The sequence below is a fragment of the Microcebus murinus genome, chromosome 13 (genome assembly GCF_040939455.1).
Source record: "Microcebus murinus isolate Inina chromosome 13, M.murinus_Inina_mat1.0, whole genome shotgun sequence".
In the NCBI taxonomy this organism is placed as follows: Eukaryota; Metazoa; Chordata; class Mammalia; order Primates; family Cheirogaleidae; genus Microcebus; species Microcebus murinus.
This window is the reverse complement of record NC_134116.1, coordinates 36,180,260-36,689,399: the sequence shown is the minus strand read 5'-3', so window position 1 is coordinate 36,689,399 and position 509,140 is coordinate 36,180,260. Positions and strand designations below refer to the sequence as shown.

Sequence of the window (509,140 nt, the reverse complement as noted above, 5' to 3'; positions counted from 1 at the left end):
GGATCATGGAGACAGAGGCACAACTACCCCAGCCAGAGAGATCCTGCAGTGAAGGATCATGTCACAACACCAGTGACCAGTCTGCCAAATATGGAATTTATCAATAAGAAAGAACAATGCAGAATTACCTGACATGAGTAAAACCAACAGCATGAAAAGAGGGACCAAGGTGAAGAAGCATCGCAAATGATCCCAGAAGAAAACTTCTATTTTTGAAGTCATTTTCTAAAAGACATTGAGAAGTTATAGTTATAGATAACTATAACTATAGATATAGTTAGATATAGATAGTTATAGATATAGTTATAGTTATAGTTATATAACTCATTGATATATAACTCATTGACTGCTCATTGATATGTCAATTAGGTTCCCAAAGCCTAGGTATGCTAACTTGGCCTCCACAAAGTTTCACAATTCAACGGCCAATTCTATATGCTGGAATGCATGGCTTATTGAAATAAACCACATACCACAAAAAAAATCATGCAATTAATACTCAACACACAGGCAGGAATAAGAAGTGGGTAACGAACCACAGCGATGGCTCACGAGTCCCACGCACTGGCAGACAAGTAGAGTGGATCCAGAAGTCTTTGGGGAGGGGCTGGGGATAAGGCTTTTCTCAGGCAGCTCCAAGATGGAGGATGGGGGAAGTCAGAGTTCTCACAGAGCCCCCAAAGGCATCTCAGAGATGGCTGGGTCTTCGCTGCTTTTATGATCCTCCCAGGCGGGTCTGTTCTCGCTATCTCAGCTACCTTTTGCTCTCTATCAGTTCATTTCAGGTCTCAGGTGGTACCAGGTATTATCTTATCATGTCAGTTCATTACATATATGTTTATCAACTTGAGGAGGAGTGACTCCACCGTGGGCTTAATGCTATTTGGCATGGGTGACTCCATTTTGAGACATTAGGATCACAAATCATTAGGCGATATCACAAGAAAACACTGCAGTGTAAACTGTTCATCAGAGAACAAGAAAGAGCTCTTATAAAAGAAAAACATGATTGCCAAAATAAGAAACTCAATAAAAGAGCTGAATTAGCAGAATGGGCACAACTGAAGAACAAATCAGTGAATAGAAGATCTGGTCATGAAGTCCTATCAGAACATTGAACCGAAATGTAAAAATATAGAGATTAAAAGATTCAAGTGGCGATATGGAGGAAAAATGCAGAGTCATATCTATGTAATACTTATTCAGAAGGAGAAATAGAGAGGAAATTGAATCAAGAAAATAGTAGAAGAAAATTTCCTTGAGATGAAAAAAAAAAAAAATCTGCTAGAATCTCCTATGAAATGGGAATATCAAAAGGATATAACTAGATGTTTGCTGTTGAGATGCTTCACTGGATTCCTTTTCAGACCTGGGATAATTTTATATTTAAATTTAGCTTTAAAAGAGCAAGACGTTCTTCAATTCTATTCTGTTTGCTAAATAAGCATAAATAATTTCTGCATGGAGTATTTTTTAAAGTCTGCCTGATTTATTCAAATAAGGCATCAATCCATTTTATTCTGCTTTTAGCAAACATCTGGTGCAGGGCATTATGGCGTGTGGATAATCACTCAGCATTTGCTAGTTAAGAAACACTAACAGTCTGCTTTATGCTTATGAGAAAGCTACAAACAATACTTTTCTTTGAGGTAGAGTGATTTAGAGATAAATTATAACCATGTCGAGCTTCCACAAGTGGAAAGGTTTCTTCACAGTAAAGTATGTTGAGTCAATTGTATTGAAGCAATGAGTTTACGGCCACATATTCATTCAATAGTTCAGATTCTTCATTTCATAGTCCCTGTAAGTTAATCCCATGCTGTACACTTAGAAAATTCCATACAAAGGATAGAGGCCTCCATGTTGTAAAACCACCTCCTGTCACAAAGATATGAGAAATAATTGTTGCTACTGTTGCTTTAAGAAAATTAAACATAATTTACCCCAAATTTCATCTTTTACAAAAACATTCTCATGATAAGTACATTTCAATGTCCCAAATAAATTAAAGAAAACTAATCAGGATAACACACCCTTCCACTATGTTTTCTCATAAAATGTTGGCTTCCAATAAAGTGAAACTTAAGTCCTGAGATTGACTATTTTGCCCCAAAGTAGCACAGGAAGGGCAAGGCAGGAAAGGGGAAGCTGAAATTCAAATACCCTAACCACCTATTCTGGACAAAATCAAACAGATTAAATGGTTTTTCTTTTTTAGAAATAGTCTGCATTCTCACATTCCTGATTTGCTGTTCGAAATATTCCTGATTTACTCTGATAGTTCCCATTCTCCCATGAGCAATCCCTTATAGCATGAACTTCTGTTGTCAAGATGATGAGATATGTTCAACATATCTTGAACATATGTCAAGATATGTTCATTGTATTCCACTTGTTGTCAGACCAGCATTCCCAAACAGTATAAAAGCCACAGCCACTTAAAAATATATCTTCCTGGCCGGGCGCTGTGGCTCACCCCTGTAATCCTAGCACTCTGGGAGGCCAAGGCAGGCGGGCTGCTCAAGGTCAGGAGTTTGAAACCAGCCTGAGCAAGAGCGAGATCCCGTCTCTGCTATAAATAGAAAGAAATTCATTGGCCAACTAATATATATAGAAAAAAAAAATTAGCCGGGCATGGTGGCACATGCCCACCATGTAGTCCCAGCTACTTGGGAGGTGAGGCAGAAGGATCGCTTGAGTCCAGGAGATTGAGGTTGCTGTGAGCTAGGCTGACACCACAACACTCACTCTAGCCTGGGCAACAAAGTGAGACTCAAAAAAAAAATATATCTTCCTGACATATTTTTTGTTGGCAATGAAGAAGGGTTAGACTTTATTCATGTATCGGTATGACTGACTAATTGAAAGCATCAGGTTTGCATTAATTCTTTCCACAAGTATTTATTGAGTACCTATGGTGAGTACCTGTGTGAGATCCTGGGACACAGTGATCAAGTGGGTAGATCAATTCCCTGCTTAAAGAGAACTTTCCTATCTAATAAGGGATACAAAGAGGGGACCCTTGGGCCCCATGGGAAATGCAGGTAGGGCACGTGACCTAAATTTAGGATGCTGTGGAGAGCTCCTAGAAGTAACCTCTACCCTTACAGAGGGGTTCTCAACTTTGGTACTATTAACATTTGGGGCCAGTGAATTCTTTGATGTTGGGGCCATCCTGTGCATTGTAGGATGTTTAGCAACATACCTGGACTCTACCTATCAGATGCCACAATTTGTTGACAACAAAATATCTCCAGACATCGCTAAATGTCCTCTGGGGACAAACTGATTCCCAGTTGAGATCACTGATTCAGGTGGAGGATGAGGGAAGTTGTGGGGTATGGGAGAAGAAAGGGGTAGTAGGGTGGGAGAGAAAACCTGAGAGGTAAGAGGCAATCGCTGGTACCAAGATCCCTAAGGCGGCAAAGACCATGGCCCCACCGGGGGTGGGTGGGTGGCAGGTGCTAAGCTTGATATGAGAATGAAGAGATAACTAACATCATAACCTAGGGACCCTGATAAGTCATTATCAGCCCCGAGTTTGTATGAATTACCTATTGCTATGTAGGATGATTAACTTGATGTGTCAACTGGGCCATGGGGGTGCCCAGATATTTGGTCAAACATTATCTCTGGGTATTTCTGTGAGAATGTTTTGGATGAGTTTGACATTTAAGTCTATAGACTGAGTAAAGCAGATTGCCCTCCCTGGTGTGGGTGGGCCTCGTCTAATCAGTTGAAGGTCTCAATAGAACAAAAAAGACAGATCTTTCCCAGAATAGGAGGGAATTTCTCCCACTCAACTGCTCCTGAGCTGGCACGAGGGTGTTCTCCTGCCTTTACACTTGAATGGAAGCATCGGCTCTTCCAGTGTCTCAAGCTTGCCGTCATTAATGGGGTCTGGAACTACGGCATTAGCTTTCCTGGTTCTCAGACCTTCAGACTTGATAGGTATGACACACGAGCTCTTCGGGTCTCCAGCTTGCCAGCTGGAGGCTGTGACACTTGTCAGCCTCCACAATCTCGTGAGCCAATTGCTTATAGCTCACCTACAAATACATAGCAAGACACGTCCAGTTGGCTCTGTTCCTCTGGAGAATCCTGACTAATACGCTGTGTATAATGACAAATTATCTCAAAGCTTCTCCATTTGAAGCAACAAGCCCTTATTATCTCGACAGCTTTTAAGAGTCAGGAATGCTGGAGCAGGTTAGCTGGGTGACTCAGGCATGGCATCTCTCAGGAGGTTTGAGTCGAGCTGCCAGCCAGGCTGCAGTCTCTGAAGACTTGAGTTGGTCTGGAAGGATCAGCGTCCAAGCTGGCCCTTCACAGGGGGCTGCTGCTCCTCCCTCGCGGGCCTCTCCTAAGGGCTTCTCACAGCACCGCTTCCTCCGGGGCAAGTGATCAAAGAGAAGACTCGCCTTTAAAACCAATTTGTACCCCTGTACTATTTTGAAATAAAAAAGCAAATAAAGGCTCCAAAATAATTATAAATAAATAAATACAATACAATACCATAACTCTGGCTTCTGCTTAGATCCAGAAGCAAAAGACAACAGAAGTCATCAATTGGTTTTGATCGGAGAGTTGCCATCAATATACAATTTGTCATGTAAGCCCCTGGATAGTCAGAACGTGACTCTAATTACAGAGGAACTTAGTCTTTGCGTGGATCACAGTAACATGAAAGCACTAAGTGCATAATTAAACCAGCAAGTAATTGAACTAACTCTTTGTCTGAATGCAATAGCAGTAAAACCTGAGGCCCAGAGAAGCTAAAAGACAGAACTTCCGTTAAAGCTCAATGGACCTGAGAGAGCTCATCGTTCCTTTGCAAGGCCTTTCCACGGGAGATGGCAAAGGCCATCATGGCACCGTTCTTTGTTTTCATGTGTGGTCTGAGGAGTCTCAACTTCAAACTTTACTCTCAACTTGAAAATATTTTTATTTTACCTTTTGGGGTCTTGACCTCTTCTTATTTAAATTGGGAGTAATATCAGTGACAACTCTCATAGAAGTTCTTAAGGGAAATAAAAGAACCTACTACACATCAGTATGACTGTACAAGTGAAATAAACATAGACATTTAAGATAAACAAATCTAGAATTCGCAACTGGCATCATGCTTAAGATAGTTTTAAGTGTTTATCGCACTAGATGTCTATATTTCCTCTCAGCTCTAGAAGATTACTATAAACAGCAATTTATGTAGACTATCTAGCCATAAATCACAGAATCTTATAATGTGCTTGTTATCACACAATGGTCCCAAAATGCTCATCTTGCCCACCCCTACCCCAAATACCCATCTTGTTCTTTGGATGCAGGAATCCAGCCTTTTGCTGGAAACTGGCTTTGGAGTCCACTGATACAAAGATTGAAATGGGTTTCTTGAGGCACACAACCACCATCTGTGCCAATATTGAGCTGGGTCTGGGTTCCCCCAGTCTGCACCACAGTTGGGAAGTCCACTGTGGGCGGCAGTTGGCTGATGAGTAGAATTCAAGCATCCTCATGCCTTCATCCTCCTGAGTCCCTCTTCCCTATACCATCTGAGTAGGTACGCCCACACACCCCTTTCTTGAACTATCAGTTAGCCACTTAAAGATAATCATAAAGCACCTACATTCTCTTAGTTGTTGCTCATCACTTCTCTCTCTGACTGGTACCCCGAGCTTCTCTCTCCAGCCCTTTTTATTCCATGCATGATCAACCTCCTCTGCCTTCATTTCCCAAAGCAGGGCTAACACTAGGTTATAGCATGGAACAAACTTTCCTAAGGACAGGAGGATAACATTAGGGAATTATTACATTGAAAAGAAAAACTTCAGATTAGAGATTTGATCTCACTGCTCCTTAAATCTGTCTGCCTGTGTCTTTTCACATCGAGTTTCCTGCTGCCACTTCCCCTTGTAGCTCCCAGCCCATAGCCATAGTGCCAGCCCACCAATCCATGGGGACTCCCAATGACCCTCCCCATGGTCCTATCTCTAGAGCCCTTACATGCTTTCTCTACAGGCTCCAACCAAGAGAAGCAAAACTACCTACCCCCATCTCACAGAGACACTGTCTCCCCACAAGGAAGGTAACCTTTTGCATTTTTATGCAGAGCAGTTTAGCTCTTGTTTGTCCCAAAACTCTCCCTTCTGTAATAGGATTGCTATAGAACCCTAAGGCTCATGGAGATTTCCTTCATAATTGAAATGCAGTCTTCCCCAAAGACAGATTCTGCCACTCTATTTAGAACAGCAGGCTCAAATTTTAAATAACTTGGTTTTTGTACCCACTATAAGTACAAACCAATGGGCCAGGACAGCCCAAGGAAAGGAGCAATTGCCCAGAGGAGCAGAGGTAGGCCGGGGCAAGCCAAGTCACAGTGACTGATGATAAGCAGAGACCTGGACAAGCTATATTGAAGCCAACTGAGGCAGTAGCAGGGAAGAAGAAAGGCAGGAAGGATCCCAGAAGCCAGGCAGAGTACCTGGAACCAGAGATGTGCAAATATGGAAAGATCAGTGCAGGAATAGACAAGGGCACAAGCTGAGAAGAAGTGTAATTAACTCCCAATGCCCTTCCTGGTTCCTAATCTCAAACTACCAAGAACTTCTGGTTGGCACATTTGTCTCTAGACAATGGTGACCAGCAGGGTGACATGGAAGGGGGAAATGGCATGTACCTTAAATATTGCGCATGCCACATATGACTCTTAACTATCCACTATTTGGGGGCATTTGATTGTGTCCCATTTTTAATTATAATCAATGAATTTTGTTTGTATGTGGGGTTTTTTTTCCCCTCAATCTTTCCATATATCCATGCTTATTTCCTTAGGATAAATTTTTAGAAGTAGAATGCTAGTTAAAAGAGTATGAAGATTTTTCCAATAGTGACATATGCCATCTAGGCACAAGAGGCAACCCTAGTTTTATCATAAATTTACTTTTTACTGAAGCTTGTGAGGAATCAGGTGATCATCACTGCTGAAGTTCCTACCCTCATTTAATTCTTCATCAGCTGAGGAGTTAAACATTCATCATAGAGGAAGTTGAAGTGCACTACGTTTGGAGGTGTTGAAATGATGGAAATTCTAGAGTTAGAACAAAGTGAAAGGAAAAGTGTTGAGGATGTAAGGGTATAAAGGCAGAGTCAGCCACCCAGCAAACAAATCATTCCTTCCATTCCACTCCTGAGCTAAACCTCCTCTTTAGAACAACACGATGCTCAAGGTATTGTGACATTTTATGTGGCTTATTTAAATTGCTTTTCTACCTTATTCTTCCTTTCTCAATTTTCTTAGTTGCCCTCTCCTTTTACGCGCTACCTTCTTCTGCTTCAAAAAAAAACAATGGCATTTAACTTTTCTCATAGCCTCTGGGCTACCTAATTAATGGCATGATGGTTTTCATCGGTGTTTTACAAATGAGAGACATGATTCTGTTGTATTAAATTAGGAAGAAAATGAATCATTGTAAGTTCGTTGACTTTTAACCTCCTAGTCTTATATGTGTCTATCATGACGTTGCCAGATTGCACTCCTAATTATCTGTCCACCGTCACCCACTGTCTCTTGCAGAAGATAAACTTTTTGAGGCAGAAGCCATAACGTATTGGTTTGACATTCTAGAGAGCTTAGCACAGTGTTGGACACATAGCAAGAACTTGTGAAATATATTTATTCAATGACTTCATATTATGCCTTAATTTATACATTTATCACTGTATTTAAGTAAAAAGAGATTTAAATGCCGTGAGAAAGTCAAGCAGACCAGAAAGATATTTTAGAAATAGATGGATGCAAGGTTCACAGACAGCCGAGCAGCTGTGTGTGTATTTCCCTTATGTTCCCTTCCTCCGGGGGCCAGGAAGAGCCATGTGTTCTTTAGCACACAGGGTGATATTTAGGACTTGCGGGGGATCCCATGGGGGCCCCCCTTCCTAAGTCACCAGCAGCACTGTCCATGTCATGTGGATGGATGGCACAACCCCCTCCTGGGCTGCCCGTTGGAGCCCCACCTCCCACCTGCTCCCTGGGCATACACAGGTTTCCCCATAAAGCACCCTCAGGTCAGGTCTAACCCTGAAGAGCTGAGCAATCAGTCACTAACTGTCCTCAACTGGGGATTCATGGAGGTGGGAAGAGGCGTGAAAAAGAGGTAATTTTGCTGAGAACCAGGGATCCAACCAGTACTTGAAACTCTTAAGTTTTTTACTTGACAGATCATCGAGCCACTTCTTTCCCTTTCGTTCCTCCCTCCCTCTGCCCCTAACTATGTTTACCCAAATTTCTAGCAGCACGAAAATCAACATTATTGTTATTCTCCACCTCATCAGAAACTTCAGCCAGCACCCTTTCTCTCTCCCAGCCATCTTCTCTCCAGCTATCTCCCACTCCAAACTCCCCTTACCTTTCTATCAAAGCTGTCAGAGACATAAAAGTAGCCCATCCTTCTGAAAATTGCAGGCATTCCCTGATTGATAAATCTGGGGACTCTAACAATAGGACTAGTTAGTGGCCAGGTTGAAGGACTTTCAGCTGGGTCCTGCTACTTTCTCTGTGACACTGCCCTGGCACTGAGCTCAGCATCAGAAAGCCTCAGTCCCCTAATGCAATATCCCTCACCCTACAGCTAACCTTTTAAAATGAGGTATCTCAGCCGGGCTCAGTGGCTCACGCCTGTAATCCTAACATTCTGGGAGGCCGAAGCAGGTGGACTGCTTGAGGTCAGGAGTTCGAAACCAGCCTGAGCAACAGCGAGACCCCATCTCTACTAAAAATAGAAAGAAATGAATTGGCCAACTAATATATATAGAAAAAGTTAGCCGGGCATGGTGGCACATGCCTGTAGTCCCAGCTACTCGGGAGGCTGAGGCAGTAGGATTGCTTGAGCCCAGGAGTTTGAGGTTGCTGTGAGCTAGGGTGACACCACGGCACTCACTCTAGCCTGGGCAACACACCAAGACTCTGTCTCAAAAATAAATAAATAAATAAATAAATAAATAGTAAAATAAAACGAGGTATCTGACTCAGAGAGACAGAGTAAGTTGTGCAATGATGTAATTACCAGAGCAAGAAAAGGAAGCAACCCAACATTTACCAAGTGGTCCTAAGTGCCAGGCATATGGTGACACCCGACTTAACATTGGATGTTTTTTAACTATACATAATAGGTGTCCTCTTGTGCAGACATGTAGAAAACAAAACAATTCTCTATGCATTGAAGAGTTTGATGGTTAAAGGAATTGCAACATACTCTACTGCTAATGAAATGCACATAATCCTGTAAATTTTTGTTATGGGGTCTGTGGGTAGAAGCAGAATGAATTTCTTCACTGGGATTACCACATATTCAACAAAGGCACACTGAGCCCATTATTTCCCCACCCAGACTCTGGGCTACTACAGCAGTCTCTTAACTGCCTTTCTCTACCCCCTCTAATCCATTCTCTACACGACAGTCTGTAGAGATCGTTCCAAAACATAGATCTGACCTTGTCTCTACCTTTCTTGAGACAGCACTTTGGCTTCCTGTTGGCATCAAGGTCTTTAGCACGACGTAACATGCATCATTCAGTCCTAGGCTGCAAATCCATTCTCCCTCTCACCTCTGCCTCCTTCATGCAGCTCTGCAGCTGAAATGTGCCAAATCCCCTCCACCCTCTCATACCTCCAAGCTTTGGCCCACACTGCGACCTCTACCTTTAACCTCTGTCCTCATCCCCTGCATCGTCACCTGGCTGAGTCCTCTAAGTTTTCGTGACCAGATCAGGTGTCAATGTCTCCTGGCGGTCTCCACCAAAAGAAAGAGCAGGCAGTGGTTCTCAAGTAACATATGTAATTTTACATTTCCTAGTAACCATATTTTTAGAAGAAGAAACTAATGAGATTAATATTTTATTTATACTATGTTCCAATATATATACCATATATTTTATACATACTATATTCCAATATATCAATAATGTATTATCATATTATTGATATCATTATATTAAATATTGATTCAGCATGTAATCAATATTTTAAAAGTATTGAGATGCTTTATATTCTTTTTTCCTAAATTCAAAATTCAGTCTTGATTTTACTCTTATGACACATCTCAGTTTGGACTAGCCACATTTCAAGTGCTCAATGGCCACATGTGGAGAGTGGCTACCATGTCAGACATGAGAGCACCAGAGCACTTGGGAACCACCTGGAGATTCTAATGAAAAAAGAATCCTGTGCCCCGCTTCCAAAGGTTTTGTTTCTGGCGGGAGTCTAACTCTGGTGTCCTGGAGTGGTGACCAGAAATGTTCGCGTTCTGCAAGAATCCCAGGTAGCTCTCATAGGCATGTTCCCCAGATCGCACTTTAGGAAATTTGGGCTTAATAGCCAGATGCACTGATTTTGGAGTTAGACCTAGAGGGGTCTGCATCCAGAATCCGCCAGTTAAGGGCTGTGGAAATTGGTGGCTTCGGGTTTTCTAGGTCTCAGTCTCCTTACCTGCAAAAACACCTACCTAGAGACTTGTGGGTATGAAATGGATAATGTATTTGAAACACTCAGCACGCTATCTGGCACACATCTGAAAATGGCAGCTGTCTGAATGCGCCACACCCTCAGAAACCCCCATTACATGGACGGGGGGTCCTTCACATCACCCCCCGACTTTCTGTGCTTCCCTCCGCCCTCGCCCGTCACGGGCTGCCATCATCATTCGCTTGCTAGCCTGTTACGCCGCCTGACGGGGGACAGAAACTGGCTGCTGTGCACCCCACATCCTTGTGCCTCACACAGAGTGGCTGCTAGTACACATCAGTTTTTAGAAATTGAACTAAGTTTGGTCAACTGAGTTTCTTCTAGTGGAGCAAAACTCTACACGAGAATTAAGTACAAAGTAGAGTATACAACTGTTCTAACACTCTCTCCTTTAAAGTCTGTCACAGAAAGCTTCGCCAAAGTGATCCATGGCTTGAAAGTGGGGCACCTGACTGATCAAGTCATTCAGAGGAGCAAGAGAATGATCCTGGATACCCTGGGCGTCGGGTTCCTGGGAACCAGCACGGATGTGTTTCACAAAGCCAGCCAATATAGTAAAGTACGTCTACTTTAGAGATAGAATCAAGTATGCACACATGTGTTTTATCTACTCTATACTTAGTTTTATAGATAGTATTTGATATATATAGCATTGTTCTATGTAGTTTTATGATTTTCTGTGTTTCAGTATCTGAGTTTTACTATTTACCCACATCCTTTATACTAAGTCATTGTCTTAAAACCATACACGAATAATATCTCACAGTTTATTATTGTGACTAAAAGCACATTTTAACCTGAAAGTCTTAGAAACAGTAGCACCTACCAAAGACCCTTTGTTCATGCAAAGACTTTAAGATCCTTTGGAGAAAAGACTGGTCGAGTACTCTGAGCAGAGAGTGGCCATGTATGTGTAAGATGTAACATCTGCTCTCTGTAGGATGTACTACTATACATGGCTAGCCCACCTTTCCTGGTATTTACCCCAAGAGTAAATTCAGGAGGCATGCATCCCTGGAGCACTTCTTCATTACAATATGGCATCAAGTGACAGCATCTCCTTGCCCTTCCATGGGAAAAGTCACATATTCTTCTACAAGGAAGAGAGAACCCAATGACTAAGGCTTCCTATCTTGCACACAGGGTTGAAGTAAGAAGTTTTCATCTAATGCATCCAAAGATGAAGAATAACTTTTGAAGTGATGACTGGTACGTTGTATCCACACTCTATATCACTAACTGATATTCTTTTGTTCCAGATCTATAGTTCCAACATATCCAGCACTGTTTGGGGTCAGCCGGACTTCAGGCTCCCGCCTACATATGCTGCCTTTGTCAACGGTGTGGCTGTAAGGAGGTTTTCATGTTTTTTTCAACTATTTGAATATCATAATAATTCTAGAGCCAGAAAATATCTCAGAAATCACCCAATTTCCATATCTTACAGATGATGTAATTGAAATCCTGAGAGAGAAAGTACCCTGCCCTCTCTCCAGTATACCAATTCAGTTCTCATACCATGTTTCCCCAAAATTAAGACAGGGCCTTATATTTATTTTTTCCTCAAGAAGACACCCTAGGGCTTATTTTCAGGAGATGTGTTATTTTTCCCTCAAAGCCTCAGCTTGCAGCACGCACAGGATGGCTGGGACCTGACAGGGGGAGCCGACCTTGTTGGTGGGGCTGCCCGCACCTTTCCGGTCACCTCTGGGATAGCAGCTGTCATGATGGGGCAGATGAGAAGGGCTGCTCATCTTCTTTACCGGTCCATGACGAAATGCATGGGTTGTGCAGATGTGCTGCGTAGCCACACCCATCACCAGGTCTTGTTTTTGGGGTAGGGCTTCTATTGCACAAATGCTTAGAAATCCTGCTAGGGCTTATTTTATGGGTAGGTCTTATTTTGAGGGAAACATGGTATTTTTATGGTAAGTTGATGCTTTTCAAACAAATTGTGTAGTAGAGGAAGTAAGATGAAAGGGGAAGGAGTTAGATAAAAATACTCCCAAGGTATCCCAACTCTAAACCTTGAATGTATATAGCAAAAAAAAAAAAAAAAAAAAACACCAAAAAACATAAAACCCAATATCCAGACACAATTTCTTCTCAGTTCTTTCTGTTGTGAGTGCCAGTTTCTATCCAGGAATGTGTCCTTCATTTATTCATTTATGTTTTCATTCAGTAGATACTTATTGAGAAAGGAACAATAGTCATATAGTGTATATTTTCTGAACCAAAACCCAGCACTTCTTAGCTGATAGATGATTTTTATGCTTCCTCTGTGTCAGGGGCAGTATCCTACAAGACATAATTTGGAAATGAACATGTTGGGATTTTTGAGATATTTTTATGGTTCATGAGGACAGTATCTCAGAATATTGAAAGTCAAACCCAACAGTGCATTCAGAAGTTAATGTCCAACAAGCAGTGGGAAATGTACCAGCCATATCAAATAGAAATAAAAATCTATTTTTAAATGAACTTCTGGCTATTACTAAGTATTTTCATACAAGTGAAAAGCAAATGGCTGGGATGAAGAGTAATAAAGCCTTAAAGAAAAAAGTAATGATTTTAAAATATAGCTTTATAGTTAATCTGGGTTTGAGAGTTCTTATGCTATTCTTGCAACTTCTTTATAAGTTTGAAATGACTTCAGAATAAAAAGGTAAAAAACTATATGGCCTCATATGGAATAAATGACATTGAACTTATAGGGCATCTGGTTTAAAGGATGGGGAGGGAGGAAGCAGCCACCATCTGATTCTGCAGCTTTGTTTTTAAAGGGGAATATAGATCTTTCCAGGGGCTGTGGCAGAGACAGCTCAGGCCACCTGAGTAAGACCCAAGCTCCATAGGGCTCACAAGCTGCTCTCCAAGGTCCTGCTTCCTCTGGGCAGAGGAACAGCAGGTCTCAGTGCCCAGCCACATGATTAAAAACCACAGCCAGTTCTCCGGTTTTCTTTTCGGAGAATCAGATCAAAAAAATCTCCTATCAAATAAGATTATTGCTAAGCTAGGTCCTTACTGGTCTAAAAGCAATTGCATTCGGGGAAATTTTTGTTTTTGTTGTTTGTGTCTGTTTACACAGATCCACTCGATGGACTTTGATGACACGTGGCACCCTGCCACTCACCCTTCTGGGGCTGTCCTTCCTGTCCTCACAGCTTTATCAGAAGCCCTGCCTCAGAGTCCAAAGTTTTCTGGCCTCGATCTGCTGCTGGCTTTCAATGTTGGTATTGAAGTGCAAGGCCGATTAATGCATTTCTCCAAGGAAGCCAAAGACATACCAAAGAGGTATGGAGAGAATTTGTCCCGTTGAGAGGCAGCCACATTCCTCTTCCTCTGTCAGTCATTACCTCTGTAGAGCTTTCAGACTTCAGCTGAGGCCAGCTCAGCTGAAGATGTTAGCATTAGTGCTGGCAGATAAGTCAATTCACCAGTCACATACGAAACCCTATATCCAGATGCAAAAGTGTGACTTCAGAAGTGCTAAGGAAAATTTTCCTTTGGGTTTAGAGAGCCAATCCATCATAATCATGAAATAAATTGGTGCCTTTCATCCCAGGGTGACTCATGTCATTCTGGAAACCATGAGTACTCTGAGTATTCCTGATCCCAGCCTCAAAGCAGAATCTACTCTGATTTTTCCTAGAGTCCTTCAGACTAATGAGAACATTCAGAATATCCTAATCCCAACTGTTCATCTTGTAGATAAAAAATGGCCAAATGTTGGCCATTTCATTTGGTTCAATCTCATATTTATTTTGCCACTTAGCCTGCCAGGAGAGAAGTAAATTGAAATACTAGGTAGTAAAGTTTCACAATTTCTACAAGGCCTTCAATTCTTACAGTTACTTACCTTTCAACAATCAACAACTTGTACCTTTCTGGCAAATGGTAACAGTACCATTTATAAAGAACTCACTTTGTGTCAGACAATGTTGTAAACATGTGAATTCATTCAAGGCTCCCAAAACAACAAGAACTAGACATTATTATTATTATCACCATTTTATGTAAGAAAACAAAACAGGGCCGGGCGCTGTGGCTCACGCCTGTAATCCTAGCTCTTGGGAGGCCGAGGCGGGCGGATTGCTCAAGGTCAGGAGTTCAAAACCAGCCTGAGCAAGAGCGAGACCCCGTCTCTACTATAAATAGAAAGAAATTAATTGGCCAACTGATATATATATAAAAAATTAGCCGGGCATGGTGGCGCATGCCTGTAGTCCCAGCTACTCGGGAGGCTGAGGCAGAAGGATCACTCAAGCCCAGGAGTTTGAGGTTGCTATGAGCTAGGCTGATGCCACGGCACTCACTCTAGCCTGGACAACAACGTGAGACTCTGTCTCAAAAAAAAAAAAAAAAACAAAACAAAACAAAACAGGTATAAAGAAGTTGAATAACTTTTCCAAGATCACATCACACAGCTAATAAGTGGTAGAGCTGAGATGTGAACCTAGGTAGTACAACTCCATTATGGGTGCTCTTAACCACTATGCTGTACTGCCTTTCAGTGGGTAAGGCTTGTAAATCTCTAACTCTGCTTCTTTGCTTTTCAGATTCCATCCCCCTTCGGTGGTAGGAACTCTGGGTAGTGCTGCTGCTGCATCCAAGTTTTTAGGACTTAGCTTGACAAAATGCCAAGAGGCCCTGGCCATTGCTGTTTCTTATGCCGGGGCACCCATGGCAAACGCGGCCACTGAGACCAAGCCCCTTCATATTGGCAACGCTGCCAAGCACGGGATAGAAGCAGCTTTTCTGGCAATGCTGGGTCTCCAAGGAAACAAGCAGGCTTTGGACTTAGAGGCAGGATTTGGGGCCTTCTATGCCAACTATTCCCCAAAAGTCCTTCCAAACCTAGATTCCCACACTTGGCTGCTGGACCAGCAGGATGTGGCTATCAAGAGTTTTCCCGCACATCTGGCTACCCACTGGGTGGCAGATGCAGCCGCATCTGTGAGAAAGCACCTGGTAACAGAGACAGCCCTGTTCCCCACTGAGCACATCAAGAGGGTTGTGCTCAGGATTCCAAAGGTCCAGTATGTAAATAGACCCTTCCCAGACTCTGAGCACGAAGCCCGTCATTCCTTTCAGTATGTGGCCTGTGCCATGCTGCTGGATGGTGACATCACAGTCTCATCATTCCAAAAACACCAGATTAACAGGCCACAGGTGAGAGAGCTTCTCAGTAAGGTAGAGCTGGAGCACCCTCCAGACAACCTGCCAAGCTTCAACACACTGTATTGTGAAATAAGTGTCACCCTCAAGGATGGAACCACCTTCACCCATCGCTCTGATACTTTCTATGGTCACTGGAGGAAGCCTCTGAACCAGAAGGACCTAGAGGCAAAGTTCAGAGCCAATGCCTCCACGACACTGTCCTGTGACACAGTGGAAAGTCTTATAAAGATAGTAGAAAAACTGGAAGACCTAGAAGACTGTTCTGTGTTAACCACACTTCTCAAAGGATCCTCTACACCAGAGGCAGCTTCAAAATTATCCAGCATATAATAATTCCATTACACAGTCTCTCCTGGGGTTTACCAACATCTAAAAGACTTTGTGTTTGGGGAGATTTTGATGATTTGCTGTGTAAAATAAGGGTCTGCTGTTTGTCTGCCTAGGAATAAATGAAGTAAGATGGATAGAGTCCAGAAACAGAACTACATATATTTGGAAAAGTAGTGTCCTATAAATTTTGCAGGACAGTTCAAATGACCTAAATCAAAATAATAAATATGCAAGAAACACACAAAAAAATGATTTTCTAAGCAATCATAAGGATGAAATTCAAGTGACCTCTGATTTGCTTATAAAACTAATCTTTTCAGAGGAATTACTTTGAACTTTGTGAACCTCAAGGCTTTAGAAGAATGTGAACCCATATGTCTGTTTTCTGACAGTGGAGAAGGGCTCTGGTCTGCTGTGCCACCAACAGATTTCTTAGACCGTGGATTACTCCCGAGCCCTCCACAGTGCAAGGGGTGCTATTGGGGGATTAGTGGGTTCAAATCCTGCGTTGGCCACTTACTAGATGTGGCCTTGCACAGGTATCCCCCTGCCTTAATTTCTCAATTTGTAAAGAAGTTTTATCTTTTCTGGACATTCCATATAAATGGATTAATATATGTAGTCATGTGTGTCTGGCTTCTATCACTTAAGTAATGATTTTGAGATTCTTCCTCAAAATGTATTAGTTCTTCATGCCTTTTCTTTGCTGGGTAGTATTCCATTGTATGGATATGCCACAATTTGTTTACCCATTCACTAGTTAATAGGCAGTTGGATTGTTTCCAGTTATAAATTATAAATAGTGTTTCTGTAAACATTCACATATAAGTCTTTGTGTGGATATATGTTTCCATTTCTCTTGGATAGGTACCTATGAGTGGAAATGCTCAGTCATTTGATAAATATATGTGTAACTTTATTTAAAAAAAGAACTGTTTTCCAAAGTAGCTCTATCATGTTATATTTCCACCATCAATATGTAAGGGCTCCAGTTTCTCCTCATCTTCACCAACCCTTAGAATTGTCTTTTTTATTTTAGGCATTCTACTGAGTATGGTATCTCAGTGGTATCTAATTGTGGTTTTTAATTTGCATTTCCTTCATGACTAATTCTTGCCCATTCTTGTCAGTTCTTTTCATTGGGTTGTCTTCTTCTGGTTGAGTTATAAGAGTTCTTTATATATTCTGGGTATAAGTCCTTTATCAGATATATATTTTGTAAATATTTTCTCTGCTCTATGATTTGTCTTTTCACTTTTTTACTAGTGTCTCTTGAAAAGCAAAAGTTTTAAATTTTGATCAAATCCATGTTACCGTTTTTGAAAAATTTTATTGTTTCTTCTTTGGATATCTTCAGAAGACTTTTATTAAAAATCCAATTATATACTTTATAAAAGACACATAAGAATACAGAAAGGTTGAAGGTAAAAAGATGGGGAAATATGGATGGAATATTAACAAAAGAAAGCTGGGATGAGTAAATGTTAATATTAGACCAAGCAATACTAGAAATAAAGAGGATCACTACATAATGATAAAAAGTTCAAATTACTAGGTAACTGAAATAATCCTAAACCTATATATACCTAAATTACATTGAACTGCAAGAAGAAATAAATAAATCTACCACCATACTGAGATTTTTTAAAAACATTTCTCTCCTAACTCAGACTTGTGGGGGAGGGGGGGAAAGGGCATTTATTGAAACCTTAAAATCTGTACCCCCATAATATGCCGAAATAAAAAAAAAAAAACATTTCTCTCCTAGTAATTGATATTTCAAGGAAGCCAAAAATAAACAGACTATAAATTATTTAAACACAATCAGCATACACAACAGGAATTCTGTGCCCAACTAGAGAATTCACAATCTTTTAAAATTTTCATAAAACATTTACAAAAATGGACCATATACTGAGCCCAAAACCAAGTCTCAACAACTTTCAAAGGACTGAATCATTTTCTTATCTAATCACAGTGCAATGTAGTTTTAAAAAATCAATATTAAAAAGATAATTTCAAAAGCCCCAAATGTTTATAAAGTAAAGAAACATTCCCCTAAATAACTCTTAGATCACGGAAGAAATTATAATGAAAATTACAAAACACTGAGAATTAACCAATATCAAAATCATTACATATCAAACTTTGTAGGCTGTACCTAAAGCAGTACTTAGAGACATGTAGAATTTTCTATCACTGGCTCTGTGTTACTTGGATTATGCTGTTCCATAGGACACGTCATGTAATGCTGATGAATTTGTCTGAACACAACTGATTACAGAGGAGGTAGAAAAAGTGACTTCTACTGTGGCCTAGAGGCAAAATTTAATTATTGTCCTGTCTTGATTAATTTCCCAAGTTTCTGGGTGCATCTAAGGACTATTAATATTATTCTCAGATAGATATCTCAAGCCAACAGCAGGATTTGGGGAAGCCACTCTCCCAAGGGGGACAGCAGCATTCAGGGTCACCTGGATATCAGTATTATGCCCACTGAGTTAACTGAAGGCAGAATATGTGGGAGAATGTCGGTCTGCAGAGAGATCTTAACCACTTAGGTACGTGCTCGCCGGCCGAGAAACCTTGCCCACTCATAGTCTGCACGATAGTCTGTGCTGTGCATTGATGACAAATCCGTTTGGCTCTTGTGTGATGAGGAAAGCTTTAAAGCACTGAAAGCTCGTTTTACTTCACAGGCAGCTTTACTTGTAATGTAAATCAGAATAGGTAACATATACATATGTTTTTATTATGTTATTTTTAAATGTTCACAATTTTATTTTGATAAATGAAAAATTAGAAAAGTCAAGTTTTGTTATTAATGCTAAAGTTGACGCTTGGCTGTGAGCCTTCATATTATGGCTGTCGGCTAAAGTCTCTGTGCCCATTCATCTGTGGCTATCGACTGTAGTCGACGCTCGTACCAAAGTGGTTAAGACTCCTCTTCCCTGGCAGGCCCATGTACCACGCATCCCCACTGCACCCTATGCACAAAAATAGAGAGAGGAAGAGAGGGGAGAGAAATTGACTCCCCACATTCCATTGTAGAAGGGTCAAAAGCTAGGGCATTTTTGAGCCAAGCACAAGTGGAGACCTTTTGTTGGAAGGTTAGAGTTAGAGCTGAGTCCTCTTATCTCTTCCTTCCATGAGGCTGAAGAACAAGCACTGCTTCTGAGCTGCCCATCCTGAGAAAGCTTGAGATGGGGGCTTAGACAACTCTGATCCAAAGTCTAGGCATTGTGGCAAATGCTTGCTTTTTCTTTTCCATGTCTTTGGGGGAGGGCAACAAAGATCACAGCAGAACTAAATGAAATAGAGAACAAAGAAACAATACAAAGGATTGATAAAATCAAAAGTTGGTTCTTCCAAATGCTAAACAAAATTGATAAATCCCTAGCTAGACTAACCAATAAAAGAGAAAAGATCCAAATAATCAGAAATGAAAAAGGAGACATTTAATCTGGCCATTTGTTGTCTTCTTTTGAAAAATGTCTATTCACGTCCTTAGCCCATTTTTTTAATGGGGTTAATGATTGTTGTTGTTGAGTTGTTTGAATTCCTTTTACAATCTGAATATTAGTCCCCTGTTGAATATATAGTTTGCAAATATTTTCTCCCATTCTGCAGATTGTCTGTTCACTCTGTTGGTTATTTCTTTTGCTGTGCATTAATAGCAATATAGCTGAGAACCAAATCAAGAAGGTAATAGCTACTTGATTCACAATAGCTATATAAGTATTTGCATTTATAATTCACAATAGCTAGATAAGAAAAAAAAAAGACAAGACCAAGAAATGTATTTAACCAACAAGGTAAAAGATTTCTACAAGGAAAACTACAGAACAGTGATGAAAGAAATTGGAGATGACACAGACTAATGAAAAAATATCCCATGCTCACAGATCAGAATAATTAAACGGAACTGAATTATTAAACTACAAAGCTTATGCACAGGGGACTGACAGGGGACTAATATCTAGAATTTACAAGGAATTTAAACAACTCAACAACAACGACAACAATTAAGTACATTAAAAAGTGGGCTAAAGATGTGAATACACATTTTTCAAAAGAAGATGAAGGGCCAAGAAGCATATGAAAAAATGTTCAACATCACTAATCAGAGAAATGCAAATTAAAACCACAATGAGATATCTTATACCAATCAGAATGGATTATTAAAAAGACAAAAAATAACAGGTGTTGGCTAGGACAGGGAGAAAAGGAAACTCTTATACACTGTTGGTGGGAATGTAAATTAGTGCAATCTCTATGGAAAACAGTCTGGAAATTTCTCAAAGAACTAAAAGTAGACCTACCCAGGCCTGTCCCCCTTGGCCTCTCATAGTGTCCCATGCCAGAGCAAACTGTGGCCCTGAACCATTGCCTGGCCTGTGCCCGTAGGCTGCTGGCACTGAAGTGGGTTGCACAGTGGAAAAATAAATAAATAAATAATAAAATAAAGTAGACCTACCATTCAATCCAGCAATCCCAAAGGAAATCAAAATATAAAAATGATATCTGCACTCATGTTTATTACAGCACTGACATAGAATCAACCTAAGTATCCATCAACAGAGGATTAGATAAAGACAATGTGGTATATATATACAATGGAATACTATTATAAATACTATAAATTATAGTGTTATATATATGTAATAGTATTATAAATACTATTATAAATACTATTCAGCTATGAAAAGGAATGGAGGCCAGACGCAGTGGCTCACGCCTGTAATCCAGCACTCTGGGAGGCCGAGGCAGGCGGATTGTTTGAGGTCAGGAGTTCGAAACCAGCCTGATCAAGAGCGAGACCCCGTCTCTACTATACATAGAAAGAAATTAATTGACCAACTAATATATATTTACAAAAAAAATTAGCCGGCCATGGTGGCCCATGCCTGTAGTCCCAGCAACTTGGGAGGCTGAGGCAGGAGGATTGCTTGAGCCCAGGAGTTTGAGGTTGCTGTGAGCTAGGCTGATGCCACTTACTCTAGCCTGGACAACAAAGTGAGACTCTGTCTAAAAAAGAAAAGAAAGAAAGAAAGAAAAAGGAATGGAATCATCATATCTTTTCACCAACATGGATGGAACTGGAGGCCATTATCTTAAGTGAAACAACTCAGACACAGAAAGACAAATAATGTATGTTCTCACTTATAAGCAGGAGCTAAATAACGTGTACTCATGGAAGTAGAGTGTGAAATGATGGACAACAGAGACTCAGAGGGATGCAGAATGGGGAAGGGATGGATGGGGAAGGGATGGATGAGGCAAGGTTGCTTGGTGGGTACAATGTGATTCGGTGATGTATGAATTGAAGGCCCTGACTTCACCACAATGCAACGTATCAATGTAGAACAATTGCACTTGTATACCATGAATATATACAAATAAAAAATAAATAGAAAAAAATAAAGTACCTCATCAAGTGATAAGAGTATATAATTCATTTGGTAGGAGCTAAAAGAGTTTGACTCCAACAATTTCTTCTAAATATTATAGCCCAACCACCATTTTTCAAGCATGCTGGAAAATATCCCTGCTATTTTTTCTATTCCATCAAAATACCATGCAGAGAGCTGGATGCCGTGTAGTCCCAGCCATTGAGGAGGCTGAGGCAGGAGGATCACTTAAAGGATTGATTGAGCCCAAAAGTTTGAGGCAGTAGTGCACTGTGATTGCAAGTGTGAACAGCCACTGCACTCTAGCCTGGGCAACATAGTGACATACCATCTTTTAAAAAAACAACCATGCAAAAAATCATGTGCCATGAATGTACACATTGGTGCCATCTTGTTGAAGCAATCCCATAGGATACTCACATCCATGTGAGTACATTTAGGCTTCTGTATGGCAGTGGCATGGCTCTGTCCATCATCAGCAAACCTATCAGAAGAAAAGATCTAGCTGAGTGGGAAAAAAAGTTTCTGGGACACCTGACAGTGCGACTGTGCACAGATCACCAGCCCACACCAGCCTCTCACACACTGCAAAGTTCAGAACAAATGCTCACAGGCACTGTGCACGTAAGATATCTGCTCCAATGTGAGACTTCACTTAAATATCCAGTTAGTAAGATAAATGAAGGCTAAATGCATCAGGATGAATAGGAAATAATTAAAGCAAGCACAATTTGATCCATATAGCTGAATGACATAACACAAGAGAATCACTACATTGGAATTTTTTTTCTTATGGAGTAAGTCAATATATTTTGAAAGAATACATCATCCACATGACTCAAAGCCATCAAACCCCAATCCCTTATCATCACCACCTCCACCCTAACGCCAGTCACCAAGTACTGCAGCCCCATCATGAAAGATAATCTGTTAAGCTATAAGAAAAGCAGTCACATTTATATTCATGCAGAGGAAGGGAAATGGGAAAGCATTGTAGAACCTGCTTATCCAACAGTAAGCTTTTCACCCTTTTCTTCCATTAATATCTACCTTATTATCCTGACCCACTGTGACTTCACAAGCAGGAAGGTTGCAGCTGCCAACCCAGGGGAAATGCAGCAGCAGCAGATAGACTTCCTAGCACAGTACAAAGCTTGAAGAGCCCTTGACAAAGCTGTTGACAATGTGATCCTTCCTGCCCAGGGCAGTTCTGGGCTACTCCAAAACTACCTACAAAGACAGAGGAGCCAGGATCCATTAAAGTTGCTAACAAAAAGAAAGTCTGAACAATTCTAAGGCAAAGAATGAAGGTATATAAGAACAATAGCACATGAGGTTAGAATGTAAAGATGGTACTTCTTTAACATCTTCTAGAATTGTTAATGACTTTAAATTCATGCATTAACTTTAAGAAGTCAGTATAACAACCTATAATTGCCAAAGTTGCTCAGAGATACTTTTGTAAAAATTTGGTGACAAATGCTAAACCATAGGCCCAATCATTAAAGATTTTACATAGTTTCAATGTAGCCTTGCAGCAAGTGGACTCTACAGATATAAAGGCTTATATCAACCTAATGACAGTCATAAACAACCATTTTGCATCAATGGTATGAAATTCTGAAAACACAATCTGGGATATTCCTCCATGATGCTAACTTTTGCTAAATATTTCAAGTGTGGTGCAAAGTGGAACTATACTTTTGAAAAGCATTTGAGATAAATTCATGTCTTTTTAAACCCTACCTTTATGTGCTAGAATAAAAGATTTTTTAAATAGCAGTAATTTTTGAGATTCACTTACAAGTAATATTGTTTTAGATGTGAAAATGCTAATTTTAGGGCCAGACCTCAGTAGCAACAAACTTTACAAATTTCTCTCGTGATAATCCTATTTACAGTGGAAGAAAAGAGTGAATCCTCAAAACACCAGCAACTCAAATAAAAGGAATTTCCCTCACTCTTTCTCTCTCTCAGGTTTTGTAGATAGAGATTTAAACTTGTATTTTATTCATAATGTGTGGCAAGTCTCCAAAGACAGTACCCCAATATTCATGTCTCCTGACATTCATGCCCTTTTGGAGTCCCCTCTCCTTGAATGGGTCTCACTTTTGATCTATAGAATACAGCAGAAATGGTGGAGAGGGACTTCTGTAGCTAGATTGTAAAACGAAAGCCTGAGTCTCTTGTGCTAAAATAATTAACCAGGAGGCCACTAGGCTGAGATGGTTCCAGCACCTTGGGTTCCTACATATAAGTGGATTGAAATCCAACTCAGAGTGAATGGTCATGGTCAAAGCCTAGGAAAATGAACCTTAAGGTTAACCAACCAGAAGCCACCAACTAACCTCTTACAAAAAATTTCACCAATCAGAAACTGCCAACTAAACTTTATGTAGGGACTTTCCACTTCAACCACTCAAATGTTTTCTTTGTCTTGCTTCCCAAAACACCTTGTAAAAGTTTCCCCTGCCTTCTAGTTCTGTGGAGCCCTGAATCACTTGTAGTCTTGTGCTGCCTGATCCATGAATCAATGTCTACTCAAATAAACTAGTTAACATTTCAATATGCCTAAGTTTATCTTTTAACAGTGCAGAATGCTTGTTCTGAGGAATGCCCTCTCTCATGGAAGAAGTCCAACCACCTTGAGGTCTATGAGTCATGAGGAAGCCCAAGATTGCCACATGGGCTATAGGACCAGCTGTCAGCAGCTCCAGCCACCGCAGCCCAGGCACCAGACATGTCAGCGTGGACATCCTGTCCCGCCAAACTGTTGCAGCAATGTGTACAGCTAGTGTTATAGCTCTTGACCAGGGAAAGAACCAAGCGGCACATGACGAGTCGGAGAACAGCCTGTATTCTTCCACAGCAGGCTCAACACACCTAGTATTACAGCTCTCTTCGTGTCTTCCAATCTTCTGACCCTACTGCCCCCCTTCCTTGGTCTCCTCCTGCTTTTATACCCTTGGTAGGGTTCAAAAAGCATCCAATCAACTACAAGCTTTAACATCCGATCAAAAACAGTGGGATTCAAAAATTACCCAATCAGGATCACGCAAGCCGCCTGGCGGGAAACAGGCAGTGGCATGCAGGCCTGGGGGCATTCCAGCATTGGGGGAAAGGAGGCGGGCATGGGGGAGGGGAGAGGGAGAGGTGGGGCACGTGGGGCCCCAGGCGGCTGTCTGGGGGGGGGGCAGCCCCAGCACCGTGCCCTCCAACTGGCCACATAGCGCTGGCCCATGGAGATGTGGAGCACAGGGGAGGTGGCAAGCAGCCACGTCCTGGAGCCAGACATTTTCCATATCAAAACCTTCAGATAACCACAGCCCAGCCTCTCTCTGATTGTAACATCATGAAAGGCCCCCAACAAAGCCCAGCTAGTCAACCCATAGAAACAAGAAAAATAATAAGTTATTGATTAAGCCACTAAATTTTACTGGTGTTTGTTCCACAGCAATAAATATCTGGAATACTACACATGTAAAATAGCAGTAAGCAACTATTTAGGTAGATACGCATAAATATCAATAAGCAACACACCACTGATCTAAAGCAATGGTTTCCAATTCTCACACTGGCACATCTCTGAAGTGTTTCCAAAAATTTCAAGAATACTGTGAATTTTTAAAATAATTTCAGAATAAAACTGACTTTAATTGTTTATTTTGAAAAAGAAATCTGTAACACGCAGTTCCTTATGAAGGAGATTAAACAAAAAGGAAGTCAAAGAAATATTTGACCCTGTCTCTACTAAAAAATACAAAGAAATTAACTGGCCAACTAAAAATATATAGAAAAAATTAGCCGGGCATGGTGGCGCATGCCTGTAGTCCCAGCTACTTGGGAGGCTGAGGCAAAGGATCGCTTGAGCCCAGGAGTTTGGGGTTGCTGTCAGCTAGGCTGATGCCACAGCACTCCAGTCCAGGCAAGAGAGTGAGACTCTGACTAAAAAAAAAAAGAAATATTTGAGACAATTATATTCATAAATCAATCTTTAATTTGAAAAGGTTATATCACCAATCTAAAAGTGATTCCTGCACTGAAAGGGTCCAGAAACAGGCAAACCCTCCACTGTTATTTCCAAAGCCTTGAGACCTCAAAGTGTGCTCTGCATGCCACACACCACCTGTCTGTCACCTGGGAGCTGAATCATAATCTGCCTTGTAACAAGATCTCCAGGTGAGTCATGCGTCTGTTTTAAGTTGGAGCAGCACTGGTATAGAGCAGTAGTTCCCAGTCTTGTCTGCACTTAAGAATCATCTGGAGATTTTTTTAAAATTCCAAAATACAGGGCATACTCCAGACCAATGAAATCACACATTCTGAAGGTGGGACACAGGCCTTGGGCACTGATGGTTTTGAAGCCCACCAGGTGATATCAAGTGCAGCCAAGTTTGGTTACTCTAGATGTAACCAACCACTGGGGAATCACTTGGGGAACATCGAAAAACACTAATGTTGGTTTCCACCCCCAGAGAGTCTGATCTCACTGGTCTCGGGTGTCACCCAGGCAACAGGAGTTTCTAAAAGTGCCCCAGGTGACTTTCATGTGTGGCACAGTTTGAGAACCACAGACCCAGAGCCTGGCATGGAAGGGTCAAAATGGCAGCTGAGCCCATACCACTCTTTGGGGAAGACAGTTTTAAAGTCAGTGAGCCTTAATTAAAATGAACAGTTGGCCTCACAGCTTTCAGCTAACTCACCAGGTATAATGACAGCATCAAGCCCGCTGAAGTTCACGTCTGCCAAATCTTGTACGTCCCTCCAGGCTCTCCTGACATTTTCCTCGGGCACATTTCTCTCCTGTTGGGCTCCCTTTCAAGTGATTAACTATGTGCATCTGCTCAGCATTAGGAGCAAATACCTTCACCTTCAAAAATAGAAATAAAAACAAATGATGTCACTGCCTCTAGGAAAACAATCAAGCAAACAATCTCAGAGTCTAAACCAGAAAAGAAAGTCAGAAAACTGCTAAGTAATTTGATATGCCTTCAGGGCCAACACCAGCTACAGATATTACCACTCAACCACAAAGAAGAAAGTTCACGGAAAAAAATAGAGCTATAAATTAGCTTCCAGAAAGAAAGGAGATCAGAAAGATCACAAAGAGGTTGGGTTTCATAATATATATATATATACTTTTTAAATAGATGGAAGAGAGGATGCAATTTTATGGATAAGAACATAGCTCAAAACCACAAGAGAATTGATTAAATCAATGCTTGAAATCCTTAAAAGCAGTGATTCTGAACCCTGGCTACACATTAGAATAGAATCACCTGGGGAGTTTGGGACCCAAGGAGGCTGGTTAAATGGGAATCTCTGGCAGTGAAACGCCAGCTCGGGCATTGCTATGTCTTCATATCTCCCCAGGTGATTCTGTCGTTTTTGTCAGGGCTGGCAACCACTAATCTAAAGCAAATGGGAGATAAAACTCAGGACTCTGAGTGAAAATCCCAGAGGCTTTAATGCCAAAAGCCCAAAGTAGAACATTTGGTAGCTCTCACTTGACTGGCTCCCACGCATCCAGCCCTACCAAGCTCTGGATCAACATCCTCTGTCCCTCCTCCACCCTCAGAAATACTTGGAGAGAAAGGAGATCGCTCCAGTTTGCTGCCCTTCCCCCCAACTCCCTGTCCCCAGCCCTTGGATCCAGAAGGGGTACCGATCTGGGGAAACATGAAAACTTGGAGGCAAGAGAGGAAGCTCAGGGGACCCATTTGAATATTGGGAAGCCTTTGAATTGTGCCTTCTTCACAGGCTGCTTCTTCAACCCAAAACTCCGCAGGTTCACTGTGCCGGGAAGTGCACAAGGCTGGTCTGAGTCAAATGTCGCTTGACTCTCTGAAAGGATGCCATTAGGGCTAGAAAGCATTAAATCATGAATCTCAGCCTCCTGTTACTAAACTTCATATTTGTTCAAGTATATATATTCTAAACATTTACATTTTCTATTCTCCATGTTTTCGGTTTTATAAAATTGAGTAATAGTTCCTACCTGTGATATACATATATATGAGAGATTCTAAGCACATATATATCTTCTTTTTCGTGAAAAGACTTAGAACATTTTGAAGGGCAAGAAAGATGCAAAGAAATGTGGCTTTGGTTTTAAACCAATAATTCCGCAAACAGATTGGTCTTTAGTTGCTTCATGGAATTAATCAGATCCACCTGCCCAAGGAATGAAACGTGCCTTCGACATGTGCCTGCCCTTTGGAACCAACGTTGAACAAAGCACTGAGGAATTTGCTGGGTTGTAATCAAGAATAAGTCAGTCCATTTACCTCTGTCTTCCTTTAACTCAAGGAGAGAGAGGTTCATTAAACACCCACAGACTAAGGCATGTAAGATATTTCCCTTCACCCATTAGAAAGTCAATAACTACTTGCTGAAAGGATGACTAACACCCACATTCATTTTAATACCCTGCAAATGAAACAGGTGTCAAATATTTCCTTTCCTACTTGAGCCCAGGAGTTTGAGGTTGCAGTGAGTTATGATGATGCCTCTGCACTCTAGCCAGGTGACAGAGTGAGACCCTGTATCAAAACAAAACAAAAAAAAACTAAGAAAGTAAAATACAGGAGAAGTTATCTGGAGCTGGGAGAAGGGAGAATGAGAGGTTCTGTTTAATGGTTGCAGAGTTTCAATTTGGGGTGATAAAAAAGTTCTGCTGATGGATAGCAGCGATAGTTACACAACATTATGAATATATTAATACTTAATGCCAGGGAATTGTATATTTTAAATGGCTAAGCTTACGTTCTATATATTTTATCACCAAAAACAAAATAAAATTCGTGCTGTTGGCAAGGGGCAGCAGCGTGGTGGCGTGTCTGGCAGCTGCAGGAGAGGGGGGCTGGGTCCAGCCTCAGCCGTGCTTTCACGCGTTGGTGGCAGAGATCTTTGCCACCCGTTTTTTGTCTGAAGCCAGTTCCGGCATCTGGAGATCAAGCGGAGTGGGTGGAGGGAGGGGTGTTGGGTATGGTTTACAATTAGAAAGAAGTCCGAGGGAGAGGAAAAGGCTTGGGGAGGGACTGCCCCCGCCAGTCCGCAGGCTGCAGAGGGAAGAGCGGGCAGGCCCCACCGCCACACGTGCACCAGCACTGCCCAAGCTTAGTGCACTTCGCTGCCAGTCAAGACACAGCGGCCGGCCAAGATGTGGCCGCGGTCTGGGAGCCTTGCAGCAGGACCCGGTGGCCCCAGCCAGCTCTGGGCTGCATCCTCCCGCCCAGACTCTGAGGATCCTGCTCTGACGCAGGGGACCGGGGCGCAGGTGTTGGCTAAGGGTCTCCGGCAGGAGACACCTGCCTCCTGAACCTGCCCACCTGTGCCCTGCGGTCACTGCAGACAGTCTCTCCTTTCTGAGAGAAAAGAAGAGAGAGCGCGAAGAGCGCTAAGCTAGATTTTTGTTAACCGGTAACTTTTATTTGAAAATTATCTTTAAATGTAAGAGCAAGGGGGAAAAAATGTATTTTATCCTTAGCTGAACTACTATAAAGTAACTTCCGTGCAACTTATCTCAAAAGAGAATGCCAATATTGATATACAATTTTTTAATTAAAAATTGTTTTTTTAATTGAGTGCAATAAATATTTAAACTGCTCAGTTCCAAAGCTTGAAGTTGAAGTGGTGGTTTTGTTGTTGTTGTTTGTTTGTTTGTTTGTTTTTGAGACAGAGTCTCACTCTGTTGCCCAGGCTAGAGTGCCATGGCTTCAGCCTAGCTCACAGCAACCTCAAACTCCTGGGCTCAAGCAATACTTCTGCATCAGCCTCCCAAGTAGCTGGGACTACAGGCATGCACCACCATGCCCGGCTACTTTTTTTTTTTATATACATATATATTTAGTTGTCCAGCTAATTTCTTTCTATTTTTAGTAGAGACAGGCTCTTACTGTTGTTGCTCAGGCTGGTCTTGAACTCCTGACCTCGAGCTATCCTTCCACCTCTGCCTCCCAGAGTGCTAGGATTACAGGCGTTAGCCATGGTGCCCAGCCTGAAGTGGTGTTTTTGACAGGCAAGACTAAATGGGACATGCCATTGCGCCCTTTCATCTGCATCAGAGCTGGAGGACAAATAATTTCTTAAGACAATTAAAACGGTGAGTTTGAAGTCCTAATACAGCATGGGCCGTAACTAAGGGCAGTAAAACCTGTCAGTCTCAGCTGGGATGCAACTGTTCCTCATAATGTTTTGTGTCACACAAAGGTAGCACGTTTTTAGTCCTAGACTCCATATGTAACCTAGTTTTCTTCTATGATCACAGGAAAGAAACAGAAAAGAATGTAGTTACTTTGTTCAGCTGTGATGCTCCCTGAGTTTCTTCCGTACAACTTCATTTATTGACCAGATATTTGAAAAAAATGTATTCTTTATTGTTAAAGGATAAAATCTGCAATCTCCAACAGATACTACTTCTCCTTCTGGATCTTTAAATCATTAGCTCCATCTTCCTCCAAGAAAAATCCCTTATGCGCCAGGAGCTGAATAAAACCTTACGTCTGCTTTCAGGAAGAAACCTACCTTTCCGAACGTGAAGATAGGATACACGTTCTAAGTCACAGATGGAAGTGTAAACCCGAGAAGGTGATTCTAGCCCTTGACCCAGTAGGATATCTACATGGCCTAAGACTGTTGGTGATGCCCAGATTTAGAAAGAGGAAGTAAATACAGTGTCAACATCAGGCAGGGGAAAGAGCAGCTGCTTGTGAAAACACATGTATCCACCAACATCACTGTAGCTGAGGACAACCACAACAACAAAGAATTTGAGATGCAAGATAACTTAGTTCTGGTCTGAGTGCTAGGGATCAAATCTGGCTCCACCCTCACTGCCTTATGTGATATTGGGAAAGTTACTCAACATCTCTGTGCCTACATTTCCTGAATCTGAAAATAGGAAGTAGTACATTTTTCATAGGGTTGTTGGGAGGATTAAAAATAGTACATGTCAGCTGTGTCAAAACCTTGATACTGGTCTATTTCTGTTCACTGGTTTGCACCACTGCAGTTCACTTCATATGATTTGTTAAACAACAAAATGTCAGCACATTTAGTTTAAAAATTGAATTGGCTTTTAGTAATGATTCATAAATTGGCCAACATCCCATCCGAAATAGAGGGAGTTTCATTGGACGTGGCAGAACAATTGGTTTTCATAAGGTAGCTTGAGCAAGAATAAGGAAACAGAAATACAAAAAGTGGATTGGTTAACATTAGATTAGTCCAGGTTACTTTCCTTGTACATGATAAAACAGAGGGGACTTCTTTACCATGTCGACTCAGGTTGCTTTGAATCTCCTGCTTTTAGGAAAAATTGGCCTATTTGTGGATTTTCCTGTTTCCTTAAAGTGTCAGTTTGATTACATAGCACTTAGCACAAGTGACTCCATTTTGGTTTATCCTGTTGGAAACTAGAGCAGGAAATCAATGCAAAACAATGGCCTTTATAAATTTTATTTAACAATGTCAAGAGTTTTTGTTCTGAAGCTGGTTTTCCTGAGCACACTGATAAATTATTTGCAACAGAAGTAAAAAATATATTTAATAAATAAGTACAAGATTAAAGAATTGTCTAAAAGATTCAATGTAACAAGTAAAAGATTATAAAGCCAAAATTACTTGATTTAGGATTAGGGTGAAATGTTAACGATGGCTCCATAGTTTGTTTTTTAGTCACGTATTAAGTAGACACCTCCCTCTAATCCCTTCCTTAAGTGAATATTATAATTTTTAACTTCATTAAAGTTAAAATTATGTTTGTAAATTATGCTTTTAAAATTATTTTTGACCTAAATTATGCCATAGGCAAGTGAAACTATGAAAAATCTGAAAATAGGACCTAAGTAGAGTTGATATATTTGTTTAGGCTAGTTAAGCACCTATATAACAGGTAGGTATACCCAAGTCTCATAAACTTTGGGGAACATTGTTAATTTTTTATTAACATCATGATTTTCTTAACATCTTACATTAAAATTTGTGTGGAAACTGAGTATGTCTAGGGCAGGGGCTCTTAACCTTTCTTTGTATTCCCTGGACCACTTTGGCAACCTGGTGAAGCCCCTTCTCAGAATAATGTATTTTAATGTCTAAAATCAAAAGCATAGAATTATAAGTGAGAAAGTAAAAATTAGCTTGGACTTTTAAAAACCTGCCCTGCTATACATCAACTGGGATAAAAGACAAATAAAAAAACCAGCCTCAAAATTATCAGAAAACTATATCCCTCCCTGTGAAAGTTGATAATACAAACTGGGTCATTCCTGTCATACTCAACTAAAACGGAGCCAAAAAGTTGGGGGGAAAAGTATTCAGGATACATAACATTGCTCCAAGAATGTAACTCTTGGCGAGCCAGGCTGCTAAAACTGCCTGCTATAAAATGAAATCAGTTTTATCTAATAGATTCTGAAACAATCAGCTGCAACCCTAAGACTAGTTTTACCCACAGCGATCACTCACCAGAGCTTGCCAGTTCCCCAAACCTGTACTGCCAATGAACTTTCCCAAAAAGTAATGTGTAACATTCCTGCTTTTCATAAAACTTCCAACCTCCTCTTGTTCTTTGGACATACTGAGGAATTCTGTGTGCATACCCTGAATTGCAATTCTTTCTTCCCAAATAAAACATTAAATTTAGAGATTCATCCCCACATATTTGACTTCAGCACTCCCAAACCACAGTAGATTGTAAAGTGTCACAACAACCCTCTAGATTCTTATTCACTGAGAAACTCTGTTCTCTAACATTATAGACATAGACTTTCCTATTTGCAATTACATCAGTAAGAATAAAATATCCCACCTTTACCCATAGACTCTCAGTCATTTGACATAGAGAATCAGCGTCAATTTTCAATACAGATGCAAAGCTTCTGATAAAGGGTTTCTGGACACAAAATTCTATCTCTATTTTAACTTCACAGTTTCCAAGGAAATAGGACCATGGGTCTACTTTGTATTCCAGACCTTATATTGCTCCTGTATTGACACATAGCCTTGGCTTTGTTTTTGTTTTTTTTTTTTTTTTTTTGAGACAGAGTCTCGCTTTGTTGCCTAGGCTAGAGTGAGTGCCGTGGCGTCAGCCTAGCTCACAGCAACCTCAATCTCCTGGGCTCAACCGATCCTTCTGTCTCAGCCTCCCATGTAGCTGGGACTACAGGCACGCGCCACCATGCCCAGCTAATTTTTATATATATATATTAGTTGGCCAATTAATTTCTTCCTATTTTTATAGTAGAGACGGGGTCTCGCTCTTGCTCAGGCTGGTTTTGAACTCCTGACCTTGAGCAATCCGCCCGCCTCGGTCTCCCAAGAGCTAGGATTACAGGCGTGAGCCACCGCGCCCGGCCTTTGGCTTTGTTTTGAGGCTACCAAAATACTGATCATTTAACTTTTAGTTTAACTCCTCCCTTCCCCAGAATCCAATAATAACTCTTTGGGGAGATGCTACATCTCATCACATAAGTCCTCGTGGTCTTAGGCTGATTGGGCAAGGACCCAAGGGAAACCAATTAGATTAAAACTGAGTTTTGTCTGTGGGCCCTTAAGGTTTAAAAGCCACACACTACAAGAACATACCCAGCACAATGAGGGATCAGGCAATAGTCTATGAGCATATTTAGCCTGAGGTGCGGGGACATAGCCAAAAGGAATGGGGTTCACTCCTTGTCACCACAGGGGCAGAACAAAACCAGAGCGAAGGGAGTTACTGGGACGCTGAGTAAAGTCCAATATGAGGAAACATTTCTCACCATGACAGCTGTCTGCACAAGGGTGAAAACAGTATAGATCCCAAAGTGGAGGTCCCCACCACTGACCAAGGTCAACCTGAACTTGTTTTTTTTATAGTTCTGGGAAGTCCTGAGGTGGATGGGAAGTTTCACCTTGGTCCTCTAGTGTATGGTTCTATTATTTGTAAATGTTGTAATGTTACTTTTTGGAGAGCCCTGCTCAAGTGCCAGCCCACAGAGAATCCTACAGGTACCCTTCAAATCCAATTAACTACATTCCTGCTTTCAGGGCTAGGATTCTTCCCCCTGTCATCTTGGGGAGGTCTTTGGAGAAGCTGGATTAGCTGTGGTCATTTTGAATTGGGCGATAGCATGTGGAAGAGAACTAGGATTGTCCTCACCTAAGGCCATAGACAATGGATGTTAAAATGCTGCCCTGCCTGAACCTCCCCAGAGCCCCTCAACCTGGTACAGCAAGCTGTGCCCGATTTCCATCTGTCCTCAGGAGGCTGCAGGGCTCAAAGCGACACCACCACCCCCTACCCGACAGACACGGATTGTGATCACCTCTGGCTACAGAAGCCATGTTGCCTGGCCCAATATGCTTACAAATATTAGGGTGGCTCACACGTGTTCTGGGTGAAGCTGATGAAGCTCTGGTCAAATATTAGGGTGGCTCACACGTGTTCTGGGTGAAGCTGATGAAGCTCTGGTCTGCCAGGGCTCTGCGAGGCTGCTCTCATAAAACAAGTGAGGCATGTGATAAGGATTTTAATGTACTTATAGGCATACGTCAGTATTTGTCTAACAGCATGGAAAGGATTGTCTCCTCAAAACAGGGCAGTTGATCCCATTGTTTTCTGTTGGTGGTCGAAGGGTCAAAGAAGGTAATGTAGAATCTTCTCCCCTACTGAGGCGAGCAGGAGTGGCTTCGACAGCACTTGGGTAGCAGCACGGACTATATGTTGTTAGTGCCAATCATTTCCTCGTCACTGTCCCCAGTCTTCTCACTGCACCCACCCACCCCCAAATCTTCCCATTCACTCAAGATGTGTGCTGGCGCCTAGTCTGGGCCCTGTGAGACGTGGTAAGAGCTCGGTGCTAGAGCATCCAAAGGAGGAACCGGATTTTTTGTGTTGCTGGTTCTTGTTGGAGGCAGGTAAGCGGCCCCTCCGCAGAAGAGGTACGTTAAACCTGAGACGTGAGGCACTCCAGGTTAAGAGGCGGCCCCGGGGCTTCGATGGAATTCCCCGGGGAGCCAGACCCAAGCCCCGCCCCGGACTGCGGCGTTTGGCCGCCGCCACCTGGCAGGGCGCGGGCGGGCGAGGACGCAGGGGCGTGGAGGCGTCACGCGCGCAGAGGCGTCAGCACCGGGCCCTGCCCTCGCGGCCAAGGCCTGGGCCCCGCACCGGGCGGGGCGGTACGTACGGAGGCCCGAACCCGGCTCGCGGCTCCGCGCATGCTCGGCCGTCCGCTGTCGCCGGGCTCCAGAGGCGCCGGAAGCAGCGGGAGCCGCCTTATGGCTCAGGCGGGAAGCCCGGGCCAGGGGGCCGAGGGGCGGCGGGGCGCGGGCGCGGCCCCGGGACGCGCATCCTGGCGCCGGGCCCTGGCGCTGCTCTGGCTGGCGGCGACTTGGTGCTGGCCCGGGGCCTCGGGCAGCGCCCCCAGACGCCGCTGGCCGGTGCCTTACAAGTGAGTGCGGCGGCGGGCGCGCGCACGGCCAGGGGTGGCGCTGGGGGCGGGGCGGGCGGGACGCTGTTTGGTCTGGTCACGCGACGGTGCGGGGGCGGCGCTCGGTGAGGCTCCGAGCGCAGTTTGGAGCGAAGTTGAGAGTTCGGGACCCGCTGCCGGTCGCGCGGCGTTTCTTCCTCTCGGAATGCCGGAGCCAGGCTCTGGGCAGTCCCCAGTCGTGGAAAAAAGGGAGTAATGTTATTTCATGGAGTGACTTAGTAACTGATTTCTTGAATAGTTTAGAAGGACTTTAAATATCACATCTATTATTTAATGCACTGTCAGTTATTACTGTGTAACATTTGGCACAATTTACAGCGTGACCAGCCCTCTCTGGTGTGGCCGGGACTTCCCAAATTTGGCACTAAAAGTTCCGCGTCCAGGGAATCCCCTTCTCGGTCAGTCCCTGGCAAAATGGAAAGGTTGGCCACCTGGTTTGTCCACTGTCAAACCCAGAGGTAGGGCGCTCGTCATAAATCGAGGACAAATGCTACAAACCTGTGAAGCTGATTTGAACCTTTAGCCTGGAAGGTACAGCCTAGGATTGTTAGGTAGCTAAACATAAAGAAAACTTGATGTCAGCATCAGGCAGAAGACAGACCAGCAGCTGTAGGAAACACAACTATTTTGCATGACAAAATAGGAACTGCCAGCTGTTGCCAAACTTAGATATTAGTGTATTCTGCTCACTGAATGGTTTGGACCGCTTTTTAGTTTTGCTTGATATACTTCATGAAAAGAGAAGTTTGTGGCTGAAGCTTGTTTTCTTGAAAATGTTAATAAAATGTTGGTAAAAAGTAAAAATTATTCAATACAACAAGAAAGAGATTGTAAATCCAGAGTATTTAGTATTAGGGCAAGGTGTTGACAGTGGCTTGTGTTTCTCTAAAAGTCTTGGGTATCAAGTACATGCCCCCATCTAATCCTCTGAGTTGAATAAAATGATATTCAACTTTATTAAGTTCACACTTAAATGAGGTGTTTTAAATTACCTTTGACTTAAAATAGATTTTGCTGTGGATAAGTGAATCCTATCTGTTTGTTTAAACAAGTTAAGTACCTATAAAACAGTGTGCCTAGGTGGCATAAACTTTTGGGAGAGTTGTTAATGTTTTTAACAACTCAATATTTTAACTTCTTAAATTAAAATAGAAATTTTTTGTTGATGTGTAAAGATTGTGAAACAATAGATCTGGCTAGAACCTTAGGAATCTAGGATTCTTGGAGGATGGAAGCTGCTGTTTGTTCTTCTTTCTCTCCCAGTGCCAGGTATAGGTGACAAGTAAGTATCTTTTGAGCTGAATTCAACCACAGTCCCCCTCTAGTCCTATTGCTGTGGCCTTCTTTTCTTTGCTTGCATTATTGCAGTCACCTCCTGTGATCTCTCAGCTTTAATTTGGCCTCTCTCCTCACCCTTCTCTAATTCATAAAATAAGATCTATCAGATCTGCTACTTAATATCCTTTAAGCTTAGCTCTCTCCAGTTGTAGGATTGGGGTGGTGGCGGTGCCAGCCACACTTTCTTAGTGACAAAATGGCAGCCCCTGCCTTTCCTCTGTCCATTGCTGCCCTGAGGCCTGAATTCTAGTCTTTTGTAACTACTGGAGACCTTCAAGTGTGCCACACTTGTGTTACAATGCTTAACATTTTGTGTCTTCTGTCCTAACCTTCTCTACAAGTATATAAAACCCATATGCCAGGCCTTCGTCTCTTTATTTGCCCTCTCTACCCCCATCCATCCCACACCCACACTGGGTAAAAATGATTTCTCCCTCCTTTGTGCACACAGGACTCTGTTTTTTTAACACCTACCACAGTGCCCCTCATTACTTTTTTAATGTCTTCTCAGCTCTCGCCCAAGGCTCATTGAGAAGGGGAACAGTGTTTTAATTTTTGTTTCCTTCCTTCCTAGTATAGTGCCCTCCCTACACACAGTAGATCCTCCATAAATATTGGTTGAATAAATGTTGGTTCATTCTTAAGTAAAGATAAACTATATTCTACTACTAATTATCTTTGAATCTTACTGTAAGGATTGTTTGGAAAATTAAACACATTGGAAAAATATTCACTTATTTTATAAACATTTGTATGTGTCTACTATGATAAGATCTGGAACTATAAATATTTTAAGACACGGTTTCTATCTTCAAAAATTGTCACAATGGGAGCTAGAAACAGGGAAGCTTGCGTTTATCAAAGTGCAATGTATCATTTGCTATTAAAGGCATCATTGGAAGTTCACAGGATAACAAATGAAATGGAAGTTTATTCACCATGGTCTGAGCTTTGACTATTTTCCCTAAGAATGATCCTGACAGTACAGCTAAAATCTGGATTCAAAAATGTATAAGAAGAACCAAACTCATGTTAGAATCTAAGTTGATGGTTTCTTTTTCTTTATTAGACGCTTCTCCTTCCGTCCAGAACCAGATCCTTACTGTCAGGCCAAGTACACTTTCTGTCCAACTGGCTCACCTGTCCCAGTTATGAAGGGTGATGATGTCATCGAAGTCTTCCGATTACAAGCCCCAGTATGGGAATTTAAATATGGAGACCTCCTGGGACACTTGGTAAGGATGCATCTTGATCGTGTAACTTTGGTTAAATGATTGGCTGTTAAGTTGATTTGAGGGAGTAATCACTATCAAATGGCTGGTCTTTAGATCATCTTTATTGGCGTTCCTGTTAGCATATTTAAAATGAGTGGTCAAAAATAGTTCCAGTTTTTGTAATCTTGACAATAACAAATGTAATCATTTTAATTCCTTTTGATATTGTGAATCTGAGCCCACCTCCTATACCCAGCTCCTGGGAAATCAGAGGGAAGGAGGCCCAGAAGGGGACAGGCAGGCAGGGAGCACCTCTTGAGTTCCAGGCCTTGTTACAGGTTCTTTTCCAGGTTGGCTCATCACCTTGTGAGGTATATAGAGTTCCTCCCTTAGGCCTCTCATACTTATTCTAAGCTGTCAGGAAATTACAAGCATGTCCAAATAGCAAACATCCCTCCTATCTGAGATGAGCTGCAGTGGCCAAAGCCAGAGTGGACCAGGGCCCGGAGTTCATGCGGCCACAGAGTGAACATGAGAAGAGCCATGCAGAGGAGGAACAGCTGAATAGTTATTTTGTGTGATGTGCCACAATTTCTCCTATCAGGTTACCTGGACCCATGGTTACTTCACAAATTTTTATACATATATTATCTTTACACAGAAAATTATGCACGATGCCATTGGATTCAGGAGTACATTAACTGGCAAGAACTACACAATGGAATGGTATGAACTTTTCCAACTTGGCAACTGCACATTTCCCCATATCCGACCTGAAATGAATGCCCCTTTCTGGTGTAATCAAGGAGCTGCCTGCTTTTTTGAAGGAATTGATGATACTCACTGGAAGGAAAATGGAACATTAGTTCTAGTAGCAACCATATCAGGTAAGTTGCAGAAATATGGCAGTATTTGATGATTGCATCCAAATCCAAATGAAAGAAATCACAATACTTCCACTGAGGATATGTTAACTGTAAACTGTATCTGAAGAAAAATTTTAGTGACGATAAATTCAGATATTTTTATGTTGAAAATAATAGTTACTACTCATATGGACTTTGGGCACTGTTCTAAGTGCTGTACATATATCACATCATTTATCATCACAACACCCTGAGAGTTACTATTATTTTTTCCATTTTATAGATAGAGAAACTGAGGCACAAAAAGGTTAAGTTTACATATCTAAGTAGGTGGGACTCCATTCCTGGGAATCAAGCCCCTGGGGCCATTCTCTTAACCACTTTGGTACATTGCCTCCCAAAATGTATGTACTCTTACACATTTGAGGCACTTTTGAGCAATTTAAATATTTTTTTCTCTGAGATTTCCTGTTCTTTTTAGTTGCTCAAACAGTTGGATTTTGCTGCACGTGCTGTAATGTTGGTTAGTGATGAAAGGAGTTCAGCAGAACTTTCAATAACTTGTTGTGTGACTTTGGGCCACATTTCACCTTATTGGCCTGTGTGTAGAATGGGGATGGTACCACCATAGCATTTTAGAGGTAAGGACGTTGTGCACATGATTTATAGAGTACTACATTATAATTTACTGTTACCCAAAAAAGTGGAAACATCTGAAATGAAAGCAAAGCATTGTTTGTGATGATAATTATTCAGTGAACCGCAGTACTTGAGAAAATGACCATGCTTTCTACTTGTATAGCTCCTTACAAATCATGTTGAGATGTGTTAACTCACAGTTCAGTGGGGATGATAAAATACTCTTCTTCCTTTCACAAATGAGGAATCGAGGCTCAGCCAGGTAACATCACTTCCCCATCTCTCAAGGTCACAAAAGCTGGAGACAGGAGCACCAGGACTAGAACTGAGGTCTTTTAAATATAACCTGAGGATCTATCAACTGAATACCCCATGCTATTTTCATTTCTTTCCACCTCCTTTCTAATCTATGTAGTCCCAAACCATGCCAATAATATTAAAGTCCATCCCTCATTTAGTAATGCTCAGTAAAATCAATAGCTGCTCTTTCTTTCATTTAAGGCCAGTTCACATCTCTTTTTCCATTTTCACCGACATCATTATCTGGAAATTCATCCTTCTGACATAAATCAATGATAATATGAACAAGTAATCACTATTTTTTTGTAACATAGTTTGTAACATACCAGTACTTAAATCTTTTAAGTCATCCATCCATCTGCCTTGTGATTAGTCCAGTTCATTGACCTTTCTTCATGTTACAAAATAGTGTTTTAAAGCATTTTATCTCTTACATACAACAGTGGCTTTTCAAAGTTGAACTAAGAACAGCATCCTGAGTTCTAAGAAAACAGACTTTATATTATTCCACAATTTTAATTCCATAAAATTGATAAAGGTGGCCACTCTTACTCATCTCAGCAAACATGAAGTATTTATTTTATGGACTCAAATTGAAGTAACCAATGAAAGGTTGCTGCACACAGTGACAAAGTGAAATGTTGGGGCCCAGCTCCACTTGGCATTATAAATGCCTGGGTAGGGTTGTAACATCCAGAGTACAGTGTTATCTAAATAGCTGGAGAGATTCTTCTGGTCTGGCACAAGGCAGTAGGAGAGAGGGTTACCCAGCCTCCGTTGTGTATAGTCCATGAACTCAGCCAAAAATGTGTCCTGTTTAGTTGATTCATTGGAGGTGTGTGGGCGAGGGGATGTCAGTAGCATCCCAGCAGCTGCAAGTGCAGAGAAAAAGGAAAATGCCAGATCTTCTAGGAGCAGGGGTATGGTATGGGTTCCTGTAACAGCAGTAAGCCAGCCTCTAGAGTAGCTGCTCCTCAGGCAGCCATTCATACTTTACTATACCATGCTTTGCGACACAAAAGCTCTACATTTCATCTGCCTGTTTTTCTTACACCATCTTTGCCCATTCACCTTTTCATCTTCTGCAGTTCTTTCCTTTCCTCATTTGCCCATGAATCTAAGATTCAGAGCAGGGTAGATTCATTGTGGGCTAGAGTTTCTGCGTTTGTGTAATTTCACTTTGACTATAGCTTAAATAATTATAGAATTAGTATGTAAGACTTCTCTTTGTACGTCAGAAATGCCTTGTGACTTAAAGAATAGAATAAAAATTGGCCGAGCTTAGATTCCTATTGTGAAATGCAGGTTCAGAAATTCAAAACTATTGTTTGTTTACTCATGTGCATCATGGTCTTAAGTTAGAATATTTTACTGAAAACTAACATTATTAGCTTTGATGTTCACATAGGTTTTTTTTAATTTTTTAAACCAGGAAATATGTTCAACAAAATGGCCAAGTGGGTAAAACAGGATAATGAAACAGGGATTTATTACGAGACGTGGACTGTCCAAGCCAGCCCAGCAAAAGGGGCAGAGACATGGTTTGAATCCTACGACTGTTCCAAATTTGTTTTAAGGACATATGAGAAGTTGGCTGAACTTGGAGCAGAGTTCAAGAACATAGAAACCAACTATACAAGAATATTTCTTTACAGTGGAGAACCTACTTACCTTGGAAATGAAACATCTGTTTTTGGGCCATCAGGAAACAAGAGTCTTGCTTTAGCCATAAAAAGATTTTATTACCCCTTCAAACCACATTTGTCAACTAAAGAATTTCTGTTGAGTCTCTTGCAAATTTTTGATGCAGTGATTATACACAGACAATTCTATTTGTTTTATAATTTTGAATATTGGTTTTTACCTATGAAATACCCTTTCATTAAAATAACATATGAAGAAATCCCCTTACCTAACAGAAACAAAACATTCACTGGCTTATAAAACCTTAATCCTACTGCTCTTCTTTAACCACCAGCATCCCAGTTTTTCAGGGGGTGATTTTACATTTGTGGATTTCTTAGCCCTTCTTCCCTGGGGCAGAAAGATAAAATGTACGTCAGCAGAATTGCTGCGTATTAACATCTCAGGACTTTTCTCTTGGAAAGAAGCTGAAATTCTTATTATATTGGCCAAAGTGAGCATGTTAGGTGATCTTGATTTCAATTTCCAAGCTTTTGTTTAATGGAGAATTATGGTTCATATCAGGTATATGGGACTTTTAGACTCAATATTTTAAAGTTGTAAATATGGTGTGCCAAAGATTTTAAAAATACCCTCAGTGATATTTTCATGGTGGGAGCTACTTTTTCTGGTTATTTAAGTGTTTTCTAGGAGTTTAGACTGACTCTACTGCTTTTCTAACTTTCGGTAACAAGTCTAGTTGCATTCCATTCACCTAATTTTAAAGATTTTTTTGAACACCATAGCTGGAGTGGTTGTGCTTCTTGCAGATGCAATAAATAACAGTGTTAAAGAGCACACATTTCTGGCTACCATTTTGGATCTAGCTAGTAACTGGCTTTTGTTTTTTAAGCAACTTAACGTCTCTAAACCTTAGTTTGCTTATCTGTAAAACGATTTGTCTACTAGGATTGTAAAGATTGAAGTTGTATGTGTTTGGCATAGTAAGGTCATAATGAATGGTAGCTATGATTACTCAAAGAACAAATTGTCATCCTTGATCTTGTCTAATGTAGTTTATGGCCAGCCTTTCCGGGGTTTGTAGTCACCTAGACTGAGCTGGTAGTGTAGTGCTTCAGCGGTTCTTCAAACATTTGGAGCATCGAAGTATCTGGCTGCAGACATGTCTGGGTGAACAGGAACCTTCTGACTCCTCCACTGCTTCCTGTGGTTCTTCCTCCCCCTAAAGCTGCCAGTGCTGTGGAAGAGGATGCACTTCCCCTCCCAAAGATAAGACAGATTTTTGCCAAGGATCTCCAAGTAGCTGTGCTTTCTTTAGGGCTGTCAAACAAGTTTTCATGGTCCTTCATTTAAGCATTTGATAATCAATTGAGTATCTTTCTATTCATGGGAAAAAAATGCCAATAAGATAATGGGGCAGAGATCAGGAAAAATAATCCATGTTTTGTCCTTGGACCAGTATCTGTCAACCAAATGTTACTGGTCTGTGAAGAGATTAAGTACAGGAAGCAGTTAGAAACTTTTAAAGAAATCTGGAGTATTTTTGTTTCTGTTGGATCTAATAAAAAATGTATTTTGTATTTCTTTGGTCTTGTTTCATTTGTCTAGGAATTCATTTTTACTGTAGGCCCCACACAGACTGAAAATAAAAACCTAGTCACCACAGATAGCTTGAGAAACACAGCACTACACCATTCTGCCTACTATAGAGGTAGTCTTCCTCAAATACATAAGGAAAACTTTCATTGTTTCCCATTTAGCCTGTCTACTCATGTTAACAGTGCCTGAACATTCCTAATTAATATTGCCTCTTTAAACCGATAATTGTCTTCAGAGTATGTCACAAGAAAACTTGAATCTTAGCATTATCACCATCTAGTGGCTAAACTTGGGCAACACCAATTTCTACCTGATTCTTAGAAAAATTGCTCAGGGAAAACAAACAGTATTTAGGATTTCTAGAACTGCACTGGAGTGATAGAAGATTCTTGTACCAAGTTTGTGTCAACTGCAAATCACAGAATGTGGTTCCATGGCAAAAACAAATGAGGACATCTGTACGTGGAACTTGACTTTTATTATAAAAGCAAGATTCTAATAGTTACATTTTTAAAAGCATTCAAGATTTTTTATTTTTCCTAAGAATATTAATAAATGAAATTCTGTGAAAGTACCACACAGATTCAGGTGACTATAGTGCAGAGGGCATAGTAGTCACGTAAGTACTTCTTAAGAATTTACCAAACCTCTAAGATGAAATAGAGTTTTCAGGTACAGATGATTCAAGCATATGCTTACAAAACTATGGTTGGGGCCGGGCGAGGTGGCTCATGCCTGTAATCCTAGCACTCTGGGAGGCTGAGGCGGGCAGATTGCTTGAGGTCAGGAGTTCAAAACCAGCCTGAGCAAGAGCAAGACCCTGTCTCTACTATAAATAGAAATTAATTGGCCAATTAATATATATAGAAAAAATTAGCCGGGCATGGTGGCGCATGCCTGTAGTACCAGCTACTTGGGAGGCTGAGGCAGGATTGCTTGAGCCCAGGACTTTGAGGTTGCTGTGAGCTAGGTTGATGCCATGGCACTCACTCTAGCCTGGGCAACAAAGTGAGACTGTCTCAAAATAAATAAATAAATAAATAAAACAAAACTATAGTTGGGAAACCAAAATATGGCCAGGCAGGAAATTGCCGACTAATTTTGCTGCCCTTTGTGCAATATAACCTAATATGATTTAAATTAACCATAACATAAATGTTGTATCTATTTTGTTGTTATAAATGTATAAAGTTTCCTCTTAAGAGAAACCATTTTGTTGATTATATTAGGGCCTTAGAATAAGAATAAATGATATATCCTCTCTCAGTCTGGCTCAGTATTAGGTAAGTACACAAAGTATATTTTTGCAGATAGAGCAAAACAGTCAAAAGGTGAAAATAACCACTAAACTTTAAATTTTGGAACCCTCAATATTGGCTTTTTAAAAATAGGAAAGAAAAGTTTTATAGTCTGCTCTGGTAGCACTTAATGAATCATCTGGAACTATAGTTCATTAAAGACTATTTTTTAAATAAATTCTTGGCATATTATACTAATGTTCCAAATCCACATACATATTTTCCCCTGCTCACAAAGGCAAATGGATTGGCCAGCTTGTTCCCAGCTACCTCCTCATATTTACCCTTTATTGTCCAAATAGTTTCCTGCTCTTCAAACCTTTCCTTCTAGATTTTTCTCTCCCCTATTAAAAATAAGTTAGTGTATTACTTATCCTTTTATTAGACTGAATGATAAACTCTTTGTTCACTTTCAGAGTAAAAAGCCTTTATGTCCTTTTTTAAAGTTGGGTGGCAGCAAGCAGGTGGAATTTTCCTGACTGCTTGGTAACATTAACCACTTTGGTATGGCGCTCACCAGCCACGAAACCTTGCCCACAGCCAGCACTCATAGTCTGCACGATAGTTTGTGCTGTGCATTGATGACGAATCCGTTTTGCTCTTGTGATGAGGAAAGCTTCAAAGCACTGAAAGCTTGTTTTACTTTACAGGCGGCTTTACTTGTAATGTAAATCAGAATAGGTAACATATACATATATGTTTTTATTACATTTCTAAATGTTCACAATTTTGATAAATGAAAAATGAGACAAGTCATATCACAGCTGTGGGCTAAAGTCGACGCTCAGCTGTGCGCGTTTGTCTGTTGGCTATCAACTATAGTCTATAGTCACGCTCATACTGAAGCGGTTAAAACCAGCCCCACAAATAAACTGGGGTTGGAGTCTTTGTAAAGATTATTCCCATCTATGTGTGGGGTAGAGATTTATAGCCTCCTAAAGGACCTAGTTTAGTTTTTATCTTTCTTCACACCAGCCCCTTCCTTCTAACCTTAGCTTTTCCATCAAATAAAAAAATTATTAGAAGTAATTTAATCATGCCTTTTCCCAATATTGTTAAAAGAAGCCATATTACCAAGGTAAACTGAAGTTATTTTCTGAAATCCAGTAAGACAGGAGATGAAAATAATTTCAGCAGTTTAAAAACTATTGATTTAGGTAAGGGCATTTCTCTGTAAAGGCTAGCTGTGCTCAAGGACAGAGTTAGAATTCTGTTAATGTGTTTTATTAGTTCGCATTCTCAATGCAGAAAGGACCTATTCCTTATTTTTAATTTAACCATTTTCTGTATAAAATTTTAAATATAAATTTGTTTCATGATAGACTTTTAATTTCCTATTTCTTTAGGCATCAAAGGTTATTTCAAGATCAGATTCCATGTGCCTAACTAACCTTGTGTCTTCAAAAAAGCCAGCCTACCATAAACATTGTTTAATATTAAGTATTCTATCCATCAAATAATGGATTTGAAACCAAATCCATAAAGTTTTAAGTTTAACTAGTTTGAAAATCAAGTATGTATGGGTAGTTTTAAGAAAGTATAACATACAACAAACAGCATTAGTAACTATTTTTATTCTCAAATTGATAAAAGCATTTAACATATACTTTACAATATAAACAAATTAAGTGCTATACATTTTGCTTATAAAGTGATTTAAAGTATTTCAAGCATTATATAATTCAATTTGTACAAAAAGTAAATTTCCAAATAAAGCTTTGGTTAGTAGAACTGATTATGTACTGTCAAATCCATTTTCCAGAGTTGTTCAAGAAAAAAACTCCATCCATCAGCACAGGTGTTTCTCATACAATCAAAGCTTTTTACTATTTGGAAAGGGGAAATATTACAGTAATTGCTTTTAGTTCTCAAGTCTGGATCAGCCTTTTTTCTTCTCATTAATATGTGGCTGCAGGGTAGAACACCATCACTTTTGAAAAACAAATTATGTATAAAATCATTTTTTTACTTTATTCTTAGGAGGGTCTATTTTAAAAATAGATTAGATCTGTAAGACTGTTAGCTTCCATAACTACTGAGATACTTTTTAAAAGTCATACTACTGAAGAGAGCCATTTCAAGCATTAAGGTATTCCACTGGGGGTAAATCACTTCTAATTTCCCTTAGGAGGATAATATCTACTAGCACTAGTGGCCAGAACCAAAGTTTATATAACTAAATGTATAAGCCCCAAACTTAACATTTTTACAGATTCTACAGTGTATGGATTACCTTTATTCATATGAAAGTAATATAAAATGCTGCCTAACTTAAATAATATATCAGTTTAACCAAATTAACAATCACAAAACTATAGACATTTTCCTATTAAAATTTTCCAGTTCACTGAGCAGTATTTACTCAAAATTGATTATGAACTTAAATATATCCTCTTGTTTACAGTTTATGCTGAACTGTACACTGGTGGCTCCTTTTATGGTTTCTTAAAATTCTACTTACATAACTATGTAATTCCAAAATGGAAAAATGAGCCATCACTAAAATTTATTGGAGACTAATATTCTTTCATGGAGACAATTTATAAACATTTTAGACCTCTATCTTTATTTCAATTTGGCTTTTTTAAATACATAAGCTTTTCATTTTGATTATTTAATACTTCAAAGCTAGTTTAAACAAAGACTGACAAAACCAAGGAGAACTGTTAAAGCATTCCTTACTTTACATACAATGCCTCAAGTGCCACATACATAGTTAACATATCACAAAAAAAGAATATGGTTTAGCAGATTACAGAGCAAATCTAAAAATTTATACAAAGCTAACCACTGCCTCCCTTCTCTATTCCATTTATTGTCTTATAATTTGATCTTGGCTCTGTGTATAATCCTTCTATAATAACCACTGTGTGACATTTATCAGTTTTCTGTGTTTATCAGTGTTCCAATTACTTATATATACCTCTTTTTCTTTAAACTGCTATGTAACATTTGAGAACATTCATCTAATCTTTTCATTAGATATGATATACCCTACATTTTTCTTACAAAATGCTCACTTTCCTGAGCTATATTAAACACCTTATAACAGGTGTATGTATAACTGAAGACCCTAAAATGTCAAGTTTACATTTTAAAAAATGCATAGAGAACATTTCAGAAAACCTATTAGTACTCATGTCTTGGGTATTATAATATAGAGGTTTTGTTTCATTCAGACTACAAACTATTTAATCTTTATAACTGGTTATTACTTTCACATTGGAACCACATTTTTAAAAAAATTTTCAGATATTTGATTGCTATTAGGCTAAAGAAACAAATGGAGTTTTCTGACCAAAAATGATTCAAGGGTCTTCCAATAAATGACCCTTATATACTCACTGAAGATATCAAATTTCTGTGCCACAAAATAGAATTATATAAGAACTACAGCAAGTAAATTTTTATTATAATACATCTGCTTGAAGTTAAGGTGCAATTATTCATTATGCCCTATATCATGCAGTCTTCACCAAGTGGGCATCATGTCTGGAAACCACACCCTACCAAGATGCTTGGACACTTCCCAATGAATCTGCTCCAAACTATACTTTTGGTCAGGAATTAATACTTCTTCCATAATGGATAACTGAGATAGGCGGCCACCGCACATCTTCACAAACTCAACAAAGGCACTACATGAGACTTCACATTCCCCTAGTCCAATAGCTGACAAATTTTTGCAACGTTCTGCAATGCGAATCAACTCTTCATCAAGTGGCCGTAATCCATTAGCACACACTACTAATTCAACTAGTCTAGGGCAAGTCATTCCCACACGGCCAAGCACATCTTTGCTTACTGATCTCCCGAAGTAAAGATGGGTGGCAGGTATTTCATAACGAAAAAATGGGTCAAATTCCTCTTCATATAAAAAAAAATACATCACTAAGTTCACTTTGGGTGAATGTCTGATGAAAGCATCCCAGCTGCTCTTCTGAATAGTATGGAAGTGTGTCTGTCCAGGATTCTCACTGACTATATCAATGCGCAAATGTTCTAATCGAACATGTTTTTCAGAAGACAAAGCAAGTAGCAACTCATCGCTTAATAAGTGGTAGTTCAGGGCTAGTTCTCGTAAGCCATGACATTGATCAGCCACACAAAGGATACCTTGGAAGAAAGAGAAAAAAAACCTAATTATTTACAAGATTTTGTACAAATTCATCTCAAAAATTCAATCAAGTATATGTCGCATATGCTGTTTTATGACAGTCTTATAAGTTAAAAAAAAGTACATGTTGCACAAAATTTTGCCATATTTGCCTTACCACAAAACTATACAATTTAAAATGTACTTATATAGTTGAATTAGCAGAAGAAAAGTCACATTTTAAATTTTATTTTATTTCTTTCTCTTTTTTTTTTTTTGAGACAGAGTCTTACTCTGCTGCCCGGGCTAGAGTGGGTGCCATGGCATCAGCCTACCTCACGGTAACCTCAAACTCCTGGGCTCAAGCAATCCTTCCTTCTCAGCCTCCCAAGTAGCTGGGACTACATGCATGCACCACCGTGCTTGGCTAATTTTTTTAATATATTTTTAGTTGTCCTGCTAATTTCTTTCTATTTTTAGCAGAGACGGGGTCTCACTCTTGCTCAGGCTGGTCTCGAACTCCTGACCTCAAAGGATTCTCCAGCCTCACCCTCCCAGAGTGCTAGGATTACAGGCATGAGCCATTGCACTTACCCTTAAATTATTTTTTCTATAAGAAAATGAAACCAATTCTAAATCCAATACCTCAAAAAGAAATAAAGCTCACTTATCAACTCAACAATAAATAACTCACTCATTTTAGAAATATACTATGACTAAGGTTTATCCCAGTAATGCATAATGCCATAATTTAAAAAAAAAATTGTTACCAACATTAGGTTGGTAATAGGTTAAGCAAGAAATACATGATCACCACAGAAGAGGCCAAAGGATGTTTTCTGAAATTCAAAACCTAATCCTAATAGAAATAGGGTAAGGCATAACCATATAAAACTATGACTTATTTAACTAAATGCAACATTTACTAAACAAAGATTTCCATCAAATGATCAGAGTCTAACTGCTAATGGTATATAATAAACATACCAAATTTCTAAGAAAATATACCAAGATATCTACAACTACATAAATGAATCAAAGATAACCACCCAATTCACATCAGTGGAAATACACCATATGACTTTTGAAGCTATAACATACCCAGAAAGCAGTTCCTTAAATAGTTCCCTATACCTATGGCACCATGCTTCACAACTAAAACTATCATCCTAGTAACACATGACTTTACCAAAGGTCAGTATTTGATCTCCAAAGTAGCCTTTTATAAGAATTCTGCCCCAAAGAGGCACCTATACTATCTGATAAATAAGTCACTCAATCCATTTCCGTCTTATGTTTAGAAACAGGGATAGGAGGAAAACATAGACCATATTTTTATCTATTTACTGTACAATGATGATATGCCAGGGACTACATATGTTATCTCACAAATACTCAAAAAAATCTGGAAAACTAGATATTATTTCTATGTTGAAGTAGAGGCAGCCAGCTAAAGACAGCAAAGCTGGAATACAAACACAGGCCAAGTTCATGTACTCTTAAGTTCATGTACTTAACTACTGCTTAAGAAATGAAAAGACAGAGGCCATCAGTAAGCTAAAACTTCCTAGCAGGGGGAGAAGAAAGGCAATATAATCAGAGAAGAGACAAACTGAACCACCACAATGAGTCACCAGAAGGAGTAATGGACATGTGTGCCTCCCTATTCAGCCATCACAAAGTTTCTGTTCTCCACAAGATATGTATGTACTTTGAAATATACTTTGATCACTCAAGGTAACCTAAGCACATCTCTGTTCTTTGCAATCTCAAAAAGTTTGATATGTTAAATAAAAAGAAAGCAAACAATGGGAAATGGTAATTAAAAATGCAAATAAAAGAAACCTTGAGATATCATTTAATAACTACTAAAGCCGTTATGATAGGCATACTTGTAAAAATGGCCCTCACGATTCCATGACCTAATGCCTGGCATCTATGAGAATGTGATAAGGTATCTTACCCATGATTATGTTATATGGCATAGCTGGCCATAAGATAAAGAGATTATCTGGGTGGTCCTAATATAATCACATGACCCCCTTAAAAGCAGAGTTTTCTCTGTCTGCTTGCAGTAAAGGAAGTCAAAAAGATTCAAAATGCAAACAGGACTTAAGTTATTGCTTGCTTTAAGATGGAGGGGACCAAAAAAGAAAGAATGTAGGTGGCCTCTAAGAGCAGAGAGAGACCTCCAAGCACCTGCTTGCTGAGAGCTAATAGTGTCTTACAGCCACAAAAAACTGAATTCAGCCAACAAACTTAATGAGTGTGAAAGTGGATTCTTCTCTAGAGCCTCCAAATAAAAGCCCAGCCTGCCTGACACTCTGACTTCAGCCTTTTAAGATCCTGAGCAGAGAAGCCAGTTGAGCCATACCTACAGCTCTAACCTACAGAACTGTGGGGCTAATAAACAGGTGTTGGTATAAGCTGCTACATTTGTAGTTGTTAGTTACACAACAATAGAAAACTAATAAGTAGTTAGAAGTGTTTAAATACAAAGGTAAAATAAAACTAGTGAACTATTACAATTCAATAAAAAAGACAAATAACCTGATTAAAAATAGGCAAATTATCTGAGTAGACATTTCTCCAAAGATACACAAACAGCCAATAGGCACATGAAAAGATATTCAACATCATTAGTCATCAAAAAAATGTAAATCAAAACCATGAGATACTAGTTCACACCCACTACTAGGATGGCTATAATAAAAAGACAAATAACAAGTGTTAGTGAGGATATGGAAAAGTTACAACCTTCATACACTGCTAGTAGGAATGTAAAATGGTGTAGCTGCTTTGGAAAACAGTTTGGTGCAGCTCCTCAAATGGGTAAATGGAGTTACTGTATGATCCAGCAATTCTACTACTAGAAATTTACCCAAGAGAAATTAAACCTTATGTGCACACAAAAACTTGTATATGAATGTTCACAGCAGAATTATTCATAATAGTCAAAAGGTGGAAACAACTCATCAGCTGATAAATAGATAAAAGATATATATAAAACAATAGAATATTATTTGGAGATAAAAAGAAATGAAGTTCTGATACAACATGGATGAACCCTGAAAATGCTAAGTGAAAGAAGCCAGACACAAAAGATCATATATGGTATGATTCCATTTATATGAAATGTCCAGGACAGGCAATTCTGAAGAGACAGATAATAGATTAGTTGTTGCCTAGGACTGGCTGGGATGGGGATTTTAGTGGGCAATATCCAAGGTGTATGTGGTTTCTTTTTGGGATAATGAAAATGTTCTAAAATTGATTGTGGTAATCAATGCACTACTCTGTCAATATACTAAAAGTCAATAAATTGTACACTTAAAATGAGAATTGTATGGTATATGAATTATATTTAAATAAAGCTGTTACAAAATTGGTGTATTACTGATGGTATAAATTTATGCAACTCATTTGGAGAAAAACTACGGCAAGAACTATAAAAAAGATTCAGACACTGTGACTTAAGAATTTGTCTTAATGAAGAAATTAATAGCACATTGCTATGAGTGAAAACAGTTAATGTTTTTTAATTACAGCAAAAAAGTAGAAACAAGTTAAACATACAACCTTAAAAGAACAATAATGCAAATGTTGTTTTATCAATAAGGTAGAATACTAAGTGACTAAATGTTCATCAGTTTAAGCTGATAATGAGTGTCTTGTATGTCAAACACTAGTGCTAGGATGGTAAAACTATAGGAGAAACAAGATATCCTTATCGTAATAGGAGATAGCAAATTATTAAACAAGGGAATCAGAAAAGATGTACCAGAACACAGTGAGACCTAAAAAATTAGGAAGATCAAAGTAGGACAAAAGGAGACTGGAGAAGGGAAGAGAATAGTATTTCCTGTATGAATATCCAGACATGGAAGAAAACACAAACATTCCAAAAACTGAAGGAGCTCAAAACACAGTATGCAAGTAAGAAAATAAAAAAGATGATGCCCAATAGATATGTAAAGGCCAGATCATCCTGGACCTTGTAAGTTAAGTAAGAAGTTTGATTGTTCTCTAAAGCACATGAGAAGTTTTAAAGGAAAGTGGAGAAACATAAATTTACATTTCAGAAAGATTATTCTGGCTGTACATGGAAATCAGATTACTGAAGAGCAAGGCTGCAAATCAGGAAATTAGTTAAGAAGGTAGTGCACAAAGATTATGGTGGTCTGGACTAGAGTAGTCAGGGTAGAGATGGACAAAGGTAAAGACCCAAGGCATATATTGGTGGGGTGGCCAGACCTCAGTGACTTAAGGGATGTAGAAAGAATGGGTAGGAGGAATCAGGGATATCTATCAGATCCCTGACAACTAAATGGAGGTACCATTCGCTGAGATAATAAAAAGGGAAGAGCAAGAGATTTAGAAAGGGATAAGGGAAGTTCTTTAGTCTCAAGTACTAGTGAGATATTCTACAGCACTGGGCTGTTGGCAGTTCAACATATAGCTCTGGAGTTCCAGAGACACCAAAATTAGGAGGTAATAGCATACAGAACGTAACTGAAGCCATAGAAGATGATAACACTGCTCAGAATTTACAGAGTACAACAAAAATGTAGCCAGTACAGAATACAGTGAAACACTAAAATTTAAAGAATGAAAAAAGAAACAATCAGAGAGGAAGGAGGAAAATCAGGAGTATGCTATCAAAAAACAACAGTCACTAGTGTCAAATGGTGCCTAGAGGTCCAGTTATGGACAATTATAACAACTACACAAAATGGAAAAAGTGTGATAAATGTTTGGTGAATAAAGTAGAATAGAAAATTGCCCATCATTTCAAATTAGAGAAAGAAACTGTTCAAATATGCAAAATATATATAGAAAACATGTAGATCTGTTATATTTTCAATTAAAATCTTCTGTGGTTATACTCTTCAATTAAAAAATATTACAAGTGTTCTTTCTCTTCCCTTCCCTTCCCTTCCTGCATAAATAGTCCAAAAGTCATTAGGTGGGACCAAGCAAGCTTATAGTACACTATCAGAAGTGAGGTGTATATTTAATAAAAATAAATGAACGTGGGACATGCCAGGATAAAGAGAATAATAAGCTCACAGTTTCACAGAGAACAAAGGACCCAAAGGCTCTCACAGTGTGTGGCAAATGCTATCAATTAGGTTCAGAAAGCTACAGAAATACACAAGTGGAGGATGGAAACCAGAAAGGAGGAGGGAGATCAAAACAAGTTAACACCTGAGCTGAATTCTGAAGCCTGGGATGGAGTTAGATGAAGATGTAAAAAAAAATTTAGAAAGCATTCCACGGGGTACAGTGCACTAACCACACACAAAGGTAAAAACTGTAGTTCTATGGGGCTCAAATAAAAGCTACCCATGAGTGAGTAGCAAAACAAGATTAAATAGATAGGTAGAGGTCAAGATACAAAGGACCTCATATACTATGAAGCCAGGTGGCATGGACCTTACTCTCATAGCAGACCAATACAATAAATAGTAAAACGTGATTAGGGTCATATAGGAAGTTAACTGCCAAAACGTATTCTTAACTTCTATTTTATAATACCTTCAATGACAATCTGTAAATGGCAGAGAAGGCTAGGAAAATACAACAGTATACTCAGCCATTCCTGTCACCAAGACCCTCCTTGTGGGAGACTTGGGGAGAATAAACAAGCAATCTCCATCCAAGAGGGTATAATTTCCTTGGAGAAAGGCCAGGTTTTAGTTATGGCAAGAAGGTAGGAAGTGTTTCTGTAAAGAGATCAAAGATTTAACATCATCCCTTAAAGCAGCAGTCTCCAACCTTTTTGCTACCAGGGACCAGTTTCATGGAAGACAATTTTTCCATGGGGGGGGGAAGGGTAGAGCTCTAACAGTGATGCCGGCCCACTTTCTAACAGGCCATAGACCATTTCTGGGCCATGGCCCTGGGGCTGGGGGCTGCAGCCTTCAAGAACAGGGTTCCGTTGGGGGAGGGGGAAAAGGGCATTTATTGAAACCTTAAAATCTGTACCCCCATCACATGCTGAAATAAAAAAAAAAAGAATAGGGTTCCCAAATAACACAGCTAAAGTACTGGTAAAGATGTCAATAGCGGCAGGAGTCAGGAATGAAAGCAGCAGAAAGTATCGTGAAATTTGGGTTTATAATTATTTTTCAATACAAACCATCTGGAATTTAAATAATCTCAGATGAATAACGTAGTAATGCTCAGATAATTCTAAACAAGAGAAGAAAAAGAATATTTATCATGCTATCCCAAATTTGATGGGCTCTCAGCTCCAAAATTCAATCTTAGGAATAGCATTACCTTGTAGAATATAAGGCAACCACTTAAGTACAACTCTTCTACCTCTACATAGCGAGAAGCAAAACAATTATGTAATTGGTCTAACTCAAAATCTGCCCTGTTAGCTCAACCACAATTAGAAAAAATTCTATTTTATCTGACTGGGCACTTCAGACAGACATCATAATTGTCCCTTCCTCTTTTTTTTCTAATTTATTCATTTGATAGCACATGCCATACACAAATTGCCAAATAAGATTAGAAAATAAGCTGAAAGTCTGTGTCTAGGCTAGTTAACACTACTATGCTATTGTATTACATAAAATATTTTTAATCAAAAGAGATGAAATAGTCATATTAACTAAACCACCTTCAACGTTAATGATCATAGTTGTTCTTAATTTGACAAACACATCAATACATTTTACTAAACTGTGTCTGGTGAAAAAACACAAAATACCTGCTGGAGAGACGTGAGGACAGCTGCTCATTTTCAGCAACTTAAGTGTGTCACTGTTGTTGGCCACTAGTACTTTGAGGGATGGATCATCTACTGGAGTATCATCTATCTTAAGTGAGGACAGGGATTTAGAGTTTACAAACACAACTGTCAGTGCAGAGATGAAGTGAGACTGAAAAGAAAAAAGGAAAAAAAAACCACCATTGTTTCAATTTTTAGAAATGAGAATTGAAGGGTTTAAATATAATACTAGATATGCTTCATCTGAACCCTAATGATATATTTCATAACTGTTTCAGGGATAGCACACCTTCACTCTGTTGTTGAGAAATATGCTAAAAAGAGATGACTATCTGCCATCTTTGAGGACAGCCTTTTTACCTGTGGAAGAAAAACTGATTTCAAACCATTTCAAATCTCAGGATAAGTGGCCCTAAATCACAGCAACCATTGCCAAGTAAAAAGAGAAATTCTGACACCCAGGGTGAGAATGAATACCTCTCAGACATTTCATTTTACCACATCTGGAAACCCTATTCTGGTGTTCTGGAAAAACAAACTGCATTTTTTCTGTTTGACAGTTATGACCATTTAAATAGTAATAACTATAAACACAAACATTAAAAATTAATATATCAATTCAAAAGCTATGAAAGGCTCATTGGGAACATGGAAGCTCATAAAAACTTTGATTCTAAAACAGTCAAAATCATATTTAAATACAATTCCAAATGTAAAACTCCCAAATGTTACACTATAGTGTTTTCAATTTTCTATTTTATTTTAATATATTTTATTGACAAATGTACCAATGAGTATCATTCAATGTATCACATACACATAAGCATCTGCTGGACACAGAATCTTACCTAAAGGAACCACTGTAGAGAAACAGGAATTAAAGCATGCTCAAAGTATGCAACTCTGAATCACACTTAAGCAGCTATATAACCAATGGGTTAAGAATCCAGGGAAGCAAAAAAACAAAGGCCAATACATATGCTTTAACACATTCTTCTACATAACCAACTTCACTCTCTACTTAACTTTATAAATTCTCTAAAGCAGTGAAAAAGGATGAGGGCAGGCTAACAGCCAAGAAAGTATAATGAAACATTACCTTTTTGGTCACATTCCCTAAATTTACTTTTTCCCAACTGTGATTAAGTAACTGGTTAACTACTTAAATTTTGATTATTTAACTACTTAAATGATAACATCTTTTGCCTAATATTTTCATATCAAACTCAATTATATTTTGTACAATCACATTTCTTCACTAGTATGCTCATGACTGCATCACTGACATCTTTCCCCATTTCTCCAATTTAGCTCTAGTCAAATAGATTTACTTCTATGTTCTCTTCAGTTCTCTCAGGATTTCCAAACTATAGCAACACCCTATTTCAATCTCCTACAAAAGCCATAAAAATAAAACAAAAAAGGAGAACAATAGGAGCATCCTAGACCCATTTAATAAGGAAAGCAGTCTTAGCTGCATCAATATTTCCTAATTAGTATGCACAGCAATACCCCTGAGTAATAAGATCAAAAGGAAATTATGTTCAACATATCTTTTAATGTGGTATATCTTTTTTTTTTTTTTTTTGAGACAGAGTCTCACTCTGTTGCTCTGACTTGAGTGCCATGGCATCAGCCTATCTCACAGCAACCTCAAAGTCCTGGACTCAGGCTATCCGCCTGCCTCAGCCTCCAGAGTAGCTGGGTCTACAGGCATGCGCCACCATGCCCCACTAATTTTTTCTATATATTTTTAGTTGTCCAATTAATTTCTTTCTATTTTTAGTAGAGATGGGGTCTTGCTCTTGCTCAAGCTGGTCTTGAACTCCTGAGATCGAAGGATTCTCCTGCCTCAGCCTCCCAGAGTGTTAGGATTACAGGCGTGAGCCACCACGCCCGTCCTAAGGTGGTATATCTTATATATACCATATGTGTGATAGGTATATTTGTTTTAACTATGGTGGGTACATTGAAAATTCAATTCAGAACATTTCATTCCCCCATGAAGCTTGAAGATGATACTATTATTCTATGTAACTATTTCTTAGAGCAAGGTCTTTGAACCATCTTAATCAGAATCACCTGGACTGCTTGCAGATCAAACATCCTGGCCGCAAGGAAAAAATTGTTTTTTCTAGTGTGACAGTCAGTGTGTTAAAAGGGTGTCTGTAGTTTAGTTTTCTGTATTATTGAATATTAACCTACTGAACATTAGCTAACATCCTCAAGGGCCTTTATCAATTGCCTTTCTAAAACTGCATCCTTATTTTTCAAGAGAAGACTAATTATGTATAGGATAATGTTAGAATATATGTATGAATATAAAGTTAATTCTTCACCAAAAATTGTAGTCTTGAAATAAAATCTATAAATTAATCTAAACTGTACTAATTTTGCTCAAGAATAAATCTTATAAGTAAGCTATACCTGTTCTCAATACTGGCAGTCTCCACTTTTGATTCTAACTTCACCAATCTGTTCTGAGAGCCCAAAAGGAGCATCTATTGTGTGTCTTTTTTCTAATATGCTTGTTTCCAAATTTTACTTACATACTTTCTTTTAGCACTTCCTATAGAATCCTCTGTAAATTCATTTATCCTTTAACTCTACCAATGAAGAAGTACAAGGTGACTAATAAAAGAAAAGCTGGCCAGGCATGGTGGCATGTTGGGAGGCTGAGGCAGGAGAATCACTTGAGCCCAGAAGTTCAAGGCTACAGTGAGCTATGACTGTGCCACTGTATTCCAGCCTGGGTGAAAGAGTAAGACTATCTCAATAAAAGAAAAAAAAAATAGGAAAACCTTTTTAAAAAATACTATCTCTTAAGCATTCTAAATGGTAACTGTTTTCCATCATGTATATATACTATTTTTCTTATACTCTCATTGTCAATACAAAAACAGGGTAGGCTTTCCCTGGATTTCTTAGTAACAGATGATAAAACAAAACCAGCAGATACCTTTGGTAAATCCATAAAGCTTGGTCGAGCAGTTGAAATAAGTCCAAGTGTTTTTAAAGAGCAGTTCACAAGTTGTGATAATATATCACAAGCTGCTTCAGCTGATTCTTTGCTGCTGTCCACCTTCAAAAAGAAAACACCATTTACCCATGCACATATTTACTTGTCTTTGTGCACATCCTAATTTTATAAAAGCAAGAAACATAGTTAATTTATTTCATTATAACTTAAAGAATATTTATTATTTCAATCATTCACCCTCATCTACAACTTGAGCCTTTTCTGAGTCTCTTTGAAAAATTATAAGAGCAATTGTCAAGACAGCTTTCATTATAATAAAATACATATTTAATGTTGAAAGAACTTGGCTTTTGCATTGTTTTATTCCAAAATGACTGTATAAACTAATGGAGTAAATCAATTATAGTCTTTGAAAAATAATTATATATTTGGTAGTGGATCAAATGATAATAATGTAAATACAGGGTGCCCCAAAAATCTCCCTACAAAGGAAAAACTTTGTAATGAATACTTTGTAAATAAAGGTACATTTAGCTACAATTTCATATATTCCCTATGTATGGCAACTTTTGGGACACCCTGTATAGTTCCTACCACACACAGATTTACTCAGAACGTTCAGGTGAGTCACAACCTAGGATTCGTCATTAATGTTAGTAATAGAAAGAAAAATGCAAAGTAAAATGAGAAATTCCAACCAGTCAGGCATGCAAATCTGAACCAAATAAGATGTATATTCTTCTACATAGACATTTTCTGGGGTTAGGGTAATATGGCCAAACTCCTCAATGATTCAAGAAGAAGCCCTTCTATCAAAAAGTTTAGTTGTTCCCTGGGCTAAAAAGCATCTTAGAATAGTTAAAAGTAACATCATTACTTTAACTTTCAAATTCATGTACATTATTTTAAACCAAAAATGTTAAAAGCTAGTTGTAAAACTAATGTTACTAATTTATACTACAGTTTCAGAGCTGTTTATATGTGGTCCCATGACCAGCAGCATCAACATTACCTAGGAACTTGTTAGACATGCATATTCTCATGCCCAACCCAGATCATCTGAATCAGAGACTGTGGGGGTGAGACTCAGCAGTCCTTAGGTTTACAAGTCCTCCAGGTGATTCTGATGCACACAGAGCTTGAGAACCATTGTTCTACACTAATAATTCTGACTACAAATCTCTTTGGCCCATAGTCAGTGATGACTTACATATTATCAAAAGAACCCAAAAGAATTCTGTGATATGCCTCTTTTTGTAAATTATTTCCTCAGGAAAATAAACAACCCCTAATAAAAATGTTAAACTTATAGCACAAATGGTTTTATGAGGGTTATATAAGTTGTATACATCTGAATTGTGTTAGAGGGCTGTAAAAGAGAAATAAAGATGACTGGCCAATCTACTGGATTGGATTGACCTTTAAGACCTATCAGATGATAGACCCCATTTCATTTATCTCATCACTGCATGATTTCTGATACCTTTCCTCCAGCACAGAAAAGAAACAAACAGTTCTCTTTGGCATTCTTCCATGTACCCTTTTCTATTTCTCTCTAAATAAAACCTTTTATGCAAGTTTCTATGTTTCCTTTTTACTTAAAGGTCTCATATTGAAAGGCCATCAATAAACAATACTCGGTGCCTGTTAGACAGAAATAGTAATTAAGTTCCACTCAATTATAATCTCCCCAATTTTTATTTACTTTATCAAATATTTCTTTTCCTCATATTTGTTCACAATAATTCAATGTAACTATAGCCTTGGTCAATGAGCTATGTTTATTTAGTGGATGCTTTTGCTCTTTTAAGAATTAATAATTATAATATAATGGAGCAATTTAGCTCCATCAATCAGCACAATATTTTGTGACAGCTTGTAAGGCATGCAATAATTCTAAATTTTTAAGCACTTTCCCTAAATAGACAAATATTTTAGAGACATGAAAGATACACTGGCTTAGGACAAAAAAAGCCACTAAAAATGACTTAGTTTTTAAAAGAAGGATTTAAAATATTACCTTGAAGCTGACATATTGTAGATGGTTTGAATGTCTTTTAATAATCTGTTTGATCAGCTCTGGATGTGTAGCTTTCAAATACGATGTAGCTGGTTGATTCAGTTCAAATTCAAAACACCTCCACAAGTCAGGCATGTGAAATACCTGGTTCCAGTTGCGGCAAACTTGTGAAGCATGAGCCCGGTCGAGAAGAGGCAAATACTTAAATATTTGGAGAATAATATCCTGAAGGAGATTACCCCAATCACAAGTCTGAGAATGCTCATTTGTAGTCCTCAGTTTCTTGGATTTCTCTGCAGTACCTTCTTCTGATGAATTACAGCCACTATCTCTTCCTCCTCGTTTCATCCTATTCAGAAAAATGCATCATTTTTTTTTTCATTCTACGTAACTTTTGAATAGAAATAAATTCAAAATTCATACTTCTATCATTAGGATGTGAATATGTATTTAGATATACAAACCAATACATAGGAAGAACTGGATAAACAATTGAAGGAGAAGAATATCCAAACAAATTATAATAAAAAATGATGATAAAGACCAATTATGATTTAAAAATGCTACACATTTTTTGCAGGTATTTTTAAATATCTGCATTTACACTGTACTACTTTGAGGAAGTTTATTGTGACTTTGAAATTAAACCAAGAATTTCTATTTCAGAAGTTATGTTCAACTAACTAAAATGAATATAAAAGAAAACCTACAGTGATACTTTCTAAAAGTTTCTTAACCACTTCAGGACCAGTGTCGACTGTAGTCAATAGCCACAGATGAATGGGCACAGCAACTTTAGCCAACAACTATGAGATGACTTTTCTAATTTTTCATTTATCAAAATAAAATTGTGAACATTTAAAAATAATGAAAACATATATGTATATGTTACCTATTCTGGTTTACATTACAAGTAAAGTTGCCTGTAAAGTAAAACAAGTTTTCAGTGCTTTAAAGCTTTCCTCATCACACAAGAGCAAAAACAGATTCATCGTCAATGCACAGCACAAACTATCGTGCAGACTATGAGTGCCGGCTGTGGGCAAGGTTTCCCGGACGGTGAGCATGGTACCCAAGTTGTTAAAAGTCATCTAGAGATATGTGTTGTATTTGAGTTCTTGAATTCAAGGCAATCCAGGGTCCCAAGAACTTCCAGAAAGGATGTGAATTAAGCAGCCAACAGATCTTCCACACTGAGTAGTCTGTAATACGTGTTACTGCCAGACATTTCCAACCTCTGCTTAAAATAAGTAAATCCACCCCTACTATGCATTGTTTGGTCTGGAATGTGGTTTCTTCTTCAAACACATCACTTACTGGTGCTCCCCAAGTTATGTTTCTGAATTACACCTATGTGGTTATTCTATGTATTCTCAATACCTTCATTCCATTTGTTTCTTTGAAAGATGTTCTTTTTATGGCAAAATAGTATGGTTAAAGAGAATGGGCTCTGGAACCAGGCTCCTTGGGTTTGAATCTTGGCTCTACCTCTCACTGGCTATATGGCTTTGAGGAAATTACTTGACTTTCCTGTGCTTCAGTTTGCAAAATGGGAATAATAAGACATCGGGTTCTTATGAGGAATAAAGCAGTATTAAAGCCTTTTTGAAAAGGGAGATGATTGTTGCAACTTCAGTACAAGAAAGCAGTCCAGTACTAAAGACATTAAAGTGTCTACATAGTAAAGTGTCTACATAGTAAAAACAGAGGTTACCAACCAAAAGGAAAAGAATGATCCTATTTTTGTTTTAAAAGTGCATGTGAAGGCTGAGGCGGGCGGATTGCTCAAGGTCAGGAGTTCAAAACCAGCCTGAGCGAGACCCCGTCTCTACCATAAAAATAGAAAGAAATTAATTGGCCAACTAATATATATAATATAAAAATCAGCCGGGCATGGTGGCTCGTGCCTGTAGTCCCAGCTACTCGGGAGGCTGAGGCAGGAGGATCGCTTGAGCCCAGGAGTTTGAGGTTGCTGTGAGCTAGGCTGATGCCACGGCACTCACTCTAGCCTAGGCAAGAAAGCGAGACTCTGTCTCAAAAAAAAAAAAAAAAAAAAAAAAAGTGCATGTGAGACAGCAAGCAAGCCTGAGCACAGTCTTGTGTTTGAGAAACACACACTGGAAGTAGATTCACTAAATTATTATAGTAAGCAACAGTGGCTGGTGGGATTACAGGTGTGTTTTTTTGTTTTTTTTTAACACATTTCTTTTAATGTCGATGCATTACATTCTAATCAGATTAAAAAAAAAAGTCTCATTTTGGCCAAACACAGTGGCTCACGCCTGTAATCCTAGCACTCTGGGAGGCCGAGGCAGATCAGTTGAAGTCAGGAGTTGAAGACCAGCCGGAGCAAGAGCAAGACCCCATCTCTACTAAAAATATAAAAAATTAGCCTGGCATTGTGGAGCATGCCTGTAGTCCCAGCTACTTAGGAGGCTAAGGCAGGAGGACCACTTGAGCTCAGAAATTTGAGGTTGCACTGAGCTATGATGACACCACTGCACTCTAGCCCAGAAGACAGAGTGAGACTCTATCTCAAAAACAAAAGAATCTTGCTTTGATTTGCTAGTTGGAAGAAAAGTATAGCAAGCCCTAAACTATACGGGGTAACTGCAGACACTCACTAGTACTCTTATTTAGAGCCTGCAATGCTTTTCTTTTGTTCCTAGAGAACAGTTCTGGCAGGATAGTGGTTTATACCTAAACTTGGAGTCATAACCTTTCAAATGGATGGCGTGTGGCTCCAATTCTCTTCTGGCATATCAGCACATAGGAATTTCTGATTCCTGTGGGATGATGGATGTGCATATGCATGACTATAAACCAAGAATGTCTCTGCAGACTTTCTCCATCCAGCAGCTAACAAAACTTATAAAAGAGGACTGGGGGCTGGAGAATAGAAAGAGAATGGCAGCGGCCATTGGACTTCATGCCATGAAAGTCAGTCCAGGAGGTCTTAGCACATGGGCAATAAACTGCCTTATTCCTCATGGCTCCTACTTCCAAGTGTGAATAAAGTGAAGTAAGATAAACACCAGTTTATCTTATCGAGCAGGGGGACAGGATGGGAGAAAACAGAATGACAGATGTGACAGCAAGAGGGTAGTTTTATGGAAGACTGCAACTTATGTATGAATCTAAAGAGTTTTCTTAAATGTGATTCAAGAAAAGGTAGTATAATCTACAGTGTAACCTTTAACATGAAAAATACTCTCCTAATAATAATGACCCACTAGAGATTAAGATAACATTGTCATTATGACCCATTTTTCTGCTTTAACTTATCCTGAAGGCTTACTTTAATGTTGGTATATAAAATTTGGGTCAAAGAACAAAGTGTTTGCCACCCAGGGCTTGTAATTTCTCTTCTGACTACCTAAAACTACTCAGAATTTTGAGATACAGAGATTCAAAAAAGAATGAAGCAGTCTTCATAATTTATACACCTTATTATAGAATGCTGATTGCCTGTTTCTGAAGAAAAGTCTTCTAAAACCAGAACTGTTCAACTTAAAGATGGAATGATTAAAGAATAAAATGGTAGCCTTATTCCCATAATCTTTGTTAATATCTTGCTGGTCATAACAACAGAAATTTTCTTTTGTATATTACAGCCCTACTTTAAATAAAGTATATTTCAATACTTCCCAAATTCAGGGGGGTAATTTGACAAATATTTTAAGAAGTATGCAAAACTAAGGTACAGTTATCTCTTGACTTAGATATAAAAAAACTATCTGATCTTCAAAGTATATTTTAAGCACTTACTAGTTTATGAGTAGTCGAACAAGTCTCTAAATTGTCATATCTAATGTAACTGTAATGTCATAATTATGGTACATTAAGCAATAGCAAATATGTATGGCCAAATTCCAATAAAGATGGCCTCTGTCCTAACCCCATTAATGCACGAAAATAAAACAGAAGTGGGCATCTAATAAAAATTTTAAATGTCAATTTTTCCAAGTTGGTAGCATTTATTCATGCAAAAATTTACACTGCTTCCAAAAGTATTTTACTAAATCTATCTGTACATGAAGCTCTGCTATAAAAAAGTTAAACAATTCAGAGCACCTGTCTGAATTGTAAATAATTTACATCAATGGACTTTGTATTTCCTACTTTTAATCAAAGTGGAAACACCTCTTATATGAACAAAAGGAGTGTGGAGAACCAAGCTACACAATAAACATCAAGGAAACTCTCTAGAATACCAAAACCTGGCCTCTTCCAGGCTCTGGTAGTTTAATTTTCTGCAATTCCAGGCCCCAAATAATGCAACTTAAGTCCCTAGAGCTTTTTGGTGAGGGACTGATATTACTACAAAGTGCCAAAAAGCAAACCAATGAGGAAAGACTATAAACTAGCTGAGCAGCACAGGGAGTTAGTGAGTTAACTAAACATTTCCATAAACTGAAAGGAGCAGTTAGATGAAGAGAGGAAGAGAACACTTAGCTGTGTGACCCTCATTGTATCAGGCACTTTTATGTACACTGGGCGTGCAGTTAATTTTAAAAGCCCATTTGTACTTAGCTCTAAAACGCTTTGGCATCACATTTCCTTTATGTTCTACTTTGACTAATATCAAAATATGCATGCTCTGGCTGAAATACAATAAAACAATAGAAAAAGGTCAACTCTCATAACTAAATGGTAAGGGAGAGCATGGTGATGAAAATTAGTCCAGTGCTCATACATGGATAACTGCGGTGGCACTTTTATAAATATTTCAAGGATAGCAGAAACTAACACTTTTTTTTCAAGTCAGTGTCTAAAAAATCTGGACCACTCCAGATTGGACAGTACTGGCAACATCAGAATAACGACCATCTCTCTCACCTCTTTCTTAGGGTGGAGATGCACACCTATTTTACTGGGCTGCTTCCTGATAGCTGCCTGCAACAGGCTGCTCATGCTGAAAGCGGGCGTAAAGCTGTTCATCACAAGTTGACCAAGTTTTCCACTTGGCTACGCGGCGGGAGTGTCCCCTCCTCCCTGCGCCACCTCCACGGATTGGCTTTCCCTAACTTAACTACCGCGCGCAACCCTCGGCAGTGCGACTTGACATCTCAGTGCCTCTCATTTCTCAGGCTACCAGCTCCGGCCTCGCTGACGCCGGAGGAGCCCCACGGTGCCTGTCACCAACCCCGGCCGAGGGTAATAAAGCCGGGCAAGAGGCGCGGCACGCGCACCACGCCTTGTTGACATGTTTTGCAGCTGGCACTGCGGGGAGACGCCCCCAAGCAGGCTCCAAGGTCTGGTGCCGCGCCCCACGCCGCGCCCGGCGCTCCCGAGGCCGGCCCGCGCGCGCCCGGGACCCCGCGCCCCCGGGCCCGCCCCCAAACGCTCGGCGGCCCCCCGGCCCCCCCGTGGCAGCAGGGCGCGGCCCTGCCCCTCCGCCGTTACCTGCTGCCGGGGGCGGCTTCCCCCACACACCACCCCGTGCTCCGAGGACGGCGGCGGCGGCCGGTCCCGCCGCTCTCACATGAGGCCCCCCGGGGCCCTTGTTCCGCGCTCCCGCCGCCGCGGCCCCCCGCGCTCCGCCCGCATCCGAGGCGCCGGTCCCGCGGCGGGCGCCAACGCGGCTCCACCTTTGCGGCTCTGGCTGCCCAAGAAGGAGCCTTCCTTCCGAGTCCCGCGCCGTCCGCCTTCTGGTACCGGGACCCGGGTCGCCGCGACAGACTTCCTCAGCGAGCTGCGGCCACCGCCAATGCCCCTGCGCCTCGGCCCACAAACCGAGTCCAAAATGGCGCCCAGGGCTCGCGGCCGCGCGCTTTCCCTGGCGCGTCTCCGCCCGAGGGGGGCGGGGCGGGGCCGCGCCCAGGCGGGAGCGCGCGCTGCGGCCGGCCCCCGCCCCGGGTTCCAGAAGGACAGTCCTCCGCCTTCCCGCTGGAGACGGGACGCCGGCTTTGAGGGGATTTTTTGTGTTGTTTTGGAGCGGAGCGTGTGAGGGCTGAACGAGCTACTTGCCGAAGAGACTCTCTGCAGCTGAAACTGGAAAGTTTAGGGAGGCGGAGCAGAAGAAAGAAAGGAGGGCGTGTCCCCGGAGGCTGCTGTAACTGGGCCGCCGGTTCCACTGGCGGGACGGTAAACAGAGGCGGCTGGCGGCGACACACCCCCTCGGGGAGGCGCGGCCCTGGGGCGGCCGCTCCCGGCGCCCTGCGACCGGCCGGGCTCGGTGCGGGCTCTGAAAGTAGACACGCAGCGTGTGCGCTCGTATGTGGTGTTTAAAACACTCCCGAGGAAATACGTCAGGATGGTGACGGTGTTAGCACTGAGATTACAGATGGTTTTTATTTTAAAATTATTTGGATTTCCTAGTTTTTCTGTTAATAAAATAATTTTTATCATCAGAGTTAGTACTTTTTAAAAACCACCTTTGCTGTGTGAAGCAGAATCCCTGAAATTTGTAAATAGCTCTCTGAAACACGATGGGGAAAGTGTGAAGGAGTAGACGGCTGTTTAAAAGAGAACCTCTGGTGAAGCCTTTCGTCAGGCAAGGCGACTTTGTGGGTTAACTGCTAGCTAGTTGACTTGTTTTAAAAGTTCGGATTTTTGGATACTGGGCTTTCTGGAGGTTAGAAACGTCGTTAGGTGCAAAAGCTAATTTGAATCACGCACCATCCGTCCCTGACCCGCAAAAAAAAGAGAGAGAGAGAGAGAGAAAGTAATTTTCCTTCTGAAGATGTCTGAAGTCTCTGACCCTTGCATAAGAGACTGGAAGGCAGTGATGCCCCATGGGGCTCTCCTTTTCCCCAAGAAATTGAGCTAGGAAGCTATATATAAAATTGCATTAAGATTCAATGTGGAGAAATGCCAGTGGTTTTTAGGGTTTTTTTGTTTTGTTTTGTTTTGTTTTTTTGAGGGCCTGGCTACCAGATCATCAAGTCAAATGTACAGTCTCTAGCAGCTTAATAATGTAGATTTACCTGAACTGCAACATTTTTTTAGATCCTTCAGTGAATGAATGATGAGGAATGATGGGATGTTGTAACAAAGGCAAGGATAATTATTGGAGGGAGGAAAATAAGTCAAATACAGACTCATTTATTTAAAGCTAGGTCAATAGTATAAAAGATCAGCAAAACACATTGTCAACAAGTGAGCAAACATAATGAATATAGATTATTCATATTAATATTATATCACATTAATATTATATTACGTATTACACTCCAGAGTCCTTTTTTTCCGTAGTACAGTCTGTCCTCCTAAGCAAGCAAGAACCTTGGCCTTGGCACACTTTACTTATTGAATACCTTGTCTTCTTTCCTGTTATTGTTGAAGATTTTACTTCATATTTTTTTAAAAGAAGAAAAGAAACTTGTGCTTATTTTTAAATTACTCAATACTTATTTACATTTATTAATTGTGTCATCAAGATTAGTGGTGTGGGGGTTGGGGCAGAGGGTGGCTGTTGAACAGATTGATCTAGCAGGGTGAAATGTTTTATTACTGACCCTGTTTGGAATTGCCAGTGCATGTGATGATAAAAAGCAGACCAACAATTAGTCAGCTTTATTATTATTTTTAAATTCTCCATAGACAATATACCCCCTCCACCAGGGGTAGACCACTCCCACACCCATACCCATCTTGGTACACCAATGAACAGGATGGATTATGTTATGTTGCAGAAGTTCCTTACATACCATCTTGCCATTCCATGTTTTTTATGACCGTTACAGTTTTTAGGAGTACTATTCCAGTATTTTGTAGAATGTCCTTCAACTGGGGTTTGTCTCATATTTTTCTCATAATTAGATATGGGCTATGGGTATTTGGGAGGAAGACCACAAAGGTACAAAGTGCCATTTTCATCATATCATATCAAGGATACAGCTATCAACATGGCTTATCCCTGTTGATGTCAACATTAATCAGAGATTGAGGTCAAGTTGCTTCACTGTAAAGTTACTTTTTTCCCCTTTCTTTCCATACTGTTCTCTTTGGAAGGAAGTCACTATGTACAACCAACACTGAACAGATGGGAGTTATGTTTCATCTACTTGAAGAGGGGAATGTCTACATAAATTACTTGGAATTTTTCTGCCTTGGAAGGCTTGCCTCTGTATCTCTTAATTTTATATTTTTATCTCTTTATCATTGTCTTTGTAATTTCCTCAAATCAGTCTTCCAAGTCACTAATTCTTTCTCCAGCTCTGTTTAGTCTCTGTTAAGACAACGTGTGCCTATATTTTTTTGTATATTTTATTTTTTAGCTTTATTAAGGCATAATTGACAAAAAAGATGTATTTATGGTGTATAATGTGATGTTTTGATATATGTAAATATTGTGAAATGATTATACCACGGTAATTAAAATATTCATCACCTTACATACTTATTTTTTTTAGTGAGAACACTTAATATCTTCTCTTAGCAATTTTCAAGAATATAATACATGATTATCAACTATAGTCATCATGCTGTACAATAGATCTCCAGAACTTATTCATCCTGTATAATCGAAACTTTGTTCCCTTGACCATCACTCCATTCCCCAACTCCCTTCTGCTAGGCCCCTGGCAATCACCATTCTACTCTCTGCTTTTATGAGTTGGAATTGTTTTAGATTCCATATATTAGAAAAGTTTTAGATTCACAGCAAAGTTGAATGGCAAGTACACCAGAGTGGTACACTTGTTAACAGTCGATGAACCTACATTAACATATCATTATCACCCAAAGTCCATAGATTACATTATGGTTCACTCTTAGTGTTAAACATTCTATGGGTCTTAGTAAATGTATAATAACATGTATGTAACAATATAGTATCATACAGAATAGTTTCACTGACCTAAAATTCTCTGTACTCAGCCTTCTTAGCCCTTGCTCCCTGATAACCTCTGATCTTTTTATTGTCTTCATAACTATGTCTTTTCCAGATTGTCATACAGTTGGAATCGTGTAGTATGTAGCCTTTTTAGAGTGGCTTCTTTCACTTTGTAATATGCATTTAAGGTTCCTCCATGTCTTGTCATGGCTTGTTGTTCATTTCTTTTTTAGCACTGAATAATATTCTATTGTCTAGTTATAAAATGTAACCAGAATGTTTGTACTCTCATAATATCCTGAAATTAAAAAATAAATAAACACATAAATAAAAAGTTAGCAAATATGTGAGGAATTTTGAATTATGTGAAATTCATCTCTGGCATAATATAAAATGATGTTTGAAATGAAGGTCAACTCTAGTCCTCAAACTTCAGGGTTAAAAGATGAGATAAACAACAAAAGTTACTATGTGAATAAGTTGAAAACTTATGTCTACTCAAAAACCTGCCTATTTATAGAGGCTTTATTCATATTTGCCAAAAGTTGGAAGCAACCAAGAAAGACTTCATTAGATGAATAATAAACATTTACGCCTGTATTTTTTATTTCTAAAAGTTTTATTTGGTTCTTTTCCTCATCTGTCTGGTCTTTCTTGATGTTCTTTTCTCTTGTTTTTATTTTTTTCTATTTTTCTTTAATCATTTTTAATCATATGAATACTATCTGGACATTTAATCCTATTATGTGTCATTGTTTGCTTATGCTGAGTTGTTCCTCGTATATTTTATGATTTTTGGATTGTGAGTTCATAGTCTTTGAAACTTTAGCAGTAGGAATTTTGTGCAGCCTAGTTAAGGGTGTGTCAATCCTGAGATGTTTTGTGTTTGTTTCTGCTAAGTGCTGCAGGGTATTACAAGCTTGGAACTTTTTATAATAATTTCTTGACATCCGGTTCTTGGGTTGTGATGAAAATATAAATCCAAATCCCAACCTGAGTAAGAGCAGACTTATGGTTATGAGATCTCACCAAAAAAAATTTTTTTTTTAACCTAGAGTCCAGGCTAAGACATATTAGTTTACTGTTCATTTCCCTGTGCCCTGGACCGACCATTCCTTGAAGAGGATAAAGCTCTTCAAAATTTCTGCTTTATGTAGGCATCTCAATTACAGCTTCTCTTGAAAACTCATTTCCTGTCCCTACAGAGCATTAAAACCCAAGTCACTATCTCTTCAGACAGTCTTTTCCTACCAATCCCTCTATTTTGGTTTTAAGGACCTAATATCAATATACTCTTGATGTCTTTTACTGCCCTTTCATATTTTTTCTCTTTTTCTCCCTTTGCTATATTACATATTTATTTCTTTATTAGAGACAGGGTCTCACTCCATCACTGGAGTGCAGTGGCATAGCTCACCGTAACCTCCAATTTCTGGGCTCAAGTGATCCTCATGCCTCAGCCTCCAGGGTAGCTAGGACTACAGTCATGCCACACCATGCCTAGATAATTTTTTTTTTTTTTTGGTAGAGATGGGGTTTCATTATGTTGCCCAAGTTTGGTCTTGAACTCCTGGCCTCAGGCAATCCTCCCACGTTGGGCTCCTAAAGTGTTCGGATTACAGGTGTGAGTCTTGTGCCCAGCCTTATATTACATATTATCTTTTGACTCAGTATTTTCTTCTTTGACTCTCTAGAATTTATATCAGTTATTAAAAATTCCATTTATAATTTGTTTTATATAGCCATCTAATTTTAACCATCATTTTAAATAAATGTTACATACATGTATGATTTAAAATATATATATGATAACCATATGGCCAATATATATGATTGAAAATAAGTGAACTAACAGAAAGCTACAGTAATAATTTTAATTTCTGATGAAATGGAACTCAATCCAAATACTATTAATATTATAAGGGAAAAGATGCATTAATAATAGTAACTACTGATAAAAGAAATAACAGAGCAAGAAGATAGCATTATCACAAGCATATATGTGCCTCACAACAAACAAAATGTATAAAGCAACAACTGATGGAACTGTAGGAAGAAAAAGGTAGATCAACAACTAGAGTTGAAGATTTTCAAACATCCCTTTCAGAAACTGAAAGACCACACAGGCAAAATATAAGCAGTCATTGTAGATCTAAACAATACAATTAATAACTTTAATCTCTTAGATAGATAGAATTTTATGATACAAAAACAGTCATTGTAGAGAAACAAAACAGTTTTAAAAAATAGATCATATAGTAGGCCACAAAGGAAACTTAAAGTAAATTCCAAAGGTTTAGCATCATATAGACTGTGAAGCACAATGCAATAAAGTTAGAAATGAATAATGAAAGGAAAGCTAAGAATGCCATTTGTTTAGAAGCTATATAACTAAAATACATGGGTCAAAAAGCAAATCATAACAATTTTTTTTTCTTGTATGACAATGAAAATACCATATATATCAGAAAAACATCTATGCTGACAGAATGAAATTCCTAAATTTAAGTATAGTTATCTGGAAGCAAGTACAGTTAAACAAAAACCCAGTATTTGACTTAGTAAGTTAAAAGAAAAAAATCAACAACAAAAAAAAGCCATAACATTAAGAAAGTTTAGCGACAGTTTATGAGATGATCACCATCTATTCCTCCCTTTTCCATAGGCAAATGCTGTTCTTCACATTAAGATATGGAATACAGTTCCCTTGCCCCCAGATCTGGGCCTGCCTTGGTGATTTGTTTCAATAACAGAATGAGGCAGAAATGATGTTTTAAGATGTCTGAGGCTGGATCATAAGAAACCTTATGGCTTTCATCTGGGTCTCTTAGCATGCATTCTCTTCCAACAATTTGTTTCTTGGAACCAGTTACCATGTTGTGAGAAAGCAAAGCCTCATGGCCGTGTGCATAGGTGCCCTGGTTAGCAATGCCAGTTGAGCTCCAGTTAAGAGCCAGCATGAACTGCTAGCAAAATGCGTAGGTGTCTTAGATGTGCAGCCCAGTTGAGCCTTCAGATAGCTCCAGCCGAGCTGCTGTCTGACGGCACCCACGTGAGAGACTGCAAGGAAGCACTACCCCACTGTGCTCAGTCAACCCACAGAACCATGAGAGACGATAATAAATTGCTTTTTTTAAACCACTAAATTTTAGAGCTGCTTATTACGCAGCAGTAGAAAATTGGGATGTTATCTGGTACCTAGAAGTAAGGTACTGTCATAACAAAAACTTAAAATATTAGCTTATATCTTTGGGCCTGAGCAACAGGCAGAAGAATGAAGGTTTCAAGGTTTTCAGTGAATGCTGGAAGGACAATGAAGAAATTGTTAATAAAGGGCAGAGAAAGAAGGATATCTTTTATATAACGATGATAAATTTAGTAAAACATTTGTCTGTGGTAACACAGAAAATAGAAAAAAATGTATTTATTTAGTTGGTGGATCTGGGTAAAGAAATTTCCAAGCAGAAGGTTGAAAGTACCTGATGGTTTCTTTTAGTTGCATATAAAAAAAAAATTCAGATGGAGAGAATTTAATTACAGAAGTAATTTCAGTTTTCGAGTAGAATTTAGAGGAAAGATTGAGGGGCCAGGAGCAATCTTTCCTTCCATTAGAAGGTTCACAATGTAAAAAAGACATTAAGGGAAATGATAAGTGCCTGGGCATTACCAGTAAGATGTGACCTCAGAGTAAGGCTCAGATCAAGAGTCCACTTGTGAGACTTCTTCATTTATTTTTAATGAACAATTTAAGGTGGTACCTTAAATTGGTACCTAGAACAATTTAAGGTGGTACCTCTTAGACTATCTTAGCTGGTTAAAAGGCCTTCTAAGGATCTCTCTAGACTCTCTCTGACTGACAAAAAGGCTTCTAGGAATTTTAAAGACACCCACAGTACCCTGAATCTGAGCCCTAGCCAGAGAGGAATACATCTCAGAGACATGGGTGTGGCTTTTGTCTGATGGAGTAAACCCAAGTAAGAGTAACAGGCTCACACATTTTTATAAAAATTGTATGAACAGAAAGAAGTACCATGAATTTGAATAAAAGATACAGAAATGGTTGAAAATGGAAAGAGTCCCTAGAGCCCTAATCTTCTGTGATTTGAATATAGGCTGATACAACTACTCATGAGCAATCACAGGCCGTTTCTCATAAAACAGGGAGATGACTCAGAATGCAGAGGAAAAGGTCCAGAGGGCAGAGCCAAGAGCTACTGAAAATCACTCCCAGGAAGCATGACTGGGCCTTAATTAAGAAACTGGTGACACGTTTCCAACAAGTGACTGCTATTTGCCTTCTCATCTCCTGCTTTCTGAATGGAAGAATTTACTATCTTATGCCTATTTCACCATTGTATGTTGGGTCTATACGGGCAGATAATTTGGCTCTTTAGTTCACAAGTCTTTTTTCTTTTTTGAGAGAGTCTCGCTTTGTTGCCCAGGCTAGAGTGAGTGCCATGGTGGCAGCCTAACTCACAGCAACCTCAGACTCCTGGGCTCATGCAATCCTACTGCCTCAGCCTCCCAAGTGGCTGGGACTACAGGCATGCACCACCATGTCCAGCTAATTTTTTCTATATATATTAGTTGGCCAATTAAATTCTTTCTATTTATAGTAGAGACGGGGTCTCGCTCTTGCTCAGGCTAGTTTCGAACTCCTGACCTCAAGCAATCCACCCACCTCAGCCTCCCAGAGTGCTAGGGTTACAGGCGTGAGCCACTGCGCCCAGCCTAGTTCACAAATCTTTAAGTCGAAAGGAAGTACACTTGAATATGGGCTGGGCTTTGTGATTTGCTTCACCATGAGAACATAGTGGAAGTAACATTCCTAGGACTTCCAAGGATAACTTATGAAAAGCCTGGCAGTTTTTGTCTGAATGGATCTGGATCTCTTGGAATGCTTGTTCTTTGGATACTTTCTCTTACCCCAGCTGCCATGCTGCAAGAAGTTCAAGTCACATAAAAAAGTGTGCTGGTTGACAGCTGAACTCCCAGCCAATAGTCAACATCAACTGCCAACCACATGGGTGAGCCTCCCGGAGCCTCCATTCCCGTGAAGCGTTGAGATGACTCCAGCTCAGCTTGTCTATTTGCAACCACAAATCCAAATTAAGAATCCACTAGCAAAGTTCAGTGAACCCAAAGAAGCTTGACAGACAATAATAAAATATTGTTTTAACCCAGTAAGTGTTGCGTGGTTGACCATGCAGTAGTAGATAACTGGAAAAGAATTAAATAATAAAGACTAGAGCAGGAATCAATAAAATAGGAAAAAATAAATGGAGAAGATATCAAAAACAAAAGCTTGTTTATACAAAAGGTGATCAAAGTAGACACAACTACTGCTCAAATTGATTAATAAAAGAAAAGTTGCAAATTAACCAAATACAGAATTTTTTTTTTTTGAGACAGAGTCTCACTTTGTTGCCCAGGCTAGAGTGAGTGCCGTGGCATCAGCCTAGCTCACAGCAACCTCAAACTCCTGGGCTCAAGCAATCCTGCTGCCTCAGCCTCCCAAGTAGCTGGGACTACAGGCATGCACCACCATGCCTGGCTAATTTTTTCTATATATATTAGTTGGCCAATTAATTTCTTTCTATTTATAGTAGAGACGGGATCTCACTCTTGCTCAGGTTGGTTTTGAACTCCTGAGCTCAAACCATCCACCTGCCTCGGCCTCCCAGAGAGCTAGGATTACAGGCGTGAGCCACTGGGCCTCCAAATACAGAATTTTTAAAAGGGAGAACAAATATAGTCACCACAGAGATTTAAAATAATAAAAGTGGTTGGGTGCAGTGGCTCATGCCTGTAATCCCAGTGCTTTGGGAGGCTGAAGTGGGAAGATAGCTTGAGCCCAGGAGTTCAAGACCAACCTGGGCAACATACAGAGACCCTGTCTCTAAAATATTTTTTAAAAAATTAGCCTGGTGTGGTCTTGCATGTCTGTAGTCCCTGCTACTTGGGAGACTGAGGTGTGAGGATCACTTAAGCCCAGGAATTTGAGGTTACAGTGAGCTATGATTGCAGCACTGCACTCCATCCTGGGAGATGGAGTGAGACCCTCGTCTCTAATAATAATAATAATAATAATAATAATAATAATAATGATAAAGGCATGTTATAAAAATTATTAACTAATAGAGAGCCTAGATTAAAATGAATAACTTTAAAAAAAATAACATGCCAAAATTGGCAAGAAGTGGAAAATATGAATGCATTATTAGCATTGAGTAATTATCAAAGCCCTTTCCTCCCAAATCTCTGTAGGCCCTCATGGAATTACAGGTGAGCCCTGTCAGACTTCTAAGTAAGAGTGAATACTTTCTTATCCAAATTGAGAAAAATGATGAAGATATAAAGCACCCCAGGTCATTTTATGAAAGTAGCATAATCATGATTCTCAAGCTAAATATGGACAAGAAAAGAAAACTATAGCTCCATTTTTCCCTATGAAAATAAATGTAAAAGTTATAAAAGAAGTACAAGTTGAACATCCCTATCTGCCTAGACATAAGCCATACTGTGACTAAAAAAACCTGTCACCAGGAATAGGTGGGTAGTTAGTTGTCACAGAGAAGGGAAGAATCTTAAGAGGTGAATGGGATGGTGATGGAAGAACTCAGTCATAAGTTAGTTTGTTTATGGATCAGAGGACCCATATCATACAGAGCACCTGTTCTTTAAGGTTGACCAATTTCACAAGTTCCACGAGGAATGGTAAACCTCATAGAAACAGAAAGCACCTGTTAATAGAATACAAGGGAAAGAAACTCTAGCTACCACGGTTCTCTTCCTCCTCTCCCACTTCTTCCTCGACTCTCTACAATGTGCTTGGTGGCTGCAAAAGAGGAGACAAGTTCTCTGCCATTCTATAACTGTCTAAAGGGATAATATCCACCAATAAAAGTAAAGAACACTTGTACAACTGTGAATTGGATCTAAATACAAATATAAATACTGCATATCCAAGTGCTGAGGCCATGAGATGCAGAATAGAATAGAGCTAGATGGGCAGGGCTCATTCATGGATTTAGTTTTTAATCAAATCATGAAGTAATGAGAAATTGGTAGAGAAGGGAAGGCAGGCAAGCTATGCATCTGGCAACAAAAGCTCAAGGCCAGAAACCAGCAAGATATTAGAACCATAATTTTAAGAACATCATGTGCAACTCCCACCTAGGACCGGAATCTGTTTTGACATCTGGAGTGGACACCTAGTGAATTGTCTGCCTAGCATCTATTTTTAAGGGGGCAGACCCTCCTCATCTACTTGGTTTTAGTAGTGGCTTCCTGGAGCACATGAACCTTGCCCCTGTCCACAGTTGATCAGTCCAGGAATGAACACTCTATCCAAGCTAGGACAATCTTTCCCTTGGGAATTTGGAATTTATACTAGAGGAAAGAGAGTTGTTGGTTCTTTGGGTGCTTGGACTTGTGACATATAAACTCAGGAGTTATAGGTGATCATTTTCTACCTTATGGCCTGCAAAGAGAAAGGTACTCTATCCAGAGAAGGAAGAAGAGCAACATCGATGCACAGAGAGTACATAGTGAAGAGATGGAGCCGGGGCCACCTGCCCTGGTTCTGCTTATTCCCAAAGGCTGGAGGTGGTCCAGCTATTGCACGTTTTTTTCTTGCTTGTTAAAGTTATTTTGAATTTGTTTTCTTTAAATTGTAACCCAAACTCCTTACTAGTGCAAATTTGACCTGGAAAGACTGCTTCATGGATCTCAAATTATATTTCTTTTTAACTGAAAGGTGATCATGTAATTTGGTCTTGCTGTGTTCTGCATCTGGGAGTAGAGGTGAGCCCTGGCATCCTGTCCTTTGCTGCCATTAGTCAAGGGTGATCCTGCCTGGGCCTAAAGGGATGCTGATAGCTGTGGATGGCCCCATTATGACTGGCTAAATGCTCAGTATTATGTACATCGTTGTTGTTGTAACTCTTGGCTCTAACTCCACAAGTGAGGACAGAGATGGTTGTTTCAATTCTAGGCCTTCTCAGTAGCAAGAGCTGTGATGTTTTCTCTCTAGTTGGCCTAAGCAGCAGAAATGCTTTACCAAATGGGCAGTAACATAATATGTGAAAAGTGCTCTTCTTACCAGGACTTTGGCTTAGTCACTTGAAAAGCAAGAACCCAGGCAAGCACGGAAACACTCCTGACTTTTTCTGGGCCTGGTATGCATTACAAGAGGCATCACACTAGCTGCAAATGGTTCTCTTTTTAGCCTCGCAGATAGAAAAAGACTCTGCTAGATTTCAGATTGCCCTCATGCTCCCTGTGATTCATTCTGCCATCATAACACAGTGTCTCTGACAGCTGTCCATCGGCTCAGTCTCTATTTGAATGGCCCCAGTGATGGGTTCACTAACTGCCAAGGATATTTGCCAAACACACGGATTTCTTGGAATATTCTTTTTTAGGTGTAGCCAAAATGTATCCCTCATGGCCTTTAATTTGCCTTTAAATGATGTTAAACTGTGCCCCTTCTAAACATTTGCATTTTTCCTATACAATATGCAGGTTTAAGTGACCTCAGCTCCTGTCACGTCCACTTTGCCAATCAGTTCCATCCATGTTGGTTAAAATTGAATCCAGGAGAGCAGAGCCCTCTTTAGCTGCCTGTTTTTCAACAGTCCCCTATATAATTCCACAGCAGCAGAGATTTGGTTCCTTGCCATCAGGCCCCAAGTTGCACCCAGGTATAGGATGTCTGTGTGCACACACTTTACTTACTAAAAGGCATGGACATCTTCAGCTTCAACTGGAGCTATTCTTTCCATGTGGACACTTTCGCAGAGCTCTTTAATTGACCCCAATGATAATATCTTCCTCTGCAATTCCATCAGATGTTCTTGTTTTCTATTCACATCCTCCATGAGAATGTTTAGGAACGAAACACCATGCATGACTGCAGCATTATGTTCCATGCTGCCTCTTCTGCTTCTCTGATAAATGACTCTTTGAGACAAAATACGCTTTCTAATCGCTGCGTTTCAGTCCTTGGTTCTTCTCTGTCGTATCTTGGATATAACTGTCAGATTGTACTTCTTTGGGTTAAAACATCCATGTCACCTTTTTATGCATTCTCTGTGCAGTGGCACGCTAATAGTGGACCCCTTCTCTTCTGGGCCTCTGCATGATGTCTCTCACCCGGAGTGACAGGCCAGTGAGTCTCCTCCCAAGACCCCTTTCTAGGCCCTGGGGCCATATTTCTTCTCTTTCCAGGAACTTGGCATTCTGGTACTACATGCTGTGCTCCATTAAATCAAAGCTTTCGTATTGTTACTACCTTTATTCATTGCCAGACACTGAGTCATTTGTTCCCTCTTCAGGAATTGAGAGAGGGTAGTGACTGACCTATGTGATGGGACGTGGAAGGCTGGTCAGTGCTGCCAGCTCATCTTCATAAAGCACCGATTACATTTGTCCCCTTGCTCAAAACCATTCAGTGTTTCCCTCTTTGCAAGGTTGAAGGCAAATTCTTAGGCCTGGAATTTAACCTTATGTATAACTTGCTCTTTATCCAACTCATCTTCTATGACTTTTTTTCCTTTTTACTGAGGTATAATTCACAAATGATGAAGTACACAAATCTTAAGTGCACAGTGTGATGAATTTCTATGCTGTATGTGCCTGTGTAACCACCAACCTGATCAAGATTTAAAACCTTCCAGCACCCTGCTGCTCCCCCTTGCAGCCCCCCACTCAGTGCCCTTGCAAAGTTAACCACTATTGCGAATTGTACTGCCATAGATTTGTTTTTGCGTGTTTTTAGAACTTTGTGTAAATGGAATCCACACAGTATGTGCTCTAGCAAGTCAGCTTAACTAAACCTTTATTTATTTTTTTTCTTTTTTAGAGCCAGTGTTTCACTATGTTGCCTAGGCTGGTCTTGAACTCCTTGACTCAAGGGATCCTCCTGTCTGCACCAGGCAACTAAACTATATTCATTGCAAGCCACCTCTTTGTGTGCTAATCCTATCTATAATTAGATTGTAAACTCCTCAAAGGAAAGAAGTGTGTTTCATGAGGCTGATAAAAGCCTTCATCAACTCCTCCCAAGACCTCACGCATAGCTTCCCTGGTCCTTCTGGGGAACAGCAGTTTTTCAAGCTGCCTTCTGACCTGTTTCCTGCGTCATCTTCCTAAAGCACATAACGGGGCATGTCTTGTGCTCACAAAAGTCCAGCGATAGATGATAAAAACAAACGGTTGAGAATGAAATTCTAGGCCAGCACCGTTCATTACAAATATGTGCAGGCCACATACGTAATTTAAATTTTTCTAGGGGGTAGAGGGGGGCAAGGAAATGTATGTAACCTAAACAATTTGTACCCCCATAATATGCTGAAATTAAAAAAAAAAAGGAAAAGAAAAAAAAATTTCTAGAAGCCATACTTAAAAAAATGAAAAGGAACAGGTGAAATGAATTTTATAATATATTTAACCCAGTATATCCGAAATATTATCATCTCCATGTGTAATCAATATAAAAATTATTGAGGCATTTTCCATTCATTTTCTCTGTGAGATTCAGTTGCCTCCTCTGTAAAAGGACACTAGAACTGCACAGGTTTGTGGCAGATGATAATGGGATAATGCATGCAAAGCCCACTGTATTCCTTTCCTGTTGCTGCTGTAACTAATTACCACAGACTTGGGTGCTTAAAACAACCCAAATTTATTATTATACAGTTTTGAAGATGAGAATTCCCAAATGAGCTAAGATCAAGGTGTCAGCAGAGCTGCATTCCTTCTGGATGCTCTCGGGGAGAACCTGTGCTTTCCAGCCTCCTCCATCTCCTGGAGGCTGCCTGCATTCTTTGTGCCTGGCCTCTTCCTCCATCCTCAAAGCTAACGGTGTAGCGTCTTCAAATCTCTATTTTTGGCCTCTGCTTCTGGGGTCACGACTCCTTCTCTGACTCTTGACCCTCTTGCCTTCCTCTTTTCAATCCTAGGACCCTTGTGGTTACATTGGATCCAGTGGCTTAATCCAGGATAGTCTCCCCATCTCCAGGTCTGTATCCTTAATCACATTTGCAAAGACCCTCTCACCACGTAAGACAAGATCTTCATACATCCTGGGGATTAAAATGTGGACAGATTTGGGGGGGGGTCCCTTATTCTGCCTGCCACACTGGTGCGTTAGCACAGTACCAAGCCATTGTTAAGCCCTTAATGAATGTTTTCTCTTATGAGTGTAAAACCTTGATCGTGGTTCATAATAACATTGTATTATTCATTAATACATGTTTCTGTATTTGTGTTCAATGAATGTCTCATCCCTACCACCTGGCACGACCTGCTGCATGGCCTTATAACTCATACAGTTCCTACATCAGGTATCTTCTATGTGGAAGTCATGGTTACTCAGCAACTGGGAACGAGTGTACTGTTAAATGTGGATCTAGACCAGGTGCTCAAATATTTATTACATGAATTAATGAAGCAAAATGGCTTACTTAATGCTTCTGAGGAACACATCAATGTCTACGTTCTTACTATACTCTCTCCCTGGAATGCTCTTGCCCACTTTTGCTTGTCAAATCTTATCTATCCTTCAAGACTCTACCTGCAATTTTTTTTTTTTGAGGAAATGAACATTGTAAGTTGTAACTGAACATGTTTCTTGCCGTGCTTGGTTAGCTAAGAAACTTACTGTGAAGTTGCTGGCCTATTCTTTAGCAACTATATAAGCCTGTAAAGTTTCTTACTGGACACTTATCTTTACTCTTGACTTTTATTTTCTTTCATAATTATTCTCCACTGTAACTTTCTCCAGTATATATATATTTTTATAGTCCAGCTATTTTTTTTCCTAAACCACCCTAAGACATTTGAGAAATGATGTGATGATAAATAAGTCATCCACAATGTGTTAATTCTGTGTCAGGTACTCTAGGAAGCAGATGCCAAGATCAAGTAAGAAGTGCAGAAAATCTGTTGGGCGTAATGCCTATGAAACATGGAGTGAGGGAGCAGCAGTGGGCAGGGAAAGGTATTGGACTGTGATGCACTTGCCATCTAGGAAAGATGATGGAGAAAGACTGGGTAGGAAAGCTTCTACTGCAGTGCAGCTGTGAGGAGGTCATGGCCAGCCTGAGTTCTGGTGTAAAGATTGCCCATAAAGGAGTGCTTGCTTTGGTGGAAATGGCCAGGCCCTAGAACTCCAGCTGTGCTCTGCCAGGTCTGCCCTGGAAAAGTGTGGCTGTGGATTAAATGCTGGGCTGGATCCTGCAGGATCTACAGCTGGAGGCTGTCAGCTATCTGGACTCCTGGCAGGGGTCTCCCCTGAAGGCATGTCTGAGCTACCCCCTCCGGGGTGGAGGCACCTCCCAACTGTACTCCTGGAGGCAAATAGTGTCTTTTCCCTTTTGCAACCTTGCCCATATTACAAGTGTCCAGTTGATACAGGCTGAGCAAACCAAATTCAAAAATCCAAAATATGAAAATTTTTGAGCACCGACATGATGCCCAAAGGAAATGCACACTGGAGCATTTGGGATTTCAGATTTGGGATGCTGATCTGGTATTGCAAATATTCCAAAATCTGAAAAAATCTCCAATCCAAAACACTTCTAGTCCTGAGCATTTTGGATAAAGCATACTCTACTTGTATTTCTTGGTACTTCTTTTCACAAAACCATCGTAACATAATAGGACAGCATGTTTCATAGGCATTACCCCCAACAGACAAAGCTCTGGATTCACATCTCAGGTTTTTGTTTTTTTTTCCTTCAGTCAAATACAGCTGGAACCTAGTGCAAATAATTTAACTTCATCAAACAGCTAAAATGAGCTTAAGTATACTTTGCTCCCAGAGTTTCTAGGATTAAATAAAATTCCTAATTCAGTGTCTGGTGTTTAGGAGGTGGTGTATAAATGTTCTTCTTTCCTTTTCTCTTTTGAAAAATACTTTATTGTAGGATAAAGCACTTCTGTAAATACTTTCTAAGCTAATTTACAGTTGGTATTATTTTTAAGAAATCGAGACTACAAAGGTAGTGGCTGACTCAAGCTCACACAGGTGGAAACCAAAAAAGCAGGGGCTAGACTTGAACTCAAGTTCTCTGGTTTTGATCTCAGCACTGTTTATGTACAATTGGCAGTTTTCAGGAAAATGAGCTGCAATGTTTTATCATATAGCTACTGCCAGAAACATGATTACGTATGGGTGATTATGTGACAAAGTGGGCAGGGAAAGATTCTGGGGTTGAAAATCTGAAAAAGAAGGCAAATAATTAAACAACGTAAATGAAACGTGAATAGAGAGTACTGCCGAGAACAAAAAATAAATTCTTAAGCCCCCACAACCAACTGAACAGAACCCCTTCTTGGCTGAGGGAAACCCAGAGAAACCTTAAAAACTGAGTTCCTGGCCATGAGGGGATGGGAGGATGGACATACCTCATTATACCCCCTCCCTTTTGTGATTTAGGAACAACAACAGACCTGCATTAATGTTAAAATAGAGATCATAAAACTGACAGAATAACAGATCAAATTATAAATAAGACCTAAGCCATGCCAGGCAAGGGTTAAGTTATGTACACCTACCCTTAAAGAATAAATTATGTTCAAACTGCCACAAGGTTTTTCTTTTTCTCTAGCAGCTAAACAACACTGGCCTTAGGATAAGCAACAAATTGCATTTGTTGAGAGGTCTCTTATCTAAAAAAAAAAAAATGAAAGAAAAAAAAAAAAACAACCCCCCCAAAATTGTAGGTCATCCACTGCCAGGCCCTCATTGACCTCCCCCTCACCCGTTCCTCAAGCTATAACTACAGCTTTGATTGGACAAGAGACTGATCTCAGTAACCTTTAATCCTACGAGACCACCGACCATGGACTGGTTCTGGTCAGTTTACAAAGGCTGCCCACTTGAATGCCTTTGTGTCTTTGCTTAACCTTTTGATACATGGGGCCTAACTGTAATACATTTAAATGTTAAGTCTCCACCCCAGAGTAAACATGCGACGCATGTGACATGCATGTTTGCTTACCACCCATGCATGCATTCCCCCTTGGTGAAAACAGATCCTCCTATAACCTGTCGAATTTGTATACTTGGCCAACCTGTTCAGCATAAATCCCTGTTCTACTCTCTGCTCCCTCCAAGTTCTTGACTCCTTTCCAAATTTATGAAGACCTTGTGATTCTTAAGTTGACACTCCATATATTTTAATCACATAAGCTTATTGATAGAATAGGGAGATTGTAGGCTGAAACAATCTATCCAGAAAACTGTTTAAGAAAAATGGCTTTTCCTAGGCCTGAAAATATACAGGGAAAGAGCTTCTTTCCAGAACGATTCACTGATACCTACTACTGTGACTCCACATTTCTGTTTCCTGCCTAAGTGTATTACACACAGTATTTGAAGGATGGTCTTTGTGCACAGGATGCTTGAGCCAAATGTCTGCCAAAGCCACCCTTTCCGTGTTTTGTCATAATTTATTCCTAAAATGTTTGAAGTCTCTGGTTTTGAAATGCTAGGGATCTTGGTTAAAAATGACTTCCTCATAAATGAGGTTAAAATCATTGTGAGTATAACATTATAGGGCTTTGTTGCTTTTACCCCTTTCATAACTTGGGATGACTCATTCTAGCCCAGCCATCTCAATAGTTTCCTGTTTCCTTTCTTTTCCATTACAATTTACAAACAGTAGCTGATCAATCTGCCAGCAAAGTTAATGGATACAACATGATATCTTTCTAGTTCTTAAGTGTCCATGCAGTCTCTTATCTACACGGCATTCTCAGGGTTAGTTTCATTCCTGTGGCCTATGAATTTAAGTCAAATATATTTATAATGGCCTCATTGCATTCTCCCCTCCAGTTTTCCTGGGGGTTCATCGAGGAACAGCTTTAGTCTCTATACCTACTTTGTGTGTTTTCCAGAAACACTTTAAGTCAACCTTGAGCCTGAACACTTAGACTACTCACTAGTCTGTAGATCTATTCTAGTTATGTACTTTTTTTCCTCATGCCTTTCTCCACATCTCTGCCGCTTGAAATGCTACTTACTCTTCAAACTGCAGCTTAAATGGCCTCTTAGCTATACTCCTCCCAACAATAACCAAACAAAAAACCAGTAACAATCTTTCCTAAATCCTGAAACATTTGGCTTGGCTATATTATGAAACTTATTAGAACATTCTGTAAAATAGCTAACTGTGCTTAGATCTGATTTTTTCTTTATATTTTAAATACCTTCAAAACAAAGATTGCTTTAAATTTCTTGTAAATGCCTAACACGAAAGTCAATAAAGTTGTTAATGATTTCTATATTGACAAATTAATTTCTATATTTCCAACAGTGGAAATTTCGAATAAAGTAGAACAAAACTTCTGTTAGTCTCATGAAAAAAATATAATCTGATGTATGATGAGCTGTAAATAAATAATTTGGCAATTTCATGACTCGAGTGCAATAAAAGATCTGCTTTAATGCACTGTTGTCTATAGAAAATTAAGACCAGTAATTTTATTACTTTATAAAAGATCAAAAAGCTACTGGTTAAGATAGAAGTTGATTAATTTCCTAAATGTTTTCTTCTGTTTTTGGTATATGTCTGCTTATGAATATATGTATGTATATAAACGATCTTCTACCCAGTGTTTAATTAAAATTCCAACATTGTGCTTCATTACTACTCTTATTTTCTCTAACAGTTATGAAAATTATGATTGTGCTGTTAGTAAATTTCTTTCTAAGGAAAACTGGATGGACTTTTAGACTTTAAAGGTATTTAAATTTTGTTTCTCAAACAACACCTTACACAAGTGGTAGACTTTATCACTGTATAAAAATGTACAGTGGTTTTATTGACATGTACATTCCAATATGTTTACAGCTGCAAGATAATGAGGCACACTCAGTATTGCACTTCATTAAAATTTCAGGCTCAAACTTAACCTAGAAGTTTAAATGAAACTGCATTTGTAATTTAGTAATCCTTATACAGGACAAACATTGATATCTTTATATACAGTGTGATACTTATTACATTTATATGCTGTCCTAACACAATTTGTTTTTTTAAATAACAGTCTAGGAAATAAACCAGAATATTCCTCTTTTTATCCCCACCCGTGATGCAATTGTACAGGATTACAAAAAGGCAGTATACAATAAACAATGATTATTTTTCTTTTTTGCTTGAAAGCCAGCATCATTCTTAGTCCATGGGCATGGTGATTTTTTTTTATATCAATTATCTATAAATGTCCAATGTTTCACAGGCCAATGACGGTAATGGCCACATGCAAACACCTCACAAGTTTGATGTCTTGGTTCAAAAGAAGATAAACCAAAGTAATGGGGAAACTTTCCATAGCAAGAATTATGTACATGGTATTTGGCATCCTTCTTGCACTGTGAATGGTTCATTTTCATGGATGTAAAAATGGTCCCGTACTTATCCTGAGCAAAGTTTAAACTTCACCGCATCCTCTTGGGGGATGAAGGCAACTTTTCTCTCTGTAGACAAAGGATCCGAGTGTTCTAAAAAGTGTGAGCATTTCGGCACACTCCACACCCCAGAGCAAACTCTTCCCCAGTGGGTGGATGAACAACATGGAGTGGACATTCAGTTCCTTCTAACTGTTTGCCTTTGGGACCTGTATAAATTTTGAAGGAGGCAAAAAGCAAAGGAATATAATTAAAAAATATACCCATACAAACTTCATAGAAATAGAAATCACTGATAAATTATTCAAAGAAATAACATAACTATGGTTATACAAATATAAAATTAAAAACAATTTCTTCTAATCACAAAAGTGAAAGACGTAAGTGTATACAAGGGTCAAGGAATTCCCTCTGCTTCTTTAGGCTAGCTTGAATTGGGTTTCCAGCACTTGAAATAAAGAGTTCTCATATACCATATAAAACATGATCATGATTTCAAAATATTAAAAGCATACCTGCAGGACAGTGTGGTAGTTCTTCCTTAGGAATGCTAGTCATTCTTTGAAAATCATCATGACAAGCATTACAAAAATGTGTTGTTCCAAAACAGAAAAAGACAGCCACTGAACAGCAGTAGCGACATTTGTATTCTAAAAAGTCTGTTCCGTGTTTGGGACACATCTATAGTAAAAGAAAAGAGACAGATATAAGATTATAGTAATACTATTTCAATTATTCTTAAGATAGTCATACACACACACAAAGACACACACACAGTTCATTAATTCATATTTTGAAAGCACATATAGCTCTCAAAATTGATTGAAAAACTAATGATATATACATATGTTAAAAAACAAATATGTGGCTTTGGCAAAAAGATCTGGACAAAGATCCAAGTTCTAATCCCACCTCCATCATAAACTATATGATTTAATAAACAAACTACTTAATTTCTTTATTAATGGTTCCTGGTCTATGAAATTGAAAATTAATAATATTTCATCTATTTCCCAATTTCATGGATGTACTGTGAAGATTTCACTGAACAGAGGAAAACCTGAAAGTTTCATTGTAGGTCTAAGAAAACTAAATAAGTAAATTTGTTACTTGTTTAAATATGGTGATTATTTCATAAAAGACAAAATTATAAAATAAAAATACCATCAAAAAATAATATATATGAAATAATTTGAAAAATTATACAATGCTGTATAAATATCAGAAGACACTAGGGAAAAAAACCCTGAATTTTCCCACCATATTGGTTATATTATTATTTAAAAGTAGAATTGTAACATTTTTAAACTGTCCTTTCTAAGAAAATATTCTGCCTACCTGAGCCCTGGACACATCAGAACAGGCACCACAAATGAGCTCTCTGGGATCATAATCATCCCCTTGTCCAGCCTCAGCATCACAGCGAGCTTCACCACCAAAATATGCCTATGGAGAGAATATGGAGAGAAAACTCTGGCATGGGAGATACAGAGTAGGCACAATGAAAATAAGATCAAGAGGTCTTAGAAAATACTACTGTCTATGAGATAGTCACTTGAAATGCGAAGTGCATGCCCATATTGCTGACTGGACAGTGGGTTAGGGTAAGATATAAAGCTATTTCAATTCTGGATTGGATTCAAGCTTACAGGAGTGAGTTACCTTGTATTATTCAAAGCAAAATGACAAAAAGATAAAAAACATATGATACTTCAAATTAATATGAAGAACATAATATTATGTAGTAAACAGAAACTGTGTTTTTTCAGGGTAAAGTCTACTGAGTAATTTTTTTCATTTTGAAATATTAAACAACATAGTTCTTTCTATTGCTTAAAAAATATGCTAATAATTCCCAAATTATAATACTGTAGAATAAAAAAATGTGCCCAAAATAAATTATTAGTACAGAACTGTAATTCCAAGGCTAATGGGGAAAAAAAATCAATTTTAAGCATCTTCTGATCAAACAAACATTTTTTAAAAAGGAAAGGTAAATTTGGTAATTCCATTCAGAATACTGCTCATACTTACAAAGCTACAAAACAGTGTCTAATACAGGCACTTGAAAAAATGAAATTATCATGATGGATGACTTACCTGTATTTGCTCTGGGCACAGAATGAGGCCAAGAAATTGGGACAATTTGCATGCACATTATGTCCCACAGTCAAAAGGCTATGTCCAAATTGAGAATAAACAGGCTGAGTGAATAGAAGTCTATTATTTATACTAGAAAAACAGGTCACATGACAGGATCTACTGATGCAGAGGTTATAAATGGTTGTCCACCAGCTAAATTTGACCTTAGAAGTACTTCAGTTTGTCTTGGGGCCTACTGCTTATTCCAACTATTTCACTTTTCTATAGCTTCTACCTGGCTTCATAAACATTTGACTGTCACCCCTGCGATAGTAAAATATTCATTTATAGTGTTTAGCACATTAAAAACACAAGAAGAATATTTTATTGTTTGTAAAAATACAGTTTCACAAAGGTACACTATTGGGTGTATGCATATTTGTCTTTCTTCCTGACTACCATACATTTATTGAGCCTGCCATTCATTATCTACACATTTTCTTTCTGTTACATTTTTTTTTTTGAGAGTCTCACTGTGTTGCCCAGGCTTGAGTGAGTGCTGTGGCGTCAGCCTAGCTCACAGCAACCTCAAACTCCTGGGCTCAAGCAATCCTGCTGCCTCAGCCTCCCGAGTAGCTGGGACTTACAGGCATGCGCCACCATGCCCGGCTAATTTTTCTATATATATTAGGTGGCCAATTAATTTCTTTCTATTTATAGTAGAGACGGAGTCTCACTCTTGCTCAGGCTGATTTCGAACTCCTGACCTCGAGCGATCTGCCTGCGTCGGCCTCCCAGAGTGCTAGGATTACAGGTGTGAGCCACCGCACCCAGCCTTCTTTCTGTTACATTAAGGGACTAGGCATCTTTCATTTAAGCATTCTTTCACTGATTTATTCATATTTTACTTAACTTAGTATGTAGTAAATGCCAAGTACTAGAGACAGAGAAATGAAAAATCATAGTCTTTGTCCTCATGGAATTTACCAAGTGGGCAGAGAGACAAGTAAGCCAGTAATCACAATGCAGAATAGAAAGTGCTAAGATGGATATATGTAAGATATCAAGATTGTGTGGTGGTGGTGGTGGTGAGATGGGAAAACTTGAGCTGAATCCTGAAGTATGGTAAGGCAGGCTTGGCTCTGCATGACAGCATGTGTGTATGGGGGTGGGGCTGGCTAGTGAGTAAAATGCACAGGAGGCGGCAGAGAAGAGCACTGATGAAGACAAACAGCCTGTGCAATGGCGTGGAGGTGTCACTGAGTGAGCAAACATGGCTGAGTCTGGGGAAACATAAGTTGCAAGGTATGTCATAGCATGGACAGCAAATGGTGGCATACTGGGAGATGAGGTGGGAGAGGCAGGCTGGGCTACAGGGCTCTAAATAGAAGAATGACACAATTAGATCTGAGATCTAGAAATATTAATCTGCTACTAGTAGTGTAAGTATAAGGGATGGAATGGGGTTAGGGGCTCCACAAAAAAGCTCAGGAAGGTGGCTACTATAATTACCAAAGAAAATGATTACGATCGCTGAAGATATAATAAAAAAAAAAGACGAGAGATTTGGAGACAGAATTGGCAGGATTTGTAAATAAAGATTAGAGGTTGGGAGAGTCAAGGTTGATGAATTAAAACTAGACACGTGAACTTTGAAGTATGTGGTAGAAATCCAAATGTCTGGTAGGCAGCTGAATATCCATATCTAAATCTCAAAAATTTGGTAGGTCATAATAGTACAGGTGGTAGGGGGAGGCATATAGGAGGTCATCAAAGGTAAGGAGGTATTGATGGAAGCTCTGGGAAAACAACTATTTAAGGCGTAGATTAAAAAAGGAACCCAATGAAGAAGTTAAAGACAAATGACCAGAAAGAAGGGACATCAAATGAGAGTGTTGTCCTGGAAGCCAAGGAAATAAGAATTTTAAGGAAGAAATAAATGGTTAGCAGAATCAAGTAAGTGAAGTGTATTAAAGAACTAGTTGGATTGGGCAAACAGGAGGTTACTACTGATGGAAAAGTAGCTTGTGTACAGAAATACTACATGTTTTTTAAAAAGTCTGTAAGGTAAAATAAAAAAAAATCCCCCCCAAAATTAAGTAAACAAGTTCAACTTGAAACCATGTACCAAGCTGTCTCATTTTTAACTTTAGGCTTAAGATATAATAATAATTAGGTATCATTATATAATTCGACTTCTTAATCAGATAGGTAAGCTCTAGTTACTAAAATTCTTAGTATAATTCATAGCATACCTTTCTGCATTTGTAGCAGACATAATATGCATATCTATTCATTGCATAGCCAGCTGGATCATTATAAAACCTCACACCAGGAGTTGTGATAGCTTCACTCTTATGCAGACCTTCATATTCCAATCTCATTAAGGCTTTTCTTCTGACATCCTCATAGAGTTCTTTTATTGGATCAAGCAGATCTTTTAATACTATGTGATTTATTTTGTTCTGTAATTGAAAAATGAAAATCCTTTAACAGAGTCATTTACTAATCAATTTCGCAAACACTTAGTATGCACCCAAGTGCTAAACACTGTGCTAGGAGATAACCAGATGGCACCCATATTTTAAATAAAATGCCATGTACAGATAATTCTGTAAAGTCCTTACAAGCTCGTATTTTCCCAAAAGCAGAGAAAATAGAAGCAAATGGGGCACAGAACATACAAATTCCATTTTATTAGCTTTATATTTCTTGAGTCTAAAATATACCTCCTACACCCTTAGCTGTTCTGGAAATAAAAAGTTTCCTTGCTGCCATAAATAAGACATACTCGCTCTGTGTGTGTATGTTTCCATTCCTTCACAGGGTAGGGAAGAATGTTAGGTGATGGAAGTAAACAGGTAGCGTTTTCTATCTTTCTATCCCACTTTCATTTATCTATTTCCAGATTCCTAAATGTGAACTATCTCTGTGGCACCATTTCAGAAGGGAGAGCAAAATACTACAATCTTTTAGATTATTCCTCAGTCTAATTAGGCAATAACTGTGGTAAGTTTTCCCATCTTATACCCTTTACACTAGTTTGCAAATATGAAGAAAATAGAGAAAACTTAACAGAACAAAAAAGAATGATGAATAGGGAAGGCTTTGCCACGTTCTTAAAGGTTTTTTGTTAATCCTTATTAGCTTGCCAAAACAACTTCCTACTTGCTTGCTACCTTTGTAGAGATGTGTCAAAATGCCAAGAATTTTCTCCTTATTTTAACTGAGTTCTAAAAGAACCTGTTCCAATGGCACTGAAGGTTCTGATTTCACTCTTTAATGGCAGGTATCACTACCTACAGACAGACACCCAAGGATCCTTCTTCTTTTTGGTTGTTGCCCACTGTCATGTCATATGATCTGAGCTCTCAGGGAGTCTGAAAGTAGTGATGCATGCCCTTTATTGCACCATGACACCTACGTGAATTTCTCATGCAACATGTTTAATAGAATTTAATCAGTTTTTAATTGACAATTACTGTCTTGAAATGCATTACAGAAGAGAGGTTATATAATATTTTCAGGTTCTACCTACATAGATGAAGAGGGCAAACTCAGAGCTGGCGTGTAAAAAGTAAACTGGGAAGGGCATCAAGAGATGCTGACACATTTATTTTGAAACATGAAAATAAAGATGAGAAGAATCAGAAAGTAGATGATTTCAGACTCTTTCCATACCTTGCAAATAGGACAAGATATAAATCCAAATGTTATCCTTGGGCCAAGCCATCTATTTTCTAAAACTCGCCGACAGCACTGTAAGTGGAACACGTGACTACAGTCCAGCTGAAATAAACAAAAGCGAAGGATATAAGCAAATGTAATAATGACAAATATTTAAGTAACTGGGACATAATGCAATGCCAGGTGTTATTTAAACCAGATAAGAGAAATATCAAGAAATTTAGTATAATAAAATTTCTGAACTTCTCTATCATTTATGGGACATTATTAACTAGACCTTAAGCTTCTCCCATTTTTTACCATTTATATATTAATGCCACCTATATAAAGTAAGCCACGTTAGGGAGAAAAGTAAAATTATTCAATTTTGTATCTCATGGAAAGAGGAGGAAACTACTGATTTAAAAATTTAAAATTTTTCTTGAGAATATTATCTTAGAAACACAAGAACTGAAAATATACATTAACAATAGGTAAAAGTTAAAAAAACTTATTTATCACATAACTTCTATTATGTATAGAATTATGTATCATTATAGATCAATTACATAATGCTATAAAAATACCATTCTGGATTTTGGAAATTAAGAAGAGAATAGCTACTGGATAATCCAATTATTTTCTCCTCTTCTGAACATTTTATACATTCTATTAATTACAAAGGCTTACACAAATCACAAATTAAAGCTGAGTATACACCATGGGAAGAAGAACATAAACAGAAAGAATTTGCTCCTCATTAACCTGGTCGATGCATATATTAAAAGAACATTTTTACCTAGTGATATCAAAAAGATTTCAATCATTTTTTTTTAATTCGACAAATATATTTACATTTCCCCATGTTCAAGTCTAGATACAGTCAATATATTAAAAGCGGAGGCAACCTGAATAGCTGGGGCTGCTGAGAGGGCTTCAGTGAAACATATCATGCACATGTCATCCGCATCCTGCTTCAGTGTTGTGGCACTTTTATCACAGCCGTGTAGACAGGGCAAACAATGCTCCTCATTTTTAACACCTCCACATGGGTGGCCACAAGGATGTGTCTTACTACAGGCTATCTTAGCATATTCCTGTTAAAGATGAATTATAATGGTACTTAAATATTTAAAGAGGCACACATTCTGGTAATTTTACCTATTATATAAATTTCCCAAGATTATTTTTCCACAGGATATAGCTATGAAGGCTAGGTAACAACAAAGTTATTTTCTATTCTTTGTTTGAATATAACTTAGAACTTACTACTAACAAAATATGTTTTTCTTTTAATGTGATTTTAAAAAAATTCACTCCATGTAAAGGAAATGCTGATAAAAGGTAAATTATAATTTTATATTTATTATCATGTATAACCATAAAGCAAAAAGTTCCTGATGTAAACAATTTCCAAATTACCACTTCCCCCTCACCTAAATGGGGGAAAAAAACATCAGATACTTCTTAATCTCTGAGCATATCCAAATTCTTGTTAGATTAATTGACGAACCAAAAACATTTGGATAACATAGAATATGAGTATATATGTTCAGGACTAAAGAACTCTCAGATACTGAAAATTTATTTTAGGGAAATAAGTGAATAAAGTATTTATGAGGTAAAGGAAATGAAGTCCTTAGAATTTTAACTGTTTTATTAAATACATATGATCATGGTAGTTGAGAAACACACAAAAAGAGTCTGGTTTGGGATTGACAGCCTTTTTTGATCCATTCTCCAGCTTTAATAAAGCATTTAACTCTTGGCATAGGTAACGCACTAATTTAGAAAGCTGGAGTTATGCTGAGATATAATACTTATTTATAGGAAGTAAAGGTGTCACATGGGAATATGTGCTATTCCTCACCGGGATGGCCTGACTACATACTCACCTGGCAATCTGCATCAGAACAAACACTGCCAACTGCAGATAACTCTGTCCCACTCCTGGAACCACAGAAACGACATGCTTCCGAGCTACTTGTGGTGGGTTTACCTAGGTTCAAGCAGAAAAAGAAAAATCTGCCTTAAGGATATGTTTTCTACATATTTCAATATTACTAATTAAGATAAAAAAGAAAACTAGGTTTATATCAATTGCCATCACTGAGAAATCAGCCTGATAGTTTTATAGCTAAAGGGTTATAAGTTGCCCTAATTATAAAATGAACAATCATAAAAAAGGGATGAGAAACTAAATACCTATAGGAAGCCAAATAAATTCTTGACAGATTTATTTATAGTTTTTCAGTAAAAGAAACAAACTAGATTTCCAATCAGGTTACCAGGCTGAGCAAATGTGGCAAGCCCTCCCACCAAATGTACAATACCAGATAAAATATAATAACCAAAATTAAATAAAAATATAGAGAAGACAGGGAAATCTTTAAGGATCTTTACATAAATAACAAAATTATAAGGCATAGAAGAAAGCCTATCATCATCAGAGAGTATGAAACTCAAAAAATAGAATTGCTATCCAAGGAACTCTGCAATTTGAAAAGGAATTTAAATACGTTTGAAACATTTAAAGCAGGAAAAGAATCCACACAAGAACAGAGCAATTAAGAAAAGAATATGAAGATTTGGATATTAATACTCAAGATCATTTTAAACACAGATCACAAATCTGAATATAATATCAATACACTGAATTCAGCAATATTTATATAAAAATATTTTTGAAAAAGAATAGTTTATATCATGAATATAAGGATGGCCCAAGATTAGAACATTTATTAATGTAATATATGGAACTGACAGATTATAGGAGAAAAAAAAATCAGCTATAAGAAAAAAATGCCATGCTCTTATAGCATGAAAAGTCATTCATGTTTAAAGTAAAATTGATCCAAGTTTACAACTAACTTCAACATCAAAAGTTTGTGTCAGACAAATGGCATGCTGCAAATGTGCTGCAAATTGAGAATTTATATGATTCAATGTCACTTTAAGCTAGGAATACATAAGATTTACTAGAGGAGAGTACATTAAAAATACATAAGTTACTTTTTGTCTAAAGTAATGTCTATCATTTTGTTAATTATTTTATTACTATCAATAGAAATAGTACCATTCAGAAAACCATGAGAAATACTAGGTCTATAAAAACCTCTGAAAATATCATTAAGTCATACAACCTTACAGTTAAAAGAGATCTAAGTGATCATTATGTGCAGCAATTCTTATTGTGGAGCTACAGTTAACAGAACTGGAAGTGAGCATCAATAACTGTATTTTATCTATGAAACCTCCATTAGCTGTTATCCTTACTTATGGGAAATGTATCTGATACTTCTGATAATTATCAGTCATGTGTGTCTCAGGACAACTGTCTCACTTTATGAATAAAGAGAATGAATTCCAGAGAGGTTAAATTACTTGGTTCAAGGTTGCACAGCTAGTTAGTGACATACGAGGTTTCCTTACTTTTAGTCGAATGCTCTTTCTACTATAAAACACTATGTCCAGTAAATATAGTAATATAGACAGTGATCAATGATGTCATAATTAAACATCAGAATATCACTCAAAATTATTCACATTAAAAGAAATAACACCTAGTTTAGTCATAATCAGTAGGCATGGTTCAATCTTATTTTTTTAAAGGCATGGTTCAATTTTTTAATCCTCTTTTACCTGTATGTTCTCGGAATTCCACCATTGCCTTCATTGTTTTAGAATCTGCCAGAGCCATCAACCAGAACAGTTTGGTTCTACCACAACCTTCATGAAGATCAACCTTTATAGCTTCTTCTTCTTCTTTGAATACCTATTGTTTCATTAAAGAGAAGAGAAAAATATATTTACTTATTACTCTGAAAGAGGAAATATAACATTTAATTATTCAACAATAATAATGGGTTTTGTTTATGAAGCATCCTAAAAAGTTCCAGATACTTCCAATCTTCTCCTCTTTAATTTTCACAACAGTCCCATTTTGATAAATGTAAAAAATACATGTTGGAAAGGTTAAACAACTTGCTAAATTTATATTTGATAAGCAAGATAGCTGGGAGCTCAACAAAGGTCTTTGATTCCAAAGTCCATTTTTTCCCATTAAACTAAGTTTCTTTCCCACATTTTTTTTTGCCTTGTTCCTGATTTTATTTTATTTAATTAATTAATTTATTTATTTCAGCATATAATGGGGGTACAAATTTTAAGGTTTCAATAAATGCCCTTTCCCTCCCTCTCCCCAGCTTTCCCACATTTATTTCAAAATTCATTGACTATATTTTATGTTCCAGATACCATTCTGGGTATAAAGACAGAAATGTCACCTGTCTTTGATGAGTTTTGGTTCGTCGATGAAGATGAAGGAATCTGTCACAGTCAGTACATAAATTTCCACAGACATTGCATAAAATGATTGCTGCAGTTTCCCCATCATCATGGTTATCACACATAGGCTAAAATAAGACATTTCCATGTGTTACATCAGATTAACAAGAAAGTCTTAGATATTCATAGAAATCAAAATTTATTTACAATAACAGACTGTTACTCTGAAGTCATTTAAGGATTTAGAATATGAATGTTAAACAGCAGTATTGCAAGTGTACTTAACTATAAAAATCTCTGAAAATCCCATAATGTGCTATGTAGGCTCAATGATAATGAGCCTACATATGTTCATTAATAAAATGAACATGTATACTTTGCTTAGTGAATTAAGAAATATTTTCTCCATTATATATTGAAACATTCTGTGTGCTAAATGAATAAAAGGATTCATTTTTGAAACCTGAACATTAATAAGAGAAAATGTTGAAGGGTCCTATACAAAGTCTTCTCTTCCAGTGAACATAAAAATATCATCAAACCTACTCTAAGTATATATGTGAATAGGTGGTGTGTTATGTTGCCTGTCTTACTGCTTTATTTCCTCCTTCCCACCATAAGACTGATTTTTTTAGCATAATATCTAGACATAGAATCAGATTCTGATTGAAAATAAATTTTGATGTAAAAATGACTCAGAGAAGCACAAGAAAGCTCTTTTATATAATTAAATAAAAACCTCTGAAGTTTCTCATATACTATGAAGAGGGGACTCTAAGTGAAATAGACTTGTGCGATAAACTTGGCCTATGGGATACAATTTTTCAAGAGTTTCACTAATTGTGTACTTTGACTTGCTGGGTTTTTTAAAGCTGAGCTAAAAATAAGGTAAATTCTTATAAAATAATTCTGGTCTTACCATTTGTTTTTGTTGCCCATCTTTTCCCATCCATCTCCCTGAGGAGAGACGATCTACATGGTCCTGATCAAGAACACACAGTGATGCTAGCGCAAGCCAGAGCTGTTGAAAGGAAAAGCTGTTATACCACTGAATTTTTAGAAACGACTTATAAAATGCCAACGTCTGACACATGACAACAGTTCAGCAAATGCTGGCTGACTTTGACAATACATAGATATTCAGTGGCACTTAAGTTTTCCTGAAGTGGTACCAGGCACATACGATCACTGCCTTATGTACCATGCACACAGTAGGTACTCAAATAGGTACTGAGCAAATGACTGTTTCTCTGATGAACCATCTGGTTTTCTGCCTGATACATGAAATTATCCTTTATTGGTCTACTATGCAAACATATGAATAAATTAACTTGCATATTTAATGTACCTTACTTGCATATTTAACATGTACTGTACCTGTTGCATATTTTCCCATTTAATATCATTTGCCTGAGGCATTAAATTCCTAAGAAGGTGGGACAATAGTTGTTTAATTTTGCACAGTCCCATGAGGAGCTGGGTACATATTATATCCTTTTAGATAATAAGAGTTCCTTAGAAGTCTCTGTTGTTGCAAGGAGTCTAACACTATATTTGGTGTACTTTGTCATAAATAAATAAATGTCTAACAAGCTTTAGAAAATTGCCCACAAAAATAGTTTAAAAATTTCTGAGGCTTAAATGGTAAGCTTTAGTTTTACACACTTGACATATTCCTTCATTAATGAAAATAGAAAATAAGAAACTAAGAAGTGCATATGAGTGAATGGAGATGGAAAACAAGAGACAGTGCATGCAAAGAGAAATGAAGGAAAAGAACACACGAGTGGTTCCTGTCAAAAATACCTGCTTCAGGCATCACAATGGCCAGACAGCATTAACAGGCCTTTTCTGCCTTAAGGAAATCCAATTTATCTTCTTTTTCAGATTTCTGAGACTAAGCTAAGCAATTTTTACCAGCATCCACTTTTTCCTAATGCTATCTCATTGCCCTGCTTTAAGGAAATGTCAAATCTTTTCCGGAAGTATATGGGACATGAAATCTGGTTGATTACAACTTACTATAAATGTCTCATCTGAAAAATGCCACCTCACCTACTCAGAGCATCTATCCTACCCTGCTCTGGACTTCTTGCTTTTTAAAAGTAAAACCTGTAAACCGAGTAAGTAAGCTATGGGGTTCGACATTAGGAACAACTAGACCATACAAAAAGGAGTAGGAAGGGGCTTAGCCTACAAATGACCTCCAGTCTATCACAGCCTAATGCTGACACTAAACTCACTGTGGAAAGCTACAAACGGAACATTAGAAAGACAATACACAAATACTCAACATAATTTCACCTTTTCTAACCATTATAACCTCAGCTTCCTAAATAATAACAGAAACAAGTGATTACAGAACATATAACAGTGAAAAATGACTACCATCAATAGTTCATAATTTATAAAAGCCTTTTATACTTTTTCAGTAAGTTATAATATGTGGTTAAAAAAGGATTAACTTGACTTAGTGATTAAAATTTTTTTAAATATATTACTGAAAAAGAATATGTGATGATACAGACCAAATAAGAACAAAAATACCTACTCTAGTTGTTGCAATACATCTCACTGGAGATCTAAATTCTTCTTCCATCTTAGTCAAGGCAATGATGGTTTCTGCAATAGCATTTTTTGTCACTCGGGACCAAGCTTCTGACAGATGACCCTATTGAGCAGGGCAGAATATTTTAATAATTACCAGAAATGTATTATCATAGTAAATTCTTACCTCTTAAATAATATCTCTCACCAAAAGAAAATATTTATTTGGAACAAGACCATAGGTTTTTAGACCAAGGAGCACAGACTTCTGAACCCCAAATCCTTCACAACCCTATGGAAAATTCAACTTCAAATTATTATTTGATGATTCAAAAAAAAAGTAAATATAAATTTAAGTTCTCAATATTTCTTGCCTGTAGAGTTCAAGGGCATTTCCCCTCTCACATCTGGATAAAAACATATAGAAATACTAAGGTTATCTATGCCTGAGAAATTTTATTACTTAACATAAAATTTATAGAGCTAAGCAAACTGCTTTAGATGAAAGTATTCTTAGCACCCAAGAACATAAACGGGTTCAAAGTACTACTACCTTTATTTGCTAACTTGATTTGTAATGAACAGTCAACTATTATAGAATTTAGGTGTTCCTAAATATTTTCATCTAGTGAACACCCTGAGAAAGCCTGTTTGCCACAAAGATTGAGAAAATGTTCATGCTGTTGGAAAAAGTGATAGAACTTCATCCCTTCCCCAGAATATCCTCCCACTTTTCATATCCATATGTTATCAGTCTTTTAAGGGGCGGTTTAATTCATTCTTCTCCAAAATGTCTTCTATTTCCTCTGCCTCTCAGGGACCTATATTCCACAGTATCTTGTCCCCTTCAGGGTGGCTTCCGGGAAATACAATGGAATCTGTGAAAACTGACACTGTGGAGTAATGTAAGCCAGGCATTCCGTGAAGTAATTCCCTGCCCTCCACACTCTCAAATATCCTCCCAAAGTCAGCACCTTAAGACATTGGTGTAGGACATTAATAAAGAAGAATACAGGCTCTATAAAAACCATGAACACAGAAGAGAATGAGAATCTTCCCCTTCCAGAAGTCCTTTTTTCTCCTTCAGGCTTTTGAACTTCTTTCTTAAGGTCCAAAGAGTAAATTTTATTTTATTAAGTTTTAAAGTCTTGGCAGACTATGTAACAATTCTTAAGTAAATTAATTGGGACGTTTGAAATAAACATAGCTCATATAAATGACAAATGTATCACTCTTTGAAAAGATAAATGGCATAATAGGTAACATACTAAAAACAGTCTTAAGTAAGGCAAAATAACATTAATGGACTACTACTGTCAATTCAGCAGAGTAAGCAGTTTGACTATCAGATTCCTGCTGCACCTCCCTGTCATAATGGTTTGGGAGAAGGGGAACTTACTGCTGCCATATCCTTGATAAGTTTAATGATGATCTCTGAGATCTGGGTAGGAGTTGAGCCCTTCATCCACCAATGACTTTCACCTCGTCGAAGATAACTACAGAGAAAAATCAGAATTTATAAACCAACAAACTATCAGTGGTAGTTGTTACAAATGCAAAAGATGAAAATGTTATTTCATCATGCAGTATTTTAAATTTTTAAGTAACTGAATCAAAACATTTTAAAATAAAATTAATCAAAACATTACCCCAAACCTAGCTCTTCAATCCCAAGATAGCAGCTAATTTGATTTATGTTCCTTTTCAAATATTTCTGTGTGCATCTTCTAGTAGTTCATGGACCACAAACTATTTGTTTTCCATGCACATGGAGACAATAAAAAGCGTGTGCCAGAATATAAACCAACTATATCACTAAGCACACTACTGTACAGTTCAGCTGACATTTTTTTCCCCTAGCAAGTCTATCTACATTAATATACTGATTAATATTCTGGTGCTATCTGCTTATTGTCACGGATTGGCTCTGTGAGTAGCACTGTTCTAGAAGCATCAAATTTTCCACTGTTACACACAATTATAGAACATCCTTGCATGTGTATCTTTTTGCGAATGCATCAAAGTTTTAGAAGTTTTACTGGTGGGTTAAGGGATAATGCATACTTAAAATATTGTTAAATATTATCAAACTGACATTTAAAATGGCTGCAACAAATCATAGTAGGTGAAAATGTCTATTTCCTCACAATGTTGCAAAACAAAAATATTCTGCAATTGTTTTAATTTATATTTCTCTGTTTAGTAGTGAGGTGCTTTTTCATTTGTTTATTGACATTTGTAATTTTTTTCTGTGAGCTATTCTTATTTATTTTTCTATTAGTTGTTTGCCTTTTTCCTCATTGATTTGTGTCATCCTTCTAATATTATGGCTAATAATTCATTGCTTATTATATAGGTTTAAATATTTTTTTCCAAGTGAATTGTTTATATTTACATGTTAATAGTATCACCAAACATGTAATTTTCATTTTTATGTAGCCAAATATATAAGTTTTTTCCTATATCACTTTGGGTTTTGGGTTTTGTTTAAGGTCTTCCAAAATTGAAGATTATAAAAATATTCTTCTATAATTTGTCCTAGTAGAGTTTGTTGTTGTTGTTGAGATAGTGTCTCACTTTGTTGCCCAGGCTAAAGTGCAGTAGTGTCATCACAGCTCACTGCAACCTCAAACTCCTGAGCTTCTGCAATCCTCCTGGCCTCAACCTTCCGAGTAACTGGGAATACTGGTGTGCATCATGATGCCCAGTTTTTAGAAAAATTTGTTTTGTAGAGACAGAGTCTTGCTATGTTGCCTGGGCTGGTCTCAAACTCCTAGCACTCAAAAGAACTTCCCACCTCAGCCTCCCAAAGTGCTAGGATTACAGGTACGAGCACTGTGCCAGGCCCCATGTCCTAGTAAGAGTTTTAAAAGGTAACTACATAAACCTTTAACTGAAGTTCACTTTATTCCCCCTGTGTTTACTTATTTATTTTTATTGTGGTAAAAAACATAAAAACTGATATTTACCTTTGTATATGATGTGAATGAAGTAGAGGTCTATAATCTTTTTCAACATAGACAACTAAATATCCTTACATCATTTATCCAGCCTCCTTTTTTCCCCCCACTAATTTCTAATTGCAAATGACATTTTTTATTATATATGATGTTCCTTTTATACATGGGTCATTAGTTGTTAATGGCTTTTATTTGGTGAGTAAGGCAAAAAGGTAGAATTTGAAATCATGTTTTAATTTTTAATCAATCTTAATTCTCTGAACAGTAGCACATTCTGTTCTGTTTTGGTACTCAAACAGAGGCCATGACCAACCTGGAATTGAAAATCATTGGAAGAGTAACTGTTGTAACTCCTTTGCCCACAGTGGTACCAGCTGTTCCTGTGATGGTGGTTCCTTTGGCTTTTAGCTGTACAGTGAGTGCTTTGGCAATGCATCCTAGAAACATGTCCAAGATACCCAGCTTATTCCAGTCTCCTTTTTCTGTTGAGTGAATGATATCACTGATATCTGCTGGGGGAAGGGATTTCACTCCTATGATGCTGGCCAGGCGACTAGGGGTCACTTCAGGCAAAACTCGTCTCAGTAAAGAGGTCACCTGGTAAGAAAGAAAAGAAAAGAGTTGCATTTAAACAATAATGTTTTAGGGTTTTAATTTTTTAATGTACCTAACTACCATTCTGTAACTGTAAAAATCTTTGAACAGAAGTACAGAAATATAGTTTAAACACTATTTTTAAGAAGGGAAAAAAATGATATAAACAATTGATATATAAAGAAAAATATATAAGCAAACATGATATAAAATTTTAATTTCTGGGATGGTAATTACCAACCTCAGGGCAGCAAGAAAAAACATGCCTTTTATTTTTGGTAAAGACTAACTGACAGTATGTATTTCATGGTAATAAGGTAATGGGTTGCCAGAATACTCTTTATCACAACACATCAGCAAAATGGAACATATTTTGCTCTTCTATACTCTATTACTTCCTTAGGTAATTCTGTTTGCATTGCAATTTTTAACAATGTTTCAAGTAACAAAAGAAGTGGACAGGTAAGTGGTGTGATCGATCAGTCACCTGTCTCTGGACTCTAGGAGAGGCTGTGTGAAGCAGTGAAAAGAGATCCTGAAGCAGAGTCAGCTGTTGAGCCAGATACTGTCGGCCAACATTAGACCCACTCAATGCTAACACCATAGAGAGCAGCTCAAAGCAGTAAGCATCAGAGGAGGCATCTTCATCATTTGGCTGAGAATTGGCATTTTCCTTGCTTGATATGGCATGCTCCCATTCTTCACGGACTCTGGTGGCTTCCATGCGAATAGCTTGGACGATATGAGCACACACCTATTTAAAGGCAACAGAAAATGTAAAAATATATTTCTAAGTCTGATTTACTACTCATAGTAAAACAAAACAAAAAATCAGGACAAGAATATAAATTGATGCTCAATTTAGTATTCTTTCTCCCAGTTAATTCTCTATCATACCATTCCCTTAACTTATCTTAAAAACAATTTAAAAAGTAGGAGAACTTTGATAAAAATCTGAATAGTTAAAATCAACTACTATGTAGAAACTGATTATATACAAGTTACTAATGCTTCTGCCTTTGGTTTATTTAGCACATCACATAAAATCACCATGCTTTATCACTTTTAAAGCACATGTTAAAAATAGACTATTTTAACATTTCTATCCATAAGGTGCTTTATAACTGATGGGATTCGCAATATAATTGGCAGTAATTTTTATTTTTCGATGATATATAAAATAATAGCACATTTTATAATTGAAAGCATCTAAGATTCAACAAAATGCTGTTAGAAAGATAAAGCACAGATAAATTTATGCTATTTACATAAAAAGATTTAATGGTACTTAAAGTTAAAATAGGCTAATCTAAAATCAATATATTTTTTAATTTTTGAGTGCTATTTTTATGTTACTTATCACCCCATTATATGAACAATATAGTGCTACTTCCTTACCTAGGTATATTTAAAAATATTAATACTGGTTTAGTTAGCAGTATTAATTGCTCAGTAAAAAAAAATTTTAAAAATTAGGGGGAAAGCAACATAGGAAATACAAATGAAATCTGACAGAGCTGGATCTTTGACACCAAAATAAAATCTACTTATAACAAACAGCAGCAAGAAAGTTAACATTCATAGCAAAATATTTAAAATCTGATAGAGCTGGATATTTGATACCAAAATAAAATCCACCTATAACAAAGAGCAGCAAGATAAGAAAGTTAACATTCATAATAAAATCTTTAAGTGATGCAGGTATGACAATGTACTCATTCCTCTCTAGAAAAAGGCAGATGCATGCTGTAGGATCTATGAAACAGTCAGCATAAAAGCCTCCAAAAATTTCTGGAAACACTTTATACTCTAAAAACAAACAAACAAAAAACTGTTGAAGACAATATTAACTAACCTGTTTTTGTAAGTTAGTCAGTTTACTCCTGCTGAATATGATCCCAACCATATGTTCTTTCAGGTCAGCATCTGATGTTGCCTTTACATAGACAAAACAAAGAATGAAGCAGGCTCTTTAAAAAAAGTTTATATGTTTGACATTTCAAAGTACCTTGAGAAATAATTTTGCAGATTATTTTATAGGAATTTATTTTAAATTGAGTCTTATACTAAGACAAAGGATAACATTTGAATAAATCATTATTTGGCCAAAATGACTATAAAAAGAATAAAATTTCAGAACATAAGAAACCTAGAAAAGTATATTATCAGTTCATAATTTATTTAGTCAATTTGATTACATTTATTTCTAAATTGTGAACATATATAAGTTCACACAATATATTTAATTATTTGAAGAGCAATCCAGGAAAATAAAAGATTAAAAGAAAAATATCCTAACAAAATTCTGTGCTGAAGGTGGTTTAAGCTATTCTAATACTAACAGTCATCAAAGAAACATATCATGAGAAGACAAATACAGGCTGAAATTTTATAATGCTTATTATGTGCATAGTACTCTTCTAAGTGGCAGGTAGATCCACATATAGACATGTATATACTAAATATATACATACACATATAATCTTATTTAATCTTCACAACAATGTCATAAGGTAAGCTCTAATATTCTGCCTATGTTACATGTAAGAAATGTGAGGCAAGTCACTCTTTAAGAATCAAAAATAATTCTTCGTTTCACATTTCATAGGATGGAGAACCACATGAGAATGTCCCTCCCACCCTAACAATGAGGAAAAAGCTGCTATTCTATAAAACTATAACTTTTTGAAGTCCATCAGAGACTTGAGATCTGCCACCAGGTAAATTGAGTTCCAAATAGACATATCCATTTTGTTGGACACGTCAAAACTCTTCTTTCAGTACTTGACAGAAGAAGTAAATGAGCAAACAAAAATCCATATACAAAAGTCAATTGTATTTTTATATAGAAACAATTAGAAGGTGAAATAAAAAAATACCATCTATAATATTCTTACAAACATGAAATGTTTAGGTACAAATTTAATAAAAAATGTTCAAGACTTGTATACCGAACGACAAAACATTGCTGAGAGAAATTAAAGACCTAAATAAACGAAGATACGTATTGTGTTCACAGATAGGAAGAGAATATTATTGAGATCTCAAGTCTCCCTAAATTGATTTATCATTTTATGTAATTCCAATCAAAATTCCAGGATTTTTAGGAAATTGACAAGCTGATTCTAAACTTTATGTGGAAATGCTAAGGATTTAGAATAGTCAGAACAACTTTGAAAAGAAACAAAGGTAGAGCCTGATACCAACATTTTTTTTGAAACTATAGCAATCCAGCCAGTTTGATGTTGGTGTAAGAATTTACATATAGATCAACAGAGCAGAATAGAGTCCAGAAATAGCCTTATACGTTTGTAGTGAATTAGCATTTAAAATAGTTTTTTCAACAAATGGTAGCAGAACAACTGGACATCCCTGTGTAAAAAATGAACCTCAATCCTCACACTGGACATAAAAATTAAGCAAAGGCATTAAAACTATTAATATAACATTTATAAAAGAGGAGAAAATCTTTGTGACCTTGGGTTCTAAACAAGACACAAAAATCATGAATCATCTAGAAAAAAACAGGAAAAACTGGACTTCATTGAAATTGATAACTCCTCCTTTCTGAAAGATAAGCTACAGAGAAGGAGAAAACATCTGAAATATTTGAATATTTGGTCAGGGACCTTCAAAGATCTGTATGTAAATGTTCACAGCAGCTTTATTAATAATAGCCAAATAGTGGGAACAACCCAAACATCCACCAAAAAGTAAAAGGATAAATAAATTATGGTAAATCCATGTAATGAAATACTTCTCAAGAACCAAAAGAATGAACCATGGACACATGCTGCTACATGGATGAATCTTAAAAAGCATCAATTACATTAACAGTGAAAGAAATGACAAAAAGGCTACGTTCCCTGTAATTCCACTTATACCCTGGAAAAGCCAACACTACAGAGGTAGCATACAGTTCAGTGGTTGCCAGGTTATAAGTGTGAAGTGGGGAGACTATCTGCAAGGAAACATGAGGAAAATTCTTAGAGTGATATATTTTTAAAACTTGATTGTGATGACTTCACTAGTGTACACATGGGTAAAAACCAAAGAATAGTACAGTTTAAAAGGAGGATTTTTTTGTATGTAAATTATACTTCAATAACCTGACTTAAAAATCATGTTAGTTCATGGGCATCCAACTGCCAGCATAACCTTTCCTATTCAACCGTAACTCCTTAAAATACACACTCCTCCTGTTAGGCTAGCCTCCTCAGTGAGTCCTTGCTCCCATCCTCTCTGTAAGTCCCTAACTTTCATCCATTCATTCTCTTTCTCATTCTCATTCTCAGCTCTAACTCAAGTTCAATATCCCCCAAGAAACCCTCTTTGATTACTCTTAGAGTACAATACTGTCAATGTGCTCTGAAATCTTAAATCATGTGCAATTTTTTCACATATTTAATAACTTGATTATATACTATATAGTAACCTTGCTGGTTTCTTTTTAGGGAGGGGGTGGCGGAGGTTCATATCCAAGAACAAATAGATGTGAACTTTTTGAAGGCTTGGCATTCCCACGATTGTTTACTCCAGAATTGACATTTGCTAAAATTCAAGTGATTTAAAGAGTAGTTACCAGGTTTGTAGTAATTCAAATGATATCTCCAAAAGATGTTGAAAGGAATAATCAGAGTTTATAAAATCTTATCTTTATAGACATCAAATAGAAAATGGCAATAATTTAGGCAATATTGTATTAGAAGGTACAGGGCTAGACTAGGTAGATCCTTGAAGTCTATCTTTCAAAGGGCTGCCAAGGTGATTATTTGGAATATTTAATGAGAACAGTCACGGTTGACTTCTCTTTTTGGAACTGATGAGGTTTTACTGTTAGGTACAGTGTTTTAGTTAGGACCAAGGAAGTGAAGCAATTGTGTTTTAGAAGAAACTTCAAGAATAGCATAAAGAGTGGTTACTCCAATAAAAATGTACTGAATGTGTGTGTGATTGCACTGTGGTGGATACAAAGACAAATCAGACATGTACTTGGTCTTTAAGAAGAATGGTTCAGCACTCTTGCCTGGGCAACAGAGTGAGACTCTGTCTCGAAAAAAAAAAAAAAAAAAAGAAGTATGGTTCAGTAGAAGAGATAAAACATGTATGTAGATAAACGTAAGAGAGAAGCCAAGAAGAGACACATATAGGTTATTAACTAGGAAGTTTAGCAGAGGGAAGCTGCATTTTGTTTGGAGAAATCATAAAGATGGTTCATGAAGATAGTATTTATGAACTAGACTGAAGGACAGATAAAATGGAGGAGGTAGAAGATAATTGATGGGGTGCAGTACAGGAAATGACTAAGTTAATCATAGAAATTCTAACAACTGAACACGACGGCCTGAGGTATATAGCAAATTTTGCTGTTACTTCAAATATTAGATTATAAATGAACAAATATGAATTTCTTATAGTTTCATCTTTCTAATTAAAAAAATGAACTACAAATAAACTATTAACACATATCCATTAAAATATATAGCAATATAAAGATCATTCAGTTAATAAGAGAATGAAAAAGGGAAATAAATATTTTTAGAATACAAATAAATACATTGTATACTTTTTCCTCTCCTTCAGGTGATGACAAAAGTGCTTTTTCCTCTTGTTCTGGTGTAGGTTCAGCATCTCCAGAGATGAGCTTTCCAAATACCTGATAAAAAAAGACATGCACATGAGAAGGAATTACCACTGTGAAAGCTAGAGGACTTGTTAGTGGATTCTGCAGGTGTTACGTTATTCTTGCTGTTATACACCACTACTCTTCTGAGTTATGAATGCAATGTGAAACACAGTTGTTTAGAGCTGTGAGAAGTAAAAATGGGCTACACTTGTACCCAGAAATCTCTAACAAGTTTTATAAAATATTTTGTTTACTTTCAAAATATGTCAATGAATCCTGTAATAGAATATGCAGTAGGGACACTCACTTGAGACGTAATAAGTCTGAATACTCGTAGAGTCTCAGCTTCACAGTTCCTTTGCTGGGCCACGCTGGCTGAAATCTGGCCAGCGATTTTTGTGCTTTCACCATCTTTCCAGCCCAGGACTTTGACTTGTCGAACTCTTAGTGTATTTTCTGGGCCCTTTAATTCAATTTTGATGATGTGATTATCCCCTCCTGGAAGTTCACTTGTTACCCAACCAATGTGCCTAGAATCCAGATCAACCTGCGTGAGTAGAAAAGGGACAGAAAGCTGACACAGCTGAACCACTTTTATTGCCATCCTAGACTTAGCATTAGTGACAGCAAAGTCAAATAACAAACAATTGTACAGAGAGTAAAGGTTATTGGGTTACTTCACAATGATTATCTTATTTCAACCCTGTGAGGATAAGAAGCACTATTTATAGCAGCTTTGGTACGGACAGAGACACTGAGGTTAATTCAGGTTGAGGAATTCTCAGTAAGGTGATGGAGGTGAGAATAAAAATCCAGGCCTGACATGCAGCACAAGTTATATGCGTGAAACCATTACAAACAATTTATACGACCATATTTTACCTAAACTGACTATAAGCAGAAACACCACAAGATCAGCAATGAAGTTCTGTTTTGTGCATCGTCACATAAAAAGCACCATTTAAAGATAATGTATTTTCAATGTGCAATTACTAATATATTTCGCTTTTGCAGAAAAATTATATAATATGTAACTTTACCCTTGTGATTCCTTATTTCACTGAATTTCACTAAGAATATAACTTTTTTCAAGGATTAAATGTCAATTACACTGTGAAATGGTTTCTGACACTATTTCCTCGATAAAATGAATATTGTAGGCTGAGGCAAGAGGATCACTTGAGCCCAGGAATTCGAAGTTATAGTGAGCTATGATTAGGCCACTGCACTCCAGCCTGAGCAACAGAATGAGATAAATGAATAACATAAAATGAAAATTGTTCTTATCGCATTTGATAACCAAGAAATGATCTGGGGACTTCTAAACAATTTATATAGACATTTGAGTTGATATTACTTTAATAGATGGCAGTTTTCTTTTTTCTGAACATATAGCTCAGGATCCATGAAGATAATGTCTAAAGGAGGTATTAAGCACAAATAAATACTATCCCATTGAATAGGATTATTTCCTCAAATTCTTTAACAATTTAAACAAAATTTGTTATTTGTTTGATCTAAATTTTTAACTCATTCTTTCAATATGATTTGAAAAATAAACAAAAACCCCCCAAGTGACTAGTCAACTTCTGTGAGATAAAGCAGCCACACAGGCACAGCTTTAACAAAGCTCCACTAACACGAGTAAGGGAGCATGTACACCATCTCAGACACATGCCCAGATAAAACTTGCTTCTAGAGTTAGTTTGAAAACTGACTTGCAACCTGGATACAATCATAGTGTTACACGTGAGAGATTTTTCAGGCTAGAGAACAACTTATTTTAACCCAAAGCACAGGTGAATTAATGTGTTGAGTGCGAATAGGATCTGTGATAGATTCTAAGGCACTCTGAGTCTTTGTAGAGGAGTAGGGGGTGGAGGAAGACAGTACAATTGCTCATGACTGCAGAACATTTAGGGCAATAACGAGTGAGACGACCAGCACAGAGATGGTTGTTACTGTTCCTACATACAGACCATTTGTCAATTTATTGTTTTATAAATAGATGATTTCCTATAATACTTTGGTGGTGTGCCAAAATGGGAACTCAAGAGTAGAGGCTGAGAAGAAAACATTTAATGACAACATTTCAATTACCTGCTTTATTCTGCATAAATCTTCTACTGCTTTGCCAGTTAAGAAGGTCATTGAGGTAACTTTATTCTAAAATAGACAATTCATAATAGTTATTACGCCATATTCCTGCTTCAGAACTTACAAAAATTCTTACAACCTAAAATATCAACTCTTCTGCCTGTCTTCTATGATCCTTCCTCATTAACTCCACCTATTCCAACTAACCACAATTCCTGCAACTCCAGTCTTTTCTTATCCTCACAAATTCCATCTTAAATCTCACATTTTAGCCTTTCTCCATATGTTCTCTCATAGCTTGACATTCCCTCTTTTTAGGCAAAGTCTAAACATTCAAATTCTATGTCTATCTTCACAAAGCCTTTTAAGCACTTCATGAAGTGCTTGTTGTCACTTATGTCTGACTCTTGTTGCTATATTCTCATTACTTTTGGAAGTAGGAAGAAGGAATGTTACTTAACAAATAGTTATGAGTGTCACAATGTACCCAGACTGCTTTACAGACTTTAAGTAGGATATATGAGAACACAATGGGTTCTATTCCCCAAGATACTTGCCAAACTAGGGAAGGCAACATTACTAACACAAAAAATAAATATCAAACAGTATAAGTTCAATACCTTTAAGTACTGAAAAAGAAGCATGTTGGTTTTTGAAACCTTAAAATCTGTACCCCCACAATATGCCGGGAAAAAAAAAAAAAAAAAAAGGCATGTTGGTATTAGTGTCAGAGATCTTAAGATTAAGTTTTATGTAGATCATATCAAGAAACAGATTAACATATTAAATCCTCAGAGAGCTGCATACTCTCAGTGCTATAGGCTGATGCAGTTCGAATCAACAAATACCATGTATAAGGCACTGTGTTGGGCAGGTTGGGGGACACAGAGGTACAGAAGCTCAGGAAGGACATTTAAACAGTTTTGAGTATTCCTTACCCCAAATGCTTGGGACTAGAAGTGTTTCAGATTTCAATTTTTTTTAGGATTTTGGAATACTACATTTGCATTATACTTAGTGGGTGAGCACCCAAATCTGAAAATCTGAAACCTGAAATGCTCCAATAAGCATTTCCTTTGAGGGCCATGTCCGTGTTCAAAAAGTTCAGGATTTTGGAGATTTTGTGTTTCAGAGTTTTGAATTTGGGATGCTCAACCTGTAACATAGAGGAAATCTTCAAAAGGAAAGCAGATGTCAGCTTGCATGTTGGGAATTTTAAAAATGAATATTGTTATGATTATCTCCTCCTTGAAAAACCAAAAATATCAAATTGATTGTAATCATCGATCTGAGGAAGACTATGTCCTAGCTTAAAATGTACCATGAGTCAAACATGTACTGAGCAGTGAGTTCTAGCCAGAAAAATGTTTTGATTCATTACACTTGACCTTCTAGTAAGATAAATTAGTTGTATCAATTGAAATTCTTGGGTCTGAAGAGGAAATAAACTCATAATATATTAGCTAAGCCCCTTTTTCTTACTCAACAATAGGGAAGAACTGAATCTGCACTGATGTATAGTGTTGGGATTGGGGTTGCTGTGGATGGCAAGAGCACTCTGACTGTGGACTGGCCTGCTGTGGTTGGCTTCACATCAAAGTCATCTGAGACTCAAGCCAGACATTCTAGTTCTTCCAGGGAAAAGAAATATGCAAATGCAATGGGAGCAGCAAGGCAAAGGTTTAAGGGAGGCCATTAATACTATATCTGCTAGCAAGCCACATTAATTCTGAGGGGAAAAAATTCCAAAAAGTTTCCCTCCCCAAGAATGGTGTAGTTTGGCAGGTGGTGCCATTTCTTTCTTGGTTCTTAACACTCGAGTAAATAGGATTCTTTTTCCTTTTTTTTGTGCCTTTTATAAAAGGGTGCTTGATTCAGTTGAAACATGTAGACAGACTAGACTAGAAAGAATATAAATAAATTATAATTATTTGAGATAGTCCAGAAACATTTTTTTTTTATCCCCTTGAGGACTGGGTGTTAAGAAGTAGAAACTTAAGGCTAATTACACTACAGGTAAAAGTACACTAAATGTCATTACAACAATACAAAAAAGAACCCAATTGAAAGGAAAGAGTAATTTTTATAAAGAAGTTACTCAGAGGGAATTTCTCTGCTGAGTCTTAGAGATCTTGGGAGAATATGATAAGAAGAGTTTAAGGGGAGGATTTCTAGGCCAAAGGAACAGGTTAAACAAGGACATGAAGAAAGGAAATTATACAGCAGACTTTCATATTGCTTAGCTGTAGCCATGGTATATTTATAATCAGACCTCTTTTCAGAATTGGTATTCCATAGTGTTTCATAGTGCTTCCAATCATATTAACCTATTTTTAGATTTAAGATTTATTTGGGGAATATAAAAATGCTATTTGGTTGGTGAAGTTCCAGGTGATAAATCTTTTTGCTAAACTCAGAAATGAGAGTGCATGATTATTAAAGGTCTGAAAAGAACGAATGAGCTATAAATTAAGTTTCCTTTCTTACCCCAAGATCTCGGGAATTGTCCACATGAACAGATACATAGCGGGCATTGATTCCTTTTACACAGTTGATGGTGATGTTCTTAGTTTTGTTTTTGTCTTCATCTCCTGATTCCCAAAAGGTTTCTGTGGAGCCATCTGTCAAACTGCCAATCATCGCAGGTCGGCTTGAAGTTTTTATGTCAACAATACTGGTTAAATCCTTTAAGCACATTACTATGCATAATTCCTGTCAGAAACAAATATAAGTGCTTAAGATACACAAAAGGAAATTTATGATGATAAACAGACATGAGATAAGAAATAGTGTAAAACGGAATCAAATCATTTTTTAGTAACTTGTAGTTTCTCCTTTAACACATTGTTTACTATTAACTAACAGGATAACCAGGACAATAATTGTTAAATGACTCACTTGACTCATAGCTTCAAAGCCAGACTGTATACTGATGCTAAAACTCTCTTCACTATCGCCATCATCTGATTTTGACAAAATATTGTTAATGTGGTGAAACACATTGCTCTGGTGGAGAAACTGGTGATCAGATTGCTTGAATTTCAGACTCCAGCATCTAAAAAGGCAATATATGAAATAATTATTTCCAGGAATATCTAAGGAACTCTTGGAAAAGTCCTCTGTAGCTAGTATCTCAAGAAATCTTAATGCTTTCTAGTAAAAAATTGAAATTTTAAAAATTCAGGGAATAAAATCATTGCTTTTTTTCTGAGAAATAAAGGAATTTTTTTGGAACAAAGTAAGTTCTAAGGGAAGTTTACTCATTTTAAATATAGAAAAATTAGACACATGAAGATGAAGGCTACAAAAGCAAAAAAGATAATGAATTTATTGTGTGCACAAGTGTTACACCAACTATAAAAGCCTCTAAAATGTATTAGTCTTACGATTCCATAGTAATTCATCAGGGTATAATGCATCTTGCACTTCAAAAATCTTGTGAGGAGGAGAAAAAACCCTCCTTTCTACTGGTCTTATCATCAGGGACGTGGAAAGTCCAATCATTTCATCAACCTATTTCTTACATAAATCAACTGAGGTTTTATTTTATCAGTAGCCTAGCATGTGGATCCAATAACAAAGTTCACAATGTAAAAGCAATGCTAAATTCTCAACAGATTCCAACTTAAAATTATGTGAGGTTCCTTAAGGTAGTTTTAGAATTAGCTACATAGACCTAGGCTCCATTTTCTTTAAGATTCTTTAATCTTTATTTTGGTTTTTGGATTTCATTTTCCCTCTTCCTTTTTTGGACATGTAAACGATTTGCGGTAGAAGAATAGGGACAGTAAGAGAGAGATTATCATAGAATGTGACAGTTTAGAGCACTAAGAAGTGTATTATACACATTTTACATAAGAGAATAGGTATGAACTAAGAGGAAGGACAATTCTAACTTATGACAGTAAGTCAGAATGTTAGACATTTACATAATGTAGGGATTCTTTGTATCTAACTGAAGAGATATTTTTGAGCATTTCATACTTTGAATACTCCATAAAATCTCTTTTCCAATGTACCTAGCATACTTTGATACAAAATTACCTTAGAGCCATTTGTTGTAATGAACTGCCACTGGGGAGAGACATCATAAGGTCGGAGATGGTCTGAAGTAGGCGGTGAAATGTATGCGGCAAAGGATGAGCGGCTTCACCTGCAATCACTATGTCTGAGAGTGGATGTTCACATACTCTTGTATCTTTCTCCTAAGACGGAAATTGAAAGCAAGTTTATTAGCTTGTGTGCTGAAAGGAACTTCCCTCACAAAAAAATATTACACATACCTAAAAGTATTATGTATACTTTAAAGATAATGTGTAACAGAAATGTAAAGAACAAAACCAAACCAGACACAAAACATATAGTAAGATTAATTAATTATGCCTACATTACATTTAGGGGAAAAGCAATATAGTTACTTACAACTGAAATCAGCAAGCAAATGGATACCCCATATACATGTATCAATTCTAAAGTACTCACAGATCTATTAATATAGCAAATCCAAATGTGTACACATGTGTACATATGTCTATATGGCAAATATGTTTTTTTTGTATATTTTTATATGAAAAAATAACATGTGTTCACTATTGGCCGCTACCCATAATCTATACATGATTGTTTCACATATTTTGTCCAGCTTTTTGTTTTTCACTGTGAGAATTAATACCAGTATTTCATCATGGCCATATTTAGAACTCTGTCAAACAACAAGTTTTGAGATGTTGTATTTTTTTGTCATTCAGTTTAAAATATTTTCTATTATGATTCTTTTTTGATACAATTTATTTGGAAGTGTTTTCCTTAATTTCCACATGAATATGTTGTTCTTTTATCATTTTGTTATCTATTTCTAACCTACTAGCAATAAACACAGAGGTCATGGTAAGAAGGAAACCAATTATTAGAAGATTGTTGAAATTTGCTTTATGTGTCCAGTAAGTGGTCATTTTCATAGACATTCTGTGTCTCTGAAAAGAATGTGAATGGTTGGATGCAATGTTTTGTAGATTCCATTAAATCAAGACTTTCATTCATTCAAATCTATTTACTTCCTAATTCTTTTAGTTTGCCTGATCTATCCAGTACTGAGAAGACCGTTGTAGTACTGCACAAAATGGTCACAAATTCTTTGTAGCTCCTCCCATCAAGAGGTAGAGTTTATTTCTCCAGTCTCTGAATTTGGTCAGCCTTGTCAATTGCATTGCTAACAGAAGGTGGCAGAGGCAGAGGCCTAACAGAAGTCTGAGTTTAGCCTAGGCCCTTTGGCTTTGCAGCTCCTGTGCTTGCTTTCTTGTATGCTGTTAGCATGTGAACACACCCAGGCCAGGCTTCTGGAGGATAAGGGATCAGGGGGTACCACTTGAATCGCACTATGTACCTGAAACAGAAATGTGCTATTCCTGTCATTTGAGCCCCACCTAAATTGCCAACCCACAGACTGTGAGAAAATAAACAAGTGTTTCAGTCCAGTGAATTTTGGGGGTGGTTATGCAGAAACAGATAGCTGTTACATGAGTGAGGCAAGTTCATGTTCTATTTGCGGAGTGTTCTATTTTTCCTTGCAGTCTGCCAATTGTTACTTACATTTTTAAGGTTACATTATTAGGTATATATTAACAATACATATCCAGAATTCATCTTTTATCATTTTGTAGATAAGCTCTTTATCAACAATTCTGTCTTAAAGTCTACTGTTTTCTGATGTTAAAAATAGCTACACCAACTTATGTTGGTATTTATCCAGTATATCTTTTCTAATTTCCTACTTTTAATCATTCTATATCCTTATGTTTTACATGTGATACTTATGAACACCATCTAGTACTTGTTTTTTTCAATCTATTTGACAGCTTTTGTCTTTTAAATCTACAGTCCCCAACCCCCTGGCTGTGGTGGCCTGTTAGGAATGGGGCCACACAGCAGGAGGTGAGCAGTGGACAAGCAAAGGAAGCATCCTTTCATCTGTATTTATATCTGCTCCCCACTGCTTGCATACTGCCTGAGCTCTGCCTTGTGTCAGATCAGCAGTGCCATTAGATTCTAATAGGAGGGTGAACCCTACTGTAAATTGTGTGTGCGAAGGATCTAGATTGCATGCTCCTTATGAGAATCTAATGCCTGATGATCTGAGGTGGAGCCGCAGCAGTGATGCTAGTGCTGGGGAGCGGCTACAAATGCATATTATCATTAGCAGAGAGGTTTGACTGTACAGAGACCATAACAAATCAATTGCTTGAAGACTCATACCAAAACCCTGTCAGTGAGTGGCAAGTGACAATTAAGCTGCATCTTGTAGCAGGCTATATAGTGGCAAGTGAGCATCTTACTTCAATTGTACAGCTGCATCTGGTGGCAGGCTTTAAGTCAGAATCCAACACTTATTTTAGTCCATGCATGGCTTGCCCATTATTTTATTTACCACTTTTGTCAGTGCCTCTTTCCCACACTGCACACTTGTCTTGGTCACAGTTTTGGAAAGTCCACAAGCTAACCCTAGCAAAAATGAGTAAAAAATAAATGTCCCTGGAGAGCTTCTTTGAAAAGGTGGAAAGCCCAATGATGAGACAGCAGAAGACTCTAAGACTGCCAACAAGCTAGAAGACGATCAACTGCTTGAGATCACAAATGCTGATGGCCTTAACCCTTTGCACTCGCTTGCTTTTTTCTCATTATCCACTCGACATTATCCACACTTGACATTCGAGTGCAAAGGGTTAAAAGTACATTTGAGACAACTTTGAATCTCCGTGAGTTCTGAATTAAAGTCAAAGTGGGATATCCTGAGATTGCCACAAAAGCATTAAAAAGCCTGCTTCCGTTTCCAACATCCTATCTTTGCGAAGCAGGGTTTTTTGCAGTAACAGCAACCAAAAGGATATTACAGAGTAGACTGGACATAAGCAATACACTTCGGGTGTCACTGTCTTTTATCACCCCCACATGGGACCATCTAGTTGCAGGAAAACAAGCTCAGGGCTCCCACTGATTCTGCATTATGGCGAGTTGTATAATTATCTCATTATATATGATAATGTAATAATAATAGAAATAAAGTGCACAATAAATGTAATGCGCTTGAATCATCTTGAACCATTCCCCCATCACTGTGCCACCCCGCCCTGGCCCCCTCTGTCCATGGAAAAACTTTCTTCCATGAAACCAGTCCCTGGTGCCAAAAAGAGTGAGGGCTGCTGTTTAAAATGAAAGACTTAGTCCTCCATATTTTTATTTGGATTTAGTTCTAATATGTTATTTTGTACTTTTATTTGTACCATAATTTTTATTTTCTTTCTTTTTTTCAGTCTTCTATACAGTTGATTATTTTTCTCATTCCATTTGGAAATCACACCCCATTTCTATTCTTTGTGTAGTTACACATATTTAACTTATCCTAGCCTAAAGCTAATCAAAACCTTTATCCACCTCCTGAGCACTAACACTGATCACCTGACTCCTGATGTAGAGGCTCTTGCAGTATAATACGACAGAGATTTTAAACATCATTACCACGATACATCATTTCTTTTTACATAGTCTATGTTTTTTAAGATACACTCACATTATTTACACTTTCTTTTCTCTCATTGCATCATGCTTCTCAGATCTTGCATCTAAAGATCATTTGTTATATCTAAAGTACATTAGAATTTCCTTTGGTGACAGTCTATGTGCAGTGCACTCTCTCAGTATTTATTCTAACACTGCCTTTGTTTTGTTGCTATTCTTCAAATACTCTTCACAGGGTTGATGGTTACTTTCTCTGAGCACACTGAAAATACCAAGTGACAAGTATTTTTTTTAATAAAAATTCAGTCTTTTAAGTTAGTCTTTTAAGTTGCCACTGAAAATCAAGCTATTATTCTCATTGTTCCTTCTTTGAAAGGTAATCCCCCCCGCCCCCCCGTGGCTGCTTAAAAGATCTTCTCTTTGTTTTTGTGTTCAGCTAACTCACTATGATTTGCCCACCATGATTTTTATTTATTCTACTTAGGGTTCATTGGGCTTCTTGACTCAGTGAACAGTTATCTGTAATCAATTTTGGGAAATTCTTAAGTATTAACTCTGCAAATACTACCTCTCTTCCATTTTGTCTATCTTTTCCAATGAGATAAGTGTTATGCCTCATTTTACCCTTCATTTTAGACATTTTGGAAATTAATCATAAATTAATTTTTTAATTAATCATAAAATGCCATTCATACAATTTTAGAGTGCTTGGGAGTAAGCTAGGTTACTCTTTACAGATATGGAAACTGAAGCCCATAAGTCATACAACTACACTGAGGTAGAAATACAGCTGGAACTCAGGCTGGCAGTATCCTAGTTCAATGCTTTTTCCATTATATAAGCTGCCTCCTATAGAAACCAGATCCTGTCTAGCCAAACAAACATTTTAGTATTTCATGTACCTAAACAGTATCATTTTTACCATTGAGTATCTTATAGCAATGCTGAAAATGCCACTCTGTTTATGTCATATATTGTGCTGTAATAGTATATATTTTCCAGTTGATTGCTTTATGACAATAATGTTTAATGAAAAATCAGATGTGACTATCAGCATCTTTGCTGGAGATGAAACTTTCACCAAATATAGTTAATACTTTGCTCACAGCATTAAAATGGTCTTCTTGCTTGATAATCTATAAATGATTTCATGCAAACTATTGTACTATCTGAAGGTGTATCACTCAGTTTCTTTAAAAACAGTGACAATTAAAAGAAACAAAAATCTGACTTACTTGTTCTGAATTTTCTTTGTTTGTTTTATTTTCCTCATCCTCCTCCTCTTCTGGTTCCACTGGAGCAGGAGTCAGTGATGCCACAAAATGCCATAGAATATCATGAAGAGAAGTGGTTTGGATGACATTACACAGAAGCCAGTTGAAAGCCTGAATAAACGATGGGTAAATGAATGAGTCCAAGATAAAAAGAAAATGTAGAGCTTTTCTTACTCAGAAACGAAGTACCTCCATGGGCTCAGAGTTACAAGGAAAGATACTGGAAAATCTGATCTTCATTTCACTGAAAACACACTTGAAATAATAATTTGAACTTGAAATAATAATTTTGTTTTTATTAAAAATAAAAATAAGAGGGAAAATAATATTTATAAAACACAATACCGAAATACTTTTTCAAGTTGGTTTTTATGTTGAAAATTCTTCTTAATATTAATTTACTCAAGTATATTTTTTTCCTAACTTGCATTTAGGATGAACACAGAATATTTCTCAAGCTCTATCCAAGCTACCATTTATTTAAATATATTTATATCATTCCCATCGATGAAGTGGTAGGTTATCACATTCATGATAAAGCATAAAGATTTACTACATACAGACCTGTGATATATAACGATCTTATTTTTTAGAGAACGGAGGTCCAGAGAAGTTATTACTGGTAAATTTATGTCTTTTTTATATGATTATTTTCTCATTTTATCCTAATAAAATAACATTCTGAGTACAAAAATCTTTTAAATAATAAAGCAATGCAGAAATAAATTTCTTTAGAGTACTTAAATGTAAAATTCTAAATTCGTTTATATTCATAAACTTTAGAGTTTAATTTTGATGTGTACATGATACTTTTGATTGGTTTATGCCTTTTAATTTGATGTAATTTCTGTTGGTAAATAAGTGGCATAATTAAATAGAACCATCACACAATTTTTATAATCAATGAATTAGTAACTCCATTAATATATTCGTACCTCCATAGCAAAAACTCGACAAGCAGATTTCCTTAAGGCCTGTTTCATTGCTATTTCAAGACCTTCTAGATCATGATGCTGTATAACAAAAGCTAAAACTGGCCACTGGAAATTTCGTTCTCCTTTGGAAAGAGAGCTGTGGGCTGAGATTAGCCGAGAAAGCTCAGGAGATGGATGTCTCAAGAGGGAAGAACCAACTTCTATTAAAAAAAAAGGAAAATTATTAATTTTCATAGGCAGTACATATATATTTAAGATAATAATGAAAATAATATCTAATTTGCTTTAGAGCCCTTTTATTTGCAACACAAATTATAACAATTTCATCTTTGGCTAAGGAACAAACCAGGCTCAAAAAGATGAAATATTTTACTCTCCTAATATCATACAGCCATTACATTGTAGAGGGGGGATTTTGAATCCAGGGCTAAATCCAAAGTTCATGCTTTCTAAAATACTCTGAAAGCTAAGTGATTTAAATTTTCTCTAAATGGAAAGTATATTTCACCTCATCATTTTCTAAAAGACTGTTTTATAACAAAGGTGTCTCAATAAAAGCTCAAAAATATTTATTTGATGAATGAACCTATAAATTGCTGGGGGGAGCTCAATAGTATTTTCCTTAAAGATCTTCAATAATAAGGTACAAAATCATCTAGCTATAATTTTTAGGCCAAATCTTCATTTTAATAAAATAAATCATCATCATATTATTTTTTTCTTGGGTTTCTTTTATTATTCTTGAGGTGGAATCCCAATAGCCTCAATTTGGGGCTGCTGATATCCAATTTGTCCAAATTATGTAAATTTTCTTTACTGATTAAGAACTACTCATATTCCCAAAGTTTTATTATCCACTCAGAGTGACGGTGATTTCAAAGTTATAAGCTTCTATTGAGGGTGGGAAGATAACTGTGATGTGTAAGTCAGTGGAACTGTTGGTCCACTGAGTTTAGTGGAAGAGATAATGGTCTCAATGTCTGGCTTAAATACCTAATAAGTAAGATTGTAAAAGTCAATTTATTCTTGAGCAATCACTGATCTCTGGATGTCTCTTCAACTGATACACAAAATTTAACTTGAGAGGCACACTTATAACTGTCACACAGAAAGAATGTCTATTATAAATTATTCTATTCTTTTCTCTTCCAAAATTAAATTTTAAAAATTATCTACAAATGAACCCCCCCCCCACCTTTTTTTGAGACATGGTCTCACTGTTTTGCCTGGGTTAGAGTGTAGCAGTGTCATCATAGCTAGTTACTGCAACCTCAATCTTCTGGGCTCAAGAAATCCTCCTGCCTCAGCCTCCCTAACAGTTGGGACTACAGGCATGCATCACCATGCCCAGCTAATTTTTGTAGTTTTTTTAGAGACAGGGTCACGCTCTTGCTCAGGCTGGTCTCAAACTCCTGACCTCAAGTGATCCTCCGTATTGGTCTTCCAAAGTGCTAGAATTATAAGCATGAGCTACTACACCCAGCTGCTTTTTTATTTTTAGTAATTAGATCGCTCAATCTTCTTTGTTATCTTTATACTTACCAGTATCTCCACTGTTAACTCTTCTTCTAGGAATGGCTTTAACTCTTGCAGGTAAAATGGAGTGTTGTTTATCATATTCAGAAGCAACAACTGAGTATGATCTTTGGAAGACAGTTCTCTTTGCGAGATCAGTATCAGTTATGGGACTGGTTTCCAAACTGCAGTTAGAACAAGATGAGAGACAAAAACTTAGAAGAAAAAGTAAATTAAACGTAACTATACATATCTTATAATGATACAGGCAAATATGTGAATCTATATTTCATGTGGAGAAACAAACTCAAAGTTAACTTGACACTCTCTCTTTAAATCATAATTTCATCATTTCAAATACAGTAACATTTTGATTGATTTCAGAACTATATTCTAAAACTTATGGTTTTCTTAAATCTACTTTGCATTTTAAATGAAAAAGAATGAAAGGCATCAAATATTCTAAGCTCCTTTCAGAATCAAAAGTACTGGGGTGGAACTCACACGACATGGTATTCAGAAAAAACAGGCAAATATCTAATCGCAAGTGCACCAAATAGAAAGAAATGGATATGTACATGTGGAAACCTAATAAAACAGAAAGTGAAACTTGGTTTATTTTTCTTTTGGTACATGCGTGGTATTTTTAGAGCATGGCCACATCAAAGTGTAATTAGAGGTAACAAACTGATTTGGGCATCAGTATTATACTTACATTCTATGTAAGAACACAGTGATTTCCATTCAGGCTTAAGTAAACTAACAGTTTTTCTATTTACTATAGCAACATTAAAAAATCTTTAAAAAGTTATCATGATGGCTATACAATTTCCTTTATTGAGACATTGTATAAGAAACATAAATACCTTCCCTTCCTTATTTCTCTAAGACAAATTTACAAACTATTCTTTTTAAGAGTTTTTTTTGTTACCTCATTCCAAATTGAGATATTTTTTGCTTACCTTGGGTTCTGGAGTACTTTTTCATCATTCAAATCAGGCTTGAAACCCTATGTCTCTCAGTAAAGCTTATACATTTTCTAGTAAGTGGCTAATTCCCTGGGTATTTTCTTTACTCACCACCTCTCCAAACTTAATGTATATTCTTGTTTGAAGAGACTATAAATTCTGTACATAACTGAATAGGGTAAATGTAGCTGGATGTCACAGTTTGGGCAGTTTCATTCTAGAATGACCAGAGTATAGGAATACATTAATTTAATTCACTTTACATATGGTGTTACTACAAAGCCCAGGCATTTGTTCAGCTTTCAGAAGAAGTTTTTTTACTAACTTGAAAAAAAAAAAATCATTACATAATTTAAAAAAACTTCTCTTATAAAAATAATAATGCTTGTGAAAAAAATCAAGCAATACAAGAAAACCCAAAGAAGGAATCGAATGTGACCATCACTAACTTAACCCTGACTATGTTGAGACAGATAATTCCTTCTTGTGGGGGCTCTATCTTATACACTGTAGGATGTTTAGCAACACCCCGGGGCCTCTACCCAGTAGGATGCCAGTGAATTAGCCCAGTTATGCCAAAATAAATGTTTTCAAACATTTTCAGATATCAGTGGAGAGGTAAAAATCACCTCTGGTTGAGAACCACTGATTTAATGTATTCATTATTATCTTTTTTAACAGCTTGAGTTTATTGACATATTTTTTCAATAGCTCAAAGATGCCACATTCCATGAATTATTGTATGCTTAAGAATGTTTCAACCTGGTGGAATATAAAATACTTGGGTCATAGTTTCTGTATGATGTTGTGAGCATTATACTTACGTGCTCTGGTTCCATTATATTTTTACTATATACTATATAGTTTTCTAAACATGCTTTTCATTAATTATTTGGTTCATTTGATTAACTCATAATCATAAACTTTGTGGTATCACAGTGCTTTTCGAAAAAAATTACAATATAGGCACATGTAATAATGTTCTTAAGATTTTTTTTTTATATTTGAGTATGTCTGACTTATACTGGATAAAAACTTCCACGGTAATATTTTCTTTCTTTTGAAGCTTTAGAGATACTATTTCATCTTTTTTCTTTCGTTCAAAGTTGTCATACAGAAGCTTCAATTCACCCTAACTTTCCTTTAGCGAGATGACTTGTTTTTCTCTTCTCATATACTTGAAAAATTCTTATTTTTTTTACTGGAGTTTCAATAACTCATGACATTTCTTTCAGTCACCTGTTACAAAAATTTTCTTTCAATCTGAAAATTCAGTACTTAAAAAATTTTAATAATAGCTTTATATAAACTTTTTGTTATATTTGTTGGCTTTTCTACTATGAAGATACCAGTTATTTTCTTATCTTGGATTGTCGTGTTTTCCATACCTGTTATCTTTGATCTAATTGTTATAATATCTTTGTCCTTTTTCTCTTTACTCATTGTGATTATCTCAAACCATTCCTTTATGTCAGTAATTCAATTTATTGCTCTAAACTTTTCTAATTAATTTATTAGTTTTATAATGGTGTTGACTGGGTCTTCAGTCTGTCCTCTTAGCTCTGGAATGTATCTTTTTACTAATATTCTGCTTTTTATCTTAGTCTCATATTTGAGCTTTTGTTTTATTAAATTTATAAAATCATCAAGGTTTTCAGTACTACACAGTACTGAAATTTCTTCAGTACTGAATTTTCTTCTTTTCCTTGAGGTGACTTTTCTTCCAGATTGTGTTTTTCATCTGATTTTTGTATGACATACTATTTCTTTTCATTTTGTTAGTTCTTAAAGTAGACAGCTCTGTTTAGCTCTTCTGTTTGTTCTGATAAGGTATGGGTGGATTTCCCTAGACTTCCTTTCCTACCATATTTGACAGTTTTATTCTCCTCTCAGAGACAGAGAGATTTTACTTAATATTCTATGCCAGGGATCACTCTACCTAGTTGGGAGCATTTCTCATTTCTGTGGTGGTATAGATGGTTGCACTGCTTCAGCATGAAGCTGTGGAAAACAAGATTCCCTAGAAGACTGCCATTTTCTGCTGCGCCTCTAGTGATGATACTAGGGGATTCTATACTAGAGGATTCTACCTTGATTTTTCCTGGGGTTTCCACTCACTTTTTTAATATACTGCTTTCCAAACTGGAAGGTGTTTAATTTCTCGGTATGGTTTTAGGGGTGATGCAGAAGTACATCAGAATCTTCTGTTTCTCTAATACATGGCCACCACTTCTGGAAATTTATGACAGCTTGTATAGCTGGAGCTGGTAAATATTTTCCTTGATTTTTGCTGTTTTCTAAAACTTCACTAGGTACTTGGGATGGGAAATTTTCTGATACAGCTTCATTTCACCATTTTACTCAAAAGTTCATGCTACTTAATTTTGATCCTAAAGACTAATAACCTTATGAATTATACTTAGACTTGTCTTAAATGGCTTCTAACTCTTTTTAAAAAGTCTATCTCCTTTTGAGACACTTTATTACTTTTTTAAGATATAAAAGGCTGCACTATGTTCTTTGGATAAAACATCAATAATATCTTTAAAAAATTCTGATAAGTAATCTATACAGTTGGAGGGGAAATTTGCAGGCATTTTTAATGAAAAAAATACTCGTTTGGAAATATAAGTTCTATTAAACTTATTACAGTATATATTATACCAGTTGATAATTAAAACTGCATGGTATTAACATGGTGGCATATCTAACAGGCACATTCTCTTTTCATTCTGCAGATGTCTTCCTTTCCAATGGTATCATGTTCAGTTATTCATGCCTAAGATCTTGATGTCAACTTAAACTTATCTTTTTCATTATCCAGTTATTCAACAAGCCACATTAATTTTTTCCTATAAAATATCTCCTTTATCCCTGTCTTTTTCATAACAATTGCCAACAGAATCTAATTCTACCCACCTAGCTGACATATTTGATTAGATTTATCAGCTTCTCAATTGACTATCTTTGCATTTTTATCATGTCATTCTTTCTCTCAAAAAGTTTCAGTGGTATTCTATTTTCTTACGCATTATATTAGCATGTTTCTATTCAGTGTTCACAAAACTCTTTTCTCTGATACTATCACACCTAAGTGAGGAGGCATTGTAATAATCCAAGAAGTTTAAGATTTATTTTCAGTGCTACTTCTCCCATGAAAATTCAAAGTAACCTTTCCCTATTACAATTTACTATAGCATTAAATAAAATAATATCGTATAATGTAATCTTTGTTACTTGATTAAACTTTTCTCTCCAACTAGTCTATCTCCCTCCAAGGACCTTCTCTTATTCATACATGTAGTACACTTTTCCTTACTGCTCTAAAAGTTAGCAGAGCTGACTCAAACTCTTTCCTCAGATGGAAGGATATAGAACTTTTAGAACTTCTAGAACTCTTTTCTAGTTCAAAGTCTTTCTTCCACCAAACACTGGCTATTCAACAGAAAGGAGAGAACTAAAATACCTTGGTGGCATAGACTTCATATTGCTCTCTGGCTCTTCAAATACATTAGGACTTGCATCTGGAGTTACTGATATGTATGGGGCAGGTACAGATGTTGACCGTAGATATCTCATTTCATCCTGGAATAGGTTGTCATCTTGATAGCCCACAAAATTCTCATGATGATGCCTGCATTAAATCAAACCCAATAACTTAAAGTATGAGGGCAATACAGATAGATCCTCTCCATTTTTAATGTCCTTCATAACAGGAAATGCAGCACATGTAAATCTATAATTAAAGGTGAAGTATTAAAGTAGTCATAGATGTAGGCAGGTGAGAATTAAAGTCTGATAATTCTATACATAGATATTCCAGGTACCACAAACATTTCAAATCCAAAATTAAACTCATTGTTTTTTTCCTTCTGAAAACTTTTCCATCTTCCAGTGCTTTGGTGAATGATCCTGCCAACTATCCAGATGTTTAAGCTAAAATATTTCCAAGGTTGTAGTAGGCTTAGCGCTCAACCATCACCATCACTCAAACCCATGATATTAGATTCTCTCTCACAATGACTGTCTCTTCTCATTGCCTATCATCATAGCCTTGGTTCAGGCTCATATCACTTCTTGCATGGACTACTAAAATACAGGCAGTCACTTTTTTGGATAGAAAATATATGAGGCATACATAAAAAATATTAGATATATGAAATGTTCCATGGGTTAGAGGGGTGTCCATTTCCCAGAGAGCCAAAAATATAAAATCTATAATAATGCTATATTAGCATTTTTTTAACATGCTTTACAATTCGATTCTTTCCTTTTCAAACTGGAACAAAAGGTTACTAATCTAAGTCCACTGAGTGGTTTGATTGAAGCTAAAGATTTGTTGCATTTGGCATCCTGATGATTTCCACCTTGGTCTCAAATGTACTTAGTCTCACATTTTTATTTTTGTTTCTTATTCATTTTACTACAATAGTAAGTATAAAATTTTTAAAAACCACACAAACTTTGCTGTACAAAGAGGACAACACTTTCTAAAATGGAATGGCTGGTTGGCAAGCCATGCCAGCAGGTGATATCTAGAAATCTTCATTTGTTGGCTGATGAAAAAAATCTAAATTTGGCTCATTAAAGGCTGTTTTGGAGCGTCAATTCATAATATGTGAAAGTATAGGCTGCACCATCCAAGTTCAATGTAGAAAAATAGAAAACTATTAAGAGGCTTCGCTCCATCTTGAATCATGTACTTTATCCAGCTTCCACATTCCATAGGGTGACCTTTTAAATTGCAAACCAGTTCATACATTTCCCTGTTTAAAATTCTTCCACTGTTTCCTCTGCCTATGGGATAAAATAGAACCTTGGCATGGGCCACAGGGCCCACGTCACCTAGCTAACAACTTTGAGCAACATTTTCACGTATTTCCCCAGCAGACAGTGCTTTAACAAGCCTGTGATTCCTTAAATATGTAATGAGATTTCAGTTGTGTCTTCATTCACTTGGGTTACTCAGCCAGAAATTGCTTTCCTTCTGTTATCTGCCTGACAAACTTTTATTTATTCTTTAAAGATCCTGTTACCCCTCTGGGAAGATTCAGGTCTTTTCCATCTTTTATGCTCTAATAGCATCCTATATACATATTTCTATTAGAGTACTCTTCACATGACATTTTAAGTGTTTCATTGACATGCCTGACTTCCCACCAGAGTGTAAGTACATGTAAGCTAGGATTTTATTATATTCATCTTGGTGTCTTCAGGGCCTACTACAAAGCTGGTACCCAGTTGGTACTCATTTAAATGCTAACAGAATGAATAAAAAAAAAAATAAAAGACTGCTATAGGAAACATCAGTTTCTTTCTACTTCAGCATTTCACACTATTAACAGACTGAAGCCAGCATACCAAAGAATAAAAGATAGCTAGTCTTACTTTCTAAGACATATTTGGTATTAATAATAATATAAATTAACAAAAGTATTTTCATGATTTTTTAAAATACCTACTCCCATAAAGTGTGTACCCTAGCAGTCATGTCAGTCATGGCAGCTCAGAAAATAAACTTCTAGAGGTTTCTTTATTGTACACAGTATCTAATGTAGTGTGGGTATTCAGAGGGAATACTGAACTACCCTCTGATATTAATCAATAGTAGCTGTTAATCCAAAGGTGATGAAAACAATAACAAAGTTTTATTACCTAGCTAATGTCTGCAGGTAGAGACAAGGCATTTTCACGGGAAGATCCTCAGAGATGCCCTCTTTCACGCTGGGCAGCTGTGATTGGAATGGTTTTGCAGGATGGTAACACAGAATGCTTGGTTCTGCTGCACTGCTCAGGGACAGCAGGAAGAGTGCATTGGCTTTAATCACCTGGTGAGCTTCCATGGTGGGCAAGGCACGAGGGGTCTTGACTTGCATTGGTTTTCTTCTAGATTGTTTGACCTGGCCAAAAAAAATTGAAGTGATCTTTCCCTGCTTATATTAAAATCCTTAATTTCTTAAGCTAAGTATTTTGAGTTCCTAATATAAGTTATTAAACACTTGCAAAATTATTTTAAAATGAGAGATGTTCAAAAACAACATTCAGTTCAAGTTCATCCTGAGATGACTGAAAATGTTTTATACCGAACACAAAACACTATATTTTTCTTTCCTTGGAAAAATTTAAAACCTAACTAGTTAAATCTAAATGTAATTCTTTTTGAAAAAGAGAAAGTAATCCCTGCATGTGTATGTTCAACAAAATTTTTTAGTTATGTGTGCTACAAATGTGAATGATCTTGAGTTTCCATGAGTTCTACAATATAACGAGCAATTAAGGAAAAGAGAGAGAAGATATAGGAGGAAAAAAGGAGCCAATAAAGAGTAAAGAGAGAGAGAGAAGGTAAATGGGAATAGATATGTATACGTGTAGAATAACAGACAATTAATAATAAAGAATTACATGACAAACATTTGTCAATAAGGGATATGTAACATAGGTTAGTTGTTTTGTATTATCCCAATATATAATTTATTTTTTAATTAAAAATTGCTGACCTAGTACAAATATTAAATTTACGTATTATTTCTGTTATAAAAGCTGATCTTTAATATCAACTATGTGGAATTATCTGATATCATAATCTGATTTTTATAAGGTATATCCATATCTTATCATTTACAGTATACTGTATACAGTATATTTACAGAATGAAGTAAAAATACCTTCTCCCTTGCAGCAGCCTGTTTTTCACGGAGGTATTTTTCTCTACAGCGGTCACATACCAGATACCAAGTGCTTCCTCCTATGCCACCATCACCACAGTTACCAGCCCATCCTCCACAAAAATGCCCAATGCTATTGTAACCTTGTCCACCCGCATACCGGCCACAACCTTGAAATAACAGCAAAAAGAAACATTTAACATTGTAAGTGTCCTTAATAATTTGATCCTTACTACTCATACATTAATGACAGATTTACCTTCTTTATGTAAGCAAAATGCCAAAGCAAGTATCTGATCTTTTTTTCAGGCCATTATCTGTATCAAAGAAATAGCTTGTTTGACCAAAAAGCAATCAATTAAATGATGCTCCAAACATTAGAAATACTTTATTTCTACACAGGCAGATTAAAAGAAATATAGGATATGGGTACATGTAGATATACTTAAGAATTCAATAAAATCACCCAAGTATAAAATATTCTGTAAGAATGACATATTTTCAGGAATCACAAATTTATTAAACATATAAGGTACGATATGTACAAAAAGAAAAAATTTAATCATGTTTATATTAGGTGAATTTTGGAATACTAGTCAATGTTATAGAAATCCCTTACATTTACCTAAAATGTAATCTTTTGATAAAACAATTGATATCTTTTCCACAGGAAAATGCCCAAAGAAATCAGTATAGTTTAATTTAATTTGCAATTTTGAACAGGAAAACACTAAAACCATAGGAGACTTAATACTGGCATCTGCCCTGTATATATAGACATGCCATTATTTCCATTGTGTAAAAGCCTTATTAATGGCACCCTTTGGGTAACACATATTTTAAAAAATAAACAATATTTCAAAATGTGCTACATTAAAATGAAATAGTACAAAATTGCCTGACCATTATACTATTAGAATTTCTTTACTTGTTTTTCACAAAACCTATATTGATAATGTACTTTAAAAATGACATTATACGATAAATTCTAGGAAATAGTTTTCTCTACATGTTACATAATTCATAGAACAGCTCAAGATAGATGTGACCTAGTTCATTAAAGAAAAGAGTACTTACATATATGTTCAACAGTTATCGTTTACCTGGGTGAGCTTGTCTCATGTGATAGGTCACCGGGTAAGGATGTGACTCTCCACACAGCTCACAGATGGTGTCTTTCTCTGGTCCTCCGACTGCCAGCTGCGCCATCTCTCCAAACAAATTACCCCTGGGCCTAACTTCTGCCTTTTCTTTTTTCTTTTTTTCCTTTTTGGCCTTCTTATTCTCTTTTTCACACTCTTTCTTTTTAAGCACAGCACAGGAACCAGGACTTGGAAAAATCATATTCTGGGAAGCAGCTTTGATTGTAGCCAAAGAGATGTCTTCCCAAAAAGCCACTAAATGTTGTAAAGTTAAGGGAAGTGGAGATTTAGACTTCATTGTGTGATGCATAGACATTTCAAAAGTGGCTTCGGTTTTCCCATCCTCACACTTTTCATGCAGAGGCGGTTCCTTAAGCATGGACAACACCTTATTTTTGTTGATGCTACCCATCTTGGATATATCTGGTCCATGAGGTGCAATATTAAACATATTCAGTGCAGATGATATTTCCAATGAGTGTCTATTTTTTAACTTGGTTTCTTTTTCCTCTGTAGGCTGTTGGCTATTTAAACTACTCCTTATAGGAGCATGTTCTTTGGAAAGTTCAGGATTAAATTTCAGGAAAGAAGAACAAGCCATTGCATCATGTACTATGCCTTCATGCCACAGGAAAGAGGCAAAGACAGCTCTGGCGCACTCAGCCACAGAAGGAGACATGGCTTGCTTGGCTGGCTCTAAAGATTTGGATCCATCTCCTTTGAAAAGAAAACTAGATTTTTCTTTTTTTGGCCTGGTGTGCCTATTAGCACATTTTCGACTTATTTTAGGGGATGCTCTCATTTCCTGTTCATCTTTCAGTGGTGCTTTTCCTATGCTGAAATGAACTTTATTTGAACCTTCATCCACACTCTTAAATTCACTACTTTCATCACAAGTACTGTCTGTTAGACTATTTGTTTTTAAAGTACTTGATGTGCACACTTCAACCACCTCACTGTGAAGGTTTTCCTGTACCACATGGGGAGATGGGGCTCTATTTTCAGATCCAGGAGAATCTTTAGAATCCTTTGGTACTGATTTTGGTTTTGGTGATGTTGACCGTCCCCTTAACGGTTCTGTGAGGGGCATTTTCTTCTTGCGGAGGGTGTCTGGATCAAGTGTGTAAGAGTCTGATTTGGAACGTTCCCGAGGAGGATCAAGTTTTGTCTTAGCAGGAGCAGTGCTTTTTTGAGGTAGATTTTTATCATGTGGTGAGGAGGAGCGTGGAGAACTAGCGCCTGATGGGCTGGACCTATTGGTGGGGAGAGTCTTTGGCTTAGGAGACGATGACCGAGAACCTGGTCCTGGGGATTCAGCTCTAAAGCTAGAAGACATCCTCCCCTCAGATTTCAGTGTCTGCAAGGTGTTATGGTTGGGGGACAATGACCTACTATGGGAATCTGACCTCAACTTTGCAGCGTCAGATTTTAACATGAGGGATTCACTAGCAGATAAACTTTCTGTACCCCTTGGCTTTTTCTGGTCAGCAGTAGTCCGGCTCATACGTCCATCAGGTTTAAGTGATCTGCTGTGTTTAGAGGACAGTTCTGATTTTCCTGATGTAGAGGCTGGTCTAGAAGATGTTGAGATAGTTCCTCGGTCACCTGTATGGTCCATTTCATAATGATACTTGTTAATAAAATTATAACTGACAATCTAACCAGTAAACACTGAAATGAAAAGCATAGCTACAAAATTTATATTGTTTTTCATAGACAATAATACTTCAAGAATAAGGGAAAGAAGGGCAAGTGGTTCTCACAAAATTTCTATTTTATCATCACACAACCGTTACCACTAAAAATTATTTTCATGAATGTAAAACAGACTAAACAAATATTATCTATGTACTAGTATGAATTATCAGTGATATCTGAACCTCACCCCTAATACAATAACTAATTAGAATTTAAATTCAGTGAGGGACTAGAAAAAGATAAACTTATTTTTTAAATAAGAAATTATGAAAACATACATATTTTAATTATGAAGTAGAACTAAATTTCAAGTAGACTGATGCCTCACATCCTTAGAGTAATGGTAGAAGATTTTTTGAATTAGAAAACTGATTCTGTACATAAATGTGTCTATCATTTTCAAGTGTGAAAAAAATACAATTAGGCTAATAAAGAGCTGCTTAGGAGACACTCTATTTTAGTGACTGGATCAGAATAATTTATAATTAACAGATGAATGTCCTAAAGCTATTATTTAATTATATGTAATTCAGGCAGTCTATTAATCTTTTTGTTTTTTTTAAATTTCAGATTATGGGGGTACAAATGGTTTGGTTACATGAATTACTTTTGTACAGTTTGAGTCAAAGTTATAAGTGTGTCCATCACCCAGATGGTGTGGATTGTACCTGCTAGGTGTGAATTTACCCATCTCCTCCTCCCCAGTCTATTAATTACAAACAGGCTGTATTCCAAAAGTTCATAAGCTTAGTGGGTTAGAACTCAGAGCTTGTGTTCCCTTGGAAACATGAGTAATGGCAGGATCCTCAGAGTAAGTAGTGCAAGTCTGAATTATGGGCGCTCAAAACAAGGAGTTAGGAGAATGACAGAAAAGAATAAACTCCTCATTCTAAGGCAAAGCACTTCTGCATGGATAACATTTGTCTTTGGCACCCTGGCCTTCATTCAGTGTCTCTCTTTCCTACTATTTTATGCCTTCCTCTGAGACATTAGAGCCAGGTTGTCTTTGTCCCCAGTAAGGGTCACAAAATTTACCTTTCCTCCTTAAAATGAAAATGCCTATTCTTAATGCAAGTGGTATTAATTAGTCATTAAGAGAAAAGCAATCTAACTGAAGGGATTCAAGTAGTGTGAAAAACTAAAAACTCGTAAACCTTGCGAGAAGTACTTTCATTTTTTGAAAAAGGATTTCTAGGAAATTGAGATGCATTTGTTAACTGGCTAGAATTGCAAGTTTTTCTTTTTTTCTCTTAAGAAAGATGATGTGAACAAATTTGGATGATGTAGGAAAATGTTTTTTTGCTTGTGCATGTAAGTATGTATAGTCATACTCTAGTTATCTATAGCTCAGGATAATAGTGCTGTAGAATCTTCTCTTCTCGTAGGAAGTCCTCAAGGGCAGTTATTTTTGTCTGCTACTCTCTACCTATATGTCAAGAATGGGTCTTGGAATACAGTAGGTGCTCAATAACTATTTGTCGAATGAGTAATCAATTCCTATTTTCTTAATTTTTTTTTTCCTATTCCCAACTTTCAGATTCTCTAAGAATCCACTTTTTACAATTATTGCTCCGAAGGCCAAAGGGCAGAGGTGACAGCTGTCATTTTTATTTTTTAGAGACAGAGTCTCACTCTGTTGCCCCAGCTAGAGTGCCGAGGTGTCAATCTAGCTCACAGAAACCTCAAGCTACAGGGCTCAAGCAATCCTTCTGCTTCAGCCTCCCAAGTAGTTGTGCCACTATATCCAACTAATTTTTTCTATATATTTTTAGTTTTCCAGCTAATTTCTTTCTATTTTTTTTAATAGAGACAGGGTCTTGCTTTTGCTCAGACTGGTCTTGAACTCCTGTAGTAAAATAATAGAGTATGGCAAGTAGCCTGTTCAGGGCACATTGATGAACTAAATATTTTAATTGCAACATGTCAATGTTTAGGATAATTATTCTTGTTCTTTGGATGAATAAAAGCAACTATATTGTACATAATGCTCTTCAGTTTCTTACAATTCTTTATTATTCTATCACAATTTTCCTTTATCATATATATGCTCTTTTTTATAAATGTAGTACAAAAGACTGGGCTAACTTTGGGGAAAAATTAGTGGGAAAAACCCAAAATACAAAATTTTAAATATTGATGTTCTATTGGGAAAGTACAGATAAACAGATGCACTCTTGATAAATAAGTACTCTCAAATTGTCCCAAGAGTAGTTTAAGAAACTGCTGCCCATTTTACCTTATTAACCTAGTAAAGCATAGTGGAAATTTTATAAACAAATTATATTTGGTAGAATTAAACATCAGCCTAGTTATGGTTATTAATTTTGAGTATGTGATGTTTGAAGTGTCACATTCTCAAATTTTTGTTATTAATCTGAGAGCTGGAAACATTTTTACTGCCTTTATCAAAACATTTATTTCAGAAGCTGAACCAGACAGAATGGGGAATCTTGACAAATAAGTAGTAAACCTTTTATATTTGGTACCCCTCTATCCAAAAAATCAATTTGTGGACTGAAAGAGGTTTTCTTTCTACTTTATAAAAAAGGACAACTTGTTTTAGGATTCCAAACACAATGGGAAGGGTTCCTGACAAAGATTGTCTACTACCCATCTCAGATGTGTCCTAATGGATGACTTGCACATCTGCTGCATGCAAAGATACCGTAAATGCATACTGGTGCTGCATCTAATCCTAGGAGCATACGCACTCACAAGGGTAGGTATTTCCTTATAATAAGAAGATCCTCTGTGCTTGGCTAACAATGGAACCTGTCAAATAGCAGAACTTCACTTGTCATATATGAGCAAAAAAGTTTGTTATATAGAGAGTGTCAGAAAGCATAGGCATCTATATACCTTATTTCTGTACCTCTAGTAGTGGTGAATATTTTCTTAAGATCTGTAAGTGGCAATACCTAGTTATCTGCTTGAGTTCAAGTGTATAATAATGGCAGAAGTATTCCTGATGTATCAAATCATAATTACATCCTTTTAAAAAAATTTACTTTTCTAAAATATGTTTCATTTATTTTTTTAAAAGACTATGTTAAATTTGTTAAGCTCATATACTAATTAATGTTTATCTTCTTTATTTGGGTTTCAAATTTTTTGTAGCATGTAATTATTACTAAATATTACTAACAATTGTCATGTTGTGGCTACTCGAAATATCAATAAATATAAACAACCTCCATTAAAAATCTTCAGATTATACATAATACTTTTACATTCATCTCTTAATTTAGTTTAATGATTATGTTTATAATATGTACATTTAACTGATAATACACAAAAATTTTTCTAACCTCAAAGGAATCCTGAATAAAAAACAATGCAGGACAAAACAGAAATTTAGCACATTTGAACAAATTAAATGTTACTAAACATGTTAAATGTATTCATTTACTAAATGACCCCATATGACTTTTTTCATGCTAAAATCATAAATTATCAGGTTATATGATACCATACTATAATATACCACAAAAACTATAGTATGAATGTCATAATACATAGTATGTATCAGGACACATGAAACTATATGCCACTAAACATAATACTTGATATATGTTATATAGATCAGGTTATACAATACTGTTTACTATACTTTATATTTCCTATTTGTATATTTATTTTACAATGTCAATTGTACAAAAGAGAAATATATAATTGTTTTACTCATTTCTAAGAAAAAAGAAAATTAGTAATTAATTTTCTTAAATTGAAATTCAAAATTAAAAAACTTATGCAATATATTAGGCATTGCTACAAAATTTCTTTTTGATAAAATTTTCTTAAAACATAGGATTTTAAAAGTTTAAATATTACCTTAAGACAAAGATATTTGAGTAGGTGTCTACAGTAATTTAAAATACAAAAAGCATATTTTTGAATTGTGTGAAATTTTGTCAATTGTCAATAGTTTAAACATTTCTAAGTTGAAAATATAAAAACTAAGTCATTAAGAAAATACTGTAAGAAAGATTCATGCTGGACAGGATAGGTAGGTTTATATATGAGTCCTAATAACTAAATTAAACCAAAATACTTTAATTATCAAAATGTTTCTTATAAAAAGCTAAAACAGTAAAAATGATTTTTACATTACATAATAGTAAGTTCTACAACTAAATTGTCACATATGTTATTATATTCTTATAGATAACAATATGCTTTATGCTATATACATATATCATCTTTTTCTGATAATAATGATTTTAAAAATTCCCCCAATTAGGCATTTCTTTTTCTATACCTATTTTATTTTTTAAGATTTCATAAAGGTTTAAAATTAAATAAGAGTAATATTTAACCTACAGATATAAAAAACATGCATAACAATTAGATAACCTATAGTATATTGAATAGGAACATCATAAATTACCCCAAACATATACAATTTTAAATAAAATGATACACTTCAATTAAAAAAATGGAATGGGATGAAAATGACTGAGGTGAACTTAAATTTCTTTACTGACACTTCCTATGTTCATTAAAAATGGCCCATCCATGAATGCATGTATACCCACCCTTCAGTTTGTGAGACAGAGATGAGAGAGCAGAGGCAGGCCCAGCTACACCATAATTTTTGTAAATGCGCTCACGAGAAGCAAGGTTGCGAGATGGAGATTCTACAGTGAAAAACATTGGCAAAGAAGCAGCACAGATTCAATGGAAAAAAAAATTTAGCAGAGAACACAAGCAAAACAAAGCATTTCACATGGTATTCAACTATAAACTGCTATTTTAAAAAGTTTATATTCTGCTAAATTTTTCAACAAGTTTATGTTTCTTTAAAGCTGAAAACAAAGGTCAAATTAATTAATTTAGATTAATGATATATATTAATATATCCAAATGTGTTGACTTAAAAGTAAGGCTCATGCCTCTGATTAAATCAAATTTGAACATTTCTTTTTAGGCTAATACTTCTTTAGCTCACTTTTCTTTAATGTGGTACTCATTTACTTATAAATAAAGGTTTATAAGTAATTTTTATAGTGGAAGATAAAGAAATATTATTTACAGTTTAACCTATTGTCACTAGGTTTTCTTTCTTTTGGGGGGGGTCATTTGGTTTTCTGAATGGACCCATTACTGTGATATTCCAGAATATATCTCAGAATGGACCTAAGTTGACATTTATGTTTGGCTACTTTTCTGAGTCTATCTTCAGTGAAAATGTTAGTACTAACTCCAGTATTTAATGTTTGTTTTATAGTTTCTATTTCTGATATCAAATTTTATTTATAAAAAGTCTCATAATACAAAGCAAAGAAAATTTACAAGTCACTGGAAAACGTTACACACCAATGATTTACCATGTAGAAAATGAAGGACTTAATATCAAATAATTTATCTTTTTTCAAAGAATTAACAGAACCTTTAATGTATAGTCTTTTTAAAAGCAGTAAGCTAAAAACAAAATCGCTGTATTTAAAATTTTAACCCATAGCAATTAAAATAAAATTAATCAGTTGAGCTGAAATAAATTTGGGTGATGAGATAATTTTCTTACTATTATTGAAATAAAAAACTAGATACAACACATACTTTTCTCAAAAATAAAAGTACTGTTTTTGTCTGATTCACTATTATGGCCAAGATTAAGATGAATGACTCATAAATTAAGAAGTCATTCAATGTAAGGTACTGAGTATGTATTATGTGTCAGACATTATTCTAGGCATTGGAGATACAATGATGAACAAAAACAAAGCCCCTGCTCTCATGGAACTTATATTCAAGTGAAAGGAGAGAGTATGAACAAGTAAGTACATACTATATCAAGTGCTGGTAAACTCGGGAGTCATAAGCATACAGATGTTGGGTGATAGTCCATGACTGGATAATGACGACTTAGGGAATGATGCCTAGAAGAAACCAAAGCTCTGGGACATTCCTGGGAATATAGAATCTTAGATGAGGATGCAGGAAGGAGACTAGAAATGAGTAGTCAGTGAGGTAGGAAATACCCAGCAGGTAAATGAGTGTATTTCTAGGAAGAAAGAGAGATCATCTCTGTTACATACTATTGATAGATCAAGTAAAATGAGATCTTAGAATTGACAATTGAATTTGGCAACACAAAAGTCACAGACTAACTAGAGTAGTTCCTGTGGATAGGAACTGAAGCTCAAATGCAGTGGGTTCAAGAGAGACTAGGAGGAGTGGATGAAGAGACAGTGATATACATGTCATAAAACCATCTGTTAAATTCTTAATTATTTTTAAGCATCCTTCCTGTTGAAGAAATCTATAAACCCCAAAAGGTGCAACGTGCTACAAATTCTTACGCTATTTAAATCTCATATAATACACAGTCTGCAGCTATCACTGAAATATCAGTTAGAAGGGCAATATACTTCTCTTCTTAAAGAGAAGAAATACAAAAGTGGTAGCTTCTGAATGGAAGAGTTAATTCAAGGGAAATTCAACCAGCCAATGTAGGAGTAGTCTCCTGGCCCACCTGCTAAAATATGTGAAGACTAGGTTCAGCAGAGGGATACAGGAGTAGGAAATCACAATACCACCTTTAAGCGGAAGCACTCAGAAATGTGAAAAACTACAAGGACACTTGTAAGATAAGATGTTAGAGGTATAAGGACAAACTCCTGAAAAAGAGTTTGACGCCAAATGGCCTTGAAGTCTTTTCAATATGTTACAAAGCCTAGAGAAACTGGATTCCTAGGTATGATTCAGAGTGAAAAAGAAGAAACACTTTTTGAAATTAAAGTCTAAAACAAGGTTATTGTTAAATTAATAAAGAAATGAAGCTGTGGTTAGAGACATTTGCTCTATACATGAAATTTTTACAAAATCTGCTCATGTTTAAACATATTTTGATAAAGTTATAGTTGGTTTTTAAAAAGATTTGTATTGTTCAGTTTAAGAAAGGGAAGCAATCCATACAGATACACTGATGTCTATGCACAAAAGGAAAAAAATTGAGTGACTTTTAAAAAATAGGGATTTAAATAATCATGCTCTTTTAAGAAATATTGTTTCTTAAAAATAAAATAATCATGCTTATTTTAAGAAATAAGACAATCAATTATTAAATTTATCTCCATTAAATTTTGATTCTTTTTTGAGTATCATAAAGGTAAAGAGGATAATATTAAAAATAATTTAGAAATTCAGGATATTTCTCCAGTGCCCATTTGAAGTCAATGTTATTTGTTTACTATAAAACTTCCCCTTATAAATAACTTGGTTCTTTATGTGTAATTTTGTTTTCTTTGTTCTGAACCCCAAGTATCAAGTTCCTTGAGTCACTTCATTTTCTAGTCATAGAAATTTTGAGTTCACCTTATATTGTACTTAAAAAAAAAATTATTCTCTAAATACTGATGGTAATAATAAAACAGCATAATATTTCTTGTTAATAAGAAAAGAATTATCACCTCAGTTTTAACAAAGACAAATAGTAGTTTTGCTGTAATTATTAGGACCCTGACCTTATCATTGAGATCAAAAACTAGAAGACTCAAGGTACCTATCACCATCTGGCAGGTTTGGGGATTTAAAAAGTAGCATATACTCTTTTTGAAGGTTGAGTCAACAATTAAGCAATGATATGAAATGTTACATTTCACAATGAAAAAAATCAGTAAATGCATCAAAGGCCCATAACAGGATTGACTCTTCATGGGTTCTGACATAAACTCCCACAAGTACTGTACTTCAACAATGTCACAAGTATATGAAGTAAAACTCAGGTTTGGCAATTATTTTAGAAAAGGATAAATTTCACTGTTAAATTCAGTTTAACATCTAATTTGCTAATTTCCTATTATGGGCTATCATCAAACTGTGACATTACCAATAATATGTTAAATTATTGGCAGGAAATATTAAAAGAATTTTTGAGAGATATTAGGAAAAGCTATAATGGAAAAAATAATCTTTGGCATGTAATTTTGCTTCTTATATTGTCTAGTTCTCAATTTGAGGAAGCAGACTACAGTCATAAATTTTATAGTCTTAGTAAAACTACTAGATGCAATCCTAACATAAATATTTGAAAGAGCTTAAAGAAGTTTTATAAGTCTTATTACAATGTTTAAATTTCACTATATTCTATTCATGCTTTACGTATGTACATTTATGTGTGTGATTGTATTTTTTGAGATATAAGAGAGAAATTTTCTAATTCTACAGATCCTTCACAAACAACGATAAGACTTTGCCACATTTGTGGTCAAATGATACGAACAGTGTTGCTAACTTTCTTCACTCAATTTAAATCCTAATAATTGTACATTTTATTCTCTGAATAGAACTTCAGACATTTTAGATGACAGAGGTTCCTATAACAGGCAGTAAGTGGTTAGGTCTAGCTTATAGTTCAGATATTCTGGAAATTAATTATTTTTAAATAAAATAATTAAAAAAACTAGTTTATTGGTTCTTGTAGAGACAATATATAAATTATACTGTCAACTGGTCAAAGGATGTGTGTAACCAAATAATATGCAGCTAATTATAAGCATAATTAAGTATAATTATTATTCTCACTTCTGTCAATATTTCAGAGGATTTAAAATAAGGTGTGTAACCAAATAATATACAGCTAATTATAAGCATAATTAAGTATAATTATTATTCTCACTTCTGTCAATATTTCAGAGGATTTAAAATAAGGTGACAGTGATGATTCTTACATTCTCTTAGCTATGGCTGCTGTCTGGACTGACAGCTTTAGTTATAATATCACCGTATAACCAATACATTCACTGTCCTTTGTAATAAATTTATCAGAAGAAATATGGAATTATGTGAATGGTAAAGCAGCTTAAGACATGGAATAGGATCTAAAACTTTAGTTACATAAATGTTAGTATACTAAAAGAATTACAAAAGAACGAACAATAGAACATTTCCGGATTAAGGATCAACTAGAAACAAGCTTTTCACTAGACTATGACATTAATCCACATGATCTGAAAACAGAAAAAAGAAAATACATAATGTAGATATCCCCTAAAATGTAATATTTCCCTAAATGGCTTCTAGTCATAACTGAATTTGAATAAACCATACTCGGACCATATTACTGAATATATAGTAAATCCCTAGTAAATATGGTTTAGGAAATCCCTAGTAAATATGGTTAAGGAAAATAATATTCTGGAAAACCATATCCTTTCAGAGTTTATGATACCTGAGACAGGAAAATTCTGAGCATAATTTGATAGGTATGTATCCTATAGCTTAGAAAGAATAACTTCAAAAAACTCCAAGGAAAGACTGGATTGCTTCTCAAGCAATAACTTGAAACACAAGACGGCTGGCTACACTCTCAAAAACAAAATCTCACTTTCCATAAATGGCTTATTATTTGCAAGGGAGAAAATACTAATTATACATCAGAGAAATCAGATACTTTGATCAAGTGATGAACATTAACCATGATAATTTCCTATCTCCGTAAGTGGTAGCCTGAGGACACAATGCTAGACAGCTAAAACCTTCCCTCTTCCTCCCCCCCCCCAATAAAAGGATAAGTTACTTTTATTTATTTATTTTTTTTTGAGACAGAGTCTCACTTTGTTGCCCAGGCTAGAGTGAGTGCCATGGCGTCAGCCTAGCTCACAGCAACCTCTAACTCCTGGGCTCGAGCAATCCTGCTGCCTCAGCCTCCCGAGTAGCTGGGACTACAGGCATGTGCCACCATGCCCGGCTAATTTTTTCTACATATATTAGTTGGCCAATTAATTTCTTTCTATTTATAGTAGAGACAGGGTCTCGCTCTTGCTCAGGCTGGTTTTGAACTCCTGACCTCAAGCAATCCGCCCGCCTCAGCCTCCCAGAGTGCTAGGATTACAGGCGTGAGCCACCACCCCCGGGCCAGGATAAGGTACTTTTAAAGTAATATTTGCAGAAATAAGAAAAAGGCAGACATCATCAATATGCTGCCTCAAAATGGGGATATATGTTAACTAAGGATAACGCAGGAGGACTACATTCTTTCTTTATTATGAGGGGAGTAGAGGATTTTTGTTTCCTTAGTCTCTAACAAACATGAGAAGCACAATCTGAATAGTCTTTTGACACTCTGAATTATCCACCTGGCAAAAGTTTACTTAGGGATATTATTGTTGAGGGATTTAAGGTATAAAATAAGAATGTTGGACTAAATGACCTCTTATCTGTTCCAATTCTTGCAGTCTATGTAAGGTAACTGAAATGTAGCAGGAAAAAAAAACACTGGAGGGAGTTAGCAGACTCTCATATTCAAGTCCTAGATTTGCCAACTAACTGTATGACTTTGAGCAAGTCACCAAGAATTCTCTCATCTAAAAATGAGAGCTGAATGACTTCTTAGGCTCCCTGAACACTAGAAATTATGCCCATATGACTAATGGCTGCTCATAGTGTAGATTTCTTAAATTAACTGAAGGGAGGAAGAAAGATAATCTAATGATAAAGGTGAGGAGTCTGATTTAAAAAATAAACATTTGTTTTGCTAAGTTTCAATAATGAGATATACTACAGTGTAGAAGTTGAACAGAATAACAAAGTGGGAGATATATAAACCAAATCCTTTCTAAATTTAATTAAGTGCAAAATCATGAGAATGCTTTAATGATTCATTTTACTAAAAACGTATATATGAATAATTTAATAGTGTATTTTCAACTTCTTAGTCAACAATGCCATCTTTAGTTACGACAATGCTAAATATTTCTCATTTTCAAATTATATTAGTCTATTGGAACTAAATTATCCCACTAAACTCATTTTTTTCTTAAAACCAGCTTTTTGTTCTATACTTCTGGTATTAGGTAAAGCATATTATGTTTCAAAACAGAGTACAAAAGCGGATGTCACTTGAGACTGGCTCCCACAACTATGATTTGCATGTTCTGTGCATTTTACTGCCTAAATATTTCTAAACTTGTTACTTTTTCTGCATCACCCCTGCAATCAACCTTCATTTAAGCCCTCCTCAACTTGGGTCTGGACTCCCTGACTCTAACATTCTTTCTCCAGCATCTTTTCCATATTATTTTCAGTTAACTGTCACAAATGTAAAACTGATCATATGTCATGCTTTTTGTTTAAAATTCTATAGAACTATCTAAAAGTCATTTTGAGAAACATTACATTTTGGGGGATATCTACTTTATATATTTTCTTCCTCTTTCCTCAAACCACCAACAAGGGCTCTCCATGCTACATTTGAGTTGATAACTGTTTTCTATTTTACTTAGAAAAAACAAACAGAACATTCTTGTGCTCCCAACATCATACATTCTTTTTTCTCTCCTGTATGATAGAAAAACTATCTGTGCCCTTACTTAGCCAACCTTTCCACTTTGCATTGGATTGCATCCCCTCCAGCAATTCTCTCCTCTTCCCTGCAGCATAATTTTTTTTCTCTATTGGATTACTCTCATTAGAAAACAATCTTGATGTTCCTTGTTTACTATTAACAAACAAAACAACAACTTATCCAGATCTCACATTTCTCTCCTGGTGTCCCTCTACATTTTTTCCCTTTTCTTTGCAGCAAATCTTGACAGAGTTCTTGAAACTTATTGTCTCCCCCCTTCTCTTGAACCTACTCTAACCAGGTTTTAGAGTTTGATTACTCCAAAATGGCCTCTGCATGGCCAGTGCTTAGAATAGTACCTGGTAGGTAGGTGGTGCTCAATCATTACTTGCTGATTTAATGGGTTTCTCTAACTTAGCTCATGTTATCCTCACAGTTGGAATGCTCCTATAACCTCCTTGTCTGATCAATTCTTATGAATCCTTCTCACTAGGAGCTGCTGCTTTTTTGAATACTTTCTTTAAACTCTCCTGGCTGAGTCAGGAGCTTTCTCTTGTATGTTTCCACTGCATCCTGAAAATATTGCTCCTTCAGAACTTAAAACATGCCATCGATTTTTTTTTTTAACATAGCTATCCTCTTAAATATTCTAGAAGCCCTTCAAGATCAATAAACATATTTTATTAACCTTGTTTGTTCCCATAACCTAGCATAGAATAGATACTTAATAAAAGCAGGTGATTAAATGGAAGAATGAATAACCCATCTGAAGAAAGATGGGAATGAAGGGTGAAATAAACATAAGAACCAATAAGGAGGTAGGAGAAGAGAGAGAGATAAAAGGTAATATCTACTCAGGAAAAAACAAATGCACTAGGAAACATTGTCTTATAAGCAGCATCAGCATTCTTTTCGGTTTGAATTCTTAGAATGAAGCGAATGGAGGATGAAGAAATTACTGATGAAAAGGAAAAAAAAAACCTAGGTCAAAGCTTTTAAACCATAAAGAGATGGTTCAGCTGAGTGCAGATCAATTCAGGCCCATGATTAAAATGATTAAGATTTGCAGGGACGCTACAGATGTTAGAGCCAAAATTTAAATAAATACATTGGTTGTTGTGACAGATGCTGTAAGTTCAAGTGTGAAAAATTTTATCAAACTTTAATATTTGAATAAAAGCTGACCCTGATTTCCTAAAATCTTTGATGAAAATCATTTAATTTTTCTTTAGGAGCAGGAAAAGATTTTAGAAAGCAGCTTAATGTCACAAAACTAGTTAGTGGAAGAACAGATTAAAACATAGGTCTCCTTCCTAAATCAAATGCTACAACCACAAACCTTCACAGCAGGCCAATAAACAAATTGACAAATGCTATGCTGTCATTATAATTCAGGATAGAAATGATCTCTAAGTCTCATAAAGTTGGCTTTTACTAACATTCACACTAACATCTGAATATAGTCTAACTATATTAAGAATTAATCTCAAAACAAATAATCAAGTTATACCTTTAAAAAAAGACCAAAAAGTAGCTAGGAAACCTCATTTGTCCCTTTCTATTATAAATTCCTCCCTGCAACTCATTCCACACTTGAGAATAAGACTGCTCTCTCTTATGACTGTGACTTCTCCCACTTTTTCCTTGGAATGTGAGAGAGATTAAGTGCTTGCATCAAAGTGCAATAGTAATATAGAAAAATAACATTAATTGGGCATCCCATTTTATGTAGGAGCTCAGACATGTCAAGTAACTTAACTAAAGCCAGTAAATTGCTAGAGGGGAAATTTGAACTGAGTCTTTCCCATGACTATGTCTCTACAAGTTAACATAGTACACTAGCATGTTAGCATTTTCAAATGTAAATAAACATTCATGCACATACCCAAATGGACTTTATGAGCATAACAGAGAAACTCTTGTTGTATGATAACCTAGTGCTATCACATCTGTGCTTGAAAGTACTATATATTTTGACATATATTATACATTACATGTTTAAATCTCTGGGAGAATAGAATAGTAAATTCTCTTAAGGTTTATTTACCACTTTTCTACCAAAAAAAAAAAAAAGAAAGAAAAGAAGTAAACCATTTAGCCTCTTGGACAGCAGGTAGAAAGTGATATAAAATGCTATGTTAAACATAGTTATTTGGTATATAGTTTTTCTGATGGAGAATCTTGCTTAGATTCAATCTGTATAAACACAGATTACACATCATATCAGTGTATAATTGGTTTTAATTACTACTTTACTAATTACCAAGAAATATTCTTTCTCTTCTTTGAAGATGTACTCAAGTACACTGGAATATCTATCATAAGATAACAAGAAATATATGATCTTAAACTGAATAACTGATAATCTGAAATGTCTATAGTCAATAAATACTCCTTGGATACCTATGATGTGTAAGACACTGTAAGGAGTTATAGGACATAAAATGATACTTTCAAAAGGAATGAGGAAAGATAATGATAAAAAGGAATATAATATTCTTAAAGCAGTCACAGATATCATTTCCTACCTCAGACTACTAGAACCCTATTGCCAAATTGCTTTCCAATCCTAAAAACTACATAATTCTTTTCAAAATTATATAACAGTAAAGAAAAATTCTATATACATATCTCCCTTTCTCATGACTCTGCGTGCATGCACACACATGGTAAGACAAGGAAAATTTGTAACTTTTATTTCTCTAATTATTCTACTTCACTAGAATAATTGAAATAATTTGTATGTATATAAGATAATTCTGCTAATTTAAATATTATCCAATTCATGACCTAGATTATTTTAAATTCAAAAAAATCAGTGAAAAAACTATGCTTCAGAAAAAAAACTCCAAAGAATTACTGATAATAATGCTCATAGAAATGCTAGATAAATTTAAACATGTCTTTGTAGAATTTGTCTAATAAACTGAAAACCTGAATTATTATATTTAGGAAATTTTCTTTTCAAACTATGCTACATTTAAAAAATTAAACTATAAAAAGATAAAAATAATCAGTTTGAACAAAGTAATACTCTAGATGTCAGAACCAAATGTAAGCAGAAGTTTAAAATATATATATTAAAGAGTAGATTTTGCATTATTTATCTAGGCAAGGGTGAATATTTAAAACATGGCTTTTGTAGCCAATAGAGCTGAACATAAGTTCTGGCTCTACCATTTTACTATGTATGTTTCTAGGGCAAAGCATTTATCCCCTCTAAGCCTCTGTGCCTCCTTACCTGTGAAACAGAGATAACAGACATGACCTCAAACAAGCATATATTAAAGTGCTTAACTATGGTATTTAGTACTTAGTGGTGATTATAAGCAAATTTAGTAAATATAATCTTCTGTATAACATTTTATTTTAGTATTACAAAAGTATAAGAAAAAAATGATTCTCACTTTTCTAATTAGCACAGGGATGTTCAGTATGAATAAGCCATCTTCTAAAGCAAGATGAATGCTAGTGGGATGCACAGCAGTGAGCACTCTGCCAAATTTATATTTCTTAACACGATGTAAAAAGTGCCATTCTGGTTATTTTCAAAACATTAAAGCTACTGTTCAGATTTCATACTTTTTTTCGTTGAGCTAAAGATTGAGACTTCTGTTTTCTGGAATTTGGAAGTCAAACATTAATAATATTCTGCTGAGAGTAAGAAGTTTTAAAAAAGATCTAATTCCCATTATTGCAGAATGGGCAAGAAATTGTTCAGAAAATTGACAATTGAGACATATCTAGACCATGATTTCAAATTTGTTCCAGGATGGTGGTAAATGAAATGTGGTATTGATAACACTTATACACAATATGCATAAAATTATACTGACACAATGTCATTTGGAAACCTATTATCCCCTACAAGAGGAAAATCCAATTTTATTATGATCTGTATAGCTTGTTTTGAAATATTTTATTAAACTTGGTAAAATAAAAATAGTAATTACACTTGTTTTTGTGAAGACTTGCAATGACCCTTTAGAAGAATAAAAAAGTCCTTACTTCTTAGTTCTTTTGTCTGCTCTGACATGAGCAATTTCTCTTTTAAAATTAAATTTGAATATAAATAAATTTGAACTTTCTAATATGAATTTTCTGCCTGACCATGATTTTTTTTTCTTTTTGATTTTTCCCTTATCTTTATTTTTAAAATGTCCTACAATCTGGGTATTACATATAAATGTAAAAAGTCTGTTGTTCACAGTAAACTAAGTCCTCACTTCTCTTTCATTCTTCTGAAATAATACTTTTATCATGAAAATAAAAAACTATTTCACATGTGACACTATCTTGTTTCCTTGAAATTCTTCTGAGACATTCAAGTGAATATTACACATGAATAGAGATTATAATAAACTAGAAATTGATAATTATTTATATTTCTAAAGTAATTTCATTAAACTTCCCTAATGTATAGTACAAATCCAGAAAAGTTTATATCCTTGTATATTCTTTACCTAAGGTGGATAATAATGTAATAATGAAAAACATCATTTGAAAGCTATATACTGTTCTGGTTCTAAGTAAAACTAAATCAGCTAACATTCTCTTAAGTAACCCTAATAACAGTTATCAAAGTATTTTGTAGAAAAATAACTTAGACTTAAGTGTGAAAATACTTTATCAAAGCAAAGAGGTCATGCATTTCAATCCAAACAATGGTGTACAATATGAAACTTTCATAAACTATCTCACTCAGTTAGTGCACTTATATGTTATACAGTCAACATGTTAACTGAATGCCAAGAAGAGCATATTGTTGTCACATTGCAAGGAGCTTTGAGAAGTTTATGTGGAAGGCTCAGCAGGTTATTAAGAACAAAGAACACTCAGTCAAGTGTAATTTGTTTGGGTCTCTTTTCTAAACCAGTGTAAGTTACTATCATGAATGAAGGGCTAGCAACCCTAAAAGGAAGAGCTGGAATCAAATGATTAATGTATTAGGAACAAAAACAACAGCAAAATAAGAAGAAACAGAGGAAACAACAATTTGAAAAAATTTCAAAACCTAAATTGCCATACATCATACAGATATAAAATTTACTTGGAAGAAACAAACCTGCCAAGCAAATACAATCTCTTTTCTACCCATTGGTATAGTGAAATAGCTTTATTCTTTAGGGCATCTCAAAGTAACAAAAATCCAATATAAAGAAATGAAAGTTATCCCTGTAATTGATGCTTACCATAATCATGCATAATAAAAAAGAAAAATTTAAATCAGAAATGTTTTTCTTAACAATATTTCTTGTAGAATGTATTTTCTTATAATGAAATTAGATTAGAAAGCATAATAATCATTATTTAATACTTAATAAAAAATGTGTGACTATAAGCTGCAGAAATGTCAGCTCAGAATAGCTTAAAAACTTCAAAAATGTGGGAGGGGAGAACATCCTATGTAAATAAAACCAGTCAGGTGAGTTGATAACTAATTAGTAACTGATAAACAACTCAGAACAAAGCTTCAGAAATGCTTGATGAGGCAAGTAAGGCTTGACAGACTTACTCTGAAGCTGAGGCTGCTGGAAGGAAAGGGGCTGTCCGAACACAAATGGGCTGTGGACTAGGGAAGAGGGAGGTTTTGCAGCTTGATCAAAGATGGAAGGAGCTGGGACATTGGGTCGTGACTGAATGGAATTCAATATGGCACTCAGTTGGTCACCTGCAGTGAGCAAAACAATCAAAACTACAACGTATTACTCATTAACATCCAAAATGGCAAAGTAAATGGTGTTTTATGACATTTGGATAAAGTTAAACACTGAATAAAACTATGCCAATTCAGAAATGCATGAAAGTTTGTGTATATTCTCCTCAAATTAGGGACCAAATTTTGCATGCCTTTTTTTTAATGGAAGCACCCCATAAAATTTTAAATAGCAGCCCACCTACAAAAACAAATCCATTTAAATTCATATGTAACATCTCTCATTATTTATGGTGGGGAATATAGAGTCTGTGAAGAATCTACAATAGGTTGCTTCAATATCACACATATATAAATTAAGATCTAAGTAAATGACATCTTTTCCAGTGTCCAGCCATGACTAATAATACCCTGGTTCACCTGCAGTATATTTCATGCAGAAAATATGCAAATAGTGCTAAGAGTTTTTCTTTCAAATGTAGAATTAAAGGGGGCAAAGTACATGTTCTTAATATGACAATATGCTCATGTTATAGTTATTATTAATAAATACAAAGGATTTTAACAAAAAATATTTTTAAAGAAAAGGTGGATGATAAATCCTGATTTGTGAGAATATGTATATTAAACAGTTTAAATGGTGCTGAAGAAGGAAAAAAAAACACATGTAGACTAACACATGAAGAAACTATAAAACAGTGCCTTTTCAATCATATTTCCTATATATAATAAAGTTTCATAAATGCAATTTCAACTGAGCCACAGGGACAGATTTAAAGGAAAAGTACACAAGTTATTCACTTTTATTTTTTTATTTTTTATTTTTTTTTTTTGAGACAGAGTCTCACTTTGTTGCCCAGGCTAGAGTGAGTGCCGTGGTGTCAGCCTGGCTCACAGCAACCTTAATCTCCTGGGCTCAGCGATCCTACTGCCTCAGCCTCCCGAGTAGCTGGGACTACAGGCATGCGCCACCATGCCCGGCTAATTTTTTGTATATATATTTTTAGTTGGTCAATTAGTTTCTTTCTATTTTTGGTAGAGACGGGGTCTCGCTCAGGCTGGTTTCGAACTCCTGACCTTGAGCGATCCGCCCGTCTTGGCCTCCCAAAGTGCTAGGATTACAGGCGTGAGCCACCGCGCCTGGCCCACTTTTATTTTTTAATACATAAATGCTACAGATTGCAAAAAAAGATTTTAAAGATTATGATGAATTTTGTAAAATAGCATTTTAAGGCAAAAACTTTTACAAAAACAATTCTTTGATCTTGGATAGTATGGAGAGTTAAAGAAAACATCATAGGTAATAAATAAAGGTTAGATATATTTCATCAAATTTAAGTATCTTAATATTTCTTTGCACCATCTAAATATTTAAAAAGCTTATTAACAAGAGCATACTTTTTTTTTTTTAAAGAGATGAGGCATCCCTATGTTGCGTAGGTTGGAGTGCAGTGCTTAGTTATAGGGCACAATCAAAGAACAATATAGCCTTGAGCTCCTGGGCTCAAGTGATCCTCCTACCTTAGCCTTCCAAGTAGCTAGGATTACAGGCACCCAACACAGTGACCAGAGCAGTGCATGGTAGTTCTGAACAATATTCAAAAAAAAGTAATACTTACTATTTCTATTTAATAACAAATGTTCTCAGCAATGTTTGTGTCTCTTGTAAACTGGCTGTTATTCTTACGTTCTAATAAATTATATTTTAAAGACTGATTTACAGTGACAGCTATCAGTACAAAGACAGACATTTTAAAGACTAAAAGCATACAATCTGAGTTAAGCATGGCTTTAACACTTTACTATAGAGGTATAGTAGTGATAAGCAAATGCTGAGATTTTAAGAGTTGACAACAATGAGAAAGGGACATGAAGAAAACACCACCAAGCATCTACGCTTCATAAGCATAAAGATCTAGCTTAAGTTAATGGAAATCAGAGCTACTGAAGGTAAGCCAGCTGATGATACCCATGCCTATGGATAGACCAACCTAAGAGAGTAAAAAAAAAGCCTGGTGGCTAGGTTTCTTTCACAAAAATACTTTGTGGAAAGTAATGAAGATATCCAATAGGAAACAGTTTTATTTTAAATTGAATATTTCTTAGATAGTGATGTAATTCTGTATTTTGTTCATTATTTTATTTTTTTATTTGTTCCGCAAGTCAGGTATAATGACACTGTATTTGTCCCTTGAAATTAAGTCCTATGAATTAATTTAAATAAGATTTTAAAGAAAAATTATTTCCATGTAGGCTATCTTCTCCCTCCTGCACACCACCTAACTGTAAGTTAGCCACTGACAACAGGGCTGATTTAGAAGGAGTCAGGATCAGGTAAACAGGAAAGAACAAGAGTGTGTGAAGTTACATAAAAACGCAATTTTGGATGAACTTCAAGTATAAATTATTCCAAAGTAACTACTGTTTGGACTGCCCATGATGCTGGTGTTTTCTATCAATGCAGCCAAAACAGCTTCATATATTTTATATTTGTATGGCTTAGGGTTTTTTCTTTTTTACAACCTTCTGGTTTCATTATATATATCAAACCCAAACATATCATTTCATATAATTGTAAATTAATAAAGATACTGGGTTAGACATTCAAATCACATGTTTTATAAAGCTCATATGTACTATTACTTAAAAGTAATACTCTTATAGTATTTTTATCTCAATTTTCATAAAATGTATCTATTGCTAAGGATTGTACTACAGTTTTTATTTATTTATTTTTCTTTTTTTAATTTCGGAATATTACGAGGGTACAAATTCACAAACATTATCTATCTTCGATTCTATTAAATAGTAAACATCTTATGTGGTTAAAAGTAACATTCTGATTTTAGTTGGATCTTTTGAGAAAGTTCTTTGTTTCTCAGTATCATACATTGCTCATAATAAGTGAATGATAAAAATAATAATTGTTTTACTAGATGCATGACATAGAACTTTTAGGATATGAATTCAAATGAGTGTTTTAAAAATAGAAAAACAATAAGAACTTCCATGAATTTAAGCTAAAACTGGTAAAAATACTGCAAAAAGAACACTTTTTAAACATTTTGAGTGTTAGTTCCTAGAAACAAATTTTAATTTAATAAAGATTTCTTGGTGAACAGGAATAAAAATGGATGAAAGAGAAGGTAATAAAAATACTGATGTTAGGTAAGTAAAAGACTTACTTTTAAACACCTACCTTTATTATTTCCAAGTCCATAATCAAATCCTTGGGCACTGCAACTTGCCCCTTTATTAAAAGCTTGCACTGAGAAAGGGCTTGGAGGAGGAGTTTGAGAATTTTGATCCAGAAGAACTTGTTCTACAATAAGAGCCACAGCTATAACATTAGTTTCTTATATGCTATTCTCTATTTATGCAACAAAGAGAAAAAATTATAAACGATTTTGCATTGAATAGATTTTAAAATAGGCTACATTTAGATTTGATAAGTCTAAATATCTATCAGGTCATCTTAACACTGACAAAGGACCTGACAAATCTTTGTGTTCATTTATCAAATACCCAGTGAAGTTTAGAAATAGCATAAGCTCTTATGCAGCCAATTTACTTTAACTGTGGCAGGATACATTATTGAATGTATACTGGTATCTCTGGACCAGGAACTCTTACATTTGTAACAAGTTTATACAAAGGTATTTTACAAAACAAAATGGATAAACCATAAATAAGAAATCAAAATATTTTCTATATTAGCACTTAAATAGAGAAAAACATCTTCAAAATAGAGTCTATGTATCCGGTATCAAAAGAAATTTTTACTTGTAAAATATTTTAAATTATGAATGTGAAAATTACACAAAACTTAATTTTTAACTTATTTGCATTTATTACATAAAGATATTTTCCCTCAATGAAAGGATAATAATAAACCAGTTCACATAGTCAGAGTCTATTAACACATTCTAAAGTCAACAAATGTGTCAGAATTCTTATTTCAACCAGAAAATGACAAATATTTTATTCAGTTTACAAATGGCAAGATGCAATCTATAAAACAGATAAACTAAATCAATCCCCTATGAATAATTAAGTGGCTCTAGATTCTGATAGAAAACAATATCATAGTTAAATATCCATATTAATACAAGCTTTAAAAAGGGCAAAATAAAGCCTGTGAAATGAAAGGTAACAGGGAGAAAAAGGGTTTTTTCCATTAAAATAACCTTATAAAAATGAAACGTTTTAAATATATTTTTAAAAAGTCAATAGCCCTTTAACAGAACATGGAACTATAGGGTTGTGGTAGAATGTTTTCTTTCTACTTTTAAATCAGAATTCTGCCATACCAGTGGTACTGTAAAGTCTACCCTTTTACCAGTATTTGGAGACTTTATTTAAAAAAACCAATCCTAGCACTTCCCTTAGGCAATACTCTTCAGTATGAGATATTTCAACAGTGGAATACTTCTGAAAAACACTCATGAACAGCAACCTGAACAGAAAGACAGCATCACTCTTCCCCTCTAGACTCCAGAATGCTCTACCACTAGAGATAAGACTGTTGTTACCACAGTAGTAACTTGGCCTACCAGCTTTATCTACAGATATCGAAGACCAATAAATAATTTTTACAAAGAAGAAAGCTTTTGTTTTACTTACACTACTTCATATAAATAACCATAGTGTCAACTCCTCTTATTTCCATATTAAATATTAATACCAATGAGCTGACTAATTGGGTACCACATCAACCAATCTTAGTGATTTTAAGGCACTAACATCATATCACTTCTTTCCTTAACATCACAGGTTATTTCTAAGACTTGACCCTTTTGTTACAACAAAGGGATCTGTTCGTCATTCTGTGATGAACATATCTTACTCTTACCCTGTAAACCTGTAAACCTATACACACATCAAAAGAGTAAAGAGTGATTAACTGATTATGGAGACAAACTTAAATTTCTCTTAAATACCTTTTAGGGTGGAATATATATCTCACCAGAAATAATATCCTAATTTAGGAGACATTTTATCTTAGAAGAACCTTCTACCTTCTAAGTTTATGAGAATATAATTTCCCATGTTAAAACTAGCTCCTTAGTAGGGAGGGCATTTTATATTTTAGCAATAATATCTAAGCTTACCATCTGTTAGCTTTTTAAGTTATTTGCTCATTTAGTCTTCATATCAAATTTATGAGGTTATAACTTATGAGGTCATTTTGTAAAGCAGAAAACCGAGGCACAGAGATAATAAATAGATTAACTTGGCCAAGGTCCCACAACTGAGACACTGTAGAGCTGAGATCTGTACCCCAGCAGTCCAGCCCCAGAGTCCACATTATGTTATACTTCTAGTTAAAAATTATTAAGGTAGAAAAGTCCTTTGGGAGTCACTTCAGCCCATCTCATATTTAAGTATATCTTAATACAGCTGATCTTACTTTAGGTATTTTCATTTACATGTGAATATTCCTATAAAAATTTAATGAATATGAGGTAAATATATAGTAATATATAATAAGTATATAGTAAATGAGAACGTTATTTTGTAAATGTCTGATATGCGTTAAATTGAGCCTTTTCTTTTGCAAATAAATAGTTCTACTATCTCAGAAAAGTGTTTTATGACCACATCACCTTTGACTAAAAAAGTTTATCTGGTAAAAACAAGGATACGATGTAGGTTGTCAAATTGTGTTCAGTGTGTAGCATGTTGTAATGAGCACAGCATTTAAAATGTGAATGAATATTGTGACTCAAGTCTTACATCTGCTGTGTAACCACAGGCAAGTCATTTTAATTCTATGAGCTTAGTTTCCTTACCTGTAAACTAAAGATTTCATTATCTATGTAAAAGGCTTAAGGCTTTGGGTAAAAAAAAAAAAAAAAAGGTGGGAGGAGATAATATTTCCAAATGTCATTAATGCAAATTTCAAACCTTTTTTTAATCTATATTTATGGCTATGTTATCTCTTGGATAGTATTATAAATTTATTATCTTTTGAATAATGAAATGAGTTCTTTTATCCAACCTTATCCTATAAATTTTTGGATTTGTCAGACAAGGCTATCCTTGTTTACATACTTATTTTGATATCCTATTATTTTTATAATTCATCTTGTATTTATCAAACTTTATGAGCAACTGGATTGTGTCAAAATTGCTTTAGAACTAGGAATGCAAAGATAAAAACACTGTGCCTGTCCACAAGGGACTCACAATCTGGGTATGAAGAAATAAAAATTAACTTCACTACAGAACCAATGTGGTCTGAACTTTGAAGAATAAGTTTTTTGCCACCAGGAGATTAAAGAAACGGAGGGAAAAAAACAAAAATCTTTTATTATTGAGGTCAATGTTCAATAGATAAAGTCGAAAGTTAAAAGTCTAACAACAAATAGAAAACCCCAAAAGATGCTATGTATTTATTCAATGTTGTTTCCCTGAGTCAAAATTCAATCAAATGAAGTTGCCTGGGAGAAGCACTGCAATTGGTGGTTTGAAAACTGAACTTCCATTTCATGATAGAAAGGGTAAAATGTTCAGTCCTGGACTGGCACAGAAGAATAAGGCATACATATTTATATTAATGAAATAAAAAGCATGCTTTATAAAGATTAATTTACATGTTTCAAACTTTCTTTTAAGTTTCTTCTTTTATGTGCACTCATTTAGTATCCTTGTATTTTATAAACCAATTTTAACAGCTGAAAGATTTTTTAATCTTTAGTTTGGCTTTTCCTTAAAAAATGAACACACCAAACTCTTTAAGACAAAAACAATACAATACACATTAAACTTCTGTATTTCAAAGGTTAATTGGAATAAATCACAAATTTAAGCCAACTTGCCATCTTCATGTCGGAGGTACTGGTTTCCGCCTCTGTCTCTAGCTAAGGACCATGCCTCTCCTTCATCACTCTCACAGAACTCTACCATGCTGTTCTTATCCAGCTGCACCCATGTACCTTCAGAATTGGTTACCTGGCACATAACAAAAAGCATGATTGATTGGCTTGATTCTTTCAGGGCACTCAGTCTGAAAACCAGTAAAAAGCTTAAGTGCTTGAATAGTGTAATCATTCCAATTCATTTCTACCATGAAATTAGCTTCTGAAATTAAGACCGCAGCCTGAGGTAAGACAGAAATCAATAAAAAGTTCTGTAAAATACTGCTTATTTGTGAATTTGGTTAAATAATAATTTTTAAACCACAAAGATAATCCCTAAATAATTTTAAGCATTACCCAAAAACATGTGGCTTTTTTTGCTGTTGTTGTTAGCATCTAAAATGTCCTAAGACAGCATACTTGCTATTTAGGTTGACAGTATCTATAGTGCAACTTGAGAATGACCCTTACTGAGAAATAGCATGACACACTACATCTTCAAGCTTATCAGCTGAGGCAAATGCCACAATAGCCTAAAGAGAAATTTTATTTGCTCAGGACTTCAGTGAGACCTATGAATGGGAAAAAAGAAATGAAATCCTTTGTATATGATCACATCTCCACACTGATCACATAAAATATTTTAAGTGCTGATAATCCATGATGGTATAGTACATTTGTAATAATGAAAAGATATATGCAAATACCAAACATTTATATATACAATACAAATCATTTCTGAATATAAATCTTGTTTTCACAAGGATAATTATGAGAACAAAATTATTAGAAAAGCAGCGCAGAAAAATTATGTTAGTATTTGCAATACAAGTAAATACATTAACATTTTAAAAACCTGCAATGGAAATGGCAACCTTTAGAAGAAAGAGATGCTTCGGTTGTATTACATTAAAAATGAATATCTTAGAAGTCATGAAGCTACAAGAATCCATACCTCTCCCACTGCTTTGACTTTGTTTCCCAGAACTAACATTCCAATTGGGATACCTCTAAGGTTAGGGCAGCTTCTGATGTTGTGACCTGAAGGTCCAGTCTTCACTACCTTGTACATGCCTGGCCCTCCTCGCAAGAATGGCATATCTTGTTCTTGCATTGTTGCTTCCTGTGGGCAGCAGGAGTTTATGTCTTTGAAAAAGTCATCAGTATTAGTTTTAGATTCCTGAAAATTTAAATAGGGGGAAAAAAATAAACGAAATCTATTATCACTTTCAAAATCCTCCTATTAATAGTCTTCATAGAAAGACTACAATATTGCCAATTTAAAAAGAAAACACATATTTAAAGATAACTGAATTATTAGTTAATGCCACTAATTAAAGACTCAGTTTTTTCAACACTGAATGATGTTTAAAATAAAGTTGAACAGAAGAAAATATAGCAGGAGAGCAACTGAATCTCTGGCTTTTGCCTACCAGTTTGAGAAATACGAGTCATTGATTTAACCTTTGTCTTTTAATGCAATATTTAATGGTAGGAGAAATAAAAATAATTTACTATGTGAACCACAACGGAACAATTTTGAATCATTTTTACTGCACTGTATGTTGTTATGTGCAAAAAATCTAAATAATTTCTTCCCACTTTGAAATAATTATTTATAAATAGAGAAAATAGGTATGAAGATTCCAGAGACTTATCTATAAGAATAGATAACAATGATGAAAAGTACGCAGAAAATATAGCTACATCTTAATATTTGCTAGTAATGAATGAAATAAAGATGCTCATAAGATCTTAACAATTCACACTTTCTAATACAGTACAAATGAAAATGTCTTGCTAGATTTGTTAGGCCATTACTATATAGTGACATATTAAAGTTAGTAAAAGAAAAAAAGACTGTTTTTATTAGAGAGGAGACATTAACATTAAAAATGCATTTTAAAGTAAATATGATGCATTTGAATTTATATTATTTAAAAAAGTCACTTCTAAAATGAAAGAAATGAACTTGCCCTAAATTTTCTATTGAATATGAATGCTGTAATAAATTGTTTCCTATGTGAATGTAATAAAGAGAAATAACAAACTTTCCATATTTTCCCTTTTCCTAACTAATGTATATAAAAGTTCCACATTGGGGGGTTCTTCCATTGCTTTTATTACTCCTTTAAAACACATTTAAAACTGCACTTTTAAATACAGTAATATGGACTCTGTAAGTTACTTTTATTAAAATACAGTAATATATAACTGTAATGGAACATTACAGTATAAAGTTTAGGTTACAGTATAAAAATTAGGTTAAAATTAATATTTAATAATATTATAAATAGAATAAAAATGAAAAAACTAACATTATACGAGATAAAATTCTACTGAATAGTTCTACCCCTGTAAGTAGTCTCATATTAAGAGAGAGACATATAATATTCATATACATAGTAGAAAACCAAAAATAAAATCCTTGGGTTAAAAAATATATGTATTCAAGAATTCTCTGTACCTGTGACTTTGTTAATTCAATATAGAGTTGATCAGGGAAAATTTTAAACCCACTATTAATTTTCACATATTTTGTAAATCTCATTGTAGTGATAAATAATTATCACCTTTTACTTATACAACTATGTACTATGGAAAATTTACTTACATTTACTGTAATTACCACACTGTATTTACCAATATTTTTAAGTTATATATTGGTAATTTAATAGACAAGAGAATTTTTTTTTTTTTTTGAGACAGAGTCTTTGTTGCCGGGGATAGAGTGCCGTGATGTCAGCCTAGCTCACAGCAATCTTAAACTCCTGGGCTCAAGCAATCCCCCTGCCTCAGCTTCCTGAGTAGCTGGGACTACAGGTATGTGTCACCATGCCCGGCTAATTTTTTTTTATATATTTTTAGTTGGCGAATTAATTTCTTTCTATTTTTAGTAGAGACAGGTTCTCGCTCTTGCTCGGGCTGGTTCTGAACTCCTGACCTTGAGTGATCCGCCTGCCTTGGCCTCCCAGAGTACTAGGATTACAGGCGTGAGCCACTGCGCCCGGCCGACAAGAGAATTTTAAACACTAGAAAAACTTAGATTAAGTTCACAACTGAAAAGAAACTTAAAATACGCATTTCATATATCCATGCATACATATTTGTAAAAATTTATATTTGAGTACCTTCATGAATACACAAAGAGCACACAAAATAAAAATTGAGAGTAAGAGCTAAATATTACATAATGCTATTACACTCACAAGGTTTTCAGTAAGCATTTAAAAATGTCTATTTGTAAATGGTCAATTTTAATAAATATACCATTTCATAGTTGTGAGAGGAAAGTTTTAGTCCTATTTAAAACTAATTTGTAAAAATTACATGACAACATAAAAAATGACAGGCAAATATACACAAAATAGCAAAAAAACACTTTCACTGGTGATGATATGCTTGGTGCATTTAATTAGTTATAATACTAATGCTAACTTTTGATCAGTCAGGGTAACATTGGGAAATAAGTATTGGCAAAGCTAATAATAATTGCAAACTATCCACTGAAAGACAATATATAAGAACTTTTATTAAAATAGTTAATATTTTATTGATTATAAATTAATAAATGTAATACAAAGTTTATCCAATTTTTGTACTAAACAGTATAAAAAATACATGATAGACATAAATTCATGGAACTGTGCCCATCATTCTCAAGCAATCCTAAAATAAATGCTATATTTTCAATACAGAAATATAAGACCCAGGCACCAGTATATGAAATTGGTGAATTCTAATATAATTTTTTCCCCTCCATTCCCACCCCATTCTTAGATAAACACTCAAAAGGGCAATGTGCAAGAGGAGCCAGTAGAAAAAACAGAAAAGTCATAAAGTCAGGACACTACCACTTAAATAAAAGTTAGTTCTGAAAAGGCCAAAATTGGAGATAATAGTTGAAGAGGGTAGTCATAAAACTAAATGTAGCAAACTTGAAGTCATGTAAAAATTTCACTTAATTTACTAATACATTCTTTGGCAGTAGTAGAAGGGAAATTACTGCAGTACTTTATATAAATCTCTCTTTGGTAAATAATTTTTACCAATCTCAAGCAAAGGCTTCAAAAGATAAAATACAAAATTTGTTATACATGCTGAAATACCTGAATGACATTTGATTGTTCCTTACAGTTAACTCACCTGGGGGAAAAAAGCTTTGGAAGTCCATGAAAATACGTCCAAATCCCTGACTCCTTGGCTAGCATTAAAGATATTCTGAGCGACAAAGTTTAAGAAAGAAAAATATCAACAAAGAAAGGGAACAGGATATCATCTGCAGAAGATGTGTTCACAGTAATAACATTTTTATGTACTCTAGCACCAACATGGAAATATTATTTTACTAAAGAGAAACTGAAGCCACCTGAGTAAACCACACACCAAAGAAATTCTAATAAATAAGTTTTTGTCAAAAGCTCTCCATGGATAGGATATAGTGTGTCATGCCATTTACTAAAATTAAGAGCCAGACATTGTTATAAAGCTTAAGACAGTCAATTTAAGAAGGAAACCTTAAAACTCCTTAAATGAGGACGTATTAGTTCAAATACAAGCCAGATTTGTTTTATGACCACAAATAGTCTGTTATTTTATATTAGAAAATATATTTACTATATTATAATAATATTATTTACTATAATATTTACTATTACATTTTTACTATTTTTATAATAGTAAAAATGTGAATAAGGTAGATTGTATAGAAAATGCAATTTTTATGAATAATGGCATGTAGTATATGTGACATCACTTTTTAAATAACAAAAATTAAAAAATAAAAAGTAAAACAAAACAAAATTTAAGTTCTTTCTTCAATTTTCCTTCCCTTTACAGGAAGAAATCATTTGGAAATGTTTCTGAAAGCTATTAGAAAATCTGTTAAGAAAGGCATAAAGAAAGACACAATCTGAATCTTTTATCAAAAGCCTATTTTTCTCTATTTCAAAGTTTAGGAAATGTACAGAGCATTTAGGATATCTATGTCAAAGTCTAAAAAAATGTGTTAAGGAACAATCAATTCACAGAAACATGATCCCAGAAAAATCAACATTTTCACAAAATGTTTTATCAAAAATTTAAATGGTATACATTTTACATAGACATATCATGCTATCAATCCATATTCATCTGATCTGAAATTAATATTTTCCAGTGAGTAGCAATTGTACAATTCTACTGCTTACGTAAATATTGTAATAAATGGTTATTTTGAACCAAAAAAGAGGATACTCAAAATGTTAACAAATAAGATTACCACCTAAGACTTCTGTACAATACAAAAGAAACAACACAATTTCCAATTATAAGTCATTTTAGACAAGGAGAATTTATTTACTATTCTCTAGTTCTATATTTTCTTCACGAATATATGTACATAGATGGATGTGGATGCACACTCATTTATATACATATATGCCAATTCATAAATATAAGACATATCGGAGCCTGAAAAAAATGACTTTCTAACAATATGCCTACCACTCCCTCACTTTAAAATGAATAGCAAATAGAGTCCTTTCTCTTTAGGTAAAGTAGAAACATATTGCAAAGTGTTCTGAAATGCTATTTTTCTAGAAGGGATAAAAAAATTATCCTTACTGATTCATCTATGTACATAAAGAATCTGGAGTATTTGCTCAATAATTTTATCCCCTTATAGAGAATAATGGTGCAGACCTTTTGACATAAAACAATATCAAGATTATTTTTAGGATTTTCTATCTTTTAGCATAAATTATTCTAGTATTAAAAGTAATGTGAAAAACAGTTGCTAAAAGTAATGTAGGTGAAGTCAGCAATAAAGAAGCAATATGGTGACTGACTGACTGACAGACAGTAATTAAAGCTTATACCTCTCTCTCATTTTTTAGTAAGGTCTCAAAAACCTAAGATGAGTTTTATAATGTCAAGTACATAACTTACTATAAACTCAACTTCCTAGGCTTAAGCTATACTCCTGCCCCAGCTTCCCAAATTGCTGGGACCACAAGCACATGCCACCACATTCAGCTAATTTTTTTTTTTTTAAATAGAGACGGGTCTCTTCCCAGGCTGGTCTCAAACTCTAGCCTCAAAAGATCCACCTGTAGTACTGGGATTACTGGCATCAGCCACTGTGCCCCGCCTATTCTGAAGTGCCTTCTGGGTCAACAGCATGTAAAATGATAATTTTAAAGTGAAGTAACTACTAAACATGGTAACAAATTGCCAATAAAACCAATTCTGTATGTGTTAATTATATGTGAATTCAAATTTGATGCTTTTTTTGATTTTGTTTTGCACTTGTAGAAAATTCGTAATCCACACTGGTTTTCTATAAGACTATTTTCATCCTTTGTCACAGGTGCTTTGAAAAAAAAAGATTATTTTCAAACTGTATAATGTCCTAATAAAATCGCATTTTTCAAGTATCAAAAATTCACCAAATAGAAAGCTTGAGTTTAAAAATAAAATATAATTGAACAGCCAGGCATGGTGGTACATGCTTGTAGTCCCAGCTACTTGGGAGACTGAGGTGGGAGGATCACTTGAGACCAGGAGTTCAAGGCCAGTTTGGGCAACATAGTGAAACCTCATCTCAAAAACCCCCCCCAAAACAAAACAAAACAAAAACAACAAAAAACCAACCACTTATACACACACACACATATATACTTCAAAGAGTTTGCTTTTGAAAATTTAGGAACATTTTAGTCTAAAAGTATGAACACACATGAAAATACTAATTTCTCCAAAGTCTCAATTTCTCACTAATAAAATATATGTTAGCTTTCATACTGAATAATTTCAGTTTACTATGAACACTAATATTTGTATGTGTGTATATATACACACGCATACATATATGTATAATAATTTAAATCATTTTATTCTCAAATACCACTTTAAATGCAGAAAAGTTAAGAATATTAAAGTATACTAAAACTTAATTGAATTAATGAGCACCAAATTGCAACTCTAAGCTGATAATCTTCCAAGGCAAAGAAGAGACCAAATAAGTGAATAGTTATCACAGTGAAAAATATGTGGCCAAACATGCCAAATGCTCACACAAAAACAAAACAGAACAAAACTTTCATCATGCTAGATAAGCACAGAGCTAAGAATTACCATTTTTAAAGAAAAAAAGAAAAAAATAACTCAGAAAAATTACACATAGCATATATAAAAATTATAGTATTATTTTAACTGCCTCTTAATTTCATTCTGTTTATGAAACTTAAACACTGAAGAATGAAATAAATCTATATTTACCATCTAAGAACAGCATATTCACTAATGCTGTATTAAGATTTAATATTAAGATTAAAAATAGGTTATATGTTTAATATATACATACAAACACACACATACAAACCTATTAGCAAAACAAAACTAGGGAAATTTGGGGTATATTAAAACTGACTTGCTAGGCTTTATTATGTAACCCAAAAGATTTAAAATTGGATTTAAAATGTAAGAAATACTTGCTAATTTTACCAATTACCCTGGGCAAAGCTATAAAAGAGTCCATTAAATGAAATTTTCCCTTCATCTCTACTCCAAATCTTTAGTGATCCAAATTTCAGAAAATCATCATACTTTCTATGTGTGAATACCCATCAGCCTAAATAGAAAGTGATTTGTGTAACTGCATAGAGATGTTCAGAGACCCAAGTTGCTTCTGTAAGAATTAAATTATATGGTTACTTATTATAAAGCCATCTTAGAATAGTTCTATTGTTTTAACACCTACTTTCTTTGATATAAACTTTCTCTTCCACTCAACTTGTCTCACAATGCTGAACAATCTTATTTTTGACAAAGTACCCCAGGAATTGCATGTGTAAGTTATCAATAACATTTCCTACCATAGAAGTAAATTTGGTTTCTAAAATATTAAGCTCTTGATTCTAGACAGGCAAATGTCTCCCACATCATGTGCATGACAGATTCATCCCTTTTTTAACTTATATTTTCTTTTACGTGTGAAACATTTTACTAGCTTATATTTTGTAGTTTCCAAATCTTTAGAATTTTAATTTAAAAATCAACATTCTCTAGGTATGTCAGATTGATTCCTGTCACCTTCAAAGCATATCATGGTATTCATCCTCTTTCAACCATTAAGGTTATAAGTATTCATATTTACTTAATTTGGCAGTTATAGGCAAAGTAATGTGATTTTTATATATATTCACATCACCCTTTTATAACTGTATTTATCCTTATCTCTCCACTACATTAAAGCACACTAAACTTTAGAATCATATCAACTAGGGATCCAGCATCAGCTCCAATACTTTTTCCTTGTGATCTTGGGTGAGTGGCTATCTTTCCTCCTTAGAAAAACGATAAATATACTTAACATCACAGGGTCACACTGAGAATTAAATGAAACAATTAAGGTAAGGAGTATATATGTATTAGGAATTAATTTAAGCAGCATGATCATACTAAATGCAAAGAACTAAAATTAAGCATCAGGCTGGGCAAGGCGGCTCACGCCTGTAATCCTAGCTCTCTGGGAGGCTGAGCTGGGTGGATTGCTCAAGGTCAGAAGTTCGAAACCAGCCTGAGCAAGAGTGAGATACCGTCTCTACTATAAATAGAAAGAAATTAATTGGCCAACTAATATATATAGAAAAACTTAGCCGGGCATGGTGGCGCATGACTGTAGTCCCAGCTACTTGGGAGGCTGAGGCAGGAGGATTGCTTGAGCCCAGGAGTTTCAGGTTGCTGTAAGCTAGGCTGATGCCACAGCACTCACTCTAGCTTGGGCAACAAAGTGAGACTCTGTCTCAAAAATAAATAAATAAGTAAGTAAGTAAATAAAATTAAGCATCAACAAATGCTGAAAGCCTACTACAAGCAAAGTATAGTATTTAACACTTTGGAAGAAACAAATCTGAGTAAGAAGGAATCCTTAATGAGTCCTTACCCTTAAGGAGCTTAACAACAGAAATAAGAGGTATATAAATATAAATAGGCTGAAGGCAAGAAAAACAAACTAAATATTACAGATAGAAGGAAGCAAGCCTTTCTATTGCTGCAGACTGAGTGCTACCTGAAAAGGAAGAAGGAGACCTAATTTTCCCAGGACATACCTGCTTTCCACCCCCAATCCTTTGCTTCACCCATATTGGCTATTCATCAGTTCATATATACAGCATGCCCCTATAACTTTGGACTTTTGATTCTCTGTCTAGAAATTCCTTCACTTTTTCCTGGCAAATTTTCAAATGTCACCTTCTAAGCAAAGCCATTCCACAATTTATCACAATGCAACTTAATTATTTGAATATGGTATGTCTACCACGTTATATAGTGACTACCCCAAGAGCAAGAACTGCACCTCATCTTATTTATTGTGTACCCTTCCCCTTTGCCCCTCTACCTAATACCTACTGTGCAGCTTAGTATTTCGCACACAGCGAGAACTCAAATATTTATTGAATAAGCAATAAATGAACTAATGACCACAGCATTATTGAAGTGCAAAGACGAAAATCACCAACAGAAATTTCTGAGTCTGGCCAAGTAGAAAAAGATTAGAAAAAAACAGAAGCAAAAGCATTATAGATAAATGAAAAACAAAGACTCTAAGTTGTAAAATTGAAAAGTATGTTGTAAAAAGTGCAAAAAATTCTATATAATAGATAATGAATGCCTCACAAAGCATCTACATTCTTTGACTATTTAGCCCCATTTTTCCTACTGATTTAATTATTTTTGAAACTATACAGTCAAAATATAAACGTCTAATACTATTTAAGCATTAAATTAGAGCATTACCAAAGTACAAAAACAAAGTCACATTTGAACTAAGTTAGGACATCAATATTTCTTAGTAAAGAAATGGTATTTAAATAGTACTGTTAGGCAGGCCAAAATTCAGCAAAAGTACATATCTACAACGAACACAAGAATTTTAAAATATTAGTAACTAGACAAGATGGTATAATAAAATCACTTTAAAAGTTATTTTAAATTGGGTTCTTTACGGTGATCTTAGTTTTTTAATAGTTCACCAAATATTAAGACAGTGTTCAAATTTCCAATCTCTGCCCCTACTCCCAAGTACAGTTTGGTTGAGTCCAGATCCAAGTAAAGTACCCACACTGATGTGAATACAAAATTGTTGTAACTACAAAAGACTTAAGAGGTAGATGTAAAGACTGCTACAGGCAACTTTTTGGCACTTCTGCATCTTTTTAAGTTAGTGGCACTGGTCTTTGATTATTTCTAATTTTATTCCAAATCTCTCACCTTTCATTTTTTTGAGTAGTGTTTTACAATTACAAGCCATGATTATAGTTGGCTTATTCACAGATGGACTGAAGTAAGAAGGAAGAATAGATGGAAAATGTTTTTCTAGCAGTAAATGTACTAAGAGATGTAAAGGAAGAGGTAGCAAAATGCAATTATTTAGCTGGACTTTCCCTGAGGGATGAGATGGAATCATTATTCCCTTTATGCCCTATCAGAGTTAACCCTGTACAGTAAGATGCTCAAAAACTTACTGTGTAAGGGGCCAGCCCTAGTCCCTATAGAAATAAACCTTGGAAAACTAAGCCTGTTCCTGCCTATGCATGGCCTCTGACTCTCTGTGGGTTCTTAGCTAACACCTGCATTGGAGTAACTTAATACCAGATCGGTTTGTAGCTTTAGGCCAGTTAATTTTGCCATACTGTACCCTCTCTGTCATCTTTGATCACCACCCAAAATATAAACCTGCCCTCTCATTTTACACTAAAACTGCCCTATGCTTCTTCCTGAACCAACATCAAACTATTGCCATCCCTCCCACAACTTTAAATTGTGTCAGTTAGGACCTTTCCTCCAATGGTAATCACAATTGCTTTCATCTTTAACCTTACGGATCACAGTTTTGCCATCATGTGTGTGTCTTCATGTCCATGGGGATGATTTTCCAATTGCCTAGTCTCTTAGTTCCCAGACTTAGGCAATTCCAACGACTTTCACTTGCACTGCAATTTAGCTACCTTCTATGGCAACACAATGGACCACCTCATTTATTAAACTGCTCCATCTATGAAATCAAATACAAATATTCTACTTTACCTACAAATTGCCTAAATTCTTCCAGCTCTTTAACTATATTGTTCTAGGGTTTTATTAAATCCTCTAAGTCCCCTGTATCCTCCATTTGTCCTTTCACATTACAAACTTAGGTCTGAGCCCAAAGTCCCAAAGTTAAGGATCTTAACTGCTTTCTGTCATAGCAGCTCAGAATATTCCAAACAGTACTGTTAATATAATCTGCTTTCTTGGCTCAGAGTCAGACCTCTCTCCTATTTCTCTCAAACATTATTCCAAATCTTCCCTACATTTCTAAACTCTCTAACTTAACTCATTCTTTTTATTCTCTACTGATGGCTTTCCTTTCTTATATTTTAAGGAAACTGCTGTCTCTTTCAACCTCTTCCTTCCCTCCCTCAAATCTTATAATAACTACTGTCATGCATATCCTCCCCCTTTATATAACAGAAAGGACCTCTCCGGATGTGCCCTTAATTCCATTTTCTCTTTCTCCTTTTTTCAGTCTTCAGCTTTGTCATCTACATCTTTAATTTCTCCCTTTTTTACTGGTATCTTTCCTTTAACTTATAAAAATCTCAAGTTGTTATGACCCTTAAAATAAAGAAACCAGAACAACCTCAGCCTTCCTAATGATACCAGACACTCTGAGCTACTTACATTAAAACATAGATCAACACAGGGAAAAGCTAGAAAATACCAAAAGCTACTTCATTTTACTTTCTATCATTAATATCCTCCATCTAAATTTTTCAAATAAGAATCCTCCTCACTCATATTCCAGTGAAAACCATCAACAAGTATTGGTATGGTTCATTCTGCACCTTACTCTCCCCTTATCTTTGTCATTACTCTTCTCTCCCTGACCTTAAGGAGACTGTCTATTACAAATTATCTCTTGGATGGGGTCAGAAACATAAAATGACAGAATACCAATGCTCCGAAATGAAACCATGGGCTTTAGAACTTCAACAGACAGCACATCTTGCTCTTCCTTTCTACTTCTGTTTATTCTCTTGCTTTCTCTGTGTGATTATCTTCCTCTTCCAAAACTATCTCCCCAAATGAGTAAGCAAAGGAATAAGGAAGAATAAATTTTGGAGTGGGGAAGGTAGAAAACGTAATATAATCTAGTATAATATTTTATTATGGACTTAAAGAAATTTTCTTAAATAAAATACACAAAAGTCTAAATTGGTCAAAAAAGCTGTATAAAATAGTTGTTATAGTTATTAATATCTCATTTAAAATACACTTATTTTTACAATCCTGAGGAATATCTGGTTACTATAATGGAAAATGGTTTCAAATTATCAGGGGCCAACTGTTTAGCCACAGATGATGAAGAATTATTATTTCTTTTCCAGAGGGTCAAAATCCATTTTATTTTTAACTGAAGACACAAATCTGAAGAAAATTTAAGAAGATCTGATTTTTTAATTTAAAGTATAATATTTTAATTACAGATATGTCATTGTTCAGCTTAATCTAGTAAAGCAGGCCAACACTCTCCAAATTTTCTTGATCATATAACTTCTCCCTCTCCTTTCCATATACATATATATATATATATATCATCTCTACCATGCTATTATAAAACATACACAAAAGAATATAAAGAAGAATGAGATCAACAAATATAAATAGAAGTTCCAATATTTTCTTCCCCAAAGAATCATCTTATAAAAACTACTGCTTTGGAGAACTTTATTATGGACTATGAAGAAGAAAAACAAACACAATGCATTGAATGGTTTGATATAATAAGCTAACTTTATGCATCGATTTTTAAGAAATTCAACTTTTAAAAATACTAAAGTTTATTTTTCAATAAAATTTTACCAGTGCTATTTATTAGCACTGTCATAAGGAGCACAAACACTTGATGGTAATGAAAGGGGAGAAAAAGCACACTTTTCTGATAAAATTATAAAACAAGGTGTTCGTTATTTTATTTCATGATACAGCAATCTTGTGAACACTGGCTCTAACTATTCTACTACATTTATCAAAGAAGTACAATGAATTCTCTTAAAGATTAGAATTTAACTTCAACTAGAGTACTATACAGCATCACATGTCTAAAAATCCATCTTATTACATTAACATAATAATATTATAAGCCAAGAAAGAAAAAAATTCAAATTTAGATAAAACACACAAAACTAATTACAAAATGCAAACATAACTACATTTATACATGTTTCTGAATGTATAATTCCGAGTTCATAAATTTTAGTTTGGAATTCATTCCAAGCAGTAGTACGAATAAGAAAGGGGGAAAAATGCAACCACTCTCATTCTTTATCTTTCTGAGAGAAATTCAACAAGCCTAGTCTTAAATTTGCTACTTCCTACCTGTCATGAATCATAATAAGCATTAAGGGCCTTAACCTTGCCAAACTCCACTTTCATTACATAGAAGCCCTTTTGAATTTAAGCTCTTATAAAGTAAAAGTTATTTAGTTGTGGGTTACCTCAGAACTGAAAAGCCTTAATTAAAGAAAGCCCTGTAATGAGGACAGAGTGTACGTATAATGCTTTTTAAAACCACCTTTTACTTACGTCAACAGGGACCAGAAGACTCTTGCCAAGATGCTGATTAAAAGAGAGGCACCATGCTTCGGTGTAACCATTCATGTTAGGAACATACTTCTTTATTGTCTCATCATTCAGTCTCAGCCACACACCATCATCATTGTGGATCTATTGGGAAAAGGCAACAGAAACAAGCCAGGCCCTCTTGTAACTACTATGAGGCTAGCAAGGTATGAAAAGCTGCAAAGCAGGCAAATAATGGCGGATATGGAGATTAAATATCTGCTTTTGCAGAAGTTTAAGAGAATCTCTATGGAAAAAAGCAGCAAGGAATGACAAAGCAATATGATAATTTATATGGTGAGATTGTAGTAACAATTTTACTTTGGAGTAAAAGCACAAGGAAATCACACTTTAAGATAAATAGTTTAAACAGTAAATTCAGATGTTTCCCAAAAGAACATAAGTCTTCCTCCCCCTTATATCTAGAGTTTCATAATCAGAAATTAATTGTTTGTATTAATAGAAAAATGTATTATCCAAAGTTAAAGCAAAACAAGAAACACATTTAAAAACAAACATTTTCAAAATTCATGAAACCCTATCCATTTTCAGTGAATACTTATGTAAACTATTATGTGAATATTATGTTTAACACTGTACTTTTTATGTTCAAAATATAATTTTAGTTATTTTTCTATTGCTAAAGAAAATGAAATGAAATATTTGAAACTCAATAATCACTTCTGCAAAACAATTTTTAAAATATTTCCTAAACAGCTTACAACATATGCCAACAGAAAACTTAGTAACCATATTATTGTATAAACAATGCAAAAACTTTTTGTCCAAAATTTGTTACGAGTTTCTTTATAAGTTACCTCATCAATAAAAGTGATAGTTCCATTGACTTTCACTATGCCTATCTGCTCACTCTGGAGGGAAGGGTGGCTCCGGATACGGAGCCCTGCACTGTCCTTGGCCACAAATTTTCGAACCTGAGAAAGGCAAAGATAGAGAGTGAGAGAGGAAAAATATTGAATAGAAATCTTATAAGTACCAAGAGATAAAATTAAACAGATTTGAAAATACCATAATTTGAGAAAGCCCCCCGAATTTTTTTTTTTTTTTAATTTATTTTTTTTCTTTTTTTGGGACAGTTCTGCATTTGGATCCCCGAATTATTTGTAGTGGGTTTCCCTCTGCAAATAAAAGTGGTTTATTTACAACAATAATAGAAATATATATTACTGGAAAAAACTTAGGAAATTATTATATATAAATATAATGTCCTTCCTAATGTCCTTCCTTTTGAATACATATGTTAAAGAGGATAAAAGCCTTTTATTTCTTATAGAAAAATATAATATAAATTCCATCACCAATACTTCCTTTTTAACAAGCAGTTTGCCAAAATGCCTGTACTTACACTTTAGATTTTAGAAATTAATTTTTCTCTTAACAGCACAAATATTTTCACCTTGTAAACTTGACACTTAATTTTAGTAGACTTTTGTTAACTGAAAACTTGCAATAAAAGAATACAATGTCTACAAATTACTGCAGCATTACACAAAGAAGCCAAAAAGTACAGGTTCTAAATTTAGAAATATTAAAATTATTATGACCTACTCTCCAAATTTATTTAGGGATATCTGGAATTCAAATTTGGAAATCAAGTAAAATATTAGATGTTTGATTGACATTTGGAAGCATCAATGAAAAAAGTTTAAAAATCTTTGACCAATTCAAGTTCTGATTCCTTTTTACTCTAACCTTATTTGGTTGAGGTTCAGTCTTTGGTTTGACCAGTTGAGTTCCAGGTGGTATCATCCCTTTAGGTGGGTCTTTTACTTTTACTTCTAGGCCAGCATCTGTCAGAAAAAGAAGGGAACTATAACATTGAGAAGAGAGGAAGTATCCTTAAACCTAACATTATAAACACTCACAGAACTGTTTTAAACAAAACAAATATCTGAATTCTATCCTTTTAAGGTGATTGATAACTAACAGGCTAAAGAAGAGAACTAATTGAAAAATGGTTCTGAGATTCTAAAGGGGTTTCTCAGGGTTTCAAGGAAAAAAAGAGGCTCCTATTCTTTAGAATATAAGAAATAACATTGAAAAAATTCAAAATAATAAAAAAAAGAAATTCTATGTGCTTAAATGTTATCTGAAATATTAGAATACCACTCAACCTCTATATTAGTCATCTCTATGACTGATAGGTAGCACGGCACAGTTGTTAAAAGCTGATGTTCTCAGGTTAGACTGCTTAGGAGCTCCCACATCTGTCTTAACTTTCTAGGCCTCAATTTTTTTCTTCTGTAAAATGGAAACAATAATAGCCCCTACCCTCAATGAACTGCTGTGAGAATTAAATGATTTAAAAAAAATAACCTATGTGTAGAACAATGTTGAACATATATTAAGTGTTCAATAAATGTTAGCTATTATTATCATCATTATATTAATGAATAATTATCATCCTTGTCTATGGCCAAACAATATCCCAGCCCACTGACAGTTTCTGAGAAAGCTGAGTTAGGAAGAAGAGAAGGGAAGCTAAGTAGGGAAGGGAAGCTAAATAGGGGTGAAAATGGATGATTCTAAGTAAACATGACTCTTTTTCTTTAGCTTCCTTACAAAAACAAATACAAGTAGATTTTCTTATCTACTTTGTATCATTTTCCTTCATCCCACTATCAGATAAGATGATTAAAAAACTGTTTACCTAACGGAATTTTACCAGTATTTTTAGAGAGGAAAAAAATCTCCTTTACAATGTCATTCTTACCTCCACTTTTGAATCCCTACTATAATTTGTATCTCTTGTGTGTCATTACTTATACTGTACTTCATATGATTTTTGTTTGCCTGTTCTTTTGTGGCAATTCTCAGAAACTGTTAATAAAGGAAGTGTCTTATCTATAACAATGTTATGCTCAGGACTAAAAAATGTTTGCTGAACTTAAAGGCTTTATGGATATGCTGAAATAAGAGTACAGCAAATGATATGGACAAATGTTCTCTGGAATGTACAGATGATCTGATTTTACACAGTTACATTAATGTATAAGCATGTAAGTTACATCAATGTAAAGGACCTTTTTGCCTCCACTGCAAGGAAAAAAAAAGTAAAACTACTTAAAGCAGGGTTTCCCAAAGGGTGTTTTGCTGAAATATTAATCAGTATTGCTTCTATCTCTACCCTCCCTTTCTCTCTTTCCCCCCACACAAGAGATTCTATGATAAAGATTAAACAAAGATTATTAATTTTAGAACTTCTCAGAATCCCTAATATATTGATGTTGACTGTATGACTGTCTCAAGTGAGACAATAATATAAAAGTTGAGCATTTCTAATCTGAAATTCCAAAATCCTCCAAAATTCAAAAATTTTTGAGCACCGACATGATGCTCAAAAAAATGCTCATTGCAGTATTTCAAATTTTGGATTTTCAGATTAAGGATGTTTAACTGGTAAGTATAATACAAATATTCTAAAATTCCAAAAATTCTGAAATCTAAAACACTTCTGGTCCCAAGCATTTCAGATAAGGGGTACTCAACCTATACCAAGTTTTCAAAATCTGATCATGGGAACCTTTTTTCTTGAGAAACATCAGGAAAAATACTGCTAAAAGAAATTTGCATTGATCAACACTACAGTTTTCTCATTCTACTGTTATCCTATGATACAGATAGTTTAAAATAAAAGAAAAATGTCAATGCCCAAAGGAAAAGTAATATGTTCTTCAAAGTTAATAGTTGTGATGATTAATTGTAGGTGTTAACTTAACTGGATTAAGGAATACCCAGAAACCTGGTAAAGCATTATTTCTGGGTCTGTGAGAACTCTTCTAAAGGAGTCTGCATGTGAGTCTAAGTGGACTAGGTAGAGAAGATCTGCCCTTAATGTGGATGGGCACTATCCAATTGGCCGAGGGCCAGCGAGAGCATACACACAGGAAAAGCAAATATGTCTAGCACCTGGACCTGGGATACATATACTCTTCCTCTCCTGTCCTTAGAGTTAGAACTCCATACTCCTCAGGCTTTAGACTCCAGGCCTTACACTAGCAACACCATGAATTCTCAGGTCATTGGGCTTGGACTGAGCTATACCATCTGTTTCCCTGGTTCTGAGATCTTCAGACTCAGACTGAGTCATGCTACCAGTATTTCAGGGTCTTCAGCTTAGAGATGGCCTTTTTGGGACTTCTCAGCCTCCATAATTGCATGAGCCAATTCCCCTAATAAATTCATATATCTATAAAGTCGTGTATTGCTTAACGATGGGGATATGTTCTAAAAAATGTGTCATTAGACCATTCATCATTGTGTGAAGAACATCATAGACTGTACTTACACAAAACTACATGGTATAGCCTACTATACCTCAAAGCTATATGGTACAGCCTATTGCTCCTAGCCTATAAACCTGTATATCATACTGTACTGAATCCTGTATGCAGCTATAACACAATGATAAGTATTTGCATATCTGTACATATCTAAGTATAGAAAAAGGACAGTAAAAATATGATTATTATAATCTTATGGGACCACCATTTGTAGTTGACTAAAACACTGTATAAGGCACATGACTGAATATAAATCCTACTGGTTTTGTCTCTCTGGAGAACCTTGACTAAAACAATGGTAGATAAAGAAAATTCATTCAATTCACCAATATTTACTGAGCAGCCAGCCATGTGTGTCAGTGACTGAGCTACACTGGAATTTCCAAACATAAATGAAATCCATGCTCACGGCCAGCAAAGGCAGACAGGCATACCACAGGGGGAGAAAAGGTATGTACAGGGTAATACAGCAGAATGAAGGAGATCACACCTGAAAGTCACATCAGGGAAAGGAGGGAAGGAGTCATGCAGGCTACAAAGCCTGAGCAGACATTATGAATTATTACAAAATGTTAAGACTTTAGGAATGTACTAATTAAGTACTGATTATGAAGTTATGAAACCTGTCCACACATTTGACACAAGTTAGAACAGCAAAACTAGGGAGGCTGAGACAGTAGGATTGCTTGAGCCCAGGAGATTGAGGTTGCTGTGAGTGAGGCTGACGCCACAGCACTCACTCTAGCCTGGGCAACAAAGCGAAAAGAGCAAAACTAAATCAGAAAGCAGAAAGATGACTTTGATTCTAGTTTTGCAGTAACTCACTCATAACTTAAAGAAAAAATACCTATTTCAATGCCATCAATAGTAACATGAATAGTGTAGAGTCCAATAGCCCCTGGAGTCCAATTTGCACAATAAGTGCCATCATTATTGACACGGATCAGCATATTCTCACTGGGTCTGAAAAGAAATAAGATGGATATTGGAAATTTTACTTTTGGTTAAATAGCCAACATCATTATGACAGTTTAGCAAACATTTGATTTCTGTTTGTATTATCATACTGCTTGGCAATCCTACTGCCCTTCCATAGTATGTTTTCCTATTCTTCAATGATTGAACTTTATTTCTTTCTTACTTCAAACTTCCATCTCCCTCTTTCTTACTTTCAGCTGATCATGACCTCCCCTCTCTCTTTCTTCAGCGAAAAAACAAGCAATCTCAAAGTTGCAACCAAATTAATAAACGTACTTTCCCCTGCTACAATGGAAGAAATATCCTGGATTTCATCCAAAGCAAGCCCCTCCCCTTGTGCTGTGAATTTCACTCCCTCAAAACTTTTTGCTGCAATTACCTTGTTCTCTCTCATGCATATCAATTTCTTCCACTTTACTGGATCATGTCCATTAGCATACAAACAAACTTTAGAATTTCTCATCTTAACACACAACTTCCCTTGATATTACAGCACTCTCTAATAGGGTCTCATATCTCTTCTCCCATTTATATCAAAAGGTATCTAAAAATTGTCTGCAACCATCCTCTCCCTTTTCTCATTTTTACTTCTCTTCCACAATTTATCCTTACTAGACTTTTGTTTCTAACACTTCATTACAATTGCTGATGTTAAAGTCACAAATGACCACAATGTTCCCAAATTCAATGGTCATTTCTTAGTCCTCAGAAATCTCAGTAGTGTTTGGTAGCTGACAACTCTTACTTCTTAAAATACTTCCTTCTTTTTGCTTCTGTGACATTCTTGTGGCTCTTCTCTTATCTCACTGGCCATTCTGAGAGTTTTGTTGGCTCTACTTTTTCTGACTACCCTTTAACGTATGGAATGCCCCAGCATTTGGGTCCAAATCTTCACTTTTCTATGCCAACTTTATAGTTGATTCATCCATTCCTCAATTTTAAATACCACCTCTATAATGGATGACTCCCAAATTAATTTTTTCCATGAGTTTTAAACTGGGATTTCTGGTTGCTTAGTTGGTATTCCCAGTTAAATAACTAACAGCTATCTTGGCATCTCAATTAAAAATAGCAAAATATCAAACAAAAAACAAACTAACCAACCCTAAACAAGCCAATTTTTAGATACTAATAATTTCTCCAGTATGGCAGTGTAATATAACTTATTAGCAACATTAAAGTTGAATATAAATACATTTTACTGGAAAATCCATACATTATGTGGAAAATGTCTACTGGAAACTTTAAAAATGGCATAAAATAATTACTTAGGGAAAAGAAGTTGGAATCGTAGGATGATTTTAGTTGCAAACAGTTGATAACACGTTTTGGCTACGCTTTGAGAAAATGATCCTTACCTCTTAGGAGTTGGTGATGCAAAACGCAATTCTTCAAATGAATAATTTTCATAAACCTTTAAGAAAGAGACCGATAACAATTATAAAATCATTAGAAACATTTTCAATTAATGGAGTGATAAAATATTCAATAAATGGTGCTGAAACAACTTGTTATCCATATGGGAGAAAAAGAAAAAAACTCGATTATCTGTATCAGACCATTCACAAAAATAAATTCCAAGTATGTTAAAGATCCAAAACAGAAAAACAAAATTTTTTTAAAAAGTAGAGAAAATCCCACCTTTTGTGTATATTAAAATTTTAAATTTCCCCCAAACAAAGATGCTATAAAGACAGGGTAAAGCCTCTACCTGGGATAAGGGGATTTTTAACTCATATAACCCAAAAGGGATATGTACCCATAATCTATATTGATCAATACAAAAAGAGAGAAACACAAAAGAAAAGAGGGTAAAGACAATTCAGAGAAGAAGAAATCTGAGAGGCCAATAAACAGTAGAAAAGTTGTTCAACTAAACTGGCAATCAAGGAAATATAAATTAAAATAACAAAATAAATCATATCAAATCATGTGGGTAAGAACAAGTGCTGATGAGAATATGCCATACCTGCTACTTTCATATGTTGCTTGTGAGAGTGTAAGTTTGGGTAATATTTAATGTAGTTGAAGATATGCATGCCCTACAATCTAGCAATTCCATCTCTAGATATAAATCTTAAAGAAACTCTTGCTCATGTACAAAAGGAGACAAATACAAAAATATTTCAGTATAGTTTATAATTTCCATCAATGGGAGAATGGACACATTATGGAAGAGTAACCCAATAGAATACTTTAAAGCAGTTAAAAGGAATGAACTACCACAGCTACAAGGCTAAACTTCAAAAACAATGCTGAGCAAAAAACTGGCAAAATTGTATGTACATTGTGTTTCCATTTTATAAACTTTTGGAAAACATACTAAATAATTGTAAATATATTGTTTATGGATAAATTTGTATTTAGTAAAAGTATAAAAATATAACCATTACATTCAGGATAGTGGTTACCTCTAAGGAGTAGGTCTGAGGAAAGCTTTACATAAGGCTTCAATTGTACCTGTAACAAACTCTTTTTTACTAAAAATAACAAAGATCTGAAACAATCATGGCAAAATGTAAAGACAAAAATGGACTGTAGGTACAAAAATGAAACTTGGCACATTATTCCCAATACTTCCTATGCCTGCAATGTTACTAAAGAAATCATTATCTTTCAGGAGTCATGTCAAGATCTACTCATCCACTTTAACCTCTACACAGTAAAGAGATGCACACTTACTCCCAAGCATCCTTCATTCCTCCCAACCTTTCTGTTTTTGTGAAAATGATTTTAGAAATTATATAGCTGTCTTTACGTACTCAAAAGTTACAGAGGAGAAAAATGCAATTTCAGTTTAGTCTTCAAAAGTGTTAACAGCAGGAAAATCCAGGTTTTCAGACTCCTAGTAAAATGTGTTTTCTACTCCATCACTTTCCCTCAAATATGTATTATCACATTTAATAATGAAAGAGGAGACTATATCTCACTTTTTCATACTCTACAATATTTGGCTCACTACTGGGTAGGCATGTAGTATCTGTGAATAGTTGATATAAGAAAATTTCCTGTCCTGGAGCATGAATTAACATTTTAAAGAGATAGTTTGGGAATGGTATTCTATACTTATTCTAAGCCTGAGCCACACAACATTCTTGAAATAAAATATTCAGTTGTGGTAACTAGATTTTCAAAAGAAATTACACAAATTAAAGTATGTTCATAAGAAATTTAATGATTAGGGAGGTAAAGAAACCAGAAATTTGGCCGGGCGCGGTGGCTCACGCCTGTAATCCTAGCACTTTGGGAGGCCGAGACGGGCGGATTGCTCAAGGTCAGGAGTTCGAAACCAGCCTGAGCGAGACCCCGTCTCTACCAAAAATAGAAATAAATTAATTGACCAACTAAAAATATATATACAAAAAAAAATTAGCCGGGCATGGTAGCGCATGCTTGTAGTCCCAGCTACTCGGGAGGCTGAGGCAGTAGGATCGCTGAGTCCCGGAGATTGAGGTTGCTGTGAGCCAGGCTGACGCCACGGCACTCACTCTAGCCTGGGCAACAAAGTGAGACTCTGTCTCAAAAAAAAAAAAAAAAAAAAGAAACCAGAAATTAAAAATCTCTTAGATATATGTTGAAATTAAGAAAACTATTTAGCTTGGAATTTTTTAATAGCCAATGGACAGTTCATCTACAACATCAGCTTTTTGGTTTCTTGATTTCTTTAACTGAAATAACTTTAAATTCAACTTCATTTCAGCGATTCATTCACACCAGAAGTCACAGACCTGTGACATTACTCATAATTGTTCTATCTCTGAAATCAAACTAAAATGGCCTGCTCAGTTTTCTACCTCAACAACTCCTTCTTAGATGATTTCTCCCTCTCATCCCTTTGACTTTCTCTCCCTGAATCCTCTTCTTTCTTTCTCTCTAAACCACTATCCTATCTTTAAACACCATATGCTCAATTCTTTGTTTCACTGTTCTTTTGTTGAACTATCTTTTAAAATTCCAATGCTGTATCAATCCAAATAATTACTTTATCCATGTTCATATGACTCACAGTGCTACTGACATAAGATCTTCAATTTTGACTGATTCTTTAAGGATGTCTGATAAATCTTTTCTGATCAGTTTTCTCTTTCGATATCCACAATGACTATTTCACTTTTTCCCTTTGTTTCAAAATCTTGACCCTAAGATTCACCACTCCCATCTCCATCTAAAACATATAATTACTATATTAAACCATTTTTTTGGCTGCAAAACCTACACATTTACTAGCATCTGTATTAATTACTTTCTTTTCCCTCTCCTGGTAGAATGAAATAAGTGCTACTCCTCCTATTTAAGGTCAATCCTACCACCTGAGCTCTAAATACCAGAGTATCTTTGTTTCCTTTCTCTCAATTGTCTCCTAATCAGTACTCAAACACCTAAGTCACCCTATATTAAAGCTCAAACTCCAAAGCTCAGGATGCCATTTCCTCTGGATCTTTGTATACCCAAACATCTTGATAGAGTTATCTGTACTCACACAGCTATTCTCTTATACTATGACTTAGCTCTTTGGCTAGTATTCTTACTAATATGGTTTATTTTTTTAACTTTTCCTTTCTTTTTATTTTCTCTTCCTCTTATCTATACTATAAGTCAACGTTTCTCAAAGCATAGGTTTTTGAATCCGAATCATTCTGCACATTTGTCCTCAATGCAAATTCTTGAACCTTTCCCCAGACCCAATGAATCTTAATCTCTGGCTGTTTGGAAAATCTCCTTTTTAAAATAAGTACTCCAAGATGATTCTGATGTGGACAAAAATTTGAGAGTCATGAATATTTGTGTTTCTTAGTATCCTGTCCTAGAAATTTTCTCTTCGTTCACCATGGAAGATATTATCTATTCCCATTACTTCGTAAGTATAATCTAAGGGCTAATGATTTTCAAATCCTTTTCTTGAGGTCGGACTATGATCACTTTAGATCTATCTGCACATCCAACTTCCTTTCATACATCTTCACATGGATATTTCAAAGATATGTAAGACTCATCACATCCAAAACTGAATCTATTATCTTGCTCAATCAAAACCTGCCCCTCCTCCTACATTGTCAATCTTACTACTCAAGCTCAAAATGTGAACTTCATCTTTTACCTCCTACCTTTTTTTCTCTTTACCCTACTCCCATTAGCCTCCAAGTCCTATTGATTCTACATCCTAAATATCTCTTGAATCTATTCTGATTGACAACTCACTGGTCCAGATGATCAGCACATCTCACCAGATTAAGTCAATAGTCTCCTAAAGAGAGTGAAACCAAATCATGACTCTTAATCATCTATCTGCCAAGTACATGTCCATAGTCCACCATGACCTTTATAACACACAAATCTAATCATTCCATTCCTCTACTCAAAAGCCTTCAATGGCTCACCTCTGTTGTGTGAAAATGACAAAACTACCAACTTTAACTTCAAATAATGACCATCTGGATAATTTGGACTAACACTGCCTCTGAAGATAACTAAGAAAGCCAGACAAAATATTTTTTAAAATCTGTCTAAAAACATTGGAGAGCTTTAAAAGCCTGAGGCAGTAGGAAACCCAAAGAGATGTACCCAAAAATTGAAGGGGGCCTAGGGAAACCCTGAAGAGCTATGTTCTAGCAGTAATAATAAACTGAAAATAGACAAGTACTTTTGAAGGAACTAAAGTCTAGCTTTAAGTGATCTCAATCTCTGATCAGAGTAACTTGATCTATAATTGTTAATTCCCTCTAGACGGCTGTCAAAAATCAGTGAAAATCTTTTCTCTGAAATAATGTAACATAATTTTTCCCCCCTGTTCCTTCAAACAACACAAATTTATTATCTTATAGTTCTGGAGGTCAGAAGTCTCACTGAGCTAAAGAGTCATGGAGCTATATTCCTTCTGGAGACTGAAGGAAAATAATATGTTAAAAGATGCAAGGTTAACATCTATCAACAGCTCTCTAGACTTGTAATTTTATGTCTTCATTTGAACCACTGAAATGTTTGCTAAATGAATCGTGAAAATAAAACTTTTCTGATAAGTAAAATTAAGTACCTTCATCATAGTTATGGCAATATATCGAGCCTCCTTCACTATCATTGGTTCATATGAAACATCCAGTTTTGGTGATGCCAGCCCTCCAAAAGTCATATCTGTATTAGAAGATGCAGCTGTTACTGCAGGACTGCCAGGAATCCTTTGTGGTTTCTTTACTTGCTCTTGCTGTAAAGATGTTTTTTTCTGAGAAACAGGGACGGCTTTTACTTCCACCTAACCATGATATTATGAAAACCAAATATTATTATTATATAATTGTCCTTGACACATCAAAAAAAGCAACTTACAATTATGCATTCACAATTACATAAATTTTATTTTAGCATTGGTTTATCTTGAGCATTCCCTTCAAGTCTTCTTTAACAGAGCCAGAATGACCTCAAGATGGGTATATAGTAAAGGCCCTGAACACTGTGTAAAATATAGGCCTCGTTTTTTCAATAAATAATCACAATTATCAAACACAAAATAAAAACAAATACTACCATTAATAAAATCTATGAAAGGATGGCAGAAGGAATCTACATTGAATTCTTATAGGGACTAACATTCAATTATTTTCTCAAGTAATTCAAGTATAAATACTTTCGGACAATCTCAGTGTATTTTAAAGCACTAATTTCAGTTTCAACTGTACTGTTCTGCAGAAGAATATGTACTCCACTGATAGAAGTCTTAAAAATGACACATAATATATCTTATCCTACACCTAAAGCCTAAATGTTTCTTTAGTCTGGTGCAAAAAGACTATTATTAGATAGCTCTATCACCAACATAAGCCATTTTTATTTAAACAATCTAATAAAACTTTGCAACTCAGTTTCTTCAACAATAAAATACGAATATCTTTCATTAACTTACTCTATTATATAGATACAAAGAGCAGATTCGTTAAGGCATGTTAAAGCACTGAAAATACTGTATCATAAAAAATACTTTTCAGAAATGTTTTCCAGTAATTATAATAAGGCATTTTATTTTGTTTTTGTTTGTTTGTTTATGTATTGGCAAAAAAACAGGTTACTTCTAGGCAACCACAAATTTATAAACAAATTGAATACCACTTTAACTCCTCATCAGATATTATCACTCCAACCTTCACTGAAAGTTTCTGCTGTTCCTTACAAACACTATTTTTATGGCTGGCAAGCAGGCAAGCACAGGTAATTCAACAACAGAAACTTCACAGAGATAAAAAAAAAAAAAGACAGCATAAATGAAAGTAACAGTATTATTTCAGTAATTGAGGGACATATCAAGACTGCAGAATGCCTTTAATGCTTATTGTTTTTATTCATAATGCCATTCAATGAAATCTGTAGTTTGAGACCCTCACTAACTACATCAAGCACAGCTGACAAATATGTTCCAATAAATAACCAAAACCTTCAATTGGGGTATGAGAGATCAATATTTGGACTTATATAATGCCCTGGAAATATTAAAAACCCATTCTTATAAGTATTTCAGAAACAGTAGTATAAAGGTATATGGTAAAATTCTTCAGCTCAAATACATTTACCACCATTGAAAAGCTTTAAATTTTAAATGAATTTTAAAAAGCAAATGTTGGCTGACGCCACGGCACGGCACTCACTCTAGCCTGGGCAACAAAGTAAGACTCTGTCTCAAAAAATAAATAAATAGATAGACAGACAGACAGACAGACAGACAGACAGATAGATAGATAGATAGATAGATAGCAAATGTTTTCAAATTTTAAGACATTTCATTTTAAATTACATACATCACTTTCTATATATCATTAATAACTTATCCTTTCTCTATAACTATGTTTACCCTAAGTAAATTAACCTATGTATCATGAACCCTGAAATAAATCACTGAATAATTTTATACTGTGAGAATAACTATTCTGCTTTATTTTATAAACCATGCTTCTTTCAAAAATGTGTTTTTTTTAATTTCCTGTGTGACTTTCTCTTGTCACTAAATAAGATTTCCTTGGAATAATCATTTTATAAGTAAAAAAAATATAATAATAGCACTGCTTTAAAAAGCATTTGGAACTCAGTGAAATACTAGCATCAGATCAATCTTTATGGTTTAAATAATTATTTTTACTATATAAAGATTTTAACAATTTTTTGGGGGGTCTAAAATGCTCCTAATATTTCATATGCTATCAGGCTGAAAGTAAAATAGATAAAATTAATTTTGTTTTCAGCTAATGACAATGGGATATTAATAAATTAAACATCAATAGGAACACAAAACACTTCTCTTAAATAGTATTTGAGGAGTTTTCCAGATATAGTTTCTAAATTAGAGATAAATTTGATACGATTTTGAGCACATTAAGAAGGTTAAGGCAAACAAGGACACAAAGTAAGAGAAGTAAATACATAAGAGAAGGAAAGGAGGGTGAGGATGGGGAGGGGATGAAGGAGGGGATGGAAGAGAGGACAGTAGAGGAGAGGAATGAAAGATCCATCATGTGGTTAAAAAAAGAACCCAGAGAGGAGAAAAAAAGATAAAGCAGAAAGTCTGACAGAAATGCAAGATATAAACAACACAGATATCAAAACAAAGACAATAAAAAGTACAAAGGAGGAAACATAAGAAAGAACTACAACAAAAGAAATACTATAAGCATAACAGTATGAACATTAAGAAGAAATTAAATGTTATGCTAATGTGGAAAATGGTATTACAATGTTTTCACATGAATAAGGAACCTAATCTTACAAATTTACAGACTGGATTTAACAACTCACTAGACACACTCTAGTGAGAAATTTATTGGTAAATAACAATACACAAGCCCCTCACTATCTTAATGTGCGTTGTATCGTGATCAAAATTCTGTCCTCAGGTAGTGTCTATTTTGGTATCACTATCAAGGTCACTTTATTTTCTATTCGATTTTTTTTCTTATAAATTGTGATGCTTTCTGCATTTCATAGAAAAGTATTCAATGGACATGAATTCACTCTGTGGGGGTATTTGCCTTAATAAAGAAAGATAAAAGAAAAAATATCAGACATAGCATATTATGTGTGTGTGTATGCGTGTATAAAGCATAGTATGTGAACTTAAGAGTATATGCTATTTCATCATATACAGTATTTGCATATGTGGGTCATGATGCAAATTCTTACTGTGGATCATGCCCCAAAATTTGAAAGACCCTGCTCAAGACTGATTTTTATTTAGTAACAGGGTCAAATGCTTTTCTATACAGTTATTTTTATTTAAGTCATGGGAGCAATGTACTCTTATTTTTTACTGAGTCAGGTAAGAGGTTACACTGGAATTGTGTTTCTTCATGCTATAAATCAAAGTATGCACAAAGTAGTAGAAAAGTTCTACTGAAAGTAACATTGAAGTAGCTCCTCTGTGAGCAAAAAGAATTTTGTGGCTTAATTAACTCTAAGCTTGAAGCAACCAAATCACTTTGTAATACAACTCTAAAAAAGAAAAGGACTGGAGATTGCCTATACAAATTTCATTCAATGTCAACTTTTTTCAGAAATATAATAATTATTAAAAGTTTTAATTGAGACATATACATTAGCAGATTATATCACAAAGGACTTAATTTTACGCCTTAGAATATGCTCTAAAACATCATTATTAATTAGTGTCTCAAGAGGTATCCAAAGAACTCTATATTCATCAATATAGCACACAACTATTTCCATTCCTCATTCTTTTACAATCCAAATTCATATACTAATTTATTTTGTAAATTAAATAACTTAGAATTAATTTATTTTTTAAAATGTGGTTTCAATAATACCAAATGAAGAATGCATTTGAATCTTTTAAAATATAGACATAAAATTAAAACATTTTTTATGCATTTATTCAATTACTATGTATTGAGGGCCTTCCCTCTAGGTGACTGGCATTCTTTATATGGACACTTTCTTATCCTTCCTTTGAATCATCATAGCATCCAGCAATATGTACAAAACAAAGAAAAATGTATAACTTAACTTGGGGACTAATTAATATGAAGCCATAATTTAAACGATTTTTCATTGTTCTCCAATATATATAGCTAATGAGGGTAGAGCAAATGGACTCTAAGCACTTGTCATTTCTAAAACATTTATCATGTAAAATATAGTTAATGTACAGATGTTTGGTAATTTAAAATTAGTTAAATTAGTAAAATTATGGGCCGGGCGCGGTGGCTCACGCCTGTAATCCTAGCACTCTGGGAGGCCGAGGCGGGCGGATTGCTCGAGGTCAGGAGTTCAAAACCAGCCTGAGCAAGAGCGAGACCCCGTCTCTACTATAAATAGAAAGAAACTAATTGGCCAACTAATACATATATAGAAAAAATTAGCCGGGCATGGTGGTGCATGCCTGTAGTCCCAGCTACTTGGGAGGCTGAGGCAGGAGGATTGCTTGAGCCCAGGAGTTTGAGGTTGCTATGAGCTAGGCTGACGCCACGGCACTCACTCTAGCCTGGGCAACAAAGTGAGACTCTGTTTCAAAAAAAATAATAATAATAATAATTTAAAATTAGTTAAATTAGTAAAATTAGTTAATTTAAAATCAGTTAAAATTACCTTCATATTGGGAACATGTACCACATCCCCATACTGGTCTTTTGTTTGAACAGTTATGGTAGTAGGCCAACCACAACGAATATCATCCTTATTCAGGATCAAAGATGTTTTCTGAGGGTCAGCATAGGAATCTGGCTGAAGCCACCTAACAATAATGAAAAACAAACACACAAAAACCCAGAAATTCATTAGCAAATTCAATGATTAACCTGAAATTAAGCCAAATGAACAAAACTTTTATCAAACAAAATATTAAAATAGTATCTTCATTTCTGATTCAGTGATACTCACAAGTGTCTACCTCGGAAACTGTTAATGACAAATTCATTAAAAAACATGCCAAAGCACATAAGATTTCTGGTGTTTATGTACAATATAAAAATTTTTAAATCAGGAAATGTGACATTTTAGCTAGCTAACTTAAAATTACCGAGAAAACAAATTTAGCTTGACTATAATTTGAAGTTCTGAATATACTCATTCTTACTGAGGGAAATCTGCCTTAATTTGCCAACCGAAAAGCCTAGGAAAGAGCAGTTTCTCTGTAAAAGCAAGGAGAGAAATGACCTTCTGTTTGCACGAGAATAGCTAAGATCAATGTGTACCATTTTTCTTTACACAATTTCTGAACTACCTTCCTCATTACCTTCCCTTCCATGTACATCTGCCAATTTTCTACAGTTTGTGATATCCATTTATGAATGTATTACATGACCTACATTCAAATTGTCCTGTGAAATGAGTAACATGTAATTCTGTCATGCATTACATAGAAATGTCTGCAAAGACAGCAGTGAACTCACTTAAAAAAATTTGTTATTCCTCTCCTATCACTATTATGGTTTGTAAAAACTAACGTGTAACCTCCATAATTTTAAAATTAAAATCAGAAAGAAGTTAGATTTTTATCTTTTTATTAGTAATATCAAATATGCCAGCATATGTGTTTGTTCTAATCCTAAAAAAAAAAGCAATAGTAACAAGACAATAATTATCATGTATCTTGAACTATTTTAGAATACTAACTACCATTTTATACTTTGGCAAGTTCAAAACGCATAAACAAGATTTTTTAGGGAGCATTTTAAGATCCTAAGGATTCCCCTTTCATTTTTCTTCATAAATGAAGACAGAGGAAAGCCCTAAAAAAAAGTAACTATAAAACATCAAGTACATTACCTCGCAAGCCTTCCACCACTTGATCCTGGAACACAAGCAATAAAATCATCCAGAAAGGACTGTTCATTGCTTTGGATTTGGAGTGGTAAGTTTCCTTCAAGCGCCTCTAATATAGTTGGTGAATGAGAAAGAGCTAAACCCTTTCCAAGAATACCAGAATGAGTTTTGCACACCTGTTAAGTAAAAAAGAATATTTATACATTTTAAAATATAAAACTTCAGTACATACATTTTTTCAGCGTTCTTTCTTTTAGCCTATATGGTAGAAAATTTCCAGGAGGGGAAAATATGGGATAATACTTCCAGACTGATTCCTCCTTCACAAATAAGTGACTTAAATTTCTATATATATAAAAAAAAAAAAAAAAGTAGAAAAGCTTCAAATGAAGAACCTAATGATGCATCTCTGAGAACTAGAAAAACAAGAGCAAACTAACCCCAAAATTAGCAGAAGAAAAGAAATAATAAAGATCAAAGCAGAAATAAAAACAAAAAAAGGCAGACTACCAAAATAAAAAGGTTGTATTTTGAGAAGATAAACAAAATTGACACACCTTTAGCCAGATTAAAAAAATAAAAAATAAATAAAAAAGATGACCCAATAAAATCAGAGATGAAAAAGGATACAACTGATATTATAGAAACTCAAAGGATCATTAGAGACTACTATGAGCAACTATATGCCAATAAATTGGAAAACCTAGAAGAAATGCATAAATTCCTAGACACATACAATTTACCAAGATTGAACCAGAAAAAAAATCCAAAACCTAAATAAACCAATGACAAGTAACAAGATAGAAGCAGTAATAAAAAGTAACCCATCCAAGAAAAGCTTCAGTATCAGACTGAACAGGGAAAAACTGAAAACTTTTCCTCTAAGATCTGGAACAAGACAAGGATGCCCATTCTCACCACTGTTATTCACACAGTACTGGAAGTTCTAGCTAGAGAAATCAGACAAGAGAAAGAAATACATCTACAATGGAAGGGAAGAAGTAAATTCTTCTACATTCTTGTTTGTAGATGATATGATCTTATATCTAGAGGGAAATATAAAGATTCCACAAAAAAACTATTAGAACTGATCAATAAAGTTGCAGGGCACAAAATCAACATATAACAATCAGTCACATTTCTATATGTCAACAGTAAACAATCTAAAAAAGAAACCAAGAAAGTAATCCCATTTATAATAGCTACAAATAACATAAAACACCTGGGAATAAACTTAACCAAAGAAGTGAAAGATCGCTGTAATAAAAACTACACTGATGAAAGAAATTGAAGAGGACACAAAGAAATGGAAAGATATTCCATGCTCATGGATTGGAAGAATCAATATTGTTAAAGTGTCCATACTACCCAATGTAATCCTCATCAAAATATCAATGACATTCTTCACAGAAATAGAAAAAATAATCCTAAAATTTTTATGGAACGACAAAAGACCCATAAGAGACAAAGCTATCCTGAGGAAAAAGAATAACACTGGAGGAATCATAGTACCCAACTTCAAATTATACTACAGAGCTATAGTAACCAAAACAGCATGGTATTGGCATAAAAGCAGACACATAGACCAATGGAACAGAATAGAGAACCTAGAAATAAATCCACACATCTATAGTGAAGCTACCTTCAATAAATGTGCCAAGAACATACAGTAGGAAAAGGACAGTCTCTTCAATAAATGATGCTAGGAAACCTGGATATCCATATGCAGAAGAATAAAACTAGACCCTTATCTCTCGCCACATACAAAAACCAGATCAAAATGACTGAAGACTTAAATCTAAAACTTGAAACTATGAAGCTACTAAAAGAAGAAACATTGGGGAAATGCTTAAGGACATTGGACTGGGCAAGCACTTCTTGAAAAATACCCCCAAAGCACAGACAACCAAAGCAAAATTGGACAAATCGGATCACATCAAGCAAAAAGCTTCTGCACAGCAAAGGAAACAATCAACAAAGAGAAGAGACAATGCACAAAACAGGAGAAAAAAGAGGCAGACAAAAGTGAAATTTTAGTTTAAACCTATCTGACAAGCAAGTCTTATGTATTTAGAAAGACTTGCTTTAAATGCTGAAACTCTAGACACGTTTTAATGACTATATAATAAATTTCATAAATTTTTTTTCATAGACTATGATTACATTTCTGGTACTATCAAATTTATACAACAGTAACCTTTGCATTCTAAAAGTTATGCAATTTAAAAAATCATGATCTTTAGACTCAAACAGACTTGAGTTCAAATCCTAGCTTTGGACAAATTAATTGCTGTGTACTCTTGAGCTAACAAGTTACCATCCCTGAATCTGTAAAATGTAGAAACTGGTGACCAAAAAGTATCTTTTACCTGGTTATGATAAAATTTAAATTAAATAACCTATATAAAATATATACTACATTGCCTAACAAATAGTAAGTGTTATGCAATTTGGGAAATAATTTTTTTTCTTGAATAGGAGCACAGTAAATATCTTTCTATATCTGGCCTGACATAATAATACACATAATAATCCATGAAAAGATAAAGAAGATATCAGCTCTTTGATAGTTCTTCCTTACTAGAATGTTGCCTGACATATATTAAGTGCTATTAAATGTTTGCTGAAGTAACTTATATTTCTGAATCTTTTGTTATAAAGATTACACTTATTTTTTCCCAACAAACTCAAATGATAGTGGCATTTTAAAACCCAAAAGTTTCTTAACATTATTGACAACATCATGGCTCCTTATGACCAGAACACAGTGGTCAAAATCATGGACTTTTGTCACCAAACAGCCTGAGGTAAAATTCCAGCCCTGCTGCTTAGTAGCTGTGTCTAAATTCTCTACACCTCAGTTTTCTCATCTGTAAATGAAGATAAGAATCTCTAATTCATAGGGTTGTTGTGAGGAGTTACAAATACACAAAATGTTTAGAATAGTGTTGATAAAGATGAAATAAATGTTTTTATTATTATTGTTTTGATCAATTCATCTCAATAAATAAATAAATAAAATGTAAAGCACTAGACTTAGCAATTAGAAGACCTGGGTACTAGTCTTTACCTCCCAACTGAGTTTTTAGATAAGTCACATGGCTTCTTTGAACTTCAGCTACTATAATTGTATACTGAACTTCAGCTATTATAAATTGTCATTAATGAAGACATAATACAGACTTCAAAGTTTAATTATAAAAATAGATAATATTAAAGATATTGTAAACTATGAAGTATTCTATAAATATTATTTAAATTATTAAATTATTACCAGTAACTATATATACCTAGCACTAAAAATAAGTATGATCTAAATCAGTGCTTCCCAAATGTGGTCTCAATGTTCTCTGGTCCATGGTGAAATTAGATAAACTAAAGACATAATAGAATCTTTTCTTCTAAAATTATAACCTTTCTATTTTTGGCTATAAAAATGTCCTTTATTTTATAAGACATTGTTGATAATAAATAGAATATTCTTAAAGACTATTTTCAACTACGAAACAAAAAGTTTTTTTATCAACCATACTCTGGACACCTCTGATCCAGGTGAGTGACTCTCAACTTTTCTTCTATCTTCATACCATTTGATATGCAAAATTTTCCCATTATTGATGGTCTCAGTATGAGTATGCAATGGTACTCAATTAACAGTCTCTGGTCTGGGATAAGTAGGTATTATAATTTGAAAAATGCTACCTACAGATTCTGATGTTTCCCTTCTATTAGGGATTTCTAGCTAAATAAATTCAGACTAATGAAGTAAGAAAACAACATAATAGTTTCTTAGCAATTTTGAGTAATAAAATACTAGATTGATATAATAGATCCAAAAGAATACTTCACTGAAATATAATACACACATTTTTCCATTATAGTACCAAAAGTGCTAGTTAATTAATGTCAAAACAAACAAAAAAAGCAAACAATAATAAAAACAACTGATGTCTCCAATTGCCTATAGGCAACTGGTTCTAACCACATAGTATGACTTATATGTCTATCACAATCTAAACTCACCAACTGTACCTACCTCACCGTTTGCCACTTCCTATGAAAATTTATAATACAACCATATACCTCCAATTTCCTTTGTGAAATGTCCTTTTCCTTTTTCTAGCTGGTAAAATAAAACTTCTTTCAAGATGCAATTTAAATGTCCATAACTCTGCAAAGCCTTCTCCTACACCCTTGGCACTTGGTTTGCTTTTCTCCCATAGGACTTTTGTCTAACTCTAGAGTTTTTATAATATCTACCACACAGTATAGAAAGGACTCACATGGTCCTCCCAATAAGGGAAGTAATTATGAGTTGCTCTGTAACTGCCAATGAAGAGAATGAAGTACTTAATGAATGAACCCTATGTTCAAGAAAAATAAGGCTGACCTGAGTGAAAATACTGCTTTTCAATTAATGTACAAAGTTTATCAATGTTTGGGACAATACCTGCAATGCAGCCTCTTCAAGAATTTCGAGATCTTCCTCTAATTCATTACCTGTTGTGCAGATAAAACATTTTACTAAAATATGTCAATATTTAGTTCAACTTCCTAGTCCTCTGCATTCATTATACCTCTTTTACAATTGTGCTATTCCAATCAAATAGATTTATCATTCTAGATAAATCCCAGTGGCATACATGTTAATATATATTTTCAGTGGAAATACAAGCTGTAATTCTCAAGGCAATACTCAAGAAGCATCTACTGGGTGATGTGCCAAACATATATACTATATTTACGTGTATAAATGTGAACTTTCAAAATTTAATGTATTTACTTTTTTGCCAAAAAAGGGGAGGAAACTACTTATTCCGAATCTGAACCTTTATATTTTGGTTGCCTTACAGAAAAGCTATGCCTTTAGTAAACAATAGGGACTCACAGAAAAACTTAAGGTAATGACTATATCCTTTAGCCATTTTCTTCTTCACTAATATAAAACAAAATTTTATTTATTACCTGTTCTTTGATAGTTTAATTATAAAATGTTACTAATGAAGCAATACTTGTTCAAGGGTAAATATTCCAACGATACAGAACTATAGAACAAAAAAAGTCCACCTCTCTAACCAGTACCACGCCCCCCCCTCAAAGATATCCAGAGTCAATGGTTTCTTATGAATTGTTCTAGAAACTTCTAAATCATAAATGTGTATGTGTCCATGTACACACACATGAACACATAAACATTTGTCTGTACATACGTAAGATAAGGTATGCAACAATGGGACCCCCTTCTGCAACTTGTTTTTCTCATTTATTATAATTTCGACATCTTTCATTGTGAGGCCATACAGGTCTACAGACTGCCACTGAATGGATGTACCATGACTTATTTTAACCATTTCTCAATTGACAGATATTTTGGTTGCTTATGGGTTTTACAATCACAAGCACTGCTATATTATTAATCCATCTATTAACTTTTTTTGAGCACTTGCACAAGTATGCATAAAGAACTGCTATGGCAAAAAGCATATACATGTAAAATTTTAATAGCTATTGACAAATTTCCTCCAAAGAGGTTGCTACCAATTTTCCTTAGATAAAAAGAATACAAGGTCTCATTTTTTCACATATATACCAATATTAAGTAGGACAAAGGGAATTGACAAGAAAGGGGCCAGAAGGAGAAAAGAGAACAAAAAAGGAAGATGTAGAGAAAAAGAAGGGAAGAAAGAAGGATAGAGTGGGAATTGCAGTCTTAGAAGGCATATAGATGGATTTTTGGAGGTGAGAATTAGGCAAATACAATAATAATGTCTTTTAGTCCCACGTACTGTGAAAATAAAATGTTAAACCATGCATAAATGTTATAAAATTAGTAAGCATTTTTATTTTCATCTTTATTCTCTTGATTATAAATTAATCTACATATCATACAAATTTGCTTCATATAAAGAGGTACCATTTCTACCACTGGTACCAAAGAGGTACCATTGCCTCATCTCTCTGTTCTGTTCCACATGAAAACTAATCAAAGGGCTATTTATATTCAACCTGATCCCCCTTCCTACTTTTCATTCTCTCTCAGTCCATTCCAAAAGGCCTTACATTTCTCTCATTTTACTAATATATTTCTTATTACATATATAACCAACTAGTTCCAAATTCGATGATAGATTTTAATTGATTTCTCAGTAGCATGTAAAAATCCCATGAGCATACACTCTCCCAGTTTTTCTCTGCTTCACTGGATGTTCCTCCAGACTTATCTGCACCCTCCTCTTCCTGTTCTTTCCATCTTGAAATTTTGGAAAATTTCAGCTTTAATCCTGGCCTATCTTCTCTTTCTTATCTATATTCTCTAGCATTTCTTTCATATGGTCCATGTCTTTAATTAACAAATGTGTTCAAATGACATTTCTACTCAATTGTCTCCAGAGCTCCAGATAATGAATATCCAATTGTCTGCCTGATATGTCTACTAGGATATTTAAGAAATATCTCAAACTTTTGGTTTAATACTTTATATGTAGTGCTTAACCCAGTGCCTGGCATATGGCATATATGTGCATTAAGAAGGTATATGTTTGAATGTGTGTATGTAAATAAAAAGACTACAGAATATACTTCAGGTCTCCATTTAAACAAACCCAAGCTACCACAGTATATTAAGCAGTTATTGCTCATGAATATATATGAGTACTTTGTAAATCTATTTTCAGATCTTTTATAATAAACATATCCTCTTCTTAAAATTAAAAAAAATTATCAACACTTAATACTTGACCACACTTACCAATAGGAAGTGCTAGATCCTTTTTCATCAAAGCTGCTGCACAAACTCCACCAAGATTGGCTAATTCTTTTTCCAACTGAATGACTCCCTGTAGAATTGCATAAAATTTGCTGATTTAAAAATGTTGGACACATAATATGGATTGTCAACAAAATGTGGTTTGAATTTAAGTATTACTCTTGAAATTAGAAGGAAGTGTGTGTTAGCTAACGAGATTGAGAGTGGAAGAGATTCAATATTATGTCTCATGATGGTTATATGGTTCAGGTTTATAGGTTCACTACCCGAATAATTTTTCATTCATTAATTTGAAGGAACAAAACAAAACCTTGGTTTGGTTTTATTGTATGATTTAAAACATTTAGACAAGATGATAGTAAGTTAGTCCCTTTGTGAAATCAGGTTCTATTACTTATCCAGAAAGGTATAGCCACCTGAGTAGGTTCAAGACAGGCATAATTATACTTCAAAGGCCGGGTCCTGTTGCACAAACTCAATTCTCTTCAGGTATTAAAAGTACCAAAAACAGAACATCACACATAATTAAACTATAAAATATTTTAATTATACACTCCTCACTTAAAATAATTTTAGACATTTTGCATATAGGACACAATAATTTAAGTCAATAGTAGTCCTAAGAAACACAATCTTCCTTAACAGAATGAAAAGATAATTCATTTTTACCTCATCAGGTCCAGGGCTAAATTCATATCCAATTGCAAAACACTTGAAACCATAGAAAGAAGCTTTGTCATCTTTCACATAATCTGACGCAGTCTCCAATGAAAAAAGGGCCTCATTTCCTAAGAAAAATGCCAAAATTGAGTTTCAAATCTGAAACAGCTTTATTAAAATTTTCCTCTCTTTTATTGATCTTAAGATAAGTTGCAATACAAATCAGATACTAAATAATGTAAATATACTTTTGGGCGGGGGGAGGAGTTCTTATATCTATTTGAGCAAATTATGCTAAAAACAGTAGAAACTATAAGATCATTCCAAGTGAATTGTTATTTTTCCTTATGATCAAATTCTCCTTAATCAATCTTTCTATTTTAAAGTTATGTGGGCAATCATTTTCTGATTCTGTCAATTACTGAAGTGACCTAGATTAGCCTTTTGTGTTTCAAAGTGGGCAGTTCTTTACCCAAAGAAAATTTGTCTTTTTCTGATCTCTCCACAAACGAACGAACAAACAAAGGTAGTTCAGTGTAGAAAGTTTCTGAAATCAAACTGGCTATTAGTTTGAATGATAGCAAAGAGCAGTTATAGTCAATTGGTTAAACATACAACAGACCACATGGTGTTAAAAACTTACTTAAATAATTTTATGTTAAAGAAAACATGAGTATTAGCAAAAACAAGAGTGCTGATGTGCACTCTCTCTTTCTCTCTCACACAAACACACATACTCCCTCAAGGCAACTGAAGTAATAGCTTTAATATAACTCAAAAGGTGGTTCATGAATTCTCTTGAAAGGAATGATTTGAGTCCTTAAGTTCTGAAAATTTAGTACTTATTGGGAAAATAAAAAATCTAATCCACTTTTTCTATGGTTTGGTCCCAAATACATAGACAGCCACTTCTCAATATTAACACTCTGTTTTGGTTAAGTTAATCTTTTTTCATAAAATCTTCAAAACAGTCTGTCCTCCAAAACTTAGATCGTGCTATGGTCCTTGCCCAGGACATCTTATTTATTCCTCCTTATTTATCCTATTGTATCTGCAATTCAGAAACATAGTAGGTCTTCAGTAAATTCCTCTAAAAATTATATAAATATTTAAAATGATGCATCCTTACTAAATATACATAAATGTACACAATTTACCATAAAAAACAGAAAAGAAAAAACTCACCAGGCAACACTAAAACCATAGTAGGCCACCCAGAGGATCCTGAAAATTTCTTTAATTCTACCCATGAATTAAGATTTTCATGAACAGATGTCAATTTTGGTCCATATCCTGAATTCTGAACAGTTCTGACAGGAATCAACAAACGGAGGACATCTTCTGACTGTGCAGTACCACACTGAGGGTCAAATTCGATTGTCATCCACCTGACACATTCTGGGAATGTCACCTGAGGTCAACAGGCAAGAAGACATGAATTTATATGCACGCACATCAGCATCTGTATATGTGTATACTTTAATAAATTTCTCAACAGAAGAATAAACTACAAAATTAAAATAAAATGTTGGTTGGATGCAGTGGTTCACACCTGTAATCCCAGCACTTTAGGAAGGCTGAGGCAGGAGGATTGGCTGAGGTCAGGACTTTAAGACTAGTCTGGCAACATATTCTCTACAAAAAAATTAAAAAATTAGCTGGGCATGATGGTACATGTGTGTTGTTCCAGCTAATTGGGAGGCTGAGCCAACAAGTTTGAGCCTTCAGTAACCTATGATAATACCACTGCACTACAGCCTGGGCGACAGAGCAAGATTCTATCAAGAAGGGGGAGGGGGAGGAAGGAGGGGGTAGGGGAAATGGGAGGAAAGGGGGAAAGAGGGAAAGGGGGAAAGGAAGGAGGGAGGGAGGGAAGGAGGGAAGGAGGGAAGGAGGGAGGGAGGGAGGGAGGGAGGGAAGGAAGGAAGGAAGGAAGGAAGGAAGGAAGGAAGGAAGGAAGGAAGGAAGGAAGGAAGGAAGGAAGGAAGGAAGGAAGGAAGGAAGGAAGGAAGGAAGGCAGGCAGGCAGGCAGGCAGGCAGGCAGGCAGGCAGGCAGGCAGGCAGGCAGGCAGGCAGGCAGGCAAGCAAAAGAAAGAAAGGAGGGAAGGAGGGAGGGAGGGAACAGAAGAAAAAGAAAGAAACCGTTATCCTAAGACAGAGAAGGAAGGCAGAATGAAGAAGACAGAGATAAAAGCTAGACTGGTTTTATAGATTTGACTTTGGACTATGTAATTATTTTTTTATTGGTAAAACTATAATTTACTTATTCCTGAGTTCTAATGACACTAAGTATATATTCTTTTCTTAAAATTTTACTTCAAAATATTAAGGGAGTATTAAGGGGGTATAAATATTTTTGTTACATGGATAGTTTTTGTAATGCTTGATTCAGGACTATCAGTGTAATTATTTTTAAAATTATAAAACAAAATCCAAATTCAAAAAGCCATTCAAAAAATCCCCAAACAACAAATGCTGGCAAGGATGTGGAGAGACAGGGACACTCTTACACATATGGAATTATCATGAATGTGCTTTGAAATAATATAGGAGGAAGGAAATAGGGAATAAATGAAACAAGTTAGACTAAGAGTTGAAAACTACTGAATCTGGTATGATGGATAAATGGGGTACACTGTACAAAGCTTGTTTACTATTATAAGTTTAATATTTTTTACAATAAAAAATTGAATATTTTATTAATTTAAGCACACAAAACATAAACTTGTGATTAAATTGTTGAAGTGGATGACTTTTCCTCCTTCTTGATTTACATGATACAATTTAAAAAAACAATAAGGATTTTGAATACTCTATAATAACAACATTAAATATATAAATGTTTTACATGCAATCTCTTTTTACATTATGTATAGTAGACTACTTTAAATCCCATGTTGGGTATGTAAATCTTCAGAGCTCAGGCTGTGGTACAAATTATGTCAGTTCAAACAATATGATTTAAAAATGTTTATGTTTATATCCACTACTATTATAAAATACAGTGTGAAGTTTAGCATTATGTATTGCATTATACTTATAAAAAGATTTGAGAACTCTCATAAGCCTACAAAACATTACAGTCTTTAAAAGTAAAAATTCTGTCCTGAATCCTTGTGTATAACTGATAGCACTTAACCACCTACTGATTTTCTATATTTAAATACTACAAAAGAAGTTATACTGCTGAACACAGGCAAAGCATTCTTTAAGATATCATTAGAGAACCTCAAACAAAATTTTAAATTTAAATCCATACTAAGAACCAGTGCCTACCTTGTAGTGCATCACACAGGCAGGTTTATACGGGTGCTCGCTCTCTATGACAGCATAGTGATTAGAGGTTGTACAAGCAGAGAGGCCTTGTTCAGGCTGGTTTCCCGTGGTGCTATCTGTTGACTGATTAGGATTGAATGCAGGAGGTGCATACTTCTGATTCAAAATGGCAACTGAGGGAAGTAACTGTTGAACAAGGCCAAAGACTTCTACAGCCACCTGGTATACATATTAAAAAATGATTAAATGAGATAATAAATGTGAAAGTGGTTTCAAAATTATGAATTACTATTAACTGTTGGTTATCACCCTTATTAACAATTTCCATTTAGAGTTTCTACTAAGTTTTTGTTCAAAGAGAAATCTGTTCTTTGGATAAAAAAAGATTTATCTCAGATATCTTATATGTTATATGAAAATAACCTAGTACATATTTTTAAACACTTGCTTTTTTGTGATCTGAAGTAAATTAGGTTTTACTCAATAGTTAATTATGCCAAAGAATCAACAGTTTATGATTTCTTCCATTTCTTAATATCTCACTATTTTAAAACACTTATACCCTTTTACATTGCTATTGTTATTTATGATGAAGAAGATTTGGCATCGACCTCATAAATTTTACAAATCTCAGTTAACTTTATCTTTCCTTATATATTATTTCTAAAATGTATTTCCCATTCCCACATTCTTCAAATGTAAAGCCAATAAGTAAGGATATTAATTCACTAAACAATACTAAGAACAGAGAGGTTTAACTATTAATAATAACTTCTACCATTTAACATGTTTATCTCTACTTCTCACCTATAACCCAGGTCCCTCAAGGATTAAAGTATTTTTAAACAAAAGACACAGAGTCTAAAAAATGTTTTTTTTTAAAAAAAGATTCCAATTTATAGAATTAAATTACACACCTTGGGAATAGCAGCAGCTACTGGTCCTATGTAGGCTATAATAAGGGGAAGCAGCATGGAAAACAGACTCGAAGAACTAAGCAGTTCTGGAATGTCATCAGCTAAAAAAGGCATTAAAACTATAGTTAGAAGGTAATCTCATTGTACTGTATACATGCTATACTAAACATATATTCTGTTTTCTTGAGCAAAATTATGTTGACATTAATTGAGTACTTTAAAAAGACCTGGTACACTTTTCTAATGGCTTTATTTACATGTGTTCTCTCAAATTATCCTCACAATAAGATGCTTTTATTATTCCCATTTTTTTAAGGGAAAACCAAGGCACACAGGTTTTAGTACCTTACCCCAAATACTTAATATGTATAAGTATTAGGTTAAATGACAGAGTCCGGATTAGAACCTAGGATAACTGAGACATGACTTTAAACTACCACTCTGGCGCCAAACAGGACTTTATCAGTGACATTAGCTAAATTACCTAACTCGTAAAATAGGACAGTAACAGTATTTCCCTCATTTGGATGTTGTGCAGATTAAGTGAGTTAACATATAAAAAACACTTAGAACAATGCCTATTACATATTAAGCACTCTAAAAATGTTTGCTGTTATCAAGCTATACTGTCTTCTATTTTTCTAAAAAAAACACTTTGCTGATGAATACTTTAGTCTTTTATTCATGAATTTTGTACTGGAAAGATAAACTGGGTCTAGATTGTGAACACTTCTACATTATAGGCCAATTACTCTCCCAATATTGGTTTCTTGATCTGCTGTTGCATCAGAATAGACTGGGCACTTATTTAAAAAAATGCAGTTTCTTAGCCTAGCTTAAACCCCTGAGGATAGACCAAATATTCTTTACTTTTAGTATGTTTCCCAGGTGATTCAGATGTGTAACTATGCTTAGCAATGAATGTTACAGATATCAGTAAGGAGATGGGGGTAACAGTGAATGTTTTTATAATAATTTTGCTGTCATTGTAGAGAATGACAAGGTAACTAGAGAGAAATGGAGGTAATGTGGTAGTGAGATTATTAGGATAGTATCCATCCATCAAAAAGAGGACATAGGCTGGGTACAATGGCTCAATTACAATGTAATCCTAGCACTCTGGAAATCCGAGGTGGGAGGACTGCTTGAACTCAGGAGTTTGAGACCAGCCTGAGCAAGAGTAAATGACCGCTTCCCCCTGCCCCCGCCCCTATTAAAAGAAAATAGAAAAATTAGCCAGTGTCATGGTATGCACCTGTAGTCCTAGTACTCCAGAGGCTGAGGCAGGAGGATTGCTTGAGCCCAGGAGTTTGAGGTTGCAGCAAGCTACCATGACACCACTGCAATTTACCCAGGGTGACACAGCAACACTCTGTCCCAAAAAACAAAAAGGGGGACACCCACTTGCACCATAGCAGCCTGAACTATGGCAATGAGAGAGGAGAGAGAGAGACGAGAAGACAAAATGGAGAGTTTCCATTGGAAGAACTCAAAGAACTGAATTCAGACAGTGAATATGAGAAGACTTTTAGGGATCCCAGACCTTTGGGTGAATGGCAACATATTACTGAAAACAGAACATAGAAGAAAAAGCTTTTTAACTACTAAAAGAAGAATAATGCAAAGACACAGTTTAATCAAGATAGAATTTTTCTCTTACTGGGTCCACTAAGAAAATAAGAATATCAGACAGTTGCTTCTGAATATTCTAAAAAATTCTGCATTAGACTATGGAGAGCATGACTTACCCAAAATTAACATATGCATAGATCTATGATGAATATAAAACACTTTGGGGTTCTACAGGATGTTTCCTAAATAACTGTGCATAAGTTAGGAAATAAAGAATTTAAAATATGACTACTGAGAGAGAAAAAGAAAAATCTTACCATCCACAGCAAGAGCTCTGTGCAAGAGGTCCTTAGCAGCTCGAACGACAGTGCTTACCACCGAGAGAGCTCTGCTACAGTTTTTATCTTCTTCATTAGCTTTACTCAGAAGTTGGGATTGTAAATCTCCATCAAATTCACTCCTGTAACATGAGTAAATATGAGATTATTTTACAATGGTAGGTAACATGGTTAAATGCTAGGAATAATATCTGTATCAGAGCTCGTCATTTAATTTATAGATTTAAAAAGTTAATGTAAAGTTAAAAAAGTAAATATGCAATTATATAATTTCAGGGATTCAAAGAAAAGGGGCTTCAAAGAAAAATAAAGCAGCATATAGCATAAAATAAAGGGTATTATTTTAAATACAATCAGTTCTCTGAGGAACTGATATTTAACAAAGGTCTGAATTATGTTTAAAACAACAAAACAACCATACTAAGATCTGAGGGAAAACTCTCATGGCAAAGGGAACAGATTGGTGTGTTCAAGGAACAGAATGGAGACAAGTATAGCTGGAACAAAATGAGAAACAGTGAAGGGTCTTGGATGGGAAGGGAAGCGAGTCAAGGCAGGTGAGGTTTGAAGGCCACAATAATAACTTCACATTGTGTATTGGTATAGGAATGGGATGCTATTGGGTTTTAAGCAACGGCAGAACTTGGTATATGATTCATATTTTTATCAGATCACTCTGGCTGTGCTGTGGAGAACTGACTGTAGGAGGGAAACTAGTATAGAGGCTACTACAGTTAGCAGGTGAAGGTAGCAGTGGCTTGGGTTAGACCATTGATTAAGAGAGTGGTAGGAAAGTCAGATTTAGGATATTTTAAAAGTACAGCTGTCAGGAGTTGTTGACTAGATGTCAAGTGTGAAGGAAAATGGGAAGTCAAGAATGAATACAGGGTGTTTGGCTGTAACTCTGGATGGAACAGCAATACTCTGGATACATTATATGTAGTATGTCTATTAGCCAACCATGTAAAGCAAACATAAAAAAAGATGCAGTGAAGTGGTTAAGAGTGTATCATTTGGAATCTGATTTCCTACCTACAAGCCCCAGTCTCCAACTCCTGACCTCAAGTTATCTTTCCACCTCAGTCTCCCAGAGTGTTAGGATTACAGGTATGAGTGACCGCACCCAGCCTAATTTAATATTTTCATTTAAAGCTAAGTAGAAAACATTAAAATATCTTAAATAGTGTATTTTGTATAAGATATAAAGTTTGGATAGCAGATGCTATTAACAGGATTGCTAGCTTTCTGAAATATATAATATATATATGATTCATCTTTTGTGCATAATATAGTTTTTAATCTATGGTTTGAGAAAGAATAATTTACTATTTATTGTAGTGCTTATGTAACAGAAAAAGTTTTTCTTCATTGAGGTAAAAAGACTAAACAGTGTTTTTATCTTAGCAGCAGCACTGTACTACATATAAAGCTATTTATTGCCTAATATTTCTGTTCTATTTTGCATAGAAAAAGGAAGCAGAAAATACAGGAAAATTATTTTATACTAGCTACCTAGGCAGTGTCTCTAGAGTCCTTATGAAGGAAATGGAGAAAGCTACAAGCCTCTTCAAGTGATATGCAACTTCAGTTAATGCCAAGTGAGGCTGAAGACATGTGGTAAATCGTACTCATTACTATCTAAGATTCCAGCTACGTGGTTAGAAGAAAAATTCAGACTCAGTGAGAAACATATATTTAAAAGTTTTTTTTTAACCCAAAGGCTATCATTCTTTATTTTCCACTGTATACATAAGGAATGGTTTTTGTTAAAAATATCATAAGAAGCACACCATTATACATTCTAGGGCACCAGCAGCTAGATTGGGCGGGTACAAGATTCACAGACATCAAAATATTCTGCAGACTGGATAACAGGATCTAGGCACCACCACTACCAGGGTAGATTCAATCTGATCATTGATTTTAGGTATTTTATAAAAGAAAATGAATAAATTCCATTTAAATTTGAAATTGCAGATCAGAAACTTAAAGTGACAGCAAAAGCACGTATGCCCAGTCTACAAAAATTTCAATATTAAAGAAATAATGGCAAAAAAAGTTTTAAAGCATTAACGTTGTAGTAAAAATTAAATTTATATATTAAAATACTTTTTTATATAAATTTTCACAAGTATGTGCTAAGCAGATATACTGTACAATTTAATTATAACTATCCAGTTAGCAATTTGGCTTTGGTAGTAAATTATGTATGTTCTACCACTGTAAAGTATTTCCCTTATCACTATACATACACCTACCTATAGTAGAGTATCTGTGGAATCTGTCCTCTAGTTTGGTTTGTGCCGTTACTACTCAAGCTACACGTGCTGAATGTAAATGTCACACCATCAGGGCACTGAACTGTGGTCATTCCTCCATCTCCATTGGCTGTACGGCTTCCATAGTTCCTCAAGCGCACAGCATATTTAACATTTTCCTTCGTGATAAGGATGTAAGACATGTTTATATTTATTAATAATGTACAGAAAATATACAAAAAAGAATTCTAGCAGTAAACTGGGCAAATATATTGAACTTCTTTGTCGTATTTATAGACAATGTGATTGAATAAGTTTTTAATGAATCAAATATGATAACTAATATTTGCTAAATGCCTACATGTAACAGAAACTGTCCTGAGTACTTTATGAGATTTAATTAAATTAATCCTTAAAATGACCTTCTGAGATAAGCATTATTATTAATTCTCTATTTTACAGAGGAGGAGTCTGAGGTGCAGAGAGGTTAAGTAGCTTGCTCAAAGTCACACAGTGAGTGATGGAACTAGGATTTGAACATAAGCAGTGTGACTGGTGCTGGCTCTTAATTACACTGCCAGAATATTAGCCATAAGAAAAGATTTTAAATACATAAGATAATATTTTTCCTTGATCAATTCAACTTTTAAAATAATTTTAAATGTGAAAAAGAATAATGAGGAGTCCATTATGTTTTTATTTTGAGAAACATTCAAGAGACAAAAATACATAGGCAGATAGACATGGAAAAAAATACCTGTAAGAAAAAAGTCGTTCAAAATATGATCCACTGTATATTGAATATGTGAGCTACAGATACTAGTGCTTTATGATCCAGGATATAAACTTTACAATGAAGGCTTTTTGGTTTTACAGTATCTAAACTCTTTTTGATGAAGTCTCGGATAAACCTACCTTATCCAAAATTCTGCTCTATGATGAAATTTATTTCATTTGAATTCAGAAATACTTTAATGCTAATAATTACTTTAATGTGGTAAAATTTCTCTATTTTGCTAAATATTTATAATTAAATTATATAAAGTAATGACTTTAATAGTTAATATTAACTGTTAAGACCACTTGTTTTTAAAATGAATTTTGGCACAGAAGGAAAGACAGGGACATTTATTGAGTTGCTCTATCATGCTAGACACTGAGGCAGGTGCCTATTTCTATTATCTAATTTAATCTCAACATTACAATGTAGGTATTATTCTCCCAATCTACAGGTAAGTTTCAAAGTGGTTAAATGATAACTTGCCAGTGTCTTAAAGCTAATATGTAGAAGAGTGGGTATCTGAAGCTAGATCTGTTTGACACTAAAACCTAACAATATTTCCTACTGTTCCAGACCTTACAAGATATTATGCAAAAAGAGAATACAATATCTATAGTATTAATAGAATATAATACAGTATCAGGTACATAGCAGGTACTCCATAAATACTTGAAGCACCATATAATTTAGGAATAGTTGTATGTAACCAAGAAAATTCAATGAATACTTTTCATTATTTTTAATTACACAATAACACCTCTTATTTACAATAGAGACACATGGTTGAAATTACCTTTAAAGGAACAACTTTGTCAAGTCTTATTTCAGCTATGTCACTGGGTGAATCATCTGTTGTGTAAGTTCCTTTGACTAATTCTAGAGATGTCCATCTGTGGGAATGGGTTGAATCTCCTGCATGTTCACTCTAACAAAAAGAAAACCCATCAGATTCCTAATTTTATTATATGAACAATTTTGATTTATAATTATTATTTTTAAAGGGTTTATTTTCTGGCATACAAAGTTAGTCATTAATATATCCCCATACCTAGTAAAGAAAAACATTTTCATATTCTGTTCATTTTTATTTGATTTTCTGAGGAGACTACAACATAAATGGGCTTTTCTCATCTGATTTTTTTTTTTTTTTTTTTGAGACAGAGTCTCACTCTCTTGCCTGGGCTACAGTGCCATGGTGTCAGCCTAGTTCAAAGCAATGTCAAACTCCTGGGCTCAAGTGATCTTCTTGCCTCAGCCTCCAGGGTAGCTGGGGCTACAGGTACATGCCACCATGCCTGGCTAATTTCTTTCTATTTATAGTAGAGATGAGGTCTCACTCTTGCTCAGGCTGGTCTTGCACTCCTGAGCTCAATCAATCCTTCTACCTCAGCCTCCCAGAGTGCTAGGATTACAGGCGTGAGCCACTGCTCCCGGCCCTCATCTGAGGCCCTTATCAACTATTTCTACTTCTTCATAATAAGAATGCTATACCTAATTACAGAACCTTATGAAGCAGAGAATTATTTCAAATTAAGTACTCAAAGGAATCAAGCTAGAGATAGATTGCTATTTATTAGGAAATGATTTACATGCTACCTTTCTTCCCATTTACTAAAACTGTGAAGACTCAGGAACCTTAAATAATTTAGAGAATACAGAAAGATAGCTCGAAATCAATCAGTAAATAGTACCTTTACTACAGAATTGCTTAACCACTGATAGAAGTAGTAATGTCCCTCTGAACACTGTTCATGCTTCTTGGGGAAAAAAAACTACGGAAGGCTCATAATCAGAAGCTTAGTTAAATACTTTCTAGTCTTTAATTTCATCTAAAATCTTTCCCTTTCTGAAAGTATACAAAATATGAAGCAGGAAAGATGCAAGATGGCACTCAAGCAATCAGGTAAAATCATTCTCTTTCTATTTCTTTAATGGCACCCATCTGTGATTGATCTGCTAAATGTTTAAGGGTTTAGACCCATCATACCCAGACAATGATAAGTCCTGATATACAACCCACACAGCAGAATGAACCCTATAAGAGTGATACTTACATCATCAACCAACACTTCTAATTCATATTCATGAATTCCACCTCCTCCATAGACAGAGAAACCAACTACAACTATTCCAGGTTTGTCTACTGAAAAACAGATTGCATCAGGAGACCCATTCCCAGTGTTCCAACTTCTTCCTTGACTTGTTTTTGTGAATCGGTTAGCACTAGCTTTTACAGAGTGAAGAGAATTAAGTCCATCAACCTGTGAACAAAAGCAATTACATCAGCAGTTTGTACACCTTTAACAAAACTATCCAAAAGATTCTAAGATCCAATAAAATAACCTATATTTAATAAGTGGGCTTAAGCCTTCTTAAAGGTACATTCTATTAAGAGGGTAACCCATAATAAAACCAGATGTTATCATTCTAAATTCACAAATCAATCACTTGACAGTATTTTCTTTATTTATTCATATTAAACTATATACTTCACTTAATTATAATGTCAGAACTATAAACTTGTAAATTTTCACAGTCATAACATAATGAATGATCAATCACTTTAAAAAGAAATATCAAACATTTTATCAACATTCTAAAAACCAATAGTTTTTAAACTATGCTACAAAGAGCACTAGGACTTCTACAGAGACAGGTATGTGAGGAAGAGGTGAACTGAAGGTTCCCCTGATCAATCAGACCACCTGTTCTTATCTGTGAATTTCCAAATAAGACTTGATTTGAAGAAAGCGGTCTATAACCTAAGTCTGAATACCACTGACGTATACAGTGATGTTTTTAGAACTTGGCATTCAATATTTGAGTGTATATACATGTGCAACCACCCTAATTCAAACTCTCATTAGAGAAGATTAGAGTACTTATTCTGGTTTAAAACTGCTCTTTTTATTTACACAGCCTGCTTCTAATCTAAGTTGGCTATAGAAATTTGGGATAATAAACAGAGAAAAAAACTGAAGTTCATGATTTCAGCAAGAATTACAAACCCCTGAGAAAGAAACACAGATATCTAAAGCCAGGATCTTTGAGAACTCCCAAGGTTGTATATTAAGTACGCTGGAATTTTGGGCATTCCTTTTCATTACAAAGGTAAGTTCATAGGGGATAACTCTTCAGCAAATTTCAGAAGGTGATCTATGCATTATACACTTTCCTGCATCCTCCAGCGTTTAGTACAAAAGGGAAGCATTATAGTCTGAATAAATAAATTTTTTAAAAATTAAAAATTTTCTGATAAGGGCTTCAGTGGCCTCCTAGGCCAAAGTCAAAGCAGAGCCAAGGTGTGAATCTTTACCTTTCTCACACCCTGGGATCATTATTAGTAGCCCAGCTTCACCAGCATTACTCATCATCCAGCAATGAGAACTACGTTTGCTTTCACTGGGGCATGATGGTGGGCTATATAATGGAGCAGAGGAGAAGCTAGTCTAAGAGGAAAACATGTACTTTATATCACTGTGAAATTCTGCTACACTGTTGAGGGAGAGGAAGCAAACCAGAGAAAATGAAAGGTATAAAGAAAGGAAAAAAAAAGTTCAGTTTGAAAAAATTTTATTTTTAAAGAATAGAATGGGACTGCTGATCCATTTTGGAATTAGTTTCTACCAAGCCAAACTATGTATAAAAAAACCTATGTGGAAATTTTAAACATGTGTTTATTACCCAATCTCAAAATATAACTTATTACCTCAGATCCCAGGGCTGATGCTGTCAGTTCACTGACAATACTGGCCAGTAATCCACAGGTGTTAGAGACTAGGTGGGAGGAGAAGAGTTCATTTTCTCTTCTCAGGCTGTTCCTGACTGGCAGCACTACAATTACCAGCATTTTCTCGAGAACTTCACGGAAGCTTGTCATCCCTGAGATATTCTCTTCACTCTATAATACACGAGAAGAAAAAAATTCTAAGAAATTGCTTTATTTTTCCTTCACATGAGTACTCAGTTCCAAAATTTGTCTCTCTACCTGATACCCTGGAACTTCAGACTTGAATCAGAATGTATTTCTGCAAATCTCTCCAGTTGTATGTGGAGTCACCATACCTACTTTTTACCTCGAAGTTACTTTCTGAATTATTAGTTTCTGTGTATCAAAGTACCACCCATTTACAAGATTTGTTTTTATTAGCTTTGATTCATGTTCACACATTCTCTTCTTTTTAAGTCACAATCCTATATGTGACAGACAGAAAACTATTCTTCCCATTTAAAAAGCTTTTTCTATAGGAAAAGATTCTAATCTGAAATAATTATTTCTAGTGTATTAAGAGGTCAAGCAACTCTAAATAGTCTGTGCAGATGAATTTTCTAACAAAATTTTTTTTCCTATATGCATGTGATTGCTATGCAGTTTACAATTTGTACTGTATCTGATGATTTCCTAATTGGAAATCAGAAAATTCCAACCCCTATCAATGGAAAAATTTCAAGAAAAGAAATCAAAGAGTCCCATTAAACCCAAGGAAAAATACATGTTTTCCAGGAAAAAAATAAGAAAAGATTTAGTTAATATCCAGCATGAAAATTATTTATCTCCTCTACCATCCTCAATGTCTTCTTTTAGCTTACTGTAGACAGAGAGCAAAATATTATACGTTCATTTTCATCAGGATGCCATTGTGACCAATGAGACTTCAGTTTTACTGTGTACTAGAAAATCAATCCCCAAACAATTTGGGATCTAGTTCCAGTTTTCATAGTGCTTCAACTTCATCTGTGAAATCAGGGGAACTATTGGCTACGATTCAATGATTAAAACCATCTTGTTATTACCTTAGAAAGCAAGTTCTTCCACAATATTTACATTCCACACTACTTTACAAGCTACAATATATGTAATAGATTCAATAGATTTCATAAAATCATAAAATCTCAGGGTAGACAGGGGCCTTAAAGTTAAATCACTCTCTTCTCAAGGTAAATCAAATAAATGAGTATACTTTTAATCCATTTGGAAATCAGGTAACTTTTCAGTTAAAATTATCATGCATATTATTATAAAAATCAATCTCAACTTTTTTCCTAATGTATAATCTTAGGCTGAAACAAAAAACCACTTAGAGATAATCTTTCTTTTGTAAGTTACTTCTATTATTTGAATAAGACTACTATACTTTGTTTAATTTCTTACATAATTAGTTTTGCTGGATTTAGAATAATCAATTATTGATTTTGTTAAAATTCTAGTTCTTTTATCCCTGATATCTTTTCATTCTTTAGAAACTTTACTTTCTGAGACATCTCAGAAAGTTAGCTTTTAATAAAACTCAATCCACAATTGTACTTCATAATCAAGAATCTTGTGGGACTTCATTTGGAAGACAGGAATGGTAGAGTGTATTTATTTATGCCTACTTAATTTCTATTTAGTAACTATCAATATTAATATAGGAAGCTTCCCATATAATACAGAGAAGAAGATTATCAATATGCTTTTGTTGAAGGACACAAAAAAATTTAGTACATCACCAGCCACTAACACTTTTTTAAAAAGATACTCTTATTCATCAGTGGTGGGGAATACAAGCTGACATTACCTTTCTGAATGGCATTTTGGCAATTTGTAACAAACCCTTAACATACTTGCCTTTGACTTAAGAATTTTTCCACCCTTGAAGATTTATACTGGGGAAACCATTGTGAATATGCATGAAAAGTTAGTCATTATTTTAGTAGCATTGTTTAACATACTGAAATATTGTGAATAATCTAAATATGTATATATATAAATGGTTGATTAAATATATTATGATACACTGAAATGGTAGAATGCTATAATATCCATTAAAAAGATGATGGGAGAGTATATACTAACCAGGACATGTCTTTACAGACTATTATCAATATAGACACACAAATACACAATCATTAATTATTGAGACTCACTAAATAAGTACTTCTCTAAAAATGTTTTCAAAATTTAAAACATTTTTAACATTTTTTAAAAAAAACACTGTAACACTAAAGGAAATTCCAAAAGAAAAACACCAGATTACTTATAACTTTATTACCCCTGCATCATTTTCATCTCAGTATTCTCCTCCAATTGATAGCCTTTTGCATACATATTTTACATAGGTATTGTGTATCTGTATACTTTTGGTTCTGATTTTAAAATTTTAAAACATTTCCTTGATTCTATATGTAAATATACTTATTTGTAAAGGCTGAATCATAGTCTATAAAGTTGATATATCCAAATTCAGCTGTTTCATTAAATGATGAACATTTAAGGCTCTAATAAGGTTTCTATTGTTTTCTTTTAATAAAATAAACATACAGCTTTAGTCTCCCAATTAGTCCCTTAAATAGTTTCCTGTGAAAATACTGATAGCACATAATAGTGAATTGATAATTTATCTTCTAAAGATATCTGCTAGTTTGTAGACTCCTAATTCAAGGGCTGTATTTAGTTTTCTCTCTCCTGTCTCAAACAGTACCTAATTAAAATCCCAGTAAATAGTAGGTAACACAATAAATATTTGCTAAAAGATTTAAAGAAAATTATTTTGTAGACTAATTATATGCTGCTATGAATACTCTACAAGTGTTTATCTCACAGTCTTACCAACATAGGAATTTATGAGAAAAAATTTTTTTCCTAATTTTTTAGAAATATTACTTTTATTCACACTTAATTAACCGTAAGGCTGACATTTTTCTCATACTGGCTTACTCTACTAGATTTACTTTTCTTATTTCTACTAGGGTCTTGTAAAAGATATTAACTCTCTGCAAATTTTCTTCCCATTTTGCTATTACTCTTGTTTCTATGTGTTACTGAAATTTTCATAATTTTTCTGTTGCTTTAGCCAACAGAAAATTGTTATTGTACAATAATTAGAGTAACTATTCTATTTTCTATTCATCAACTTGATAATTATTAATATGGATACTTTCATATGTTTCCTAAGTTAATTTTTCTCTGTAGTGCTATCTAATAAACAAGAAACAGTTATTAAAGAATGTTTCCTATGCTTATTATTTTATAGTGCCCATTTTAACATACCAAAATGTTATTGGGAAGATATTTTAAAAATTCTTTATTTCCTTATCATTCTATCTCAGAAATCTGAACTATTAGAATATAAAAAAGATTGCTTATGGTATCTGTGACTTACTTTCAAATTGTTCAGCAAAAAACATATTCACTGCATAACATTCAGATTTTTTTTAAAGCTAATTATTCAAAATAAAACATTACAGAAAAAACACTGCTCATTTTATAAGTAAATATGAGAATTAAAAAAAATTCTAGTTCTTATGAAACAGATGTTTATTATTTGGTAAATGTATTTATCGATATAGGAAAATAAGCACTATGGTGTTATGATATGTAATATATACACATATATACAGATTTTCTTCCACAGTTGCTGGCTGACTCTATAGCCCTTCTTACAGTCTTTTGTTAAAACGTTGGGTGTGTTAGACCTCAAGAAACAGAATCTCTCTGACCTTCACCTGCCCCAAGGCAGGACTCTACTCTTCCCCTACCTTTCTGATTATGGGTCTTAAGACTCTCAGTCTACCAGTCTGAGCAGGAGCTAGATCCCATCTCTACTAAAAATAGGAAAAATTAGCCAGGCGGGATGGCATGCGGCTATAGTCCCAGCTACTCGGGAGGCTGAGGTAGGAGGACTGCTTGAGCCCAGGTGTCTGAGGTTGCAGTGAGCTACAATGATGACACTGCACTCTGGGATGACAGAGCGAGACTCTATTTAAAAAAAAAAAAAAAAAAAGACCTCATTCCAGAGACAGTCCCACCCCACTAGAGGCCTGGACTTATGACTGCCATCTGAAAGAGGGAGCAGTTTTGGGACTGAAGCCTCACCCTGTGGATCTGATGCCATCATCAGGTAGACAGTGTCGGAAATGAATTAGAGAACACCAAGATCATGTCTGTTGCTTGGTGTATGGGAAAAATACCTCCACATATTTGGTCACAGAAATCTGCTGTGTTGATGATTGTTGCAGTGTGTGAGTAGAGGGAAAAATATGGTTTGGAGAGTTTTTCTTAAAACAAGTGCCAAGCTAAATAAACCTCCAATTACAGTTTTATTGTTTCATTATAAATGAGATTTCAGAAAAAGACCTACCTGGCTGAGTTTTTCCATATGTGCCACCAAAAGAGGAAAACGATGAACTAGTGTTGAGTCATTCTCTGTGCTAACTTGTTTAACAATTGAGCGCAGTAGTACTTCTCCATCATACGCGATAGGGAAGATCGAAGTCAGCTTAACAGAAGTATGGCACAGAGCTGACATAACAGCTGCAAGGAGTCGGCTACTTGATGTCTTGAAGTTTGCTTCTTGGATATCCTTTGAAAGACAAAAATATGCCGCCCCCCCCCAAAATACTGCATCAATATAATCCAAGTTTCTGGATTATAAACAAGCTGTTAAATGAAACCAAAATTTTCTGTCACTCTGTCAATTAAATTGCTTTGTTATATAGAATAATATCATATCAATACTCTAAAACATGACTGTTTAAATTACTATTCAATGAAAATAAAAAATTTGGTACAGTCAAGAAAAATCAGCCCCCTGTGCTCTAGTAAATGAGTTTACATATTTACATATCCTCCCAAACAAGCCTCTCTGGCACTGTGTCAAAGTAGGATGCCAGAGAGGCCCCATTTACAATACATCTAAGGTATTTTCAATAAGTACTAAAACTATTTTTCTCAAATAATGATATAAATTATAAATCTGTGCTACTATAAATCACATTTCACTAAGGTCACAAAATTATGTCATCACATTCCACAGTGTATCCAGAAAAATTAGAAGCATACTATGAAATTTTATAATAAAGGATTAAGAAATTATCAACATGAGATACCCTAATTCACAAAAATTGTGTACATATTCCTTAGTTCATCAAATAATTGTGTTACGAAGTCAAGCATAAAAGCATAGCATCATTCCATATGCTAAATTAACTTGTCTAAACCTAGCCTGTTCAGCAGTAAAGAAGGAAAACAACCATTTCAGCCTAGGAAGGTTGACAGTGAGAGAGTAGTTAATTTTTGTACTACTCCAGGTAACAATCTTGCCCCTGGAAATTGAGTGGTAAAATACACTACCTTACCACATGCATTCAGAGTTGCTGGGGATGCCCTGGTGATGAGTGAATTTGGGGGAGGTGGAGGGTAGTTTGGACTTCCAGTATAATGTTGAATAGAAATGGTGAGAACAGACATATTACACCTTGTTTACAAACTTAAGGGAGCATTCAGTATTTCACTGTTAAGTAGGATGTTATTAATAGCTATGGATATTTTGTAGGTATCATCAGATTGAAGAAGTTTCCTTATGTCCTAGAATTTGCTGGGAAATTTTCATCATTGATTAACTGCTAATTTTGTCAAACATTTTCTCTGTAGCTATTGAGAGGATCATATGATTTGCCCCTTTTATCAGTAAATATGACAAATTACATTGATTTTCAAATGTTGAACTAACCTAGTACTTCCAAGATAAATCCTACTTGGTCATTATATATTATTTATATTGCTGGATTAGATTTGATAAGATTTTCTAGAAGTTCTGAGTGATATTCATCTGTAATTTTTTCTTGTAATGTCTTTGTTAGTTATTGGTATGAGGATAAAGGCTAACCTCATGAAATTAGTTGGGAAGTGCTGCCTCATATATTTCCCCCCCAAAATTGTAAAAGATTAATATTATTTCTTTCTTAAATGTTTAATAGAATTTATAAATGATAATATTTGGGCCTGGAATTTTGTGGGAAACAGGGTTTGAGACAGGGTCCCACTCTGTTACCCCGGCTAGAGTACAGTGGCATCACATAGCTCACTACAATCTCAAACTCCTGGGCTCAAGTGAGCCTCTTGCCTCAAGCCTCTGGAGTAACTGGGACTATAGACACCAGCCACCACACCCAGCTAGGTTTTCTATTTTTTGTAGAGACGGGTCTCACTATATTGCCCAGTCTCAAACTCCTGGCCTCAAGTGATCCTGCCACCTCAGTCTTCCAAAATGCTAGGATTACAGGAATCAGCCACCATGCCCAGCCGCCCTCTGGTGTTTTAACCCAGTGATTTGGAGTGTACACATTTATGAAGGTTACCCTTCTCTCAGGAACAAATGCATGGTGCTAGCATGCTCAGCTATCTCCTTCCCATTGTTGTACATAAGGTGAGAGGTGGCAGGGGTGCCCTCCTTGCCCTCACATACTCACTACTGTTTTTGCCCTCTCTCAAACACACATTCACTCACTCAGAGATTCAAAGAGCAAATCAGCAGCTGCACAACATGCCTCCCAGTTTTATAACTAAAAAATGATAAAGCAAACAGAAAACAAAATAAATGTTTAAACCTTGATGATGTACTAAGTCCCATATACCAAATGATTTCCTAATTTATCATTTATAAAAGCTAAAAAGATAGGGCAATTGGCCGGGCGCGGTGGCTCACGCCTGTAATCCTAGCTCTCTGGGAGGCCGAGGCGGGCAGATTGCTCGAGGTCAGGAGTTCGAAACCAGCCTGAGCAAGAGCGAGACCCCGTCTCTACTATAAATAAAAAGAAATTAATTGGCCAACTAATATATATAGAAAAAATTAGCCGGGCATGGTGGCGCATGCCTGTAGTCCCAGCTACTCGGGAGGCTGAGGCAGGAGGATTGCTTGAGGCCAGGAGTTTGAGGTTGCTGTGAGCTAGGCTGACGCCATGGCATTCACTCTAGCCTAGGCAACAAAGCGAAACTCTGTCTCAAAAAAAAAAAAAAAAGATAGGGCAAATACAATTCATTTTCTTGAAGAACATTAAGCAATATATCAGGTTTTCAACTAATATTTTACAGACTTAAATTACCTGATCCAAACAATTTAGCAGATCGCAAAGGCACGCCCACTGTAAGGCAGGAGTTGGGTAGAAAGAATGAAAACAGGCAGTGAAAGTATTGTGACACTCCTGAAGGACAGCTTCTAGGAGACTCAGTGGTTGACTGAGATATCCTTGAGGATCATTATCCAACTTCACCATGCAGTGATCAACTCCTTCTGATAAAATTTTTCTTAACAAAGTTCTAGTTTTTCCAATGCACTCTGCTAATTTGCTAGTTTCTTCTACAACTGCTTTTCCTGTAGCTTTGAAGAAAAAAAAGCAGATTGCTAATTACAGTAAAATAGTAAATATATATGACAACATATAATTCAATAATTTCCTATATAGCTAAAAACCACAAGTACTATAACCTAGAAATGAAACAATTTAGAGATTAAATACAGTCCAAAATTATTTCTTTTAAAAATATAAATGGAAAAACCCTGGTTTTAGTATTTAAGTTCAAATCATTTGCTCAATTCATTTGCTCAAATCATTTGCTCAATTCTGTCAAATATTTCTATTTGACAGAATTTGTTTAAAATAACACTTTATTAGAGTGTTTAATTTTAGCCTATTATATCTTTTTGTTATCAGAATGACACATAATCTATTTTATTCTTCATAAGCAAATACACAAGCTTCATAGCAAGATACCTTTCTCCTCTCATCTTAGAATCTATCTCTATGTAAATCTTTTCAGGTCTTAAATGTTTTCTCCCTTGTCATTTAAAAAATGCATCATACCTGACACTGGGTAAATTTCACAGGTATAGACTCGCAGTAACCTCAGACAACAGGTACCCACAAAGCGCAGTCTCTCTAAATCTAGAAGCGTAGCTGTGAACTGGAATCCTTTTAATCCTCTAAGTTCTTCAACTCCTAAGACTAAGGTGGTCCAGCTCCAGTGAAGAATACTCAACAATGACTCAAAACATTCCTAATCCAGAATATGAAAAAACAGACAGCAATTAGTTCAAATGATACCATAAGTCAAATCAAATGGAAAGATAATGACATGCAACTTTAAAACTTTATCCTGAACTTCTTTACTGAGCTGTGGTAGCCCAAATAAAAGGCATTCTTACAGTACATTTGTTAAATTACCATTAAGAGTATCTTTGAAGTTTGTTACAAAAAAGGTAAAATGGTTAAGCACTTCTAAAAACAACATTCTTCAATATTTACCTATGTAAAATATACTTTTAAGTTCCCCCCACCAACCTGTCTAGTTTATCATATAAATAAAGGGAAAAAAAATGAAAAACACTTATAAATACACATTTACTTGAAAAGAAATTAAACTCTATACAGTTTCTATAGAAAAAAAACACCAAACAAGTATTTTAGTATTAGATATCAGTGACAACATCAAATAACCTACTTTATGTCTATGTATTAAAATTTATAATACAAACTGTAGCCAATTCTTGGTAAATTAATAAAAATAAAATTGACTGGAAAATATTTATAAATTCTTATTTGGATTTTTAAAAATTCTAGAATATGAGTTTATGGTAGTGGACTTTTCTTTGTAGTTCTAGCTGATCTGCAGGTTTTATCACACTAACATAATGATAGACACTGTATTAATCACAAAGCAAAGCATGTATTCCTCCATCCCATTCCCACCAAATCCCACACCTCTGGTGACAGTAATACCAGAAACGAGAGTTTATAACTTTTTAAAAGAAATGATTGTATAGGTTTCTTAAAGATTATAGTAACCTAATGATCACAAAACCACTTAGATATAACACAAAGGAGTTAGCATACACAGAAAAAAGAGATCACTGAAAAAGACAAAATAGAGTCAAAGATCCTTATTTGGATCAAAAAATACCAAATTCATCTTACATCTAAAAGGATGCAAAGGTACTAAGAAGTGAAAGTTACTTTAGTCTTTTATTCAAAGCACACTATGTAAACTGCCATGGCTCTTTTGGAAGGTCAATTTGACAAGGTAGAATAAAATTTAAATAGGCATATTACCAGTGGAAATAGGTACATAAGCACATATCAAAAACACCTGAGTATGGATGATCATGAGACAAAATGTAATATTAATAGTAAAAAATGAGAAACAAACTGGTTCTTTGATAGGAATAGGGCTGAATAAATTAGTATAAAACCATTTGCTAACAGAAAGGATTGAGAATGAGCCAAGTGTACTGATGGGAAAGGTGTCCATGGTATATACTATGAAATTTTTAAAAAGATGAAAACTATAAGTATCATTAAAAAAAAAACAAGAATGTTATATAGAACACTGTATATGTAATACACACAAGTTTATCTAAATACAAAAATGGTCTGAAAGCATATATACAAAAATGTACATATTACTAGCAGGTATATATCATGATAACAGGGAAATGGGGGAAAATCTTTAATACACTTTTAGCACAGTTTTATTCCTGCTCTATCCCATTCCTACCAGGAACATGTATTAACTTTGTGGTTTTAAAAAATAAATTTAACGCTTATAAAAGAAATTCTTCCTATGCATTTTACCAACGTAAGACTATTAGCTACATTAACAAATCACATTCATATAGGGCTTTACAGTTCAAAAAGAATTTTATGACTCTTATCTCATTACAAATTCATAATAATGCTATGATAAAATTTATTTAGATAACTTGCATAAGAATCCTCAATTAATGAATGAAAGAGCAAGAACTTAACCCAGACTTTCTGAGTGGACATAACTAAAATCTTTCACTTACATCATGATGACTTTCCATTCTGCACTGGGAACCCCAAAAGCATCATGCAACTTTTAAATGTGGAATAGGGATGGCAAGTAGTTCCACAAAGTTCCTAGTTAGATATGCAACTCTTCTATACTTAGTATCCTCAAGTATTAAAGTAATGCTTTTTGGGCCAGCACTATCCTTAACCTTTCCTTCACTGTTTAATCTCTTCAACATATGCATTCACAGATACTTATTAGTAATGATATCACTTATTTCAGAAACAGTAAGGCCAATTCATCTGGGCATGTTATTAATACAATCATAGGCAACATCTCCATTGTTCCACTATTTAAAACATGTACTACCTTTGGTCTAGAATATAAATGCTAATATAAAACCAAATCTGAGTTTATAAAGCTATTCTGGGATAAACTAAGAACAACTAAACAGAAAACATCAAAATGAAACTGAGCACTGAAATACAAAAGCTGAAATTTATAAAAATGGCTTACCACTGAGACAGTTCTTGCAAAAGATCTCTTTAAAATGTGTACAGGCTCACTGGTTTGCTGTTTGCCTTTTGAAGCACTACCATCACTGGTTGGAAGTCTGAAGGTAGGAGATACACACAAAGTTATGTTGGAAAGTCCAATGACATTTTCCTTTTAAAAATATACATTTTTGTAATAGCAAAATAAATTATACACTTAAATTTTTTACTATGTAAAATGCCAATATGGAGCTTTTAAAACATTTTTCCAATACTAAACAAATTTTTAGAATGTGAGTACTTCCTTTAAATCCCTCTTTTTTAAGTAGTAGAGGCTTTCTCCTCTTACTAGATAGAGAACATATACATACAACTTATGCTCTCCAGTAATGCTATTATTAAACGATGCTACTATTGAAAAGATATTCAATCAGTAGTACCAGAAATAGTCCAATGTAATTTATGTTCATAAATCTACATATTATAAACAATAATAGATTGCATATTGCATAAAAAACAAAAATCCCTTCTTAGGAAAAATGAGGTTTATAACATCTAGATGCATTAAGTGTTTACCAGAAAGGAAGATATAGGAGACAGAAAATCATTGTTCTAGGGGTAGGTATTTCCTTTTTTACTACTTAAAGTAAGAACGACAACATTTATTTAGTAAGGGGTTATCTCTGTTTGAATTTTTATTCTAAAACTACTGTAGTAGTATAGAAATAGGTACAGACATAGGTATAGGCCTCCCTACATGTCTGAACTACTGTGAAGTATTTAAAATTCTTAAATACTGTTAAAAATATAATAAATATCCTTATATAAGCAAGTTATTACTTGGTATTTCAATTAAAGGTAGAAATTTATCAACAGCAAGGCATTTTCCAATTCATTCTATCCCAAGGTGAGTAAAAAATATAAGACTATATATAGTATGTCTTACATCTAAAGACCCCACCCTCTCAATTTCATTTTTCTAAGACAAATTTTATTAGTTTATACCATTCTGAAATTGGTAAATAGATCAAAATAGCAAGTTATTAAAATATTGTTATTGACATACTACAGATAATCTAAGTCATTAGGCAAAGTTTAAAAGTAAGTCTGATGTAGAAAATGTTTAAAAATATATAAAACATCAACTATATGTTTTTGTTAAATGTAGTTATATTTCTACCAGTATAATTCGCTGAATGCTTCAAATAATTTTTCCCTAGTATGCTGTATATTTTGTAATGATTCTACCTCATTATAGCAAAAGAATAAACCATATTAATGAACTATAAATATTCTAAATACCTGTATAATAATTGAGGTATCTGACCAGCATTAACATCTGTACCATTATTTGATTTCTTTGAACTCTTAAATTGGAAAACAACCCTAAGAAGAGAAAAAATAAAAATGATACCAAAGACGATATAATCCAAGATTCATAAAAGGAAATAAGGAATTTAACAATCATGTTTTCAAATCTTATGTTAATGAAAATGATTCATTCTTTAAAGAAGAAAAGAAAAGCAAAAATGTACTGCCCTGATTTTAGTTCTACCTCTGAATGGCTTAATCAGTAAAATGAAGAAACTGAACTTGATCAGGACTCCTTGGTGAGTAGCCACCCTTCCAGCCCTCCAGCTCCAGCTTTAACCAAGGCAGTAAACTTTTTTTTTTTATTTTTTTTTTTCTTTTTAATGCAACAGACTGGCTTAATAAGGCAGTAAACTTTTAACAAAAGATTTCCACTTACAAACAGTAAAAAAATCTACTTGATTAGATGTGTCAACGTGCCATGATATTCCAAGTTTGAATGAAATGCATATGAAAATCATATAGTTCTGGGTCAAAACACACTCCTCAGTTTTACTATATAATCTTAGAGTAAATTGAAAGGGATACATACAAAAGATTTAATTTTTCTACAGCAATCTCTTTGAATATTCAGCAACATGCAATTCACCTTATAAATCAGTATGTTCCTTTTTTGGTCAGCTTGTCATTAACTGAACTAAACTAAAATATACTATTATATAATTTATACCCAATTCAAATAGTTTATGCTCAAGAGTAACAAAGAATAACCTAAATTTCACTTATAAATAATAGTCCTTTCAAATACATAAATCAGAATAGAGCATAAAGAATGCTGGATTTAAAATCAACAGAGTCTAGGTCCAGATTTCATTCTGCCATGTAGTAACCATGACTCTAAGCAAATCATTTCATCTTCTTACTTCTCTAGTCCCTTAAGTATAAAATGGAGCTTTAACTGCTTCACAAAGTTATTGTTTTATAAACTGAAGAGCACTCTGTATACAAAATATATTTTTAATCAGTAAAATTTTCCCTACATTTTCATCTCATATCACTGAAGCTTTACAACTTATAAACAGTTTTCATGTGTACTGTCAAATTTAATAGCATGTAATTACTCCAATTTTATGGTTCCAAACTCCTCACTATCCTTTCACCTTCCTCAGTATAATTTCTAACTTGGTAATAAAGTTTTTATAAAATTTAATACCCAGAAATACATACAAATGCCATTAGACAAGAGAACAGTACAGAAGTCTTATTATCTCCTTGTTCTGTCTAGGTCTTAATCAGGCACTAGTTTACATGAATTTAATTTTCAGCAGTTATATCATGGTCTAATCTTACTAAGCTTTTTATTGTACTGAAGGTCTTTTGAGCTTCCAAAACAATATTCTACTAACAAAACTGAGAGTTGCTTAAGTAAATAACTCAACGTTTCACTTACCCATCATCTGTGGTAATAGATGCTTGTCCATGAGAGCCACAGTCGCTGCTGGGTCCTGACACTCGGGCCCATGCTACATACCACCATCCAGCTTGCAGGAGAACTGGCTCATCAAACATCATGGCATATTTTTCTCTGAGAAAAATTAGTGAGTCATAGATAATGCCTTTGTATTTCCCTGTTGTATAAATTTATTTTTAAAAAATCCCTTACAAACATAAACATGAAATTAATTGTATTAATTATAAGATTCTTGTCAAACAACATTAAAAGCCCTCTCTTTGAAAAGTCTGGACAAGAACACAAATAAGTTATTTGTGTTATGGTGATAGAATTATACTTCTTCCCTCTCTTCTTGAACTCTGTAACATGTTTAAATGTTATAAAACTTTCATATTAAAAGAAGACAAAATGTTTTATTTTTTTATTATTATTATTTTTTTTTTGAGACAGAGTCTCGCTTTGTTGCCCATGCTAGAGTGAGTGCCCTGGCGTCAGCCTAGTTCACAGCAACCTCAAACTCCTGGGCTCAAGCAATTCTACTGCCTCAGCCTCCCGACTAGCTGGAACTACAAGCATGTGCCACCATACCCGGCTAATTTTTTCTATATACATATTAGTTGGCCAATTAATTTCTTTCTATTTATAGTAGAGTCGGGGTCTCGCTCTTGCTCAGGGTGGTTTCGAACTCCTGACCTGGAGCAATCCACCCGCCTCAGCCTCCTGGAGTGCTAGGATTACAGGTGTGAGCCACTGCACCCAGCCGACAAAATGTTTTAAATCAATGAAAAAAATATGCAAATTTTGTGGGAAACAAAAATAGGAAGTTCAGCTTTAAAGTTCATTTATTCAGTTAAAGTGTTTTCAGAGGTAGCATGTTAAGGAAACAGCTCTGGAGTCAGGAGGCCTGGGTTCAAGGCCCACCTTTGTGACTTCTAGTTGATGACCTTGGGCAAGTTATTATACCCTCTCTGTATCTCAGTTTTGTCATCTGAAAACTGGGATGAAAATTAATGTCTAACTCATAGAGTTGTTCTGTGGACTGAGTTAATTCAGGTAAAGTGTTCGGCATCTGTCACACATTAACTACACAAAAAAGCTTATTAATTTAGGGGGTGAGAAAAGACATGTACGAAGAGGGCATCTGCTAAAGGATATAAGCAAGTTACAAAGTTCTAGGTAACAGAGTGGAAGAAATGTGTATCAGCTGCTGTAGCTGGGATTAAAGGAAGAATAAAGGACATTTCAGGAAGGGGGAAAATGTCATGAAGGGAAGCATAGAGGTATAAAAGTACAAAAGAGTGTCAGGAAATAGCAAAATGTCCTGTTTCATTACTGCTTAAGATAGCTACAGAAGAGTAGTAGGGAGAAAGTCAAAAAAGATGCTGTGATAGATTATGGAAGTCTTTTAATGCTCCTAATGCTTTAGGAGTCTGGGTTTTGTTAGTAGGCAACTGAAGATCTAGATGATTCTCTATAAATGAAACCATATTCCATATTTTTGACTTATAATCACATACTCAACATGGTAAATGGCAATGGTATCTTAAGGCTTTGCTGAAAATTCATTAACTAATTAATTAACATTCCTGAAATTTCCCTTAATATTTATTTGTATAAAAGATTAAAGATTATTGAAAAATATCTTGTGGTATTGGCTAATGCATAAAGTGAAGAAACAGTAAACAGTAAACATTTTCTTTAGATTTACTTTTTTGTTCTTAAAAGTATATACCCAGTACAAGCAAAGTCAATATCTTACTACCACCCTTATTTCAGAAAATAGATATTTTCACTAGCAAAAGCCTACACACATTCTACAAGATTTTCTTAACACAGTTACTGTTGGGAAGTATAGTGTATTATTATTATGACAAAGCTCAGTTTACATTTTTTTCTCATCATAATATTCCCTGATTCGAATCAGGGAATCTTGATGATAGCACAATGTTGAGATAATTCTTAGGGCTACAGAGAGGAATGATAACATCTAAGTCTTCTCTTACTTAATGAACCTTCATAAATAAACATACTGATTCTGGTAAAATCCTAAGAAGTTTCAGTAAAGATGGTCACCTCCCACAGAGTGTTATTATCAAGCATATACCACCTGTGTACTACTGAAGTCAGAGTACACAGGTGATCTGATTTATGGCCCAGTATGACTATTTGACTATTACCTATAATGCTATAGGTAACAAATAATTCTATCAGTCAATAAAACAATAGCATACTAGGTGTTCTCTAAGAGATGCATGAAAATAAAACTGTGCAAAATATGTGTACATTTCCATTTTTATCTTAAATGTTGAAACATTCAAATTATCTTCTGAAATAAAATTATAAAAGATACTATTAGTTTTAATGCAGCATTGTTAAAAGCGATATTTTACTTAATATATAATTTCTCAAGAATGTGATATTCACAGATTATTTAAAGTTCCTTAAGTTATGTTTATGCATTTATAATAAATTATAAAGTATGTAAGGATTATACTGAATAATAACCACATCATTTACCTAGCAGCACAGTCATAAGCCAACACATCAGTCTCGGCAAGAAGGTCTCCATCAGTTTCATGATCTCCTCCATCAGGACCTAACTCAAACAACTAGGAAAAAGAGAAGAACATATTTTTTTCCCATCATTCAGTTATGGAAATTGCTGAATAATGTGTTTATACTTTTTTTATTGTTCATGTCCAATATATGCTGGGCTATACCGAATGTAAAAAATCAGAGTGCCTTCTTTTTAAAACATTAAGTGAAACATACAAATATTTACATTTAAAGTAAGAAATACTTATTAATACAATGTTTTATGGTCTATATTAGTCTGTTTTCCTAATTTATATATTTATCTATTTATATCAAATGCTCCAAATGGCTCTATACAAGATTTGTCCATAATATAAATGTTTGAATGAGGGGAGAGAACTCAACCAGAACATTTTACTAAACTAAGAGAGATCCTAAGTAGAATCTTGCTTTATCACTCACTAACTGTGAGATCCTGGGATCCAGTTACTTCATTCATAAAAAGGGGTTGGATACTAACAGTCCCTTCTTCATAGTACTTGTAAAATTAAATAATACTTGTAGAACACATAGAAAAATACCCAGCAAAATAAGGTAGAAAATATTAGCTATATATATAGACAGCAATAACAGAAGATAAGGATCCTTAAAAATAACAGCTCAAAGTAGTAACAGTTCAAATAATAGCTCAAAGTAACAAGGCTGAAAAAAGGACAGATGAAGAGCAGGAAAAAACATGTTTTTACCCTCTGGATAAGGAAAAAACAAGATGTCAAGTAGGAAAAGGTTATGAAATTAAGTGAAAATAAAGAATTATGAGGAAGAGGTCTTTTTAAAAAACAGACTAGTGTGTGTTTTAAAAAACATCTCTTTTTCTCTGGAGAATTATAGCAGGTGAATTGCAAGAGAGGCAGATAAAACATTAAAATGCATTAAAATTTACTGGACAGGTACTGTGCTAGATGTCTAAATTTTTCAATTATACATTAATGACTTGGAAATCCATTTCTAGTCCAGATCTTATCTTATTTTCAACAGCACTGGATCCCCTCAGGCCACTTGATCTCACTAGTTCTAAACTGATTCATTTCTCCCTCTTCTTGCCTTCCCTCTTCTGATTAATGGCACTTTCATTCACCTAGTAACTCATAAAAAATCTAAAATAATCCTTTTTCCATATTTCTCTGCCATCACTATATCTATTCTATTGCTGGTACCAAAGCTTGTCAATTCAACCATATTTCCTACTGCTGGCTGGAATACTTTAATGATTAGTTTTATCTCTAATAACCCATATTCCACAAAGTTGAGGGTTTTTGCTTTTGTTTCATGATCCTTAGTACTCTTATAAAAATGAACATCTGATCAGAATACTTTCTTTATCTGGAATTATTCACTGGTTTCTCATCTCCCTCTCCTTAGCATGATATAAAGGTCCTTAATGATTTACTCCCCTGCTTACATTTAACAAACATATTTGAGTATACACTGTATGCCAGGCATGGTTCTAGGAACTAGGCATGGAGGGGTGAATAATACAAACAAAAAATGGAGGCTGCTGGGAATAAGTCAGTAGTAGGAAATAGAATTTACAGTTTTGAATAGGCTAACTAGGGAGTGAAGATTGGAAGGTGAAGTGAAAAAAGTTGTAGGCAGAAGGAACAGCAAATGCAAAGATCCTGAAGCTTGACTATGCCCACATGTTTGAAGAATAAAAACCAGGCCAGTGTGGCTGGATTAGAGGGAAGATACTATTATGATAAAAGGTCAGAGAGGTGATGACAGTCAGTTCTGATGGGTTCTTATAGTCCTTGTAGGGCCTTTGGCTTTTATTCTAATATAGGAAGATACTACAGGATGCTGAAAAGCATGGCATACTCTGTTGTACATTTTAAGAGAATCACTCTGCTGCATTAAGAATAGACTGACTGGGGTGAAGACAGAAGCATGATACAGACTGGGAGGCTACTTTTTTTTTTAATTGAGGAATTTTATATATATATTTTTATTTTTTTTATTTTAGTATTTTATGAGGGTACAAGTGTTAAGGTTACATATATTGCCCATGCCCCCCTCCCCCCTCGAGTAAGAGCTTCAAGCGTGTCCATCCATCAAATGTTGCACATCTTACTCGTTGTGGTTGTATATACCCATCCCTTCCTCCCCCCTCCCACCCTCCAGACACCGATAAGTGTTACTCCTATATGTCCCCTTAGGTGTTGATGGGAGGCTACTTTAATAATCCAGGTGAGAATGGCTACGGCAAGGACCAACTTGGCACGAGTGGAAGTTTTTAAAAGTGGTTAAGATTCTGATTTATTTTGAAAATGGGGCCAACAACATTTGTGCTGAAGTGGATGTGAAGCATGAAAGAAAGAGAGAAGTCATCAACGTTGACTCCAAGATTTATGGCCTGAGTAACTGGAAGAATGAAGTTAACATCATTATGGGTCAAGTTAATAGGGATGGGGAAGAATGTGGAGATAGCAGATTTAAAGAGATTCATGAGAAATATGGTTTTGAACCTGTTACCTGCAAAAGGCTTATTAGACATCCAAGTGGAGACATAGAGTGTATATGACTTTAAAGGTCAGAGGAGAGGTCTATAGGTATAGAAGTCATCAGAGAAAATACATATAAAGCCAAGAGGGTGGATCACTATGGGGTTGAGTGCACTTTAAACAGATGTCCAAAAATGAGTTCTGGACTCTGACATTCAGAGGTCAGGAAGATGGAGGAGCAACAGGCAGACTAAGAACAGTCAGTTGGACAGAAGGAAAATGAAGTGTGGTACCCTGGGAGCCAAGTGAAGAAAGTATTTCAAAGGAGCTCAACTGGATTAAATTCAGCTGACTGGTTAAAGAAAACTAAGACTTGACCACTAGATCTAGCAATGAAAAAGTCACTAGTGTCCTTGACAAGAGAAATTTCAGTGGTTGGGGCAAAAACTTGATTGGAGTAGGTTCAAGAAGGAATGGGAAGAGAGAGCATGGATAAAGGAAATATATAAAGCTAAGAAAATGTACAGAGACCAGCTAGGTGGCCAGTCCAAGACAACTAGCTTTGTCTAGGGTAGTGATAGAATAGAAGAGTCACTTTTAGGGTGAGGAAGGAGATGACGGAGGACCTATCAAGAAAAATGTCTACATTTCTGGCTTATGTAACATGCATATGGTGGGTAGTACTATTTATGAGAAAGGGATCACTGGAAGAGATCACTGGAGAGCCAGGTCTTGGGGGAAGAGGATGAATTCAATTGAGATATTAATATAATGACTAACAACTGGCAGGCCTTTAAAACATTTATGTGGAAATGTGTCCAATAATTCTGAGCTGGAGATATAAATTTGGACACCATGGAATACTGATGGCTGCTAAAACTTTGGGCTCGGAAGAGAATACCCATGAAAAAATATAGAGTGAAGAAAGAGGGCCGAGGGCTGGGTCCGGAGGAACTCCAACATTCAGTGGCCAGGTGGAAGAGTTTGAACAGAAGAAACAACTAGAGGTATGAAAACAAAACAAAACAAAAAAACAAAGAAGCTAAAAAGAATGTACACCTTAGAGAGGTGAATGGAGGAAAAGCTTGCAAAAGAAAAATAGGGCCAATATAAAATCAACATATATGGAAGGCCTCTATAATTCTATACCAAAACTCTTGAAGATAAGATCTACTATGTTGTTCACTATTATTTAAAAAAATAAATAAAAAAACAAAAAAACCTCTCAGAGCCAGAAAAAAATATATCCTCCTGATGAGCTTATTTATTAGACTGTCAACTAGAACTACATAACACACCGAGTTTGCTTCCTTATCTTGAGGATGAATCAAGACATCCTACAATAACCATTTCATTGCGCTGAAACAAGCCAGACTTAAACCACTGTCTTTCTTATTATCAACATAAATGTGCTACAGGTGTTCTTAGTCATTATTCTATCCCCACATGCCATATAACTATAGGAGCTTTCAATTTTCACTTTATTCATTTTTATATTATCTGTATTTTTTAGCATTCTAATTATAACCAGAAATAAGGAAGTATTTCTTAAAATTTGTCAGTTCTCGTTGGGCTTCCATGGGAGGTTTCCTCAGAAAACATCATTATAAGGGAGTTTTAACATATTAATATCATTTTTTGATACTACTGAAAGAACTAAGAAAATACCTTCTAAACAGACTACATCTAACTTGGAATTTTTTGTGAAGTCTGCTACTGAAATTTAGGCACAAACTATAGTTTTCTCTTTACTTTAAGAGCAAAATCAGACAATTTGAGAAGCAGAACATTCAAGCTATTAGTGAATTTTCAAAGATGAGGATCTACTTTGCTTGGGATAACTGCTGGCCCTTTTGGAGACAAATAGACGTGGTAAACATGACAACTATTTTTGGGTTACCTTCAAGATGGACTCCATCTCCTAACATCATTTCTCACTTCTTCTCTGGTCCCCACTCTTGGGGTAATGATGTCTGTTTATATAGTATTTCACACTAAAAATGCTAAAAATTTTTTAGCTATCTCAAAATGTCCCTAAACAGTTGTGCCTCCTGTCATTAAAATGACTATAAGAAAGTAGCTACATAATAAAGTGTTAGTGTTTCTAGACCACTAGGAAATTCAGCAGCACAAACTACTGAAATATAGCCCTTTTTTTAGTCTTAAATTATTGAAAAATTATTTTCTTTTACTTCCTCCATTCTTACTGACTTTTGATTTTTTGAGTTACTGATTTAGTATTATTATATTAGATTTTAGTAACATTTTCTCTATCCTTTTCTAAAAGGATGCATTAATAACAAAAATAAACCAAGTTAAATAGAAAAAAAAAAGCAGCATCGAATAATAAAACAATAAACTAAGTAAAAACCAACATCTTCAAATAAAAAAGGGCAACAGTGTCAATGAAATTTACCTTAATTTTAGCAGTATATTCTCCTCTACCTCCAAACAGACCAAGACCACCAAGTAAAATATCAGTGTCGGCACTAAAACGTATAGCTTCTACTGAATGGGCAGAGTAACCCCAGCCCCCTCCATGACCTAAAAGATATAAATAATATCCTCTGTTTAAAAATACCCATATATATATATATATTTCAGTTATAAGATAATATTTCCTAAACTGAAGTATACATACTTTCAAACCTGTTTACTATACTATAATCTTCTTTGGAATAAACCTTCATTACTGCTTGAGTCTCCTCCTCTGTACTTGCAACACCCATTTTTAAGTCCTGCATAGTTGCCAAGGTATCAAGACAACCTGAAACAACAAACAAAATTCAACTCCTTGAAATTAAAACTTCCTATAGCACTAATGATATTAAATACTATATAGGGAATAAATTAAAATAAGCAAAATAAACTCTGAATGTGCTCAACAAATTTATTCTAAGCTTTAGAAATCTTTTCATGGAAGAGTACTTACAACTAGTAAAAGTCTCCTTTGCCTGGGTAATTATTATATTTAAATATATGCTTTATGACAATGTTTTGCATAAAACTGAATCTCTGAAAAGTTGGAATTATGTAACCTTTGAGTCCTTACAAGGTTCTTCCTTTTATGAAACTCTCCAAATTACTTAATTTGATTCTTTAAGTATGCTTTGAGGAAGACACATTAGTCTGAAATAACCTTAATCGATGGTCATTTTGGATGCTTACAATGCTTATCAAATAAAATTTGAGAAAAAAGAAACAAGAAATTTTATTTATGACCTAGAAGTTACCCTTAGGAATATGATTTCACATTTACAAATGTTAGATAAACATATATAAAGTTTTGAATGATCATTTTTAAAAGCAATAAAATAGTTATGTGGATTGATATAAAATTTCTAGCAATGGAATAAATACATTGCAAAAGTGACATATCAAAGTAATTAAATAGGAATGAAGTCAATGTGGTGTGGAAAACTGTGTTATGTAAGAAGAGATAGAAGTAGTATATAAAATTCATATAATATTTTCTAGAATTTATTTTAAAATAATGTGTATAAATTAAATATTGTGATTATACATTTGAATATTTGATCTATATCTCTAAAAGTTTATTCAAGTTAAGCAAAACCATTATTTTTAAGGGTCTACTATTGGGAAAATTATATTCAAGACTGCTTTATATTTGGGCATACATAAATCTTTCATGGGGTTGGCACAGGTCTTATGTATTATTTTCTGTAGGAATAAACTTCTTAGAGGATTTAACTTATTTTGCACCTTGCATATGACTATCATCATTGTTAAACAAACATGACAGAATGACATACAAATTTAAATACTCTAAAAAAAAAAAACCCCAATCCTCAGCACAGTACACATTAATGTAAATTAACTGTACAACAAATAGCAACCCTACCTAGAATGTGCAAAGCTGCATGAGATCTGGTAGTGAGAGCCCTTGATCCTGTAGGGAGGGCGAGTTCAGGACTTAGAATACTACATCTGGACTGCATATCTGCTGCAGAGGGGAGTCTGGCATCAGCAACCACTGCATTGTAACACCACAGTTCTCTAGTATTTGGTCGAAACCTTTCAAGAAAAAGAATAATTAAAACATCTCAACATGTATTTTTGTTTAAAAAAATTCCTAAAATGTAACTGATGATACAAAGAGAATACATAATATAGTCAGTTTAAAGACAATAAGATGTAGGTCATTATTTTCCATATCTAAGCTAAACATATTAATAATTTATATCATAAGTGAAATAATTTGAAAATAGTAAAATAGATTATAATACTTCATTAATAATACAGCAACTACCTGTGCACTTAAAAATTTGATGTGTACATATAGATATGAAACTTTTATACAACAAAAACCCCATTAAAAAGTTTAAGGACAAAGGACAAGTTGAAAGAAAATATGCTTCACATACATATAAGACAAAACTACAACATCCACAATGTACAGAGCTAGAAACAATCAATCTAACAGCAAAAATGGGCAAAAGACACGGAATGCTATTCTCAGAAAGGAAACACCAACAGAATGAATGTAGATGATCAACCTTGTTAATGAACAGAAAAGCACCAAGAAAAGCTATCAAGAACCCACAATGTCCTCCTGTTATTATCCCATTTCTCTTATCTCTTTCATATCATAAGCCTCAAAAAGCTGTCTCAACTTCCTATTCTCTTTTAGGGGTTAGAGGGCGGGGGAGATGGGTAGCTGCTGTTTAATGAATATAGAGTTCTGTTTTTACAAGAAAGTTCTGGAGATCTACTGTATAATAACATAAATATACTTAACACTATTGATTGTACACTTTAATGTGATTAAGATGGTAAATTTTATGTTGTATTTTTTAAATCACAATTAAAAACTGTTAAAATTATTTTTAAAAAGCACTTAAGATAACACTTGGTACAAATAAATTCTATGCTAGTAGCTTCTACAATTAGTAGCATTAATATTATCGCGTTATTGTTTTGGAGAAGTCCTATTCATCTAATTGTTGTTTCTTTGCAGGTGATCATTCTTTTTTCTCCGGTTGCTTTAAGATTTTCTCTTGTTCTGTAGTGTTCTACAGCTTCACCACAATGTCTCTTGACTGTAGATAACGGAAATATTTTAATACATAGTTTCTATTATCTGTGGATCCAATTTTTTTTAATTTTGAAAAATTCTGATGTATTATTTTTTCAAATATTGCTTATCCTCTATTATCTCTAATCTCTCCTTTTGGAATGCTTAATCTATAATATTTCCTTCTTGAATGTCTGTTAGATTTTTTCATATTCTTCAAATTTCCTAACTTTCATATTTTTTATATTTTTGTCTCTCTGTGGCATTCTGGGTAATATTCCTGATGTGTCTTCTGGTTTATTAATGCTCTACCTGTTCAAACCCTGATCTATCCATTTGTTTAAAAAACAATTCTTCTTTATAAAAGTCTGCTTTGTTGTTTTTCAAATATGTCTCGTCATTTTAAGTCTCATTTTGAGTCTTCTGTTTGCCCATTTTTGTGATTTCTTTTAAACAGTTCATACATAATTTATATTCTGTCTCTGACAATTCCAACATATGAAATTGATCTTGTTGCTGAAGTTCTATTGAATTACACTAACAGTGATGTTTCTTACATGTTAAGCGATCTTACACTTCAAATTCTTGTTTGATTAAATCTTACTTCTTAAAAAACCTGTGGGCCTAAATGAAGAGCCTTTTCTCTAAAAATGATTAACTCTTGTCTTTTGCTGGTGACAGGTGACAAAGGGGATTTCTTATCTGGTCCCTCTTTACCATCATTCCAGAGCCGGAGGTTTAATCTGAGAGTGTTAGGATCAGTTTCTATCACCTGGCAGCTGGCACAATGCTTATTTTCCAAATTGCAGGGCTGATAACAGAATCTGCCCTCAGCGCAATCCAGTGTTTCAATATGCTGACTGTTAGCTGCTCAATGGTCAACTCATGGAGATGTGATTTCTATTTTTATGCTGGTTTTCTTTTCTTGAGATGGAGGGGAGGCTTAGGGGACAGTGATGGTAATATTAGCAATTTCCTAGTTGAGTGCCAAGCACTGAATAAAATATAAAGTTTGTTTTTTTAGAGGGTCTTTCCAAGTGTCTAGTTAACCAAATTGCCAAGTGGAAATCCCCATTCGCTCTTCAAATCACACCCACCTAGTTTACACATAACACTTCAACAAAATTATTCTCCTCAAAGTTGGAAATAACTTCTAAGTAGCCAAATCCAATGGAATATTTTGTTATTAGCTTAGCCCACCGCTCAGCAGTGTTCAACACCACTGAACAACTCCTCCTCCTTACTCACTCTCTCTCCCCTTGCTATAACAGCATGACCTCCTGGCTTTCCCTAGAAGTTTACAGGCTGCTCTTTGTCTGTCTCCTAACTAGGTCTTCCTTCTTATTAGACTTCTATTATAAATTTTGAAAATTCCCAGGGGTCAGTCCAGGACTCTCTTCTCAATCAACATTCTCTACTTAGGTGATTTCATTCAATTCCGTGGCTTTAGGTAACATCTATAAATGAAAACCTCTCATATTTATATCCCCAATCTAGATAAATCCTTTGAGCCTGACGTCCGTCTAATTGCCTACTGAATGTTTTCACTTAGATCCCAAACTTACAGTGTCAGAAACAGAAGTCTTGACAAAAATTTCTCCCTTGGCTCAGTTAATGTCACCAAAAGCTACTCAAATATCAAAATGAGAACCTTAGGAATCATCCCTGACCATTTCCTTTCTTTATCCTCTCAATACAAGCAAGTCCTGTTGGTTCTCCTCCAAAATATAGATTGCCAACCACTTCTCTCCATCTTCCCCACTACAAACCTAGTTCAGGCCATCATCTTTCCCTTACACTACTGCATTACCTTCTACCTTGCCTCCTTCCAATCCATTCTCCACACCAAGTATAATCTCTTCATGTCACTTCTCAACTCAAATTCCTACAATGACTTCCTATTTTAAAGAAAATTCAAATTCCTTAATCTAGCCTACAAAGTCCTACATGTCCTGGCCCTGCCTACCCCTCTGATTTTATTTCATGACCCTCACTACGCTTTGGTCACAGTGGCTTTCTTCAAATTCCTAAAATACTGCCAAGCGCTTGCTTGCATTAGAGCATTTGGGCTTTCTAAAGTTTTACTGCCCAGAAAACTTTTTCTGACTCTTCAAATGCCTGGTTCTTTCTTATATTTCAAGATCTTAATTTATATCGTCTCCACTGTGTGGAAGAGAGGTCTCTGCTGTTATTCTCAATCATAGAATCCTCATTTTCCTTAATGGTGCTGAGCAAGATCTATAAAGTATATCATTTATTTACCTTCATGTAGTCTCCACCCATGAAAAAAATTATTTCCATAAGAGCACAGGCACTGTCTTACTCACTTTATGTCATTCTTTACTTACCATATAGTAAACACTTATACTATAAATATTTATTGAATAATACCCTTATAAATATTTATTGAATAATAAAATTAAAATACAAAAAAGGAAAATAATAATACTATTTACATATGCTAATGGTATGGGGAAATATGAATTCTCAAATACAGTTAGTGAGGAAGTACTGAAGGACACTAAGCAGTATACATCTACATTCTATGAGCCGATCTTTTAACTGAGCAATTCCACTTCTTAAAAGCTAAAAGTGGAATGTAAAAATACTCTCACATGTATACAAAACTCTGTGTGTGGATATCCATGTGTGTTCACTGTAGCATTACAGGTAATACCATAATATTAAAAAACAATCTAAAATGGTCACTCATGGCCAGTTTAGTTTATTTTGTATATCCAAACTATAGAATTCTATGCAGTTTTAATAATGAAGCAGTTCTTTAAATACTGAGTAGGAAAGGTCCCCAAACAATTGTTGAGAAAAATCTAACTTTTAGAGTAAGTATATTTTTATTTATATAAAAAGCATAATACATGCATTTTAAAAGGTGTCAAACAATATAAACCAAACTTAATACCTGTGATCCATAGAGAAGGTTAGTGGGATTTGGCATGGGGGAAGAAAGAGATATAGGTACTTTTACTTTGCTTTTTAAAAAAGTAACAGAAATTCACATATTGTTTGTATACATTTTTAAGTGGGAAATAAAATCACTATTCTTCACATTTATCTGCTCTTTACAGATAGTAAATTCCTAACTATTCAAGAGAAGTTGGCTTCTAAAGAATACAAAAGGAAGATGATGTAGGCCAAAAGGAAAGTCAAAGTTAGCTAGTATTGGATCTGCAATGCCTATCATAGCTGTGAACTGCTCAAGTAACCTACTGAACACACAAAAGGACACAAAGCAGGCAGAAATCAGGGTAAGAGAAAGAAACTCTTTTCCTGATTTAAAGAAAAATACCTCCAGCTGTTTTACTGAAACATCTTTTAATCTCTGTTTTGAAACAATGGAGAAAATGATCATGGTGCTGAAAACCAAGGGCATTTAAGACCATCTCAAATGGGTGGTCCCACTGCCACCACCATAGATGAAAAAGGTAAGATTCCATTGGACATCATACTTCAGAGTTTAAGACCCCAGGGAAATGACTCTAGTTCAGCTAAGTCTGTACTGTTAGTACTTAGTTATACTTTTATTGCTAACTTAATGAACACATCCAGGAACAAATTCCATACAGCCAATTTTTATCTTTGTTTTGTTAATGCAACTTTACTTCATTTAAAAATAAAACATATAAGAACTACCAAAAAACATCAATTTACACCTAAGTCCAAACCAGGGTTTGCTCTTTGGTAACTAAGTTTCTAATACATTGACTTGTAAACAGTAAATAATTGCAGAAAATTCTATCTTTACACCTACTCTCCTCTCTACCCTCTCCATTCTATCCTACAGTAATGACTTTAACCTTGGTTCTTAGTACCTAATGTCTTCATAAGAATGACTACAAAAGACCACTCATATGTAGTCTCTTGTTATTTAATGTAACCTCTACAATGCTGCCAGGGAGATCTAAAAGCACTATTCAACCTAATTTTGGTCTCTAGGTCTCCTCACAAAATGCCAAAATAAGAGTAACCTGGTCAGCAAGTTGGGAAGCACTTTCTTCACTATGAATGCAGGCCTCATTATCAACCTCTGTTTTGGAACAAGGAAGAAAATGATCAAGGAGCTGACAAGGCATTTGAGATCATCTGTCCCCAAGACTTGACTGGCTGATGGAAATGGGCAATCAAAGCAGGAATGGGCATTAGAAAGAAGACAGAGAAAAGGTCTCCTCCCTCATGACACTTCAACCTTTTAACTTACCAGAAATCCTGCCTACTAAGGTTGGACACAAGAGAAAAGAAAAAAGTGCTCAGTCCTAGAATGAGCCACTCTGGTAATGGCAGGCTACACCTCCTATTAGTATCCAAACTAGAAACACTGAGAAGGATAACTTTTTTATTTATTCATTTGTATATAAAGCACCACAATACATTTTAAATAAATACAATATAATTTCTTTTTTCAGTCTCTTGTGTTCCTTTATTTGTCTCTACATTTTTATAATTTCCAGAGTTTAGCCCTACATTTTTCTACCAACATGGGTATTTTGTTATGGACTTTCCTAAAGGGCAGGCTTAATTAATTACCTTCTTTATTCTGTACTGTCTTTGGCATTATTTCTTCTATATAGTTGGTAATAATTAGATATTTATGGGAACAAGAAATAGAATGAATTCTATACAATATAAACAGGATTGCTAACTAAAATAATTAACAATAGAACTCTTAAAGTAAAACTAACAAATATAACAATAGTAGCAAACAGTTCTATAGCACCTATTACATGGGTCTATTATTATTATCCTCATTTTATAAATGAGAAAATTGAGGCACACAGAGTCAAAGTAACTTCTTCAAGGTGACTGATAAAGCAAACTGTGGAGCTAGGCTAAACCTAGGCAGTACGGCTTAAAACACATACTCTTAACCACTATGCTATATTATAAAGGCCCCTGGTAAATCACTACAATAGAAATGTAGTTATTAGTTAAACAGGAGGGTTCTGATGTGCAAAAGGTCTGCTTGTACATGAATTTTATATTACCACAAGAGTATAATTTGATCGAACTTATTTACTATTCTATTTTACAAATGGAGATGCTTACCTCCAAATTACATCATACACAGGATCAAGACACACACCAAATCCTTGCAGATCCTCTTGTTCTGAGTCATTAAAGGTTTTACAACTCCCATCCACTTTATTTATCAGAAGACATTTAAAGGGAGGAGGTTCTGATAAAGACGCAGGTACCAAGCCTTGGGGAAAAAAATACTTATGTTTAATTTTAGTATGCATTACCCTTTTCTATTCCCCTCAACCCATCAAGTATTATTATCTCCATTTCCCAGATAAAGAAGTTGAGACATAAAGATGTTAAGTAACTAAAAAATCTTTAAGGGGGAGAATTAGGACTAAAACCTCAGGGTATCTAAATCCGTAACACATGCTCCTAATCTCTATGCTATACCACTCTATATAATAACTATTCATAGTAACATGGACACAAAGTATGAATTGATAACCTGGTCTTAAAGAAACTTCAAAGTTTGATTTATTTAACCTCTCATAAAGATTAATTTATATCATTTATTTAACAATAAACAATAGAGAAAATCCTCACTCCAATATAGGTTTTATCCTACTACCATTTAGCTCATATTTCCACCACTGTCTAGCTTACTAAATACTCCGGTTTCTAGATCTCTCAATTATTCCATGCTTTCAGCACACACACACATAAACACAGACACCTAGAGACTTCCTTTAAATTTCTTCCAACAGAAAGAAAACAAAAACCTAGGAGACTGTATCTCATTATAAGGAAAGATGAATCCTTTACTATTAATCAATAATCAATAATTTGTTTATTTTTGGTATTACCTATTATGTGTTTACTAGCAAAAATTTCTGACGTAGCAAGTACGTGAGAATTAATAAGTGCTTCATCAATTCGTAAGAAAGTCTGGTCCCCACTTGCACCTATCCAAGTAGCTTTTCTTCCATATTTTGATCCAATATTAGGCATGGGAGCTGGCTTTGCATTCCAATATGGCACATCCAAAATTGGTCTGCCCAGTTGTCCTTTCTAAAAGATTAAATACATCATATTAACAATATTGCTGTATAAACAATCTATAATGTTTATAAAGTTAAGGAGACAGGTGATAAAAACAGCTCTATGAGATCTTATTCTTCATCAGTTGTTTGTTTTTTTAAATAAATAGAATACATGTGAAACTTGGACCAAATATTTATAAAGCAATAATTTCTATTGTTCCTAGAAATTCTCTCCCCAAAAGAGTACAAAATTCATTATTTTTTTAAAAATTGAAATATTTTCTACACAAGAAATCTCCTGACATATTAAATACTTTGTCTTCACCTACATTTAAATGAAAAGTATGATACATATATATTAAAAATTAGTATTACATATTATTCTTTTAAAAAATCACTTTGACATTGTAAGCTGACAGTACAAAAGAAAGTCCCTATTGAACTCATATGATCTGAAAACATTTGAATGCAAGACCACAATAATAAACACCAAAACTGTAAATATAATTAGCATAGTTTTTACATGATGTGTTAATAAGTTATTTCATTTACATTTTAAAATAAATAGCACAATCAATAAGGTAATGTCTTAAGTAAATAATGGTTAACCACTTAAAAAGTAAGGCTGTCTGCCTGGCATGGTGGTTTATGACTGTAATCCCAGCATCATGGGAGGTTGAGGAAAGAGGATCACCTGAGGCTAGGAGTTTGAGACTAGCCTAAGCAACACAGGATGACCCTAGTCTCTATAAAAAGTAAAAATTAAAAAGAAAAAAGAAAAAGAAAAAAAAGTATGGCTGTCTATAGGTAACTGGTTGGCTAAGAGTTTAATTTAAATAATAATAATAATAATAATAATAAGTTTCTCACTACTAAGTCAGTAGCTAAAAAAGAATAAAAGAATGTTAATGCTGAATTGGTAGATATTCATCCACCCCTGGCTCAGGAGCTTTCTCTCCCCATAGCATTCTAGAACAAGAGAGCCTGGGGCACTGCAAACACTCTGGTCAAATTCTCATCCAAAGACCACACTTCTATTGAATTCTCTATTATTTAAAACATTACAGCAAGAAAAGAGTCACAGACTGATTGCAGAAGCAACTGAACTTCAATACTTGGGCACAACCAGGGAAAGAAAAAGTGGGAAGCACTTGATCAGAGAACTAGTTAAAACATTCGATGTTTATTCTCACCCTCTTTCAATGTCTATCCTTATTTTTTGACAAAGAAAAAAAAAGAAAGCATACAAATGTGAACAGTAATCAAATTACATTATATTCAGGACTATACTCTGCTTTTGGAGAAAACAGAAATTAGTTATATTTTTCATGACTATTTAAAAATATATGTATTCCCTTACTACCAAGCAACTAATGTGAAGAAAAGCACACCTATAACTAACAATATGATATATAGATCCAAAACTGTGATAGATATCTCAACAGCCCCACAGGACTCGTACTGTGGTCATAAATAAGCCACACACCCAAATTCATAAAAGTTCACAACTACTATGTTTCCCCGAAAATAAGACAGGGTCTCATATTTATTTTTCCTCAAGAAGACACCCTAGGGCTTATTTTCAGGGGATGTGTTATTTTCCCCTCAAAGCCTCAGCTTGCAGCACCCACAGGATGGCCAGGACCTGACAGGGGGAGCTGACCTTGTTGGTGGGGCTGCCCGTACCTTTCCTGTGGCCTCTGGGATAGCAGCTGTCACGATGGGGCAGATAAGAAGGGCTGCTCATCTTCTTTACCTCTCAGTGTCAAAATGCATGGGTTGTGCAGATGCGCTGCCTAGCCACGCCCATCACTAGGTCTTATTTTCGGGGTAGGGTTTATATTGTGCAAATGCTTAGAAATCCTGCTAGGGCTTATTTTATGGGTAGGTCTTATTTTCGGGGAAACACAGTAGAACTTATTGTTTGATTTCAAACCTTGCCACTCAGAATTCCCTCAAAAGACACAAAACCAACGGGCAGAGCAAATAAATCTACACATGACTCAAACCTTCAGCAGTACTAACGGACAGGGACAGAAGATATCATGATCTTTAAATTTCCTGTAACCAGAAGAAGAAACCAAATTCCAAAGTTCTCTCCACCTACCTGCCACTGTAAACCTGAGAGTGTGGAGAGTATGAAAGGTGAGACTCTTAAGAAGGAAAACAGAGGATTAGTTTTGCAGGATGTGGAAACAACCCAAGTGCCCATCAATACATGAGTGGATTAATACAATGTAGTATATGTATACCATGGAGTTCTACTCAGCCACAAAAGACAATGGTGATCTAGCACCTCTTGTATTATCTTGGATAGAGCTGGTGTCCATTCTACTAAGCAAAGTATCACAAGAATGGGAAAAAAAGCACCACGTGCACTCACCATCAAATTGGCATTAACTGATCAACACTTATGTGCACATATAGTAGTAACATTCATTGAGTGTCGGGCAGGTGGCGGGAGGAGGAGGAGATGAGTATATTCACATCTGGTGGGTGCAGTGCACACCATTTGGAGGATGCATATGCTTGAAGCTCTGATTCAGGTAGGAAAAAGGCAACATATGTAACCTAAACATTTGTATTCCCATAATATGGTGAAATAAAAAAATAAAAACAAGAAGAACAGAAGAGTGTGGAGGACTTAGAAAAACCAAAGGCAAAAGCATCCACCAAAAAAGAAAGTCCAACATCTAATGCTGAAATACTAAATATGGTTTAGGACTTGTAGGTTCACAGTACCAACTATAGGAAAGGGGCTTGAAAGTAAGCAGGACCATTTCTCAGCCATCGGACTGGCACAAATGAAAAGATATGACAACACATTCTTTTGGCGATTCTGTGGAGAAACAAGCAGTGTTGTACATTGCTGGTATGAATGCAAAATACAGGGGAATTGTTAAAATTTCACAAAACTACACAGGCATTATACTTCAACTCAGCAATCTTACTTTTAGGAATTTATCTCAAAGATATACTTTTAACAATATTCATTATTATCATTGCTAAATATTGGAAACTATTTAAACATCTAACCATAAGAAACTGAATGAATAAACTACCGTATATACACATAATAAAGTATTAGGCAGAGGTAAAAAAAGAAAGAAGGGCTCTATGTACTGACTAATATGGACTGATTTTTAGGAAATAAAGGGAAAAGAGCAAAGTGCAAAAGAGCATATGTAGAATATTACCTTATGAAAAACAAAGAAGGGAAAATAATTATGTATGTGTGAAAACAACTATACACACACACACACACACACACACACACACATAGCCATGTGTCACTTAACAATGGAGATACATTCTGAGAAAAGCATTGTTAGGCAATTCCATCACTGTGTCACATCAGAGTGTACTTACAGAAACCTAGATGGGATAGCCTAGTTTACCACTAGGCTATATAGTACGGCCTATTGCTCCTAGGCTATAAACTTGTTACAGCATGTTACTGTACTAAATACTGCAGGCAAGTGTAACACAATAGTAAGTATTTGTGCATCTACACACACATAATCATAGAAAAGGTACAGTAAAAATACTTATCATATTCTTATGAGACCACTGTCATATATGCAGTCTGTCACTGACCCAAACTTTGTTATGTGGCACATGACTGTACATGTATACATACACAAACACACACACATATATAAATAAATAAAATAGTGTGTGTATGCTTATTTATTCATTTTCACAAGAAGGATAAACTGGAAAACAGTGATACTCATTGCCTACGAGTGTGGAGTGAAAACGGTAGGGAAGCAGGGATGCCAGGGATGTGGGAGGAAGTGACACCTACCTGAGTGTACAACTTAACTTTTGGAAACATGTTAATCTTTCATACATTCAAAATATAAAATAAAATTTAATCAAAAGGTATGTGGAGGGAACTCTTAAACTAAACTGAAAATAAGCTGAAACAAGTGAACCCAACTCTGTTCCAAAGGAATCACTGAAAGTGGGTGAGAGAAAGAATCTAGGTCACTTGTGTACACAGTGCTTGACTATATACCTCAGTCTTGGGGTAAGGAGAGAACAAGAGCAAGAGTAACAAATCTAGGACTCCTTTTAGTGAGTTTCGTTTTTTTGAGCTGGTATGGGCAAAGCAAATGTAAAACTAATTTAGACATATTTTAGGAATGGGTGAAAAATAAATGTATTGATATTGTTAGGAACAAGGATTCTTAGTGTGGAAAAAAGGATATATATATGGAACAGGACAAGGTAAGAAAGAACCCTATGGGAATGGACTGAAATTGAAGGTAACAGTGAGGGTTTGTGATTTCTAAAATACATATATGTATGTATTTATGCATATATATGTACACTGGGCATGCAAAGACATCCCATATTAATGAACACATCTAGCGCCCCACTGGTATCTAATACTATTCCCCACCGAAAAGAAACAGGGTTCTTGAAGAAATGGCTGATTCTAGGACTGATACAGGGCCTAAACAAGATAAACGTTGAACAACTTATTATGCCAGGAAGAAAGTAAGTGCTCAAAAAAATGAAGGGCATGTCACAAGAACATAGGAACCAGCCTGAATGGACTCTTACTGCCCAAATCTGAGATAATCTAATCATTCAAATAAAGACAATAATGAAGAAAATATAAATATCTGAGTCTCAACTAATAATAAGTAGATCGATAAGAAAGGAGGGCTCTTGCTCCCAGGACATTGCAAAGTGCCTACTGGTAATTGTGGAGATGGTGCTGGAGTTGGAAAATCATTCTGCAAACATTATAGTGAAAACTGGTTCAGGTAAAAGCGATTAACAGATACTAAATCTAGAGGGAAATTTTGATGAGAAACAGGTATCTTGAAAGTATCAACCCACAGCTTGCTTATTAATTGCAAAAAAGAAAACAGTAGAGGAGTCAGACAACATTTGACCTGGTGATAAAAATTTATATCACCAATGAGTAACAGATGGACATTCTGTACCACCAAATGTGATGTGCTGTGATGAAACACAATATCACTTACAGAGTACTTTTATTTTGGGCTGGATGCACATCTAAAACTGAATCTAAACATGAGGATATATCAGAGAATGAAAATGAGGAACATCTAACTAAAAGAGGACTATCATTTTCTTCAAAAATGTCAATGTCATAATAGACAATAAAGAGCTGTGGAAATGGGAGAAAATAAAGGAGACTAAAGCGACATTACAAGCAAATGCAATGCCTGATCCTAGATTGGAGGGAAAAAAATACCAAAAAATAATTATTGAGTCAATTTACAAAATACAAACTAAAGTATTTAGGTATAAAGGGCCATAATATATGGAACTTATTCTTAAAGGATTCAGGGGGGAAATGTTTTATATACACACGTATATGTGCATAAACACACGTGTGAAGGGATTCGGGGGGGAAAATGTCTTATATACACACATACAGATGTATACACATGCAATGTGTATAAGAGACAGTATATATGTGTGCAAATAATAAAGCAAATACTAGCTCAAAATGTTAACAACAGGTGAATCTGGTTAAAGAGTACATGGGCATTCTATGCACTATTATTTTTTTAACCTTGCTATAAGTTTGAAATCATTTCCAAATAAAAGAAAGATTGTTTTACAGTTCACATTTACAGTTTTTAAAAATCAAAAGTTGTAAATTACATCCAAGAGACTCAGGTTCTAGAGTTCTGAATAATTACCCATGTCACAGATGGTACAAATTTTATCAAGTCTCACAAAGATTTTCCTACTATACCCAAATTATACAAATTCTTAGAGCATTTTCACTCTTTTCAAGCTTTGGCAGGGGGTGGGGGGTTAGCAAGTATACAAAGATAGACAAACAGACATAGAGAGTGGGAAAGGAAGAAAGAAAGTACAATTTTAAACAAATCTGATAATAAAAAAATTAGGCTTTTAAAAAGTTCTAAAATAGAGTTCTATATCTTTAAAAAGTGAATCTTTAGAAGACAGATGAAAATTAATCTTTCAACAGAATTAGTTCTACTGAATGCTTACAGGGCTTTGATCTGGAATGAACATGTCCAATTCTAACACAGCTGTTAAATTCAATAAATTCTAACACTGAGCTAGAGAAGAAAATTATTTCAAAGAATATCATTTAGGTTTTATGTATATTGGAGGTGGAGGCAGGAAATATGCAAGGATTATATTACAAGAATCCATAGGAACCAGAAAAAAATAGCGAATGCAGACAAATTATAAGGCAATGGTATAATGCAATATTATTAATGTTTAAAAAATTCCTTACAGAAAAACTTCCAAATGTGAAGACCTGTCCATCCATTAAAAGTACTGCCGTATGGTTGCTGCCTGCAGTGACTTGTGTGCTAGGGCCTGGCAATGCTTGAACAAGAGTGGGACATCCCCTGGTTTAAAAAAAAAAAAAAATTAAGTCAATTTCTTACAAGACTCAACTGAAATAAAAAACAATATGTAAACAATGCCATAAGGATAAGGAGTTGAAAAGATAAAAGACACTAATAAGAATATGCAGTAAATACTTATTTAGGTGCTTGGTAAACAAAGATGAAAAAGACATAGTCGCTAGCTTTAAGGAGATCATTGAATACATTTTCTAAATTTAATATGCTAATGATGAACGTATAAGTTTTAATTTTTCTGAAAGACTGGTGCTACCTTTATTAAAAAAAATCCTGTTACCTTGTACACTGAATGGCATGTTCAAAATCTCTAGAAGTATTTGTTGGATGAAATAAAGACCATGCAATGCCCCAACAAGAATTCAATCCAGGAACCAGATGAAATAACTAATTTTATGGCCCTCTTGTTTAACTTTTATCACTAAGTTATAATTTTCTACCTTAAAATCATACTCAATGAGTCAGACTATAGCATCATGAGAGGCATTACAGCAGTGGCTATGATATCAGCCTCTAGAGCCAGATTGAGTGTAAATCCTGGCTCCCCCACTTAATAGCAATGTGACCGTGACTTTAAATAAGTTTTTCATCCTTTTTGTATTTCCGTTTTCTCTTTTACAACATGGAAAATAACAAGCAGTATCTACCTCCTAGGGTTCCTGTAAACCATAAAGAAGTTCATGTATGTCAAGTGCTTGGATCAGTGTCTAGCACACCATTAACAATAAATGGTAATTATTATGATAAGTGACATCCTACTATTCTTTCCTTTTATTAGACATTTTTAGTAACAATTATCTGTAATTAGAATAATAACCATTATAGAATTAGTCTACACATAATAAGAGAGCTCTTTTGAGATAATGTAATTATAATACTTTAAATTTTTTAGAAAATTATATAAAATATATATTTTTTAAATGATTATTGAAACTGCAGTGAAAAATTAATTGGAAAGGGGCAAGATTAGCACCTGAAAACCTAGTTAAGAAAATTTCACAATAGTTTGGGTAAGTCATGATGAAGGCCCGGAACTAGGAGCAATGCGAAGTGAAAGGGATGGTGAATTTGACAGCTACGTAAGGAACAGAACAGATTTAGACTTGGCAGATAATCAATATGGGGCAAAGAAGATTTTTTGCTTAATCAACACAGTAGATGGCGGTAATATTCACTTAAGCTATAAGAATAAATGAGATCTAGGGAGATGATTCAAGAGAGAAAAGAGAAGATCCTAGTTTTCCTTCAGAGTCTCCTCTAACACTTTAAATATGGACAGGTGAAGAAGAGCTCACAGACATCTTAGGACACACTAGAGAGGAAGAAAGAATGCTGGGAAACTGTGATGTGAAGAAAGTCATTGAAAGAGAAGATTTCAAGAGTGGGAAATAAAGTACATGCCAAATGCTCCAAGTAGACACACAAGTAACCACTTAATTTAGCAGAAGAAAGTCTCTTTGGTACAAGTTAGCACCACACTGTAGCAGACAAGGAGTTAACAGTTAGGTCAGAGAACATGCAAAATCTCTAAGAATCCCAGCACTAAAGGGAAAAAGAAAGGAGAACCAACAGCTAAAGAGAAAATGAAGTTGAAGGAGAGTCTTTGTCTTTTTAAGATGATAGAGATTTGAGGACTTTAAAAGATGAGTAAAGATAAAGAGGCTAAAGAAATAGGTAACAGAGGACAAAAGAAAAAGAAATCAATACCTAAGGAAAAGGCAGATAGGTTTTCATAGCATGACCAAGACAGGTCTCTCTTTCACTATAACATGAGGAAAGGAGCAGAGAGATGGTAAGGATGCAGGTAGGTTTGCAGGGTTGTGGGGTTTTATTTTTGTTGTGATATAAATGGAGGTCCTAGCTAACAGAAAGAAGGAAATGGGTGAGTGGAGAGTTTGAAGATTAGAGAAAAGGTATATGGTAGATGGACCACAAATACCTATATCAAGAGTTTTCAGCCTAGATCTATAGGACTTCTAGGAAGTTCATGAGTGAGCTTCAAGAGATCTGTGAACCTCCTACATTTGTAAACAAACTTTTATGTGTATATTCTTCTATTTTTCTGGAGAGAGAACCCATATCTTTCATCAAATTCCCAAAAGGTCTTAAAACCAAAATTGTTCAAAACTATACAAGGGGAAGATTACTGCTCATTGTATAGGAATTGACTGAATCTGGAAATTATGTATCAATCTGAACAGTTATGGTGAATTCTTTCTAGAAGCCTAATTGTAGGCACAGAAAATACAGACAGGTTGGTTCACGCTTGAAGTTTTACCATGTCCTCATAATGGGAACAAGAGGGTGGAGAAAAGTGAGGATACTGGTAAGCGTATAGGTGAAGAAACTAACAATTACTAACTTTTGTAGGAAATAAAGTAGAAAGGGTGAAAGAATAAAAAAGTAGAGGGTTGTACAGAATAAAGTACTGATGAAGTCAAAGGCAAATAAAGAAGGGCTACATAACAAAAGAAACTGTCATCAGATTATGGATATTTAAACCTAATAATTCAGAGTTGGAACTCTGCTAGATCCAGCATGGGGTCATGAAAAGACATCCCTTAATGCAGAAGTAAAGTGCACTTGGTATAGGGTGTCAAGATAAGAACACTGTATGGGACCATTCAGGTGGATACTGAAGTCACTCCTGACTGTAACAAGACAATCGGAGTAAGAAAACACTCTAAGTCAGATGCTAAATTTTCAGTGAATAAAAGGGCAGTGACTAAAAGATAGGAAGGTGATAAAAGGAGAGTTGCTCGTCTGCAGTTTACAAAGCACTTTCACAGAAAGTGTATCACTGATTATCAAATAATTCTATGGGGAGATCTGAAGGGCTTAAAAGACTTCCCCAAGAATTGGTAGCAGGTCTTCTAGTACATAGTTTTTGAACTCTTTACATGGTATTAGTGAGTCCATTTATTCAATTATTTGGAAAACTGAGGAAGAACAGAAAAGAAAAATTATTTGTGTCAGCACACGTGTGTGCACACCAGGCACTATATAAAAATTATATTAATTCTACAACAATCCTATGGGTTATGAAAACTAAAGCTTAGAGAAATTACAGTCACATAGCTGGTAAGAAGTGAAGCAAAGATCTGAGCCTTGCCTACATGGTTCCAGACACTATGATTGTGTAGCTTATTAGTATAGGAGGAGGGCAAGACAACAAGATGAAACTCAGAAACATTATAGGAATTATCAAAATCCTACTGGAAAAAGGAAAATAAAAGCATCTAAACTATTTTTTCCCAATTTACTGAAAATGGTAAAAGAATTTAGAATTCAAAAATGCAGAAGCACAGTAAACAAAATAAATAAAAAAAAAGAAAGAAAAAAAGAGGGTTAGTAGAGTTATGTCATGAGTCAATGTATAAAAGCCCTCCTAAGTCTCTTGACATTCACTTTAAAAGGCAGAAAATAACAGCTAACATTCATTGAGCATTTACTATGGGTTGCCGCTAGGATCTCTAAGTCAGTCACCTGTATCATCTCACTGAATTCTCACAGAACTTTCTGAGGGAGATAAACTTACTCCCATTTAACAGAGTAAGACACTAAGACACAAGAAGATTAATTTGGCCAAGGTCACACAACTACCAAGTGATAGAATCAGGACCCAATCTAGAGACTGAATTCAGTCATTTTGGCAATATAACACATTAAATAAAGAGAATATCAATAATATTTTCCCATATTCATCATCATGCACATAATATTTATCTTAATCAACACATTACTGTGTGCTATACAATAAATTCCAGTTAATAGCATTTGATTACTAGAAACTTTTCAAAAACACTCTCCAACTGTATACTTTATCTCACTAAATATCTGTAAATGCTTTATTTAGTGGTAGTTAATATGTATGCTTTGGAGACTTTGTTCCTCTTAGGATGTTCTTCTATGTAAGTGATCAACTCCTTTCTGAATTAATAAAAGAGTTCTTGGTTCCTGCTTTCCAAGTCCCACAGAGAGCCAAACAGTGCTACAGACAGCAGTCGTCTTGATGAACTTCTAATCCACTAGGCACAACGTGTAGGTGTGACTATCCTGTGTTATCCAGTTTGGCTTTGCCTGTGCACCACATGTAATCAGTCTTCCAGTTATAACACAATTAATGGAACCTGGAGTGAAATATTCCATGTTGGTAAAGAATAATTTTGTGCAGTTAAAGCCAATCCCACCAGGGTTTAATCTTCTTAATAAATTCTGATATTTTGTTTCGAGATGAACAGCTATCACATTTAATATTTCATGAAGATGATAAATTCAAGCTATTCAAAATATTGAGAAAAAAAAAAAAACACCAAAAAAACCCCCCAGAATATTGAGCATATTGCTATGATATTGTCATCTGAGGAAGTTTGGCCTGAAACTAACCTATATCTCTCCAGACTTCCAAATCAAAGAATTGTGTTTAATGGTATAACCAGGACCACAAAGCAATGTTTCTAGATAACCTCTTCATTTTAAAAGCCATCATGAGCACTTTTTCCTTTCAACAGCCATTACACCTCAATGTGGTATGGCAGGATCTTGTGCTTATGTAGCTCATGCTTCATAAGATGAAGATAAGTAAGATAACATAACCTGAGGATTATGGTTTGATTACAGTCATGATTTTCACTATTTTGCCTCCCACTCAATCATGATTCATGAAATATAGCTATTCGCCAATTATTTTCTTTGGAGATGTACTCTTTCTGCTGCACATTTTCTTTAACTGCAATGCACTAAGATCCAATCTTCTTTAACTGCAATGCACATTTCTCAGTTTATATGGCTCACAAAATAATCACCAGCTAAATAACAACAACAATAATGGCAATAATGATAGTAACAATGAACACTCTTCTTCTGGGTCATAAGTCTTCAATGAGAAACAGAACAAAAAGTTATCAAGTTCTTCTCCACAGAAATTACAGATGTCCATCTGTATCCTCAGGGGATTGGTTCCAGAACCCCTTGCAGATACTGAAATCCACAGATGCTCAAGTTCCTTATATAAATTGGCATAGTATTTGCATATAACCTGTGTACATACTCCTGTATATGTTTAATCATCTCTAGATTATGTTTAATATCTAATATAAAGTAAATACTATGTAAACAGTTGTTATACTGCATTGTTTAGGAAATAATGGTAAGAAAAAAAAAATGTCTGTACCTGTTAAGTAGGCCTAACCATATTTTTGATCCATGGTTGGTTGGTTAAATTCACGGATGTGGAACCCATGGATACAGAGGGCCAACTGTAATTACAAGCCCTGATTCCCTTCTGCGTATCAGTCATGTTATTTAATTTTAAAACAAAATATTTGTTGGCTTCTAACACCTGTGATAATAACTGCTTAACCCTTCAAGCCATTGGTATTCTGTACCACCCAGCAGTGACAACTGATAAAGTAATTCTGCCAAAAACATTTTTTGCTCTATTTGCAAGCACAATATTTATCATTAAATATTTGTGATTGAGAGTTTTATAAACCTCTTGATAGTAGTGTCAATTTGTATGCTTGCTGAACCTGTATTTTTAATGAGAAGTTCAACTCAATAATATCTTAATCATCTCTTATCATTAGCAACAAAGAGGACATTCCCTTTCATTGTCATCTTCTATACAGTGCACATGGATCTGACCCTGTCACAGCTCTGGAGGTAGACAGTGGTTCTTATCCTGGATGCACACTAGAATCTGTGGACCTTTTGGAAAAAACTCTGATGCTGGCATACCATCCAGCACCGCTCCCCAACCCCTCACCCTGCCCCACTCCCAAGTCTCCCAACACACACAACTCTTAGAAATACCAGATGCAGAATCCAGGTATATTTTTTAAAGTTTCCCAAGTGATTCAAATGTACAGCCAGGGTTAATAAGCACTACTAGTCTTTACCATGTAAATGGCAGAATTTCATCCCTGCCATAGTAGTGGGGTGAGATCAAAATAAAGTTAAAATTTTAGATTTCATTTAATGACTAGGGAAAGAGAAGTGCTCTTATAGAAGTCCCCTTGATTCTAGAAGATACCTTGTGACTACATAGGATAATAAGGCAGAGTAAAGAATAAAAAAGAAGTGGGATCTTATAACACATTGAATTGCTGAGTCAAGTCTAACCTGAAGCTGCCCTACATCTCTCTAGACTTGATAAATAAGCCCCGTTTCCATGGTGAGGTAGCCATAAATACAGATCACTCAGATCTCCTTCAAGACAATTTGGGAACAGAGCTCAACGACACCCTCGGGTGCTGTCCCTTCAGATCCACGAGGCCATTTGTCCTTGGGATGCTACCAGCCTATGACTGAGAACAGCGAAGGTATAAATGCTGGCCCATTCCTGTCCAATGCAGGCCTCCTCCAAAGGTATTCTCAGTTTGGGGACACCCTATTGGCCTTGCTGAAACCCCTCTAAGCTACAGCATAATCTACACTTTTCCTACCAAATCCTCCCTTCCTCCTCTTCTTTCATGGGAGTCAGACCTGTATTATGTCTGAAGGCTCTCCCTGCCTATGCTTGCTCTTTTCCCCTTTATCTTTCACAGGAGTTTATCCCTTAGAAGTTCTCTGCACATCTAATCCTGTCCTGGCATTTGCTTCTTGGAAGATATGAACTAATAAAGATGGATTTTCTATTACTTTTGACGAAAAGCATTCTGACTATATTATGTAGAGTATGGACTTGGCTGCTGTAATGAAAGCCAAAGTAAGAGAGACTTAGATAAAAATTTACTTCTCACTCAAGCAGTGTTCAAAATTGTAAGGTGCTGATGTGGCAGTTCATGGTGTCAGGGACCCAGGCTATTCTTTTCTTTTAGCTGTGCCATTCTAAATACCTGGTCTCCAACTTATGATCTCATGATGACATCTCCAGTTCCTGCCACCATGTATGCATTGCAGCCAGCAAGCTGGGAGGGAAAAGGGGGAAATGGAGAGGTATACGCATTCTTTTTAACAGAAAAATTCCATAGGAGCACCCATCCATTTAGTTCACATGTCCACACCCTGCTACAATGAAGGCTGAGAAAGGTGGACTTTAGCTACATGGCCTTGTCATCAACTACAACTCCACTATCAAATGAAGTAGGGAAGAACAGATATTAGGAAATGACTACTACCAATCTATAATCTTTTACTATTTGCAATAAGTCAAAATACTTTATCAGAGAGAACAATAGGTTCTGTCTGAAAATTATTCAAACTCTTCAGCAACTCCATGTTAATATTAGAAAAAAATTTCAAAACAGACAACATCAAGGAATATGATTGAATCCACTAGTGACTTTTTTAAAGAACACAATTTGGAAACAGTCACTGTCTTTTCCCTTGCCATGTACAGACTTTAAAAAGAAAATAATTGTTAAGAATATACTTTCAAATTTAAAATGTAAATCTGCTTTTCTCCTAAAATTATAAAATCAGTTATCCCTACAAAATACTCAACTACAAAATCAGAAAACACCTATAATTCATGGGCCACACTTTACCAAACAGTGGTATATTATTTTAACTCTAGAAATACATGTTTAAGAAGAAAGAGACAGAGAAGGAAAGAAAAAAAAACAAAAACAGGAAAAGAAAAGAAAAAAACAAACCAGTATCTTCAAAACAAGTTAGTGAGTACCTGGAGTTGACATCTCCATGTCCCAGCTGCCCATGCTGCCCATAACCAAATGTATAGACATCTCCATTTTCCATTAAAACCACTGAAACCAAAATACATAGCTTTATTTTTTCCTTATATGTATTTTATATTTCTATTACAATTATACTAAAAGAACTACAATTGTCACCATTTAAAATATATAGACCCATAAAATAGGCAACTGAAGCACAAATTTATATTTACTGAAAAGTAAATATTAGTTCTGCAAAATATTTTTGTAGGTCACAAAAATGCATAATACTTTTCATAATGCATACTTTAAAATTCTTACAAATGCCATTCAGTAACATTAATAATTAATAACACATAGAGGTTCAGGTCAACTGTAAAATGTTAATAATTAGTAACTATATATAAAATATTATTCTCCCATATCTAGGGTAATTATACATAAGGGATGAGTTAAGGCTCTTCACAATTATGTACATCAATGAAATGGCAGAACTTTAATGTCTGTTAATGCCTTATCAAATATTCCTCAAAAAAAATTTAACATTTTTTATTTTTACAAAGGTTGAACAGTACAACCTAAGCTATCTAACCCAACTGTCAATAATTTACTAAGAATTTAATCATTTTCTACATTTAAAAAATAATTTGTTGATGTGTATTTATCACTGAACAGTAACAAAAATATGGGAACATGTTATGAAAACCACAGCACTATAGAATTGAAAGAGATTTTGGAGATTTTTTTCATTTTCAGTAATTTCTTGAAATGAATTATAAAATAAGTCTATAAGAAGGCAGATTAGAAGTCAGATCTCTGGACAAGTACCTGTTCCATCATGCCAAAGTTTTAAAAAGAGAGTCTATAATAAATAATAAAGTTCTTGTAGATTTGAGAGCTATTGGCACACTACCGCTTTAACAAACTACATTTGTCAAAACTAAACAAATAAATTATTTAGCACAATTGTAAAAATGTAATTATACCCTAAAGTTCCAGCTGCTACCTGAATGGTGAAATCCACAGCTGACTTGGACTGCCCGGAGCTCACAGTCAAATCGCACGGAGCCTGGAGGATATGTTGTGATTTTGCTTGCATCCTTTTCTCCTCGTTCTCCACTTCCATCTGTAAGTGTTATAATTTGTAATAAGCCATTATTCATCTTCAAAATAAAATTTTAAATCAGTTTACTATGGAAGAACAAGAGCAAAATGTTAAAAGGAGTAAAGAAGAAGAATCTGCAGCTGTTAGAAGTGACAGATCAAGAATCTACTTGCAAAGAAGCAATTTTGAAAAGATATATTGTGTATTTGTTTGCAAATATCACTAAATCAATAAAAACAAAGATAAGACCTTGTTATGGACAAAACCTTATATAATGAAAACAGGTCAATAAGTTATAGAAACAAAATTTTTAATGTAATAGTTCATATGGAAAAATTTAGTTTGCATAAAAATAACTGCATGCAAAATCATTTAATAATTATTTTAAACTTAGTGATATTGTTAGTACTAGCATTTTTAAAAAAAATCCCTGGTGCACTCACACATGACTTATATTTCCTACACAGATTTTAGAAAGACTACAGTGTCTACCAGTACTGCTAAACTCAATTGAAATTTAAAAAACTAAAAAGACTAAAGAGCTTTATTCAACATATGGTAGTTCAACAGCCCACTTTCATTCATTGTTCCTGTCCCACCTACCCTTCAGCCATTCTGCTTTGTGGTCTTCTCCCAGCCCCTACCAGTACTCTCAATCCAACATTCTTTCTGCTTTCACTCCTTCTTTCCTCCTCCCTTATTTTTATAACTTCCTCCATTAATTAAGCTTGCTTCAGGCCCTCTCTCCACCCTGATTTTTACATTTGACTGTGAATTTTCTGGCAAGTTAACCACAGCATCAAAAAACATACTTGAGAATATAAAAACTTTTTTTGGAATATGTAAACAAGGAAAGCAACTTACTTTTCCTGCCTTAAAATTATATAGCACTAAAATATGACCTTTATATCATCAAGATTCAAATTCCTTGCATGCAGAAGAAATGTAAATCTGGAAGGAATTTCAAAAGGTCAACTAGTCTAAATCATTCTCTTGGTATAGCAACTGTAAACAACTGTGTATAATACGAAGATACATATGTGAATCTATAGTCACACACTTTTAAATTTGCATTTTCATTCCCTTTTAGAATGTTAAGCAAAATAACATCAAATCATTTTATGTTCAATTTATTCTTTCTTTTTTATCTAACCTTTAGTAATATCCAGGTAGGACAAAGATGACCTAAATTATGACTTCCCTTTCTGTAACTAAATGACTACCACTTCAAAAAGCTTGAAACTCTTTATAACACTAGGACAGTAAAACCTCACTAATTCGGAATAACATAGCACACAGGTAGGGCCACGTGACTTACTGAAAAAGTCTTAATCATACAGAACATTTAGGTAAAAATTCAGTTTTGTTACCTTCAAGCAGTACAAATTATAGATTAAACTAAATGCTAGAATAAATAAAATGTGGTTACCTACTTTATATTTCAAAATAAACCAGTATTACAAAAAAAAAGTACCATAAACATAAAAATCCTTTAACATACAAGAATTAACTGCTGGACCCAGAGGTTGAAGGCACGTTGAAGGAATCCTTCATTTCTTGAGCCCTTGGTTTGAAAAGCTAGTGATTTTAGACAGGTTTCCCCTTATAAGTATGACCCTGAAAATTCAGAGGAAGAAATTATTTTGAATTTTTTACTCAAAAAAGATCATAAATACTGCATCTGAAGTATCATAAATTCTGAATTAGTGAGAGGTTTTACTATAATAGGATAAAGAATATGATTCCTCTTCTGCTAAATTATCTAATGTGGGTTTGCCAACTTAAATAAAAGAATGGATGGTCTAAAAAGAAACAAAATAATCACTCCATCCAAAATGAAATATACTCTTAATTCAAAGTCTCTTAATGATGGAAAGACAGTGGAATGCTAGCTAAAATATACACAAGAGCCTACACACACACAAAAATATGCATCTTCCAAAGACTACTTAAATAAGATACCAGATGTAAAGAAATTTTACAGCTTTAAACTGGTAAAAATATCTAATTATTAAAACCAAATCTGATTTAACAAAGAAATTGTATTCATATGATTTTGCCAGACTTAACTAAACATTTCAAGTATCATTCCACTTTATATAAATGTATTGATGCCTAATTAGAAGCTTTTACCTTTGAATTTAGCATTTTGTCCCTCCCTTGAATCAGAGATTAAATATAGACACAAATCCCACAATAGAGACATAGCATCAAGGAAGGGGGGGGGGAAGTCTAGTAATTCAATAAAACCATAATGACTAAAAGAATAGTAGCTATTTTAGAGGCCAAAATAATGCTATAAAGTGTGTTCAAGTTCATCTAAACAACCTATATCTATACAAAACAACTTCTCAATTATAGATAGTGAAAATCTTACAAGCAAAAACAGGGATGAGGTTCTTGATCATTATCAGCAGCAATAGCAGAATTAAAAATACATATATCTGTGTCTGGTATTTGATGTTAAATTTTGAAATTTTTTAACATTTATCAAAGAAAAAAGGTACTTTAATATGTAGCCAAAAATCAGTGCAAATTTAAGAATTGGCAAGTGAAATTCAATAAGATTACTGAATAATGAGCTTGAACAGAATTAAAATATTAATGAACAGCAATAGGACTTAATTTTAGGTCTGTAGAAAAAAATAGATCTGAATAATCTTATAATTGGCCATTTAAGTATGAGCACATCTGTAGTTTCCCTGCACATAGATGAAATAGCTCCATATTTTATATATATATATGTTTATCATGTGATATTGAAACTGTAATAGCTATAAAGTTTTGGCAGCTATGTATCTAAAATATTTGGTATGAATACACATTATGTATGTGTGTTTACGTGTACGTGTGTAAACACATAAAAGAGAAAAGATTCAGTATCTAAGAGACTAAACTTAATTTTAATGTTTACTTGAATCTACACTTTTTTGGGTAATCTTATAGTTACATGTCTCACAAAAACTATCACAAACGCAGTGTGTCCTTAGGTAAATCATTTAAACAAAACAGCAGGAGCAGCTGCAGTTTACTAAGCAATGCTCTGTGTTAACAAAATACTATAAAAATTTAAATGCCACAGAGAATAAGTGCTTGTGGGTAGTGGAGCCTCAGGACTTAGACTGGAATCCTGGCTCTACCACTTGCTAGTTGTATGACTACTGGTACTGGATCTCTTAGTCTTACTTTTCCCATCTATAAAATAGAAACAATGGTACATAACTCACAAGGTTCTTATAAGAATTAAGTGAAATAATGTATGAAAAGTGCTCTGTCAATATTCACTATCATTGCTTTCTTTAATCAATATAGCAACACAATAATATACATATTGTTTTTCCATTTTACAGATGAGGAAACTAAGGCTTGAGGGGCTAAGGGGTTAAGTAACCAGCCCAAAGTCATAAATGGTGGAGCAAATTTGGAGCTTGATCATAAATAAGGCTCATATATTTTACCACCACCAAATGGTTGACATCATATATCTTTTGCAAAAATGAACTACATCTTAAAGGAATCTCAAATTTTTGTATCTTTAGAATAATTCTAAAAGAGAAGGCAAAGAATTCCATTCAAAATATTAAAGCTAGCATTCATGAAGGATTTCTATGGGTAAAGATATACACATACATACATCTACACACATATATCTTAATTGAATTTTCATAGCAACACAATCTGTTAGGAATCATCTTTCTTGTTTTTAAAATAAGAAAACTGAAGCCAAAGAGATTAAGAAATTAATGCACAGTCATACTGTTCTAGTAAATGACAAATTTAGGATTAAAATTGAGGCCTAATTCCAAAGGCTATACTACTTTCATTATACTATGCCATTTACAAACAGAAAACAGGTGTAAAATACACCTAGATGTTTATCAGCATGCTTTTGGATTTTCAAATCAGTCCTTTAAAACAGATTTCAAGACTATCTCTAGAAGAATTCAGATGTTCATAACTAGGTATACAACATGAAAATCTTTTTCTATGTAAAGTACTCACCAGCTAAAACAAATGTTAATCCAGGTATCTGTTTGAAATATAGTATGGCCACGTTTTAGAATAACTTACTATATTTTATATGGAATTCTATTTATTGATTCAGCCTATATATTCTATTTTCCTCTCTTCAAAATCTGCCTGTATAGGATGGATTCCATGATCTTCTCTGAATTCTCCCAAGTCAGCGAGAAGCTCTCCATCTTTCCATCTTAGAACCTACTACTGTTAAAATAAATCCACAGTTCTTACCCTCCATACATCCCCACAAAAAAGGTATAGTCTAAAAAATTTTAACTATCATCATCCTACAATTTGTATCACATACTAAATGTAAGACAGAGCATAGCAATTAATATTGTGAACTTCTCAGTGGAAAAACTGGAAGACAGATTACGAAAAAGAGAAAAATACATTTAGAAAAATATTTGTTAAGACTATTAAAATATATACAGGTTGAGTATCCCTGATCCAAAATGCTTGAGACCATAAGTGTTTGGGATTTCATTTTTTAATTTTATTTTGGAATATCTGCATACCATGAGATATCTTGGGTATGGGACCCAAGTCTAAACACAAAGTTCATTTATATTTCATATACACCTCATGGACATAACCTGAAGTAATTTTACATAATACAATATTTTCAATAATTTTATGCACGAAACGAAGTTTATGTACATTGAAACATCAGAAGTCAAAGATGTTAGTCACTATCTCAACCACCCATGTGGACAATCTGTGGTTGTTTGGCATCACCACCATACTGCCTGTGGAAAAGATATATATCGCAGCTGAAAGGGGCTGGGAGGGTCCTTTTTCCTTACCCAACACATGAGGTAGGTGTGATATTTTCCACTTGGGGGTGCCATGTTGGCACTCAAAACGTTTCAGATTTTAGAGCATTTCAGATTTTGGATTTTCAAATTAGGGATGTTCAACATGTAGTCAGAGTAAAAGTAGTGAATGGAGGGATGATTAAATGACAGGACAATGGATGTAAAGGGTTAGTAGGTAGACAGAAATTAGTGAGTAGCAAATTAATACTCTACAAAAAACAGAGTACCATTTGATAAATTATTATTTACATTGTAAATTCACTTTTGAAGAGATGAAACTTTCTCACCCTATAAAATATAAAATCCAATAAAAAATGGACTTACACTGTAACACTACAAAGTAGGTCCTTCCAAAGAAGGTGCCACAAGTATACAAAGAGCCTTATTATAAAGTAACCCTGTGGCAGACAAACTGAAGTAGGATTAGCTATTGTTGAAAAATTACTATTGCTAAGCATTATGAAATACTGGAAAATGTCTGCTTTAAATTTATAACCTTGGTCTTCACTTAGCATTTCATTTAAAAATCTGGAAAATGTAAAGATGCTTGTCTATAAGAGCTGAAAAGGTTTTAAATTGTTTCATGAAATGTGAATATTTAACCTCAAGTAGTCTTGGGAAAACCCCACTTTCGTATAATTGGGGAGGAAAAGACACCAAAAAATATGTTCTAATAGTGACATTAGTGGAAATCATAAGAAATCAGAGATTCTGGCAATAACTAGAATAATTTAATTGCATAACCCAAATATTATTCCTTAGACTTAAATATTTATGGCATTGTTACAACACTCAGTAAATAAGGCAATCACAAATTTTACTATGGCTAATTACATTAGATTTAAAACACTTTCCATTTTTATTTCTGAAGAATATATCTAAAGTTGTGCTCTCTTTTTATGCTTTTACTAAAAACAGGAGTTTTGTCTGTGTTGTTTACATTTTTGCTGTGAGTAGCAAACTGGAAGATTGAGAAAGGCAAATAAAAACAAAATTGATTATACTATAGTGCATGTGAAAGTTAAAAAAACTAACTGTAACAGATTGGCAGCAAAAAAAAAGATACAAACATTAATTAATTTGTTTATATGGAATATGTGTTTTTAAAATTTCCTATTCTATTTTGCAGGACTTATCTTACGCATAGAAAATAGTAACTGTAAGCTGTGCTAGCCAATGAACAGCCTCTGGTTCAAATGCCAGGCTTCAAGGCAACATTTATATATAAATTAACAAATTCTTTGAATTAACTATGTCCTGATCTTAGTTGATCCATAATTTGTGGTTAAAAGAAAATAAGCACACTTTAAGAATATTTTTAATTAGCCTAAAACTCTGAAATCTCAATAACACAGAAATAGATTCCTACTCCCTCATGGGCTAGGTTAGAACTCTGACCATTTGCTGAGACTAGAGCAAGTCAACATGACTCACACTTTGCTTGCACCTATCTTTACTCAACCTGCAAATATCAAACATTTGTACATTCATGTATGCTGTATATATCAACTTTGATATTAAAACAGTGGAAAAGTGTAATGGCAATCTTAACTTATAACTTTATATACTGAATTTAGTAATTTTGTTAATTCTAAAGCATATAAACAGCACTCAAAAATTTTAAGAAAGGATTATAAAAATGCCAGATCACAGTCATCTAAGAACAGATAATAAAGGATAAAAAATAGAACTCAATCATTATTTTTTAACCTTCCTTTATGAAATTTGAAAAGAAATGGAAAAGAAAAAGACATACTGTAAAATATCTTCTTTATTAAAGTTAACAACAAAAAAATGAAATAAGAAGCATGACAGTCACTGACAGTATCATTTTCAGCACGTTCTTTCTCCTCAGGCTATATAATAATGATAGAAGCAAAGTAAGAAGAATTAGGTCTATACATTTTCCCAGAGACAAAATTCAAATGAGTGGAAGAAGTTGGGAAAGTATCCCACCTAGTTGATAAGGAAGACCAAATACCTTTGTGCTTGTCCCGTTTATGCTTTAGCTGTGCTGGATGGGATCTGAGTCTGGCTAGAGCCTGTTCTCGATGGTTCATAAAAATAGGACCAGCAAATACAAGGGGGCCTGAGGAGAAACATTTTGTATGTGCATAGAAAAACTCACAAAATGAAAACACCATAATGAATAAAAATAATTCCAACTAAAAAGCATAAAAATGTATTCTTAACTGTTTTGGACATTATACTTTTCTCCCACCCCAACCCTCCAGCCCCAACCATAACCTATTCACCATTCCACATATACACATCAAATATAACTTATAAAGTACAAATCCTAGTCACAGATAAGTTCAACTCAAATATATCAAATTATCTTACAAATATTTTTAATATCATATATATTTTCAAAGTCAGTAAACCATATATTCACTGGAAACAAGTATCTTTCCTATTGAAATACCAAAACTAATTTTTAAATTAATCAGTAAATTTTAACATGATCTTCTAGATTTAATATCTATATAAATCTTGATATAAAATGAAGGGAAAATATTATTGACTTTACTACATGTCACAAGAGAAGAAAACCAGATGATCAAAACAAAACAAAATAAAAAATATCTATCACACACACACAGAAACAAAGATAGCCTCAGCTTTACATTGACTATGAAGAGAGGCATCTAACTCAAATAACATTTTAGGAACATTAACCATCTTTTATTAAATCTCTTCTTTTTGAAGTACCAGTGTGTATGTGTGTGTGTGTGTGTGTGTTTGTGTATACACACACACACACGAACATACACAGATTATAGTCATTTTGGTTTACACAGTAGTTAAGAGAAAAGAATCTACAGCCAAATTAATTTTAAAAAATTTTAAAAATCACTTTTCTCCATTAACATTTAGCTTGAAAAGAAAAAGAAATTAAGTTATACCTTAAAATTTTAGTTTTTTTTCCTTATAGAACTAAACTACAGTTTTCTTGAGTTTTAGTAACATCAAAAATGTCTTCAAATCTGAAAACACTCTAAATTTGACAGCAGTAATTGAAGAGAATTATTACAGTATACAAGCACTGAAAAATTTTAATTTAAGCAAGTTTTTTCAGAATTCTCCATTGATCTTCAGTTTAATTTTTCTAATGATAGGAAAAATTGAAACCACTGCCCTCTAAGAAAATTTGACAAATGTCAAATTAAATATCAAAGTACCCTTCATTAAACATAAAAAACAAGTAGAACAAATACATTTCATTTATGTTTCTGGTACAGAAAAAAATGCTAAATAGCACCAAATCTATAAAAAGCCAAGAGTAATATATTCTATGACTATCACGGATAGAAATATGCTAATTTAGTATTAATAGAATAATTAAATATTATTTCCCAGTAATGCATGACCAATTATTTTCAAGCTAAGATTATATAAACTGAGTTCCATTTCCAAAAATGTAATAATACTGATATATTTCAAATATGAAGAAAAGTCAATTCCTTAACATGCATTATTATTTTTTAACTCTTACTAAAGCAGATAATACAAATTACCCTAAAAAATACTTTTCAACCACACAAAAGAATTGTAAATATTTTTTTGGCCGTCCATTTTCCTGGAAAGAGTTATAAATATTACATTGTATTACCATTTTCTAACTTCTACGTGAGAATTATTTTTCCCCATTAAAATATATTGTACCTGTAATATTCGTTATTCAGCTTCTTACTAAATTCAACCTTTTTCAAATCTTTCAAAGTATAAATGTAGAATGCCCATAAGCAATCATGCGTAAAAATTAAGGCTATTAGACTCTAAAATACTATTGTATCTTATGGGCTAAAATAATGTTTCTTCAAATATAGCTCATTCATGTATTTGCCAAATACATATTTTATGTAGCAGACACTAGGTATCATGGATATAATGACAAACACACCAGAACTCAATTCAGTAAGTAAAATAGAAATAAAAACAAAGAACTACAATATATTGTGATAAATGCTATATACTAAAAGATAAAAAGCTATCAAATCAACTTAGGAGAATTAGAGAGGTTTCAAAGAATGAGAAAAAGTTTAATAAGTAAGAAGGAAGAGAAGAGAGAGTATTCCAATCAAAAGAAGTAAGATTTATAAAAGCATGAAGATGTTTAACAATACTGTATAACATTAAAAATATATATAGCTGAAACAAATGGTGTAAAGGTTATAGAGCAAAAAGGGGTGGAAAATTAGTTTGGAGAAATATACAAAAAAGAGATAATTAAAACCTTTTTATGTCATCAAACTTCACTCTAGAAATGATGACAAGTCCTTAAACTATTTTCAATTACTCAACAAAGACATGTTACAATTCAGGTACTAGACCAGGTCCCAGAAACCCTTGGTAACAAGATAGAATCTTTGCTTCAAGAAACTCATAATCTAATGGGGGGAGAGGGAGAGTTTACACACAACTAAACAACAAACTGTGACAGTGTGCTATAAAAAAGAAAAAGATATTGAAGGAGCAGCTAACAAAACGTGAAGATAGGAAAGTAGGGAGTTTAGAGGTACAAGAAGAGAAATATCATATAACATGAGGCCTGATAAAGGAGGTATCCAGTACTCTAAAGATTCAAAGATAGGGAAAAAATGAGGGGACAGGGAACAGGAATGAGAATAGAAACGAGGCTGTAGAGATTAAAATGAAGAATTCATCCTAAGGACTTTGAATACCCTTTTGGTTTTAAACAGGTAAGTGCTCCTGCTACTGATAACATTTTGGATAAAAGGTAGATAATAGCTCAGAAGAGGATAAGACTGGGGATAAGGCCAATTAAAAGGCTTTTTGCTATAATTCAGGGAAAGAAGAGAAGTAGCCTGGTTTAAGGAAAATGCAGTGGGATTCTGTAAAGTAGACATAATCAAAAGTTATTTAAAGTTCTGAATAAATAGAACTTGTTGGGTTATTTCTCTCTTTGGGAAGGGAGTGAATAAAACAGGGGTGTTAAATGACCAGATTTAGATATTTAAAAGCTGTCCAGTCATGTGTAGGCAATGGATTTATTCAGAGCCCATCAGAGCAGGTAGGCAGAATGCATGGAACAAGTGGCAGCAATAAACACTATGAGTCTTTCAGAAAGCTGCTGGTGATGTATTTCAAGACCTTAAAATTTTCTGTCCATTGACCTAATAACTGCACCTCTAGAAATCTATCCTAAAGAAAACTTGACAATGCTTTTGTGCTATATAAATTAACAATGAGTTGTGCTATCTAAACTAACAGTGAGATAACATTGTTCAGCAATGTTTTTCAAGAATTAAAAATAATAATACAGGTGATGCTAGAGGAAAATGCCACTCTTATACATTAGTCTTGAGAATATAAATTCCTGTAACATTTTAAAAACTATGGGAATGATCTATTAAATTTTAAAACATATATACTCTCTAACCCATACATTCTATTTCTAGGAAGCTCTACTATATAAACAAAAGAAAGCACCACTAATGCATAGGAATTTAAGTTTAAGAATATTTATTATAGTAAAATCCAAAAAACCCTGAAAATAACCTGAATGTCCATCAATAAAATAATGATTGCATAAATTGTGGCACAATCACATTATAAAATAGATAGCTACTAAATAGAATGTAGTAGGTCCATATTTAGTATGTGTTCGTTTTGTTTTGTAAAATGAGAAAAAGATGTTGCTAATGTATACATAATACCATTTTTGTAAATAAACATATGCCCTTTCACATGTGTAGTCATTTGCACATGAATAGAGTGAGATATAAAAGTATACCTATGAGACTATTAACCTCAAATGCTTAGTGGGGGCAAATGGGAAGGTAGGGAAAAAACACTATCAAAATAAAAGTATATATAACAATAAGCAAATATATAAAACAAAATTCATTCAATGATATAACTAGAAATGAGGAAAACTTGATTAGAAGATGACAAGGAAATAAACATAAACAATAACTGAACTACAGAATAGGTTTTATGGAAAATCCTGACCCAAGTTGCTATGTTACTTTAATATGGTATTTGCAATAAAGCACAAAAATATTTTTATTATATAATACTAAGGGGGAACAAACAGGACCACAGTATATATCACAGTATGAAATTATATAAAATAACTAAGCAAAAAGCATGCATAAAAAATTCTAAGAATTTACACCAAAATTCTACTAGTGGTTACCTTTGCATGAAGAATTATGCTGATATTTTGTTCTTACTTATATTTTCTAAATTCTTCATATAATATTTTAATTTAAAAAGAGATTTTTATATGGCATTGGAGTATTGGCTAATACAAGAAAACATAATGGTTTTAAAGGCTTAAAAATTAACAGCAAGCCAGGTGTGGTGGCTTATGCCTATAATCCCAGCACTCTGGGAGGCTGAGGTACAAAGACTGCTTGAGCTCTGAAGTTTGAGACCAGCCTGAGCAAGAATGAGATACCTTCTCTACTAAAAATAGAAAAATTAGCCAGGTGTCGTGGTGCTTGCCTGTAGTCCCAGTTACTCAGAAGGTTGAGGCAGGAGGATCACTTAAGCCCAGGAGCTTAATGCTACAGTGAGGTACCATAACACCATTGTACCCTACCCGGGGCAACAGAGTAAGATTCTGTCTTTCTTATTTATTTATTAATATAAAATGAAATAAAATAAAATATAAAGCTTAATAGCAACATCAACTCAATCATTTGGAATTAGAGACAATAAATTTTTTTTATATTCTAATTTGTAACTATGGGAAACTGGTTTTTCCCTATCAAAATGGAATCTGTTTTAGTCTAGAAAAGCCGTTGGGGATTTCTCTTAATAATATTCAAAGTTTTGTGATTAGCACCCCAGGGTTGTAAGAGAAGCAATTAAGTCAAGGTCAGAGGTGAAAAAGAATCAAGCTTGAAAAGAAGCCTACTAAATAATCTACCACTGCTGTGGGGGCGCCCTAACACTGCCACTATAATCATCATGGAATATTTACCTAGGGAGTAGTGCATGCTAGGCACTTTCATGCATATTACTTAATCTTCATTAACACACCTATTTAGGTAGGTACAGTTGTCACTCCCTTTAAGAAGCCAAGATTTAATCCAAAGTCTAACTTTAAACCCAAGCTCTTAACTACCATGCTCTATAGCTAGACTAATCATATAACTAACTATCCAAATGAGATAGATTCTACTGAGTAAAAATAGGCACTACTAAGAAGTATGTCTGGACAGTAGGTATAATACAGGACTGTCCCAGGCCAAGCCAGGACATGGGCTCACCCCATCCAAAGCTCACAATTATGAAAATTTAACACTTACGGGAAAATAAAGAAGGAAAAGTAGCCAATACTAGTGGAGTTCAATTTTCCTTACAAGAGAGTGCTGAAAAGGGCTATAAAGATAAGATCTTTGATACAATCATCCATTAGTTCTTCTGATGATTTAGAGAGTTCTAGTTAAGAATTCCACAAAAGAAACGCTACACTTATACAGTTAATACAAGTCTTAGAGACTTAATACATCAATAAACTACTGTAATCTAAAAAAATGAAAACTGTCACAAACCATTGAACTAAAATGTGTAAATGAATACTATTAAAATCTATCTAAAAATATAAATTTAAGAAAAATGTAATCTGAAGGATTAATAGCACAGAAGTTTAAATTAATGACAAAGTTCCAAATTTATCAAAAAGCAGTAATAACATTGCTTTTGGGGGGTTCAATAGCACATTCCATTATAGGAGATCATAAACATCAGCTAAATTACATCAACAGGCCTGAGGCTGACTAAACAAGGCGTAGGTACCAGATTTAGGTCCCAATATTTTGATCAACTTTAAAAAAATTAACTCAGACTTGGTATATAGGATAATAGACAAGCAAAATAATTTAACATAATCTAATTCTGAAAATATGAAACATTAACATAGATAAAAGCCAATTACTGTAATTGACCATAATTACTAACATTACTGAACTGTTAGTTTCTAAAACATACCAAGCAGAGGCTAAGAAAATTAAAAGACAGGTATATTTGGCGGCTAGAACACTAAAAATTTATTTAACATTTCTGTTCCTCAGAGAAAAGCAAGACTAATAATCTTCTCTAGCACAAAGCCTTAGATCACTGTACATGTGACTCAAATGTGTTTCCAGGACCCTTGACCTGGAAAATTCTGATTCATTAGACTCAGGTGATTCTGATGCAGAAGGTTAATGGAATACATTGTGAACACCACTGACCTGCCATAATGGTCTAATACTTTGACATCATCAGAATCACCTGGAAGGCTTGTGAAAGCACAATTTACTGGGCCCCACCTCAAGTTTCTGATTCAGTAAGGTCTCAGGTGAGGCCTGAGAACTGGCACTTCTAACAAGTATCCAAGTGATGCTGGTCCCTTTGAGAACAACTGCCCTAAAATATTGAAAAGCATAGCACCTGAAAGGGATTAAATATTTTTTTTAATATTTATTTTAAAAATGAAATATTTTTGATAAATGAAAAGGTAAAGCATAAATGCCTTAAAACTAACTGACATCTTTCAAAAAACAATGGCTTAAGTTTTAAATCCTAAGTCTTATTCTTTTAAAGTAATATGCTTATTGGAGAATATTTAGAAAACTAATTGTAAAGAAGAAAGTAAAAATATCTATAAACTCACTTCTCAGAAAAAAACCACTTAATATTTTAATATTTATCTTTCTAGTTTTTTCCCTTGCAAGTGTGGCTTTATCTGTGTACACTCAATTTTGTTTTCTTGGGCTGGGTGTGGTGGCTCACTGCTGTACTCCTAGCACTTTGGGAGACTGAAGTGGGAGAATCAGTTGGTTCAAGACCAGTCTGAGCAACACAGTGAAATCCCATCTCTACAAAAAAATACAAAAACTAGCTAGCCATGATGGCGTACACCCATAGTCCCAGCTACTCGAAGGCTGAGGCAGGAGGATTGCTTGAGCATCCAGGAGTTTGAGGTTGCAGTTAGCAATGATGACATCACTGCACTCTAGCCCCAGCAACAGAGCAAGACCTTGTGTCAAAAAAAAAAAAAAAAAAAAGCAATTTTGTTTTCTTAAACAAATTTGTTTTCCTATAAAGTGCTTTAATGGAATGCTGAGAAAGAATATGAAGATAAGATCACAGAAGTGTCACATCAGAATACTATTATTTTAATTATTTAATATAGCATAAGGATTTCCAAAGTCACTGAATATGACTCTGAAGTTTGAATTTTTAAAAATAGATCTATAGTTAGAATTCTTGTTTAAAGCAAACATATTTCTATAAAATAAAATGTACAGGCATCACTTTGCATAATGCTGCATTAACTGAAACACAGGCATATGAAACTGTGTTCTCCCTTTGTATGATTCCACAGTAACTATGGCAACTGAGCAAAGGTGGGGCATGGTTCCAATAAGCATGAATTTCAGTTAATTTCAGTATCGTGCAAAGTAAGGACTGCCATAATTGAGGTCCATAATGAAGATCCCAATTCATCAAGAAAAGATATATCCTACATTTTCTGTTTAACAAACATGAAAGTGGGTGATATGTGTAAGACAGTTCAACCAAAATATAAAGATAAGACAAAATTTTTGTGCATCAATAATCTGAATAAAGTGTTTCTACTCAAGTGTTTCTGTGTATTTAGGACTGAAAATAAAACCTATTTATCACAAAACATACACTGAATGCCTAGAACCTAAGTCAGTGTTTGTAAAATCGAAACAATAATATAATTTCTTTAAATATTTAACTAGTAGACGAGTTTTTTAACTGCTAATGGTTAGTTTATAATTTACATTTTAAAGTTCTATGACAAATTTTAAAACAGCAAAAAAATATTCTGTAATCACCAAATTATGTCAAATCACCAATGCATAATTCAATTTGTCTTTATTTCCAATATGCAGACATATACTACACCTAAAGAACAATAGCTTCTTTTATAGACAGAAAAAAAAGTAACAAGGTACACAGCATTAGGTAAGTACTTAAATGTCAAGAAAAGGGTTTGCTATACTTTGGTTGAAACATTAAGAAACTGATGCATTTTGTAGGTCAATTCTTAGAACTTAACCTAGTATTTCCAAAGAAACAAACACAGGTAATAAAGAGATACACTGATAACTAATCTTTAACAAATCATATCAACATAAAAGGAATTATCATTTAATTACCATGTAAGAAAAGACCCAGCACTTAAATTCTACCCTGTTTTCTAAGCAACATTTAACATCCAATTTTCCCACATATTTATATAAAGTAAATAAAAGTATATAACATTAATCTCATTAAAATACATTTTAAAGGAAATGATTTATGTAAGCAAAACCAAACGTAATAGCAAATATTAACTATATCAATCAATACCAGATGCTATAAAGAGCAATCTTCACGTTCCAAGCATGTTTTACAATTTATGTTTAATAGAAGGAGAATTTATCATGTGTAGTATATGTTCTGTTACTTATTCCATTTTATATTAACAAAAAGAATAGCTATAAAAATGTATAATGATGGTCAAATGGGTAATAGGTTGATCTCAGGTATCAAATATCATGCCATTTCTAATAAGTATTTAAAATATTCAATATCAATAAATATTTCCAATCAAGATTTTATCTAGCAGAGGAATAAAATCACAGACTTCTGTAACATTTGTCTTAATCCTATAAAGAAAAGATTCTAATGGACAACAGTTTTAGTAATATTTATATTTATATCTCTGCTAGTTGGATCTACATTAAAATATAAATTATAACCACTGTTCAATGCATGCTTAAGCCAAGAAATGGTCATAAACAATTAAGAAAAGATAAACAAACCTATCTTTGCGAATAAAACCTGCAGACTTGCCATCTTCCTCCTTTTGCATATAACTAGAATAAGCTTTTTACAACTAAAGGCACATAAAAGCATAAATATACACCAGATTGGAGGGAAACATAGTGGGACTTTGCCCAAATGATAACAACTGTGAATGACAAAGGAAAAAAATGAAAACACTAGATTAAACTAAATTTTGTTCCATGTTCAAACAGATGAGTCCAAAGTCTGGGTGAAGGACAAGTTCTCAGAATTTGTATTTCTTAAAAAGTTGCCATAGTTAATAGTCATTGATATTTGGCAAATGGCACAATTCTTCAGTCAACATGGTTGACTTATGCTCTAAACACCTTACTGTATTAAACATTTATTATTAGCACAATTATAAATATACTGAATATTTTCATGAGTTACTAAAATGTTACTAATTTCAATTTTAGCAATTTCTTACCAAATCAGCCTATTGTGTAAACTTTTCTGTCTCAGTATAGAATAAGAAAATTGACTTTCATATACTTTTTCTCTATAGCTACATCTTACCTCTTCCTTCCTCTAATCTGTGCCTTCTGATTACACGCTGCCGTTTTTCTTCTTGTCGTAACTGAAGGTGTTCTTCAATGTTAACCCCAGGTACTGGGACAGCTAGATGATGAACCCCCATACCCCCAAAAAAATGTATGTTACATAATAGCTATGACAGAACTATATAAAATTCAACAAACTAAAAGCTAGCAAAAACGTTACCTAAAACACAATTATTATCATTGCAAGAATTTTAGCAAAAAAGGTGCTTCAGAGGATAACTTGTTAAACATAATAAAAAAAAACCCAAAGAATCCTTAGCAAAAAAGGGAAAAGAAATCTTATCCCTTTAATAATTTCATATTGTCAGTTATATAAGAGCACTATTGCATATATTAACTACTATCTTAACCTTTTAAACATGTATCTAAAAAGAAATTGTTTAAACTATCAAAATTGCTGACTTGAGGACAACATGTTCAGTATAATCAATCAATTTACCTAAGAGAAGATCTAAAGGTATCATTTCTTTCACTGCATCAAGAATGCCTCTTTGTCTGGCCTCCTGACCATCCAACTCTCTTGCACAAGCCTTGCAGCATCCACACACAGCACAGCCAGATTCTCCAGAACCACAACCACAGATCCTTTAAAAAAAAAAAAAAAAAAGACAACTGAAATCTTTCTAATCTTCATTTAAAATGCTTTTCTATAACTTCTTTTCCACATTTTTTAGATTAAATGCATCAGCAATGAAATCACCTCTTCAAATCAGGATGTCCATGTTAAAGAAAAGGTATGAATAGAAGAATAATTAAAAATTAAAAAGAGTTTATTAAGTTCCCAATAGGCATAACTTGTATATTACTACAGAAAATACAAAATTTGCTATTGTCAAAGCCATTATTTTAAAAATCTTTTAGAAGTTTTTGCAGTTAGTGATACACCAGCTTCTTTAGTACTAAGTGGCCTGGATGGGTTGGAAAGCTAAAAAAAAAAAAAAAAAAAAAAAAAAAAAAAAACAAGTGGACAACATTGCAATCTAGCAGATAAGTGAAGGCAGGTGTTGGCAGCCTTCAGCAAGTGAAGTGAGCCCAGCCTGCCAGCTTCATTCATTAAGTCTCCTACTCACACTCTGCTGTATATGCCATCATCTCCCACTTTCTCCTTTCACTGTATACAATATTTGTTATTTTTCCTTCTTTGTCTCTTTCATATCAATTGTACACTACATGGTACAGAAATTGGATAGCAGGTCAGTGAGCAACCCATTTTTTAGTCATATATTTCGTAGAAGTCATAGCTTTAATGTTATTCACTGGATCAGTCCTTAAAAACTTTTGACAGCCTCAATGAGCCCCTTGTACCTCCAGATCTGTGTAATGTCTGGCTTTTAAAAGCAAGCATTGAATATAATTTGGATCATCACTAACTATACAGTTAATACTAATACAATAATACGCTCTACAGAATTGTCCATGGATACTGTTTTTAAAATAGTGTTTCTGACATCAATTCTTTTCAAACTTTTCCAAAAAACTGAAGAGGTGAGAACACTTCTTAATTCATTTTATGAGGTTGGGAGTACCCTGATACCAATGCCAGACAAAGCACTACAAAAAACAAAACAAAACAAAAACCCAAAAACCTACAGATCAATATCCCTTATGGATATTGATGCAAAAATACTCAACAAAATATTAACAAATTGAATTTGAAGCATGTTTAAAGAATTATACACCATGACCAAGTGGGATTTATTCCTGGAATGCAACATATGAAAATCAATCCATGTAACATACTACATTAACAGAATGAAGGGAAAAACCACATGATCATCTCAAATGATAAAGAAAAAGCATTTGACAAAATTCAATACCCTTTCATGATTTAAAAAAAAAAAGAAGAAGAAAACTCAACAAACTAGGAATAAAAGGAAACTACCTCAACATAATAAAAACCATATGTGAAAAACTCACACATATGAACATCATACTCAATGGTTAAGAGACTGAAAGCATTTTCTCCAAGATCAAGAACAAGACAAGGATGCCCCTCTGACCACTCCTTTTCAACATACCACTTGAAGTTATAGCCAGAGCGATTAGGTAAGAATAAAGAAATACAAGTTATACAAACTTGAAAGGAAGAAGTAAAATTATCTCTGTTCACAATTTACAATCTGATACGGAGGAAACCCTAAAGAACTAATAAATTAATTCAGCAAAGTAGCAAGTTATGAAATCAACACACAAAAATCAGTTCAACTTCTAAACATAAACAATGAACAATCTGAAAAGAAAATGACAAACACAATTCCGTAGCATCAAAAAGAATAAAATACTTAGTAATTAACTTAACCAAGGAGGTTAAAGATTTGTATACTGAAAACTACAAAACACTGCTGAAAGAAATTAAAGATAACGTAAACAAAAACACATTCCATGTTCATGGATTGAAAGACAATATTGCTAAGATGTCAATACTACCCAAAGCGATCTACAAACTTAATACAATCCCTATTAGAAATCTCAATGATGTTTTTTGCAGAAATAGAAAAAACCTATCCTAAAATTCATATGGAATCTCTAGGGATCCTGAATAACCAAACAATCTTTAAAAAGAACGACAAAGTACTCACACTTCCTGACTTTAAAACTTACTATAAGATACAGTAATCAAAAACAGTTTGGAAGTGGCACAAAGACAGTCATATAGACCAACGGAATAGAATAGACAGCCCAGAAATAAAACTTCACTTATGTGGTCAAATGATTTTTGACAAAGGAGCCAAGATGATTCAATAAGGAGCAGCAGTCTTTTCAACAACTGGATATCCACATGCAAAAGAATGAAGTTGGACCCTTACCTAACACTATATACAAAAATTAACTCAAAATGGACCAAAGACCTAAATGTAAGATCTAAAACTATTAAAAAAAAAAAAAAAAAAAACCTCTTAGAAGAAAACATACAGCAAACACTTCATAACATTAGATTGGGCAACGATGCCATGGATATAACATCAAAGGCACAGGCAACAAAAGAAAAAACAGACAAACTGGACTTCATGAAAATTTTAAAAATTCATGCATCAAAAAAACAATGCCAACAGAGTAAAAAAGGCAACCCAGACATGATTTTTTATTTGCAAATTGTATATCTGATAAGAGTTAATATCCAGATTATATAAATAACTCCTAAAACTCAACAACAAAAAAACAACCTGATTCATAAATGAGCAAAGGACTAGAATAGATATTTCTCCAAAGAAGATCTACAAATAGCCTAGCAGCACATATAAAGATGTACAACATCACTAATCATTGGTGAAATTCAAATCAAAAACATAATGAGATACTACCTCACACCCATTAGGATGGCTACGATCAAAAAAACAGAAAATAACAAGGGTTAGTGAGGATGTAGAGAAATTGGAACACTTATGCACTCTTGGTGGGAATGTAAAATGGTACAGCACTGTGGAAAGTTGTATGGCAGTACCACAAAAGATTAAAAATAGAATTACCATTTACCATATGATCCAACAATTCCACTTCTGGGTATATATCCCAAAGAACTACAAGCAGGGTCTCAAAGAGCTATTTGTATAGCCATGTTGACACAGCAGCATTATTCACAATAGCTACAATGTGGAGGCAACCCAAGTGTTTATCAACAAATGAATGGATAAGCACAACATGGCATATACATACAATGGAATATTAGTCTTAAAAAAGAAGGAAATTCTGGCATATGATATAATATGTATAAACCCTGAAGACATTATGCTAAGTGAAATAATCCAGCCACAAAAAGACAAACACTGTATGATTCCATTTATATGAAGTACTTAGAGTAATCAGAATCACAGAGAGAAAGTAAGTAGAGAGTAGAACAGAGGTTGCCAGAGGCAGGGGAAAGGAAAAAATGGGGAGTGGCCATCCTCACTCTGGGCTTTTTTATTCACAATATTTCTTCTACTCCCTTAAATCAGCCAATTAGCAGAAATCTGATCTTAAAAAGGACATCCTATTATGTTATATTAATCATAACTGATAATATAAAAAATGGAATTAAAAAGTCTCCCTAACATTCTAAGGGAAAACTACATTCCTGTTCTGTTGAACTCACACATTAACTTTAAATTGACAATACAGAACCTTGGGGAAAAAATATGGTCCATTAAGAGGACACATAAAACAAGGATAAATATAACATGTATGGTGCAACTTTAGCAGTGAGAGTATCGAAAATTCCTAAAATTGCAAACAGTAAATTTAATTTAAAAGAAAATGATATATCCCTAATTGAGCACTCTATATGATATTCGATAATTCTACTTAGAAAAGATTTATGTTCAACAAAAATGTGGCATTAAATGGGCTTAGAAAAAGAGTAAAGGCATAATCCAAGCCTTAAAGAAATTTATGACCTGTTTTAAAAAATGGTTTATATGAATCAAATTAAAGAAAGGTAACTTTAAAGATGACACTAAATTAGAAATTATTATAATAGAAAAGAGTTATAAGTATAATGGTTTCTTAGCCTTTTGGCTAAGATCAAGTGAGGAATTATGAGTATACACCAATAATGCCTTTAAGAAACAACATAATAGAATACACTCTAGAAGATTTTTTAAAAAAAATGTGTTTTGCACATTTTCTTCAGTAGGAATAATTTTCTTACCCTCCAGGGACTCTGTCTGGACGCCCACTACTGACACAGCTGGCTCCATAACCTGTACAGTCTCCACACACAGTGCAAACCATGCACTGCTCCAGCTTCCATTTATGCATGCCTGGAGGGCACATCATGGACTTCTCATCTTTTTCATCTAACTCTTCTTCCAGGTCTTCATCCATTGCTGTTGCCATATTTTCAACTCCAAACCCTATTTGACAGATCAATTTATAATTTTATGTAGATTATTCCCATGTTTAAAAAATAGATGATAATATTTCCCAATTAAAAAAATATAACACACTATGGCAGCACAATTCACAACTGCAAAGATGTAGAATCAACCCAAGTGCCCATCAATTCATGAGTGGATTAATAAAATGTGGTATATGTATACTGTGGAGTACTACTCAGCCATAAAAAAGGATGAATTAATGCCTTTTGTAATCATTTGGATGTAACTGGAGACCATTCTCCTAAATGAAGTATCTCTTAAGATTGAAAAAACAAACACCACATGTATTCATTACTAAATTGGAACTAACTGATAAGCACTTGGGGAAGTAAAACTCAGTGGAAATCAAGCAGTAGGGAGAGGGGAGGAGGGAAGGTGCAAAAACCTACCTAATGGGTACACTGAACACTATTTGGGTGATGGACACACCTATAGCCATGACTGAAGCAGTACAAAAGCAATCCATATAACTAAATATATTTGTAACCCCTTAATATTTTAAAATTAAAAAAAAATACAAGATACCATGCTAAGCCAAGTGATTATACAAAGAAATGCTCAAATATAAGATTAACAAAAATAATTTAATTTAATTTAGGGACCACTAACAAATCCTCTCCCAGTTTCATTTCTGCAAAAGACAGTAGGGAAGACTATTGTCAAACATAATCTCTTAGCTGCCACTTTCTGCCAATAATACTTTCAAACATTTTCGATTTTAGTCACTCTTTTCCATCCTCACTACCAACACTTTCATTCAACAGACCAAAGAAAGTCTCCTAACCATGCTCTAAGTCAAGAATCCAAGAATCCCCTCCACTCTAGAACAGCTTCCTAAAATACATATTTGATCCTGTGACTTTACAATTTACAAACCTCCAACACCTTTCCAAGGTCTTGAGAACAAAACCCCTCAGCAAGAGAAATTCACCACAATATGGCTCCTAATTTTCTCCAAATCTCATATCTTTTCCCTCTGCTTTCCAAACATTCAGTGTCTTTTCACATGCTCAAGGCCTTTGCTCATTCCTGCTCCCTCTGCCTCTCTCTTCCTCATATACAAGATGCCTCTCCCTATCTCATCTACCAGACAAACTCCTTTCAGCCTTCAAAAACTCAGCTCAGAAGTCATTTCCTATACGAGTACTTACTACCTTTCCCAGGAAGTCAATCACTATATCCTCAAAGCCAATTTATATTTCAATTACAACTTTTTAAATCATGTTATAATTCATTCAATTTTTTTTTATTGAACATCTACTATATTCCAGAGATTCCTTTATGGCAAAGAATCAACAAACTTTTCATAAAGGGCCAAACTGTAAAATAATGGCTCTGTGAGCCATAAGTCTTTGTCACATTTTTTATAACCCTTATAAATGTAAAATCCATTTTCAACTTGGAGGGCTAATACAAAAAATGGTAACAGGTAATAATTTGCAGACCTCTGCTCTAGGTACTAAGGATTATGATAGTGAGCTTTTATAAAGCTTATAATCTAGTAAGAAAGACACATTAATCAAATAACCATATAATAGTTTTTTAAATAACTGCGATAAGGGTTTGTGTTTGTTTTTGTTTTGTTTTTTTTTTTTGAGGCAGAGTCTTGCTCTCTTGCCCAGGCGAGTGCCGAGGCGTCAGCCTAGCTCACAGCCACCTCTAACTCCTGGGCTCAAGCAATCCTCCTGCCTCAGACTCCCGAGTAGCTGGGACTACAGGCATGCACCACCATGCCAAGATAATTTTTTCTATTTTTAGTTGTTTGGCTAATTTCTTTCTATTTATGGTAGAAATGGGGTCTCACTCTTGCTCAGGCTGGTCTCGAACTCCAGAGCTCAAAGGATCCACCCACCTCGGCCTCCCAGACTGCTAGGATTACAGGTGTGAGCCACTGCACCAGGCCTGTGATAAGGTTTTAAAGGAACATACAGTACTACAAGAGCATAGTTGGGAGGTCAAATCTGAGGGAATTTAGCAATTACTTTTTGTTTGACTTTCCTACTAGATTTAGATCCTCAAAGGCAAGGTTGATTACTGAGATCTAGATGAGTCTGTTGTCAAGAAAGTCAAAAACAGATAAACTTGTTTTTGTTCATTTATACAGAACTTAATCCTCAAAATCACTGATACTTTACGCACAGTTCATGCTTAGTTCTAATAATATGTTTATACTGTCTTACTCTCCAGCCCATACATAATTAAAAACAGAAAATCAGAAATTGGAGCGAAGAGTATCGACATACTAATTAGTAGCCAGAAGCAAAAATTGAGAGCAAGAAGAAAGTAGACACGCTGCTTAAAACAAACAAACAACAGCAACAATAACAACAAAAATCCCAAGACCACAACAAGTAGGAGAATGAAAGAATAAACTCCTCTTCCTTTAAATAGCCTGAGAGGATTGGGGCAAAGGATACTGTGAAGAAGGTACATCTATAATTTAGTCTTTTCATGTCAAAGATTGAGAATATTCATAAGGATCACTCTTAGTTGTTACGAACAGATTAACTCACAGGTCCCATATGCTACTAAATATAGGAAGATAATATTTGCCAGATAGACCACTGCCAAAAATGGTTAAAACTAAAAACATGGTATAAAATGAACTAATAATAAAAAGGTTGGAAAATTCACTTTTCTGGAATAATTTAGTCACCAAAAATGCTAAGTCAAAGAAGCACTATTTTATTAGGTAGAATTTAGAAAAACATATTAAGCCAGCCAGCTTATGCCAGGCGTGGTGGCTCACGCCTGTAATCCTAGCACTCTGGGAGGCCAAGGCGGATGGATCGCTCAAGGTGAGGAGTTCAAAACCAGTCTGAGCAAGAGGAGACCCCGTCTCTACTAAAAATAGAAAGAAATAAGTGGCCAACTAAAAATATATAGAAAAAATTAGCCGGGCATGGTGGTGCATGCCTGTAGTCCCAGTTACTCAGGAGGCTGAGACAAAAGGATCGCTTGAGCCCAGGAGTTTGAGGTTGCTGTGAGCTAGGCTCATGCCATAGCACTCTAGCCCAGGCAACAGAGCGAGACTCTGTCTCAAAAAATAAAAAAAATAAGCCAGCTTATTTGCTCAGAAATTTAAAATTTAAAGTATATTCCATTTTCCCAGTGATATGCTTTTATTAGCAATTATCAAACAAGAAATTTAGTGGTTTTCTAACTAATAAGCATAAAATCAGAGAGCCATTAATTTTGAAAAGAGTAAGATTCTTCACTATGTTGTTTTAAAAAACTAATAAAACACAACACAAATTTTAAAATCCAAAAATTAAACACCTACCTTTCCCTCCTTGGTTCATAGCACCAGTGTCTCGTCCACATTGTCCTTTATTATTTACACCAAATGTCCAAACTTCTCCATTCTTCATTAAAACACAAGTGTGAGCTTTACCCATAGCTACCTGAGTTACAAAATGGCCCTTCAAATCAGTTACCAAACCTGTACGAGAGATACAAATTTAGTAAGAATAACAAAAAAGCCCTTATGAGCCTAGTAAAAGAACTGCCTTCAATGAAGAACATTTTACTTCTGGGGCAAAATAATTCACTAAAATGGGAAATAAGTGTCCAAAAGACTGACATAATATCACTAAATTAATTCACTTATTCACATTACTTTCATTATACTTATCATAATCAAAGTGCCACCCATATTATCTACTTAATATTTTTTGTAACAACTTTAAATTCATTGAAGCATTTTTAACCTTATCAAGTAGTAATACTCAAAGATTACTGAATATTTTTCTAATATGCATTAAAATAAAAACATTTAAAAAATTAAAGTGTTTGTTTTATTTAAATTATAAATACTATCAATCACACATCATACTTTGGGAAAACTGTCCTATATTATTAGCTCAGATATCATTTCTTTAAGATAGCCTTCCCTTTTACCTTACACAAGTTTAGGTCTTTTGTTAATAGCATCTCAAAAACTCCCACTTTTAGTATTTAGCACACTTGAAAAAGATGTGTGTGTATAACAGTAGTATTTATTATTATTAACAGTACTAGCTGACATACCTTGAGCCCTTACATGTGCCAGGCTCTATGCTAAGCATTTCTTAAGCATTATCTCCTATAATTTTTATAACAACCATATGAAGCAGATACTATTATGGGCTACCTTTTGGCAGTGGAAAAAATAAAAATAAAGCTATAAAAGGTTAAGTAAACTGTTACCCAATTAAAAAGTGTTGGTGCTAGATTGTCTCTCAGCTCCTCAAAAAGGCAGGGACCCCATGTCTGTCTGGTCTACCACTCCCTGGCATACCATCACTGTTCAACAAATATATACATTTCCACCAGCCCTAGCCAAGAGGACTTTAGTAAGCAGCAATTATATTGAATATTATTTTTAAATTATACAGTAGCCCACTGCAAAATTTTGATTTACTCTGACAGATGCAGCCAACCTGGATTCTAAACATTACCCCCTCAAGCCAGTTCACATATCATCTGGGTACAGCTCAACTTTGTAATTAATTGCTATAAATATTCTATATATGTCATTTTCCCAGCATAAAATAATCACTTAAACTAATAATCATAAACTTCATTAATTTCAGTTTCCTTCTTACAAATAAATTCAGAGGCTTTACATATTTATCTCACATAAAATCCTTCCAAGTGGGATGCCTCATTCATTATACTCATTTCTAATTGCTACAAAGAAAATCTAGCAAACAAGTTCTTGAGATTAGAGTTTATAAATATAAAACTATTTAGCTAGCGCTATCCCTCATACCTACTTCTTAAACTTTTGGTTTATCAGTCACCCATTCACTTAACAAGTAATTCCTGAGACCCTACCATGTGCCAGACACTGTGCTAGGCATTGGGGATATAAGAGCCAAAAGAGACAGAGAGAATTTCACTCTAACAGCCTAACAGAGGAGATACACAATTCCACAATTACAAATCAGCTTTGTTATGAAAATCATTTCCCCAGGGCACTAGCATTACCCCAAGGGACATGTTGCATGAGCAACTAACTGAGTTTACAGAAAGCTTCCAGAGAAAATAAAAGCTAAGGTGAAGCTTCACTTGCCAAGCTCTAGGACTAGATGTACATGAAACTAGCAACAGTGCTCCTAGTGACAAGATATGAAAGAAAATTTGGAAGGACATGTAAAGTAGAGAAACCATGCTACAAATATTAATTTTATAGACATATCTTTATAATACATATGAATTAGTATTGAAACTTCTTTGCAGACAATTAAAAGGATGTTTAAGATTTTTCACTTACTTGAACTATCAGAGTAAATGGCATCTTTTCCAAACATGTATAGTTCTCCATCTTTAGAAATAACAGAACTACTTCCATTATTACAGGCTGTATACACCACAATCTTTCCTTCCATCTTAATTATCTTTTTAGGTTTATAGGGTTTTGATTGCCGTCTGCTCTTAGCTTAAAATAAAATTAAATTAACTTAAGACATCTATGTACAAACAATAATAATGACTCGTACATAAAGCTCAAAGAAAAAGCTTACAATTTGCATTCATGATACATTTTATTTACTTTCACAAAGGCCTGGACTTCTCACGTGCAAATTAAAATGAGTTGGCCTGCCAGCCTCAACTGGTCCATTAACATTTAGGCTATCACTGCCAGATCCTCCTCCTTTGTAATGTACTAAAATTTCCAATGGGAAACACTAGTTTTCTACCCAAATTCTGGGGAACCCAATCTCTGGATTAGCTATTACATTATCAACACCATTACACTAACATATATATAATCTCCTTTTCTCTCAAAGTACAGCTCACATGTATTCTTACACTAGATCCTGGAAAGCAAATAAGTTCCTCATGCATTAAACAAATATTAAGCAGCCAAAGCAAGTCAATGAGATTGTAAGGAAAGAAGATATACAAATGGAAGGAAAGTGAATAAATCTTAATGTGGTAATTCAAGAAGCCTCTGCTCTCAAAAACTAAATCCTTGAAATATGCAAAAGATGGGAAACATCAATCAGCTGTTTCTTTAGCCAATCCTAGTTCCTACATGCCTTTCAGAATTAAAACATATTGCTGTGCTAGAGTTTCAAATACAATTATATTTTTCATATAACATGATCCACTTCCATATATTCAGCAACTACTTTACCTGGTGCTCAAGCAAAGAAAGAACAATGTCCTCCAAATGCTACAAGGAAAAACTGGCTGCACTGAAGTTTCTGAGAGATGGTAATATGCTTTATGGCTATTTTAAGAGATTTTCCAGAATAACTTTTATTTTTACATGATTTTTATGTTACGTGTTGATTTAAAAACCTAATCCCTGTAAGGTGCTACTCCAATGTGCTACGATGTACAAAGTATGTGACAAGCTACAAAAAGAGAAAAATGACACTTTTGAGTAAGACTCTGAACAGAAATATAGAAAATATAAGAGATAAACAAAATTATTTATTTTTCATTGCTGAGCAATGATTTCATCACAGAGAAATAACACCAAGAACAATAATCCATAACACTATTATATAAGATTACATAAGGTTTATCTTCTTTCTGGAATATATATTCCTTCCAATGTCTTGGAGTTCCTAAAATAATCTACTGGAATAAATAGGTTTTTAAAATAACACTAACTAACAAAATAAGCATATATTCTCAGATGAATAGTCATGTATCCATAAAGCATAAAATTTCATGAAGATGAACTCTAGACAATAAGCAGCTAAATTTCTTTAACAAATAGTAATGCACCATATGAAGTGAATATGCTCCAATGTAAAAATTTCTATTAATTGGTGAGGTTAGTGTTACTGAAAATGATAAACTTCATTAATAAATTTCACATTATTTTTATTAAATGCCCAGTTGATCAGTCAACTTACTTGACTCTCCATCTTCTCCTTTACTAGCAGATCCTGTAAAGAAAATGCTTCCATCTTCTGCAACTAAAAGAGCATGAGAGCCATCATGTCCAACTGAGAAGTGTACTATCTTTGGAGATTTTGTAATTGGTAGCTCAACCCATTTTCCTGCTGAAGGACCACCTTGTTTGATTCCAAGACTCTGGTATTTGCCAGTGTAATATATCTTTTACATGCAAAAAAAAAAAAGAAATTACAGTACTTTTGGGAGTAGTGCATCAGGTATCACATGAGAGGAAAAAAAGAATATAGATATTTTATTGCAAAACAAAAATAACAAGAAATGAAACTTTTCTTTTACATTATTCAACTTCTGTGAGATGACCAAGACAGAAATAAGATAAATTTTGCCAAAAGAAACAGTTCATAATAGTTTTTTGTATCTATACTTATAATTGTTCATATTTATATCCATAAATATGCTCTAAACTCAAGAGTAGGAAATTCATAAAATCTTCAACTCACTTGTTCCAGTTTTAAAAGCCTACATAAATATACCATCTTTGCCTAATAACTTTAAATTTTAGAATTCTTTTAATTATCTTACTTTCCCCTCACACCCACTAGATAAGAAAAAAGTTTCCATCTCTATAGACTGACCTCTATAACCTATAACTTAATGATACATGCTCCTATCTTCCCCAACTTGTACTTTGTGTATTTTTCCAGTTACAGTCTTATTCACTAAAATAAGTCTTATTCACTAAAACACAAAAAATGAATTCATCCCAACTCAAAAAATAAGAACTCCACAATTAAAATTAAATAGCTATAAAATTTTTTTTATAAATTTTATAGTTTTACAGCCTTAACTGTCACAATTTTATTTCAAAATATAGACATACATCAGAGATATTGCAGGCTTAATTCCAGACCACTGCAATAAAGAAAGTCACAAATTTTTGGTTTCCCAGTTCATATAAAATGTTGACCCTATATTGTAGTCTATTAAGTAAGCAATAGCATTATGCCTAAGAAAACAATCTATATACCTTGATTTAAAAATACTTTAGTGCTAAAAAATGCTAATGATCATTGAGCTTTCAGCAAGTTATCATTTTTTGTGCTGGTGAAGAGTCTTGCCTTGATGTTGATGTTGATTGTTGATTGGTCAGGATGGTGGTTACCAAAGGTTGGGGTTGCGGCAATTTCTTAAAATTAAACAAAAAGGAAGCTTGACACATCGATTGACTCTTCTTTTCATGAAAGATTTCATGTAATGCTGTCTGACAGCATTTTATACACAGAACTTCTTTCAAAATTGGAATCAATGCTCTCAAACTCTGATGCTGTTTAATTACCTAAGTTTATGTAATATTCTAAATCCTTTGTTGTCATTTGAACAATGTTCACAGGAGTACAGCACAGAAACCATTTTCTTCACCCATCTGTAAGAAGCAACTCCTCATCTATTCAAGTTTGATCATGTAATTGTAGCAATTCAGTCCCATCTTCAGAATCCACTTCTAATTCTATTTCTGTTGCTATTTCCACCACATCTGCAGCTACTTCTTCCACTGAAGTCTTGCACTCCTCCTCAATGTCATCCATGAGGGTTGGAATCAACTTTCTCTAAACTTTGATTAACGTTGGTATTTTGACCTCCTTCCATGAATCACGAATATTCTTTTTTTTTTTAAGACTCTCGCTCTGTTACCCTGGGTAGAGTGCAGTAGTGCATTATAGTTCACTGCAACCTCAAACTCCTGAGCTTGAGTATCCTCTTGCTTCAGCCTCCCGAGCAGCTGGCACTATAGGCGCACACCACCGCATCAACTAATTTTTCTATTTTTAGTAGACATGGGCTCTTACTCTTGCTCAGGGTGGTCTCAAACTCCTGAGCTCAAATAATCATCCTGTCTTGGTCTCCCAGAGTGCTAGGATTACAGACTGCACCTGGCCACAAATATTCTTCATGGCATCTACGTTGGTGAATCCTGTCCAGGTTTTCAACTTACTTCACCCAGATATATCAGAGGAATCACTGTCTTTGGCAACTAAAGCTTTATGAAATGTATTTCTTAAAAATTAAGACTTGAAAGTCAAAATTACTCCTTGATCCACAGTCTGCAGTATGGATGCTGTGTTAGCAGCCATGACAATATTAATCTCTTTGCACATCTCCATCAAAGCTCTTGGGTGACCAGGTGCAATGAGCAGTAATACTTTGAAAGGAATTTTTTTTACATGAGCAGTAGGTCTTAACAGTGGGCTTAAAATATACAGTAAATCATGCTATAAACAGATGTGCTATCATCCAGTCTTTGTGGTTCCATTTCCAGAGCACAAGTACAGTAAAGGTAGCATAATTCTTAAAGGTCCTAGAATTTTTGGAATGATAAATGAACACTGCCTTTAACTTAAAGTCACCAGCTACATTAGCCCCCAACAAAAGAGTGGGCATGTACTCTAAAGCTTTCATGAAAGGCATTGACCTCACCTCCCTAGCTAAGAAAGTCCTAGATAGCATCTTCTTCCAATAGAAGGCTGTTTTGTCTACCCCCAAAATGTGTTGTTTAGTGTAGCCACCTTCATCAATGATCTTAGCTAGATTTTCTGCATAACATGATGCAGATTCTACATCGGCACTTGCAGTTTCACCTTGAACTTTGATGTTATGGAGACAAATGACTTCTTTCTTTAAGCCTCATGAACCAACCATGGATAGATTCCAACTTCTCTTCTGCAGCTTCCTCACCTTTCTCAGCCTTCACAGAATGGAAGAAAGTTAGGGCCTTCCTCTGGATTAGGCTTTGGCTTTAGGGAACATTGTTATTGGCTTGATCTTCTATCCAGACCACTCAAACTTTCTCCATATAAGCAATAAGGCTGTTTTACTTTCTCATCATTCCTGTGTTCACTGGAGTAGCAGGTTTAATTTCCTTCAAGAACTTTTCCTTTACATTCATAATTTGACTAAATATTTGGTGCAGTATTTGGCTAGATATTTCAGCCTATCTCGGCTTTCAACATGCCTTCTTCACTAAGCTTAATTGCTTCCAGCTTTTGATTTAAAGTGAGAGATATGCAACTCTTTCCTTCACTTGAACACTTAGAGGACATTATAGGATTATTAATTGACCTCATGTCAACATCATTGTGTCTTAGGGAAGAGGGAAGCCCAACGACAGGGAAAGGGATGGGGGAATAGTTTGGTCAGTGAAGCAGGTAGAACACCATAATGGGTTTTTTAATCCAATTAGGACATCATCTTATGTGGGCACAGTTTATAGTATCCCCAAACAGTTACAACAGTAACATCAAAGATCACTGATCACCATAAAATACATTATAATAGTAATGAATAAGTTTGAAGTATTGTGATAATTACAAAAATACAAAACAGTGACAACAAAGTAAGCATGTGCTATTGGACAAATGGTACCAATAGACTTGCTCAATGTAGAGTTGTCAAAACCTTCAATTTGTAAAAAAAAATGCAGTATCTGTGAAGGGCAATTAAGCAAAGCACAATAAAATGAGGTATGCCTATACTATTTTCAACATGAATAAAATGTTGCCACATAAAACCAAAATAATTTTAAATAAAAATTTTAAATTGATGATTAAACATGTGAATTATATAAACTAATCAACAGATTATACCAAATATATCTTAAAGCAGAGAATGTTAATTTTTATTCCCAAAAAGTAATTTACCTTCCCATTTGCTGTTTTCATTAGTGCAAACTCTCGTCCTGCACCAAGAACTGCTGACTCCTCATCAAATCCTGTACCTAAAATACAAAACTAATAAATACTATTGCAGTTCTAATATGAATAATTCCAAGTAAAACATGTACTCAGCATGTATTGTGAGTGATTGAAATATTAATTTAATTAATATCACTCAAAAAGATGACAAAATAGGTCATATGCCTGAATTTTTAAAAATATTAATAATAGGTACAATACTCTAAGGAAAGTTATCATAATATTATCTTGTTCCAAATCAGTACCAAACTAATTTTAAAAATATAAACAAAAAAAATTTTTAAAACTTAATGTCAGGAATATTCCTTGAATTAATGTATAAGAACAGATTTTTATTGAGCATTTATTAGGTACCAGGCATTATGGAGTTCATGAGCCTTATCTCATTTGATTCTTAAAATTATATTGTTCAGTCTACAAATGACCAAATATACTCCATAAATTTAAATACACATATGTGCATAAACACACACAGATCCTTATGCATATTTTCAAACTATAAAGCTATGAGTAATTATAACTTTATGTGTGGCACATTTTGTTCTTTTGTCCAGTTATACAAGCTACTAATTAATTTATGGGATTTTTAAGTTTAAATGCTATAATCTCAACTCAATATTTTTTCTATGGAAAAATTATAAAAAACACTACATAATTAAATTAAAATATGCAAAGTATAGTGCTAACATCAAGTTTATTAGATTTAATGAGATAGCAATCAAAAATGGTGGATCTGGCAAAAAACCCCAAAAGTTAAAGAATGGCACTACTAAACTTGGATTGGAATGGCAAACCAAAATTGAGACCCCTGTGGAACTTGTGATCCTAATTATTTCTACAATACTACAAGAGTAAGTAGACTAGTCCAAGAAATACTCTGTGGTTTTATTTCTGTATCCAAATGAAAGACCACTGACAGATTTGTAAGGCCAATTACCATTTTTAAAATCAATGGGATCATTCTATGATCATTTTGAAAACCTGTTCAAATAAAAATTAAAGATTTCAATGAGAGAACTGTATATATTGTTATAGCAACATTTATAGTATGTTTTCAAATTTTTAAATAATTAAAGATGGAACATATACAATAATGACATTCACCAGTGTCCCTCTATAATTCTTATTAAATGTAAGTTTATTTTCTTTTGCTCTATTCAAAATGAAAATGGATATTAGTCACTTTCTTAAAATTATCTTCGAATATCTGTTTAAAGGTTCTATTTCCTACTTATACATATTAATTCAAAATTATGTTTTATAGTAACAGACACAAAATTGCTGTTAAAATACAAACTGAACTGCTAAAAACACAATGTTAGTTTTTAAAAGAATAAAGAATCTGAAAATTAAAACATGGTAAAAACGCTTATTTTGCCATCTTACTTATAATATGCAAATCCTTTTCCAGATCAAATAGTGAGATACCACAGGCATGTAAGCATTTTCTGGCCAGTTTAAGTTGTAATTCTTGTTGCAGCACAGGTTCAGTGCTTGTGGCAAATATTCTGACAACAAAGCCATCCTTAAAAAAAGAAAACATCCACAGCATTACATTGCATAAATTGGTCTTTCAAGGGTCTATAGTCTAGCCAATAAAAACTAAATAACTTAAAAGAAAGCAATTCTATTTACAGTATTTACTTATAATTCAGAGTACTTACATCTCTTGAAGCGGCTATCTGATTAATATATTCTCCATCAGTGAATAAAATATTTTGACCTTCAGTGTGGCAATCTGCACAAAAGGAAGAAAAAGTAATTACGTTACAATATAAATGATCACCTCACAAAATGAATTTACTCCTCTGCTGAAGTCAAAATGAGAGTTCTCCACGCAATAAGGATAAACTTAAACTCAAAAGGAGACTGTGCTTTTTAATAAAAAATTACAAATTAGCAGAAACTAAATAATTCAACTAATAATACTTATTCCATTTTGTTCTAACATTTATAAATCTTCCATAACCAAGGACCTGAGATCCCACCTAATTTCAAAATGAATTAGTATCAGATATAGTCTGATGGTAAACATGCACCATGATGAACAAACTATAATATTGGTTATAATCATTTCAACACAATCACATGCGATGTAGCCAACACTCTTGCCTCAGACATACATCACAGTCATTAGTGTCACAGAAAAATACAGACAGACCTAAAGCTTCTCTATTGAAGTCTATCGTGTCCAACTACAGATATCCCTTGCTTTGTAAAATGGATGATATTCAAAACCAGTTCTTTATTTCCCACTTAGAAATTCAATGTTTTTTCCAGCTAAATGTTTTAACATTTAGCCTGCTCTAAACTTTTTAAATATTCATCCTCCACAGAGAAGACAAATCTATGCTTACATATTTCTTTTTGTCTCAAAGTAGCCATATGTCTTGATTAGAATATCATATTTTGTCAATACTGTATATATCTCTGTAGAACACTCCACTATATACTTTGATCAAAACAATGCACTAGCTCAATTGCAACAAGGGATACCAGTATTACAGAAGGACCACTGGAACATGTGTTAGTGATTGCTACTAAATAACATGAAACTATAAGCAAAATTGACATCGAAGCATAAACTTTATCCTTTTAGAAAAACAAATGTTCAGCAAGCAAGTATAAAAGCACACACACACACTTCCCAAAATAACTGCAGAGAACTAGGATGAATCTCTCCAGTAAATCATAATACCAAAAAAAAATTTCATTTCTAGTTGCACCTGAATCAAGAAAACATAAAATTCTGTTTTGGAATGCAGTAATGGAACCCACCCAAATAAGCTGAATTACTCTATATCTTTGCCCAGGAGCTTCATACTAGCATACTTCCTTATTATAAATATGCAAAACACAGGCAGACCCTTACCAAATAGAGAATTCAGTGATCACAAACTGGAAATAGAAACTGGGAGACAAGGCCCACTGGTAGCCCAAGAGACTTGGTAATCAAAGAGAGGAGAAATCGAAAGAAAGAGTTCCTACTCCACTGTACAGAACACAAAGAGGCGCAAGAAAGATGCTTCTCAAGCTCTAAGCAGTAAGATTTTAAACTAAAAAGCAAAGAAGAAAAACTCATTATAATTTCAGACAAATGCAGGGGTGAGGAGTGAAGCGGCGCAAGAAGAGTAGCAAAAAGCCTCATGATTTGAGGCACCTGTCACCAGACACGGAGAGTAAATGACATAAGGATACAATCCAAAAGATATGTTGAGATTCAAAGAATAAAATGATAATTATCAGGGGGAAAGTATGTTTTGAGCTCACCAATACTAGGATAAAATAATTGTTTTGTAAACTAGACTGTATAACAAGTTGCAACATGAAGCTCAAGGAATTACCTGATTTATATCATTTTTAAATATGGTTGCTATTCATTACCATTTATAAACCTGACAATTCACTTCTGCTCCTTGATAGGAAATCTACAGAGCAGAGTTGTCCCTACCTAGGAAAAACAAAAAGTACTGCTGAAGAGAATTCAGTCCAGGTCAAAGAAATGAGAAAATGACAAGAGGCTTCTTTGGGCTTGATGGAAGAGTCTTCCTGACATGTGAGTTCAAGATTTTCTCTTTATCCTTTCTTTATCCGTCGTGTAATATTGTAAGACAGTATCTTCAGGAACATATCAAGGAACATCTGCCAGTTCGGAAGACACAGAATATGGGGCTATCCTCCCAAGTTTGGTTCATTCTTCACCATTAATATAGCACATATTTATGAAACACAGGAGACCACAATTCTATTGTCCAAAGTTGCATTTCATATGTTAAATGACATAGAGGGGTTTAACTGAATAAGGTCATTAACAAGTACTTTGTATCATGGTAGAATAAATAAAACAACTTTAGCTAGATATTTTCAAATTGTCTTCTCAGTCACAATCTCTATCAAATGAGCAGGGCTTCTCAGAAGTGAATCCTTTATACATCTGTTATGGAGGACAGGATTTGTCAATTTAGAAATATTCTAAATGTTTTCCTAAAATGATTTGAACAAAGAGTGACAGCGATGCTCATTCCAATGTAATTTATACAGCAAAAAATTGGAAGGCTTTCACTCCAATATTAATCAATGGAATATATCTTATAATATTAAAGAGAAGTTGTGGAACACTAATTAATAGCCTGGAAATATATTTAGAATATGAAGTAAAAGGGACAGGTTAAAAAAGCAATATGTAACATGTGATCACTTTTTTACAAGGACGTACATATACACAGGAAAAATAACAGAAGGATATTTAACAATATGTTAATAGTGTTTATATATGGGAAGTGGGATTGTAATAAATTTCAATTTATTCTTTTTTGCTCATATGATTTTTATATAATAAATATGATTACTTTTAATATCTATATTTATGTATAGAAAGTGTGCATGCTATTAAAAATATTTTCAAAAATTGTTATTATGACCAAAGACATGGCCTAGGACTTGTGATGACAAAAAAAAACAACCTGTAAACATATCTTAAAACAGATAGTTATTTACGAAATGATTTTATGAAGTCATCTGTTTTCCAAAGCTGTTCTATTTGTGAAATGGATATGAAATATGGCATTTATTTTAACATGGGGTCATGATTACTACTTTGCATGTATGTATAGATAGCAAAGTTCCAATAAATGTTTGATGAAGTTATAAGAATATTTTAAAACTTAACAAGCAGCCTGGGAACAATTATTCTTCTCAGTGTGTTCTTCAAAAGTAGCTCTCATTTTCAGATGGTCAAGTGCCTAGAAGTAATATTGGTGCTTACTATGAAATTATTGGCAGACACATTAAACATTTAAGATTTTAATATAAACAACTTTAGAAAGCATCAAAGGTATAAGCAAATTCAAAGACCTTACAATGAAGCTATGCACTTTCATAGTGTTCCACAAAATTTGAGACCTAATGCCTCAGAATTTAGGCAGTAGTGATTTGAGTAAGGAATACATGTACATACCTTAAAATTAAGGCAAAATGAATTGTGTCCAAAGTACCTTATAAGAACATTATTATAAAGTATAAAAAATTCAATTTTTAAAAAATTCCTGACCCACCCTAAACTCTGTCTCTGAAAACCTTTTAAAACAAAGAGGAAAACCCAAGCTCACTGTTCTTAAAGTAAAAATAAACAGGTTCTTTGTAGTAAGTCATATGACAGCCAGAGCTGTGGTCTGATTAAGAATAATAAAGTAACCCCCCTAAATTCAGCAGCTGAGAAAATCTTAGTGAGGTGAGGGTAGGTGATTGGGCCATAGCTGGTAAAGAATTTGAAAACAAATATTAAAACTCATTATATATTTCTGATGTCTATTTCTTACATGTATTAACTTTATATAGATTGTACATGTTTTACATATCAAGATTTTTTAACTCATTTGTAAGCAAGCTAATCATTCTTTGTGTGTCTAAAGAGTCTAACATGCACATTTCTTAACATCACTTGTGAAGAAAAAAATGACTAGTTAAAACATACCTGGTAACATTACAGTACCATCTTGTTCCAGTGTTTCAGGGCTTATTCTTATGGCTGTCATGCTGTGGTTATTCACATCTCTATATAATAAATAACCCTGATAAAAACAAAAATTTTTCCTGTGTTAAACCATTTTTTCATTACCAACTCATCAGAAAAAGCAGATATATAGCTCCATATTAAGGTTTTTTAAGGTACAATACTATATGTACAATATCAGTATTGATATCTAAAAGATATTGAAGGATAAAAATATAAGAACATGGGTATAATTTAATAAGAGGAGGAATTGTACATTTTTGGGAATCAATTTAACATAATATATTTTCCAGATACATATATAAAGTACACTAAACAGGACGGTACCAAGTACAAACATTTTATTCTAATAAAGGTGATTATACCACTTGCTAAGTAAATAACATAAATGATTAGTTAATTTAATACATATTTAAAAAAAATAACAGGTATTTAGGCTGCTATTTCAAAATAAAAACAGTAGTGGTTTTAGATAAAGTGATATACCATTTGAACATATTGGTGTAATAATATATTTTCTATGGCATTATTTCTTAGATAAAACACAAGAGAATGGCAAATTAAAATTTGATGAGATATTTTATACCAGGTTAATTTTAAAGAGATAATTGCCGAGACATTAATTTGATATTTAAAATTTAATTTCAAAATCTCCCCAATAGTTGACATAGCAAGATTATTCTTCACATAAGAACAATAATAATTTCCTTAGTTTTCGAAAAACTTTCAAATATCTTTCATCATTTGATGCTGACAACAAACATAGTGATCTCAGCAAGGCAGGCACGTAGAGACATCTTTACCCTCTAACCTTCCACAAGGGAATTTGGGATATGCCTCTCAGGAGAGTATAGTATAAAATAAATATTTCTGGCCTCTCTCGTCCATTCTTGATTCACTTTTCTCCATGGGAGAAGTAATGTATCCAACTGCTGATCTAGGAAGCTATGCTGGTCAGATGAGATCACAGAATTAAGAAGCAACATGGGCCCAGCTCTTTTCTTTCTTTTGTGATGCTTTTCATGACCCTCCATGCAGGTAGCTGTGCCTAGAAGGCACTAGATCTAGACTTAGAATGAAGTTTGTGGCACGAAGCCCTAAGTTGGCCTCAGGACACATTTGCATTTCCAATTTAGATGTGCTAATAATAAAGGTGGTCTTTGATTCTTATCCAGAGGCTCACTTAAAAACAAGAACTCCAAAGAAGATATCTTTATTCCCATTTTACAGCTAAATAACACAGAACCAAGTAAGTTAAATGGATTACCCACAGCAGCCTCATATCTAGTTAAGAAGCAGGACCAGAACTAAAATTGAGTATCTTAAGAATTCTGAACCAATGTTCTTTATACTACTTATACCACTGTTATAGCTGTATTATTAAAAATATACCATTTCTGTTTAAATAGAAGTGATATTATTTATTGATTAAACAAGGACCAACCACGTTTTTAAAAGGTAAGAAAAGTTAAGTTTATTCTCTTACCTGAGCATACCCTAACCAAGACTTTTTTTCTTTCCTGTTTCTGATGCGGGATGTAGAATTGTATATATGGCCCTAAAAAATAACAAAAGTTAGTTTATCAACTGTTTCATAACTAATAATCAGTATAAAATAATACAACCGATGAATGACATTTAATATGTATATTTCAATTACAATTTTCAAAGAAATATCATTATACCAAAATTAGATAGTATTCTAAATATGAAGCCAGAAAACAAACATAAAACAATTTATTATGGTTAAAACTCTGCTATGATAAGAAACTGCATTACCCTAACAGTTCCACTGTATCCAGAGCCTATTTTGTATAATCCATCCTTGCATAACAGATACAGAAAAAATCCATCATTCTGCAGTAGACACTGATCATCTTCATCAACAGATACTTCTTTTAATGGCCACTTGTGCATTAAAGCTGCTTTCTTAATGCCATTACTAAACCAGTCCTGAATTTGAATTTTTCCCACCAAAACTGCCTGTACACTTCTCTGTAGTGAATTTAGTATTGTTGGCACCTATTCAAAAGAGAATAAAAGCATGAAAAAACATTTTAAAATGTTCTAAACACAAAACAGACAAAACAAAGATACTTTATAACATTTACAAGAAAATAAATTGTTCAGAATAATCATGTTTGGCATGCCCGCACAAAGTTTCAACTAAAAGTTCATTTGAGAAGCAAATCTCAAGCAAACTAGACTTCTTTAATCTTAGGATTCCATGTCATTCACCAATTCCGTAAAATCTTAAACATTATTTCAACTACACTATCTCCATAAATTTATTATTGCCTTGTGGAACTCAGATTGTATTAATACATAAGATTTTCTCATACTCTATCCATGTTTCTTATTTTATCTTTCATATTTCTGTTTCTCTGTGCTACATTCTGGGTAACTTCTTCCTCTTTATCTTTCAATTCACTATTCCTATGTTCAACTATACATTACCCACTAGTTAACCCATCTTTTAAGTTTCTAATTATTTGGTTTTTTATTTCTAGGAGCTCAATTTGGTTCTTTTTCTAATGTCTGACTACTTTTTATATTCTTATCCCTTAATCATACTTGTGACATTTTCTTTTACTTTAACCATACTGAATATATACACAAATACACATACATATTCTATACCATGTAATTTCAATAAATAAAGATTTGGTAGGATTGATTTTGCTGTATTTATTTCTACTATCAATGATGGCACCTTTTATTCATGTGATTTTTTTTATTAATTTGTGCACTCAAAGGCAATAGTGTTGTCTCTGCAGGATACCTTTGAAATCTGGAGTTCATCCCTTAAGAAAGGATTTTGGTCACTTTCAAAACGGTACCTCATAGTACTACCATCCCTACCCTGCTTTAAACTGTCAGTTAAGCTTTTTTTGAAATAGACAGGTAATATGCATTTCGGTGACAAAATGATTTGAGATGTTAAGAGTTATACATTCTTAGGGAAAAATTTTCTTCCTCTACCCTTAATCAAGCCAAGAGGGCTTTGTGAAATGAAGTTGGAAGATAAAAAGGAGCCAAATCATGAAGAACATAGTGAGTCATGTCAAGAGAATAGACTTCAATAGGTGTTTTGGCTGGAGTTGGGGATGTAGTGATAGGGAAAGTCTGTAAAGAACCTCAGCATGGATTCAGAGGATCTAGTTGTTTTTTGAACCCTAGTGATAGAGCATAATACTGTAGTCAGACAGATATGCACTCAAGTACTGTCTCTGTTATTTGTCATCTCTTTGTGCTATAACTATACTAAACTTCTTTTAGCCTTCAAATATTCCACTCTTACTTTCATCTCTGTGCCTCAGCACATGCATACCTAGAACATCTTCTCTCTACACCCCCAACACTTTATGCCTCTGGAGTGACTAATTTTAACTCATTGTTTAGCTCTCACCTCACATCCTCAGGGAGGCTTTCTATGAACCTAATTCACATAGTCCTGCTATGAGCTCTAATATCATTCCTAAGTCTATATGAAGATAAATCACATGGAAGCCTAACAAGCTCATATATTTGTGGTCACTGTCTTATTAAAATTTGGCATATATCTAAATGTATGCATTATTTTATTAAAATTATAAAAGTATTTGTATATTTTAAACATATATTTAAATTAAACATCTGCCAAACCCTTGAAGCATATCTACAAAACACAGCTTAAAAACCACTTCATTAGAAGAACTTCAAAATAATTAAAGACCTTAAAATGGGACAAAAGGATTCCAAGCAGGGCAGAAAGGAAGAAAAGAATAAGAGCAAAAATTGGGAGTAAGGGGATTGCTCATGTTTGACAAGGGGAGTTCAAGATCACTGAATGAGACACAGAAAATGACCAATAAACTCCTCTTGCTATCTCTGGCCTGCTAATAACAGGACTGAGGCAGCCCTTTCATCTGGCCTAGAGGTTTTCCAAGAGGCCAGAGAAAAATAGATAATCAGGACTTGAAATTATAACTTCTTTCTCAATTCCCAGAACCTTCCAAAAGAATTAAATCAAGTTTGCCTACAAAGAGGATTATATTTCCCACCACTAACAATGGTGAAGAATGGTGAAGCTTATTTATTCCACAATCAGATATTAAAAGCTTAAAATTCTTATACACATAGCTGAAGTAACTCAGAAACAAATCAATTCATGAAAAATCATATTCAACTAACCAAAAATATAGTGGATCAATATCATATCTTTTTCTTTCAAAAGAGAAAAAATATTTAACACTATGATGGAATGTCATCCTTGAACATTCAGAGCAAGATGAGAGGTGGAGGGAAAACAGAGACCAAAGCAATGCAAAGAAAGAAAAAGTTCTAGTGTTCATGCAAAGACCAGGTTAAAGACTTAAGAGTTTTGACCACAATTAATTTTATAATATTAATATTTAATGCTACAGAGTTAAACACACATGTAGCTTAACTCAAATATTAATACTATATTTATATATCAACCTTGGACAGATCAAGCTACTGTAATGAGTAATAAAAAGCAAGGATTTCCTACTGATAGAAATTGAGATGAAACTCCAACTCAGCATCTTAAAAATTTTGAAGCAGCTATAAATATGAAATACCTGAATAGTTTGGCAAGCATGGCTACCGTTGTTAGTCAGTATAGCAGAAATGGCCTGAAGGGTCCTTCCTGTTTCTCCCCAAGAAGCCACCAGACTAAAGAGGCAAGCACAGGAAAGTGCTGTCAGGGACTGTCCTGTGCTGTCATTCATTCCAGTACTTCGAACAGTGATTTCCAAAAGGAGTTGGAAGAGAGACTCTGTAAATAAAATAGATTCAATTATATTCATTCTATATACAGAACATTATATGTATATATTGATTTATACCTTGTCTCATAAAAAAAATTTAAGGCATCAAGAACATGTGCTCTGCATTAGTTTCTTTCTACTCACCCTTTCCCCTAAAAAGCTGAAATATTTATACAAGAGCCTTAGAGAACATTCAGTTCAATTCTTAATTTTTGTAAATGAAAAATAAAATCTGTCTAAGGTCATTTAAAACAAGCTTGCCTAGAGGCATTCACATATTCAAGAAAATTATCCTATCAAATAACAGACTACTCCCTGCACTTATTTTACCTTTTAGGTTGGGAGAAGTATGGGCTTCTTAAAATGTTAAATGTCTAGAAAACTATGTGTATATTTGTAAAACAATAGAACACATAAAACATATGCCATAATTTGTTTTAATATAAAATTGGCTCTATCATTGACATAACGGTTCACACTTATAAAGGGAGGATATAATTCATTAACACCCTAGAAAAACCTCCAAGTCAATAGGACAGATATACTTCTCCATTAAAGGATAAAGAAATTGAGACACAGGGAGGTTGAAAGATTTTCCCTAAATCATAAACCCAGTTAGTAGCAAAGATGAAAAAATAGCATGAATGTTCCACAACCAACAGAGGCCTCCATACAAAATTCCCTGAACAACTCCTCCCCAAATAGACCTTTCCTGGGTTATTTCCTCTGTAGAAAGGAAGGGAGATTTGAAAATCCTTATAGAGTGAATAATCAAAGAGAGAAACAGAAAATCAGAAAAAGGCAGATAAACTGAGAAAGATGAAGACAGAGAAAGGGGAGGGAGGGAGGAAGAGGAGCAGAGAAAAACAATTAACGCATACTATAATTCTCTGAAAACAAAATGGCCACCTGTAGTTTATTTGGTAACTTGCAGAAACCGAGGTGTCTCCTACCAATCTCTTATCTACCTTATCTAATCTCAAATTAAGTCCTATTTATTTTATTAGGTTAAGTATGGAATGTTCAATTTCCTTAAGTACTAAGTTTGACAGTTGATATCTCTGACAATTCACTTTGACTTTTGTGTGTGTGTGTGTGTGTGTGTGTGTGTGCGCGTGTGCGTGTGTGTGTGTGTGTGAAGGTACATCCTTACATTCTTTCAAATGAACATTTTGGCTTGTGATTATCTTTCAAATTTCTTTATTTTAGAACAATTTTTGTGAAACCATGGATAAGTCAAAAATATGTGTTATTTTCAAATATGAGTTCTGTCGTGTAACCAAATGCAGCGCAGACAGCTCGAAATATCAAGGAAGTGTTTGGGAAGCATGTGGCTAATGAACACACAGTACATTGATGGTTTGAGAGGTTCTATTTTGGTGATTTCAACCTTGAAAATGAGCCGTGCGGGTGACCTGAGACCAAAGTGAATAATGATGACCTGAAAGCTATAATCGAAGCAAATACATCTTAACCTACATGTGAATTAGCAGTAAGCTTTGACATGACTATTCCAACAATATTAGACCATTTGAAACAAATGGGCAAGATAAAGAAGCTGGACAGATGGATGCCACAAAAGTATACGAGCAATAGAACAGAAAACAGTCTCAAAGTTTGCCTTTCTTTACTGTCATGATATAAAGGTGAACCATTTCTACACCATATTGTTATGTGTGATGAAAAATGGATCCTTTTCAACAATCGCAAGCATTCAGCACAACGGCTGGATGAAGATGAAGTGACGAAACATAGTCCAAAACTGAATATTCATCAAAAAAAACCTAAGGGTGTCTGTTTAGTGGTCCAGTGCTGGTATTACCTACTACAGCTTCAGGAAACTTGGACAACTGATTATAGCAGATGTCTACTGCACCCAGCTGGATGAAATAATGAGGATGTTTTTGATTAACCAGCTGAAATTGGTCAATAGAGACAGGCCAATCCTCTTGCAAAATCACATGTCACCACAAAATAAAAAAAAAAAAAAAAAAAACACTGCTCCAATTACAGAAGCTGGACTTGGAAATTCTCTGTCATGTGCCTTATTCACCAGAACTTGCACTAACTGACTACCACTTCTTCCAGGCTTTGGACCACTTCTTGCAAGGAAAAATATTCAATTTTCATCAAGCTATGCAAAATGCCTTTCACAATTTCTCATCACTCACTCTCGAGGCTTCTTTGCTGCTAGCATAAGCAAGCTACCATTAAGATGACAAAACTGTGTCAATATTTTAGGCACATACTTTGAGTAATTGTACTGTTTCTTGTTTGAGATATAATAAATTGAACTTTTAATTTGAAATAGGACATTTCATATTTAATGACATAATACTTCCTAATTAATTCCTCCCCTTTTCTGTATTTCATCACTATCTTTCCAAGATAATATAGCCATATTTTAACTGGACTACTAAAAAGTGTTCATAAATTATCTCCTACAATGCATTTTTGCCCCGTTAAAGCAGAAAACTTTCAAACCAAAAATCTAGTTCCCTAAAATCCATTCACTCCTTTAATTCCTTCCTCTCTACTTCCTTCCTCATCCTTCTTTCCTTTCTTCCCCACTCCGTTCATTTGTCTGTATATCTTTCATTTTTACTTTCCTTTTTTCCATCTATGCTTTCCTTTATCTTTCCCTCCAACTATCCTTCCTTCTTTCCATCTATCCTTTCATCCATCCTTCCTCTGTCCATCCTTCCTGTCATCATTATCTTTATCTATCTCATCTTTTAATTATTCAGTAAATAGTTACTGAATTGTTCCTGTACATTAGAAAGTATTCTAGGTTGGAGTAATACACTGGCAAACAAGACAAAGAATGTTCTGCCCTCAAAAATGTTAGATTCAAGTGGAAGAGTCCATAATTTAAATAATTTAGGAAAATAAATGTTATAAAATAAAGAATATTTTTGAAAAGTATAATGAAAGAGACTGACCTTCCATTCCTCCTAAAACAATAACCAAACTCTTTAACATGGGCTATAAATTCCACATGTCCCTGCCTCCAATCTCACCTGTCACAAGACTCTTCCTCCTCCTTCATTCTCCACATTCTAGCCACATTAGTCTTTTTTCAAGCATTCTGTTTCCTGTCTCAGTGCCTTATTACATGCTCTCCTTTCTGCCTAGAACATTTATAACCTAGTTCCCTCCTTCCTGTTCATCCTTCAAATCTCAAATGTCACATCTTCAGGGAAGCCTGTTAAAGACTCTCAGAACTCCCTCTACTTTCCTCCATACTATTTATCCACATTTATAATTATGTATGTGTCCAATTGTCTGATGCTAAGCTCCATAATAACAGCAATGGTATCATACGTTCAACAGTATACACCACTCTTAGCACAGAACATGGGAGGTGCTATTACATTTAAGTGAATATTGAGATAGGACATATCATCTAACATTAAATTGAACAGAAAGATATAAGGGAATGATTTTTTAAGTAGATGATTTAAAAATCCAAATCCATTTGCAAGAAGAAGCTTGATGTATTTTAATCATGAAGATGTTCTAACAGTAAGAGTTATACAAATATACATATATTTGTATGAATAAATAACCAAACGGGAAAAAAAGGACAATTAATGAGATTGTGATATTAGATCAAAGGATAAAACTAGAGGCAACTTTCAACAGAAATTTAGTATTAAAGAACAAAATTACTACTTATATCATTGAGCTAATTAAACAAAATAAAAAATATAAAGTGATAAATCTTTTATACAGAAAAATAAGTCAAAGCAGTGAAGAGATCAAAAATAAGCATTGAAAGGAGAGAAACCAAAGACAGAATAGCAGCATTTGAAAATGTTAACTAGAAAATAGAAATGAACAAATTAGTAAGGTGAAAGTTTTGATAGAAGATTACTGGACTAAATAAAGCACACATTATAATTTCAACAACTAGTATTAAGAACAAGATCTAACTTAGAAAGAATAAAGAAAAGATAGTATTTAGGAACAGAATGGATACAAAGGAAAGTGCATAACAACTGAAGTGAGACAGAATGGTGGAAGACCTAGGAGAAATGATTAGTGCATTGTACAAAGTATTAATAAGAAATATGATATACAAGTTTTAGTGGATATTTTAAATATTCCAATTATTTGCTAACTGACAAACCAGAGCTGAGAAAAACTGACAAAATATTCTTAAATAAATCAAATCTTCAGTAAAATGCTGTCAAGCCAAGTAGCACATCACAATATTAATATGATCACCGGTTTAACAATAAACAACAAGATGACAACATCTCAATATATGACAATTTTTATTTGGCAATATCATTTAACAAGTGTGTGTATGCATGCACATGTGTGTGTGTGTGTGTGTGTGTGTGTGGTGGGGGTTGTTGGTTTTTTTTTGTTTTTTTTTTGAGACAGAGTCTTGCTTTGTTGCCCAGGCTAGAGTGAGTGCCATGGCGTCAGCCTAGCTCACAGCAACCTCAATCTCCTGGGCTCCAGCAATCCTCCTGCCTCAGCCTCCCAAGTAGCTGGGACTACAGGCATGCACCACCATGCCCGGCTAATTTTTTCTATATATATTAGGTGGCCAATTAATTTGTTTCTATTTATAGTAGAGACGGGGTCTCACTCTTGCTCAGGGTGGTTTCGAACTCCTGACCTTGAGCAATCCGCCCGCCTAGGCCTCCCAGAGTGCTAGGATTACAGGTGTGAGCCACCGCGCCCGGCCGGGGTTGTTGTTTTAATGGCCAGCATCCCTCTCCCCCACTAAAACAAAACAACAAAATCAAACACAAACCTTAATCACCATCTGTGACCAAAACCACAAAAATCTAATATTTGGTTAGGTTCATGCAATTAGTTTCTCACATGTGCATTTAATAAAATCCAAATAGCCAAATAGAGAAAAAGAACCAAATTCTAGTCCAGACATGCAGTCTCTAGACCAGCAATATCAGCATCAGCCAGAAACTTGTTCCAAATGCAAATTCTTGGGCTCCCCCTCAAATTTACTATATCATAAACTCCATAGGTAGGGCCCAGATGACTCTGATACATGCTAATGCTTGAGAATCACAGCTCTAGCACTTTTGAGAATTTTCCTGTAATACCAGAAGGATCTAGAAAACTTTAAACTGGGGGCCTATGGTTAACAGTAGAGAAAAGCAATTAGTCAAATTAAAAATTATGCTTCTGTCTATATTTCTATTTCTTAATATTCTTTAAATAAAAGCTCTTATCTTGTTTATAGGATTATGTATTAAGCCTAAATCACTGGCAATGAAAGGCAAGCAACCTTAAAATTGAAACACACTTTAAGAAAAACACTTTTATTTAATAAAAATTGCTATTAAGTCAGAAGCTTCATCTATACCCCAAATAGATTTTTATTTATTTTGAATACAAAAGAAATGCCCTCTTGATTTAGAAACTAATTGTACTGTTTTGGGTTGTAACATTTATTCCTTTTTCCCTATTTTTTAAAACTACCAAAATTAAAGAAAGTGATCATTAGCTATTTTAGCCATAGGTTTAATAAGAACAATTTAAGTCAATGGTGACTTAATGGTCTGAGATTATTTCTGGATTCCAGGATTTACATTTTGCTTTCCCCCATCATCACAATAATCAAGAAATGACTATGCATGAACTACAATTTTTAAACCATAACTCCAGTGGAACTACAGCAAAATACTTTAAAACTTATATCCCTGCTACTTAAATAAAGACTGCATTACAACAGCTTCCTATGAGAAGCTATACACTTTTTTAAAATTATAAATTGATAATTTATAATTATATAAATTTATGGGGTACAAAGTGATGTTACGATTTACGAACACAATGTGGAATAATTAAATCAATCTAGTTAACATATCTATCACCTCAAATATTTAACATCTTTTGTGGAGAGAACATTAAAAATGTACTCTTAGCAACTTGCAAATGTACAATACTCTAATATTAATTATATTCACGTTTAAATGTTTCACTTGACGAGTCTGAGCTCTTACCTAGGACCTCAGGTGGCTCTGACTGGAGGCCTTCAGGCTGCTGACCCTGAAGCACGTTGAGCAGAGCTTGGAGACTCCTGAGACACAGGGACGGATGAGAAAATCGCGTCTCCTTGATCAATTCAAAAACTTCACAAAGTCCAACCTCAATAATCTATTTAGGATGAAAAAAAATTATACTTTATAACATGTGAGCTAAGAACACCTTTCAGGAAGTTTAATTGGTACAAGTTACTTCCACAGAAAATAATAAACTATTGCAATATTTAAAAGGCAAAAATAAAAAGCAACATTTTTTTAAAACCTAGTTTATGTTTAACATGAAGATTTAGAAAATCATTTGATTACACAAAAAGCTGATACTACTGGTCTGAGGACTATGCTGCTGGTCTGGACTAGAGTTTGTGCCTTTTTTCTACTTGGCTATTTGGATTTTATCAGGCCCACATGTGAGAACCTAACTGAATGAACCTAGTTACACTGTTTAAAAAGTAGTTTTCGCTACTTGGAGTTTTATTATGGAACTGTAATAAAACATCGTGAAAATGGTTTAAAACAGTGAACTAGAGACTAGCTTGCATTCTCACTCAGAAGAAATAAACTGCATCATTTTACAAAGTTCATTTGGTTGTACTCAAGTAAAACTCAGTACTATTTTTGTTGAAAGTCATGTCAATTGTTATTTATAACCAGAAATAGCCAACACAGCACATATAGCGAAAAGATTAAAAAAGGAACTTTTCACTTTAGCCTTTCCTATAATGATACAATCACCATATGATTATGTGTAGGTGGTGTCCCTTACTCTTGCAGGATGATTACAAAAAGAATTTAAAAACTTCTTGTAATTATTACCAGCTCTTTTACGTTAGTATCTTATGACTCCTCATCAGGACCAAGAAAAATCTGACTCAGTATCTAGCAAAAGAAATAAATCTGTAACTAAAGACTAAGACAGCAAATTGTAATGAACTGGTATAAGGACATACCTTCAGAATAAAGGTATGTCTCTTGATAAAACAAGAGACAATGAAATTCCATTTCTCAGTCAATGTCAATATTTGACAGAACCACATTCATAAGATCTCGTCAGAAGTTATTAAAAGTAAATTATTTGGAGAAACAACAGAAAAAGTTAAAATAAGACTACTTGGGAGAGACACCTCAAAGCATTAATTCTATTGGACACAACAGTGGAAGAATATTCTCTCTGCTGAAATTTTTGCATTAATTTATATATTACATAAATATCTCTTAAGTACTTATTTTGTGCAACTCACTATAGGAGATATGAAGGTATACCAGACCTTGTCCTGTACAGCTTATAATGTAATAGGGTAACTGAGCCATGTAAATAATTCTTACCCAGTCCAGACCTCTTTTATGGCATTTATTACCTTATAGTGGTATAACTGACTATTTTTATTTCTATTTTCCCAACTATACTGTGGTCTCCTTATTAACAAGGAACATGTCTTAAATGGCTTAATCTCCCATGCCTAGCCCACCTCCTAGCATGTGATGGGCACACAATAAATATTTACTATTCACTCAGTTGTGTGCTTTACCACTGCATCTCAGAAATACATTTTCCAGGCAAGGGTCAAATCAGTTGCAGGCAAGTCAATTGCAGTTCTGATGATCATTTGTAAGGTTTCTGAAAAATATAGATATAACTGAGAAGTCAAAATAACTTGTAGGATTGTCTTTAGAAAAGTTATCTAAAATTCTAGCAGGCTTGATTAAAGCTAATATTACAGAAGAGCTTGCATAGAGTTTTAATTGATTAAATATACTAAGCTATGAATTTTTTTCATTTGACATAGTTTCTTTCCCTGGAATGGACTAGAAAATAAAAACATACTGTCCAAGATTTCCATCTACTTATGTACTTACAGAAAACAGAAATCTGAAGACAATGATCTCCTAGGTATAAAATATGGGGCTCTATTCTCAGGCTAATGGGAGACTACTATATTCTGTCATTCTTTAAGATTGCTTACTCTACTACCAACTATGACTTTGCATAATTCCAAGGAGATTCTTCACAGATGACATTTTTAAATGTGTTCATTTATGTAAGTAAGTTTCCTATAGTAATAATTATTGAACCTTGCCAGAAACAGTAAGGCTGCTTAATGTACAGGTTCCTGATCTCTGGTAAGTTCTTAGTAACAAATGTATGACAATAGGCAACTCAGGTAGGCTGCCTAGGAACAGGGTGCTAGCTGGTTCTAGTGAGACAAACCCATAAAACTTTAGCCATAATGACCACAACAGAGATTTACTCATCTAAATTAAACATTGTAGATTCTCACTAATTATCAATACCTTGATCCATTGTAGACTTTTTGTTTAATAAATGAGAAAACTAATCATTTCCAGAATCATAATATGCATTCAATATACAAAATAAAAATCAACCTCAAGTTTTCCAACTATTAAAGAATTATTAATATTTAGCTCTGAAATATTGAACAGAAATACCAAACATGTTCTTAAATGTCTTTTTCTGTTGTGTAACTGAGTATTTAATGAAAAGTATGAATACTTTCAAAATCAACTTTACAGTTTAAAGCCTATCTTATAGTCTTGAAAACACATACTTCCTTCGTCTCTCAATATTAGAAAAAGTATAGGAGAAAAAAATTGTACTGTAATTACAGTGTCATTTCATTTGTGTAGAAATAGTTATATTTTTAATGTGTGCATAGAAAAAACAGAAAAGAAACAAAAATGTTTATATTAGATATTTTTGGCTAATGGGATTTCAAAAATATTTCTAATTTCGATTTCCTTATTATAAAAATTGTTCTGTATTTTTCAAATTATTATAATGAATATGTATTGCCATTATAATTAGCAAATTAATAATTATGACTTTTAAATAGAATAATTAATTATAATAAGATAACACACTAAGCCTCAATACTCTGAATGATGAACCATAACTAAGCACCCAACATATAGCTTTCCACTTCTCTTCAGAAATAGTTTTTGTAAATTTACTGAATTTTACCTTTGCTATTGCTTTCGAATAACTAGATTCTGAAAGCTATTTTACTTGGAAGAAGAAGGAACACAAAGCCCAAATAACTACCTAATATAGCCAATCCAATGTTAATGCTGGGAAAATTGAGATAAAAACATATCTGACCAGGCCTGGCGCGGTGGCTCACGCCTGTAATCCTAGCACTCTGGGAGGCCGAGGCGGGCGGATTGCTCGAGGTCAGGAGTTCGAGACCAGCCAGAGCAAGAGCGAGACCCCGTCTCTACTATAAATAGAAAGAAATTAATTGGCCAACTAACATATATAGAAAAAACTAGCCAGGCATGGTGGCGCATGCCTGTAGTCCCAGCTACTTGGGAGGCTGAGGCAGGAGGATCCCTTGAGCCCAGGAGTTTGAGGTTGCTGTGAGCGAGGCTGATGCCACGGCACTCACTCTAGCCTGGGCAACAAAGCGAGACTCTGTCTCAAAAACAAACAAACAAACAAAAAAACATATCTGACCAAAAAGAAAAATGATATAACGAGTCTTTCAAGGTTTTATTTTGCTCTCCTCAAATCATATATTTCCAAAAGTTTCTTTATTATGTCACTAATAAGTGTAAATATAAAAGTTTAATTGTATCACCTTTATATTTAACAGTAAACTTTTGCCATTAAAAATTGTATCTTGTTCTATTAAAAGTCCTAGAATCAGTTCCAATACTTACAGAATACATTTGAAAAGCTCAAAAAGAAATCAAAATTGGGTTTATATATTATTGTAGCGTGAACTCTATAGTAACATTGCTTTTTAAAATTGTATAAAGCAAATATTTAGTAGAGATAATATTTACAAACAACAGAAAATTTAAAATCTAGAGGAAGGGAGAAGAAGGGAGGAAACAGTGAAGTAAAAGGAGGAAGAGGGAGGGAGGAAGAAGAAGAGGAGGAAGAATTCTGCTTCTCAGAAAGTGTCAGTGTGAAAGGCCTAAGTTCCTATCTTCGAATGTGCAAATTTATCTACCACTCCCACCAACTTATTCCCTTCTCTTCCACCTCAGGAAAAAAATGTTCTTTTAATTTGTCAAAGCTAATTTGTTTTTTCAGTGTTCTTGATACCACCCCTTCCTGTCTCTCAAAGAATTCTGTTTCAACTTGTACTCATAGAGTGATAACTCACAAATCTACATTCTTAGCTGGCACCTTTCCTTTGAACTTCAGCCCTAGATAGTACACACTGGATATTTCACATTTCCCTCAAAATCAGTATGCGCAGAACTAAACTTAATCATCATTTTGGCCAAGCACTGTTACCCCTCCAGTTTTTATTTCTTTAATACTCATTTATCCTGATGTTTTCAAATAGCTTAAGAACCTGTTGTTCTTGATTATGCATATCTTTTAATTTGAATTAGAGTTTACTGTTCAAAATCTGTATACTTGTGTAAAAGATTTCTCTGGGCCTTTTTTCCCCTCCCAATATAGAACTTAAGCAACTTGATTACTATAGTACAGTGTGACTCACACATACACAGACTGGTATTTTGACTAAAAGTAAATTACAGAGCCCTACATCTAACTTAACTGTGTTTTCCCACCTCAATCTCTCCTAAATAAGCATAAGAAATGACAATCAGAGACCATGATCTTCCACCTGGAGGACCTTCTGTGGAAAAAATAAGCATGTTTGTTTTAGGTTAAAGAAAGAAGCTAACAAAGTAGGTGTAGTTAAGACACTGGAGACAGAGGGAATAAGGAGAAGGGTACTGCTCTGAAACAGGAGGAGATAAAGATAACTTGAAGATGGCTGATTAAGAAGCTGAGAAAGTCCACAAAACCTTTAATACCCTATGAAATATATAGCAAGTCATATGCTGAGAATAAGGTGAGGAAAACCTGACAGTATGATTAAGGGTGGTGGTGCACTTATGACTAACCAGCCATCACAAGATGTGCAAGAGAAATCAGACCAGGAACATAGGATCCATCTATGCTGCTATTTCCTAGTAGTAAAATGTTTACATGATGTCTCATGCATGTATACAAGTTTTCAAAGCATACTTTTAAGATATCAGATTAGAAAAAAGGCAATATGTAGGAATTATTTATAATAAAGGAATCATTTTTAAACATGTCTATATTTAGAAAAAAATAATATGCAAGAATCACATAAAAGTAACACTTTAAAAATATGTCTATATTTTCACCTCTTCTTTTGTTAGAAATACACCTACAATATAGAAAAAATAATTATATATAAAATTAACACTACAGTTTTGAAATACCTCCACACTAAAACAGAACAGAGTACATTAAGAATAGTTTATGAAACAGATGTTTGGTATGTTAAAAAAATGAAAAAAAAAAATAAAAAAAAAAGAATAGTTTGTTCTACAGTGCATGTTTTTATAATGCCAATTAGCTTACATGCTTCTTTAAATAAGGGAGTGATATCAGAATATTGTAGAAGTTGGGTTGATTTATATGTGATTTTTTTTCCTAAGCAAGGGAAGCCAGAATATCAAGAGTACAATTATAAGATCAGGTAGAAAAGGAAAAGGCTCTCAGACCACTACTGCATACCCATTCCAGTTCTATTTCAAGAAAAATAAAAATGTATGCCTACATCTGGGGCTCCCTCCCCAATGGGGAGCAGCCTCAGCTTTCCAGCGGTCTTGGCTTGTAGCAGTTTGTACTCTCTCATACCTACCTCACTGTCAGCCTACTGGATTAGAGCTCCACTGTCAACTGCCAGGGATCAATGCCTCTATGCCAGCATTTCCACTCTACTGCTTTTGTACATTTTTAATAACCCCAGTAACAGACTCCAACCCACTGATCTCCCTGCCTGGGCTTTCCAAGTACTCCCCATTGAGTTACTAATTATTGACTTTGTTAGCACTCTAGTTATAAAGTGCATAAAGTTTTCCTGGTCTGCTCCAAACCTATTTTACCCATAAGCCGTGTAATTTTTAGTGCGCCAGTTTACAAAAAGCAAGGTATTTTAGCAATGCATATATGTATGTCTTATGGCCAGAACACCAGTAGCTTATGCATCTAAATAGAACTCAGTGGCTTACCTTTGGAAGCTTGATAGGGGGCTCTTTGGATTCCTCCTCTTCATCACTATCTGATTCTCCACTCTGCACGGAGTTCTTAGATGCGGCTGCCAAGGATATTTCCTTTTTCTGCCATTCCAGAACACAATGGCGTACATTGCAGTAAATATTGAAAGCAGAAGGATTGCTATGTAGTTTGATATCTGGTATGATTACTGTATTCTCCAAGTTTTCAGACTGAAATACAAGATAGAATATTTCAATTTCATATTTTTCCCCATCATCATTTCCCCATCCCATTTTAAATAAAAAGTAAAAATTAGGCCGGGCGCGGTGGCTCACGCCTGTAATCCTAGCTCTTGGGAGGCCGAGGCGGGCGGATTGCTCAAGGTCAGGAGTTCAAAACCAGCCTGAGCAAGAGCGAGACCCCGTCTCTACTATAAATAGAAAGAAACTAATTGGCCAACTGATATATATATATAAAAAATTAGCCGGGCATGGTGGCTCATGCCTGTAGTCCCAGCTACTCGGGAGGCTGAGGCAGAAGGATTGCTTGAGCCCAGGAGTTTGAGGTTGCTGTGAGCTAGGCTGACGCCACGGCACTCACTCTAGCCTGGACAACAAAGCGAGACTCTGTCTCAAAAAAAAAAAAAAAAAAAAAAAAGTAAAAATTAAACAGACTAACCAAGTTGCAAAAGTCACATAAGTGATATAGCAAAGATAAGTCTAAATCTATGACCTCAATTTCTAGTACCCTTTCTACCACACTTCACTATTTTTTGAGTAACATAGCAATAACCAACCTAACAAGGGCCAAAAAGAGATAGGCAAAGAACTTAGAAATATCCTTTTATCCCCATGATAGAAATAGAGCCAACAAGGCTTAATTGCTAGAGCATAGTATCAAAGGAAATTAATTTGCTGCCTTTCTAAGGGATACCAGTTATACTGTACAGCCTCCATGGCCTAATACAAATCTTGAATTACATTTTGAATTCTTTAAAAAGTAGATATAGGAGTTTACACAGAAATTAGGACTTCAAAAATAAAACCCTTAATTTTCATCAATTCTTCTCACTTCACTCTCATTCATCAAATAAGAGTAATTCCAAGAAAACTGCAGATTATTAACATATGCTTCTCTAAGTTCTCTCTTAGCTATCAGTATCAATAAAGGCTAAAAATCATATGGTTGGTAATGTGTTAAAACTACACAATCTCTCTTTTGTGCCTAGTATTTTATTCATCAGACTGCAACCACACTTTCAAGATCAACATCCACATTATAAAGAATTGTTTTAAGATATTTTACAAACTCAAGTTCCAACAATTAAGAATATGTTGAGGAAGTATCTACAATAAATAAAATGATACCTCAAGTACCAAAAACACTTGATCCTAAAATTCTATCCTTCTTTCATAAATAGGAAAAAAAGAAATACTCTTGTTAAATACAAACTATATTAAAGTTAAATTGGCATACAACTTAAGTCCTTCAGAGATACTAAAAATAAGCACATATTAGCAACCCAAATCCAACAATATATTAAAATATATATATATCAGGACCAACTGGGGTTTAACCTAGGACAATTTATGCATAACAGTAGAAAAGCAATCAGTGTAATTTCCCATCCAAATAAAAATAATAAAGAAAAAACATAAAATACTGCAAATAAACACAGAAAAAGAATTTGACAAAAATTCAATACCAATTCATGATTTTAAAAAAAGTCTGAGTAAATTAGGAATAGAAGGGAATTTTCTCAACCTGATAAAGGGTATCTATGAAATACCCACAGCCAACATAATAGACTGAATGTCTTACAAGATTGTGAATAAGGCAAGGCAAACTTATCTACGCTCAGCAACTCAATTCAACATTGTACTAGATACCCTATACAGTGCAATAGGCCAAGAAAAAGAGAAAAAAGGCAGAGTTAGAAAAGAAACAGTATCTTGTAGAAAAGAAATGTCTTTATTTACAGAAGACATGTAGAGAATCTTAAGGAATCTGCCAAAAAGCTACCAAATAATATGAGGATGTAGCAAAGTCAAAGTATACAAGTTTAGTATATAAAAATGAATGTACATCCATTTACTAGGAATGAACAAAATATATAATTTTTAATAGCATTAATGTCATAGACTGAGGAAAATATTTGCAAACCACATATCCAAAAGAGGATGAGTATCCATAATATATAAATAATTCTCAAAACTCAACAGTAAAACAAAGAATCCAATTAGCAAATATGCAAAAGACAGACACATTTCTGAAAAAGTTACAAAGAAGGCAAATAAGCACATGAAAAGAAGTTTAACACATTAGCTAATGGGAAAATGCAAATTAAAATAAAACAAGATATAGTACACACCTATCAGAATGGCTAAAATAAATGGTGACACCACCAGATGCTGGTGAGGATAAGAAGAAACTGGATCACTTATATACTGCTGATAGTCATATAGAATGGTAAGGCCACTCTGGAAAAAAAGTATGGCAATTTCTTACAAAACTAAACACATGCATACAATATAATCCAACAACTGTACCCTTGGACATTTATACCCAAGAAATAAAAATTTATATTCACACAAAAACCAGTACATTAATGTTCATAGCAGCTTTATTTTAAAATAGCCAAAAACTAGAAGCAGCCAAGATTTCTGTTTGTTTGGTTTTTAGATACAGGGTCTTGCTTTGTCGCCCACGCTGGAGAGCTGTGACATGCTCATAGCTCACTGGAGCCTCAAATTTCCTGGGCTCAAGCCATCCTCCTGCCTTAGCCTCCCGAGTAGCTAGAACTAGAAGTGCATGCCACTATGCCCAGCTCTTTTTTTTTTTTTTTTTTGTAGAGACGAGATCTCGTTATGTTGCTATGTTGCCCGGGCTGGTCTCAAACTCCTGGCCTCAAACAATCCTCCCACCTTGGCTTCCCAAAGTACTGAGATTACAGGCCTGAGCCACCGTGCCCAGTCCCTAGACCCCAGATTTCTTTTAATGGATAAATGGTTAAACAAACTGTGGTACATCCATACCATGAAATGCTCAGTCAGCAATAAAAAGGAATGAACTATTGATATATGCAACAATTTGGATGAATCTCAAAGGAATTATGCCAAGTGAGGGGAAGAAAGCCAATCCCAAAAGATTACATACCGAACAACTCCATTTATATAACATTCTTGAAATGGCAAAATTATAGAAATGGAGAACAGATTAGTGGTTGCCAGAGGTTAAGGAAAAGGTAGGAAAGAGAGATGACTGTAGCTAAAAGGGTAGCATAAAGGATCCTTGTGATGGAATTGTTGTATATACTGATGGTGGTAATGGTTACATGGACCTACACATGTGATAAAATTACACAGAACTTAGAGCACACAAACATATACACATAAATTAAGTATATGTAAAACTAGTGAAATCTGAATAAGACTGATAGGCTGTATCAATGTTGACTTCTTGGTTGTGATGCTGTACTACAGCTATATAAGATGTATAGCTTGTATGGCTATACATGGGGATAAATGTATGAAGGGTATATAGGCTATCTCTAAATTACTTCTTACAACTGCATTCACACCGAAATCATCTCAAAACAATTTTTTAAAAAAACAGCATTTACAATAACATAGCAAAATATAAAATAATTATAAATAAATTTAATAAAATATGTGTAAGCCCTATACACTGAAAACTAAAAAACAATGCTGAGTGAAATTAAAGAAGACTTAAATAAATAGATATACCATGTTCATAGGTTAAAAAATTCAATATCATTAAAACGGCCATTCTTCTCCAAAAGTAAGCCATAGAAATTATTTGGAATACAGATATCTGAAAAAGGACTTGTATCTACAATACATAAAGAAATCTGGCAATTCAATATTGAGAAGACAAATAATAATAAAAATAAGGAAGCAAGATCTGAATAGACACTTCACAATAAAAAATATGAATGCCAAAGGGACATGAAAAGATGTTCACATCATTAGAGAAAAGCAAGCTAAAATCACAGTGAGAAACCCATAAATAATTAATAGAATGACTAAGATAATAAAAAGCAGCAGGGCACGGTGGCTCACGCCTGTAATACTAGCACTCTGGGAGGCCAAGGTAGGCGGATTGCTCGAGGTCAGGAGTTCGAAACCAGCCAGAGCAAGAGCGAGACCCCGTCTCTACTATAAATAGAAAGAAATTAATTAGTCAACTAATATATATAGAAAAAATTAGCCAGGCATGGTGGCGCATGCCTGTAGTCCCAGCTACTCGGGAGACTAAGGCAGCAGGATCGCTTAAGCCCAGGAGTTTGAGGTTGCTGTGAGCTAGGCTGATGCCACGGCACTCACTCTAACCTGGGCAACAAAACAAGACTCCGTCTCAAAAAAATATAAAATAAAATAAAAATAAAAATAAATAAAAAGCTAATATCATGTGTTTGCAAAGATGTAAAACAACCAGATTTTCATACAATACTGGGTGGAACTATAAAATGAGACCACCACTTTGGAAAAGAGTTTTTCAGTTTCTTAAAAAGCTAAGCATACATTTTTCATGCCACCTGTGAGGAAAAAGTTAACACTGCAAGCCTAATTGTTACTCCTGGTATTTCTATGAATGATCCTTGGCTAACCTTCAGAAATGCGGATGTTTAGAGTTTTCTTTATGGTAGTTACTGATGATTTTGTTATAAACACCTGGAGCAATGGACCATGCCTCCTGGACTATCAGATCGCTTTGCACAAACATCAAGATTGATGATGTGCACCTGAGTTTCACTTACCATGACTGGTGGCTTAAAAGGATATGTTTAAGTGACCAGACCCACAAAAAGTCTCAGACACTAAGGCTCAACCTGAACAGAGACATTCCACACATTTCCCTGTAGTTCACTGCCAGAGAGAAAGTATGTTCTCTGTGCTCAGTCAAGGAAGAATTAGGAAGCCTGTGCCATAACTCCCTATACAACACCAATACGTATATTTTTTTCCCACTGCTTAATCTGTATCTTTTGTGGTAATAAATCTTAGCTGTGAGTATAAATTGCTTTTGAGCCTTATGACTCCTTCTGTCAAATCACCAAATCACCAAAAGAAATATGGCCTAACCATTGCACTCCTCAATCTTCACCCAAAAAAAAATGAAAATATATATCCACACTAAGACTGGTATAGAAACATTCACAGCAGCTTTATCTGAAATGGCCAAAACCTGGAAACAACACCAAGATGTCCATCAACAGTTGAGTGGATCAACAAATTGTTATATATCTACACAATGAGATATCAATCAGCAAAAAAATGGAATGAACTATTCATATATACAACATGAACACACATCATTATGCTAAGAGAAAGAAGCCAGATACAAAAGCATACAATATGATCACATTTATATGAAATTCTAGAAAATGAAGACTAATCTACAATGACAGAAAATACATCTGTGGTTATCTAGAGCCAGGGATAAAATGCAGCAAAGGATGAGAAAACACTTAGAGATGATGGAAATGTTCTGAATCTTGACTGCAGTTGTGGTTTCACGTGTGCATATCATCTTTCAAAACTCACTGAACTGTACACTTTAAATCCCTATCTCAGGCTCTGCTATCAAGGAATCTGACCTAAGACTGACACATTTGGTATCATGATATTGAGGAAGTTTTCTGAGTAATGGATTTGATTTCTCCTGTAAGAAAGTGAAGTGATATGGTGCCTTCAAAACTCACTGAATTGCACATTTTAAATACATATCTCAGGCTCTGCTGTTCAGGAACCTGACCTAAGACTGACACATTTAGTATAAAGATATTGAGGAAGTTTTCTGAGTGATGGATTTGATTTCTCCTATAAGAAAGTGAAGTCATATGCTTCAGGATAGGATTTATCAAAGGTTTGAGGAAAATGGCCAAGTTTGAAATAATCAAAGGAGAAAATGGAAGAACTACTGACCAGAAAAAATAATAAGACAGTCTGGCTATAGAAGGTCTATTTGTGATTAATGATTATGAGCATGTATCATTATCATTAACTCTTATTTAACTTCCTTTAGCAGCACATGGAAATCAGCTACAGGGAAAGAGAAAACAGCTAGATTCATAAAAGACTGAGTTTCATCAGATGAGTACAATAAATACACAAGGGGCACATAGCAGGCAGAATGGTCTCCAAAAACATCTGTATGCTAATCCTTAGAACCTGTGAGTATGTGACCTTACATGGCAAAAGGGACTTTGCAGATGTGATTAAACTAAGAATTTTGAGATGGAGAGAGTATGCTAGATTATCTAGATGGGCCCAATATAATCCCAAAGGTCCCTATAAGTGAAAAGAAGGAGGCAGGACAGTCAGAGAAAGAGAAGAAACAACAGAAAAGTTTCAGAAGCATGAAAAAATTCAGCCACTCACTACTGGCTTTGAAGATAGGAGAGGGCCAAAACCCAAGGAATTCTAGCAGCCTCTAGAAGGTGGAAAGGCAAGGAAATTGATTCCCATAGGCCTACAGATGGAATACAGCCTTGATTTTGGCCTAGTGAAATCCATTTTGGACTTGAAACTTTCAGAGCTATAAGATGGCTTGTGTTGTTTTAAGCCACCAAGTTTATGTAATTTGTTCCAGGAGCCATAGGGAATTAACACAGTAGATTAAGCAAGAGTTTTTCTACAAAGATAGACTGTGGTATCTAACCTGGATAAGAAAAAAATTAAATAAAGAAGATGGCTGATGAATAAGGAGAAACAGAGGGGTCAATGACAGCAATAAAGAAGGATATGAAGTAGTGTGGTTAAATGGCATTTTAAAAATAACTTTAAAAAAGAGGGAGATGAAAAATAATCTGGAAATAGTAATAAATGCCAAAGAAATTAACACCACCATTTTATTATTTTATATCCTCATACACAAGAAATGATTCTTACTCATCTTTGTATTCCAAACATCCAGCATAATAAATATAATGCCTGCACATACTCAGCATGCAATTAATGTCTAAGGGATGAATGAATGAATTTATTTATATCAACTCTTATCACAAGCTACTCCTAAAAAGAGGATATACATACTGAGAACAAGAGAAGAAAAGGTGAATTACTAAGGATACAAAGCTATTAATAGAGACTTAATTGAAGAGAACAAAAGACCGATTTTCCACCTCTTCCTGGATATCATATGCCACCACTTTAAGAAAATCACCAAATGAAACCTTAAAAGGACTTAAAAAGCCTTCAATATTCCAATACTATAACTTTGCATGTAGCATCAAAATGTGGAAAAGGAATAGAGGCTGGAAATCTGAATGAGTATTTGTTGGAGGTTTTTGTATATTAAGAATACTCTCCACTTCTCTCTTCTATCCCCAAAGCAGAAGTAATGAGAAGTGATATAGTAAACAGAAATTACTTATCTGCCTGCCCAGCAATACTTTCCTTAGGGTAACCACTCCTGCCCCATTCCATGTAGTCTTCTCATCAGGGTGCTCATCCAACATCATCACAGGGTCAAAAAAATATAACTCAGTCTAACCCATCAAAACATCCCATCTCCTTGGCCAAAGTGAATAACGCAGGTAAATAAAACATCCTACCCAAGACTTTCTGCTTGAACTAACAGAACAGGGTGCCTCTTGCTCAAAGAAAATGAAGCTGCCAGTAGTCTCAATCTGTAACCATAGGCAATAAGCCCACACACAAAGAAGAAAGCAGAAACAAGAGATGAAGACACAGATTTAATGACATTATTTAATCCCTGGATCCAGCTGTGTCAAGAGTCACTAAATAAATTCTATCCCTCCATCCTTTTATCTTATTTTAGGTTTACTACTTTTTAAGTAGATTTCTCTCAGTTACAACAGCAAGAACACTACTTTAAAAAGGCAGGAAACAATGCCCTCTGCAGGTGATATACAGGCCCAGCTATTGTTTCTTTAACCCCAAGTAGAGTTATTCACAAACCATAGTTATGACTATTCTCTTCCTCCTATCTTGGTTTCTTAGTACTGCTATTCGGTAGAAAAACAGACTCTGTAACATAAAGTGGGCTCTGGTCATTGAAAATGTTTAAGAAAAAAAAAAAAACAGATGGATTTCACAGAGATTTCTGCATTAGGTGAAAAAAAAAAGATCTTTGATCTCTAAGATCCCACCTAGTTTAAATATTTCATATTGCCTTCTCTTTTGCACAGCTATCAACTTCAAAAGAAGCTCAGAACAATATAGACACACCAAGAGTCAAGAAACATATTCATGGCAAGAAAAGCACCTAACGAACCCAAATCTAAGTCCCAACTCACAAGCCAATTTTACTCAGTTTCTAGTACCTGTAGTCAGAGTGAAAAAAGAAAAGAGAAATGAGTATCTTCCCCCAAGAGGACTGATCAAAGACAAGAAGAATAAATACTTTTCAACACCCAGACAGATATTAACTTCTAGGCTATTGGTCAAGAAACACCCCAAAATAAAGATGAAACTAATAGTGGAACCAAATAATAAAGGGCTTTTACAAAATTACTTCAGCTGATAGAAATAAAATGGTTTGCTAACTATAGTCATAATATCTTTTGAATCTTGCTATTTTTATTCAAATCACTATATGAAAAAGTCTTTATTCCCTATAAATTACCAACAACTTTACCTTGCTTCTTGTCTTCACTTTTGATTTGCTCTTCTGTTTTCTTTTCAATTTCTTCTTATTCAAAATTTTCTTATTCCTAAAAATTTTTTTAGAAATGAAAAATAATTATGAACATTCATATCAGGACATACAAAGCTTATCACAAATAGGTATTTTCAAAACAGACACTTGGATATTTTTCTTATAAACCCTTTCTATGAAATGATATACTCTATATACACATATAAGATACTATTAATAACATGAGGTAACTAATGAGAAAATACACAATATAGGAGAGCTAAGAAATATATATTAAATGATAAATAATAAAAATTTGAATTCTGCAAAAACTTTTATAAATTTAAAATGTTAAAAAATGCATCAAAGTCTTTTAAACTTTATTCAACAGTGGGGATTGATCAATAAATATTAGTATCAGCTCCGTTTGCATGCCCTTTGTGGTAGTAAGGGTTACAGTGCAAAGGGGCTTAAGCGTCATATTTGACTAAATTACTATAGGAAAACCACCAACTAACTTTATGTATACAGCAGCCACTTTTTCATAACCTCACAGCCCTAAGACCAAATTATCTTTAAGCAAAAAAAAAAACCCTGAATGACTTTGAGAAAGAGAAAAAATATGTGGTAAAGAAGAATTATAGTAGAAGAAACAAGAGGCAAGGAAAACATTTTATTTTTGTTTCATTTAATATTTTTTTATGCTCTCCATGCTGAGATGCACACTGCTAAGTAGCAAATATACTACAAGAAAAAGATAGCTCTTACCCTCAAGGAGCTCAGAGACTTGAATAAAAAGTACAGTATAATGATTTAACAAGAGGATTACAGCAGTAGCAGTAATAAAGATAAAAGGAGAAAAGAGGAAGAGGAGAAAGAGGAAGTTGTTATCCTACATGCTGAAAGGGTCAAGTCCTTAAAACTTGGTAACTAACTGAGTGAGAGCAGTGACAAAAGAAAAAAGTTTTAGGCCTAGGTCACTTGGAAGTAGATATGTTAATCATAAAAAGAGGGAAGTTAGAAGAAAGAGTTACTTTGCTAAAGGAAAAAAATGGGTTTGATTTTGAAGATGTTTGTGTTCAAAATATCAACAAATAGACAGGAATAACATGCATATTAAAATTTTATTGTTGATACTTCCTTCAGCTTCACTCTTCAAATCAAAATAATCAAAAAATCTTTTCAATTTTATCACATAAATAGTTCTTGGATCTGTCTACATTATCTTCACACTGATATTCTAATAATCAGAGTTACCACCATCTCTTGCCTGAACGAGTGCAAAAGCTACTTAACTCATTTCTATACATCCACATTTACCCCACTTCAATTCATTCTTCACATAGGAACCCAAGTCAACTTTTAAAAACACACACTCAGTGGGTAATTCCCCCACTTAAAACTCAGTATCTTCTCAATTCTCTGAAGATAAAGTCCAAAAGCACTGATACAGCTCAAAAGATCCTCTTCGAATAACTTGACCTCTAGCAACTTCTCCTGCCTCATTTTGCATTTCTCTCCACTTGGTCCATCACACTGAAGCCACAAGGATATCCTTTCAATTGTATGAAACTGTCAAGCTCCATCAGTGCTTTCACAAAGGTTTTCCCTCTGCCTGAAATTCTCTCCCACATCTTCTGCTTACTCATCTTTGAAGTCCAAATATAAGTATCACTTATTCAAAAAAGTCCGAAACCTTGCCCATGACCTGGTACTCATAGTCCACACAATAGTTTGTGCTGTGCATTGACGACAAATCTGTTTTGCTCTTGTGTGATGAGGAAAGCTTTAAAGTACTGAAAGCTTGTTTTACTTTACAGGCAGCTTCACTTGTAATGTAAATCAGAATAGGTAACATGTACATATATGTTTTCATTACGTTATTTTTAAATGTTCACAATTTTATTTTGATAAATGAAGAATTAGAAAAGTCACATCACGGCTGACAGCTAAAATCACTGTGGTGTTCATCTGTGGCTGTCGACTATAGTTGACGCTCACACCAAAGTGGTTAACTCCCCAGACTCGTTAAGTTTCCCAGATACACACTCTCAGTTCATCGTATACTTTTGTTTCACTGTGTAACCTATAACTGTAATTATTAACAGGTATGGGATTCTTGTTTAATGTATCACTCCCTCACCAAGCTGTAAGCTCCAATAGTGCAGACGCCATGTCTTTCTCGCTCACTACTCTAGCCTCTTTTTCCAGAAAAGTGCCTGGGACATAGAACTCAATAGTACTTTGAGAGAAAGAGACAGTAAGAGGGACAAGACAGGAAGGGGACAAAACAGTGAAGGTCAGAGCTATCACTAAATGCCTTACTCAGAGAGTAAAACAAGCAGAGGCCCAAGGTTAGATCCATAGATACACAAGTACATTTAAAGGACATCTAACCAAAAATGCCTATTAAGGAGTTATACAAGGGATTATCTTACACAGATTTTAGCACAAAGGAGGTAATGGAAACCATGTATATGGATGAGATTTCCCCAAGATGGTATGCTACAAAAGTAAAGAGAACAGTGTCAAATGCTAAACACAAATAGATATACCCACTTACACAACTATTCAACTACAAGCATTGTGAGAACATGAAGAATGCCCATTTCAACTTTCTACTTTTAGCACATGCATCAGTACCTGATACATCATGGATGTTCAATAAATATCAAATGAACAAGCTGTTAGTATTTTTCATGGGGGGTTTAGGAAACTGACCTTTTATATTAAAGACTAGTTGAACAAACTCAGTTATTTGAGCAAAAGGATTATGTAACTGCTAAAAGGTTAGCCTCTTCTACATAATTTAGAAAAGCATTTAGGTTTATTCAAAAATCAACTTCCAGAGAAGCAGAATATATAAATTCAAATTCAGATACATTTCCTAAAGACTAAGTTATCACTGACTTAAATTTTTCCAATTACAGACTAATGTTTTTGTGTTATTTTTAATGGACTTCTTTAAATTTCAAATGGCGTTATATGCATTCCTAAAATATTTATGTCTATGCATGGTGGCATTTAATTGGTTATAATAATTATAATGAACCTGAACCCACCAATTCTTGAATATAGACCATCTGAAGAACCAGCTTTTCCCACATTAATTACAAATTAATTTTTACTGTGCTTTTTGTTGATTTGGCTTGTTTTAGAGGTAAAGTTAACAAAAAGTGCCAGTAATAAGTTGAAAATTATTTGACAAAAAACTGCATTCAACACTAGAAAATAAACATGCTAATTTCTAGTAATATAACATCCCGTTATATGACTGTATTTGAGAACTAAGCTTAAACTTTTCATGATATCTGAGGATGGACAGACAAAAAAGAAATTCAAGAAGCCAGTCTTCATTAAAAATTCACCTCGGAATTTCTGATGATTTAGGATTCCTAAATCAATAGAAACTTAGTGAAGAATGTCTAAATTGGTCCTGTAAGACTTTGAGTCTTCTCACAAAAAGAACGTCATACCCATGAGATTTCAAAGAATTATGGTTGATAATGAAAGGTAAAAGGCTGTTAATATGACTTAAATATTTTTAAATATTTATTTTAAAAATTCCAAAAAATAAATTTTCTTAATAGATACACTGCTTAAGAAAACCAAATACTTCCGCAATATAAGAAACAAATGAATTTTGCAAGTTGTTCAGTGAGGTAGATCATTAGTTTCTCTATCAGTATATTACTGAGTCTGTCTTCTAACAAAACAAAAATCAGTAAATTTAATTTTAAAATCTTTCTCAAATCTCCTTCATTTGCAAAATAAACAGATGAAAGTAGTTATCTCTGAGGTTCCCTCTAACTCTAAAATGCTAGGACTTTATTAAGTTCAAATTTATACAACTTCTGGAATAAAAAGGTTTTAATCTTTCACTTAATTTCACTTAGTGATAAGAAATAAAAAATTCTTTAGTCTATAGTCTAAAGTAAGAATAGGCAAAGTTTTTCTATAAAGGGTCTAATAGTAAATACCTTACACATTGTGGGCCACAGGATCTCTGTTGCAACTACTCAACTGTTACAGCAGGAAAGCAGTCATACGCAGCACATAAATACATGAGCATGGCTATGTTAAAACTTTATTTCTGAACACAGAAATGTGAATTTCACATAATTTCCATATGTCACAAAACCTTTTTATTTTCTTTCAACCTTTTAAAAATGTAAAACCATTCTTAGTTCATAGGTCATACAAAAATAAGAATTGGGTCGGATTTGGTCTGTGGGACATTGCTTACCACTCAATGGTCTAGGATATTATTTAAGAGACAGGCTCATTATCAGAAAGGGAAAAAAAACTGTATGGCTATTATTACACAACACAGATAAAGCTACTGAAAACATCACTATATACACAAATAAGCACTCTTAAAATCATCCGCCTTTTCTTTTCATAAAGATAAACTTCTGACTTCTACTTTCCTAAAGTAAAATATTAAACAGGAGCACACCGTTGCTCTCTCTTCCTTCAAAGACTAGATTAATATAAGAGAACTATGGAGGAAACGAGGACTAGATGCACTAGAAATCTGAAGAAGAGCACTTCCAAGGTGAACTCAGATCACTGGCATGCTCTTCCATGAGAGTATTGGCAGAGTTTGGGCATGACTAAGGATGGAGCTAGGTTTAAGCAGAGGAACTCTACTAAAGGAAACAAGAAACTAGTAGAGCTTTAGATGTCTGCATGGGTTGGAATGACAGCTTAGAATATTGCCAGTTTTCCCAATGTTATGTCTGCTCAAAGTTGGGGCACTAAAAAAAGGATAGGGAGATTAGGCCAAATGGGAAGAGAAAATTTCCCACAGTCTCCCAGTGTTGAGAAGAGAGAATCGCAATAGAAGGAGGGGTCTGCTTAATCCCTGATTGGACTGAGATAATCAATATCTCACCCTGTCTACCTCAACAAAAAGCAGACCGTTCTGGAAGAAAGTAACCTCATTTGAAAGAAAATAACTGTTCTTTAACATCCAATGTTAGTCTAGTTTTGTGGCATAAAATAAACAAGAGACATCAAAAGATGCAAAATAATGTGGCTGACAGATAATCGAAAGAAAACCAGAAAATTAGGCAGACTCACAGATACTTCAGATATTACAGTTAGGAGGCAAGCACCTGAAATAGATGTGGAGATTAATAAAACGTATAAAAAGATATAATCTTCAACATAATCCACAAAAAAGGAACCAAGTAGACATTCTGGAACTGAAAAATAAATATTTAGTATATGAAATTAAGACCTTCTCATATGGTTTTTAAGAGTAAAATAAGACACAGGTTTCATAAACTTGCAGCCAGCCCAAGAAAAAAACTATCCAAATTCAATCACAGAGAAACAAGAATGGAATGAACAAAACAGAGAATATGAGATATATGGAATACAGTCAAGTGGACCTCATATTCATATAATTGGAATCCCAGAAAGACAAAAAAGAATGGAACAAAAGCAATTTACGAAGAGATAATTACTGATAATTTTCCAAAAGTAAAGAAAGAAATCAACTTAGAGATTCAAGAAACTCAGGGAACTTCAAGCAGGAAAATGCAAAGAAAATCACACTTAGGCACACCATTGTCAAATTGCTAAAAACAATGGATAAAGGAAAATCTTAAAAGCAGTCAGAGAAAAGACATACACCGAAAAGAACAATAAAACTGATAGTCTCCATTCTGTGTTGAAAGTGCTGAGGGGTGAGAAGCAGGGGTGGGTAGGTAGGGGAGGTAGGATAGGATCTAGCAACCTAGAATTGTATACCCATGAAAAATATCCTTTAAAAAAAAAGACAAAAATAATAAAGATGTTTTTAGACCCACAAAGGCTGACATAATTCACTGTCAATAGATACATATTATAAGAAATACTGAAGGAAGGGCTTCCGGGCTTCCTTTAATAATTATTAAATCATAGTTTTAAATAAAAGAACACAAACTATAAGGATAGAAAAAACATATCTTGAACACCTCTCTAGTCTCCCAAAAAAAAGCTGGTGTGGCTAGGTTAATATTTGATAAAGTAATTTTTAAGTCTACAGTATTATAAGAAATAAGCAGAGCATTTTGTAATGCTGAAAGGGCCAATTCAATAGGAAAACAAAACAATCCTAAATCTAAATATATCTAACAAGAGATTCAAAATATATAAAACAAATTAACAGAAATAAAAGGGGAAAATACAAATCCACAATTAAAAGAGCAGATTTTTATCATACCTCTCTTTATAATTGATAGAACAAATAGAGAATAAATAAAATCGCACAGATATACAAAAATTTAAAAACATGATTTACCAACTGGATCTAATTGATATACACAGAAAACCATATTCAACAACTGCAAAATATACTTCTTTTTGAATGTACATAGACCATTTAACCAAAATAGATGATGTGTTGAACCACAGACCAATCTCAACAAGTTTCCAAGGACCGAATCATAAGGTAATTCTCTGGTCACAGAAAAATTAAACCAAAGATCAACAACAGAACAACAACAACAAAAAAAAAACTAAGAAATTCCCAAAAGTTTGGCAATCAAAAAAAAAAAAACCAGACTTCTAAATATAGGTCAAAGAACTAGTCACAATGGAAATTCAAAAAATTAACTAAAAATAAAAAATGGCATAAAAAATTTGTAGAATACAGCTAAAGCAGTACTTAAAATACATAGCTTTTTGCATATAAATAAATGCATATATTAAAGAAAGAAAGTTTGAAAATAAATTGTCTAGGCTTACAACTCAAGAAGTTAGAAAGAGAACAGCAACTTAAATGCCAAGAAGGTAGAAAGAGGGAAATAAAAATAAGAACAGACACCAGTGAAATAGAAAACAGGCATTCAATAGAGAATATCAAGGAGCCAAAAAGTGGTTCTCTAAAAAAATATAATATAAATACAAAAAATAAATGTTAATGAGGACGAAGAGAAAGGTTAAATCTTGCACATTGTTGGTGTGAACGTAAATTAGTACAACTATGCAAACAGCATGAAGGTTCCTCAAAACACTAAAAACAGAAGTACCATAGGACCCAGCAATTCCACTATTGGGTATATATGCAAAGGAAAGGAAATTCATGTCGAAGAAGATAGCTGCATTCCCATGTTTATTGTAGCACTATTCACAATAGCCAGATATGGAATCAAGCTAAGTGTTCATGAACAGATGAATGGATAAAGAAAATGTGGTACATACACAATAGAATACTAATTAGTGATTTTTTTAAAAAAAGAACAAAATTCTGTCATTTGCAGCAACATGGATGAGCTTGGAGAATATTACGTTAAGTGAAATAAGCCAGGCACAGAAAGATAAATACTGCATGTTCTCACTCATATTAGAAGCCAAAAAAGTTGATCTCATAGAAGTAGAGAATAGAAAAGTGGTTTCTAGAGTCTAGGCAAGGGAGGTGGAGGGAGGGATAGCCAGAAGTTGGTTAATGGATACAAAAATCACAACTAAGTAGAAGGAATAAATTCTAGTGTTCTATAGCACTGTGAACAAAAATAAAATCTTAAGGCTCACCCCCACACACACTGGCTGACTGAATGGACTCCCTTGTGGCCAAAGGAATATCCTAAAACTAAATTGCCCTCCAGGAGGAGAGAGGTCAGAAGTGCCTCATCATGTCCCCCTCCCTTCTTGGGGACATGCTTTGTAAACTATTAACAGGCCTAAAGGTATGCAAGACAAACCTGCAGGTCCTCAATTTATACAATAAATATATGTCTGCTGGCTTATCTCTGATAAACAGCTATGTTAAAACATTCCAAGCCTTTAGACAAAGCTTCAAGTCTTTAACCAATCACAAGTCAAAGAATCTTTAAACCCACCTATAACCTGTAAGCCCCTCCTTCGAGATGGCCCACCTTTTCAGGCCAAACCAACGTCTGTCTCCCACGTATTGATTTAAGACTTCACCTGAACCCCTGTCTCCCTGAAAGGCATAAAACCAAACTGTAACACAGCCACAGCAAGTCCACTTGCTCAAGGCAAGGCTCCGGGTCATGATCCTCAAATTTGCTCAGAATAAATCTCTTTAAAATTATTTTACAGAGTTTGTTTTTGTTTTCCGTTAATAGCACCACAGAGTGAATATAATAAACAATGATTTACTGCATATTTTCAAATAGCTAGAAGAGTGGATTTTGAATGTTCTCAATACAAAGAAACGATAAATGTTTGAAGCAATAGATATGCTAATTACCTTGATTTGATCATTACAAATTGTATACTTGTATCAAAATATCACACTGTACCCCATGAATATGTACAATTACGTGTCAATTAAAAAATAAATATTAAAAATAAACAAAATAAATAAATGTAATATACATCTAGCAAGACTGGTAAGGAAAAGAATAAAAGCAGAAATTACAAATACTAATATAAGAAATAACAAAGGAGACATCACTATAGATGATGCCCATAAATTTGACAACTTAAATAAAATGGACAAATTCTTTGAAAAATATAATTTCTCAACATTAAATAAAGAAAAAATGCAATTTATGAATAGTCCTGTGTCAAAAAAGCTGAATCCCTAATCAAAATCTATCCACAAAGAAAACTAGACTCAGATGGCTTGCTGGTAAATTCTTCCAAATACTTAAAAAAATTCACTGGTATGTTCTTCCAAACATCCATCTTAGACTAACTCTTCCTGAGAATATATTTAATAAAAAGAAGATACAATTCCCAACTCATTTTATTAGATAACCATAATAACTCTGATACCAAAATCTGAAAAGGACATATCAAAATATGAATATTTTACACTGAAATCTCCTACAAATATAGAAACAAAAATACTACATAGCAAAAGGTGGAAACAACTCAAATTTTCAAGTGATGAAAGTAAAAACAAAATGTAGCACTTCCATATAATATTATTCAGATGAACAATATTCAAAAAAAGAAAAAAAGAATGAAGTATTGACTCATGCTGCGATATGGATGAACCTTGAAAACATTATGCTAAATCAATGAAAAAAAGGTCACAAATTGTGTAATTCCATTATATGAAACGTCTAGGTAGGCAAATCCATAAAAATAGGAAGTAGATTTGTAGTTGCCAGAGACTGGTAGAAAGGAGAACAGAAAGTGACTACTAATGGCTATGGGATTTCTTTTTGGGGCGACAGAAATGTTCTAGTTGCATAACTCTGTAAATATACTAAAAATCATTTAGTTGTATACTTTAAGAGGGTGAATATTATGGTATGTGAATTCTCACTCAATAAACAAAGTAAGAGGAAAAAAAGCCATTGGTCTAAAAATAATTTCAATGTCCAGCAATATATAAAAAAGATAAATACATAAAATGCAAAAATAAGTCACTATAATTCAATATAATAACAGAACAAAGGAAACAAAACATATAATCATTTCAATAGAAACAGAAACAATATTTTATAATACTCAACGATTTGTGATAAAACTCAGTAAATTAGAAACAGAAGAGAATTTAATCTGATCAAGATTATCCACAAAAAACTCTACATATAACAGTTTGTTCAATTATACTAAATGTTGAAAAATCAAATACTTCCCTAAATATGAGAAAAAAAACCCAAAATTTATACTATCACCACTTTTATTTAACACTCATATTGGAGGTAAGTGAAGTAAAAAAAAGTAAGTCATAATGGTTGAAAAGTAAAAGGTAAAGCATTTCTATTTGTAGATAATTACATTTATAAAAAATGCTCAAACAAAACAACAAATAAGGAACCAATAAGTGAATTATCAAGGTCACTGGATACAAGACCAAATTTTAAAAATCAACCAATTTATAAAACACTGTATGTAAACTGAAGCTTTTCTATGGAAATCAGACTCATTCTCCTGCGTAATTAATGTAATGATACTCACATCATTGTGTTCAAACATCACTGAATAAATTAGGGAGGAATAGTAGTCTGATTACTATGTAGAAAACTTTTATTTACTTAACCTAGCCTACCAATTAGCAATAAAAAAAGATTTTTAACAATTCCAGTTGACTTAGGAGAGAGATACAAATAGATTTCTTATATATACAGCTTCAGTTTCTTGATCTTATTTGGAAGTCTTTATATGCCAGGAGGACTATAAATAAAGCTATCTTGGCAGTGGGCAGAGCAGTAGAAGAAAAAAAAAAGGGTAGAAGAATGGAAGTTGGGGAAGAAAACAGAAGAGAAAAAGTCTGAAAAGTCGTGGCTATACACCACGCCTCACGCAGATTTACACTCTACGTACACATAGCCTGGGTGGGCTTGGGAAACTGAAGCCATGAAGCAGTTATAAAACTTTCTGAAGATAATCTATTCATTCCGGGCTTCAGAGAACCACCACCAGGGTAATGACAGCAAATAACTAGGCACACAGAGATCCAAGGCACCATGAGTGAGAACAGCAGAAATAGACAACAGAAAGACACCCAAACAGACTTTATAGTGGGATTTTCAGAAGGACTGTAATGAGGCTATGTTTAAAATTGAGATTTTAAGAAATAAAAGACTATCTTTAGAACATCTGCAGGGGGTGAGGAACACAGTGCATTTGGAAAAAATCAAACTCTTAAACATGAAAAATATTACTGAAACTAAAGACTCAATAGGTGAGTTTACAGTATATTAGACATAGCTGAATAGAAAATTCAAGCTCTAGGAAGGAAATAAAAAAAAAGTCTAGAATTCTACACAGAAACATAAAAAGGCTGAAAATATGTCCCTGAAACTTTATCCAAATCTGACATCTCCTCCTTCTACTACTTACCCCATCCCAAGAGACAGCGCTTACCTTTTCTAACTATACCCTTCCTCTCATATACTAGATCTCATCTCATTCACCATCCTTAACCCTTTGCACTCACTTCCTTTTTTCTCATTATCCACTCAACATCCGAGTGCAAAGGGTTAAGATTTTGTTCAACCAATTATACTCTCTCTTTGTTCACTCTTTAACCTCTCTCTTTTTTCCTATGGTTTCTAACCTTAGAGGCCTATGGTCCTTCAATTAAAAAAAAAAAAAAAAAGTTTAAATAATCCCCTATCCCTCTTTATCACTAAATTTCTTGATAAGAAAAAAAAAGGTCTCATTGTCTTGAACTCTTTAAACCGCTTACTATCACACTCCTGCAAGTCTATGAGACTTCTCAATACTACAAACTTTCTAGTTGCCAATTCAGCTCCCCATCTTCAGTCTTTAGCCTTCACAATTTCCTGTATATGATTACTGCCAAACAGTGCCTACATTTTTACATACTCTCCCCATCACCTTTGGCTTCAGAACACCCCTAGTTTAATGTTCCTTCTACCTTTGATGATGATTCCTTCTCAAATCTTCTTTACTGGCTCCTTTTTCTTCCTTTTTTGTCCTTTAAATCTTTACTACATATATCACTTCTAATGTGAGTTATCCGTTCACATAATACTTTAATTTCTACATTCTTAAGTTACAAACCTTGTTTTCAATAAGCTATAACAACACTAAACAATAATTGAAGTTAATGAATCAGAATGCTGATCTAGAGCCAGCTATGTTCTCTGAAAATAAACATACATTCACCATGAAAATCTACAACCTTTCTAGCCACTTCAAAATCCATGATCTAATCCTCTTATTTACCTGATAAAATGGGAACACCATTAGGAATATACTCCCTTTACTTTCCTTCTACCTATCTCAAAATCTCTACCAAGACCTTACTCTGTTGATTATTTCCATTCTCTCTCTCTCTCTTGGTTTTTTTGTTTGTTTCTGTGTTTAATAACTATTCCTGCCCTTCTCCTTCAGGCTACAAGGTTAGAGTACAGAGTTTAGAGACAAATGACTTGGGTTCAAATGCAGACTCTGTTAATTACTAGTTCTTTGATCCTGGAAAAGTTACTTAACCTCTCTGTGCCTTAGTTCTCTCATTTTTAAAACAGGGTGAAAATAGTACCTCTCCCACTGGATAATGACACACTTTATTTAGTAAGTGTAAACAAATTTTATTTATTATTATTCCCATGCTAAAATAAAATGTCTATCTTGGTTTGGGTTTCCCCAGAAACAGACCTGGATTTAAGAATTCAAGTACAATAGTTGTTTTGAAAAGTGATTCCAGGAAAAATGTTAGTAGAGGAAATTAGAAGTGAAATAGTGAAGAGAAGGAAGTTAAGAATGAAACCAGTTACCCTGACAGGCAACTAGAGCTTAATGCTAGTAGAGAATTCCACTAGATGGTATAGAACATGGCTCAGAGTTACTGCAAATGCAGGCAAGAAAAAGGTATTTATCTACCAACTCCTCATTCATCACTGGTTGAAAGCTTTTATGAAGGCATTAACTTTCTAGCATTTCTGGATTGGCCAGCACACAAACCGAGCATGTTTCTTTTCAGGTGGAAAGTCACAAATGTTTGTGGTAGACTGTATGGAGATGAATACCAAGATTTATGGCTAGGACACTAAGAACATCTGCTACAGTGTCTCTTACCAAGAGATAAATTCTGTCTCCTTCCTCAAGCTACCACATTCTTCTTTCCCTTCAAACACTAATTTCTAAATACTCTACTCCCTTCTCCATCTGACTCACTCTCCCTCTGAAATGTGCCTTCTTCCTGCTTTTCTGGAAAAAGGAGGGGGTAATGAGTGGGAGTTAGTTCATTATAATCTCTTAATGTCAACTTCAAGATGGGAATCTCAGACTTCTATGTAACTGGCCTACAATAAAACAGGCAATTTTGAGAAGCCTTTGAATATAGTGGGAGGGAGGGAAGGAGGGAGGGAGGGAGGGAGGGAAGGAGGGAGGGAGGGAGGGAGGGAGGAAGGAAGGAAGGAAGGAAGGAAGGGAGGGAGGGAGGGAGGGAGGGAGGGAGGGAGGGAGGGAGGGAGGGAGCCATATACCGAGCATAATATATCTGAGATAGAAATGACAGAAAACAAGCAGTAGACTTTTCAAAATACATGCTAGAGCATAAGGGAAGGGGTTTTTCACCTACAAATTACAGACCAGAAGTCAAATGTATATCTGAAATCACAAGACTGACTTTGAAGTAATCAAAGAAGAAAATTTAGAGAGAATACCACGAATGGACCTGACAAACTGCTGTTGGGTTGCCAGTCTGTTCTCAGTTCTTGGTATGTTCCTGGCCAAAGAATGACCAGACACAGAGGTAGCAAGGACAGCACGAAACAAAGTTTATTGAGGAAGAGCAAGATAGATTTATAGAGCAAGAGCAAGACACATTCGCCACAGCAGATGAACAAACGGGCCCCCTGTATTAACTAGAGGCCGTGGTTATGGTCTGGGGTCCTGTTATATTGCCTGGTTTGGGCCCTCCTTGTGGTTCAAACATCACCATTGAATCACCTTGATGGACGGTTAATGACATGATAATTAGCCTTAGGTTACTGTAGGTCATTTTCAAGACCCTATTGTGCCTGGGCTGTCTGGCCAGTGTGCTGGGGAATTCCCTGCATTCTTTTGCAGACTGACAGGGTGGTCCTCTGGCCCCCAGGTGTGGCAATCACTACTGACAGGATCAAGGTGGGGCAGCACCAAAGCAGGGCACCTGCTTTTGTCCCTAGGAGAGCTAGAGGTCCCTCACTATCTACCTACCCACTTCCCCTCCCTTCCTATCCAGATGAAAGGCATTATTCTATCTATATTTGAGATCTACTCACCAGTTGTACCTATCATTCCTTCTTCATCCTTCTAATCCAAAATGTCTCTCAAATCCATCCTATCCCACCTATTCCCATTGCCTTTTCTCTGTGTTTATTTTTACTTGTCAGACCTACTGCAATTGCTTCTTTAAATGAAACCTTGTTTTGGGGAACTGTTCCTTTTTATTCATCCTCTACAATGGTACTAAAGATATCTTCACAAATTGAAAGTTTAACTCTATCATTACATTGCTTAAAAACCTATGATTGTTCTCAAATAAAGCAATAAATGGAACACAATAACCTGGTCCTAACTTATATTTCTAGTCTCACTCCCTACCACTTCATTCTCATCCATACAGCTCCCCACACTTTAATTATTTCCAGTATTTGTATCTTGCACTTCTTTGATTTTTATCCCTGAATTCACGATGTAGCTCTAGCAACTATCACATCTACTCAGGGGTCAGCAAACTATTTAGTCTACATGCCAAATCTAGCCTGCCACCTACTTTTGTAAATAAAGTTATACTAGAATACAGACATGATCATCTATTTACATATTGTCTGTGGTTGCTTTTGAACTAAAAGAGCAGAGCTGTGTTCCACCAATGCTAAATTATTTACTATCTGGTCATAGATACATGAATATACATATGATCATATACACATATGATATCAAACAATGTCAAATGTATATAATTGGATTCCCAGAAGAAAATAAGAGAGAGACTGGGTCTGAAATAATATTTAAGGAAACAAAGGCCAAAATTTACCAAGTTAAATAAAAATTAATATCACACAGATCTAAGAAGCTCAATAAACAAGAAGGAAGATAAACACGCACAAAAATATATTTAGGTACAAAATAGTCAAACTGCTAAAAATCAAAGATAAAGAGAAAAATGTTAAAGAATGAAGTTCTGGTTCCAGTGTGTTGGCATAAACCCAAATACAAGCTATCTTCCCCACTGTTTATAATTAAATACTTTAGAAAAATACAAAAAAAAAAAAAAAGAAGACAAAAAATTACTTACTTAATGATTCTGAAAAAGAAACCAAAGTAAATTGTGGAGGGGATCAAAACTTGAAAAAGTGACCCACAAAGAGTGAATCTCCCACCATAGTTGTTTTTTCTGTTTTTCCTAACACCTTTCCCAGAAGGCCAGAAAGTAACCACTGCTCTACAGGGCAATCATCCAGAAGTTATTAAGTTAAAATCCTTATCTTTCTGGCCAGAAGAAAAGGGAAAAGAGGCTCTTGCATGCTGGAGAATGTGGAGGAAATCCTGGAAAGAGAAGATACAGAAAGAGATCCCCTAGTCCTGTCTATAAACCCACACAAGTCTTGGGCTTAGTCTAGAGCTACACAGGTATGAAACAGACCCACACCAACATAGCAAAAGTTCTGGGATTTGAACTGCCAAATACAGAAAGCAAAACCAAATTTGCTATCTGAACCTAAATGAAACAACAATAAGAACAACAAAATCAACATTCTCCAGAGAATCATAAGTCCAGGAGAGTTTATAAAACACAACATTCAGAATGTCCAAGATACAATCCAAAGTTCTCATAATACAAAATGCAAGATTTATGTGATCAATTTCAAGGGAAAAGACAATCAAAAGATGCCAACCCTAAAAATAATCAGATGTTGTAATATTCCAACGAAATTAAAGCAACTATTAATACTATATGTGTGTTCCATCAAGTAAAGTCAAAGACAACTGAATGGAAAGAAGTACTCAGCAGAGAAAAAGAAATTATTTTTTTAAAATTCAAATGTAAATCTTAAAACTCAACAATATGTAAAATAAAAAATTCACCAGATGGGTCCAATAAGAAAATTGAGGCCGGGCGCGGTAGCTCACGCCTGTAATCCTAGCTCTTGGGAGGCCGAGGCGGGCGGATTGCTCAAGGTCAGGAGTTCAAAACCAGCCTGAGCAAGAGCAAGACCCCGTCTCTACTATAAATGGAAAGAAATTAATTGGCCAACTGATATATATATATAAAAATTAGCCGGGCATGGTGGTGCATGCCTGTAGTCCCAGCTACTCAGGAGGCTGAGGCAGAAGGATCGCTCGAGCCCAGGAGTTTGAGGTTGCTGTGAGCTAGGCTGACGCCACGGCACTCACTCTAGCCTGGACAACAAAGCGAGACTCTGTCTCAAAAAAAAAAAAAAAAGAAAGAAAGAAAGAAAATTGAAATTGAGATGAGAGAAATTAGTCTGTGAACTTAAAAATGGATCAATAAAATTTACCCACTCTGAAGAACAAAGAGGAAAAAAGGCTAACAAAAAGGAAACTGAACTGTCAGAGACCTGTGGGACAATCCCAAAAGTTTTATTTATTGTAATAATCAGTGGACTCTCGGAAGGTAAGAGAACAGAAACAATTGTAGAAAATATCCTAAATTTGGTGGAAGTCTAAAAGTTATAGATTCAAGAAGCTCAGTATTTTCCAAAGAGGATAAACTCAAAGAAAATTACTCTACACATCAAATCAAACCTCTGAAAACCAAAAACAAAGAAAAAAATTCTTGACAGCAGCTAGAGAAAAATGACACACTACACAGAGGGGAATAAGGTTCAAATTACCAAAGATTTCTCATCAGAAACCAGAGATAAAAACACAGTGGGGCAGCATTATTAAAGTGTTGAAAGGAAACAAGTGTCTGCTCAGAAGTCTATATCCACCTAAAATATCCTTTAGGAATGAAAGCAAAATAAAGACATTCTCAGATAAAGAAAAACAAAGAGTTTATTAACAGCAGACTGCTCTATAAGAAACGCTAAAGTAAGCATTGGGCTGAAAGGAAATTGCATCTTCAGGAATGAAGAAAGAGCAACAGAAATAATAAATATATAGATAATCACAAAATATTACATTTTTTCTTTAAGTTCTTTAAAATATATATGTGACTGTTGACAGTAAAAATTATAATATTATATAGTAAGGTTGTCAAAGTATATAGCCATAATATATATAACAACTATAATATAAAATGCAATGGAGGAGAGGGAATAAAAGGATCTGTATGGTTGCAAGATTTCTCTGTTTTAAGTGAAGCAGTACAATCATAACCCTAAATATGTTGACAGTGGTCCCAACCTTTGTCCAAACACTCCAGTTAAAAGGCAAAGATTGGGCGACTTTTGGGGGCCCCCTCTCTTGGGGCCCCAGAACCTCGTCCAGGAAAAAAAAAGGCAAAGATTGACAGAGTGGATTTTTAAAAAGGGACAAGATTCTGCAATGGCTGCCTATAGTAAAGAAATGGATAGGTCTATTTCTATGTAAAAACACAAATAGGTCAAAAGTAAATGGGTGGGGGTCAGGCATTGGTGGCTCACACCTATAATCCTAGCACTTTGGGAGGCCAAGGTAAGAAAACTGCTTGAGTCCAAGAGTTCAAGACCAGCCTGAACAACACAACAAGTATCCCAGCTCTACCAAAAAACAGAGAAACTAGCCAGGTGTGGTAGCAAGCACCTGTAGTCCCAGCTACTCAAGAGGCTGAGGCAGGAGGATCGCTTGAGCTTAAGAGTTTGAGGTTGCAGTTAGCAATGATGATGCCACAGCACTCCAATCTGCCCAAAAGAGCAAGACCTTGTCTCAAAAACAAAAAAGAAAAATGGATGGGAAAAAAAATTTAACATGTAAACAGTAAGGATAAGAAATCTGAAGAGGCTATGTTAGTATAGATAAATACATTCATCACAAAAAGTATTGTTGGAGATAGAGATGTCATAATGAAATAATAATAATAAAATAATGCATAAGGAATTTTGAACAATTATAAAGGTATACGTCCCCAACAGCAGAGTGTCAAAGTATATGAAGCAAAAATAGACAAAATTAAAGGGCCACAGACATATCCATAATTAGAGTGAAATATTTTTAATATCATACTTTCCATCAGTAACTGACAGAACTAGGCCAAAAACCAATACAGACATAAAACATCCACACACTACCATCCCAACTTTTAACTAATTGACATTTATAATTCTACATGCAGAAATGGCAGAACACAATCTTTTCAAATGCACATGGTACAGTCACCAAGACAGAATATATCATAAATGATAAAATATAGTTCAATAAATGTTAAAAGATCAAAATCATGAAAAGTGTACATTATAATGTAATTTTATACATACATACAAATATATATGAAAACATCTGAAAGTTAAATGAAATAATTCTAAACGATAAATAGGTCAAAGATAAAATCACAAAGAAAACTGTAAAATATTTTAAACTAAATGACATATAGCAATCAAAATTTGTGAGATGCAACTGAAACAGCATTGAAATGAAAATTCAGAGCTTAAAATACTTATATTAGAAGAAAAATCTAAAATCAATGCCTTTAGATGCCACCTTAAAAAACTAGAAGAGTGAAGTAGAAAGAAGTAAATTATAATGATGAGAGAAAAGTCAATAAAATAGAAAATAGACCTACAACTTCATAAAGCCAAAATTGGTTCTCTGAACTTATAAACAAAATTGACAAACTACAAGCGAGAATTAACAAGGAAAATTTTAAAAACTCTAATATCAGCCAGGCACGGTAGCCGGCGACTACAATCCTAGCACTCTGGGAGGCAGAGGCGGGAGGATAGTTCGAGGTCAGGAGTTAGAGATCAGCCTGAGAAAGAGCGAGACCCTATCTCTACTAAAAATAGATAGAAATTAGCTGCACAACTAAACATACATAGAAAAAATTAGCCGGGCATGGTGGTGCATGCCTGTAGTCCCAGCTACTTGGGAGGCTGAGGCAGAAGGATTGTTTAAACCCAGGAGTTTGAGGTTGCTGTGAGCTAGGCTGATGCCACAGCACTCTAGCCTGGACAACAGAGTGAGACTCTGTTTCCTAAAAAAAAAAACAACAAACAAAAAAAAAACTCCACTATGAGGAGGAATGAAAAAGAGATCATTAGAAATGAAAAACAGGATATCACTACAGACCCAACGGATATTAAATGGATAGTAAAGGAATACTATGAACAACTCTATGCCCACAAATTGGATAATCTAGGTGAAATGGGCCAATTCCTTGAAAGGTATAATGTGCCAAAACTTACAGAAGAAATAGACAATCTCAACTGGCCTATACCTATTAAAGACATTGAATCAAAAATTAATAACCGGCCGGGCGCGGTGGCTCACGCCTGTAATCCTAGCTCTTGGGAGGCCGAGGCGGGCGGATTGCTCAAGGTCAGGAGTTCAAAACCAGCCTGAGCAAGAGCAAGACCCCGTCTCTACTATAAATAGAAAGAAATTAATTGGCCAACTGATATATATATATAAAAAATTAGCCGGGCATGGTGGCGCATGCCTGTAGTCCCAGCTACTCGGGAGGCTGAGGCAGAAGGATCGCTCGAGCCCAGGAGTTTGAGGTTGCTGTGAGCTAGGCTGACGCCACGGCACTCACTCTAGCCTGGACAACAAAGCGAGACTCTGTCTCAAAAAAAAAAAAAAAATTAATAACCTTCCAAAACAGAAAGTCCAGAGAGGTCACTGGTGAATTCAATCAAATATTTAAAGAAAAAATTATACCAATTCTCTACAATCTTTTTCACAAGATAGAAACAGAGGGAATACCTCCTAATTCTATGAGACCAGCATTACCCTAATACCAAAATCAGACAAAGATATTACAAAACAAGAAAATTATAAACCAGCATCTCTCATAAACACTGACATATACACAAAAATCCTCAATAAATTATTAGCAAATCAAATCCAACAATGTATTAAAAAAACTATATACAACAACCAAGTGGAATTTATCCCAGTTTGCAAGGCTGGTTCAACATTTGAAAATCAATTAATGTAATCCATCACAACAATAGGCTAAAAAAGAAAAATCACATGACCATATCAATAGATGCAGAAAAAGCATTTGAAAAAATCTAACACCCATTTGTGATAAAAACTCACACTAAACTAGAAGTCAAGGGGAACTGCCTAAACTTAATAAAGAATATCTACAAAAAAACCAGTGGCTACCATCATACTTAACAATGAGAAACTAAAAGCTTTCTCACTAAGATCAGAATCAAAGAAAAGTTGTCCCCTGCTCCTTATCAATGTCATCCTGGAAGTCTGAACTAATGCAACAGAACAAGAAAAGGAAATAAAAAATATACAGAATTGGGAAGGAAGAAATAAGTTGTCTTAGTTTGCAGATGACATAATTATCTATGTAGAAAATTCAAAGAATGGACAAAAAAAACTCCTGGAACTAAGGAGAGATTATTATAGGAAGGTTGCATGATACAAGGTTAATATACAAAAGCCACTCTTTCCTATATACCAGCAATGAACAAGTGGAATTTGAAAATAAAAAACACAATACCATTTACATTACTAACTCTAAAAATGAAAAACAGGTAAAAATCTAACAAAATATGTACAAGATCTATACGTGGCAAACTATAAAACTCTGCTGAAAAAAATCAAAGAGTTAAACAAATGGAGAAATATTCCATGTTCATGGATAGAAAGACTCAACATTGTAAAGGTGTCAGTTTTTCCCAACTTGTTCTATAGATTCAATGCAATCCTAAAATCCTAGCAAGTTATTTTATGGATTTCAACAAACTAATTCTAAAGTTTATATGGAGAAGCAAAAGATTCAGAATAGCCAAAATAATAATGAAGGAGAAGAACAAAGTTTGAAGATTGACACAACCTTATCTGACTTCAAGCCTTACTATAAAGCCACAGTAATCAGACCTGATGGTGTTGGTGAAAGAAGAGACAAGCAGATAAACGGAACAGAGTAGAGAACCCAGGAACAGACCCACATCAATATAGCCAACTGATAATAGACAAAGGAGCAAAGACACTATAACAGAGCAAAAATAGTCTATTCATAAATGGTACTGAAACTGGACATACACATGCAAAGAAATAAATCTAGATACAGATATTATATCTTTCATAAAAATAAACTCAATATGGGAAACAGACAGTACATATAAAAGACAAAAGTATAAAACTCCTAGAGGGTAACACAGGAGAAAACCTAGGTGACCCTGGGCATGGCAATGACCTTTTTTTAGAAAAAGAGTCTCATTCTATTGCCCAGACTGGAGTGCAGTGGTGCCATCACAGCTCACCGTAACCTTGAAGTCCTGGGCTCAAGCAGCCCTCTTGCTTCAGCCTCCTCAGTAGTGAGGACTATAGTGCACACCACCATGTCAGGTTAATTTTTTTAAATTTTTGCTCAGGTCTCAAACTCCTGGCCTCAAGCCATCCTTCCACTTCAGCCTTCCACAGTGCTGGGATTACATGCAAGAGTCACCACACCTGGCTGGCAATGACTTTTTATATATAACACCAAGGCAAGATCTATGAAAGAAATAATTAATAAGCTGAACTTCATTAAAATTACCAACTTCTGTTCTCCAAGTCAATGCCAAGAGAATGAGAAGACAAGACACAGAGTAGGAGAAAATATTTGCAAAAGACGCATCTGATAAAAGACTGTTATCCAAAATGTACCAAGAACTATTAAAACTCAACAATAAGAACACAAACAACCCAATTAATAATGAGCCAAAGACATTAACAGACATCTCACCAAAGAAGATACACAGATGGCAAATAAACATATGGCAAAATGTTCCACATTACATGACAACAGAAAAATGCAAATTAAAATGAGATAACACTATATACCTATCAGCATGGCCAAAATTCATAATACTGACAACAGCAAATGCTGATGAGGATGCAGAGCAACAGGAACTCTCATTCATTCTTTTTTTTTTTTTTTTTTTTTTTTTTTTTGAGACAGAGTCTCACTTTGTTGCCTAGGCTAGAGTGAGTGCCGTGGCGTCAGCCTAGCTCACAGCAACCTCAGACTCCTGGGCTCAAGCGATCCTTCTGTCTCAGCCTCCCAAGTAGCTGGGACTACAGGCATGCGCCACCATGCCCGGCTAATTTTTTCTATATATATTAGTTGGCCAATTAGTTTCTTTCTATTTATAGTAGAGACGGGGTCTCGCTCTTGCTCAGGCTGGTTTTGAACTCCCGACCTCGAGCAATCCGCCCGCCTCGGCCTCCCAGAGAGCTAGGATTACAGGCGTGAGCCACCGCGCCCGGCCTCTCATTCATTCTTGGTGGAATGCAAAATGTTACAGCCATTTTGGAGGACAGTTTGACGGTTCCTTACAAAACTAAACATACTCTTATTATATGATTCTCCAGAAATCACACTTCTTGATATTTACTAAAGAGTTGAAAATTTTTGTCCCCTAGATTTAACCATTTCACAGTGAATATATATTTCAAAATACCATGTTGTCCATGATAAAAATATACAGTGTTATCAGTCAATTTAACAACAAAAAAAAAGAGAGACAACTTATGTCCAACAGAAATCGGTACAAAGATGTTTACAGCAACTTTATTCATAATTGTCAAAACTTAGAAGCAACCAAGATGCCTTTCGGTAGATGATTAGATAAATAAACTGTGATATATCCAGACAATGGATTATTTTTCAGTGCTAAATAGAAATAAGATATTAAGCCACACACAAAAAAAAAGAATGAATCTTAAATGTATATTGCTACATGAATGAAACCAATCTGAAAAGGTTACATACTATATAATTCTAACCATCTGACATTCTAGAAAAGGCAAAACTATGGAAACAGTAAGAAGATCAATAATTACCTAGAGGTGAGTGGTAGGGGAACAGGAATGAATAAGTGAAACACAGATGATTTTTAGGGCAATAGAAATACTCTGCATGATACTATAATGATGGATACATGTCATTCATTATACGTTTGTCCAAATCTACAGAATACACAACACCAAGGGTAAACTCTAATGTAAACTATGACTTTGGGTGATTATGATGTGTCAATATAGGTTCATCAATAGAAACAAATGTACCACTCCAGTGGGAGATATAGATACTGGGAGAGGCTATGCATGTGTAGGGCAGAGAGTATATGAGAAATCTCTGTACCTTCCTCTTAAGTTTGCTATGAACCTACAACTGATACAAAAAACTATCTTAAAAGAGGCAGGGGAATTGTAATATTACCACCTCCCACAAACCTTAAGGGATAATAAAAGAATGCTATGGACTTCATACCAAAAATTTCAGTAATTTAGATGAAATAGACAAATTTCTCCAAAAACCGTGTTATCAAAATTGGCGTGAGAAATAACAGAAAATCTGAATATCCCTGTATCTATGTATGAGAAGAGGATAACTGTAATACTAGAACCTGACAAAGATATTAGCAAAGAAAATACATATATATAAATTATAGGACCAATATCCCTTATGAATATACACCCAAAAATTCTTAACAAAATATTAGCAAATCAAATTCAACAATACATCCCATACAAGAAGGTTTTTATCCCAGGAATGGAAAGTTGATTTAACATTCAAAAATTAATTAATGTAATTCAATTTTCCTTTTATTCTCTTAGTATATGATCATTTCAATAGGTACAGAAAAAGCATTTGACAAAATCCAATACACATTAATGATAAAAACTATCAGCAAGGAAGGAATAGTAGGGAACTTCCTCAAATTGATAAAGGTTATCAAAACACCTACACCTAACATCACACTTAATGATTAAAGACTCAAATGATTACTTTGTAATTGTTTCTTCCTCAGATTAGAAGCAAAGAAGGATGCACCTTTTCTACCTGGGATAAAGCAAGAGCCAGAAAGGGGGGCTAGAAATCAGAAAGACAAATAATATGAGTATAAAGAAAATCTCAGAGAATCTACAAAACTATTAAAATTAATAAATGAGCTTAGCAAGATCACAGATACAAGGTTAATATACAAAATTAACTGTATGTTATTATATATACTATCAAACTGAAAAATAGGAAATAAAATAATTACAGTAGCACTAAAAACCATAAAATGCCCCCACCAACCAGTTCACATAGGCTGACCCCAAGAAAGATACATCATCAAAAGCAATATTCATAGAGGAACTAGACTAGGGCTTTTAGCCAACCAGTGTTCCCAGCAGCTGCAGGGAAATGAGCACCTCAGTTCTGGACGGGGGATCTGGACTCCACACCACAGCATTCACTAGAATCCACCTATTACAGTATTAGGATTCACTTGCTTATAAGTTCTGGAAGATGTTCCTCCAGAATTTTAAAGAAAATTTCCAGGGGAAGGAAAGTATATCAAAATACAGCCCCAGCCACTACAGACAGTTTGAAGGCCAAAACTGATACTGACAACTCTTTATCTTTGGCTAGCACATTTGCTAGTCCAGGTGGCTGACTTCATGGGATGTTCATTAGGCCTTTCTCACGTCCATTTACCATCAACATTAGATGAGGAAGTACCAAAAAACATCCTGTGCCAAATCTCCTCCATGCTCCATTGTGTAACAGCAGCCCTACCTTCTCCAGATGAACAGGGATATTAGCTCCATCCAAACAGTGACTTCTTTAATTAGAAAAGGAGCCTCCAGTACCAGTGGCAACCGTAGCTTAAAAGAATAACAGGATTCTTGCAGTGTCTTGTTGGAAATGTTTCCCTTCTGAGAATCAGGATCTTTCAACCCTCCCTTAGTGCTCAGAGCTACAGAGACGATGGAAAACATAAATTCCCCAGGTGGATAACTGAGAGTGACGCTAAGTGGAGACACTCCTACTTTCACATTCTTCCCACTGGGATCACTGGAGGATGGGCACCTCATCCTTGCAGGGTATCATGGCCAAGCTCCAGAATATCATCTCCAGCTGTGCCATCAAGACTATTTTTCTGCTCTATCAGGTTAGCAGCTTCGGGATGGTGCGGCAATGACAGAACAAATGGATCCCACAGATCCATCCTCCTTTGCTATCAAGTGGATCCCTCAGTCTAAAATGATCCCTATGCTGAGGGATCAAACATTTTGTAAGCCCTCAAATAGTGGCGCTGGCTACACCCCTGCTAGAAAGACAAATTCATTCCCAGAATATGTTTCAAATTCAGTCAAAATGAATTATGGTCCATTCCAAGGACTGGTTGGTCTCCTTAAAGGATGGTTGGACTCTGCTGCTGTCAGGATGGATGGTCAGCAGCAGCTGTTGCTAGATCAGCACTGATGAAGGAAGGGAAGCCCTTTACTGAACTCCTGCATATCCATCATCAGTAATTTTTCCATGCATTCGTAGGCCAAAAGAAATACCTTACAGTAGTGTTTACTAAGTAGTTAGATCCAAATACTAAGAATTTATATTCTAACAACTTAGTAGACATTTGAAAAAATAATGCACATAAATTGGAAGAAAAAGTAATTTCTGTTTCATTCTTAAATAACCAGTTACTTGATAATAGGATATGTGCACCTGTTAGATACTGAATAACTTCTCAAACTTGAAATCAGATTGAACACACCAAACTCCTTTCCTGTTCCACATCAATCTTTATGCAGTGCTTGATTTGTATCACAACTACTAGAAGTCCAACTCTGCAAAGATATGACATCAAGAGGAACATAGCATGATGTACTGACAAAACTTCGAACTACTTCCAGCCAACAGTTTGTGACAGACATTGCTGTGCTTCCTTTGAAATTTCAAACTATCCCGTGGTATTCCTGTGTGTCTGCTGTGGTGAGTTGTGGTGCCTCAGTGCACCATTTGGGAACCACTCTGTATATATGTGTGCGTATGTACAATCCCTTCCTCTCTTAGCAAATCCAGCATCTCTCAGTAGGTTTTGTTGTGACTTAATCCTAATTACTGGTTTGGTGATACCCAGTAGGGGAGAGGTGAATGGAAGCAGGTAGGAGGGACAGTATAGTCTTCTGCATAGTCTTCACACAAGCACCCCTCTAGCCAGTAAAAGTAGGCCACTTCTGCAGACCCAAAGGGTTAGGAGGAATTTAGGGTTTCAAGGTTATCAAGGGCATCAACTCAGATGACCCATCCTAATGATAAGGATTACTTCCCAACCAGAGAGCAATGACCATGGCATAGCGGACTTGCTGAAAATTCAACCCACCCTGGAGCTCTTCTACCCTTAAAATTAAGTCTTGGCCTAATCATCAGCTTCTTTCCTCTTACCACAGATATGTTTCTCTACATGATGCTATAGAAATTTCCTTTACATTTTGCCCCCAATTATCTTCAGCTTTATATCATCTTTCTCCAATCTACCAATGCTACTGAGAGCCATCTGATTGATTATTGTCCTTATAATTAATAATTTCCCTGAATCTCTCAAAAGTCTAAAATAGTGTACCCACCAGTGCATTCCCTTCCACAAAAATAGCATTTCAATTCATCTTCAGCAAAAATTTCAACAGTCACACAGCTACAGTGTATGCCAAGGGTTATCAGTACTCCATCTACCCCCAGGAAGGGCTTCGCATTGCCAATCAACCAGCCAATGCACCAGCTCCAAAACCTCATTAAAGTCTACTTCCTCAGACCACTCCTGACACCAAGTGTCTTGGGTAGTAGGGTTCCAAGGAAACAGACTCTCAAACGCAGATTTGCATACCAGCAGTTTATTGAAGAGTGCCCTCCAAATCAACCACTGTGGGGGAGTGAAAGATGTACGACTGAACAGAGGAAGGAGTGAACTGCAACACTAGTCACAGGAAGACCTCAACCAGTACCATGGGGAGCTCTGGTATTGGGAGAGAGTGGGGAATCTGTGGTCTTGGGGCCACATGTGGCCTTCTGGATCCTTGAGTACAGCCTTTTGACTGAATCCAAATTTTACAGAATAAATCTTTTTAATAAAACCTGAGGCCGCAGGTTCCCCAGGGAGGCATTTACACTACCACAGCACATAGATACTAGATGTAGACTGCACCTGAAGAGGAGGCATGACTTTGGAGGAGGCAATTCTGCTGGCACAATGTAATACCTGGAGAGGGATTTAGCTGTAATCAGTTTTACCTGTCAATATTCCCAATAACAAGGGAAACGTGTGCCTGAAAAGGAGCTAGTAGGTGGCTAAACATGACACCCACCACACCACCATCGACTACTATGTCAATTTGGTTAACAAGGCAAGAGAATTAAGCATTTACTCTCCTTTCTTAGGAGGAACTGCAGTTCATCACCAGTCAATAAGGGAAAATTCTTCTTTGCAGAAGAGCACCAGCTAATAAATATAGAAGAAGTAATAGAATTATTTTTAGAAATCATTTTGAAACCCATAATGAAATTATTGACTCAGACAAGGATTACCAAAGGAGGCTAATAAAACCATTAGGTAAAAGATATTCACAATGTGCTGAAGTTATTACCCTGTGATTACTTGCCCATTACAAACGGAAAAAGCATACATATACATATACACTGGAGAGATCTAGTGGGTACCATCTTACCCAAGTAATCAAACTTAGCATCATTAAATAGTGAGACAGCCTGATGACCTCTAGATGAGATGCAACATACAGTACTTGGCACTATATAAAAAATATTCTTGCCAAAAAATATCTACAACCTAATGAAGCCTAACTTTCATTTACAGAAAATACAGGGATAGAAGACAGAAAGAGGAAATATCTGGGGGGCCCTGTCCTTAAGGAGCTAGATTTACATACTTTCTTTAAAACGTAAAATACTAGTGACAGAAAACTGATTTGTGGTGGCCAAGTGCTAAGGGTAGGAGGACCTGAAGAAACTTTTTGAAGTGACGGAAATATTCTATACCTGATTGTGTTGACAGCTCCAAGAGTCTTCAGAGGAACATTTAAAGAGGGTAAATTTTATTATATGTAAATTAAACCTCAATTAGCCTATCCCCTACCCTAAAAATCTGAATGGTTAACCTGTTTATTGGGGGAAAAAAAAAAGAGAGAGAGAAACTATTCTGTTGATATTTTAAACAAATATTTTAAGATGCAAAAGTATTTTTAAATTAACATCTTCATCTTCTTTTTAAGCCCAGAGGTAACATTTTTCTCTTCTCCTGAGCTGGGAGACTAACTCATTTCACATTTCTGCCTACCAGTATGACAACAGAGAAGCTTTTGCCTTAACATGTGTTTATAGGATCCCACAGATACAACAGCTATATTATATATTAACATATATTAACAGCTTTATATAGAAGAAAATTACTACCTATCTACAAATATATATATACAGGTTCAATCCTGTTATTACTTCCTTACAGACTCCTATAGTAATGTCTCTTCATAGCTCAAAACCATCAAGATTGATCAGTGTCTACTGAAAAATTCTAATTCGTACCTTGCTCTCTAAGATGCCCTACCCTCTAGCCAAAGCCTCCACTTCCAGAATGAATTCTCTATGGCAAAACCTGCATCCTAGCTCTAGCAGAATTCTTACCATTACGTACATACAAACTGTGCTTTCTCCCTTCTGCTCATGCTTTTGAGCTGGCCCAGAATGCCATAGGTTATGCTTTCTTCATCATTTCATTTAACACTTCTGTAAGTCTGTCTTTTTATCTTAAACCCCCAGATAGACAATAAACTCAAGTCTAGGATTTGTGTCTTATAAATCTTTATAGGACCAATGGTTAGTGCCAAGTATTAATCCCTGAACATTTGTTGAATTGACTACTTAACCTCTTACAACCAAATCCCATGCACCTGAAGGATGGACTCAAATATTAATACCATTTCTAACAAGAATGATATAAAGCGGCTGAGGGAACAAAGTGGGTTTAGTTTAGAGAAAAAATCTCTTCTGTTGCCGCTAACGTTCTTCCACCACTTTAAGACCCAGATACCCTGACTTCCCTGTATCTCCCTGTCTATCAGTTCCCTCCTGGCATCACTTTCCTTTTTGCCATATGACCAAACATCACCTTTAATTTCTTTTTTCTTTTACCTCCACTCACACTTTAACTCTGAATCAACTCAACTAGTTTTTTCCATTTCTCTTTTGAACAGAAAAGCTTACAATATCATGCTGATTGGAATTTTAAATATGACTTTAATAACAACAGCTTACATTTAATGGGCACTTATCATGGGCAAACATAATGTCTTTTTGAAAACTCTGTAAGGTCACCAGAAAAAGACAAAGAAAATCTAATTAACTTGCCCAATTTAACACAGAGAGAAAAAGACAGAACAGGATTTACACTAAGGCAGTCTGCTTCCAGAGCCCTAACATTCGGCCATTGTGCTATGGTTCTTCCCAAGTGTATGGCTATACCACTATTCATATTCAGAACTGATCAAATATTCCTTTATTCACTTCCTATCCAACCCCTTTCCCCAAGAGAATGTTCCAATTTTGATTGGCCTCACTCATCCAAAAACATATTTACTCAGTTACTGAATAAATCAAAGAGTTATTCCCACATTCTACACCAACATTGAGATCAAAAATAGAAGAGCACCCGAATGTTTATAGCAGCACAATTCACTATTGCACGGACATGGAAACTACCCAAGTGCCCGTCAATTCATGAGTGGATAACTAAAATGTGGTATAGACTCACAATGGAATATTACTCAATCCTAAGAAACGATAGTGTACTAGCACCGTTTATGCTATCGTGGATTAAGCTTAAGCCTGTAATACAAAGCAAGACGACACAAGACCTGGAAAATGGGCTACACATCTATTAGCCGTCAAATTGGTACTGACAGCCTAAAACTATGGTGTTCAAATAATTGTAGTGTTCAGCAGGGATCTGAGGGGGGGAGATCCACATCTTAAGGATATGATGAGCATTGTAGGGGGGAAAGGATTACCTCTATCCCTTCTTAGGGAGAGGCAAAGAAACACACTGTAACCAAATGTCTAAAAAAAAAGAAAAAAAGAAAAAAATTTTGTTAATGGGAGGTGAACAGGTGGAAGGGGGGAGAAGGGGAAGGGTATGCACTATCATGGTGGGTGCAGGGCACACCACTTGAAGACTGGACAAGCCTGAAGCTCTGGCAGAGCGGGGTGGGGAGGTGGGCAGGGGCAAGATATGTAACCCTAACAATATTTGTACCCACAGAATTTGCGAAAAAATAAATAAAATAAATAAATTAAAAATTAAAAAATTAAAAAAAAAATAGAAGAGCAAGACATGATCCTTGCCTTCTCTTCAAGTCCCCAACCCCTCATTCTCAGCACAAAAAATAACTAATGTTTATAGCACTTAATATGTCAAGCATATATATTGATACATTTAATCTACAAAACAATCCACATTATTATTATCCCCATTCTACAGTAAGAAAATTGAGGCAAAGAAGTTATATAATATACCTAAGGTTACCCAACTAGCAAATGACAAAACCAGAATTCAAAACCAGTCTAGTTTCTGCATCCAAGTTCTTGACCACTTTGTTAGAATGCCATTAAAGTCGCTGACTCCATTAGGCTTGAGTCCCTCAGTTTCTCAACCCTACACCTAAAGTATAATTCATAGTAATTAATTCATTCAACACTGACGGAACATATTTGCCATGTTTTTGTTTCCTAAACACAACAAGCTTGTTCCCAATTCAGAGCCTTTATAATCTCCTAAAACACTCTTCCTCTGGATCTGATTCTTCTTCATTACAATTTGACTTAAATGCCAACTCCAAAAGAAACCTTTCCTGACCACATCACCTAAAATAACCCCAGTACAAATTGCTCCATCACATGCAATGTTTTATTTCCTTCATAGTTACTTATCACTAACTGAAATTTCGGGTGTTTGTTTCTCCCCTTAGAGTAGATGTTCCAAGACAGTAGAGACCTTGTCTATCTTACTCACTCTATCTTGCTACATCTTCAACACATATAATAGTGCCTGGCACCCAATAGGTATTTGATGTTTACAGAATGAATGTCAAAAACTGTGTAGACATTGGGATTACAAAAATGAACAGGCTATGGTTCCTCCCCTCAATAAACTCCCAGTCTTTATATTTACAAATACTAACCTCTTCCCTTCTATATTAAAGGAAGACTTGCCCCTAACTTTTTTAAATGGCTAACATCTCCACTTATCTTAAATCTGTCCCTGAGATCTCCCTTTGACCTCTCCCTGTTAATTATCCTCTCTCTCTCACTTCCTTACTGGCTCCTTCTCCATTTAGCCTCCTTATTTGAGTATCTCACCCTCCCACACCTGAAAATCCTTCCCTCAACCCTGAATCCCCCCTAAGTTACCCCAACACACTCCATTCACTCCTCACCACATCCCTGTACTCTGACCACTTCCTCCAAAGTTACCAGTGACCTGCAAACTGTTCTCATTTTCTTCAGCACTTAATACTTCTGAGAATCTTCAATCAACTTTCCTAGAGCCAGAGGTGCCACTGTCACATGGATCTCTTAATTTTCTGATTTTCTTTTTTCCTTCACTGTCTCCCTCTCACACCTTTAAACTCAATGCTCAGTAGAGCTTCATCCTCTATTCTTGCTCCATTCTGTCTCTGAATGATCTCATCTTCTCTAATTCAATTAGTGCTCCTATACAAATAATTATATCATTTATTCAAAGCCTAAATCCCAGCTCTACCTTCCCCATCATCTTTAGTAACAAATGTGATTGAATTTTCAATCAAATCATCAGTAAAGAGTAGTTGCAGGCTATTCTTCATAATAAGATCATGTAAACTATAATAAACAACAATGTTGTGAACAAGCATTAGCAAGCAGTATCATACAACACAAGGCTGGTTTCCATGAGTATTTCTTGAAATACTTGAACTAATTTTTCATACTTTTCATTGACAGTTTGTACAAAAATGGACAAAAGACTAAAAATCATTCACAAATTTTATGTATGTGATTAACCTATATTTTGTCTAAAATTGTTAATATAGTTCTAGATACATAGAAATCACATTATTACACAAGTATAGCAGCAAAAAGTCATAACAGGAATATACTAGTTACAAATTATTGCATAAGTCTGGAAACAACATACAAAATAAATTCTTTGAGAGGGGTTTGTAAAGGCATACCTACAATTCCATAATTTAGAAACTCAAAGATCAAATTTATACCTAATTATCAAAACAAACTGTCTGATGTGGTTTTGTGCTATTTTCAAAAATAATAGCAAGAAACAGCTTTGTGCCATTCTGACCTTCAGTTCAGACAGCAAAGGCCAGTTACACACATTTACATCCATATGATTAAAGTACTCATGTGCCCAATACTGTAAACAATCACAGACATAAAGACTGGTTTGCTCAGAAAAAGTGTGAACAAAGCTCCATCTTTACAACTCTCTACAATGGATAAGACAGGATTCATACTAATAAACTACAAATACTTGACTTATAGCCTAGTCCCAGCCCCTTTCATAATGGAAGAAAAAGACACCTGGCTATTGCCTAATAAACTGCACTTTCAATAAATACAGTCAACTCTTTAACACGTTTGACAAAATCCTACTATACTTTCCCCATGTATTGCAAGAAGCTATGGGAAAAAAGACGAAGCCAACTCCCAATTACTTCTGTCAAAGCTTGTGAAGCAAGTTAGACACCATCCTTCAGGGTAGGTGGCATGTAAAGGCAAAGAAAAGAAAACAATAGGAGGGCCCTTAGCAAAAAAGGCACCCACATTTTAAGAAAAAGAAAACGAAAGTAATCTAACATCTACATCAAGGAAGCTGAAGGTGCAGCTAGCCTAACTGGAAGAGATCTAGGAGCTACTTAAATTTTATAGCTGGTGGCAGTTGAACACTATACCAGCTGTCATATTTTGAAGTTCTTCAGCTTTGCCTTTTTCCCTATGAAACCCCCTCTTCTCTAAAGCCTATAAGTAACAGAAGAAATAGAAAAGAAGATGCATAGAAATGGCCGATGGGACACCAGAACACAAGAGCAGCTGCAACCTCATTTCTAGAAGACCAAAAGGCCCAGTTATCAAAGTGCAGCTCTAAAAATCTGTCAGATACCTTTCACATCTATATAAATATCTATCTGCATCCCTAATTCATAAATCTCTTAAAACCAAACCTCATGCCTACCCCCCCAGCATGATTATCTAAAACTCATCCTATAAATACGACATTATCCTTAACCTGTACCGTTGCTCCCCTGAGTGAAGTGTAAATTTCTTTTAAGAGGGATGGAAAGGGTAGGAAGGAATGTCACGGGAGAGGGGGGACGTGCAAATAACACTGCGGCAGAGATACTGGAAACACCACTTCCCTCACCACTCCTGCAAATTCTCTTCGTGTATCATCACCCTCTTACCCTCTTACCCATGCCTCCTCCTCCCTCAACAATACACACACGTGTCATAACCGACCAGCACAATCACCTTTTCTACCATCACGCGCTACCCCACCATGCTCACTAACCCCACACACAGACCACACACACTTAGAGCAGAAACTATAGCCACCGCGCCCTATCTCGGTAAGTACTTTCACCATCCAGCATCAGGCGCTAATTGAAAGCTCAGTAAATACCTACGTACGTACGCACACACACACATACACACCCCGGTGCACACGCGGCATGTGGCGCAAGGAAGGGCACCCTGGAGACGCACCTGGAGGCCGGGTGTCCGGCGCTGCTGCCCCCCTGGTCCCTGTCACTGAGCGCAGCTGTGTAAATCCTCCGGTAGCGGTCGGCCAAGGCCCGGCCTGACAGCAGCAGCTGGTAGTGACCCCGGGAGTCCGCGGCGGACAGCCCCAGCCCCAGCCCCGCAGCAGCCACGGAGCCCTCGGGAACCGGCATGAACAGCGGCCCCGGCGCCGGGGAGGAAGAGAAGGTGGCGGCTGGAAAGAATCCGTCCCCGCCGGGCCGTGAGGAGGCGGCGGCAGGGGAGGCAGTCGCTGCGCACATCATCATCCTCGCCGCCGCCGCCGCCGCCGCCTCGTCCCCGCGGGCCGGGCGGGCAGACAAGCGCGCGCACACACAGCCCTTTTCCAACGACGACGGCTCCGGTGGCGGCCTCCGGCTCCCGCAGCTGGGAGACTACAAAGAGAGCGACCTCCTCCTCCTCCTCCTTCTCCTCCTCCTCTTCCCCCCCGCACCGCCCTCGCCGCTACTGGGGCCGCTCATCTAACCCCGCCACCCCGGGAGTGTGAGGAGGAGGCGGTGCCGCCGCTGTCGCTGCCGCCGCCGCCGCCACCACCACCGCTGCCTCCGCCGGGGCTACCCGCAATGGGAAGCTGCCGGCCGCACCGAGCATGCGCCACGCCTCGCACATGCTCAGTAACACCAGCCCCTTCGTTCCCCACCCCCTCCCCCCCTCTCCGCCACCACTCCCTCAGCCTCGGGCTTTGGGTGTGGGGCTGTCGGGTTGTGCGGAATCTGAAGGTAATCCACTTCTCCGGGTTTTACTAGCAGCTTGAGAAAGAGTAAGGAAAGTGCTGGGGAGGCTGGCTTGTCAGAAGCGGCGTTCGATTTCAGGTTCCCTCAGGTGAGAGAACCAGGTAGGATCTGAAAGAAAGAGGGAATGTGCCCAACGCCAGAGGAAGAGTGGTTTGCACTCCTGTTACCTTTTCCCCAAGTCTTTGCTGCCAACAGGAAGATTTACTGTGAATAGTGCTGGTTAATTCATAATTTGAGGAAGAGAGGGCAGGGCCATTGAATTAGAAATCCCTTTAGCGATCTTACTATGGATTTTTTGTCATTAGGATTTGTCTGTGTACAGTATCTTTTATTTACATGGACAAGTAGTAATCTAGTTTATTCTTTTTTTTTTTCTGTGAAAGTAGAATTAACGGAAGATAGGCAAGTATTCACAAGCACGAGTCATTCCCAAATTCTTGTTCTCAGCAATTACATCAGAGCCAAATCTTAATGCAAAAGAGTTTTTAAAAATTATTCTTTTGTTGATTCCTCACTCACCCTAAGGGTGCACCTTTATCTCTCTACAGTGGTCACTTAATGGTTTTTCTTTTTCTGCCCAGATTTACATTGTTAAAGATAATTCTTGAATATGATATAATTGTGAAAATGTCAGATCTTATCATTGTTATCTATAAAAATGTAACAGTTGCGGATTTCCTCTGTTCCAAGCAATTCTATTGACTCCATCTAAGTAAATGCTTTAGAAATATATGTGCCCATGCAACCTGATTCCTATTAAGTTTTATCCTTTTGACTCTCAATTTGAAGAGTTTTCCTAATTTATGGTCCTAACAAAATCATTTCTAAATCCTATCATCCCGGTACTCTATCTTTCATCTACTTAGCAGTTCTTATATCTGTACCTCTTCTTTAAATAGCCTTGTATTGAAAAAAAAAAATCCTGCTTAGTGTTTGAGAAGTAAAAACAAGCAAGGGATAAGGAAGTAAATTAATTCTAGCTTTAGGATGGAAGGATGCTGAAAGGAGTGTATTTTATCTGCAGCTTTAAATGATGCATGAATGCCATCTAGATTTTTTTTTAAAAGATAGCTAGAGATGGGATAATGAAAACAGGAACGAAGGACAGTGGAATCATAGTATTTTAGTGCTGTGATTAGCCTTCTTAAACAAGTTTTGCATTTGTCTTGTTTCCTTAACTATTCTATAAGTTCCTTCAGAGCTTATTGTTTATTTGCCCCTAGTGTAGAACTTTGCAATAGGAGAAATCCAATAAGTATTTGTTAAGCTAAATTTCTGTCTCAATGCTTCAGCACAGTTACAAACCACAGTGGTGAACAGGAAGCCCCTGACCCCCACCTTCCACCCTGTAGTAAGAGTCAAGACTGGTGTGGAGGCAGCTAAATTCTGAGTGTAAAGGCCTGACAGGTAAGCACTGCAAGGGTACATTAGTCTTGCAAGAGCCAGCAGGGTAGCTAAAAGGCACTGAAATCAGACAGCCCTGGACTTGGATCCTGACTCTGCCATTTAATAATTGTATGTCTTTGGGCAAGTTTCCTCCTCTGTAATGCTCAAAATAATAACTACTCATAAGATGCAGGGAGGACTTAGAGCTTTTCCCTCAATCCTTGGCACATAGTTTTTCACAAATGGTAACACACACTAAACAAAACACATTAGACTTTTCCATAGGGTGGGAATCGTGTCTGTGTCGGCCACACATTACATTCCCAGCTTCTAGCACACGGTCTAGCAGCTATAAGCAGTAAAGAAATAGATAATGGTTGAATGAATCAATGCTGCCTGCTCAGAGAAACAGTTCCAGCGGAGGTTCAGGTGGTGACATGTGCAGTCATGGCCCATTTAGAGTTTCTAATGGACACTGACCCGTGGGGCTGCACTGGTCTCCGGGTTCTTCCCACCCCTTCCTTAATTTCGCTTCAGTCCTTTCTGTACTCTACTGTCCCTGACAGGCCCCTTCCTGAGCCTCCCGGGTACATACAAAACCCGGAAACTGGATAATTTCCAAAAAAAACCGATGTCATTGAGCTGTGTAACTAGGCGTGCGCAGAGTCGCACACATGCTCACTTAGGTATCTGAGGGCGGCGTTTCTGTTGCGGTTGGCAGCGTTTCCTTCCACGGCAGCGGTCGCTGTACTCTAAATTGATAGCCAGTGCAGCGTTTTTTTTCCCTTCTCCTCCTCCTCCCCTTCCTGCCCCCTCTTGGCGAGCTCCTGAGTCCCTGCTACAGCCACCGCTACCGCCTTGGCAGCTGGGCACCTTGGATGGCTCCCCTGGGATAGCCGGGAGTGGGCGCAGGCCAGGAAGGAGAGAGCGTTTGGAGTCCCCCTTAATTCCACTGTAGAGGACGTGAAGGGGAGTGTGGTCCCCAAGGCAAGTTGCAAGGGTCACCTGAACCGTCGCTGCATGTCAGAGATGTGGGTTTCTCGTGATAAGCCAAGCAAGCGTCCCCTCCCACCACTCCAGTGAGCACTACTACGGAATGCCTTTACGCAGCCCACGTGTTGAGGGGAGGAGGAGGGGTACTTGATATTCAAAGAACTAAGCGGAATGAAAGAATGCAGAGGGCTTTGCTTTTATTTTTCCAGCCCCCCCTGAGCGCAGCTCCCCTACTTTCCTCGCTGCCATCTTAGCTTTATCCTGGGGCCGGGCTGGGCGTGTGTGCGCGTCTGTGTGAGGGAGGGAGGGCTGGAGCAGTGGGGCGTGTGGGGCCGCACTGGGCGGGGTCGGTGTCAGAATAGGCTAGACCGGAGTTCACCACACTTTGGCCCACAAAGAATAGCATTGAGCTAAGGCAAATCCTGCCTTTGCCCATTTATAATTACTGGCGTAGTATTTTTCAAGTATTTTTCAGTCCTTGTGGTTGATGTGTTCCTTTTTCAAAAGAATCTCTTGTCTGTGACCATGCAATAAGACCATGGCTTCATCTTTCACCCTTACAATCACAGATTTTTGTCGTTCTTTTCCACTTAACATTGCAAACCTGGACCACGATTTTTTTGAACTCTTATCACATTTACATTTTTTTACTCTGTATCTTTAAAGATTTTTTTTTTTTAAGGAAGCCACCAGTGCTGATGTAGTAGCTAACACGGCCAGAACCATAATGTGTATGTAAGAAGATTGATTGGTGGCGGTAGTTAATTTCATTTAAAAGGTTAATATTAGTACTAATACTGCAAGATTACAAACACAGGAAGCATGTATATTATCAGGCCCGTCAAAACTGCCGAAAAAGCTGTGGTCAAGAGTATGAGTTAGTTTCCTGGATTTGTACAATAATGTATCCGAGCATTTAAAAACAAAATTGGTAACTGTGAGCATTTAAAACAAGGTTGGTAGCTGAGAGCAATTTGAAAAATAAGTAGCTCAGGCTTGAAGAGTGAAGAAATGCTTCACTCTTCAATGACCTTGGCTTTTTAAGGGTAACAAGATTCTACATTCTTAACAAATATGACACTGCACTTTAAAATAAAATATATTTTATATATTTAATACTCCAAACTGAGCAGAAAAATTCAACATGGCAATTGAAATTCTATTAAACATAAATAACACATTGAATCTCCAAGCTATCTTGACCTCTTGCTTTAAGCAACTATATTTATAGGGTCTTGGGATCTTCAGCAATTTGTAGGCATTAAGAATTCATGGTTTTTGGCCAGGCACGGTTGCTCACACCTATAATCCCAGCACTCTGGGAGGCTTGAGGCAGGAGAATCACTTGAGGCCAGAAATTCAAGACCAGCCTGGGCAATATAGCCACACCCTATCTCTACAAAAAAATTTTTTTAATTAGCCGGGTATGGTAGCACATGCCTGTAGTCCTAACTACTGTGGAGGCTGAGGCAGGAGGATCACTTGAGCCTAGGAGTACAAGGTTACTGTCAGCTATGATAGCACCCCTGTGCTCTACTCTGGGTAAAAGAGTGAGAACCTGTCTGCAAAAAAAAGAATTAATATTTTTTCCTTTTTATTCATATTAGTTTTAAAAGATATAAATTGTATGTCTAAGTTTTCCCACAAATAAAATATTTAGGTTGTAGGGGACCTGAGTTATATATTGACATTTTCATCCCTGAAAAATTATTCCAAAATATGAGTATATGCTTTTTTAAGTTTGTGAATTCTGTAATACATATTTGAATGCAAATCACAGCTTTTCACAACTGATATAGAAAGTTATATAAAATGTATCTGCCCAGAAAGAGAAATTTAAAAGCCACAGCATTTCAACCTTGAAAACTTCAGTATAGTTTATGTTATTAGATTGATCTTTACTACTAAGATTAAATAGTTTAAATTGTGTATTCACAGACACTAAAGTACCATTGAAAATCTTATATAGAATAACAATTTTATCATATCAAAGTTTCCTTGGAATATATTTAATAGGGTTATTGGCAAATACAGATACCCAGATATATCTAAATGGGCCTAAACTGATTATAGTAGGCATGGTCTTTTTTTAAAAAACAATTAACCTCTCTCAGGCTATCTTTTCTCATCAGTAAAGGGAGAGATAATAGTACCTACTACTTCATTAAATTCTTTGAGGATTAAATTAAATAATATAAATAATATATATGAAGTACTTAGCACACTACCAGGCAGGCAATACTATTAACATTATGTTAATAAATTAATGGTTCCTTATTTGAAGTATGTCCCAATCTTGTGCTAGAGGAAGTAACAAAACAGTTATGCAGTTTTAGTTATAGAGACTAGGATTTGGAAATTAGTTTTTGTTGTTTTTTTTCTTAACAGAGGGTCCTATCTTGACATGACAAGAAAAATAGAATCCAAAGATAATAGTTGTTTCCCTAAAATGCCTGCTCTTAAATAATTTGTTAATTCACAAAGTACTTTGCTTGCTTTCATAAATTCAGTGAGTTTTTGGAATTTTCACTGTTGGATACATTTTGACATGTAATAGTCAAAACAGTTCCTTCTCAAAAAGCTGGTAGCTATGGTACCATGGTAGACCATGAGGTCCCAAAATTAAAAATAACCCATAGCTCATGTTTTCTGTTAATCCATCATTAACATCAAAATCTTAGGCCGGGTGCGCCTGTAATCCTAGCTCTCTGGGAGGCCGAGGCGGGTCGATTGCTCGAGGTCAGGAGTTCAAAACCAGCCTGAGCAAGAGTGAGACCCCGTCTCTACTATAAACACAAAGAAATTAATTGGCCAACTGATATATATATAAAAAATTAGCTGGGCATGGTGGCGCATGCCTGTAGTCCCAGCTACTCGGGAGGCTGAGGCAGGAGGATTGCTGGAGCCCAGGAGTTTGAGGTTGCTGTGACCTAGGCTGATGGCACGGCACTCACTCTAGCCTGGGCAACAAAGCGAGACTCTGTCTCAAAAAAAAAAAAAAAAAAAAAAAAAAAATCTTAGCCCTGCCTTGTTTGACTTCCTGTTTTGATAAATATTTTTACTTTTATATTTTGAAAGTAAGAAGTCAGTTTACTAGTTCTTCATAAGTAATTCTCTTAAAAATATTTTGCTGCTTTTTGATATCATGTCAGGTTTGCCTTCAAATTAGGTCAGAAGCTATTGAAAAAAGTCTTTAGATCATAAAATTTATGAAAAATATTTTATAATCTTCCTAAGTTAGTTAAGGATAAGTGACAGTATTTTCTTAGTTTAGAGAAAATAATCTTATCTATACAATGTAAAATGTTGGAAACTGACTGAATTACTAACTTACGTGGTGGAGCAAAGACAGCACTGCTTGCAAAGGAAAACTGTGGCATCCCTACAGGTATTTCTAAAGTCCACCTCTGTGCTGGTGGGATGGGAAGCCACTAATCTGCTTATTCCTCTTGAGTCCATTCCTCTGCATTCTCCTGTTCTGCTCTGTACAACAGGGGATTGACCCCTGCAAATTGCATTTTCCAGGCCTCCCTTGCCAGCTAGGTTCAAGTTATCTTTAGCCTGTAAAGGAAAATGGGTTAATAGAAAGTACAGAGGGAAGAATCTCTCTCTCTCTCTGCCCCCCTATCTTCCTCCCTCCTGTAGGTATCATCTCCTTTGTGATTCCAGCTCTTGGCTTCTTCCATGGTTCAGTTCCAACCAGGTAACCTCTTGTGGAACCAGTTGTCACTGAGCAGCCCAGCTCCTGGAATCTGGTAACAACATTTCTTTCTTGCTGCTCTCCAGTCCTAGGGATCTTAGGACTGGAGAGCAGCCACTAATTCCTGAGATGCCTCTCTCTGTCCCTTTTTTGACTTTTCAGTTCCTTCAATACCATTGCAATTAGTTCCCCATATTCAATTCTCTCTTTTAATGACCTGGCATGCACTTGTCTGTTTTATTGTTTGGACCCTGAATGATACAGATGGTCTTCCATCCAAATAATAAACCTGATTTGGCTTCTCAGCCAAATGATGGCATTTTATCATCTTTCATCTGGTCTTTAAAGCTTGTGGATCTGGCTTCAAGCAGCAAAACAGAAAGCTACTTTGAAAGCAATATTATTGGGCTCACCCACTTCCATTGTAAATCTCCTTCTTCCTTGCCTGCCTCCACTCTAGAGATTGGGAAAAGTGAAATATTCTCTCTTTGAGACTCTTCTGCATCTAGAGTTGGCTTTGTGATACATTCAGGACAGCAAGATGAGGGAAACTCTATTGGTACTACTTCTCTCTCTCTCTCTCTCTCTCTCTCTCTCTCTCTCTCTCTCTCTCTCTTTCTCTCTCTCTCTCTTTCTTTCCATGTGAAAGAAGGAGACAGGAGGCACAAGAGCCAAGAGCATCACTGACATTGACCCTGACATCATAGAGTCATTGAACAAAGTGTCAAACTTATTTTTATGTAAGAAAAAAAAACCTAATTGTCTCAGCTATGATTAATGAAGTATTCTGTTACTTGTAGCTAAAACATTCCTACACTGGAGTCCGATACCCCAACTCCAGCATCTTGTAAAGTACATTCCCTATCTAGTATCTATCAGTAACCTGTCTATATTTATGGAAAATAATTAAAAGCACAAAAATCCATTCATTCCCCTGGGGCCTAAATTTTCTTCCTTTAATTAAGTCAAAACACCAGAAAGTTTACTGAATTATATGTTATATTATGCCTTTGGATTTTATTAAAGGTTACTACTGTTTTGCCTTCCAGATACCCCTTGAGGTCTGAGGCATTTATTCCCCCGGCTATAGAGAATTGACTGTTGGGTGCTCAAAGTTAAGCTCCCCTCCAAAAAATTGCTCTGGACCTTAGAGAGCTGTCTTACCCCAGGTTACAACCTCTCCTCAAGGGAGCCAGCATCAAATAACTGGTCAATATGAGTAAAAGGCCTGGCACTCTGACCTTGATTCAGGATGATTTTGAAGACCCATCGCAGCTCCCGGAACTCATATCATTAGCTAAGGCCTTGTTGCAGTTGCAATTCCATTCAGTTTGTTTCTCTTAACTGGTCTTGCTTTTCTCATTCACTAGTATTATTGTTGAAAGCACTCCACAGTAAACTTTCTGCATGCAAGTCTCCATCGCTGAGTCTGTTTCCCAGGAAACCCAACTTAATTCAGTTGGCATAGGGAACAGTCTGAAGAAACAGACTCTAAAATGGGATTTTGGAGCTGGATTATCCACTGTTTGGGTGGCAATGAGGACCCCATCTGTAGTGGACAGTTTCTAAGGTGACACTCATGACCTCCATCTTCTAATATCCCTACCCTTGTATAAACCCTTCCCTTTGTGTAAGAGTAGTAAATAGAATATGGCAAAAGTGACAAGATGTGCCTGAATATACTTACATGATTAAGTTATATACTATTATAACTCCTATCTTGCTGGGACCCACTCTCCCTTGCTGGCTTTGAAGAAGCAAGCTGCCATGTTGTAGGCCACCATACAGAAAGATCTATGTGACAAAGAGTTGATGGTAGCCTCTGGCCAACAGCCAATATTGAACTGAGTCCTCAATCTGGCAGCCTGAAACGAACTGAATTCTGCCAACAACCGTATGAGTTTGGAAGTGGTTTCTTTCCAGTTGAGTCTCAGTTGAGACTGCAGCCCCAGCTGACATCTTGATTAGAGCTTTGCAGAGGATAGAGCTAAACCATGCTGAGATTCCTAACGCACAGAAACCGGGAGATAATTAGTGAGTGTCATTTTAAGTTTGTGGTAATATTGTTTTATAGCAATAGTAAACTAACAGATCATCTCTGATGATAGAGGGAGCATTGATAGCCCTGACATGTGGTTGATGTAGCCATGCAATTGCTGAAACTTTCACTGGAGGTAACTAGGGTGGGATACCTGCAAATGGGCATGCACTTGCACATGCAATAGCCCAAGCTTTTGAGAGCTTCAAGGAAAGTGTTCTGCAAAGCAAAAGGTAAATTATTACATGTTATTTTTCCTACCACAATGAAGGAAGGATAACACCTGCTGGGTTCATTGAGTTCTAAAGATATAATATTTACTTGAGAATATTGCTCTGACACATGTCCTGGATGATACAGATGACTGTCAGCTTTAAGCGGTGCCCAGAGCACGAAAGGGCTCTATATCATTTCTAGGCTTCAGGACAAGCAGTACTGTTTCTTGGACCATACAACATGACAGAGCCAATAAAATTAGATGTATCAGTGCAGGAAAAGATGCTGTGGAATGAATGAGAAGTTTGAGTGGGAAAATCACAATGAAGAGCCCATGAGTTCTAGATCATGTGATCCTTAGCAAAAATAAAGTAAAATCATATATTATGGGAAAAAATGGCTTTTGGCATACTATTTGGGTCCTGATAGAGACAGAGCACCTCACTGTGAGATGTCCAGTGATCACTGTGAGATGTCAAATGATCACCATCAGTTGTCAAGTGGCTAGAACTGCCATCAGGAGCTGGGTTTTGTCAGACCCTTCAACTCATAAGGTCCAGTGGGCTGAACATCAATCTATGGTAAGGTGGAGGTGATATACCCAGAATTAGTCGTGAGCTGGGCCAGAACACAAGTCTGCATGAGTATAAGGCCAGACCCCTATGTCATCTGCCACTATTGCATGAGGACCTGTCTCTAAGCTCAGACAAGCCCCTGCATGGGGTAGGTGTAGGAAGTCCCTTATGACTGACTGGTGGAAGAGGAAAAAGGCTGAGCTTCATTCATGGATAGATTGACTTGGTAAGTGGATAAGGCAGAAAACGGACTGCTACTGCACTACAATCCTGATAATGATAAAGCAAAACCATCTCAGTGGTCCAGACTTCAGGCAGTGTATGTGATCATCCATTTTACACATAAGGAGAAGTAGCCTGTAGTAAGGATATGTAATATTCATGGGTAGTGGCAGTAATACTCATGGGTAGATGGCTTGGCTGTTTGCTCAGGAGCCTGAAAGTAGAAAGAAGATTGGGGAGAAGGAGGTCTGTAAAAGAGGCATGTGAATGAACTTATGGAAGTGAACACAAAGTGTGACTATCTTTGAATCACATGGTGATGCCCATTAGAAAGAGTGAGCAACCACATAGAATGCATGATTCCACCTGTTGATATCATCTAGCCTCTGTTCTTGTCCACCCAATGATGGCATAAAGGGCACATGGCTGGAGTAGCAGTGGTGCAGAGATCAAGACTATATGTGGTAGCAAGGACAAAGGTTACACATGGAACTTACAGCAAGGGCTTTCACTGAACAATGCTGATCTAACTACTTCTACTGCCAAATATATACCCTGCCAGCAAAAGAGACCAGCACTAAGCTCTTAAGACAGCATGATCCCTCAAGGAGACCAACCAGCCACCAACTGGATAGTTGATTACATTCCACCTTGGAAGGGTCAGTGATTCAACTTGACTGAGATTGATATCTATTCTGGTATGGGTTTGCCTTCTCTGCCCACAGGACATTCATTAGCCAGCACCATTATCTGAAGATTCATGCAGATATGGGATCCTGAAAGGCACTGTTTCAGACCAAGGGGCCCACTTTATGGTATATAATGTGTGCCAGTGGATACATGTCTGTGGCTACATAATGCCTCCCCAAAGATGTCCATGTTATAATCTTCAGAACTTGTGAATATGTTACCTTACATGGAAAAAGGGGCTTTGCATATGTGATTGAATTAAAGATCTTCAGATGGGGAGAGTAGCCTGGCTTATCCAGGTGGGCCCAATATAATCACAAGCGATCTTATAAGAGAGAGGCAGGCAAGTGAAAGCGTGAGTAGGCAATGTGATTATGGAACCGGAGTCAGGGAAAAAGATGTGGCAACAGGAGTAGAGGCGAGAGGAAGATTTGAAGATGCTACACTGCTGGCTGTAAAGATGAAGATAGAGCCAGGAGCCAAGAAATGCAGTTAGCCTCCAGAAGCAAGATTCTAGGTTTCCCTAGAACTTCTGGACAAAATGTAGCCCTACAAACACCTTGATTTTAGAATTTCTGACCACCAAAAAAGTAAGATAGTTAACTTGTTTTGCTTTAATCCAGTAAATTTGTTACAGGAGCAATATGAAACTGATATGTCCACTGGATCCACTTATCCTATCACATAAGATGCCCCCCAGAACCTGCTGTTGATAGAATAATGCTATGGTGTTTTGAAGGTGCAGTTGGGGCACAGGTATACACAGTACACTTTACATTAACAACTATTATATGATTCTGTGTCCCTAATAGAATATATGACTTCAGGAACACATAGTGGAAGTAGTGGCCCTACTCCCAGCAACCCCGTGGAGAATTTGTGGTTTCTATCCTGCCCAGGCTTCCAATTCTGAAAGGTACAATGTTTCCACTGGAGGACCCAGTAAGCACCCCACTGGACTTTAAATTGTGATGCCTTTTAGTCATCAGCCTTCTCAGTCCAATAGACCAGCAGACAAGAAAAGGAGCCCTTGCTGGCAGGAGTGAGTAACCCTGCTGTTATATGGGAGAATGCATACAGCAACTTAGGTGATCCATGGCTGCATCTCTTGGTATCCTTTACTTGATTTTGATGTTAAATGAACAAGTACAGTCCCCATGGCCTCAGAAGAGCATGATGACCATGAGGTTAGATGTCTCAGAGATGAGGGTGTGGGTGATCCTGCTAAATAGGCCACCTAGACTAGCAGCGGTTCTAGCTGAAAGTGAAGGCAACCTAGCATGTGTGTGGAAGAAAGGCATTATGAGTTTAAGTTGTAGTATTGAAACCAGCTACAGCAACAAGGGCTATGGTTCATTACCACTTATCTTCCTCTTTTAGGTTTCTATGGGGGGAGGGGGGCACAGAAACAGAATCCTGCACATGGGATGAACTCTCTAGAGAAGCAAGTAGGTCTGAGCAATGCTAGTGGTGGAGTGTAATGGATTCTGCAGTGTGTTGCCCAGATTGCCCCTTGGGGAGTGAATCCCTTATTTCCCAGCTGTCAGATGTGTTGGCTGCTGACAGCTTGCAGCTGAGCCCTTCTCTGAGAATTGTCCTCAGCTGACGGTTGCCGCCTGGCCCATGGTTATGTCACCTCTCTGAGGTACAGTATAGTTCAGGTCACTTATTGCAGTGGTACAAAGGCCTAGTCCTGTCCCCTTAATGTAGGAACCACCCTAAGTGTTGTCTCAGTTCCATAACTCCCTGTGGGTTTGGCTGATGCCTCTTTTTAAGTGACCTTCAGTTTATTTCTTCCTCTACCTAATCCTGTTTCTCTCACTTCTTCACAGGTTTTTTTCCTAAGTGTACTCCCTAATGAACTTCCTGCATGTGAGTTTTTGTTTCAGAGCTGGTTTCTGGGGGAACCTAGACAATTACTATGATTAAAAGATAAAATAGGCCGGGCGCTGTGGCTCACGCCTGTAATCCTAGCTCTTGGGAGGCCGAGGCGGGCGGATTGCTCAAGGTCAGGAGTTCAAAACCAGCCTGAGCAAGAGCGAGACCCCGTCTCTACTATAAAATAGAAAGAAATTAATTGGCCAACTGATATATATAAAAAAAAAAAAGATAAAATATGTCATTCCACTTGCTTAAAATGTTGACATTATTCATGATATCATGCATGTTCTAAATTTCCTACCTGAGAATTTGATTTTAGAATTAAGGACTTAGAAAAACATTGCTTTCCCTACAAAAACCAGTTACTTTCCTTTTAACAAAAATTTACATAATCATGGTTCCCTTTACATCTCACTACTGAGAGTAAACTTAGTTATTTGTTACAATCCTTTCCCAAATTCTGGAAAAATTGTAAAAACATTTTTAGCAAATCGAAACATAAATATCACTTATTATAATAATGGTTAAGTGGGAGAACACAGCTTAATGTTCAGCCAAAGAAGCTCTCTGCTTGGAACCTCAAATATTTTATCTATCCACTCACTTTATTATTATAGGGAAGAGATTGTGTGTTCCTTGAAGGCACCCTACTTCTAGTTGGATAAAAAGAGGATGGGACAAGACTATAGATGCCTGATTTCTCTTTCCTAACTCAACAATGAAATATGTTACTACACCGGCTTAACCACAGATTGCACAAACAACGCAGCCCCAACTACAGAGCCTGGACTTGTAAACTCTGTAATCCACAACATTCACCAGACCTTGCACCAACTGACTACCAGGCTTTGGACCATTTCTTGCAAGGAAAAATATTCAATTCTCAGCAAGCTGTGGACAACGCCTTCTGTGATTTCATCGCCACTCGCTCTCCAGCCTTCTTCCCTGCTGGCATAAACAAGCTACCATTAAGATGGCAACTGTGTTGATAGATTAGGTGCATACTTTGATTAATTGTACTGCTTGTTTGAGATATAATAAACTAAACTTTTGATTCAAAATTGGACATGGTGAGCCAACATTTATATTCAAGTATCTGATTACTTCTTTGTGTCTTCTAGTGAAATCTTGCCAAAGTATTTTATATATATTTTTTTAATTTTAGTTTTCCTTTGCATTAGGTTATGGTATTTTTATTAGTTGTATATATTATTATTATTTTCATATTGAATAGTAAAAAAGTTGAAAATATTTGTTACAAGGAAGAAGTATGGTGATAGGGTTGGGAAAAAACACTGATCATTAATCTGGCATTCTTGTTTTGTTTGTATATTTGTCTTCTCCTTAATCTTGATTTTCTACTTTAATTTACACTACTTTTCTAATTTTCTACTTTAATTTACTATCTCAAAATATGTGCTCTGCAACTAAATGAACTCAAATATCTGAACAATAGCATGGAGAATATAAATAAATGAATGAATACATAAATAGCTGGCTCTGTGTTTTTCCCAGTTATTAAAATGTATAATTCTTATAGAATATATAGTATTTATCTTTAAAATAGACTTTTCTCCCACTGAAATTTCTTTGCTATTTCCTAGTTTGAACCAGATTAGTAAGATATAGATATATGTTATATTAACACTGCTGCATTTTATTCATGTTCCTTAATATGAATGGTTTCTTATCTACCACATAATCACATTTTGGGAATGCAACTGAAATTATACATGACTATTTTATATTTCTGACATTGCATAGTGCTTAGAATCATATTAAGACATATCAAGGAAAAAAATGGTAGACCTTTTGGTAAAGCCAACCTATATACAAATGTATTTATCTCATAGCTTTCCTTAAAATATTAAGTTGAATAAATGCTGTACTAAGAATATATTTATTATCTGAATCTAAATTCTTTAGAGATGTAACAACTGATAATCTGTTTCTATAACCTTCTGCTTATGTAAGTATGATGCATTACTGTATATTCAAAGGTTTGTTTTCTAATATTTATACTTTCCTACCAAAATGCATAAATGGGTCTTTAATTATGAAATTATCATAATTTTCCATAATATTGTTTAAAGCAAGTAGACAAATACAAAAGCCAAATAAATTCACTTAATGTTGACTCTGAAAAATGTTCCATAATAGTAGACAAAGGCTATCCTCCTGATTGGTAGAAAGATGTTGACCTTTGATTCCAGTAGAAAGATATCATGTTCCTGGTCTAGTAGACAGTTGAAGCTACTTTTCTGGTCTGGTTAGCAGATACTGCCCTCCTGATCTGGTAGACAATTGCTTCTCTGTTTGTCTAGTGTATAGATTTTACTTTTCTACTGGTAAAGCAGTAGAGAGGCAAGATCTCTAACTAAAATAGTCCCATGAATCATCATGTAGCTTCTACTCAGGAAACAGTAAATGATTCTTTGTTAACACTTGTGTAAGACATTAATGGCCCCTGAGAAGTATATCATGGAAAGGATGTAAGAGACATAATTACTTAACTACTGTTGCCACAATAGGTTCAGGTAAACATTATCTATTTTCCTTCTTAACCTATTTCAAGGAGGGCAAGAGAAATCCAGCTTCACATCAAGCTTTATCTACATGCTTCATAAAACTGAACACTGGTATGGGAGCCACCTGAATGTTTGACCACAAAGAGAAAAAAATCCCCACCTCAGCCAACTACCGTGTCTACTTCAGTTTTAGTTTGGGGAACTAGGTCAACCTCCAATGAAGAAAGAGAAAAATTAGTCTTACTCCTTATATTAATAAGTGGAAATAGTGACTAATTTAACCCACAGTATTCAAAACACTGGCAAATATAGTATTGAAGGCTATTACAAATGTTTTACATACTCATATCCTTTGACGGCCCCTTTTTCTTCCCACACAAATCATAAAGTCTTTCTTCAATAGGTTAAAAAGTTTATTTAATCTTTGTACCAAGGAAAATATAACAAAACCAGATCATAGCAAATTCTAGAAGTCAACTCACCAATAGTGTTTACAATATAGGTATATAGTGTATTTGAATTAATACCTTTGGCATTCTTTATTTTTATTTAAACACAACATAAGGCCTCTAAAAATGAACATTGGCCTGTCTTAAGGGTGTTTACAGAATGCAAGAGAAAATTAGTTCTTTTGACAAACAGAAGCATTTCCTCCAAGTGTGTGTGTGCAAGTGTATAATATCTTAACCCCACCAATCCATTTTCTAGCCACATTTACAGAACTGAGGACCATCCCTAAATTTCTTTCTTTACTCTGACAGAAAATAGTACAAAGGAAGGAATCAACTTCCTATTCTGTCCAAGAAAAGTGCATCCTCCAATTCAAGGTTTAAAAATAAAAAACACAGTAGTATTATTAGCATTCCAATATTCAAAGCATTAGTTATTTTGTGGATTTTTCACTTAGAGTTATTGCTTTTTCATAATTGCACAGATCTGATAACTTTTGCATAAACTATTATAAACTGTAAATCCCACTGCAATGATGCCATACCTTATGTAATTGGTGATGGAACAATGCCTCTGTGGACTCTCACAGAAAACAGTGTGTCCTATATGACATGATTTGTCACTATAAGGGATTATAATGTAGCCCCATTAATAAATAAAGTCAAAATATTTCCAGGGCCATCGTACTGTTTAATTTGTTTGACCACTTTAATACAGCTAACATTCAGAAAGAAAACAGCCTTAGTTCATAAGGTGAAATAATTGGATTTGGAGAGAGAAAATATGAGAGGATGGGGCATTAAAGTGCCTAGAGGTTTAGCAGAATTTTGCAGAATCAATGGGAACATTCCATTCTTGTTCTTCCTGTTCCATTCTACACAGAAACTATCACTCTGGCCTTATGATTTTGATACATTATTTGTCAAAAAAGAACCTCAGTAAGCTGATTCATTGTTAATTCCCAAGAGAGTGAATCTGAAAGGCCGTGACATTTAAACTTTGTTACATATTACCAGCTCCAGGAAAATACATATATACTTACAGATCTTTAGAAATATAACTGTGCACGCATTCATAAATACATAGCTGGGGAAAAATGAAAATGATTGCCTAAAATAAATTTTTAGTTAATAATATAGCTTTATTGCATGCTTTCAAATTTAGGATTTTCTAAACTGAATAACCATTCTCTTTTTTAAAATTCAGTTTCTTTAGCACATAAACTGCTATTAATATCGCATATAACATGCTATAGTTTTAAACATAATTTCCAAAACATAACTGTAAATTATAAAGTAGCATCTCTGTGTTCTTGACGAGGAAACTAAATATAGAAAGGTTTAAAAATGTGCCCAAGTCACAAAATTGAAATGTGACTACTATATTTCATTCCATTATCATTTCCCATCATATTTTAAAATGGTATTTAGAATAGAGTGTCTAAACCATGTATGTATGCGACCTTATAAATAGAACTTGAGTGAATTCTTTTTTAAATGACTTGGGCACATTCCTTAATCTCTCTGTTCCTCAATGTCTTTATCCCTGATATAGAGATAATAGTAGTACCTGCCTCACAGGAATGTTGTGAGTTAATTCATGGAAATTCACAGAACATTGCTCAGCACAGAGTAAGAGCTCAGTGAATGTTGACCATTACTATTACTAAGATTACTGATCTTTATAGTCCTTTCTTCGGCCTATAAATAATACCTCTTTTTTTCTTTTTGAGGGTGACTTTTCCAATTTCTAATCCAATTTTCTTTCCACCAGCAGGTTTGCATTTTCATATATTTGAGGTAGATTTTTTTTAAAATCTACCTTTCATACTTTTATTTATGTGTGTGTCCTAATTCAGTTTTTTTTTTATTATTTCATCATATTATGGAGGTACAAATATTGTTAGGGTTACAAATATTGCCCCTGCCCCCCCCCTTCCTCCCCCCATGTGTCCAATCCCCCCGTGGTGTGCATCACACACGTTATGGAAGCATACACCCCTTTCCTCCTCCCCCCTACTGCCTGCCCACCACCCGATGAAAAGTTTTGTTTTATTTTGTTTTGTTGACATTTTGGTTACATTGTATATCTTTGCCTCTTCTTAAGATGGGTTACAGTTATGCCCTTCCCCTCCAAAATACTCACCACCTCCCTAAGATTGGGTCCCCCCGCCCCCCCGAATCCCTGGTGAGCATTGCCACCATTTGAAAACCATAGTTTTAATCAGTCAGTACCAATTTGATGGCGAGTAGATGTAGAGCCCATTTTCCATGTCTTGTGTCGCCTCACTTTGCATAATGGGCTTAAGCTTAATCCAGGATAGCATAAACAGTGCTAGCTCACTGTCGTTTCTTAGAATTGAGTAATATTCCATTGTGAGGATATACCACATTTTAATTATCCACTCATGAATTGATGGGCTCTTGGGTTGTTTCCATGACCGTGCAATAGTGAATTGCGCTACTATAAACATTCGGGTGCAGATGTCTTTATAATAGAATGTCTTATGCTCTTTTGGGTAGATGTCCAACAATGCTATTGCAGGGTCCAATGATATTTCTATTTCTAGCTGTTTGAGGTATCTCCAAATTCTTTTACACAAAGCTTGCACTAATTTGCAGTCCCGACAGCAGTGTAAGAGTGTTCCCGTCTCTCCGCATCCTCACCAGCATTTGTTGTTTTGGGATTTCTTGATATAGGCCATTCTTACTGGGGTTAGGTGGTATCTCATTGTGGTTTTGATTTGCATTTCTCTAATAATTAGAGAAGTTGAGCATTTCTTTATATGTTTTCATGCCATTATTCTGTCTTCTTTTTTTTTTTTTTGAGACAGAGTCTCACTTTGTTGCCCAGGCTAGAGTGAGTGCCATGGCGTCAGCCTGGCTCACAGCAACCTCAATCTCCGGGGCTCAGCGATCCTCCTGCCTCAGCCTCCCGAGTAGCTGGGACTACAGGCATGCGCCACCATGCCTGGCTAATTTTTTGTATATATATTTTTAGTTGGTCAATTAATTTATTTCTATTTTTGGTAGAGATGGGGTCTCGCTCAGGCTGGTTTCGAACTCCTGACCTTGAGCAATCCGCCCGCCTCGGCCTCCCAAAGTGCTAGGATTACAGGCGTGAGCCACCACGCCCGGCCTATTCTGTCTTCTTTGGAGAAGTTTCTTTTCATTTCTGTCACCCATTTCTTGATGGGATTGTTTGATTTTTTCTTGTTAATTTTTTTAAGTTCTAGATAGATTCTTGTTATTAGACCTTTATCAGAGGTGTAGAGAGCAAATATTTTCTCCCACTCTGTGGGTTGTCTATTTGCTCTACTGATGGTTTCCTTGGCTGTGCAGAAACTTTTTAATTTGATCAGATCCCATTTGTTTATTTTTGATGCTGCAGTGACTGCCTTGGGATAATTTGGGTTTTGTTTTTTATGAATTGCCTGTGCAAATCTTTTGCTAGGTTTTATTGGGTTCCTGTGTCAGTTTGGGTCCTCTAGGAAGCAGAAGCCAAGATGGACATGTACAAAGACATTTATTAGGGGGAAATACCTATGAAGGACAAAAGTGATCAGGAGTAGATAGGAAAAGCCTCCAGACCTTAATGCAGACTTGACACCTGTGAAAGGAGGGAAGGAAGAAAGAGTGACTGGGTAAAGGTCTCTCACTGCAATGTGCAATGCAGTTCTGAGAAAGTCTCAGCTGGACCAATGAGAAGTCCCAGAGCAAAGCATGCCTGTCAGAGTAGTCCTGTATTGGGCAGGAATAGTCAGGCCCTAGACCCTTGCCATGCTTAGTTATTTGACCACCTTAATACAGCTGCTGGCTGGGAGCTGACCTGGGGAACTTGGCCTTGGTATGAACACTGCAGTGGATCCAAAAGTGTTGCAACTATCTGCCAACTACCCTTCTTGCAGCAGTTTCTCTCGAAGGGAGATCAGGATAGTACACTTTCGTGGCCACTGCAGTTGCCTACTTTTTTCTCACTGATACGAAGTGAATCCCTTATATATTTTTAAATATTAATCCTTTTTGGTTGCAGTAATGAACTAATTGGTTGTAATGTTGCAAATTATCTGTGGCTTGCCTGTCAATTTTAAGATGTCATTCACGAAAAGGATATTTATTAATGGCTGAATCCAGTTCTAAGTTTTCTTTGCTTCACAGATTGAATATTAGGTAGAATAGGATATATTCTAAAAAGAACACCATCTAAGATTACAGCAAGACTTGTTCAAATGGTATATGCTGCCAGATTCCAATAGCATCTATGTTGCACATAGAAATTTGTACATCTCTGAGTTTTTATCAAATTTATGTCTGCTTACATTATTTCCTAGGAGATCTGTTGTTCATTTGTAACAGAACAGGGACTTTCCTGTTATCTGAGAATTAGGCCTGGGATTACTTGCAGGTCATAGAATTGGCTCTGCAATGACTGGTGCCCACTATCCTTTCTCAGGCTATGGAGGAAGTCTGAGAGTCAAGAGAATGAAAGACAGTTGGGAGTTGTCAGCCTGATGGAAGTGGTGGGAAAAGGGAGAAATACTTTCCAAGTTCCTGCTTATGTCACATTTGCTAATAACCCATTGGCCAAATAAATCCCTCAACCTGGATATAGCATTCATTAAAGAAAACAACACCATCTTGGGACAAAGAATTCTCAAGGCAAGACCATACTTGAGTAATAGGGAAATAAACTCCATGTCTTTAGCTAAAGACTCTGAAAAGTCATGTCAAAGGATGTGGATACAGGGAGGGTGAAGAATTGAGGCTCTTAATGCAATCAATCAGTCTTCCAACAGGACAAGGATATGTGAGTTTCCATGAGTCCAGTGAGAAGGAAGAAACAGAGTTGGACTTGAGCCATGTACTTAGGATCATTTCTTGCCAGAAAAGGGGACTCCAGTAGCTAGAGACTATGGGTATCCCACAGATGGTGGGAGCTTGTGAGTAAAAGGGAGTTAAAAGAGGTTGAACTCGAGCCAGGCCTCCCACAGTTTAGGGAACTGTATAGTGGGAAAGTCCTTCATCACTGCCAAAGAACTCACACATACACTAAGTGAGAAAGCCAGTGTTTTGGATGCCTGGCACAGTGGTTATCCAGGACTAGCCCAAGTAATGAGAACTAATGTCAAGAGAAGCACCTTCTCACCTGGTCAATTTCCCTTAATCCCACTTTCCTTGGCCACAGCCACATTGAACCTATACTTTGAAGAGGAAGAGAAAAGAGAAGGGAGTGAGAAGATTACATTTGTCTTCATGTTTTAGACTCTTTAGCTACTGGTCAAACCTGTTACTAGAGGAAAGAGGGGGAAAAAGGCTGAGACAAAAGTGACCGAGTCTTATCGAATCTAAAATCTGCTTTAGATGTTGTTAACAAAGCATGGTTGATTAAAGAAAACAAAACCATCTTCTATTTATACCTCTCCTGAATTGCAACTTCCTAATAAACCAGGTACAAAATAAAATATGCTGATTGTTTCATTTTAGTTGACCAATCAGTATTTAAGGAATATGATGCTTATTTTTTTCCCAAAATTTAGACCTAAAAGAAATGCCAAATACTGTCCATGGGCAAATACATTTAAAAAACAAATGAATCCAAGGATTGATACTATATTTTTATAGGAAACATTATTACTATACATCAGTAAAAGATGACTAAACTTTGTCATTTAAAAACCAGGTTTGTTTATGCATTTTTATTATGAAATTGATATGTGTTCATTTGTAGAAAATTTTGAAAATTTAGAATAAAAGCCCCATCCATAATCCCACAACCCAGAAATAACATCTGTTAGTGTTTTTGTGTATTTTCATGTAATATTTCTTTTTTATGTGTGTATATATTTCTGAGACTACTTTAGATTATACTGTAATTATATAACTTTTTAAACTCAATCTGATTTAGATTGTCATTTAATAATTATTATTGGAGAAATTAATTTTACTGACTACATAATAAGACATATTTAAAAGTACCATATTTTAGTCAGCAATTTCCCTCTCATTCAGTTGTTTCCATTCATTCACTCCACAAAATTTTGACTTGACCTCCAATTTTATTTCTGTTGTGCTAGAAGTGGAAATACTAGATGAATAAGTTTTCTTTTTAAGACTTTTACATACTGTACATTGCTTTCAAAAAAAGTGATATCCATTTTAACTCCCTAGAACAACTATGGAAACCTCTATGTCATAGTGTTCTCGCTAGCATAAAAGTCAGTTTGCCAAGTTGAAATGCAAACTGGATGCATCATTGTTTTTATTGTTTTTTGTTTATTAGAGGGATATTCTTAAATATATATAAAATACATATTCAATAAAAAAGAACAAAGTCCTGTCATGTGTGACAACATGGATGAACCTGTATGACATTATGTTAAATGAAATAAGCCAGGCACAGAAAGACAACACATATCTCACTCGTGTGGAATCTAAAAAAGTTGATCTCATGAAAGTAGAGAATAGAATGGTGGTTCAGAGGCAGCAGTGGTTGTGGGGAGAGGGAGGTGGGGAAATAGTAGTCAAAGAATATATAATTACTGTTAGATAGAAGGAGTAAGTTCAAGAGATATACTGTACAGCATGGTGACTATAGTTAATGATGATATATTGTATTCTTGAAAAATGCAAAGAGAGTGGATGTTAAGTGTTCTCAGCACAAAAATGAAAAAATTAGTGTGTGTGTGTGTGTGTACACCTTTTTTACTTTATCTCTTAGGAACTGTTGTTCTTTCCTTTTCTAACCACCACTGGCAGTTTTTAAAAGCTCATTCTATTAAGTTCTATTTTTCAGATTGGTTAAATAATAATCAAATTATCTAATCTGACATTTATTAAGAGCTCAGAAACCCTATGTCTCAGGAAGGATGGCTTAACTTATGAATTTATTTAGGCTATTCAGTTTAGCCTAGCAAATAAAAAGCATTAATTTGGAGCCAGAGAAACTGGAGTTCAAAACTTATTTTTACCACTTACTAATTCTGTGATCTATATCCATGCTTGACTTCTCCGAGTCCAAATTAACTTTAGTCATAAAATGGAGAGGATGGTCTCTATCTTCTAGGGTTCTTGTGAGAATTAAATGAGACAATACATAAGAGAATGCAGCACATAATAGGTGTTTATCATTCTTCAAAATCAAGCCGTGAGAGAGCATCTAGATACACATTGGAAAACTGATTAGTATGAAAAATATAATTGCTTTATGCTTTAAAAATTTCTTCCCATAATTTATTAGCTTCTTTAAAAAAACTGTCATGTTTCCTGTCAATAGAAGTAAAAAAAATCTCAAGTTAATATATAAAAACCCTCACTCTATAAACCACTTCCTCTTCTTATTTCCTTTTTAATAGGACTCTAATCTTTGACTCAAGTCTTTCTTTCCTTCTTTCTTTTTTTTTTAATACTTGTTTTTAGTCATTCAATGTTCAGTACGTTTTATTTGCTGACTAAAATTCTTTCTTCATCCTCAACAAAGTACCACTTTACTTATTAAACTCCAAGAATGTCGGTCTCCTGATTGGCATACTTGCTTTTCCCTCAACTGGTCCTCAGGACAGAGAACTAAGTTTCATTTTTGTTTTGCAAAGAAATCACAATAGCAATGAATTAACTGAATGAAGTACCAGCACAGGTTCTCTAGGTGATGCTAATTATAAGATATATTCTGTATTTCATAATAAAAATCAATTTGTTTTTGTATAGAGAGAAATATTATATCTAAAATAACACCATGTTTTTGAACTGACCACAGCTGAAATAAGAATTACATATATTATTTGTGTAGTATTATTTCATCCACAGAAAGATCAAGAATTACATTAAGGATTTCCAATTCTGACATCATGTGGGACTAAATGTCTCTGCAAGTATCTTCTTTGTTTAGAGATAGGCTCTTGCTCTGTCACCCAGGCTGGAGTGCAGTGGTGCAATTATAGCTCACTACAACATTGAACTCTTGGCATCAAGCAATCCTCCTGCCTCAGCCTCTTGAGTAGCTGGGATTATAGCTACTGGCTAGTATTATTTATTTTTAAATTAAAAAATTTAAATTTGCTTTTTTGACTTTTTATTTAAAATTTTTAAATATAGAGAAAAGTTGAAAGAATGATACAAAAAACATTCATGTACCCTCCACTAAATTCAATAATTTTTTTTTTTTTTTTTTTTTGAGACAGAGTCTCACTTTGTTGCCCAGGCTAGAATGAGTGCCATGGCTGCCTAGCTCACAGCAACCTCAAACTCCTGGGCTCAAGTGATCCTATTGCCTCAGCCTCCCAAGTAGCTGGGACTACAGGCATGCACCACCATGCCCAGCTAATTTTTTCTATGTATATTAGTTAGCCATTAATTTCTTTCTATTTATAGTAGAGACGGGGTCTCGCTCTTGCTCAGGCTGGTTTCAAACTCCTGAGCTAGAGCAATCCGCCCGCCTCGGCCTCTCAGAGTGCTAGGATTACAGGTGCGAGCCACCGCGCCCGGCCTAAATTCAACAATTATTAACAATGGACAAATTTTTAAAAATTTCTGTATACATGCATAAAATAATTTTCTTACTGAAATATTTGAAGTTCATTTGCAGACATATGAAATTTCACTCCTGAATATATCATTATAAAACTTCTGAGAATAAGAATATTTTACTTAATCACCATGTCATTATTATACCCAAAAAACTTAACAATAATTTCATAATATTATTTAATATCCAGTCTATAGTCAAATTCTCCCTATTGCCTTTAAATGCTTTTTATATATGTATATTCAAATGTATTGAATTTGACAATTGAATTTGATCATCCTTTTATCTCTTTTAATCCAGAAAATTTCTCTACCAAAAATTCTTTCCATGACATTGACTATTTGAAGAGTCCAGGCCAGTTGTCTTATATTGTATGTTCTATATCTTGATTGTTTCCCATGATATTGTTTAACCTGTTTTTCTATTCCCTGTAGTTTTCATATAGACTGAAATTTAGGTTTAGACTTTATTAAATTCAGGTTAAATGTATTTGTCAGGAATATTTCATTCACAGAATGGGTAATATTGTGACTTCCTATGTGACTTCAGTGACACATAACATCAGATTGTCCTGTTACTAGTGATACTAAGCTTGGATGGTACCTGCCAGATCTCCACGTTGTAAACTACATTTTACCCTTTGGAATTAAGACACAATCACAGAGGTGATACTTGGGCACTGGGGAATATCCTGTTCTCCAAACAGCCTTCTACTCAATGGTTTTAGAAGCTATTTACTAAGTATTGCAAAACTATTATTTCCTTTTTTTTTTTTTTTTTTTTGAGACAGAGTCTTACTCTGCTGCCCAGGCTAGAGTGCTGTGGCATCAGCCTAGCTCACAGCAACCTCAAACTCCTGAGCTCAAGTGATCCTACTGCCTCAGCCTCCCGAGTAGCCAGGACTACAGGTATGCGCCACCATGCCCGACTAATTTTTTTTTTCTATATATTTTTAGTTGTCCAGCTAATTTCTTTCTATTTTTTTAGTAGAGACAGGGTCTTGCTCTTGCTCAGTCTGGTCTCAAACTCCTGAGCTCAAAGGATCTGCCCACCTCAGCCTCCCAGAGTGCTAGGATTACAGGCATGAGCCAACATGTCTAGCCAAAATTATTATTTTTTAATCCTATCATACTAAACAGAAGTTTTTTCAGTACTTGTACTTTTTTTGTTTTTTAAACAATTGCATCAGAGTACTAGAGCTTTAGCTCATATGAATGAGTTAAATTTAGTATGATTATCATTTATTATTATTATTCTATAATTAAGTTGATCCAGAAACTTTTTTTTTTTGATATAACACTATGGACTGAATTGTATCATCCTTAAATTCATATGTTGAAGCCCTAACCAGCAATGGGACAATATTTGGAAATGAGAACTTTGGGAGATAATTAGGTTTATTTTTCCCCTCTTTTAATTTTTTTAATTTTTAATTTTTAATTATTATGGGTACATAATAGTTATATATCTTTAGAGGGTACATGTTTTGATACAGACATACAATGTGAATTAATCAAATCAGGCATTTATCATTTCTTTGTGTTAGAAACATTCCAATTCCACTCTGTTATTTTAAAGTATGCCCTAACTTATTGATTATAGTAATTGTCTTATAAAATATTGTTCATTCTATCTATCTATCTAACTATATTTTTGCACCCATTAACTATCTCCACTTTATCTACTCCTTCCCACTAGCCTTCCCAGCTTCTGGTAACCATCATTTCACTCTCTGTCTCTGTAAGATCAGTTGTGTTTAATATTTAGCTCCCACATGTGAGTGAAAACATGTGAAATTTGTCTTTCTGTATTTGCCTTATTTAACTTAATATAATGTTCTCCAGTTCCATTCATGTTGTTGCAAATGGCAGGATTTCTTTTTCTTTCTGGCTATATAATATTCCATCATGTATATGTATCACAATTTCTTTATCCATTCATCCTTTGATAGACACTTAGGTTGATTCCAAATGTTGGCTATTGTGAGTACTGGTGCAATAAACATGGGACTGCATATATTTTTTCTATATACTGAATTCTCCTTCTTTGGATATGTACCCAGTAGTGGGATTGCTGTGTCATATGGTAGTTCTATTCTCAGTTTTTTGAGGAAACTCCATAGTGTTCTCCACAGTGGTTGCACTAATTTACATTCCTACCACAGTGTACAAGGGTTCCCCTTTCTTTAGATCCTTGCCGGCATTCATTTTTGCCTGTGTTTTTGAAAAAAGCCATTTTAACTGGGGTGAGATGATATCTCATTGTAGTTTTGATTTGCATTTCTCTGATGACTAATGATGTTAAGCATTTTTTCATGTAACAGTTAACCACTTATACGTCTTCTTTTGCAAGGTGTCTATTCAAATCATTTGCCTATTTTTAATCAAATTATTTGATATTTTCCTACTGAGTTGTTGGAGCTCCTTATATATTCTACTTATTAATCCCTTGTCAGATGGGTAGTTTCCAAATAGGGAGATAATTAGGCTTGGATGAGGTAATGAGGGTGGAGTCCTCATGATGAGATTAGTGCTCTTAAAAGAACAGATACCAGAGATGCTCAGACTCCCTCCACCCCTTCTGCTTGAAAGCCAGGAAGAGGGGCATCACTAGAACCTTGCCATGCTAGTACCTTTACCTCTAACTTCCAGCCTCTAGAACTGTGAGAAAATACATTTCTGTTGTTTAGGGCTATCTAGTCTATGGTATTTTATTATGGCAGCTCAAACTAACACATACAATTTTGTAAGTATTATAGAACCCATTGTCTCACCTTCATTCCTAACAAATTTCTTGCATATTGCCAGACATTTTCTTTGGAAAGATGAACCTCTACTCTGAATTACACAAGCCAAAAAACATTGAGCAGCATATCTATTGCTCTTTCTGTGTAGTCCTTGCAGCCCAGACAAAGGTGACCCTAAGCAAAGTGTTCTCCTGGTTACTTTCCCCAGAGAGTCCAGTGGAACTAAATTTTCACTATTATAAATGGTGAACACCATTGAATCTAGGTCTTCCTCCAAGCTTTTTATTCCTTATGATAAATTCTTTTTTGTTTTTTAATTTCAGCATATTACGGGGGTATAAATGTTTAGGTGACACATATTGCCTTGCCCCACCTGAGTCAGAGCTTTAAGCCTGTCCATCCCCCAGACAATGCATACCATACCCATTAGGTGTGAACCTTGTGATAAATCCTTTTTTTATATATATTTATTTTTTATGGGTGATATCTGTATTCTTTATTCTATTCTTCATTTTTTTAAATTTTAGCATATTATAGGAATACAAGTGTTAAGGTTATGTATATTGCCCATGCTCCCCTCCCTTTTGTGATAAATTCTTAAAGATGGAAAAACTTGGTCACTGTTATAAACCTTTTTAAGGCTTATGATCTGAATTGCTGGGTAAATTTCCAGAAAAACTATACTAAGTTTCACTTATACCAGTGTTACCAAAAGTTCAGTACTTTCCCTGAGGCTGAGTCAGTAAGAGTGAAAAACAATAACAAGTGGTCTGAGGAAAATGAAAGAGAAGTTTATTAGTTTGCCAGAAAATGAGTAGGGCGTAGACTAGCATCTCAAAGACACCTATCCTATCTTTAAGCAGAAATTCAGGACTTTTTAAAAGAGGGTTTTCAGAGGTTGGGCTCTGGTCTATGTGAACAGTGTCATATGTCGTGGCTTCAGGCTATTGTTATTTAACTATAATCAGTGGTTTCAGTCAACCTTATCTCTGATGATCTCATGGCCCTTGTCCCTTGTCTGGACAATTCTGTCCAGCTATCTCTTGTGGTTTAAGACATTGGGAAACAAAAAGCAAAGAACATTTTTCTGCCCCTTTGATTACTGGCCTTGGGGAAGGAATGCAGGTTTTAATTCCCAAAAAGGGTGGGGGCTTAAAACAGACAACTCCTAAACATTTCATTGCCCTTTTTCAGACCGTTACCTCTGTTATACCAGCTGTTGGCAAGTGTTCCTTTATATACCACACTCCTCAATGCTAATCATTATGATTAAAATATGTTATGAATATAATAGGAAAATATTTTATTTATTTGATTATATTTTTTAAATTCTTAATTAGACATTTGTATTTTTCTATAAATTGTTTTGGTCATACCATTGCCAATTTTTCTATGTCAGTTTCAGCATTTTCTTAATGATGAATATTGAATGACTATTAACCAGGTTATATTTTATTGCAAATTATTGTTTACAATTTGACTTTTGGAGAAAGCTGTTTTATCAGAGATACGATGGTCCTACCAGCATTAGAGGGACACTAGGAAATGTGGGAAAAATGTCCCTTTGCATCTTGTTTCCAGATGGCTTATTTAACACATAGATATGAGAATTGTGTAAGCTAAGTGTGTTTTAAATCAATGCCATTTCTAAGTGGATATTTGATTTTAGTCAGTATTTCAGCAATGAATCTGAATATATTTACTAAGTGTCCAAAGCATAGCAACATACAGGGAGCAAGTTTTAAAACTATTTGTCCTTTGCTATTTGATTCCTTGGTAGAAGTTTACTTATGGTATTTTCAATATGGTCATGCTAACAATTACCAAAGTCACAAATACATGGCCATACTATAGAAATTTTAAAACTATAATTCTTCTAGGTCTATTTTGAAAGTAAAATCTATAAAATTTAAAGATTCTTCTTTAGGTACATTTTCTTCCCTTTGCCAAACTTTGCTAACTTGGAATCTCTCCCTTCCTAATATACCTCCTCAAAGAGGAGGTGAGAAAATTAATAATAGTCAACGTTGGTTGCCAGTTGTGTTAAATGGCATTGCTGTAAAGTATAGCAAAATGGAAGTTTCTCTTATTTTCTGTAGTGAATTCATCTTGTGGTCATTCAACCAGCGTGCAGCTCCACTCTGAGGAGCAAACATGGCCCTAGGGGCTGAGACATCTGAATGGTAGTTTTTGTTACCAATGATATAACCTGATACATTGTCGTTACAGTGACATAACTTGGAGAAATATTGGATTTTGCTTTGGTATTTGTCAGTTATGCTTTGCTTTATTTTGCAATTATTTTTGTATTTGGCTTATTCTGCTCACTCTCTTTCAAACATTGTATTAATAACTCCTAGAGGGCAGAGATGTATCTTATTTATCACTCCATTCCTGCAAAGAGCTTTGATATGAATATTTGTTTTGGTTTGAGTTAAAATTATTTGAAAATAACTAATATCTCTCTCCCTTTTTAAAAATACAACTCTATAATCTTGTAGCAATATATACCCATGTTTTACAGTCCTTAGAGTTCTTCTAATGTCTAGTTTAAATTCTCCCTGCTGTAATTTCTCTCTGCCACATGGGACTGAGAGTTATTGTTTTCTGTCAATTATATAGAAACTCTTTTCATACTCAAAAACAAGACTCAGTCCCTCGTAAACCTTCTTTACTTCAGTTCATATAAATTAAACTTTTGTACTTACACTCCTTACTTGCAGATTTTAAATTCTATCTGTTCCTTTGAAATGAACTTCCTCTAAGTTACCATGTAGAACTTCATGAAAGTTCTGACTAATGCATAGCTGTTTGCACAGCGTTAAGTCATCTGTATACTTGTGGAATCCAGAGGTCAAAGGAATCATGAAAACAAGAGCAAACTTAGAACATGAAAGAAATCAGTGAAGTCCTAACAACCACCCCCATTGGTTCTCTGGGGGTAAAAAAATGTCAGGCAGTAGCAGATTTATTTAATATGATGTCTGTTTTGTTAGTCATCCTGTGAAGCCAATAGAGGGAAATGTTTCTGTCCTATGGTGTACTGCTATAAGTACCAAGAAAGTGCCAATTCAAATTTCATTAAATAAATGGAATTTTCTGACAGATTAGGTTATAAAGGACAGAGTCAACAAGTTCTGTTTAATGTATATGAAAATACTGAAAATGATTCACTGAGCACTGCATTTAGAATTTGATTCAGTGCATTTAGAATTTGGTTCAGCGTTGACAGTAATCCAAATATACTTGTATCCTGAGACTATAGTATGACCACTCACAACCTCTGTGCCCTTATTGGTGGTGAATGACCAAACAACAGAACAGTTAATTTACCTTTCTGGCCATTGAAATGGTATCCATGGACTCATTAGTTCTAAACTCTAAGAAATTACGCAAAAATAACTGACCAAATATAAAATCTTCTATTTGACCTTCTAATATTTTCTCTCTTACATGGAACAGGTGAATGAAAATTTATTTTGATCCTGCTGATTTTGACACTTGACTTTTTTGAGAAGCAGCAACCCTATTTCTTCTTAGTACCAGTCACTTGAACCAAGTTTACCCAGGGGACATGATGAACCCCAAACCACCTGGTGGGAATTAAATCAAATTATATTAGTAATCACAGTGTGAGTCTACAGTGAACAGAAAGCTCACAGTGGCTTATAGGTGCAGAGGCTGAGGAATCGCATGCATAAAGGCATCCACAGGTAGGTGGTGAGTTGAAATAACAGTTTAGCATTTTCCTTTTCATCTTTCTGTCTGCCATTTTTATGTCATTTTTTATTCCTACACTTGTGTTTGCCATATGGTGTTGGCTACACTGTAAGTCTCATAGTCACTCAACATTCATGAAGAAGAAAAAAGAGGAAGGAGGAAAAATAGGCAGCACCAGCAGTCATCCTTTTCCTTCTCCTCTTCACACATACACAAAAATAGAAATAATGATATTATGAATCCCTGTGTATTCTTTACCCAGCTTCAACAACTATTAATATCAACATTTTACCAATCTAGTTGCATCCATTCCCTTCTTACTTTAAAAGGTATATTTTAAAGCAAATCCCAGACAATATATCATTTTTCCTATAAATATTTTTAAATGGATCTCTAGCATTTGAAAATAACCACAATACCATTATATCATGGTATAAAATAAAATTAACATATAAAATTAACAATTATTTCTTAGTATCACCTTATACCCAGAGCATGTTCAAATTTTTCTAATTTTCATAAATGTTTGAATCAGGAGGTAAGCAATGTTGGTTATTATATCTCTTATAATTCATTATTATATAAGACCCCTTTTATATTTATTATATAAATCCCTTATATATTTTTTTTTATCAATTATTTGTTGAAAAACAACTGAGTTTTTTTTGTTGTTTGTTTTTTGAGTCAGAGTCTCACTCTGTTGCCTGGGTTAGAGTGCCATGGCTTCTACCTAGCTCACAGCAACCTCAAACTCCTGGGCTCAAGCAATCCTCCTGCCTCAGCTTGCCGAGTAGCTGGGACTATAGGCATATGCCACCATGCCCAGCTAATATCTATATCTATCTATCTATCTATCTATCTATCTATCTATCTATAGATAGATAGATAGATAGATAGCTGTTCAGCTGATTTCTTTCTATTTTTTTAGTAGAGATGGGGTCTTGCTCTTGCTCAGGCTGGTCTTGAAATCCTGACCTTAAGCAATCCTCCCACCTCAGCTTCCCAGAGTGCTAGGATTACAGGTGTGAGCTACCATGCCCAGCCAACTGAGTTATTTTTTGAAAAGAATTTCCCACATTCTGGATTTGGCTGACTGATCCTTTATGGTTTATTTTACATGCTCCTCTAGGGAGTTGGTTTGATTAAATTGATATAACGAAGTTCAGGTTCATTTTTTTGTGTTAAAAGTATTTCAGAGGTGGTGCTGATCATATTGTATCACATCAAGAGGCTCATACTTGCCAGTGGTCTCATTTTTGTAATGCCAAGTCTGATCAGTGAGTTCATGTGTGGTCCACCTGATCCATTCACTATAAATTTCACCTAATAGTTTTGGCACTTATTGATGATCAATGCCTAGATCTCTTGTTTCATTTGGGATTGAAATGTACTGATTTTATAATTCTATTATTCCTTCTGTATTTATTAACTGAAATTCTTCTATTAAGAAGAACTCTTACCTTGGTGTTGGTGGTACAGTGGTTAGCATAGCTGCCTTCCAAGAACTCTTTATCAGCTGTTTGTTTATCAAACAACAGGCTAGGTGTGAGAAAGAAAGAATAAATATTTTATTTGTTCCTTTATTTATCTATTTTTCATGGGAATAAGTTGTGTCCTAGGCACTTCTAATGGTTGGTAGTGAGATGATTTTCTTCTAGCCTTATGAAATATTCCATTTTTATGTATCTGTTGTGTCTTGATCGAAATCATTTTTTGATGCATAAATTATCCAATCTTTGGCCATTGAGAGACCATCCAAGTTGGCTCCTGTGTCCTTCTGGCACCCCATTAGTCTTGACAAATTCCTTGTCTCCTGGCACAAGGAAGGAGGCTAATTTTGTACATTTCTTCATTCATATCTGGTATTGGCCATTTCTCCAAGGTGCCCTTGTTCATTTTAGTGAGTGCTAGGGTGCTCATGGCTACTGACTTGGCAATTGTTCCTGGTTTTTCTTTTTAAGTGGATATAGTTAGGAAATGCATATATTTTTTTAAGAGAAAAATACATCAGGAATTGCCAGTGCACAGTTGCCTTTATAAATGGCCGTCTGTCCTTAAGAGAAAGGCTAATAGAAAACTTCAAGATGTGTACTTTTGATGCTGGATTAATTGGGATTGGCTTTGTCTTCATAGAAGAGATATATTTGTAATATTATATTTGCCCAAGTAAGACCAAAGTTTTTTTTCTTTCTCATGCAAAAGAAGTCTGGTGATGACTGTGCCAGGAGCTGGTGCAGCAGCTCTGTGTTGTCATTAGTGACCCAGGCCCCTATCTTTCCTGCCATCTTTGGCATTTCAGCTTAGTTAGTGAGGGCCACCATGCAATCTAAGTGTTAGCCAACAAATAGAACCACTGCAAGCTACTTAAGTTTTCACAATGAATCCAGAATTTCTGATAAGCATACCCATATCCACAAATAAAACTTGACAAAAATGTATGTGCTTTTCTTCCCTTGGCCTCACATACTCAGAATCTGTTTACATCCATACTCTCCAGATTCTTGCCAACCATTATTGGTGTGTGCACTTTGTCCTCCCAAGTATGACTTTTAAATTGTTCCCCTAAGGAGCCCTGGGATCTGACTCTAGGTATATATAACTCTGGAGACTTTGGGATAATGTGAGGCCATGAAAAAAAATTAAATTTCTCCCTTAAAGGTAACTCCTTTATACAGGGTTGTTATGGGGTCTGTTTTGTGTGTGTGTGACAGAATCTCACTTTGTTATCCGGGCTACAGTGCCATGGCATCGGCCTAGCTCACAGCAACCTCAAATTCCTGGGCTCAGTCAATCTTTCTGCTTCAGCCTCCTGAGTATCTGGGACTACAGGCATATGCCACCATGCCTGGCTAATTTTTTATATATATATTTTAGTTGGCCAATTAATTTTTTTCTATTTTTAGTAGAGACAGGGTCTCAGTCTTGCTCAGGTTGGTCTAAAATTCCTGAGCTCAAAGGATCTGCCCGCCTGGGCCTCCCAGAGTGCTAGGATTACAGGCGTGAGCCACCACACCTGGCCTGTTATGGGGTCTTGAAGCAAGGCAAGGAACCATGTTATCTGATAGGAGAGGTAGGAATGCTTCCATCGAGAGTAAGGAGGTTTAGTGGAGGCTTCTGGGTTTGTAGCTGAGATCTCTGGATTCTCCCAAAGGTCTCCATATGTCTTCCTTACGATTCTTCCAGTTCTTCCCTTTCCTGCTAAATACCCTAGCTTTCACATAGGAGACCTGACACAGACAACAGAATATGATTTTAAGCTTATTATTCTTTGTTTAAACTATCCGTCATTGTTAAAATTAACCATCCAACCCCACAGTCATTGATTTCTTGAAGCCCTTTATACTGTTGTATGAGGTCTTGCTATGTTGCCCAGGCTGGTCTTGAAGTCCTTCCCTCAAATGATCCTCCCACTCCCAAAGTGCTGGGATTACAGGTATGAGCCACCATGCTGAGCCCCCCCAAAAGCTTTTAATGACCCTTTTAATTAGCTATTTTGCCATCTACCATGGATTTCCAAGAGTCCTATGTCTTAATATTAGACGGATTTACATTATTTTCGGCCACAGCTAGGCAAGAATCCTGGATTCCTGGATTATCTCCCACCCACCTTCTTTTTCCTAAAGGATTCTTGATGCAACTTCCAGAAAGTAATTTCAGAATTAGGGTTCTTAGCTGCAAGCAACAGAAAAATGGATTTTTGCTGATATATACAGAAAATAAGTACACTGAAAAGATATTGAAAAGAATCATATAGAGGACTGGAAATCGAGGCTGAGAAAATGAGCATGAGGACAAAAGTATTCAGCAAGAAAAATGGCTAAAGTCCTACTGCAAAACTGGTTTGGTTAGGGCATTGCTGCCACTGTCACCACACCCTGGGCACTACAACTTGCAGCTCCAATATCACTGGCACCATCAGCATATTTGCAGTTGCTGCTGTTGCTGGCACTGCTACCACAATGGTACCTGAACAGTGGATGCTACTGTAGTACTAAATACTGGTTCCACTGTGGCCATTGCCCTGCTGCTGACACTACCAGATGAATTCATCACCTTCCTGGCTCCTTAAGTCATTAGCTCCACATTCAAAATCCTGAGGAGGTTGATTCTGATGACTGGCTGAACCTTTACTATGTACTCATGCACTAACTACCACAATTCTTGGGAGTGGAAGTATCCATCCTTCTCAGCTTATTTTGTGGGAGGTAGGCTCTACTATCTATGAAGATTCAGAAGGTTGGGAAGTGTCCCAAAACATGAAAATGGGGGCGGGGGTTCAGACAAATATCCACTATGAGTAGTGAAATGCTGTATTATGTTCTGGGATTGGAAAGTATGAAGAAAGAGTGAGAAAAAAACTCTTGAGTGGAAGGTTGGCCCAGAACAAGGGAAAACCTGGAAATCAAATTAGGGCATTTAGAATTTATTTGGTAGGCAGAAAGAGTCACTGGAAATTCCTGCACAAAAGAATCAAAGTGGGCTTCAGGGATATTAATCTGCAACAGTTAGTGTAGAAGAGCATTTGGAGAAAGGGGATTTTAGAGGCAGAGAAACCAATGAGTAGTCCAGGGAACTCTCTAAATAGAAGGTGATAGGTGCCTGAACTTGGATTGTGTCTGTAGCAATGAAGGTAAGAAAATAGGTCAGACAATTGTAGAGATTAAATTCTAGGGCTCCCTAACAGAAAACACTTTTCACCAAAGTATTCTCATGTTCAGTTTTCTTGATAACAAAAATACTAAGGTCTCTTCAGAAATGTTCTATTCCAAAGCGAACTCAGTGGTTGCCCAGGACAGTAGTTCTCAGGGTGTGGACACCTGGGGTTCCTGAGACCCTTGCAGTGGTTCTGCATGGTTAAAACTATTTTCATAGTAATACTAAGATGTTGTTATTTGCCTTTTCACTGTGTTGACATTTGCAATGATGGTGCAAAAACAGTGGTGGCTAAAATTACTCCTTAGCATGAATCAAGGAGGGGTACTAAACTATAGTAATCATTAAGTAGTCATTAGTCATTGTATTCTTCACCCACGTACTTGTAGCAAAACAAACAAAACAAAACAAAAAAGGAAGCCAGTTTCACTTAAAATATCTTCGATGATGTAGTAAAAAGCATTAATTTTATTAAATCTTGATCCTTGAGTGCCCAGCTTTTCAATAATCTGTGTGATAAAATGAGAAGTACATATGAATCTTCTGCATACAAAATACATAATTCTCTTGAGAAAACACTTGTGTGATTGAAATTTGAGCTGAACTCACTTACCACCTACCTGAGGAACATCGTTCAGCCTTGGGTATTTAGCAGATATTTTCTTGAAAGTGAATGAAATGAGCCTGTCACTTCAGGAATGAAGTACTGATCCATGCTACAACATTGATGAACCTTGAAAACATTATGCAAAGTGAAAGAAGTTAAACACAAAAGGTCATAGTGTATGATTCAGTTTATATGAAATATCCAAAATAGGCAAATCCTTAGAGACAGAAAATAGATTAGTGATTGCCAGAGGCTGTGGGCAAAAGAGAATGGAGAATGACTACTAATGGATATAAGGATTTCTTTATGAAGTAAAGAAAACATTATGGAATTAAATGATGGTGATGTGTTTACAACCTAGTGAATATACTAAAAAAACACTGAATTGTACATTTTTAAATGGTGCATTTTGTGGTTGCAAAATATATCTAAATAAAAAAATGTGCCAGGGAAAAAAGTGTGGCATTAGTGCTTAACTATTAATAATAAAGCTATTTCCATTGCAGTATTTTGAATAGTAGGGTTCGAAGGTTTGAATATTGATGTAGGTCATGCAAAGATACAAATGCTGGTGATTTAAGAAAAAGGCAACTTTTCTATTTTTGCTTCTGACCTTACTAGCCCTAGTACATTTGCCTCATTTCGATGCTAATGATCGTTAACATAAAGCAGAATCCCTACAGCTTTCGCTTTTTAGCAAGAGTAAGAATGCTCTGTGACCAAAACTATCTGATTTCATGACACGCTGCAATCTCAGGGTAACTGTCATTAGGAAGAGAAGGAAGCCAGATGGAGAGTGGTTGGAAATTGGAGGTAGGGTTGGGGTGGGTAGTCTTTTTTGTGAGCACAGCAGTAGGAATTAATATCTTGACAGTGATGATACTCAAGCAATCTGGCTGGAACTGGCATTCATGGTTTGAAAAGGTTTGCTCTATGTGGGTCAGAACTCTGCTTGTAGGTCTGTCCTACCGCTTGTTAGAGGGACCAGCAAGATCAGAGCCCCATCCTAGCAGGAAGAGGTTCAGGGGCTCATGCTCCAATGGCAGGAGACAGGAATTGGGACAGAAGCAGCTCAGCCACAGAGACTAGATGATGTTGTTGAGCATAAGTAAAATGCTTCAGTTTTAGGGGCCTCAGGCACCTATCATTTGGCTAAGTACCAAGTTTAGGTTATAGAACTAACTCTAGATCCAATCCACTAGAATTATTATTCTTTTTTTAATCCTAGCCTTATATGTTGGCTTGGGAGGAATTTTTATAAGTGCTAAATGCTTATTCATCTTGCATAGGGACTTCTGTTTCCTTTTTGTACATGTTTGAGCCAATGATGGAACATTTACTACTATTGCAAAACAAAAGTACTGAATTACTGAATGTTCCTGAATGGCCAAAGAAATAAAAAAATAAAAATAGTGGGAATAGTGTATACTGACAACATACAAAATGGGTTCACTGAAAAGAATTAATTATAGGAAAACACATTTTGCAATTTTGTTGAGTTTCATTATATATTTTTACATTGGTTTAATTTCCATTTTAAAAGATAACTTTTCTCTTTTTCAGTGAGAACAAGCTCCAGTTAACAGAAATATGTATAGTGTTTTACACAACAATAACTCTCTTGGCATTAGAAAAACTTGCCATTTGATTTTCTTTAAACAAAAAGTTTGTTCTCTGTAGGGCACAACAATGTTTTTATCTTAATATTTTATGATCATGTCATTACTTTTTGAAATCTGAATTTCAGTACATGACATACCATCAGGCTCCTTGCTGGCTTGGCTAAAAAGGCCTCTTCAGTTTTTACAATTTGACCCAATCTTACTTTTCAATGGCAACATCTCCATTTCCTGGTATTTGCTAGCCATAGAGACTAATCTCAATATTCCTCAAATTAGCCATGTTTTTAAATGTTTGTGTCTCTTCTGCTTTTTTCCTTTCCCAAGTATTCCCCTTCTTTGCCTGCCCAATTTCTGTTAATTTCTCTGTAAACACAGAGGCTTGGCTCCACCACACAGAATCAGTCACTCCTGGCTCTGTGTTCCTACCACGTGATGCGTAGTGACCCAGGGTGGTCTTTCACTCTGCACACACTCTGAGGAGCACTGTGGCCTTAGCAGAGGTGCCTCTGGAGTCTCCTTATGTGATGTGTATGATAAGTGGATGGCTAGAGGAGGCATTTGACTAGGTAGACTTCCTGTCCTTCCAACTCTGTGTTAAATAATGGTGGGGCTCAGAAGACACCATCCCAAAACATGGCATTTTGAGAAAACAGCAGAAGCAGGAAGGTCTCACTGGCCCTCTCCTGTTCTTCTCCAATGAAGCAGGCCATAAAAGAATTCTTTGACCTTTCTCTGATCTTCATTCAAGAGATGCCCTCCCTGTAATCAGAGAAAGGGAATGTCTGTGTCTCTGTGCAGACACAGAGGAGAATCTGAACAAACAGGCCCTGCTAAGCTTCCCACCTCCCATTTATTAGCATTAGATCATACACTTTTGTCTTCTAATCATATGTGTTTATAACTGTCTACTCTTCATCAATCCTAAACATAAAAATACACAGGTTTCCCTGTTTCTTTGAATCTTCATTTCTGAAGGCTCCCATATTATGTAAAACTTATATTAAATAAATGTGTAGGGTTTTTTTTTTTGGTTAATTTGTCTTTTATTACAGGGGTCTCAGCTGTGAACCTCTATTATAAGAGAGGAAAGATTTTTTTTCCTCCCTTACAATACAGCAACTCTACTTTATTATTTTTTTTCTACACAGAGTTTCCATAGAAAACTACTATGTTTGAAGAAAGAATCCATGTTTGTTAAAAATATATGTATATAAAAACCACTAGTTTAGAGAAAAGAGAATGAACTCTGTAGTCAGATATTAGTTGCCATTTAAACCCCACTACTCATTAGTGGAGTTACCTTGGTGACTCACTGAATCTCTCTGACCTTAGTTTCCCATTTGGAATATAGGATAAATAATACCTAGTGGATAGGATCATTGTTAAGATTAAATAGGATTCTGGCCCATTAATGAATAATAACTCTTTGCTTTCTCTTTCAGCATATAACATGCATAATTTTAACAACCTGTTTATATCACCCATTAGAATATACAGGCAGGGAGAGAGACATAGCACAGTGTCTGGCACAGACTGGGCACTCAATAAATGTTTGTTGAATTAATGAATAGCTCTGATTCCTTTGCAAATTGTTTTGTAAGTCATGACTTTTTACCTGCTTTAAGCGAACAGTTCTACATTCAAACAAGAAATATACCTGATTTAAGTGTAAAATTGAATGAGTTTGAAGCTATTTCATCTCCTCTCTCGTCTTCAACTTGTTTTGGATTCCAAATGATTGTACTTTCTAGAATTCTAAATGGATATTTGCGGTTAAAAAAATTGTTTCTTCATATTTGTGCCCATTTTGTTTAGCTATTTTCATTCCCTTTAGATTATTTTGCTCTTTGAAGTTCCAGGACACATTCGCTTCAGTTTTGTTATGGTTAGTTTTCAAATAAAAAGGTCTTTTATTTGAGCATCATTCTATAGGTACTTGTGTTCTCTGTCTCAAAATTAACTGGGCTCATTTATGACTTACTAAATTATGATGTCATTAGATCCCATAGGTATGCTTAGAAAACAAAAAAATTACAATCTTAATTATTGCTATGGAAAATCCATAAAAGATAAATGAATGCTGGTTGGGCAATAGCCTTTTATTCAATAAAGGATGAGATATTTGATGGAAGAAGAAAGTTTTTCTTTTATTGCTAGATTAAAAGTTTTCATATGCTCACATTTAGAATTATTGTCTCAGAAGGTACAATGGTTATTGCAAATTTGTATTTTTCTCTTTTTAGAAACTTTTATTAACCATGAAAAGATTTCCCTTGGCAATGCTTTTGATTCTGAACAAAACTAGTCATATGTATCTTTTATGAAATTTTTATACTGGAATGAAGTAGTAAAAGAAAATATCATGTAACTTCTCTAGAAGTAATTATATGAAACAGGGTACCACTGAAAAGTAATCCTTTTACATCATTTTAGAGGTTAAAGTCCAAAGAAGGGTCTAGCTTTGCCTGGAATGTTTAGTAAAAGCTACATGGAGTTCATGTTTAAGTGAAATCTTGAAGAATTAATAGGAATTTGCATGATGAGGAAGTGGTGAAAGTGTTTCAGGTAGGGGGGATAGCCTCGACCAGTTGATGTTAGGTTTGGCTGTTACATGATAACCTTACAATGTTAAAAGCAGCTATTAAGATGACTGTCAGTCTTCGCTCTTTAGAGAAAGGCACATGTGAAGAAGGTGAAAAGAACTGGCAATTTCCCCTTCCTTAACCTTCTCTTCTGTCCTGGAACAAATTGCCCAGCAAAGTAAGCTGGGCAAAGTTCCAGGTTGCTACTAGAATGTTTCTCAGATGTTAGGTACTGCCACTCCCACAGAACATCTTTGCTCTGCAACTTTCTTTTTCTGCATTATCTATAAAAAATTATAAAAACTGAAACTTACACACCAGACTTTCTGAAAATTGCCTTAGAGGGGACACTTAGTCTTGCCTGAAGACGAATCTTTAGTCCTTTCTATTATCTACAGTTTATTTATTATCTTGCTCCCATTTTTTCCACATGTGTTTATCTTACGCTTTAAATAATACAAAGATCTTGGGGCAGAATATATCTTATACTTTATGTTTTTCTATAACAGTTTTTAACATAGTGCTGAAATCTGGGTGGAGTTCATAAATACCTATTAGATTTCTTCTTTGATTTGGTCACCATGATGATGAGAGAAACTGCTGAAAATTTTGTCTGGTCAAACTGAAGTTATTAATATAATAGTGGAAGTGGGTATGTGTAAGATATTTCCCATTGGCCTTCCACACCCATTCTCTACTTTTCTCTGCCCTGCTTTGACTGATTTTTATGGACAGTATCAACTCACTCTCTTGCCCTTTGGCTTCCATTTGGGTTTAACCAATAGCATTCCATTTGGGTTTCACATTGGTAGGAAATCGGAGGGGCAGAAGAGTGAGGTTAGGGTAGTTATCCACCCAGCTCCCTCTCTGCAGAATCTCATGGCCACTTTTCTCTCCTTGTGTCCATAGGTTCTTCTGAGCATCCTTCTCTTACACCTATAGCCACAACCCTCTTCAGGTTCCAATAATTATACACTCCCCTTGTCCCTTCAGATCTAGAGATGGAAATGTCTCTCAATTATTTTACCTTTGAGATGTTTCACTATCACTTGTTGATTTCCTTAACCCAGCCCACACCTTTATAACAGTACCTCCATTAAACTCTCTCCTGACTCATCTATATCCTGTTGGGATTCTGGCTGACACAGGTCATGCCCAAAACTTTCTGGGTTATTCTAGAAAAAACAGTATGCATTAATTTTTGTCACTGTAGAGCAAAAATATACTCTAATTTAATGTGAATGTTTGCTATGCAGAAATAAAACAGACATGTGACCCTCTGAAATGGATGCCTGAGGAGACTACATAAGATTTTAAATTATGACCTTCAGTGATTTGTGGACCGAACCGAATTTCTTACTCAGCACTACACTTTTGTAAACTTGTTTATGTAACAAAGATGTTTCCGCCCAATGATTTAATGACCTGTTATTAACCAGCCTTGTTCATTCTAACACATTGTTTAGGAGCTTAATTGACTCAACCCTCCCATGCAAGATAAAACTTGCTCAGGAACCCCTGTGACTCTTCCAGTCTTTATGTAAATGAGAGCGTGAATTAAGTATTTGTGTGAATAACAAATGATAGCCTGACTCTACATTTTTTTTCAATAATGAAAGAGTAATAAGAAAGATCACAATACTGTTAGAAAGGATGGAAATATATGATCACTAGGTAAATCTTGTTTTATGGAAGAATAAGATAATCTTAAAATATTACTGTTGTTATGATTTTTTAAAAAGGAACTTTCTCTTTCAGTTAAAGGCATTTATTCATCAGATATTTTTTGTTAAGATGTATGATTTTTACATTCATGTTTCTGCAAATAAGAGAAATATCTAATAGAAGGCAATGTTAATTTGGAAATAAACTTAAGATTCTGTTTTAAGGTTGTTCTCTAATTATTACTTAGGGAAAAAGTATAGTTTTGGGGACATATTGAGAAAAACATTTCTCTAAAATGTTCTTTCTTTGTTTTTCTCTTAGAGTCAATTTATACTTGGGTTAATCAGGAAATCTGTTATCATAGCTGAAAGCTATCATAATAGGAGCTCTAAAAACATAAGATAAATGAATGAATGAGACTTTTCTATAGCTATAGAAATGGCTTAATAAAGTATCTGAACAATAATATAAATTTTATGCACACATCTGTTATATCAGAGTACATTTGAGTATCTTCTCTGTTTTAGGCACTGAAGTATATGCTAAAGATATTTTTGGGTAAAAGCCAATGTCATGGCAATATCATCATTAATCAGGAGTGATGTTCAAATATTTAACAACTCATGCATCACAATCCCATACAATCAGAAGAGAAGTCAGCAATAAACTATAGATTCAGCTGGACCATTGCATCCCAGCTGAGTGTTCCCCAACATGTAATTGTTGGTTTTATCACTTGCAGTCTCTCAGTCATTCACTGGGGATTTTCATTTGTCCCTCAGCTGAGACTAGGAAGGATAGCTGCTGCTCCTTTTCTTGTCTCTGTGTCCTCTGTTCCTATGATTCTGAGCTCTGCCAAGCCCTTTCACCAGGTGCTGGTCTGAATTTTGGGTCTTCAGCTTCTCCAATCTCTGAGTACTCACCTCGATTTTTTTGTCATATATCTGCATCTGGGCTCCTGACTATGTTGTAATACTAATATATATTCTAGTTCTGAAGTCTCCATTCCCTTTTCCCTCCTCTGACCGTCATATGGCACTTTATCTTGTGATGTTTGTTTCCCTTGGTTATTTAAGTAAAGGTCTTGTCACTCCTTCTATGTTGCAAGCTCTTTGACAATAGGGAGCAATTCTTATAGAACGACGCACACACACATACACACCAATCACCTCCAATAGTAGGGAATTATTGTTACTTTATTAGATATGGCAATGATATTGTGATTTTGATTTTTAAAATTCCTTATCTAATAAATATAAATACTGAAACATTTATAAGGAGAAATGAGATGATATCTGGCATTTATTTTAAAATACTCTCGGAAACAAGTTGTGGGGTACAGAGTAGATAAAATAAAAATAATAGAATATTGATAATTATCAAAGCTGGGTGATGGATATATTGGGGTCATTGAATTTTTTCTCTACTTTTATATGTTTAAAAATTTCCATAATAAAAGTTAATTTATCTATAAGTATGGATAATATAAATATAAATTTTCCAGTTTTAAGGCCTTTGCACTTCCTAATTCCTTCTTCTTGGAACACTTTTCCATCAAGTGTGCAGAGGGTAGTCTTATTGTCATCGTTTAGGGCTAAGGACTCACTACTCCCTTACTTAAAGTTACCTGTACTCTATCCAGCCACTAGTTTTTTATTGTATTTTTCTTATTTGTAAAATTTATCATTAGCCTATTTTTTTTCACTTTTTGCATTGTCTGCATCCCCAACAATTAATATAGAGCCTAATACATGTTAGGTGTTCAATAATTTTTTTAAATGAATGCATACAAATGGCTCTGTTTTTGCCCCTATTGCATTCAACCTTTTTTATTAACAACTTAAAAAAACATAAAAAGACATGCCTATCACATTTGTAGTGACATAAAGCTGGACAATCACTTCTAATTTAAATTGAATGTAGAAATATCTCAATGTGTTGAAGTGAAGTGCTGGAATAAAACTATTTTGACAGGGATAAAGGTAAAATATAAAATTTGAAGTTAAAAAATCCACTATAAAAAAGCATATCTTAGCAGCATATCATGAATAAAAAGACCTAGGTATTTTAATTGTAGGCTGTTTGGTGGCAAAAATAGGTAACCTGATTAATAGAGGTACAATATCCAGACAATGGTGCCACCATATTCTGCCAGGTTTAACACACATTTGGAGTAGTAATGCTTGTGTTGGTTATTTGATCATCTGAATATTTATTTACACTCACTTCCAATTCATTAATTTTTAACAAGCAGTGTAAACTGTAATATTCACTGGCCAACAACTTCTGTTCTTACAGGCAACCAAAATGGGAAAACGAAAGAGTAATCAGCCATCTGATTATTGAGCAAGGATAATACAGTACTTGTCTTTGATGACATCAGACTTTGATAGTCTGAGCTGTCATCCTCACACCAGGGATTTCTGTAGAATGAATGATCTTCCCCCACTCTAGCTGTCATTGGGCTTAGGCTTAGGGTGGTATTGCCTTCCCTCTGTTGTTGACCTTTGGGAGACTCAGCATCACTTTTTGGGTCTTCCAAGTCTGCTGTCATTCCTGTAGGAAGTCCTGTTATCAATTCTATTCAACCTCCCGATTTCCTTTAGGATACAAATTGGTACCATAACTTTTGGGATTCATGAGGCTATGAAATTGTAGAAGGGACAAAGTTTGTGTTCCTTAATCATTATTCACACACACTCTATATTGAATCATTTTTAATAATAATTTTTTAAAAAGTACTGAAGTATTTAAGGATGCTAGATATTTTGCATTCCTTATTCCTATAACTATAGGACAAAGTAGGTGTTATTATTTGCATTTTACAGATAAGGAACATGCATGCAGCTCAGAGAGGTTAGATAATTTGTTCAGGGGATAGTTTATAAATGACAGAGACTTAATTCAGTCTGATTCCAAGGTTCACATTGTTATTCTCGCTACACCTACTATCTCACTTGTCTCTATCATGCATATTGGATTCTCTTTTGCTGATCTGATTACTTAGCTGGATTCTGGTGAGTTTTTTGAAGAAAAAGACTATATTATTTTCTTTTATTTCCACTGCCTAGCATAGTGTCTGGCTAATGGTAGACATACAATGCCTTTTTGAATGAATGAATAGAAATGAAATGTCACTAAGCCCTTAACCTGTGTTTCTATTCTTTGGGAATATTTGAAGCAGGTCTTTGATTTCATATTTACTTCCCTCAAAACTCCTTCATGTGCCTTTTCCCTCTTAATCACTGACCCTCATATTTATGCACTTGGTTTTCTCCAATATGCATTCCTTGCTGAAAATACAAATATCTCTGTATCAGAGACAAAGTTATGTCTGGCAATTAGGAAATGATGAAAAAATACAAAATGTGAATAATGATGTTATTTATTTGGTGGGACTGGGGTTAAGGGTAAAGGACAGATGAAATTACAAGCAACTTAAATCCCCCTCCCACTCTCTCTTAACACCTATTGTTTTATCTGGCTACACTACAGGTGGTGTTAAACCTTTCCCTATCACTAACAAAATAGATTCCATTTCGTATATTTTAGCATATATACAAAAATGCATTGAGTATAGTGGTTATAGGTTATTATACTTATTAAAGCATATATACTTCCCTTAGAAAATGGCTTAGGAAATGCCAAATGAATGGCAACAAATGGCATATCTGGTCATTGTAATTATCTTTATTTAGCCACAGACTGAGTATGCTGACATATTTTATAGAATGTTTAGCAAAAACGCTGGCCCAATTCTAAAGTCATAGTGTTCACTTGCAGCAGGGCATCCTGTGGTAGGGAAAATACAATCCAAGTTTACTTTTATTCATGTGGTAATGCTTTGGCTTTTGCCTTTGAGGTTCTGATATGGAAACAACCTAATCAGAAGTCAAAATATTACAACTATGCAAAGAAGGTATTAGATTGCAAAAGGTATTTGAGTAAACTTTTTGATTGATCTATTCTTAAAACTTTTTCCCAACTTCTTATTTTGAAAATTTTTAAATTAGCAGAAAGATTGAAATAATAGTAAAATGAATATTCACATACCTTTCTCCCAGATTATTAACATTTGCCATATATGTTTTATCTCCCTTTAAAACTAATAACACTTTTTTGTAGAATTTAGAGCAGATAACTAATAAACATTCTACATTTGTTTTATTGTCTTTACCCACAACTAGATCTATAAGCCCCATAAGAGCAAGAGCTAGGGTTGTCATACACATTGTTGCATCCCCAGCACCTAATATGTTTGGCTATAGTAGGAGCTCAATAAATAGTCACTGACTGATAGACTGTGTTCTTTATACACTTGGCCCTTACAAGCTGCACAAATCAATCAAAGCTTGAAAGAAAGTTGACTTGATCTTAAAGTAAAATATTAAAAATTATACTCAAGTATCAAGGGGAATATGTCTAAATCCTTTTCTTTTTCTCAGCTGTATTATAATACCTTGTCTCAGATACCTGTGCATTAATGACAGAATGAAAAAACTTGGTTGGAATATCTAAGATACTCCTAAAGATGATCAAACTTTGGAAAACAAGCTTCAATAATAACAATTTGAAGAGTGAGTTTATTCAGACTGGTCCATAAATGGACATGATGTTTGAATTAGTTTCTGTTGCAAGATTAAGTTCCAGAGATGGAATTCAGCGAAGAGGAAGAACAATGAACACAGAACAGAAAAAAAAAAGGAAAAGAAGCTTAAACTATAGGAATTCTTAAACATAAAGAAGGTTTTCTTAAGAGTGAAAGCTGTTTAGTTTTGAAATTGAGCGATTACAGAGGTACTTCCCTTCTGTAGATCTCTTCTTCTGTGAAGTAATCTATTACAAAATAGAAAGTTTCTAGGATCTTTTAATAGGTTTCTGACTAAAAAAAAAAAACACATCTAAACATATCAAATAGATAAAAAGAATGTCAAAAGGATGCTTCACCATTGCTTACATAATAAAGTCCAAATATCTTAGCATATAATTAAAGGTCCTTTGCAAAACTAACTCCCCACTAACTCAATGAGTTTGCTGTCCTTGTCCCACATCTAGCCTGGGTTGTGGTCCAGAGTTTTTAAACTATGTTCTATGGAACTCTAGTGATCCTAGTATAAAGCATCTGAGTTAAAAATTTTACATTGTGGAATAAGTTTGAGGAAACTTTCATACCATGTCCCTAACCCCCTATTGGAGATTTGTGATGTACATTAGCCCAATTAAGGTCTCTGAAAAATTCTGGAGTGAGAAACCAGGAACCATTTTCATAGACAGTTTGCCAAACTTACTTGACCAAGGAATTTTTAGGGTAACAGAATATTTATTAACATTATGAAGTACATTTCCCCTTAGGATGCATGTTGCAAAATGCTGCTTAACCATCACAGTGCCTGGAATTCCTTTAATGTTGTTCATGCCATTTCTGCCTATAATAATTTAATTTACTTAGGAAAAGCCCCTGTCCTCAAAATGATATTCTAAGGCACTTATAAGAAGCAAGCCACTGAAGATGGGGAGGACTTATGGAACTGATTCTGTGATTTAAATCTATGTCTATCTGCCCTACAAGGTGTGTGATCAACTCTCTGCTGTGCAGTTGGAAACATAATCTTACTGTACACGTGTTCTGTATTTTTCTTCATTTTTGATTAATTAAATCTCAAAAGTTTGTATCATTTACGTTTTAGTCTTTTCGATAGAGATTTTCAGAATCAAAAGATATGCGCAAATAATTTATGTGTGGAGTGATAGTGAGTGATTCCCATTTGAAAAAAATTGTTTCCATGAAGTATATAGTATTTGGTAATTTCAAATTCTCATTTGTTAAGTTTTACAGCCCTTATTCAAATGAGTGCCAATTATTGAAAGAGAAACATACAATTAAATTTATAAAATAAAATGAGTATCTTCCTTGGTGAACAGAAATTACCTTTGTTGACATATGCTTATGTGTTTATTTAGAGAAGTAGCAAATGGATGAACTATTTGTATTTAGTATTCATTACTTTGTTTCTCTAAGGTGTCCTTAAATTGTGTCATTCATTCATTTATTCATAATTTTTTTCAATTTCCGGTTGGGAGGCCATTTCCCATAGGTTTCTCACGTTTCTGCACATCTTGTGCACAGAGGCACTGACAGTCTTTTTTTCTTGACAATCTTTTCAAAGATCTTTGGTGATGAACAGTAGATAGAGATAGTATCTTTCTCTCTCTGGATACAAACCTCTGGGACAGGTTTGTTTGTTGTTTGGTGTGATAAAAATGTCTTTCTTTGGAGGAAAGGTTGGACCGATTTTCTTGCAGCCCAATCTCTTATAGTAAAAGGTGGGGATTTCCTAACCTCAGGCTTTCTTAGTTTAAACTTGTGGGAACAGCAGTTACCTAGGCTATTCCATGTACCCCATATGGGACTTGAGAGATAGGGGGCCAACATCAACAGCTCAGGGTGCTGACTATGCCATGAATAATAAAGATCTCTGTCTCTGACCCAGGAGTCTTGTGTCTTCTGCCATTATCCCAGAAACTGTGGCAGGCTAATTTGTCAGCTTGCAAAGCTTGGCAAAAGATCCTTAACAGTTCTTCACCCAGGTTTTTCCTGGGTATTACCAGGCTTGCCTTGGATCAGGAGCCCTGGTGTGGGCCATTGCTGGACGCCCAGGGTAAGGCAGAGATAGAATCTAGAGAGAAAAGCAGTACCGGCCTGAGGCGCATAAGAGACTTTAATAAGGGTACAGAGTTGATCTGATATTATCTAAGAAAAGCTACCTAAGCTGGGTTCAAAGCAGACCTGAATGAATCAATGGACTAAGAAATTGTTAGGTATCTGAGGCTAGGATGGTTCACATCTAAGACAAAGGTGATCAGAAACAGGCTGGCAGAAGTAACCCTTGATTCATTTCTGCTCTAGGGCATGGCTATTCATACAGATTGGACTTCTTCCATTCCTCCAAAAGTGATTCTTAGATAAGTCTTTGAGTTATTAAGCTGTCAAGTCTTAGTCTAGCCCTATGGTAGGCTCTAGTCATTTTCACTACCAGTACTTAAGGGAAAGTGATGTTCTTGGTCTGTTGGGGAACACTGGCTGAGCTCTGAGACTTTTCTTTTTATAATGTATTGGTTCTTGGTGTCTGGTTGTCCAGACTCTTCTCCGGGATAGTTTTCCACGCCTGAGATCAGTCACCTTTGGGGGTAGGGATACTTTGGGCCGTAAGAGATCACTCTGGATAATTTTTGAAAAGATCAAGCTGATAGTGGCATAAATAGCAACACATTTCTAAACCATGTGTCATTCAGTTTTCTCAGTACAATTACGGTTCCCTCAGGAATTTGGAACTGTTGGCCTTGCTCTTTTTAAAGGGAAATGTGGTTAAAATAGCAGCAGTCAGTGCAAGCTGGCAAGCCAAAGCAGTAGTGGCTACTTTTTTGTACTTATAAATAGACTTGTAAAAATGGATATGCCATGAAATGCAATGGCCACAGAGTGATCACATGAAAGTTAATAGAGAAAACTCTCTGGCTATTCCAGACTCTTAATTTTAGCTTAATTCACAGTGCCCTTCCAAGTAGTTAGTCAATTATTCTATCAATGTTATTGGCAGGATCTATAAAAAATAATTTTTAATGACTCCAAGGGGAACATTGAGGAGCAATTTAACTATCTTAGAAATGTATAATGTCATGTTGCTCTTCAGTTTGATTATTCTTATCTTCAATGGGAAACATGCTTCTGAAAGTTAAATTTAGAATAAAAAAGGCAAAAAAATAAAAAAGTCAGTGGGGCCTGAAAAACCACCCAGGCAAAGTACAGGCTCTGGCCCCAGGGCCGAACAGGCTGTCCTAAACCAAGTTTAAAAGGAGGTGTAGAAATTGAAGGGCAGAGCTGGAGGACAATCCAAGAGAAGCAGGTAGCTTGAGGTGGAGTCAGGAATGCTGTGCCACATTGGATTTCAAGGACAGCTGGTTAACAGGGAAAGCCACCTGATTGGAAGTGCAGGAAAGCAGGAGAAAAGTTTCAGTCTGATGACAGACTGAAAAAAGCAAACATGAGCAGAAAGGTTATTCAGACATATTTGTAGCCCAGGATAAGTGGGATAACTGTGCTGAAATCAAGCAGCAGACAATGAGTGTCTGACCAGGTGGAGAAGGAGCTACTAATAACCCACTAAACTATAGTCCAGTTTGTTCTGGGATTGGGTGGGGATGTGCCTGGTGATGGCTGTGATGTCAGGAGTAACTGGAGAAAGAATGGGGCTGTTTATATCCTCTCCTTTGGCTGAAGGACAAAGTTCCTTTTACATGTAGGTCCCACCAGGCTTATATTGGTCAAGAAGCTCTCAACCAAGTCCAGGGAAATTGTAAGCAGGAGTAGAGCTAAAAGGTAAATCCAGTTACTAAAAGAGGAGGCTTGGATATACTATTATACCAAATAAAAGGGGCCAGAGATATCAGAAGTTCTGGGATGGAATCAGACCCTTTCTTCCTTCTTTCATTCATTCAGTTTATATGTGGAGGTTCTATGCTAGGTTCTTGGGAATACAAAGATAATACGACAACAGCCCCTGCCCTTGAACAATTTAGAGACTTTTGGGTAAAGCAGACAAGCTGATTATAATCAGGTGTGGAAAGAAACATGCTAAAAGATAAGCACAGGGCTCTACAGGAGTATTCAAGGTGATCATAGGGAGCACAGGCCATGAAAATTGACTTTCTGTAGGAGGTGATGACTGAGCTGTGTAAAAAAGGGTGAGTAAGGAAGTAGATAGGCAATGGGGGGTATTCTAAACTGAGGTTTGTGCAAATCCTGTGAGTCGAGGGCATGATGTGTTGATGGAACTTCAGGATTCAGGGTTGTTGGGGTTGGAGAGCCATAGGAGAATCTTGTATGTCATGACTTCCCTGCTATTGATACAGGAAAGTGGCCCCCAAAACTGGGCTCCAGCGTGAAGGCCAAGTGGGTTCTTGGCTTTGTGCAGGAAACAATTCAAGAGCAAACCAACAGAGTAAAGCAAAAGCAAGTTTATTGAAGTAACAAAGAAACAGAAGGAAAGCTTGATTCATAAGCAGAGCAGCAGCTCTATCTCAGAGCAACAGAGAATAGTCCTTTGTGAGTTTCCAGGTCTTATTTTATTTTCTATTTAGTTTATGTTAAGCAGAGGGAGAATTTTTCATAAGATTTCTGGGAAAGGGGTGAGGAGTTTCTGGAACTGAGGGTCCCTCCCCTTTCTAAGTCATATATGGTATTTATAAGCTGTCATGGCCCAGTTAGGAGTTTCTTTCAGTATGCTAATACATTATAAACAGGATATAATAAGCAGTGAGTGTAACCTGAGATCATTTTTCGTGGCCATCTTGGTTTTAGCTGGTTTTGCCTGGCTCTCCACCGCTTCCTGTTTTATCAGAGACCTTGGTTTGGGTCTTATGACTCATTTCGGGTTTATGCCTTATCAAGGAGGACCTGCCATTTTCCTTATCTCACTATGGTTAGAAACTCAACTACTCACTTTAGGTCTCTCAGACCAGCTCCAATCATGGACACTAAGTGGCTTTCTTAATCGATCTTGGGCCCCTACATAGGCAAGCTTACCCTTGCTGGAATTACTGTCTTCTCACCACAAATAGAGTCCATGCTCTCTTTCAAATGGGTGGGGGTGGAGGGAAAATGGGGTGGAGAAGGACAGTACAAATTTCTTCTTTGTTGCACATAAAACGTACATGCTGAGATTCTAGCATTCCTCCCACTCTAGTCTTTAGAATGGGGTCACAAACCGGCATATGTTGGTAAGGTCATGAATATTTTTTTCCTAAGCCTTCTCTTTAGCAGGAGGTTATGTACTCATGCCTGTCTAAATAAATAGCAGACTCTGGGGCAGGCTCTTATAATAGTCTTTGGGGTTTTCCCCCCTGTAGGACATATCTTGTAGCTCCTACATTTTGGGGAGCTGAATCCACATTTAACATCTCCTTTTCTGGTTTAAAGATGTTATAGAAAATGAAAATGTCATTTTTCTAGCATTGCTTAATATCTGTTATCTGTAGTGATTGGACTGTTGCTATGAATATTTGAGTTGCTATGAACGCTTAAAAAAGCAAAGTGTGTGATAGTTAAAGTACTAGAACGCTGTGTTAGTCACACTATTCTGATGGTTCTAGTGCTAAAATGCAAGCAATGATGCCTTGCTGTGCCAACCTCATGTTGGTTTTTTGAAAGATTAAATTACAGAAAGCATATGAAAATAAAATGTCACCAGAATGGTATCCAAACATAAAATGTTATTATTTGAGTTGCTCTTTGTCTAACTTTTGAAAAAAAAGTATTTTTTTCCCATTCTGAGATATATATACCTTTTACTCAGAATGAGTTACCATAGTATTAGAGACATTTTAATGAAAAATTGACAAATAAATTAAAAAACAAATAGAATTTTGTCATTTAGGGCTGATTTTAATAATGTGTTAATGCATTGAATAGCATTGAGAACTCTTTTCCCTATCTGTATTTAGGGGCTTTAGTTGCAAATTGCTAGATATTTGATTCCATAATTCAACATATTTTGAACACTGAAATAGGTAGCACTTTTTTGAAAGATAATTGCTCTAAAAGAGATTTTCAGCTTTGACTAAGAAAAAGGTATTGGTAGTTTCCAAGGGTGTTTTAAAAAATGAGTGCAGAATTCAGACAGAAAGCCATCAAGATCAAGATTGGTAGAAGCAGTAGGAGTGAGCATAGGAGCAGAGTGCCTGTTCTAATAGTTTAAATGTGAAAAGTAGATGAGAAAGGAGGAAATTGATGGAGGCGCAGAAAGATTTGCCAGATACTTACTATCTTTCAACAAAAGGGTGGTGCCTGATGCACAAGTATTACAAAAAGGGTACAGATCTTCCCTTCTACAGTTACTAGTATCTGGGATTAAATATCTGCTCCAAACTCCTCCTGTTCAGTCATCCTCCCTGCTTGCTAGTTTGTTGCAAACTTCCAGAAGCAATCTCTTTGTTTTTGTGAGAAGGAGTATCCTCTTCTCAAAATTACTCACAGGGCAGTGGGACGTTGAGTTAGGCCTTGGGAACATCCAAGGACAAATGGCTAAAGGAGAACTTCTTTTCTTCTTCTGATTTTCCAGTCCTGACGAGAGGAAAAGAGCTGATTTTAATGGCAGCAGAGGTGACCTGCTTCCACAGAAGCCTAAGTACAGGGCAGGGTGACGTTTCTTTGTCTCTCCATGCTTAAGGAAATGCATTGTTTACACTCACTGGGAAGCAGTGGACTCTTGATTTCTCAAGAGTTTTATGTCTAATAATATTTCCATAAGTAGGAGAACATTAGAAATGAAGTTAGTAATTTCAATGAAGAAGCAGTTTCGTACATTTTTATTTAACAAAACTAAATAAATATACCAGTGTCATACTAGTGTTACAAAGGAAGCAAGAAAAATTTTTTTTTATTTTTTATTTCGGCATATTATGGGGGTACAGATTTTAAGGTTTCAATAAATGCCCATTCCCTCCCTCCCCACACAAGTCTGAGTCTCCATCATGACCATCCCCCAGATGGTGCACATCTCACTCATTATGTATGTATATACCCACCCCCCTCCCCTCTCCCCCCTGCCCAATACCCTATTACTGTAGTACCTATGTGACCACTTAGGTGCTGCTCAGTTAATACCAATTTGCTGGTGAGTATATCTGGTGCTTGTTTTTCCATTCTTGGGAAACTTCACTTAGTAGTATGGGTTCCAGCTCTAACCAGGAAAATATAAGATGTGCTATATCGCCATTGTTTCTTAGAGCTGAATAGTACTCCATGGTATACATATACCACATTTTATTAATCCATTCTTGGATTGATGGGCACTTGGGCTGTTTCCACAGCCTTGCAATTATGAATTGTGCTGCTATAAACATTCGAGTGCAGGTGTCTTTTTTGTAGAGTGTCATTGGATCATTTGGGTAGATGCCCAGCAATGGGATTGCTGGATCAAATGGTAGATTCACTTGTATCACTTTAAGGTATCTCCATATTGCTTTCCACAGAGGTTGAACTAGTTTGCAGTCCCACCAGCAGTGTAGGAGTGTTCCTCTCTCTCCTCATCCACACCAGCATTTATTGTTTGGAGACTTTTTGATAAAGGCCATTCTCACTGGGGTTAAGTGATATCTCATTGTGATTTTGATTTGCATTTCCCTGATGATTAGAGATGTTGAGCATTTTTTCATATGTTTGTTGGCCATTCTTCTGTCTTCTTTAGAAAAGTTTCTGTTCAAGTTCTTTTCCCACTTTTTAATAGGGTTATTTGATTTTTTTCTTGCTGATTTTTGTGAGTTCTAAGTAGATTCTGGTTATCAGCCCCTTATAGGATGTGTAGTATGCAAAAATTTTCTCCTATTCTGTAGGCTGTTTACTTTCATGACTATTTCTTTGGCTGTGCAGAAGCTTTTTAGTTTGATAATGTCCCATTTATTTATTTTTGTTGCTGCTGTGATTGCCTTTGGGGACTTCTTCATAAACTCTTTGCCTAGGCCGATGTCTAGGAGAGTGTTTCCAACATTTTCCTCTAGAATTCTAATAGTTTCATACCTTAGGTTTAAGTCTGTTATCCAGCATGAGTTGATTTTTGTAAGAGGTGAAAGGTGTGGGTCCTGCTTTAGCCTTCTACAGGTGGCTATCCAGTTTTCCCAGCACCATTTATTGAAAAGGGATTCTTTTCCCCAGTGTATGTTTTTGTCTGCTTTATCAAAGATTAGATGGCTGTATGAGGATGATTTTATATCATGATTCTCAGATCTGTTCCACTGGTCAATATTTCTATTTTTGTGCCAATACCAGATTGATTTAATTACTGCAGCTTTGTAGTATAGTTTTTGATATCTGGCATATTAATGCCTCCCATTTTGTTTTTGTTGCCTAGAATTGCTCTTGATATTCGGGGTCTTCTTTGGTTCCATACGAAGCGTAAAATTATTTTTTCTGTATCTGTGAAGAATGCTGATGGGATTTTAATAGGTAATGCATTGAATCTGTAGATCAGTTTGGGTAGTATAGACATTTTAATGATGTTAAGTCTGCCGATCCACGAGCATGGTATGGATTTCCATATGTTTACATCCTCTACTATTTCCTTCCTCAGTGTTTCATAGTTCTCCCTGTAGAGGTCTTTTACGTCCTTGGTTAAGTATATTCCTAGGTACTTTAATTTCTTTGTTGCTATTGTGAAGGGAATTGAGTCTTTGATTTGGTTATCAATTAGATTGTTGTTGGCGTATATGAATGCCTCTGATTTCTGTGCATTTATCAGTTCCAGGAGTTTCTTCGTTGAATCTTTGGGGTTTTCTAGATATAATATCATATCATCAGCAAACAATGAAAGTTTGATCTCTTCTGCCCCTATTTGGATACCTTTAATTCCATTTTCCTGTCTGATTGCTATAGCCAGGACTTCCAGCACTTTGTGGAATAGAAGTGGAGATAGTGGGCAGCCTTGTCTGGTTCCCGTTCTAAGTGGGAATGCTTTCAATTTTTCCCCATTCAGTATGATGTTGGCTATGGGTCTGTCATAAATGGCTTGTATCATTTTTAGGCATGTCCCTTCTATGCCTATTTTCTTAAGTGTTCATATCATGAAAGGGTGTTGAATTTTGTCAAAAGCTTTTTCTGCATCTATTGAAAGAATCATGTGGTCTTTGTTTTTGCTTCTGTTTATGTGGTGAATTGCATTTATAGATTTACATATGTTGAACCATCCCTGCATCACTGGGATGAAGCCCACTTGGTCGTGATGGATTATTTTTTTTGATAAGCGTCTGGATTCAGTTAGCTAAGATTTTGTTGAAAATTTTTGCATCTATATTCATTAGGGATATTGGTCTGTAGTTTTCTTTTTTTGTTGCATCCTTTCCTGGTTTTGTTATCAGAGTACTATTCGCTTCATAAAAGGTGTTGGGGAGGTTTCCATTCTTCTCAATGTTGTGGAATAGTATCTGCAAGATAGGTACTAGTTCTTCTTTGTAAGTGTGGTAAAATTCGGGTGTGAAACCATCTGGACCGGGACTTTTCTTTTTAGGGAGATTTTTAATTGCTGTTTCTACTTCAGCTCTTGAGATTGGTCTGTTCAGGAAATCTGTTTCTTCCTGGTTGAGCCTAGGGAGGCTGTGTGTTTCTAGAAATTTGTCCATTTCCTCCACATTTTCCAGTTTGTGTTCGTAAAGATTTTTGTAGTATTCATAAATTATATCTTGTATCTCTTTGGGATCAGTTGTGATATCTTCTTTTTTATTCCTGATGGAGCTTATTAGAGATTTCTCTTTTCTGCTTTTTGTTAGCTTAGCCAATGGTGTGTCAATTTTGTTTATTTTTTCAAAGAACCAACTTTTTGTTTTATTAATCTCCTGAATAGCTTTCCTGTTTTCAATTTCGTTTAGTTCTGATTTGATCTGAAGCAAGAAAAATTTAAAGCTATTGAATACTTAGTGTGGCTGGGACTTATACTGATATTATGTTAATCTGATGTTTTCAATTAAGTCTTTCTAATTAATGCTCTCAGATAATCTAATTCTATTTGGGGTGGGGGTGAAGAATAAATTCGAATATCTTCTGCTAATATACATACACCTGTGCCCAAAATACCTTTTCAAATGAAAATTCACATGTATATTATGAAAATTCTTTTTCAGATACATTAGTTGGTAAGTCCTAGAATTAAAATACTGAATTCATTGTTTTCTCAAAATATTCAGTTTCACAAATAAGGTACAATAGTAGCGTCAATTGTAGTAGATTGCAATAATGAAACACTTGTTGCTTAGATAATCTAAAACTCGGAGCTATTGACTTTTAACTTTGTATTTTATTATGTTATGAAAAGAGGTCAGAAACTTTTTGTAGATACTGCCTGTGTAATCTCATACTTAGCAAATCTTGTTTCGAGGTAGTGTGATAATGTATATGCTGAACAGATATTTCTTGCTTTCTGGGTGTGGTGAGATGAATGCCTGGAGAGTAACTGGTTTTTTCTGTTGGCCCAGAGGCTTGTGTCTGCCTGTTTCTAGAAGGGTGAGTCTGAACCACTGAATGTTTTGGGTGTTCTTTCCTGCTGCAGAGTGGTTCTAAAAGAGCTAATCTGACTTTAGGGTATATATAAAACAGAAAAAGCAAACAAATAAAAACCCCTGGGAAGTCTGAGTATGCACAGGATTTTAAATATACGTTAAAGGGAAGCATGAGCAGCCTCTGAATCAAGCACATTTACAGACTTTGAGATCCTTTCAATACTTGTAGAACCTGACCCTGGACCTTGGAGAGTTTCTTTTCCTTAAAAAAAATATTGAAGTAGAACTTACATACTGAAAATCAAAAGTGTATGTTCACTGATTGAGATAGATACTTAGATCATTGAATCATAGCCTTTTATTTCTCTAATATCAGCATTTTGAGCCCTAAATTTAATTCTGAGCACAGTTTTAGTTTTGATATGCTATGTTTTCCATTATAATTGAGCTCAAAATTTTTACTGTGAATGATTCTTTGACCAGTGGGTTATTTAGAAGTATATTGCTTTTATTTAAACATCTGGGCCTTTTCTAGTAATTTTTATTATTGATTTCTAGCCTAATTTCATAAGATTAATGATTTCAATGCTTTGAAATTTGTTCAGACTTGATTTATGGTCCAACTTTGTCAATTTTGGCAAATGGTTTGTATACACTTGAAAAAATGTATATGCTATAGCATTATATACAGCAGTTAATGAGACTCATTACTCATATTAAAATCTTCTAAATCTTATTTTTTTTTTTTTTTGCTTCTTTCGTTTACTGAGACAGATGTATTCAGATCTTCAAATCTAATTGTGATGACCCATTTATCCTTTGATTCTGTCAATTTTTGCTTCAAGTACTTTGAGGATATGTTATTAGAGGCATGCAAATTTATAATCATTAAATCAATTTAGTGGATTGATCATTTTATCATTATAAAGCATTCAGTGCTGCCTCCAGTAATGCTTCTTTTTTTCCTGATATTAGTATAGCTGTAGCAACTTTCTTTTATTTTTGCATTGCATCTGCTTTTCCAATATTTTGTTTTTAATTATTCTGTGTCCTTATGTTTAAGGTGTGTCTCTTGTAGGCAATATTGAGTTTTATTTTTCAATTCAGTCTGATGATTATCTTTAATTGGATAATTTCATTCAAATTGCTGATATATTTGGGTTTAAATCTATCATCTTATTATTTGTTTCCTATTTGTCTTTATTTTTTATTTTCTTCCCTTTCTTGACTCTTTTGAATTGCTGGATTATTTTTATAAATCTATTTTCTTCTCTATTAATAGCTGATTATACATTATTTTATAATAGTTTCTGGTGGTTATCAACAACATTGTAAGAGGCATTCTTGACTAAATAGACTGCAAAACTTAGTACTTTCAGTTTTACCACTTCCTGAACAATGTCAGAATGTTAGAACCCTTTGAGTTCATATACTATACACCTGCCTTTTTTCTTTTACCTATATGTATATGTTAGTCCTTCTCCCTTAAGAGTATCATTGCTTTCTGCAGTTTTAATTATTTATAGGTATTTTTCTGTTGCTTCTCATTTTGTCTATCATTTCTGTATTTCTACCTGGGATTATTTTCCTTCTGTCTAAAGAACTACTTTTAATATTTCTTTTAATGCTGGTTTGCCAGTGATGAATTCTCTCAGTTTTTGTTTGTTTTAAAATTTATTTATGGCCAGGTGTAGTGGCTCATGCCTGTAATTGTAGTACTCTGGGAGGCTGAGGCAGAGGATAGCTTGAGGTCAGGAGTTTGAGATCAGCCTGAGCAAGAATGAGACCCCGTCTCTACTAAAAAGAGAAAAAATTAGTCGAGTAACGAAAAATAAACACAAAAAAATTAGCGAGGTGTGGTAGTGAGCTCCTGTAATCCCAGCTACTCAGGAGGCTGAGGCAGGAGGATCACTTGAGCCCAGGAGTCTGAGGTTGTTGTGACAACCTCAAACCTAGTTTGACGCCACAGCACTCTAGCCCAGGCAACAGAGTGACACTCTGCCTCAAAAAAATTTTTTTTCTTTATTTCTTTTTCACTTTTTTAAGACAACTTTACAATTTACATGCCACAGAAGTCACCCTCTTCTTCATTTAATTTTTTCTTCTCTTCTTCAAGTTTAAAAAAATTGTGGTAAAACACATAATATAATATTTGCCATCTTAACCATTTTTAAATGTATAATTCAGTAGTGTTAAGTATAGTCAGATTGTTGTGCAACCAATCTCTAGAACATTTTCATCTTGCAAAACTTTATTTTTGTTGATTATTTTTTCTGGGCATAGCATTAAAGTTATTTTCTTTCATAATTTATGATGACAAGTTAGCTGTCAGTATTATGCTTGTCATATGGAAGAAATGTTTGTTTCTTTGCCATAAATGATAACTCCATTATTTGATTATCTGTGCATCCATTTCTACTGTCTCTGTTGTTGTTGTGGTTGTTGTTGTATTGGCTTTTGGTTATTTGTAATTTGATCCTGTCTCCTGTAATTTTTAATTAAATGCTGGATATTAGGATAAAAATTATTGGCATTTGTATGATTTTATATTCCTTATAGAGAGGATTTATTTTTCTGTTGGTTAGCAGTTAGTATAAGGGTAGCTCACCTAGATTTAATCAATGAGCAAGATAATTTGTAATGGAATTTTAGTCTATGTAAGGTCTGGTGTGTTTTGGTTTGTTCTCAATCCTAGGATGTAGCATTTCTGGGATCTAATTCAAAGCCAAGGTGTTTGTTTACATTGGTGGTTCTTGAACATCAATTTTTATTTTCTCATTCCTGTGAACTTGCTGAAAGCTCTGCATGGCTACTAGGTCCTCTGATGTTTAAAAATCGGCAAATTTATCAAGGGGCAATGTGGAGGAGAATGTTACACTCACATCTATGTGCTTCTCTTCTCCCTGTGGTCTTGCCCCTTTATGTGTTGGTTGCCTGGGTTGCTCCCTAGTATCTTCAAATAACTGAGTTTTTAAAATAGGATTTTATGTAGCTTCCTAGTGAGTGTTGGTTTGACACATAGCTGTAGATGGAAGACCTCTGAAATTTTTTTTAGGACAGATTAAAGCTAAAGTATTCAGATTCTCTTACCTTGAAATTCAGGTCTGCTCAGGACCTACTCAGGCTGCTCATCTTTCTGGGATCTGCCATCTCTAAGTTTATATCTCAGTGGGAAAATAGACAAAGGACACTAGTTAATATTACACAGAAATAATATAAAAGTGAACAGGAAATATATAAATAAATGTTCAACCTCCATCAATATTAAGAAAATGGAAATTGAAACAAGATGATGATTTCCCTCCATTATATTAAAAAGATTGATTTTCTTATTATTGGTGGGAATGTAAATCAACTCAATCTATATTAATAATAATGACTGCTGACATTTATTGAACACTCATTGTGTGTCATAAGCTATTCTGAACACTTCAGATGTATTATTTATTCTCATAATAATGTTATGAAATAAATATGATTATTAATCTTGTTTTCAGAAGAAAAAACTGATATTGAGAGAGTTAAACAATGTGCCCACATCAACTCTGGTCAGTAACTGCACTGAGGTTAGGCCCCAGAGTAGTGCTGACACCCTCATCCACCAACTTAGACTGCCTCTGAGTTCTACTTCTAAGGCTTTGTCCTACATACAAACTGGTCACATAATGTACAGAAAGGTTTGTACAAAAATATTCCCCATAATATTGCTTATAATAGTTAAAAACTGGGAACAGACTCAATTCATTCATATTGAAATATAAAAATAAGATCATCCATGTAAAATATTCAAACAATGGAATACTCTGTACCAGTTACTAAGAATAAGGCAGATCTATTTAATGACATAGAAGAATGTCTACGATATATCTTTAATAAAGAAAAGGTTAAAACTATTTTGGTAAAAAAATATGTATAGTAGGTGTATAGATAGATAGATAGATAGATAGATAGATAGATAGATAGATAGAAATGTCCATATTGGCAGACACAGCAGATTGTTAATAGTGGTTTCCTCTTGAGAGTAGGATTTGTGGGTGGTAGTAAGGAAGGACTTTTGTATTTTAACTTATAGATGCCTTATATTATTTGTACTTTTATGTATTATGTATCACTTTTGTATTATTTAAAATTTTTTATCATAAAAATTTTAAACATACATAAGAGAATAGCATAATGAATTTCCATATATGCATCATCTAGTACAGCCAAAAATTATCAGTGTTTTACCTTATTTACTTTTCATATAACCTACTTCTCTTTAAATGCTTTGATGTTCCTAAAATGCTTTAAAGCAAATCCTAGACAGCATATCATTTTCTAACTAGTCATAATTAACTCAGTATGCATCAATAAAAGTTATAGAAATGTTATTATATAACCTAGAGCCATTATCATACCTTACAAATTGACAACAATTTCTTGGTATCATATAGTAACAGTCTATAATCAAATTTCCCCAGTTGGCTCAAATATGTCTTTTTGCAGTTAGTTTGTTTACAACAGGATGCTAACAAGTTTCTCACATAATGTTTAATTGTTAAATCTCTTTCACCTGTTTTAATCTAGAACAGTTTCCTTCACTTATTTTTTGCATACCACTATCTTGTCATTTTAATAATTATTAAAAGGAGTAATTCAAACCTGGATTCCCATAGCTACTTAAATTATATAGCAAACAATGTCTCACATTAAATCTTATGAAAATAAGACATTTTAATCCTACTGTAAGTATTTATTCCCTTCCATCATTCATCAATATCGTACTTGTCAATTAATCAGCAAATTTTGAGTGCCTAAGATGGTTTGGACAAAAGGTATTTTGAGGGACTAGCAGCAGAGAGGAGAAATACAAAAGGAAAAAAGAGTCACCAAGTGTTTAAGCTCATAAGGGTAAGAACTGGACTAATCTTAAAGTTATAATATTTTTGCCTTAAATTAGAAATTGGGTTTATCAATCTCATAGTTACAATGATTATAAATGTCTTTTTTTGTGTGTGAAATTCTGCATATAATGTTTTTTGGTAAATCACATCTTTCCTTTTCCTTTCCTTCTCTCTCACTCTCTCTTTCTCTCCCCTGCCCCTTTTTCCCTTCCTTCCTTCCCCTCTCTCTTCTTTCTTTTTAAAACTCTGGCTACAATTCAAAGTCATTGGTGTAGAAATCAGCAATCTTTCTCTAATATGTTATAATCAATTTTAAATACCTTAGCTTTGAAAAGATCAGATAGTTTAAAAGCTTTCAAGATATGCAGGTTGTTGACTTAATTACAATCGCACAGAATTATTCAGGATGACTTAAAAGTATTCAATGCATAATAAATAAAGCTGTGCATCATTGTCTACAGCATTTGAGAAGGAATGCCAAAAGGGAACAGCATTATTCTCCCTGATCCATGGGGACGTAATTAGCGCTATTAGGGGGGAAAATAGCAAATGAGAGCAGGATCTCAATATGATATCAGGGAAAATATCCTAATGGACAGACTGATCAGTTAATGGAAAATTCCCAAGAGAAGTAATGTTAATGCAATTGGAGTATGTAATTAAGGGGGGAGAGAACATGGGAGGAGGCATAAATGTACTGTTTGTAATTCTCTACACACCCCTGCACAAATTGGTTCCTGTTGAGAACATTTCATCTTTATTCTAGAAATAGATTTTTTTTAAAAAAAGCTAGCATTGGTAGATAAATATATTCTTAGGGAAGGAATCTCTAGAAAGAGAACAGAATAATTAAAACTAGGTTTTGTTTCCATTTCTCTTGCTGATGTTAGTGTGCATTCTAGAAATTACCAAATGCTCATATTTCAGTTATTCTCATTCACTTATGTCAATATTATGAAAATTGCTTCATTACAATATTATGATGGTATAATAATATATAATATATAATGATATATATTCATATAACAGCAAGGTGTATTTAGTCTGTTAGCAAGCTGGAAATAATATACCATTTAGAAAAATGTAGCAAAGTTAATGTCTGTTTATACTAAGAATGTACTCCAGAAAGTTGAATCAGTCTGTATTGGTTTAACTTTGGTTCTTCATAGTAGAAATAAGTTTTTACAGCATCACTGTATTTTCTGTGATTAATGTTGTCTAAGAAGAATGAAAGAAGTAAAGCAAAACTTTAAGAGCTTTCTATTAGTATGATAACCTAGTTGCTTGTTCAACCAATCCTGATCTGCAAAATAACAGGTTATCTTGTATTACTAAACACAGAATATAATTTTCTATTGTACTTATTTTTCACATTATTTTGTAGAAAATTTAAAACTAGAGAGTAAGCTGAAATACCTCAAGAACTTCAACAAAGCCCTTTTAATTAAGCATGAGCATATTAACCAGGGGTACAATGCATAATTATTTCTAGTTTGTATTAGCCGAACCAAATTTTTTACATTTAATAAAAGAGACAAATTTAGGACTCAATATTTAGTTTTCAAAGGTCAGCAATATACATTTGGATCATTCAGACTTACTATATTAAGCTTAACATTCTCAAATCTTCATTTTGCTCTGTTGTATAGACATGGCCAAAGCATTTAGAATTAAGCCAAATTTCCAAAGCAAGATTTGTTAAAAGGCCTCAGGGCTATTTTGAAAGGTTGCAAACTAATTAGAGGGAAGTGCCTATATAAGTGCACTTGTTATACTTGTTATACTACACCCATAAGAAGATGCATTTGTTTGTTTATGCTTGCTGACCATAATCTAGGACACTGCTACAGAGTGTTAGGTTTTTCCTCACGCACTGTCTATGCACTGTGTTTGATCTTTTTCACGTCAGAATGTCTGATTCACAGGGTGTTCACAAATCAAAACCATCATCTCATCCAGTAAGCTTTATTCTTCCCTGGGCATAAAGCCATTATAGATTCAGAGCAATTATTCCTGCAATTATAGAGTTGCATCTTTTTCTTTAGCAATATGTCTGCTAAATTATATTCGTTACACAATAGTATTGCTTATTGACATCAAAATAATACTAAATTATGAGTTCCTTAATACTAAACTTACAGTAAACTATGAGTTCCTTAAGACAGAAATTTTATTAATCACTTTTGTATGTCTGGCATCCAGAATAGGCCTGGCACAAGGTAAAATTGATAACCTATAACATAGATATGATAAACCTGTTATCATCCTATTATTGTCAATGGATTTCTTGAACCACTGCATAGCTACAATGCTAGGTACCTAACGTCTGGTTAACACTTTCAAAGGTTGAGGTTACAGTGAAGCCCACAGTAAAATGCACTGTGTTTTGTGCTTTTAAGCTTAAACTTCAGGAAGAATGGACTCCTATTTCCATGATCCCTAGAAATAGTCCTTCTTAAATTCATTCCAGGCTTTCATGTTAAAGAGTAGCAATTCAACATTTCACTGCTTCCAAAACAGTGGTCATTTAACATTTTACTATTTCACTAAGGTGCAAAATAAGACTATTAGTGACTTAAAGTATTGTAATTCCAAATCTCTCTTTATTTCAGGCTTTGCAAACTGTTTAGAAGTTAGGAAGTTGATATGAATATTAGTATTTCTTAATACTAGTGCTAAGTTTGAAACTTCAAGTAATATTTGCCATTTGATAGTCTAGGAAAGCACTCTTGTGTGCGTGTGTGTTTTGGTTTGTTTTTTAACAGCATTAAAAATGAGGTATAATATACATATGACAAGCTGCATATATTAAAGTGTACAATTTGATGTTTTAGCTTATTTATATACCCGTGAAACCATCAGCACAATCATAATATGAACACACCTATCACACTCAAAAATCTCCTTGTGCCTCTTTATAATTCCTCCTCTCTCTCCTACAGGGAGTATCCTTGGGAATACTCCCTGTATCCCCAAGAAACCACTGATCTGTTTTCTATGAATTTATAATTTTGCTTTATATCTTAGAATTTAAGATAAAGGGATTCATCTAGTATGTATTTATTTTAGTCTGGCTTCTTTCACTCAACATAAATATTTTGGATTTGTCTATGTTGTTTTGTGTATCGATAGTTAACTCATTTTATTGCTGAGTGATACTCCATTATATGGATACACCATATTTTGTTTATCCATTTTGGGTTGTTTCCAGTTTGGGCTATTACAACAAAGCTGCTATGAACATTCGTATACAAATCTTTGTATGGACATGTACTTTCATTTCTCCAGGGTAAATATTTAGGAGTAGAATGTTGGAATGCCCTGGTAGGTTTACATTTAAGTTTTCAAAAACTTCCAGCCTGTTTTCTAAGGAGATCGTACCATTTTACATTCCTACAAGCAGTGGAAGAGAATTACAGTTGCTCCATATCTTTGGCAACACTTGGTATGGTCAGTTTTTTAAATTTTGGTCATTCTAAGAGTTGTGTAGTGGTAACTCCTTGTGGTTTTAATTTGCATATCCCTAATGACTAAAGGTGTTCAACATCTTTTCATATGCTTATTACCATCCATAAACCTTATGTGGTGAAGTATCTGCTTAAATATTTTGACTATTTACAAAAATAGTTATATTGTTTGTTTGGGTTTTTTTACTGTTGAGTTTTGAGAGTTTTAAAAAATATATTCTGGTCAGGTGCAGTGGCTCATGCCTGTAATTGGGAGGTCAAGGCACAAGGATTGCTTGAGCTCAGGAGTTTGAGACCAGCCTGAGCAATAAGAGTGAGACCCTTACTCTACTAAAAATAGAAAAACTAGCCAGGCATCCTGGCGCATGCCTGTAGTCCAAACTACTCAGGAGGCTGAGGCAACAGGATCACTTGAGCCCAGGAGTCTGACGTTGCAATGAGCTAATGATGATGCCACTGTATTCTACCTAGCATGACAGAGTGAGACTCTGTATCAAAAAAAAAAAAAAAAGGTGTATGTATAGATATATATATGTATATGTTCTTTATATTTTCTCTAAGTATGTGTTCTCTCTCTCTCAGTGTCCTTTTTTGTTTGTTTTGTTTTTGGAGACAGAGTCTTGCTTTGATGCCCAGGCTAGAGTGAGTGCCATGGCGTCAGCCTAGCTCACAGCAACCTCAAACTCCTGGGCTCAAGAGATCCTCCTGCCTCAGCTTCCCGAGTAGCTGGGACTACAGGCATGCGCCACCGTGCCTGGCTAATTTTTTCTATGTATATTAGTTGGCCAATTAATTTCTTTCTATTTTTATAGTAGAGACGGGGTCTCGCTCTTGCTCAGGTTGGTTTCGAACTCCTGAACTCAAACGATCCACTTGCCTCAGCCTCCCAGAGAGCTAGGATTACAGGTGTGAGCCACCGCGCCCGGCTCTTAGTGTCTTTTTAAGAACAAAAATTTTACAATTTGACAAAGCCAATTTTCTCAGCCCATTTGGGCTGCTATAACAAAATACCATAAATTGGGTAGCTTATAAACAACAGAAATTTATTTCTTACAGTTGTAAAGGCTGGAAAGTTCAAGATCAAGGCACCAGCAAATTCAATGTCTGGTGAGAGCCTGCTTTCTAGTTCATAGATGATGCCTTCTTGCCGTGTCCTCACATGATGGAAGGGACAAGCTAGCTCTCTGTGGCTTCTTTTATCAGGGTCCCAATGCCATTTGTGAGGGCTTTGCCCTTATGACCTAATCACCTCCCCAAAGTCCCCATTTCCTAATACTATTACGTTAGAGGTTAAGATTTTAGCATATGAATTTTGGGAGGACAAAGACATTCAGATTATAGCACCAATTATCAGTTTTAAAAAATTTTAATTGTGTTTTTGGTGGCATAAGCTAAGAATTCCTTGCCTACCCAAAGGTCACACATAATTTTTCCTATGTTTTTGTCCAGAAGTTTTATAGTTTTAGATTTTACATTCAGGTTTTTGGTGTATTTAAATTAATTTTTGTATATGGTATGAGATATACAGTGTTTCTTTGCATATTGATATCCAATTACTTTAGCACTATTTATTGAAAAGACTATCCTTTCTTACTGAATTGCCTGTGCATATCCGTTAAAAAATCCGATGTCCATATATGTGTGGGTCCACTTTTGAAATATCAATTCTGTACTATTGATCTGTTTATTTTCACATCAATATCACTGACTTGATCATTGTGAATAACTTGTATTGCCTTCTGTTGTTTCATTTCACCAGACCATGCTTAGCCTTTTATTCCCACAGGGTATATAATAGTAATTAAGGATGGTTGCCAACTCTTACATTAGTTCTTTTGGAGAATACTGGGGGAACCCATTGGAGTTTACACTCTGTTTTCTTCTAGGATTCAAACGTCTGGCTGGCTGGGGTAGTGGCCTGCCAGTGGTCTATTTGCATGACTAAATTCAGCCTCCTAGGAAAGAACTCATACTTAGAAGTGAAAGTGGGGAGCAGAAGGCTTGGTTTAATAGGAGTCTCTGGCATCCAAGGGAGCCTTAATTAGATGTGTAGTACCTTGTCAGCCTGGTCCAGTATCACAGAGGACTTACTGAGAAGAGGAGTTGAGAATATAAGTGTCTAAAACAGGAGGATACTAAGCATCTCTACCTTGGTCTCTAGGCATGAGGCCCAAAAGGAAGAGATATATTCTCCGCTTTCGGGAGAGAACACAACATGGCTTTGGCAAATTGAAGTTCCTTCCAGACAGCTCTCTACATTTAGCATCATGAGAAGTTAGCAGCATGGCTGCTCCTATTCAGGTAGTAGAAGCAGAAGAGATTTGCTCCTGAGGATGCCCAGGTAGAACTGGAGAGATTTTGAGATCATCTGGGGATCCCAGAATTGTGACAGGGGGGACAAAGTCAGAAGAAATATGGGTTTTCACTATTAATATGCCTTAATTCTAGTTTCTAGTGGGTATTCATTATAATATATGGTAAAATATAGGTAGCATATTCTGGTTAGCTTAATTTAAAATACTGTATTTTGAATTCTGTTTAATGAGGTACAAGAAAGAAAAAAAAAGATGATAAAATCAACTACTCACCAGCATATTTTTCTTTTAAAAATGTCTCTTGTTTTGCACAAGAATGATTTCCCTGCTATTTGACTATTTTTAAATAATGAAAACTTTGCTGTGACTTCTAAGTGCTAATTAATTCCAAAGCTCTTGCAGGTTTGTAAATGGTAAAGAATTCAAAGGACAAAATTTAGAAAAATATTGTCTACCTTTAAGTTCATGTTGGCATATCATAGATTATCTTTCTACTGCTATGCTTTCCTCGTTTGTTCTTGAGAAATAAAATAGAGCCGCTGACTTGAAAATGTTAAACCAAAGAGATTTTATGTCAGAGTATACTATTAAGGGGTGGTAGCCTGTAAATGCTACTATTCATTTCTTTGTGAATAGGTACAATTTAATTGTCATAAACATTGGTGGCAATTCTCTAAGCATGTGCCACCTGGATCAGGTATTGCTTTAGTGAAAAATATATAAGTCGGCTTTCACATTCTTGATTCTGGTTACTCTCACAGTGGCCTTTAGTGTCTAGAGCATATCAGAGTAACTAACAGAGAGGATAAGTTCATAGATCCTCAGTTTGGCTAAGGCAAGCACAATCTCCAGATATTATGATCCTTTACATAAGAGTATGTGTTGTTTAAGGACATAAATATTTCTCAACTAGATGTACTATCACATCATATCCTAGTCTATGGTACTCAGTTATGATTCTTGTGGAGGGAAATTTGGCATAAAATGGAAACCTCCTTGTCCTATCTCACAAAATTTATTGGATGAAGTATTAAAGTAGTGTATATGTGTTTAGATAAATTAGCTCACAGAAAGGCACTTCATAGCATAGTCCCCATTGACAGTGTTATACTGATGTCCATTTCATACACTGGTGTGTAAATCTGATATACATTGTATCATGGTGGCAATTAATCCCCCCAAATCAGTTTTACAAATGTTTTAAAATATTATTCTATGCCACCTGCTTTCCTTGTTTATCCTCCTAAGTCCCACCATTTTTAAAAAACAAAGAAAATGAATATATTTTCTAAAATAGCATGCTTCAAATGTGTTCATATTAACACTAAATTATGCTGATGGGTATGAGTGGAGACAGCGGGAAAGGACATTGGTCCATGAATAAATGTGATGTCTTGGTCAGTTTCTGCCTCACTCAGCCCTACTCAGGTGTAGATACAGAAGATCTTCTTCTCTCAGCAGGCTGCTCCCCTGCTCAGCTCTAAACTCACGCTGTCCAAGGCAACAAGTCTGTCACTTAGCTCAGATGTAGCTGGTGATGGGTCTGGAATGAGTCCAAGTTGAGTACCCCTGTGAATCTCTGCACCCCTCCCCCACTGCCATATCCAGTTTGCCTAAGCCTTATGACAAAATTGTTTGCATGATTTCCTTTTCTGTACTCTAGTTTCACCTTCAGGACAGTTGTTATGCTTCTAACTCCAGCTCTCTTGGCTGGACCCTATACCCTTCCTACACACTGTCAATCCCTCTTGTGAGAATTCTCTCTAGAACCCTTCTAAGAATGATAGAACAACACAGAACCACAAAACTGATGTGACTCTGGTTCTAAGGTGGGCCACCTGAACTTCCATATCATATTAATTGACCTGGAGTTTGGGATGTTTGAAGTGTTACAGTATGCTTAATTCTGAAGGGCATATGAAGAAATATAAAGAAGAATACATTTACTTTAGTTACTACTTATTGAGTTCTAAGTGTGTAGAGGAACAAGCAAAATAAATGTTTAAGGAGTTAAATATACATTATCTTCTTCTGGTGTGTAACACAAGAATTATTATTCATCCAAAAGAATGTAAGACAACTGATTCACAATTTATGACTACACTTTTTTTTTCTGTATGCTAGCTTTTAAATATCTAGTGATCTTTAAAATTATATTTTCAAAAGAGTACTGAGTTTTTATATGAGTAATATTGGACCAGATATCCAACTAGACCATGTTCTTCTAGAAAATATTTGATGCTTCCCATAATTCACCTACTATGTTTATTGAATGCCGACTAAATGCAAGGTGCTATTCTCTATGCTGTAAAAGATATAAAAATGAGTATGGGATGTGTAACGGACATAAAAATGAGTAAAGCATGGTCCTGGCCCTTTAGTATAGAGGGAATAAGACAATTACATGTACACCTGAGTACAGAGCATAGTACGCAATACAATCTTTAAAGGACAAGAAAGCAGTTTTAATAATAATGGCATGATCTTAGCTCCTGGCTAACATAAAGAGTAACTATATCCTCAAGATACAAATTATGACTGGCTTAATTGTCTCCATCAATTTGAAGGAACAAATGCTCAGATGTGCAAACAGATGCTAATATTCTTCTGGGAGCACCTAATCTGTGCCTTTTTATGGGAGAGGAGAATGCCCATTGATTTCAATTGGCATTACTTTCTTTAAGAACCATGTGGTGGACCTTTTCTCAAACCGTATTCACCTATGCATGACTTCTGCCTGAACGTTCTTCAGCAGCCAACCTAGTGAATGATAAAATCCACCTTTTCATGTCAAGATAATTTGGGGAACATTTCATCACTTAGCTTCACAGTGAGAAGAACATTAATAATTCAGTGATTTGTATACATTTCCATTCATTCCCTTTGTGAAGATGTTGATACTTCGTAAGAATGGTGCAGGGGTGGAGGGGTTGGAAAGACTTAGGTCCTGGGTTGGGGTCATGTTCTTGTCGTGTCTCTTTGCCACCCTGTCTCCACGCCCTCTTTTCTTCCAGAATGTCTGCGGCTGCAGCAACAATGGGGTGAATATCTGGCTGAAGAAATGGTGGGCTTTATTAGTACCTATGCCCCCTACTAGTGATATCCTTCATGCTAGGTCTGCCTGACTTATTCAGTAATCCATTTTTTAAATAAAAGTTTCTTTTCTACACTTTGGTGTTAGTAAGAATAAGGTTTAGTGTAAAATTGTTTCTTCTGGGTTGAAACAAAGAACACACTTGAAGCTCTGACTAGAGGGGGGAGGGGAGGCAAGGGCAGTGTATGTAACCTTAACGTTTGTGCCCCCATAATATGCTGAAATAAAAAAAAAAAAGAAGAGAAATAAATAATTTTTAAAAAACAAAACAAAAAATGCAGATTTTGGGAGGGAAGATTCAAGACATGAGGTCTCTTGGGAGCGACCCATCTGTGAAAAAATTATATTTCTGTTTGACTAGAGTTCTGGCAATAGCAAAATGGAATGCTACTGCAAGCCATTTATTCTGTCTCACTGGACAGAATAAATTGTTTCCTAATTAGAGTTATGTCATGACATGAACTGTAAAATATGGTAGCAATAACTTACGCTCAGCTTAAAGAAATGACAGAAAATCTGCTTTTACAAAAAGCATTTCTTTTACAACCAGACTGTGAGATAATGTTAAAAAGAGGAATACTTTCCTATCATACTATTTTTTTAAAAAACATTTTTTCTCTTTATATTTTTTTTATTAATTTTTACTTTTTTTTTTACTTCAAATTTTTTATATTTTGACTGGTCTAGAGCACATGGCCTTAGGAGATCCTAAGAAAATGTGCCCTGCAATAATATTTTTACACATTAATTTACACTACATGTTTTGTAATATTTTAAAAGAACTAATTAAAAAGTACTTTATGTGTATGCTTTTGAATAGCATACTTTTTCAATAAGTAAATCAGAGTTTCTTGAACATAATCTCATTTATCATTTTTTGTCCTTTTAGATCATTGACATAATTGGTGGCTTTAATATGAATTCTATGGTGTAGGAAACTTGCTTACCAGATATTAAAACATATGTATATATGTAGCAAATGCACATACACACATATTCTATGTATATTAAAAACATTAATATAACATTAGGGAATTTAGTATATGACAATCATAGAATTTCAGAAATGATAGACAAAGGGATTATTCTAAATGATAAGGTAGTTGGCAATCTAATTAGATCTCTACACTGCATCTTTCATGAACATAACTCAAAATAGATTTAAGATACAGACATCTAAACAAATGCTAGATCCAAACTATAAAAATGCTAGAAGAAAAGAAATGAAACACATTATAATAATTTCAGGAAGAGGAATGATTTTCTTAGCATAATTGGAAACCTAGAAATCTAGAAGAAAATATCAACATAATTAAAATACAAAGCCTTTTATTTGAAAAGATAAAAATAAAATTAAAATATAAGTGAGAGATTTGGAGAAAAATATATGCAACATATGTAAAGACAAAGATTAATATCTAGAATATTTTACTAACAATCTAGTAATAAGAATGAAAAAAACAATCATCCAACTTGAAAATTGACAAAGAATATAAACAAAAAATTCATGCAAGAAGAAATATAAATGTCCAATGTTTGTGAAAATGATTCATTTCAGTAACAAACAGATGAAAATTAAATAATACAAGATGTAATATTGCCCTCCTCACTGGCAACATCTCAATAGAGATCATGTCATACCTGGTGAGGGAAAATGGGCACTCCCATATCACACTGATGAGAGTAAATACAGGTATAGCTTTTAGTAAGGCAAATTGACATCATCTACCAAAATAAAAAATATGCATGACCTTTGACCCAGCAATGTCACTAGGAATTCTACTTCTAGGGTTCTATCCAACAGATATACTACCTCAAGGGTGGGGAACCTTTTCATGTTGGAAGGCTGCATTAATTTAGATGTAATCAAATGAGGCTGTATTAAAGAAACTTCAATTAGATGTACTTAAAAATGTACATTATTTTGTAAAAATCTACTCTCTACTTAATTTCAAAAATTAAAACTATGTGTTAGTTTTAAAGTTAACTAATCTTTCGACGACATTGTTGTGTCTGCTTTTTGTTGGAAAGTATTTGAATATTTGCTTGCAGCATGGAGGTCCCCAGTTTCAGTTGATTCTCTGGATGGGTGTCAATCATTTGTGATCTTAAGGGCATCTTGATTTGGGATAGGTAGGAGAATGTAGATTTGCATCAATAAGTGGTTCAAAAGCAAGAAAGCATTTTTTCGGCATATTGTTGAAGGCATGGGTATTCTACTGTATTTTATTATTATTATTATTTCAGGATATTATGGGAGTACAGACATTTTGGTTACATGTTATGAGTTTGCCACATCCAAACCATGATTTGAGGCATGCCCTTTTCCCCCCTACAACACTCACTGCATCTATTAGTGAGTTTACCCACCCACAACCCCCCACTATCAAAGAATATTACTACTGTGTGAGAACCTTAGTGTTGATTAGTCAGTGCCAGTTGGATGGTGACTACATGTGTTGCCTATTCTTCCATTCTTGTGATACCTCACTTTGGAGGATGGGCTCAAGCTCTATCCAGGAAAATATAAGAGGTGCTAGATCACTGTCATTTTTTTATAATTGAGTAGTATTCCATTGTATACATATACCATATTTTATTAATCCACTCATGGACAGGCACTTGGGTTGTTTCCACATCCTTGCTATAGTGAATTGTGCTGCCATAAACATTAGAGTACAGATGTCTTTACTATAGAATGACTTTTGCCCTTTAGGGTAGATGCCTAACAATGCTATTGCTGGATTGAATGGTACTTCTATTTTTAGCTCTTTGAGGTAGCTCCAAATTCTTTTCCACAGAGGTTGCACTAATTTGCAGTCCCACCAGCAGTGTAAGAATGTTCCTATCTCTCCACATCCTCACCAGCATTGGTTGCTTTGGGATTTTTTGATAAAGGCCAATGTCACTGGAGTTAGGTGATATCTCATTGTGGTTTTGATTTGCATTTCCCTAATGATTGATAAGATGTTGAGCATTTTTTTATATGCTTGCTGGCCATTATTCTGTCTTTTTTCATATTTCAATTGGATCTTTCCTAGCATCAAACAATGACTTTAAAATGCCATCTACTGAGAGCTCAATCAATTCCATCTGTAGTTGTTTAGATGCCATGGTGATATCAACTAGGTGAGGCTGAAATGCTAATTTGAGTGTGATGTCATGATTCTCAAAGTCAGTGAAACTTGCATTGTCTTCTCCAATGAATAGGTCTATAATAGCTGCGTATTCTTCAGATGATTTGCATATATCATCCTGCTCATCAAAGGCCTTTGCTAACTGGGGAAAATGTTCATCTGAAATTTCCTTTAGAAGAAATGTTTGGAAAAAGATAACTTTTTTCAAAATGCTTATATATTTTTTTGCCACATATACATAGACTTAGTTTTACCTTGCAAGGAAATATTCAAGTTGTTTTGATTTGACATGATATCACACAGAAATGCTGCATTCCTGTAGAAATCTTCTTTCAATACTTCACATTACTGATGTGAAGTTACTGATTCTGATCTTCAAAAAATTTAACTATTCTCATAGAGATAAAATTTTGGCTAACACCTGTCCCTGGGATAGCCAAGGCACTTTAGAATTATACAGCAAATCTGCACTGAATAACTCATCGCTCAACTTTACCATGTTATACCTCATTGTTCAACTTTACCATGTTATGAAACTGACTGCAATTGCACAAATATAGTTAACAATACTTATAACTTGTTGCAAATAGTAGCTTTAGTGCAGAGATTTTGCTGATATAAGATACAATGAAAAGAAGTAAGAGCATCTGGATCTGTTAATACACTTTTAATCTGTGCAATAAACCCTTCATGTTTTCCTGTCATGGAAGGTGCACCATCTGTACATATACTCACTAAATTTACCAAATTCAGTCCAACTTCTTGATACTTATCTTGAAAATTGTTGAAACTGTCTATTCCCTATGTTCTGTTTGTAATAGTGCCCAAAGCAACTATTTGTACCAAAGAAAATCTTCTGTTATGACCAGAATGAAGTACAAACATGCACTGAGTCACTAGTATCAATTGATTCATCCAAAGTGACTGAATAATATATATTTTCATTTTGAAGTATTGCATGAAGTTCTGTTAAATTGAAGGCTAATTCATACTGCTAATCAGTTATGATTCTCCTTGAAAGAGGCAGTTGTTTGAACATTGAAACATTATCAGGGTCTAAGCATCCCACAACTAGACAATGCATTCCTTCACAATTTCTACGTCAGTGAATGGCTTCCCTTTTTCCCCAAGTTTATAAGCTACTTTGTAAGTTGCTACAGGGGCATTATTTCCAGGTCTTACTGCTGCTTGAAAGAATTGTCTTTGCTTTTGCTTTTCATATTTTAATTTCTGCAATACAAACTTTTGTGCCTCTCCCTCTAATTGAAAATATTTGTCATCTTTATGAGTGTTATAATGCATTGATAAGCACTGAATTACGTCATATAAAAATATGTGTCCAAGGAGGCTCACTGAAGTATTTTCTTTAGTCAAAAATTGGGGAAAAATTCCCAATCAATAGAAAATGATTGAATCAATTACAAAATATTCTTTGAAGGAAATTCATGTAGAAGTTAAGAAGAAAGAAGCAAATATGTATGTACTGACTTGGAAAACTATATTCATTATAAATAAAACAAAAAGTGCACTGCAAAACCATATTCGTAGCCTGATTCTATTTTCATTTTGGAAGACAGCAACAAAAATATTTATTTATAAAAGCATAGAACAAAATCTAGAAAAATATAAAATTATTATTATTATTATTTTTGAGACAGAGTCTCGCTTTGTTGCCCAGGCTAGAGTGAGTGCCATGGCGTCAGCCTAGCTCACAGCAACCTCAAACTCCTGGGCTCAAGCAATCCTGCTGCCTCAGCCTCCCGAGTAGCTGGGACTACAGGCATGTGCCACCATGCCCGGCTAATTTTTTCTATATATATTAGTTGGCCAATTAATTTCTTTCTATTTTTATAGTAGAGACAGGGTCTTGCTCTTGCTCAGGCTGGTTTCAAACTCCTGAGCTCGAGCAATCCGCCCACCTCAGAGTGCTAGGATTACAGGCATGAGCCACCGCGCCCGGCCTAAAATTATCTTTTAAACACGGCTATAGAGGTGGGGGCTGAAGGAGAAAAGGAAAGGAGGAGTTTCTTTTTTTATATACCAAAATAAATAATTAAAAGTGGGATTATATGGCCAAGTTGTGGTAGCTCACACCTATAATCCTAGCACTCTGGGAGGCAGAGGCGGGAGGATCACTTTAGCTCAGGAGTTAGAACCAGCCTGAGCAAGAGCTAGACCACTTCTGTACTAAAAATAGAAAAACTTGGTGGGGCGTGGAGGCCTGCGCCTGTAGTCCCAGCTACTCGGGAGGCTGAGGCAAGAGAATAGCTTGAGCCCAGGAGTTTGAGGTTGCTGTGAGCTAGGCTGACGCCACAGCACTCTAGCGCAGGCAACAGAGTGAGATTCTCAAAAAAAAAAAAAAAAAAAAAAAAATGGGATTATGAGTGATTTCGGCTTTTTTTGAGAGCGGTCAGTGATTTTTGCTTTTTTCTATTTAATTATATTTTATGATAGACATGTATTACTTCTGCATTCCAAAAACAAATGGGGCCAGGTGCAGTGGCTCAATGCCTGCAATCCCAGCACTTTGGGAGGCTGAGACAGAATATCCCATAAACTGGACATGATGGTATCCACCTATAGTCCCAGCTACTTGGAAGGCTGAGGTGGAAGGATGGTTTGAGGCCAGGAGTTTGAGACCAGCGTGGGCAGGAGGAAGACCCCATCTTGACAAAATAATAATAATAATTATAGAAAAATGAGCTAGGCATGATGGTATCCACCTGTAGTCTCAGCTACTTGGAAGGCTGAGGCAGGAGGATCACTTGAGCCCAGGAGCTTGAGATTGCAGTGAGCTATGATGACACCATTGCACTCTAGCCGTGGTGACAGGGTGAGATTCTGTCTCCAAAACAAACAAACAAGCAAATAAACAATGGAAACTTGAAAACGTAATTTTTGAAGGATGTATTAAAAAGATGAGTGACCAGAGGCAGGAAGACAATTTAGGAGACTTTAAATGACCTGAAGGAGGGTCAGGAGTCATGGGCCTAGGGCAGAGACAAAGGGATTAAAAAGGAAGGACTGGCCGACCGCGGTGGCTCACGCCTGTAATCCTAGCACTCTGAGAGGCCGAGGCGGGCGGATTGTTCAAGGTCGGGAGTTCGAAACCAGCCTAAGCAAGACCCCGTCTCTACTAAAAAGAGAAAGAAATTAATTGACCAACTAAAAGTATATATACAAAAAAATAGCCGGGCATGGTGGTGCATGCCTGTAGTCCCAGCTACTCGGGAGGCTGAGGCAGGAGGATCGCTTGAGCCCAGGAGTTTGAGGTTGCTGTGAGCTAGGCTGACGCCACGGCACTCACTCTAGCCTGGGCAACAAAAGTGAGACTCTGTCTCAAAAAAAAAAAGGAAGGACTGAGGTGAAACTCTGGGAAGTGGAATTTGGTAGGAGAGGTCAGCCCTGGCTCACAGGTGGGGTCTGATATGTGGTTGGAGCCCCAACTCCCAGTTTAGTGCTTTCTCAGTATCTTCCCAAAGGTCCCATGAAAGAGGTACCCTTAGCCCATCACACAGCTCCACTCTGAGACTCTCAAGGCCTGGGACATGGATATAGGCACACACAGAGCACCCTTGCAGCAGATAACAACACTCATGTTGGCTGGTTCCTGTGTAGGCAAAAATTTCAGTTCTGATTTCTCATTTACATGTTTCTACGTGAGACCAGGTAAAAGCAACATCATCCTTGCCAAGAGCCCCTTGGGGTGTTCTCCTCAGCTTGGTCACCTGAGGGTTATAGTGCCATTACATCAGCCTCCTCCTCAGGGACTAGCAAGCAGCTCTCTGGCTGTCTCCAAGGAAGCCAGAGTGCCTTTCTTCACTCAAAGACAATTGTAGATCGTCTGCATGGCCCCGGCCTGTACTCAAATTGGTTCTTGTTTACTAAGCCATGCTCATAAACATGAGGCTTAATCCATGTGGAGTCTGCTCGGAAGCCAGCTTCGTCATGGTTCTAAACAGTCATTGGGAACATCCTTGTTTGTGGCCAAGCCACGTCTCACCCTTGAGCTCCTTCCAGGCCTCTAGGTACACCCTGTAATATGCATAACCGACGGCCCAACACAGAGTTAGCAATGTCAACAGAGGATACTAAGTTCACGTGGTGGGACACCTCTCTTCAGGGCTTGTTTACTTTTTATTTGTTACACAGAAACGGATATCTAAACATCTACTTAAATACTGTGAAATCATTTTGAAAATCGGATCTTTGGTTCTAACAGCATAACTAGGAAAGTTCATGTTTACGAAAGTAGAGGTAAATTGTATGTTGAAAGGGAGAATTTGGTAGAATATCTTACATAGCATTCCTTGAAAGCAAGTATAATCTCAACCAAAACTTTCTTGTATTTAATAGGAAATACCTTTGGCTGTTTGAAGCTTTAAAGCTCATTAGTATGCTGTTACCTTGAATCCTTTTTCATTTTATGACTCTACTATATAAAATACTAACACATAAAGCTTTTGTGAAAAACAATTTTGAATAAAATTTAAAATATATCTGGGAGCTGAACTGGTAGAGCTGGTAGAGAAGATATGTTCAAAATGTCATCTCCTTTTCTTCTCCAGTAAAAGATTAGACAGCTTTTCTGATTTTAAAGTTACTGCTCACATCAATATTACTAAGGAGCTGCATATTGACTTAGGAACATGCAAAGGGAACAGTCCTGCTGTTTTGCTTCTGTAATGCAATAGAAAAACATTTGGCTTATACAATTAAGTTAATCTGATTATATCACTGCCTTTTTTTTTTTTTAGTTTGAGTGATTTCTGTCTAGTGTCACATGGAAGAAAATATAATTTTGCCGGTCTTTTAGCAGCAGATAATTTGTAGATCTTGTTGCTCAATGGCTTATCTTTAGAAGGAATTTTGGAATTGCAACTTGAGTACCATTTTGCATATGAGATAATTGATATGACTTACCAGTAGCTTTTTCAAGCAGTAGCATGTGTCTGGTTGAAAGTGAAAATTCAATCAGTTTGTTGTTTGTCCTTCTTGTTCTCAATCACTGATTTTAACTGAGTTGCCTATTTGCTTAGGCATCTTGTAGAGCAGTTTGGAAATGAAGAAACTACAGTATCTTTAATTCAATCCATTACGTTGCCGATCAAGACGCTTGCTTTTGCCGGGCTCAGTTTGTTCCAGTTCTCTCTCTCTCTCTTTTTCTCTCTCTCTCTCTCTCACACACACACACACAAAATGAAACAACAGAGACATTTTAATCTGTTTTAGAGGAAAATAAAAAGCAATCATAAAGTATTATTAGAACTCCCTCTTTTTTGTAATATGCTGTGCCAAGATCGTGATGCTTAGCTTGAGGTATGACCTCACGATAACAATGTTTTATTGCTGCCTCTATGCAGATGCTCGGTGACCATGAGTCCTAGTTTAGCTCTTCAGCACTGAAAAAAAAAATCATTAGTTTCAGTTGATTTGAAAGCCTTTTGAACTGCCATTAGTTAGAAACACAGACTAGCCATACTCAGGTTTCCTACTCAAAATTTTAACCTTGAAGACTCTGCTACTCAATCATTTTCAAGAACTCCATTTAGAAGAATAAAATGAATAAATGTGAATAACATTTGAAACTCAGTCTAAAGGAATAATATTCACTGATGTATGAATATCTATTATTCATAGTATGTACACCATAGCCTCACTGCTGGGGCAAGCCGGACTGTGAGAGAGCTACACCTTGTACCTTGTGCATTTGCTTTGATTGCTTCACACCAGGGTGTGGTGACATTGGCCTACCCTTCCAGATCTACCGTTCTGTAATACTGCAGAACTTAAAGTGTTTGGGCAACTTGGACTTCTGCCTGTCCACCAGCTTGCCTTAAAGTGTTTGGACAACTTGGACTTCTGCCTGTCCACCAGCTTGCCTTAAGCAGATTCTGAGGAGCTGTATTCAGGATTGACTCTTTATGTTCTTTTGGTTTTATATTCTCTAGCCTCTTTTGTAATAGGCATACCAGGTCCAATGAAGGACACCTGCCAATTAGTAAATGTGCCAATCTGATCCCTGAGGTCAGTGATGAGGTGCTGAGTCACAAGCCAGAAAAATAAATAAATAAATAAATAAATAAAAGGATCAGGAAGGACATTTTCTTATTTGAAGCTCACTAAAGTATATGGTTTTTCCTGAAAAACTACATACTTTCTACTATGCCTTAGGGGAAATTACCCAGATTTTCCATATTATGTACCTGATTTGGAGAGAGGTAAAAGCAAACCATGGTAGTCTAAGCAGCTTAGATTATGTCTTTGATAAAAATAATTAGGTAATTGCTTAAATTTTGTTTTGTTTTGTCTCTAAATCCATTGTGTTTCTCATGGGTCAAACTTGGTTAGTAGTCAGAAGATATTTTGTTTTTGAAAGGCTTTTAATAATAACTCTGACCAAATTTGTTTTACTTTTAAACTTCTTTAGTGAAATAAAATGCTCACTCCCACCTCAACCCCTAATGACCCAGTTCATTAACTATGAGCTCTAATGAAAGATATTGTCAGCTGGTCTCCAAAACCTGTAGATACTCTACTTGTTGCCTGGCTTTTTATGATCAACAGGGTTAACACATGGAGCTTCCAGTTATGCATGCAAAAGGAGAAATGGTGATGTTTTTGCTTTGTTTGAACAGAGTGGTTCCTTCAGTGCATTTTCTAAACCCTTCTGCCAGAACAAGCTGGTTCTTCTGGGAAGAGAGAACTGCCTACGGCCATATGCACCCATCTGTTCTTCTTTACAAAAATGCCTTAGCCTTTTCCACACATAGTCAGTGGGTGCTGGGGGTAACCACTGCAGGTGAACAGGCCAGGTAGGCCTCAGTCAGGTAAGGGAGCATTTACAGTTAAATGTGTAATTATAAGAAAATCATTGCAAAGAAGAGTTTGCTGTAACGAACTTATTTCTCTGTCCCTGATAATAATCCACAGCCCTCTGCTAGCTCTATACTCTGAATGCTCTTCTATGAATGTTTTTCCTGGTTCTTGCTAGACATTGTCAAAATAGCTTCTTTGTGTGCTGTTTGTATCACAGATCTAAGATCACACCTGCATGTATTTCTCAAATTCTTTTGCCAAGGACATCAACTAGCTACTACCCTTCTGTTTTTGTTTTCTTGCTTCACTTACATTTCAACAACTCCTACTGGAAAATACATCTGAACTCCCACTGCACCCACTACAACAGGATCACTCAGGCAACAGCTAGGAGCTTACAGGAAGCTGGGTTAATATAGAAGAAAACTGATGCTCCTTCCTTTTAAATTGTAGGTTCTAAGGCTTTCACTTACTATCTCTCTTTTGGCTGTTTTATCTCTAGGTTCCATGGGAACAATATGTAATTCTAGTACCGACTTCCTTTCTCTAACATTTTGATTAAAAATTATAAAGCTTAAAAAAAATTATAAAGCTTCTGTGAAATTCATAATAATGGGATTTCACTGTGTAGGTAATGAGAACATATCAACTTTAAAAATCATAGAATCTGAGAGTGGGAAGCAATTCGTGCAATCCCCTAATTCCTTCATTTTTCAGAGGAGGAACCAAAGGTGCAAAGAAGTTAACGTGATTTGCCTATAGTTACTCAGCTAGTAAGTGGTTAAAACTGGGAGAACTATTTGCTACTCCACCCAGGGATATAGAATGTTGAGTTTGTCTGTTTACTCAGATACATAAACTATTGTGACTGTTCTAAAATGTTCTGGTGATGTTTAGTGTACATGGTTAGGGCTCAGAAAACGATACCCCAAAATGAAGGCCTCACTGGCGGCCTCAGAAGCAAATCTTTTTCTCTGACCTTCTCCTGCCCTCCTGTCTAGGATCCCTTGTTCTCTCCTGAGGCTAGCCATAGAAACTAGAATCCCTCTTGTCCAAGGAAGGTAATAGAAACCAAAACCCCTTTTCCCCAAAACCAGCCATATAACCTAAAAATATAACTCTAATTTTACCTCCGCCTTTTTGAGTAAAAACTGGTGATAAAGAAATTATCTGGGCCCGACGCAGTGGCTCACGCCTGTAATCCTAGCACTTTGGGAGGCCGAGGTGGGCGGATCGCTCAAGGTCAGGAGTTCGAAACCAGCCTGAGCGAGACCCCGTCTCTACCAAAAATAGAAAGAAATTAATTGACCAACTAAAAATATATATACAAAAAATTAGCCGGGCATGGTGGCGCATGCCTGTAGTCCCAGCTACTCGGGAGGCTGAGGCAGTAGGATCGCTGAGCCCAGGAGATTGAGGTTGCTGTGAGCCAGGCTGATGCCACGGCACTCACTCTAGCCTGGGCAACAAAGTGAGACTCTGTCTCAAAAAAAAAAAAAAAAAAAAAAGAAATTATCTGACCTACCTTGTTTGATTGTAAGTTGTAAGACCCCCATTCCAGAGAAGGCCCTGTCTCATACCCAGAAGGAAGGAATGCTACACAGAGAGGCCAAGAAGAGTCTAAATAGACAGGCCTTGCTGAGTCTATTAGCACTGAGTCTATTAGCATTATATCATATCTCTTGTCCAATCATATTTCTATAAGGTTGCCCATACTTCATTGAACTAAGCATAAAAATGGACAGTTTCCCATGTATTTGGGGGCCCTTAATTCTGAAGGCTCCCAAGTTGTGTAAAACCATGATCAAATAAATTTTTATGTTTTTTCTCCTATTAATCTGCCTTTTGTCAGTTGATTTTCAGCAAATCTTCAGAGGGCTAAAGGGCTCTTACAACATATTATATTTTAAAGGTTTCAAAATTATTCACATGCCTTTGTATGTTTTGAATGTTTTCATGGCATGACACAAGTGTGTGTGTGCATGAAACTTTGCATAATTTTCAGTAGGTTTAACATTCCTGAATCATAAAGGTAGGATTTAGTTTTATAATTAAGAAGTAACATAAAACTCTGTGGTTGGTAAATAGCGACTGATAGAAAGATTAAAGAGATTCATAAACTATGCCCACTTTATATGGCTATAAAGTTGGACTCATTAGGCAGCATAGATAATAGATCTGGAAAATCCTGGCAGAAAAAAACAAAACAAAATAAATTCACTATTTATTTCCAAAACCAAAATTGCTTTGGCTTTTATTTGTGTTTATTTTGTATTTATATAAAATTCCCACCCAGAGTGCCTAATTGATCATAATCTCTGGATAAATTATTAAACTTTATACTTCATACTTCCTACAGAGATACAATCATTATCTACAGAGCTCTGAAATTTAATGGTATCACTTTCTCAGCAGCTCTAATAAAGTGATTAAGCTACATCAAATTATGATTTTAAAAATGTTTTATTGATACATAATATCTGTACATATTTACCGGGTACATGTGATCTTTTGTTACATGCATAGATAGTGTAATGATCAAGTCAGGGTATTTAGGTTGTCCATCACCTCAAGTATTTATCATGTCTATGTGTTGGGAATATCTCAAGTTCTCTCTTTTAGCTATTTTGAAATATACAATACATTGCTGTTAACTATAGTCACCCTACTCTGCTACCAAACATTAGAACTTGTTCCTTTTATCTAACTGTATGTTTGTGCCCATTAACCAACCTCTCTTTATGCCCCCACACCCTTCCCAGCTTCTAGTAGCTATCATTCTACTACCTACCTCCATGAAATCAACTTTTTTAGCACCCATATGAGTGAAAACACATTCATTTTTCTGTACCTGGCTTATTTCACGTAACATAATGACCTTCAGTTCCATCCATATTGCTGCAAATGACAGGATTTCATTCCTTTTTATGGCTAGATGGTATTCCATTGTGTATATGCCCCATTTTCTTTATCTAGTCATCAGTCAATGGACACCTAGGTTGATTCCATATCTTTGCTATTGTGAATAGTGCTGTAATAAATATACGAGTGTAGGTATCTATTTGATATACTGATTTCCTTTGGATAAATACCCAGTAATGGAATTGCTGGATCAAATGGGAGTTCTATTTTTCGTTTTTTGAGAAGTCTCCACATTGTTTTCCATAGTGGCTGTACTAATTTACTAATATTTCACTGTGGTTTTGATTTGCATTTCCCTGATGATTAGTGATGTTGAGTATTTTTTCTTATACCTATTGGCCATAAAATTATTTTAATATGATAACCCTGTAGGGTTTAAGTAATATTTAGGACATAGGCCTCCAATGATTGCCAGAATTTATGGTCTGAATGGAATTAATTTTCAAATTTAGCAGGCATATACTTTTCATTTCTTCATTCTACTAAATAAATTAAAAGTTAATTTACTGTGGTGGAGGGCTAGGCTTAGACCCCTCCTGAGCTTAGCAAGCCTTTTATACACTGGCCCTCAGCCTGCTCAGCTGGTTTGACCAATACTCACTTTAGAACAGGTTCCCTCCTCCACTTCCTTTTCTGTCCAGTCCCCTAGGCTGCCTTAGACTCTTCACTTGCCTCTCTTACAGCATGACTAGCCCCAGAGCCTGCCCAAGTGATAGGGTGATGAATGGTCCCCCAAAGATGTCCGTGTCCTGATCTCTGGGGCCTGTGAATATATTGCCTTTTATGGTAGAAGGGACTTTGCAGATGTGATTAAGGATTTTGAGATGGGGAGATTTTCCAAGTGGTCCTAATGTCATCACAAGGGTCTTTATAAGAGGGAGACAGGAGCTCAAGGTCAGAAAAAGATGTGATGATGGAACAGGAGGTTGGAAGGATGCTTGTTGAATATGGAGGTGCCAGAAGCCAAAGAATGTAGGTGTCCTCTAGAAACTGGAAAAGGGAAGGAAACAGATTCTTTCCTGAAGACTCCAGGAGGAACCAGTACTGCCAACACCTTGTCTGTAGACTTCTGATTTTCAGAATTATAATAGAATAATTTGTTTTTAGTCACTATATTTATGGTATTTTTTTAATAGCAGCAATAGGGAACTAATTCCATTGTCATATACATTACAACTCAAGATCATAATATCATATTAGATATTATTCACAATAGCACATCATAATACTTTTAAATCCTTTTCCTTAATATTGTGGTTAAAAATTAAATGTATTTTTAATACATTTAAACATTTAAACATACATTTAATACATTTAAACATATTTCCAAGTTTGTTTAAAAATATTCTCATAGATAAATCTTGTACCATTGCAATATTTTAAAATTAATAAACTTATTCAGTTTATATTTATTAAACATCTATTCTGTGCAAAGGAGTGTGTTGCAGAGGACACAGAAATGTTTACAATATGGACTTTAATTCCAAGAAACTCATAAGGTCAGCCCCTAGGAGCTAAAATATATGCATAAATAAATATTGCCCAAAAGTTGGCATACTGTATTAGTTAGCTAGTGTTGCCATAAGAAAGTACCATAGACTGTGGGGCTTAGACAACAGAAATTTATTTTTTTCTCACAATTCGGAGGCTAGAAATCTAAGATCAAGGTGTTCACAGGGTTGGTTTCTTCTGAGCCCTCTCTCCTTTGCTTGTAGATTTGTCTTATCCGTGTTTTTCCATGGTCTTCCCTCTGTGCCTACATCCTATTCTCTTCTTAGAAGGATGCCAGTATTGTCAGATTAGAGCCTATACTAATGACCTTATTTTAACTTAAGTAACTCTTCAAAGACACTATTTCCAAATACAGTCACATTCTGAGGTATAGAGGGATTTAGATTCCAACAGATAAATTTTGGGGAAATACAATTCAGCCCATACACATACTAAGGGTGTGCTTTTGGAAAAATAAGAGAGGAGTGAGATACTTCGGATATTTCTAATAGAATTCATGTAAAAATCAATTATTAACAAGGAACTCGTCATATGTCGTTACTTACATCAGAAACTGAGCTATCCCTTCTAGAGTGCACATAAACAACGTGGAACATTCCTGATGAAGAGATACAGAAATGGTAAATAAGATGATGAAATATATTTTGTCCTTTCAGGAAAAGCATTTAGAATTGAGTAAAGAGATCCTTTGGTGCAGTTCCTCAGTTCCATTCCCAAGTGACAAAGTGACTAAATTTCACAATGAACTTCACTGTGTTCTTAGGAACTGTCATGCCTAGGCTTACAGATGTTAGTGTATCTTAGTTGAGACAAAAAGAAAAAATTGAAAAGCTTATTGTTTCCTTAAGAGAGTCTGCTAGATAAGGAAAATATGCCAAGCTCCTTAGGGTCGTAATTAATGTATTCCAGAGGAAAGACCCACCCCAAAGTGAAAGTTCAGTTAAGCCAAGGTGTAAATCTGTTAAAAGAGCAGACAAGGTTCACAGCAATCCTTTCCTTTCTTTATCAACAAAGGTGAAAATGCTTAAGTGGGTGGGAACTCATTAGAGCTGGTAATTTAATCAACCTACTTTGGCCTGTGATTGTTCTAGTGCTGTAGATGGAAATATGTGGACAGAGGACTGGGAAAATTAAGATGTTTATATAAGATAACTCACATATTACAAGGCAACATATACATAGTGAAACATCATGGAAGAGAGTCTGAGGAAAAAGATGGATATGAGCTCCTTTGAATTTCTAGGAATAGAAAAAATAATGAAGAAATTTCCACTTTTAGGTTATTCATTCATTTGCATAAACATCTACTAATTATGTACCTAATGTATTCTCACTATCCTCTATTATTTCAGATAAATTGTTCTATTAGAGAATTTCAAGAATTTAGATCTCACAAAATGAATCATTTCAAAAAAACAAATAAAATGGGAAAATGGGAGGATGCCTAGTAACAATAGTTAAAATGCTGGGTTTTTTTCCAAAATAGTACTATTTCAATTGTAGAGTAGTTGAATTCCATTGTCTAAACAGTGTTTATTTGTTAGCAACGTGTACATTTATTTAATGATTGTGTACAAGTTTTAGTAGGAATTACTGGAATTTTTCTAAGAATGTCGATCCACCTCAAGTCACATTGTTTTTCAGATGCAGTCTGTTAGGTTTTAACAAAACCCCATAGCTAATCACAGATAGAAAATAATTGTACCACATAACTGTTTTCACTGATGGTGTTGGTTTTTGTGTTAGATCAAACACAACAATGTGTTTCTTAGCAACATACTTCCTGTAGTCAAGGAGACATTGTCATATACTTAGAGCAAGAGATGAAAAAGGCCGTCTAGGGCTATCCTAAGGTACAGGGATGATACTTGCAGACCAGTAACTGACCTCTATCTTAAACCAAATTCAAAGCAATTGTCATCACCACTTAAATGATTGAGGTTGGAAAAAAAGGTTGGAAAAACCTCTATGAGGTTTTTCATAGAGAAAATGGCTAAACTTGGATAGAAAAGATTTTACAGAGGGAGCAAGTTACCCAGAGTCTCAAGGCCCAGATATATTTATTTTAGGGCTTAGAGCCAATTCTAAGATTTGACGCCAGAGAGATGGGAAAGCTTTCTAAAGAGGGTTTTACATGATGTCAAGAGATGTAGAGAAAAGGGTAGTAGAGAAGTCTGAAGGGCAGAGTTTCTCTTCTCTTATCCATAAGAATTAGTACTCACATAAAGATACCCAACGTTTGTGGATCTGTTCTGCTCTGCCCAAAGCCAACAGAAGAGCATATAAAACAAAAACACTAACATTATATGTTAGAGGAACTTCAAGGAAAGCTAATCAATGTATACTTTTCATATTTTAGTACAGGGGTTAGCAAACTATAGCCTATGGGCCAAATATGGGCTGTTGCCAATATTTGTATGGCTTGTGAGCTAAGAATGATTTTTACAGATGAATATTTGCAATTTATTTGATGATAGGACACACTTATTTTAAACTCCAATTAAACCAAATCCTTCACCCCTAAGAGAATTCCATTCTTTTCATTAGTAGAACTGTATTACAAAAAAATATTACATTTGAATGTTTTCAATACAATTTTTTGTCAGTTTGTTTTCTCTCTTGTTATAAGTACCTACATAATTTCTTCTTTCTTTCTTTCTTTCTTTCTTTCTTTCTTTCTTTCTTTCTTTCTTTCTTTCTTTCTTTCTTTCTTTCTTTCTTCCTTTTTCTCTCTCTCTTTCTTTCTCTTTTCTTTCTTCCTTTTCCTTTTCTTTCTTTTTTCTTTCCTTCTTTTCTTTGTTTCTCTTTTTTTTTTTGCCTCTTAGCATATAATCATAGCCTAAAATATTTACTGAGACTTTGCAGAAAAAGTTTTCCAACCCCTATTCTAGTGAAGTAAATAGACAGTGGATGCTCTGTGTAATTTCAGCAGTTCTGACATCTCAGATCCTCCTCAACTCATCAGAAAATGATTGGTAACATTTGTCAAACCATCCCATTTGAGCACAAGGTATTCTTGACTTTTCATTGATTGCTACCTTAATAATGAAAATAACCCTGGGAAATCTTTTTGTTTTCATATATTATCTAGAGAAGTCACTTCAAGGTATTCAGCTGGTGGATGGCTTCTCTCACATGTATCTTCTTGGTGAGGATGATTGGAAGCCTAGCTCAGCTGGGACTGTTTACCACCATGCCTACATATGGCCTCTCCTGTATGGTGGTTTCAGGATAGTCAAATTTTTGCATAGCAGCTCAAGGCTAGCAGACAGAGTATTTGATGAAGCTTAGTGGAAGCTTCAAGGCTTCTCATGACCAAGTCTAGAAGTCCCAGAATGCCCTTCCACCATTTTTTACAGATCAAGAAAGTCACTAAGATCAGCTCAAATTCAAGGAGAGGAGAAGGGAATTAGATTTCACCTCTAAGTAAGAGGAGTAGCAAAGAATGTGTGACTATCTGTGGTAAGGTATAATCTATGATGTCATCCGTTCTTGATTTTTAAACTTTTTAAGGGATATGTTTGAGTATGTGAAATCTTTTCATCATATCCTATATGTTTATACTTTTTACTGTGGTTTTATTATTTTTTTCTCACTGTCCTTCCGTGGATACGTTTTATTGACCTTCTTTTCAATTTCTAATCCTTTATTCTACTATGTCTAATTTGGTACTAATCCCCATCATTTGAGTTTTAAATTTTTGTTATTTTAGTGTCTATTTACAGAATTTTTACTTAAATTTATTTATTATAGATTCCAATTTTCTGGTGAAATTTTCTATGTAGTCATTGATTTTCCTGGATATATTTATACTAATTTTAAAGACCATGAGTAATAACTATAATATGTGAATCACCTATAGGTCTGCTTCAATTGTCTATTTTTTTCTTTTATGTGCCAGATATTTGGTCTTTTCCAAGCATGCCTTTTAGTTTTTCAATTGAGTACTAAATATTGCATTTGAGAAAATAATTTGAGGCTTTCATGGATGTGGTCTTCTTTGAAGGAAAGTCCCCTCCCCCCTTTCTGATGGGCAATTAGAGAAGATCACCTCAATCCTACCTGAGGTTGAGTTGATTCAAAGATGGTTTCAATCCTTGGTAAGGCTTAGTCTATTTTTAGTTCATACTTATTCTTAGAATATAGTCCTTCTGGAATCTTGATTGGAAGTATAAGAAATCTACTAGTCTTCCTCCTTGGAGGGCCCTGGACTCTTAACTTTTTAGTAGTAAGATTACTGAAAGCTCAGTTTAGAATTTCAGCCTTTACTTTCTTCTTGGTTTATTAGTATCTCAGTCCTGTGTAGCTTAGGAATCATCAAATGCCCCAAGAAGAAAAACTGCCGCAGAATTTTGGGTTCAGGTCAATGAGCTTCCCTTCTCCTTGGGATCATGGCTCTTGAAAGCATTGACTGTCTTGGTAGCTTTCTGATTTTTTTTTTTTAATTAAAAATTTTTTTTTTGTAAAGATAGGGTCTCACTATGTTGTCTGGTCTTGAACTCCTGACCTCAAGTAATCCTCTTGCATCAGCCTCTCAAAGCACTGGGATTACAGGCGTGAGTCACTGTTACAGGCGTGAGCCACGGCTCCTGACCCTGATTTCTCCGAAGAGATTTTTTGTTTAATTTAGTTCAGCTTCCCTAGTCATAGTCAAATTGGAATGCAGTAAGCTCTTTTACTATTACTGAAAATGACCAATTTTCTTTTACAATTAATTTTTTAATTAATTAACAATTAATTTTTCTCCTATGTTCAAGATACTTTTTTGGTTACCTTTTCTTCAATGACTCTGGACGTTAATCATTGGCCTCACAGACTCATTACTTGGCTTTCTTTGCCACTTCCTATTGTCATTCTTTTATTGTCTACCCTAGCATTTATTACTTCATGGTTTTTCTTTAAGTTCATTTTAAATTCATCTATTATTCTCTAGCTACTAGTCCACACTCTTATTGTATTTCCTTTAGATTTGCTGCAAATTATGGTTATCTATTGCTGTATACTACTTTGAAAATTAGGCTTAAAGCAATGATTTGTTATTTCTTTTATAAGTTGACTGGCAGCTCTTTTGCTCCATGTGGTATCACCTGGGGTCACATAAGTATAATTAGTTGGTGGCTGTGCTGGTCCTGGAACTTCAAAAAAAGACCTCACCCACATGTCTGTGCCTCAGCTGGGGTGGGTTGTGTGCCTGGAGAACCCTTGTTCTCCTCCACGTGGATGGATCCCTTCCTCCGACAGTCTAGACTGGCTTCCTTCAAGCGCGACAAATGGTTTCCACGAGAGCAAAAGTAGATGCTGTTATGGTTCTTAAAGCCTCAGCTTAGAACTGGCGGAGTGTCCGTCATTTCTGCCATACCCTCTTGGTCAAAATAAGTTGAAAGTCCAAGCCAAAGCTGAGAAGAAGGGAAGCGGATTCCCTTCTTGAAGGGAAGAATGGCACACATGTCTAGAGAAAAGAGGAATTGTTGGTGGCCATATTTAAGGACAAACTACCACAGTTTGGCTACCTATATAGGAGCACATTCCTTTGTTGGGTACAATTTACTGACTTGTTTGGCTTCTTCCCAGAATTCTTCTCCTAGCAATAGCCAAGTTCAATTGATTTCCACAGTAGACTCAGGCAAAGCATAAGCACTGGGTTTGGTATCAACCTAAGACAGAGGAAATTTTACTTGGACCTTTTCTAATTATGTGCCATAATAATTATATGTCTGGGTTTCCCCCCCCCCCCACTTCTAAGCCAAACCTACCTGTGCCCTATTTCTATTATATCTTTTTACGTTTTTTGAACCTCACTGCTTTCTGGGACTGCAACATCTTGTCTTTCTTTACTCTCTGTGTGTAATTTGTTCTTAGTTCCACTTCCCTTTACATCTTTAGTCCATTGTCCTCTTCTCAGTACTCTCTTCCCAGTATTCTGGAAAATGGTTTTCTTCCAATGGGAGGGTTCTTATTCCAAGATCTGCCCTTACTGGTTCTTAAGGAATTAATCCCTTTGTGTTCAAAATAAGTTGATAGGTCCAAATCTATTTATATATAATTTTAAACAGAGTAAAACTTATTAATGCAGCCCTGGAGAACAGTAGGATGCACAGGCTACAAGGAGCCTTCATGTATAGAAGGTTTTAATGAATTTGATAGTTGCCATTATTTCCATTGAAAATAAAAATTTTTCCTTGAATAGAATCAAAGTAGGCCAGATTTTCTCAACAATCTGGCAGTGATATTATGCTACTGGCATATGTATTTTAATTTGTCACAATATTTCACAAGAGTAGATTAGGTAAGTTCCAAATTTTTAAAGCAAATTTTATTTTATTCAAATAATCTTAAAAAATGATATATTACCCTTTAAATTGCTTGAGAACACTGTATACCTCACCTAACTAATGTCTAAGTGGCTAAACAGTTGAAAGACCAAATTATGTATTATTAGACAAAATGTAAACATTCACCTCTAAACAATATCAATAAGTAGGGAAACACATGTTTCTGGCTTGTGGCCAGAGCAGTGTTTTGGGGATGGGGGCGAGTGGGAAATCAATGAGCAGGTCAAATTTGTCTTTTTGTAATTCACAATTTTTTTGCTAATCAGAAAAGTTTAAAATGAAATAAATGAGTGTTTTTGCCTGTATCACATTGAAGTGTAAAACAAGCATAAATATCTTTTTTTTTTTTTTAATAGACAAGGTCTTGACATGTTGCCCAGGCTGGAGGAGCACAGTGGCTATTCATAGGCACGAGCATGGGGCGCACTACAGACCCAGACTCCTGGCCTCGAGGGATCTTCCACCTCAGGTTCCTCAGTAGCTGGGACCATAGGTGTCCATCATTGTGCTGGCCATAAATATGTCTTATTGGGAAGTCAGGACCTCTTTGAAAGGGCTTTGAACATTATCAGGTTTTTATCATAGAAAAGTCTCTAGCGGCAATGATAAAGGCTCAGAGCTGTCTTAGCAGCAGGTAACTCTTAAATAGTTGGCTACATTTCAGAAATCTTTGCTAGAGTCATGTGTTAATATATTTGTTAACAATGCCTCTATCTCATAAAGGCTAGGTAGAAATTGTCCTTTTAAGATTTATCATGCTTTTTCAATTAAAAAAAACAAACTTGAATAGCCAAAATGTCACTGACATCTGAAATAAAAAATTTTTGCATTCTCTGCTCTGTCTGATTTGCCAATTGTTCTCTGAACCTTGGCAGACTTCACCAGTTAAGTTGATGACTCACTTGTGTTTCTGATTCCAGTTCTATTAATTCAAATAGATGAAAAGTTTATTGTGAAGATTCAAGAAGTATTTTCAGTAGACTTATGTGAATCATTAGTAGTTATTGCTGTGTAATTTTATTAAAAGTAGAATTGAAAAAAAACTAAGCTAAGAATTTTGTGGAATAGTCATAAATATGTGAGTGGTAGTTTTTCTAAAATGTGCTCTTTATTAATTTTATTTTTGACAATTCTCTCACCATATCCATAGCACAACATTCTTTCCCTAAGTTAAAAAACTACTTCCAAAAGCTATTTAAGGAATATTGTGGGAGAACAATGTTTAACAGTCTATCATTATTCAGCATAGAAGCTCAAGTAGTTAAAAAAAAAATGGAAGTTTTAAAACATTGATAATTTTGTTAATGGCAAGTCATAAAGTCTCCAAAATTTGTTTTAAAATTTATATTTTGTATAAGTTGACACAAATTGTGTATTTATCTGTGAAGTCAAAGTCTTTAGTTTTAAAGTAAATATTGTACATTTTTTAGTTTTTTTGTGTCATTAGCTTCTTTTTTTCCTTTCCTTCTTTCATTTCAAGAACACTTTTTATACCACATTTCTCTTCCATGTTGTCTAATTCCAGCCACACCTATTATTATCCCCTTCATACCATTCATGCCTGGTCCTTTTGTTTACTCTGACCCTCTGACACTCCTGTGTGTCTATGTCTATGTTCGTAGCAGCTTTTGCAATAATAAGCAGACCTTCCACTGATTCAGCAAAGATCTATTGAGCACCTATTATGTGCCAATTAATGTGCTAGATTTTGGAGATAAGATAATGATAGTCTCTTTGAGCTTGTTGAGGTTAGAGGTTGTCTTCTTCATTCTGGTATCCCTCGTGCAGCACATACCTGACTCATAGTAGATCTTCCATAATTATCATTAAAAGTATCCCCAAAAGCCCAGCTGCCCTTTGAGCATCCCATCTGTATTGATATTTCCTCTTAGTTCCAATAATGTTTATCCAAATTTGGGAGGCCATTCTATTTGCCATTCAATAAAATATGGGGGGGGGGAATATCATTCTTAGATTTTCAGATGAAATTCATTGCTATGGCAACAAATTGCCTGCGTATAAGGAACACACACTGTGCAAACATTGCTTCAAGTGCTTTGTTGCTATGTTGAGCCAGGTTGTAATGCAGCATTTGGTTGGAATTTCTGGTTAGGATGTCTGCTGTAGATAAAGCCATCTGTGTACCTGAAATGTGGTGGCACCTGAAATATATATTTTATTCAACCAAAAAGTTGAAGAATACATAACAAAATTAGGTTGTGTATTTAAAAGTATATAGTATAATTATTTGTATGCATATTGCAAATGAAGTGAATAAGATATAAGATATATAAAATCAAGATATCCGTAAGGTTAAATGTATTTAATTTTTATTTCTTATAAAATAATACATAAATGTTTTAAGACTTCAAAAATATTAATATATACTAGAAAAATATTAGAACTATTCCCCAACCTTTCCTCTATGGGCAATCAAGATGAAATTTAACTGAGATGACATGTGCACATTAAATTATTCTGTTATTTACATCCTGACTTTACAAACTTAGCTAATATAAATTCTTATTGGTTAGACTATCTCCTAGAACAGTGAAAACTACAATCATATTTGTACTTGAAATAATCAGTTTGTGTATTGTGTGGCATGGAGTCACATGTCCCTTTAAAATTTCTGAAGTCTCATTCTTTGTTTTGCCCAACTTTCCTGTGAAGGGTGAGGATCCATGCTGACTTATTTTAATAAGCCTTCACTTTTTCTCTAAATAATGTATGATTTAATCTTCATGCTTTATAAAATTTTGCCTTTTTCAAGATCAGACTTGCTCAATGTCATTTCCTTCCTTCCATTTGTTTCTTTTGTGAGGAAATTACCCCTTTTAGGAGCTAAAGAATTGATGAAAGAAAACTCTCAAAGGCAAGTTTGTTTTAGCTTGTTTACCAAAAACGTATAGACTTAAGAGACTGAGACTAAAAGAGGAGGGAAATTTAATGAACTAAAGAACAATGACTTGAAACTTGAAATTAAAAATATATGTGCCTATTAATATATTTCTGACATATTTATCATACTTCTGGCCAAAGTTTGTGATCCATAGAATTTCATGTACATTAAAATTATTGTTTAGTTTTGACATCCATTGAAAATAAATTTTATCAACCTTCTTATTAAAATGTTTTAGAACTGAATTCATAACAAAATAACAGTTCCAGAAATGCCATTAGGTTTTCTAAAAGAACATCAATCTCCTTAGAGTATGAATTCAGCATTTTAATGCATGTGTTTTTCATAGATGCTGTTTTTTTTCTATTGGCAGCATGATGTAGTGAAAAGAATATGAAATTCTGGAATTAAAAGAACTGAAAATGAGTACTAGACCCTGCACTACCAGTCGTTTGACCTTGAGTAAGTCACTTACTCTGAGGGTTGGTTTATTTTTGCCTGTCAAATGAAAAATAAGTGATACCAACCTTTCAGGTTTGTGTACAGATCATATAAATAATAAACATGAAAATGCTTTATAAAATTGTAAAGCATCATGCAAAAGATAGTTGTTTTATTTCAGATTAACTCAAATATTGTTCTAAATCGGTATGTCTCCAAACAAAACAAATGACTCCTAATGCCCAGAGTAGCCTTGGCTCTATCTAGAAAAATTTTCTTTGGAGAAAACTTATAATTAGCAAACTTTCAATGGGGTTAGAACTTTTTAAAAAAAGAATCATTATATATTTGAAATCATTCAATTACGAAAAACATAAGCCTCCATCTTAGTCTGTTTTGTATTGCTTTAATAAAATATCTGAGACTGGGTAATTTATAAAGAAACAAGATTCATTTAGCTCATAGTTCTATAAGCTGGAAAGTTCTAGGGCATGGCCCTGGCTTCTAGTGAGTGCTTTTGTGCTGTGTTATAACATAGTGGAGAAGGTCAAAGAGGAAGGTCAAAGACACATGTGAAGAGACAAAACCTGAGGGACAACACGCTCTCATGAACACTAATCCATTCCCCCCAGAATGATCCAGTCTTGCCAGAGCAAGAACTCACTCATCATATTGACAGTGACACCAAGCCATTTAACATGGGACCTGCCCCCATGACTCAAATACCTCCCAGTGGGCCCCACCTCCCAACACTGCCACATTGGGCACCAATTTCAACATGAGTTTTGGTGGGGACAAACTCCAACCATAGCAGTCTCCTTTAAGAGCATCCCCTTGAAGTTGAATCATTTGAACCTCACCTCAAGTTTGTTTTATCACCAGCTTCCAAAACCAGTGTTGTCCTCCTGCAGAGAAACCACTTTAAACTATGGATTGTATAAATGAGAAAAATGTCCAAGTGAGAGCACATCCAAGCAAGGACAACTTACTCATTAGACATAGTGGGTACTGTGCCAACAGCCCAGTATACTTTTAAATGTTCATGAAAATCTTTTAATTTCTTTTGAAATTGGAAGGAAAAAAGTGAACTTTTAGGTTAAAGTAAATGTTTTAATATATTCATCTTTATGCCAGTGAGTCATAAAATATAACTTTTAATATTTGCTCTAGCCCTGGGTAACCCAGGAGGAATCCTTGGAGAAGCCCAGTTACCTGCAGTTCAAGGCACTGTTCCAACAGTAGTGGTGTTGCCAGGAAACACAGATGTGGGATGATTAGTTCTATCTTGGGAAATAGGGAAGGCTTTGCTGAACTGATATTTAAATCAGTCCTTTAAAGATAAGTATGTTTTCTACAGGTGGAGATATTAGAAAGGGAATTTCTGGGGGAAAAAAGAACATGGACTAAGGAATGGAGCTGTGGAGAGACAAAGCATTGGAACTTGACAATAGTCCATAATCAATGATGGACTCTTGACTATAAAGTCATGGGAGAAAATTCCTTATATTGCCAAGTCTTACTAACTTTTCTCCATTATCTTTCACTGACATACTTTAGAACTAAGCCTAAAAAGTACATGAACATCTGCACAAATACCTAATGAATAAGCAGTGGGTTGTTCAAAGAACTAATGAGATTAGATAGAATTGATAAGGATGTTGTGTCAAGAATAAGGCAAAGTATCTATTGTATCAGTTATTCTCGGTGAGCAACAGAAACTGACTCTAGCTAATTCACACTGAAAAGAAAGAAAAGGAGAAAAAAAAACAAAGGAAGCTAGTCCTGCTAACACATTTAACATTCTTTTGAAGGTCAGAAGTATTTTTTCTTTTCCTCATAGCTGAACCAGATAATCTCTACCTAGAGGGTTTGGTTTCACCTGAAACACCACTGGACAAATTCCATCATTTGTCAAGATCTCTAAGTCAGTACTCAGATTATCCAGCACCAAATGTGCAAGCTGATCCACTCTCCATATCCTTAGTAACCCTTGTGTCTTGCTGTAAGATTAATACAGATTATGTGGTTAAATTCAAGAAACTACTTTATCCTGTTCCTCAAAACAAGCCCTCACATTATAGTCTGGTTCTATGGTGCTCTTTCCTCTTATCAGTTTTTCCCTGCTCCTCATCAATCATTCTTTGCTCCTCACCTCCAAGGACCTGTGATCAGGGCCCTACAAAGTGCATTGGACTGGTTATGTACACTGATATCGGTTCTGATGTATTGAGGCATCCTTCTGGTGGCCCATAGCATCTGCTCTGACTAGTGGTGCCTAGATGTACCATTGGTTAGATATTTCTCAGATCATTCCTGCCTATAATTAACATTTAATTAATGTCTGATAGCATTATTGGAATCTTTGTATGAATACAGTAAATGAAGATTCTTTGTATGGTAAAACATTACCTCTCTTCTTTCTCTAAGGATGAGGTTAGAATTATTTATCCACCAGAAAATATTATTTTCAGAATTGGATTTGTTTTCTATCATTTAAAGGGCTAGCCATAATGGCTCTAATCAGAACTGTTGACTGATTAGACTTTCAGTATATGCATGTCAACCAAATATGCTCAGAGGCCAGATATTAGCAACAAAAGATAGAATTGGCCATGGACTGTGCCTGCAAGGAACTTGCTATGGAGAGAGAATTTCTGTTCCTGGTTCTGCCATTTATTACTTTATTCAGAACCATTCATAGTTTTATATTTTTTGATTTAAAATTATAGTAGATTACTTATTGACTTTTTGAAATATAGGTGATTAATTAGATTTAGAAATATATTTGAGAGTATCACAATACTCTTGAAAGGTAATTGGATAGACCCTCAGAAAAATCCATTCAAATAATCTCTCAAATACTCATCCATCCACTCACCCATCTGCTATCTTGTTGGATTCATCCATCTGCCAGGAAATGTGCTTGCAAATAGAAAAAGATTCCCAAGAAATTTATAGACTAGTGCAGATATTAACACACAAACAGTTTTAGTGCCACTGCGGGGATAGGTTCACAAGTAGATGAACACATACAAATATAGGAGTATAGTGAAAAATGATCTGAGACTCTGGAGGATTGTAGATCTGGATTTGAATTTTGGCTCTGCTCTTACCAAAGCTATGGCTTTGAATGAGTTATTTAATATCTCTGTGTCACAGCCTCCTCGTCTATTATATGTGTCTAATGTCACTTGCCTGATGCATTATAGATGCCCATTTTGTTAGCTACCTTCTATTAATATTTCCTCTGCTTCTCTTTATCTCCAGATTTTGTTTCCGTATCTCAAAAAGGAAAGAGTTTGATTTCCAAGTTCTTTAAGAATCTGAAGATCTGTGATTTAGAAATGATTCCCCCAAGCTTGAAAGAAGTACATTCATTACTTATGATCAAATATGTTAATACAATGTATTCTATAAATACAATAAAACTCAATTAATAATACTGATTAGCCTCTAGCACACAGAGCTCTTTCTCACCATCAGGACTTGGCACCTCTTGTTCCTCTTGTTTGCAGGTCTCTTTTCCCTATGTTTACGTGGCTAACTTTTGTCGTCCTCCAGGTCTCAGTCACTTCCCCAAAGATAATTTCCATGGATGATCTCCAGACGGCCAATCTGTGAATTCTCTTTGGATTCCACACTCATCTTGTCAAAATAGCCATAACATTATAGCAATCTCCCACCTATATTCAAATGCTAAAATTTGAGATCGATCTGTAATCTTCTACTGTATGTCCCTTAACAAAGATAGTTATAATGATTCCTCCCATCATAGACTCTTCCAGGGCTGGCTTATGGTTTACTGCAGAGAAAGAGAATCTATTTATATTTTAACATCTCAGTGCAAAATGCAGATACAAATTATTAAAGACTTACATGTATAAATCATTTACTATATGCCAGGAACTATGCCAGGAACTTTATATGCATTATTTCATTTATTCATATTATATCAACTTTAAAAAAATTGGTTTGTGAGTAAAATAGTTTATAAATAATGAAACAGTGACTTAAGGAGTTTAAATGAATTGTTTACGATTACACAAATTCCTCTGTTTACTAAATGTGAAGACACCATACATGTCAAAATAAAGCAAGGTCAAAAATCCCTACTCAAAACTCAAAACAGCAACCAAAACATTATTGGCTTAACAATAGCTTTTTCAGGAGAGAAAGAAACATGACCTTCTATATACACATTAATTCTAAGATTGATCCTGATGTCAGATGCATTAGAATTGTGGAGTAGAAGAAGCAAATTTGAACTTAGAACCATATGACTTCAAAACCAATATTTGTAAAATATTGTTCTATATTTTGCAGGTCCAGAAAATCAGCCCTGTCCTACATGATACTTGTGAAAGGCTCATAAGGTAAATAAAATTGTTTTTGAGATTTGTGAAAATCTGAAAATAAACCAAGGGGGAATAGAAGTGTAAAAATAAAACAAAAAAACTAACCCCAAACAGCCCAAAGCTATTAAATTCAAACTTGCCAGTAACATTAGATTTGTAAACTTTAAAAATTATACAGAAAATATAGAATATTTATTAACATATTAGTCACTTTATATATTTATTTTACTTAATCTTCATAGTAATTTTGTAAGGTAAATGTATTATTATAATCCATATTTAACAAATGAGGAACTGAGGTATAGAACCTGACCTACGTCATATAATAATACTAATAAAAGGTTGATTTTCATTAGACCTAGGTAGACTAGTTATAGAGTCCACAAATTGTGGAATTGGTACAATTGGTGAAATTCTACAATTCCCCAGATCCCAGGGATACAGTAATGTTTTCTGAATAATTGAATAAAATTAATCAAGAGAAATTATTCACTGTTGGGGCAGGTTTTTTAATATGGGAGAATCTGGTTGGTTGTGGAAATAATGAGATAATTGCAAACCCCCTATTTTCTACCAGATCTTAATTTTGCCAGCTTCAGTTTTGACAGTCACAGTAGTTTTAGGAACAGAGCCCAACAAAGGGCTAAAATTAACTGCTTTGTAATCTGATTACTATCTCCATGGTCCCTAGACTAAAATCTTCTTGTAGTCAGGGGCTGTGTTTTGTTCTAAGTTGTATCAGTGTCTAGCATAGTCACAGGACTCAATAAATACTTGCTGAATGAATGACATATGTAAGAAATTAAGCACAAGCAAATGTACACTTAACAAAAATACACATCATGAAGAATATGGTCTTTTCATCAGGCCAAAAGCAGCCTCTGCAGGACCTTGGAAAAAGTACTCCTCCTGGGTGGATAAATTAGGAAAAGGCGCCCACTGGGCAGGTATAATCTCTCTGACTTGGCTTAGCCCACATCAGAGACCACAGAGTCCAGCTAGGCATATAGAACTTAGACTTCCAACCTCACTTGCTCCTTTCATCAGGCGTGTTTAAGCAGTACACGAAATATACAACTGTACATGGTGATCTGGTTTACCTGATCCTCCCTTAGATTCTTTTTTTTCTTTTCGGAGAGGGAGGGCAAGTGTCCTCTTGTCTTTCTTAATTAAGGCAGTACCAGTTCTGCCTAGCTTTAAAAGATGTAAAATGATTACATTCTATTGATTTATACCTTATTCAACATCCGTGTCAGTTTTTAGTTTTCAAGGAGAGTGCATTAGATAGATTAGCTCCTTTCCTCCTTATACTGTAATCTATAAATAATTTTTAGAGGATCTTTTTGAATTTTTGAAACCAAAAAAATTGAGCCTTGAACCTGTACGTTTTAGTTTTTAGGACATTCTGTGAATTTTCTACTGATCTTCTTGTGCTATGGTATTTTGTGTTAGGTGAACCACTAGAAAAAAAATTTAGCTAAACTCAGAGTCTAAGACAATGTGAATTCTCTTTCTTTTTTACATATTTGCAGGAATACATACACATGAACACATGCACATACACATGCATGCACATACAAACACTCATACACATAGACAGGTATACACCCAAACATACACACAAACACACATATGCATACACATATACATGCACACTCTGCTTTTTCTGTGCTAAGGGGGGATTTGGAGGCAACTTTAATCATAGCAAGAGATGGAGGAATTGTGTTGAAATTAGTGGCTCTCCAAATAGTTTTGTGTTTTTTTAGGGTATCCTTAGATCAAATAGTTAATTAATTGCAAATGATCACCATAATAATAGCTTCCCAAAGTAGTTTATTAAAGCTTAAATCTTAAAACTCCATTACATATCACTTAGACACACACATGCTCCAAAAATTTAGGAATTAAACCAGTATACCCTTCTGAAGCAAACAAAAGCCCAATTAAAATCATTTCTGCTTTTATTATATCGCTGATTCAGCATGCCTTTTAGGAGTGATATTTGTATTTATTTTTAATAAGGACTACAAAACCATTTTCAAGAAATTTCAGTCATTTTGGGGAGAAGAGAATATTTCAGTTCAGTTCAGAAGTCCTCAGATTAGAAGTTGGCTTCTTGTCCTCAAATGTGTTTAAAAATGTGATCTCTGTGATGGATCTCAGTATCTGCTGATGCCTTTAATCCTGAAGTTTCTCACTTATTAAACTGAAGCAACAAAATGCAAAGGATTCTGATGATGAAGCAAAGAACCTGTCCCTTTGCTGGCTCTGAGGATGATTGAGTGTTGTGTAGGCGAGGTCTGTAGATAGAAGCTGGCTGTGCTCTCTCGACTGGTAAATATGGGCAGAGGCAAAGCCATCAGGAGAGCCCTTGAGAGTGTTAATGAAAACCATAGCAAAATGTTTGGAAGAAAAGCTAATCCTAGTGCCAGGATTGCAAATGCCTACCAATATTGGTTATCTCCTGCTTTATTAGACACTTTAATTTGTAGCACCTTTAAAATGACGTGGTTTCTGGATGTCAAAGCACTTTCTTTTTTTGTTCATGTTGGCTTTGCTGTTAAGCAGGTGTAAACACTGGATTGGCCTCCAGGTGCGCTAGCGGGAGGATTGGAGCACAGAGGATTTGTGTCATTTGGAGAACAGTAGTGAGTGGTAATTAAAGAGGGATGGCTTCAGAGATGTGACTTTGAATCCCAGCTTTGTATTTTACTAAATGAGCTTGGGTAAGTTGTTTAATCTCCCAAAGGCTTTGTTTTCTTCATTTGCAATAGCCTCTACCTTAAGTGGTTGTTCTAAGGATAAAATTATATGTGTCCAGTGCTTGGTAAATTTCTATTGTTGAGATGTGGTTCTGGATAATGTTTTTTGTCTGAAATTCCTTTCTCATAGGTTTATTTATTTCCTAGGAGTAGCTGGAATGAATAACACTTTCAGACATGAATTTAGGCGAAACAGAATATATTGCCAGGGGTAGCTACCAAATAAGCCTTAATATACCCTAAATTGTTTCCCATGAACTTGACTAGACATATACCATAAATAATGATAATGATGCTGATAGAAATAAGAATATTAATTATTTCTATTTGTTCAATGTAAACTTAATTTGCTAGGTGCTTTAAATATATACTTTTGAATACTTAGAATAATGGCACATATTAAGTACCATTATTGATATTTTATAGATAAAGCAGAGGCAAAGAGATTAAATAACATCTTCAAGGCCACACAACTAGTAAACAGAACGGGGATTGAAAACCATGTTTGTTTTACTCCAGACCCTTTGTTTTTTTCTACTACACCCTGCTGTATGCTCAGATGGGCTAGGAAATTTGTCCTAGGAATAAGTGTAGTGAACATCAACAGGTTGTTTTGTCTCCCTAGTGAATACCAAATATTTTGCTGCTAATTTTACAACCTCTGAGGGAATCCTACAGACTCTTCTTTGCTGGAATCCCTTTAGTTGATTAAATTACTTCCATTGACGTGGATTTCAATTCAATCTAATAGCAACAGGGCACTGTCTTGACAAAGGATGTGCTGTTGTTAGGGATTTTTCTGAGAGGGGCTACTTTCATAACTTTTTTCAGTTAAGTGAATTTGGAGAATAGAATTATTAACATCTGTCCAGTCCATGCAGAGAAAAAGTTCTATTCTAGGGACTGATTTTACTTCTAGTGGATCTTGTCATGAGATTTTAGAAAGTGATTTTGAAAAAAGGATCAATCATAGTATTAAGAGAACAGATCACAGCTGCAGGAGGACAGATCAAAGATGAATAAGACATAAACAATTAGGAGGAAGAGATAGGGCTACAAGCTAATAATAAAGTTAATGGTACCAGGAAAAACAAATGTGTAGGATATAGTAGGGGCAAGAAGGAAGGAAATGGTCGGATCCACTTATGGGAATTCAGGAAAGTCTTTGAAGAGTTGCAAACCCCTGACCTGACTATTGAACAGTGAGTAATATGTTTCCAAATAACGGAGGAGAGGAATGGAGTGTGCAGTGGAATTAGAACTCATATAGCAAAGGAAAATGTCAGACAACTTGGAGATAGATCAATAGAAGTTACTCAAGAGGGACACAAAACAGAAAATAACCAAAATAGTAGGCCTATTGTGTGGGCTTTTCCAACAACCAATTCTCCAAGTCTCCCAAACCAACCAGGTATAACAATTCAATTCTGGCACTATCTAGGTAGAATTAGCAACAGATCCCATAAGTTAAAGGGCTCAGTCCAATAAGACTGCCCCCATTTCAGTCATTACTGCAAATTGGGTCCCTAGGCTATCCACACTTCTTGGCCAACTATAAATTCTAGGGTTTCCACGACCTTCTCCTTGGGTTTCATAATTTGTTAGAATGACTCACAGAACCCAGGAAAGCACTTTACTTACTATTTCTGATTTCTTACAAAGGATACAACACAGGACCATCCAAATGGAAAGATGCACAGGACAATGTGGGGTGGGGTGGGAGTAGGGGTGGCTCCAAACCACTCTCCCAGCACATTGATGTGCTCACCAACCAGAAGCTCTCTGAACTCTGTTGTTTAGGGATTTTTACCCAAGTTCCGTTATGCAGGTGTGATTGACTAAATCATTGGCCATTGGTGATTAAAGTCACTCTCCAGCCTGTCTCCCCTCCCTGGAGGTGGAGGAGGGCATTAGAGGGGTTGAAATTTTCAGCTCTCTAATTAAGTGGTTGGTTTTTCTGGTGACCAGCCCCTACCCTGAAGCTATCTAGGCCACCCTCTTTTCCTTGGGCCATCTCATTAGCACTTATTGTTCAGAAAATTCCAAGAGTTTTAGGACTTCTGTACCAGAAACCAGGAACAAAGACCAAACATATATTTTTTATCATACCACATCTCTACCCAACCATATCCATGATTACACGAAATTTTAATGAATGAAACCTGTACGTTTTAATATGGCTGTCACTGCCACATGTGGCTATTTGAATTTAAATTAATTAAATTTAAATGTAATTTAAAATGAGTTCTTCAGTTGCACTGGGCACATTTCAAGTACTCAATAAGCACATATGGGTAAATGGCTATCACATTGGATAGTGCAAATATAGAACATTTCATTATAGAAAGTCCTACAAGACAGTGTTGGAAACAGGGAATGTCAAAACAGATTTAAAAAAGCAAGACCCAATTATGTATTGTCTACAAAAGATACACTTTAAATATAAAGACACAGAAAGATATACCGTGCAAACAGTATGCATAAGAATGCTGGAGTGACTATATTAATGTCAGATAAACAGATTTCATGACAAAGTATCATTAGAGATAAATAGCAATATTTCATAATGACAAAAGGATCAATTTATCAGGAAATGATAATAGTTATAAATGTTCATATAGAACACTATATAGAACACTATAAATAGAACATATAGAACATATGAACACTATTAATGTCATATAGAACACTATAAATGTTCATATAGGTACTAATAACAGAGCTCCCAAGTAAATGAAACAAAACTGAGAGCATTAAAGGTAAAAATAATAATAGTAATAATAATTGCACAATCATATTTGGAGATATAATGCCCCTCTCTCACTATTGTTACTGAAATAGTGTCCTTGAGGCTGCATCAGAAGAACTTCGAGCAAATAGTTTGAGGAAGGAAGGAAAGAGAGGTTTATTACTTTGCCAGCAAAGGAGGAAAAATGTTAGACGATCATCTCAAAAATCCAAATTTTCTAAATATATGCAGAAATACAAAGCTTTTAAAGGGAGTGCCCTCAGTTCTAGGATACTGTGTTAATGATTCCAATGGTCCCATCTCTGCCAAAGAGGAAGCCTGGGACCTTTGCCCACCTGGGCCCAACTGGGGGGCTGGCACCAGCCATAGATAGCTGAGCTATCTCCTGAAACACAAAGAACAAAAGACCTTCTCTTCTCCCTGCCTCAGGGGTACAGGGAGGCCACAGTTCCTAAAAAGAGTGGGGAAAGTTTTAAAGAGACAGAAAATAATTTTGCCATTTTTTTTTCAAGCCATTCCCTCTGCTACATATTCCCCAGTCTCTATTTTATGCTTCCGTATCTTCCATATCTATGGGTGGAGGGGCAACTACTCTGTTACACTAATTAGTAGAGCAACTAGACAAAGGAACAAGTAAGGACATAGACAATGTGAGCAGCACTATCAACTATCATAACCTAATTGGTATTTATAGAACTCTATACCCCAAAACTGCAAAATACGTATTCTTTTAAAACGTACATGGTACTTTCATTATGCCAGGCTATAAAACCAGCCTTAATAAATTTGAAAGGATTAAAATCATATGGAGTATCTTTTCTAACCACAACAGAATTAAATTAAGAATCAATAACAATGACACATCCAATGCCATATCTAGGGAAACTCCAAATTTTGGAAATTACACAACATCCTTCTAAATAACCCCATGGATCAAAGGAATAATAGGGAAATTAGAAAATAATTCAAATCAAATGGTAAAATAATAACATCAAAATTTGTGGGATGCAGCAAAAACAGTACTTATGGGGAAATTTAAATCTTTAGATTCTTATAAAGGAGAAATGTCTACAATCAGTGATCTAAGGTTCCATCTTAAGAAGCTAGAAAATGAAAAGCAAAATGAAAATAAATGGAAGGACAGAAATAAAGCTAAGAGCAGAAATCAACAAAACTGAGGACAAACTATAGAGAAATTTAACAAAGCCAAGGGTCAGTGTTTCTTTTTAAGTGACATTCAAAAGACTCAATAAAAGTTTATATAGGGTACAAATCAGTAATAACATTTTATTCTTATGCCATTTGACCAAAGCATTTTTTTTGCTCCATTGTGCTTTTTCTTTTCTTCTTTTTAAAATGCCAGTAGAATTCCTAGGTGGCTAGTGAGGGACTTTGGCCTTCCTGGGGACAAAGGCAAGCATCCAGAGCAATTGATGCATCTAGGGGAGGAAAGAACACCCTACAAATCTGCCAATCAGAACATAGCCCGACAACTGCAAAAGAATGCAAAAGTACAATAGGGTCTGGAAGGTGACCTAGGACAACCCAAGGCTAATTATCATGTTATTAGCTTAAATCTGTGTTGCTGTTTGCCCCTGCCAATGGGCTTTCAGAAAGACTTATGGGAGATCCACACGCAAAGTAAGACTCAGGTCATGTAACTCCCAACTGGGTCTATTGAAGTAGTTAATGGTGATGTCTGACCCCCAACCATAACCAATGCCTTTTTTGTTACAACACGAGGCCCGTTTGCTGTTCTGTGGCAAATGTATCTTGGTCTTACTCTGTAAACCTGTATCTTGGTCTTTCTTGCTCTGTAATCCTATCTTTCTCTCCTCACTAAACTTCGTTTTGGGCTTACCTTGCTTTTGGCATCTGGTCACTCTTCAACCAAGAGTATACTAAGAACCAACGTTTCAGAATGCTGACCAGACATACCCAACAGAAATAGAAAAAAGAAATTTAAAGGAGGTCTGTGGTCTCCAATGAGAACTAGAAAATGTAGGGGAACTTTGTTATACAGCAATTTGTGATGTATACAGATTTGGCTATGTCACAGGTCAAATATTATCCTCTGATGCCTAACCACATTCAGCAGAAAGCCTCATCTCAGATGATCTTTGTTCAGTCCAACAATACGAGAATTATCCAAAGGCTCCACTTGGTAGGAGGAGGGATGTGAGAGCAGAAGGAACATGGGTTTGAGCCTGACAGATCTGGTTTCAAATGCCAGCTGTGCCCCTAGTATTTCTGTAATCTTGATTAAGTCCCTTAATGGATTTGTATGTCAATATTCTAAATACCTGCTTCACAAGGTTACAGTGTGCTTTTGAGGAAATAATGTATGTAAAGTGCCTGGCACATAGGAAGCCCCCCTTGACCCTATAATACAAGATACTGTAAATGATTAGTAGCTTTCTACATTTTCTGGGAGAACCAGTGTGGCAGAGTAAAAAGATCAAGGTCTTTGAAATTGCATAAAACTAGGCCTTATTCTCTCGTGGTGGTCTGATTTTAGGCAAATTACTTAACCTCTTAGAATTTCTGTTTGCCCATGAAAAAAAAAAAAAGAAAAAAGAAGGTCTGTCTGCATAAACAGGAAGATTAAATGAGTTAAGATATGTAAACATCCAGCACAGTGCCTGGCACAGTATTAATAAATACTCAATAAAGAGTAGCTTTAGCTATGGTATTTCATTATTGTGACATTAAGATTTTTTTTTTATTTCGGCATATTATGGGGGTACAGATTTTAAGGTTTCAATAAATGCCCTTTCCCCCCTCCCCCCACAAGTCTGATTTTCCAGCATGACATTAAGATTTTTTATTAAGGTTTTTTTTTGTTTTTTCTAAGTGCCTTTTATTTTCACTGTGTTCAAATGATCAAAGCCTGTAGGATTACAATCAGCACCGCTAGAGCTCAGATCAATTTCTGGTTCAAATACTGGGTATTTAATATCATCTCTGCCCATGTTAATGAGGTATAGAAAGGTGAATCTCACTGTTCACATGCTGCAGAACAGAAAGATTTTTTTAATGGCTTCAATACTCTAATCTCTTTGCTTTAAGATTATTGTTTTAAGATTTTTAAAAATTTCTTCCAAGCATTTCATATTTCAGATTATTGATTTCTGTTGAACCTGCCTACTTTTCAATGCAACAGAATATATGATCAGTGAGATACAGAGCAGTATTTATTTGCTTAAAATTTCCTTAGCTTAATTTTTTTGTTGCTATTGGCAACCAACAAAAGAATAGATCTAAAATGACAGGCAACAGCCACAACGATTATAGTCCATGTTTTTATCTTTGCCCAGTTGTAATTTTTAAAATAACTTCTCTAGTGCTATTACCAAAAGTTTGGTACTTGTCCCTGAGGCCTAATCAGTGAGAATGAAAAAACGAAGACAAACGATTTAAGGAATAGGAAAGAGAAGTTTTTTAATTTGTCAGCAAATGAAGAGTGTGGCAGATTAGGGTCTCAAAAGACCACCATGCTGCCTTTAAGCAGAAATACATGGCTTTTTAAAGGTGATGTTTTTGGCAGCTGGACTCCGGTCTATGTGACCTTTGCCACATGTCATGGCTTTGAGCTATTGTTGTTTAACCACAGTTGGTGGTTTTGGTGGACCTTATCTCCAGTGAATATGATCTTGTGACCTTTGGACAATTCTGTTGAGCCATCTTCTGTGGTTTAAGGTACTAGAAAACAAACATCAAAGAACATTTTCTTGCCCATTTGATTACTGGCCTTGGGGAAGGAATGCAGGTTTTAATTCCTCAAAAGGTTGGGGGTTTTAGAGAGACAACTCATAAAACATTTTGCCTTTTTCAGACCTTTACCTCTGTTACAGTGCTTGTCATCATAAAAACGATTGCTATATATGTCACTTTGGACATACTGACAAACCATCCACCTGAATAACCCTACCCCTCTAATGAACTTCTTTCCAGGGCTTGTAGAGTCAACCTCCGGCATGTGCACCATTGCTACCCTAATGGCTATAAGGAAGATGATACTGTTTATATTATAGAAATTATTTCCCAAATTGAATTTTTAATTAACTGGGTTTTTTTTTAATGTTTTTTTTGAGACAGAGTCTCGCTTTGTTGCCCAGGCTAGAGTGAGTGCCATGGCGTCAGCCTAGCTCACAGCAGCCTCAAACTCCTGGGCTCAAGCAATCCTGCTGCCTCAGCCTCCCGAGTAGCTGGGTCTACAGGTATGTGCCACCATGCCTGGCTAATTTTTTCTATATATATTAGTTGGCCAATTAATTTCTTTCTATTTATAGTAGAGATGGGGTCTCGCTCTTGCTCAGGCTGGTTTCGAACTCCTGACCTCAAGCAATCCGCCAGTCTTGGCCTCCCAGAGTGCTAGGATTACAGGTGTGAGCCACCACACCCGGCCTTAATTAACTGGTTTGTCTTGAATCAGCATAGTATTAATATTATGTGTAGCAACAGCATTTAAAGAGTTTGCATTTAAAATAAACTATTTAGTATCACTTCTTTAAAAAGCTGCATATAATCTATTTAAGAATTTGGTGATTCTGGTACAGAGATATACCAAAGTTGCTAAAGGAGACTACAAATATACCCTTGGCAGAGCTGGTCATAATATAGTGAAATTTTGTTAGAGTGCTTTCCAAGGGCAAAAAAAACATCTCTGTAAGCAGGAAAATATTAACTTTACAGAAGCATGAAACTAACATCTTTGGTATGTTTGTTGGGTCTTCCCAAATTGAACTTGTTATACGGTAAAATATAAACACACCAGAGCAGCACATGGCATAATGTAGTTTCATTCTTCCTCTGACATCTTGTTCATTTGCAAGTCAATAGAGAGAAACTGCCATTACATGATTTGATCTCTGCATGCTATGATGCTATTTGTCTGACCCCTGGGTGTGTTACATCCGCATAGACAGGATTTCCAGAGGGGTGGCCATTATCAAACTTACAATAAAACTCCTGCTGGTTCAGGAGGAGTGAGAATCATGTGTTCTAAATTGTATTTCTTGAGGCTAAAGAAAGGTCTCTCTATACTCCATATTAAAGGGCAGAATTCCTTAAAAGGAACACTTTAGGCTGCTAACCATTATAGCACAATTGTTGATCAGAGTATTTTCTGGTCAGCTGGGGATTAATGGAGTCTGTACTTCCCATGAGCAGAGCCCCTTTGCAGCAAGATTTGACACAGGAAGGAAGATGCAGGAAGGGCCTTGGAGCAGGGCAAGGGAACCGGGCAGGGAAAAAAGCCAAGAAGAGGCCTGGGGAGGATCAAAAATATTTTGCCCACTTCATAAATTTTCCTGAGACTGACAATCAAGACTTTTGCTAATTAAAAAAAAAAAAAAAGTGCTCTTAAATTTAGTCTAGCCAAAATCACTAGATACTATAAGTAACAATTCCCCTTTGCCTTTCCTTCTAAATCTATACAGTATTGCAACACTCTGCTTGTCTCTTTGCTTACATTCGCCAGAGGTGGTGAAGATCTGAAGTTCCTAGCTGTTGATTATTGGCCAGTGAGTGCTGCTAGGGCAAAGGTTGGTAAACTAAAGAAATGATGACTAAACTATTAACCAAATCCTAATCTCTGCCGTTCTCCTCAACCAACACTACAGCCAGAGGTGGATCAGAGCCCTCTGTGTCTCTAGCGCTCACACTGGGTATGCTGTTTATTGAAATAGGAAACAGGTTGTTTGGGGGAAGAATTTGGCTCAGGCCCTGATCATCAGGTGTTCATTCATAGACTGAGGTTGTGTACTTTGCAGCACTGCTCACTGCAGCCTGCGAATGTGACAAAGTCCCTGCCTATTGGGGGGCCTATGAGAATATGTCCTCTAGCTCAGTTATTCCTATTCATAATGGTCAATAAATTTTAATCATACTTCTTTCATTAATTTAAAGTCCTTTCCATTTTATCTGTGCACTTGTAATACCCACTCTTACTGTATTCCTTGGATTTTCTCCATTTGTCTCAGCTACTTGGGAGAGATGGAAGTTCTGGAGCTGGAGCCTGGAGAATTCTGTTAGAAGATGAATTGCTTTTAGACTGGGGAGCTTTTAATTTTTTTTTGAATAGAGTCTGGAAAATGATATTTAAAATAACTTAGTTTCATTGGCACAAGTGAGAAATAAGAAAATCCTGGCCTCAAATAATTTAGATTCGTAAGGATGTAAAAGCTTGACATAATGAAATGGTAATCTGTGAAATCAAAGCAGTCTCTCTCTGCAGTAATGATGTTCAGTGATGCTTAAAAGTTGGAGGGTACTTGAGGCTGAAGGATTTTTGATGCTCCATGACAGCAGGAATAATATTTTCTTATTACTCTATTACATGGCACAAAGTCAGCACTCGATAAATATCTGTTGCAAGAATAGATGAATGAATCACCTTTTATTTTGTAGTGCTAACTCCCTCTCTAGAACCTACTTCTTTAGAGCTTATATTTATTTATGCGTCAAATACTTATTAAGTGTCTACTTTATGTTAGGCACTCTCCTGAGTCATGAGTATAGAAAAAAATGAATAAAATTTGATACATGCCCCTAAAGAGATCACAGTCTGCTGTTTACAATGCTTTGATCTATAGAGCAAGGCTTTATCTGCACATTTTTTTTCACTTCATTTCTGATAAATTCAAAATATTGTTTTCTTTACTTTTAAAAATTGGTATTACTTACTAGGCTTTATAACATTTCTCTTCTCAGTAACCCATTTCTACAAAATCTTTGCAAGCCTTAAATTTTGAGAAACCTCAATATTTGTGTGAACTTGCTGAATTTGATTCAACCACATCTATCTTCCCTTCCTCCCCTCCCCTCCCCTCCCCTCCCCTCCTCTCCCCTCCCCTCCCCTTCCCTTTCCTCCCTCCCTCCTTCCCTTCCTTCCTTCCTTCCTTCCTTCCTTCCTTCCTTCCTTCCTTCCTTCCTTCCTTCCTTCCTTCCTTCCTTCCTTCCTTCCTTCCTTCCTTCCTTCCTTCCTTCCTTCCACTTTGACTTTCCTCTAGGTATCAATTGTGCAGTAATTCTTTCAAGGTGATTATCGCAATGTGATTGTCTAGTATTTGGAACAGAGCTTTGAGGGTTTAATGATTTTGTATTAGCTTCCTATTGCTACTGTAATAAATGACCACAGATTTAATGACTTAAAATAATACGAAGTTTTTAAGTTATAGTTCTGAAAGTCAGAATTCCGGAATGGGTCTCGGTGGGTTAAAATCACGGTGTTGTCAGGGCTGTGTTCCTTTTAAGAGCTAGACTCTAGGGAACAATCTGATCCTTGCCTTTTTCCACTTCCAGAGGCTGCCTGTATTCCTTTGATGGTAGCCTCTTCTACCTTCAGAGCCAACAATGGCCAGTCAAGTCTTTCTCACACTGTATTCCTCTGACTTAAAATTTCCACCATCACCTTTCCTTCTCTGACTCTGACACTCATGCCTCCTGGTTTTACATATAAGAACCCTTGTAATTACATTCAGCCCACCTGGATAATCTCCCCATCTCAAAATCCTTAATTTAATCACATCTGCAAAATTTCTTTTGCCATATGAAATAATGTATTCACATATTCCAGGGATTAGCATGTGGACATATTTGCGTGTGTGTGTGTGTGTTGGGGGATCATTATTCCGTTTACCACAGAGCCACTGGGCTCTTAAAAAAGGTTCTTTATTCTTTTCATATTAAAATGGTGGCTGCATCTATCAGGTCTGACTCTTCCTCCAAATCTTGGCCCAACTACTGAGCTGATCTTTTCTGCCCTGAGTCCAGTAGCACTGCAGCTGATGCCCTGCTTTTGTGGAAGAGTATATTGCATTGTACACCAGAATGAACTCTGTATGAATGCATTTGGGGAGGTAATGTACATTTTAGAGAACTAAAAATAAATTTGGTTTTATGAAATGTCACCTTATAATTTGGCACTTTTACTAGTAGTTTCAACAACTGGGTGATTTTAATAATGATGTATGAATGCCATTCTGTATGCTATAATACTTTCCAAATTTTGTCCTTAAGTTTTCATATTTCTTTTTATTTTCATTTTTTTCCAGAGAAAGTAGAGGAAAGCTTTACACTATTCTATTTGGAATAGAAGGTGTAGGCTGTGATTACTGAGGTGAGGTAATTACCATTATTCTATTGAAGTAAATTTTAGACCAGAATGGCTTATAAGATACATCATATCATCAACAAACATTTAGTATACCAGTCTCTATGAGTCCATAGGAACAGAATGTTGCCTCTTCAGAAATCTACAGTTTACTAGGAGAAAAAGGGCATGTACCGAAAAGATAATTAGCAGCCTGTGAGAGCAAGACTCAGGCTAGAAAATTAAATAATGGGAATTCAAATCTTATGTGTAGATGACATTCAGACTTTAAACATTCATGCAAAGATATTTCCTTGAGAACTGGCGGTAAATGTCACTTGTTTAAGTTCATATTTGGAACAAAGGAGGTTAAAAATTATAATACACGTTGAAATAAAATTTCTAATGTGAAAAATCTTTAAATTTGCTTACATTATTTCTTCTCAGTGTCATATTAGGAGATTTGGTGGCATTAATGAATGGGAAAAAATAGAACCTTAAAGTGGGCATTTCAGAGATTAGAAAAGAAGTAAAAGCGATTAAAATATGTTTTGATTGTTGGAATTTTTGTTTATAAAATACCATTGAGTGAGTATGTCCCTCATGACTGTGAGGGCATAGGTCTGTAGGGAAAGAAAAAGAATAAGATGGTCCTTGCTCTTGTTGAATGAGGATGAAGGGCAGGTCCATAACAATTAATGCTAATACAAAAATAATATAGGTGATTAAATCTCAGAGGTGTATACCCAGTTACCTATAGTTGTATGGAGATAATTATATTAACACTTAGCCATTGAGAAAGTTCAAAGAGTAAGAGACCAAATGATTCTTGAGTGACTTGCAGGTAATGCCATTTTGAGAAACACTCTTCTTTAAACATATGTCATAATCATGAGCTCCTTTGAGGGAGTTAATTCCAGTAGCTTTAGTATGGTCCTTCAATAAAACATATGATTAGATTTGTGACACAGCCTTATGGTCATCCCCTGTTGCTTCTGTTTACCCACCCTGAGTTGACTTAGATCATAGCTTTAGGAAGAATCTTGTCTGACCAATGTGGGATTGCTATTTTCTCAACTCAAAAGATTAAAACTTTACTCTCTGTGTGTACATGACCAAAATTTAGTTGAGGTTATATTAAATATGGTTATAATAACCAGATGCAGGGCAGGAATGAAGAAAGAACTACTACCTTGGGCCATGAGATCTGCATCCATTACTACCTTTAGCTAAACCATGTTTTATTTCACTTAGAAGTATGGTTGGTAGTTATTGGTGGGCAATAAAATTCAATGATAGAAATTCCATCTTGTGGGTAGATGGCTATTCATCCTTTAAAATTGTATCTATATGACACCAAAATAACTTACCCTATTTCTGTTTGACTTGCTTGGATTTGTTATTTTGTTTTATTTGTTATTTTGTCTTTGTAGTCAAACTCTTGTTGAAAATTAGCCAACGATAAGGGCTGCAGAGAACTCTGAGGAAAATTTAGATCCATCTTTTCATTTTAGAAATGAAAGCTATGGAGATAAGCTAAAGAGACAATGGAATACTGTCCTGTGGCTGTGAGTCCTGCTGAAGTCTTGTGGTGAACTATGGAAGCAGGGAGAATGATAGACCACCACAACTAGGTCTTTGACGTGTTTAAAACCTAAATGACATGAACTCAGTAACATCAAATACCATTATCTATGAATAGAAATGATCAAGTCTTTTGAAATTTTGGTAATTGCTTAGACAAGCTGAGTCAAAAATTCTAAAATTTTTATTCTTAAAAAAATTTTTTGGTGGCTATCATTTCTAAGCAAGAAATGATTTTTGCCTTTAAAAATAGCTTTGCTTTATTAAGTTGATACTTATATTCAAGGCAAGATTCTATATTTGATATTGCGCATGCCTTCAAAGAATTAAAGGCCTTGGAGGAAACTAAAACTGGGAGATATAGCTGATATGAAGAAAGCAACTGAGGCTGTACAAAATTCCAGCTTGTGAGCAAGTGGTTTTGGCTTAAGTTTTCCAGATTAGTTTTCTTATCTGTCCGATTATTATTGAATTTCCTACTTGTTTTGACTGGGTCTACTCTCAGTATGACAAAACCAGAGTAACTGAAAATTCAATCATTGATTTATTGTGCCAGTCCGTAAATCCAGTGAATGGCAGGAAGCTGAGAGTGTTAGCACCTATAAAGTTTAAAAATTCAAAAGATTCAAAATTTACTCTCTGTGTATATGTGGCCAAAGTTAAGCAAACTATACCATGCAAGATGAATTTTATGTTTTACAGTAGCTGAGTCTTATGGACTCTGGTCATATTACATTAATTCTTTATTATTATAGAGCTACTGTTAGACATCAAAGTTTCCTTGAAAATGATTATATAGTCATGGGTTCCTAATTAACTTGGAGCTTTAATGTGTATGGTATCAAAAATTTAGTGAATAATACTGTCCATTGATAAAGGAAAATTGGCACAAATGATGCCAATTTAGACATAGTTTGAAGTGTAATAAGGTATAAGTGCAAGAGTTTTGTAATGTTTTTGATTTTTAAAAAGAACCTGGGCAACTTATCTCCTTTAGCAACCTTTGGTTTCATGTGTACCTACCTTTTACCCAGCTCCCCTCTCTGCTTGGCTCTACATTCTTTTGATTTATTTATTTATTTATTTTAGCGTATTATGGGGGTACAAGTGTTAAGGTTACATATATTGCCCATGCCCCCCTCCCCCCTCGAGTAAGAGCTTCAAGCATGTCCATCCCCCAAATGTTGCACATCTTACTCATTGTGGTTGGCTCTACATTCTTTTGGCCCTTAGATACTTGAGTGAACTTGTGGATTATTTTATTAACAAGTATGTGTTTCTACGTCAATAGCAGTTAGAATGGAGTTTGAATTTTTCAACATATTTAATTTTTCCTTTTAATTTTTTTGGTAAAGTAAGGATAATAATATTTATCTTGAATATTTGTTTTACTGACGTACATAAGTGTATGTAAAGTTTCTGCTGCTTAATAAGCACTCAGGAAACTAGGATGTATGTTCATCCAGAGACATGACTGTGCTTTCCCTTTAGGGTGAATATTCAAGAAATATTGCCAAATAACAGACTACTCAGATGAAAACACAAGAGCACATGCTGGAACTGGCTTATAAAATGCAAGCCAGCTGGCTGCCCCAGAAAAAGTCTTAGGAAAAAGCCTTCTTCATCTTATTCATAAATGGGAAATTGAATCTCCAGGCTTAACTGGCTTATTTTTTATCTTTTTTTGTTTGTTTGAATTATGCATAGCCGAATAACTCTGGCAACATTTAAAAGAAGTTTCATGAGTAAAGCAAGGGCTGACCTTTCACAAAGCAGTGTTATATCCATCTCTACAGAAAAGCGTATAATTTCATGCAGAAAACACTCTGTATTTGAGCAAAGGAAACCCTCTGCTCAAATTATCAAATATACCTGTGTGTATCTCACTTGAATATATTTGATATATAGGTGTATGTGTGGGTTTTGTGTGTGTGTGTGTGTGTGTGTGTGTATGTTCTCCTTATATTAACAATGCCTGGATACTTTCTGAATAGCCCTCGTGTGTGTGTGTGTGTGTGTGTGTGTGTGTGTGTATGAGAGAGAGAGAGTGTGTGTGTCTGTGTGTGTGTATATCTCCTATCAGTATGTATTTCCACTCTTTTTAATACTCTCACCAGTATCAAAGGGCTGGAAGCCTGAGAACCTCATTTCCCAGACTCCTTTGCTTTTGGTGTTTTGGATGTAATTTATTTTCTGTCAATGAAATGCAATCAGGCAAGATACCAAAAGCAGCTCAGTGAACACACATATTAAAGAAATAAGAATTCCTTTGAAATATAAATACTTTTCCTAATTTATTAATTTCGTAAGTTTGGAAGTGTGAAGAGCCCCTCCCCCTAAGAAATACCTGTTAGTTCAGCATTTACTGTAATGATTGAAGCCTTTATTTGACAAACAAGATGAATGAATTTTCTTCTTCCCCTTTAGCATACATTTTATGTGACATTGTTTAAGAGATTGAACACAGTATTTTGAAACAGGTGACAAGGTTGTCACCTTTGAATGGCATAAATTTAGTAGCAACAGTAGAGTGTTTTATTACAGTTTCTTTACAATATGAAACCCCAAATTTATTCTTCTATGTCTTCATGATGAAATCAAATTGAGTAGCAATATTTAAGAAGGTGATTGGGAGGGTAGGAGAGTGTGAGGAGAGCAGTCTAATTTTCACCGAATAAAACAGCACTAGATTTGCAAAAAGGTAATCATATTTCTGAATAATGTGATGATTCTCTCACATGAATATTTCACCTCCAAGAAACATTTAATCAGGTAAGCTATCAACAAGATCTGGGCTTTGATAAACGTATCCCCTTTAATAGCAGTTCCTGAGATGAAAGATTTGGATTTATGGCACCCAAATCTCTGCAGCCTGAAAATAGGAAATAACTTCCTAGTAAGCTGCCATGGAAACTATTACAGTATACTAGAATCTTCCTTTTGGTAAATCATAGGATGTTATTAATTGATTAATCTCACTCTTTATTCCTAAAAATGATCTAAGGAAGCTGGCCATATGATACACTGGAAAAATACTGCTTCTTGGCCTGATATAAAATTAAGAATTGCCCAAGATGAACTAACTCTAAGGTGTCTTCCATATCATACCTGTTATGATACAATTTTTTAGGAGTCTGTCCTTTAAAACTTCATTATAAGGAGTCATATTAAGATGAAATCTTAATAATAAGCCTCCCTACGTGGGGTTTACACACATCTTGATTGATCCTAGGACCTACCTGGTATTTGGACTGTAGTGATTTTGAAGCTTACATGTATCTACAATGTTGATGTAAACTTAATTCCCCGAAAAATTAGGAGACAAAGATTTGTTCTCTGTTCTTGTTACTAACTTGGTGAATTTGGCAAATGATTGTTACCGTTCAGCAGCACACATTTAGTAATGGCAGGAGATACTATATTATAATCTCTATATTACATGAATTCTAAAATTATGTTTGGTGATTGGGAGGGAAGGTGGTTAAAAGGACAGTATACTTTTCAACTAATGAAACAATATTTAACTTGTGAGAATGTAATCATAGTATTACTGAACAATGTAGAGTTTCTTCCCCTACTGAGTAGTTTTCCTTTTGAAGGCGAAGAGAGTCAGTGTTAATCTTGTTGAAAACTGTTTCTAGCCCATGTTTTACAAGAAATGTTTTCAGAAACAGTTTAAGCAGCATAATTCACAATAAATAAAATGTGGAAGCAACCCAAGTGTTCATTGACAGATAAATGGGTAAGCAAAATGTGGTATATCCATATAATACAATATTATTCATCCTTAAAAAGAAGGAAATTCTGACACATGCTACAGCATGGATGAAACTTGAAGACATCAGGCAAAGTGAAATAAGCCAGTCACAAAAGGACAAATATTATAGGATTTCACTTATTTGAGATACCTAAAATAGTTAAATTCGCAGAGACAGAAAGTCGAATGGCGGTTGCCAGGGCCTGGGAGAATGAGGAGTGGGGCGTGATGGTTTCATGGGCACAGAGTTGCAGTTTGGAAACATGAAAAAGCTCTTCTCAAACTTTTGGGATGATGAGTAGTGGTGACGGTTGCACAACAAAGTGAAAGTACTAAAAGCCACAAAACTATATGCTTAAAAATGGTTAAAATGGCACATTGTGTGTTACATATATTTTATTACAACTAAAAACAATAAACATAAAAAGAACAAAAAGTTTAAAATGACTTCAGCTGCATCTTCATGTTTATCTTTTTTCCTAATTTGAGGGGAAGAAGTTCAGTTTCCTAAAATTCTGTGTTTCTGCTGCTTTAATGTTGAATAAAATATCACCAGCAGCCTTTTGTCTCTGTTAAAATATCTCTTTTGGTAGGCCATCGGCTTTGGGACATATCTTTGTGCCTCTGAATTCAGATAAAATAGAACTATAGCTAAGTTATATCTTGAATTTGTTTTATAATTACAAATATGAAATGTAAATTAAGAAAAATAATATTCCAATCTTTGAAAATTACCTTTTGGGAGATTATCTACATCGTGGTTTATGTTGAAGATGTAATGTTACCATGTCTTTATATATATTTAAAAATTCACATTTGGGCATCAAGTTAGAGATACTTATAAAATATTTTCTTATTTGCTAAAGTGAATCTTACTTATTGTTGAGATGCTTCTTATCCCCTTATAAATATTTAAACACATCTTACTGTTCTTTTACTTTTTTGTAGTGTTGAAAATAGACTAATAATGTCTCAAAAGTTTTATTTTTTGTTTATTTTCCATTATAATAACTATCATGAATACCTTTGTGTGTCAAAATTTCAAACCAATAATACTAAAGTGAGAATAATTTTTCCACTTTTTAAAAGTAAAGTCAGAATGATCTACCGAGTGTTTTAAAATGCAAGGGCTCATCCAAGAATTTGGATGAGATTTATTTTAGAAGAGTTTTTTTCTCACAGGATGATGGTAAAAGAGATGAGAACACAGAGCTTTAAACCCCTAGACATATTTTTGATAGAATATAAATCACTTTGAATTTTTTCCCTTAATTGATCCCTTTTTAATGATTAATCTGTTCTTAAATTTTAAGAGAAATTTTTCATAAATGCTTCATTTTTAAAAGATAAAATAATTAAAAATAAAACATTTATTACAAAGAATAGTCAATAATTTGTAACACTGTACTGAGGTTAAAGGTGAAAGCATTTATAATGCAAGCATAAGTGCACATGGAAGTTTCCGGAAAGCAGAGAAGTCCTATAAGTTATCATTAGGGAAAGGGTGACAGTTGAGAGTGAATTTTTATTGTTAAATACATCTTGGGCAGCAATGACCTTGGCTTTGGACAAGATTCCTTAATTTTTTTTTCTTCCTAAATTTGTTGCAAAATGGAGAGTTTCAAGTACTCCCAGGAGGTGACTGTTTCAGTGAGAATGAATTTTATGGTGGAAGGGTCTAATGATTGGAGAGGCAGTTGTTTCTTGTGAGTGGTTTGAATTTACTTAGGGTCATCTGAGGAAAATGCCAAGTGCTTTTTCCCATGGTGAAGTGAGCTCCTCAATCCTCTGTGTATGATTCCTGAAACCAAACTCCTCTGAAAACTCAAAGACTTTGTTTTTGCAACTTCTTTGGTGATAATAATGGACCTGACCTAATGTAGGGCTATTTGTAGTTTTAACTGGAAATATTAGTGTTTGATTACAGGGGCCACCCAGACCCTACCAGGAGTGTTCCATAATGTGTGGATTTTTCACCATATCACTTCAAAAATCAGAACACTTATAAATTCCCAAATACCTCTGCCTCCAAAAGAGTTCAGAAAAGGGATTGTAGGTCTGTACTACTATAAATATTAGTATTAATACTACTAAGTAATGACATTCTTTCATTAAACAAATATTTTATATATGCATATTATATTCCAAGTGTGTGTTAGGTGCTGGGTAGACAATAATGAAAAGAAGCATATATATTCCTTGCTATCTTGTTGCAGAGACAGATATTGGGTATCATGTGTGCAGCTATATAATTAAAAATTGTGTTAAATGATGTGAAAGAAAAGTACAGAGTGCAGTAAAAAATGTGGGCATATTCTAGTTTACATTAGTGAATCAGGAAAATATTTGAATGGAGAACTGAAGAGTTACTAGGAGCTGGCAGGTGAAGAGGATGGGGAAAACATTCCATGTAGGAGAAACAGATTGTGCCAAGGTGCAAGAATAGGAAAGATCTTGGCAATTGTGGGGATGGAAGAAGACCACATGGTTCATGCATGACAAGGGATAAGGAACTGAGCTTTGGAAGTAGGCAGAGGCTAGATATGCTAAGTAGGCCATGGAAAAGACTAATTATATTCTATTTGCTGGGTAATGATATGATCAAATTTAATTTTTAAATGATAAGTCTGGCTAGGATAGAATAGGCATTTGAAGAATGAATTGGAGTTGGGCAAAACTGGAAGGAAGAAAACTTTTTCAGATGAGAGATGATGGAAGTATAAACCAGGGTAAAGGAAGTGGAGATGAAGAGAGAGATAGATCCAAAATATAATTTGGAGAAAAGATTGGCAGGGCTTAGTAATGATTTGGTCCAATAGTTGAGGGAGAGACTTTCTATTTTCTGGGTGAATGGAGATATCACTTACAAGATGAAGAAAACTGGAAGAAAAACATGTTGGTTTGGGCTGGGGCCAGAGGAGAACAAGAGTCTGGTTTTAGATGTGTAAAGTTTGTGGTATCTGTAGAATATCCAAGTGTTCTAAATGTGCTCCTTGTTTTTGATGACAAGAAAGTCATTGATGGGAGGGGGCTTCTTTCGGAGGCTTGGTTGTGAAGGGAAGCAGAGAAGCAAATAGAGATAGATGCTGGGACAAAGAGATTATTTCAAAGATAGGAGCTCAGAGCTCCATGTCTAAATGTTGATAGGAATGATGAGGAGAGGAGGGATCTAAGGAATCAAGGCTACTTCTTACTGTGTATCAGAGTGCTAAGGGCATTATACACTTTAATCCATTTTAATCCTCACATCACCAGTAGGAGGAGATGAGTATCACAGTTGTAACACCTTGCTATATTCCAAATGGCTAGGAAGCCCAACAAGCATGGCCCCAGGCTAACCAATGTCTATTAGGAATACTCTTGAAGGACAAAGGAAAGTACAAATGTTTCTGTACTGCACCTGTTGTTTGCCTTCCAGTCACTACCAAGTTCACTCTCAGCAGAGGTTCATAAAAATCCATCCTCCCTGGTCTCCTTCCATCCCATGCTCATCTCCACCTTACCCTCTGCCCTCTCCCTCAGTCCTGCCTTTGTGATACACTGATAAATTCTCTTTGCACTGGATCTTCACATTTTGGGGAAGCATCCATAAGACCAACAGAAGCTAATATTGATCACTTCTCACAGTGCATCTTGGATTTATTCACTTTCTTATTCATTTAATTAAGCAACTACTATGTGCTAGATACTGTGCTATACAGTGGTGGACAAGTAGACAAGGATCATGTGCTCGTGGAACTTACATGTGTATGTGTGTATAGGGGGGTGCAGATGGTTGACAAGTGAACCAATAAATTTTTTTAAAAGATGACTTCAAGTAGTGATGAATTCTATGAAAAAAAAAATGAACCAGGGCAATGTGATAGAGAATTATTGAATGTTTAATTTAGATTGGGTGGTCAGGAAAGGTCTTGATATTATGCTAAAAGACCCTTGTCCACTAAGGGTAAGGATAGAAACAAAGAGATCTGTTTTGGCCCCCTGGATAGTACGATATGAGTCAAAAGGGTGAAGGAGAAGGGACCCTTGTGCAGCCACCCAACTCCCATTTTATGAATAAAAAACCTGGAGAGCAGAGGGGCAGAGGCCCTGTAACTCCAAAAAGATAAAACTGGCATTCCTGTCTCAGTCTAGTTATCTTTTGAACAAAAGCACCAGTTGTAGACCTACAATACTCTGGGAAGCCTTGGACAAAGCAATTTACCTGGCTCTGCAAATGAGGCTGTTAGGAAACTGAGTTATCAGGGGTGAATGATATATGTGCAAGGGGACTGAATCTTTTGGAGATAGCAGGTAATATCAAATCAAAATTTTCAGTGCCATGCCATCTCATCATTGTGAAATGTCATTTCCTTAGATAATTAAGTCTCAAAATTCTGCCAAAGGCCACTTAGTCTTTCCCTTCTCTTCTAGGAAGGAATGTGCCTAAATTTTCCCAGAAAAATGGGTGTTCCCTTCAGAGAAATAGATTGCTCAACCTTGCTCAGTGGCAGCCAATTTCAGAGGATCACAAAAATTAGGGCAAGATTTTTTTTTCCTGTAGCATACTAAAAGTTCTGTATAGAAATGCAAAGTACTGCATCATGGTCTGTGGCTAACTGGCAGAAAAAGATCCAGAAGTTCCTATTGTTTGGTTGATGTGACAAGTCCCCTTAAGACTCTGACCAGATCCCTGGGGTGTACCTTGGCGTATACCTGTGGAACATGGCCCAGGGAAGGCTAGGGAAGTGTCTCCCTGGCCAACCTTTTAGCTCATTTTTAGTTCAGGAGACTATAATTCAAATTACCTATGCAAAATCAGGAAATAACCCAACTATTTTAAAAGAGAGCCAAGGAATGAAATGATAATTAAATGATTAGATAATAAGATTTATGAGGGAAGATTAAAGAAGATGGGGAATGATGAAGACGTGGCTGAAGGTATCAGATCCAAGATTAGTGCTTTTTACTATTTCCTCTCCATCCCTCAAAGTCCCTAGAGAAGACTCCAGGGTACCTCAAGAAGTCTCTCCAAGTCCTGCTTTCTACCTGCATTGTATACCTCCTTTGTCTCATGTCCCTCCCCTTTTCTCCCCCATTTCTTGATACCTGGTTTGTCTCTCCCTACTCAGCTCTTTACTTAGGTGTATTAAGCTGTATTGTTTTCTGGGTCTCTACTCATTTACGAGCTGTCAACCACTCCCATCTAGTGATTGACTAGAGGAACACTCTCCATGTTGGTTTCTGGCACATAGTTTTATGCTCTCTAAATGTTTTTTGAATTGAGTATTCACAGTATCTTTGCCATAGTTATCTCACTTTAGTGTGGGGTTTCATGGACGGCTGATGTGGAGAAAACAGCAGGCCTTTACATTCACATCAATTCCCAGCAATTGGTTTCCCCTTCCAGCTGATATTGTGAAGATCTTTAGAATACCATCAGTTTTCTTAGACTTTTATATTAGTTGGCACAGGCCAACTACTATAATGCAGAATTTCAAAATTTTGAAGTTTAAAATTTGGATTAAAAATCCAATAAATGTTTATTTGTCACTTGTATTACAGGCTTAGCCTGGTTGGCTGACTCTACTTGGCAGCTTTCCTCCAAGCAGTAATTTTAAGCTCTAGATCCTTCCCTTGATCCTTAGAATTTTCCATTCGGTGGGTGCAAGAGGAAATAAGAGAAAGACTTGTGGGTGGAAGGGAGTCATGGGCTGGACCTGGAAGTAGTATCCATCATTCCTGTTTAGAGTCCATTGACCAACACCAGTCACAAGGCTACAGCCAACTGGAAAGGCAACTATAACACATTGTCCACCAGTGTTCTTGGGAAGAAAGAAAAAATAGTTTGGTGAATAACTAACTAGTTGTGGACACAAAATGCCATGGGTGAATCTCTGTTTTTATTAATGGAATGATTGCTAAAATGTTAAGAAAAAATAGTGGAGCCTTAAACGGTATCTACAAAGTCCTCAAAGATTCTTACAGCTTGTAAATCATTACACTTTGATATATTGAATTATGGAAATAAAGTTAAATATATAAAAGTATATCGAAGCTTAAAAATATATGGTTGTGCCAGAATTATGACTCTGCCAATATATTAAAAATTTTCCAGGGCGAAACAATCAATGGTATTACAGCATACATTAAAGATGGTTCAGTCACATTTTTGTCATATTTTTGCAAGGATGTTTAAATCCTTCTCATTTCTCTTGCTTTTTCATTTTTCAAAAGAAGAAGAAACCTCTTTGTTTTATGTGCTTACGTGTGAAATCATGAAAAAAATGAATGAACAAATGAAAGAGATAAAAAGGAAGGAAGGAGGGAAGGAGGGAAGGAAAGAAAGAAGAAAGGAAAAACCATACTTAGAACATAACCACCCCAAACTTATTTTTATGACCATTTTGGTCTTGTTTTATAGTAATTTATATTGCATTAAATTTTAAGGTTTTCCCCCCAACTGTGAAAAAATAAACAAGCAGAATTTCATTTCATTGTTCATTTTGGCATCAGGTTTAATAATTTGTCTTTTCTTTTAGTTATGCTGGCTCATTCCTCCATTCATCAGTGTTCACTCCAAGTAGGATTCTCTCCTAATACGGGAGTCATATGGGTTTCTGACATTATGACATGGAGGAGTTTCAGAAGAATGGTAGAGCCTGGAGAGAATAAGTAGAAACAACTCCACACCAGATAAGAGATCAAAGAAATCAACTTCTTCCTAAAACATCCGGCTTTACAAAACTGTCATCACAAGAGCTACATGGGTCATTCAAATGGCATTCATTATTGAGTGTGAAGCTGGAAGAGACAGAAAGGGCTCACAATAGCACAAGTGGCCTGAATTAGCAGTCTGCCTATATGCAAGAAACTTTAAGCTTAATGTTTTTACTTCTAGTATGTCCTTCCTTCCTTTTGTATGGAGCTCCAATGTGAGAGACGCTGTGCTGGGCATGACCTGGTCAATATGTCCCGTTGAGGAATATCAGTTAACATTGTCCAGCAATGTCCAAGAACCTCGAGGTTGACTATCACTGGCCAAGAGGATGAGCAGCTGGCACATCTGGTGGGGACAGTCTGTGGCAGCACTGAACAAGGGGAAAGCTGCATATGAAGCTCTGGGTCTTCTGCTGGATAGAGGATTGAATTGCATTGGAACAGAAGTGCTCGGGGAAATGCACTGGATGAGCCTCATCCCTTGCTTTAACTTCAACATTGCAATTTCATTCATTCAGTGGACATTTATTACATTACAAATAAGCACGATAGTCCTGGGCAGTTGAGGAATGTGTAAAATATGACCATGCTTTTTATTATAATATAAAATGGTCAGGGCCATTTGAAAGGTACAAGTAGAAACTATAGGGTTGTACATCTCTCTAAAAATCTCTAGAATCTATTCTAGTGTTCATTTTAACTGGGCCCCAAAGCATCTCTCACTTGCAGGCACTTTAGGATCTGAACTTTTACCCTAGCATATGACTAATTTATTTTGTATCTTGTATTGGAAGATGTAATGTAGTATATATAGTCTAGGTTCTTTGTCTGCAATAGAACCAGACATACAAAAACCCCTTGGCACTCAGCTTGTGAAGACCTCTTTAGGAAGCTTAGGAATTGCTAATTCGGGTTTCCTTATCTCTTGCAGTAAGTAGAATGACCCCAGTGAATCCAAGTAGCCAAATATTTTAGGCTTGCCTGATTCTATTTCTCCCATGCAAATTTTCTTTTATGGAAGGGGGGAAAAAGGCAAATCCAAGGTCACATAAATTATTAATATTAGAGAAGAGGTTAGAATAAAATGTGGTCAGAAGAATCATAGGATTTTTACGACATATCACATGGTTTGCTTTTCTATGTGCTCATATGAAAAAATATGTCATTATTGACAAAAATATATGAGTAAATATGTTCAATAAGTTAATTACAGTTATGTTTTAGACAGATGGTAGAGAAACTATAATGGACTTAAATATCACATTTATTCCTTTTTACTATCAACAAGTTAAAATGAGTCATTTTACTCTAAAGGAACAAAGATATGATTATTTCTCATTATTGTCTAAGCTTGAGTGTCTAAAGCCTTTTCTTTCAAGGAACCAGGGTGCCATCCATGGAAGTCACAGCACTAGCTGTCAGAGATCTGCTCCAGAAAATCAACATGTGTTGGCCCTGACTTCTGTACTTCTTCATTATACGTATGCCTCAAATCTCTAAGATTCTTCAGTTACTTTTAACATTTGCAAATTATATCCATAACTGTTAGGTAGATAGTGAGGGATTCAGGGTCTCCTAGGGACAAAAAGTGGGTGATATTGTCCCCATCTTGGTCCTGCCCCACCATAATTCTTCATGCCCGGGGAAGAGGAAATACTCTACGAATCTGCAATCAGAACTTGGCATGCCCGCTGCAGAAAGAATGCAGAGGATTCTAGCCAGACGCCAAGCAACACAGGTACCAGAGTGTGAAAGTGACCTAGAACCTGCATGCATAGTTAAGGCTCAGGTCATGTGACTCCCAACTGTCCAATCAAAGTGGTTCCATGGTGACATCTGAATCACGAAGGAGGTCCCTATCTGGGCACAGACCGTAACCAATCCTCTCTCTGCACCCTTCCCTTTGCTCTCCTTTTGCTGTGACAATGGGGCAGGTTGTCTGTGGTGTATGTATCATGCTCTGTAAACCTATATCTGGCTCTTGCCCTATAATCCTATCTTTCCCTCCTCAATAAACCTCATTTTCATGTTTAACTAACTTTGGCGTGTCTGGTCATTCTTCCTCCATGGGCACACCAAGAACCGACAGTTTCAGACTGAAACCTGACATATTCACCTTTCGACAGTCAGTTCAACAGTAGCTGATTTGAAAAATGCTTCTTGATGTACTATCACAGTATACAGATTTTTCTACTTTAAAATAGCTAAGAGCAAAATTATGCAAATAGTATAATAGAAAATATTATATGCTAAGGACCTTAATATACTTTTTAGCTTTAAGTTCTAATATTCTACCTAGTGCTTAGAATGAATTTTTGATTGTGCTTTCAGCCCGATTCTCTTGTTGGAAAGATTTTTAAAGAATTGGAGCTGAATGCTTCAATGTCTGTCCCATTTTATCTGCATTTTCACAAGCATGTGAGTCATTTCTTTCTCACCTCCCACAAATGGCGTGGGTTAAATAGAGCTGTGGGGATTTAAAAAAATAATAATAATTCTGACTTCACAATCTAAAAAGACATAGCTTACATTAAACACACATGCACAGAGAGAGAGAAAGAGAGAGAGTGAACAACCTACCAATACAGCTGCCTCTGAATGTTCCATAAAGTCTTATGCCAGTGATTTATGTTTTGTTGTGTTACGGTTGCCCAGCCTCCTGGATCTTTTGCCGTTTTGTAGGCAAGGTTAAGTCACAGAGTGAATTGGGAGACTGACCTCATTACATCATATGTGCTGAATCACTGTCCTACAACTGTCGCCCTGAAGGCTCCAGGGCAGACACGGTAATGCTGTCCCGTTAGTGTTACATTCATTAATGGGATCGAAAGATACTTTCTTCTCTCTCTTTCTCCTTCTCTCTCTCTCTCCGCTCTCATTTGCTAAACAATCAAATGCTTTTAAAATCCTGCAAAACAGCTTTCATTTTAAGGCTCTGATCTAAGGACTTGCCTTGTAACATCTCCAGTGTTCCGACTGTCCTCTAGTGGCTGTTTTCAATCACATTATGTTTCAAAAGAAATTTATCTTTGTTTCTTTACTGTGTCCTGTCTCAAACAAAAACCTACGTGCCTGGGAGTCATCCTTTAAGGATAGGATGCTTTTATGTTCGAAAAGAACAAGAGAAGAATGATGACTTTTAATTTCTATTTTGCTTCATCCTTGCTACACTTTGAAAACCTCAAACCTATGAAGTGTTAAATAAATTAACTCTTGAGTGTGCAGCCTCCATGAGTGAATGCAATAGTTTAAGAATACTCATTCTTTGAAGAACAAACCGCTTTTGTCTGCACCACTCCATTTAAGGGAAAACTACTTCTGGAATCCTATCCAACCTCTCCGTATACTAAATTATTTCTACTGTTACTCTAATTATCAGCCAGGAGGCTTATTTGTAATCACCAGCTTTCAATAATTTAAATAGGTAGTTGTTCAGCCAACTATTTTTATTCAAAATGCCACAAAAGCTAAAATTGCATGTTGAATTTGATCCAGATGCTGTCTTCTTTTAGGACATGCCAGCTGATGCAGGGCAGTTGTTCATTTTCTTATAACATGTTAGAAGCGCATTTTTACTTCATGAATCTAACTGGCAATCTAAAATGAAGTCTACAATTTATGTATCAGTTCAATTGCTTACCAGAACCAGCAGGAAGGACATTTTAAGAATTAATTCCGCACACTGAATCACCAAACATAACCACGCCCAAGCCATGTTATTCCTCAGACTTTAGAGAGGAGCTTTTCATCATCTATTCGAATTCAAACAAGAACTGTTTTAGTGATTACATTTTCCACCAATAATAAGAAAGACCAATTTAAATCAGTTTGCTTACTACTTCTTTAAGGGCCCTAAAAGTCTTTTGTCTAACTTTTCTTTCATACTTTTGTATACAAAGTGGATCAACCTCTTAATCTCGAAAAGAACTGAATCAGACAAAGTCCAGATTCCTTAAGAACAAATTTCTATCATCTCCAACTTTTTTAGCTCAATAATTATTACCTTCTGGACAGGCAGAGGAAATCACTCTGAAAAGTTCCAGAGCTGTAAAATTGCGAAATTGAAAAGCTAGGTGAAAGGTTTTTCTGTTCTGTGAAATTTGCCAGAGTTTGCCAGTTCCTGGTTTTGCACTGAAAAAGTTTCAAGGAAGGTTTGTGTCCTCCTTTGTCTGAGTCTTTGTTCAAAAAGTGTCCATGGAGTGGCTAATTGCTATTAGCAAATGCAAATAGAAACAGTTGCCTCAGTGCAGCTCAACAGTCCTTTTGCCAGTCTCAGCAGGCTCCCTCTTCTGTTTCTCACTGTGGGTTTTCTAAGCCTTCCCCCATCCCTGCAAGTCCTTCCCAACTCCCCACACTCACTGGCAGCAGATGACCTTGGCTCTTACCTCGCAGAGGAAGCAGAATCTATCCATAGTAACTCTTTCCAATTTCTTCTACTCAATGGACTTCCTCACCTTTGCAATCTCACTGTTACCTCTTTTCTCAGGAGCAAGTGTGGGTGAGACGAGGAGGCTTCTCTTACTGTTTTATTCCTCTTATTTTCTAAGACTAATCTCCCCACCTCACTTCCTTTTCCCCAGAGCTCTTCCCCTATCCTTTCTCTTCTCTCTCACATATCTTCAGTCTCCCCTGAAGAGGAGAGACTCACTCCCCTCATATGAATATGATGCAGTCTCTCCCAGAGTATTGAGTTGGGGTCTACAAGGTTCTGAGTAACAACCCGCAGCTCCCTCTAGAACACAGGGGCCACTAGTGGCTCCTTGGAGAGAAGCTGCCATGATTTTGATTCTGGGACTCTGGCCTCATGGCACTGGATTATTGATAAGGGCTCTGGCTAAAGACAGCAGATATAAAGACAGCCAGAGGCAGCTCGGATATAAGAGCCTAAACTATATAGTGCTTGAGTTCTGCTTGGGTTCCCGTTTGCAAGGGATAGAAAATGATTCTGGCTAATTTACCCTCAATAGGAAATTCATTGGAAGGATGTCTGTGGCTAATTTATCTATAGGATCCTAGAGGACCTGGCTTAGAAAAGAAGCAGGAGCCAAAGTGGGTTTGTTGCCAAACACAGGTTCTGTTGCCCGCCACCCAAGAACCAGACATGAGATGTGAGTGTTGGTGAAGGAAAGGTGGTTTATTCAAGTGCTGACAGCCTGAGGAGATGGTGGGCTATTGTCTCAAAGACCATCTCATCTCCTCTGCTGGGACATAGGGAAGTCGTGTCATGAAAGTGGTAGAATCACAAGTAGAAAGGACAAATGGATGCCCACTCTGAGGGGCAGTGAGACAACAGGTGGCCATAGGTGCTGGGTTGCATGGGATGCTGGAGATGGCTCAATTCTGGAGGAGTGTGTAGTGTTCACAGGCTTTGGAGTCAGAGAATCATCTGTGTCCCTGGGACTTAAATCCCAGCTTCACAACTTTTAGCTGTCATGTGACTTTGTTTCTTAACCACCGTATGCCTCCATTTCCTCATCTGCAAAAATTGTAGCTATTTCACATGGTCAGTATAAGAATTCAGCAACGATGCATATATGTGCTGAACATAGTTCCTGGAATATTAAATGTTAGCTGTTATTATTGCTATTATTATTTCATGTCTCCTATGATTTTACAAATCTTGTTCTATTCCATTATCTTCATGAAAAATTCCAACTTATCTTTTAAGATCCAGTTCAGTTATTACCTCCTCAGCAAATCCATGCATGAATTCTCCCCCTTCCCTAGGCAGACTAATAATGCAGTTCATGTCAATACTTATTGAGTGACTACTATATGCAATGTACAGTATTTTTCTAGGTGTTGGAGATATCAAAGATGTCTAATATACAGTTTGTTTCCTCAAAACCTATAAATTGAAGGGAGAAACAGAGACACGAACACAAAATTTTAGTATCTTCTTGTAAATACCTTGGTAGAACTATGACAAAGCAGCAAAATGTTTTGCATTTTCTTCTACCTACATCATGCCTTTACTGTAACAACTGTACCATTATTGTTTAGTTGTTTGTATATCTACCTCTCTTAATAGGCTGTAGACTTTTTGAGTTCAAGAATACTTTTTTTCATCTTTTTATCCCCAGGATAAATGAGGCACTCAATATCTTTGTTGAATAAGGTAAGATTCCATTGTATTTTCATTGAAAAACGTAATTATCAGCTTTCAGAGATGTCATTCCTAGTTGGTTATTATTAGTTAAGATAAAAAGTTTTATTTTGAAATTCCACAAGTTATTTCCTTACCTCAAATTAAGATTCAGTCATGACCGAAATTTCAAATCTTGGTTGAAATTTGAATAAAGGGAGGGAGATGGGTGTGGCGAATGCTAAGCCAAAGCTGTTGGGTTGCTGGGGTTTCCTGAGTGGGTCCTACTCAAGATAATACACCAGGTTTGGGAAAAGCTGATGGGGACCACTAGGAGTAGAAGAGCAGGTAGAGAAAGAGGTTGGGCCAGATGGACACACAAGGGTGGGTGGAGTCCAAGAAAGAGGAGATGAGGGGAGGAAGGACACTCTGGGGCATTCACTATGTGAGGAGGAAGAGAGGCTGATGTGAATGGAGAAGAACAAGGCAGAGATCTGAGGTGGATGGGCCATGGGAGTGGAGAAGATGGGGGGTATGTGTCAATGATTGATTGATTCAGGGGTTATGTGAAACATTGGCATGCATAGCAAATGCTTAGCAAGGTTGAATGAACTATTGAATTGTCAAAAGGAGTCATGTATGAAAGAGTCAAAATGGCAGTCCCTGGGCATCAGGAGGGAGGGTGACAGGCATCCTCCCACCTCCAGGTAAGCCAACATCAGTGGAATACTGGGGGCAAGGACCCAAGAAGTAGGGTCCAATCCAGATTGTGGTATTCCTCTCCCACCTCTGAGTGTTATGTTATACAACTCTGTACCAAAAATACATGTGGCTCACCTAGTACAATCATTTACCCATAATGTTAATATGTCATTTTCTCTGGTTTTGACCTGGTGGGTGAATTTTGTCAATGTTCATTCCCTTTGTCTGTGTGTTTTCTTTTATGGTTTATGGCTATGGTTTGTATTGATTAATGGCCAAACATCACTTGAAAATATAATAGAGCATTATGGAACTGCTGAGTAACTAGATTATATTTTGTTTATGTGACTCAGGATTGGCAGCTTTACAATTTATGTTTTATCTCCTTTGGCTAGTTACCTTGATCAATCAAGCCAAATGGAAATAGAGCCCACTTTAGGTGGTAGTGGAGCATAAGCTAGAGGACTTCGGCAAAGTAGAGTTGACAGTCTTTCAGAGCAGGAAAGGATGTTGTCCAGTTTCTTCAGATTGCAAATGTGAGGAATGAACTTTGAGAAACCAAATGACTTGCCAAGGCCATGCTGGGGGAGTAGAAATAGGAGGCCATGTTCCCTCTCTACAGTTGAGGATGGAATCTTCAATACTTGTCACAGGCAGTAGGAAAAACACAAGTTGTCTACCATGGGTAAGTGGAGAAGGAATTTTTAGAAAATTTAAATCAGGTTTTATTTACCTGTTTTTCATGTAAAATCTCCATTCCCATAGGCCTAGGATCTATTTTGAGAATTAGTGGTGAAATGATCACATTTGTCCTTAAGGAAGTTAATCTAGAGAGAATATTTCTTATTACTGTTAATTAGTAAAAAGAAAACCATATATTAATATATTTGTAAAAATCTTACTCACTGCATTATTCATTCAAAACTAGTCTTATTGGCATCTTTTTAAAACTTGTACAAGAAATATATTACCTTTTCAATACTATCCTATTCTTTCCAGATACTGCCATTGGTTTTTTCTTGGATTGACTTAGTTCAGAGAGTTAAAACTTTTATTTGAGATATTTATAATAGTGATTTCCTGTTTGGTATCATTTGTGCTTGGTGATCTTTTAGATCACCCAGTGTAATGCAGGATAAGATACCTATCACTTTGTACTTCCTTAGTCTGTTCAGGCTGCTACACAAACGATGGATACATTAGACTGGGTGGCTCATAAACAACAAATTTATTTCTCATAGTTCTGAGAGCTGGGAAGTTCAAGATCAAGGTGCTGGCAGATTTGATGTCTGCTGAGAGCCCACTTCCTGGTTCACGGATGGCTGTCTTCTTACTCTATACTCATATGGCAAAAGGGGTAAGAGATCTCTCTAGGTCCCTTTTATAAGGGCACTATTAAAGCAAATTAAAATGGAGAACTTGTGCTATTGCTTGTAAATGCTTAAATTAAAGAAAAATGAAACTTAAGAGTAACCAATCAGAAGTCACCAACTAACTTATATGATATAACTAGGGACTTTCCAACAGAGACAGACAAAGCAACTTTATAACTGCAACCAAATTGTCTTACATCCGTATTCACTGTATGAAAGCCTGTCTTTAATGCTTCATCAACAAAGCCCCCGAACCACTTCTAGTTTGGAACTGCTGGATTCACCAATCACTGTTTGCTCAAATAAACTTTAAAGAATTTTATTGTGCCTCAGTTTACCTTTTAACAGTACTAATCCCATTCATGAGGGCTCTGCCCTCAAGACATAATCACTTCCCAAAGTCTCTATCCCCAAATGCCATTGCATTAGGGATTAAGTTTCAACATATGAATTTGTGTGCGTGTGGGGGGGAACACAGACAGTCTATAGCAGAAGTCTTCAGTGAAGACCCTAGAAGAACCCTAGAAAACCACTTTAAAGTTGTATTGGGACAAACCCTGTATTCCTATATTCTTTGATTCACTGCTATAGAATAAAACATTGCTATCTCTCATTTTGCTTTATAACCTGTTTGTTCGTTTAAGTGTGGTATGTATGTGTGTGTGTGCGCGTGCTGCTCTGGGGAAATAATAGTATAAAACATGATCGTTAATATAAAGTGATCCCCTACTTGGGGAGCAAAAGCCTATATATATGAAAAGGTGAATGAAATATTTACCAAGATGAGATCTCACAAAATACTGTGTATTTTGATTAATTTTTCAAGTAATACCTTTCAATTATTGAACATCTGGTCCACATTCCTTACTTTTATTTAATTCCTGCAGGAGAAGTTTCAGATCCATTTTGCTTATGAGAAAAAAATGAAGCTCAGAGAGGTTAACCTGCCAATGTCAAATGGAAAGTGAAGGAAGTGTGCAAATTGAAACCTGGGTCTGTTTGTATCCACAACCCCTGTCAATTCTTATAAAGCCTATATAATAGAGATTTATCAATTTTTTTTTTTTTTTTTTTTTTGTCATCCAAGCATCAGAACCCGCTTTCTATGTTTGGGAAATGCTCTCCCTGTGATGCCTTGCCAGCTGCTCACCTTCCAGGGGCCTTGCTGTTAGGGCATGTGGCTGGGCTCTGCCACTCAGGTCCACCTGCTCTCCAGACTATAAGTCAATGTTTAGGACACAAAGAAGCAGGCACCACCCAGAATATATTTGGACATTTGGGAGTGGAGGTGGCAACCACATTTGGTGCCTAAAGGCAGCAGCAGCAGTGGCTGCAACAGGGTCCAGGGTCTGATCACCAAGGCTGCTTGAAAGTGCTGTGGGGTCTGGGCTTAGCAGGAGCTTCCAATGTCTTTACCTGACAAGTCCTGTGGTTTGACTTTGGGAATTTTTTCTGGCTATAAAATTCCTAAGTTTGCTTCTCTAGCCTTCCCAGAGAATATGTGAGCTATCCAGTGTCTTTTAAATAATCTCTATTTCTGCTTTAATTTGTCTGAGCCACTTTCTTTTACTTGCATCTAAAATCCCTGAACTGTGACTGAAAGCTGTGTCAGAAGAGGTTGTAGGCAATAGACTTGCATGAAAATAGGAGGGAAACTTTACTTTATTCTATCCTTTATTTTCCCCTTTAACCCCTGTTAAAGGGAAACAGGAAATCAGGTTGATATTAAGAAACTGGACCTGAGCAGCCATTGAAATTCATGAATAAACAGCTAATCACATGGTCACGTGTGATGGCCCTTGGGTGATGGCCTCACTGAAGGCTAGGTTGGCTGGTGAAGTGCTTGCTGCAAGAGAGTGGGTGAAGGGTGTGAGGGATTCAAGGACTGTGGATCACAGCAATGGACTGTTTAATGGTAGAAAATGACAAACTCAAAGTCCTTAACTCTTAAGCTTACGGCACCACTGAAAACTAGTCACCTTCTAAGATAGTGTAGCAAAGTAGTCACCCTTCCTCCCATAGAGACGGAATCATAAAATTGACAGTGGGAGATATGTAACAGAGGAATGGCCTGAAAAAAAAAACAGCAAAAAATATTTTCTGTCTCTTTAAAACTTTTCCCACTCTTTTTGAGAACTATAGCCTGGCCTGCATCCTTGCCTCAGGCAGGGAGAATGAATTTTGTTCTTTGTGTTACAGGAGGTAGCTCAGCTATCCCAGGCTGGTGTGAGCCTCCCAGGTGGGCCCAGGTGGGTGGAGGTCACAGGCTTTGTCTTCAGCGGTGATGGGATGATTATAGTCATTAACACAGTAGCCTAGAACTGAGGGCCCTCGCTTTAAAAGTTCTGTATTTCTGCTTATGTGGAGGAAATTTGGATTTTGAGATGAGAATCTACCATTTTTCCTCCTTTGCTGGCAAAGTAATAAACTTCTCTTTCCTTCTCCTCAAAGTACTTGTTCTCATTCTTTTGATGTGGCTTTTAGGACAAGTGTTGAGCTTTTTGTAATAGTAGTGCTGAATTGGAACCTACACTCCAGGATTTATCCTCCAGGTTGCTTTCTTACATCAGTTTATAACCTTTCCTAGCCTCTTAGGAAAAAGTTTGAGCTCTGATGAACCTAGGATATTAAGCAGGTCCCAGTATGGAATGGAGATGTGTGACAGTTGGGTTACTCAGTGTTCAAACCTTCAAATGCCAGTGTACTGCCTCCCTCCAATGTAAGTATGCCCCAGAACCTGGTGCAAAGTTAACCCTGAAATTTGAAAAATTTTGTTAACTTATATTTGCAAAAATCTGGCTGATACATGTGTCAATGGTTTCTGAGGATGTTGACTAAAAAGGGAAGAATGTAGTTGAGCTCAAGCAGAATTTGTCAATATAGGGACCTGCATCTATACATAGTCTTATGTCCAACTGGGAGTGATTTTAATTACTCTTTGTAGTTGACTGATGAAACATGGACTCAAAAGTGGTCTAGATATTTGTGTTATACTATGAAGGAAGAGATTAAAAGACTTAGAGATGTAGGAAAGTGGGAGTGAATTTCTTATGTGCAATCCATCTCCTTAACTCCTAACTGTGTCCCCAAGTCCTTACTGTGAGTGGAGACACAGTTGAAATGAGCTCTCTGATTTAACTGGGATGCTAGAATCCCAGAGCGGCAGATACCATGTAGCTGCACTTAAACTTTGGATGCAACTAGGGCTTGGATGAATGAGGGAACAGGGGAAGGTGAGTCAATGTGGCAATCAAAATGGTCTAACCCCCAGAAATCTTTGACATTTGCTGTTCAGTCATGATTATCCTAGAAACAAGTTATATATACAACCCAGCAAGAGAATATTTGGTTTTTGAGACAATACTAACACCAACCAAAACCCAAAAACTCTAGGTATGGCAATCAGAGACCCAGCTTGAACTACCGGATAAGAAAGTATTGGCATTTTCCTCAATTTCCAAACTTAAATTTCAGACATTAAAAGGAAGGTTAGGTACTCTTGAAGAAGAATTATGTGTTCATATCACAAGTGTTTATTTCTTTTAGCCTTCTCCAAAGGGATCTTCAGCTATTGGGGTGACTGTGCATTGGGAGAGGGGAATGTCCAGACCTTTCAGGGTCATACAGGAGTTGATCTGAGTTCAAATAGTTCCTAAGGGTCGAGGATACGACTGTGATGTCACTCTATCAATTAGAATGAGAGCTTATAGGGCCAGGTTTTGACCTAAATCTACTTTCATGGAACCTGGACTTGTCTCTGTTTCTTTACTCAGTTCCTGATTTTATCATTGGAATGAAAAACACAAAATCCCGTGTCAGCTTCCTAACACCTGGAGTAAGGGTTACTATGATGGAAAGAGCTGAGTAGAAGCCTCTGAAATTCTCCTTCCAAATAGTTTTCATATAATAGTACCATTCAGTCATTCATTCATTTATCCATTCATTTAAGTAATCTTTATTGATTGTCTACTGCATGTCAGATACTGTGGACTGGCAATTTATGAGTGAACAAAACAAATAAAAATTCCTGCCTTCGTGGAGTAAAAATTTTAGACAAAGAAGAAAAATTAATAAGTAGTAATTAATGCCACTGAAAAAATAAATCAGAGATGGGATGAGGAGTGGGGTAGTCTTCCTTTCTCCAGGAACTAATTGGGGTTAGAACTGAGGGAACAGGGCTGGGGTTCTTCTAGTGACAACTGTAAACACAGATTGAGGGAACAGCGAAATAATATATAACACCAAATACATAAACTAACAAATAGAAAACAATTTTACTGGGCTAAAGAAATCAGAAAGTCACCAGCAGGGACTTAAAAGATAGAGGGGTGATGATCCCCTATTTGATTTCCATTTAACTTGCCTGTTTGGCAGATGCAGGAGGCAAAGGGGTGTTGGAGAAAGAAGTGTCCTCATCCCAGTTGATGCTGTGAACCTTTGCACTGACATTTTGTCATTAATTTTGAAGCATTTAGCTGCTCAGCAGGTCTCCATGGAGTGGTGCTAGAGAGTCGAATATTATTCAGTGTCTGCCTATCATCAGCTGTGAGCTTGAATGATAGTTACATTGTTTGTTTCAGGAATGGCTTCCCTTTCCACTCAGTTTTATCATCATTAATCAGTGTGGTAGCCTGCCGGGTGTTGGCATCTAAACTGAGATTACAGTCTGTTTATTCAGGATGGTTTCAATGAATTTTAGTACCAGAGAAGAATGATTTATGCAAAGATTTATCTTTCAGTGCATTGATTCCAGAACCCACCAGTTCAATTATACAGAATGTATTAACTTTTGTCCTTGAGCTGGGTAACTCTGGATTTGATCCAAAGCATTAAAGTCCAAGGAGAAGATTTCCTCCTATTTAGTGTAGTTCTTTGTTAGCAACAGTAAGAAAGATGATGTCATTTCTCTTTTTTGGAAAATATAGCCTGAATTAGTCACATTAATTTTCTTTTCTTTTTCTTTTCTTTTTTTTTGAGGCAGAGTCTCACTTTGTTGCCCAGGCTAGAGTGAGTGCCATGGCATCAGCATAGCTCATAGCAACCTCAAACTCCTTAGCTCAAGCAATCCTGCTGCCTCAACCTCCCGAGTAGCTGGGACTACAGGCATGTGCCACCATGCCCGGCTAATTTTTTCTAAATATATTAGTTGGCCAATTAATTTCTTTCTATTTATAGTAGAGATGGGGTCTTGCCCTTGCTCAGGCTGGTTTTGAACTCCTGACCTCAAGCGATCCTCCCGCCTCGGCCTCCCAGAGTGCTAGGATTACAGGCATAAGCCACCGCGCCCGGCCTCTTTTATTTTTCTTATAAACAGTTTTTTCTTCCATTATAAAAGAAACATTTTTATCATAGAAAATCTGGAAAATTCAGAAAAATGGAGAGGGAATGTGTTAGTTTTCTATTGATGTGTGACAAATTACCACAGACTTAGTGGCTTAAAACAACATACATGTATTATCTCGCAGCTTCTGTAGCTGGGTCCTCTGCTCAGAGTTTCGCAAGGCTGCATGCAAGGCACTGGCCAGGGCTGTGGTCTCATCTGAGACTCAGGGTCTGATTTCAAGCTCAAGTTTGTGTTAACAGAATTCATTTCCTGCAGCTGTAGAAGTCGTAGTGTCTTGCTTCTGCAAGGCCATAGAAGTCTGTCCTTTCAGAGAAGGCCTAGTTAGGCCCCCTTTCAGGGACGTGCTAGTTTAGGCAAGACCCCCCCCCTCACCCCCCAAGGGATAATCTCCTTGTTGCTGAACTCAAAGTCAACTGAGTAGGGGCTTTGATTATTTCCGTGAAATCCCTTCACTTTTGCTATATACTGTAACACAATCACAGGAGTGATATTCCATAGTATTCACAGGTCCAACCAACACTTAAGGAGGAGGGAAGTACATATACATAGTTGTGGGTCATCTTAGAATCCTGCCAACCACAGGAAAAATGCTTAAACCAATTATAATAACAGCCTCAAAATTTTAAGGTATTTCATTCCTGTGATTCTTCCTACATAGAGCATTCTTAACATAGTTAGTATTAAATTAAATTTTGCATATTTGCACTTTTTAAAAACACTTTTTATTATGGAAAGTTGCAAATATACACAAAAGTGGAAGGAAGACTAAACTCCCAGCAACCTACCACCCAGCTTCAACAATCATCGCCATTCTGTAGTGCATAATATTTTGACAGCCTTTATCATGGTCATTATATTGTAGCAATTTCCCGAATCTATTAAAAATCTTCAAAGCATCATTCATTCATCTGTTCATGAAATTCGTATATTTATTGGGTGCTACCTATATACCAGGGAGCAGTAGTGAACAAGAGAGATAAGGAGCTGCCTTCAAAGAGTTTGTTGTCAAAAGGTGTCTCACCAGCAAAAAGGCAATTTTAATATAGTGTAATGTATGTTACTTGGGATGTGAACTGAGAGAACTGTAGGAGGAATGAATACCAAACCCAGTTTTGAGGAGTCATGCAAGTTTCCCTAAGAAGTTGACACCTAAACTGAGGTCCTCCAAGCATTCCAGCATCCTCTTTCTAGTGTCCCTCTGGGACCTGCAATTTTTGGTTCCCATTAATTTTACTACTGTTCACACCCCTTTCCTCACTTTCTCTTTTACTAGCTTTGCTTCCATGGAACGTCATTGTGTGTTCATTACAGAACTGAGAGAAAACTCAGATAAAAATAATGGATTGTAGAACAAAAAAGATAAGGAAATATGATTAAATTAATGTAAATTGTTTTGACATTAAGGAGCAAGTGGTAGAAAAATTCAAATCAAAAGCAGTAATTCATTAAGGATAAATTTTCAATACAAGTAATTAGATCATCTGATAATCCAATTAATGAAGAACAGACCATATTAACGGATTGAGAGAATAGTTAAGTTTCTTGCCGACATGAAGTTTTGACAATGTCTGACGGTACTAGAGATACAGTAACACGACTTGAGATTTATGTTGCCCTGTATTGTGTAAGGAACTTTGCCTGAGGTTTTCCTAAATTTGGCACTCTTAAACATTTACATGATGTTAACAATAATGGGACATGAAAAAATAAAATAAAGTTTGCTATACTATCAGAAATTAAAAATTTGTGATTATGCTAGAGGAAATATGGAATTATCTATTTTCTCTCAAGACAGTGATATTATATCTTTATTGTCATATGTAAGAGGTGCAGAATATGCAGCAAAAAATGCAAAAAAAAATCATTTACCTATGGATCCATTAAAGAAGAGTCAGACAGTTGATTAAATAAAAGTATTACGCTATTTTTCTAGATTTTGCATGATATTTATAATATTTGTCAGGTTTTTGAAAATTTTAAATTAGGCTTTGTTTTTTGTTCTAATGGAATATTCATTTCTGTATCTAACTTTATATTGTTCTTTTTTACTTTGTTGGACAAGTTTCCCAATTCCTTTATGCCTTGACATTCTCATCTGTAAAATGGGGGAGGGTGGGAGCTGCTAATAACAATAATTATTTCACAAGGTAAGTAAATTAAGAATGTGAGGCATGTAGTAAGTAGCTTGTAAATGGTGGCTCTTTTTTATTACTTATACATTTGATTTTTATTTCCTCATAATTTCAACTCCCCTATGGACTCAGCATGGTTGTCCTGTTTACTTTCTACAAGAGGGCACCAACTCTGCTTCTAACTCAGTCCCACATTCTCAGGAGAGGAATCTCTTTGGCTCATTTCATCTTTTTAAGCTGGGCCATATTAGAATTGGTTTCTGGAAGGCCAGTACGTTGGCTGTCCTTTAGGCAAATCCCTTCCTCTGGTCCACTCCTCCATGTTAGGGGTAGGGGGTGGAATCACATGGATAAAATACAGCTGCTGTTTCTCACCAGGTTGGGAAGTTGGCACCAAAAAAACATTGAGCAAAGATATCAGACAATATAACGGATTGAAGAAACATTGGTTTTTCTAGTGAGTTTTTATGCAAGGAATCATGATTTTCATTGACTTTATAAGCTCAAAGATATAATCATGGACTTCTTACTATTACTATCATGGACCCATTAAATCTAGCAAAGAGATGGCACCACAGTATTATGGAAAGAGCACAAAGTTGGAATGGGGTGATGTGGGTGAGTTATAATTCCTGCTGTTACCCACTGGTTAATCCTGGGCAATATATAAAAACTGACTGTCACTTTTGTCATCTGCAGAGACAAAATATTTGTCTCATAGAATATAAAATATTAGTTCTTATTATAAATGCACTATTTTATGAGGAGTAGCTTCCCTGGACAGGGTCTTTATTGAATAGCTCTGCATCAGAACTCAGAAACACAGTATGTCATGATCACAATAGATAAAAACAAAACAAAACAAAAAAAACCTCTTTTAATGTTGTCAGATTGAAAAGCCTAGCTATACAGAGAAAACATAATCAATGGTATAGTAAAAATGACAATGAAGTATAAATGGTACAAAGAATAGCAGCTCAAACTAAGTTGGAAATAATATAGTTCCAGCAGTGTTCTTAAATCAAAGATTTGGGCTTCATAAAAGAGAAAGTGAAATCCATTTGAAAATTTGAGTATACTGGGCTCAGGTATAGCAAGGCTCACTTTTACTAATCTTGATTTTTAAAAATGTCAAGACTAATGTACTTCCTAATGTTCATGTTGTATACTAATAGCTCAAGCAAAGCACACATAAGATTTTAATTGAGATCGGCTTGCACTAACTGGTTGACTATCCAAAGAGTGTAATTTGAGGGGTACAGAGGTTCCTTTTCCAAAACACACCTTCATTAGCCTGCTCAGTTCTGTATTATTGATTCTCCTTGAAAAGACAAATTTTAGCCAGGCTTAGGAGTTTTGTTTTGTGGCAGATGTCATTATCTGGTAAATAAGGCCAACCATTTTAATTTCACAAATATTCCTAATGGAATGCCATGTATTTGTAGAACAGACTCACTTTGAACCAGACTGTCCACATTTGAATTTTAGCTCCATAATTTACTAGTTCTGTGACTCACACCCTCATCTTTGAAATGGGGATAATACAGGTACCTCATAGTCATATACTTCATAGGGTTGAATGAGCTAATATAAAAAGGCTGTCAGCTCTATTATGTTAATGAGATGAGAAGAAAGATCTAGAGAATGGAATCATATCTTAGTAAGTGGGGTGTGTGTGTAGGGGGCAGGCAAGGGACATCATATAAACATGAGAGCTTAGAACAGTTGGGTATGCTGGAAAATAATATGAAGAGGCCACCCAGGATGGTGATGATTATTGATTATTAATTTTCCTTTTTTCACAATTTTGCAGAGAATCATCCAACCACTGATTAAAGCATTGTTACTCTGCCACTGTAGCTGCCAAAGATTAGTGTAAACCTTCTCTCTCATTTTATGGTTGACTATACTTTTCTTTGTCCCGTGGAACAAAGTTGTCTAGTTCCCTAGTTACTTATATTTTCCCCTTCAGTTCCATTCACTTAACACAACTTTTTGTGCTAAGCAACAGGAGTATTAAGATTGTTCAATGTCCATTTTATCTTGTCTATGTAAGAATATTTGGTGTCTGTGAAAAATATCTTCAAGAAACAATGATGAAAGTAAATATGCTTTATTCTGAGAATGTTAATGTTGCTGCTTAACTTGTATGTTGCATTAAACGGGCTGTTAAATGGCTGAAACTGATGATTTGAAAACTGATTTCCCATAGATTTATCTTCATTTCTACCACTTTGTATATCACTGGCCACTGTAACAACTTAGCATTAGTCAATGAAACAGGCAAAATGTTATTGTTTTCATTTTATTGTGACTTTTATAAAGATGATAGCTCAGCGAATTACTTAGAATTGGGTTTAGTTTTGACTATCAATAAAATGCAAATGGCAGTGGTTTGATCAAGAAAGAAGTTCATTTTACTCTCCCATTAACATTTGGATGTAGGCATTCCATGTCTCTATGGTAGATAGTTCTGCTTCTTGAAGTGCTCAAGCACTCAGGCTTCTCTATTTTAATGCTTCTCCATGGTTTTTGTTTTCTAAGCCAAGCCTTCATATTCCCATGCCAGACACTGGGAATGAGGAAAGGGAGAAAGAAGGGTGTGCTCCCACCACTTAAGGACACTTCCTGGTGCTTCACACAACTCTCTGCTCATATTCCCACTGACCAGAACTTAGTCACTGGGCAGTGCCTAATATTCAGGGAAACTGAGAACTGTATTCTTCCTTCTCTGCAACCATATGCCCAGGAAGAAGGGAGACTAGATATTTTGGGACAAATAGCAGCATTTTTCAGCCTTGGTCTAGTATGACTAATGAGTCAATGTGCAAGATAAGATACAATACAACATGCACTTAAATATTCATCTAAGAATTTCAGAGCCATTTCCAATTGCTCAGTTTCTTAAACTATGGTACTTAATTATCACAAAAGGAGCTCATTTATTTCAATCAGTGAATTATAAATTTAAGCAAAGAAGATGCAATTTTGGTGATTAGCTTAGCTTCCTGAGCTCCTATTTGTTAAATTCCCTTCCTGGATTCCCCACAGGGTCTGATACATGTTTCACTGGAGGATTAACTCCATTCTGAGCTGGAAGAAATTTAAAGAAGTAAGTCTAGGTGGTCTAGGGCTTGGAGATTCAGTATTAGGTCTATTACGGTTTTCCCTCTTGGATCCTTTACTTGATTCTAAAATTTTTGGTTTTTTTTTAAACAAGCCCTTGATTTGAGCATCATTAAATATTAATAATAAGTTCTTCTATACCAAAGTTCTCATCATTCCTCTGGGAGACAAGTGCCCTTATCCCTTGTCTGAGGTCCTGTCACCATCTGTCTCTGATGTCAACCACATCCAGCTTTACATTCATCTGATTGCCTGATACTATGTCTCTGATGCTCAGACATCCATTTGCTACCCACTGTGGAACCATTATGCTTCTGGGCATTGCTTGGAGCTTTCTGGATTGCTTGTCTCCCTGGGATGTCTTTATCCTCTGGGTTTCTGTTCCCTATTTCAGCCCATTTCAGAAAGCCTCAAGTGATACAGCTATGGATTCATAATGCCTACTGATCCAGATGAGAAGTGAGAGGTTCTATGACTCATTCTAAGTCCTATTTGCATGATGTAAACAACAATAACAAAATCTATGAACTTACGTACTCCTTATTATAGAGACACAGTCCAAGATGGAATAGTTGGCTGCAGGGGACACTCGTGGTAGCTACAGCTACAAATTAAATTTGGAGTTGATAGATGCACAGAGTAAAATGATTCCCTGCAGGAACATACATGTGCATGGTCAGAATTCATCATCACGTAAATTAAAGTCAGGAACATTTATGATCACTGGTAATCCCTTCCACAGTGGATAGCATCACTTCCCGCCGTAAACCAGAAATATCTTCTTGGCTTGGAAATATCTTATAAAAAAGACGCACAAACTTTCTCTTTACAAACATTCGAAAGATAATTTTAAAATTTGAATATCTGAGGGATGGACACGCTTGAAGCTCTGACTTGGGGGAGAGGGAAAGTAAGGGCAATATATGTAACCTAGACATTCGTACCCCCATAATGTGCTGAAATAAAAAAATTTGAATATTTGTACTCTTTCCTTTCAGAAAAGAAACTAACAGGGCACAGTGGCTAAGAGCTCAGGCTTTGGATATAGGCAGACCTCAAGGAGCACTGACTTATCAGTTATGTTACCTTGAGAAAGCTGCTATATCTCCTTAGACCTCAGTTTTCTCATCTTTAAAATGGGGAAATAGTAGTAATTATCTCATAGGGTTATTGTGAAGAGTAAAAAAGCCAATTTATTTATATACTTAGTATATTGCCTAACACATGATATGCCCTCAGTAAATACCTGCTTAAAGAACGAGGAAGAAACTACTAATAATATAACTACAACTTCATTGCTGTCTTTAAAATGAAGCAGATGAATCACCCATCAGATTAAAAATATAGTATGATTCTCCATAGTACCCAAAATGAAATGGAAAAATGATGATTCTACCGTTATACTGTATGTTCTACCATTATGCTGTTCTGCCATTCCACTGTAATATAATGGCATGTTCTACTATTATACTATAATAAACTCCATTACTGTGGTGTTTATATTCTAGCTTTGTGACTGCTGAGAAGTTGAGCGAATAAGCTAGGTTCAAAAAGGAAGTCAAAAGGGAGGTGTGCTAGAATGTTTGCATAATTATCACTCCACCTAAACTCCAATTCTAATCTCCAAAACCTCACTTTAAGCCTGTTGTGATTAATTTGATTTCTGGTATAACTGGATATTTATTGCCATACCTGCTTCAAGCTGGTGAAACCTGAAAAGCTTCAGGTGTCAAATCTTCATTTGACAGAACAGAGAGATGCAGTTCATACCAGACATTGCAAACCAGTATCGGGCAAAGGTTTTCCACTCACAGACCAGTCTGTGGACCAGTAGATCGGCCCCATCCAGGGGCCTGTTAGAAAGGCAGAATCCTGGCATCCCCCTGCTGCACCCCAATTTGAGCTGAATCAGAATATGCTTTATGACAAGATTTTCAGAGAAGCATTGAGGTGAAGGATATGTGGCATCACGTATTCATTCGCATGCATATAAGAAATAGTTATGTCAGGGCGATGGCTCTCACTGCTGGTTTCAACCAACTTGTTAAAAATTGCCTGTTCCCTAATTCCGTCTTCCCTCTTTTTTATTAGTTGTGACCTTTGTTCTTGGCTTTAGTGAGAAAGTAAAACGGGCTATCATTGTTTAAGTTAGTACATCCCGTATTTTGCTCCTCACCTTGGCTTAAGTGCTCTTCATCTAGAAAAGGGGTTAAGTTTTGCGTTCAGAGAGATATTCCATCACTATCAATTACCTCTGTGAAAATTAGAGTAAATCAGTTTTCTCGAGTATAAAATGGGAATAATATTAATGTTTTTTCCCCCCACTTAATCTTTCAGTGTCTCTCATAGCTTTTAGGCTCTGATATGAGGCTCTCAGTGATCAGTCCATTTTCTAGAGTAGCCTGAGTGGCTAGCTCAGACTAGCCTATAAGTGAGCCAGAATTTTCAGAATTTACACAGTTTAAACTCTTCTATTGATTTTATGTAGTTGTTAATGGTGATTTCTGTTTTCAAAATGAGAACATACATATCTTCTATTTCCCACTGCTCAAAGCTTACTCACGTTCATTCAGCCAAGACTGAGTGTCCTTCATATGTTCAGCACTGGTCTTAGTGACAGGGACACAATACTGAGCAAGGCAACGAAAGCCACTACTGTTGTGGCGCTTACACCCTAGTGACAACTGTACAAACTGTAATTGTGACTGCAATAGATTATTACAACATTTACTTTCCATTTCTGTTTAAGAAAAATTTCTGTAAGGCATAGCTTGCTGCATTTCTAGACTTTTTTGTTGAATATCTCAAAAATAAAACCTGAAGATGAAAAGGTAAAAAGTGCTGCCATTATTATCATCATTACTATTTTAATTCTAATAACCTACAAAGCTTATGACAGCTACTAAGTTTTGAAATTTACAAGTGAATAAAAGGCAGGTGTGATGTTACTTTTTTAAGAGTCATTACTATTACTCAATAGCACTGTTTCAGAGTCTATCACTGTATGAGAAAATTTAGAGGCTCCAAACACCACTGAACTTATAAAGCCCAGATTTTAAAGAAGAATTCGAAAAAATTAGGGCAAAGTTTATATTCATTTAGCCTTGCAAATAAATACCAAATTTACATCAGCATTCAAAATACATATATTTTGATTTTACAAAGATAAAACAAATAAGTAAAATAAGCATTCATCACTTTGTTTTTCTATTCTAAAAATGGCTGTCTCTAAAAAATATCTATAACACACACATTTCATATATGCATTTTAAAATCAAGTATTACTTCATTAAATAGTTGAATAAATTTATTGGGACCCAATGGGTTTTTTCCTCTTAGTAAGAATAATCCCTTCAATCTCTTTGAAGATTGGTTGGATGAGGCCTATTACAGGTTCAAGTTCAACCATCCTCATCATCTCAATATCAAACTAATTCTAAAATTATTCCATATGTAAAACATGATCAAAAATAATCACTGAGGTAGCAGAAGAAGAAAATGGACCACAGATGGGAGAGTTAAAGACTGAGAACTTCCCAAAGACCTTAATGATTTGTTATATCATCAGCAACAAAAATCCCAGAACGTATTTTCATTATGGGAGGATGACAATGAGTTGTGTGGACTAAATTATACTGCTTCTTTTTCTTCCGTTTCTGAAAGCAGTGACCTTTCTATTGGTTCACTTAAAAAGGAAGCTCAAGTCAGAAATTGGTTGCTGCTTCCTGTTCTTAATAACATTGAAAAATGTCGTCCTACATATAATTGAGAAAATAATTTCCTAAAAAGAAATTAAATAAACCTTGAGTAATATGCTTGCGTAACCCAAACCCTTCCCAAACTTGACGTACTACTTCACTATTTTTTTATGACTCCACCAGAGATAATGGATCTTCTGAGATTCTAGACTTATTCCTGAGAAGTGGGCTCGAAGGACTGCGAAATCAAATCCAAAGTGGTATATTCTGAAACCAGGCTGCCATTTGAATGCACCCCCCCTGCCAATTAACAGAACACATTAAAATGAAAAGAATAGTGTTCTTTTAGCAGCTTAATACATTAGTCTTTATTATTTTTCTTACTTTGTTTCCCTCTGGTGCCTCAAAGTGAAAAAAGTGCATGAGTAATTTATATGGAGACATGTCCAACTCAATGAATTTGTTCATTACTATCTCATTTAGAACCTGGGCACCACTGCCCTTTTTAGAACATACAGTTCCTGAATCACTTCCACCTCCCTAATCCACCAGCATCACTAAACACCTCTTCCAGGAAACACTCAGGTTTCCAGGGCCCAAGCACATGATCATGTTTGTTTCCATGTCTTCTGCCTGGCTCTGTTTTTTACTTTTTTAAATTTGGCTTTAATAATGCTACAAAATTATAATGATGTGCAGGTATTAGGCTCAAATTGGGACAATTTTTAACTTATGAGTAGATGACTTAATACAATCAAATATTCATATATTATAACACAAAGGAATTTTTAAAAGGGGGAAAATGGATTGATATTTGGATTTTAGATATCAAGCACTCCATTTTGCCCTGGAGATATCATCCTTGTCATATTTCTGATTATTCTTGACCTTCTGTCTTTCCCATAATCTTGAAAAAGAGAACAATGATCAGGGCTTGCTACCACAGCCAGAGTTTTTACTAGGGGAGAATCACTACCTAGCTGATATTCTAAATGAGACTGAATATGCTTTGTGGTCATTGTGGGCTGGTGCTCTGGAACTGCGATTCAGAGTCACTTAAAATTCCTTTTGGCAGGAGGCAGGGTATGGTCACCAAGCAATATTTTTATGGCTTTTCCAGGGTTTGATGATCTCACATTTCAGGCTGGACAACTTCCCACGATGACTATTAACCAGAGAATCTAGGTGTGATGACCAGTAAGGGATCCTTTTATCTTCTGAAAGAAGAAGGCACTGAACAGGCCAGCCGGGAAACATGTGTATGCACTGTGATGAGCTAGTCCCACCCCGGTCTTTTGTGGTCTCAAATATATGGTCAGATGCCTCATAGTCCATCTCCTTGTCTATTCTCCCTCAGATAATAATCAGGTGACACAATCAAACAGTACTGCTCCAATTTCAGTCAATCAGTTCTCTAACATCTTTTTAAAGCTCAAGATAGAATTGCTGTGCTGCAAGTGACAGCCTGGGCATTTAGAATGACAATAGGCAAGGTTGAGATGAAGTAGAACTGGATGAGAGGCTTTCTTGGGCTTTATTTTAAAGACACTTGGCAATCATCTTGAAAGGAGGGTGTGTGTTTATCTTTTCTGGCATGGCTTTTGTTTTACTCATTCTGGAGCCCCACCTTTTATTTCAGGTAATATTTTTTCCAGTATGCCTGGCAGCTGTGCTGAGGCTGCTCACAGTGCCACATCATCTGGGGGATTGTGGGTCAGGGATCAAATTTGAATATTTGCCATCATATAGAAAAATAATACCCAAATTATTGCCTCGCAGTTCAGAGTATTGCTTGCAATGTTGAAACAATCATACAGCAATCTGGGCACTCCAAAATTTTGATAACTCATTTATGTAGAACTCAGTGAAGTGAGCCTTTAAAAATAAGGTAAAATATCAATGAACATTTTGTTTTACTTAAAAAAGTTATTCCACTTAAAAAAGTTATTTTGTTTTACTTTAAAAAGTATTATCCATTACTACCAACCTCCATTTATGATGGAAATCACAAGTACTAAAGGCAACAATTTAAAATGTTCAACTATCACTTGGCTGTAGATCCCAAATTTAAAAGAGAGATGTTTGAGAAAGGCTAATTCTTAACGTAAAACTACAATGGTCAAGTGTGTAGGTTTTGGAGGAAGACAATCTTGCGGCTGAAAACATATTCTATCACTTTTTCGCTAGGAGAACTCTCTGAGGCAAAAGACTCCAAGAAATTAAAGGTCTTTCTTTTATGCCATTTTTGCTCTAGTGTCTAGCAAACTGCCTGACCCATAGTAAAAGCTCAACTGCAGGAATCCATCCTAAGGTTTTTTCTTCCTGTGCATGAAAATTCATTTTCAGTTAGTATTTTCATATAAAAAGATTGACCCTTTGCCTTTTTCTAAAGATCTGTTGGGTCTCTGCAATGTATTGTTTGCTTGAGAAGATGAAACATCGCTCAGAAATTTGACATTCTTTGCTTCCTGTTTCCTACTATGTTGCTCATTGTTGAGCATACCATTTAAATTGTTTCTGGACCTACTTCCTTATTGATTGGTTGAGGTCAGAGATATATCTAATATTTAATGTTTTAATAATGAAATGAAGGAAAAAACTCAGCATTCAGATCTGAAAAAGTGAAGAGTTATTGAGGCTAAGGAAAAAGGATTATATTTTGCTGTTAAAACCTTTAGTTGGGCCGGGCGCGGTGGCTCACGCCTGTAATCCTAGCACTCTGGGAGGCCGAGGCGGGCGGATTGCTCGAGGTCAGGAGTTCGAAACCAGCCTGAGCAAGACCCCGTCTCTACCAAAATATAGAAAGAAATTAATTGACTAACTAAAAATATATATACAAAAAAAATTAGCCGGGCATGGTGGCGCATGCCTGTAGTCCCAGCTACTAGGGAGGCTGAGGCAGTAGGATCGCTGAGCCCAGGAGATTGAGGTTGCTGTGAGCCAGGCTGACGCCACGGCACTCACTCTAGCCTGGGCAAGAAAGTGAGACTCTGTCTCAAAAAAAAAAACAAAAAAAAACCCCTTTAGTTGTATAATATCTGCTATATTATATGATCTGTAATCATCAGTGAATTTTGTCAGCATCAAAATTAAACTTATATTTTATAACCAAATTAAACTTTGATAAGTCAGTCCTCAAGGTCTTTCCATAATTGAAGGGTACTCAGGTAGTATGTAAATTTTATACTTATCCAGAATATCTCAAATGGCTGCCTATCAATTCACTTAATTTCATCAACCTTATATGAATAATTACTATGTGACTAACCTGAGCTGGCATTGGAGGACTAAAAATGAATACAGATACTTCATTTCTAAAAATTGTATGCTATAATTTACCATATTGACATGAAAACATTTGCTATGATAATGGAATATGTATAAAATAATGGTGAGTATCACAATTGGAGATGTTCAGAGACTGATAGTTGCCTACCCAGTATTAATTCTTCCCCTATTTCTTATAGTAGAACCCAAATTTTATACCAAGTGGCAAATTGCCCAGCTAAAGACTCCATTTTTACCTTCTCACTTGCAGCTAGATGTTGCCATGACTAAGTTCTGGCTAATGAGATGCAAGTGGAAGTTTTGGGGTTGGATTTCTGGAAAGTCCCTTCAGTGTGGGGACAAATGGTTGGAATTTCCTGGTTGGAATGTGGATGTGATGGCTGGAGCTTTAGCAGCAACCCTGGAACATACTGTGACCTTGAGGATGAAAGTTATGTACAAAGGATGGCAGGAAACAAAGACAGAAGAAGCCTGGAAATTGATGACCCAGCAGAACCCTAAACTGTCCCTCAATTTGGGGGGTAGAAATGCATTTTTGTTCTTGTTTAAACTCCTGTGACTTTCACTCTGTTGCTAGGGTCTAAATGCAATTTCAGATGATATGAAAAGTATAGTTCTTTTTGAGAGGAATGTGTTGGGGAAGGTATCACAAGAAAAGTAATGCCTTGGTGTATTATTTTAAAGGATGAACAGGAGGAGTTGCCCAGGTTATAGGAGATGAAGAACCTGTGGAAGGATATTTGTTGTTACTACATATATCTGTAGATAGTGTTTGCTTTAATTTGAATTTTTAATTTGGAAATAATTTCATACTTACAAAAATGTTGCAAGAATAAGAGTAATACCAAGAACATCTCTTATACCCTTTACACAGATTCATCTATTGTCATCATTTTACCTCATTTGTTTTGTAATTTTCTGTCTTGACTTTCTATATACTTACCATTATATTACCAATTATATTACCATAATATTACCATTATATTACCAATATTAAATTGTATACATCATGGCCCTTTACTCCAGTATCAATTTATCTTTAAATATTTCACTGTATATTTCCTAAGCATAGAGACATTTGCTTTCATAACCACAGCTCAGTCATCCACTTTAGTAAATTTAATATTGATATACTAATTTCATCCCAGTTATTGTCCTTATGCAATTGTTCCAACAACGACCTTTGTAGCATTTCCCCTTCCAATTCAGGATCCAATCTATGATCAGATATTGCATTTATTTGTCATGTAGCTTTAACTTCCTTTAATCTGGAACATTTCCACGGCCTTTATTTGTCTTTTGTGCCAATGGCATTTTTGAAGACTATACTATTCCCCTCTTTTTAACAGAATATTCCTCATTGGTCTGCTGTTTTCTCATAATTAGAGTCAGGTTTATACATTTTCGCCAGAATACTTCATAGGTGACATTGTGTCCTTCTTAAGGTATTCCATCTGGAGGCACACAGTAGCCATCTGCTCCTTACCAGTGATGTTAATTTTAATCACCTGGTGAAGGTGTTGCCTAGCTACTCCCCTGTATAATTACTTTTTAAAAAAGCTAAATAATAATTAGCAATTTGTAATAAGATGCTTTAAGCCCATGCCATATTTCCGGTCTTCAAAAAATGCTCCCTAGATTTAACATCCCTTTGATGATTCTTGCCCAATTCAGTCTTTACTATGATGTTACAGAGTGATGATTTTCCACCTCCAGATTTGCCAGCCAGCACTCAGCATTCTACCTTAAGCAAGAGACTTACCTTTTCTTCATTTATTTATTGATCTATTATTGGTATCACTCCTTAGGTCATACTTTTGTATTGGCTTATAATTCATTACTGTACTTAATATATTAGTACTCAAATTATCCCTGATTTGGCCATTGGGGGCCTCTTCAAGTTGGTTCCTTGTCCATGTTGTAAGCAGCCTCACTTTTTTAAAAGAACTTCCTCATTTTCAGACATAACAATATGTTTCAGACTTGTATAACCTAGCTCTAGAATCTAGCTTGTTGTCAGTAATTAGTGAATATCTCTGAATTCTCAGCCTAATTGATATTGTAAATCTTTGCACAGATAAATTTAATATTAATTTTTAAGTATTTTAGAAGTTTAGCATATCCAATCTATGGTTAGATATTGTATTTATTTGTCATGTATCTTTATCTTCCTTTAATCTGGAACATTTCCACAGACTTTGTCTTTTGTACCAATAACATTTTTGAAGACTATAGTATTTCCCTCTTCTTAATAGAAGTGGAGCACTGGTTCTTTTTAGCGAGGAATGGTATTAGAGGCCAAATTCTGAGCACTAAGTATGCTTAGGGTTATTGGGGTGTCTTTACTTCTCGACCCTGTCAGTGGACAGAGCTAGGAAATGTGTGTGTACATACACTTGCACACAGACACACACATATATACATATGCCTATATAAACATGTACATGGAAACATAGATGTAAATGCATACACAGATAAACATATACATACACCAACATATTTCAGAAATTATGAGCCCACATCGGTACTTCCAGTTCCAATTCATTTGCATGGGGTTCTTTCTTGCCATCCTTGATTGTATACTTGTATGACCCTTATTCCTTAGTGAAAACTCTGGCTCTTAACAACATAAACATATTAACTCATTGGGCAATCCTATAATACATCTAAGTTGTTTCAGAATCACCTAATTTATACCACTACAATAAGTAAACCTATTAAAAAGACTTTAGGATTTGTTTGCAATCTTCCTCCCCACTCCTTTCATACTCCATAAATATTATTTTTATTATTTATTTATTTTTAATTTCAGAGTCTTAAAGGGGTACAAATGTTTTGGTTACATGTATTGCTTTTGTAATGCTTGAGTCATGGCTATAAGTGTTCTGATCACCTAAATAGTGTTCATTGTACCCATTAGGTTGGTTTTTGCTCCTCCATTCCTCCACTCTTCCTCCTGTTTGATTTCCACCAAGTTTTACATTCCTTTGTGCACATATGTGTTCATTGATTAATTCCAGTTTAATAGCAAGTACATGCGGTGTTTGTTTTTCCATTCTTGTGATAGTTCACTTAGGTTAATGGTCTACAGTTCCATCCAGATTGTTGCAAAAGGCATTAATTTATCCTTTTTATGGCTGAGTAACACTCCATGGTATACATATACGACATTTTGTTAATCCACTCATGAATTGATGGGCACTTGAGTTGATTCCACATCTTCGCAATTGCAAATTGTGCTGCAATAAATATTAACTGCAGGTGTCTTTTTGATAAAATGACTTTTTTTTCCTTTGGGTAGATTCCCAGTAGTGGGATTCCTGGATTGAATGCTAGGTATACATTTATTTCTTTGAGGAATATCCATACTGTTTTCTATAGAGGTTGTACTAATGTCATATTTCACATATCTGGAAAAATTAATTCTATGCCTCAGTTGAAACCAGAAAAGAACATGATTAGCCAAAGCAATCTCCTAAGCAAAAAGAACAAATCTGAAGGCATCATGCTACTAGACTTCAAACTATACTATAAGGATATAGTAACCAAAACAGCATGGTATTCGTACAAAAATAGAGAGACCAATGGAACAGAATAGAAAACCCAGATAAAACTATCTACTGACAGCCAACTGATCTTCAACAAAGCAGACAATACATGCTGGGGAAAAGAAGCCCTTTTCAATAAATGGTGCTGGGAAAACTGGATAGCCACATGTAAAGAATAAAACAAGACCCCTATCTCTCACTACTTACAAAAATTAATTTAAGATGAATAAAATACTTAAATGTAAGGCATGAAATCATAAGAATTATAGAGGAAAATGTAGAAAAAACTCTTCTAGATATTGGCCTAGGCAAAGAATTTATGACTAAGACCCCAGTGGCAATCATAGCAACAACAAAAATAAATGGGATTTGATTAAACTAAACAGCTTCTACACAGCTAAGGAAATAATCAACAGAGCAAAGAGACAACCTACAGAATGGGAGAAAATGTTCACAAGTTTTACATCTGATAAAGGGCTAATATCCAAAGTCTACAAAAAACTCAAGCAAATCAGCAAGAAAAAAAGAAAAAAACAACAGCCCCATTAAAAAGTGGGCAAAAGACATGAACAGAAGCTTTTCAAAAGAAGATAGACAAATGCCCAGTAAACATGAAAACATGCTCAATGTCACTAATCATCAAGGAAATGCAAATTAAAAGCACAATGAGATATCACCTTATCCCTATTAGAATGGCTTTTATTAAAAAGTCCAAAAACAATAGATGTTGGCATGGATGCAGAGAAGAAGGAACACTTATACATTGTTGGTGGGACTGCAAATTAATACAACCTTTATGGAAAACAGTGTAAATATTATTTTAATGGGAGAACAAGTTTCAAAGTCTCACCAGTATGGGACTTCCATCTTCTATTGGCCTAAGACTACAAATTTAGCATGATGATGGAATACTCTTTTTACTCCAACATTTATTGTTTCCTGTATTTGACACATTCATATTGTGGAGTGCAAATCCTAAATGATTGATATGTATATGTATGTGTTTAATTATTATTGGTAAAGCACCAATTTTTTTTTTAAATTATGCTGTCTTTATACTTTTCTCTTTTTCACAACTCCCTAAATAAAAGTAGCAATTTGTACCTTAAATACATATGGCTAAGTGAAAAAAACCAATCTGAAAAGACTACATACTGTATGATTTCAAACATATGACATTTTGGAAAAGGCAAAACCATATAGACAGTAAAAAGATCAATGGTTGACAGGTGTTAAAGGGGAAGGGAGAGGAATATTAGTAGGTGGAATACAAGGGATTTTTAGGGCAGTGAGACTTTTCTGTATGATACTGTATGGTTGATACATGGTAATATGTATCTATCAAAACCCATACAACTGTATAACACAAAGAGTGAACACTAATATGAACTATGGACTTTAGTAAATAATATGTCAATATTAGCTCATTAATTATAACAAATGCACCACACTAAAGCAAGATGTTAATAACAGGGGAAGCTGAGGGTTGGTGCAAGGGTATATTTGGGAAGTCTCTGTGCTTCTGCTTAATTTTTTCCATAATTCTAACACTGCTCTAACAAACAAGTTATTTTAATTCAAACAAAACAGCAAGATGCAATTCTAGAAAAACTCCAGTGGAGAAACAGAAAGCCTGTTTAATATTGAGAGTATTTAAAACATATGCAGCACAGCCATTAATTAATATATCATCTATGAAGCTGACCTGAATATTGACAAAGATTTTTAGTTGTGATTGTTGTTTTAATTGATTGATTGGTTTTTAGGAATTATGATAGATTTGAAGATTTTTAAAGGTAGAAGAAAGATTTATTTTATTTGCCTTTCAGTGAATTACCTTTTAGCTCTCTTTATAATACACTCCAATAGAGTTGCTAGGGCTGACCCTATTGGAATTACCTAGTCTCCTGGAGTGCCCGGCAGCTACAATGCTGAGATTTCCTGCATTGTGTTCAAAGGCCAACCCGCTGAATCTGAGTTCAGGTGCAAACAAACTCCCAAGTTGTGCTTTCATGGTAGTGGCTGGCTGTTTTTCCTTGAGCCTCCTGGTTCTCTAGCTGTGGAGTAGCAGCCCTGCTCCCAGGACTGATGCTGGGAAGACAGGTTTTTTTTAGCTGTCCGCTGCAATGGAAAACACTGCTCCGGAAACAAACTCACGTGGCTCAGACAGGTGGGTCACATTCTGTACCGGGACTCTTATTAGCAAGGGCAAAGGATTTTCTGCCTCTGCATCTCCAGTACAGTGATCTCCATCAACTGCATTAAATGAAGATCTACTTATCCCAAGAACCTCAAAAAAATTCTTGAGCCAGTTATTATGCTTGGGGCCTGGCTTTCCTCATCTTGCATGCATCGTTGGTACAGCTGTATTCAGGGTCTGTGTGTCCTTGTTGTTTAGCTGCCCCGAGCCATGTTATAGAGTTTATGAATGTGAAGAAATATTATTTAGCTATCAATAATGTCAAGCATGTGAGCTATCATCAGTATAAAAAATGGTAATGTGCAATAATCACCAAAAAGGAGAAAAATTCAGGATTGGTGTATGCCATCTACTGCAATTCTATGAAAATTTAATTTTATAATTGTAAGATCAGAAGAGAAATTGGTGAGAGAGTTTAGAATTTAATAACATTCGTCCATTTTCTTTTTTTTTCTGTAATGATGCCAAGTAGCTACTCAAAAGTCATCCTGTAGAAGGCTCTGGTGTGTTTCAGATTCTGTTGCATTTTCATGTAAACCTAGAAATATGAAGGAAAGAGTTGCTTTTGGAAATTCTGACTTGGAGACTATCAGGCTTATTTTCCAAATAAGTATGAAAAGCAGCTGGAGGTTCCTTCCTTAGGATATTCCCATACTTTCTGGGCTTACCACCTCATTCAACATAAGTAGACCTAGAACACGGGGAATCTTTCTCCACTCTCTGTCTCACCTTTGACATCCAAATTTGTCACAATCCACCTCACCAGATCCTGTGGGTTTTACCTCCTTCAGTATTTTTCAAATCATTTTACATTCTTTGTCACCTTAGCCATCACCCTAGTTCAGGCTAGTATCATTTCTTGCCTAATACATGCTGCCATCCTCCTAAAAGTTCTTGCCAAACTCAGGCTTACCCTCTTTTGCAACCAGTTTAATTTTTTTGTAAAACATAAACACAGTAAGTAAAATGCTCAAATTTTAGTTGTACACCTCAGTCAAATTTCGTATACATATGCACCTATAATTACCATTTAGATCTCACAGATAATAGAGAAAGCCTGCAATAGGTCAGAAACTCCCAGTAAAGTCCAAGTTGGGCTGTTGCAATTTGCTGGCTTCAGCCAGTGGGAAGGAGAAGGAACCTGATAAGGCCCAGAATTGCCTTAATTTATGTTCTGTAGGAGGAAGGGTAATTACATAGGCACACCCAACACACAGGGCTGGAAAATACAGTTTTGGCTGGGTCACTGTGCACCCAACCACACTCTCTTACTATGGAAAAAAGGGACAATAGGTTGTGATGGGCAACCCGCAGCCTCAGACACACTATTATGAAAATATTAATTTTTCCAATCCATAAAACATTTTATATCTTGCCATATATTTAGCACTTCTTTACTTTCTTACAACAAAGTTCAATGATTTTCTCCAAAGAGTTCTTGCATGTCTTTTGTTAGAGTTTCTTGGTGTTTTATATTTTTGATGCAATTATAAGCACTATTTGTGTTTCATTTTCTGTTGTGGCTCATATGTAGAAATGCAGTTTTTTGTATGTTTATATATATATATATATATATATATATTTAAAATCCTGCTAACTCTCTTTTTACATATATATATTTAAAACCCTGTTAACTCTTCTTTCTCACTGCTAACTCTCTGAATATTTATCTGTGTCTTTTGGGTTTTCTACATACATATTCATATCGTCTGTGAGAAATGATAGTTTTCTTTCTTCCTTTCTAATTCTTATGATTCTTTTTTTTTTTTTTTTGCCTGACTATATTGGCCAAATCTTCTAGTAAAATGTTGACTGGAAGAGGCAGTAGTTGTTATCCATGTCTTATTTCTAATCTTAATTGGAAAGGTAAGAACTTGAAGCTATGGTGATTGATGTAGGATTTTGTAGATACTCTTAGTCAGATTAAGGAATGTTTTTCCACTGCTGGTTTATTCAAAGTTTTTATTGTGAATGGATGCTGAAGTTTTTCCAGTGCTTTTTCTATTAACTGAGTTAATGATATAATTTTTCCCTCATTTAATCTGTTAACGTGGTAAACCACATTAATTGATTTCGTAATGTTAAATCAATCTTCTATTCCTGGAATAACTTAAATTGTCTATGAAGTCATCTAGGCCTATACTTTTATTTGTTAAAAGATTTTTAATTATTGATTTCATTTTTGTTTTTAATAATGGTAGCAGAACTGGTTAAATACTTCGTTTTTTAGTTGGTCTGTTTGGGTAAGTTATACTATTCTAGAAAATTTCCCATTTGTTTATATTTTCAAATTTATTGGCATGAAGTTTTTATTATATTCTCTTACAGATTTACGCCTAAGTTTGAGGCATAACTACAACTGGTAGCCCACACACCATGTGTCTAAAAGTGTAAAAGTTATGAATCAAGCTGAGGAACTATCAAATATATTCTAGCCTCATTACTTGACAGATATACCTTTATACCAATCTGAAAGAACAAATTCAAATTTAGAATTCTCTCATTTTTCGGACACCACTTTTCATAATCTCCTATGTTACTTTTCTAATTTTCAGTTCCCTGCTGAAGTTTTTTAACTTTGCTGTTATATCTTTGAACATACTACATATATTTGTCTTGGGGTCTGTGTTGATAATTCTAATCTCAAATCTGTGTGTGTTTATTTTGGTTACCTATTTGTTTCTGCCAGTTCTTGTGCCTAGTGACATGTTTCCATGTGTGCAGCCTGGTTGTTTTTTGACACTACTGGACATTTTAACTAAAAATTTAATTGTGGGTATAATTAAGGGCTAAGGTGATAGAATCTCAGGGAGAATTTTTGTGTGTTTCTCTCAGGCATGTGGGGTGCTCTCAATATGGGACCATCTTAACTCAAGTTCCATTCTCAAGGTGTTCTGGACCATCCAGATATTGTGTAACTGGGTTGTCAGTACTGTTTCATTTCTGATTCTCTCTTATCATAAAGCTATAATCCTTTAGCTTTCTCACTCGTAGTGTGGAGGGTGTATCAGAGTCACCCAGTCTTTTTGAAGCCAAAATCTGGGATCAGTTTGAATCATCTCTCTGGATTAGTGAATTTTTCCTACAGGTAAAGCATTTTCTCACTGTTTTAGAAAGTGTAGGGCTGACATATCTGTGTTCCTATACTCTCCTAAACTTGTAGGAACACTTTGAAGCCTAATATTAATACATTTTTTTCCCCCAGAGAGTATGTATAATTGCTTTTGCCAGGAACTTTGGGCCACCAGTGTACAGTCTGGACCATTTTATAATAACATGCTAGTTTGAGATTGATTGGATGGCACAATTTACATGAATTTAGGCAGCAAATTCAGGTATTTCAGAAGCCATCTTTTTTCTGTTTATCAGCGAGGAAATTTTCTTTGCAGTTTCCTGGAAGCATGTGCATGCATATGTGTACATGATTTGTATTTGGTCTAAAGGTGCAGGCTTTTAGGGTGCCAGCTTTATGTGGCAAGTGTCTCCCAGTGGCATCATCATTTTGACACTGGATATCATTGCAAGAGAGTTTGTTCTTCAGTATCTGTTAGCTAGAATGATGATGAAATGAGGACAAATATCAGACCTAATCTTAACAAAATCCCCCTAGAACTATATAGAAGTTCTGTACATATAAGAAGTGGTTCTTAATAATTTTAACTAATTCTTCAGATTGTTCTTACTACGTAAGATGAGAAGCTGATTATGTGTCTATATCAGATGTATGTAAATTGTATATAAAGCAATAACATACACCAAACTTTGCATGCATCTTGCATATGACAAACCTTTAACAACTATTTAGGAGGAAAAAAGGAGTTAAATTTATAAAACAGTAAGAACTATTTATAATAATATTAAACATATTTTTTTTCTCTAACAAAAATCATACTGTGGGAAAAATGTGTCCCTTGTCTTGTGTAACTATATTTTCATCTTTATAGCTTTATTTAGATTCTAGTTTCCTACTTTATCCTCTGAATTTTCACAAAATGCCCTTTTTATATTATCACTCATTCAAAGGGCTATAGACAATATTCCCATATAAATTCTCTAAATAATGATCTGAGATACAGCTCTGCATTATAATAATTTATATTTAATTTAAACCTAAAAATTTAAAAAGCTGGGCTAAATAACACTTCAATTTTAATCCTAGTTTTTAAAGTTATGACATGTAGCCTTGATAAAATTGAATTAAATGAAAATGAAGGTTTTAACCTATAGAGTAAATATTAAAATGTATTTTGATGCACTAGATTTATATGTCATGAATCTATCTCTTTCTGTGCCTACATGTGCCTTTTCTTCTGTCTCTGTCTTTTCTTCTTTATATATCTTAACTCTTTTTGATAAGTTTTTCAGTGTCAACATTATTTTCTGTTTGCTTTTCTTCTTCATGTTCCCTCTTCCAATGAGTTCTTTTTTTTTTTTTACCTGTTCTCCTCTTCTTTCTTTCCTTAGCCATATATAATATAAACTGAAAATATATTTTTAGTACCGGTTTTATTTGTTGAAAAAAGTCTATTAACAGAATGTTTCCTTTTTCACAATGTTAAGATTGAGTTACATTTAACCTATATGTAGCTGTAAAAGAGCACTCACATTTGAGAAAGGAGACTTGGAGGAGTCACTTAACCTCATTAAGCCTCAGTTTGCCCATGTGTAAAATGAAGGTATTAGATAAGTCAGGCTCTAATGAGGTTTTTTTAGTATAACAATCCTATTGTTACCTGTAACTCTAAAACCAAAATATCACCAACAAAAATACACTACCCTTTCTGCCTCTATGGAAAGGATTAATTCATGAAAGTATTTCAGGTCTTGTAGCAGCTGTGAGTGGTTTGTGTTTCCAGGACTTTTCAGATTAAATCACACAGGAAGTTGTTTTAAAATTAGTTTATGTCTTGCTTTCTTTCTGGTCTAGTTCTTAATTTCCCTTAATAAATATCTCCTATGAACTTGGAGGAGTTATAGACACTGGTAGAGCTCCCCAAATCACATTTTTGGTCCATACTCTCAAGGCTTTGTAACTTAGAGATGCCAAGACAAAATATGGAAGAAATAATAAGGGACCAAAGATAAAGTTAAAATGTGGAAGGAGGAACCTAAGGTTTGCTGATAGAGCTGGCTCCTGGCCAGCAGAGATAGTGCAGGCTTAGTTGTACCAACGGTAGAAGGGGACTAACAAGCCAGGCCCACAGAAACAGGGGAGCATTTCTAGAGTTGACAGGGGTGACAGAGGCAGATGTTGGAGAGCAGAGCACTGGTAGCCCTGGGGTACGTTGGTTCACTGTAATATCAGGAGGGTGAATTCCTGAGGACCCAGAGAGGAGAGGAAGCTGGGGCTTCCTCCCACCAGATCACAAACAGCATGGTTAACAGAACAGCAGAAATAGGCCACCGTGGCTCTCTGTAGCATCTCTGGCGTTTTCAAAAAGGATGCTATTAACACTTACGCAGGCTGCATTTTGAAGTTGTGACTCACACAAGACAATCCCTTGGGTTGCAGGAAAACTTTTAAAATAATATATTATTACAAAGCATTATTACATCTTTTATTTTATTATATATGATTATTATTAGGGATTATAAAATATATAATTATAGATAACATTATGTTATGGCATGCAAAATGTTAAAATTTTTGTATGTCTTTTAAATCTTGGGAAAGAATGATGAAATCAAATTTTGCCAATATTTAGCATATGAGCTGACATTGGCGCCTTTGCCCGGTACGTGTGTCACAGGGTCATGTGTCTCACAGGGCGTGCCAGGTGTTGACAGTGCAGGGTGGGCAGCAGAACCCTCACTTTTCACTGACTTTCAGCCTGTGACTCTCCAACCACCCTGACTTCCATCGTCACATCACCTGACTTACCATGACCCTCTTGTCTCCCTCTTATAAAAATGCTTGTGATGACAATGGGCCCACTGGATAACTGCCCATCTCAAGATTCTTAACTTTGTCATATCTGCAAAATCCCATTTCCCATGGAAGGTAACATTCACAGGTTCTAGGGATTAGGATGTGGGTATCTTGAGGGGACCGTTTTTCAGCCTACCACAAATAAATAGCAAATGGCACTGTCTTAGTCCATTTTGTGTTTCTGTAACAAAATACCCAAGGCTGAGTAAATTATAAAAGAAAAAAAAAAGAGAGAGAGACTTATTTGGCTCACAATTTACATTTTTATTGAGAAAACAATTTTTACATTATTTATAAAGTAAAATAACTAAAATAGTATTTACGTTATCCTTTTAAATTTCTATCTGTACATTATGCTTTATAAGGTGAAGTGAGATTTCTGCCAAGGAGACCAAAAGTGAGATTTCTACCAAGGAGACCATGGGGGGATGATGTTAAGGAAGGCTGCTGATGGCTTTCACGAAACAGGGAGTTTCAGGAATTGCAGGGAACGGTTAACCATGATTCAGCTGCCCGTTCACCACTAAAATGAAATGATTCACAGGACGATGCTGGGAAGCTTTCGGAAACATCTTATATCTGCTGTCTGCCAAAACACACGACCTGCTTGCCTGTGGCTCAGAAACAATATTAAGATTTCTATCCTATTTCACCTCCCAAGCCTGTGTGACTATCTCTCACAGGCTGAATGTAACCCAAAAGTCTGCTGGCCGGCATTCTGAGAAATGTAGTTCCTAATATTTTAGTCCTTGCAAGTCAAGGATTTTGGAAGACAGATGGTGCTGGGTTGCCCACAGATAATCCGCACAACACAAAATATACGAAAGTACAATTATTTAATTTAAAAATAAGTAAACGTATCTATAGGTGGTATGTGCTCAAAATGTTTTTATGTTGGTAGGTACAGGCAATCAAAGTTTTTTGAGTAGTACTTCTCACTTCTCTAGCGCTCAGCAGCTCCAGGGCATCTCCTACTCCCTTCCTTATCTCCCAATTACTGGCTCCAATTCATAATCCCTCTTCCTGCCCTTTTGCTTTCTTATCACCTCCTTCCTCACCATATAGTAGAGTTTTAGGACACATCAGCTTCCTTCTCCTGCATCTTGTGCAGGTCTTATGGTGTTTGGTTGATCTTTAGCTGTGATCACTTTCCTCCTGAGAGTCAACCTGGGAAACAGGAAGTAGAGGGTAAAGTCGAGTGGGCAATGCTCAAATGCTCTAGAATGGGCCGGGGAGAGGAAAAGGCTGCAAATCACTATTCACTCATAATTTCTGCTCCAGCACACAAACAGAAGTGATTACAGACAGTACAGGTTTCTGTCCCTGAGTTAACTGTAATCTAGTCCCAAAAGGCTGATAATATCCCGTAGACATTTTGTGTGGCTTCTTTCTCCAGCATCTTTCTTGTTTTTCAGTACCCCTACCCATGGACAAGTAGAAGAGTGTTCTTTATTGAAAAAACAAAAAGACAACAAACCCCCAAATTCTTCAATGCTCCACCCACTCAATTCTGGCATCCATGAAGGTCATGCGTAGTTCGCAGGTGACTCACAGGGCCGTGACAACCGACTCCCACTGAGAATCAAGAAAGACTCAGCCCTTGACCTGGGTGACAGCCCAGCTCACTTGTGCAGTCTCCTGATTCACTCACTCCCAGGCGGCTCCTCCCTCCCACAGAAAGGCCCACAAGTAATAGCGCCTTCATCACCCCATGGCAGAGCCTGCTCAAAGTTGACATCAAAAGTAGAAAAATAGAAAGGCAGTAACCTAGACCTTAGGTTAGGTCTACTAGGAATCCTGGTGATAAAAAGGTAGGGGCTGCAACCAAATTCTTCTTAAGCCTTTGACTTTTCCCACAACTGACCTGGCCTGTGGAAACAAGGTTATGGTTAAAAGGACATTGGCATGTCTTTGCTCACACAGTGCTCTGTAGGATTGAAAAAGAACTCTGTGGAGGAAGTCTGTTCTGGGTGCAAGGCCTACCTCCCCTCCTGGCACGTAAGAGATACTTGAGTCATCCTTACTGGATTTTCAGGCTAC

General features: G+C 35.7%; 5 protein-coding genes and 1 non-coding gene across 18 annotated transcripts in view; 3 read left to right on the top strand and 3 right to left on the bottom strand.

The window, feature by feature from the left end:
• Positions 1 to 17,662, top strand: part of ACOD1 (aconitate decarboxylase 1) — a 71,128-nt gene extending 53,466 nt beyond the window's left edge. Inside the window, exons 2-6 of the mRNA XM_012737070.3 lie at positions 7,165 to 7,226; positions 10,917 to 11,078; positions 11,779 to 11,868; positions 13,608 to 13,813; positions 15,079 to 17,662. Of these exons, the coding sequence (XP_012592524.1) occupies positions 7,218 to 7,226; positions 10,917 to 11,078; positions 11,779 to 11,868; positions 13,608 to 13,813; positions 15,079 to 16,030 (1,419 nt within the window). The 5' untranslated portion in view covers positions 7,165 to 7,217 and the 3' untranslated portion in view covers positions 16,031 to 17,662. The remainder of the gene's footprint in view (positions 1 to 7,164; positions 7,227 to 10,916; positions 11,079 to 11,778; positions 11,869 to 13,607; positions 13,814 to 15,078) is intronic.
• Positions 17,663 to 20,333: 2,671 nt separating this feature from the next.
• LOC142875329 (small nucleolar RNA SNORA42/SNORA80 family) lies at positions 20,334 to 20,467 on the top strand. The gene has a single exon (XR_012922718.1). It is a non-coding gene; the product is annotated as a small nucleolar RNA SNORA42/SNORA80 family (small nucleolar RNA).
• A 14,056-nt stretch (positions 20,468 to 34,523) lies between these two features.
• CLN5 (CLN5 lysosomal BMP synthase) lies at positions 34,524 to 42,491 on the top strand. Its single transcript, XM_012737071.3, has 4 exons — positions 34,524 to 34,871; positions 37,318 to 37,483; positions 38,124 to 38,349; positions 40,700 to 42,491. The coding sequence occupies exons 1-4, from the start codon at positions 34,639 to 34,641 to the stop codon at positions 41,209 to 41,211; spliced, it is 1,137 nt and encodes a 378-aa protein (XP_012592525.2). The 5' UTR covers positions 34,524 to 34,638; the 3' UTR covers positions 41,212 to 42,491.
• A 2,872-nt stretch (positions 42,492 to 45,363) lies between these two features.
• FBXL3 (F-box and leucine rich repeat protein 3) lies at positions 45,364 to 65,422 on the bottom strand. Of its 2 annotated transcripts, none has more exons than XM_012737075.2 (5): positions 65,056 to 65,422; positions 59,650 to 59,998; positions 57,609 to 57,731; positions 54,629 to 54,800; positions 45,364 to 47,924 (listed from the first exon to the last, which is right to left on the bottom strand). In XM_012737075.2, exons 2-5 carry the CDS (start codon positions 59,995 to 59,997, stop codon positions 47,281 to 47,283), a joined length of 1,287 nt encoding a protein of 428 aa, XP_012592529.1. In that variant the 5' UTR covers position 59,998; positions 65,056 to 65,422; the 3' UTR covers positions 45,364 to 47,280. The 2 variants fall into 2 exon arrangements, with proteins under 2 accessions (XP_012592529.1, XP_012592530.1); XM_012737076.2 differs by having other exon boundaries at positions 65,241 to 65,422.
• Positions 65,423 to 84,226: 18,804 nt separating this feature from the next.
• On the bottom strand, positions 84,227 to 345,528 carry MYCBP2 (MYC binding protein 2). Of its 12 annotated transcripts, none has more exons than XM_076009352.1 (85): positions 345,227 to 345,528; positions 312,145 to 312,220; positions 303,534 to 303,749; positions 297,465 to 297,618; positions 291,289 to 291,485; positions 288,485 to 288,727; positions 288,192 to 288,263; positions 286,667 to 286,763; positions 282,858 to 282,931; positions 282,580 to 282,718; positions 281,140 to 281,216; positions 277,441 to 277,645; positions 275,841 to 276,005; positions 273,867 to 274,025; positions 270,355 to 270,559; positions 266,167 to 266,312; positions 265,684 to 265,785; positions 256,325 to 256,432; positions 249,407 to 249,526; positions 248,409 to 248,490; positions 240,649 to 240,766; positions 234,210 to 234,414; positions 233,431 to 233,584; positions 227,197 to 227,369; positions 225,976 to 226,101; positions 225,751 to 225,878; positions 220,816 to 220,907; positions 218,296 to 218,430; positions 216,837 to 216,920; positions 215,557 to 215,653; positions 213,093 to 213,285; positions 212,334 to 212,608; positions 209,591 to 209,812; positions 205,180 to 205,371; positions 203,525 to 203,731; positions 202,264 to 202,395; positions 200,690 to 200,868; positions 198,411 to 198,553; positions 196,522 to 196,622; positions 195,605 to 195,823; positions 193,514 to 193,739; positions 192,338 to 192,456; positions 191,651 to 191,738; positions 189,353 to 189,402; positions 184,906 to 185,078; positions 183,727 to 183,871; positions 179,180 to 179,395; positions 174,507 to 174,562; positions 173,018 to 173,133; positions 169,580 to 169,677; positions 168,685 to 168,801; positions 167,831 to 167,971; positions 158,366 to 158,440; positions 155,175 to 155,399; positions 154,181 to 154,313; positions 150,559 to 150,681; positions 147,219 to 147,374; positions 128,680 to 130,323; positions 127,577 to 127,746; positions 126,567 to 126,811; positions 124,378 to 124,545; positions 119,971 to 120,128; positions 118,429 to 118,628; positions 117,455 to 117,604; positions 112,752 to 112,912; positions 111,606 to 111,762; positions 111,195 to 111,419; positions 108,711 to 108,776; positions 106,918 to 107,157; positions 106,542 to 106,640; positions 102,840 to 102,920; positions 101,472 to 101,738; positions 100,704 to 100,987; positions 98,830 to 98,926; positions 97,435 to 97,554; positions 95,803 to 95,904; positions 94,883 to 95,011; positions 94,239 to 94,371; positions 92,492 to 92,595; positions 91,505 to 91,693; positions 90,612 to 90,719; positions 89,186 to 89,395; positions 86,187 to 86,294; positions 85,364 to 85,529; positions 84,227 to 85,057 (listed from the first exon to the last, which is right to left on the bottom strand). In XM_076009352.1, exons 1-85 carry the CDS (start codon positions 345,526 to 345,528, stop codon positions 84,942 to 84,944), a joined length of 14,268 nt encoding a protein of 4,755 aa, XP_075865467.1. In that variant the 3' UTR covers positions 84,227 to 84,941. The 12 variants fall into 12 exon arrangements, with proteins under 12 accessions (XP_075865467.1, XP_075865469.1, XP_075865468.1 ...); XM_076009354.1 differs by having other exon boundaries at positions 106,551 to 106,640; XM_076009353.1 differs by having other exon boundaries at positions 212,334 to 212,602.
• A 126-nt stretch (positions 345,529 to 345,654) lies between these two features.
• Positions 345,655 to 345,741, bottom strand: LOC142874830 (uncharacterized). The gene has a single exon (XM_076009363.1). It carries the CDS (start codon positions 345,739 to 345,741, stop codon positions 345,655 to 345,657), a length of 87 nt encoding a protein of 28 aa, XP_075865478.1.
• Between the last annotated feature and the right edge of the window lie 163,399 nt (positions 345,742 to 509,140).

Coding starts and splice junctions, on each gene's coding strand:
- CLN5 (XM_012737071.3), top strand. CDS start 34,639: ATGCTCGGCCGTCCGCTGTCGCCGGGCTCCAGAGGCGCCGGAAGCAGC. Junction 34,872..37,317: donor CGCTGGCCGGTGCCTTACAA/GTGAGTGCGGCG, acceptor TTTCTTTATTAG/ACGCTTCTCCTTCCGTCCAG. Junction 37,484..38,123: donor GAGACCTCCTGGGACACTTG/GTAAGGATGCAT, acceptor ATCTTTACACAG/AAAATTATGCACGATGCCAT.
- FBXL3 (XM_012737075.2), bottom strand. CDS start 59,997: ATGAAACGAGGAGGAAGAGATAGTGGCTGTAATTCATCAGAAGAAGGT. Junction 57,732..59,649: donor TACAATATGTCAGCTTCAAG/GTAATATTTTAA, acceptor TTCTTTTTGAAG/GTGGACAGCAGCAAAGAATC. Junction 47,925..54,628: donor TCCTCACGTCTCTCCAGCAG/GTATTTTGTGTT, acceptor CTTTCTTCCAAG/GTATCCTTTGTGTGGCTGAT.
- LOC142874830 (XM_076009363.1), bottom strand. CDS start 345,741: ATGAGCGGCCCCAGTAGCGGCGAGGGCGGTGCGGGGGGGAAGAGGAGG.
- MYCBP2 (XM_076009352.1), bottom strand. CDS start 345,528: ATGATGATGTGCGCAGCGACTGCCTCCCCTGCCGCCGCCTCCTCACGG. Junction 248,491..249,406: donor CTGTGGATTTCACCATTCAG/GTAGCAGCTGGA, acceptor TTTTGGTTTCAG/TGGTTTTAATGGAAAATGGA. Junction 124,546..126,566: donor TACCTGCAGACATTAGCTAG/GTAATAAAACTT, acceptor GATTTAATGCAG/GCATCATCATGAGAATTTTG.